The following is a 576,716-nucleotide window of genomic DNA, read 5'->3' as shown; positions in this document are numbered from 1 at the left end:
AACACAAAGCTTATGAGACATGTGCTATTAGAGTTTATCATTTTTTCCCCCCAGTACAAATGCTTACCAAAATAGGCTATAATTGGCCACAGAGCATTTGGAAAGTATTTTTGGTTTCTCTCTACACATGAACTCTATTTTAGCTGTTATTTTGAAAAGTATGACATCTTTTTACCCTCCCCTCCCTCTTTTACATCAAATTTACATGTGTATTCACCCATCTGAACTTTTATTCTCTGTTTGGAGTTTCTAGAGGGGTTTATTCAGGAGAGTGTCCTTTGGTTTGTCCGAGCTAGGAGCTTGCAGGGTGTCAGCTCCTGCGGAGTCCCTGGTGCCCCTCCTCCCTCCCCCTTCCCCAGCAGCCTGTACCAGCATGGATGTGCTTCTCCTCGAACCTCATTACTGCTCTCCCTCTTACCCAGCCCTCAGCCCAACTGTAGGCTTCATGAAAATGGTGACTTCCTCCCCGAGTCAAACACAATGTGGCACACACAGTAAGTGTTGATTGTGTGCTTGCAAGATGACTGGATTTCACTCTGGTGTCCCAGTGTCAGGCTTAGGCTGGGAATACTCGCAAAGCGAAGGCCTCCTGGGGTCTACACTCATGTATTATTGCAGAGAAAAAATGTGATGTTTGTGTCTATGTATGTGTGGGGGAAGGTTGTATTGAAGGAAGGAATAAAGAGAGAATTCAAGGGCAGAGAGAATAAAATTCCTTGACCTTCTGTCCAAATTGAACTGAGGGGGACACAACTTTCTTCCTACTGTGACCTCCCTTTGCACTGGCCGCCTGTACCACTCATTTTAGTGTTTAATTAGCACATTGCCTTAATTAAAGTCACCCAGAACCACAGAGGGTTGTGATCTGCGTAGCTGCCTGAGGAATTCTGTGGTGCCGTAACAGGTCACGTGAGGTTCGGTGTTCACAAAATTGCCTCGGGAGCGACTGTGATGGGAACTTTGGGGAACCCTGGGCAAGGAGGGGAGGGCAAAGTATGTTCTCCAGCCCCTTAGCCAGGTGTCCCAGGAAGTCAGAAAATGTATCCTGATGTGGGAAAAGTCAGGAGGGCTGTCCTGGTCCTTGGCTCCCAGAGGGAAGAGCGGATAAGCAAGATTTCTGGCAAGTTCTTCTGGGGTCTCACCAGCTCTGAGATTGGAGGGGGGGGGTTATCCACAGTTCACAGCTGGGCCATGCTGTGGGAGCCATTCCCTGAGAAGCGGGGCTTTATACTTGGGGAAGGAGAAGCAGACACGCTGGGCAGACATGGACAGAGCCAGGCCCTGATGGCGGAGAGACAGAGGAGTGGGTGGTATGGCTGGAGGCTACTAAGGCTTTGGGACAGGGAGGCTGAAGCCCAGAGACAGCCACTCTTCTTTCCCGCTTCCACTGAGTGGCGCTGACACACACAGGGAGGTGGCCATGGTGTGTGTCTTTGTTGGCTTGAAGCCCACCCCAACCCCCACCGCGGTGATACCAGAGCATTTTGAGCCAAAGGAATTCTGGGTGTAGGTTTGAGTCAACTCCCTCAGTCTGAGATGGACTGAGAAATTGAGGTTGGTAGTTCTTATTTAAACAATGGCTTTCATAAGTCCACGCATCATAAAATATGAAGCAGAGAACTGTCTTAGCAAAGTCATCACAGCCCAGTGCCAGGCCTCGGCTGTTGTTCTGTTGTCGTGGTGATGGTCGTCATCATTGCCTCCCTCGGGCTTTCTCCAAGCAAGTGACTCCGCCACCTGAATTTTTAAAAGCCCCAGTACAACCGTTAGATATTAAACAGTTATATCTTTTAACCAACACATATAATTAAACATACACAACAATTCGCTCATGCCAGACTGCCAAGGTAGTTGCTGTGATGCAAATTGTCGCCCAGCCCACCCTGGCTCCACTCCCCACCCACGCCCGCGGATTCCGCCGGTGTTGCTCTCCCCGGTTCTCGGTGCTGCCCACAGACATGCAGGGTGCAGCGCACATGGGATTTCCCGAGGAGCCGCTGCCTTGGCTCATTTGCACCACTGCTTTCCAACATTAGCCTGCATACTCCAGCGCTGGTCTTATGTTTGTCCACTGTGCATCCCTAGTCACAGTCACGAGGGGCAAAGGCACGCTCTGATCTGCGGAGCACCTAGAACGGTGCGGGGCCAACTGCAGGCGCCTATCGTGAGCTAATTGGATGCCAGACTGAACGCCAGATGGCAGCTCTTTGAATTGGTTCCTCTCAGGTCTATTTAACTACAATTCCCATTCCACTGGGATTTAGATCCCACTTTATCACCATGTTCTTCTGATGGCGGTGTGAAGAACACACTGGAACAGCCCTTGACTGTGATCCACATGAATGTTGAAAGCTCCTAACAGTGAACAGAGACTGAGCTGAGCTAGGCATCTCCACCCCAGGCATTTAAACAATTCAGGTGTTGGTCAGTGTCCCCTCTCACCTGTGACTATGATGCCTAATGGTCCCCCACTAGAGTCTCTTCCTCTCTGAAAAATAAATTTTTTTTTAATATAAGTACCCCTAAGTAGGTAGCATAGTAAGTAGTCAATAGCATGTTGGTGTAAATAAGCATAAGTACCAAATCAAGTTGGGGTATTTAAGATGGGAACTTGGATAGAGATTAAATGTTTGTTTAAATATCTATAGCCTAGTCTGACCAGTGGTGGCACAGTGTATAGAGTGTTGACCTGGGACACTGAACACCCAGATTCGAACCTTGAGGTTGCTGGCTTGAGCCTGGGTTCACCAGCTTGAGCGTGGGGTCGCTGGCTTGAGTGTGGGATTAGAGACATGATCCCATGGTCGCTGGCTTGAGCCCAAAGGTCCCTGGCTTGAGCAGGGGTCACTAGCTTGGCCTGGGCTCCCTGGTCAAGGCGCATATGAGAAGCAATCAATGAACAACTAAAGTAAGGTAACTACGGGTTGTTGCTTCTCATCTCTCTTTCTCTCTTCCTGTCTGTCTTTCTTTCTCTCACTTTAAAAAAAAGATCTATGGCCTAAGGACCCATTCTACATGAGGGTAGAGGCGAGGAAGATCTTTAGCCATGAACATAGCCCCAGCTTGTCCTATGGGTAGTCAGTGTATGGGGAGGGAGGAGGTTAGTAGGCTCCAACTTTAAAAATAAAAATAGGGAACGGAAATCAAATGTAGTTTTCAGCTACAATCTAAGGGGAGCCATAACTGCAGCCTAGAGACCAATGCTGCGGAAACTTTGAAGGATTTCTTAAGATTTGTAACTTCACTGTATTTATTGTCACTGTTAGTTTTTTGGCTGCTTTCTTTCTGTAGTTATTAAAAGCAAAACCATTAAGAGCAAACGGGCCTTTATGGTTATCTTGGGGAAAACAGGGAAGGGGAGAGAGCTTAGCAGCCTGACTCCTACACCCCTGCCTGATCTTGGGGAGGAAATCACACAGGTGAGCCACAGAATGAAAGGAACGGTAAGGGGATCAGAGGAAGGTGCACCACCTAAAAAACAACTTAGGGCTTAACACTGGAAAGGCCCCTTTGGTGGCAGAAACCCAAGCTCGAGGCTAGAGGAGAGGCATGTTTGAGAGCGGGTACTGCAATAGACTGCTGGGAAGGCCAGCTGGGAGGCCAGGCAGGAACGGAACGAGGGCGGGCGTTACCTCTGACCAAGCTCAAAGAGGTCACCTTCCTCGAGGGCCAGGGGCTCCCGAGTGGAAAGCAAGCTCTTGGTCTCAATTCCAGGCATATACTGTTTTCTTCCTCAAGTGAGTTTAGATCACATTTCAGCAAGTGTCCTCCTGCAGAGAAAGGTCTTTGTGTTAAAAATAAAGGTCACTGGAGACACGCTTGGTATTTCCAGTGGCATTTCTACCTGTCCCACCCAGGGAGGCCTTAGACCCATTGTCCATCACTGCCTCTGCCACACTGGCTCATGCAATTCAAGTTGCTGGGTTTAATCTATCAAGTTTTAACAGTGTGGAGCCTCCTTGCTTCTGAGGTCACCCCTAACGCCATGTGCTCTCAGCTGGGTGGAACCACATTCCCAGTGCTGACTTGAACTTGAGAAGAACTGGGGCTGAGGTAAAGGGATGCGGGGTGGGGGTGGGATGTGGAGAAGTATTTTGCAACCCTGATTCTTTCCCATGTGTTCAAAGTCCTGCTCTGCTGCAAACACAGGGCTTATTCTTAGGCAGTGAGGTTAGAAACCCAGTATCTGAATGAATCTGTTTGGTTGCCAGAAATCAGACTTATGTGCACCTCACTGAGTGTGCATTTTTCATTTAACTGTTGGTTGGCATGAATCTTCTGTGGCAACTTTTGGTAATATGATCCTCTTTTAACATGGATTGGATAGGTGTTCTCCAGGCTTCCATGTTGAAACAAAATGGTAGCCAATAACTTTAAAGATGCATCCTTTACAAATTTTGCAAGAGACTTTGGATTTTTACAAAAGGTGATCTATTAGCTGAGATTGTTAAAGTAAACGTGCATGCAATGTAGTGACATTCCTTTAAGCTTGAATGATGCTACAACGTTCTAACTGGAGGTGTCTTAGGAGAGTGGCTTGTTGATGGCCTTTCTGGTTGGATTGAAGGTAGGTCTGGATACAGTATGGACCCCACGAAGGACAGGCGCTCAGTGGCTCTACCCCTTACGATGGGAATTGGAATTGCACAAGTCCTCCCTGAAAAAGGTAGGAAAATAACCGAAGGGGGAGGCAAAGTTCCACGCTGAATCCTGCCTGGTACAAAGCAGGCTCTGTGTGGGAGGGAGCGGGGAGCCCGCGGAGGGTGGAGAGGCAGTCAGGCCGATTTGGCAGAGCCGGCACCATGGCGGATTCGAAGATGCTCTCAGAACTCCCTCTGTCGCGTTTGAACCCTCTGGAAAAATAGCCCGAAGCCCCAAGAGAAATGAGAGTTCTCTCCAATCACTGAGTGAAGAAATCCTCAAGATGAAGGTTTTATTCCTCACAGTGGAAAAGAGAGAGAAAGAGAAGAGGAAAAGAAAGAAGCAGTTTTGCTTTCCTCTGCTTGGAGTTTTGAATAATGAGGCCCACGGCAGGCAGGGAGAGACCTGGGTACCAGGGATGGACACAGGAAAGAAATCCGACAGACCTATATCTGGAGCCCTCTCGCTCTAATTTTCTACACGAGTGAGGATCCGGCACAGGCCATCAATCACAGTCAGAATGACCTCAGATCGCCACCTTTGGCAGTGGGCCCTTCGCCTCCTCTCTCCCAGGCTCCCCCCTCCTTGAATAGCAGGTGTATTATGTGTGACTAAAAATTCTACCTCCTACTTCCATGCTATGTGATTTATTATTTTGTTGTTGTAGTAGTGGTTTTTTTAAAAAAACAAGTTCTATGTTACAGTTCATCTGGGTATTATGACTTCTTTCTCTCAAATTTTAACACAGGCTCGCTTTGCAAATGTGAATTAAGTAAGAACTATATTGCTGTCTTAAAACTTGCCTGTAAGTTCTTCTTGGCTGAGGTCTAAATGGCCACCTGCTTAAAACGCACCTCTTCTTGGAGGTGTCTCAGTTTTTGAAGCATCTGGGGACTTAAGTTATGGATGGGAAATTACATTACAGTCGGAGAGAAGAGAGATCAGCAGGGGTGATTTTTGTGAGGGAGGCTGTTGGAGATCAGGATTCCGCCCTCGCTTGTTCTAGTGACAGGAGGGGGGAAATACGTGGTCCCCTTCCTTCAGAGAGGTGACCTCTGCCTTTTTGCTGAGTGGGGGCGGGAGGTGGGAGAGGAGTGGGGGAATAACGAGACTGAGCCATGGCAGGGAAAGCAAATTGCTTGTCGAAAACTGACTGTTGGGGTTTCTCTTTTGAAATCATTGCTTCATTAGTACCTCTCCATCTGTCTCCCTGATCTTATATTTCAGTTTCTGGCAGGTTAATCAGGAGGCTGTGGCTAAATCATCTATTGTTCATGGGACAATGGCCACCCTCCGATGCACCACTAGGCATAAGAGCTCTTTGGTGACACCGGTCACTTTCTGCCCGGGTTGCTATACCCGGAGTGCTTCAGCTGCCGGTTACCATGAACGCCTCCTTTGGTTTTGTTCTCAGAATGTCACAGTGACCAGCTTGCAGGTGGCATCCTGCTACAGATGCTGGCACACATTTTCAACCATTATGCTGCCTGTACTGATTCTGTTCACTATTTGTTGCCAATGACAGCCGCTCTCATCTTCCTCTCCCTCCCCCTTTCGTCCTTTCCCCACGCACTGGGCTCCTTCTGAATCACTCAGGCTTGGGAATCAGAGAAAGAAGCACCTCCTTTGAGGCTGATCCCAGGACTCCCAGGTTTCTTTGGGTTCAAATTCTGCCATGAGCAGCCCAAGCCCTGTGGGTCTTGCCGACTCCTTCCTCTCTCTCTGTCCCCAGGCTCATGTCCCCTCCCCACTCTTCCCTGGCTCATGCCAAAACAGACACAATTTTCTAATCCTGTCCTTTGCTGATTTCACCACATGTGAGAATCCAATGGATCCCAACGTCAGCCCGTGCGTTATAACATTCCGGGAACCACCAACCCCTGAACAGTCCTGTGGCCCTTCCCTTTCCTGCTGTGGTCCACCAGGAACAAGCTGATGTCACATTGAAATAAATGAGTTTTGCAGGTGCCACGAGTAGCATTTGTTGCCTGTCAGTGGGAATATGAGTGTGGGATGAAGCCGAGAAGGGCTTGTTTAGAGTTGGGGGAGCTTGATGCTCTGTGAGAAATGAATATGATTTCCTGGGAGATAGAACCATCCCAAAAATAAGCTCTTCAAAATGTCCCGAGAAAACCCTCTGGAGCCAAATAGAATAGGTGTTCCTTCCATTGCAGGGCAGAAAACATGGATAGAACAGTGAGGAGGCCGTGGACAAGCACAGCAAGAGAGATGCTCACATATGTAACAGTTCAGTGATGAGTTACTCCATAAAGTAAAATTGTTTGTTTGTGCCATGGTTCATTCGACCACCCAAAGATGATGCATGCAGCCAGCATTTCCTGGGCACTTATTTTATGCCAGGCGATGTTGTAAGTATTATATCTGCTTTGTTTCATTTAATCCTCTTGGCCATGCTATAGTGAGTTACCGTGTAATCTCCATTTAAAGCAATGAAGTTCCTTATCTAAAGTTCAAGCTGGTAAGTTTTGAAATCAAACTGTGAACCCAGACCATCTGGTTCCAGACTCACTTTTAACCTATCTGCTAATTCCATTCAATGGCAATGCTTGCCTCGCAAGGACTTTTCATAATGCAAACGTACAATATACTCAGTGAGTACAGTGGTACCTTGAGACACGAGCACTTTAAATCTGAGCAATCTGAGAGACGAACAGTCACTCATGGGATTTTTGGCTTTAAGTCAGGAGCGGATATTTGAATCTCGAGCTTCTGCCACCCTCCACTAGATAGCCTGCCGAACATTGTGAAAGGGAGGAAGAAACAAACTTCCATGGAAAGGTTTTTGTTGAAACGGCTTCAAAGTGAAAGTGAGGAAAGTGTGGCAAAAAAGCCAAAAGTCAGTGAAGAAAATGATGATTAAGCAAAGTAAAAAAATAGCAATTAACTTTAGTGATAAAGTTACATATCATACATAGAGTGTAAGTTAGATTTTGCAATTAAATCTAACATTAAGTATGTAGAGCAGTGGTCCCCAACCCCTGGGCTGTGGACTAGTACCAGTCCGTGGGCCATTTGGTACCAGTCTGCAGAGAAAGAATAAATAACTTACATTACTTCTGTTTTATTTATATTTAAGTCTGAATGATGTTTATTTTTAAAAATGACCAGATTCCCTCTGTTACATCCATCTAAGACTCACTCTTGAAGCTTGTCTCGGTCACATGATGATACATTTATCCATCCCACCCTAAAGGCCAGTCCGTGAAAATATTTTCTGACATTAAACCGGTCCGTGGCCCAAAAAAGGTCGGGGACCCCTGGTGTAGAGAGTAAGTTATGTTGAGGGATAGTGCACGAAGTGAAAACCTCCTCTGCCAGTCTCCTCCCCCTCTGCCAGCATCTTTTCCTGACCTTGAAGGTAAATACACTTCATAAACCAGTTTATTTCTTTACATTCTCTCTTATTATGTGTGTGTATATATATATGTATTTGTTATTTATAATGTACATTTTCTTATTTAAAAGTATATAAAACAAAAAATTGTGTGGTTTTTGGGGGCCAGATCAGATTAATTGCATTCTCATTCATTTAAATGGGGAAATTCTATTTGACACATGAGCAAATTGAGTCACGAGCTTGGCCATGCAACAAATTAAACTTGTGTGTCAAGGTACCACTGTATTTGCTGAAAGGCAACGGTTGCTCAAGGCAAAAAACCAACCACATCTCATTAGAGGAGGCAGCAAGGGGTGCAGGAAGCTGTCGATAGTGACTCTGTCTCCCCAGGACTATAGTCTTGGCTGGGTGGGGGGCTGGGGTTGAGGTTTTCTCCAGCACAGTGGAAAGGATCAGGATGCCCCTCCCTGTCCCAGAGAGTCACAGTCTCAGAGTTGGGTCACAGCTTCTCCCCTCTAAACACTCCAAACTTGGCAGTCTTATTCTGAGCCACGCCATGCATAGTCACCCCACGACACTGGCTGTTGTCTGCATGGCTTGAATAGCATTCCTTGTTTTCGCCCACAGGACAAACTTAACTATTGTTAAAAATAAATAAATAAATAAATAAATAAATAAATAAATAAATAAATAAATAAATAAATGACTAGCCTTTTCTCCGACTTCTGGTCCACCCTCTCGACTCTGCGGCAGCTGTCCTTCAGTGTCTGTCTCGATAGGACTAGGTGTAACGTCTGGTTTCCCCACCTGGCTCTTCGCAGGCGGGCACGTTTCATTTCCCTGGGCACCCACAACACCAAGCAGAGCACCACATGTAGACCCTGGTGCTCGTAATACAGACCGTAGCAGATGGCACTTCTTGTCCGCTGCAAGTCACATCTTCCAAAAAGCTCTGGGCCTGCGTGGGTGCTCGGGCCAGAACAACGGCAGGGGATGGCTTACCTATACCTCTCGTGTTGACTGGCCATCAGCCACTTGCTCCGTGTGAGGGTCAACTTGATGTAAATGTTCGGGATTGAGGAAGACTATGTCTTGAACTTGACTAAATGATTCTTATAACCAGCATCAGCCCATTGACCTGTCCCTCAATTTTAACTGTTCCATCAGCCAAACAGCTTACTCAGCTTTTCAGAGGCCTTTTACTTGGTCTGAAAACACTGGCAACATTTCGGCCTCCAACCCAACTTGAAGCCTGTTAAGGATAATGCATTTTCTCTATATTAGGTGACGCACCTTGGTTGTATTGGAGAAACATCAGTTACATCTATGTCTTGGCTAAAATGAGCCAGATTTGGGAGTGTGCCAGCTTTTATGTCATTGCTAACAGACTCTTTAATTAACCTGCTAAAGCTAGTGCACGATTTACTGTAGTTTTAGGGATGAATGTGTAACTGGCATACTTTTCCTTCCATTACACTTTTTTTTTTAATTTGTCCAGGTTATTCGACAAATTCTCTTGGGTTGTACATTAAACCTTCTCAAAAGAAGTGAGATTAGAGAAAAACCCAACGGGACTTGGTTTCTTTTCATCAAAACCTCTTGATAATTGAGTTCTTCTCTCCCAAATGTTTAAACACTTCAACTCAATCTAGAGTGCCCCCTTTCCTTATAACACCTCCGTTTTCATAAACTACTATCTGTAAAAGAAAAGGCTGGAGGAGCCTCTTTGGGGAGTTCTTTTAGGAAGTCTGTTCCGTGAGAGGGGAAGCTATGCCTTCCCATGCTTCTTGGGCCGTGCCTATGCACGCCTCCCGCTCGTCACACCTGAAACAAATTTGCTACCTGTGTTTGTACTTCATGCTTTGCACACAGTGCCCCAAACTGCGACTCTTCAGGAGGCGAAGCCAAGGACGCCGTGTTCCATTTCTTGATGAAGCGCAGATTCCCCGTTGAACCTAATCAACCTCCATTTCGAAAGGTTGATGAGGTGGATACTTCAACAAGTCAGTTGGGTAAATTTATAGTCCTGCGAAAGAGTCCAGTCCAAGAATATTCTCTGATTCCAAAGCTGGAGAATTTTTATTTGATTGTGAATCAAAATTGCATTTTCATTCCCTTCCAGTCCTTGCTTCTCAGGTTTGTGTTCCTCAAAGAGAGATGTACTTGTTGGCAGTGAGTGGCCTTGGTCTCTGTAACACTCTGTCCAAAGGAAAGGCCCACAGTCTTTGTCTTTCGGTCCTGTTCCCATCGGGGGAGTGTTAGACCAGTTGATGGGAGAGATTTGCACGAGAAAGCGTGGTATCCTTTTAGTCAGGAAGGAGAACTAACCGTGTCAGTTCCTGTGTTAGATTGTTAACATGTGCTGAGTGGTTTTCTGGCAACTCTGTGGATGGGTGCTATTGTCTCCGTTTCAAAAATAAAGGTACCTGGACTCAGAAAGAGAAAGCTGAGAAATTGGAACAGAGAATGTATGACCTGCTCTTCTGTATTATTTTATGAGATGGACAGGCGTAGCCCTAAGAGGAGACAGAAGACGAGGCTCAGGAAAACAATGTTTATTACAGTTACAGGTCCCAGAAGCAGGAGCCATGAAGCATCCTGCAGGACCGTGCTGGAAAGACAACAGGTTGGTCAGGAGGCCGAAGACGGGGACAGGAAGAGATCCTTGGCCGTGACCTTTCCTGTGGTCTCTGCTGGAAAGGCAAAGCAGAGTAGGGTACATGGTTCAGGTTGGGCTAGTTGGAATAATTTCAGCAGGTGTTAGGCTGTTGGGGTGGTCTCTGATGTCTGGTGCCTGGCCTTTGCAGGGTTAAGGCAAAGGCATATCCTGTGGCCTATAGGGGCGCAGGGGCCAAACAGGGGAGGCAGGAGTACTTCGTTTACATGTGGAAGACATGCCTGGCTGGGCTCTTTCCTTTCCCTGGGACTCCATTAGCCCTGAGAGGGGCAGTCTCTCCCAAGCCAGAAAGGTTTTCTCAGATGTCAATGCATCAGAATGTACAGAAAATTAAAAACACCTATTCAGTATACCTGCAAAGCCTAAATTATGTTCTATCTGACCTTATAGTCAAGTTTTTCCAATTCTTTCGAGAATCCTAGTTTAGAGAGGCCGACTGGTACATCTTAGATTAAGTCACCAACTGAGAAGGGAGCCAGGTGTGTGTCCTCACCATGAATGCCAGACTCAGAGCCACACCACCTGGAAGTAGTGATCAGAGTACCACTGAGGCTGACCTTTGCCAAAGACTAGAGTCGAGACATAGTTACCTCTGAGAGAATCAGGTCTAACGAGAGGAAAAATCAAGGTTGCAGCCCCGCCATAGTGCGGTCCGTCCGTGCTGTGGCCGGTGGATTTAAATGGAGTGGGGAAAGCATTCCCTTGCAGGGGTCTAGCACAGTCATGGGTTTATCCGGCCTGAGAAGAAATTCAGGGTCCAACCCAGTCCTCTTTATCAGAAAGGCAGGGTCCTCCCAAAGTCAGACAGAGGCAGTGGTGGTGGCCCCGGGAGTCAGTTTTATCTGAGACCTCATTTTTACCCCGCCTGCGTCTCCTACACCTCTTAGTTTGACTTTTCCCAATAGAGCCCTTGTGCCTGTGCCTGAGAACCAGGTTGGTGTGGACTCTGTTCAGAGATGTCACTTCTCTGGGCTCCATGTATAAACATTTGTCAGACCTGGGCCTCAAATGGCCACACCAGTGCCTATTCCTGGGACATCATTGAAACCCTGAGAAATCTGTCCTTTCAGGTTTTTGCCGTTGGCCTGGCATCCAGATTAGCTAGAACGTGACCTTTGGGGAACTCCTCAACAGAAGTTGCAGTTGACCTTTCTGAAGTCAACACCCATAAGCACACCTGCCACATCATTCTTACTTGTCCCCTGCGTTTGGGTGTTGCAAGCGGTGACAGTGATTTCTGCAGGCCTCTAGCATTTTATTTTCCTTGGTGGTACCCTTGTGTCTTTTTGAAAGGTTCAGCTGAGGTTTTGACAGTTTAACCCCCTTCTTTGGTTAGTTCCTCCTTTTCTTGACCACGTGGAAGATCGGCAGTTTTATTGAACTAAGTGTTCTCTTTCCTCTCGCCTTTTTGACCTATGGCCCAGATAGGAACGATACTCAGGTAGTCAGCCTTCATTATAGCACAGGCGCCAGCCAATCACAAGAGATACTGACTGTGAATAAGGCCCATGGGCATGTCCGTGCATACCTGCCAGTGCATTCCAGCCGAGTACCAGTCTGGCCCCAGGCACGGGCTCTTTCAAATGTCACACTGGTGTATTTTTTTCTTGTGGAGCCCTTCCAGTGAGACCGGAAAGGTCTGTGCATTCTGGTCAAGGAGCTCATCAATGGTTCCAGCCAGTCCTCTGCAGCATCCCAACACCGAGTGGGTCAACTTTACCCAGGAAGCCGTGTTGTAGCAGGTCAGCGTGGAGAGCCCTCCAGATCTCAGCGTTGCATTGAGTCCCCCAGGTTTCTGTTACATGTTTTATTTGCTCCTCTAATTCCTTCTGATGCCCAATTTCACACCACTTTGAGCCTACTCCATGAACTACAGCCCCCAGCGGCGAGCGGGTGCCGCTCACGCGGGCTCAGCGTGCACACCGCTCCCCAGCTCCACGTAGGGCGATATTGTATCCAAAGCTTGAAACCAGCCCCAGAGGGAGGATTTGTATCGAACAAATTGGCAAACACTACAAATAAGGCGATTACTTTTTTTTCAAGAGATTGGATTGTTAAACATTGATCATCACAATACTTGCATCCGCACGGACGGAAACCTACGGTTCCCCTCAAAGTGCCTTAATTTCCATTGTTAAGACGAGGAATGAAAACACAGAGACAAAAGTAACTCCCTCTCAAAAAACAAACAAACAGAAAAACTGAGTCTCCTTGACACTCACCTTGATATTGCTATTTATTTAATATTTATGCTGGTCTTTGTTAAAGTTGTTTGCATTTTTTTCCTGAAATTTGATTGTACCTCTCCCAGCTCTTGGGAATGGTCCCCCATTGGCTTTTACCAGGAAAGACAGTCATCAGCTTTAAAATGAGTGGTTTCCAAACCCGAGCTCCCTAGGACGCTGCAGGTGAGGCTGGGCTCTGGCTCCCTCATTCAGTGGGGTTTCTTTGACTGGATCCCTCGCTTGTCATCGAGAACACGTGAAGCGTCCCCTGCCCCCTTCCTAATCATCTCCTTTTGGGCCATTTGATCCAGGAGCATCGCTTCTCGTATCTGTCCCTTGGCTGCAAGATTTTATCTTCACATTCAGATGGGTCTCGGCCGTCCCTTAGAGCTCCGAAGGAAAGCCTCTTTTTTTTCTCCCAGAGCTGCTTATATGATAATAAGGTGCTACATATTTTTTAAAGCAAATCTATTTTCTTTTCTGATTCCCTGGGACTTTTCCAGACAAAGACCTGTAATAGCAGTCACTGAGATTTTTTTTTTTTAATTCCTTAATCCAAGAAGATGCTGTAGCCATTATAAAAGAAGGGTTTCCATTCTTTTAAAAAATGGACACAAATAAAGTCCACCATCTGGGGATCTGATGTAGCTAGCATATGGTGATTGTAGTTAATGATACTGTATCTTATACTTGAAAGTTGCTAAGGGAGTACACCTTAAGTGTTCTCACCACAAAAACAGAAATGGTCTGATGGAGGTGCTAGCTAGCATTGAGGTGGTAATGATTCTGAAATATATATGTGCAGCAAGTCAAGACATTGTGTGCCTTAAACTTAGCTAGTGTTCTATCTGAATTATATCTCATTAAATCTGGGGAAAACATGAAATAAAACCCACTGGAGCCAGCCCGATGTCCTGACACAAGGGATAACCACTGCAACCCTATGAACATGCTGCGTGATCTTGGAAATGAACCCCTCCCCACTCCTCCGACTTGGCCCTGAGGCGATTCAAACGAACACGGCAGCACTAATTTCTAGAATGCACCTTCACCGTTTTTCTCCTAGTCATCACTCAGACTTAAGCTTAAATACCGTGTCTGTAAAGATTTCTCAGACTCGCCGGGTAGAGTCTTTTTTTCTCTCTACTTTGTTCATTCTGTTTTCTTGTTCTTGCATTGTATACTAATTTCTTTTCTTTTTTCTACAATACTAGAAAGTAATCGTAAATTAGGATATCTTTTTGTTTTCTTTATATTCCCGGGACTTAGGACAATGCCTGCCACATAGCTGGAAGTTTGTAACATTTGATTAATGATAGGATGCAACATTTTCCCCCTAGGAGTTATAAAGTTTACCTTAAAAAAATTGGGTGTCGTGGAAAACTGGTCATTAGATGATGTGTTCCATCAGAAAGCTATTGCTCGTTAGTCTTACCTGGGGCCGAGCAGGTTGAGGGTAGTTCTCCTGCCACTGAGGGTGGATCCTTTAGTCTTCTCGTCCCTCTCTTCATGGGCCAAATGTCTACTTTGAGTTTTACAACCCTGGCTGTGATGGTAGGTACACGCAGAGTAGCATCTTGCGTCGGTAATCCAATATAACCACAGTAGCCACTATATCCATTCTTTTATGGCCTAATGGAATGAGCCCAGGATTCGAAGCCCGAAAACTCCCTCGTGGATATGCCACAAGGAACATCTCTGTATCCTTAGGCAAATCATTTGATCATGGTGCGCCCCTGGGTCCTCATGTAGGAAATGGGCTTAGGAACACCTATATCTAAGAGTTGCTTTGAGGATCATATTGGAGACCTTGAAAATATTCCCTAGAAATTGGTGTTTCTATGTGATTATTGCTGGAGTCAACTAGAGTGAATTGTGGACTCAGATCCTGAGAGACCCTGTGTAATTATGAACCGTATGCCGGTTCAGGTCATTCGTCTTTCTAATAACAGGAAGAGTTAGCTGTCTGATCATGAACTGAGTTTTCTTCTTCTTCTTCTTTTTTTTTTTTTTTGAAACATAGAACTCATACAATTCCACTGGCTTCCTTGCCTCAAAGTCCGACCACACAGGTTTTTTCCTCGAGGAGTTATTTTCCTTGAGTCCCCCTCTCAAGGCAAACACTGCGCCCTCTCGACTGTGATTGCGGAACTCAGAAATGTCTAAAGCCATAAGCGTCAAACCTGGCAGGGTTGTTGTCTTCACTAAGAAAGAAAAAGTCAAAGAAGATTTGAAAGATTTGAAGGAGAGACTTTCACTCTCTATATTTTTCTTTTAAGTTAAAATTTAAAACGAGTTGTTATTTACATGTTTTCTTTCTGCTAGCTAATACCATTGTTGTATGGCCTACAGAGATTTCAGTATCACCATCTTATTGACATATAGGATAGAGCCTATTTCTACTGTAGGCAGGAGTGGGGTGTAGAGATGGTGCTTGTTCCGCAAGCAATAGATGCTTTTCATCTTCTGTTAGAGTCATTTGTACCCAATTCTAATATTGAAGTCAATTCTGGTCAGCAAAAGAGGTAATTGTCTTCAGGTACCGCCCATGTCAGAATCCTCCCTACTTGAAGCACAAGTAAAATTCTATTCCAAGATCTTCCTTTTTCTAAACAGCTATACTTTTTGTGAAAAGGCAAATGGTAGTTTATTACCTGTCGACTGCTCTGAATGAATAAAGAATCTGAAAAGAGGTTTTGAAGGGAGTTGGAGGAGGTTGTGTATAGAGACTGTGTGTGTAAGATTAGCAGAAAGAGGTTCAAAAGCTACAACACAGAGGATGAAGCAGTCTCCATCAACTGACCTGTCTTAAATACGCCAGAAGGGACACACTTAAATGTAATTCACTCGTAAGGAATGAGAACTACAGAAGGTACCCTCAAAAATATAGGAAGGGGTGGAACAGTTAGAGTCTAGACTAAGACTGAGGTGGACAGAGCAACATGGGAAGGTGAGACGAAAAGTCAAGAGATGCCCAGAGGATTTACATCTTGGTCTTAGTCCAAGAGTAGCAAACACATGGGTCATCGCAGGTGTGGCTGGCAGAGGATTCCTGCAGAACAATGCCCAGTGTCCTTGGACAGATTGGTGGTCAGCAGCCAGATCCCCAGGTGTTGAACACAGATGAGACAGAGATCCAGAGAGTCAGCTAACCTCCAGGCTATACTTTTCCTAGACTTTCTCACCAAAAGGGATTCAAATTTTGTATTTACTAGAAAAAGAGAGAGAGGAAGAGAAATATTTTAAAAAGATATGACTTATAAAGCCTGGAATTAATGGAATTTTATGTCTGGGTAACTCATACCTGAAAAAGTTTGTTAGGCACTTGAGCTAACAAACTAACTCAAGTTACCTTTGTAGTGGAAGTTTCTTGAAAGGGCACACACAGTGATGGAGAAGACTATTCTCAGGGCCTCTAGGAACATCCAGAACCCTCGTTCCCAGTTAGTGCTCAGTCCCAGGATCGTCTCTGTTGTCTCTTTAGGAGCAAGAATCTGCAGGTCTGCACTCTGACACCATTCACAGGACTCTGGTATTCCTTTTGGATGCTTCCCTTTGTGCCTGTTCCCATTTCTCCTTCCACTATCTGGAGATCCAAAGCGACAAAGAGCATGGATTCAGGAGTTAAAACACCTGGTTTCAAACCCTAACCTCGATTCCTTACTAGGTGTGTTAAGTTACTCTACCTCAATCTCCTCATCTGTAAAATGTGGATAATAATGGCACTTACCTTCCCAGTTATTTTAATAACTAGTGAGTTCATATATTTAAAGTCCTAATTACTAATACAGCCTATCAATTTCCCTCTATTCTAACTGGAGAAAGATACTGGATATCTTGGAAAAGGTATATGACCTCTGTCGCGTAGATCTTTTTATTATTTTTCTTTTTTACAAGAGTGCCTGATGGTTAGTAATCAGTGTGTAGATTGCTCACACTTGGGTCAGATGTCTGTGCCATCTAATGACTGGACAACCCTTATTATAAAATACCCCAGGGCTATTTCCTTCAGGAGAAGGCTGTGGGTAGACAATTTTTTCTTGGAAGGTATGATGAACGTGGCAAGCTCCATGACTGACAAGTCCATTTTATGAGGGATCAGTGTAAAGAAGATGCCTTATCTAATTAACTAATTCCATCTATCATGCTTCTATTAAAATCTGTGACCCTTCTTTCTTTCTCATTTAACTTGTAATTACTTCAATTACGCATTTTGTCAATTATCATAATTATGTATTTTTATTGAAGACATTCTTAGATGGAATGATGTTGGCGAAATGATCTCTAAGGCTCCTTCCTGTCTTGATATTCAATTAGGATGTCTTCACAATGATTCCTGTTAGTTCTGAGGGCAAGGACCTTGTCTTCTTGTTTACTGTCACAGTCTCAGTATCAGAATAGTGTCTGACATGTGGTAAGTGCCCAATAAATATTAATTGAATGACAAATAGAACGGAGACTTGGAAAACGGTCAGGCAGAGAGATACTGGGCAATACATTTCATGGGTCTTCTGCTAATGTTTAATGTCTAATGTTCTTCTATTACAAGATAGAAAATTATTCATCACTCATTTTTTTACTGGTGTATTTTTCTTACGGGAACAAAATAAACTTTACAGAGGTCAGGGCAATGAACTAAGTCTATCCCTGAACAATCAGAAATAGAGATGGAGATGTTTATACTCATCAGTTAAACTGGTATATTGACAATAACTAGAAAAACCATCACCAAGCCACACTGCAGTTGCCATGGATACTATCTTGGGTGCCCTGAGGTGTCATTGCACAATGGGAAGAGTCATGCAGAGTTGGGCTCAAATCCCAAGCTGTTCTTCATTGGTTGTATGGCCTTGGACAAGCTATTTAAACTCTCTAGAACCTCATTTTTCTCATTAAAAATTGCATAGATAGCAGAGTTGGACTGAAGATGATAATAATAATAATGGCTACTATATAGTGAACATTTCCCATTAACCAGCACTAATTCTTCTAAATTATTCTGTAACAAAGGTGTTACTATCCCCATTAAAAGATGAGACAACCCAGATCCAGAGGATTAAACTCATTTGTTGAGATCATCCAACTAGTAAGAAGTGGAGCTGAGATTTAAACCCAGCTTTGGCCTGAATCTCATCCCTTGGCTAGAGATCATTGATGTAAAGAGCCTGGCACATAACAGACATTTAATAAATGGAAATATTAAGGTTACTTCCCAATATAGACTTCCCTCAGGACTTCCTCATCCTCACTATTTCTCCCCTTGTCAGAGAGCTTTTAAGACCCTCCTTTCCACCCAACACCACTTTCTTACACCATGTCGTGATTGTCAAAGACCTTGTAAATGAAGTATGGCCACAGCCAACACAACTGGACACTTCTAGTCTGTGCTGCCAGCAGAGGAGAGTCCATTTCCTTGGTTTGAGGGACTCTCAGGGGTTGATATGTGTCTTACAGTGGTGTGCTCAGATCCCTAACATCTGGATACAGTGGGCCAGGGAGGCTTCTTTCCCCAAGTAAACAGAGAAGTATGTGTCAGTGTTGCCTTTTCACATGTTCTGAGCTACAGCCATGAAAGAGTCTTTATAAAACCAAATTAGATTCTGTCCACTGGGTCAAAGAAATGATTACACCCCAGAGGGCTAAAACTATTATATAAGACGGAAAGGAAGAAGAGGGTAAACACTGGGGTGGGAAATAATTACTGTCCAAGGCAAAGGAGATTGGCCGGGAGTATGACACCTGTGTAATTGAGGCAACGTGAACATGAAACTCTGTGATGCTTTCCAGCACGGCATGCAGAGGTCTCTGCGACTGGTGTGCGCAGCAGGTGGGGTGTTTAAATGTTTGCTCATCTCAAATCTTTGCTTTTATAACCTGCTTTTACAAGACCTATTTAAGGAGTCCACTTTCCTGCTGGCAGGGGAGTGGAGCACAATAAAACTATATTTAAAAAATAATTCCAATTATCTTACATTTCTTATGGCATTCTTTGTGTCTTAAAACTTGCAGTTAAAAACTTTAACCCTCTCCTGACCTTGAAAAGCATTTCTGATCAGTACTGATTTTCTATCTGTGTAAACGCAGATGACGTAAGGGGGAATGATGTAAGCGCGGATGACGCAAGCGCAGATGACGCGGAGTAAAAGGGGAAGCCTGTGGACCTCGCCTGTTCCACACGTGTACCTCCTGCCTCCATGGTGTCTATTCTTTGTTAGAAGCTGGAATTTTTCTCTGATTTTTCTAGAAACCTACTTCTTTGGGGAGAATTGTATCCCAGCCAACAAGTTGTATTGGACAAAGAAACCAGGGGCAAGGCAGGGGCATAGTTGAGGAAAAGCTGAGATACTGCCTTCTTTCTCTGCCTCCACATTCTGGATTGCCCCTTTTGTGTCTATCATGAGATTTGGGCTCAGTCTGGAGGTGGTGTGGTTGTTACATGGAGTGGGCTGTTTTGCTTGATGTTTAGAGCTCCTACGGTCTCCCCTTTATCTATCTTCTCTCCTTTCCCTCCCCCTCTCTCCCTCATCCCTCTTTCCCTCCCTCCCTCACCCCTCTCCCTCCCCCTCTCTTCCTCCCCCTCTCTTCTTCTTCTCTGCCTCCCTCCTACCCCCTTCTTACCCTCCTCCCCCCTCCTTGCCTTCCTCCCCCCTCCTTGCCCTCCTCCCCCTGCTCCTCCCCCTGCTCCCCTACCCCCTCCTGCTCCTCCTCCTTTTCCTCTGCTTCCCCCCCTTTCTCTTCCTCCTCCTCTTTCAGGCCCGTCCATGCCCATACTTTATCTCTCATCTGTTCTACTTTCTTCACTTAATTTTTTTGTCTTTGTTCTTCCTCCATATTTCAAACCAAACTCATCATTTATAGTTTTGTCCTAAATCTCTCTCTCTATCTCTTCTTTGATATTTTCTATTTCTTCAAAATATTACTTATCACCTTTTCAGAAGAATATACATCTTGAACTGTAATAACACCCCCTCACCACCAGGGGGGAGAAGTGCAGGTGAAGAGCTCTGTTCCCTGCTGCACAGTGAGCTGGCTGGAGGGAGGGAATAGAGCAGTGAAGACTTGCCCCAGGGTACGGGACACATTAGCCTAGGCCAATGCTTCTCAAACTTTTTGAAGTCAGGGCGCATTTAAAATCCTACAAATAATTGTAGGTACATGATATACAAATTTCTGAGAAATATGTTATAATTAAGTCAAATATTAAAGAAAAAAATATAAAGTCCAAGCGTGCTTTTATGGTAATTAAAATAAATATGACAAAATTAAATTTATTCTGACATAAAAAACATTTTTATGTTACATTTTTTGTTATGCTTTTTAGAATTCGTAAAAAAGAGGCGTTAAAAATTTAAAAACAACAAAAAAGTTATTTTTTTTATGTATATAGATACATTCTTAGTAAGATTTAGTAAATTCTGCAGATTCTGGCATGAATGTGTTAAGTTTTTTCATTCTTGTGTTTATGAGAAAACATGAGCCTGATGTGTACCAGTGATTTCTTCAATGTTTGGGCATATATTTGAAAGGCAAACTCTCATTTTCTCGTCAATACATTGAAGAATCCCTCCTTTTTACTCTTAACTGTGTTGAGTGCAGAAAACCCCCACCATACATATCATCTTAACTTTATACCAAACAAAGGATAGAAGAAACTTGCCTCCAGTCTTTCTGGGAACATGGGGGGTAGTGTAAACAATCCAGCACCACAGTTTAACAGCCTTTTGCAACCTAATCAGGCAAGTGAGGTGGGGGGTTGGGCAGACTGTCAGCTTACAGCCAATTCCCCACACCTCTGTCCCCCAAAATCTAAACTCCAAAAGCTCTGTTGGTTTTTTGGTCCCCAACAGGTACATATTTCTCTGGAATACCGTAGGGCACACCTGGAAATCTTCTAGGGCACACACTTTGAGAACCACTGGCCTATGCTGAGGGCTGTCTGCTTACCTCCGGATGGCTCTGTTGGCCCCACTCCTCAGGAGACCATTTTGTCAACTGTCTGACCATTTATAGCAAAGCTTTCAATTTATTTATCTGTTGGCTTTTATTCCCACCGCCAATAAGTCAATACTCATTTGCTTTTGAAGACAAACAAGCAATGTAGAAACCCTCCCCATCGGTGCTTCCCCACTCACCGTGCTCAGAAACTTCCCAGGAGCAGCGGCAGAGATGACCCTGCAGATCATTACTGAGGAAGGCTTTGATTCTGAGCAAAGCCACAAATCAGTGGTGAGAGCCAGATGAAATATCTGAGGATCAGTCAGCAAAAGAAGAAAGGAGCTTGGGGCACAGACCTCGTGAAAGGTGTATGGGTGTCCTGTAGCCAGAATCAGTGAAGAGGCGGGGGCAGGGCCGGTGGGTGGCGGGGACCGACACAGACGGCTACAGCAGGAAGGGGAGACGGGTGGGTAATAGCGCTAAGCCTAGCGATATCCTCCCAGTCCTCCTTCAAGAAGTGTTGTCCCAGCTGCAGGGAGTGCTCTTTGCCCGCAGTCCTCAGCTCCGGGTCCATTTAGGCACTGGATCAGCTGCAGAGAGCATCTTGTCAAAGGACACACCTTCCTGAAGTGACCTACATCAAATGACTGACAGAGGCAGGAGGGAAAATGCTCAGGCACTTTAGGCCAATGCAGGAAGATGCTGTTGGGACAGCCCAGCCCCAGAGCTCTCCACTGGACTGGCTGAGACTGCCATTCGGGTTCATATCACAGCGCACCTTTGCCCTGTCTCCAGTTTCCTTTCTCTCCCCTCCCAGAAGTACTTTCCAAGTGAGCATCCTCTAACCTCCATCTTAGTCTGCTTCCCAGACAACTCAAGCAGTGACTCTTGGTGCCAAGGTTGGTCTGAGAAAGCAGGCACTAAGATGGAATTGTTAGAGGACTCAGTACTGACGTGGCAGCGAGGACACCATGACCAACAGAGCGCAGTAAGACCCTGGCACAAGGAGGAAGTTCAGTTACCCTGACCTTCCCAGGGTTGAATGGTATACCAGCGGGAGGGAATGCTATGTACCAAGTGTTTGAGAATGTGGGGGGAATTGTAACGGGAAGAATAATGGGACTTTGCTAAGCTTGAATGATGCACTAAACTAGGGGATAGCAAACCGTGGCCCATATCTCTCCTACCCTTTCATCCACGTTCATGCCCCTACTAGTAGTGGGTGAAATTCTGCCCACTATTCATCATTTACATGCTGTCTATTGCTGTGTTTTTGTGTGGCAAAGGCAAGTTTAATAGTGGTCATGGAGACTTTATGGACTCAAAGCTTAAAATGTTTACTATATAATCCTATAGAGAAAAGTTTGCTGACCTCTGCTTAAGAAATAAAGACAGAGAAGGAGTTGGAATGATTGAGAAGCATTTTCGAAACCAAATATGAAACTCAGAAGACCTTTTCCGATAGGGGTTCGCATCTCACGCAGTGGGTGGGCAGAGAAAGCTATGGAGCTAAGCCAGGTTCAGTGGAGCGACGCAGCTCCAGAGAAGATTTAACTCCCCACCGAGGAAGGTCTGTTATGCGAAGGTCGGGGCTCTAGTTGGGAGGAAAGGGACAGAGACACAGGATAGGAACATCTGGATTGCCGTCTCTAACAGCCTTGAGTTTCTAGACTCTTCTGAATCCTTTGAGCCTAGAGAAGTGGCCCACCCATTCCTACTCAGATCGAAAATACTCCTTGTTACTTGAAGAAAATGCCGAGACCTATCCCTCGAGAAATAATACCCGGTCCCCCCAGAATCTGCGCCGTCTCCCGTCCTGGCCACTGGATCTAGAACCAGCAGCCAGAAGTGTGCAGAGCGTGCAAGGAAAGGAAAGCGATGATCCTTTACAGTGGTCGGTAAACTGTGGCTCGCGAGCCACATGCGGTTCTTTGGCCCCTTGAGTGTGGCTCTTCCACAAAATACCACGTGAGGGTGCTATCTCGATAAGGAATGTACCTACTTATATAATTTAAGTTTTAAAAATTTGGCTCTCAAAAGAAATTTCAATCGTTGTACTATTTGCTATTTGGCTCTGTTGTCTAATGAGTTTGCCGACCACTGCCCGAGCCACGGGACCTGGCCGGTGTGTACTGGAGGGAGCATGGGGAGTGTGGTGTGTGTGGGACTGATTATGGGGGTGCTTGGTCAAGGGGACTAAAACATATGGTTGGGTAAGGGAGGTTGTATTGAATTAGGAGTATTCTTCTGAGATATTCCATGCGATACTGTGTCGAGGGCCTCACAGGTATGGCAGACTTGTTACAAAGTCTGGGAGCATGAAACATCGATAGTCCGCCCTGAGTGAGGCCAAAGTACCAGAATTCCCACGGAGGAAGATGCAGACAATACTCAGAGACTGCGGGGAGTAGACATAGAGTAGGTGTGCTAAAACAGACGGACTGTGTAAATGTCAGAACCCTCACCAGATGGATGCGTTCCGTGGGAAGACCAGAAGGTGCCCAGTGCACCAAGGGTGCATGGAGAGCTCTGATGAGAGAGTCACCCGCATCAACCAGCTCAGCGATGCCTCCTGTCTATAGTCCATGGATGATGACAGGAAGAAACTGTCACGGTACAGAGTTCGCTGATAGCAACGGGATGATTTGATCCCTGAACAATCGAGGCCAGGTGGCGGCATTTCACAGTCAGAAGCCAGGTAGATGTAATTTTCATTAAAAAACCACAGGGTTGGAATGGCAGCCAAGAAGACATGATCGGCAGAGAGTTATGAATTGTTAACAGGCTGTGGCATCCGTTGGGGCAGAGAGATAGATATGCATCTGATAAAGGTGTTATTCAACTTGTCCCATCAGAGGAAAGCAAGGTTGTATCATATCATCAGGGGGCTGAGGGCGGTCACCCCAATCAGAAGCTATTGTTTTGTGTCTATTTCCTGGACCTGAGCCCATTTTTTGGAACCTGAACTCAATGATTGAAGAGGAAACAGGGCCTCTGGGTTGAAAGACTGCAGCGCCGTGGCCAGGTATACATGATAATGACTCCTGCAGCCCTTCCCCATAGGGCTGTCTGGCAGTATATTCAGGGCCACTGAGCAAATAAAATGCCCAGATACTTCAAGGACTGTTGGATACAGTGTTGGGGTTCACACTGTTACCTTGAGACATGAAATAGTTTTGTGGCCCCTCTGTTAAGATAAAGACTTAGGGGGCCCACTTAAAACATAGGCTTTCATGAAAGTCTAGCTTATTGTTTATTCCTTGGGCTTGTGAATCACCCTGTGATAATTTCCCCAGTCCCTGAAACTATAATAAGTATAGAAATACTTGGTAATTGGTGAGACCCACACACTGAGGTCCCTGGCCAGTGGAGTTAATGCTGTCCGTAATGATTGGGAAGGTCGAGTTCAAGTGCCTAAACTTTCCCAGTCCTGGAGGAGATATTAAGTAAAAAGGAAATTGCATTCCAAGTGTCGTGAGAGCAGAAGTTAGAGTTGCCATTAAGGGTCTAAGGAATCAGGCATGGTGGGCCCCATTGCATCTCCATTTAGGTCACCAGTCCTGTGCCTGTAGAAAAACCAGACTGATCCCACCACAAATTCAACCAAGTTGTAACCAGTATTGCAACTTCCACGCCAAAAGAGGTATTTCTTGCTAAATTGGTTAACATGGCCTCAGGCACATCCACTCACTTGGTGAATGTTTAGTTTCCTATTCCTGTTGGAAAAGAGAATCAGAAACAGTTTGAGTTTCTGTGGAATGGATAACAATATATATTTGCATTTTATCCACAGGGTTACGTTAATTTATCAATATTTCGTCATAATACAAACCAAAGATATTTGAGTCATCTGATATCCCAGAGAACATTGCATTGATGTACTATATTGGAGACATTATGCTAATCATGTTACATGAGCAGGAAGTGTCTGGCATGTTGGAGACCTTGGTAAGACACATGCTCTCAAGAAGGTAGAAGACAGACTGTCTGAATGTCCAGGGCCCTGCAAAATCAGTAAAATCTGTAGGAGTCCAGTGACCAGGGCATCCTGGGATATCCCTTCCAAAATAAATGCAAACCATTGCCCTTGCTCCTCCCATCCCAGAGAAAGAAGCTCAGGCTTGTACTCCTTTCCAGGCCTTGGAAACAGCATATGTCACACCTGAGAAGACGGCTTTGTTCCTGTCTCAGGTGATACAAAAGCCTGGGAGCTTTGAGTAGGGCTCCGCAGGAAAGGGCTCTTCACCGGATCCAGGCTACGGGCCAAGCAGCCTGCCCTGCGGTCATACACTGCAGCTACTGTCTCTCCATCTCTCCATCTCCACACGGAGCAGACAATATCAGTGGTGAGAACAGATGCCATGCGGAATCTATGGCAAGATCCAATAGAAGAATCACAAGGTACCCTGGAGTTCTGGAGCTCGGGCCATGCTATCAGCAGTGAAGAATTACAGTCCTTTGGAAAACAGCATCTGCTGGGCTGCTGGGCCCCAGTAGAGACAGAATAGAGTCAGAGATCACGGAGCATCATGTTATCATGCACTTAAATCTCCCATCAGATTCTGGGTAAGATTGGACAGGTCTGGCGACAACTCATTATAAAATGTCAGTGTACATTGTACACCTAGGGTCAAGTTCAGGAAGGACAAGAGGGCATGAGCAAGCAGTCTGAACAGGTGGCCCAGATCCCATGTCACTAGTGCCATCCCTCAGTTCAAACCAATGGCCTCTTTCAACTAAAGGTCAACCAAAGAAGCGTGAAGAAATAAGAATGAAGATTGAGACCAAGGACTTGTGGGCTTGAAGCATGTGGGAAAATGTATGGGAGTGGATACAAAACGTGAAGATCACATTACTACCCACCAGAGAGCACCCATTGTGAAATTCAGTTTCAGAATGAAGTGGGAGGAGGAGTCAATCATTAGTAAGAGTGCATATCGAGTGAAACCACAGGCATGTCAGGGGTGTTGGGGCGTGGCGGTGGGGATGTGGTGTAGGTGGTTGTGGAAGTCTACACCACCTGTGCTGCCCTGAGGGAGCTCACGATCTCTTGGTAGACGTGGCTGATAATCTGTCTATATAGAAGCATGTGTCCCTGGTGCTGGGCTAATGATCCAAGTCTGGAACTCCTTTTCTCAGATTTTCCCAGCCACTCCTTTCTGTTTCTTCTGTCCTTCCATCCTCCTCCACTCACTCCCTCACTCTAGATCCCCTGGTTCCTGCTGCACATGTGCTTACCCTGAGACGTAGGGTGGCCTCCCTGCAGATCTGTCAGCCAGCCAGGCCATTGTGTCATGCGCTTGGATGCAGACCCTGGGAGAAATCTGTATGATGAGAGGCTGCGGGCTTTCGGTGAGCCAGTTGTGGACCTCAGGACGTTAGCCAAAACCCTTATCACAACATATTATTGTGGTTTTGAAAAATTTCCAACATTTCTCCTTCCATAAATTTTGCTTAGAGTCTCACTCTTACTGTGGATGCATATGGAATCAAAGAAGCTAGACTCTATAACCATGTTACTTTTAGCCATGGTCAGCCACAGGAGTAGGGGGAGGGATAGAATTCTAAATAGTATTATTTGGTGGATTTGGAGATATCCTTTTGTCTCTGTTCTATCTCAAAACTTAGCAATGCTTTCCTTTTAGGCATAAGGCTTTGCTTACCCACCCAAGCATAATCTTTTGAAGAATGAAATGAAAAAAAAATTAAAATAATCTGAGTTGAAGTTCTGCTTATTACTTTTATGAATGACCCCGGTGAAGTGACAGAACCCCTGTGAGCTGAAGGTTCCTTGAGTATAAAAGGAAATTAGCCTGACCAGGTGGTGGCACAGTGGATAGAGCATCGGACTGGGATGCAGAAGGACCCAGATTTGAGACCCCGAGGTCACCAGCTTGAGCGTGGGCTCATCTGGCTTGAGCAAAGAGCTCACCAGCTTAGACCCAAGGTCGCTGGCTCCAGCAGGGGGTTACTTGGTCTGCTGAAGGCCCGCGGTCAAGGCACATGTGAGAAAGCAATCAATGAACAACTAAGAAGTCGCAACGCCCAACGAGAAACTGATGATTGATGCTTCTCATCTCTCTCCATTCCTGTCTGTCTGTCCCTGTCTATCTCTGCCTCTGTAAAAAAAAAAAAAAAAAGGAAATGAGTGGCCATGTGGCCCACCTCACAGGGATTGTTAGGAAATAAAGGCAGTGGAAGTGAGTTTTATAAACCGGAAAGTACTATGTAATTGTAAGGGGACATTGTTTTCAGCAGTTCCCACTTCATTGTGAATATTGTAAATGATATTTCCTGTCAGTTTTCTCACTTGATTGCAGGATGCCGAAAGAATGGTGGTTTTAAAGGAAAAAAGGGAAGGGATGATTTTGGAGAAGTTGCATGTTTTATGTTTCAGGGGTAACTCTGGCACGTGTCTAACTGGGGGGCCGAACGAACTGCATAAACCCGCTCCATAGGAAACTGGTAACGGGGAATTGCTGGCCACAATAAATTAATCACCTGCAGTTCTAGAGAGAGCTTGGGACCATACCTTGTCCAAAAAGAGCTGAGTACAGATAACCTCATTCATTCAATCATTCATTCATTCATTCATTCAAAATCCATTTAACCAGCATTCACTTTGTGCTCGACACCAGAGAAGTTGAATGAAACACAAGCACATGGAGAGGTGGCAGAGACAGGCTAATAGAACGCCCATTTCAGCAGAATGTGACAAAGCCGTAACAGAGGTAGCAGCGCCAAGAGCAACACAGAACAGGAGCATCTAAATCAGATGAGGAAGCTCGAGGAAGGCTTCTTGGTGATGCCTGAGCTGAATTCAGAAGAATGAGTAAGTCTCAGATGGCATGGGGGCGGAGAGCACATTTTCCTGGAAGAGGGAACAATATGTGTGAGGATGTGGAGGCCTAGAGCAGCAGCCTGTTGTATTTTAAAGGATCCCAGGTGACTTGAAATGACTGTCGGGGGTGGAGATGTGTGCTGAAGGCAGAGAGGTGCGTGTGGAGCTGGGGAGAGCAGAGAATTAAGGGAGGGTGTGGCCAGAATATCTGAACTTGATCCTGTACTTAAGCTACATGGAACCTAAAATGGGGAGACAGCAACTTAGTCAGAAATGCAGCCTGACCTGTGGGGGCGCAGTGGATGAAGCGTCGACCTGGAATGCTGAGGCCACGGATTCAAAACCCTGGGCTTGCCTGACCAAGCCACATATGGGAGTTGATGCTTCCTGCTCCTCCCCACTCCTCTCTCTCTCTCTCTCTCTCTCTCTCTCTCTCTCTCTCTCTCTCTTCTATCTAAAAATGAATAAATAAACATTAGAACAAAACATTAAAAAGAACATGTTAGAGAGATGGACAGAGTTGGTAGGGAGGAGTGAGGCCCAGAAGCAGGCGGCTCTGTTAGGAATCTGAGCAGCCCTTGCGGCGGCGTGGACAAGGCAGTAGCCTGGCGTGGAGACGGAGAGGCGGGAGCAGAGCTCACAGGTTCTGCAGACGTCGGTAGCACAAATTCAGTGCGTGATCATGGAAGTATGAATATGACTAGTGAGAATGCCTCTCGGAGGCCGACAGGTACAGATAAGCCGGGTTTGGTCACGTGACACCTTCCTTTGCCCTGTTTGGAATTTACGTGGCTGGCGATGGCCGACCTCCTCTGCGGTTCCGGGAGGGAAGTCCAAGCAGGCATCGTTTCCAGCTGCACGGTGAGAAAGGACCGACCACCTGCCATGCCCACTCCATTGCTAACTGAGAGATCAGGTTCGTTTACAGCAAACTGTCACAGACCTCACATTTCTGCAGTGCCCCACATTCCCTGCCCTGCCCTCCCCACCCCCCAGCAGTGGTTGGTGACCCAGAGCTGCCTTCTCCACAGGGTCATCCTCTCCAGTTTGGGCTCCCCCGCCCCCCAGCACACATGCCGTCCTCTGTCGGAAGCAACGTGACTATTTTGGTCTTGGGATTCTCCCTCAGAGTGCGTCTGTCTCTTCTGCAGCCTGAGATGAATGGATTCTAAAGAGCTTAAAGGCTGTTTGGGGCCGATGCATCTGTTTTAGGCTAAGAGTTGCTGACACCCAGGAGCATTTTTTGATAGAAAGCAGAGTATCGGAAAGCCATGCCCTGCTCTTTTTCACAAAGCGCCGTTTCCATGCTGCCTGGTGATCTGGGTGGCGTGGTGCACTTTGGAATACACGAATGTGACCTGAGCGGGTTAAAAAAAATGGCCACAGTGTCCTGCTGGTCTCCATGCCCTTGCAGTGTGACTTTGTAGTTCCTCCCATCAAGAAGGAAAGACTTTCCCTTTTTCTCAGGGTATTGAAGGAGCGGGAGTTTTCAAAGGGAAGAAGGAAGGAAGACCCGAGAGAAGGGGTGGGTTTCACTCGTCACTGCACTCAGGGACAGCGGCTCTGGGTGTGCATCTGCCTGAGAGGTGGAATGTCCTGGGCCAACCTGAGAGATAGGAGCCTTAATTGGTTGCAGGAGGAATACGTGAACTGCTTTGCAATTCTCCAAGAGAGAGTCCTATACCGTGCAGTGTCCAAAAAGAGCCGAGTGGAGATAACTTCACAGTCATTCATTAATTCACCAGCTAATTGATTATCTCAAAAAACATTTACCAGCTCTCAATCTGTGTCCTTCTGGTACCACAAGGGTTGACACAGGTTACTAGATCATCCATCTGAGTATAATGTGGCAGTCTTACTCAGATTTGCTGAACTCACCCCAGCCCACCAAAAAAACCGCCTACAAGAATCATGAGTCAAATAAATGGTGACATTTCAAAGCCTGTAAGTTTTACAATGGTTGGTTTCACAGCCAAAGCTAACTGAAGCATGATCTACATCTAAAGCAGTGGTCCCCAACCTTTTTTGGGCCACGGACCAGTTTAATGTCAGAAAATATTATCATGGACCGGCCTTTAGGGTGGGATGGATAAATGCACAAAATAAAATTATGCTTCCAGCGTAAAAACTGTGGCATTTTTAAGTATATGATATAATTATTGAACTTACAAGACAAGCGTCAAGAGTGAGTCTTAGACGGATGCAACAGAGGAAATCTGGTCATTTTTTAAAAATAAAACATTGTTCAGACTTAAATATAAATAAAATGGAAATAATGTAAATTATTTATTCTTTCTCTGCGGACCGGTACCGGTCCATGGCCCAGGGGTTGGGGACCACTGATCTAAAGGGTTAGTATTTTGGTTTTTATTTCCCTAGAAACTGCCCTAGGCCTCCCTGAAAGATGAGTGATGCCATACTTTACTACATTTTTGTATTTAAATTTTTTTTTATAAGAGTGTATTTGAGCCAAACTGACAACATGTGCCAGGGAGCAAGATCCAAATGCTCTTGGGTGATGCCAGACTTTAAAGTAAAAATGTCCCATGCAGGAGAACGCAGCAAGGACACTTCATGCTAGAGAGGAACCTGACTGTGCCAGCACTGTTGGGAAGCTAGAACACAGCCAGGATTAGGTTTTAAGGGTATGCAAGCAGGCTAGAAGCCAATAACCTTTAAAATTCAGCAGCTTACAGCTATAAGCAAAGCAATTTCTTTAAATATTTTTATTGCCCCAGGTAATAATTGATTGGGTGATTTTTTTTTTCTGTTAATGATTATTAAACATTTTCAGCTCATAAAATCCTTACACTGAGTTTATTACAGATATATTTCCTTTCTGTGTCTTCTGGGTAATCTACAAACTCTAATCAGTTTATCAGAAAGAGCCACGTGACACCCTGGGATGATGTGAAACTTTCAAAGGTTCTCTTTGAGAATACTAAGATAACAAACATATAATAATAATAAATTAACTATTGTAAGTTTCCTGTGGACGGGACACTCTGCTTAGGGCTCTAAATTTGTTATCTCATTCAATCATTTTATCAGCTCATACAAGAAAGAGTCCACCCTCATTAGTGACTCCACTTAGGAGGTAACTGAGGCCCAGAGGCGTTTCATGAGGGAGGAAGTTAGCAGAAGGCAGCTTTGGATCTGAGGGCGCTGGCGCCTGGATGCTGTGCTCTTAGCCATCACTTTGTACTGCTGCATTTGACCAGGATAGAATCCACACACATCCGCCGTTCTCTGTCATTGCGCGTGGACCGGCCATTCAACTTTGTGCACTTTAGTTTCTTTATCTATAACTGCAGGTAACGACAAGACATGCAGAAACGGAGAGCTGACATGTGCCACTTTATATTAGTGCAGTAGGAGAGACGGAAGCTCTCTGAGAATATGAAATGGGACTTGCACACACAGTCGGAAGTTTGATTTTGGCCCTACAGAAATTGTCAAGGCGCGCAGTTAGAGCCCCTGGATCTCAACTGGCCTCCGCATTTCATCTCCTTCCTCTTCCACGCTGTATTTGAAAGATGTTCCTGAAAAATGAATGTTGAGAACAGTTCCTGGTTCTGGTCCGCTAGACTGAGCCCCAGCCATCTTTGACCCAAACAGAAGACTTGTCTAGAAGCTCAGAGACACAAACTAGTCCGTCATTATCCATGAGAGATGCACACATTGGTAACAACAAGGATATTCAGTGAGTGCTAATGGAGGTGAAATGTCTGTGAGGACAATGGGTACATACTGAGGGAGAAGGTTCAGGAAACTCACAAAGGCGGTCTGTGTATTCAGCAGGAAATAGTCACCCCTTTGTGCTTCCCGAGGAACTCAAACCTGAGTTAGGTGCACAGTGGATGAATGGAGTGGGTGCCTAGACGAAACAGGATGTTTGTTATCTGGAACTAGGATTTGTCTTTTGTGTGGTCCCAAGCAGTCCCAACCACTCAAATACACAAACATGCACAGGTACATGGACGCTTGTGCACACACACACACACACACACACACACACACACGTGCAGACATATGCACACAAAGCCAAGCACACATCACAAAAGATGCGCTCATGTGGCCCTGGCTGGTTGGCTCAGTGGTAGAGTGTTGGCCTGGCGTGCGGAGGTCCCAGGTTCAATTCCCAGCCAGGGCACACAGGAGAAGCACCCATCTGCTTCTCCACCCCTCCCCCTCTCCTTCCTCTCTGTCTCTCTCTTCCCCTCCCACAGCCGAGGCTCCATTGGAGCAAAGATGGCCCAGGCGCTGGGGATGGCTTTGTGGCCTCTGCCTTAGGCGCTAGACTGGCTCTGATCACAACAGAGCGACCCCCCGGATGGGCAGAGCATCATCCCCTGGTGGTCATGCCGGGTGGATCCCGGTCGGGCACATGCGGGAGTCTGTCTGACTGCCTCCCCGTTTCCAGCTTCAGAAAAAAAAAAAGATGCACTCATGCAGTATTCCTGGATTTTTTAAATAGTTAGCAAGTATAGCTAATACAAGATAAAATGAATCCTCCATTCCTTAATAAGAAGAAGGGAAAATGTACAAAACGTCAACACCAGGATCAAGGCCAGGGACGGGGGCTGCCCCTCTGGTCTCATCAATCTGCGTTAACAAGACAGGGATTATCAGCCATAAAGCATCTCACTCTCACACGGTGTCATTTCCATAGAGATGGTATAGAAAGAACACGACGATGAGTGCTAACTCAGGTCACCGGGGAGAAGACAAATGTTCATAAAGGAGCTTTGATAGTTAGAGCGATGTTTTAGAACTTGTCTCAAAAGAACGTTACAAAACTGCTGTGAGGAAATAAATACACATGAGCATGTGTATCTATAAGTGCATATGGGAATAGTTAGTTTTCCTTCGGTACTACCCCATCAGCAGGAATTAGGCTCTTGGGTACGGAGGCCAAAGGGACTAGATCCTCGAGTTCACGGCAGCATTAACTGTTCTGTTTTCCTCGTGTGTGTCCTGAATGATGTCACAGATGTACTTTTTACCAGGCCACGCCTGTACTTCTGGAACACAGTTCAGGCTTATGAACTGACTCTTGTCCCAGTCACCAAAGCCACTTCTGGTCAATAATGGTCTCTAATCAAGAGAACGTCCATCCATTCTCTATGCTCATGAACACAAGGTGGGTGCTCTACCCTCAGAGGAAGTGGAGCCAACTTTCTAACTTCATTGTCTCCTAATCTTTTTAGTCCCTTTCCCCAATTGGCAACTCCTAATATCCCAGTCTCACTTCTGGCCCTGTGGGGGGACTTCATAACTTTGAAGGACCCCCAATTCTCTCTAAAATAGAAATCTCGAGGGCGCAGACAGAGGTGTTACACTCTCTCTGCCTCGCCTCCCGAAGGTTGTCAGCTGACCCCATGGACAGCACCAGATTTATGAAAAGAACAGGGTTGTTTTTTTTGTTGTTGTTAAGGTAGTTTTTCCTCCAGAAAGAAACATACTTCTTTCCCCTACTTCCAAAACAAAAAACAACTTGGCCTGCCTTCTTAACATTTTTATCTATCTAGCTAATCTTTTCCTTTAACTTGAGGCCCATGGCAAAAGCAGACACGTGACTATGGGGCTCAGTTTGACCTCCCATATTCCCTAAGTGTCCTTTAAAATCGCGGTAGTGGCCCTGGCCAGTTGGCTCAGCGGTAGAGCGCCGGCCTGGCGTGCGGGGGACCCGGGTTCGATTCCCGGCCAGGGCACATAGGAGAAGCGCCCATTTGCTTCTCCACCCCCTCCTCCTTCCTCTCTGTCTCTCTCTTCCCCTCCCGCAGCCAAGGCTCCACTGGAGCAAAGATGGCCCGGGCACTGGGGATGGCTCCTTGGCCTCTGCCCCAGGCGCTAGAGTGGCTCTGGTCATGGTAGAGTGACTCCCCGGAGGGGCAGAGCATCGCCCCCTGGTGGGCAGAGCATCGCCCCCTGGTGGGCTTGCCGGGTGGATCCCGGTCGGGCGCATGCGGGAGTCTGTCTGACTGTCTATCCCCGTTTCCAGCTTCAGAAATATACAAAAAAAAAAAAAAATTGCGGTAGTAGGAGTTATAGTCAAACTTGGGTATCCAAGGCAACAGCCCTAGATCTCGCCTCACTTAAACCTGTGTTCACCCCTTCCCCTTCCCTCAACCCCACCTCCAACATGCACAGAGCACAGGGACATCTTAGCAACCTAGATCTCAGAAAGGGTTCTAGAGACCTGAGGGGACACGCATTCACTCATCCACGCATCCATCCAACAGGAATTTTTCACAGGTACTATGCTGGGTGCTGTGAAGTTTCAAAAATTAAGATGATATATGGCACTGGCCAGTTTGCTCAGTGGTAGAGCGTTGGCCCAGCATGTGGAAGTCCCAGGTTCGATTCCTGGTCAGGGCACACAGGAGAAGCAACCATCTGCTTCTCCACCCCTCCCCTTCCCCTACTCTCTCTCTCCCTCTCTTTCTCTCCCCCTCTCCCTCTCCCCCTCTCCCTCCCTCTCTCCGTTCCACAGCCATGGCACAATTGGTTTAAGCAAGTTGGCTCCAGGTGCTGAGGATGGCTCCATAGCTTCTGCCTCAGGCACTAAAATAGCTCAGTTGCCAAGCAACAGAGCAATGACCCAGATGGGCAGAGTATCACCCCATAGGGAGCTTGCTGAGTGGATCCCAGTTGGGGCATGTATAGGAGTCTGTCTCTCTGCCTCCTCGCCTCTCACTTAATTAAAAAAAAAAAAAAGATGATATGTCTCTGCCCTCAATGAGCTTTAAACTCTGATAGTGACATGAAATTTCATTATAGCTGAACTTCCTAGGATAATGTTCTCAGGGACTCATTAAAGGCAGGGGGACTCATTAAAAGGGACCACTGATTTAAGGGAGGACAGATACAACTGAAGGATTGGAAAATGGGGGAAAGCTAGAGGAAGCAGTATTATTTAGCACAAAAGAAAAAGGCTGAAGTGATGACTTAATAAGAGCCTTTAAGTGTGTGGAGGATGGACTCCATTATGGATCTATCATCCGCAAATTTATCTAAAATCCTTTTTGAAACCACATTATCTTTTTTCAGTTTGTGCTATCTCTAGGGGTAATGAGTTCCTTATGTGGACTGCCTGCCGTGTGAAATAACACATGCTTTTTGCATCTGAAATTTCCTCCTTGAAGCTTATAGAAATTCCCGCTAATTCTGGGTTTCTGGCCTTGGAGAACAGGTCCTCGTGGGGTGTGTCCTACTTGGCCCCAGCATGATTTTACTGGCTTCTTTCATGTCTGCCCTCAAGCCCCTCATCTTTCTGGAGCCCCTGTTTTCCCAGATAGAGAAGACCCTCACGTTTTGTTATGAAGTTAGCTGCACAATGTTCTCAAATTTTCCTAGCTCTTGCATGTCCTTGTAGGGGTATGCTGACAACAACCAATTTATCAATCAAATGAAAACACATTCACCCCACATTTTAACGTCTCTAAAGTCGATATACGTTCTATAATCAATGTTAGAAAGCAATGTCTCGGTGCTTAATTGGCAACATTCTTTTTAGCAGTAAGAAAAGAAAATGGTGCAGCTTTACCGTCACCTTCAATTTCATGAAATATGGTATTAATATATCGGGGGTCTTTGTGCAACAGCGGAGGCCAAAGCACAATGGTGATGTTTATGAGATGCCTCTTGGATGCCCCAGGATATAATTTGTATATTTGTTCAGTGTTTATTCAGGTGTATTTTCCCCCCACCACCATCTTTGTTGTCTCCGAGGCCAAACCAGCTTCTCTGTCATTCATAGCTCTTCATATAACACCACATACCGATCAATACTTGAAGAAAACTAGCCAATAAGACGGGTGAGGAAGAACTGGAACCCGGCTTCCATTCCTACCCCCGTTCCCCAGGCAAACCCCACCAATTTCCCACCATTGATTCTGTTCAGAAGTATAGAAACAACTCTCCACTCATCCTCTCAACAGGTTTGACAATACAAGCTAAGACAATGTCAGGATGCTCTGCTGCGTTCCTTGGGAAAACGAATTGCAGAACACAGTATGATATCATCATTATGATCATGTTGACCACGTCCCTGGAAATCTAAGTCATTCTAGAGAATGGATTTCTGACTCAAGTCCAACCCTTTAATCGAAGCTTAATTGGAGGCAGAGCCTGTGAGCGGCCTCTCAGCATGGTTCTCCTTCCCAAGGCGGATTGTATTTCACTTTGCATAATGAGGCAATCTTTCTATTTACTGATTATTTCCTTTTATAACTTGATCACTGAAACGCAGTACCCACCAAGAGCTCGAACAATGGGCTAATAAACATGTTCCCACTCCCGGTGTGCAGAGCACTTCCGCTCCCTGCTCTGCTTGCAGGCTGAAGTTTGTGCCTGCTGTATGTCAAGAGAGTGCATTTTGCCAGAAGGGAAGGTTTACGCTCCTGGCATTTTATATAGAAAACCAGAAGGGAAAGAACACGTTCATGTCTCCATGGCTGGCATCTTGAAGATACAAGACAGGATGTGAAATTCCTAGGGTTGACCTAATAATAGCGCAGATAACATTTGCATAGCACTTTATAATTGCAAATTAATTTGCTCCTTGCCACCATCATGAATGAAATGAGCAAACTGGGTATTATCCCACTTCCTATAGGAGAGAAGCAATGGTTTATAAGCAATCAACTCGCCCCAAATCACAGTAACACTGGGCAGAACCAAGAACTGCGTCCAGGTGTTTTGATGCATAACCTTGGCTTTCACACTGCCTCCCCTTCAAAGCTGACTACCATAGACATCAGGGTTCAGGAACCTACGGCTCATGAGCCAGATGTGGCTCTTTTGATGGCTGCATCTGGCTCAAAAACAAATCTTTAAAAAAAATAATAACGTTAAAAATATCATATAAAAAATTCTCATGTATTACAATCCATTCATTTCCTACCACTCATGTTCATGGTTACAGGTGGCTGGAGCAAATCACAGCTGTCCTCCGGGACAACACTAAATTTTTATTGGGTAATGTGTAACGTACATGGGTCGTTGTGAGGTCAGAAAGTAATCTTCCCTCCTTTTAATCAAGTAGTCAGATAGCTAATTGCAGAAATACTTTTGACGAAGAAGATGGCTAAAAGAAAAAAAGATGAGGAGTATCGTACTTTTCAGCAGGAATGGACAGAGGAATTCGCCTTTGTGGAGAGAGCAGGTTCTGCAGTGTGTCTAATATGCAATGATAAAATTGCATCGATGAAACGGTCAAATATAAAGCGGCACTTCGACACACACCATACTACATTTGCATCAAAATATCCAGCGGGGGACAGCAGGAAGAAAGCATGTCAAGAGCTACTGTGCAGAGTGCAAGCTAGTCAGCAGCAACTCCATGTTTGGACCCCTTCACTATAGATTGTATATCCTTGAACAACAAATCTGTGTTCAAGGTGGCCATGGCATTTTGGAGTGTCAACCCAAAATCTTGAATTATACTGCCAGAAATACCATATCCTCTGCTTTTAGTTCTGCATTTACTATATTATAAACCTTGGTTATCTCCTTACAACCTCTGGGAAATGGAAAGGAATACCAACTTGCACACCAGGGACCATTGTAGTGATGCAGTCTAGATTTCAGAAGAGCAGTGGCCATATTTATGGTCTTCTTCTTGGGTTCAAGTGCTTTCATAATTTTTTAGATTAACTCAGTGGATCAGCCAATTTCCCCAAACTTTTGTGCACAATCTTGGTAACACAGTAAGATGCAAAGCTAGCGTTCTCAGCTCTGCCCATGGACCCATATCTCTTGTAAAGCTCAGTGAAGCTTCAAGAAAAATCTTTAACCTCTCTTGATCACATCAAGTCCCTCTGTGCGGACAGTGGGCTGTGTTGGTAAATGTGCTTATTAAATTGACCCAGTGCTTATGTTTTAGTTAAAACTGGTAGCATTGACATAAGTCAATATTATTATCACTGTCTTTGATCTGCTCCTTGGGATGGGAACTGCATGCAACTGCTTCTAACAGGTTGGATGGACATCAGTAGTACATAAAAAATTATAAACAGAGGTCACCTGCTGATTGGTGGGAGGCACTGAGAACCATAAGCTTGCTTCTCTGACATCTGAAGCAATAAAACCTCCCTCACCCATCCTTTCCAAATGTGTTGCTTTGTTTTTAAAGACTTGCACTCATTAGTGTAAAAACACAAAATCAAATTTAACCCCATCTGCCCCAGGAATATGATCCCTAATGCTGAGACACTTTGGGGTACATAGACATGTTTTTTTCTAAAAAATAAAGCAGGTCAGGATCTTCAAGTTATATGAATAAATATGAATTTATGAATCAACAAGAAGGAAGCAATGTGCGTATTCTTAGAAGCATAGTATTTCTGAGGAAAAGAAGTTCACGATCATCCATCTAATCTAATATTCCAGTGACCTCTCATTACGGATGAGGAAATGGAGACTCAAGTAACATGGCATGTCCGAGGACACGTGGCTACTTAAATGCGGGAGTGGTGTTTTTCAAATGTCCAATTGAATGTGAATTGTAGATGCCAGCAAAGAGGATATGGCTGAGTTTTTAGACTTGTCAATCTTTGGCTTGTTTCCTCACTGGGAGGAATATTTCTAAAGTTTCTTTCCAACTAGCCATTCTCAGTTTTTGTGGATCACCTGACAGTAACAGGGAAGCTCCTAAGAATTAAGACAATCTTGAGAACCCTTGTGATATTGGATATCATGTTAGAATGTGGTTATCTGAGCACTTTGTCTTGCGTTGGTGGAGGAAGAGGGGGATGGTGAAGGCTGAGGGGATGGTGGGGGCAGGAGAAAATGAAGAGAGAGCAAGCCCTCTGTGGGCCAGGGAGAATTAACCCTCATGCAGAGATGCCTGTCCCTTGTTCCACCTGTGTCACTAGGACAGACCTGAAGGAGACTTCTTTCATTGTAGCTCCTGTTGGGCCTGACCCAGGATTAGAAGTGGCTTGAAAAGGAAAGCTTGCCTATCATGTTCTAGGATAGTCTTCCTCAATTTCAGGTTAATTCTGGAGGCTTCACCTGCTGGTCAGCCCTTGATTTCAAAAAGCAGCTCCTACGTGTGGAGAAAAATTTTTTTAGTAGGACGCCCATCCCCGGGATAATGTTCTTAGATCCTCAAGTCACTCTTGAGAACTTAATGCAAATACTATTCCCCATATTAATTAGAGAGTTATGATAAAAGTAAAAAGGATAATATCTATTGTATTCACATGATAAGTCACCTATCATGTGACCTATTAATTTTCAGTCTACTATTTAAGGATTACTCTCATTTTTGTCTTTGAGGGCAGGGCAAGAGTCATATTTACAGGTGGTGGGAGTTTTTTCTGAACTTTGATTGGTTCATATCCACCTGTCTCTGGCCATCTCTTGCTTCCTCAGAGGATTATGCTTCCATACTTTATGCTTCTGGAATTGTCGCTGTCCTGTCTGATTTACATTCTGAGTCACTTTAATGTCTCATGTGCCAGTGGCCCGATCTGTGTCACTGACTCTCTGAAGTTTCTTAAAAGATGAGCATCTAGTGACTGAGCAGAATAACCATCAGTGAATTGATGAAACTTGATGCAATTAACAACTTTTAAGTCTTCCTTTAAAAAAAGAAAAGTAGCCAAACCTGTCCACCAGCTAAATCGTAGTGATGTTTCAAACTGGGGTCCCACTGAGAAGCCAGGAAGCATGGCCATGTCACCAATTAGTCTATGTAAGTGAAAGGGACAGTTAACCCAGTTCAACAGAATCTACCAGGCACTGTGCTGGTGATGTGTGACTTGCTTCAGGGATATCCTTCACTGTGGTGTGGGCACTGGCTAGCCTTTGGGAGCCCTGGGCTGATGCTCGTAGTTATCCAATATTGGGTGGATTTGGGAGAGAAAGTATATCTGCCTAGATATGAAAAGTGGGCCCCCTGCCAATTAGTTTTCCCACTTTAATCAAGTTGCTTGTGGTCTAATTTTCCAGCCATTGTCCACAATACAGGAGCAACAATATCACTAACCTTATAGGGATGTGGAGACACTAGAACACTTCCTGGCACACAGTGAGTAATAAAAAATGTCATACTTACTGTTAATGACCATTTGATCAATCTGTTTATCACATAACAATGTTGAAGAGGGAGCACACCATGAAAATTAACCATTTTCTTGGTTTTCTTTTTTTTTTTTTTTTTCTGAAGCTGGAAATGGGGAGAGACAGTCAGACAGACTCCCGCATGCGCCCGACTGGGATCCACCCGGCACGCCCACCAGGGGCGAAGCTCTGCCCACCAGGGGCCGATGCTCTGCCCCTCCGGGGCGCCGCTCTGCCGTGACCAGAGCCACTCTAGCGCCTGGGGCAGAGGCCAAGGAGCCATCCCCAGCACCCGGGCCATCTTTACTCCAATGGAGCCTTGGCTGCGGGAGGGGAAGAGAGAGACAGAGAGGAAGGAGGAGGTGGGGGTGGAGAAGCAAATGGGCGCTTCTCCTATGTGTCCTGGCCGGAAATCGAACCTGGGTCCCCCACACGCCAGACCGACGCTCTACCACTGAGCCAACCGGCCAGGGCCCATTTTCTTGGTTTTCATGACAACTGCTCCAAAGTACAATGGAAAAATTGAATTAGAAACTATTTTGAGCCTGACCTGTGGTGGCGCAGTGGATAAAGCGTTGACCTGGAAATGCTGAGGTCGCCGGTTCGAAACCCTGGGCTTGCCTGGTCAAGGCACATATGGGAGTTGATGCTTCCAGCTCCTCCCCCCTTCTTTCTCTCTGTCTCTCTCTCTCCCTCTCTCTCTCCTCTCTAAAAATGAATAAATAAATTAAAAAAAAAAAAAGAAACTATTTTGAACGATGTATGATATCTTGAGCTCATTGCCTTACCTTCTAAGATCCAGTTTCTTATTGTTAAATGGAGCAGTAATATCTACCTCGTAAGTGGTTTTGAGGACTAAATAACATCACATACAGGATGGGACAAAAGTAGTGATACAATAATGAATAAATAATAATACAAGAATAAACTCAGCGTTTCGCCTATGCACGACTGTAAACACTTGGACCCCACCCTGTCTAGCAAGCACTGCCTGATAAGAGTGGTGGTCTGTGTGTGACACTTTGCATTCCCTGCCCAGCCAAACAGGGGAGAAAAGCAATGCTTTTGAGTCAGGGTTTTCAAAATGAGGAGGAAAATCCATTTTATTGTTAATCTCATGACTATTTATTGAGCACCTACTATGTGGCAGGCCCTGTGCACTGCACTCAAGATGCAGTGGAGAGTGGACTCTGCTCTCGTAGAGCTTGCAGTGGACTGGAAATGGCACGTCGATAGTCAGAGTACAGCAGGAAACACTGGTGATTATCGTCTCATAAAAAAGAAGACTGAAGGAAATTTGTGTCTGAGAAGGAAGTTGCCTTTGGATGGTTCTGTCTCCTTGAATCAGACTGCCAAGCCCCATCAGACTATGACACCTGTGCTAGCGCGTCACCCTCCGTGGAGAAAATAGAAAAGAGAACTGCATGTCACTGATTAGGCTAATTTCAGTGTCCCATCTGTCTTCATGGCTCAAGATTTTTAGTTGCAGTTCCAGGATCCTTCAGAACTTAAGACCAACTATTGGTTCTCACTAAGAGCTTACTGGCTGATATAGCAGGAACTTGGAAAGGTGGCTGCACGCCAAGGTGCTTTGTAGAGCTCAGAATCACGAAGTTTTCTCCTGGGAGCTTAGAGTTTAACTTCGCCAAAGCCATCTCATACTAAACAAGGAATGTATAAGAAGGAGAACTGATCTGTGGGAGAAGGGCGTGTGGTAGTGTGGAAGAAGGCTGATCTTGGACTCGGATGGACCTGGACTTAGGAAAGGAAGGTGATCAGAGGTATATAGGCTCTGGACTTGAAAATACCTTGGGCCCATCATCTTCCTAGCTGTGTGATTTTTAGGATGTTACTGTGCCTTAGTTTCTTTTCTTTTTTTTCCAAGTAAGAGGAGGGGAGCTAGAGAGACAGACTCTCTCATGCGCCCCAACCAAGGATCTACCCGGTAAGGCCCCTCTGGGGCCAATGCTCTGCCCATCTGGGGCCATGCTCGCAAACAAGCTATTTTTAGTGCCTGAGGCAGAGGCTCCACAGAGCCATCCTCAGCACCTGGGACTGATGTGCTCAAACCAATCGAGCCATGGCTGCCAGAAGGGGGGAGAGGGGGACAGAGAGAGAGAGAGAGACAGAGAGAGAGAGAGACAGAGAGAGAGAGAGAGACAGAGAGAGGAGAGGGAGGGCTGGCGAAGCAGATAGTCACTTCTCCTGTGTGTCCTGACCAGGAATTGAACCTGGGGCATCCACACACAGAGCTGATGCTATACCACTAAGACAACTGGCCAGGGTTGTGTACCTCAGTTTCTTGATCTGCAACATAGGGATAATAACAGCTTCATCAGGTTACTGGAAGGATGTAATTCAGTGACATTCCACTTAAAAATGTTCTGGCAGAGTGAAAGGAGGTGCTGTTCCAGGATCATTCTGAGCAAGCAAAGGGGGAGGGTGCTCTGTGGGGAAGTGGCAAAGGAAATATACCACATATTTATTGAGTACCTTCTATGTGTTATTTCTTTACTGGGTGCTGCAGAAGGGGTAATCCAGGGGAAAAGAAAGCACTAATGGGTGTCTGAGTGCCAGCCAACTTTCCCACATTATTTAATTAAATCTTCACAACATCCTTAATAGGTGGTAACTTACATAATCTATAATTTACAAATGAGGAAACAGGCTCCAAAAGTGTATACAGATAATAAATGACAGATAAAACTCAAATGCCAGGCACACTCATTCCCAGAATCCATTCTCCTACTCTTCCAAAGATGAACAAGAACAAATCTTTCTTCCAAGGAGTTCATGGTCTAATGCAGTAAAAACACTATGACTACGTAGAGGGCATGAATTTCAGCATTATAGACTCTGCTATATTTTTTTATTTTATTATTATTATTATTATTATTATTATTATTATTATTATTGAGAGGTGGGGAGACAGAGAGATAGACTCCCACATGCACACTGACTAGGATCCACCAGGCAAGCTCCCTATGGGGTGATACTCTGCCCATCTGAGGTCATTGCTCTGTTGCTCGGCAACTGAGCTATTTTAGTGCCTGAAGTGAGGCCATGGTGCCATCTTCAGTGCCCAGGGCCAACTTGCTTGAATGCGCCATGGCTGTAGAGGGGGGAAGGGGTGGAGAAGCAGATGGTTGCTTCTCCTGTGTGCCCTGGCCGAGAAACAAACCCAGGACTTGCACCTGCCAGGCCAACACCCTATCTATCACTAAGCCAACCAGCCAGGGCTCAGACTCTGCTATGTTGATGAAGCTTTATTTCCATATATCTAAATTTACCTTAATTATTAAATCTAAAATTGCACCAATGGGAGAAATTTTAATCATGTCTACTTAAGGCAAACAGTCACTTCTATCATTTCTCCCCCATCATTTTGAATAAATATTTAGTCAGTAGAATTTTTCTCCTCTCCCTTAACCCAAAGGTGATCTAAATTCCAAGCCCTCCAGTAATTTTGGGTATTTTGTTGATGGATGTTTTCTGACGTTGCTCACCTTTGCAAAGGAGAAATCCACCCACCAGTGTACCCTCTGCTCCTCTGCTGATGGTCTCTGACCATCATGACCCAAGCTCCATCTCCCCATCTTGACAAGTCTCCTTCATGATACACGGATACCGTTTCCTCATTAGGCTATTTAAAACATTGCCGTTCTTCAGAAAAATATTGGATTTATTACATAAGATAGTTGATGATTAGGACTATAAAGTACTCATCTGCCCCTAAGCTGCGATCTGGGCTTTGCTTGAATAGCAGAGAGCTCCCCATATGCCCATGTCAGAGAGCCACTCCACTGTCCTGTCACACTCCATGAACGGCATTAAAGTTAACTCGCACATCTTTGTCTTTTCCACAGGGAGAAAGAGTCCTTGGGTCCAGGATTTGAGAGCCTAGCATGCATCTCAGAGCCTGGTACATGGTGAGTGCCCAACCAATGTCTGTTTTAAAACAATGTATGAGCAAATTCACGAATCCTGAAAACATACTTATAAACCAAAGACAGGTCTTCTTGAATGTTACTGATAGGCACGGGTTACTGATAGGCACGGATTCTTTGATGCTCTTATTTTCGCTTTGCTCATCTCAAGTGGGAGAACATATATACATAGTTCTAAGTTAAGGAAGAAAGGTAGAAAATCGAGGAGATTACCGGGGAAAAGAAACAAGGAGACCAGTATTGAGCACTAACTCTGAGACCCCATGCTAACTCACCTGCATTAACTGCATGAGGAAAGCTTTGCCTGTGCTGATCAAGTTATAGTTAAAAAAAACAGCCCCAAATCCTTGTATTCTCTTTTAGGTCAGACAAAATGATTTTGGATTTTTAAAAATGCCGTTTACTAAATCCCAAGGGCAAACATCGTGACAAGCTATCTCACCCTTGAAAGGATACATATTTTTGAGAACATAGGTGTTAAATGCAAAGCTGGATGAGACCTTGTTACAAATTTCCTTTGACATGACTGTCTACAGGGTGCTGCACGTTGACTCAAATGTGCTAAATCCTGAAGCCCAAAGGATTAAATCAGGCTGGTGTTTCTCTGGTGAAATGGACCTCTGGCAGGAAATGATGTCAGAGAGTATGAGCAACATGCTTGAACACCAAGCAAAAAACAGGTAGGATATCCAGAGAAAAAGGAGAAGGGAATAATGTTGATTGGGTCCTCATTACGGACTGGGTATCTTAAATCATCTCATTCTTATGGCAAATTTATAAGATGATCATTATTACACCCATTTTTCAGATGAGGTAAATAAAGCTCAAAGCGTTTAGAAAACGTGCTTAGTTCGCAAGTGGCAGAGCTAGATTTTGCACCTGAGGACAACATGTGAGGGTTTAAGACATGCTGGGAGGCAGAGCCCGAGTTGGAAGGCCAGGCTTGATGTTCAGAAAGCCCAACTAGACAGAATGCATGGGCTAATACACGGCCCAGCAGAGCCCAATGCCCAGGGGTAGGATTTGTGTGGAGATGAAGTCTGGTGGGAAAATGCAGACTTGGCCAGCTTGGACTAGAATGCTTCGGGACTTTGAACATTCCAAAGAAATATCTTTCGCATGGAGCACGGATCCTGAGGCAGGGACTGTGTCTCAGCCCTGGGCGGGCGTGAGGCCACCTTCTTGGCAGGAACAGGTAGGTCAGGTACATGGGTAAGGTAAAGCTCTGCAGGAGCCGCCTCCTCTGAGGAGGCCTCATGCCTTCCTGAGTGACACAAAAGTGGTTTTGATGAAATGTAGTAGCTTTCTCATTAGACATGAAAATTTGAGTAAATGCTTGTCTGCAAGGTAGGGAGCAGAAATGTGGAGGTCAGGAGCAGGGCAGGCAGGGCCCACCCATCTGCCTAACAAGAGGAGATGAGAAGGAGGTAGGTCAGTGATAGAACTCTTGACCTGGACTTCAACATTTCCGAAGGGTGCAGTGAGGATGGAAGGTGGGATGTAATTTACCTGTCAGGTAACTGATGAAAGGGAACATTTATATCCTGGATCTGGGAGGTATCTTTAACCTCACCTGGAAAAGCCAATAACTCCTATTGTTCCTCAAGGGTATAGCGACTAAATAAAATGTGCGACCAGCTCCAGTGTGAGCTGGTTATAATTGGGAGTGTGTCATAATGTGGGTCATTCGCTCTAAAGATGGGGATACAGCAAAGACTAGGTGATGACTCCAGATTCAGAAAGGAGTGCCCTCTTCATCTTTTGTTGATGACAACGGGGAGCCTTTAATTTGAGAGTGACCCAGTTTTTGTAAAAGTCTGAATTCCCCCATTTTGTCTGGGGCCGCTCTGGAGTTTTTCTATCTGAGAAATGAGATGGAGCTACCTTATTATATCTAATAAACCAATAAAAAAGAGGAAGCCCATCCACCAGGCCATTTTTTTTTTTTTAAAGCCATAGCCCCAGCCCGCAGCAGGCTTACCTGGTGCCTCCATATCCTTAGTAATATGAGCGACCTTTTCTTTAAGGGCAGGAAAGCCATCATCACCTGAATGAGAACATGCCTTGGCCCAGGCAGGGGAGTTTCCGTTTTCTATGAAACATCCCATTCACACTCCAGCTTCTCCCCTGTCCCCAGGCGGGAGTGTGGACACTGGCGTGACTGGGGGGACAGTCTCCTCCTGTGCTGGTGTTTGGGGCTGTGCCACCTTGGTGCACACTAGCCAGAGCGACAAGTCCACGACAGGAATGTTGGTGGGAAATGCTGGGGGTTTTTTGCACGTCTACCACAAGCATCAGGTTTTATTAACAGGGAAGACAGCTTTCTAATGAAAGATGGCCCTTAACGTCTTTTCTATTTGGTAATCTCCTGAACTCTTTATCCAAATGGAGCAGAAAGCACTTACCACTGTGTTTTGCCGTGGCGCTGACCGAGGGGACATATTCATTTGCTGGAACATGGGGTTCAACGGAGTGGAAAATAAGCTCTGAAAATTGCTCTTGCTACAAAATTGTATCAATAAATAGGAAAAGCCCATTTAGATTTCACTGACCACCCCCCCCCCCCGCGCCCACCCCATGACAGAAATGAATATGGCCAAGTGGTTGATGAGAGAGGCCTGGCTAGCCGTGTGTCAAGGCCTGCCTGGTGTAGCCCTTTCTACTGTCCACAGAGCTGACCGATGGCGGCACTGTGGATGTGGGGCTGGGGGGCGAGGAGTGGGAGGTGTTCAGAAGCCTGTAGGGGTGAAGCAGGAGGAGCATGTGGGAAGCACCCACCCGTGGGCCATTGACCACACCCTTACTCTTGTCTCTCCGAGTCCGCACAGACTGAAACCTGCCCCCGAAGGTGTCCAGCCCACGTTCAGAAAATGAAATGCAAGCTCATCCTGTACTTCTCTGAGTCAGTGTGGTTTCTGGCTGTCAGTTCCATCACACCATATTCTCATAATAAAACTCTGGCAGACACGTCCGAAAATAAACACATGGTTGATCCTGTGGCTTACCCGTGTGGAGATGAATAAAATATCAAGTTCAGGTATAAAGTAGCCAATTAGGATGTTAAGACTTCATGGAAAATACAAAGACTTGTGAGGGGTGCTATGGAAGAAAAGTTGCACTAAGAGTCAGAACTGACGCTTTCGGCATGATTTGGGGCACACCATGTGATCTCTCTGAACTCAGCCACCACATTTGTAAAAATGAACCTAATGATGGCTCTGCTGCTTGTCTTCTCAGAATTGTTGTAATTAAATGAGATTGTGTAAGTGAAAGTGGCCGCGAAGGTCTGTAAACATTCAAGGTGTTCTTACTGTCCATCGACTCAGCACTGAGGGTGAGGGACAGAAAGTACTCACGGAGGTCAAGTCTATCCTTCAGATGACTCCTTTGTGCCACTGGGAGACACAGAGATGGTGGCTCTGTGCTTCTGAGGAGCTAGCTGGATTCCAGTACTGGCCCTCCGGTGCGCCCTTGGGCAGCTACCGTGCACCTACCTGGGAAATGAGATGACCATACGAATACTCTCTACAGTTCCTTTCCAGCACCAAATTTTGCCTTTAATCAAAGAGGTGTCACAATAGAAACCCAGATAGTCAACTAGAAATGAAAGAGCATATGTTATCATTTCTAAAACATTTCTCTTGTAAGTTGATGTTAAAGGATGAGGTTGTGGAGGAAACTCTGAAACAGTTTTTAGAGATCTGTACTCTCTAGAGTACTTGTGCTGTTACATGAGACCTTCACATTTTTTTTATATATTTGTCTCCACTTGAATCATCTGTCCAAAGGTAGTGACGCTTGTTAGAGATGGTAGACTCCTCTCCTTTCTGGTTACCCACTGAGTTTCTTAAGTCTTAGCAAAGTAAAAACTATGTTTTTTGTTTGTTTGTTTGTTTTTGCCCTTTGCCACGCTGGTAGAAGCTGACTGTATTGCTTCCTCTCCTTGCCACCTTGCCAATAGAGGTGTTTTGGGGGACCTTTTTTATTCTACATATGCAGAATAAGATGGAGAGTATTATAGGCCTCTTGCTTGCTGACTACACTCCATCCCAGCCCTCTAAATGCATGTCAGGAAGCCCTGACAGGTAGAACTCCACGAGGCACTCCATGTAAAAAAACAAGGCCACCTTCTCCCTCTGCATGCTCTCGCCAGAATGCCCCGTCCACCCTGCAGGGTGTCTGTCTGCTGCTCCTATTCATCAGAATCTAGCAGATGATCACGCAGACTTGTAGCAGGTGGAACATGGCAGGGAACATTGACTTGTAGTCTGTGTCCCATTGGCAACATGGGTGATGAGAGTCTGTGCTGTATTCTGTGATCCTACTTGCCAGTTATACTCTTGGAGGAAGTGCAACTCCTCAATCAAACTTTAAAAAAATTTATCAGTGTATATAGTCAGCCCTTAGCACAGTGTTGCAGTCAGGGCTGAGATACCAGCTTTGACAGTTTTGGTTAAACCATCCTTGGTATCTTGATAACCCAGTTGATATTTTTTTTGAATTAATGAATGAACTATATGAGAACATTCTTTTTGAACAAACTCAAGGGCAATAGAAACTAATTTACGACCGCTTATCATCTCTTATCCCTACCCAGAGGAGAGCACTGTCGATCATTAGCTTTTACAAACATGTAGTGGAATGTAACAGGGTTAGGAATGTGAGTGCGGCAGAGGAGCGACGGGGGACCTCCCCGCAGGAGAAATGAGCCCGCCACTCTCACCCTACGATCCCCTTCTCCAGATGTACATGAAAGGAAATGGAGGTGTGATTTGTTGGCTTAGAGAGAGGGTGCTCTGGGTCTTCTCTTCCATCTCCAAGGGGAGTCGGAGGGGGTGCTATGGCCTGATCCTCAAACCAAAGGAAGAAGGCTCAAAGAGAACCACTTTTATATTTTGGAGGGTTCCAAATATACAAGAAGAGGAGATTGGTCTCTAATTCTCTGATTGAGCGTTTGCTTAGGGAGTGGACTTGCTGGTCTTCACTAAGCACTGATTTGAACAGGATAAAAGAATTGGATAGAAAGGACATTGTAAAGCCACATTTGTTTGGTTTGGCAAGGATAAAGGAGTTTTCTGTGCCTTAAGTGAATGTGGAGGAAGGTAGCTTGAAGATTCTAGGTGTTACCCTGACCAAGATGGCTGACCTCAGAAGAGGAGACCCTGTCAGCAAGAATATATGCTTTAAACACTAGAGTCAGAAGAGGTCAAATCTGAGCTTTTCATCTATTTCAGGAAGAACTCATTCGTATTCCTCAAGAAAAATGCCTGCCAACTCAATGGCATTAAAAGCCAGGTGATGTCAACCAGGAGAGGGCCTCCAAGGCACAGCGGTTCCATTTCCCCTCTCTACTCCAGTTCCCTGGAGAAAAGACAGAGATCTAACAGAGGGAGGGGGAGGGGAAGAAGCAAAAGAACAGACTATGCATTCCCCCCAATCCCAGTCCACCTCCAGCCAGGGTCAGGCTGAACGAGGTGGGAGGAAGGGTGTGAGATTGATGGTTTAATCTGGGATAAGTGGGTCAGACTAAACTGGAGTGTTTACTATGGGAAAGGGATCAGAAATCTATGGGCCTGTTCTATACATCATTAAGGATTGAAAATGGAGATTCAACACAGTTAAAGGCAGTGATTGAAAAAAAAAAAAAGAATAAAGCAATCCACATTTGTAATCCAATGAATCAGATTTCTCATTAAGGGGTTCCGTGTAGAAAGATATAGTGTTGTTGGCTTGTTTCAACATTAATAATATCATAAAGTGTATATCATATTGTAGCCTGCTTTTCCTCACTCAGGAATATGTCTCAGAGAATTTTATTTGTCAGTCCACACGGGTTTTGTTGTTATTTATAACTGCTGCCTAGGCTGCCACAGTGCAGCGTTCCTGGAGTTGATTCGGCCATTATGTGGCTGGTGGGTTTTCAGCAGCTGCTGATTGGACACAGTGAGACTGTAAGAGAGGCCACGGGTTGGCATTGATCTCTCCAGCGGGGCCGTGCCTTCTGAACTGATGACGAGCGTGTCCAGGGTTTCTGAATCCCCAGTACTCTTAAGTACGTGGAGACAGGGGCAGTGTCAGGACGGCCTGCCTAGGGACAGAGCTGTCTCCTTTTCACCCTGCTTATTACGATTCTTGAAAACCCCAATCTTACTGAGATATAAGCAAAGCCAGTGATTTCAGCTCAACCCTCTGCTTTCTCACCCCGAAATTGAAGTGCATTTGTTCCTTCCCCCCTCTTCCGAATTTTGGTTTTGTGGCAATTAACCAATAATGTCAGAAAAGTACTTTGAAAATCTTGAAATGGAGATTTATTAGAAACTTGAGAATTTATTGAAACAAATCACCATATCACTTAGATGTAATGTTTCATATACATTTGTCAGATACATATATTTTTGCCCTCTAATTTATGTGTTTAAAATAATGCATACTCTTAACAGCAAAGTGTATTTCTTTTGACACTTTGCCTCATTGCTGGTAATTACTGAACAGATAGATGTAAGGCGATCCAGAGAACCCCATGCAATGTCAAGCATGTGATGCTGAACCGAGAATACATGAATTTCACATTTTTATAGCACTCTAGTCATCATGGTCAAACATCCATAAATACATCTTAAAATTTAGTGAGCTCCTCCTCCTACTTCTAAGAATTTTGTTTTTTATTGGCCTTTTACAACCTTCCTTATGAAGCTTTAAAATGAGCCTATCACATTTTCACCCAATGGAACACTCTGAAATATCTGTCTTCTCCTGAGAGTAGAAGAATCTGGCATTGTCTTTGTGGGCAGTTTTCATTGACTTACCATTGCTTTTTGTCTTTTGAAGGTTCTGTTCACCTTCCAGAATCTTAGTGTTAAGTTTTTAGCAACAAACTATTATCATGCACTGATCTGGTTTGCCGGATGGTATGACTGTGTCTTAGTTAAGATTAGGAAAAATCACCGCTCCATATCTTCTTCCTGATTTCTTTTTTTTTTTTTTTTCCTTTTTTCCGAAGCTGGAAACAGGGAGGCAGTCAGACAGACTCCCACATGCGCCCGACCGGGATCCACCCGGCATGCCCACCAGGGGGCGATGCTCTGCCCCTCTGGAGCATCGCTCTGTTGCATCCAGAGCCATTCTAGCGCCTGAGGCAGAGGCCACAGAGCCATCCCCAGCGCCCGGGCCATCTTTGCTCCAATGGAGCCTCGGCTGCGGGAGAGGAAGAGAGAGACAGAGAGGAAGGAGAGGGGGAGGGGTGGAGAAGCAGTTGGGCGCCTCTCCTGTGTGCCCTGGCTGGTAATCAAACCCAGGACTCCTGCACACCAGGCCGACGCTCTACTGCTGAGCCAACCAGCCAGGGCTCTTCTTCCTCATTTCTATGCTAATCAAAGCTCTCATTTGCAGGTGGCAGCAAACCCCACAAGATTGTAGGTGGGTACTGAGACAGGTGAGGAAAGGTCTTTCTCCTGAAAATTTGGCCCGCAGATGAGCCACTTGCCATCGGTTTACAGCTTTTTATTTTTAAACTCAGAGGAAAATATAAACAAAAATCACTTGGTATGTTTGACAGTCTTCTGTTAGAAGGGTTTAGAGAATCACAGGGCCAGAAGGGAACTGAGGAGCCCGTAGATTTCATTCCCCAGCCTTCACGCAAGTCAATGATTGGCATCCCAAATAGGCTGGGTCCCTTCTCTTGTTACAGCTTTTCAGAATAAGAAATTGTATTCTTCACTCTGGTTGACTCATTCTAATATTAATAATCCTTATTGTACAACGTTCTCTTTTAACCTCTCTGAGAAGTCGAGTTGGAAACTGATGGGTTCTTGTCTGTTAGATCCAAGCTGGGACTTGGCATTGTAGGTGAGCTAATTTGCTACATTTGAAGACATGCTCTTTTTGACACAAAGAGATTTGTGTTTTTATTATTTTTGTGTTTTGGTTTTCTGATACTTTCACCAAGTGCCCAGAGTCAGATCCAGAAAAGTTACCCCTGCCGTGTTGCTATGCACAGAGCAGGTCAAATGCTAAAAGGGCCCTCGCAATTTACTAACAGCAGGTGTGTGTGGAAAAGTCAGATGTCTGCCTTTGTATCTGAGATGCCCACTGTGTGAACATCTGTTGCAAGGAATGGGAGGCATTTGCTCTGAGGTCCCATTTGTATCAGTAGGAAATCAAATGTAAACTTCTGAGCAGTTTCCATGGAAGTAAAGGCAGAAGGCTCTGCAAGTCAGTGGCCTCATTCGCCTTACCACCACCATGTCCCTCGTGGCCTGATGTTCGGCAGAGTTTGTTCCGTGGTCTTGCTTCTTTGCAGTGATACCAGCCACCTAAAGCTGGCTAGCCAGAGGACACAGGTCAGGCCAAAAACACATCCCAACATGGCCTATGTCCTGGGAACAGAGTCTGACCTTTCTTTTGATATCTTAGCTCCTTACCTTCATCAGTTCATCTCAGGGAAACAATCCTAGAATTTATCTATAATAAATAGTGAAGCATGGAGTTTGGTTGATAACGTGGGTTCTTTTCTATAAAGAAGAATGTGCATTATTAGTATCAGGGATGCTTATGCTCTCTAGTCCAGATTTCTTCCCAACATCAAGGTCACAGGCTACAGAAATAGTAATTGAAAGTTGCTCAGAGAGCCTCAAATAAAAAGGAGTTGAAAAATTTTACAAGAAATGTCAAATACTCTACAAAAGACCTGACTTTTTTTTAACTAACTATATTCCTTTTGAGCCAGGACTTACTGTCTGCCTTCAAGAGCTTAGCCTAGTGAGAGAGGGCCTTCATAGTGTGTGTTGTGGTGTTAAATAATGCCACAGGAAGATGTCTCAGGTCAGGTGCTCCTGAGTTAGCCTTGAAGTGTAAGCGGGCTCTATCAGGTAAAAGAGAAGAGAAACAGCCAGGGCAGGTGGTAGGAAAGAGTAGGGAGCTTCCCCAGGGATTTAGAAATTTCCCAGGATGGTGGACTACAGGGGGTCCATGGAGGGGAATGGTGAGATGTGATTGGATGGATGGGCAGTTTATAAAGCATTTGAGAGTTAGCCCAAAGGCAGTAGTAGCACATCATTGCAGAGAAAGGGCACCAGCATAGCTGTAGTGTGGGACTCATTTAGGAGAGGGTTGAAGAAACACAAATTGATGGAGACAAAGTTGGAAGCAGGGAAACCATTCACAAGACTTGTGAAATAATCATAAGATAGATCTGAACTGAAGTAGTAGCGTTTGTATGGAAAGATCCATAGTGGCGGTGGAATTGGAACCATCTTACAGAGGAACAATTAACAGAATTTGATTGACTGGCTGTGGCAATCGAGGGAGAAGGCACTCCAAGTTTGGGGCATGGCAGAGAGGGCACTGAATTCAATTTCAGATTTATAAATTGTGAGGTGTTTATGGGGTATCCAAATGGCAATGTCCAGCCGGTCTGGGCTTGCTTTGAGAGTCCTCAGCATATATTTGAAAAAAAAAAAAAAAAAAAGCCATCAGAGTAGATGAAATTGCCCAGGAAATGTGCAGGGAATGCACCCAGCCCCTACTTTACTCCAGAGCACAGTTCTCCAGGGACTGAATGTGGCGGTCAACACTGACAGTGTCACTTCCTCTGGCACAAAGGTAGAAAAACACTCACACTGTCATCCCGCGGTCTGGACTCTACAGACCCTCACCTTCTGTTGTTATAATCACATCAATATTTCATGATCCATTCTAGTTCTTAGGATGAAATAGACAAATGTTTTCTTCTTGATGGCACAGATAGATGTCTTAATCTGGGTATTAGGCATGCGCACACACCCGAGTAAAGTGAGGTGACATAAAAGCCCGTCTGGTCTGCTGTATGTTAATGCCTCTGAGGCAGCTTTAGCGGGGACAAGTCCTTGCCTTGTTACTGGCCGTAAAGACAGTTGTTTTACTTTTCATTCTGTTCCTTGACTACCAGCACTAGATACTAAAACCTTGACCACTGTGTTGGTTTCCACAGAACAGTGTGTAAATCTGTTCATCCCTGACTTGCCTATGAATTGTTGTGAATGTTTATGGAAAGAGGGTTAGGGGAAGGAGGGGTTTCCCAAACTTGATTTTCTAAGGCTTGACAACAGAGTAAATATTTTTAGAACAGGAAAAAAAACCCAACAATTCAGCGCGGCCAATCCACGCCTCTCAGTGTGCTGGTGGTTTGAACGTTCTAAATGTGGAAACGCAGCCGACGCACTGTGCCTGTCTCCTCGCCACATCTCAGCTTCCCTTTGAGGCACTGGGATGCGAGGGCTGCGAGGACCAACATGGTTCACATCTTCCTCCTTCCACTCTGAAATAACCCCACGCTAGCAGGTCTCTCGATATTCCAGATGCTGCCTTGTTGTGTCAAAGAGAATGCCAGGTAGAAGCATTTGCAATTTGAGCACCAGCCTCTGGACGTCTAAATGGGAAGCCAGATGTGCTCCTCCAATCTATCAGAACAGAGAGGATGTGATTCCACGCCCATTTATGTGCTATTTGACTTGTATTTGCTATGAGACCCTGTTGAAGATGTTGCCGATCTAGACGTTTGAGAGATGAGCTTTGCCCAGATTATCTGGTTCTGCCAACTGTTTGCCTTCTTTGATTCATGAACACTGGGCATGGCTCTGCCCATGTATGTAGTGTGGAGGGAAAGGACGGTGCTGTTGACGTGAGCTGCACTGTCAGGACTCACCCCTGGCTGGTTGGACTTTGGGGACAGAGCTTCTGTGCTATTAAAAAACTGCTGCTAATAAGAGTGTCATATTGAAGGATTCAGTACACTGTGTTCAGGAAAAAAATGTCTTTATTTAGATGATAAAAGTGTCAGGGGGAAAAAAGAGCGTGGCCTGAGTGGGATGGGTTGACTGAACTCGAGAGAAGGGTAGCTGACTGGAAGCAGGTGGGGTGGGGGGTGAGGCGAAAGAACTGTTTCTAGGTAGAAATGAGTCAGGATGAGTTCTGGGGGTGGAAGAGCCATTTATTGTGGCAAAAAAAGGACATACAGACTCAATTTGAAGTTCAAAGTGATCCTAGAGATTGAAATTAAAGAACTGTAAAAATAGCTCAAAGTTTTGGAAGGATGCGTCTGATTTGGTACTTGCACCCGAACCGTTAACTACATGGGTCAAGACATGGCCGATTCTCAGCCACCAAAGTGGAAGCTGACTATTCCAGGACCAGCGGCTCCCATTAACAGACAGTGCCAGTGCTGACAGCAGGCAGCTTTCCAGGAGCTGGCATTGCCAGGGGCATTGTTTGTGCATGTCTGCATGGATTTTTGTATAAGTTATAGTCACAGCAGCAGCTGAGTGCAGTGACCCGAAAGCTAAGAGCAATCTCGATGAATAGTGGTCTTTCCTGACATACCCGGGCTCATATTTTTTTACTTTAGTTTATATACCCTGTGGTTATATAGGTCACCACAGGGCATGATGTGGTCTACCTTAGAAAAGACCACACCATCTGGACAGGAGGTAGTTCTGAAACACTGTGAGCCTGGCTGACTTCTAAAAGGTCAGCTTCAGTGGGAAGGTCATCTCCATAAACCAGGGTAGTTGGGGTACAGAGTAATTCTGGGAGCCAGAGTCAGAGATAGTGGGAAAACAACTGCAGATCCCTTCCCTCTGAACTAGATGCAGTTATGTGCGATCACAGCCCTTTGGGGCAGCTCTTATTCTTGTCCTGGGTTAGGGTTCCTAAAAGCAGAGCTGAAGTCAGGAGTTTGAGTGCACTTGGTTTACAGAGGGGGTGATCTCCAGAGAAAGGGAGTAAGGGAATGGGCAGAGAAAGAGCTAAGCAAATATTTGGTTTCACCCTGATCCTCATTCTGGGGAAAGGCAGGGGCTCAGAGACTAGACAGAGTCCCTGGGAAAGGTCTCCACTGTGGACGGGAAAACCTGTTTTTAAGTCATTTCTCTTCTAAATGTTTGAAATGGTATAAAAGCAGGGTTGAGGCAAAAGCAGGTGTACAGTTGTGAGTATGCAAAACAGAGTTTATTCTTGTATTAATATTTATTAGTTACTGTATTATTTTCCATACAAACAACTATAATCCTACTTTTTCCCACTTCTCTATATTATATATACTCTGTCTTACTAAGTTGGTACTCATAACCAAGGAAACGGTCCTTATTCCCAACCCTAAGATGCTCTGGGATGGTGTCTCAGTGACTCACTGTCCTGACAGCTGGTTCCTCGCTGATATGTGTAGCCTCAAGCCCGAGGTGACTCCTTGACATGTTCCATGCCCATTAGCAAGGGTACCGGAGGCTCTGTCAACAACAGCGGTTCTCAGACTTCCTGTTCTGCCTCAGCCGATTGCTAACTCCAGCACTTTCTGCACCTTCTTTGTTAGTGGTTAAAGGAATAACTATATCCTATGTCCAGAACAACCACATTTATTTAGCTGCAGTATAATTCTTTTAAATATACACAAGATTTATTCGCTCCTGCAAACAAATCATGAAATGCTAATGCTGGCCTTGGGAGAAACTGGAACCAGACTCACCACGTCCATCTGCACATTTTGTGCCCCAGCACAGATGCCCAGCCAAGGGGCAAGTGGGTACTGGAGCCCAGCCCTCGTTCTGTTCCCCACGCTGTGCTCTTTGACAGGAGGGTGTGTCTATCCAGAGGTACCTTCTGCTCACCGTCAGGGCTGGGTCCTCCCAGGCCGCGGGACTTCCTAGCGAAGCCCCTCAGAGGAGAGCCCACCTTTGCCTCTCATCTGCTCAGCCTTGCTCGTCCCTTTCATTAGGAGCCTCGCACAGAGCTTGTGTGAATGAGGTACTCACAGCTCAAGCATGTTTGCAGGACAAACCTCGGTCGCTAACCAAGTGTGATAATTGAGTTGGATGGCAGTAGCATCAGTGTTGCTGCCATTCACAGTCATTAGAAGATCTTTAATACTAGTTACTGTGATTATGAAAAGAAAGAGAAAGAGCATAAATACTGGGGGGGGGGGGAGGATGAGGGTACACAAGTCCAGTAACTAAATCCGAGGCTCCTGCAGAAGCATGGTTTCACGTCGGAGGAACTTAGGGACAGATTTGATGCCGAGGGAGAACACGTGAGTTCCGACTGGCAGGAGGAGCTCGAGAAGCTCTTCAGCTATGCAGAAAAATTGGGGGAGATGAGAAAGGAGATTATGAATATAGATGACAGAAGACAGCGACGTTACCAGATAATTAGAAGTGCTTCTGAAAAGGAAACCCAAGCCACTGGAACCAGATAAAATGAGGAAAGAAATTATTTAAGATGTTTCTTGAATGGAGAAAAGATCTTGCATTGGGATGACCAAAATTGTTCACTTGTATAGACAAAAATTAATAAAATGATTACTATGCCCAGATATAGTCAGGCACAATTTTTGAATTATAAAGAGGGGAAAATCCTGTTGGTACCCCTGACAAAGGAAGAAGACAGAGAGCTCATCTACAGAGGCATTAAAGTTAGGCTGGTGGCAGCTTCTTTTCTTCAACAGTAAGTGCAAGAAGACAGTGGGGCAACACCTGGAATTTGGGTAGCTGTGAGAAGAAAGAGTATTCACCTATATTTTATATCTAATCGAACAGTTATTCAAAAACAGTTTTATTAGGCTTAATAAGCATACGACCCACTACCCTTTCTGAAGAAATTAAAGACATCCTTTAATTGACTAATAAATTTTTAGTAATTACATAGAAAGTTATTATTAAAATATAAATCTTAGTACAGAACTGCTTGGGAACGTGTTGGAGTTAGATTTCATATTTGTGGCTTTAACTGTTTTCAAGCAAGCCCAAAGACCTACGCTATGTAGCGGGTTTTAATTGTGCCAAAGAAAGAAGGGGGAGAGTGAATCACAGAGCTGGACAGCTGCTCGATCAGCTCCTCAGCATCTGCCTCTTCAGATGTGTAGTGTTTCCCTTCAACTCCCCTAGAGTGATTAAAACTACAATTATTTCTTTGTTTTCAAAAAGTGGCCATCAGCTGAGAGAAGAACAATAGCAAATGTCAAAAAGGCAAGTCATGTTGTAAGAATATGCTCAGTAAACACATACTAGATATATGTTAATGATTTTATTCTAGAAGTATTCACTGAGCACTTACTGTATATATGCCGGCCACTGTCCCAAACCTGGGAATAAAACAGATATGGGACATGCCCTTACGAAATGAATGGAGCAAACTCTTTTTCACAGTTAAAGAAAGTGTTACAGGCTGAAAGGTGTTTTGTTTAAGAATACAGACGAGGACTTACTTTAGATAGAATAGTGAGAAAGTGATCAGAAAAGGTGGTTTTCAAGCTGAGCCTCAAAGGATGAGCTGTGGCCATCATGAGAATAGTCGGGAGCCTTTTATGCCACACGAATTTGCCGTCTGATCAGTCTTAAACCAGTAAGTAGCGGAATGGGATGAGCTGGCTCACATTTTGAAAGATCACCTTGTCTGCCACAAAGGGAATGGGGCAGAGGAGGGCAGAGATGAAATCTGTACTCCAGGCGAGAGCTGATGACACCCACGTGACAGGTAGAAGAATGGCGCAGGAAAGCAGAGTAGCTGTGGAGGAAAAGAGATAAAGTATTCCAGTTTGGGGCATAAATCTGAGATGTCTACGAGGCATTCCAATGGAGATATGAAGTGAGTAGTCGGGATGTAATCCCTGAGGTCAGAGAAGAAGTCGAAGGTACAAGTTGAGCATAGAGTTCAAAACCATAAGGGCATAGATGACATTCGATACCATGAGATTAATGATGTCATCAAGACAGAGAGTGTGGAGAGAGAAAAAGACCAGAATTGAGTATGGAGTGCCCATGCAAAACAGGGCAGATAGCAAGCCAGCCATTCTACCAGGCTATTGAAGCATCATTCCTTGGGAAGAAAAGCTCTTAGACATAGGCATTGCAAGAGGTATCCAGGTTCTCTACTGCCTGTTACATTCTAGGTCAAGGCCCCGGAATTTAGTGGGGCCAAATATTGGACTTTAGCCCTTACGCTGTGGGGCTCTTGAACTCTCTAAGAAAGCATCAACCCCGTACCTGGCAGTCAGTGGCCTCTGTTCAGTAACATGGGAGTGGAGGGATTTTGCTCTCATCCGGTTCTGCCAGCTCCAGGTTTATGGTTGATGAAGCATCAGCCTTACTTCTGATGTGAACAAGGAACCAAGATCTAAACCTTGGAGTTGCAATGGTATAACATGGTGATTTACTGGCAAGATTTCCTACATCAGCATTTTCGGTTGGAAAAACATCAGAACCTTCTGTGGTCTGATCAGGTTCCTTGGGTCTACACATTCTGGTTGACTGGCATTGTTTGACTGGAGCCCTGGACCATGGCCAGTTCCTAAGGATCTTTGCTACAGTCTTGAAGGAAATGAGTCTTGATTCTCTATCTACATTCTGCTTCCAAAAGGTGGTGTCTACGTACTATATCCCACTGTCAGAAATCTATACCATTTCAGTTCTGAGAGCTATGAGCCTAGTCACTGACATCACTTTAAGAGACATTGAAATATGGTTAGTAATTGTTAACTTACTAACCCCAGGAGTAGGATCCTTTTTATCTAAGTCATACAAGGAAGTCCATTTATATAAGCAGCAAGAAGGGGCATATTTTTCAGTCTGAAGAGTATAGCTGAGTCAACAACATCTGCAGCTGTCATCCAGGGGTTGAGAAACACCAACTAAAGTTTGCAGCATACTCTCCAGCCTCCTCCAATGATTCCTGAGGGAAAAGAAACATCTTGCACAGTTTGCTCAATCTGCAGTTCAAGGCTTCATTGTGGTTAGTTTATTATTCGGACACTAAGTCATGTAATTCAGTGGAGTTTGCCAGAAGGCACTACAAATAGGCAGAGAGGTTGCTGTTACCAGTACACACTCAACTGTCTACCACTCCCCCCCTCCCCCAGAGCACAACTAGTACCAAATAGCAAGTCCAGCATCATGGCAGATTAGCTGAGGAGACCATCACCCATGAGAAACACACCACAAAATTCATAACGACCTATGTAAAAATTCTCCCAGACGTATTTAAGGTCAATTATTATGTACCCCTATTTTGTCTCTCATGATTTTAGATGTTTCCTTTCAAATAAGTGAGGGACTTCTTCTTCTGGAAGTACCCTTCCTGTCTTTCCTGTCCTTGGGGACAATTATCTAGGCAGGGACCTTGGAGTCACCCCATCACTATTTCAACACTATGGTGTTGTGATTGTTGAATGCACTTAAGATGAACAAAGTGGCATAGTGCCCGTATGGAAAGCACATGGTAAGGAGTCTGGGTCCAGAAGTTCAGTATCACATGGAATAAGGTAAAAGTAATGTGGATTGCTAATACTCCAACTGGTTAGCTGGACTAATAAGCAGTTTCTCTAAGTGGTATCGTCCCACTCCTTAGCACAAGGTGTAGTCTGGACTTCACCACCTCCTGAAGAAGTCAGCATAGTCATAGTTGTACCTCTGATTAGCAGAATCAAACTGGAAACTGGCATGGAAGTAAGTCTGAAAAATGTTATTTTAGGTGTGCACCCTTAAGGAGAGAGATGAGATGAGAATCTCAGGAAAGGTACAAAGCTTAATAAATAATATCTAGTACAGTCTACCCCTTTAGATACTCAGTGTGCAAAGACCTCCTGCTATCCGTAATTAACTTTTAAACAATAACAGTATCAGCATCATGTACCCACCGAATAGCAAGCATTTATGTATTGTATGAATAACAAGTTACTCTTTCTCCCCTCCCCCCCAAAAGGTAGATACAAAATCCTATGTATTCGTGCATGGAGGATGCTCATTCCTTTCTCAGTCCAGCCCAAATTCCTTTTGATATTCTGTAATCTAAAGACTAAATTAATAATTACTACCAATACACCTCATATAAGATAGCAGGTAAATAAAGAATTATGAAAATGGCGTAAATCATTTCTGTTCATATTTTTTGGCCAAAACTAGTCATCTAAAATCATCTATCCCAGAACCTAGATACAAGCAGCTAGCGGGGCCAAACCCAGAAGGGAAGGAAAAGTTGTTTGGTGAACAATAGCTTTGCCTCTGTCATATTAAGAGCAGAGAGTTTTAGGAAAGAGGGATTTCTGATTAAACACTTTTATTTATCTCTCATTTTCCCATCCCTGGAATAACCTAAAATGACAATAAAGGATTAAAGAAGGTAGATGTTGAGAAGGCAAAAGAGACTGGGAGGTGCAAAACTGAAAGAGGATGGTAACAAAATTTGGAGCATGAAAATCAGGTGAGTTAGAAGAAATGGTCAATGTTTGTAAAGAAGGTGACAAAGAGAAAACAGATGCTATTTCCACCCACCCCCAGGTCCCTGGAAAACCTCAGGTATTGGAGGAACAAGGTGTATTGTTTAGATCTCGTCACAATAAACACAGGTAACAATTAGAATGCCTCAGAGGCAACCAGTGGTTCACACATCGGAAGACTAGCTGGATCGAGCGTGTGTTTGTGCATCAGCTGGGGCTTTTCTCAAGGCTGAGCGTGGCCGGACTTCCCTGAGACAGCCCTGCTCCCCAGGTTTCCATCCCCTTCCGGAGTCCAGCGTGCTCACACCACGTCTGTCTCATAGTGAGGGCAGAGGCACTGGAGCCCATGGGAAAATTCCAGCCCTCTTCAGGATTGGGTTCAGAACCGGCACGCTGTTACCCCTATGCTGTTGTTCAAGGCAAGTCACCTAGCCATGCCCAAATTCCTGGGGGAACAGATTCTGACTCTGAAGTGAGAGAAATGGCCAAAGTCACATGGCCAAGGCCTGGGTGAAAGGCGAATAGAGAATTAAGTCCAGGGCCGCAGTCTGCCACTGCAGGACTAGCTGGGAAATATGAGCGATCCAGGGAAGCGCAGTCAGAACCCCAGGGTTCTCTCCCGGTGCCGGGAACAGTGGAGAGCGGCGGTGATTGTGAATATGAGGGAAGTGAGTAAAAAGCTGCATTTCCAGAGAACTAAAGGGCCCACGCCACCTTCCCTCGTGTGTCTCCATCCCGCAAGTCTGCAGGAGGAATCCGTAGTCTTTTGTGGAAAAACTGAATGGACGCGAAGGGAAGACCTACAGCGAATGCTCCCTGGGGCTGAATTTGTGGTGGTACATGGAAAATGAAGGATCATTTGAAAACAAGCCACTATTAATTTATATGCTCATATGATTATTAATCAGTTCGATAATGACGAGGATATAAAGTCATGTGTTCTGTATATGGTGATTTGTCAGTGATAATGAGTTAGAGATGACGGGACACCAGCCCGCGAAGACCATTCTCTCAGGAGGTGGAGACGGGACCTGAGGGGGAGAGGGAGGGATGTGCTGCTCTCACTGATGTTGTACCGGAGGTTTTATGATGTAAAAGAGATAGGGCAGAAACGAAAGCGCAGAAATCTTTGAGCAGGTGAGGTGGTCAGGAATTTGGAGATTCCTAAATGTTTGTTATTTTGCAACATATATTTATCTCACTATATCCACATGGGCATATTTAAAGCGTGAAATCAACGTATAAAATGCTAGTAACGGTTATATCTATGAAGTGGGATGGGTGATTTTGTCCGTTACGCTTTTCTGGACTTTCTAAATGTTATATAATAAACATGCATTCATTTCAAATCTGGGTGGGTGGGGAGGGGGAGTGTTGTCTGTCCACCTACTTATTTATTTGCTTCCTTCAGAAAATGGATGTTCTGGAAGGGCGGGGAGACTACCAAGGAAGTAAAATGTAAAATACCTTGTCTTTTTAGGAAGGATTTGCCTGAGGGGATGAATGGATGACCTAACACAGGGGTCCCCAAACTAGGGCCCGCTGGCCGCATGCAGCCCCCAAGGCCATTTATCCGGCCCCCGCCGCACTTCCGGAAAGGGCACCTCTTTCATTGGTGGTCAGTGAGAGGAGCACATTGGCCATCTCATTAGCCAAAAGCAGGCCCATAGTTCCCATTGAGATACTGGTCAGTTTGTTGATTTAAATTTACTTGTTTTTTATTTTAAATATTGTATTTGTTCCCGTTTTGTTTTTTTACTTTAAAATAAGATATGTGCAGTGTGCATAGGGATTTGTTCATAGTTTTTTTTATAGTCCGGCCCTCCAATGGTCTGAGGGACGGTGAACTGGCCCCCTGTGTAAAAAGTTTGGGGACCCCTGGTCTAACAGGATCCCAGGAAGAAAAGAAAATGTCCCCTCTTCCCTTCCTGAGCTCCCAGAGCCCTTTCTTCACCAGTGGAGGCTGCCTCGGCCTCCCCGGCACTGTTCACTCTCGGCAGGGTTTGTCTCTCATTCCCTAGGCTGTTTTGGTTTGCCCTCCCCACCTCCTTCCCACTGCCTGATCTATTTTCATGTAAAAAGCATAATTTCTGAGAGTCCTACTTCATTTTTTCTGGTCCCCCTGTGGACTGGCCTGAAAGCACATTGTCAGAGAATTATGTTGCACTGACTGCAGGAAATGAATTAAATTACTAGTGGATCATTCTCTCTCAGGACCTAGAAATAACGCCAATAAACTGGCTGTGTTATCTCAACTCCCTATGGTGACACTGTGGTCTGCTGGGACCTCAGGTTCTCTCTGGCCTCCCTCTTGAGCTCTTAACCCAAGTGGACTTGGATTAGAAGCTCTGCCCCTGCTCAGCCGTGACTTCGGGCAGGTTCTAATGCTCCCTAAGCTTAGGAGTCCTTTGTGGTGAAATGGCATAATAACACTGAATGCCAGGCTGGGGAACAGCTGCCCTTATCTGAAGAGGGGCCCAGCAAATAGCCATTTCCAATCTTTCTTCCTACGTGAGCTTCCTACTCTCTCAGTTCCAGTTTAAGTAGCAAGAAACAATGGTCCTGTCACAACATAAGGAATGAGCTGCCTTCATCTGCACAGTTGAGACTGGGCTAAGCTCAGAGGCAAGTGGAGACAGAATTCAAGGCTCTGAGCTATAGGGGAATGAGAGTCGAGAGGAAACCTTTCTCAATTAAAATAAACTAATATATAATAACCTGCCAACCTCCCACACTGGATGATCTTCGGTATTTATTTCCTCCCTGGGTGATTCTACTATGATAGGTTCTTTTTTATTTTAACCTTGTTTAAACCTGAAGCAACCCTGTGAGACATTGTCATTCTGGTATCATAGAGAAGAAAGTGAGGCTCAGAGAAGTTGCTCAAGGTCAATGGCTGGTAAATGTGGGAGACAAGATTTGAACCTACAAGGAAAATGTACTCTACATAAGATCTCAGGTAGATTCAACTGCCTCCATCTTACTCCAATTTCTTGTCCCTGTTTCAAGTAGGGACACAATAGGAAACTGAGTTAAAAGGCAATGTTTAATCCAAAACACACCTGTTTAGCCTGTTAGTTATCAGGCTGTTTTCTTTGAAAGGCTCTTTCCTCTCTTTGTTTCCTATTTGTTGCCTTCTTAACAACTTGTGATTCAGTGGATTGGGTTCGGGGGATTACCAAGGCTTACACTCATGCACTGTTCATGCTTCTTCCATCTATCAACCCAGGGCGTGCTGGGACCTGGGCCGGGCACTAAGGAGACACAGATATTGATGAGTTGTCTAACCTCTGTTTCTGCTTCCTTGCCTCCCATGTGCACTTTGACTCACTCCAATTAAATTTCCATCTTCATCACTGTTACCCTTATCAAGACATCAATGACCAGTCGTCAGTTTTCAGTCCTTACTACTTAGCTTTTTGGAACATTTGACACATCTGGTCATTCCTCCTTTTTAAAATGCTTCTTTTTTTTTTTTAACTTTCAAGTCAGTACACTTTTTTGACCATCTGCATACATCAGTGGCCACTTCTTAATCTCCGCGGCCATAGCCTCCTCCTTTAAGCAAGCCCTAAAAGCTAGCCTCAGTCCTTGGACCTCTTTCCTTCTCATATTTACTCACTTCCTACATGAACTTATCTAGTCTCGTGGCTTTAAATACCATTCATATGCCGAGATACTCAGAAATGGACTCTTGCAGTTCCCTGAGCATCATGCTTGTTTATCCCACTACTTATAAGACACCTCCGTGTGGATGTCCAATGAGGCAATTTGCAATACTGTCTGACATCAACTTTACAACGTTGTAACAGAGATAGTGGGCTCCAAAAGCGTGTAATTGTTGCTTCGAGCTACAGAACGCTGCTGTGATCAGGAGTTGGCTCTGCAGCTGGCTTCATTGCGAGGCCCCTCTGCAGAGGCGGCCACCCCGGCACTTCGGCTATCTTAAGCCCATCAACACCAGACATTTTCCTAATTAGCATGCTAGAGTCAAAACTGAGTTTTCATTTGTGAAATTAGTGGCTTGTTAATCAGCATAATGGGTGTTAGAAACAGGCTTTCATAGATCAAATTAGAAGTAATCAAGATACGGGAATTGGCTAAAGTAATGTCGGGACATTCTCTACCCCTATAAAGACAGGATGTAGGACTCCAGCAAGGGCGATAGGCTCTACCTCTAGGGACAGTTCCTGATCCTTGTGTTGGATCCCGAAGCAGGTCTGTTTCCAGCCCTTAGGGCAAAGGATTCCTGGATGTCTGACTCTGCCTTGGGTCATGATATTCTGCTGAGTGGGCCCCTCATGCAGTACAGTGGTCAGAGCACCAGAAGGCCAGTGACTTGGGACTTCATCAGGCTTACAGAACAGGCGTATAAATTGCTTTGTGCCTGCTTGTTAATGACATAATGTCTGTCTGTGTGGCAAAATCTGATCTGAGACTTGCTCTCATTATAACTTGGTAATGAGGTTGTGGGAGCAGTTACTCACCCACCCATTTGAACTTTTTCTGTGGCTATATTTGTGTACCACAATGAACCTAAGAGTTGTACATAATCAGACTGGACTTCAACTGCTGTATCCCCATGAGAACAAGTGTTGAGCCCATAGTAAATGAATATTCTTTAAACATTTATGGAATGAATGAAAGGTCCCAGTAATATGACATACTTCTCTGCTTCTCCCATGTTATAATGCCCAAACCCATTGCAATTAGAAAGGCAATTAGAGAGTGAGACATCTGTCTGTGGGACAGGCTCATGTCATGTTCACCCATTCATCGATGTAGCTGATTTTTCTTGTGTGCCTTCTGCCCGTCAGACCATGTAGTGAGTGAGGATGTAGCTGTGAGCAAAGCAGACATATTTTCTGCCCTTGTGGAAATTACCATCCGGGGGAGTTATAAACATTAATTATTGATTGTGATGAGAGTTATACATAGGAACGCCACTAACCTACCAAGATAGAGAATGGCAGGGGAGCATTGTAGGAGCTGGTTAGAGGCAGCATCTCCAGAGAGATGACCTATGTTGAGGCCTGGAGGATGAGGATGAGCAGGACATGGTAATGAGGATGGCACATGCAAAGGTCCTGAGGCAGGAAGGACTGAGAGACCTATGTGGTTGAAGAGTTGAGAGTGAGGGGTGGGAGCTATGCTTGACAATGAAAGGAAAGGCAGGGGCTGGGCAGCAGGACATGGTAATGAGGATGGCACATGCAAAGGTCCTGAGGCAGGAAGGACTGAGAGACCTATGTGGTTGAAGAGTTGAGAGTGAGGGGTGGGAGCTATGCTTGACAATGAAAGGAAAGGCAGGGGCTGGGCAGCCGGAACTTACCCGAGGTGCCTTCAGTTAGAAGGCAGTCATGATGGTTGAGCTAGAAATGACAGAGGCTTGAACTAAGGTGGTAGCAGGAGACAGGGAAAGATGGAGCCACGTTAGAAATATCTGTTGGAGATAGCATTGAGAGGACTGGGGGAGGATGGTATGTGGGTACTCAAGGCTAGGTACATGACAGAGCTTCAGTACATATGTGACTGTATTGCATCATTGGGGAGAGAGGAGAAATAAGACTATTACCCAGACTTCTGGCTTTCACAACAGGATGAAAGGGCATTGTTGTGTTCTGAGAGGATGGAAAAGACAGAAAGAAACATCTTTAAGAGGAAGACATACTTCTGATTTGGACATATTAAGTATGAGGTGAATCTGACACGTCGTTTAAGTAGACAGTTGAATATGCAAGGGCTGAGTGGAGGAAAGCTCTGGTCTGGAGGGAGCAGTTTTGTATCCATGGGAATATAAGGGGTCTTTAGAGCCATGGGGAGGGATAGTGTCACCCAGGAAAGACCAGTGAAGAGAACACATTCCCAGAGAAGGTACTGGGAAAGTCTAGCAGTCTCTATCAATCCAAAGAGGAGAGTCACTGAGGAGGAAATCTGACTGAGGTGAATGAGAGGAGCCCCAGGATGGTGTGGTATCCTGGGGACAGAGAGGACAGTGTTCCTGGGAAGAAGTTGGTCAGCCAGGTCGAGTGGGGGTGAGACACACAGAAGGATGAGGAGAGAGCAGGGTGGGTAGCATTGGCGCCCTGGAGTGGTTTCAGGTGAGTAATGGGGACAGAAGTGAGCTGCTGTCGGATGAAGAGTAAATTAGAGACATTCACAGTGGAGACAGCTTGTGCAGAAAAACCTGGTAGGAAGTTCAATTGTGAAGAGGAACAGAAAAATGTCACAATAACTAGAGATGTGGGGTCGAGGGAGAGCTTACCAATGTTTTTTTAATATGGGAGATGACAGACTCTTCTATGTCATGGTGGAGCCGTTTCAGGGGAGAGGGAGAAACTGCAGAAAAGAGAGGGGAGGCTGCCTTTAGACGTCACTAGGGAATGGGAGCTAAAGCAGAAGCAAAGGGAGTGATTGGCTTTTGAGAAGAGTTTTCATTTTAGGGAGCTCAGGATGTGAAGAGTACTTCTCCTGTTTTGCTGCCCGGGCCCCAAAGCTGAGAATAATAGATAGGGAGTACTACTTCTGAACTCTGAAGTGAGACACGCCATCATCTGTGCAGGACTTGGAAGGATGTGGACAGACCTGTTTTACACATTAGCCCATCAACCAACTCCGGGCAAGGAAGGAGAAGTTGTGTGTGAGTGAGGACTCTTGGGAGGGTCGGTTTGCTGTTCGCTCAGACTGGGGGGGAGCAGAGGGGTGCTTTCCCCCCATTCAAGCTAGTGAGGAAAAGGCTTCCTGGAAGCACTTGGGAAGTTTGCCTTGTACTCCCTGGAGCTTGGGGCACTCAGGGACCTATCTGACCACCCCTAGAAAAGTCTGTCGAAGAAAGTCCACGTGCAGGGGTTGGTACCCGCAGAGCAAAGAGGACATGGCCTACACATCCCAGGCCACCAAGTTCAAAATGTTTGTCTGGTTTTCCCTGGGGGCTGGCCAAATGGAACCTCACAAAAAAGCAGGTAGTGTTGGGGCTTCTTAAAAGAACCTTTCTCAATAGGACAGTCTGGGGAATGCACTACAGGAAAGAAAGTTTATGTTAATGGTCCCAAATCCAGGGGATGACAGAGAATCACAAAAGTCCCACTGGACAGGGTATTTCCCACATTGGACAACTGCTGTGGGAAGCCTACAATGAGGAGATCGTGAAGGATGCACAAATTTGGTCCATACAGGAAAGACTTCAACTGGGTGTCTGACACACAGAGGGTCTCGAGGCCATGACAGACACACCAGCGAAGGGTGACGGTGGCCTTCCCTCTTACCACTACGGCCGAAGTGGGGCAGAAACAGCAGTCAGAATGTCAAAGAGAAGTAGAGAAGAGAAATAAAAGTGGGAGTGGGCAGAGAGTGGGCCTTTATTCCAGGCTCTAGACCAGCAGGCGGCGGAGTGGGGACTCCAGCTGATGCGTGGGGCCTGCCATGAGGGTCGCTTAAGTTGGTCAACTGATTGGAGCTTTCATATCAAAATGGAGTGGACTTTCTTATACCATATAAGCCAGGCTTTCCATTAATGCCTGAGACTGATGGAGAAAAATAAGGTTATGCCCAAGAACCCTCCTTCAGTGGGGGAGAACTCTGTCACAGTGGGAGGGGGGAGGGTCAGGGTGAGAAGGAGTCCAAGTTGCTCCCTGCCTGCCCCTTTCTCATTCTAGCCTGTTCAGCCAGCCGCTTATAGTTTATATTTGTTTCCGTCTTAAAACATTGTGATGTTTACGCTGTTGCAGTCCAAATAAAACCTGTGTATGACAGTTTATAAGCACTGCCATATTTCCTGTTCCATCATGTTTTAGACCAGGTTTGCACATTGAAAAGCATCCAAAAACCTAGCAAGTAGCGAAAATAAATGACGCAGGTCAGAAGCAATACACTAGAGGAGAATGAAGGCTGCAGGCTGCATGGCTTTGACACATTTCAGAAACCCTCTCCCGGTCCAACAACATACACGTGGAGACTGCTAGCTTATGGCTTTTGTGTTAGGTGTCAGATACACTTCTCCTCCTCCCCTGGACATAGCAAGCCTATGCGGCAATGAGCGTGGCCCTGGGGTGGGGACAGGGTACAAGGCAATGTGACATGCCCCCGCCTCACATTCATACCTACTAAGCTAACGCCATTTGTCAGGTAAGTGTAGAAATATTTTGAGATTTCCCAAGTCTATAATTTGTAATTTCTTGTTAACATTCTTGGCACAAATAGGAAAGCAGCAACCTCACATCTTAACATTCACAGTAGGATAAACGAGGGTAGAAAGAGAGAGTGTGTGTGTCGCAAAACTCCTTCCCCCGTTCTATGCCGGATCCTGGTGACGAATACAAGGACGAGCCATTTGCTTTAAGGGAGGAAACTACTTTTCAAATGGCTTCCATTCAATTCATTTCATATTCAGGAAGTGCCTACTATGTGCAAGAAAATATTGGAAGGTCAACTTTGACCACAAGGATCAGAACTCTCTGGTGTATAATCTTGCCATTTGAAATTATGTCTGAGTAACAATACATGATCCTCAAGCAAAATAACTTGTCAGCAAATGGCTTCCTCAACCCAAACCAAGACATGTGAAAGAAATATCAGAACAGTGTCAGAATAAGAATAGTGATATGCTAGAGGGAAAAGAATTTATTTCATTAAATGCTTGCTTGCAAAATGACTCCTTGAAAAGGAACCCAGTTAGAGTCTTTACACTGTATGTGAAAACAACTACAGAATCTCAGTCGTTGGCTGGATCCTCAAAGGCTGCCTGTACCACACTCTTAAGTGGGGACAAGTCTCCTCCACAGAGTAAGGCCCTTGTGAGGTGGTTCATTCCACCTAAGCTTGGCCACTCATGATTATTATAACCAGATCCTAGTGGTGGGAATTGTTTCAGACCAGATGCGACTAAGTGCTGAATCTAGAAAGTTCTGTGATTCTGGGCAAAAGTGAAGGCTCTGGTTATACAAGACCTGTGATGTAAGTCTGAGAGTCAGCATATAATTAGGAAATAACCGAGGTTTGTAATGACGGGTGAAAGGACTCAGGAGACGAGACAGGCCCTCAGTAGGTTGTGCTGGTTGTGAAGTCTAACAGCAAGCATCAGAATCTAACCGGAGGAGAGAGAGCCACAATAAGCAAGAGCACCATCCCTGACCACCGGAACAAAGCAATGACCAGGAGCACAGCCATAGCTTAACAAGAGTGCCCAGAAGCCAGACCTTGAACATCAAACGTCTGTCTGCCCCTTCCCCAGCATCAATGCCGGCATGGGTGGTCTTTGCCAGCCAGGAGGGCGGGGGGTAAAGTTGTTTTCATCACCTAGAATAGGAGAGATGCAAAAGCAGTAAGGTCTCACCCAGGGGACTGTGAGGTTCTTTCCATGGTAGGAAAAATTCAATTTTTATGGCATTTTTAAAAACGGCTGACTTCCCCTTTAAAGACTTGACTCTCTTGATTTTCACTATTCGACCTTCTCCTGGCTTTTACCTTATCTCATTAGCCGTCCTTTTACTGACTCTACTTTCTCACTGATCTCCAATTGGTGGCTTCCAAGATTCAGCTTTGAGATCTGTTATTTCCTTCTTCCTCTAGCCCCATGGCTCACATTCCATCTAGGTGTTGGCAACCCCCAGTATTTGTTGATCCTGCCATAACCTCTTCCCTGGCCTCCAGACTAATGTGTCTCAGGACATATCCACTTGGGAGTCAAAACAGGCTTTCAGCATAATATATCCAAAACACAGGTCTTTATTCTGTCTGTGGTCTACTACCTGCTCCTCCCAAGATTTCTCCATTTAATGAATGGCAGCCCCATCCAATTGAACAGTTAAGCCAAAAACCTAAAAGTCACTTTAATTCTCTCTTTTCCTCTTTGACGCCCTCCCACCCCCACCCCACCATCCAGTTCATTAGCCACCCAGACCAAGCTGGCGCCTGCCCTTTGTCCGCCCAAATTCGGCCACAGCATTAACCCCTCCGCACTCCATTCCACGCACAATGGCCGGAGTGACCTTGTAAAGTATAATTTAGATCATTTTACTGCTTAAAAAAAATCTTGTCTGAAACATACCCAGTAGTTTTCCATCTCACTTGGAATAAAGTCCGTCCCCCTTGCACCCCCTTCAGGCACACTGGCCTGCTCCCCTGTCCTCGGTAGTCCAGGCTCAATGCTGGCTTCCGCCTCCTTCACTTGCTTTTTACTCTGCTCAGAAAGCTCTCTCTAAGTCTGGCTTCTCTTCATTCTGATCTCAAACTGTCCCCTCCTCGGGGACATCTTTCCCAGGACCCAATCTGATGAGTTCTTCCACTACCCTTGCATTCTTCCCCGTGGTCACACTCTATCTTTGTGCACTTCACTCCTCCCGCACTGTACTCATCAGTATGTACAGTCACTTATCCTGCTGGTTACCTGTCTCCCTGTCAGTAGCTTGTGAACTGGAGGAGAACATGGGAACTGTCTTTTCCTTCATTAGCTCCCTGTACTGGTACCTAGACCCAAGCCTGCTAAACATGGGTCCTCAGTAACGATCAGGAATATGTGAATGCTACCTGCATGTAGCTTCCGCACAATGGTCTGCTGGAGATACATTTTATAAGTCTATTGTTTCTTCTATGCGATGCCCTTTAAATATATATTTGGAGGAAGTCTTTATTATGTATGAAAATGTGTGTGTGTGTGTGTGTGTGTGTGTGTGCAACGTGTGTATGCATGCGCACGTTTGTGGTATGTGTTTCTCCTGGATAAATATCTGCAGGCATTTTACATCAACCTCACTATCCAGGTCAGCCTGCCCTGAATAAACTCCAACAGCAGATTCTCCAAAGTTAATTCCAGTGGTGTCTAAAAATAAACTGAAGGGGACTAAAAATAGATAGTGGGGGGGGGGATTCTTTCAGGCTGAAATTAACAGCCACCCCCTGTCTTGGTAAAGGATTCTTTCTGTAATGCAAAATCGAAGGCAGAGGAAATCTTAAAAGATGTCCTTTACTCTTCTTTTCTATAGCAAATGGCTCACCTCCATGGCTGCCAAACAATCACCTTTAAACCTGTATTATTTACTTCATTCCTCCCTGTTTCCCAAGCTTGGATCCAAGAGGGGAGAACTGGAAGACAGGTTCTCTGCTTGCGTTTCCAGCCCTGGCCTCGTCTCTGAACTTCAGACGTGGACATCCAATATCCCATATGGCATTCCCCCCAGTTGTCACATAGGCACCTCAAATTCAACACATGTCCCAGGCTGGACTTTTCTTCCCCTGTCCCAACCTTCTTTTCTCTTTCATTTTCAGTGCCTGTAAAATGTCACCTCTGTCCAACTTGTCACCCAAGCCTGACTTCAGAGTCAGTTTAGACTCCTCTTCTTCCTCAGTATTCCATCCAAACAGTTCCCGACTCTCAAAATATGCCATTCTCTTTAGTTCTGCTTTCGCAACCCTAGCTCAGTTCCTCCGTGGTCTCTGGGTTGTAGCCTCCTGAGCCGGGCTCCCCATTTCCCATGCCCTGTCCTGCTCCATGTAACCAGTGTTCCCCGCCGTGCAGTGCTGCTCCTTTAGGATGGGGCCCAAACCTCCAAACAGCATGTCCAGAGCCTCCTTAGACCAGACCTGTCTACCCCTCTGGCGGCATCCACCATTTCCTGACTTGCACTTAATTCTAAAAAAAAAAAAATAGCTAAACTAAGAATCCGCGACAACACTATGCATATCTGCCCTCCATGCCTTCTCTTTACCCTTTACCTAGACTCCTGTTCACACTTTTCTTCACCAAATAACACTGATCTTCAAAACCTGGAAGGGCAGCTGCTTCTCCAAGGAGCCTTTCTGAACCCTGTGTCGGTTGTGCACCCCCCCTTTCCGGCTCAGATTGCACCCTGGGTGATTCTCCGCCTCTGCACCCAACATTAGTGATTGAAATGATCTGTTTTTGAGCTTTTGACAAGGCTGAAAGCTCCTTAAAATCCAGCAATATCTCTTCATTATCTTGGTGCCTACTCCCTAGGGCACATGGTTAATATTCCACGAGTGTCTGCTGATCCCAAAGACCCTTTAAGAGGCTGAAACATGAGTTCTAAACATGGAACCCTGAGACTTTAAAAATCATCAGAATTCCCATACATTACAAAATGAAAGTGTTTGCAGCTCTCCATGGCTCGTAGTTCCCGATATTTCAAACCCTGTTTTCAGAAACACTTCTGATAGGATTTGTCACGCCGCCGCAGCGCAGGATTTGGAGGACTTAGGGTGGTTAGTGCTGCAATTCTATACTCCATTTTACCTTTGTGTCTGCAGCCAAATCCCGATTAAATAAGATGGATGGTACAATATGTGTCTGAGGCCAAGGCAGTGGAACCTTTTGTGATCTAACAGCAGATAGTTACCGAACAATAGAAACCCCAGTGTGCTGTTGTCAATGCGAGCTTGTCTGAGTCCCTACAGCAGTGTTAGCACCTGGAAGACAAGACTTAGGACTCGATTTCTCTTGGCTCTCTGAGAGTCTCCATTACGATGTCCCACACTCAGAAGGCCCTCCCGAAATGTGTACTGAATTGAATCGAAGCAGCTAAATGCAATGAAGCTATTTCAAAGAACCACTTTTGTTTGCAGTCATCACAGGAAAATACATAGTGACCGTATCTTTCAAATGCTTCTTTGAAAGACAGGTGAAATTAATTGCAAGACCGCCGAATGTGCTGCTGTATGTGATCTCTGGGAAGGCCTGGGAGACAAATGGCATCGTGTGGCACAGCTAATGTACAGTCTCCCCGAGTCACAGCAAAGAATCCATTTGACATTACGATGAGTCATGACATCAAACACTTACAGTCGTAGCAAAGGGCGTTGTCCCTGGGCCCTGGGAGCGACGACACCTTTCTTCCCTCCTCAGCCTCCCTTGCCCTGTTAAGCTCCAGCAGGTGGGACCCTCCAATGTTCAGCCCTGCAAGGCTGATGTCCCCTCAAAGTGTTCCCTCACTTAAGGCAGGGCTGTCTTTGATTTCAACCTTCTCCAACCTTCATTCAGTCACTGGGTCAAAAGTCATCCATCAAATGCAAGTCACATGTACAAAATAAGGCATTTATGACAAAGATTCTTCATGCTGTTTCCCACGGATTGTCTACAGGCACATAAAACCTGAAATAAGGATACTAGTCTGAGGGGCACGGCATGCAATTAAATTAGGAGGAAAAGTGACCCTGAGTTCAGAAAGGTCTCGTTTTCCTGTCATCCGTGAGGTACCTGTAGGTCCCTTGAAAAATAAATTTGTAGAGAATGTGGATATTAATTTTCTCTCACCTTCAAGTACGGAATCATTCCACACGTACAGGAGAGAAATGTGACTTTTCCGGATGACGGCCCACAGCAAGAACTTTCCCACTAGGAAAACCCTCTCTGTACACCACGAGGGTAGCTCGTGGGCAGTGCTGCCAGAGGAGCGAAGACCCATGCCTTTCTGTGTGGGGATCGGAAGAACAATGTAAACGAGCGGACACAGCAGAAACAGACTCATGGACACAGAGAACGGACTGTTGGTGGCCAGCAGGGCGGGGCCTGGGGGACGGGATGAAAGGGTGATGGGACTGAGAAGCACCGACCGGCGGCCCTGGGGGACAGGGTGAGGGGGTGACAGGACGGAGAGGCGCTGCCTGGCCGTCGCAGAGCAGCCGCGGGGCTGGACAGCACAGCACGGTATGTTACCGCGGTGACTATGTTTGGCGCCAGGTGGGTACTGAAGTATCGGGCAGAACACTTTGTAAAGTTGTCTGCGGTGCTGGACACCTGAAACTAATATTGAATGTCAACTGTAATTGGAATTTTTTTTTTTTTTTAATTTAGAAAGAACAATGCCTTTCTTTTCCTCCACCTTGCTGTCCTGTAATTGGAACACAGCCAGACACGGAGCCAAACGCCCTGACTTTCATCCTCTGCTACTTCACACCTGATGTTAGGAATATTGTTTAACGTCTAACCTGGGTTTCTTATCTGTAAAACGAGATTCTAAAATGTATCTCCCAAGGTAGTGATAAAACTCATTAAAATACAATGTTCAGGTATGCACAGCATTGCTTCCTGTGTTTGCCAGTTACCAGTGTTGGATCCAAAACATGGAGGAAAGCACCTGTGGAGTTTCTGCGAAACGGCGAGTTCATGCTAAGCCACTGAAATCTGCACTCCACAGCGGCGAATCCGCGCTCGAGGGAGCAGGGTGAGGGGACGGGGCTGTGCTGCCGCTGCCCACGCGGCTCCTCCAAACAGACGCATGAGCGCCCAGCTCGCTGAGGCAGGACCCAGCGGGACGCGGTGTGCCTCCTTTCCTGTGCTGCTCAGTGCGCCCCCAAGAGGCCTGAGCTTCTCAGCACAGTGCCGTGGTCCCCAGTGCGGGCCACACACATGACTCAGGCAGACCGCAGGTGACCTCCTTGCAAGAAGAAAACTCGTCCCTAGTCTGAATCCTGAGGGATGCTAATTAACAAGCAACTGTGCTTCTAGCTTGCCCCCTTCCTTCCTCACTTTATTCTCTCTCCTGATCTATTGTACCCACACAGGGGCCCCTCTGGCATCGGCCTTCTCCACAGCTGCCAGGAGACCTTCTGAACCCCTGCCACCCGTGGTCCTGGCGAGGTCTCTGGAACCCCAGGCCATTGGTGTCCCCACCCTCCGAATGCCCATGGCACTCAGCATACAGCACATGGTGGCTTTTATGACTTCTCTCTCTTGGAGGAATGAGAGGTTCTGGAAGGCGGGTACCTTCCCTCATGTGTCATTGTATCTACTGGGCTGTGTGGGATGAGGGGCCTCTTTGACCTCACGTTGCACCAGGGCAGTGATTCTCAACCTTGACCGCACATTTAGAATTACCTGGGGAGTTTTAAAGGCATATATCCATGCCCACATCCAATCCAAGTTCAATGTGATCAGAACCTCTGGGTGTGGGGAGGGGGTCCGGGTAGTGCTACAGCTCCCAGTGACGCCGTTGTATAGACAGGGCTGAGAGCCAGTGTCTGTGTGTGTTCGGGCCTGTCACTGTTGCTCCCTCGCTCACCCGAGTTCAGGAGCAAGCCTGGCCTGTAGCTGGCCCTACTCCTCTCTTCCTCTCTGGGCCTTGCTTCCCTGCAGAAAGCCGCCCCCCGCGCTCCTGGCTGGGCCTTGAGCAGAACAGTCAGTGCTCTGTTTCCATGGGCAAGCCCTGTGGCCTGGAGAGCTGCCTGTGTCCGGGCAGGCCCCGCAGCCGAATCCTCATCCTCTAGGACGTGTTTTTAATAATAACCTTGTTATCCATATCTCCATTTGCCTGAACTCCACCCCCCATCACAACTATTGACTTAGAATTTAGGAAGGGAACGTATTTATTAACTCCCTCAAATCCACAGCCTCCTCTTTTTCTTGCCCGGGGCTCGGACCATAATAGATGTTCAATAAATATTTGTTGAATGAGTCAATTCCCTATGCACTTGTAGTAATATCCATTCTCTAAATTTGGGTTTCTCTTGCTCGCTGTCTCTTCCTTCCTCCGCAAGCTACAGATGGTGGAAATGCTGCAGTTCCTGTGAAGACTGAGAAAGCAGTCCAACAGATGTGTTCTTCATAGCTCCCTAGTCAGGCATAACTAAACATTTACATTTATTACCAATTAGAGGGGAAACAGACTGTGGTTTTATGCTCTGTGTGTGGCTGGATGTATTTCTTCTTGGGATCTCACTAAAAACTTCAAAATGTATCATTAGATCTCATTCTCTTACCAACTCGAACCTCATTGAAAATGCCATTTAAATAGAGATCTTCCAATGACAGTACAAATCTCCATGTCATGCCCCTACCCCACCCCTCAATGGAGCACCATAAAGGTGGACAAACAAGGTCACGGAAGGGCAGCTGACCCTGTGTGATTGAGGTGACCCTACTCCACTAGGGATTTGTAAGCACGTGCAGAATTGATGGAGTCATTGTAGACTTTCTGGAAGGCAGTGGGTGTAACATTGTTGACGGTACACAGTGTCAAACTGTGTGCACACACCAAGTTTTGCTGTTTTTATAGCCCTTTTTCCTTTTAGAGCAAAATAGAATGAGTGAAAATCCATCCCACCGAGCTTCAGACCTCACCCGGAAGAATTCACTGTTCCTAGCCAAGTCTCACCTGTCTGCTGTGTGTCTGACCTGTAGAGCCCCAGGCCAGCCTCATCACAAAGTCACAGGGAAGTGCTGGCAGAGGCACAGGCAGCCTGAGTTCTGGTCTCAGCTCTGGTGGACTTCGCTTCTGCACCTGCCAAGTCAGTGGACTGCCCCCATGAACTTGGCTAATAATGAGATTTACTTAAAAATGTACGTAGGGTATAAAGATTTCACCCCATGGCTATTTATGATAGGGAGAATTTCAAAACAACCTCAATGCTAGCAACAGTGTAGGGACTGGTTAATATATTACAGAAAAACCAGACGAATCATACAACACTAAAAAGTTGTGGTTTTACCATGGTGAGATCCCATTTACACCCACTGTAATGGATGGATGGCTAAAATGAACCCAAGAAAGGCAGAAAATAACAAATGCTCATGAGAATGTGGAGAAATTGGATCCCTTGTGCTTTGCTGACAGGGACATAGAATGATGCAACAGCCGTGGAGAGCATTTTGGTGGTTCCTTAAAAGGCTTATGATTCTGTGATCTCACTCTCAGTTGTATACCCGAAAGAACTGACAGCAGGCACTAAAAGAAGGACATGTACATACAAGTGCACAATAGTACTATTCACAGTAGCCAAAGGTGGAAACGCCATGTGTCCTTGAACGAATGGATAGGTAAACAAACTGTGGCATATACATACAATAGAATATTTTTCAGCTATAAAAGAGAATGAAGTGCTGATATATGCTACAACATGGGCGAATCTCAAAAAATAAGGCCGAGTGAATGACAAAAGGTCATTTATTATGTGATTCCATATATATAATATATATATGAAAGATCCAGACTAGGTCAATCTAGAGACAGAGTAGGTTGGTGATTTCTAGAGACTGCAGGGAGGGAAGGTTGGAGAAAACCACTTAGTGGGGATGGGTTTCGCCTTGGAGCGATAGGAATATTTTGGAGCTAGATAGAGGTAGTTGTACAATATTGGGCATTTACTAAATACCATTGAATTGTTCATTTTGAAGTGGTTAATTTTATGTTATGTGAATTTCACCTCAATAGATTATTATTATTATTATTGTTATTAATGTAAATAAGAGGAGGGGAGATAGGCAGATTTCCACATGTGCCCTGACCAGGACCCACCTGGTGTCCCCCAGTCTGAAGCCGATGCTCTGCCCATCTAGGGGCCAATGCTCACAACCGAGCTATTTCTCCACAGAGCTATCCTCAGTGCCTGGGGCCAATGCACTCAAATCAATCTAACTATGGCTGCAGGAAGGGAAAGAGAGAGAGAGAGATAGAGAAGTGGGAGAGGGAAGGGAGGAGAAGCAGATGGTCACTTCTCCTGTGTGCCCTGACTAGAAATTGAACCCGAGACTTCCACACACCAGGTCAACACTCTACCACTGAGTCAACTGGCCAAGACCAATTATTTTATAAAATTGTGATTTTGAAGGATATTTACTGACACAGGGAAATTCACAGCATGTATATATTGTTAAAAACTAGATTTATGATATATTCTTAACTTTATAACCTTTAAAATATATGTGAGTGTGTGACCATGTATATGTTTATATATGCATACAAGCATGCACATATGTGTATGCACATATATTTTACATATTTATGTACATGTACATCATCCTCCCCCCCAAAAAAACCTGAAAAGAAATGCAGAAGTTCAATAATTGAATTATAAGTTATATCATTTTTTTAAATTTGTATTTTTCTGAAGTTAGAAGCGGGGAGGCAGAGAGACTGACTCCCACATGTGCCCAACCAGGATCCACCTGGCATGCCCACTCAGGGGCGATGCTCTGCCCATCTGGGCTGTTGCTACATTGCAACCAGAGCCATTCTAATGCCTGAGGTGGAGGCCATAGAGCAGGGGTCCCCAAACTACGGCCCACGGGCCACCATGCGGCCCCCTGAGGCCATTTATCCGGCCCCCACTGCACTTCCGGAAGGGGCACCTCTTTCATTGGTGGTCAGTGAGAGGAGCATAGTTCCCATTGAAATACTGGTCAGTTTGTTGATTTAAATTTACTTGTTCTTTATTTTAAATATTGTATTTGTTCCCGTTTTGTTTTTTTACTTTAAAATAAGATATGTGCAGTGTGCATAGGGATTTGTTCATAGTTTTTTTTATAGTCTGGCCCTCCAACGGTCTGAGGGACAGTGAACTGGCCCCCTGTGTAAAAAGTTTGGGGACCCCTGCCATAGAGCCATCCTCAGTGCCCAGGCCAACTTTGCTCCAGTGGAGCCTCGGCTGCAGGAGGGGAAGAGAGAGATAGAGAGAAAGGAGAGGGTGAAGGGAGGAGAAGTAGATGGGCACTTCTCCTGTGTGCCCTGGCTGGGAATCGAACCTGGGACTTCCACATGCCAGGCTAATGCTCTACCACTGAGCCAACCAGCCAGGGCAGTTATATCATTTTTATAGTGTTTTTATATTCCTTTAAATGAGCATATGTTAATTTTATAATTTGAGGGAAAAAATATTATTGAATAAGAATTGGGTTGCAAGAGTATTGCTAAGGTTTCTTTCAACTCTACAATTCTGAGTCTAAATGAGTTACATTTACTTGAATGCCCACTAGAGGTTGGGCAAGAGCAGATGAGCTTTATGGGCAGGTACCAGAAAATGATGATTTAAGGCCGGCAGGCGATAATGGAGCACAGAGACATTCAGTTCTTGTCACATTGTGCATAAGTGGGCACCACCAGAAGGCCATACTTATCTGTTACCCAGCTCCATAGCCCGTTCTCTCTGATGGCTTCTTAAAGAATGATGGTAACGTTCATGGCTCTCCTGTGGACCCTTTCCATAACACGTGCATCTGAAAAGAAAATAAATGTCCCCGTCCTGCACAGCTACCCTGGCTGAATTCCTACTAGTAAAAGAAGAATGAGCTGTTGACATTTTCTTATCTTTATTTGCTTAGAATAATATGCTCCAGTTGATGTATTCCAATGGGTGGCTTCCTACAGTGATCATCTCTTGTTTGGCTTGTCCGTCCCGGTGAGAGCCTGAATTTTTTATTATCCTTAGTTCAGCCTATCTCTTCTCATCCTATCATCTCATAGCAATGTGAGTTTTTAAAAACACTGAGTGGTAGGCCCTGGCTGGTTGATTCAGTGGATAGAGCACTGACCCAGTGTACGGATGTCTGGGGTTCTATCCCTGGTCAGGACACACAGGAGAAGTGATCATCTGCTTCTTTTTTCCTCCTTCTCCCCCTTTTCTCTCTCTTCCCCTCCTGCAGCCAGTGGCTCAGTTCAAGCAGTGGCCCCAGTGCTGAGGATGGCTTGGTTGATTTCGAGCATTGGCCCCAGATGGGGGTTGCCAGGCGGATCCCGGTTGGAGTGCAAGCGGGAGTCTGTCTCTCTATCTCCCCTCCTCTCACTTAAATACACACACACACACACACACACACACACACACACACACACACACACACACACACCAAGTGTTAAAAAGGAGAGTTCGAGCCAATGTTTACAGTCAGAACATTTTTCTCCATCTTTACAGGCGTTTTGGGGTCTCTCTTTGATTTTTATCATTTCATCATCTTCAGTAATTCTCCCCCAACCCTAATTAGCTTTGTGAATTAAAAAATCTCCACCTCACCACCCTGGGTCAATAGGGTTAAAAAAACAAACTGAGTTATTGACGTGTCTGTGCCCAGATGATACCAGGAGGTCTGTTTCAGCTGGTGGACCGTCCCCGAGGGCAGAAGGAACATGGGCTCGGCCCTACGAGGAGAAGTGTAAAATCTCACGTAGTGTATCCAACAGAGAAGATTCGTAAGGAAGATGGATTCAGGTGCCGTGTCAAACTCCGAGTCATCATGCACGGAAGGCGTGCACAGCGGGAGAGGAGTGGGCTCACAAAAGCCTGAAGAACCCCGACACCGAGGGGTCATTGGCTGTTCTCGGACCCACAGAAGAGGAGGTTCGGGGAAATTCTGTCGACAGAATTTAGGGATGCGTCCAAGATGAGTTCTGAGAGGGTTAAAGGGGACCATCGTGAGCTCTGCTCAGTATAGTTTTATAAAACTGAGTTCACATGGAGCTGGAGTTCTCAGTGCTGAGAATCTGAGACATGGCTCCAATTCTCCCCAGAGGAAAACCCGGGAGAAGAAATGGAGGTGTCATCAAAAACCTGACAGGGTCAAGTTCGAGTGTGCCAAGCTCAAGTGACTGCTAAGGCACGTCTCATCATTGCAGACTTGGGGGTAGTTGTGCCTCAGTGAGGTCAGCCACACAGGCAGAGGCGGGCGCCCTGAGCGTCTGTGGGTGCTGTCCTGAAAGTGGCCCGTGGGTGCCTCCAGGTTAAGGAAGAGTCTGGGGCTTTCAGAAGAGACTCCATTCCTACCTGACTCCTCCTTCAGCTGACTGCATTTCTGTTGAAGTGTAAAGTCATGAGCCCTCAGTGGATGGATACCCTGACACACTGATTACTGTTTTTCTGGCTCGCTCTTTGCAAGGACACTAATCCAGCCCCAGGGGAAATAAATGGCCCTGGGATTAGCAAACAGAAGCTATCTCCCCTTCCCTCTCCCTCCCCCTGACCTAGATCTCCAGTGGAGGTCAGCTCTGATCAGGCCAATGCCATGGGGTCCTAGCAACAGAGTTCACAGGGCTTACTGGGCCCACTCTGGGGCGGTGGGCTCGCTTCTTAGCACACACTCTGGACCCCCTCCATGGACTCTTTGCTCTAAGACATGACTTCACGATCATCTGTATGACACTTCACTTCCTTTTCTCCAGTCTCAGGTCACACAGAAGAAAACAGTTCCCAAGCCCCCCTGGATCTAGCACAGGGCACCTGATTAGTTGCTGGGTCTGTGACTTTAGTTTCTCAAGAGGAAAATTGCATGGGGTTGGCAGGCTGCTCCGCCTCCTTTCCACGTGCCAGTTCTGTGAGGTTCTGGGCTGTAAGCAAGGCATGTCATGTGCTTTAAGTGACATGAAAATCAGGACGTGTTGTTGCTGGCAGCCTCACAGATGCATGCTTCTCCTGTTGCATTACTCAGGGAGGCGTCATGGGAGATCTGGTTACTCATTATGAAGGTGAAGAGACAGGAGATGGTGTCAGGTGCCACAGCTCTGAATGGACTTCAGCTCAGGGCTAACAAAGACCTCTCTTGTTCCCCAGGAGTTCTCCGTGTTAGTAAAACTAAGATGTATTCCTCCCATGGTAATGTCTTTACATTTCAAAGAATTAATTGAGGGTGAAGAACAAGAGAAATATAAGGGATTTGCTTCCCCCCAAAGTGTCTGGATTTTCGAAAATGAATTGAGCTGCCACTCACACAGAAACCTGGTGCTCCTGACTTCTTCTCACACGTGTGTCTTGCTTGGGTTCTCTGGCAGTCAGGATGGTTTCGTGGGGCACCACACTCACACTCGCTCCTCATCTCCCTTGTGACCAGTGCTCTGTGACAGCAGGTTAATTAAAATCAGAGCATGTTACTGTCAGAAGAAACAGAAGCTGCCCTGCCCAGCATGACCTAGAACTACCATCCCCACCATGGGGACATCCGGGTTTGCTCTGGAGAACCAGGAAGAGGCTGAGTTTAGTTAATAATCCAAAAGGCAGGGTCAGATGGTAGGAGGTCAACAGCAGAGGATGGGACAAACCACGTCATTCTCCAGAGGTAGCAGGGGCAAGGAATGGGGAGCGGATGGGGGAGACAGCTGGGACTTTGGGGGACAGGACCTAGGGGGTTCCCGGTGGTTCTAGACAGTGTTGGGCAGTTTTTGACGGGCTGGGTACAATTTTGCTACTGGTAATTTTTCTACAGTAGACTTTATGGTCAAAGCCAGAGTGGTTGGGGATTGATATCAAGAGTCAGCTCTTTCCTGGCATTGTGGGTCAATAATACCAGATTTTTGTCTCAGTCTGATGCTCTGATGCCGGGCAGTCAGGGGTGGGGGGGGCTTAAAATAGAGCTTTCCTCTGGGAAAGGGTAACATTATCAAAGCTCTTGACATATGTGGAACCTGAAAAGGTTAGTTATCTTTTATCCAGCTGCCCAGGGGGAGCCTGAGCGGCTTCCCTCTTCCCCTCGGACAGAGTGAAAACGGACCCTAGCCTTGGGCAGAAATCTCAGATTTCTCTGAAGGCTCGAGATAGAAATGGCTGCCTATGACTGTAGGTGGGCCTGTCTCCACTCTGCAGCAGGGACGCTGCGGACAGAGTGGCCCACTCTGTTCAGAAGCCGACGGGTCAAGACCCTTCCATTGAGACCCTCTGTCAATGTGGGAAACATCCAAACCCGTAAGAATCGTATGAGTTCACTGGAGCCAATATGATGACACTTGCTGTGAAACAAAATCTCAACGGGTTGAGAAAACGCTCTGGAAAATGGCGTCTATACATCAGCATCAAGGGGGAAGACGTCAGGGGTTCCGTGAAACCCACGGGTGACAGATCAGGGAGGAGGGAGAAACAAAGTGGGGAAGTCTTTCGGATTGGATAAGAGTAAAACATAGACACCCCCTTTTCCTCACATAGACAGGGATGGGATAGTCAACAATTAACATGTTAATAACAGTGAGGAATCTGTGGTCTCTGCTCTGGTGCCACGGTTGTGCCCTGCAGGGTAGAAAGAAAAGGAAATTATCCTGGCATTCCAAAGATACGTTATCCTCAATGAGAAAAGACAATAGTCAGGCTCTGTTAAGGTAAAGATTGACCTTGGCCAGGGAAGATGCCTGCTCAGGACCTGACTACCTGCCCTGGACTGCATTTAGTGAGAAAGTTTGCATTTCAGATCATCGTATGTGTTGACTTTCCATCCCTGGGTTTGTACGTTGGCCACGCAGGCCTCCCCAGAGCTTGGCAGGTTTGGTATGTGGCCCTTTCTCATCCACACTTCTTACCTCCCCCACCAAGGCTCCCCTTTTGCTCTCACCTGCCCCGCCCGCCTCCCCTCCACACACACCTTTGTTCTTTCCTTCTATTGATTCTCAGCCTCTCTCTCTTTCCCAAAAGCTCTGTGTATCCTTGGGTTTTAGCTTTATTATAATCTTGCCTCTTTTAACCTCCGGGTGTTAATCTCTTACCTTGATAGCTCGGAGCTCCTCTGTGTTCTCTCACCAGGTATTTGGACCTGTCTCAGTTTTGAATTCCTAATCATTTTCAGTGTTCAACCTAAATGTTAACTCTTTCCTTTTTCTTGTTGCTATCTGTTGTCTTTAACTCCTTTTCAAGTTTCTGGTCTTTTAATTTCATTTTCTAGTCGGTAGTTTATCTGTTATTTAAACTCTCTTTGCTCTCTTTTTTTCCTCCCCTTTAATTTTCATCTTCCTGTTAGCTGTGTTCTGTAATGAAGCAGCAGAATACCAGCCTGGAGGTCTGCATGGTAGAGGGGGCAGTCATGTGGCTTACTGACGGGGAATCGAGTTCCTCCCAGCTGCCGTGACACATGTCTACTCCTCCACTCCTCTTCATAGATTTTCTAGCTTTGCTGAAAATGACTTTGCAAGAGACTTGGCTCTAGGAGACTTGAGAGACTTCTGGGTATAATCTCCTAAGAGCCCAGACCCCACTGTTCAGAGCATACCGTATTTCCCCACGTATAAGACGCACTTTATTTGGAAAAACTTGGGGTCTAAAAACTGGGTGCATCTTATACAGTGGTTGTAGATTGTTTTACTTGCATTTCCCACTTTTTCTTCACACTTGTTTTTATCTTCATTGTTGAAGACAGTGATTCCTCATCAGACACAGATGAGGACAAGCTACTGGATGGGGTTTTGACAGTGATGAGGAGTTGTATGAATTTTATGATGAATAAAACTTGAATTTAATAACTTTATGTAATAAATTTTTTTTTCAAATTTTGGGCCCCCAAATTAAGGTGCATCTTATACATGGGAGCATCTTATCCATGGGGGAACATGGTATGTTTTACTCACTGAGTATTAGTTATTCACAGTTCACGTTATCCAGGCATTTTCAGAAAAGTTGTGCGCTTTAGCAACTGTGTTCTCCGCAGTGGGCTGTGAATAAAGCACCTGAGGGGTTCACCTGGGATCCGCTGGAAGCGAACCAGGGCTGCCCTCCCCTGCCACCTCAGGGCACCTGGCCTGACTTGGTAAGGAGGCAGGCAGGGCTGAGCAGAGAACAAGGGTAGGATTGTGATGCCACAGTGACATCTCTGGTCCTCGCCAGCTGTTTCTCTGCCCTGTCTGGGAGGACCAGTGAGGAACCTAGTTAAATGTGGCCACTGCTAGCTTCTTGCCCTCGTCATGCGAACAAGGAGACCCTGTCTGTGGCAGAGGTGGTTATCAAAAGGCTTTCTAAACAGGAGTGGATACTCTGTAAGACCACCTGCTAGGCACCGGACAGCAGACTGTCCCCAGAAGGCGTCACCAATGGCCCTTCTCCCCACCTCCCAAACCCAGGACATCCGCAGTGTTCAGAAGAATGGTCAAGCATAATCTAGTTCTCTACTAGGACTCTCTGAGGAGGGAAGATGGTGGGGTTCCCATCACCTGCTTATCGTGACAATTTGCTTGTCAATTACGCCAAGTGGACTCCTGAGATTTTTCGCCCGAGAACTAGTACTTCTCAGAGCTTGACAACTGAGCGCTTGACACAAACAGGTCCTAGTATTAGATGCCGAGGAAGGGACACGGAGTGTATCAGTGCTTGCCTTTGGGAACTGTACAATGTATCATTGGTGACCTAAGAAATACACATAAAATAGTTCTGTGGCTCACAGAGTTCTTAGATCTTCAGGTGGTTCTCTCCCTTCTTTTTCCCGCATCTCACTAATGACCTACTCATTCTCAGGTCAAACTTCAAGGTTACTTTTTCAAGGAAATCTGCCGTCCTTGGGTGAAGCCTTTTCTGGCCTTTACCATCGGGGTTTCCTGTGTTTCTGCCTGTTTTCCCCAGGAGAGAGTAAGTTTTCTGTAAGAGCAGGACTGCCTCCACACTGTGGTATTACCAGCAGACAGTATGGGGAGATGCTCAGCAAGTTATTTTTAAAGAGTGAATGAATCAACAGTAAGATGTAGCATCCGTCACATGCAGAAAGCGTAGAGGAGACAGATTCTGCATGCATTTAGGAGGAAATGGAGAACGGGCTTCCTCGAGGTCCCATGGTGAGATTGTGGGGCTGGTGCAGTCTGAGTGGTCTGACATGCACGCACGGTCCCTTCTCACCTGGTGTCAGGCTAAGGTACGGAGCCCCTCGGTCACAGGGAGTTGATTAACATTCCTCTGAAAGAAGTGGCGTTGTGATTCTGAGCTCAACACTTGCAGATCTTTCTCCCCCTCCTCTCTGTCTCTCTGTCTCTCTGTCTGTGTCTCTCCCAGCCAGGCTGTCACTAGCACTTCCTGAAAACCACTGCACATAGCAGTCTGGGCCATGACAGAAAGAGCCTAATTACCACAGCCCCCAACTTGCATTCTGGTGGGAGAGCTCGGGCACACTTTAAAGAATGTGTACAGAAATACCTCCAAGCATAAGTGACGCCCTCGGAGAAACCTTCACAAACAAGCACACTGCGCAAAGGACACAGACGTAGAAACAACCAGTGGACAGCTGGCTTGAGCTGTATAAATAGACCACACAGGAGGAGGGAGAGAAACTTGTAAGCCATGTAAACTATTTTATGCATATTTCTTGTGTCACCAACTACATTGTAAGGTCCTCAAAGGCAGGGACTAAGACACAAGCCAAGGAGCTCTTAGGCACCTAAGACCCGTCTATAATAGGCACTCAGTAACTTTCAGCTGCTGCAAATGGGGGGGGGGTCCCATTTTTAAATAGACCACATGCAAGGAGATAAAGCGAGGCAGATGGGATTCCTGCTACTAGCCAGGGAAGGCAGGTAGAGGTGGCGAATGAGGACAGTGGCTGGTGGACAAGAAGAAAGAGAGAGAAATACCACACGTGGCCATGCCCATGGAAGCGCTGTCTGTATCAAGTGTCACAGAGTGTATTCCATGGAGTCTGCGGGTGTAGGCTCGGCTGGGAACTTGTGAGCTCGTGTGGAGAATGGAGAAGCGAAGTGTGAAGGGTGGTTACTTTGCAGGGTTCGATACAAGTACACTAATTTAGTAAATTCATCCTGAGGATCTAGTGTGGGCTTGGGACTACCCAAAGAGCTGGCAAGTGTGGTGATAACGGGGACTCTGTGAGAGTGGGAGGAGAGAGATTGAGAGGTTCAGACTCTGGGAGGGGTGCTCTCAGGAAGAGAAGTAATCAGGCGCTTCTTGAGGTGTCTGAGAAGGGCAGTCACCTGCTCGCATGGTCCTTGAGGAAGATGATTTACTGTCAGAATCCAGATTGGATTGGGGCGAGGGAGGACTTGAGCTTGGGATGCTGGCCGAGGGCTGCCATGGTCTTCAGGAAAGGGGCAGCTCCTGGCCTCGAGTGAGCGCACAGGCGGGAAATGCCTACAGAGATGTTTCCGACTCGGCTTTGATGTTGCGATGCTGAGGGATGAGAACAGACAAGGAGGAAGTAGCCACAGAGTTCCCATCCTTCCAAGGCTAATTAATCTGTTAAGGGGACCTGCTTGGGGTTTCTCTATGGAAGGAACCCGGCCAGGAGTCTGAAACACGGCTCTATTCCTGGCTGTTGGGTCTGGGGAGAAATCATTTTACATCACCTTTGGCTTATTTATCTTAGAATGAGGCCGTTTCAGCCTTAAATAGCCTATGATTTACAACAGTTACCTTGGTGGGATGATGTGAATTAATGATATGCTAAATTATACTACTGCTGGCAATAATGACTGAGATTTGTACACTTTACCAAGCATTGTTTGCATGCATGATTCACCTTCATCCTTACGAAAACCACTGAGGTAAATATCATTTCATTCATATTTTGTAAATGAGGAAACAGATGCTTAGAGTCTTGTCCTAAGATCATATGGGTAGTCAGCAACAGAACCAAGACTCAAATCTCCAAAATCTTGACAACCTATACTCTGTGGGAACTTTGAGGTTTCACTTATTTATTAAACATCAGCTGTGACTTCTTGTTGCATGGAAGCCAGCATTAGATATCATTGTCATAAATATCAACATCTCAGGACATTTGTTATTCATTGATATTAACCCACCCACACATGCATTATATGTTTAATGATCACCTACTATGTGTCGGGTGTAGAGCTAGGCTCTGGGGATACAGCAAAGAATAGAACATGGTCTTCGCTCAGAAGGGCCCAGTCTCGTAATGATACTAGACTGTGAAGGTAAATCAATACTTACAATCCAGTGTGCTGGGTCCTCTCACGGAAGCACACGTGGAGAGTACTGGGGACATGTGTATTTAAGTCTATTTCACGTGGGGCTGGCACCATGCCAGTCCATGTAGAGAACAAACCTCTCACACATGGCTCAAGGGCCCCTTCTTGCTCAAGGCTTTCCTGACTTCAGTGACCATCCTGCACTTTTCTCAAAATCCTGCGGCCCCCTCTGCTACCACCATTTGGCCTATGGTGTCTTAACTTTCACTTCCTGTTTGTCCATCTCCTGTTCACTGCATGTTTTCAGCACTTTGTGGATAGAAGCCTGTGGGAAATGCACATTGGCTTTTGCTCACGAGTACCGTAGGTAACATTGGTTACCCAGTCACAGCCCTGGGTCTGAACATGGGTGGCAATCAACAAAACGTTTGTTTCATTGATTAAGATTCCCAGATTGAGAATCCACGTGGGTGGGAGATACCAAACCAAATCCTCTAAAAGTACTGCAGTGGAACCACGAGAGTGCCGTTCCAGGCGGCTGCCATGCTGTCCCAAGCATTTTAACGGGATGACTGTTGTCCCGCAAGCCCACCCTTGACCCTCCTCGGGCCATAGCATCAGGGGCTTAAACAACTGCTTTCAGGGCACACAAGCTCCCTGTGTCAGGGAGATAGGGAGACTTTGGCTTTTTAAAGTTGTTTTGTAAAGTAGATCTAAATCCAACAGGGAAGATATTAAGAAGCAACAACAGGAAGGAAGGAAAGAAGGAGGGAAGGAAGAGGAAGGAAGGGAAGGGAAGGAAAGGGAAGGGAAGGGAGGGGCGGGAAGAGAAGGGAAAGGAAGAGAAATTTATTGTTATTTTTATCTGCATCCCGTGTCTGGCTGTGCCACAGCCCGTGAAGGGGCCACGGCACATGGGCTGCCCTGTCCTTGATCCTCAGCTTGCAGGGCTGTGTGAAGCCCAGGAAGGTGATTTCTGTGCTGTGTTTGCAGGAACCCAGATAAAAGGCACTGTGTGCAGAAAGGCGGTCGCTCTTGTTCCAGTGTATGCTGTGGCTCAGAAGTGTGGTTAATGCCCTGTCCCCTTTCGTCAGGTCTCCTCGCCCTAAAGTCTGTTCTGATCTCTCTGCAGTCAGATTAAGTGAACAAGGTCCTTTGAAATCCCTTCTGGTCCACCTAGCCGTCCCATCTTCTGGGGCATTCGGCAGGCTCTCCTATTCACTGAGAAGGGGAAAGAGACATCACTTGGAATGGCAACTCCTTTGTTCCTGTATGGGGTCAGCTTTCTTCCTGCGGGGTCCCCCTGCACCTCAAGCAATCTCATCTGAAACTCCCTGCACACTGTGATGGCTACACGCAGGACTCCCTGGTTTGGTTGCCTTGGCAACAACTTGTGTTTGTTGTGAGTTAAGATAAGTGCTGGGTAGTGATTGTTTTCCCTCTGCCTCATGGTACAACAGGGGCAAATAAACTTGGCAGATTAGATGGAACAAAGGAAGCCGTCCAATGCGTGACAGGAAGAGGTAGAAGAGCGGGGGCAGAAAACCTCTAGAAAGGCCGCTGCTGGGCCTTTGGTACCTATTGAGTCACGATACATTTAGCAATGACTAAAAGCCAGGAAGCAGTTACTGTGGAGGATTCGTAGAGAGGTGTGTAGAGGCCTTGGCATGACAGAGTCACTCCTCTGACTCCTACGAACAGGGGACTCCAAAGCAGGGCTGCGTCTCTGTTCAGGGCAGACCTTAGGACCACACTGGAGACATTTTCCTCAGCCTCCACGAACTCAGACTTCAGGCGTCCACTGGTGTGGACTGACGGCCTGCTCAGGGCCAGGCTCTGCGGTTCACGGGACAAATGCAGCAAAACCCTTCCCCAGGGGATCCGCCTTGCTCACGCCTCCCTAAAGCACAAGCACGCTATTCAAGTGGTTTTACCTAACACAGGCTTGTTACTTATTTCTGCCTTTTTTTTTTTTTTTTCATTTTGCTTTATTCGGAAGACTTGGCACAGTTGTACCACAAAAAAGACAACTTTCAAGACATGTGAGTTGGAGAGAGAGGAGCCTTCTGCCCCATTTCTACTGCTAAGCTTTGCAACCTACATAGGGGACTCAATTCTTTGCGCTGTCACCAAATGCAAATAAGAGCAAGGCGGACTTAGAGGGGACAAGTTTGTTTGAATGTCAACGATGGGTTTAAAAAAATGGACAGTTACAGACTTTTCATCCTTTATTTCTTCACCAAATATGTATTGGACTCTGACACTTTTCCAGGCACTCCTGGGCACTGGAGGCTGATAGTGAAGGAAACAGCGTGTCTGCCCACCCTGGTGCTGTGTTCTGACCCAGTCCCTTCGGCAGCGTTGGTGCTCACGCAGTGCTTCTGTTTTAGCAGACAGATTGCATGGAAAATATCAAACACTGACCCACCCAAAGCTTACCATGAAATGACACAACGTTAGGATTGAAAGGACCTTCCAAAACCATTATCTCCAAGCAAGAATTACTGTCCTGAGCACCCCTTGCTGGTAAGCATCACCCTCCCAAGTTCCTCACCTGTCACCTCTCACCCGGAGGCAGCTCCACCCCCACAACATCTCTCAAATCTGCCCCCCCCATGCCCCTCACCTGTCTCATTCCGCGGGTCTCAGGGCAGGTCTCCCTGTGCCCAGTCTTCCCCTCCTCCATAATCCATTCTCCACGCAGCTGACAGTGATCTTGTAAAAATGCAAATGAGATCATGTCTTCTCTACTTAAAACCCTCAAAGGCACTCTCTGCACTTCGATTAGAATCTGAACTTGTCCCCAGCCACATAAATCCGCTGCGCGCTCAGGCCTGCGCCGCCTCCTGACCTCACTCCCTGACATCTGAGCGCGGTGTCCCCACCACCTGAGACTCAGCACTGACTGCTTGTTTTCTGTAACTGCCCCAACTCTGCACCACGGACCACAACACATACTAAGAACTAAGCTCTTTGGCAGCCTGTACTTTGATTTGTTCACTTCTACTTATAAATGTGTCTCATGCAATAGACATTCATCATGATTTGTTGAGTTTTAAAAAAATCTAGCCTGTTGAACATCTTTTTGAGCGACAGTGGACTGTCGATCAAAGGGTCACCAGTGTATACATTATTCTAACATTGTGTTTGTTTTGTTTTTTCTGATACCATGCAACATTTTCTTTCCTGTAAGCCACTGGTCTGTGTTCCGGTACATGAAATTAAACCCATTTCGTATATGTATAGGAAGCTCTTCAAATGTTGTTTGTAGCTTTTAGGTCTCTCCTCTTCTCTATTTTCCAGGCTAACTACTCACGGTTCCTTGAACCATTTGACCTGTGCTGTTTTTCTCTCTAGCTTCCTTTTCTCTTGGAAATTACCGGTTTGCCTGGTTCTCTCTTAAAGTGTAGTGAGTGGTTTAATTGTATATCACAGCTACCTAAGAAAGATAGGTTGAGCCAATTAACAGGAAATGTTTGGCCAGTGAAAAAGAAACTTGATCCAATGTTCTAAAATGCTATTTGATCGCTTACATGAAACTAGTTTAATGTCTGACCAATTAAACCTAATTGAAGGCTCTCCTCTCTGTCAGCCCAAGTGAGTACACCTTCCCTTGAATTTTGAGGAACGGGCTGATATGCATATCAGTGAGAGGAGTTAAAAATGAATTCTCTGTTCTTAATCACTCCTAATACATGTTAGTGCTCAATAAATATGATATCAAAATAATTATAATAAGATTATGCAGAATCTCAGACATGGTAATTAATGAAGAAGTATTTGAACTGTCAGTGGTGTCTTGAGCCCTAAAGGGAAAAATAATAACCTGACAATATAAATGAAATATGAGATCAACCAATTAATTAGCAGAATAATTTAATCCGATGCTCAGAAAGTAGGCCAATTTAAATGCACTGTTACTATTTAACATTGATTAAGCAAGGTGCTAGATCCTGAACACAGCTTAAAAATAAACCTTATTCCTACCCTCAGGGAACATAAAGCAATTTAAGTGGCAGTGTATAAAAGGGCCGGAAAACAGGGGGTGTGGTATTGCCTTGATTTACTGGGAAGAGGGGTTACCACCACCACAGTGTCCCAAACTTCTCGTCTCTCCTTCCCACCTTCACTGGAGTGTGGGAGGGGTCTATCTGCGGTCAATCAAGATCAGAAGAGATAGGCAAAATAAATAAATAAATAAGAAAGAAATGAAAGCTTTTCAGTAAACATGAAGTTTTCTGCACTTGAGCTAGGAAAGAGGAACCCAGAAACCATGAATGCCTTTGATAATTCATTGGGGATAATTCATTGGCTACTAATAAAAGAACAATAACAATAAATATGAAAAAAGAAAGAAAGAAACCGTCTTGCTTCCAGCATACTTAAGGAAATGCACGTACCCACTCTCAAATTTAATGATGTTATAAAAATAAAACACAGAGTGGCCCATTAACTGCTCATTTACCTGTAATGAATTCTGATCTCTGAAATAAATAATAATAATAGGCATGTATTTATAATTCCAGAAGGTTCTTTAACCTCTTGTAAGCCTTCTTTCTCCCTGTGAAAAGCTTAGGATTCATGGTCTCCCCTCCAACACTTGGCTCACCGTGTTGGATGATTAATAGTTTGATATATCATGACACTGTCCCTGAAAAGAGAATCTTCTATCCCTTCCGTCTCACTAGAAGGACACGCAGGAGAAGCCTCCCTCTCTCCCTTCTGGAGTGCGTGTTTCCTGTTGAGGTGCCCTGTGAATTTTCTGTAGCAGCTCAAGTAGATTGTGTGGAGGCACTGGTCCTCTTTTGTTCTCCTTGAGAACCAGCTGTATCCCTCCAGATGCTGGGAAGAACTGCCTCTGGCTGGAGCCCAGCCCTGGCTCTCTGACTCAAGCGACCCTCCCTCTAGGTTTAGGACTGACAAGCATCATTCCTGTTAGCATTCAGCAACAGAATGGCCAAAATGGGAGATAATTTGCCTAAAGTTGTCGTAGGTTGTTTGAACGCACTAAATTATTGTATGTGAGCACAAAAGAGCTCTGAATTCATCTCCTAAAATGATGACCAACTCACAAAGTGGCATTCACCAACAGCTCTCTATATATTCCACCTATACGTCCATGGCTGTAGGTTAAAGAGTGCTCATCTAAACCAATAGCACTGTCTAGAGCTTGACTTGATTTCTTGGTGCCTGTTTCCATGAAAATGAAATGGTAACCCTGATGAAAACTGTGAGTAGTGAAGCTCTTACTAAAATTTACTAAAGCGAAGTATGTTCCATGCATTATTTTATTAAATTCCCACAACCTGTGAGGCAGACATTACCATTAATTCTCATTTTATAGAGGTAAAGAAATTCAAGCCTAAAAATTAAGTAACGTGGTAATTGGCAGAGGAAAAATCTCAGATCCAAGTCTGTCTGGTGTGAATTTCCCCTTTATGAATCTCTGTGCTTTATTGCCCTCTCAGTAATTACGTGCCGGGGTATGAAGACTAGTCATTGCGTAGACATACAAGGTTTGGATAACTTACACATCATTGATATACTTAGCCCTTATCTATGCTGATTTGATCTTTCCTTATAAACTTCACATGCATTATAGTTATACTTGATTATTGTAACAATTTTATAACAAATTGCTGAAACCTAAGGATGCTGGGCATCTCCATGGTGACCACTCTTTTCCATTGTGTCTACGGTCACATCTGTACTATATTCCCAATGACCTAAATAATTGAGTTTACTTACTTAAAAATGTATGTTATTTTTCTCCTTTGCCCAGCCTGAAATTAGAAATTTGTACCTCTACCTCTTCTCAGAAAGAAGAAATAGAAGAAAAAATGGAGTAGAGTTTTTTATTTTTATTTTTTGACAGTTGCAATGTATCACTTTTTTTGTCCTGAGGGCTAAAATAATGTTTGAAATTGCAGCAAATTGGGATCTCAGGGCCAAATCTATCTTCCTCTGTAGAGTTTTCTACTCTTCCTTGGAAGTCCTTGGGATTTCCCATTTATTTTATGTTGCAAATTTAAGATCCGCATCCCCCGAGTAAATGGTCTGAAGCCCCTCTCTACCTCAGTTCCCCAGCCCAGCAGGCACAGGCCAAACTGCCCCCGGGAAGCTTTTGTGTGCCTGTTTTCCACCTGACACTCTGGAATTTACTATTTCTTACCACTCAAAGGGGAATGTCTAGGGCACCAATGACATGGAACATGGAGGAAATTATCTGAGTGTTCCTTGGGCTAGCGAAGTAATAGTGTGTTCAGCTGATAATGGGTAAATTATCTAGTTATGGCCTTCAATCGCTGACATTTCTGGTGGAGAGAAATTATGAAGGACCAATCAGAAGGCCTCAATGACTGCTGAACTGTAGAAGACAAGGAAGAGGGGAATCCCTGCAGATGGAGACATACTGAGCTGAGATTGCTGGGAGAATGATGATGCTGTTAACAGAAGTAGAAAAGTCAAAAGGGGGAGCCACAAGGGATGGAGGGAGGAGGGAAAGGAAATGGTGAATTTGGTTATAGAGTTGTTGAGTTTGAGGAAATTAAGGGAACCTCTAGAACCTGTCTAATCTCCCATCCCAGCTGAACCCTGTTACTGAAGAGAAGACTCAGTTGAGACACTCCAATAAAACCCACACTTTGTAACTACATTGTGCCATATGAAACAGCCATTTATTTTGTCATGCAATAATGGTCCTTTCGTATGGCTCATCCTAATAACTGGGAAATTAAGGACCAAGTGTCTGGTGGGCAGTTTGAATAGTAGATAGAGATGAGGTTTAAGGAAAAAGTCAAGGTGTGAGATAAAAAGTGACATTCATGTGTATAAAGTTGGATGATGTCTCCGGTTGAGAAGAGGAATGAGGCTTGAACCTTGAGTAATAACTTTAACTCTTTGAGTAGTATGAACCTTCATGTACATCTTTGTGCCTCCTGACCATCCAAATAACAAAAATTTTTATTTTAAAAATGTGTAAGGCGGCCCTGGCCAGTTGGCTCAGTGGTAGAGCGTCGGCCTGGTGTGCAGGAGTCCCGGGTTCGATTCCCGGCCAGGGCACACAGGAGAAGCGCCCATCTGCTTCTCCACCCCTCCACCCCTCCTTCCTCTCTGTCTCTCTCTTCCCCTCCCGCAGCCAAGGCTCCACTGGAGCAAAGTTTGCCCGGGCGCAGAGGATGGCTCTGTGGCCTCTGCCTCAGGCGCTAGAATGGCTCTGATTGCAGCAGAGTGACACCCTAAGATGGGCAGAGCATCGTCCCCTGGTGGGATCCCGGTCGGGTGCATGTGGGAGTCTGTCTGACTGCCTCCCCGTTTCCAGCTTCGGAAAAATACAAAAAAAAAATGTGTAAGGCTACATTAAAAAAAGGCAAATGTATGTTCTTCTTGTTTCCATAAACTGGCTATCAAACAAACATGATTTTAAGTTAATAAAACTGTAACTGTAACTAATTTCATTTTTTGAAAAAACTCACTCCCAGGGGTCAGTGAGCATGAAAAAAACTCACTACTCAAAGGGTTAAACAAAGAACCAACACAGAAAAGCCAGTTAAGAAGTTAGAAAAGGAATGGACCATGCGTGGGAGAATAAATAGGACTGTGCCATGTGTTTGACACCAAGGAAGGATAATGGACTTTCTTGTAATGGGCTTTAAGAACTCAATCTGATTCAATATGTTGAAACAGTTCATAAGCTAGCAAATGCTGTACTGGTTCTTACTTGTAAAGTTGTTATTTAAAACCAACATATTAGGAGGGAATAGAAAGTATTGAAAAGATTCAGCATTAGAACCTCTAGAACCTGTCTAATCTCCCATCCCAACTGGACCCTGTTACTGAAGAGAAGACCTAGTTGAGACACTCCAATAAAACCCACACTTTGTAACTACATTATGCCATATGAAACAGCCATTTGTTTTGTCATGCAATAATGGTCCTTTCATATGGTTCATCCTAATAACTTGAGCATGGTTCTCCAAACCTAATCTGATGAGTTTGGCCACCTTTGAACTTTATGAAGTAGTTTTACTTAATCTGACCCAGATTCCCTTCCTTTGGCCTACTTCTTCTGTTCATTCTCCCTGGGGACTTCTGAGGGCTAGAGAGGGTACAGAATTAATATTCTACAACTAGATAGACACAAGGCTTAGATCAAAAACCTATTCTCCTAACTCCTACCTGGTCCATATTGTTGGCCTCCCTTCCATACCGTTTCTCTGAGCTAAGTGAGCATATTCAAGAAATCAAGACTGTGGGAAGTAATGATTCTGACTTGATCTTTCCGTGACCTGAACACAAGAGAAAAATTCTCAGTGATCTAGTGAATCAGGACACCCTTCCCTCTACAGAGCAGATAATCAAATAATCTGGAAGTGCAGTTGGGACCGAGTAAGGGTCAAGGTGTGTCATCATTCTGATTGACATGCAGACCCTTCTCCATGGTCTGGTGAGTTTTATGGTCAGAGTGAAGTGGAGCACCAAGAGGATTACTTCAATTATGCAAATCAATGACCCAATTAAGAACTTCCTTTTGTACATAGAGTCCCAGCATTCGCATGCCTGGTCAGTTAGTTGTTCAAAGGACAGAATTTGACTCAATCTCATTAACATATCCTTAAAATGCATATTCACCCAATTAATGTAATAGCTTTGTCTCTGCAAATAGAATGCTTCCCAAATGTGTAAGTGGCTCTAAGTAGTTTAAAAAGTTTTAAAAGTCCAGTAAGTACCTTGTACATAGCCTGTTGATCATTAATAGAAGTTCTGTAAAGTGGAAGTCAGCAGAGAGAACCATTAAAGTGCAAATAGGGCAATTACGACTGCCAGCCAGCCTGACTGTCCCTGTCACTCTCCATGGTTACTGTCCCTTTGCCAACTTCACAGCAGTTCAAGGAAGCAGACATATATTTTTTTCTTTTTTTTTAATTAAATTTATTGGGGTGACACTGGTTAACATAATTATACAGGTTTCAGGCGTCCAGTTCTACAACACATCTCTATACACTGTATCGTGTGTTCATCACCCCAAGTCAAGTCTCCGTTCATTACCATCTATCCCCCCCACGTCTCCTCCCCCCTCCCACCTTCACAGTGATGCTCACGTCCGCGTCAAAGAGTATTTTCTTTTTCAGTTCTTTTTTGCTCAATCTCTTGATTTAGGATATGGTTTTAGAGAAGGGAGATATTCCAAGGCACATCTGTATACCCAGAAAAACATACAAGAAGATGAGATAATGCCTGATTATTCCAAAAATTAAAGACTGACCTTATATTTCCCCTCCAAGTAACCACTGGTTTCTGAGTGTATCTTTGCCTCTTCAGTTTCTTGTGATGTTCCCCTCAGTCCTCCACCATGGCCGCTGCTTTTCATTAATGCAATTTCATGGTGAGAAATGGAAAATAATGTGACCGCAGTGGGTTGCCAGGACAGGTCGCTGCCCCTGCCTTTTTCTTCTTTGAGATGTAATAAAACCCAGCGAGCCTTTTCATTTTAGATAACCAGAGAGATGCATGTGTCGAGACACTGATACGATGTCAGATACGTATTATAAAACTATCATACCACAATTACATTAAAACTATATCTAGCTTACATTTGTATACATTAAATTGATATGATGCCTGTTTTATTTAAATGGCCAGCAATCTATTTTAGAAAATCGAATGTTAATTTTAAACGAGCCTATAATTTTCGCACCTATGGGGTACTTCAGAAAGTTCATTTTCTGCAGACTGGTAACTTCAGCGAGAATATTCAACTATATGACTCACGCTCATGAACAGCTTCCATGTATTGAATGAAAATCAGGTTTGAAATAGGATTTGGGGCTGTCATTTTCATAAATGAGGTTCTTTCTGCATATAGCCCCATTTTTAATACTTTTTAAATTTGAAATTGATTAAGAAAAAAAAACTCCACCGGCATTTTTTAAAGAAGAAGGCGCTGCTCGCCCTCACCAGACCACTCCACCCCTCGAACTCCCTGAGAGCTTCACCTGGGCTGCGGTCTTTTCAGCGGTCCTTCTGCTGTGACTTTGTTAGTGGGTTTTCAAAAGACAACAATACTAAGTGTATAGATTTGCTATAGGCTGGAAGTCGCCTAGCAAATTGTCTGCCACGTCGCAGCTTGTTTCTAAAAACATCATAATTATTCTTGGTGGAATGTTGAGAGCTTGTTTTGTCATCATTAGTTTGTTAACAACTTACATTTTTCTGATAATTAAGTACTTATTTCTGAGGTTTGGGCTGAGGTCACTGGACTGCAGCGGCAGTGGACAGATGACTGTTCTCTGTTCTGGAAGGTCAAGGACACGACTGGTAGATGTACCTTCTGTCCGTCGTTGTGAAAGAAGGATGAATGGCAGGCAATCCCTGGGCTTCAGGAAGAGCACATTTTTATGGGGTTAGTGTCTCGGTCTTTACTATCCCCTCAAATGTTTATTTCGACAATGTGAAATAAAGCAGCCAGCATGGAGGGCCAGTGAGGTATGAACTGTTACTTCCCTTCTCTCCAGTTCCTATTGGATGCCTCACCCCAAACCATGCCAACTGTGTTTGTATATTATGCATGTAGTTAATGCACCCACACCCCAAGTTAAATCACGTTTGTACATGATTATAGAAAGCTTGACCTGAATTACAGTTGACTACTTGGTACAATGGCTTTTAAAGATATTTAAACATGTATGACTTTTGTTTTCTTTATATACTTTGGAGTTAAAAAAATTTTTTTATGGTCTAAACTATTTTTCTAAAAAATCCTGTAGGTCGTAGATATTGAGCCTCAAAGTCTTCCCTTTTCTGCTGTCTTGGAGGAAAGGCATCGTTCCTGCTGACTAAGACCAGCCCCTTCTCTGTGCCTTCAGTACCAGCCCGGCCCCATCAGCAAGCACGGAGGGAAGGCCCGCCGTGTGAGCACATGGCTGGAAGCACTGAGCACGTGGAGTGAGCATTTCTCTAAGACAGAGAGAGGACAGGACTAACGTTCTCAGGACACAGCTCAGGATGGGTTCCCGGAGGAGGTGGCATGCATGCCGAGCCTCCTGGATGACTTGGGATTGGCTCGATGGGGAAGGGTAGGCTGGGGCAGACGTTCCAGATAGAGAAACAGCCTCAGCAGACACACCCCCTTCCCTGAGGTCTTGTCTACAAAGCATCCTCACCTTTCTCACTTTCAAAGACTTGAAAGACATTGTATCAATTTTCTTCCATTTTCCCTGGCTGTTGTTTTGACTCCTACCACCATGAAATTAGATTCTGCCCCCAAATCCTGTCCTTGTCTCCCTCTTTCTTCATGCTCTTTCTTGGTAATCAGAAGTTTTCTCAAGGTCAACAACCATGGCCCCGTGTCAGCTCCATCCTTCCCAATCTCTAGGGCCAAACCTTCTTCTAAACTAAATGTAGTTTTTCTGTTTGTTTTGTTTTTGTATTTCATTTGGACGGTGTGCATCTCCACACGTCCCAGATTCAGCATAACTGCTCTTCCAGGAAAGCCTGCCCTTTGTTCTGTGTTCCTTATTCAGGCAACTACGAGATTTTCTTAAGGCATTTAGATCCAAAACTTGAGAGTTGTTGTTGACCTCTCCCTGAGGCCTTGGCCCACCACCTCCAATCAGTTCATTGTTCTTAGTTCTCTCCTACTGGGCTCTTGCTCCCTGCCTACCACGCTCCCTCCCTGCGCGTTAATTATTCATTCCCCTTGCACCTGGGTCCTCACCTGACCTCCTAACCAGTCTGGCTCCGTTCCCATTCACCTAGTCTATACGCCTGAGTTACAAAATGCCCATTTCTGATCCTTTCTCTTCTCTCCTAAGGATGTTAAAAGATACCCAACTCTCCGACAAACAAGGTTCGAAATGCTCAGGTCATGTTTGAAGTCTTTACTATTTACTTTGCCAATAGGAAATCAAATATTCACTTTTGTATACCCTTTGCCCCATCAAACAGCCATATTTGCTGCTTCCCACAGGCATACAGACTTTCAGATTCCATCTTTGTGTCTGGAAGACCTTTGCTCCCCCTGGTGAAATCTGACAGCTCCTTTAAGATTCAACCAGAAGGCTGCCTCCTTCCCAGAGCCCCTCCTGATGCTAGCCTGCCCCCCCCCATCATTCATTGCCCCTCTCCTCCAACCCCACCTCATATTAAAAAGGAAGTCTCCTTCTTTTAAATTCACAGTTATTTTATATTAACAAACTTCCTTGGATTTCTCTGTTTATAATCCCACAACCCTTTCCTCATATCTCTTAGGGCAATTACTGCACTTTGCATTGATTCTGGAGACGGTCCTCCATAAATATCTAGTGGATGAATGAGTGTGGGCTTTATAGATTTTTTTCCCCCCTCTAACAAGTCTGCCTTCACGTCTCTAAGTCAATTGAAAGAATATTATACGTGGAGGGAATTTCTGTGTCTCGCAACAAGTTATTTTGAAGAAGAATTTGAGAGGTGCTTATTTCTGGTGTGGAATTGCAATTCTCTGTGTAACTATAAAGAGAGAAATTAAACTGGTGATTGGGTAATTCTGGTGATATTCTCTTGTAGAAGAGTTGAGTTAAAATTCTGTATAATAAAGCAGGGATGAGTCAAGGACAATCAACAACAACAATAACAATAATTGAATAACTTATTTATTGAGAGCCAGTTGTGCCACATACTGGTCCCTATGATATATGCACGTTCTTTCCATCCTTGCCATTTTTACAGACTTGCACATTGAGGCTCAGAGCAATCACCTTCAATGATGTAAGTACTCAAAGTCACAGTTTAAAACCCACATGGTGGGCTTGTTTCGCTGGATCAGAATCTACCCCTCAAAGTATTTTTAGGTAAACATCATATGATTCCAGGTACCTCCCCTTTATTCTAGTAAAGCCTGTTGCACTTTGGGTCAACCTGTGGTTTGCATCTGCTCTATGAGCGTGAAGTCTTTTCCCCCCGACTTTATGTGTTGATGTGGTGGTTGTTCCCAGAGGTCTGAAAAATAATGGACAATACATGGACAGCATCGGCTTCTCCTCACTATGACTCATCTTAGGATACAGGCCAGCGGTGCTGGCATCTGGAAAGGATGCACATTTGCCCAACGATTTGTTTACCAGGCACCATTCTTTCTTTAATATTGGCATAATCTAGCCTAAAATATTAAATCTAAGAAACCGGACTATTGTTCAAACAACAAAAAAAGTAAGTCTGCACCAATGTATTCCGACAATGGCAACTCCCACCCTCAGCACCGTTCCCTGGAGCTATGGAAGTTCCCTATTGTATTAGGGAGCCTCCTCTAGGGAGGTTGGGGGCAGAGCAGAGAGCCTGGGCTTCAGATCTTGGCTCTACTGCTTAGGAGCTGTGTGGCTTCTCAGTGCCTCAGTTTCCCTGCTTGTGTAATGAGTGGGGGGAAACGGGCAGGAGAGGAGGCGACACCTATTTTAAAGAGTAGCTGAGGCTGGAAAAAACATTCAGACCTGGTAGAGATGAGATTCAACAGATGGTACTCAGGACTGTTATTGGTCTCCCAGGAAATCCCTAGTTCCTAGCAGAAGGGAGGGACCTGCATTTGTTTCCTGTAGTTGCTTAATAAGTGACCATAAACTAGGTGGTTTAAATAATACAACTTATTCCCTCCCAGTTCTGGAGGCCAGATGTGTGAAAGTCAAGTGTGGGGAGGGCCATGCTTGCTCTGGAGGCTCTAGGGGAGATCTCCTCCAGCCTCTGGGGGCTGCCAGCTTGCCTGGACTTATGAACACATCACTCCACTCTCTGCCTCTCTGGTCACGTTGCCTCCTCCTCTGTCCGGGTAGTCTTCCTCTGCCTTCCTCCTATAAGAACACTTATCACTGGGTTTCAGGCCCACCTGGATAATCCGAAATGATCTCATCTCAATGTCTTTAATATGATGATGTTTGCAAAGATCCAGTTTCCAAATAAAATATCATTCAGAGCATTCACAGGTTCTGGGGATGAGGACATGAACATATTTTGGGGGCACCATTCAACCCAGGTGCTGAAGGAATGGGTGAAGCATTTTGTTTTGTTATCTCTGGGCAGATGGACTGACTCTACATGGTGCACAGAGGGCCTCCTGGTGGGTGATGCAGTGCTGTTGCTGGCAGCCAGAGGGCAGCATAAGAGGCTGAAACAGATTCTGAGAGGAGACAGACAGACGTCCAGGGAAACAGCTCAGAACCAGGAGAAGTGTTGGGAGGCCTGGACCCGGACTAACCCCTGACTTTACAGTGTGTCAGAGGGCAAGGCCTTTCTCCATGGGCTTCAGTTACCTCCTCTCTGAAATGAGAACACATTGGACCAGATCAGACCTTAAATTGACTACATAAGGTTGAATGTCACTTGCCCAGATGTTATATATATATTAAGTGAATGCTTGATATTTGAAGGTCTCCTTTGCCAACAAGGAGCTGCAGGTTGTGTGGTCCGGACATCACCACGACCCGGCCATGACGCCCTGTTGGCTTCTGACAGGGCTGAGCGCCAGTGGCATCCGGCCCTCCCACACCACAGGCTTCCTGATGGTAGAGGAATATGGGTCTGTGTCCAGGTTTTCATCAACCGTGCAATCCAGACCAACGGTTTTCCCCACACCTAGCTGAGTTCTCTCACTTCCGTGACCCACCTGCCCCCCCCCCCGAGTTTTGTGTTTGTGATGCCTGAGTCAGAAGACTGAGGCCCCCTCTCATGGTGACGCGGACCAGCCAGGTGCCGAAAGGAAAGGCTTAGGGGTGCCGGAGGCGCATGTGACCGGGGTCTGCAGGCAAGCTCTCCACACGCCCACCCGGCACGTCCCAAACCTGTTAGCGGGCGACTTCTCCACTCACAGATGCGGTTCTCGCCCCTCTTCTTGCTCCTTATAACCAGATCCTCCCTCCCCTGGTTTCCTTCTCCCTCAGTTTCTTTTCCTCATCTTTCTGGACATTTCCACGGCTCCTGCAGAAGGTCTTCCATCCTCCGGCTCCTGCCAGGGAGTGCCCCTGCCTGTGGTCTGGGGGAGCTATTACACCGCCTCCCCCACCTCTGGACTCTCCTGCTCTCTCCACGTGATTCATGGCCCAGGCCTGCAAAGCATCTTTAGAGCCTTGTTTGCAGTGGAAGAGAACCAGGCAAACAAAGAAGCATATTGTCCTTAATCTGGTCCCTCTCATAAGGGATCTCGTTAAATTTTTTTAGATTGTAAACCTCTAGTAATGGACCATCTGAAAAGACAGTCTTCATCTCAGTGGGAGGGAGGAGTCCTATGCCCTGCTGGCAGGCTGGACCTGCCTGGGCCTTTCAGACCATCTGCCCACCTCGCCCCCTTGTCCCAAAGCCTCACTGTTCTTGTCCTTTCCAGAGGTCTCTAACTAAAGCTGCAGAGGGATGTCACCTCATCTCCCGCCCACAATGTTTTTTTAAACATTGGTTTCTTAAACCAGCAGGGCGACCTGATCACTTGGGTTCTACTGATGATAGTCAGCTGACTAAGCCCATTACAGAGGGAGCCCAGATCTCTCACACACAGATGAAGCCTTTACTTTAATTTTAATTTCAATTTATTATTTTTAATTTTTTTTTCTGTTACTGAACTTCCTTGCAAGTATCAAGCTGGGGAAGTTTAAACAATACGCAAACTGCAGAAGAGCTGACTCTTTGGGCCCTTAGCTGTGTGCAGCTCAGGTCAACCAGCAGCCGGGGGTCTCCTTGGTGCCCTGGCCGTGTGCATGTCCGGGTTCGGGCTAATGAGACGTGGCAATGCGCGGCCTTTGGAGGGAGGTGCTGAGCTCAGCGGCAAAGACAGCAAAGCTCAAGCAGCAGGTCAGAGGGAATGTCTGGCAAACACAGAGGCAGGTGGGCTGGGGCAGGAAACAGTGACTGAGGCATGAAGGAATATTTTGGGTAGTTTCACGTGCGGACGAGGGCAGGCCCGAGGCTTTCGTGGACTCTGAGGGTGAGACGCATCTCTTGAAGACCCATGTGGTTCTCTCAACAGCATGGACTCACGGGAGATGATGTCCTGTCGCCTGGCTCCCAGTTTCCTCTATTCTCTATGTTGATGGTGCCCCGTCCACCCCGCTGCTCTGTGCCGAGACTCAGATCCCTCCTGCCGCCCACTCTCCACCCCTCACCTACCCTGTCACCCATTCAGTGGTTGTGTTCTTTGTGTGTGTGTATGTATGTGAGAGAGAGAGAGAAAAAGAGGGAGAGAGGGACAGACAGGAAGGGAGAGAGATGAGAAGCATCAATTCTTTGTTGTGGCTCCTTAGTTGTTCATTGACTGTTTTCTCATATGTGCCTTGACCGAGGGGCTCCAGCAGACTGAGTGACCTCTTGCTCAAGCTGGCGACCTCAGGGTCTCAAACCTGGGGCTCTGCGTCCCAGTCTGATGCTCCATCCACTGTGCCACCGCCTGACCAGGCCAGCAGTTCTGTTTTCTGAGTGTTGAATCTACCCAGCCACCCTGCTGGGTCTATTGCAGGAGCTTTCTATGCCATCACTGCCTCTAGTCTTTTTTCTTCTCCTTTATTCTGCACAACGGCCATTTGATCCCATTGCTAACCTTCCTGTAATCTTTAGAACCACCACCACCACCCAGGCTTCTGCGGAGCAAGCTCCCCAGAACACGTACTCTCATGTTTGGGTCTCACCTCCTTACCCTGTGATCTGCAGTCATGATTTCAGGCACCCTAGACCAGTGGTCAGCAAACTCATTAGTCAACAGAGCCAAATAACAATAGTACAATGATTGAAATTTCTTTTGAGAGCCAAATTTTTTAAACTTAAACTATATAGGTAGGTACATTCCTTATCAAGGTAGCGCCTGCACGTGGTATTTTGTGGAAGAGCCACACTCAAGGGGCCTTCCTTGAGTGTGGCTTGCAAGCTGCAGTTTGCCAACCAGGGCCCTAGACCTTGCGGTTTCTTGACCATGCCATGTTGTCCTCATCGGCACCTTCATGTTGCCATGGCCTGCCCTGGGGCACCTCTTCCTTTGCTCCTGTACCTGTGGACCCTGTTTATGGCTAGAAGACTTGAGATGCTCTTGAAGACCCACTGAAACATCCCCTTTTCTGAGAAGTCTCCCCTGGGTTATTTGCTGCTTAACTCAATATAGGACGCGCCACCCCCTGCCTTCCCACATCAGTCTACGCAGAGGGCACCCACGTCACTCTGCAGAGACCTCTGTTGGCTCTCAGTGACCCACACTCTAATCATTTGCATGCAGTTTGGATCGTGCCACCCACCTGCACTGATAAAAGGGCAGAGATCCCATTTGTCTTCCTCGTGATCAGGCATTCATTGCATCTCCTCAACACTTAGCAGGTATTTCCAGATCGTCAGCCCTGAGTCCGCACTGGAGATGTCGCGGTGGGAAACTGGGCAGCACTCTGTGCCCTCCTGGAGCTTACCTTGTGGTTGAACCTGAGGGTGAATAAGGTAAAAATAAAACCCACATGTCACAAAGTGACGGGTGCCAAGGAAAGAGCTGACCAACTCAAAGGATCAGAGGGAAATGTTTGTTGAATGACCCATCCCTTCTCCGTGGGACTTTTGTGAAATGCCAGGACAAGGGATGAGGTAAATGTAAGAGAAAGCATGAAATCTGGATACAGCACAACAATGCTTATAAAATTAGGCTTTGACCCTCAGGTGACAGGAATTAAGAAGAACCCATGGTCTGTGAGGGGCAGGGTCTGAGCAGATGTTTATGCAGAAGAAACAATGCTGCAAGCACCAATCATTCTTGCAGCTTCTATCTGAATATTAACACGTAGACGTGTGAATTTCTTTCATCTTGGGACTACTGGCTTTTTTCCTTATTTTCTCTCTGTCCCTTTCACATGAACCCCTGGAACCTGTTCGCTGCCGACTACCTGACCTTGCGCCCTCCTCCCATGCAGTAGTCTGTTGTGATGTTGTGTCACACAAGCAACAGGGCTTCTGTTATCATTCCTCCCAGCACGATGCACACACTCCCAAATACTCTTTCTCTCTCTCACACACACTCACACACACACACTCACACATACACACAAACACATGCACACAAACACAGACTCTCTCACACTTGCCCTCGTGCACATACCCTGAGACGCCTGTGACAGAACCTCACCCAAGGGCCTCGGAAACAGTCAGATCACAGAGCCAGCCACCTGTGTCCTCCCCCTCCCTTGGCACTCACTTTCAAATGCAGTAACTTAAGGACCCATCTAGGGGCACAGGTCAGTTTCCACGAAGCCACCTTTGGGTGTTTTCCGCTTGCTCTGCTGTAAATGAATCCCGGTTTTCCTGGTGCAAGTGTCTGTGGGTGCCATCACCCCTTCCTCGCCTGTGGCCACCTCCCCTCATCCTCCGACCGCCTTGCTCATGGTGGTTTCTCTGAACGCACCCTTCTTCCCCTATCATGTGGGACCCCATAGCCTGTGAGAAAGGCAGGTCTGTGGTGGCCTGTGAGGTGAGGACATGGGCATGCCCCTGGGCTCGGACGCAGGGACAGCTCCATTCTTCTGGGGGAGGGGGTACCCTCATCACCAGTGTGGGCATATCCCTGGGATTGGACGTGGGAACAGCTCCATTCTCCTGGGGGGGGGGTACTGTCATTGCCAGTGTGTGCATATCCCTGGGCTCAAACACGGGAATGGCTTCATCCTCCTGGGCAAGACCACCATCGCCAGCATCCTTTAAGCCCTGCCCTGCCCAGCAGGAGTGAGAGGCCCCAACAGAGCAGTGACTTCCTTGATCTGATCCCACAGCCCACCTGCTGGTATCTGGTGGTGCTTTGCTTCGTTGGAGACATTACTGTCCAGTCAAGAAAGAAATGAAATTGCTCCTGTGTCAGAAATTGAATTAATGAAAGCAATTACGACTATTATCCCCAGGAATGGGATGGGGAAGTTAGGGAAGACATGCCTCTTTCCTTCCCAGATTAAAGTAGAATCTTCTTTATTTCCTTCTTTCCATTTTTGAGCCTCCACAAGGAAAAAAGCAGCAGCACATTTCCGAAGAAGCTGGAAAATGGAACGAGAAGGGGAACTCATTGCTCACCCATCAGCTCTTGTCGTGAAAGCGGCAGATTCTGCAGGGACTGGGGCTGTGCGAACAGGCTGACCCTGGCCCGCCTGGCCGGGCCTTGGGGGCTAGCGCTCTCCACAGAGTCTTTATTAAGAGGCCGGAGGCGGGGGCCAGTTGGGGAGAAAGATGGGGTGCACTCTTGTACAGCACGTTAACATGCAGAGCCGCTGCTTTGTGGGCCAGCACCCCGTCCTCTCTAAACCCGCTGTCAGATGACGGAGCCACCATATTATCATCTGCCTTTGGGGCTGCTACCCTGCGCCCTGGGGCCCCTGAGTACAGAGAAAGTTCACGTCTTGGCAAGGGGACACGCCTGGGAAGCAGCCTCTGCTGCTCACGCTGCTCACGCTCTGCTGTCGCAGTGGCGGGATTCTAAGATGGTCTCCAGGACCCCCATCCCCAGGTGTACACATGGTTTCTCCCACGAGTTCCAGCACTCACTCAATCTAAGTGCTCCTGCAAAGGGATCTTGCAGAGGTCATGAAGACCCCAAGTCACTAGACTTGAAGAAAAAGAGCAGATCCCAGATAAATCTGACCTAAACAGAAGAATGTGTAAAAGGGCTCTTTATGGACTCTCCCTAAAGAGTTAGAAGTGGGAGAGTGATTTAACTCCAGGGAGACTCTCCATTTCTGGCTTTAAAGGTGGAGGGGGTGTTTAAAGGTTGCTACTTTGGGCAAACTCATCTCCCAGACTTCATTCAGTCTTGTTATTTTTAATATAAAGGTAATGACTCTACTTCTTGGAATTGTTGGTAAAAATAAAAGAAGTAATCCATAGAGCCCATTTAATGTCACAGAAGCCTAAAGTAAACGATCAATACATTTATGACAATTAATTTTATTTGCTTTGAAGCCATAAACATACATTAAGCGGCTACTTTGTGCCCGGCTAGGCACTGCGCCAGGTTCCAGAGAAATGATCACGAATGACACCAGTCCTGGCCTCCAAGTATTGACAACCCATCTAGTCCCCACCGTGTCTTGGGTAGTGTGGTGTCCGAAGAAGGAACTCAATATCTTGGAGGTGACTGGTATTGGAGTGGGCTGTGAGCAGATCCAGGCCAGACCTAGAGTCACCAGGAAAGTATGTCAGAAAAATCTACCTGCCTTTCCCACAATCCAAAGCATACAGGCATCCCCAAACTACGGCCCGTGGGCCGCATGAGGCCCCCTGAGGCCATTTATCCGGCCCCCCGCCGCACTTCTAGAAGGGGCACCTCTTTCATTGGTGGTCAGTGAGAGGAGCACTGTATGTGGCGGCCCTCCAACGGTCTGAGGGACAGTGAACTGGCTCTCTGTGTAAAAAGTTTGGGGACCCTTGACTGGGACTTATTTCATGAGCACCCCTCACTGATCCTAGACAGTATCCACTGCTGTATAACAAACTTCCCCAGACCTGGAGGGTCAGAAGAACCACCATTGTATCACATGTGCAGATTGTGTGCAGTAGCAACGTGGGAAGGGCTTCATGGGACAGTTCTGTTTTCTGTGATGCTGGCTGAGGTCCCTCGGCAGTAGTCAGTGAGCGGGTGAACTGGTGTGGAGGGCGCAAGGTGCCTTCACATTAGAGGTCTGTCACCTGTCCTAGGATGTGACACAAGGCTCCCAGCATGTCCCAAGAGACAAGTGTGTGCCGATTTCTCGGGGCCTGGGCCCCAACACTTGTTGAGTGCCTTCCTGGGCCTTCCATTGGGTGGAGCAGTCACAGAGCCCACCCAGAGCTGAGGGGCTAGGACACAGACCCGCCTCTCAGTGGGAAAAATGTGGGAAAAAAATGTGGCGATATTGAATTGGCCACATAGTCCATGCAGAGTTAGGAAACTTTGCTTTGCCAGAATTGTAAATGGCTAAGGCCTCCAACACCGACCGTTTCTGGAAGTTCTAGAATAGAGGCCAGCACATTTCTTTCTGTTAAGAGCCAAATAGCAAATATGTTAGATTCTGTGAGCCACATATAGCCTTGATCACATATTCGTCTTTGTTTTATATCAAATTATTTAAGAAAAATGTACAAACTATGCATAGCTTGTGGGCCATACAAAAATAGGCTACAGGCCAGACATGGCCCATGGTCTGTAGAAGAATCTTCCATGAGACAGTCTGGCTGCCCTGAGAGATTGGTGGCGGCCCCAGCCCTCATATCCCCTGAGTAGTAAGAGCCCAGAGGATGTGAGCTGGAGAGGACCTTGGGAGTCGCCCACTCCAAACCACCCATTCTAATGATGTGAACACTGAGGTCCAGAGAAGTTAAGAGACACAGCAGAAGAACCGTGGCTAATTCATGGCAGGTCCACAGAGATCCCTGGGCCTTCTCTCTCCTGTGCCTCAAAATGCTGCTTCTCCGTCCAGCAGAAATAGCAGTTATCTGGGAGTGAAGGTTAAATGTGGCGGCGACGAAAGGCGCTTAGACCCTCGGGCCTCAGCGCGTGTTGACCCTTGGCTGTGATCCAGGTGGTGAGAGGAGCCTGATCTCGTGGTGGCACTGCTTGGTCTGCTTATGGCCACTGGCTGGTAAACCAGAGGGCAGTCTGTCCCATAGGACAGATCATCCGCTGGCAGGGTAAGGATGTAGAACACGGAGGAGGGACGGTGGGCAGAGGTTACACAGGGAGCTGCAGGGGGTCGGCTCGGGTCCCCATGTTTCCCTGCTGGGGGAAAGCAATCCGGGCTTTAAGGATTAAACTTAGTCCTTGGTTGGGGTGCGGTTCAGGGGAGAGTCTCGCTTCTGTGCTGAGTTCCCCAAGAAGCCCTGAGTTTGAGGTTGTCGCATTTCTCACGTCTCCACGCCTGTGGGTTGGCCTCTTCTGTCTGGGACGCTCGCAGCCCTGCCTGCCTTTCTGGAAAACTGAAGTGCGGTCTCCTCTGAGAAGCCTCCCCTAACTACCTGGAAGGTTAAGGCACTTGTCCTTTTACATGTTATTAAACAATACAAATAATCTGGTCCTGAGTCACCTAGTGAGCTTGAAACAGGTACTAATTATTTCTGCTGGACATCTTTTTTGTACGTATTAGATAATTGTGTTGTATTATAATTATTTTCATGTCAGTTTCCTGATCAGATTATAAGCTAGTTGAGGGGAGAGATCATGCCTTTTTTTTTTTTTGCTCCCCAGCCCCGACTGCAAAGCCTGGTGCAAAGTAGGTGTTCAGATAAATGTTTGCCAAATGAAGAAATGGGTGAATTTATGAAAGCGGGTGTATCTGCAGTAAAGCAGTACTGCCTTCCTCCAGGGTCACTATCCTGGACTACTCTCACTGCCTGGGAGTCCTTGCCAACATTTTCTTCATTACTGGCTCTGAAAAGTTGGAATCATTACCATGAGGAACTTATGAAGTAATCTCATCTGGGTCTTAAATGTTAGAACCGTTTCTTTCAAGAGTTGCTCAGGCTCAAGTCTGTTCAGCTGGCCTTGCACGGCCTAACCTTTAAGTTACGAGTTGGGTATATCCATCTCCCCACCCCGATGTCCCAGATACGGGGCCTTCCAAACCCATCTTATGTTCTGGCTCTTTCTAAAGAGCATACAAGATCAGTACTTGGCTTTTGATAGCTTGGTTCACAAAACATTTGAGGACCTTTGCTTAACGTAACTCCTACTTTGGAGGAATATAATTACAGACTCCTGCTGGGGTCCTCTCGGCTGTGTCTGGGCGGTCCTGGCTTCTCTTCATGTGATGTTGCATTTTGATTCAAAGTAACTAGACACTGGCTGGTCATATCCCTTTCCACATATCAATTTATTTTTTATTTTTTATATTGATTCCTGCCTGAGCCCACATAATGCAAACTTTTATTACATCTGTCCTGACCTCTTTGCAGCTGCAATGCAGGGTAGGAAGGCATTATTGTTTTTCCAACAATTCTAGGGAACTTGACCAATTGTTTAATACCGATATGGATTCCAGGCCCCTGGAGAAATGAGCTGTCTGTGCAAAGGAAGGATGTTTTGCTTGTCTTCTTGCAGAAAGAAGGGATGGTGTCTGGTGATTGGTACAGCCCTTCACGTCTGCCCATCCCTACAGCAATGCTGCTGTTGTTTTGCTGAGGTTTAAAAATAACTAGTTGGAGGGAGAATATGGACTTGCAGTGGTATCCGACTCTGCAGAGAGATTTAAAATGCTGTGGGCATGTTCAAACTTTCACCAGCTCTCAGAAATCTCCCCTTGCCCATGGGTTTCCTTGCAGGCGTGCGTCATTCAGAAGAGAGCATGGGTTACGGGGGAAAGAGAGCAGCAGTGTGGGACCAAGACTTCACATTTTTATTTATAATGTCTTTGGACTTTGTCTCTAGTTTTGCTTATTTTAGACCTAGTCTAATTTCTTCCACCCCAGAAGCTGGGAGTGGAAGTGAGGGACACTCAGGGTATGACGTTAATTTAGCTGTTGCATTTTAGCAAATGTTATGGCTATAGAAAGCCAAGAATTCCCGCTAAGGATGAATAAGGATGTATATACTCACACAGGACTCCTGTAATGGAGAGAAGTCTTTCTGATTTTCTGCTGCAGCTGGATCTCACGTTCCATTTGTGGACATATTACTTCCTGACTTGAAACCTCTGTGTCCTTCTGTAAATTGGGGGTAATCTAGCACTTTGCTTGGCCACTCACATATTGTTTAGTTCTGCTAAGTGCTCATAGCCTATAGAAGTCAGGACTGGACCAAGGCAAAATTGTACCCCGTGCAACGTTCATATGCAACACCCTTGGAGGTCCACTTCCAATTCCAACTGCGTGCTCACGGGCGAGAAACGCAGCAACGGGGATGCGGCCAGCTTCTGAATGTCTTCCTTTTGCCTCCAGCTAGCAAGTGCAGATTGAATGTCAAAGTGGACTCCGGAGATCCCAGCAGGGGAATGGTGTGTGTGTGTGAAGAGGTTGTACCTATTCTTAGTGAGACCCTCCTCAGAGCTCAAGTGACTAACCAAGTCCCTGTCCCCCTTCCTCACACTCCCCAAAGAGTTGGCCTGGTTATGTTGTAAGAACAGGTAAAGAAACATCACCAGGGCCCTGGCTGGTTGGCTCCATGGTAGAGCGTCGGCCCAGTGTGTGGAAGTCCTGGGTTCGATTCCCGGCCAGAGCACCCAAGAGAAGCACTCATCTGCTTCTCCACCCTTCTCCCTCTCCTTTCTCTCTATCTCTCTCTTCCCCTCCCACAGCCAAGGCTCCACTGGAGCGAAGTTGGCCCGGGTACTGAGGATGGCTCCATGGCCTCTGCCTCAGGTGCTAGAATGGCTCCCGTTGCAACAGAGCAACGCCCCAGATGGGCAGAGCATCGCCCCCTGGTGGGCATGCCGGGTGGATCCCTGTCAGGCGCATGCAAGGAGTCTGTGTGTCTGCCTCCCCCTGCTTCTCATTTTGGAAAAATACAAAAAAAAAAAGACCAGTGTGAAGCCCTCTGTCCCAGGAAGGCTTTTGCTCCAAAACAAGGACAAGAAGCTGCTATCCTCTGTAGGCGAGAAGCAGCAGCTTCTGTGATGAGGGTGCCCAGACACGACACTTCCGAAAAGAAATAGCAGAAATCCCCACTTTAAATGACGACAGTAATACAAACAGAACCGGGACTGCATTGATACAGACAGAGTGAGCGTGTATGGCCTACCAGAAAGCCCTTGGAAGAAACTGGGCGTGTAGAGAGAAAGAAGGTAAAGGAGGTGGAGCTGAGCCGGCAGGGCTGGTGGTGCTTAGTGAACATCCACAGTGAAAGCCCAAGGTCAGGGTCCGCAGACCCCAGCCCAGGAGCCAAGGCCAGCCTGATTTCCAGACCTTCCACGAACTCCGAGTGATTTCTGTCCATTTCAGTTGTGGGGGAAAAAATAATCAAAGGAAGAATAATGTTTTGTGCCATATGAAAATTATGTGAATTCAAATTGCAGTGTCCATAAATAAAGTTTTATTGGAGCAGAGCTCTGCCCTTTGGTAATTGCCTGCCACGGCTTTCACCCTTGAATGGGCAGGGTTGGGCAGGTGTGACAGCGACCATATGGCCCCCAAAGCTAGAAAACTTACCACCTTCCTCCTCACTGGCAGATTTACGATCTGCTGATCCCTGCTGTCGTTAGGGTCTTAAACTCTGGACGGTCAATGCAGTTAAACCTTCCCCAAAAAGGAAGCGCTGAGCTGTAATGTTTCTGGTGAACCGCAGGCCGCAGCTGCAAAGGCAGGTGGGGAGGGCATGCCAGGCTCTCCCTGTCCCTCTGCGCGCCCCGCCCCTCATGCTCCCTGCACGCAGCGCCCCGCCCCTCAGTCACCCGCACCATCCTCGCGTGGCTCCTGGTGCTCTTTCAGGAAGCCAGGTTGCCCATGGAACTTGATGTTCACGAGATTTTCATTTGAGCAATCGCATTGGGACTCCATCCAACTCTTCGAAATATCACAGATAAAAAAAAATAAAAGTGATACATGGAAGTATGTGTAAAATGTGTTACGATGATTTCCGTTTCTTCCAGCCTAGAAGCGCGGCTCGGCCATATCTGACTCATCGAATGTACATTAATCACAGGGTGATATGCGATGTTATTAAACTTCATCATAACGGCGAATGTCTCTTATCATATGTTATAGCTCATCTTTGGCAACTTAATCACACTCATGGCCTATATTTTGCATGGCTGCAACGAAGACTGATGTATCTGGCGTGGTCACTGCTCCACATGAAGCACACAGTAGGCATTCACAGATGCGTGTTTTCCCCCAGTGGTATTTTTTATGCCGCTATCATATGCAGAATGGCTTTTGGAAAAGAAACCTCCATTACCCAGTACAGAATTACCTTTGTTCCACCAACTACAAAAATTAGGGGACCAGGGAACATGCAGATACTCCAGTATAGTGCATTTTCACCAATGAAATAAAAGTTGTTTTTGCATCTTATTTGCATAATCAAACAACTTTCTTTGACTTGTCATTTGTTTTTCTGATGTTCTTGTTTAATAAAAAAAAAATCCAAATGCTTCTTTTTTTTTATCACTTCATATTCGTTTTTGAAATATCCCTTCATTTTTGTGAGCAGTATAGTTCTTGCCTTCATTGGGTTCCTGTGTAAAGTAGCCTTTAAAAAAAAAAGTAGTGGGGTGTTTTTTTGTTTGGTTTTTGACAGTTTGCTTTACTTCTAAGTGACTGGCTGAACCCTCACATATTCCCCAAGGAACTTGTTACATAATCCACAGTGAGAGTTGGAACACAGGGAAATCTAGTTCAGCGGGAAGCAGAGGGCTGCGGGTAGACAGGTGGACAGATGAAATAGTTATGAGACCGCCTTGTGTCGAAGCCTCCCCAGTGCGGGGAAATGTGGGGGCAGATTCAGATGCTGACAGGTGTCGAGAGAAAAAAAAAAGTGGTGGAGGGTGGGGTCGGGGAGAGGGGAAGAGCCAGAGATGTTTCTCTGAAAGACAGAGAGGGAAGATGGCATGGGTTCCAGGTCAGAGACAGAAGGGCAGAAGGACTGTTTGATGGAAAAAAGAAAGAGGCCACGGGCACGGCCAGGGCCTTGGAGGCAGGATGAGCGCGTGGTCCATGTGGGGATGTGGTTTCTCTTGCACCGTGCTTTCCTAGTGAGCCACTGTCTAAGGAGCCGTGTGCGAGAAGGTGGGTGGGTGTCCGAGACGGAACTGGTGGGCGGCATTTGAGTGAAGGCCGGGGACGGCGTTGGGTCTCTGTGTGCAAGTGTTGTGCGGATGGGAAGGAGAGAATTCGGAAGACGGGAGCCATGGGGAAGGCATTAGTTGCCTCCATTCAGTTTCTGCAACCTGACCACAGACAGTTTCCCCATCAGGCTTTTTAATGGACCGCGACAGTGAGCGTGCGGACCCGGGCCCTGTCAGGATGATGGCATCGAGGTGGACAGCCCTGGGGCTCGCTTCCCCCTGCAGTTCATCAGGTCTGAATTGAAAAGGGAAATTTTTTGGACAAGTCTGTTAAGTGGATGTTTCTCCAGCAAGAGTGGGAGGGCTTATGGAGCTCTGCTTGGATGGAAACAGCATCTAACCACCTTGGGCTGTATCAGGAGAGAAAATTTATATACAGCATTCACATAACATCTTTGCTTCCTTCATTTCCCGTGTTCCAAGGGGACTGGGGCATCTTTCCAAAACTGCCTGGTGTGAACCCACAGACATCTATCTCCTAAGGTGTCCACAATCCACAAGATTCACACTCTCTGATGGGATCTGTTTCAGCAAGATTGTAAGTGAGCATGTGTTCGCCTGGACATGTGCATGTTCGTGTGTGGGTACACGCGCATGTGCATGTGTGTGCGTCTGCATGCGTGCATACACACGTGTGTAGCACTGTAGAGAGAGGAGCCCTGGTTATGGAGATCCCCAGCAGTACTGCTTTAGGAAAGAATCACAGCAAAATTATCTGCACACGTTTTGTGCTTCTCTGTAGGAGCGACACGGAGCCCCAGAGATCTGAGCTCCAGGGATGGTCCAGTTATTCCATTCCCAGACTGTTTCCCACAGAACGCGCACCAGGGGAAGTCAAAAAGGAGGAGGAGAATTTTCCAAGCTTGTGTTAAGTAGAAACAAAATGTCACCTTGTGAATCGTGTCAGATCCATACACCGGGAAAGGGAGGAGACCCAGCTGCTCAGCGAAGGGGCCAGTGTGCTGGCATGGTGTCCAGAGCAAGCCTCTCTGCCGGGGCGTCAGCACGTCTCAGCAGCACAAGGGCCTGGAAGGAGGAGCGGACGTGAAGCTGGAGAGAGGCCTGCTCTGCCAGGAGCGAAGGTGGGGCCAAGGAGGAGAGACTGTTGTCGTGGCCAAAAGCGTTTCTGGGTTCTGCTTGCTCCATTAACTCTGCAGAGGAAGGGCCTCCGTCCCAGCCAGTGCAGGTGTGAACACTCCAGTCCTTGCTCGGAAAACTGGGCCCCAGAGGCAGGAGCCGCCAGCTGCTCCGTGATGGGCTCTCACGGCGTCCAAGTCCGGGCTGTGCCCAGTGTTCCTGCCCCGGCACCCCTTTCCCGGCAGTCAGCCCCCCCATCCCCTCCCTCCAACCCTCCGCAGCTTCCCATGTAATTTGCTTGTAATAAGCCTCATAAAGTTTGGTCGTGCTTGCGAGGACTGCAGACCGACGAGTGGAGCGGGCTCCTGGTTCAGGCGGTGGTTCCTGCGCGTCCCAGGGGGAGCCGCCCGCCTGGCTTGTTCGGGAATGAGAGGCACTTGAGCAACCTCCAGACTTCACTGTGTCAGAAAGTAAAACCCAGTGTGCTCAGGGTGGGCTAGATAGCCCTGGTCTCTGAATTTGTAAGGTTCATCAGCTCTTTGTACTAGTCCAGCCTCCTCTCTCCCCCGCGCCCAGTTCCTGGGGCCTTCAGATCACCACGAAACACAGCCTTTCTTATCTCCTCATCCCCTGGAAGCACAGGGCCCATCCAGTGTCTCACCATCTCTCCGGTCACTCTCCGCCCTCCAAACGTCTCCCACACCCCTTTCCACTGGCGTTTTCCCATGGCATATGGCTCCTCTTCCTTCTTTCTCAAGATTCCTACTTCTTGCTTCCTCTTCCCCTGTTTTTCTCATTCTCCCTCCCATTTTACCTTTCTCTCTCCCTCTCCCTCTCTCTCTACCCCCTTTCTACCCCGTTTCCCTCTCTCTCTCCCTCTCTCTACCCCCTTTCTACCCCGTTTCCCTCTCTCTCTCCCTCTCTCTCTTTCTCTCTCTCTCCCCCTTTTTCCTCCCCCCCTACACTCTGCACTTTTCTGACCCTCTGCCATATGGCTTATTGGCTTGGCATCTCAGTGGCATATGGACAGATGGACAGAGACCAGAGCAATGAAGTCGGCAGTTTCTCAAGGTGAACTAAAAGGCTTTGCTCTTGGTCCTCCTGGTTCACCTAAGGCGCTCATCAATTTCACAAACACGTGTAGAGCACCGTCCTGTCCCACCGTGGTAAACACGGGCTGTCTCTGCTGCCGGAACCCGGTTGACCACAACCGGTGTTCCTGATGTCCTAACTAAACTCTATCCAGATGATTAATAACTACATTAATTACTACTAATTCATATTATTAATTAATTACTATAATTAGTAATTAACAAATATTGTTACTCTCTACACTTACAAGCTTATTTAATAACTCCCCATTTATTATTCATTCAAATAAACACATCCTTTTTTGGTACCTTCTGTGTGTTAAGTCATTATGCTAATGGTTGGGAATATAAAGTGCCCTTCCTGAGACTGGCAGAACTCTCTGGAAGAGCCCAGGTGACAGAGCTAATGAATGGGCAGCTCAGGCTGTTTCTCGTCAGCACTGACGCTCGTCCCTGGGCCTGGCCTCTCCAGCCTGGCCGTCCAGGGGAACCACCTGGGAAACTTGCTGTGCTGACGTCTGGGCCCCCTCCCGGGATTCTGGTCTCAGTTGTAATGGATACGTCTTGGGCTCGAGATTTTTAGACGTTCCCCCAAGTGATTTGAATATGCAGCAAAGAAGCAGTGTCTAGAGCACTCTGTTTCCCCTTTTTATTGGCTTTATTGGGATGACCCTGCTTAACAAAATTATACAGGTGTCAGGTGCCAGAGTTCCACAGCACGTCACCTGTACACTGTACAGTGTGTTCACCACCCCAAGTCAGATCTCTGTCCGTCACCACTTGTCTTTCCTATACCCTCCTCCCCCTTCTCCTGGCAGTCACCACACTGTTGTCTGTGCTCATGAGTTTCTTCTCTCTTTTTTTCATTGTAGCCCAACCCCTCCACACCCTCTACCCAGCCCCCTCTATCTAGGTGTCTCTCTCTACCTTGCTTGTTAATTCATTCCTTCGATGCCACGTATGAATGAAATCGTGTGGTGCTTGTCTTCCTCTGACTGTCTAGTGTGGGGCTCTGTTTCCATGCTTGTTTGCACATGAATGAGCCCGGTGTCCTTTGTGAGACTTCATACACAACGGTGCCTCTCACATTCTCTCTGTGGCCCGTACGGCTCAGCACCACGCAGAAGGCACCATAGAGAGGCATCAGCTCCTTGTGGCATTCTTCAAGCATTATGACAAGTGGCGGGGTTTGGTGGCAGGAAAGAATAGCACAGCAGTTCCCAGGCCCCATCCCATAGCAGAATGCCGGAGCCACTTTCTCTGACAGCTCTTAGAAATGCCACACGACCAAATCAAATGCCTCCTTTACATGTCCCATGAGCTCCCAGGCTCGCCCTCTTTCCCGGTTCCCCACTCTGACAGGAGCCTTTTCCCCAGGAATGCTCTCTCCATTTTGAATTTTCTATTTTTCAGACTATAAACAGATGCCAGGTTGGCTTTCCAGAACCCTCCTCCCCTCTCAAAGCTGGAACCTAGAAGCCAGGCTGTGCCACCAGCACAGGTCTGGTCCTGTCTCCCCACATGCAGACAAGGGTCTCAATGCAGAGGAGGCAGTGCTGTGAGCAAAGCAGACAGACCTCACAGCCTTCAGAGGACAATCCTCCCCAGAGCCACCTTTACGTGTCCCATGGCAATATTGCTCTTCTTTTTTATTTTTATTTTATTTATTTATTTTATTTTTTTCATTTTTCTGAAGCTGGAAACAGGGAGAGACAGTCAGACAGACTCCCGCATGCGCCCGACCGGGATCTACCCGGCATGCCCACCAGGAGCGAAGCTCTGCCCACCAGGGGGCGATGCTCTGCCCATCCTGGGCGTCGCCATGTTGCGACCAGAGCCACTCTAGCGCCTGAGGCAGAGGCCACAGAGCCATCCCCAGCGCCCGGGCCATTTTGCTCCAATGGAGCCTTGGCTGCGGGAGGGGAAGAGAGAGACAGAGAGGAAAGCGCGGCGGAGGGGTGGAGAAGCAAATGGGCGCTTCTCCTGTGTGCCCTGGCCGGGAATCGAACCCGGGTCCTCCGCACGCTAGGGCGACGCTCTACCACTGAGCCAACCGGCCAGGGCTTCTTTTTTATTTTTTTTTTAAGATTTTATTTATTGATTTTAGAGAGAGGATAGAGAGAGAGAAGGGAGTGGGAAGCATCAGCTCGTAGTAGTTGCTTCTTGTTTGTGCCTTGACCGGGCAAGCCTGGGGTTTCGAACCAGCAACCTCAGCATTCCAGGTCGATGCCTGGAATCACTGCATCACCACAGGTCAGAGGGCAACATTGCTCTTCTTAGTATACACCTGAAACCCCTCCCAGCCTCGGCCCATTGTCCCGACCCAAAGCTGCTTCCACACCATTAGGTACCGGTTATGGCCGCGTGCCACCATCAGAATCGTGTTCTGTCTTTGTCGGCTCAGGCTGCTATCCCAAGTACCACAGCCTGGGTGGCTTACATGACGGACATTTAAGTCGCACAGTGCTGTGGCTGGGAAGTCGAGATGTAGGCACACGAGCTGACTCTGTGTGGTAGGGCCCTTCTTCAGATGGCTGCCTTCCTGCTGCGTCTGCGCATCTCAGATAGGATCTTGTGCCTCTCTCTCTTTTATGAGAACATTCCTCACATCACAAGGGGCCCGCTCTCATGACATTACACGGATGTATCTCCCATATGCCTTACTTCCAAAGACCGCCACATTGGGGGTTAGGGTTTCCATGTGTGAATTCTGAGGGCAGGACGTGCACATTCAGTCCATTGTAACCTGTGTCTGTGGCAGGGAATGGATAGCATTTAGCTCAGACAAACTCAGAGGATCATCTGTCAGCAAGGCTCCTGGTTCCAGGAAACAGAACCCCAAGTATCTCTTGGTTCTACGAAAATGTAAAGAACTCTAGGTCCAACAACCAAAATGTAGAGTTGTGAGATATCAGCGCAGGGGTGGGTAGTATCTTTACTTTTTAAAAGCTGGTTGAAAGAACTCATTCATTCATTCACTCAGTTGGTTGGGTAACAGTCACTGAACCCTTTGAGCAAACACGAGTTCTAGGAAGAGGGATGAATGAAGCATGAATTCTGCCTTCTAGAATTCCCGGCTTTCTGGGCAAGAGAGATGTGTATGTAAATAAATGCCCCAGGGGTGAAGTGTGAGGTGGGGCAGAGAGCAGAGGTTCCTGCCCAGTGGGAGGGGCAGGAGGCAGTGCTCAGGGAGGGCTTGGGGGGAGCTAGGGGAAAGGTTTGGATTAGAAAGAGAAGCAAGCATAGGTCATGAGTGGGTACAGGGGACAGTGCTGTCCCTGTGTGAGCACCCAGGACTGCATTTGATGAATGTGGGGCTCAGTGAGAGTGGAGGGCATGGGATGGGAGGAAAGTACAGGATGGAGAGGTCGCCTTGCAGGAAAGGCCTAATGTGTCATTCTGGGGAGTTTGGACTTCAGGCAGCTGACTGGTCACAGCCCTAGGCTCCAGGCAGTGACTGGCCCGTCTCTGCCACAGGACCTCTCTGCCACTATGCACTCGGGAGATGGGATTGCCTTCGAAAGCAGCCTCCTAGATGTTCAGTTGGTTGTCAGATGGCAGTGCCACCACCTCCTACAGAGGTCCTCTCAGGTTGAAGTGTCAAGAACATTTCTCCCGTCGTGTTGAGCTTGTCTGCAATACAAGGACATAGGAGGCAGTTTCTGGGTGGGTGTTGCCTTTCCTTTGAGAGCTGCAGTTATGCCGGCAACAGGCTACACATCCACCAGCTTGTGTTAAACAACGGCTTTCCAAGAAAAGAAAAACAAACCTACGTTCCCAAAGGCGCCTGCTGCAACTCCTCTCTATTGATGTCGGGGATTTTTAGGGATAAAATGCTCCATAACTTTATTTTTTAAAGTGCCACTGAAAATGTGGTTCAGTTCCTCTACCTTCTGACACTGTGGCTTCAATAAGCCATGTCCTCCCCTGCGTCCCTTTTTAGCAGAATAAGTGCAAAACGCAATCCAGAGCTGAGGCCAGAAAAGACCCCACTGAGTAGATCTTTGTTTGCTTTTATACCATCATTACAGGGCCACCCGGAAACTCTGTGTGTTCTGTTTGCTGCAGGGCCTTCAGTTCAATGAAGCTGAATTTGTGGAAGCCCCAAGGGATTTCCATGTCCCGGGCCACACACCCAGGGACAAGCACCACTGTCTTACTTCTGGATAACTGTGGCTGTGTGTGTGTGCGTGCGTGTGTGTGTGTGTGTGTGTGTGTGTGTGTGTGTGTGTGTGTGTTTTCTTAATGAGAACTCTGTTGAGCTTTTCGAGAAGGTAAAAAGCTTGTTTCGGATCTGGGTAGCCATCTAGTAACCTGACTTTTGCTAAATGGAGACGTTAGTCTCTGTCACAAGACAGTTATTTTCAAAAGTAGAAGGAAATGATGAAAGAGGAGGCAAAGGATTTGTAGGGGAAAGAGCCAGGCTCCTGTCGGGTAGCAGGGACGTGACAGAGGCAGGGGAAAGCACCCCCATTTTACAAATGAGGATGTAGAAAGTCCCGTGATTGGAGTCAGTTGCCCAAGGTCACAGAGGTGTGAGGTGGTCGACCTGGCTTCTACAGGTCAGTGCACAGGGCAGGATCCTAACTCACATCTGTGGATTTGAAACTCCATACGCAAAATTTGCTGGTACAAGAGAGGTCCTCTCTGATTAATTTGGGAGAGTGACTAACTGGGGATGTTAAACATGATAACAAGGATGTGCCGTCAGATTTATAAAGTGCTCCCCACTCCCCCTTACAAAGCCTCCCGAAGCTCTCGAGCATGTCATAGGCTAGCAGGAGCCCATGAAGTGCGGGTTCCTCAGGCAAAGACCCTGCACCTCTGGGTCACTCAGTGCATTAGTTACAACGAGGGTGGGGACCCAGGCTCCCAGCACCTATGTCAGAGGCCTCTTAACATGACATTGGTGCATCTCAAGCCCTGACATGCTTCAAAATCGATACAGACTTCCAGACACCCCCCCAGTCACTGCACCCAACTCCCCAATGATTTTTCCTGACACCAAAGTTTGTGAATACATATACCTTTTTTTCTTTTGGTCACTTAGACTTTGTGCATTGGAAGACCTGGCTTGTCCCTCGCACAGAGGTAGAGTCCCCTGGGTACCCTCTGGTCTCTCAGTGTCTTCTAATCTAAAAAACTGTTTTAAAGTGAAGACTAAAAAATACCCCTCGTTCTCTCTCATTTTTAACAAGCCTCACTGTTGGCTGTTCTTCCTTGCATCTAACTATAGCTTTTCTTTATTCGTTTTCTTCCACTTTATCATTGGGAAGAGAGAACATATGATCACCATCCCTGGTGTAATAACAGTCCCTATAATTGAAAGCAACTCTGATGTTTTTCTTCCGAATCCTCTACCACAGACTGAATACTCTTAGCATCAGAATTATGGAATATTTTTAGACTGAGGCAGTTCTGAGCTACGGACCCTGAGGACAGCACCACAGAGAAGTCCAAAGATATACTTTCTCTTTTTCCATTGTGACATATTTTGAATAAATATTATTTGATATTCCCACTGATTTCACTTAAGAATAGAAATATGCATTTCCCCCATTTTCTCTTGTTGCCCTACATTTTATTTAAAAACCACCAGCCTAAAGTTATAAAGCATATAAGAGAAATTGATAACTTTTTTAAAGTTCCTGATCATAATGATATATTACTTAAACAAATCAATAAAAGTGATTGGACTTCATTTATCCATAGCTCAACCAAGATTTATAGCTGCTCATTATCTTGGGGAAAACATTGGTCAGATAAACTCATAGTCCTCCCCCCATTGTTCTGTAGGTCCCCCATCCTTATGAGAAAGACATTAAAAGTTAGAAAAAAAAAACACCCTTTCTTTCTTTGATCTTTGCATCTCCATACCAAAAATCAAACTATTTCTTTTTCCAAATCCCTGGGAGGTGATTTCAGTTTGGGCTTAAAAAGACGATCCATGTGTCCGTCCTGACCAGAAAGGTTTGAGCATCGTCCCAATGCGCCAAGGTTGTGGGTTCAGTCCCTGGTCAGGGCGCATGTAAGAATCAACCAATGAATGCATAAATAAGTGGAACAGCAAATTGAGTTTCTCTCTCTCTAGCTCTCTAAAAGTCAATTTTAAAATTAGTTTAAAAAAATATATTCATGTATATATTTTCTCATGGTGCTTTGGGAGATACGACAGCAAGGTTAGCAGAAAGAAGCAGAGGTCTCCATCCACAGTTGGGCCCCTTTCTAGGACTTGGCTAATACTTGTGCTCACTCATTCTGTGACACCTCTGCTGCCATAGGGGACCTGGGACTCTCTTGGCTCTATTCTGTATTCCAAAAACTTAGTCAGACATGTGCAGTAGGGTGAGATTCAATACCCAGTCAAGTTCCAAGTTCTGAATCCAGGAAAAAAAACAAAATAAGTAGCTAGCTGCTGTTTAATTACTTTTGTTCTTCCCTCTCATCTCACTTTGTAGAAAACAAAAATATAAATAGTTAAAAATAGCCAAGTGAAAAGTAAAATTAGTTGAGAAGGTGTTGAGTTCAGGGCTCTCTTCCTTCCAAGTTCTACCAAAGGACCTGCCACAGCAGAATTATTTGGCAAAAAGACCCGAACACCCTGGGAAGGAGGAAGTCCTGACATTAACACACGGGCCTGTGTGCAGAGAGAGTGCCTGTCGGCAGGAAATATGTGCAGACATGGTGCTTTATGACCCGTGGACACCAGTCTTCCCACTCCTGGCCAGCTTCATCTGGAAAAACCATTTTGCTTGATGTCCTAAATGTCACATGCAAAAGAGCTTTTTTGTTCCCAAATGATCATTTCCTCCTGCAAGGCTTTTGTCTGCCAACACATAAAATCTACACAGAAAAACAACACGCCATGCTTGGGAAGGACATCAATGGCAACACCTTCCTCCGGCTCAGGGGACCAGGGCAGTAAAGGAAGACAAGAGAGAGATCGCCAACCTCTTTCCATCACGGCCAGATACAAATGTGCTTGCAGATGCCTTGGACAGCGATGGGCATTTGGCTTAGAACTGCCTACATTTGTTTCACAATCACCCTCACACATACTCTGATGGAAGCAATCAAACACTCTCTCTTCTGCCCGCCCTGACCAGAGCACGTGCCCTCCCTGACCAGGCACACACACGCGGCTAAGCAGGTCAGACAGTCCATCACTCCCCACAGGAAAGATGCTCAAACGCCCCTTCCACACAGTGGGTCCTCTCTGAGAACCATGGTGATAGCATCTCTTCAGAAAGAGGTGAGCATTCAAAAGCAGTTTCTTCAAAGCAAGACATCCCTGTGCCCTCAGGGCCTAGAATGCCTAATCCAACCAGGACAGAAGGAGAGCCCTGGCTCCTTTCATTGTCAACTGCTGAGGAAGTGCGATGTCCTTAATGTACACAGGCCCATGTCTGCACCAAAATGTACTCAAGAGGCATTCCCAAAGGTTGGCTTCGTGGTACATTTTCTATTGGCTTCTCGCTTCCTTTTTCTTTTCCTGGCACATCTACTTCCTGCCTTCGTCCCTTCCGGTTGTTGTCCGGGAGTGACTCCCTGTCTTCAGACCTGACCTTGGCTCACTCCTGGGGAGGTTCTTGGGGGAACCTAACTTGCCTCCGGGGGTTCTCCCAGCTCCACTGGAATTGCGACAGCGATGGCGGGCACTTACAGCATCCTACCAAAACAGCACTCGTTCTTTAAAAGCCTTTGTTGATGTCCACACTCTGAGGAAATGTCAATGGTGGCCATGCCCACTACGGGCTAGGCCCGTAGAAGTCCCCACACAAGTCATGGTCCAGGGTTCTTATTTCCACAAAGACTCCTAGATTCTAAAGCCATTTTATTTTATTTATTTTATGTTTTTCAGAAGATGGTCCCTCTGTGCAATTTTTCCTTTCAATCCAGTTCAGAAACTATTTTGTGACTACTCGAGACATCGCTGGCCTGGGTACCATGGAGGAGCTGGAGTAATACACCTCGTTGTCTCCAAGGAACCTGTCGCTGCAATGGAGACTCATCTGCACAGGTAATAGTCACAAAGTTGCCGAGAGCTCATAATTGAACACTCAACTCTGGTGCCGAGCTGACGGTACTACATGAATTCAAAGAGGGAGGGATGGATGTGGGTGGCTGTTCTAGAGGGGTGGGTAGGTTTGGGGATAGCAGGCAGAAGGGGAAGGCTGTTTGAGGTATAAAAACGTGCTCAGCTTTAGTAGAGATCAGAGCTAACCTGAAGCCGATGCTCCGAGTTGTCACTACGTACCAAGTGAGAAAGGCTGCCTCTTTTGAATCATGTTTTGCCCCTTTAAAGGCTCCCACGGCGAAGCTATTGTGAGATGCCACTTGTCCATACACAGGCAGTCAACAGGCAGTGCTGGTGATCTTAAAGCCTGGTCCTCTTGGCACAGCCTGGTAAATATCTGTCCAATGCTTGGGAAGTGAAACGTTTCCAAATGATTTAGTGCCCAAGGTCAAGGGATCAATCCTGGGTTGGCCGGTTAGCTCTGCTTGTTTCACTACATGGGTCTGTGCTGCTAATCCTGGGCCAACTGGTCCACGTCACGTATGAGAAGCCTGGACAAGAATATAAATGAATTATGATAAGTCTGCCATCCTTAAAAAAATTCAGTTTGATTCTGGCTGGGATTACTGATGGGTTTGCAAATTAAAAGTTGTTTTCTTTTGGTTTTTTTTTTTTTTTGGTCTGTCTTTGTTTTTATAGAGCACATCATTAAAATATACTCACAGGGCAGTATGCACAGTGGCTAGTGCAGGCACTGAGGCAATTGCTTGGGTAATAGCCTAGTGGTATTGGCTGCATGACTTTGGACAAGCTACTTAATGTCCTTGCACCTCAGTTCCTTTTTCCTTTTTTAAGATTTTATTTATTGATTTTACAAAGGTGAGGGTAGGGAACAAGAAGTAGTTGCCTCACTCTAGCTGTTCAATGGTTGCCTGTCATATGTGCCCTGCCCAGGCAAGCCCAGGGTTTCGAACCAGAGACCTCAGTGTTTCAGGTTGGCTCTCTATCCACTGTGCCACCACGGGCCAGGCAATCTTTGCATCATTTTTTTTTATTTGAAAACTAGGGGTGATGATAATAATATGCCCATAGGATTATTCTGAGGGATGAATGAGATAGTACATGTGGAAAAATTAGAAGGGTGCCCTGGTATGTATCGTGCATGCAATCAATACCGAGTCGTCCTTACAAGGATGGTCATCATCGATCCAGAATGGACCTTAGAGGGCATCTAGATAAATGCCACAGTTTTACAAATAAGGAAACTAAGTGCTTGAGAGATCACGTGATTTGCTGACAATCATTAGTAAAGCAGGACCTGGCACCCTCGGCTCCTGACTCATAAAAGAAAAATGTACATTTCTGGGTTATCGTAACTATTAGCAAAGCACGTTGGCACACATTATCTCCAAGCTCTCCCTGTGAGACCACGGGGCCTCTGCAGCCTGAGCCCCTGAGACATTGCTCAGGCACCCAGGGATAAGAGTTCACTAGGGAGCAATCCTCAGTGAGTTCCGGAAAGAGGCCCTTGTGTAATGGCACGAGGGACAGGCACTGGGAAGGCGTGTCATAACAGCGCAGCGGACGAGCGTGAGGCCCTCAGAGCTGCGGCAGAGTCCCATTCCATTGTTAATCTGATGCTGTGTGACGTCAGCCATCTCTGTGAGCAGCACAGAGGACTCTTTCTGGGGGGAGCTGAGCTCTATTCTGTGAGCCCAACCATCCCAACAGGCTATCAGGCCAGTGCCTGTCTCCGCCGAGCGTAGGGGCCGGTGACTAGCGTGATGTCAGGTTTGGGGCATTTCTTCCTTCTTGAAGAATTGAGTCGGGTCTCTGAGACATAATATCTGCTTGTCTGTGGTCACTGGAAGCCTGCCTCCCCCACTCCCCGGGTCCTTGCATGAATCAGCCCACCCACCAGCAATGACTAACATGCTGGTGTGCCGCAGTCATTCCCAGGGGTTGTCCTTTTGACGGGTGTACCTGTCCTGTGCAGGCGTCAAGCTCTGATTCTATCTTTTCTGAAGCAGATGGAGAAAAGAATGTTTTACTAGAATTTTTCCGAGGGAGACCAGCGTCTGTTTGATAAGTCATAGGGGTTGATGGGTTGAGACTTCAAATTTAATTTGTATTAAATTGCAGGGGTGTTCGGGTTAGAGGCAGAATTACTTGGAGCAATAGAGGTAAAAAAAAAGGCTGATGTTGGGTGTAGGAATTCTGTCTGAGGACCACAGTAGGAGTCCAGGAGAGTTGTCTGGTGAGAAGATGCAAACTATTTTGCTAGGGGATTTGCAATGTAAGCCCTCCTTACTATTTTTCTCATGATTCTTTAGTAAATTCTGTGAACAAACCATGAACTGGATATCTTTAAAAACAAAACAAAACCACAAAGAAGTCTGTATTGAGACATAATCTGGCAAAGACAAGACACAGACCTTCCAGGTGACTGGTGGGAACCAGAAGGCAGGAGGGAAGTTTTATAGAAATGTGCTGAGCTGACCACGATGACCTGAAGAGTAGAAGAATTCTCCTTTCTACCAAGAGCTGCCTAATCCTAAGTAGGCATGCCCATCCTTCCACTGCCCTAAGTTTGGAAACATTTTTCCTCTTTTTGTTCACTTGGTGTGGGAAATGGACTGAATTGTGCCCTTCCAAAATGCACAGGTTGAAGCCACACTCCCCACTGTGATTGTAATTGGAGGTGGAGACCTGAGGGAGGAAATGAAGGTTAATGAAGTTATGTGAGTGGAGCCCTAATCCAATAGGATTTGTGTCCTTATGAGAAAAGGAAGGGACACTGGAGAACTCTGTCTTTGCACACACACAGAGAAAGGCCATGTGGGGACAGTGAGAAGCAGCTGTCTCACCAGACACCAACCCTTGCTGGTAGCTTGATCTTCCAACTTCTGGACTGAGAAAACACATTTCTGTGGTTGAAGCCACCCAATATTGGCAGCCCAAGCAGACGGATACAGTGAGCTATTCCATTAGAAGAACACCCTCGTCTTCACTGTTGGGCATGGCTTCATATTCATTTTTTCCTGCCTGTTCTTTTACCTAAATGCTGCACCACACAGTGTCCACCCTGTCCTGGAAAGACCGTTCCTATGTAAGCCTATTTAGTCGGTGGACAGGGCTAATGTTCAAATGTGCATTGGTTCTTGGTCCATCAGAGTGCAACAGAGGAGCAGAAGCAGGAGATATGTGTGTGTATGTGTATCTATATATGTTATATATGTGCATAGTATAGATTATGAATAGGCAATGCAGTTGTAGGAGCTGGCTTCTGAAGTCCCCAGGGTGAGGCAGTCAGGAAGGGAGGAGAGCATGTGCAGTCTAGCTACTGCTCACGCCAGGGGGGCACATCAGAGGCTCTGTAACAAAGAGGTGAGTACAGAGATCTCAGGATGTACACATGACCTCACCTATATGGGGGATCTAAGGAACAAAATAAACTAATACACAATATAGAAACAGACCCATAGATACAAAGAACAGACTGACAACTGTCAGAGAGAATGGGGGTTGGAGGGCTGGGTGGAAAAGGTGAAAGGATTAAGCAAAAAACAAAACAAAAAACTCACAGACACAGACAACAGTGTGGGGATTACAAGAGGGAAAGAAGAGTGGGGGAGGTAGAAGAGGGTCAAGGGGGATAAATGGTGATGGGAGGAGACTTGACATGAACACTACAATATATAGATGCTGTTTTATAAAACTGTACACCTAAAACCTATATACTTTTTTTCCCCCCTGAAGTGAGAAGCGGGGAGGCAGAGAGACACACTTCCACATGCACCCTACCAGGATCCACCCCGGCATGCCCACCAGAGGGGGATGCTCTGCTCACCTGGGGCATTGCTCCATTATAGCTGGAGCCATTCTAGCACCTGAGGTGGAAGCCATGGAGCCATCCTCAGCGCCCATATCAACATTGCTCCAATGGCTGCAGGAGGGGAAGAGAGAGAGAGAAAGGAGAGGGGAAGGGTGGAGAAGCAGATGGGTGCTTCTCCTGTATTCCCTGGCTGGGAATTGAACCTGGGAGTTTCACACACTGGGCCAATGCTCTACCACTGAACCAATCAGCCAGTGCTCTATATACTTTTATTAACCAATGTCATGCCAATAAATTCAATTAAAAATAAAAAAGAATATAGAAACATTTTACAGTTAACTTCTTCCTCTATTACTCGGAATCTATAATATTCAAGGAGGGTTTAGTCCCTCTTTAAAAGACTTCCACCTAATTAAATCAGGCCTTCCAGGATAATCTCTCTTTTGATTAACTCAACATCAACTGATTTGGGACTTTAATTGCATCTGAAAAATCCCTTCACTGTAGCATCTAAACTCGTGTTTGATTAAATATCTAGGAGAAGGTGTGTGTATATTACAGAATGACGGCTGTCTTCCTGTGAGGCTCCGGCTCTCTGGAAAGACTCTCCTTTTAGCCCACCCAAATCAGAAACATACAAAATGGAATTCTGGGGAATGTAGTTTAGCTTAGCCAGGTTGTCCCATCACAGTGCTCAGTGGTTACATGGGTACTTTTTCTTCATTCTCAGGTTTTTATCCCACAGTGTATCTAGAGCCAGTCTATCAAAAACAAAACAAAACAATACCAACAACAAAAACTTCTCTGTTTGTGGAAAAGACCGCCAGACCTTAGAAAGACACATTGTCCTCTTCTGTTCTTCCTCTAGTCGTCCTTGGGTTCAATCCTGTCTAGTGTCACCGCGTGGCAGTCTCTGGCTCTGTTTGCTGAAATGTCCTAGGAAGGAAGGATCTATTCCCTTATCTTTGTGGTTTGCTTTGTTGTTGTTTTTCCAATTGTACTCTGAGGTTCAATAATGGCTCTACCACTTCCAAGCTGTGTGAAGTTGGGCCAACACCTTACTTCTTCAGGGCTCCAGGAAAAATGGCCTCTTCAGGTTGCTCTGGAGGCTCAAAGACCGGAGCCAGATAGATGATAACATGTCATAACCATTATCACCTCAATATTATTCTTTATTATTTCCTCAATGTCTTTGAAGACAATCACAGAAGAAATGTTTTTACCCAAAGCCACAGCTGAGAATTTATATCAATTGGTTTGCTCCTTACTCCACCACGAGTTGTCTCAAGTTCCTTATTTACTTTAAGACATGTATTCAGAAGGGCTTCTAATTGATATCAGTTCTTTATCATTTTTCTCACACATAGGGCCTACAAAATTAGCAGCAGTGATGATAGCGATCATAATGATAATTTCACAAAACCTCAATGTGCTAAAGTATCCATTGACATTCTGAACAGCAGGAGAGAAAGTTTCTTCCTACCAATTAATGGGAAGCCAGGTCTAATTTGCCACCTGCACAGCACTTTTGAACCTGTTGAAGAAAAAGGAAACCAATGAACCTTCATCTTGTCACCAGGCTTCTTGGGGACTGCTCTCTAAAGCAAATGAAAATAACGCTCATTAGAGTAAAAAATTGAAGTCCTCTGTCAGCCCCTTTTGCCCTCGTCTTGGCTATAAGCAAAATCCATTCTTGTCATTGAGGAGGTGGCCCCAAAAACCCACTGAACCTACAAACTCGTTTCCTGATGCTAAAGAATGATGTCCCCTTAAGCTCTTTAGAAAAGTTTAGAGTGTTAAGTTGATCAGTTCTCCTGTGACTTATGTGTCGAGGGACTTTACAAACATAAAAAGAATTCTACTGTTGCAAAATCCTAAGTCTAGGAAAATGCTCTAGAAGCCAAGATAATTCCAAGTAAAGAAGACAGGACTTCTGAGATGGGGCATTTTCTTGTCTCCCCTGATCATCTGGAACAATAGTACAAACATCTCCACAACCCACTGTTAGCATGTTCCTGATTACAACCAACATGCAAACAGAGACAAAATGAACAAACCCACAAAACCCTCCCCGATAGATTTACTAATACCTCAAAATTGTTAAATTTCCTTTCATGTGGCACTTTGCTTATATTTAAGGATGCAACCACTAAAGAAAAGTGTGTAATATAATAATACCACGAGGTTAAAAATATGGGTCATAGCTTATTCATTCAGTAATTAATTAATTCAACATGTATTTATTTAATGGTCCTACCATGTGCTAGAAATCTTGCAAGGCAAATCTGTTTACATTCCAGGAATTTTGCCTTAGATGAAAATTATCATATATTTATAGCTATTTTTATATAAATTTTATACTATCAACTTTTAATATATTGATGATGCACCTAATCAGAAATAACAAGCTCTAATAGAACATTTCTCACAAATTATGGTAATCTAGTTTTCATCTTATCCTCGTAGGTTGATTAAAACTACCTCCTTCCTTTGTTCTGAACCTCACCTCCCATCCGAACTGGCACATTACTTTGAAGCCTTTTTGCCATGGCAGCCCCTCCTCGGGGCTTTCCTCCACTGCCAGGGACTTCTTTCTCTTTGTCCCAGTTATTCCTGATCTGTTCACCCTGTTTGGAGTTTGGAGGCAGGTGGTTGGCTCAGGAGCAACCCAATGTCCTCTCTGTCCTCCCAGCCCCCATCTCAGAGTGAAGAATGGATGGTAGCAGTGGACCCAAGTCAAGGTGATTTACTGAGCTGAGAGGTCTGAGGCATTCTCTCTCTCTCTGTCTTTGAGGATATTTCCTCGAAGTCCTCTTTTTTTTTACAGGATGCCGGTTAAGAGTCTGGGACTGTGTTGAGAAGGGAGCTTGGAGCCCCGCTCCTTGGGAAGTGCGCAGAGCAGCGTGGTTGAAGAAAGACAGAATCCTGAACTCTGATTGTGTTTCTAGCTGTTTCTGAGCAGCAACCCAACCTCTTTTGAATTAGAGGGACACATTCCATTGTCTTTTAAACTTGCGTCTGAGCTCTCTCTTTTTGGACCCTGTGTCTCCTCTCCTGTAGGTTGGGCTGACACATGACAGAACTTGAAGTTCACTTCCCTGAGATTACAACAGTTCTCTCTGATGTAACAGAATTAGAAATAGAAATGTTTTCCCTTGAGAAGTCCTTCAAGTTTCTGACTTTCAGATCAATACTTCATTCATAATCGATGACTTAGGTTGTCTCTTGCATATCATGTTCCAAGATTTGTTTTCCATAAGCTTGTCTCTCTCACCACAGAACATTGTCTGACAACATGTATAACCAGGGACTTAATGAGTCTTAATAAGTTAGAGACTTAATTTATTTTTGTCAAGTCAAACTGCCATGATAGGGACATTTTATTGGACCCAGGCATCTATTATAGGATTATATCTCTTTCTGTAAATAAATGGAAATATGATTCTATTTTACAGTTTATATAAATGTCAGTTGAGATACAATCCTATTATGTATATATACACATATACGTATATAGATATATATACATATATAGATATATATAAATATTGCTTTTGCCTGTTTGTCATATTAGACATAATAGAAATATGCTCAGTTCAGAAAATGTTAAGATGAAGAAATAAAAATGAAGGTAAGATTGGAAAAGAAAAATTGAATATATTTCTCTTCCAATATATTTTTGTCAAGTATAGAGCATGAATTCCACTAGTCATTTGGGATGTTCTTAGGCTACCTGGGCATCACTGGAGTGTCCCATGTGAGCCCATTTGTGTATTAAATCAGAATATTTCAAACTAGCACACATTAAGCCTCTGGGATGCCCAGGTTCAAGGAAGCTCAGGGTAAGAAGAATTAGAATTTCCTGAAATATGGAAAAGTGGATTGTGAAAGCAGTCTGTCCCAAGACCACTCCTCTTACAAAGGAAAGAGAATACCCCAAAATGAAGTATATTATGTTCTAATTTGGAACAGCACTTGCAATTGGATATATAATTTTCTATTTTCAAAGGCCATTACAGCTCTGACTTAAGTAGGTTCCCTAGATATTTATATATGTAATCGTATACATGTGTGTGTAATCATATATACGTATATGATTCATAGGCAGAAGGCTTTTAAGACAATGAGTCATGATGTACAAAATCCTCTATAAATTTTACATCTCACACCAGTTCTAGAAAATTCTAAGAATGACTTTAATCCAACTAATAGTCTATAGGTCAAGTGTAGTTGGACTGAACTTAAAATCTCATGAGAACAAAAACCTCCCCTGATTTGCTCTGTCTCTTGTCTTGTTGGACAGGACCAGCTGAGCCAGGTGGTAACAAATACTTCTGGCTCTTGATGGAGCCCTTGGACCTCATGCGAACCTTTCAGCTACAAAGTTTCCCTCATAAGCACCTTAGGAGAATAGCGTAGAAACTTCCTAGAACTGTGGTTAAAAGTTCTAGGGAAGCACTCAGACCATGGATGCGGATTATTTGTTAAAATATAAATGTGGTGTCTTCATGACTTTTTTAAAACCTTTAAAGGTAAACAGATATTAATTTTTTAAATGCAAAGTGCTATGACGCCGTGATGGAGAAATCTCAAGATAAGAAACAGTCTCCAGATTGGGGGCGGGGCTGAGAGGCAGCAGAACTGACCCCCTTTAGACAGAGAGACAGTGTTACAAAAAGGGAAATTGAATGTAGAGCGGACATAGGGAGGAATAAAATGGGGGGGGGGGAATCCGAAAGATAGGTTTGAATGGTGTGACATGGCAAATAATAACTAAAGTTCTGGCTGGATTGTGTAGAAGGTAAGTCCAGCCTGTGTGAGGACTCATGTCCCAGGTTGAAGAAAGGAGGGAGGGAAGTCACAGTGTTCCAGGTAAGAGTCAGGTGCACACGCTGGGCTGGGATCCCTGGTGCTGCCAGGACGCCGTGACTGGGAGCCAGCGGTGGACTTGTGAAGTCGAGGAGATGGGAACCCTGCAGGAGTACTGTTTGCTGAGCTATTTACCAGTATTACCAACAGAGCTATTCAATACTTTAACACCAAGCATGTAGAAAATATTAACTTTTTTAATTTTTCAATTAGGGTTCACATTCAATATTATTTGTATTAGTTCAGGAATATGGCATAGTGGTTAGACAGTCATATACTTTAAATGTGTCCCCCCATCCCTTGATATTTCCAGTACCTCGTTGGAACTATACATACTATAGTTATGACAGTATTATTGATTATATTTTCTATGCTGTACTTTACATCCCATAACAAATTTTTTTTTTAATTAAATGAGAGTCAGGGAGGCAGAGACAGACTGCCGCTTGTGCTCAGACCAAGATCCACCCCACAACCCATGTCTGGGGCTGATGCTCGAGTACTGAGATATTTTAGGGTCTAGGGCTGACATACTTGATCCAACTGAGGTGTCCTCAGTACTCAGAGCCATTCTTAAACCAGTTGAGCCACTGGCTGTGGGAGAGGAAGAGGGAGAAGAGGAGGAGAGAAGCAGATGATTACTTCTCCTATGTGTCCTGACTGGGAATCAAACCCAGGGCATCTGCACACTGGGCCGATGCTACCCACTGAGCCACCAGCCAAGGCCGGTTCATTTATTTTGTTCTTTGGATTCCACATATAAATGAAATCATATGGTGTTAGTCTTTCTCTGATTGACTTATTTCTCTTAGCATAAGAAGATCTTGTCGGTCCATTTGTGACAGCCTGGGTTAGAAAGCATTCACTTCATTAGTTGATTCAACAGATATTTGTTAAGGACCTGCTATGAGTAAGGCTTTGTGGTAAATACTTTCTTGTTCTTTACAATAAAGAACAAAGTAAAGCCCTTGCCTCATGGAGTTTTCATCATATAGGGAAACTATAATGTAATAAATCAATAAGTGTATAAGAATATATGCTCTGATTAAAGCCATTCAGACAACAAACAGGGAGCTACGATTGAGAAACATGTGCAGAGATGGGCCTGCTGACGGGTCTGGGAAGTCCTCCCTGAGGAATTGTCCTAAAAAGAGTCATGGTGAGGGCGTTCCAACCAGTGACAGCAGAGGAGACAGCAGACCCAGAGGCTCAGAGTGTGAGACAGCTTGGTAGATTCTAGAAACCAACAGCAGGCAGCCTAGTGGGAGACAAGTGACACTGTTGAAGTAGAAGGGGACAAAAAGTGGTTGGAGATCAAATGACAACTTGATGGCTGAAAAGGAAAAAACAAGCTAGATGGTAGGGTGTGGCCTAGACCTCTGGATAAGTGGCTTATTAACGCACCTCCAAATTAAACACTCACCAGGGCCTAGCTGGAAGAGGCCAGCCCCTCCAGTGGGACCTGCATCTGCAATTTACCACATGAAGCAACAGAGAACAGGTCTTCCCAGTGAGCTGGCTGGCACCCCAGAAAGAGGGAAAAGAAGGGGCTGGACCACGTAACTGGAGTTTCTTTCCTACACCCACCAGTCACTGAAGTTATTCCTCTCCCCATGTGGCGATCAGAGGCCAGGAGGCTTAGTTCAATGGTAGTCCTTTTGTTTTGAAACATGAAGCAGGATAAGGTAGTTCCTGTAAACAGTGACTTAGGTTGGTGCCTAACTGTGTGTTTAGAGTAGAGAAGGCAGCAAGGAAGAAATGATACGTTGCCATGGAGTGGAAAGAATTGTGGTTTTTGATGGGAGAAACCCCCCATAATTCTCTCCAATGTTTTCCCCCTTTGGATAGGGCCAACCAACAGCACCACTAGAGAATGTGGCAGAGATGGCGGAAGTAGAGCTCTGTTTCGGTTTTGACCCCCGTTATGGCTAAACTGGGCTTACAAGGAGGAAATGCTGTCTATCAGGACTGAAGCTAAGCTAACGTCTTAGCTGATTGATGCCTAGGTTTTTTTTTTTAATTTCTTTTATTAATTCATATTTAGAGAGAGAGTAGAGAGAAAGAGAGAGAGAGAGAGAAGGGGAGGAGCAGGAAGCATCAACTCCCATATGTGCCTTGACCAGGGAAGCCCAGGGTTTTGAACCGGCGACCTCAGCATTCCAGGTTGATACTTTATCCGCTGTGCCACCACAGGTCAGGCAGATGCCTAGGTCTTTTAACTCATGCTACTGTGGCTATATGCGTTCAGGTATGTGCCTGGCTCACCTGCATTCCCTGTCCCTTCCATTAGTGTGTAAACTTTATTAGCTGCCTTTATAATCTATCCATAGAGCCTGGTTCCATTTTAGAAATTCAATTCTTGCTGCTTGACTCACACATTAATAAGGCTAAGAACAGACTCATTCAACATTGTTGGAGTCAGACCGATGAGAAAAGGTACCTATTCCTTATTTCATCCAAAGCCTCTACCTTCCTTTCTTAAACATCACAGTTGCTGGGAAACAGAAGAGGGAAAAAAAATCCCACTTAGAGTGAAAAGAGTCCTTCATCCTTTGAGAAAGTGGACTGGGCTCGGTCTGATTCTCACAGAGTGAAATCCTGCTTGGCCCAGTGTTTGCTATTGTGTCCCCCAGGACCATTAGCAGTGGACTTCTTGGCATCTGTGGCTGGCAGAAATGAGATCACCCAGGCCCAGTAAGCTCCAGCCCACTGAAGGCTGAGCTGCCACCCAGGCAGGCTGAGGACCCCACTCAGTAGCAGTCAGGGAGCAGCTCCATGGCCAAGGGAGCTGTGTCATTCAGTCAAGAAGGACGAACCCCTTGGTGGTGTCCAGTGGATACCGCCTTCAGTAAGATGATTGCAGTTCTTTCTTAAAGAAAACATTTTAAATTTGACAAGAAGTGCATAGTTCCAAAAGTTCAAGTGAGTCCCTGAGGTTCACGATCAAATCCTCAGTCTCCTGCCCAAGCCTCGATTCTCACTCCCTGGAGACAATTACTTTCAGTTATTTAATCTTTCCTTTGGTAGTTTCCTCAATAATTTTAAGTAACATGCTCACACTACTCTGGTTTTTCAATTTTAGGAATAACTATTGCTTTCATACTAGAATATATATGCTTTGTCTCCCTGAGGTCAACATACATGTGTGCACATGAACACACACACGCGCACTGACACAACTTCTCTTCTACTCACCACCCCTCACTGTCATTCCCTCCTGTTGTCATTAGCCGGTGTGCACTGTTTACATTACTATGAGGGTATAAATAAATGCTTCCACTGCCAAGTCACATGGGGCACTGTGATCTTTCTCTTGTACCAATTTCCCCCTGAAGTCAATAGTGAACTAAATTTTCTTTTCATTAAGTTATATAGGCAAGTCTCTTTCATTTATCCCTAAATGAGATCTCTCAGTGGTTTTGAAGTGCACGGGGTCATCTACTGGAGCCCCTGCTCTGCTGGGGGCATGCTTGCTCCTGTCTTGCCGTTTGGTGGCTGCTGTCTGAGCCCTCCTAGCCTCGTCTGTCACTCACAGACCACTCGGGGCTTACACTCTCCTCCGTGGTGAGGTCCCTGGTTTCCTACGGCCCCCTTTCTGCCTCCTGCTTCATAGATGTTCCGGTCTCCCAGTAGGTCTCCACACAGGGGGCATGAATTGGAGGTAAATGTTAGATAACTTTTGTTCCTGAAAGACGCCTTTCCTCTCTTCTCTCTAAGAGACTGAGCACGGAAACAGCTCTCCCTCCAAACACTGAGGTCATCTATCCATCACCTTCTAGTTTCCTATGTGACTATTGAAAAGGTCTCAGATAGTTTTTATCCCAGTTCAAAAATGTTTGTAATCTATTTTTTTCTCTATGGAAAGGTTGGGGATTATTTTCTTTCCATTTCCCCAGCATCCTGAGGTTTTGTTCCTCTGGACTTTTCTCACTGCAGGCAGTGGTTCTGGCCTTCTTGGACATGCTAAGTTCATTACTGCTTGTTCATCTACTCTCTGGCATTAAAATTTTATAGCCATTTCCTCATTTATTCATTTTTTTTTTACCCTCATGACTGTATGCAGCCTTTTAAAAAGCCTTTCCTTGTCCTGTGGGTGGTGTTTCCAGAGGATGCAGAGACACATCAGCATGTTTATCTGCTACTCTTTACCATGATACTACTCAGTGCATTTCTTGTGAACCTTCAATGAGAGCCACCATGCGCCTCATTCATAATAGATCTCCTTAGTCCACGAGGCTGCTGCCAGTCATTAGTAAGGGACTGGAGCTTTGGGCCTTGAGAGGGGGCTTCCTGAACCGCCCACGGGCTCTCCCTGTGTGTGGTCCGCACCTCACGTTTGTGGGCGGGCTGCCAAGGCTCAGGTGATTGCCATTCGTGGGCTGTCTAACCTTGGGCGACTGCAATAGCTGACTCCAGTTCCTTCCCTTACGAAGAAAAAGGAGAAATGCATTTCTGCTTCTTCAGGGTGGTGTTAGGTTTAGAAATGATAAACTGTGAAGCTGTATGCAAATAATGGGAAACATTACGTTTGAGTGGTTCCCCTCCTCGCCTCCCACACATATCAATCTGTGCCTGTTTATTTCACAGCACAAACCGCACTCTCGTTCAATTTATATTTTCCTGTCCTCCTGCATTCGAATGAATGGTGTCTGGACAGGTATACTGGCTGTGATTTACTCTGGTTGGTCTCATCACGTCCTAGCACTGGGCATGGAACATAACAGTTCTTGACTAAAATGTTGGCCGGATAAAGAAGAGGCAGAGCCATCTGGCGCCATGGACTGAACCCATAATCTTCATCTCTCTGGTCGTAGCTTCTAACCAGCTGTATGTACCATGGAGAGAACCCACTTCCATGATGGAGAAGGCCCATTCGGAGCAGGCTCAGTGCAGCCCAGGCTGGTGGACGCTGCTGGCCTGGGAGACTCGGGGGCAGACCTGAAGAAGAGTAACCATGCTAAGCCCAACTCCACGTTCTATTACCCACCCCTGGAGCCATATGTTTAGCGACTTATATTTAATAAATACAGCAGCAGAATCCGATTATAGAGAGCCCGGTGATAGTTAAACTTGATTGCCGGGAAAAGAGAGTTAGAATTTTGAATTGTTTTTATGTCTTGCAATGGGCGGTTGGAATGCCTGTTCCATATGGCGCTGATTCTGTCCATTGATTGCACAGTCCATTCCCTGTCAGATGGTCCTATTTGGGGTCAGTGATGATGTCAGGGAACAATGTATAGAGGCAGGTGATCCCCCAGGGGGACTATTAGATTTCAATGGTTTCCCCTCAATCTCTGTCCCACGGCAGACCAGTGGACGCTGGCACAGTTGGGCTTGCATCCTTACATTTGTAATTGACACATTGGTATTTACGATGCCGGCTCGGTCCAGGGTTTTGGAAAGGCAGAGACAATGGTGGGAAGAAAATAAATGCCTCCTATAAAGGTTAGCGGATAGTTTTCATGCTTGCAAAGGCAGGGGTGGGTTCTTTAATCTGCACAGTTCACCCGTTTCCAGCTGTCATAGTTCAGAGGAGCATCCACAAGACTGCCCAGTGCTCAGCCAGGGGGGACTAGCGCTTTCCACTGCTCCGCCTGCAGTGACATTTATTTTTCTTCTCCAACTGCCCCTCCAACCCTCTGGAATGCATTGTCCTTCTTCCTTCTTGAGTCGGCCTGGGGAGTGTTTGCCATCCTTTGCCCCGGGAGGGGAGGAAGCGGCTTCCTCTCCCTTCACTGCTCAACATTACAGAAACTTCCTTAAAGATGGCCCCCTCTGGCTCAGGGGCTCAGGGCTCAGCTTATCAGTGAAGCAATTCCGCAGCTTTCCAGGGAAATGGCCTGGGAGAAGCCTGAGGTCATTCTGGAAAAAAGGATTCCATTCAGATCCCAAATAGAGACACACTCCCTCCCATGCCCTCTGCTAAGGCTTTTGTGAATGCTTTTAGAGTCTATTACAGGAGGCTGGCTCTGGTACATTATGAATATCAATGGAGTTCACATCACCGTTCTCCTGTCATAAAGGAGCATTCATATAAAATTCACCAGCCTGGTAGAGACAATAAGTCTGGTTCCCCGCCCTGGCCCGTTTCCCTTCCTGTCAAGAGGAATCAACTCAGTGTGGAGCTTGGGCAGCCCGGATTTAAGTAATGACTGTGCAAGCTGGCATCTTGAGCCAGTGACTTTCTTTGCTGGCTGTCTGTCTGTCTGTCTGTCTGTCATGTGTCCTTTGTGGGGATCTTCTTCCCTGAACATTCTTTCCATCTTGCAGTTACCTCTCTCCCTTTCTTGCTCTCTTTCTGTAGGTTTTCCCCTAAAAGCCCATAGCCAGGTTAACTTAGGCGGGGGCTGTTGCAGTGTCACTGGGGACCTCTTGCTCAACGGCCAGGACACCAAGTCCTTTGCTCTTCACAGAAATGCCAAACCCCTTTCAGCCAGAGTTTACAAATGTCTTGAAGTCTTAGAACCTTCTTATTTAAAAAACAAAATTAAGCCCCCTGGCTTGAGCGGTGAAGTCTCCGTGACCTACATAGCGCAGATGACAATAAAGCAAAACAAGGGCCGCTTTATGGCCAGCCATTCTAGGAAAGAGGTGTGCGAGAGGGCGATAATAGTCCTAACGAGGAGCAGACATTAGGGGAGGACAGCTGGGAACAGGGATTGCAATAAAACGCCCTTCCCATCACAGGAGATACCCCGTGAAGCAAGAGCGAAGATGCACGTCCTTCCCGGGCAGGCAGGCCCACTGGCCTTGGCCCTCCTTCTTCTGACTTCGTCCTTGGTTACTGCAGCTGTGATCCAGATGGGGCCGCCACCGGGAACCCGGAGGAAGGAAGAAATGGGTTTCCTTGCCTTCTACCATCTTTATCTCTTGCACTGCGGCCAGAGGTATACCCCCACCCCCACAATCAAACACAGTCATCTCACCAAGGCCCATGGGCCACTGTCCAAGTCTTGGTCATTTCAGAAGAGTCATGTCAGACAGACTCCTTGCACAGGTGGGCCTTGTTCTCAAAGAGAAGGTATTTCAGTGCGCTCTAGGGTTCTGGGGTTTGTAGATGGTTTTGGCCATACGGGAGTAGCTCAGAGCTAGGGGAGGCGGTACCCTTCCATGTCCCCCAATGGGTCCACCCCAGAAAGTCCATCGGTAGCAGGGATATCTGGTTTTATGTTTACATCCCCCTTGGCTTTCCCCTCTGGTGGTCCCCAGCCTTCAGGAAAGTCTTATTTGAATATTCTCCCTGGTCTCCGCTGTGCGACAGACTTGGCAGGATGGGACCCCAGCTTATGTTTGGCCGGAACATTCAGTAGGAGCTGTGGTAGACCTAGTAATTAACAAAAGATTTCCCTCAGGCCGCATTATCCAAAATGGGTTGCATATAATGTTAGTTCTGTTTGAAGATTAATAAGCCCTCTGGGGGGGACAGTGCCTTCCGTGGTCACCCAAGTCTGGGAGTTGTTGGGTTATACATCTTCACAGGTTGACTTCGAGCAAGACTCTTCCAGGCTTTTTAATGAGTTTCCTGTGGCTGCTGTCAAAAATTGCCCCAAACTTGATGGCTTGAACTCCTCCCAGTTCTGGAGCCCAGAAGTGGGCAGTCAGCATCCTTGGGCTGATGGCCGGGTGTGGGTGGGGCCAGGTCCCCTCGCTGCATTTTAGAGGAGACTCCGGTTCCTGCCTTTTTCAGCTTCTCATGCATGTCCATGATTCTTGACTTGTGTCCACATCTTTCCAACCTTTACAGCACCATCTCCAAATCTCTGTCTGCTCTGTCTTCACATCTTGTTCTTGCGTGCATGTGTGTGTGTGTGTGTGTGTGTGTGTGTGTGTGTGTGTGTGTAACCTCCCTCAACTAGCTTCTTATCAGGATACACGTTACCCGCATTTAGAGACCCCCTGGATAATCCAGGATAAACTCCTCTTGAGATTCTTAACTTAATCACTTTTGCCATATTAGGTAATATTTACAGGTTCAGGGATTAGGAAAGGAATAAATCCTCTGGCAGGGTCCCCATTTAACCCACTAATGCCTCCTGAGCAGTGTGCATCTCTAGAATGAAGAAAGAGTTGTGAGGTGTTTCTCAGACCCTGTGACAAAGCAGTCCCATGTCGAGGTATTTTTGTAGGGTCGGTGTTCTGAGGAACACCATGTGGAAAATTTCACCAGTGTAAGAGGAATCTTGGGGTGGGGGTAGGGGGATGGGAATCAAAGCTGATCAGTCCAGCTGCCCTTCTCCCTGTAGATCTGGGTTTCATTTTGCTAAGGAAGATGGCACTTTTCTTCCTTCAGGAGTTAATATTATTGTACAGAGAAAATATGAAAAAAAATCAGCAATTTTACAGAGGCATCTAAGCCAAACTCCACAGGGGACATAGCTCTAGGGAATAGTAAAAATAGCATTATATTAGGAGTTTCAAAACCTGGATTGGATTCCTGATCCTTCTATATATCAGCCAAATGATGCTGGGGAAGTAATTAACTTTTCTCGGCCTTGGTTGTCTCATCTGTGAAACGGAGGTAATAACCAGGCAGACCTTGTTATATCATGCGAATGCCATGTAGAAAAGCATTTTGTTAAATGCGAAACTTTACACAACCTAAGAAATTATTTTTGCTCTTTGAACCGCCCTCCCTCCCCTCAAAATGCTTGTTCTATAGGGTGATGATGGGGGGGTTAGATTTCTACTGGTCTTCTCTGGAGGTCAAGTTGTTTTTGCTCAGTGAGAGGCCAAAGCAACATGTCTGTGCTTTCTCACCCATTGTACTATGTCCCGTACTATTCGGTCTGTGCTCCTCAGATGGGGGATGAATAAACTCTTCTTGCCCAGATCACTTCTCCTCAGTGTAAGTTCCACAGAACCAGGGAAGTTTGGGGCTGGGAGGTCCCCTGAGACACCATCTAGAACAGTAGCTCCCCAATTCTGACCTGGGAAGTGCTGAAGGCTGGCTATGTGAGAATCCAAGTCCCCAAGAGATGTGATACCACTGGTCCATACAATAATCTAGCCTTTCCCGTTGTCCTTGTGTGGAACCACTCCTAAAGTATCGCACTGGACAATCCTGCTCTTTGTCAAGATCCCCATCCGCATTTTGTGACTTCCTTCACTAGAGATGTTCTTTGTACCGATTGGTCATGTGAGACGGCCATGATGCAGGGCACCTGGGTTCATTCATTCATTTACCTATCTATTCATGCAAATGTGTAGTGTGCCTCTACTCTGTGCCCGTCACTGTGCTGATTTATTCCACTGCATTGCTTCTCAAGAGACCTGCTGTCCTAAGGGACTCCACGAGTTAAAGCTTCTCATTTCTTCTTTACCTTGAATAAGTAAAGATATAAGAAGATGTGCCTTCTTAGATATAAGAAGATGTGCTTCACTATTTACTTTTCTCTTCTCCTGGATTATCTCTAAAGTAAGAAGGACATTTTTCTTCCCTTAAATAATGACTCCTTGAGTTCCTCAGAATTATGGCTCATACAGTTAGGAGGGGTTTCAAGAAAGAGTTCTCAGAACTGTAAGGCACCTTTATTCCCATTCCTTCATTTACAAATAAATTGAATAAAAGCCAGGGATATAAAGTGATTTCTCCAACCTCAGAATCAGGGAATGCAGGGCTTAGCTCTCCTATCTTTCCCCTTTTATTTTGTAAAGCAATGGCTTTATTTTTTCTAACCATATCAAGTCACTATACTTAAAACCATGTGCTAATGGAAGTGCAGTTAATGTGAGAACAGTAGCAGGTCTTTCTTCAGATCTCTAGACTTATAACTGATTTAGAACCAACCCTTCCAAGTATATATTTACGAATTCCTCTGTGCTTGGAGTATGCTGAGTTGTTGCTGCAACAAGAGCGGGAACATTGGGTTTGTTTTGACCAAGGCTGGAGTAGAATATTCCAGTAGGTGGAGTTCCCTGCATGGACCTTGAGTTTTCCTGAAAGATATCTCCATTTGTAATCTAATGATTTTTTGCTTCCAGAAGTTAAATGTTATTGTTAATGAGTTTCATTGTTACTCATTGACTCTACACTCTGTAGCAGGTAACGGAATTTCGTTGGTGGGAGGAAATTCATCATCAACAGATCCACCCTCTGAAGCCTTGTTTGATCATTTGCGTTTTGTTTTTGCAACTTTCCAGGTCAGCTCTTCTGTAGGTCACCCTCGGTAGTGGCCCTGGGTTCAGTGATCATTAGGAATGACGCGCCGTCATCACAGTACTTTTCTCCTTGTTGGAAGGCTCGTTCCACGGGCGTCGCTGGCATTTCCGTGTATGTGGCTGCCCGTGGTATGTCTCTTGGGTGTGGTTTGTTTTGAGCGTGGGGACTTGCCCAGTGACCGCCTCGTTGGGCTGCCTGGTGGCAGTTGTGACCTAGTGGATTTCTATAAATGGTTCTGTAAAATAGTGTTTATTTAGAATATTTTTATTCTAAAATAATTTATATGACAGCAATGTTCTCCTATGTAAAAAAAAAAAAACTCTGCCTTTCGAATACTCATCTGGTTGGCTTGAAGAATGGGCTCTTTGTTTTTCTGCAGGGCTCATAATTGTTTATTGACATCTGATATTCACCAGCGTACGCTTCCAAATAAATATCGCATGCCACCCCAAACGGAGCCAGTCAATATCTATTAAATGGTGGGTGAGTAGATGTTGTTAGCTGTACTTTATCTTCTAAGCTGCAAAGGGCCTTGAGTTTTTTTAGAGTCCCTAGCCCTGGAAGGTAGGAGTCTCTCCCACTGAGCCCCACTTCCCCTGTCCTTGCTGTGTCTCTGTTACCGACTGCTTCAATTATTTGTCACCAGCTGCCTCCAGTGTGGCTAGGGAGGCAGGTCTCCAGGCCCTTCTGAAAGCTGTCATGGGATCTGCTGGAGCCAGGGTGTAGCAGCTGCCCCCCACAATCCACCGCCGCCCACCCACAATCCACTGCTCCCCCCCAATCCCTTTTCTTCTGGATACTCAAACTTCACAGAGTTCAGAAAAGTGCTGCCCTCTTGTGGCGAGTGACATCCTATGGGTAGGGTGGGGTGGACCCGCATCTCTGGCCTGTGTCTTGGGGATCTGGCCGGTCTCGGGACTTGCCTTTTTAATTTTAAACAAAGTTCTGACAGATCTTATTATATGTCTGTCCTTCTTTGTAAGGGTTTCTAGACAGTGATGCTGCCCTCCTATATCACATTTCTCTAGAAATCAACAGATTTCCAGATAAATGGTGTGGGCACCAGAGAGGTCTCAGCAGGGCCAACAGTCAGGGACTCGAGTCCTGGGATTGACTGCGGGACTGGGATTGTGGTGGCCCTCATGGGGCCATTGGGAAGCTTGGGATCTGCTCTGTTTTTCTGACCAAACACAATGAACACAATTAGATGTTCAGTGGCCCCAGAGAAAGGGTACCATGCTCTCTACCTTCCTGCCTTTTCTCCTTCTCGCCTTTGGTGCCTGGCGGGCAGGAAGTCTCTTGATGAGGCTAGGTGGTCTTTTGTCTTTTTCTTTCTTTCTTTTAAATTGTTGAAATTTTTATATACAATTACTATCCTGCATTATCACAGCATTTTTACTGGGAATAAATCATTAAAAGTAGCCACAAAAATGCTGCTAGCAGTGAAATCCAGAGTTCAGAGGATCTAAAGAAATTAACTGTTAGAATGTCAAGAAATCATACTAATTATGAAATGTATGAAATTTTCACCTTTTTTTTTCCTCTCATCCCTCTCGCTGCATCTGGTTGGTTCAGCTTCCTTGACAAGTGATAAACTGTGGCGTGTACAAAAATGCACAATGCCTTCCTTTCTCCCCCCTCCCCAGCTCGCTGCCACCCCCAAACTCCTCTCTTTCCACAAAAGAGCCTAGATTAGGGAACTTTCTGCTCTGTTTGCAAAACTGGGCATTCAGGACCCCCCCAGCAGCAGACCTGATCTTTGGTCCCCCTGAGTGTTCAAAAGGCTATTTGCATATTTCCCGAGGAGGATAGTCACAGGGAGCCACTAGTGTCAGCCGCCAAGGCCACCCTCCCGGGATAAGTGGAGCGGGAGGACATGCCTCATTGTGTCTCAGCTTCGGATATATTTGAGGCTGGGAAATGGGGGGTGGAAGGGGACAGCGCAGGGCCGGAGGAAGACAGATGAACGGTTAATGGGGGCTGAAGTGGCAGATTGAGGGAGAGCGCCAACACAATGGGCAGACGGATGGATGGTGAGATTGGGCCCCGAGATGTAAATAGGATAGTTTATCTAAGCGGTTTAGAGCCCCTCCTTCCTATCTATCCATCTATTTATCTATGTATCTGCCGTAAGCAAGGGCTGAGAGGGGAACAGACAGATAACAGGAGCGGGATGGATTAGCAGCGGGCACGGGAGCGTCCTAGCATCCCCGCCTCCGGGAGAGCAAAGGGGCTTCCGGACCTGGAGAGCCTGTGACAGACACTTTCCTGGAGGGTTGCTGCCCCTTCTGTGCCCCAAATAAAACACGATCAGCTGCCAGACAGAGAAGGTGACTCAGGTGAACAGGGAGCCTGCTCACCTGCCTTCCTGTTCCAGACCCCTCCTTGACAATTAGCAGGTGTTCTATTTTCAGACCCCGGGAAGTGGGCAGAAGCCAATCTGAGAAGGAAGCCGAGAGATCAGGGCTTGGTGCTGGCCTGCGTTTTTATCCCAAAGCCTTGCTTTAAATTCTAGTCAGGCTTTCAGGCTTGCAACAACAACGAGGGAAAGGAAAGGAGAGGAGAGAGAGAGAAAGAGAGAGAGAGAGAGAGAATGAGAGGGAGAGAGAGAGGAGAAAAGCTAACCAGGCTGCTCTGGAAAGCTGTCAGCTGTCAGGTCTGTTTAACCAATAACCTGGCTGGCCTCAGAGCCTGGGGAGCCCCGGCCCCCGGAGGGGAGAGGTGGGGGCTGGCCTGGGGGTGGGCTGGGGGCACTGCTGCTGGCTGCTTCCCCCCTGCCCCTGCCCTGACCCTGGGCTAATGAGCAAGCCCGGAGGAGAGGCCCAGGGAGTGAGGTGGGGCACGTTCTCTGGTCTCCCGGTCCTCCTGGGGAGGAAGGGGCCACTGCGGAAAGGGGGCTTGGCTGCAGAGAAGTCAGGGCTGTCAGGACGCCCTTCTTTGTTGTAATGGGAGGGGATCCTTAGGGCTCTGGAGGGGAGGAAGTGGAGGAGGGGAAGAGGAGGAGTACATGCAGAGAGCCAGAGCTCACGCCCGATACACAGGTGCAGGGTTGCTTACCGTGTGGCCTTTGTCCTAGGCCCCACTACTTGGGCCGTGTCACAGTGGGATTCAGCGACAGCCTGCAGGCTAGCTAGCAGCCACAGCCAGGACTAGCTGGCTTTCCGGTCTCCTCATTTGTAAAAGCAGGCTGCCAGGACCCCCGTCCTTTCTCCTCCTCCCTCTCTTTCTGCTGGGCCCAACTCCTCAGTATGAAATTCTTGTAACACTCACACCTTTTTAGGCCAAACTCTGTGTCAAGTGGGCAGTCCTCTGGGCTCGATTCCAGTCGCCCCTACTTACCATGTGACTTCGTTCTAATCCCCACTACAAACTCCGTATGTGGCCTTGATCCTGACTCTCCCTCCTTGTTTACTATTGACCTCCATTCCAGTCACCACTACTTACTGCATTCCAGTCACCACTTACTTACCGCTTAGATAATAGTAGGTGACACTACTATTTATGTCACCTTGATCCTAATCAGTACTAGTTACTGTGTGACCTTGATCCTTGTCCCTACAACCTACTTAGGTGTGATTTTGAACAAATAAGACTTATCTCTAAAAGGGAGAGCATCTTAAATCCACCGATCAAACAAAATTGTGCACATGGAGACATTCCATAAACTATAGGCATCTATAAGACATTATTCTTCCCTGATTTATCTTTGTTTCCTTGACAGCTCCCAGCACAGTGACTTACAGAGAATAGGCACTGAGTAATAGTCAAGGGAACAAATAAATAAGTGGGTGAAGAGACGCGGTAGAGAAATGTTTCTCTGTGCTCGATCGTGGGCAGCTGAGCCCGACCTCAGACCTGCAGAGTCAGAAACCCCGGGACAGGGTCTGGGAATCCCCACCTCCCGCCAGCCGCACAGGGAGGCAGTGCCCAGAGCTGGCAGGCTTCTGTCCTAAGGAGGGAAGCCGGGGACATGTAACAAGCCTGCTTCTTTTGTTCGGAAAGTGGACGGTATCATCTTTGAGTCCCCAGCACATAACAGAGTGCCTGATAAACAACACTTTGATTCCTCCGGACAGAGTTTGACTTCATGAAGGTCGCAATCAATGGTCTAGTACCAAGGTCGGCAAACCGTGGCTCGCAGGCCACATGTGGCTCTTTGGCTCTTTGGCCCCTTGAGTGTGGCTCTTCCACAAAACACCACATGCGGGCGCTACCTCGATAAGGAATGTATCTACCTCTATAGTTTAAGTTTAAAAAATTTGGCTCTCAAAAGAAATTTCAATCATTGTACTGTTGATATTTGGCTCTGTTGACTAATGAGTTGCCGATCACTGGTCTAGTAGAAAGCAGGCTGTTGGGGTTTCACTAATGAATTAAGTATAGTCCTACCCTCAAAACATGCAGAGAAAAGTTCAACCGTCCCTGAAGTGCAGCCGCAGACTTACACAGGGACATTAGTGATGAGGGAGAATACCTGACAAGGCGGGGGGGGGGGGGGGCACCTGCCACCAGATTTAAGGAAGCGCTACTCTCAGATTTATGGAAGTACCTTCTTAAATCTCGTACGTAGGGGCCGCCTGCCCAATCCGAGTCCTGGCCCAGGGGTGAAGGGAAAGGTGAGAAAAGCTTTGGGGAGGAGCCATGAAGTCTGAAAGGATGGACAGGAAGGCATTCTCCAGGGGACTCCTTTTTTTTCTTTTTTTTTTTTTTTTTCTTTTTTTTACAGAGGCAGAGATAGACAGGGACAGACAGGAACGGAGAGAGATGAGAAGCATCAATCATCAGTTTCTCGTTGTGCGTTGCAACTTCTTAGTTGTTCATTGATTGCTTTCTCACATGTGCCTTGACCGTGGGCCTTCAGCAGACCGAGTAACCCCCTGCTGGAGCCAGCGACCTTGGGTCCAAGCTGGTGAGCTCTTTGCTCAAGCCAGATGAGCCCGCGCTCAAGCTGGTGAGCTCGGGGTCTCGAACCTGGGTCCTTCCGCATCCCCGTCCGACGCTCTATCCACTGCACCACTGCCTGGTCAGGCTCTCCAGGGGACTTTTAGGGGGAAAGGTATTTCAGGCCGAGGGACGAGCATAAACAAAGCAGAGGCGGTAAGAACATGGTGGTGGCTGAGTTCACACATGGGGGCAGCAGGAACGTGAAATTAAACATGGAAAGTGGGAGACAGGAGAGACGGGGAAGGAACATGGAGGGTCGTGTCAGCCACACTAAGGAACTGGGAATCTGTTTACTGGCTAGGGGAGCAGGACGGCGAGACGGTCAGTTTGTGGTTCAAACAAACATTCTGGTCAGTCTCCGCACACTGCATAATCCAATAGGTATTACATGCCATAAGTGCAAGCCACATGTAGGACTTTAAATATTCAACTGGCCACATTAAAGAAAAAAAAAGGAACCCTGGCCCAATGGTTCGATTGACTAGAGAATCAAGGATGCCGGTTCGATCCCCAGTCAGGGCACATGCTAGAACAGATCGATGTTCCTCTCTCTCTCTCTTTCTCTCTCTCTCTCTTTTCTCTAAAATCAGTAAATGAAAATAAGAAGAAAAAACAGAAAGAGGGAAAACTAGTTTGAATAATATATTGTATTTGACTTACTTATAATAATTATTATAACCATTTCAACATATAATTCATGTTAGATAATATTAATGAGTTATGTTATTTCTTTCCTTGTACTTAGTCTTCAAAACCCAGTATGTGATTTACGCCTACAGTACAATTTGGTCAAACGCTCAGTAGCCACATGGAGCTAATGGCCACAACACTGAACAATGTCTGTCCCATGGACAGAATCTAGGGGCTAAAAAATGAGGCGAGTTTTTGCAAGGTTTAGGGGATGATGATAAATTTCTAATCCAGGACACACATCAAGTGACTTAGCTTTCCCTAGGCTCTATGTGAAACTGGACACAGTGTTTACCTTTCAGTGTGATGCAAAGATTCTTTTGATTATAAGTCCTGATGTTGGTTCTGGTAGGGTTCGGTTGTGGTGTCGAAAGAAAGGAATTTCAAAGAACCTGCATTTGGAGACACTTAGGCTGTTGCAGTAAGATTTATTCAGGGTTGAACTAGAAGGTTGCTCACAGGTATTCGATGTCTCATCTCCGTCTTTCCTGCCAAGGAAAAAAAAGTCTGGTTTGGCTCTGTTGACTAATGTTAGTCTTCAGGAAGCCCAGTATAAAGACTGAAGCCAGATGTTCTGCACCCTGGTATAGCCCGTTTCAGAGTTCAGTCCAGTTCAGGTGCTGCTCAGAGCCTGTACGTGGGAGAACAAACGTGGCTAGCATATTTCTGACAGCTGGAAGGCACAGAGAAGGGCAAAACAGGTTAAAAGGGTCAGATTTCTATTAAGCCTGTGTTTCTATTTTCAGGTTGGGAAGGACTAGCTTTCCTTAAGCTGATCAATCAGTTTCTTTAAAATTTCGTGGGCCCTGGCCGGTTGGCTCAGTGGTAGAACATCGGCCTGGCATGCGGAAGTCCCGGGTTTGATTCCCGGCCAGGGCACACAGGAGAAGCGCCCATCTGCTTCTCCACCCCTCCCCTTCTCCTTCCTCTCTGTCTTTCTCTTCCCCTCCCGCAGCCGAGGCTCCACTGGAGCAAAGATGGCCTGGGCACTGGGGATGGCTTCATGACCTCTGCCTCAGGCAGTAGACTAGCTCTGGTCACAACAGAGCGACGCCCCAGATAGGCAGAGCATCACCCCTTGGTGGGCATGCCGGGTGGATCCTGGTCGGGCGCATGCAGGTGTCTATCTGACTGCCTCCCCGTTTCTAGCTTCAGAAAAATACAAAAAAAAAAAAAAATTCGTGGGCTTGTGTTCTGCAAACTAATATTCCTTCCTTGATGGACAGATTTCTCCTCAGCCTGGCAGGCAGCCTGGTGCATCTGCCCCATATTGTCACTGGGCTGTCCTGTCCTGGGAGACTTCCTTTTCTGGTGGCAGGTTCCCTCGTGGCTCTTACATACCTGACCCATGCCTGTCATTAATTTGTGACTTAAAAACACCTGGAGCCAATGGTGGAATAAGGAGAAAAAGAGACAGGAGACAGAAACAGGGGTGGGGACAAGAGAGAACGGATCCTAGCTCGGCAGGGGAATGAGATCTCTCAAAGCTTACAGCATGCTGCCCCTTCTCTGGTCCCTTTGGGCTGTCCAAAATCTGTTGCTGGTGAAAATGGATTTGTTTGCAGTGTCAAGAGAAAAGAATCTCAATAGCACCCACATAGAGAAGTTTAAACGTCGTGGCAAGATTTATTAAGGGAAATCAGCACACCCTCAGTGACCAGGAGGCCAGGCAGGCCCTAGTAGCACTGCCCTGACTCCAGATTATTGTCCATATATTGATTCTTCCTGGGCCTGAGTTGGACCCTTCCCTTATCCAGTCTCGTCTCCGGACCTCCCAGGTTTCACAGCTCCTGTCCAGTTCTGGCTTCTGTTGTGCACATCCTGAAACTGAAGACTTTCCCTCTTGCTTCCCCCAACACCGGACCAGCAGTGCTTCGGGCAAACTCCTCCCAAACCTGAATCTGCAGAGCTGAGGGTCCAGTGGGCTCTGAGGACTTTGTGGATTCCTGAAATGTGCAGTCAGCCTGTGAATACTGTAGCCCTCTAGCCAATTAAACTAAATGGGATGTTGAAGCTTCTTACTGAAGCAGACCCTCTAGTTTTAATAAATATGATGCCTAGTTCCCTTTGCTGCCTTTCTTCGTCAATTTCTATCTACCTGCCCACATTGAGATCATGTATATAAAGCACTGGCCCAGATTGGTAGGAAATGTATGCTTAGCATTCTTCCCGCTACCCAAGCTGTTTGATCTCCCCCAAAACGAGAATTGACATCCCACGTGAAGAGGTGACGTTCACAGCCCTGAAATGGTACGGTACCAGGCCTGGACTGCAGACGCTCAAATAAATCACCGCGCGGGAGCCCCGCCATTCCTCCCCAGGTGTCTCTCTCGATATCACCCGGGTGGAGGGAAGTGGGTAGCTAGCTGTCAGGCGGAGGCTGGAAGAGCTTGGCGAAGCCAGGCCAGGAGAGGCAGAGAGGCAGAACCGCTGACGTCCGGGCAGCAGCCGCTCCGACTATCAGCAGCCAGCAGCTGGTGGCAGCCCCAGGTGATTGAGGACCGAACAGCTTAATTGGAGAAGCGAACACTGGCAGTGCCAGGCTGGCCCAGTTAAGTGCAGGAATGTGTCCCCAGATCCCTCATTCTTTGCCTTAGGTTGATGTGCCCATGCTGTCTCGAGGAATGCCCCCAGCCAAACCCCTGTGCACAGATCAACAGCGTCTGTGTTTCTTGGAAGGAAATAAAAACAAACACATTTCTGAGTCAATGCAGGATACAGCTCTCCGGAGTTGCTCACACTGTGGAGAGCATGAGGGTAGAGGGTAGGGAAGAGAGGTCATTCTCTACTCTATGAATAAACTCCACACAGGGTGTCCAAGTTGTAGCACAAAGCCCACAGATCGTAGCTGCGTTTACACCCTCTGATAACAGGGAAATCTTGGCTACTTCCTGTTTCCGTCAGGGTGACTTTCAGATGAATATTTGTTTCTTATCAAAATGATTATTTTGGTCAGCTGAAGTCATTGGGTAGGTGCTGAGCATCTGAAAGAAGTTACCAAGTTCTCTGGCTCTGGGTTAGAGCATCATCCCAATGTGCCAAGATTCTGGGTTTGATCCCCAGTCGAGGCACATACAAGGATCAACCAATGGGTGCAAGGGAAGGTGGAGTAGCAGATTGATGTTTCTCTCTCTTCCTCTCTCCCCCTTCTCCCTCTCCCTCCTCCTCCCCATAAAATAGATTTAAAAAAATTTTTTTTAAAGAAATTACCAAGTAATTAGTGCCTAGAGCTGATGAGAAGCACAGCTCAGATTCCCTTGGGTTTGCTCTGGTCACTTTCATTTGCCATCTCCACATTAGTCAGCACAAGCCAGCTGCTGTAACAAACAACCCCAAACCGGATAACATGACTAACGGTCATCTGTGTGACAACAGTCGGATGTGGAGGAGTGGCTCCCCAGACAGCTTTCTTCTAAGCAGACATCCAAGGACTCTCATGCCTTGCATCTCATGGCCCTGACCTTCACTCCTCGGAACCCTCTCCTGTTTCTAGAAGAGGAAAGAAAGAAGATAATTGCATATGGGAGCATCCACGGGGCAGGTCTGGGAGGGAGTATGTCATCTGTCCCATTCCTTTGTCCTGAGTTCAGGTACTTAACTTCGAGAGGTTGGCAAACACAGACTAATTTCATGTCAAGGAGAAAAGGCTTGGTGACCATGCAGTTGTTCTTTGCCATAGTCATTCTCTCTCTCTCTCTCCCTCCCCCCTTCCCCCCCCCCCTCAGTGAGACTAAGATAGACTATTTTGGGCTCTGACTTGACCTGGGAGGTTTGAGAGTCAGGACACTGCAGGAGAGGGGCAACATTAATTAGAGGGGTCATGCCCTGGAGTTTCAAGGTGATTATTAATGAGGACAATGTCATGGTCAAGAAGTCGTAATGCCAAACTAAATTTTTACTTCCTTATACTCCACAGCTATTTTGTCAGTTTCTGAGCCAAACAAGGGGAAGGTGCTCCGAGCAGAGTGCCAGCAGAGAGAAGGGCTAGGCTGGGTAGCACTAGGTTGCTGCCATGGCCCCCACGTGTCGGTCAAGTTCAGTGCATCATTTGTGGTGGTACGATAGTGGAAAAATATTTTCTCTTTGCTTTCAAAAGCAACCCTGAAAGACTAGAATAGAGACAGGCGGTGGTCTTGGTGGGGTCATAATAGAGATGGTTATTGTAACAGGTATTGTCCTGTGCCACAGGGCTCTTCCCATCAGTGCTGACACACACATTTCTTTGCTTATTGGAATATCAACTGCTGACTGCTCACAATTCATGGCTGAGACTATTGCTAGGAGCTGCCTTGTCCAAAGTTATGGCTCCTCCCATGCATAACTCCAGCCAGGTAGCCTACGGCCAGTGACTACCTGCTTGGAGATTTAAAACTTGAGCTTTCCTGCCTCAATTTGGTACAACTCTGAATGGTCACTTAGGCTCCAGTTAAAGCCTTATTGCAAGTCAGCTTCTCCTTCTGCCCAAACTTGCTTTCTTCAGTCCCTTTCTTATGTATCCCTCGAGTCACCCCACTGCATGTGACTTCTCATCTAAGGATTGGTTGATATAAAAAGAGGTTTTAGGAAGTGGACTTTCAAAGTGGGGTTTTAGAGATGAGTCATTGGGTCCCTGGCTGTGCAGACCCCATCACTCGCAGTGATGCTAGCCGCTGAGATGTTGTAGCAGTGCAGTTACGTGAGGAAAATTTCTGTGCAGTTGTTAAAGCTTCCATCAGCAGTAGATGGACACAGGCTGTCCATAGAGGGGGATACAAAGTCTGGTGCAGTATTTCTCGTGATTGAGCAGGATACGGGAAGTGGTCATTACAAGGACCATGGAGTTGGATGTCTGTTGCTGAGTACCATTGATTTTTGAAAGATAAATAATGATAGGCTCAGATGATTAATCACCATTTCAAGGCAACATATGAAAGCTAGAGGGCCTTCTTGGCAGCATTTAGAGAAGCCCTGATGTCCTCTAGCAAGAAGACCAAGGGAATAGAAAACTCGGCTCAGAACTCAATGGTTAAAGTACTAAAGCTTCAGATAGGACTGACTTCAGCCTCAGTAAGTCTCCTATGCCGAGTACAGGACCTAGATGGAGTAGCAGGACAATGCTGAGAACTGGAATGTCTGAGGAGATGCAGCTAAGTATTTCGGCTTGCTGGTTTCAGAAGTCTCCTCTACCTGTCTGCCTTGTTAGAAGAAAGTAGCCCTCCCCTGGCTTGAAGATAGTACAGAAACTTCAAGAGTCAGGTGCTTTGTAAGACAGTGCTTGCCTGTTTCAGGACCACCCCAACTTCCCTCCTGGAAACCAGCTGAACAAGGCAGCTGGAATCTCAGAACAGCCAGGCTAGAGACAGACACGCTGAGCCTGCTGTGGAAGGAGAGAGTACACGCCACAGGTGCTGCAGGCAGGGCTAACGGTTACTCGCATTAGCCGGTCACATGGGTGTGGTGCCGACTCCGGAGTACTGGATCAAGAGGGGAAGAACATCAAGGTCGCAGCAAGAGGATGGGGAAATGGGAAGCATCTCCCTTCGAGGATTTGCCACGGTGGCGAAGACTCAAGATGATCCGAGTATGTTGCTTAAAGAGCTGCTAAAATCTGGAAAAAGCAAAGGCCTACCCTGTGTACAATAAAAGTCCTGGAACAGCCATGTAGAAGGGTGAAGGAATGAATCAAAAGTTCAAAGGAGTTGGCATACCAGTGTGCATGTGCTGTAGAAGGCTGGACATCGCCCCTTGAATATGTCCCATGGGAGGGCCCGAAGGACACTGCACAAGTGTCAAACCAAGAAGGAGTCTGTGGGGTCCACTCGGGATGGCTGCTTGCTGTGGGCCAAGGCTGACGATAGGAGAGGCAGATTTGGGACCAGACCTCCTGACAGCCCGAAGGAGCCCCAAACAGTGCAGATCCAGGGGGCGGCACCCGCACCTCGGAAACAAGGTGGTTGCGGTTACCATAAGGAAGCAAGGTGGCCACAGAGACTACATTATGTGGTAAAATCCAGGTGGCATTTAGGTTCAGTCAAAGGGGGAATCTAACCTTGAAAGAGCTGTGGAGATGGTACAAGAACTTGGTGTTTCCGGAGGCAAGTTAGGTGAGCAGTCAAAGGGCTGTTTCTGAAGTCACACAAGCAGAAGATAGCAAGACGGAGTGGTAAAAAGTCAGAGGGAAGCCTCTTAAATTAAAATTCATATCCCTTTGCCAAGTTTTCAGGCTTGAGTCAGTTCTCAGACCCAGAACACTAACAGCAGAAAGAGCTGCTGCTTCCTCATGAATCATGAATACTCTGGGAAGTATTGTCATTCAGTGAGGCTATCTGGGGACAGGAAATGAATGGGATCCTGGAACCCTGGTGATCTTGAGAAAGTCCCTGCTAAGTACAACAGAAGACTGTCACCATCAGAAAGCAGTTGCTGCGGTGCTACCTAGCCTTGGTAAACACAGAGCTGCTAACCAGGAGCTTCTTCTTCACGAACTGGGTTTGACCAAAGCCACCAAGCTATAAGGCAGGACCAGGCCTACAGCACTTCATCCTAAGATGGATATGGTACATGTAGGGTTGGGAACAAGCAGTGAAATAATGTAAGTTAACCAAGGAGGTGGCCCAGAACCCCCTGCCATCCATTGATGCTACTCTAGTGTATCTCCCACAGCTCCCATGGGGGGCTTAATGGGAGGACCTTTATGATAACAGAGAAGTAAAAAGGCCAAGCTTTGTTTATAATGTGGCTTTGATGGATAGTGATGAGGGGAAATCCTCCTAGCAGACAGAGTTTTGCTGTTAGGTGCAATTAGTCATCAGCTTTGTGTAGTAAGAGAAGTGGCTTGAAGTTAAGAAAATGTAGTCCCTGGCTGGATGGCTCAGCAGTAGAGCATTGGCCTAGTGTGTGGATGTCCCAGGTTTGATTCCTGGTCAGGACACACAGGAGAAGTGACCATCTGCTTCTCTACCCCTCCCCTTTTCCCTTTTATCTCCCACAGCCATGGCTTGATTGGTTTGAGTGAGTTGGCCCTGGGAGCTGAGGATAGCTCCATGGCCTTACCTCAGGTACTAAAATAGCTTAGTTGCTGAGCAACAGAGCAGTGGCCTGAGATGCACAGAGCATCTCCTAGTAGGAGGCTTGCCAGGTAGATCCCGGTTGGAGTGTATGCTGGAATCTGTCTCTCTGCCTCTCCACCTCTCACTTAATAATAATAAAGAAGAAGAAAAAGAAAATATAGATGAACTCATAGGCAGTGGTGAATGACATGGTTGGTTGGTCAAGAGCCTGGAAGGAGAAATATTGGCAGATTAGAGGCAGAGAGGTCTGGTAACAAGATATGTGACCGGATCTGTGGAATTGGAAGCAAGAAGACTTTCAAAGTACACGTTAACACTCAGCCGAAAACATCTACCATGGAAGAGCTGCTAAACAACTGGGCAGAATGACTTGATCTGCTGGTGAAAGCTGGTATCTGTGATCTGAATAGCCATGGGGACCAGAATGGGTTCTAATTTGTGAGGGCTGATCCAGTCACTGGTGCTGTTGAATGGCCCTTGGAGGCAACTAAGAACTTTGGAGATAGGCTATGTACACACACACTGGCTTATTGATTGTTCTCAACTTTTCATCATTCTAGCTTTTGGATGCCTTTGTGTACCCACAGATAATGCTGAGAGTGATATATTTGTTCTGCAGGCCAATCTGACTCTGCAGGAAAACAATTTTCTCAAGTGCTTCTGGTAAGAGCATAAAGGAGAAGCCCTCCTGGCCCCCTGGAGGCAGCAGAAGCAAGAATGAGTCCTCACAGCAAGAACAAGAGTGCATTGGCTGAAGTTGAGTTATTAGGAATAAAAGGAACAGTAAAACTACGTTTGAAGATGATATGCTCTTATATAGAGAAAATTCTAAGGAATCCACATTAAAAAAAACTATTAGAACTAATAAACAAGTTTAGCAAAGTGGCAGGGTAGAAGATCAATACTGTATATGAAAATCAATTGTAGTTTTGTATACAAACAATGAACAATTCCAAAATGAAACTAAGGAAACAATTCCATTTATAATATCAAAAATAATAAAATACTTGTAAATAAATTCAGCAACAGTAATGTGAGACTTTTAAGGCTAAAAACTTACAATATACCATTGAAAAAATTATTTAAATGGAAATATGTTTTGTGTTTATGGATCAGAAGACTTGATGTGGTTACAATGACAACACTTCCCAAACTGATCTACCGATTCAACACCATTCCTATCAAATCTCAGCGGCCTTTTGTGTGTGCAGAGAACGATAAGCTGAACCTTAAATTCATATGTTAATGCAAGAGACCCAGTAGAGCCTAGCCATCACATCTTGACAATGAAAAACAAAGTTGGAAGATATATATATTTCCTGATTTTAAAACTTGTTACAAAGCTACAGTGATAAATACAGTGTGGTATTGTCTAACTGATACAGATCAATCAAATTGAGAGTACAGAAATCAAGCCATACATTTATGGTGAATTACTTTTTGATACATATGCCAAGACAATCCCTTGGGAGGTAAAAAGTCTTTTCAACAAATGTGCTGGGCTAAGCGGATATCCACATGCAAAAGAATGAAGTCCAACCCCTGTCTCACACCATACACAAAATTTAACTAAAAATGTATCAGAGACCTAAATGCAAAAGCTAAAACTCCAAACTTTTCTTAAATTCTTCTTTAAACTTTCTTCTTAGGGTTTTTTCTTTTGTGTTCCTGGAACACTTTCTTCTTAGAAGATAATGTAGACATGAATCTATGTGATCTTAGATTAGGCAATAGATTTTCAGATATGACATCGAAAAGCATAAGCAGCCAAAGGGAAAAAAAATAGAACAATTGGACTTTATCAAAAATTTTAAGCTTTTGTGCTTGAAAGGACGCTATCAAGTAAGTGGAAAGAAAATCCACATAGTAGGAGAAAATATTTGTAAATCACGTGATGTTGATGCATCATATATACTATATGATTAGATTTATATGAAGTGTTTAGAATAGGCCCATCTATAGAGACACAAGATGAATTAGTGGTTGCCAAGGACTGGGAGTTAGGGAGGAATGGAGAGTGATTGCTGATGGGCCCAGGATCTCCTTGTTGGGTGATGTAAGTGTTCTTGAATTAGATAGTGGTGATCGTGCATAACCTTTTGAATAAAAACTACTGAATTGTATGTACTCTTTAGAGGGGTGAACTTCATGGTATGTGAATTATATCTTAATAAATCTGTTATTTTATAAAGAAGAAGAAAAAATATGAAGGGCATTGACCCAGGAGGCTGGGTTTAGAACATGAACATTAGGGTGAACCATCATTGTGTCTATGAATATGTGCCCAGACACACGCGACTCCCTCTTCTTAGAACATTGTTCCCACCTTTCTACCTATCCATGTGTTATGCTTCTAATGTAACTGGAACATAAACTCTGTCTCCCTTATGTCTGTATCTAAAAAGCTTATGCAGTACTACACCCTGGTTCCCCATCAAAGAACTCAACCAGGAATTGACTGCAATCTGGAATTTGCTAAAAGTGCACTTAATATACACTATTAGAAAGAGACAGTCTAATGGACATGTTAACTAGCCATTCACTTAGGCACTCCAAGCTCGATCTCTATAATAAGTTATATCATCAGAAACAATGTTCCCAGGCCACATGACCCAGCCAGGCACAGGCATTTTGGTGAAGAGTGATGTTATATTTTATTCTTTGCTTTTATAGAGGATCTATATTAAAAATATCCATTTGAATGGCTTATCTAAGTCTGCCATAAAATTATAATTGAAGACCTTTTCCATTATATTACCCAATGACCCTATGTAAGGGTCCAGGTGATAAATGTCTCTGTTGCCAGGAAGAGGTTTGCTTCGGCAAGTGAGTAACATGGATATTTCTTTTCAATTCTTGTGCTTCTCTTCCCTTCCCCTCTCTTTCCTTTTCCCCAACCATTGAAAGTATGTAATGCATTAAAAACAACCCACACTGGCCCTGGCCAGGTAGCTCAGTTGGTTAGGACGTCGTCCCATACGCCAAGATTGCAGGTTTGATCCCGGTTCAAGGCACATACAAGAATCAACCAATGAATGCATAAATAAGTGGAACAGTAGTACATCAGTCTTTCTCTCTCTCTCTCCCATCCTCCTATCTTCTCGCTCTAAAATCAATAAAGAAAATAACCCACATTTATTAAGCATGTAATCTGAGTCTGCCAATGTCCTTTACACGCCTTACTTATTAGACCATCACAATATCCTACATCCTGCTATTGCCCCTTTTACATAGATGTGTAGACTGAGGCTGGAAAAAAAATTAGATGACATATCCTGCTTCCTACGATGAGTAAGTGGCAGAGAAGAGATATGGACCAAGGCAGCCTGACTCCACAAAGCATTCTGAGTCCAACTTCTGTCTTCACGTAGCTAGACAGCCTCCCCTGCCCCAGGTTTCATTTTCTAAGTCACCTGTGCAATTTTTGAATTAAGGGAGTGCATATACTAAACACATGTTTGCTTTATTCCCCACATCTACTAGCTGAAAATGCTCAATAAATAACATTGATTGATTCATTCCTCCAAGTTCTGAGGTCCTTGGAAAAATGACCCTACATAAATTCTGGTGGCTGTTTTTATTAATGATGCAAGGGTAGTAGTAATCGTATAGGCTGGAGGAGAGGAGGACAGAGCTGAAGACAAAAGCAGTTTATTTTCTTTCTTAGATGAGGTGCCTGGAGGCAGTTCGGCACCTTAGCAGTCCAGAGTCTAGGACCTCTGGGTGCTGGCATCTTGCTGGTGTAAATTTAATCGCCTCGTCTGATATACGTTTCCACAGAGTGACAGGTACTCTTTGTCCCACTTCTGAGCAGATTTACTCCGATAGGCCTGGGGAAAAAGACCTTCACTCAGCCAGCGTGATTCAGCTGGTCTGTGGGCTGCTTATCAGTAAACACACTCATAGGCAAGCCAGCTCTCAGCCTGCAGACTTGTGATTTACTTATTGTTTCTATTCTTCTCTTCCTCCTCTGTTTTCTTACCCTATTGGTACCTGTAGGCCAGGTGCCTGGCTCCTAACTGGTTGAAAGATCAAAGGCCAGTAGAGCACTGAGGTTTTCACAAGTGAAGTCCTCACCTCCTAGCCGGGCTTGATTAACCTTTATAAAGGTTTCTCAGTCCCTGTGCTTCTGGGAGGTTCCCGTTTTAGATTGCTGATACTGCAGGAACGTAACAGGCATGCTCTCTAAGAAGCTTGCTCCTGGAGGTGTGGTCCACTGACCTGCAGCAGTAGCATCACTTGGGAGCTTGCTGGGCGTGCAGAATCTGTTCCCCCACCCCATCCCCCACCCCGGCCAGACCCGCTGAACCAGCATCTGCAGGTGAGTCATATGCACCTTAAAGTCCGGGAGCACTGTCTGGAGAAGACTGCACCCTCAAGGGGTGGAGGCAGCTCGGCTACCATTTAGACTTCCCGTGTCAGTTTCCTGATCGTGCCTCAGACTGAATAACACGGTGCCTCTGTGGGGCTCAGGAGTTACAATAAGGGCACCGACCAGACAGAGTGTGGGCCTTTGGTGGGGCTCTGCTGCCCTCTTCACACTTTTCTGCTCCCTGGGAAGGACCCTCACATTATACATCAGGTCTTTTCCTCCCCTGGTATGTAAAACATCTGGGCACCTGGGGTATTGCTTCCATAGTTACTAGAAAGTTCACAATTGATGCTGTTAGTGTCTCTTCCAGGTAGAGATGTGTGCCCTTTCTGCGCACCATCCATACTCAGTAAGAACATCTCTACTAGAGAATGCGCCGCTCTGATTGGCTTATGCATCCCATCTCCTGCATCTTACTACCCAGAGCATGTTTCATAGAGGCCTGAGCATCCTACTCCTTAGCCTAGTACCAGCACTTAAAACATGAATGAAAGAAGGAAGGAAGGAGGGAAGGGAGGAAGGAAGGTGAGAAATGGGATTGAGTTTTGGAGGATTGAAGGTCTACATGGGCCTCAGGTTATGACAGTTTCGACATATGGCATTTCAAGTTTATGACGCTCACTCCCATAAAAAAGTTTAAAAAATTGAGACGTGAGTGTTTTGGCTTATGCTGTTAGCATTGTACTTACGGACTATGTGGGTGAACTAGTTTGGTTGCGCACAGCAGAAGAATATGCAGTAATGTGGTGTATGAGTGAGGGAGTTGTCATCCCCCAGTATGCTTACCTACGCCACTTTGGACTGTTAAAAGCATAATTAGCCTGACCAGGCGGTGGCGCCATGGATAGAGCATCAGACTGGGATGTGGAGGGCCCAGGTTTGAGACCCCGAGGTCGCCAGCTTGAGCGCAGGCTCATCTGGTTTGAGCAAAGCTCACCGGCTTGGACCCAAGGTCACTGGCTCGAGCAAGGGGTTACTCCATCTGCTGAAGGCCCGCGGTCAAGGCACATATGAGAAAGCAATCAATGAACAACTAAGGTGTCACAATGAAAAACTGATGATTGATGCTTCTCATCTCTCTCTGTTCCTGTCTGTCTGTCCCTATCTGACTCTCTCTCTGTCTCTGTAAAAAACAAACAAACAAAAAACCACCCCATAATTATTTTCTTTTAGGCTAGGGTGTTTTAACTTCCCCAAAAATTCGGGTTATGTCACTGTTATAGGAATGGAACTGTGTTGTAACCCAAGGATCCCCTGGATTCTGGAAGTTGAAAAGTATACAGCAAAAGTGTGCAGAAAAATGAGTGTTCAAAGGAGAAAGGAAAGAAAAATCATAGGGAGGTAGGTGAAATAGTTGAGTTAGCAACTAAGAGGATATTAGGTCAAGAATTAAGGTCATTTAAGTATAAATGCAGAGCCAATATGCAAATCCAGGTTTGTTTGACTTAGGGGACTGTCTTCTGTCTCCTGTGTCACAGTGCCTTTAAAAGGATAGTACCAGAAGGAGCCCAATACCCATGTAGGAAATCCAACTCCCTTGCCCACAAGGGAGTCAACCGAGGCCCACAGAATTGGGGTCACTTGCTCACAGGTATAGAGCCAGCTAGTGGCAGAACCAGAAGAATCAGAAGAAAGGTGTGTGTCTATAGTCAGTCACACTTCCTGAATTTTCTAATCTACCCTTCCAGGCCAGGAGCTCCGGCCACAGCTTTGTCTGGGCTGGCTCCATTGGTCCCCATTCTTACTGTCCTGCTGGAAGAAGGAACCACTCTTGGTGCCCAGCAGAATTTGCCCATTCGCCTTCCCTGCCATAGTCCTAGTCCTAGGGTCTATGCTTACCCTGCGGACTGCACAGCCTCAGGCCTTTGGATGTTGGTGGTACCCAGGTACCTGTAGCCTTCACAAGAAAGATGGTTTGCAGAAGTTTTCAGATTCGTAAAGACATTCAAATTCTAATTGGTGTTTTATAGAAAATTTTTTATAAGAAATTAGAGGCAGGTTGTTGTGACTAAGATATACGTAGCTGATAGAGTCATCAGGAATCCAGCAAGGTGATCCAAACTAGATGGAAATCTGTCCTCTACGTGCCTAAAGTTTGTCAGGGGGAAAACGTTGATCTTTTCCTTTGGCCTGTTTGAGAAGCTGGTTATTTTTGCTAAAGCCAATCTCAGGAAAAGATATGAAGAGAGTCCCACCTCTCAGTAGTCCTTCCCAGGACATTGTACTTCCTTCATCCTCATGCTCCCACGCCCTGCCCTGGGTCCCTGTCATCTCCCAGGACCCAGAGGTCATTTACTGGCAGAGAGAGGTAGAGAAGGGAGCAGATGAGATGCTACTCCCAGCTCTGCTAATAGATACAACTGTGGGCAAGTCCCGTTACCTTTTCTTCCTCACATCAGAAATGAGTGGACTGACCTCTAAAAACTTTCCAGCTCCAAAAGTTGAATCCTCTCCCTAGCCCGTGGGTTAATATCTAAGATTGATTTCCTCCTAAGGGCATTTTATTTTTCATACAGAACATAATGGACAAAAAAGAAAAGGAGAAGGAGGAGAAGAAGGAGGAGGAAGAAGAGGAGGAGGAGGAGGAGGAGGAGAAGGAGGAGGAAGAGAAGAAGGATGAGAGGAGGAGGAGGAGAGGAGGAGGAGAAGGAGGAGGAGGAGGGAAGGAGGAGGAGGAGGAGGGGAGGAGGAGGAGGAGGAGGAGGAGGAGGAGGAGGAGGAGGAGGAAAAAGATGTTTCTTATGTGCATGAGAACAGCCTTATATAATGAAATTACAGATTTCATAGATGATATTTTGAGGTGGGACATCACGTAGCAATGTATTCCATCTATTTAAGGTGGCTGGGCCTGTCATGATGGCTGCTTTTGTATTTGTAAAAAGAAGCCAAGAACTAGATGTGAATTATTCGTGATACCCAGTATGTGAAGCAATCTTCATTTGCCATTTTGGCTGTGAATGTGTGAGTATGCCTGTTGAACGTAGCATTATATTATTAGCAGCAGGTATTAAGTATATTATTTAGTATTAGAGGTATTAGTCTTGAGTATTAGGACAGATTACATTTGATGTATTAGTTCTTTAAGGTTACAATTAAAGCTTGGATTCCTGATTGTAATAGCCATAACTGAATTGTGATTTGGCTCTTAATTCCACAGTGAGTTCACCAACATTGACAACCCAAGACTAATTAATTAATGACAATTCTTTATTTGCAACTGCAACTGGTAATAGTTGGCTCACATCTTCTGGTTACTATACACTTCTAAAGTGATGATTTTGATGGGGAGATCACCTTTTATTATTATGGCATTTCTCAGCCTAGGTTTTTGAGAAATTCTATGCTGGATTCATGGTTTCGAGCCTTTAAAACCTCATTAAGAAAGCTTGTCTGTCCTTTATTTGTCTGTCTCCTTACACCTACCTTCTATTAGGGAAGCATTCTTTGGACTGTTGCTTTGACCCAAGACCTTATACACCAGGTACCCCATCACTATCTCAGAACAGAGGAGTCAGGCACCTGTCACAAATACCAGGGTCAAATATAAACATTTCTACTACTGTAATTAATTAATACTGTCTTTTAAGCCTTCTATCAGCACGGTACTTGGCATCTGGGTTCAGAAGGTCACTCCTGATATTGACCAATGTGTAGTGGTACTTTATTAGATAGAGTTGATCCACTCAGCTTCATGGTTTAAACCTTCAAGCAGTGAACATTTTTGTCACTGGATCTTTTTCTTTCTAAAGCCATAATACATCTCACCATCATCTCCCCAGAGCCTTCCCGAGACAAGGAGTCTGAAATAAAATGATACAGAGTTCTTCCTAATAATTACACAAGAGTGCACTTGCCCCAGTCTGGTCTCAGACTGAGACTGACAGCTGAAGTTCGCCATCTCAGCTGTGGGACTGGCCCAGCAGGGATGTGGGCCCCATGCACTGACTCGCTTCCCACCGGAGCAATTACTTTTGTGCTACTTAGAGTCTGCACCGCTTGCTTTGTGCAAACACAGTCTTGATTGCTTTCTTACCCACTCAAAATATTGCAGTGCACCGTGTCCCTTTCATTGGTAGGTGAAAGCATCTTCCCACCCATTCCTACAGCACGTAGACACACACACTCAGGGTGCTAAAATCACACTCTAAGATTTACCTTACACTCAAACCCCACCACTGGAAAGAATCAAAACCCTCCCACTGAGAGCATCCTCCTCTAGCACATCAACAGCCCCATTGATGAAGATGACATCTGCTGGTTCCGTCTCCCTCAGAAACAGAGCTTGAGACACACTCCCGAAAGCAAGCAGCAGCTGAACTAGAAATAGACAGGCAATAACACGTACCCCTAGTTCATCCATCACTGTGCATTTTCACCCTGGAAGCCCTCAGGGAGCTGTGAAGAAAGAAATGCCCTCGGCTGCTTATCTACCCAGGATTACTGGTCCTCATGGATCGAAGGAAGGCTCAGGGATTAAATATAATGCCGGATTCTTCTCTATGCAACGATAAACGTACAAGCTCTTGGGCAGATAGATAGGACCATCCTCTCATTGTCTCCCAGTTTATTTTGTACCAACTGAGATGTACCACAGGCACCAAATGGGGTACTTAGTATTTATGCAGTGACTTTCACTTGAATAAAATGGGGGTTGTCATGCCTACAACGCATTGTGCTCAGAACATGTGGAGAATAGACAGACATGGTTCTTCAAAAGATTTGCTACAAAGCGATTCTCATACCACCTGGGGAAGGCACTAAGCAGAGAAGGATGTATGGCCCTGTGTGGCATATGCCAAGCCTGCATTTTAGGCAGGGAAGGTGATAAACAGAATGGAGGAAACCAATGCTAAGTCTGCATCTTTTCCGATTTCCTCAAAGGCTGATCGCAGACTTGACGATGCTGGGTGTGGGAGATTCTTCTGATTCTCCTGATGTCCGCCGTGGTGTCGGCAAAGTGGAGCTCCCTTTAGCCAGCATTTGCCCGACACAAAGGCTGAAGTTCCCTTAAAGAGCACAGACTTTCATACTCTTCCCTGATGGTGGGCAGTCCTGGTTGTAGGACCCATGTTAGTCCTCACTACTAGGAAGTAGGGCAGCCAGGCAATTATCTGAGAAAATTCTGCCTCACTCCATTCTGTGTTCTCTCTCTCTCTCTCTCTCTCTCTCTCTCACACACACACACACACACACACACACACACACACACACCCCTCACACCCAGTCTGGAGAGGCATGCATTCTCTTGTGTTTATACTAAGCAACCAGCCTCCCACACAGCAATATCGCAATATCCACCATCGAAGACACCCACGTGTCACGTGCAGAGCAATTAAAAATAAAAAAACAAAACAACCCAGGGAACTATACTATACTCTTTTTTCCTTCTTTCTCTCTCTCACCTTTCCCCTTAATAAAGATCTTTTGAAAAAATATATCAAACCAGTTAAATTTTTTACTCATATATTCATGTGGCTGGAGCAGATTGACAAGGAAAACAATCACAAAATAAATATTTTTGATTTTGTTTTTAAAAAAGAATGCTTCCCTATACATTGTCTCTCTTTAACTTGACAGAGCGGCTTTCTGGGACAGATCGGGTGTTGTTGGGAGCGGAGGTCTGGCTGAACCTCAGGGGACTATGGGACAAACCAGGGCCCCCAAAACCGGGGTGGCCAGGCAAGCCAGGGGGGCTGGAGGGGGCAGGGGCCAGGAGGGGCTGCAAGGCCACCTGCCCACCCTGAGCGTCCTCAGTTGGTGTCTCTTCTTCTGTTTCTTAAAGGAGCCGCCTGAGGAGCAGTCAGCGTCCGGTAGGGCTCAGAGGAGGCCGAGTACAAAAAGTAGGAACCAATGTGGGAATCACGAAACACTGCCATTTTAAGAAATCTGGTTAAAAAGAATACAAAAGTGACTCCACCAGGGGGAGAGGGGGCTCCCACCCCTCCCGTTCTGGTCCCCTCTTGGTTCCTTGAACAGTATGAATCACTTTTAGGGATTTGTTTGTTTTATGGTTTGGCTGGTTCTTTTTTCTTAATCTCTCCCTTGGTTCCTGTCCTTCAAGTGCGTTCGTTCTAGGAAGCCCCGACTGGTCAGACATGAGGCTGCTGAGTTGCAGCCTCCCCGAGGGAGTGTGTGTGTGTGTGTGTGTGTGTGTGTGTGTGTGTATTCGTGTGCCAGTGTGTGCGTGTGTGCAGTGGCTGTTTCTTTCTCTCCTGCCTGCTTCGGTCCAAGCCCCGAGGTCCTATCTGCTAGGTGCAGAAAGTCTCAAGGGGGCACCTGGGTGGCACCGCGGTGAGGGCCTGGGTGCGTGGCTCCCCTCCCTGCCCCGCACAGGAGTAGGCTCCCCATTAGCTACAGAGTTTGCCTGTCTCATACTCCACGGGGTTTGGCAGCTTGGAGTTGAAAGCCCTCAGGGAAGACTGGATCCTGCCCACCTCATTGTTGGCCAGCTTGAGCCGGTGCCGGAGCAAGCAGGAGAAAAGGTCCAGCCGGACTTTGCCAGGTGGAGAGAGCTGGTTCACGCGGTCCCTGAGCTCTACGAGCTGCAGCAGGGCCGAGTCCTGGGAGCCTTGAGTGTACGGGTAGTCCAGCTGGAGGATTAAGTCCCGGATAGCCTCCGGGTCAAAGGGCAGGCTGTAGCCAAAGACCTGCAAGGTGTTGATTTTCATGTAGCCCAGGTTCTTGGAGGGATCGCTCATCTCCAGGGGCTCGTAGTAGATTGTCTCGTTGGAGCTGTCATCCAGGGACTTGATTCGGCTCCGCAGGTAAACATGGACCGTCTCAAAGAAGGTCTTCCACCTGTTCCCCAAGGTGATAGTCCAGTTTTGGCACTGGGCGGCTGCATCCACGTTAGTCCTTTCCCATTCTGGGAAGCGGCCCTCGTTCACAGGCATGAACCAGCTCTCGGAGTGGCTGCCCCCGAAGGGGTTGACGTAGATGGCCATGACGGGCTCCAGGGTGCTGTTCTTGGTGAGGCAGATCTGCAGGGACAGGGCCAGCATCACGTGCACAAGCCCCGGCTTGTACTTGTTGCTCTTCAGGGTGAGCAGCATGCGCTTCCGCCAGGAGGGGTCGAACCAGCTGCCCAGGCGCATGTCATTGCTGATGAAGATGGAGTGCACCTCAATGCGGCTGTCCCACTTCTGCAGCAGGTACTTCAGCTCCAGGTCCTGCAGGTCTGTCTCCAGCCCCAGAAAGTTCTCCAGGGACTCGGCCACCTCTGGCCGGCACAGCCCTTGGGCCAGCACATAGCCCGGGTTGCAGCTCCCGCAGCGTGTGCTATTGTCCCGAGCGCAGTGGGCACAGGCGGGCCCTTCCCCCAAGGCACAGGGGATGGGGCCCTGGCAGGCAGACTGGTCATAGGGGCAGCTGCAGCTGTGGCTCTGTTCTAGGAAGGTGCCCGGGAAGGTGCTTTCTCCGCAGTACAGGAAGGACTGGATGCGGTTCCACCAGTAGGACAAGGACCTTTGGGAGAGGAGATAAAAATGAAGCCAGAGTCACCGGGAGACATGCCCTGTTGTCTTCCCTGAGGGTAGCAAGACACTGGCTAACAGGCTATGAGGAAGAGAAAAGCCCAAGTTCTCTAAGAGATGGACACCCTACTGTACCACTTCGCAAAATCTGACTAGGCGGGGAGCCCAGTGTCGGAAGGAACTGCCCCAGAAATATTTGACATCAGCCTTGTCCTGGAAGCAGCCAGGTTCTTCCCTCCCAGGTATCACCTCACTCCCTCATTCCAAAGCCTACAGGAGCTCTCCACCACCTACCGAGTTGGTGGAGATTAGGATAGTATCGAATATGGTTTGCAATCTTCTAAATAAGATCTAACAGCCGGCTGGCCAGACTTTTTTCCATCATACCGACTTCTTTCCCACATCACGGTTGGTCACTGTCATTTCTACTCTCTGCTTCTCTCCTACTTCCACCAAGAATAAACGTTCCCTAGGTCAGTTTCCTCTAAAGCTTTAGGCTCTGTTGATAACACCTCCTCAAAGAGGTCTTCCATGACTTCCCTTTCAGAAGAACCACCTGCTCAGTCTATAGCCCTCGCCCTGTTTCCGTGAACCCACAGCAGTGATTGGTATCAGAAACGATTGTGCTTCTTTATTGTTGACTTATTTGTGGACGGCTCCCTTACTAATGCCAAGGGAGTAGAGACACTGTGTTGTTCACCAGCATATTCCTAGAAACCACAACTATTCCTGGTGCATGGTAAACATCTCAGAATTATTTGTTGAAAAAGAAATGAACTGTAATTGGGAACCCTTGCTGGCCCACCGTCTGTATTACTGTTCCTTCGCACCCGTGCCTCAGTTAGAGTTGTGCCCCTGGGGTGCTCCCAGGGCAGCTCTCTCCCTGCTCCTGGAATGCCCCATCTCCCCCTCCTCCCTCACAAGCTCACCATGACCTCCTTCCCCATGGTTGCTTTTCTCTTTGGCCTTTGCTTCTAGACCACCATCTTTATATATGCTCCATGGACATGATTTTTTTTTTAAATTTTTCTGCAGTGAGAAGTGGGGAGGCAGAGAGACAGACTCCCGTATGCACCCGACCGGGATCCACCCGGCATGCCCACCAGGGGGTGATGCTCTGCCTATCTGGGGTGTTGCTCCATTGCAACCGGAGCCATTCTAGCACCTGAGGTGGAGGCCATGGAGCTGTCCTCAGCACCCGGGCCAACTTTGCTCCAATGGAGCCTTGGCTGTAGGAGGGGAAGAGAGAGAGAGGAAGGAGAGGGGGGAGGGTGGAGAAGCAGATGGGTGCTCCTCTTGTGTGCCCTGGCCAGAAATCGAACCCGGGACTTCCACACACCGGGCTGACACTCTACCACTGAGCCAACCAGCCAGATATGAATTTAAAGGGCTTTAAGTGGCTGCCACAGAGTTGTAATTCTTTTCAGTTTTTATGTTACTGTATATATATTAAATCTTCCCAAATAACAGACCTCCCCCACAGCTTAATTAAAGGACATGCGACATGGAAGGAACACAAGCTTGTTGAACAAATGGGTGAACGAGTGGGTGAGTGAGTGAGTGAGTGCCTGAGGTGACGCAGACCCCCTCTGTCCCCGAGGACATGGGACCGCTGCCCCCTCGTGACTCAGAGCCATCACTCGTTTGAAACAACCCAATGTGTGTATCTCTGTATCTCTCATCCCATGAAATTGGTGTGTGAGCTTTGGCTCCACCCCTTTCTTGAAATACTTATCAAATTGGAAATCAGTGAGAATTTGATTATTAGAATAACATTTGAATCTACTGTCATTTATAGAAAACGGTAATTAGCCTCTCTCTTTTTTTCACTCACTGTAGCCACATGTCATAATTGAGAATGACACAAGAGTAGGTCAAGATAACGAGAGAATCAGAAGGGCCCTGTGGGGGTCACTGCTCCCAGATCTCCCGTGTTGGGTGGAGGGTCCTCGCTGGCCTTCGCCACTGGGGGCAGAGGCTGGGCTTGGGCTCCGGCATCTGGGGGCTCACCTCTCCTTGGGCAGGCGGAAGCGGGGCTGCCGGTGGCAGCGTTTGCAGAGGTTGAAGAGCCGGCGGATGATCCGATGGGTCTTCTTGAAGAGCCCTTTCAGGCTGGCTCCCAGCTGCTGGTAGCGGTGCTGGAGGCTGGCGTCCGCGGCCCAGAACTGGGAAACGGCGGTGGAGTTCAGGAACCTGTCATCAGGCAGTCTCTTCAGCAGGGCCTGGAATTCCTCTGTGGGCAAGAACACGGGGCAGAGCTGAGCAGGAGCCTTGCCCATACCCTGGGAGGGGCAGGCAGGTGCCCCACAGCCCTTCAGGGTCACTGCGTGCAGAAGGAGTCCACCCATTCACTCTCCAGGCCCTTCGTTCATTTCTTTTTCACTAGCTTCATGGAGAAATCATTACTATGTCATAAAATATGTTCTCAGGATTCTTTCCCATCCTTCCTGCCCTTAACATGCTTCTGAATTTCAAAACTGATCTCTGACACCACCCAAGGGACCAGTGACCTTGGGATGTGTCTCCTTTCCCTTTCTAGCTCCTTGTAAGTCACTCACAGCAATGTCTCAGGTCAGTCTTCAATAGCTACAGAACGCTCTATGGAAAAGGACGGACTTACGAAGATGAGAATTCACAGGACTGACAATACAGACACAGAGAAGATAGTGCACCCAGCTTAGAAATCTTCCTATAAACTTTTCAGTCTCTTCTTGGCCAGATACCCATTCTGTCCTGTAGCTAATCCAGAAGCAACGTGCTTTCTGGTTCTCAACTCCTACAGCAAGTCTGAGATCTCAGAGTTTCCTGGCACAACATGATTTCTGAATTCATGCTCAGATCTCTGTCCACAGCTCTGCTTGTATGAGATCTGCAGCCACCGGTCTCCTGGTGGAGACCCAGAGAATCCTCATTGACTAATTAGCGGTAACTCATGGTGGTGGAAGCCCAAAGCCATTTTCCAGACCCAGGAGAGGTAGGGAGCCAATACCCCCCGGAGCACGTAGCGGCTGGGGTTGGAGGACTGGAATGTGCTACTCTTCTGAGCTGCTTACTGGCTGGTCTAGAACTTGGACAATGCCTGGGGCTTCCGCTGATTCTGATTCCCACACACCTGGTCCTGCATCCTCCCAGAAGACTGGAGGCTCATCCCAGTCATGAAACTTACAGCTACCATGTGCACAGTTCTGTTTCTAAAACATTTAAGCATACAGAAGAGATGAGCGCCATGTGCCGACCACCTAGCATTTGGCATTTTGCCATATTGGCTTCAGATTTTATTTTAAGGAAATAAGACAAAACAGTATATTTGAAGACCCCAAACTTCCTTGTCTCCATCTAGATGTTGGCACCCCTTGGATGCTTTCTTTAGCATTATCACATATTTTTAAGTGCTCTACACGTGTATTTGTCTATAAAAAGTACTAAGTATTGACTATCATGTTCTTAAAGTTCACATAAATAGCATTAAATATATATTATATTTAATAATTATAGCATTATGAATAAATATTACATATCAATATCTATGCAATATATACCTTTTCCATCTTGCTTTGTCTTATCCAACATTTTGCTTTTGAGATACACTCATCCCTCGCCATATCGTGGTTCACTTTTCGCTGTCTCACTGTACCGCGGATTTTTCACTACATCGCAGAATTTTGCTGTATATGGGTATTTTTATATATTTATTATTTTAATTTTTTGTGGTAAAATAAGCAAGATAAGTGTGAAAAAGGTGAGTAATAGTGTGGGAAAGGTTTATAAGAGTGTGGGGAGGGTTTATTAAGCCTTAAAATATATATAAATAATAAAACAAGTATCAGGTCGCTACATTGTGGATTTTTGCCTGCCATGGTTCTGGAACCTAACCCCCGTGACAGACAAGGGACCACTGTATATCCATATCCTTCATTAGTATTGAAATGTATGACTATGGTGCAGGGTTCTTTTTACATTAATTTTATCTAAATGATCCCAACTCAAGTCTTCTCTCCAACTATTATCGATACTTTCTCTGTCGAACAGATGGGGAGGCTGAGGCGCTGAGATGCTGTTGGCCCATCTAAGGTCGTAGAGTTGGCTGGTCCCAGGGCGTCTCAGTCCGTTCAACTGCTTTAACAAAGGAGCACCAACTGTGTGGCTCATAATCAACCGAAACCTATTTCTCACAGTTCTGGATGCTGGAAGTCACAGAATAGGGTTCCGTGTGGTCAGGTTCTAGCGAAAGTCCCGTTTGGGGCTGCCGATGGCTGACTCCTCCCTGTGTCCTCACAGGGTGGAAAGGGTTAGAAGTCTCTTCAGGGCTTCTTTGATGAAGGCACTGATCCCCTGCCTAAAGGCTCTGCCCTCATGCCCTCATCACTCTCCAAAGCCATCACCTTGGGCATTAGATTTTCAACATATGAATTTTGGGGAACACAAACATTCAGACCATAACACAGAACGAGGATGCAAAACCAAGTCCTTGGGACCGAGGTCTCAAGGGAACACTGATAGTCATTATTCCAGCAACAAGCAAAGCCTAGGATGTCTGGGTCTCCTAGAACTTTTCTACGCACTCCATTCATTCAGCAAATGTTTACTGTGCACCTGCTGTGCAGGAACTGGTCTAGCCACTGTGGGATCAGCATCAAACAAGACAGGGCCTATGCCTTCGTTAGCTCTCAGTGAGCTTATTAAGTCCCTAAAACATGTCTGTTTGGTAGGTATTATGTCCGCTTTCATCTAGAACAAAAAGAAACGCCTTGAGACTCAGAGTGGTGACAGACCCTGCGTGAGGTCGCAGAGGTGGCTGAGCCAGGATCCAAGCTGAGGCCCCCTGATCTCACCCTGCACCTCACAGCCACCTCCGGTCTACAGGGAGGGAAACTGGGACTGGCGCCTGCTCACCTGACTCCTCAAACTGCCGGGTGTGAGTGGCCCAGGAGTCCTGGATCTGCAGCAGGCTGTCCTCCATGGCCTGGATGTCGGCGTCGGGGCAGTTGCACTCCGGGAAGGCGGGGCTGCACTGGCACCAGCAGTCATTGTCCTTGCAGACAAGCTCACCCTCCGAGCTGCACGTGATGTAGCTGAGCGCGGCCGCCACAAAGCGCTCGCGCAGGTGCTCGGGCAGCAGCACCTGCAGGCCTAGGGAAAGGGCAGGTCAGCGAATCGCCAGGCGGAACCACTGGGCACTCTGTTTCCCTCATCCATGGCTGCAGGGGCCCCAGCTGGGGTCCTGCTGCCTTGTGCATCCTGGGCCCAAGCACGGTCACCCCAGGGCCTGATCCCGCTGAGCCGGTTGGGAGAGAGGGTAGTCGCTGCCCCAGTGACAGATGGGGGAGGATCTGAATATGTAAATGAGAAACATCAAAGCCCAAGGCTCAGTCGAACCCCTTATATCAGCCAAATTGAGAGTGTGCATATCATATGAACAGGCTGCTGGGCTACACGTCAGCATTTCTAAGCTGGAAACAGGAAGATGTTTCAGATAAAAGAAGAGCTTACAGCTCTCATGGGGGAGGAATCAAGCCTTGATGGGCTTTTTGCTTTGTCTCTGATAACTATCCTGTTTCTAGCTTCACGGAGATTAGCAGCAGGCATCCTAGGATGTTTGGTGAATGTCAATTCTCCTGGGCATCCCACCCCAGCCCTGATGGCAGAGGCTGCCCTGGTTAGGAGGCAGGGACAGGTATTGTGGGTACCTCGTGGCCAGGCACTACCCCAAGTACTTTTCCCACGTAATCACAAGTGACAGAGCCTCTTATAGGTGAGGAAATCCAAGCCCAATGACCAAAGTGACCTGCCCCAGTCACCGTACTAGTAAAGTCAGCTTGGTGTCAGATCCTGCCCTTGTTCCTTCTGGCCACACTTGCATAACTGGGACTGGCTGCCCCATCTCAATGTGATTCCACTCTTGAGGAAGACTGAAGGGAGGACAGTGGTAGACATCCCACGGTCAGTCGGGCCTGGGTAGTTGTGAATGGCTCTCAGCAGTCTTCTAATTAGCTTCCGCTGATCTTGGCTGTAATCCTCTAAAGCTATAGTTCTCCCACCCATTTGTAGTGGCTGCTAGTTTACCAGTAGCACAATATATGCCTAGTTGGCTTCAAGCCACCCAAGGTGGCTGCTGGAAGCATATCAAGGGATGGATGAAGAACAGGTGAGCCTTTGGACACAGCCTGCGCGTGTTCAAGGTCAGACCTGCGGGAGGCTCACCCAGCAAGGTTCACTGTGAGATCCTGTGTCAGGAGAGTGAGGAACATGGGGACTTCTGGACATGACGTGTGCTCCCCTTTCCTCAAATGTCTGCCAGCTCTTTATTTTCACACCCTTGACCCTGTCCTTGACAGGAAACCAGAGAGCTCATAGTATGTATCCCAGTCTCAGCCGACCTCAAACTAGAAGTTAGAATTGCAGCAGCAGTGGGTGTTTGGGGTTCTTGTCTGTGGTCTCCCTCCGATTCTGAACTGCTCCCAGATCTTCCTTTCTTTTCTTTTCTTTTCTTTTCTTTTTTTTTTTTTTTTTTGTATTTTTCTGAAGTAGGAAACGGGGGGAGGCAGTCAGACAGACTCTCACATGCGCCCGACTGGAATCCACCCAGCATGCCCACCAGGGGGCGATGCTCTGCCTATCTTGGGGCATCGCTCTGCCGCAATCAGAGCTATTCTAGCGCCTGAGGCAGAGGCCACAGAGCCATCCTCAGCGGCGGGGCCATCTTTGCTCCAATGGAGCCTTGGCTGCAGGAGGGGAAGAGAGAGACAGAGAGGAAGGAGAGGGGGAGGGGTGGAAAAGCAGATGGGCGCTTCTCCTATGTGCCCTGGCTGGGAATCGAACCCGGGACTCCTGCACGCCAGGCCGACACTCTACCACTGAGCCAACCAGCCAGGGCCGGATCTTCCTTTCTTGCTGTTGTGCCCAGAGGTGCTTGAGCAGTCCTCCCCACACTCCCTGTCCGCAAACTGGCTTTCAGCCCTCACCCCCCTGACAGTCCGCCCTTCCACCGCCCCACACGGCCTCCCTCCTCCTCACCGTAACATTCCCACTGCTCTGCTCTGAAATCAGTGCCCAGAGCAATGTCTGCGTGAGTGATGAACTATAAATTTAAATGGCATTAACTATTCCAAATGAACCACCAGACATTCCGAACTATACTTGTTGCTAATTTCCATGCACCAACCCATCCCATCCAGGCACACAGGAGGAGAGGGATGCTAACTGCATTAGGTGCCTTTAAATAAATGAGTCTTTTACTCCTCTCTATCCTCTCTTCCTTGATTCCTAAAGCATTTATGGGTTGCATCCGGCTCAGGTTGCCTGGAATGTGTAATCATAGATCCTGGATGAGGGCTATTGATTTTATAATACAGAGACAATAATATCTTAAGCAGAGTCCAATTCAGTTAGGCCTTAAGAAAAATGAACTTTCCCCACTGCCAAATAGCTCTGTCTGAATCGGCATGCATGCCCAGGGGACGGGGCGCGGGAGCCGTGTGCCACCTTCGTCTGCCAGCCTCCGGACCTGGTGGAGCTCCCTTTCCAATGGGTTTCCTGCTTTACTGTTTGCTGTTCCATCTTCAGCTGAGATCCCCACTCCTCTTAAACTCTGTCCTGGCTTTTCTCTCCCATGGGAGATTTCAGGCTAATGACAGAAAGCAGGGACCGCGCTCAGGGTAACCAGTGGGCCCATAGTTTGCACAGTTCTTAGCTGAGCTAGAGTTGGAGGCCCCATAACCATCCTGCAAGGACAGCTGTTCCCAGGGTGACCTTAGGATAAAAGCAGAGGGTTCTCTGGGCAGCAAAGGAGACCAGTGAACTCGATCAAGCATGTAAGGGCGGATGCTACGGCTATAGGACAGTGACAGAGTTCTCGGAAGGACTGTGAGGCGAGGATTTGGGTGTCGAGTGGTATGAGCAATAGGTCTTGGGTGTGGGGCGAATCCCATCAGAAGTTTTCTCAAAATAACAATGTAAAGTTGTTCAAGTCCCAGAACTCGTCTTAAGAAGGGTTGCGCAAGTGGGTGGGGCAGGCGGGACTTCCAACCGCTCGTTGGTGGTCCGGGTGTTTCACCAGGTGTGAGGAGAGTGAACCCCATCCCCATGCGACTTACCAAGTAACTGCACTTTGTTCTCCGGACTCTGCACCAGGACCGAGCTGACCGAGTCCAGATTGTCGTAGTTGCTGCAGCCCAGAGGGCCGGTCCTGGTCTCGGTGACCTAGAAAAGGAAATGCAGGGTTAGACAACAAGAGGACACCTTCCCTCTCCCCTTCACGTCTCCACTCAGCCCATCTCTAGCTCTGTGTCCTGTCCTTGACCGGCCAAAGGAATGGCATGTGTTCCCCCACCCCTGGAGCACAAAGTCACTTTCTGTCCTCGTCCTAAGACAGTGACCGGCAGTGGTACATGGCTGAAAGCAGTCGTTACACACAGTGGGCGCCTTTCAGAGGCAGCCAATGAGAGAGAAGTCCTGTCTGGGAGGAGAAAACCCAACGCAGGCAGAAGAAGCTGGACCTTTAAGCAGGGTCCCCCCCTCCCCCGAAGGAAGACAGGAGGCCAGATGTGGACGCTGTCAGCCTGCTGGTGAGCCCAGCTGCAACCACTTACTGTGATGCTCACAGGCTTTGGGGATCCCAAAGATGAAAAGCACTAGAGAAATATGAATTATGAGTATTATTATTAGTATTAAACATTTAAGTCCCACCTCGGCACCGAGAAGTCCTTAGAGAAAACCAGCCAGGGCTTACTGCATATTTTACTAAGTATATTAAATATACATAAAGTCTTATAGCAGTGTAACATTACAAAACACCATAGAGTCATTTTAAAATATTATAAAGTCGGCCTATCAGTTTTTCCCTGATGTTTAAAGTATAGGATGAAAAATGGGGCGCTTTAAATGCACGGAAATAATTATGTAATAAGAATGATGGGGACCTGAAGCCTTGCTTCTTGGGATCTCCGAAGGCTTTGCCAACAATCAATCAACCAATCAACTAGTATTTATTGAGCAGCCACTGTTTCAGTTCCATGCAATTCATCAAACATTCATAGCGTGCCTTTCCCTAAGTCCTTCCAGGAAGTCCACCCCGATCCCTCTCGCCCCCTCCCCTGGCTCTAGGCACCTCTCTCTGCAGCAGGCAGGTGGGCTGCTGTGTCCCATCTTTTTCTGCGAGTATTTTGTTCCTGTCTGGGTCCTCTGCCCTCCAAAGGCTCCATGAAGTAAGCTTGTGTTAATTTTGCTTACTGTGTTGTCAGCAGCAATTAACACAGTGCCTGGCACATGGAAGGAACTCAATAAATTGGAGAATGTATGAGTAATAGGCTCCAGGCTTTGGGGGTGTGTGTGGAGGAATAGGCACAAGTTATAGACCATGTTATAGACCATGTCCTCCAGGAGATTACAATCTGTCGGGGAGGAAGGTGCATAGACAACTGACTGATACACAGCCAAGCCAAGCAGAAGCCATGTGTCATGAGTACCAAGGAGGGCACGGCTCTAAACAAGGAGAAAACGAGGGAAGAAGTAGTGGAGAAGAGGCCAACTGAATTAGTACTTACAGATAAGTAGGAAGTGGACAGGAAGAGAAGGGAGAAAAGTGAACTCTGAGAAAAAGGAGGGGCCGCATGATCTAAAACACATGGTTCCAAAGGGTGGATACAAGTGTTTAGTGCTCTGTTACTCACCGTGGTGACTACCAAAGCATAAGTGACATGCTTAAAGGAAATTTAGTATATTTAGGCTTAAATATATATATTATAAATATACAGTGGTACCTTGATATACAAACAGATCAACATACGAATTTTTTAAGATACAAGCTGCGACTCAGTCCATATTTTTGTTCGAGATCCGAGCGAAATTCCGACATACAAGTCATGATTCGGGAAGGTGCGGCTAGTTGGCACGTTGGCGCAGAAGTGCAGTATTGGCAGTTTGATATACGAGTTGACTGACTTATGAGCTCAGTTACAGAACGAATTAAATTCGTATCTCAAGGTACCACTGTATATATTATATAAATATATATAAATAAATCTATACAAATATATAATAATTTATATTTTATATAATTAGGTATATAAATATATATTATAAATATAAATATATATATCTTTGGAACAGAGTAATCAAATGAGAGAAGGTGTGATACTGACTTAACATACAGTGGAGAGAGAGATGGGGGAGATACTGGTAGCTTTAGTAATCAAAGAAGGCGTCATGCAGGAGGTGAGCCAGCAATTGGTCCTGAAGGATGAGTAGGGATGGGATGGAATGGGGAAGGAACTGAGAGAAAAGCAGGTAACAAAAAAGACCAGGGGACAATGGTTGATATAGTACATGAGGGGCACCAAGACAGCCTGAATGGAGAAGGTGGCCAGGATCACGACAGGGGCAAGAACAACCTCCCTACAGTTTTCTAAGTCCATCCTCCAAGTTCCTCCTCCAAGGTCATCCTGTTTCACCTTCACAGTTCTTCTCTGAGATGAACGTCACTCCTGTCATTCTCCAAAGGAAGAACCCAAGGTTTCAGGTTGCTGAGTAGCCGAAACAGGATTTTAACCTTGAGTCCCAAGAACCCAGTTCAATGCCCCGTGTCTCCTGTGAGGGCGCATCTACAGACTGCAGAAAACAGTGAGTGAGACCCGTTAGATGACATCACTTCTTAAATCCTTTAAACAGCATATTTTTGTCATCTGCCTTCTCCTCAGAATGTGAAACTGGGGCAAAACAGATTGTATGGCCTTGAGTTTGTAGCGTCCTTATGTTATAAATGAGCAAACCAAGGCCAGACTGCTTCAATGACCTAGTCAAGGTCATTTACTAAATATTCAAGGAGCAATCAGAGCTGGGTGTGTAAGTCACTACCATAAGGAGTGTATAGACAAGTGGAGATGTGTTTTCCACAATCCGCGAGTTCTGACTGTTGCACGCCCAACGGGCAGGCGATGGGGGCTGAATAATGTCTCTGTATTGTATGCATGAGTGATGGGCGAGTTGTCGGGCTGAAGTGGGAAGGTAGAGCTTTGCCGTAGTGCAAGGGAGGTCCTCTTTATCCACATGGTATGAAAATCCCTATGAGAAGAGCCATGGCTGAGGACCAGCCCACCTCTTCTGGGAGAGTCAGTCCCTTTTGGAATGGATTGGGCTGAAGGGCAGGGTGGGATGGTAGGTGTGGCATTTGGGAGACCTGCCTATCCCCAGTTCCAGGTGAACTGGCCACCACACTGTCACAGAGTTCTGCACAGGGTTTTCCACCCACCCACTGCTGAGTTGGTCACTCCCCAGCACTGGGTCCAGACAAGGAGGGGGCTACCCACCGTATGTAGACCAGGATGACTGCCAGGGAGGAAAACTGAGAATGGCCACCTTCCTCTCTTAGTCCCACCACTAACCCTTCCTCCCTACCACCTTCCTGCCTTCTAGTTAGCATTCTGGGGCTGCCTCTGGTGCTCTTTTCCGACCTTGTCTTTGCTATTTCCAAAGGTCAGTTCCACAAGAGGACAATCAATTAGGTAAGTTATTGAAAGAGCATTGAGTAGCTTTGCTTTATAAATTGTATCCCAAGGATAGGAATGAGGAGGAGACAGGGACCGTGGTCCCCACGGGCTCATTGCCTGTTAGCGGGAAGTATCTCGCCAGGCCAGACCTCCACGAGGAGGAAGGTTCAGTCTGGTGTCACTCGATCCCCTTGTCATCTCTCTTCCTGTGGCCATTCTGCTCTGAGCTACCTCGGTCCTCCCCAAGCAAGCGGGGAGGAGAGAGGGGGTTGGAGGGGGCGCTCTTGCAGATGGTGCCTGAGCATGGACTTGAGAAGCAGCTTGGTGGCCTGAAGTCCCCATTCCCAGCGACGGAAGTCTGACAGGGTTGGCCTGCAGAACCCTGTGCCTTTGTATATAGAAGAGGCAGGCGGCTCAGGCAGGTGATCACGAGGGCCCACAGAGGTGACGGGAAGCGCTGCTCACTCAGCCGCACACGCTCAGGGAGCATCTCAGCTCAGCTTTCAGAAAGGGAAAATAATTGTGTGCTAATTGGTCTGTTGACAGAGACCAGCCTGCCATCAGCACGCCCTGATGGGTCTCTGGTTCATTAGCACGTCCAGTTTTCCATAAATACCAGGTCGGGCGAAGCCTCATTCCGCAGCCTACTTTCCTCCCCCTGCCCTTCACTTCCGGCTGCTCCTGTCCTACCCGATGGGACACCTGCAAAGCTAAGGGCGAGTAAAATGGGCTCCTCCCTGGGAGCCACGGAGCCGCCTGAGAGAGCAGGGCTGGTGCCTGTGTGCTGACAAGACCTGCGAACTGAACCCCTGGCCGCTGCCATGAGCAACCAGAACCAGCCATCCTAAGGATGCTCGTGAGGACAGCTCCCTTTTGCCACCTCGGGAACCACCTGAATTTTGGTGTGGGCTCTTTTCAGTTCACTCCGGAGCGTCTCAGGCCCTCCCTGCCAAGCCCTTCCCCAGGCTTCCATTAAATAGAGGGTGAGCTGCAAGTGAGGACCAGCCTCCCTCCCCTCCTTCGCGGCTCTGATTCTGTCTTGGGAGTTGTGGGCAGGATGGAAATATATTCAGCCCCTGACAGTTTGCAGAGTGTTTTTATGTGAACCATATCATTTGGTATCACCCCAGCCAAGATCAGAGGTAATATTCACAATATTTATCCATAGGTAGGACAGGGTGTGCCCAAGCAGGGTTATGGAGGCTTCCCGAGGTGCGTTAGCCGTTTGGTTACTGTCACGGGGAATCTGGAGTCTCCAGGGGAGGGGTGCAGTGGTTACAGTGTCACACAGACGGTGATGGTGAAGACCATTTACCAGCTAATATAGAAGTGTTTTAGTATTTTAGTAACTGTGCGGCCGTACAACTGAATGTAAGCCCTGGGTTTAGGTAAGTCACATAGTTGGAAACTCTAAGTCAAGTTCGGTAACTCCCTAAGGTCCTAGAAATCAGAAGCATCTAAGGCTGAAACCTAAGCCCAGATCTCCTCACCTGAGCAAGTTTGTTTCTCCCTAAACCATTCAGCCCATCGTCACCTATCCACCCTTTATCGTGTGTCTTACCATGTGCCAAACACTGTGAAGGGACCCAGAACCATTTGCATGCCACAGGGTCCCTACTGCTCTAAGCTGTCCTGTCGTTGTGGGTGTGGGGATGCAGGAGGGGTGGCATGTATACAGCTGCACTGTAATGTGCCAAGTCTGATACTAGAGGTGTATGCTGATGGGGGTACACCTTGCCTCAGAGGGCGATCGCAGTGGGCTCTCCGAGGACTGTGTTGGATAACTGGAAGCTGATGGTGGAAGGACATTGTTAAGGAAGGGTAAAGAGTAAGAGCACACCTGCTTAGATAAACAGAAGACAGGCAGGTATGATGGCAGACTGTTCCTTTTCTGGCTGAGCAGGTGAGCAGTCCCTCACCCGACCCACTGCCCCCCAGAGGAAGGACAGCGTGGGGAGCCAGCTCAGCTGTAGCCAGGGAATGCTCAGGCCAGGGAAGTGGGAAGCCAGCACCACAGTGGCTGCGCGCTGCCTGCTCTGTGGACCTGTCAACGCGATGCGTGCTAGAGCAGAGATGGTCTCTGGTGGGACACCTCTGCATCGGGACAGGTCAACCTAGAAGGTGAGCAGAGCCGTTGGGTGGGATGCCAACACCTCCCCTTGCCCCTTAGGTTAGCTGTGACCTTGGACAGGTCTCTAGACCTCACTGTGCCAGGCAGAGCTGAGGGCTCGGAGCAGTGAAGGGAGAAAACACTAAATGACCCCGTATCTCGTGGTTCTCTGAATTACATTCCCTGGGGAGAACCACGGTCCTCAACAGAAAAACCCCAGGTCAGTCCGCCCAGGGGCAGCTGAGAGTCTTCTCACATTTTATGTGTGAATGGAGATGTTCCAAAGAGAGGCTCCCAAGAATGGTGGCCCCCCTCTCAGGGAGATGGACAGTGGCGATAGTTCTGGAAAGGACTCCCACGGGCACTGTAATAGATGTGGTTTGGGGCACGTTGCCGAACCCTCACTCCACAATCTTTACGGAAGAGGTGAGTCCAGGAAGCCATGGCTGAGACCATGCAGCCCCCCTCTTTACATTAGACTAGGGTAGGCTCTGGAACGGATGATTGCTCCCGGGAATTTAGAACAGTGAACTGAGAGAAAAAATCTACAGGGCGATTGTGGACACTTAACAAAAATCAGAATAAATCATTGTCAAGCACCAGGAACTGAGGATAGAACAGTGAGCAAGAAAGTGGTCCCTGCCCCTATGGCACTGGGGGGAGATGACACCGAGAGAGAGCCTTCCGTCAGGGCCAGAGTCAGCTCCACAGCAAGGCAAAGGCACGTGTACGCGGAAACCAGAGGCGCATGGGAGGGTCTGGGATAAACAGAGGCGAGAACTTACACAAGAGATGCAGGTAGATGAGCAGGTGGAGGTGGAAAATAGAGACATGGGCAGAAACAAACACGGAGGAGTAGGCTGGGAGCATGACTGTTCTTTCACAAGCCCCATGTGTCTGGATTGGATTTAGGGTCCTGTCTTGGAGATCTGTGACATTCTTCACCAAAGTCCTCTTAGTAGTCAACCATCTTTATACTCAAGCTACCTTAAGTAGATTTGATTATTTCAACTGACATGCTCATATGCATTTGCACTAACACCGAGAGGAGCTTAAACCATGTGAAAAATGGGGTCAGTGACTCACTCATTCACTCATTCATTCATTCATTCAACAAACCTTCACTCCTTACCCAAAATGTGGCAAGCTCTGTGCTCTTACTGAGACCCAGTCCCTCTCACAAGCACCTCGTAGCCTCAGAGGTCATTGTGTCAGCTAGAAATGATAGATCAGCTGATCAGCCCCATAGAAGACGCATGTAGGGCTGCCTGTTTTTCCACACCTCACTCTCCTGGGCATGGAAGTCAGATGAGTCTGCCACTGTGATATCCTGGACCCGTTTCCCTTTCCTCTCTAAACCACCACCAGCTCCTTCAAAGCTAGAACCGCCAGGACTCCGTCACCCACCACTGCCCTGGGCACGGTCTATTTTTCCTATTACCCCCCTTCACTCATTGAGGATTTTCAATGTTAAGCTTGCTTGCCACCATCTTTCTGACCACTACCAGGTCTTGCATCGTTCCTGTTGATGTTAGCATCCATGTTGATGGCGCTTTAAGCCCCTGGCCTCTCAGTTCCCTGGCTCCTCCCCTCACTGCCTCATCTTGTCCTCCAACCCCATCTTGGCCACTGGTTCCCACGTCCCTGCCCCAGGTGCCGATTTGTGTTGGCAGCTGCGCTCCCTCTGTAGTCTCAACAGTAAGCATCACACACTCGTGCCTCCTTCGTCTCTCCCCTCAAACAGGTCATCATACCTCCCTAATGTCAGCGACAATGTAAACTTGAATTTAGAGAAACCCTACTTAGACTTCCAAATTTTTGACCTGACCAACTTTGCACTTTCTGTCATCCCATGCTCTCAAATCTCATGGTCCCTCACTGTGATCACTCCTGTCTGTATACTCGCAGCTCCCTCGTGTCTTTTTCTTTCATCTTGAAAACACACACACACACACACACACACACACACACACACACACACACCTTAATGAAATCCAACCCTTCATCTATTTCATGCCTGGCTGAATATGAATTGCTGAATGTAGCTGATAAAACTCACAACTCTGCTGACTGGTCTCGTGCTATAATTATGACCGGGAAGTCTCAAATGGGCTGTCAGAGCAACCACCCAACACATGTATCTAGTCGAGTGCTATACTAACTCCCACTCCCTGAAAGGACCATTTCATGCATTCTTTTCTCAACAGCTCCTCTTCCTGTTAGCCAAGAACTTTGCTTCTGGCTCTATGGAGGAAATGAAACCCATCAGAAGAGAACACCCACACCCCTCCCCACACCTGGCATCCCACTGTATTCATCCTGTGCACCCCCATCGCCTCCTCTTACAAAGGACAGAGTGTTCATGCTCCTCTGTGCACCCTCCTTCTCCACCCTAATCATCTCAATTCACATACCAATATTCTGAAATATCTCACCTGACAAACAGAAACACAGCCTCTCCTGACCCCGCAGCACTCTCCAGCTATCACCCTTTTTTTTTGTTCTTTGCCTTGATAGCCAAATCCTAAAGCATTGTCCCTACTTTTCTGATTCTTCCCTTTGCCTCCTCTCTTGAACTGTCTCCACCCAGCCTTTCCCTGGTTCGTGCCACTGAAACTACTCTTATCTCGGTTCCCAGTTACCTCCACGTTGCCCAGTGGAAGGTCAGTTCTTAATCTGACTGCTCAGCGGCATTTCACGCAGTTGCCCGTCCTTTCTTCCGTGACATACTTTCTTCACGCGGCTTTGCAGTCCGACTCTGGTTCTCTTCCTCCCTTTCTGTTTGTCTCAGCCACTTTGTCGGGTCCTCCTCCTCTCCCCCGTTTCCGGATATTGATGTGCTTCACAGCTCAGCCCTCGGGCCACTGGACCAGCGACTCACTCCTCGGGTGATCTCATCTCGCTTTTCCCCCTAGTTATAAATCCCAACTATGCATGTCTATATATTTGCATGCCAAATTTATATCTCTAACCATGACCTTTCTCTTGAAATCCTGGTATCCATATCCAACTGCCTGTTAGGTATCTCTACTTGGCTTTCTAATAGAAATGTCAGGTTCAATATGTTGAAAACCACACTCTTGATTCACTCCTTTCAGATCTGCTCCTCTCCCAGTATGATCCTTCTAAGTAAATAAAATTGCTGTTCTTCCAGTTGCTCAGGCCAAAAATCTTGCTGTTAACCTTGACTCCTTCCTTCCAATTCATTAGTGATCCTGTAGGATCTGTTATCAAAATGTATTCTGAATCTACCGACTTCTCACTGCCTCTTTACAGCCAGCTTTGTGCAAACACGCCACCGTTATTTCTCCCTGGCCCACGCCACCGTTATTTCTCCCTGGACCACGCCACCGTTATTTCTCCCTGGCCCACGGCAGTAGTCACTAACCAGCGATGCCCTCACGACCAGTCCTCTATAACCGTGTGGTCCCCTCTGCCCCTTCACCCCTCTCTGACAGCACTCCAGATGGTGTTCCAGGACCACCCCAACAACACTCCCACTCGAGGGCTAGTGTTTGCTCTTCCCTCTGTCTAGAATGTGCTCACTCAAGATACCCATGTGGCTTAATTCCTCATTTCATCCCAATCTCTGCTTAAACGGCATTCCTCCAGACTGGTCTTCCCTGATGCACCAGGCGCCCATCACCCGCTTTGCTCTGGTTCCATTTTCTCATACCACTGATCCATCTGGCATGGCATGGTTATCTAATTATGCCTCCGCCGCTGGAATTTAAGCTGCATGGGGCCATGGGCTTAATATGTTTTGTTGACTCTTGGATTCTCAGTCCCCGGGACAGTGCCTGACACATAACAGGCATTCGAAATAGTTATTGACTAATAAATAAAAAACAGAACTTCCTTGTGAATTTTGGGTAGGATAAAGGCAGGATATCAGACACGATTAACCCTTACTTGCCACCCAAACTTAATATTTGGAATTTTGAAACTCCACTGTTCTCAAGTATTTTCACTAGTCTTATCTAAAACAATATGAACTTTCCTGGGACTCTTCTAGATGGACGTAGAGACAGTGGGGTGGAGGTTATGGTTATTAAAGATGCAGTTGTATTGATCTTTTCATTCCTCGGCTTAAAACTCTCCACTTGCTTTCCATTGTGCTTGGGCCGTTTCCAAATTCTCGATCGTGGCGGTGTGATTCGGCTCCCGCTACTTCTGAACCTCATCTTGTGCCAGCGCCTTTCCCACTCACCTCCCTGCAGTCAGAGCAGCCTTCTCTGTGTCCCGCCAAGGCACCACGCTGGCTCCTGCCTCAGGGCCTTAGCACAGACTGGTCCCTCTGCTCAAACATCTTCCCTCAGATCTACACACAGCTAGCTTCTTTTCTTCCCAATCTCAGCCTCAAAATCTAAAGCCAAGTTGCCCTCCCCCGACCAACCTGGTGAATATTATCTGCTCCCTTCTCTCCCCCCAAGAAATCTGTACCTTGTGATTCTGCCTTTTCTTTTGAGCATTATCAAAAATTGCTTTGTTGCTATTTAATTGTTTACCATCCCTGTCCCCTACTAGAATGGAACCTCGGGAGAGGAAGGACCATGCCTACCTTTCTCTGCAGTCCCTCAGCTGGAGCGAGCCTCAGAGCAGATGCTCCATGACTGTTTGCTAGGGTGCAGACTTGGACCATGTTGAGAACTGGTTGTGTCTCCATCAGAAAGCTTCCTCCCCCTTCAATCAGTCAGGCCTGGCTGACTTGGAGTTGGCTGAGACTCCGGCTCCCCTGGGTCTCCCTCTGCCCACCCCCACCTGCCCCCAGGCCCTCTCAGGCCATTACCTTGATGGCCCCTGTGGCTATCTGGATGTGGTGCAGCCGCCGTAGTGTGCTTTCTCTGTCGATGAAGTAGGAGGCTGCCAGCTGATGCAAGGTCTCCAGGGACACAGCAGAGCTGTTCCCGCCACCCCCGATGGTAGGGGCACTTCCAGCTGTCTCTGTCTTCCGGCTCAGTTTCCGCTTGTCCACAAAAATGGTCAGGGACTCTTCTCCTGTAGCAAACAACATGGGTTCACGGGTGAGGCCTTCTGCTCCCTCGGCCCCTACCAATAAGAACATGAAACTCTTGGCCAGGACAGACGGAGCTGAGAAGGAGCCCAGTACTCCTGCGGATGGCCTCTTCCCCGTCCCTTTCACATTTAGAAAAATCCCATTGGACTGCGTCACAGGACAACGGGCGTTCCCGCCTCACGAGATGCCCTCTCCCCCTCCTTAGTCCTGTCAGTCTCCCCAAAGTCTCTCTTCGCACCCAGCTTGTCCATTCCACATCCTCCATTGATCTCTATCTCGGGCAATCTACTTCCATGGGGGAGATACAATTCTTCCTCTCAAGTTGTTTATGAGAAATTGCCATGGATATATCTGCTCCCTCCAAAAGGGCAAAAGCCTTGAAGTTCAAGGTCCCTCTCTCCCCATCAAACACTCAACACCCACCACATGCGGCAGCTGGCTGCAACCCTCGGAGAGCTCCTTTTTGTCCACCAGACCACTAGACAGTGTATTAAATGCTATAATAAATCCTGCCTTTTTTCTTCCCAGGGCAGAGAGGGCTCTGCCTCTTCAGAGCCCCTGGTTATACTCGGGGTCCTAGCCAAGGTTACACTGTCCCCACCCCACCCTTACCTCCCTCCAGCCCAGAGTCATTAGAATTGGTTTGTCGGGATACCAGTCTTTATATAAAGGAAGCAGGGGGCAGGGAGTCAATAAAATTTGTTTCTTTGCCAATGGGTCTGACAACTGTAGCCATAGCACGTGTTGGGATGTGGAGAAACTTCAGGGCTAAGTGGCTCAGTCAGAAGGAAACTGGGAGCGCCCCCTGCTGGCCAGGGTTTGGCAGACGTCTGTGTCTGCCCCAGATTCTTTACCCCAAGCCCTTCTTCAGGAGGATGCTGATAAACCAACAGCAATGTCCTGGGGTGAATTTGGACGTTAAGAAACTATACCATCCTCAAAGGCACCAGAAAGGAAACATTTCTCGGGCAATAAGAAGCCAGGAAAAACAAAAAGATCCAGGAGGACTGTTGAAACTATACTCAGTGGGCCTTCAAGCTATATTCAACAACCTGGCAGCCAGTTCACACAGCATCACCACGCTGCTTACCTCCCAGGGTGGCGGAGAGCAGGAAGTGAGTGCCGTACTTTTTGATCAGGTTTTCAGTAACCTGCTGCAGGTTGGGTCTCCTTCCCAGGAGACGGATGTTTCGGATGAACTCTGGGGCAAGAGGCAACGGCAAACTGAAGAAGTCCTTCCTCTCCAGAGCCAAGTTGTTCACTTTCCAACGGGCAAACTCCCTGGAGGAAACGTCAAGGGATAAGGAAAAGCTCATTGTATTTTGGAACAAGAGACCTAAAGGCTGCAGTTGGTCATGTTCTTCCTGCCCAGACCCCGCTCATCCACTCTCAGGTCACATCTGTCCAGAGGGAGTCACTGCTGCCTGAAAGAGGGCCTTGGCCTCCCCCCAGCTTCTCATTCCTGGGCTGTGAGCAGGCCCTACTTCGGCTGACCGCCGCCATAACTTACTCTCATAGCCTTTCTCATTGGAGAGTAGCAGATCTGCTCAATCATACGAAGGAAGACTCGGTAGTAGTGTAGGAGGGGAAATAAACAAGAAAAACGTTGGAACAGCGGTTTGCAGAGATAGGATCTAGTCACCACTGGCCCCATGCGATGAATCACATCACCAGGCGTGGCCAGGTCTGTGTAAAGTTGGATATTGGTACAGGGGTCTCAAACTCAACTCAGCATGTGGGCCGCAGAGCAAGATCACAGCCGTTTGGCGGGCCGCACTAGGTCTACAAAAGGCAACTGTTATGCAACACTTTTCTCACTGCAGTTGAAAACAAAAAAAAAATCAGTACATTGTTCGGCGGGCCGCATGCGGCCCGCGGGCCGCGAGTTTGAGACCCCTGGTTTAGAACAACACTTCTCAAACATTTTCATCTCAGGACTCCTTCTCACTCTTCAAATTGATTGTCTCCTTTATATTTATGTGGCTTACATCTACCAATAATAGCCATTTTAGAAATTAAAACTGAGAAACATTTAATTAATTTATTATTGAAAGATAACAGCAATAAATCCATTTCATATAACATAAATAACATATGTATATGATACCAACTATATGTTCTGAAACAACTAATTTAGCACAGGTGAGTCACATCAGTGCATTTGTGCAAATCTCTTTACTATCTAGCTGAGCGAGAGTTGCATTCTTGTGTTGGCTTCTGCACTGAATCTGTTATGATCATTGTCAATATTCTCTTATGGCACCACGCTACATAAGAAGGTAGTGCCTTAAAAGTTAGTTCCAGTGTGGAATCTGGAGCTGTATCAGTGGGCTTCTCATATTCTGTTACATTACAATCCAGTGTTCCACATTGTGCTTGGAGTAGATCTTGCAACCCTTCTCATTTTGTAATACCATGCATTAGTCATCTGGGAAATATGGGAACACTGAGTTATTCAGATCTTCTACATTTTGACACTTTTCATTATATAACATCAAAACATTATATTCATTAATATTACCACCAATCTCATCAGAAAAGTCTTTAAATATTGGAAAGCTGTCAAGCTCATGATGACAGATAGGAGTTCTCCAAAAATACTCATTTTTTGTTTGAAAGCTTCAATTTTATCATTGGTAATAAATACTGTCAGTTGTTTTCTTTAAAGAGACAGGCTTACTTCCTTCTCCCTCTCGCTCTCTTTTTTCTTTTCTTTTCTTTTTTTTTTTTTTTTTTAGAAAATGTCTGCCAAGCACTAAAATCTGAATAACCATAGTTTGTCTGTTGGTTGTCAAGAAAAAAATTAGTTCCATGTAAAAAGTGACTAGTTCAGCTCACAACTCAATCACAAAAGTACTTTTCTGTAAGATAATCATCATTCTTTAGTCACCTCCGACACATGCTTTATGTGTGTTATCATACAGAAGATTAAAAAGATATATACTCAAAGGTCAAGATCCAATACAATTAATATATTTCACTGCTTCAAGGACATTCTTACATAAATCTAGCATACGTGTGTGCGCACATGTGTGCACGTGTGTGTGTGTGTGTGTATGTTTCGGTGCAAGTATGCAATGATGAAGATACATGACCACTGGTGTACTTTGATGAGACTGCCTTTATTCAAACTAAGATGCCAGAAGTTTTATTCACTATTGTTTTTAGATCTTCAGTGCAAATGTTAACATGGAAATCCTGAACGGAACTCAGAGCACGTGCACTCTGAGAAGCCCTATTCTAGAAGACGGCAATGGTCCTTTCCAGTTCCATCTAGAATCTTACTCTTTATGCTTTGTTCCTCCCTGAATTGTCTGTATTTTAAAGGGAACAGATTTCCAAGGGGAATCTTAGTACTGGCATGAAATGTAAAGGATCATCTCCATTAGTAAGAAAGAAGTTTCCCATTGCCTCTTAACTTATACTAGTAAGGACCAGCTCTACTGCCTTAGGAAATGACAAAATGTAAAGTCTTCTTAACTTTATCATCCATCTCAACTCTTCTCATCATGATAGTGCTAAGCCTTGGTCTGATCTTCCCCCTAGTTCATGAAGCACAATGATAGGTCTATGAAAAAAATGGTTCGAAATAAATAAATAAAAATCTATGCTCAATTTGAGGCTATTGAATCCCTGCATCTAAATCTAGAGACTGTATTTAGACTAGAGAGGAGGGGCACGTGCCAAACATCACCAGGGAAACAAAAGAAAAGGGATGACTAATAACTCACAGTTCCAACAAAGTCTTTTAAAATGCCTGCTGTGTGGCTTTATTTATCTAAGCAGGCAAGTTCATAATAATATGTTATTATTTATTTCCTTTGTGCATAAAATGCTAAACTTTAATGCAAGTACAGAGTATTTTTCAAGAGTGTTTTTTTATCCCAAATCCCACTACCATGTGAAGAACAGTTGCATGATCTCATTTCTGATTGGCTGGATGGCCAATAAAAAGACACAGAGTAGCTTAATGGATTGAAAAAATAAAACAAGGCCCTGGCCCGTTGGCTCAGCGGTAGAGTGTCGGCCCGGCGTGCAGGAGTCCCGGGTTCGATTTCCGACCAGGGCACACAGGAGAAGCGCCCATCTGCTTCTCTACCCCTCCCCCTCTCCTTCCTCTCTGTCTCTCTCTTCCCCTCCTGCAGCGAGGCTCCATTGGAGCAAGGATGGCCCGGGCGCTGGGGATGGCTCTGTGGCCTCTGCCTCAGGCGCTAGAGTGGCTCTGGATGCAACAGAGAGACGCCCCAGAGGGGCAGAGCATCGCCCCCCAGTGGGCATGCCGGGTGGATCCTGGTCAGGCGCATGTGGGAGTCTGTCTGACTGCCTCCCCGTTTCCAGCTTCGGAAAAATGAAAAAAAAAAAAAGAAAAAAGAAAACAAGACCCAAGTGCATACTGCCTATAAGAGACTCATTTTAGCTTTAGGGACACATGTACTGGAAGTGAAAGAACGGAAAATGATCATCTGTGTAAATGGACACCAAAAATAAAGCTGGGGAAGCTATACTTTTACCAGACAAAAGAGATTGGAAGCCAAGGGCTGCAACAAGAGACAGAAAAAGTCATTATATAATGATGAAGATATTGATTCATTGAGATTTTATATTTGTGAAAATGTGTGCATCCAACATAAGAGCAGATAAATATATATAGCAAATATTAACAGTTATGAAGGGAGAGATAAAAAGCAATACAATAATAGAAGGGGACTGCAATAGCCCACATTCAACAATGGATAGATCATCCAGACAGCAAATTAACAAAGAAACATTGGACTAGATGGACTTAACTGGTTCTTAGAGATCATTCTACCAAACAGCAGCAAAACACACATTCTTCTCAAGTGCACATGCAACATTCTCCAGGATAGATCATATGTTAGACCACAAACAAATCTTAATAAATTTAAGAAGATTGAAATCTCATCATGCATCTCTTGTGACCCCAATGCTATGAAATTAGAATTCAGTTATAGTAAACTTTGGGATGCAGTAAAAGCAGTTCTAAGAGGAAAGATTATAGCAATAAATGCCTATATTAAAAAATGAAGATCTTAAATATGCAACCTAACTTCAAAGAAATACAAAAGAACAAACAAAGCCCAAAAAGTTAGTGGAGGCCCTGGCTGGTTAGCTCAGCGGTAGGGCATTGGCCTGGTGTGTAGAAGTCCTGGGTTCAATTCCCAGCCAGGGCACACAGGAGAAGCACCCATCTGCTTCTCCACCCTTCCCCCTCTCTTTTCTCTCTATCTCTCTCTTCCCCTCCTGCTGCCAAGGCTCCATTGGAGCAATGTTGGCCCAGGAGCTGAGGATGGCTCCATGGCCTCTGCCTCAGGTGCTACAATGGCTCCAATTGCAGCAGAGTAACACCCCAGACAGGCCCAGCATCACCCCCTGGTGGGCATGTCAGGTAGATCCCAGTCGGGCACATGCCGGAGTCTGTCGGTCTGCCTCTCCCCCGCTTCTCACTTAGGAAAAATACAAAAAACAAACAAACAAAAAAGTTAGTAGAAGGAAGGAAATAAATAACAAAGATCAGAGTAGGAATTAAAAACATAGAGACTAAAAGAATCAACAGAATAGATCAATAAAACTAAAAGCTGTTTTTTTTTTAAAATAGTAACCAAATCGTTAGCTAGACCAAGAAATAAAAACAAGACTCAAGTAAATAATATTAAACATTTAAGAGGTGACATTACAACTAATAACACACAAATACAAAGATCACAATATACTACTAAGAACAATTATACACCAACAATTTGGATAACCTAAAGGAAATGTATAAATTCTTAGAAACATCTACCCAGACTAAATTATGAAGAAATAGAAAATCTGAAGAGACCAATTTCTGATAAGAAAACTGAATTAGTAATTAAAAACCTCCCAACAAAGAAAAGTCCAGGTTCAGATGGCTTCCCTGGTGAATTCCACCAAAAACTTAAAGAAGGATTTATAATATTAATCCTTCTCAAGCTCTTCCAAAAAGAAAAGGAAAAAGAAAAAGAAAAAAGAGGAAAGAAGACTGCCAATCTCATCTTACAAGGCCAGCTTTACCCTGTTACCACAATCAGACAAGAAAAGTGTAAGAAAAGACAATTACTGGCCAATATCCCTGACTTACACAGATGCAAAAAAATCTCAACAAAATATGAGCAAACTGAATTCAACAGGACAGCACAAGGATCAGGCACCATGATCGAGTGGGATTTATTCCAGGAATGAAAGGATGGTTTGACATCCACAAATCAATTAATGTGATCTACCACATTAACAAAATTATGGATCATATGATCATCTCAGTAGAGTCAGAAAGAGTTGACAAAATTCAACATCCATTTATGACTTTAAAAAAAAGATAAAGAAAAACCTCTCAACAAAGTTGGTTTAGAAAGAACATACCTCAGCATAATAGAGGCAATATATGACCAGCTCAGAATTAACATCACACTTAAGGATAAGAAGCTGAAAGCTTTTTCTCTAAGATAAGGAATAAGACGACATTGGCCACTCTTACCACTTTTATTCAGTATAGTACTGGAAGTCCTCATCAAAGCAATTTGACAAGAAAAAGAAATAAAATACATCTAAATAGAAAAGGAAGTAGTAAAATTGTCTCTGTTTGTAGATGGCCTGGTATTATATAGAGAAAACCCTAAAGGCTCTGCCAAAGAACTATTAGAACTAATAAACAAATTCAGTAATGTTGCAGGATACAAAATCTATATAAAAAATCTGTTGTATTTCTAATAAGGAAATATCAAAGAGAGAAATAAAGGAGATAATCCCATTTACAATTGCATCAAAAACAATAAAATAGTATCCTGGCCAGATAGCTCAGCTGGTCACCCCCTTAAATTTAATTTCTAAATAAAATTTTAAAAAGAACACATAGGTTTCAGGTAAACCCCTCTATAGTATTTGAACTGTTGATTGCTCTGTGTGCCCATCACCCAAAGTCAAATCATTTTCCATCGCTGTATATTTGTCCCTCTTTTAGTTGTTTGCAAATTATTGACAACTTGATTAAAGGAAAAAGTTACAGAATGAGACTACATAGACGCAACAACCAATTCATGATTGATCTGAAATGGAAGTGAAGCATTATACAGGTGTATAGGTATCAATGGAAAAATTAGATTTGATTTGTAAACATGTAACTTACATAACTTTGTGCATTTTTAATATATATAAATCAAGGCACTGATGGCATTTTCTTATGCTTTATCTAAACTGATTCTGGGTCCTCTTCCATTGTCTTCAGTGCACATGGACAACTTCCCATGACTGTCCACGGTCCACGGCCAGTGAATACCGAGCTTTCCCTCCGACTGTGCTGGGCATCACGCCCAGCATTAGAGCCCCGCAGGCTCAGTCATCTCACTGGCTCTAACAAGGTCCCCCAAGGAAGTAACTGTCTTGGAGTTTTGCACTTTTCCTTAGACTTCATCTTCCGTTGTCCAACATCAGATTTGGAAAGTCATGTATTTTATCCAAACCAAAGAGTTTTGAGTATATCCATGTACATGAATAAGGATCTCAAAGCTCAAAAAGCTAAGTACTTTGCCTAATGTTACACACAGTCAAGAGGGAAATTTGGACTGTTAGAATTAGAAGAAACATTTGGGCACTATTTGCCAATTTTTTTTTTCACATGATGGCATTCATTGAACATTCTCTTTATGGGATGTGCTGGGACCAATGAACAACAGCCCTGAGGAGACCAGCACAGGGAGTCCTGCTGACCCTGCCCAGCTGCTCCAAGGCATCCATCCCTGGGCACGCTTCTAATCCGTCTGCGGCCCTGCTAGCACCAGCAGGCATAGCAGTTGAGAAGGACCACTCAGTCCCCTTATGTTATGAGAAAACCGAGAAACAGGGAAGCAGTTTGCCTAAAGCAATATAACCAGTTGGAACCAGAATCAGGACAAAAAGCTAGTGTCCTGAGTCTCCCCCAGGGTTACTGACAACTGTGAGGATGGTGACAATAGCAACAATGAGACCCAGAGAGTTACTAAAGTAAAGTGCACGTCTCCCAGCAAGTGGCGGAGCTGAGATCAAGTCCCAGGTCAGGCCTGACCTGTGGTGGCGCAGTGGATAAAGCCTCAACCTGGAAATGCTGAGGTTGCCGGTTCAAAACCCTGGGCTTGCCTGGTCAAGGTACATATGGGAGTCGATGCTTCCAGCTCCTCCCCGCCCCTTCTCTCTCTCTCTGTCTCTCCTCTCTCTCTCTTTGTCTCTCCCTCTCCTCTCTAAAATGAATTTAAAAATAGAAAAAAGAAAAAAAAATGACCCAGGTCAGTACCAGACTGCTGTTACTGTGGCAATTTTCCTTGTGTAGGTTAAGTGTATTTTATTGCATTTTAATTCTTTTTAAATGGTTACTGTCTTCTAACCAAAATATTTTCATTGCCTGGAACATTATATTCTTTTAATTATCTACACAAAACATGAGTTTACAGTGTGTCTAAAACACAGTGCACCATTTACACCAAAGCAAAACCTTTTTGGATTAAGGCAGTTTCCATACGCCCATTTGCAGGAGGAGAAATTAAGTCCTAGAGAAAAATGAAGGGTACTAGGGGAGGAATCAAACATAAAGGTCTTGTTCCAACTCCTGTGTCTGCTCAAGAAATTGCAACACAGAATAACAAAGATGTTAAAAAAAATGAGTGATGCTGTCTTAGGAAGCTTTTTATGCGCAAATAAAAAATGAGGGTTAACAATTCAAAGCATCTTGTAAGTATCAACCAATGTAATATTTAAAACATCCCTATAAGGAGGAAAATATAATTATCCTTATTTTATGGATGAGGAAATTGAGGCACAAATAAGTTAATTTCCCAGTAGGTAACACCCAGTAGGTGGAGGAGTGAGAATTTAACTACGAGCTGTCTGGCTCCATTTACTACCGTGCTATTCCGCCTCCCCTGCGAAACTCCAAGGGGCAATCATGCTTTTGTGAGCAGGAAAGTGTATTAGTGTGTATGTGGTGGGGGAAGTGAATTTCATTGAAAAAGAACAGATGCATCAGGACACTGTCAGGTCAGAATCAGTCATGAGTCCTCAGCTGGCTGCAGGAAGGTTCAGGCTCCCAGGGTGCCCAGGGGTCTTCTCTTTGACTTCACTAAGTTCCTTCCTACCCTTTAGAGCCTTCCATGAAATCCAAATAATAGAGCAAATGTCTGCGAATGGAGTCTGAGTCAGAAAGTGGTAAAGACATGATTGCAGAACTTATTAACCTGGTTCTTTCCAGCAGCTGAAAACCTCAGACGGCAGTTCTGGATATCAGCCTGAGCTATTCAAAGAATAAATGTTCGTCTCTGATTTTTCATCTAGTAGTTTTCTTATTCCAGTAAGAAATCATCTAGGTTCCTTTCCTTCCTAGGAAAAGGATATTTTCCATATAGCGATTAATTCGTGCATGCTACCTCAACGAAGCCATCATCTTTGTTTCAATTAGGGCACCAAATACATCGCCACTTCACCTTAGCCGTGTCTCTGAAAATCTTCTCCTACTGTGTTCATGATGCAGTAAACCGTCTGCGAAAGCAGACATTGCAAACATGAGCAAGGCCCCAATGGAAAGTGCCTTCAGAACAGCAGCAGCCATGACATACGGGGCTCTCAACTGAAGCCACAGGGTGACCAGAGCTCTCTAATGTGGGCTGGACCTGTGAAAGGTGTTCACGCTGCATGTACTCCTAAAGGGTGCTTCAGGAAACTGCTATACTTAACAGAAGTTTAGTTCCTTCCCCATTATATTTTAGATCAGCCTAGAGTGAACAACATACCCCTAAAATGATTAATAACAACCCCCCTAAAAATGTTTGGGAAAGGTATAATCCAGTTTGGAGGATAAAATCCAACGTGTTCAATGAAGCTACTGTCCATTACCAACATAGAATTATTTTAACTCTAACTCAAAAATCTCTATCTCTATCTATATTCTGAAGTGATTGCAGTTATCTTTGTCCCAAACTGCTGAACACTAATGGTCCAGATTGTTAATAAACGATGCTTCTGGTTGTACATGAGGTTAGGGATTTCCCCAGAATCCAAAGGGAGCCGCAGGAGGAGAGGTGAACAGCCATGCAACAGGAGCTCCAGGGGGCTTTGGGCCTGGACCTGGGCCTGGGCGTGGGCCAGGGCTGGGTTTGCAGCAAAAGGGTCTCCATGGGAATGCTAAGTGGCTGAAGGTGTTCCTCTTTTGAAAGATGTAAATAAGAAGGGATGCCTCCCAGTCATAGCTACTGACTGGAGTGGCACTGACAGCCCTGCAGCACGGTGTTCCTTCACCTTACTCAAGGTCAACAGAACGCTGCCAGCAGGAGTCCTCCACAGGGTCCCAGCGCCTGGCCAGTTAAGACTGAGAAAGAGCACAGCCGGGGTAGTCCGTCCCAGGTGCTGTCTGCAGCAGCTGCACACCACGGCACCACTTTTCGGGCTTGGAAACTGGTCACATTGATCGGGCCCCCACGAAGAGTCATTACCCAGGAAGCCTCCCTCCCTAGGAAGCCTTACTGGAAAGAGTATTTAAACAAAAAACAATCCATAGTTTCAAAAACAAAAACAAAGCTATACCTCAAGTGGGGCTGACATCAGGTAGTAATGAATCCTGCAGCCCACAGGGTGGGCTGTGGTGCTGAGGTCCGAACAGCTGGAGCACTGTGCTCCCCTTCTCGAACCAACCGACATGTCTTTCCATCTCGGTGTGGGAGGCCCAGTGAGGCCCAGTTCCAAGGCCACCAATACAAGAATTTGGAAAGGCACACTCCCCGTAGCCTGTGTGCAGTTGTACCCCCCTCCACGGCGCCTGCTTCAGGCTGGATACCCATGTCAGTGTGCCCTCTGGTGCCAGGAGCCCATTTGCTCCTCCTGAATGAGACTCCAGGCGGGCTCACTGTGGGGGTCATCAATGCTGCTCCCAGTGGAGCCGGCCAACCACCGCCTGCCCCTGCAGGCGGCACGTCTCGGATTGGGATCTTGTTCTCTGAAAAGGTGGGAGAGGTCTTCAGGAAGCCGTGCAGCCCAGGAGGCTCAGCTCCAAGCACCCCTTTGCAAACAAGAGTAGAAAGAATGTGCCATCGTGGTAGGAAAAATTGCCCTTCTCTGTCCTATTCCAATGACCTCTGTTTGGGGGACCCAGTCCTCCAAACCTCGGTGTTCAGAGGGACTGTAGCGCTGAGTGGGACCACGGGCTAGATTCTCCGGGTGGTTTATTTTGGTCTGAACCTTCCTGGAAGAACAAATATGATTGGTTTTCCTTGAAAACTTAAAGAAGACTCATGACAGGCTATTGAATAAAATATTTAAGAACTTCGAAGCAAAAAGGATGGATTGGCCTTCAGCCAAGGACACAGTTTTCTTGTCATTTTTTTGGTGACTTGACTTTGTCTATGTTAACTGTCAACCAGTGACAAAGGGATGATCCCTCACATACCAGCCAGTTCTGGGTAAATACAAACCTACCTGTTCTCAAAACCCACCTTTCTTTGGAAGAGTTGCCTTTTCCCAAATAGCCGGAGACTTTGATAGAGGGGTCTCCATAGACCCCACTGATTATGGGAGTGCTGATTTTCTCAGCGTTCCAGACACAACGCAGCCTTTTCTTTCTGCATTTTCTATCAATCAACCTCATGCCTGGGGCTACGGCTTCCATCACAGAACACAATGTCCACTAAGACATTACCATTTTTCCCCAGAGGGTTCACTTCATCTTGAACAATTCACACGAACAAGAACAGTCAGAGCCGACATCCACATTGAGGGATGTCAGTTACTTAGCTCAGCAGCTCAGCAGAGACGGTTTTATGGTCTCTAACTGGACATTTTAGAGGCGGAGGGATCTGTCATGTTTTGGCTCCTGTGCGGAAGGCAGTATTTCTAGACACATCCTATCATCGGGAGATTTCTATCTCAACAGCAGATTACTGTAATGTACTTGGCTGTTAGAGCCTGTACTGCTATAATGAATAAGACATGATTAATCCGAGCTATAACAAGAGATTATAATAAACACCATAATCTCTCATATTGGTGTAGGGCTTTCCTCTAGATTTTTTTTTTTAACTTGTACACAATTTTCACACACGCTCAACTATAGTATTTTATCTTATACAAAGACCTCGGAAGAAAGGAAGAGAAAATATCATTATTCAAATATTAACTTTTACAGGTTAACAAACGAAGTGACAGAGAAACTGAGAAAGCGACCTAAGTCTCAATGGATCAGCAATAGAGTGTGACGAGAACCCAGACCACGCTCTGAATGATTTCCTAACTTTATCTATGACCTATGCGCAAGTTTAGAGACCATTGTACCTTTACCATACCTCTCAGGAAATTCTTTTGCCATGTTTACCACTGTGGCTGGGCAAAATCCCCAGGCCAGAAGGTGTCAATCTAGCAGCCATTTGATTAAATAATATCTGGGCCCTGCAACTCTGGAGGCACAAAAGCGGAACGGAGGCCAGCCCTCCCCTGACATCCCCTGCCCCTGTCCCTCCCACTGTCTGGAAGAATTCAAGAAGCCTGGTGTGGAGGTAATTTAACAGCCTGCTGTGTTCTCAAACAACGGCCCGTAAACAATGATTGGCCAATTTCATTCTAATCTTCCCAATTTTGCTCTAATTAAAATCAAGCTGCAGCTTTCAAACAGTTTAATTAAGGCTGATTGGGAGAGGTAGGGAGTGCAGACTCAAGCTTAGAGGAGAGGAAGACACCGACTGGAGAACTTCACCCTACCCTGGTGGGGCTCGGGGGCTTGGAGCGGGCACTGAGAGTCACGTGGAATCAACAGGAAGTACAACACACACGTTGGGATGGAGGACCAGTGCATCCGCCAGCACAGAAGGACATGAAAAGGGAACTGAGATCTGTGTTTAACGGGTGCAGAAACCCCAGCTCTGTCCTGACCTCCCGACCTGCTCCCCACGGCTCCTCTGTTCATCTGTGGAAAGAAATGGCTCTGTTCACCACTCTTCACCTTCCACTGTCCTTGTCTTTGCTCAGCAAGTGGACAGCCCATGCTGTGCCTGTCCCCAGCAAATGGCCACGGGCTTCCCATTGTCTATTTAATTCTAGAAGAATTTCCCTGGACTGGCAGCTCCTTCCATTATTTTACAAGTTTATTCCATTTGCAGTGAGATAGCCCTTCTGCTGTTTGGGTGCGTGTCGTTTTTATATGGGCCACTCTTCTTTAAACTAAATATTTTTAGTTCCTTTAATATAGTTTCCAGATCCCTAGGCCATTATGTCCAACCTTCTCTGCTTGCAATCTAACTAGTCAATACATTTCTTTTTAAAATGGCAACCCAAATTAAAGACAATCCCGTGGGTGTGTTCTGAGCCACCAAGAGTGCACTAGGATACAATATCTGAGTGTGTACAGCGGAACCATCATCATTAGCACTACATCCAGAGCGCCTCTTTCCTGAGAAACCCAGAGTTCCTGGGTTGCCAGGCTTGGGACCGGGTGCCTTCCATATTTTTTCATCATCACCACAATCTCACAAATGTCAGTGTACTCAACTGATCCCTCACTCTTGTCTGTATTTGAGCGTCCTTTGACATGTGACTGCTGTATCTTTCACTCATCTGGATGGAGCTTATTTCCCTCTGCCATTGATATTGGACTTGGCTATGTGACCTTGATCTACCGAAGGACTATGGACAGAAGTGACAGTTTCCCACCTCTGGGCCAAGACCTCAAGGGGCATTGCACAATTCCACCCTTTCTTGCATCTCTGCAGTTGCCATGGGAGTTGCTTTCCCCAGGTAGCTGCAGGTGCTGCCTTTTCAGCCCATACATCAGAATAAACTTCAAAGTAAAGAACTAGTGACTGCAGACCTGCATCCTAAAGCACAGCTAACCAAGCCAGCCTACACATGAGAACAGGTGATTATTGTTTTCAGCTCTTGAGTTTTGGGGTTATCTTCACGTGCATAATTGTGGTAGCAGTTAGCTGATACACCCCACGCACTTTAGTCCTATATTATAGCTCAGCTGGCTGAGGCTCAGATAATTTAAGTACCTTAGTCAAGGACACCTAATTAAGCAACAAATGGAGATAGTCACTGACCTTTCTACTGTATATATTTTCTTGATCAATGCACTTGAATATTGTATTCATTTTTTTAAAAGACAGAAGTATTCTTGGCTAATGGTAATGTTATAATCAACCAAACTTCACATTTTTTTTCAACCCCAGAGTTTTTTTTTTTTGGTCACAGCTAAGTCAGGCTTCCTATATGTTATATTTGTAAAGTTGACGCTTGCTCTTAAATTGAGGGCTTTGCATTTCACCCTCCTCTTGCATTCTGCCCCTTGTGGCAGAGACTGGAAAGTTGTCCTCTAAGCTGTTTCTATTTTCCTTCTAACTCAAGGACATTTTCCCCCCAGCTCTCTCTGTATGAAGTGTAGCCATGTGACTGACCCCAGGCCTAGCCTGTAAGATCTTCCATGAAATGCTTCATGCTGTCTCTCTTTCCTTGTCTACCAGGACCCAGAGGGGAACTCTGAGGTCCCCAGAGTGACTCGGTAGAAGGAATCTTGGTCCCGAATGATTCCGTGAAGCAATCTCCTTTTAACCCTTCCATAAATTGTGCTGGAATGTGACGTGAGGGAAAAAAGATAAAACCTACCAAAAAATTCCTTTTATTAAGTCGTTGAGATTTGGGGACCGGCTGTACCTGCTGTAGCCTACTCTCACTAATACTACCTTGCTTGGTATGTCAGTCATTTTCCAGTCTGGCAAAAGAACCTTAACTCTTGATGTTATTGCCTGTCTAGATTAGGGTCCCCTTCAGTTATCTGCTTTTTCATTGTCTGAGAGGTAAAACACCCATGCCCCCATTTCTCCTCAGCTCAGTAACATCCCCTTCTTATTTTCTCAGTCTAGGTGGGAAACAGTGTTGGTCTCGAGCCCTTGACTTTTAAGCTGTTGGACCATAGTGTGTGAATCATCTCCACAGGGAAAGCTCCTATTACCATTAAGGATCTATTTTGAATTATCTATAACTATAAAATCAACAGATAGATTAACTCAGGCTACAGTTAGGGAGAGCAGTGTGTGGATTTTAAGTAATAAATCTGATTAACAGATAGAAATTGCAGCAGAAAGGTTTTGATAGAGTAAGACGGCCCACTCTTCCTTTCCTCTTGATCCACTAACCTCCCTGCATCTTCTGTTTTTCGTCTCAAGAGTCCCTATGCTATTATTTTTCATATCGACTCTCAGCACCCATTACAAAAGGAAGGAATGCTTACCTAAAATAAACCAAATTTGTTTTTCAGTTACTGCCAAAGAGTTCTATAAAGAAAGGCCTATTCTTTTTTCTACCCATTTTACTGATGGGAAAACTAAGGCACGGATAGAAAATAACTCATATAAGTTCACACAGTTAAAAATAGTAGAACTACAATACAAACCCACAGTGTGTGAGTCCAGAGCCTGGAGTCTCAACCACTTGCTGACTGCTTCATGTAATCCAGTCTCGGGACACCCTGCGTTTTATTCTCTTATCACATCCTTGTGTGTGGCCGACCTCATGCTGGGCGCTGGAGATCCAGAGATGAAATAAGACATGTTCTTTGCCTGAAGGAGCTCAGAGCCAAGTGAAGAGCAAAGAGAGTTAGGAAAATGAAGGAAGGGAGGGAGGGAGAGATGGAGGGAAGATAGGAAAGAGGGAGGGAAGAAGGAAATAAGATAAATCGCCAAAATATGAACAGATTGAAAGGAAATCATAAGGAGGGCTAACTCTTGCAGGACTCCAAAAAGGCTTCACAGAGAGGTGACAGTTAAATGGGTTGGAAAGGTGAGCAGGAGCTCGCCTGGTAGAGAGACCGGACGAGGCTTTGCAGGAAGAAGGAATGGGATGTGGACAGACACGTGACTCTAAAGGAGCCTTCCGTGTCCGGGCCAACCTAGGGACGCTCACTGGGACAGGAGTGAAGGTAATCAGGAGGAAATGGTGCAGTGTGACCAGTGCTGCAGAGTCAGTATTCATGGACTATTTGTTAACCTAGTGAATGACTGAATTTGAAAGGGACTTACATTCTAAAAATAAATAAATAAATGGATTTGGGCACCAGGAGACCAACAGAAGACTTCAGATAGGTTGGATTCGAGAAGAGAGAGACATCCAAGTGGTAACTGATGAAGCCAGGAGGAGAGAGAAGGGACTGGATTCTGAGGTCGAAGCCATACAACTCTGTTGTAGACTGTAAATGGCTAAAAGCCTTTGTAGATTTGAGGCTTAGCAAAAGGCTAAGTTCTCACCCTTCCACCTCCATATTGGCTATGATGCTGAGTATTTGCACCCACTTCACTTGCTTCCTTAAGTTGCTGGAAGCAATTTACATGCCCTTCCTCTTACTCTTTGTTTGTTCAAATGTTGGTTGATTTCACTTATGCATGGTAGGGGGATTCCTGTTTATGCCTTGGGAGAGTCCTATTTTTGCCTCAGATGTGTAACTTTGTATCAAGGACTTCCTTGATTTGCATATGGCTATATAATAAAGCAAACTGGGGCTATGGGGCGCTCGGATATTGCCATCAGCATTGAAGAGGCCTCCCGATCCCATCCTTTTTTCTCAATGAGTCTGTTTTCTTAATTCCGCACCGTTCTCACTCAAGACCCAGAATTACAAGCTGCGCTGGTCCACGGCACAACTCCCCTTGGTGGATCAGGAAGAGGGAGGAGGGAGCTCCAGCAGCCCCATGGCTGGTCACTCCGGGGAGCATGGCCAAGGACACAGAAGACACAACTGGTGTAGCAGGAAGTGTGACGAGCGCCGTTTGGGCTATGACTTCACCGCAGACACTGAGTCCAGCCGTACGAAATCAAATCATGTAGGAGGTAGCTGCACTTCTTTCAGAAGCCCAGGGAAAAGTTAACATTTTTTCCCCTACATTTAACTTGAATGGAAAACCTGTCCTTTCACCATAAGCCCGGCAGTGATTCCCAACTTTTCTTAAAGCACTGATATTTCGGTTCCAAAGGAGAGTCACACTCTTCCTGAGGTGCGCCTGTGACCTGGTGTAACCGTCGCTACCCTTCAAGAATGGCGTGGAACGCAGGAACGTAAAGAAGTCTGTGGAAAGGAAAAGGCCTGATTCAAGAAAGTCCAGACCAGTGACAAAAATCGTGAGCAAGCTTGCTCCCTGGGAGCCAGAATTGGTTCAGGGAAAAAAAAAAATCTTATGTCCAAACAAATTTTTCATATTTTCCTTATGGAGAAAGATGAAAATGGGAGAGATTAGAAAAAGCAACAAGGACAGCTTGACGGGGAGACTGAGAGGAGGCAGAGAGGACGGAACTTCTGGAGGGCAGTTACAGCATGCTGAGAAGTCTGAGGCTCGGGGAGGAGGCCACCTGTCCTCAGAGAGAGTCTAGGGTCGTGCTGTGAGGAAGAGGTGCTCAGACTCACTCCAGAGAACAAGAGAATGCAGAGTCAGGGCCAACCGTGGAATTCTGGGACCAAAGGCTGAGCCTCAATGTCAGAAAGCTCCTGAGAGTGTTCGAGGGTGTTGAATGGAAACTGGCTTCATGAACACACAGGAATGGAACTGCTCAAGTCCAGGCTGTTGGCCAGCTTGGGGGTTTATAGGGTGGTTGTCTGCCTTGGGTAGGAAATGGCTGATTTCGGAGTTTCCTTTTGATTCACAGATTCACGCATCAAGCATCACTAGGTCCTGTCTGTCACCGATGTTGTTGGACACCACACTGTCTGTGTGGCTTTGGCTCTTATCCCAGCCCAGCCACTATCTCCAGTTCCCAGGTATAGATAGTCTCCTGGCCTTCAGGCACCCAGATAGACACCACCCTACTTAGAGGTCACAGAAGACGAAAGAATGTGTTAGCAGCTCCTAGAGCCCACTTTTCCTCTCACATCTCATTTGAGCGTGAGCTTCTGTCTGTCTGTGGCTGACACCCAGGGACTGGCACAGCCGGCCTTTTTCCCCATGCTGTCTCTTTCAAACTCATTAGTTAGAACATGTATAAAACCAGCTGTGCAAGAGGTTGGCTCACTACACTCAAGTTTACCTCTGTTACTAGTAAACCAACTGTGGTACTCCGGTCGAGAGATCATTAGGTGTTTCCATGCCTCTGCAGATCCAGGGGGACTCACACTCCTAAGAGCCTTACTTTCTGTCCCTCCTCCGTCACTAGCATGTCCCCAGGTAAGGCCCAGACTCTCTAGCACGCCAGGAGAGTGAGGGTTCAGAGCAGTGCCGGTTCTGGCAAACTCCTTTTCCTCCCACCGGGGCCAGTGACACTCTCGCAGTGACTCATTCTGACTCCCAGAGCTTGTGCGCTCTTGCAGGCAAAGGGAGAAAGCAGCGCTTTTCCAGGCTCAGGGGAGCGCCTGGCACGGCGGGAGAATCAGGTGCAGAGGGGAAAACGCAGCAGGAAGAGGACGCTCTGCTGGGTTACTGCATCGTCCCCTAGCCCTGTCCTGGTGTACGAGCCCCAGTGTGCCCATGCTCACACCTACAAATCCTACTGCTGACTCGGGGATCCAGCGCTAGCTCATTTTCATGGTTTCATCCGACTCCACAGTGCATGGTGCACGCAGAGGGCAAGTGGAGTGACCCAGAGGACCTATCAATCTTGTCTCTAGAAGAAACTCCAAATTTACAGAGTAGCCCAACAAGCAGAGGTTATCTGCAGCGCCAAAGGTTTCTTCTGGCTTTGTGGAAATATCTCTTGGAATAGAAGTCCCTTCCGAGTAGGTATTGGTGTTTACAGATAAGTAGATATCTGCTTCTCAAGGCAAGAGCTAGAGACCGATTTAACACCAAGTTTTTATAAGCCATTGCCAAGCAAAAAAGTAAAATACCATGCTTCAGAAATGGCATGAAGTGTCCCTCCAGTAGAGGATTCAATTTACACAAATTCAATTTACGCTACACCTTATAGAAATACAGAGACAATGCAAAGCCAATAGCATTTGCTGGGGGTGGAGGTGCGAGTTGCTTCAGGAGGATGCATCTGTAGCTTCCTCCCACAAAGGGTTCCCCAGAGACCAAATGCAGGTGGAGGACGCTGGTGGAAACAGAGGACCACAGGACCTTTGCATGGGACAAGCCACCTTCTGGCCCCTTGAGGCCCACCTTCTGCCTCCCCAGGTTCTGCTGGAATACCACCAAGAGGAGTATGAGGGACAGAACACAGGCAGTTACAACTAGAGACACCGTTTTCTCAGATTGATAGGAATCTAGGCTCAGGTTATTTTGTTAATTCAATTGTAATAGTTTAATGGTCAGGTTTGCTATTTTATGGGTGGAGTGCTGGCTCTTCCTCTTACCAGTCGTGTGACATTCTCTAAACCTCTGTGTCATTATCTGCAGTGTGTGTACAAATAGCATCTCCCTTGATAAGAATATATATACATCACTTCATAAAATGTTGGGCAGAGGATGAGCGACCAATTTATATATATTAGCTATTATTTACACGATTAATGTTTTATAGTAAATGGAGAGTCGTTTGCTTTCTTTCCCCAAGTTAAACAGAAACGTTGGCCAACTTGTTTGCCCTTCCAGAACCATCTCTTGTCTTTGCCCCCTTCCTCCTTCTGTCCCAGGGGAAAATGGAGGAGATTGGTGGCAGCCTGCTGTCTGTGGTCCACGTTTCAAAGCTGTATCAGGTTGATGCATCAAGATCCCTGCTCACAAAGGGCTCTTGTCTTTTGGGTACCATGTCCTCCAGGGGACAGTCCCTCTGAGGGTTTTCTCCTCCTCACTGGTAGCCTAGCCTCACTACCAGCCGTGCCTTCTCCGATCATTGGGATCAGGCAAGTCAGCTCCATGGAATGGCGGGCTCCTGTTGACTTTAATGCGGGTCAGGGATGGATTTGAGAGTAGGAATCTGGGTCCAAACCCTCCAGTCCAGCCCAACTGTATAGTAATAATTCTGTCCCACTTGGCCTCAGCCATTGATACTGTGAACTCAATCCTGTTTCCAATCCTGGAGGGGACGACGGGCGACTGGCATGGGAAACATTCATCACAGAGCGCGCTGACTGCCTCATAGACCTCAGATCATTCCCAGTCGCTTGCTCCAGAGGTCCTGCTTGGGGGCAGAGCTCCCTGGGTCCCAGGCTTTATCTCGTCCACAGCCATGTCCCCAGCATGCTCGATAAATGTGCCGAGTACACGAATGCACTATGTGCCACTCACGGTTCTCAGTGCTCTGTGGATGGAAATAATTTTTTTGTGGGAGATGTGGGAAGCCCTGAGGTGGGTTAAATGTGGCAGAAGCTGAAGAGAGAGGAAAAAAATGGAGATTTCCTGACCCAGAAAAATCTCTTCTCTTGAGAAGAAAAAAACAAAAAAGGAGACCATGTGACTCACTAGTGTCCCTATCTGCCTGCCGTCTGTCGTGACAGTTTCTCGATGAAGCCTACCTCACTCCTTTCCACATGTGCGCGTCTCTAAGTAGCAGTTCATTCATGAATAACATTAATTATTTTTCAAAGCAAAAATTAATCCTCTTTTTGCCTGCCTGGCTGCCTCAAGATCTCACCACTAAATCTCATTGGAAAATAAAACCAATCAGGCCCTCTCCCCTCGGCCATCCTGCATTCTCTCTTCACTTCCTGCACGTTCCCATTTTCCATCTATACTCCGCACACCATCTCTGCAGTCCTATTTCAAGCCTGGATGGATGACCCAGCAACAGCCTCAAAAGACATGCAGAAATGTGGGCGAGAGTACTGTGTCCCCAGGGGAGCCTGGGCCTGGCATCCTGAGAATTCATTCTGACATGGCACCTGAAGGCCAGCACTAGCCATCAGTCATAGAGAATGGAACAAAATGTCCTCCTCTCCGCAGCCCTTGAGACGCTACACGCCGATGTGTTTTCTGCTGTGTGTGCTGTCACTCAAACTGGACTGCTGAATCCCCAGAAATCAGCAAAACTCTGTTTTCTCTATCTCTTATAGCCTGCGATGGTGCCCAGAATGCTTTGTACAAAAAAAAAAAAAAAAAAAAAGCAGCTCCACAAATACCCGTGGGAGGACAAGCAAGCAAACACACAGTGTGGTAAGTTTTCCCTGAATTCAGCATAAATGATGCTGGGTTTTCCATCAGACTAGTTGGTTTACAGGACCTTACAGCGCAGCTGACTGCCCCTCCCCTGGGGAATAGTCACACAGAAAAGGACCGGCCTTTGGTCCTCCCTTCTCCAGACACACACTTGCTTTCACTTCTCTGCACTCGCCCCCAGTGCAGAAGTGACACACCCCTCCAGGTGCCCTTTTGGAAACTGTGCCCTGGAAGAAACCAGTGTCTCAAGGGAGCCTTTTGGCATTCTGAGGGACAAACAATGGTGGAAATGACACAGTGGGGCGGAGCCAGGGAGGGAAAGGCACAGTCACATGCACCCTGACATCCACGTCAGGCACGAGGGACTGGCTGCACCGTTCCTAAACTGCACCTTCGTCCCCATAACTTTGGGTAGGCCGTCTACCACACCAGTGCCAGTCGCCCAGCCGACTGCCTGGGGATTCCCACTCCTCCTCCTGGGTTCCACCCAAACATCACCTTGTCTTCCAGCCTTCCTTGACCTGTCTTTGTCGACTGACCTAGCACGATTTCCAAGTGTTCTTACCTGGAAATTTCATCAGATCAAGAACGGTGTCCCCCTTGCTCATGGTTTAGTATCAGAAACTTCTAGAAGCAGAAGTGCATAGTCGGCCCTCAGAAAGGCTGGTTGAAGGACTAGTGCTTTTGAGCTGTAGGTGCTCGCTCTGTGCTATTTCTTCTCGCTCCAAGAGGGCAGGAAGGGCTCTTTCTCGTTCCGTCCTTCACATGTAACAGGAGCGTCATGTAGGCCATTGCACAGGTGGGGTGTTTCCCGTGTCAGAGATGGGGCTAGGTCTCTGCAAGGCCCAATTCCCCGGGGGGGGGGGCTCGCCTGCCAGACACCCCAGGAATGAAATTCCTTGGGCAAAGTGTTCATGCTGGGTCTACCGTCTAGATGACATATTGTATGTTGGAGGTACGATACATTTAGCCAGCACAGAACTCTTGATTAAAGCAGGTTGTAAACGTAGCACTTTGTGGACTGAGACACTGTGCCCGTAACCTGAATGGCAGGCTCATCGCTGCCACGGTGCCTTTCATTCGTTTTCACTTGTTTTGCTCTACTCAGTTCCCTGCGCCTTTCTCCTTGCATCACAACAGACTCCCTTGCTGTCAAAATATAAGCCCAGTGAGAAGTCCAGAGATGGATCAATGTAGTCAGATGACCGTCATTTTCCAGGGGACTTCCCCTCCTTCCCTGCCAGTTTACTGTCCCCCCCACATCCCACCACCCGAGAACCGTGGCTTCTCTAGCAGTGCCCTGCGGCTGTGTGCTAACAGCCCGATTCTCCACCCTGTAGCTGTAATGAATGCCTGGTACATCCCTGGGACTTGCCCAGGCCAACCGATGCTGCCCTCTATTTACGTGCATTGTGATCTCTTCATTGGAGACGGTGCCTCTCCCAGGGTTCGCTGTCATCCCAATCGGTACTTGTTAGTCAGTCTGGGAGAAGTGGCTGGGCTGGCGCATGGGCTCTGGAGCCCCTCCTGTGATCGCTCCCACTGCTCTCGGCGTCCTCGCCTCTCCAGCTCCCAGAGGTGCCCGCGGGCTGGTGCCCGGCGCCGCCAGTCTCTTCTGCTTTTAACTTGTTCTCCCAGCTGCTGGGTCTATTCTTATGAGTTCATGTGCCTTGGCACTAATAACTCCTAAATTTAACCTCCCTTGATTACGATTCAGGCTCACTTGTAACATCTTCTCTAAATATTCTCACTACCTCCAGTGCATCATGGGAGATGCCGCCTTCCCGCTAAGCTTTCAGTCCCTCCCCCCTGGTCACTCCTGCTCCCCTCTTGGTCCCCCAAACACTTTGTGGAACCAAGCACAACCCTCCACAAGTTGGATGCCATGCTGTTCATCCGGGGTTTTTGTGAAAATGCGGATCCTGATTGCGCAGGTCCGGGGTGGAGCCGAGGGGCCTGGAGTTTTCACAGGCTCCAGGTAAGGCTGAGGCTGCTGGTTCAGAGACCACATTTGGAGCAGTCTGGGTCAAATGCTGGCTCTTCCCTATTTCTCACTTCCCTTACATGGAAGCTGTCACCATGTCTGATTTCTCATCCCGATGAATTGCAAACGGAGTTTCTTTTCTAAGGGTTGTTGCACTGGTGCCTGCTGAACACGTCTCTGGCCCTCTTTGCTCTTGTTCATCACATCCTCCGACTCCACCCCTGCTTGCCTTACTGATGTTCCCAGATGCACCTGCCTGTGGGTACCACTCCACGCTCTTGGTTTTCAGCTTTGTTTTACTTCGGTTCTCAAAATTTACAAACTTTGCCCAGACTATGATCAGAAAATAATGTCCTTCTTTTGGTCAATGAAAATATTTATTTAAGGAAGTTTTTGGTTTATTTTCTTCCCAAAAGACTTCCACTGTTTTCCCCAGATCCTTCCTTTCTGAATAAAAGATAAAGAGGCAGCTAGAAATGAAGGGAATATTGACTAAGGTCAACCCCTTGGAATTTCACCGAGCCTTGCCTTCCCCATATCCACCTCATTATACCCGTGGTTCTGTGTGATTTCTAATTTTCTCCCCTAATTTTAATTTATTCTTTCCAAGTTTTAAGCATTTCATCATAATGGTTTGGATTTTTTCCAATCCCATGATTATCTCTCTATTAAAGCCTTAATACAAAAAGAAATTAAAAAAAATTCAGACTGCTCATTACGTTGATTTGTAGCAAAGAGTGAATGGAGCATTACTGCTAAGAGTGTTTCGAGAAACCATATTTACATTTGCATCAGCTCAATTTAGGTGCCTGATTAGGTTGCGTGTTATGATGAAGATGCACTTACCAGTCAAAGGGAAGTGGTGTGGTCTAGAGTAATGAGCAGGAGACTTCGAGTCAGGAGCCCCGAGTGCTATTTCTGTCTATGACACTCTACCTCTCTGACCTTGAACAAGGAAGTCTGTCTCATTGCCTTGGACCCTAATAGACTCCATGTGCCTCAGAGGGCTGCCGTGAGAGGCTGATCACCTAAGTGTTTATTATGGTAGGAGTGAACTGGGGACTGGGCGGGGGAGAGGGTCACAAATGGAATTGGAGATGGGATCTCTACTCTGATAGCTCTTTCCACTAGCCTATTAAGAGACAGCGTCTGAAAAGTAGGCTGACTGCTCAGGTGTTGGTCTGACGGGGCTTGAGGACATGCTGAGGGGTTGGGCAGTGAAATTTAAAAGCTTGCCAAAAGTTGGATGAGGTGGTTGAGCCATCCTGCTGTTTAGAAAGGCCCAACAAAAGTACGTGTTGTCTTTCTTCTCCTAACACTGCCATCCTCAGGTTGTTTGTGTCACCCTAGGCACCAGCAGCTGGCAGCGGCCAGCTTCTGCAGGACATCCTAAGGAAGGCCTTCTCAGTTGGCAATCCCTGACTTTAGGAGACAGACCTTTACCTGTGGTGACTCTAAACCAGGCGTCCCCAAACTACGGCCCGCGGGCCGCATGCAGCCCCCTGAGGCCATTTATCCGGCCCCCCACCGCACTTCTGGAAGGGCCACCTCTTTCATTGGTGGTCAGTGAGAGGAGCACTGTATGTGGCGGCCCTCCAACAGTCTGAGGGACAGTGAACTGGCCCTCTGTGTAAAAAGTTTGGGGACCCCTGCGTCTAAACCGTGCTGGAAACCAACTCGCTCTCTCTGTTAAGCCCACAAGGCCAGGAAGAGTGTGCCCAGAGAAGATCCATTCATTCTTCAGCTGAGTTCCTCTCCCAGCAGAGAGATAGATTGAAGGGGAAAAGTTAATAGGCTTTGAAAAAGAAGCAAGGCAATTTTTTTTTTCTCTTTCTTATATAAGTTGTTGAATGCTGAGCCCTCAGCAGACATCACAACAATAGCACCTGTGGCTCTCGCCTTGCTATCATTCTTGCAATGGCTAAAGTTTGTTGAAGACAATCTAATAATGATGGGTGGTGTTTATTGAGCACTGTTCCATGTGCTTTACATCGGCTAACAAATTTAACTTTTACATTTATCTATTAGGTGGGTCCTATTTTTGTCCCGATTTTACAAAGAAGGAAATTGGTGAGCAAAGAAATGAAATAACTTGCCCAAACATCACACAGCTAATAAGCAGCAGCTGCAGGTTTAGAACCCAGGTCTGCTGGCTCGAGAACCTTCCCTTTGAAGCACATATGCCTACATGAAAACAAACCTGAAATGGAGAGAGCAACAAACTTGGAGAGGTCAGAGCTATTCTAGAATGTCCCATCATCTCCTCAAAGTAACAGCACACGCTGTTATTCAAACAGGAGAGTGTGTGATTCAGAGCTGAATATCGGAACCTTGCTGTGCACTAGTTCTGATCTGTTCACATAGCCGGAAGGGAACGAGGGTCCCTCCCCTGGTGCAGTCCAGCCCCGTGGAAAGTCTTCTTCTTCCCCATCACAGCTCGTCTCTTTTCTTATACAGAGAGCACAGGTGGATACCATTTGTTTTCTATGGACCTAACACTTTCTTAAAGAATTGGATGAGAGACTAATGCTGTTTGAGACTCAATCTTGCACCACAGAACATTTATCCCATCCAAGTACTAACCAGTCCTGACCCTGCTTAGCTTCCGAGATCAGACGAGATTGGGCGCGTTCAGGGTGGTATGGCCGTAGACGAACATTTCTGATACATTCTGAAAGCCTTTCCTCTCTCTCTCCTGGATATCATGCCCTTCTGGTCATGGGAGTGACCCTCCATGTATATTTTACCAGTTTTCTTTGACTCACTTTCATCAAAGGAAGCAAGGTCTCCAATGGGGCAGAGGGTGTTGCTGCTAGAGACGCAAGGGGAGAGGATAAGAGCGAACTCCCACAGGGACAATGTAGACCCCCGACCACAAGTGTTCATGGACCCACTACTTTGCTTAATAACTAAAGGCAAAACTCCCAGAATGCTCCTGGAGCAGCCATGTGTGACCATTCTTTCGTCCCCCACCAAGAGGGTCACAAATCAGAATGCTGCATGCCTGTCAGAATGACTGGTTACTGTTTCCCCAAGTACAGGTTCATGTGCAATAACTGACCCCAGAGAAGCAGAATGGCACAGTGCAAGAGTTGTCACATTAGATGATCAGAAAACCATTACTGACTGATAGGATGGCGGAGAGCACAGAAGTGATTAAGGACCCTCCTCCCCATGGGCTAGCCCGGAGCTGCCACCAGGCCCTCTGTGGCTGCTGGGCTGGGTCTCAATGAGAAGAAAACTCTGTCCAAGGAGGAAACGGAAGGTTGATTCCCTCTAGTTCCTACAGCCCTTTGAAGTAGATGGTGAGGCTGGGGTTCCCAGCCTGACATTTCAATTCCAATATACTTTTTAAAATATATTTCTGGTGAAAACAGTACTTCTGAAAGATTTGGGGGTAAACTGAAAAACTTAAGGTAAATTCAATCTTATTTTCTTGGACTGGAGGAATTTGCTGCTTAAACACATTTAAGAGTAGACCCTTTCTCTCTCTCTCTCTCTCTTTCTTTCTTTCTCTCTCTCTCTCTCTTTCTTTCTTTCTTTCTTTCTTTCTTTCTTTCTTTCTTTCTTTCTTTCTTTCTTTCTTTCTTTCTTTCTCCTTTCCTTCTTTCCTTCTTTCCTTCCTTCCTTCCTTCCTTCCTTCCTTCCTTCCTTCCTTCCATCCTTTCTCCCCCCCCCTCTCAGATGGAAATATAAATTCTTTGATAAGAGAAGCATCACCCTGAATTTACATTATGGACATTTTGCAGGGGGCAATATGTCTAGTTTCGTATCAATTTGCTGAGAGTCAGGTTAGGCTCTTTTGGTCACCTGCTCTCACCTGAGCGGGGGCTAAGTCCGCCACTCACAGCCTGAGCTGGCCGGGTGCTGCCCAGGGGCCATGCGTGGATTTCCACCGCCATCTGTGGAGAACGGCAAAGGGCCAGAGTCGCTAAAGCAGAGAGCGTGAACTTCAGTCTCTTCCAAGGCCAGACATGGTCCAAGCACACTGGAAGGGACATGGCCTGACAGACGAGGTGGACAGGCACTCCTGGGGGCAGGGCTGCATTTCTGTGTACCTGTGCCCCCAGGACGTACCAGCCCCTCAAATATCTGATTGTGTCCCTTAGTCCGCATGTGCCCGTGGGAACCATGAGCCAGGAAACAGGCCGCAATAAATGGCTGCTCTTACCATTTGGGCATCTTCCAGGGCTGAATACCAGCAGTGAGTTTTTTTCATGCTCACTGACCCCCAGGAGTGAATTGTTTTGTTTGTTTTCTTCAAAAAATGAAATTGGTTCCAGTTATAGTTTTATTAACTTAAAATCATGTTTGTTTGATAACCAATTTATGGAAACAAGAAGAACATACATTTGCCTTTTTAAAATGTTGCCTAACACATTTTTAAAATAAAAATTTTTGTTATACAACCGTCCTCTGGATGGTCAGGGAGCACAATGACATACATGAATATTCATACTCAAAGGGTTAAAATCTTATTTCTGAGACCCCCGTACTAACCTAATCAGATGCCATAGTTACTGCAGAAGTTAAAACAAAAACAAAACAAAACAAAAAAGACTCAGAAATAGAAAAGTATCTAAATCTATTTTAAGAACCCAGATTCTAGGGTCCAATTATTTGGGCACTAAGCCTGGCTCACCATTTACTGTGTGTCCTTTGGTAATTTCCCTAACTTCTCTGGACTGCCATTTCCGAGAATTGTTCTTCCAGCATAGAGTTGCTGCAAGGATTAAATGAGTCATTGTACTAAAGTGCTAGATCTAGCAAGAGATCCAAACACTTGAGCGTGTTCCTAGGACTGACTACACAAGCACGTGCCACACGGCTAACAACAGCAACCTCGAGATGCTAAAGGAGTAGTTGGTTTTCTGGTTCTGTTTCTCTTTGTGCTTTATTTTTTCATATTTTCTCTCATTTGTTGCATTAGAAGCTAATTCATAATTGGAAAATGACTGTCTTTGATAAGAGAAAAAAAAATCAGCAACACTCCCAGGACTGTTTAGAAACTAAGAGCATGGTGAGGGAGTAATGACCAGAGGGCGAGTGGGCAGAGCAACGAAGGAGACGTTTAAATTCCGGGCTGCACTCACGGGAGCCCCAAGGTGAGGATTTCGAGGTGACTCCTGCTTTGGAAGTGCTGGTCCAGCAGTCGGGATTATGTCCCTGCTTTGTCCCTTGTTGCATGGACCAGATGGGTCTCCTGCCTGACTTTTGGCTACCTCTGGTGCAGCTGAGGACCGGCCTGAGAGGCCAGGAAGGCCAGGTGAGGCTGCAGCATTGACAAGGGTGAGGGCCGGCTTGTCCCTGACTCTGCAGAGCTCGCTCCCCCCACCCCGACCCCGCCCCACCGGGGAGCAGGAGCCAGAGTATCCTGCCTTCATTTGCATGTCTGGGTAATTACAACTCATAAAAGTAGCTAACCCATTAGTTAAAACCTGGCCCCAGCCTCAGCGTTTGACTCGAACCTCCCATGGCCACACGCTGACTCTATGCCGCCTCATTTGTCCTCAATTTATAAGCAGCACAACCTATAAATAGAAATCCTTTGCTAACTTCCCCAGGAGGCATCAGCAGGTTTTCCAGCCCATGTGTGTTTTCTTCTTTCTCTTTTTAAACACCAACATGGCAGGCTTATTTTTCCTGCCCCCTGCTCCTCCCGTGCGTGCGTCTGCGTGCACTCCATCCGGCTGGCTCAGCGGCCCACGGTGGTTTCTGTCCGTGGTGGGCTCCGACGAAGCCCCCCCGTCTCGGTCTGCTCCAGGAGTCCCCACTCACCTGTAGATCCTGTACCTGGTGGTGAAACCCTGGCGGTACCGCTCCACGAAGTCAGTGTACTCCTGCGCGCGGTGGAAGGGGCCCCGGTCCGTGAGCAGCCAGTCCAGGGGCGGCTGGCCGGCCGAGGACGCATGCTGCTCTGGAACCACAGCAGCAGCCGTGGCCGAGACAGCCAACACCCAACCGGGGAAGCCCAGTGCCAGCAGGGCTGCCCACGGGGCCGCCGCCAGCCGGAGCCCTCTAAACTGCGTGCCGCACTGCCACCTCATGCTTCTCCCGCGCGGTTGGTGTCTTCATTCTCTCGCCACACTCTCCCCTGCCGTGCGCTCCTCCAGGGCCCCTGGAACCAGAAAAGGACACACCGAGATGTCAGGGGAAGGCCCTGGCCCTACCGCCACGGGCCTGTGAGCATCAAACATCACTGGGCAGCACCCATGCTAGGAACCTTTAGCCTAATGACACATCTTCCTTCTGGTCATTCAGCTAAGTGTGGATGTAGATTTCATGTAACTCTTAAAACAATCCTATAGGAAATACTACCGCCAGCAGTTTACAGACAAGAAGGATGAGGTTTAGAAAATATTTGGAATAAAAGTTACTTAAGTTCAAGTAAGCTTTTAAGAGAGGAAAGTGGAATTTTAAACTAAGGTGGTCTGGCTCTGAACCTTCGTTGTACGTTGCCTCCATGTATCCAGTGCTGACCCAGTACCACCTGCTCGTCTTCCCCTCTCAGAAATGTTCACATGTTTCAGTAGGAGCCTCACAGACCGTGTGCTGCCTCTGGAACCAAAGGCAAAGAGCAGCCCTGATTTTCAGGGGCGAGGTGTAGGCAGAGAAGCAGTGACGTCCCATGGTTGCTGTGAGGCGGGGGTGGGGGGACTTGGGCAAACCACCTCCCTTCTCTGGACTTAGTTTTCTCTTCCTGAAAATTAAGAGACTTTGGACATCTGGTTCCTTTTACAAAAGGCCTTGCGGGATGATGAGTTAGAGCAGGAAATCAGATTGCCAGAGCACCATCATCAGAGAGCTGATCGATCGGTCGTGTATACAAAGAGACCTGTCCAGTTCTCTCTCAGAGCAACATAAAAGCTCCCTGAGGGCAGGGCTGCATCCTAGACTAGCTCCTGGGAGTGCACAGCACGGCTTCAGAGACCCTTCCTGAAGGAGTGAATGAGTTCATGCCCTGTCCTGTCTGAGTTAGGAAGGTGCCAGGAAAGAAGGTGTTGGCCAACAGAAGTCTTGACTTTCCTGTGACTTACCACAAGCTTATCTGAGGATAACTGTAACCTGGGTAAGCCTCTGGTCAGGTGCAGGGCACTGATTCACTGTTATGGGGGTTCTTGCAGCAGATCCCATTTCTTCAATCGGAATCTCTGACTTGCTGGCAGAGCTTTGCCTGTCTCCCTCCACCAGCACCACTCGGTGTGTGCTAGAATGACTGCCGACCCCCGGCACCTGTAAAGTTGTGGCTTTCAGGAGTATCTGTGGCTGCCGACACCCAGAGACAGGCTTCCTGGAGGTGAGGCCAGGGGTGGCAATTCCCCAGCACTCCCCAAAGTCCTGTAAGGACAGGCAAAGCGGGCTTCAGCATTTGGTTCATGTCCCCTTCCCGAGACCCCCAGTACGCTCTGGAGTGGCCCCAGTTCAACAAAACCACCAGTCGTCCCTTGAACCAATGTGAGCCCCAAAGAGGCCACCCAGAGACTGGGGCCAAGTGCTACTAACCCTGGATAATCCCAGCCTAAAGACTGGTCTGAGTCTGAGAGATCCAAGACGTAGCATCTGTGCAGGGTGCTCTCAGAAGGGTTGCAACTACTGCTCATAGGATGGAGGGACAGAAGCATAAGAGCCTGGACCCTTAGAGTCACTTCTCCATTCCAGCTAGGTGGTACTGACACCTTTTATGTGCAGAGCGATCCTTAGAAGTCGCCCCAGTGAACTCGCACAGTAAAAGAGATGTAGCGGGATTATTATTATACCTTTATGTTTTCCCGGGACTCAGCAGAGTTGAGCTAGGAAGATGCAGAGGTAGAAAATGAACCTCAGTCTGGCTCCACATCCAGACCTTGCCAAAGCGTGCTGTACTATCCAGGGAGCTGGAGCAGGCAGCAAGACAGACCCACGCAGAGCGGACCGGGTCAGAGAGGGGCCGAAAGAAGAATGAGGCAACGCCGGCCCTGCTGCATCTTAAAAGAGATGATAAAATCCCAGTAATTAAAACAGGTGATACCGACACAGAAATTGAATGGGCAGATCAATGATATAGAACAGATTGCTCAAAAAACAGAGCTTATTATACACAAGAACTTAATATATATTTTAAAAAGCATTACGGGCTAATTGGGTTGGGGATAGAATCTTCTATACATCCTATTGGAAAATTAGTTCTAGATGGATTAAAAAATCAAATATAAAAAATAAAATCACAGAAGGAAGAAAAATCCCCAAGGGTTTTATAATAAGCGTGCATTCCTTTTAAATCAGGGGGGAAAGGGATATAAACAAAGAGGGGGCGTCGGCCTTGCACATGGGGGAAGGCATTTCTCACAGGATATAATCTGATGAGGATGCCCACAAAGATCTTATTTACTCATTCACTTATTACATCTATTTATTGAAGATACATAGACTAAGGCCTCCTAAGTGCTGGGCGCTGAGCATTGACAATACAGAAGCTAGTACTCGTGACATTACCTGAAACCCTGCCCTTAGTGGTTACCTCCTCTTGTAAAATATTGTTCTGAAAGGCATACTGATGAAGGGGAGGGAACAATGTTCATCTTGGAGGCTGGGCCCACCTGACACAGCAGGCCAAGGTGGCAAATACAGTTAGGTGGATGTGTGCGGGCGGGGGTGGGGGTGAGGGGAGTCACAACACAGTAAATGGCAGGACTCTGAAACAACCCCCAAGTTTCCCATGCCCTTCAGTGCATGCCCTCTATAGTCCCCTCCCCGTGAGTGTGGACAGGACACGAGAGTAAGATGGGATACCACTCCCATCATCAGTTGAAATGGGGAAGGATTCTGGGGTGGGCCTGGCCTGGCCTAATCAGGTGAATTTTTAAACAGTAGATGAAGTTTCAGAGAGACAAATCTCCCACAGGTCTGGAAGAAAGAAAGAGTCACGCTGCAACAGCCTATGGGGGCCATGCAGCAAGGGACTTTAGGAGCTGAGAGCAATTCCCAGTCAATAGCTAATAAGAAAATGAGAATTCTGGTTTATGCGACCACAAGAAAATGAACTCTGCCAAAAGCCACATGAGCCTAGAAGAGACCCCTGAGCCCCAGTGAGAACCGTTTCCTGGGCTGGCACGTGTGTGTGTGTGTGTGTGTGTGTGTGTGTGTGTGTGTGTGAGACAGAGAGAGAGAGACAGACAGAGAGAAGGACAGATAAGGACAGACAGATAGGAAGGGAGAGATGAGAAGTATCAATTCTTGTTGTGGCACCTTAGTTGTTCATTGATTGCTTTCTCATATGTGCCTTGACCAGGGAGCTACAGCAGACCGAGTGACCCTTTGCTAAAGCCAGTGACCTTGGGCTCAAGCTGGTGAGCCTTGCTCAAACCAGATGAGCCCACGCTCAAACTGGCGATCTCGGGTTTCGAACCTGGGTCCTCAGTGTCCCAGTCTGATGCTCTATCCACTGTGCCACCACCTGGTCAGGCTCCTGGGCTGGCACCTTGATTTCAGTCTGCTGACACCCTGAGACGTGGACCCAGCAAACCAGGACCTGACCCACAGTGACTTCAAGATAGTAAATTTGTTGTTTATTGTCTTATGCCATTAAGTTGGTGGTGATCTGTTATGCAGCAATAGAAAAATAATACAGACATAGAAAAGACAGCGCTACCTCTCCCCCATTCTGCATAAGGCGCAGCCTGGGGAGGGTTCCCCACGTGCTCCCTGAAGACGAGCTATTATTCTTCGCACCAGACAAAGCCAGGGTGGCAATTTCTTGAGCAGAGTGGTGCTGAGCCTCTCCCCAAAACCTGATCACTTCCACACACACCCCCACCACCCCCATCCCGATTATGGAGTCCTCTAGATCAGAGGCCAAGTCTTTGTTTTGTAATCCTGACACTCACACAGAGCCGGTCCTCAAAACCACGTGAAGAATCCATTGCATGCATTTCATCAAGGGATTACTGTGAGCCAGTGACAGCCCGTAGCCTGGGTCCAGCCACTGGACCTCTGGGTGCCCTGCGCAGTGACGCGGGGGTTGGGAGGGACAGGTGACAGTGTGTGGAGAGGCTGTGTGCTCGCGGAAAGAAGAGAGCTGTATTAAGCCAATGTGTGCTTCCTGTCGTTCTCCTTTTGTAATTATGCTTTCTCGGAGCTCACATTGTGCTGGGACCTGCCTGGTGGTAGGAATGTCAGCTTCAGAATCAAATGGTTTTGATTGCGGGCCGAGTGTGCTGAGCACAGCGAGAACGCCCAGATCTGGCACCAGCGGCTCCTTGGAAAAGCCTGGCCCCGGGTCACGTGGTTTCTGTTCCCACTGGCGTCCTGAGCTCTCCAGACATTTTGACTAAAAAAAAAAATCTCAAAATCTCTTTTTAAGAAAGAGAAGTTTGAAAGAGGTTTCAAAACTTTCTTTTTAAAGAAAGTCCTAGAATATGTTCCTTCCCCTTTAAAAAAAGGAAAATATAATCACTGTGTTGACAGTTGGGTAAAAATTAGGCTCCTTAAGGGAACCACTTTTGGCCATTTCCTGTTTATACTCCACAAATATTACAAGGAATTTTCTATTAGCGACCTGTCAAGCAATTTTTAACTGTCTAAATCCTCACGACTCCTAGTGGCCTTGCTAACATTCATCAGGAAGGCTAACTAATTAGCACCTTCCCCAAGACGCGTCCACACGTCCTAAAGCTGACTGTGTAAAGTTATCCGTATTACAGGTTGGCAGACTAAAGAGATGGTGAGGCTAGCTCTTTGATGAAAAGAAAATTATAGATTCACTTATGAAAGACCAAATTTAAGACGGAGTTTTACATGGACCCAAAAAATAAATTAGCTTTGGACCAGAGGTCCAAGTGAAATAAGCCCTGAGTTTTCCTTTGTGAGTACACTAGCCCAAATCTGTTCACAGAGCCGTGATTTAAATGTGTTACCATTGTGTCCGTAGAGAAAAACGCTGTGGATGAAGTCATGTGAGAAGTAGCCAGTGCAGCCTTCCAAATGGGGGGAGCTTGTAAGAGTCCTATCCCCACTACTCAGAGAAGGTCACCCAGCTGATGCCTTCTGGGGACTCTTGCGTCTTCCTGTTGATCTCAATGTCCATATGTGCTCGGTGTGTCAAGATAGAGAAGATGGAATTGGGGGCATCAGCTGCTTGTGTACAAAATCTTAGCAAGTGAGATAGACCCCCCCCCTTTGAAAATTACTGCAGAGGATGGGTGACATGTTAGAGGGGTTCAGGATATGGCTAAGCTATTGTGAGCGGCCAGAAGAGAAGAAGATGGTGTGAAATCAGAGTTGTAATGAACACAATGGTTAATATTACTAACAAGTGTCACGGAAAACCCCAGTAGAAATCATTTGACATTTGTAGGGAACTTCCCACTTAGGGAGCACAGATAATTAAATCACATTCAATCCTCATTTCCCAGATTGTCTGTCCCCCTATGACAGATGGGAATACCAAGGCTGGGAGTACCATGTCATATACATCAGTGGAAGATCCAGGTCTACACACAGTAATCCTATAGCATTCACACCTCCCTGCACCACTGACATGATTTAGAGCCATAAAACCACATGGGCTTTGCCACTTAAAGTTGGTGCCCTCGGGAGCAAGTCACTTCCTCCTGGGGGTCTCCCTTTGGTCATCAGAAAAATGATTTACGAGGTAAGACGAGCCCTCTGGTCCTGCCCAATGCCGAAATTCTATGCAAATAGAAGGGGCACAGATCGATGGGAAGAGGCATTAAGATTTTATTTTTAGGAGGAAGCTCTGTGCTTCAGAAAGCGAGTGGAGCATAAGAGGAGGGAGGTATAAAGCAGAAATCCTTGCCTGTTGGAGCGGTGACATTTAATAAAGTGATTAGGCAGTGACATTAAATATGTTTTCAAGCCATTTGAGTGGTTAATTGGCCAACTCTATTGAGGAGATGTTTTCCCGAATAAATCTGAGGGTGTCAGCGGTAAAAATTCACAGAAAGTGTTACTTGTTCTTGTCAATCATAACATCTTGATGCAAAACCTCTTGTGCTGAGCAGAAAAAAAGTGGTGGACAGAAGAAATGACAGGACCTTCTGGGATGGGATACCTAAAGGGCAGGGGTAAGTGTGGGTGCTGTTAGATCAATGACTTTCATTCTCTCCTCTTATTGGGACAAGGCATGGTGTTTTTACTCCAACAATACATCCCCAGTAGCAGGTCAGAGAGCTGTAGCAGGTTCCTGTGCTGAGTTCACGCCCCCATGTGAACCCGGGCAGATGTTATGCCCGGCCCCCTGCCTGCCACTCTCCTCTCTGGGCTCTGTGATACGACCTTTGGTTTCACCCCCAGAACTGGCATGGAACTGGCAAGCAACATTTCCTGCAATTCCTCAATGCTAGTCAGGAAACAACTTAAAATGGGTGAGGCATGTGGATAGCATCCCTGCATAGAATCAGGTTAACCAGATTAATGATTGTTTGAGCAAAGGTAAGAGCTAATCCTGATTGCTGTTTACTAACTGTTCTTACATTCATCTGAGACCTGTAAGAGGAGAGGCTGGGAGAGAAAAGGGGGCTTGGTGGAGGCCTCTCCACAAGGGAGCAGAAAGGAGACACAAATATTCTGAGTCCAAGACCTACACTCCATGCTCCTCTTCCTTACTCACCTCTGCCCACCAGTCCATCGGTTACTAAGCAGCTTGTGTGCATAAGAACAGTACTAGGGGGAGGAAGTGAGTCTGACGACCAAGACGGACCTAGAGTGTGCCCGCGTGGAAAAGGAACAAAACATAGGACTTGAGGATCCTGTAATGAGCTTAAAAGAGTGATGATATAGATACTGTCTCTCTCTCTCTCTCTCTCTCTCTCTCTCTCTCATACACACACACACACACACACACACACACACACACACACACACAGCTTTAATGACACTAGACCTTGTAGGCGCCATCCCCTCAGAGCCCCAAATTTATCGGTTTCTGCTGTGTGATAACCAGCCCTTCACGTATCAAGGACAGAATCATCTGTCAGTTGCAGAGGCTTCATAATTGCCAGCCGGGTGTCCTTGGCACTTTTCTTGGAGAGTCAAACTAACTGCCAGGCTTGCCCAGAGCCTTGTGTGATCAAGTCCTGGTCACAGTGTGCAGACCGGGGAGGCCCCCCTGCCCAGAGCTTCCCCTGAGGTCAAGGAGGTCTCCAGTAAAGAGAAAGAGGGCACTACTCATCGAAGAGAACCTCTAAAGGAAAAAGTTGCACATTTCAAAGCCTTTCTAAGCCTCATCTCCGTGCCAATTAACCATTCTCAAACCATTTCCAGATACTCGTTCTTTAAGAAACCCCAGCAAGCTCTTGCAGCCCTGATAACAAACCTGCCTTCCTCTGCCAGGCACCAAGACCCCCCACCCAACCCCCGTCAGCTGCTTCACAGTGGAGGTGTTATGAGCACAGACCACCAAGCCGGAATGCCTGGCTTCTCATGCTAGCTTTACCTTTGTGGCCTCAGCTTTCTCCTCAGCTTAAGAACTACCATCATAGCCTGACCTGTGGTGGCGCAGTGGATAAAGCGTTGACCTGGAAATGCTGAGGTCACCGGTTCGAAACCCTGGGCTTGCCTGGTCAAGGCACATATGGGAGTTGATGCTTCCAGCTCCTCCCCCCTTCTCTCTCTCTGTCTCTCTCTCTCTCCTCTCTGTCTCTCTCTCTCCTCTCTAAAAAATGAATAAAAATAAAAAAATAAAAATAAAATAAAATAAAGCTTTAAAAAAAAAGAACTACCATCATAATCATCATCACCGTCATCACCCTCATCACCCTCATCACCACCACAATCACCACCACAATCACCATCACCACCACCACCACCACAATCACCACCACCATCACCATCACCACCACCACCACCACCATCACCATCACCATCACCACCACCACAATCACCACCACCACCATCACCACCACCACAATCACCACCACCATCACCATCACCATCACCACCACCACCATCACCATCACCATCACCACAATCACCACCACCACCACCACCATCACCATCACCATCACCACCACCACAATCACCACCACCACCACCACCATCACCATCACCACCACCACAATCACCACCACCATCACCACAATCACCACCACCACCACCACCATCACCACCACCACAATCACCACCACCATCACCATCACTATCACCACCACCATCACCACTATCACCACCATCACCACCACCACAATCACCATCACCACCACCACCACCATCATCACTATCATCACCAATTATATTTAGATATTGGTTACTCTGTTATCAGACACTGGTCTAAAAACTTCCCATTCATTCATGAAACCTCCCTGAAATTGATATTGTGAAATTCCCATTTCACAGAGGAGAAAACTCAAGAACAGAGAAGCCAAGAATGTTGTCCCAGGGAATCCTTAGGGCAGCCTCGGTGGCCTAGAAACCTAAGACCTAGACTTTCCTCAGTCAAGGGAGCTGTTGTCACAGCAGGTTACCTGAGATTCCTCTGCAGGACTTGCATTTAAAGCATCGCTGCAGATTGACAAAAAGTCTAGAACCTTAGGAGTACCAAAGTAGGACTCAACTAAATTCAATTTCCTGACTTGGATGAGGCCCTCTAAGTATCCGCCATCTGGGGAAGCTGTGAGGCTGCTGTTCTGGAGGCCTCATCCCAGACTTGCCTGACCCCCTCTCTGCTTTGGAACTGCAGAGCCACCTCCTTCTTTGTGTATTCTGACTAGCAGGTCTGTCCTCTTGTTACCAAGATGGCCTGAATTATGCCACTTGGCTCCTGCCTCTGGGCATGCCCAGCCACTCTCCTGCAGTTCAGCTGCTGAAGCTGGCTCAGCCAGTCAGTCCACACCCCTGGCGGACAGCTGGCTGTGTCCCCCAGCGAGGAAGCCTTCTCTGTCCCTGCCTCCTCCCCACCCGCCTGCCTTCCATTGCGTAAGCCGCAGCTCACCCCCCAGCAGAGCGAGCCCCCGTGTACACGTAGGATGGTGTAAGTGTTTCTCTCAGGCCTGGGGGGCCCAAATGAACCGAACCCCATCACAGAGACGTCGCTCAGCACGCTGCTGGCTCCAGAGCCGAGGTGGGAGTACAAGCCAACTCTCCATGCTGACCCGCACCTGCCATGCTAGTCCTGCTCTCGGCTCTCTGCCAGGCCTGTCACCGAAGCTGAACTTTTCGCCCCAGCTCTGCCCTGCCCGGGCCTTGGCCTGGATCAGAATGTAAAATGATAAGGCCCCGAGCTGTGCCAGGCTCCTGAGATGTTACAGATGCAGCTGTGACCAGCAAACACATTGTTTCCAGGATTGTGTTTGTAAATATATGAGTTGCCTGACAGCTTGCGGAATTAAATATAGATGCTACATCACAAAGCCTAGCTAAAATAAACTATATGCTGCCCGATGAATGTCAATAAGTACACTGAGAAAGAATCATTACCCCTTTCTGTGATGTAGTCCAAAAAACCGATTCCTGAGTGGTTTTCTTTTCTGTTTGTTTTTTAGGTTATTATTTTACTGCCCTTTTTTTTTTTTTTTTTTAATGAAAGTGACTTGTTCTCCCCACAGGCTTTTGCCTGGTACTAGGGGCCAGCTGTGGGGAGGGTGGTGTGAGGTGACAAGATGGGTACAATCAGGAAGGTGGCTGCATTGGGCGTGATGTGTACAGATAGTGTGGTGGCGAAAGCCACCTTGGCGGCTGGTAGGTAGACGAGGAAGTCACAGTCAGCCTCTTGGGGGCACTGGCCTTGCGGCACCTTTTCTGAGTATGGTCCCAGGCCCACTGGCAGTGGTTTGGAAAGACCTTCGGATGCAGAGCAAATTTACCCATCACTCAGGTCCTCCCTTCCCTCTGGAGCCCAGTGAGTCTCCTTGCTTCACATGGGCTGCTTGTCTGTTATCAGCCTCTTAAAGGAGGATGGGCCAGGTACCTGACTTGCACCCTGGAAGAGTTTTCTGCGCACGCTCAGTCGGTCTCCAACTGGGAAGGCTCCTTGCCTGTTGCCATGTGACCTCGGTGTTAGGGCTAAGCCCACACTGCCCTACCCAGGTCACCAAAACACTCACGCTGGGATGTTGTAAAAACGAAGGCGCCACGAATTCAGGGCCACCTCGGGTTTGACGTTTGTTGACCATTTGGAATTTGTGCAGTTGCTACACCTCTGCCAGATTTATTTGTTTGGTTGCTGTGCTCCTCTCTAGTTTTTGAACACCAAGATTTTTCTCCACTCAAAAAGTGGAACCATGGACTTAGGTGGACGGCAGGGATTTGGGCACTCTTGGGTGGTCCTTGTGCAGAAAGGTTAAAGAGCCTCTAAGTGAAGAACCAGTGTAATTCTTTAAAAATCTTAATTCAGACTTCATTCTGGCTCGCATGCACTAATTAGCTAAACCACTTCTGACACATTACACCCTTTGTAAGATGTGGTAATAAGTTTCCCACTTCCTTCCTTTTAGGACATTTAATAAATATCTACTCATTCAGCCAACTAATGTTTATTGGACAAAGAAGAGTCCATTTAGTTAAAATGTAAAATGCATGAAGGAGATGGTGAGAGACAATACCAGAAGGTAATGCTTGGATTTCTTTGAAAGTGCAAATCCTTGTTATAATTCTCTTATGGCCTTATTAGCCAAAGTCACATTAGAATGACTCTTTTACTGACTAGGATTTGCATACATTTGCAACTCAGTGATAACTGAGGCTTGAATCAGCGATTTCCAAATCAAAACAAAGACTAAATTCTTTTCAGCCTAATTTTATATTGCATCATTGATTTTCAGGCCAGATCTTTGGAAATGGAGTATAAAGTAACCCTATTAAGAATCTTAAAAAATGTATTTTTATTTGATTGATTTTAGAGAGAGGAAGAGAGATACAGGAACATCAATCTGTTCCTGTATGTGCCCTGACTGGGGATCGAACCGGCAATCTCTGTGTTTCAAGACAATGCTCCAACCAACCAAGCTATCTGGCCAGGGCTCTATTACAAATTTTAAAAATTAAATAAAATATTCTATTCTTTAAACAGTGTAACAGAGAATATAGTTAAGACAGAGCCAACCATTTATTTACTCAACTGGTGTGTGTGTGTGTGTGTGTGCGCACACATGCACACACGCACACACACATGATATTTCTGCCCCAAGAGACCTTTGTCAATTTCTGGAGAAATTTTTGATTGAATCAATCTGAAGGGAGGTACTGTTTCTAGTGTTAAAGGCAGGCAGCCGTTAACCATCATAATGTACAGGACAGCTCCTCACAACAAATAATTCTCTGAGCCTAAATGTCAGTAGTGGTGCTGACATTGAGAAGCTCTGATTTGTGCCCACAAATTCTAATGAGCCTGGACTCATAAAGTGTCTCTTAATAATGGATGACCAACTTCTTAGGGAAGTTTTTCATGCATATCTGGTTTGCCAACACATGTCATGATATCAAAGACCAAAATTACTCATCTCCACGCTCTCTTTGTTTAGGACTCCTGTTTCATTCTTAATTGGTCCTTGATAACAATAACAACACAAAACCAATAAAGAGCCCTATTTATTGAGTGCATATTTTCTACTGGGCACTTCCTTTTAACAAGGTGGGTATTATTAACCCATGAGCAAGTATATATTAGAAGGAAAATGAGATTCTAAGAGAACTAAGAAGCTTGTACAAATTCCTCCCTCCTTTCCTTTCCTTTCCTTTCCTTCCTTCCTTCCTTCCTTCCTTCCTTCCTTCCTTCCTTCCTTCCTTCCTTCCTTCCTCCCTCCCTCCCTCCCTCTCCTTCCTTCCTTCCTTCCTTCCTTCCTTCCTTCCTTCCTTCCTTCCTCCCTCCCTCCCTCCCTCCCTCCCTCCCTTCCTTCCTTCCTTCTTTCCATTTGGTGAAAAGCCAATAGGCAGGCCTGTGGGGGAGGCAACCTAGTAAAGGTCTGTATCATGTGAGGTCAGTGGTTGAGTGGGGCAGCAGCTCAGTGGACTCAGGAAATTGGTTGCATGCAGGGGGACTTAGCCAATAAGAAAATATATTGAGAATAATAGGAGTGAAGTTTTTCATGGTCAAAGAAGAGAGCTGTAAATATGGAAAGGACGAAAACTAGAATAAACCATGCCGTGTGTGGCCTTGAGACAAAAGACATTACAAGTACTATACGTGCAATATACGATCCTGGGCTGAATCTTTTTTAGGTCAGTTGCAAAATTTGAATGGATTCTCTGGCTAAAGAGCATATGGGCATTTACTTGTATTCTTGTGTAACTTTTCTATTACATTGAAATTCTTGCAATGTGCAAAAGAAAAAAAATTTGTACATGTTTACATAGCTCCTGCAGCGAAAATTGAAACCCTGTTATTCTAACTCTGATACCGATGCTTCTTAGCAATCCATGATTCTAAAATATATTTGTCTATAGAAATAATTGAGGGGTGTCTAAGATACAGTGTTAAGACAGACAGCCACTCATGGTTTATAGCTTAGAAGACATTAATGGAGACTTGCTACCTATAGCTGTATCCAGTGTTGTCCACACTAAAAATATAATGCAAACCACATGGATATTTTAAATTTACTAGCAACTACACTAAAAAGGTAAAGTAAAATAGATACAAGCAAACTGAATAACATATTTTATTTAACCTATGAAACCTAAAATACTGTCATTTGAACATATAATTAATATAAAAGATTACTGTCAAGATATTTCATACTTTCTCAATCTGAGTCAGAAAAAATGGGGTGTATTTTCCACTGACAGCACATCTCAAAGTAGATGCTATTTTTTCATCAGAAATACTTTACTCTGTATTGAGATTTGAAATAATTGACATTTGAAAAAAAATAAATTTACATACCCAAGTTATTCCAAGCGTATTTCAAGTTTAGTTACTAAATTGAGTTTTGAATTTTAAATTAATTAAAATTAAATAAAATTTTAACAGTTTCTTCATTGCATGAGCCACATATGAAGCACTCATCAGCCACATGTGGCCAGTGGCTACCATACCGAACAATTTAGGGTGGAAGGGTCCACAATTCACCTGCTCCTGTGGGTCCCTGCACACGCATGTTGCTCGCCCCCTTCCCATACATGGAGATGCACAATCACTTTACGAGGAGCAATACACCCTTTCCGTAAATTTATTTTTCAATTATAGTTGTCATACAATATTATATCAGTCTCAGGTGTACAACATACTGATTAAACATTTATATAATTTCCGAAGGGATCACCCCGATAATTCTAGTACCCATCTGATACTATACATAGTTATTACAATGTTATTGACTATATTCCCCATGCTGCACTCTATATCCCTGTGACTGCTTTTATAACTGCCAATCGGTACTTCTGAATCCCTTCACGTTTTCACCCAACTTCTAACCTGCCCTCCGTGACCGGTAGTTTGTTCTCTGTATTTAAGAATTTGTTTTGTTTGTTTGTTTATATTGTTCTTTAGATTCCACATATCAGTGAAATCATAGGGTATTTGTCTTTCCCTTTCTGACTTATTTCACTTGGTGTAAGACCCTCTAGGTCCATCCATGTTGTTGCAAATAGCAAGATTTCATTCTTTCTATGGCTGAGTAATAGTCCACTGAATATATGTCCCATATCTTCTTTATTCATTTGTCTGTTGATGGACACTTAGGTTGTTTCCATATCTTGGCTATTGTAAATAATGCTACAATGAAGATAGGGATGCATGTTCGTGTTTCGGGTTTCTTCGGAAGAATACCCTGAAGTGGGGTTGCTGGGTATATGGTAGTTCTGTTTTTCACAGTAGCAGCATCAATTTACAATCCCACCAACAGTGCACGAGGGTTCCCCTTTCTCCACACCTTCGCCAACACTTGTTTGTTGATTTATTGGTGAGAGCCATGCTGACAGGTGTGGGGTGATATCTCATTGTGGTTTTAATTTGCAATTCTCTGATGATTAATGATGTTGAACATCTTTTCATATATTTGTTGGCCATCTGTATGTCCTCTTTGGAGAAATGTCTATAAGGTCCTTTGCCCATTTAAAAATCAGATTGGTTGTGTGTGCGTGTCTGTGTGTGTGTGTTTTAGGTTGCATAATTTTCTTACATATTTTGGATGTTAACCCATTATCAGACGTATCACTGGCAAATATCTTCTCCAGTCTAGTATGTTCTTTTCATTTGCTGGTATTTTCCATCTCTGACTACTGGGTTAGCCTCCCCTAAATCATGGGTGCCTCTGAGCTAGAACTTAGGTGAATAAGTATAGAAAGTACAGAGCAGGATGTACCACAAGAGGAAATTCTTTACAACTGAAAAACATTAGACAAATGTTAAATTGTTCAGGCTGTTTCTATTATTAGGGATCAGAACCAGTGGACAGAGGACATTGTCACTGCAAAGATTTTGAATGAATCAGAGAATGTGTGAGTTTGACTTCTCTGTAATGATAATACAAGGATGCACTACCCCCTCCAGCCAACCCTCACATACCTATGAATTTGAAAATATCTGCTAAATATTGTGCTCCCCTGAGGGAAAAGTGTGTTAAGTGAATTTATATTGATTACTGTTGCCTGTGCTACAATTATAAATACGTTTAATTTCTTTATGATTTTATGTTCCAGTTTTCTTCCTTTTTTTATTTATTTTTTTACAAAACAATGCATTATTTTTGTAATCAGGAAAAAAAAACTTTTCTGATTAAAAAAAAATGTATGTGAGGTATTCGGAGTAGTCTCCTGTCTCCATTTCGATGACTGAATGAGACTTGAGTCAGCTGTTTTCACTCACGAACTCCAGCCACCCATTGGAACAGCTGTCAAACAGTCCTCTCCTTCCCAGGCGTCTCAGCCCCTCACACTCGGTGGCTCCACGGGTGGGAGGCGGAGCTGGGGTTTAGTGGCAACGAACAGAAACAATTCATCATACTCATTCACAAATGTCGCTCCTTCAGCTCTCGCCTGTCCCTGCCATCCCTGACATTCTGCCAGCCCTGTTGCCTTGTCTTGTACTTGCTCGGTCCTCGGCCAGGCTGTCGTGGGGGCGGCCCAGGCAGATCCTGGAACTGGCACTGGTGAGTCAGCAGGACGGGGCTTCCTGTCCCACCCCGTTCGTCCTCACTCCTTGCCCTGACAAGCTGCGCCAGGGCTGAAACGGCCCTCCTGCCCTCGCCGCGGGCGGGGAGGGCCGGCGGAGCCATCGCCCCTGTGCTTGCTAGGCTTGTCGGCCCTGAAGTTTCAATTAACAGCGCTCTCAGTTCTTCTTTGCTTGTTCGTTTGTTTCCATCCTGATTTGGAACCCTGCCCTTCCCTCCAGGCCGCTCCATACCATGATTCAGACTCTCCTTGCATGACACCAAGAGACGCCATTCATACTGTCGTCTAGAGGTGAATGGTGTCCTGCGTTGTTGAGCAGAACACAACCTGCGTGGTCACATCTGGGGCTCTGCTGCATCCTTCATTTTCTCTCAACCTCCAGAATAATAAGTAAGCCTCCCTCTTGGTGATGCAGTGAAGTGACAAAGGGGTAGGGAGCGGATTCAAGAGAAGACCAAAAAGGCACAGAAAATAATGAAGGTAAAATTTGTTTGACCACGTTGGGGACATCTCTGGGTACCATCAACTCACCCCAAGAGAGGATTTGTCAGGGTTAAGACCTGTGAGGCTATGATCCAAGTATACAATGTCATAGAGTAGGAGCCAGAGAGTAACACACCGGCTTATAGATTCAGTCAATACCTGGGAGGTAATTCTCTGAAGAGCATTTATCAGGAGTTAGGGGGTCATAACTACCACCACACCGGGGACAAAGGGAATGGTAAGCACACTTGTTAAAATGCTTATCTTCCCATTTTTATTTGATTTATTTCAGAGACACAAATCTATTCCTCCCCGAACTGCTTCTCAACACTATTCTTAAACCTCCTCACATACAGCCCGCCCCCACTCCACAAACACCATTAAACTTGACTTCTGCAAAACCCACAGCAACTTTCCAATCTGCAAACCAGAGGGACTTTTCAGTGCCTGTGGCTAATACTTATTAAGTAATAACTGGGCACCAGGCGTTGTTCTCATTGCTTTACATACACTGTCTCATTTGATCCGCAGGACAACAAATAGCATTTGCGTTCCCCTGTTATTTTTTTTCTATGGGAGAGGAAATTAGGAGCTAAAGAGATCAAGTAACTTCTCAAGGTGCCAGCATTTTATGGCCGAGGTGAGTTGTCAGGGTCCACAGCTCAGGTTGTGAGGCTGGGCCCCACCCTCCTCAGTCCACTTCTCCTCCCCCATCCTGACTTCTCCAAAGGATCTGGCTCCGCTGGCCTCTCTGCCTGCCTTCGCTCTCCCCTGGGCTCTGCGTTTCTCTCTTCTCTTGCTGTTCTTGCCTCCTCCTCCAAATTCGGCTTCCAGATCCAGTCCCTGTCCCTTTCGTGTGTCCTGCTCTAACTCTCAGCTCTGGGCACCACCCTTCTGAAGGAAGTGGAAAGGGTTGGAACTGATGCAGAGAGACAGAAGCCCCGGGGTGAGGTCCGTCACACCAGCCACTGACACCTGGGATGCTAGAACGGTGGGAAGACAGACCCTTATTTCAGAGAGGAACCCAGAGTGTGGTCACACGGTTGAGGCGATGTAACCAGTCAACAGAGAGCTGGGGTTAGAAGTCAAGGAGGTCTTCACCACCCAGCCCAGAGACCTTCACTGCACCCCACTCTTCAGACAAACCTATGGTTCCAAAACGGACCCAAGGGACCCCATTACCCACATAGGACTTCCCCAAGCTCACTCTTACATATCTGATCCTAAGGCAGCATTCCTGTCCCCAAACCCCACTCTTCCCCTTCACAGCCTCTTTCTACCCGACACCCCACCTCTTTGTCTTAAGCACTGAGATTTTTCAGATCCTGTCTTCTGTCTCCCCGGTCACCTATAAACTCCGTTTGTCCAAGCTGTTAGCCGCTGCACTCTAGGTAATCATCTTTCTTCTTCTATAGGGTTGTTTTCAGCAGGAGACAAAGGCCATTAGTAAATCAATAACCCTTTATTGAGAAAAGGGGGGAGGATGGGACCCGGAGTTTTTTAATTCCGATCTAGCAACTCCTGGGCATTAGCAGCACGTTCTAAAATTAGGCCCTTGGAAAGCATGCTGCTGCCGCGGCCGTTGGAGCTTTATAGCTTCCTGCCCATAAACAGAAGCAGCCTGCCCTGGGAGGGATCGTTAGCTGAACCTCCCTCTCCTGCCGTTGCGATGTCTCCGTCTAACTCCGACACCATATCCCTCTGACTCCAACACCATATGCATTATCTATTGCTTTAGGGCTCTCGGTTCTTTTTATTCTTGTCTCCTCTCTCTTCTCTCCACACCACTCTTCCCTGGTCTCTGTCTCCGAGTTTCCATATCATGATGTGTTTCTATCTAACTTCTGCCGGGGCGGAAAGTGTCATTGGTCAATTTAGCCACCCAGAGCAGCCACAAACACAGACCTCCCCGGTATAGTATTTACAAAGATGACCCTCTGTGTCAGCACACGCCCCAGGACCCATCCTGTTTCCTGCCAACCTGTAGGGACTCCTGTCATTGTCCTGTCCTTGCTCCTGTCCCAGTCCAACTGTCTCCATGCAGAAAACAAAGACACGGTTGTGAGACAGGCGTGTGAATGTCATGGCACGAGCACACCCTTTCAGGCCAATGCCCTGATGGTAAAATAGCACACTTATGACATTGAGTTGTGCACAGCCTAAATGAGAACTTTAACGGGATGTCTCAAAACTTTCTCAAAGTCAACATACCCCCAAGAGAGCCTCGTGATCTTAAGTGGTTTCCTTTGAGAGTAAAGGACAACACAATCCATCTGTTCTCATGGTCCTCAATCTTTAGTGCCTACTGGAATTATCGGGGAAATCCTTTACAAAAACTACCAGTGCCTGGATCTCCAAAGGTTCTGGTTTTAAAGTTCTAGAGTTAGGCCTCAGAGTCAGTATTTTTAAAAGTTCCCCCTCCCGCCCTGGCCGGTTGGCTCTGCGGTAGAGCGTCGGCCTAGCGTGCGGAGGACCCGGGTTCGATTCCCGGCCAGGGCACACAGGAGAAGTGCCCATTTGCTTCTCCACCCCTCCGCCGCGCTTTCCTCTCTGTCTCTCTCTTCCCCTCCCGCAGCCAAGGCTCCATTGGAGCAAAGATGGCCCGGGCGCTGGGCATGGCTCTGTGGCCTCTGCCTCAGGCGCTGGAGTGGCTCTGGTCGCAATATGGCGGCGCCCAGGATGGGCAGAGCATTGCCCCCTGGGGGGCAGAGCACCGCCCCTGGTGGGCGTGCCGGGTGGATCCCGGTCGGGCGCATGCGGGAGTCTGTCTGACTGTCTCTCCCTGTTTCCAGCTTCAGAAAAATGAAAAAAAAAAAAAAAAAAAAAAAAAAAAGTTCCCCCTCCCTCATCAGTGGGTTTGAATGAATAGACAGTGTTAAGTGTCACAGATCTACATACTCAATAGGAACATGGTAGTAATTTTTGATATCTTCCTCTTCCTAGCCCTTTAAGTGTAACTCATCACTAAGTGCCATCAACTTTATCTCTAAAATATTGCCCCAAATTAACCATCTGTCTTTGGGGTGTGACCACCCTAATCTAAACGATCACCTCTTAGCCGGTCTTTTGATGCGTTCTGTGTAATGTAGCAGATTGGGACTTGTCATTCCTTTTTCCTTCTTGTGGAGGACACACACTAAGGCAGGGGTCTCAAACTCAACTCAGCATGTGGGCCGCAGAGCAAGATCACAGCCGTTCGGCGGGCCACACTAGGTCTACAAAAGGCAACTGTTACGCAACACTTTTCTCACTGCAGTTGAAAACAAAAAAAAAAATCAGTACAACAAGCATAATCGTACATGCAGTTTACTCAGTGTCACAAAACGACCAGAAACTGTAGTTCGCATCACAACTGCTGTTAACTAAGCTAATATCTAGCTAGGATGCTAGAGAAATGAAAAATACAAGTAGGCCCCTAGGCTTACTTAATTTTATCCAAAATATTTTGAACTTCGTGGATTAGTCTGCGGGCCGCACAAAATTGTTCGGCGGGCCGTGAGTTTGAGACCCCTGCACTAAGGTGTGTTTGTGAATTTACCAATGTGTATTGTTTCAGGATTAGGAGGGAGATGTCAGATACAAGCAATGACAGAGAGAAGAAAATAAAAACATATATACGAATATATATATATTATATTTTACTCACAGAAATCTCCTAATTGCCTATTTTGAAGGGCAACAGATTCCTGAAGAGTTTCAGAGTTTCAGGGACTGAGACTTCGCCTAACAAGGTCCTCCATCATGGTTATACTGCTGGTGGAGGCACCAGATTTGGAGAATAATATTAGTGCCCAACTCATAAGTTTGTCACTGGAATGATTAGATGAGTTACAGGGGAAAGTGTTCAGAGCAGTGACTGGTTATGCTAATTGTCAAGCAAATGTTAGCTGTCCTTATTATTCTCTGCCTGGCAAAACGGGACCCTTTGTCAACATTCGTCTTAAATTTCACATATGAAGAAAGCTTTCTTGAGATCGTCAGGCAGAATCTGTAGTCTTATACCTATTTCCTCGTCACCCCCTTAGGGCACTTACGGCAGGGAACCATGCTGCTTATTTACACCTTGTCTGCATGTGGCCTGTGGCTTCCATGCACTGACTGGCTTAAGGATGGGACCGTTGCCTTATTTCTCGTTGATTTCCCAGAATATGCCTGGCACAGAACAGCTGCCCAGTGGGTATATTCTGATGTAAGAAGTGAAGGCCACGAGTCTCATTTTTTCGAGAGTGCATATGCAGGGTGGGCAGGCTAAGCGAGGGCCATTGTCCGGGCTATCATTTAGGTTTCCACCTAAATTCTAACATAGGAGATTTCCTTTTTGGGCCGCGGAGTCATGCTGTGATTATGATCAAGGGCAGAATGACCATTTCCACCCAGCTGAAAGCTGGGCTTCTTCCCAGACTGGTGTGGGAAGATTCCCCGATGGGAATCTCGGGGTGTGCAGCCCGACCACTGGTAAGTGTCAGAGTCCATCGAGCCATTCTAATGGATACAGAGGATTGTAAACAACCGGGCTAGGAGCATGCAACCTATTAAAATGTGCAAACCATTCAACATTATCAGGCTCCTCCTCCCGACCACGAATTTGCTTCTCTTATCCCAATATAAATTGCCAGCTTTGAGCAGTTTTGAAAAGGGGTAAATAGAGAAATTAGCGTTTGTGGAGCACTTTACAATTTTCAAAGCACTTTCCTACTTGGTGCGTCATCAAAATCTTAAAATAACCACAGTGAGGAAGGTATCATTATTCTTCACAAACGCAACAGCCCGGGGAGCGGGGTACACACCAAACCCTTTTAAAAGAAGCAACAAATCAGCAAAATGCCATCTGCCAGGTTTTCTTTTTTTTTCTTTTCTTTTTTTTTTTTTTTTGCTCTTGGCCTATCTCTCATGGACGATGCTACCTGCAGGCTGTCTTTGCTGCTGCTCACCTAGGACTTGGATTCCAAACATTTTTCTCCACTTGGCATGTGGCGCACCTGGTTGCACGGTGGGTCAGTGACTCCGGCATCGCTCCTCGGCCTCCCTCAGTTGACGTGGCTCTTTGCCGCCGCTGCTCTGGGCTTGACCTCCTTCCCCCGACTTGCGGGCATTGGTGTTGGCTTGACTCCACTCTGCCCACCGTCAGCATCCCACAGTTTTCCCAATCTTACAGTGTTCTGAGACTTTGGTTCCGAGGACTTAGATGACTTGCGCAAAGGCAGAGAGTCAGTGAGCAGCGGGGCGGGGACTCAAACCCAGGTGAAGTAAGAAACCTCAGGAAGACTCAGAGCTCTGCGGTCGGGAGTGGGCGCAGATGAGGAAGGATGCCCTAAGGAGACTGCGCTCCCTTGACAAGTCTGCCTAGGGCCACGTCGGAGTTTGTGGGCGCCGGATTAGACTACACAGTGATAACAATGGTTTTGCTAAACAGGCGAAATCGAAACATCCAAACAGAGCATTTTGCTTATCAAAGAAGCCCCTTAGGTACACTTTTATTCCTGGTATGTGGCAATGACCCAGAAATATTCTTTGAAAGGGCCTCCAAAACCCGAAGCACACTCTTGTAAATATAATTAATGGTGGCAAACATTTGTCCTGGGAGGCAATAATATATGTTCAGATTAAAAGCTCACTTAGAACCAAATACAATGAATAAGAAAGAAGAGAGATGACTAGAATTCATTTAGGGAAACCCAGGGCTTTGGCACCTCCGGAATGGTGAGCCTGTCATTTTCCCTTTTATACCTGCAGGCACGGCCCTGTCGCTGGGCCTACAGGAAGTGACCAAGAGGCGTTTGGGGAGCAATGAGCCAATCAATGAATGAGTTAAAAATATTTTGGTGTGAGGCCCAGAAGGTACTATTTTAAAAAGAATACCCACAATTGCTCTAATTATTAGATTATCACTGAAGAGAGTGTTGAAGCTCTCCAGGAGACTAAAGGTTATTTGATGGCTAGTTCTTACTGAATAATGCCGGTCCTAATGTACACGCTTCCCAGCCACGTGTGCACACGCATGCACATGCACGTGGCCTCATCCCTTTACAGTCCTACCTTTTCTATCCATATGCAAATATGTAGGGAACATCTCTACATGTACAGAAAGAGAGGTAAATCTTCTTAGTCATGGTAGCTATTCAGAAGAGAGGGGAAAATGAAGGTTTATTAAAATCAAAAGGGGATAGAAGGAGATTTAATACACTAAATGGTTAGACACAAGCTTTTGCCTGCAAATTAAGAGGTACCTACTCCTTTCTTCTGATCCCAGGAAAATGAGCATTCCTCATCTTCTGTGTGATCCTGCCCATTTAGACCTATGCATCCTGGTGACGCGGAGTCCAGGATATAGCATAGCGTCCTCAGCCTGGGCCTGGATTCTCAGAAACCTTGTAGTGGGGAAGAATCCTGTGATCTAGCCCTCTTTGAATTGTGTATAACAAAACCATGGCGAAGGAAAATATTCTGTTAATGGAAAGATGCACGACTAAGATTATATTACAGAGACAGATTTTTAGGGTGTTGGGAGGAATAGAAAATTTGTTTTTCTATAGGTTACCTTAAAAATGTCATTGAGAAAAGGAAAATAAAATTAAAAAAACAAAAACAAAAAAAAATAAAACAAACCCTCCCATGGTTCTCCTACTGAATAACGAGGGAAGATAAAGAACATCCGTGTTTTCATTTCTGCTTTGTTTACAAACAATAAGATAGAAGCTAAACATCTCATAGGCATCATTAGCATCTCCTTCATGTGTCAGTCCCCATCTAGTTCTGACACCAGCATTTGTATTTAATTGTAGCAATAGTCCAGGATCATGGACCAGGAAGAATGGGACCTGGGTTCAGGTTGCAGCTTTTGCCAGTATCTATATCTCAATGACCTTGAACAAGCTAGCCCCCCTCCCACAGCTCCAGCCCCAGCATTAGTTGCCTCCTGAAAAAAAAATGAAGTGACTGGAGTAGACAACAGCTGGGGCTTCTTCCAGTACTGGCAGGCTGGTACTTTTTAGACACAGTTTCAGCATATATATACTGGGAGAGACAATCATAGAACAACACTGTTCTGCAAACGCCCCAACAATGTCTGCCGAAAAGACTGCTCCTTTGCCGAGGGCACAGGTGGGACATGGCCCAGTTCTCGCTGTGCCATTCTACCTGAGGGACGCTTTAATGGCGTGGCTCAAATTCAAGAAAGGACATACTTTTATTTCCTTCCCCATGCGAAGAGAGACAAATAAATAAAGATTTTTGTTAAATTGTCCAACAAAGGAGAAACTAAGAATTTCATGCAATTACATGGTTCCTGAAGGTTCTTCTAATTGAGTTAGCACAGGCGCCTGTTGGGCGATCCTGGCTGCGTCCCCTGTAATTTCAGTGGCGTTGCCTCGGAGGGTTCTATAAACGCCATTAACATAAGGCGGATATTTGCTTTCAGTAAGATAACACAGATGACTTTTTCTAATTGTCTCTCTAATCCCTCCCCCTCACAGCCTGGGAAATTGCTTGTGATTGCTCAAATCCAGGACTTTATTATTGTTAATCAAAACTGCTTTGGAAACATGACAGCGTTACCCAGAAGGTCTGGCTCCCCCGTTCACCCATCATGCGCACCTGTCTTCCAGGTCGGTGAAGGGAACCATCCCTACCGGGATCCCCATGTGGAGCCCTGTAGGGAGGAAGAAGGGCAGACAGCGCCGGCCCCAGGCCTCACTACCCTGGCTGTGGAACGAGACTGGCCTCCCACGCAGTTCATGCCTCAGCACCAGGTGGGTTCCCTCTCCCGGGGCTCTTCTGCCCGGGGTGGGCCATGGTTTGCTGTAGGATGAGTGGTTGTATCCGTTGGAATGGGAGTCACCATCCAAGGGCAAGCAGTTAGCTATTGTTGGGTACCTATGTCCAATGGAGTAGGACACTCTGAAGCCCTTGTTGGCTGGCCAAATTTCTGCTATTCTTGGGCTACTCGATCTTGGGTACTCCTAAATCAGCTCTGTTTCTAAGTTTGTCAGGGTCTTGGCTTGTTTACCTTATGTTTTCAATGGTGGGAGTGCTCATTCATTTCCACTGATTGGCTTAGCGGGGTCAAAGCTTTGCCCTTGTTTTCTGCTCCAACAACACATTTGTAGGGGGGCTTGGGAAAAACAAAATTTAAGTGTTCTTTGAGCCACATTTATGCATGTTCAGACTCACCACTATAAATAATCCCAAGTTGAATATGAGGTCTGGCCACTGGTCAGCGGTAGTAATAAAATTTGACACTCAGTTGTATGAGGGGATGAGTGATGTTCTTAATAAGAGTCCAGCTTGGATGGACTCATTTCCCGTTCACAAACCAACCTATACACATAGACACAGGTGGTATAATAAAAGGGAAAAGTAACTTAGCCTAAGTTGGGGACCAGATGGCTTTCACAGTGCGACCTCTAATCTCACCTCTATTTCTGCAAATCACTTCCCTCCTAAACTAATCCTTTGATAATTACCAGGCCCCTCCACCCAAAGCCAACGTCGGCGTACGCTGGTTCACTGAGAGGTGTGATGACACAAGCAGCGGGCTGTCAATTAAAGATTACGGTCTCTCGTCTCAGCTGCAGAAGGTCTACCTTCCCTTGTTAGGGAAGGTTCAAATCAGAACACTCCTAACGTTATGAGATTGGCGAGGAATCTCAATCAAACATGGGAAGTAATCAGAGGAAATGAGGTTAGCAGGAGAACCCTATTATCTCTGCTCACGGTGGAGCCCTTATTCCAATAATTGGAGTAACAGCTCCACTGTGAACACGAATCCCACGGTGAAAGTTGTTTCCCCATGATTTTCATTATTCCAATGGATTGCTGCCACTTTTAAACCGATTTGAAAGAAAGGTGGTCTTCCATCATAATCTTTTATTTTTTTAATGTGAGATTAAACTGAGATAGGTATCAGAGAAAAATGTAAGAAGAAATACATATTTTATATAACATAGAAAAATCGACCTGATCTTTGTAAGGGTTAGTCACTGCAAAATTTTAGCTTCAAAATATGCAGCTAGAGGACGGGAAATGTGCGGTGTTTCCAGCCCGGGTTTCCTCTGTACACGTTAGAGGTAAAAGACACAAATCCAAGGAGCAGGATTTGAGAAGGAACCACCAGGCCTTTGAGTCCTGTATCCTTAAAGGCAATGGCATAATGGCATTTTGTTCTCATTCTCCAGCTCTCTAGAGTTTTATGCAGTTTCATTTGAAACGTCTTCTTTTTTTTTTTTTTTTTTGTGACAGAGACAGAGAGAGACAGGGAGAGGGACAGATAAGGACAGACAGACAGGAAGGGAGAGAGATGGGAAGCATCAATTCTTTGTTGCAGCATCCTAGTTGTTCATTGATTGCTTTCTCATATGTACCTTGATGGGGGAGGGGGGGCTCCAGCAGAGCAAGTGACCCCTTGCTCAAACCAGTGACCTTGGGCTCAAGCCAGCGACCTTTGGGTCATGTCTATGATCCCATGCTCAAGCCAGTGACCCTACGCTCAGGCTAGTGAGCCTGTGCTCAAGCCAGCGACCTTGGGATTTCGAACCTGGGTCCTCTTCATCCCAGTCCAGCGCTCTGTCCACTGCGCCACTGCCTGGTCAGGCTCATTTGAAGCGGCTTCAAGAATGCATTTCCCAGGGCAAAGGTTGGCCTGGGTAACAAAGCCAACCATCAAAAGCCTTCCAGATACAAGTTCTCACTGTTCTTTGAAATTTAGCTCCAGAAATGCACTATGTGCAAATCACTGCTTGTTCGATTAGGATACATGTTTTAGGGCTTTTTGGTGATGGGATCCTAGATTAGTGAGCTAGTCCTCTGTGGCTAAAGAGACAATGGAGCCTTTACACTTTCCTGAAGGGATGAAGCTCCCTGGACAGACAAGGACAGAGCCAGGACCCTCTGCACTAGGAAGGTGCTGGATACTTCTCTTGATGGTGGAGGGAAACATTGGGCTCTTTTAGCTCCGTGGTCCGGGATGATGTAATAATAAGAGCTGACATTTACGGGCCAGGCAACTGTGCTAAGCTAAGAATGATCTCATTTTATCCTAAGCACAGTCCTATAAGGAAGACACACATGACCATCTCTACATGGTCTGTGAGGAAGCTTAGCTCTGTGAAGGGACTCAGGCGTGATCACAGCACTAGTGGAGTCCAGCGCTGAAACCAGGCTGTCTGACCGTGGAGTCTGTTCTGACCATGCCCTGCTGTGTGTCGCTTCACCTGGGTCCAGGCAGGCAGACTGGTACCCCGAAGCCCTCTTCCCATCAGAGGGGCTCAGTTTGCTTACAGCTGCTTCAGAGGGACCCACGTGCTTTTCTTGACTACCTCCCACCAGGGGACGAAAGAGAGGAGAGAATAGGAGCCTGCCAACCTCAACAGATGGCATGTGGGCTGCTTTGGGGATGGGAAGAGAGAGGTTTTTGCTGGCTGACAGAGAACAAGGGAAGGAGATTGGAGGGAAGTGTGACATAAGCAGAAAGGGCTAAACTTGACATATATGTAGACGAGAAGACCTAGGGATAGGGGCGGGTCTAGGGGACAGATGGATGAATTGGCTTGAAGAGACATTTTTAAATGCCACATAACTCCAGTGTTGTGAGGAAAAGTGAGCTAGGAGACATGGTCACACTCCTCTCTGTAGTGTTTGTAGTCTCCCAATGGGGATATTCAAAGGAACTGTGATTGTACCCCAGCCACCCAGGGAGTTAGGGGTCCATCTCCATGTCCAAAGGAAGCTGGCCTTAAGTCGTTCTAGTTTGGAATCAGCCTCCAGAAGAGCAAAAGATAGGAACATTCTCAGGAAGCTTAGAATCATAGTAGTTCCCAGCCATTGTCAACAGAGTTCCAGAAAGGGGGGCAATAAGATGTAATTGGAGTTTCTGCTTAGTTGGCCCTTACGGATGCATCACCTGTTACCCAGCTCTGAGGACCTCCCAGGTCTTGGCTGCGAGATGCCTGATGATGTGATCGGTGTCCCACGCCCTCCCCTTCCCTTTTCCCTCACAAGCCAGGCTTAAATTATTTATGCACACGACTGAACGTTAAGATGGTTTATGCATGAGCTTGCCTTAGGAGACAGGAGATAGACAACCTGCTTTTGTGAGGGCCCCTCCGGGGAGGGGCCGCTGCACAACCAGGCTTTGTGAGGACAGAACACATCTCAGTGTTGAGGCCTCTGTTTAAAATAATGATCAATGCTGCCTCGGTCCCATGTTGAGAAGCATTTATATTGACACAGTTGCCGGAAGAAAAAAGGCAAAAGATTCTTCAGCACCAGGCAGGGCAGGCCTGTGATAAGCAGGGCAAACCAGTACCTCTGATTGGTTGTGTCTGTAGCAAGCCCGAAGGTAATTTACCATTGTTGGCTGTGGTTCTTCTCTGGAGGGGAACAGGGGCAACCAAATGGATCATTCTGGATCTCTGAACACCCTTCAGTGTGGATGAGGGTTGGCCAGAGACCTGTCTTGGACCCTATTCTGGGAGGTTTGGTTACTAAAGAACCCAATTACCCAGTGGACCTTACTGACAAACAGGTCTTACTTGTCAGGTAGCTTCATGGCAGAAAATCTTGCTGACTGCCTTATAAAAAGTTTTTTTCAGGTCTGTTTTTTTGCATACTTAATTTGCTCTCTGGTCATTTGTTTAGATTTTTAGAATCAACTCTGAATAGAACTATAGCTTTCAATTCAGGTCACACAATGAATAACTGCAATACTTCATTGGGGTTACTACTTTTTAAATGTGTCACAGTTAGGAATGCATTAATGACCAGAGTTCTGTCTCTTCCTTGCCCTCCTCTACCCTGGCCCTTCCCACTCCTTTGAGAATCCTCTTGCGCTACAGATTTCCCTGCAATTGATTTGGGTTTTGTCCTGAGTTAGCTTAATTGAAAACCTCCAGCTAATAAAACATGGAAAAGATGAGTGTTTTATAGAGGTGCTGGTGACAGAGGTGAGTTTTATTATAAGCCTACACACTGCAATTTCTGCTCTTAAAAAGGTATTCTCAGGCAAGATAGGTGCAGGTTTATTTTCTATAAACAATTGCTGAGGTTTTAGCCCATGCAGAATACTGAGGAGGGAGCGCTATGAACTAGCACAAAGGTCAAGTATAAGACATGCTCCTAGCTATCAAGAAACCTACCGGCGGTACAGTGGATAGAGCGTCAACCCAGAATGCTGAGGTTTCCAGTTCAAAAGCCCAAGGTCGCCAGCTTGAGCATGGGCTCGCCAGCTTGGTTGCAGGGTCACTGGCTCTGAGTGCAGGATCGTGGGCATGATCCCAGAGATCACTGGCTCGAAAGCCCAAGGTCACTGGCTCGAGCCCAAAAGTCGCTGGCTTAAGCAAGGGGTCACTGCCTTGGCTTGAACGTGAGGTCTGATGCCTAGTCATGGCATATATGACAAGCACTCAATGCACAGCTCAAGTGAAGCAACTGTAAGTTAATGTTTCTTACTATCTCCCATGGGATAAAATATGCATACCTGTTGTGCGATAACAGGTGTCCAGAGTGTCTCTGGGTAGTTACTAGACAACAGATAGTAATTTCCCACCATTGGGAAACGTCTCCTGATATCCACTTGACTCACCGCCCCACCTTCTTGCAGCCTTTGCCCAAATGTTGCCTCCCCAGTGAGTCCTACCCTGGCCGTCCCACGTCATCTGCAGTGCTCCAATTCCCCTGCGAGATGTCTCCCCCATAGCGCTTGCTGCCTTATAACGAAAAATACCACTCACTTATTTATTATGATTTTGTTAATTTTTGTCTCCTCCCACCAAAATATAAGCTCCATAGAGACCGGGATTTTATTATTTGTCTACTTAGTTCACTGATTTATCTCAGGCTCCTAGGCAGTGCCTGGCACCTTGGAGGAGCTCAGGAAATATCCCTTTTGAGTAGTACAAACGTTCATGTACGTCCTCACTCAAAGGGTTAACAAAAAACTCACTACTCAAAGGGATATTTGTTATTCTTATTATATGAGCTTGGAATTGAACTAGATGGAATGAAGACACAGCTCAATAAAGTTACAGTACTTGCTGTAAGAAACTCACAAAATGATACTAACAGGCAAGATAAAGGGGTAATAATGGCAACAATGATAGTTGTTATTTACCTGGCACTTATTATGGGCCAGTCATTGTGCTAAGCTCCTTATTTCACAGTTTCATTCAATTTCTACTCCATCATATTGATAAGAAAACAAAGGCTCAGAACATTTAAATCACTGGCTCCAGATAACACAGCAAAAGAGCGATTATGCTGAAATTTTTTAGCTTAAGTCACATTCACTCCAGAATCCATGGTTTTTAAAATCCTTTTCATTACAGACCTTTCCTAAACACATACAACAGTGGAAACAATCAATGTTAACAAGCCCTCTTGACCCACCACTCAGCTTCAACCTCCAACAGTAAATCCATGGCCAATCTGGTTCCTAGAATCCACAGTGAACCACTTGGCATGTGATCAAATAAGTGGGATGGAAAATTTACTCCTTATGATCAGAAGTGAGCTCTACATACAGCAGTGGTTAGGAGAGCCTTCATGAGGTCTCTTTGGTTAACCTCTCCCTTCCCTCCTCCTTCCCACCAGCTGATCACCCAGACTTCTCGTGAAGCCCCCGAGGATGGGTGCTCAGCCCCTGCTCTGTTCCTGATCCTGTGCTCAGGATGCGTGAGGCCTGATCCAAAGGAAAATTGCAAGAGAAGAACTCAATTTGGTAAGTGGACGTGCTTAGTTTGGGAAGGAAGAATTTCCCACGGAAACTCGTGACTGCCAAGGGGTTTGGTGGTCCAGAGGAACAAGTTCAGCATGAAAGGCCTTTGAAGTAGTCATGGACTAAGATCAACTGTCTCCGTGGGCTTCCAGAGTTGGCGGCTGGTGATCGGTCCATTAGCCTGGACGCGCCATAAGCATTTTCTGTTAAGAGATGGGCGCACGTTATGACAGCTGGAAACAGCCGACTTAGGAGTGCCAGAGAACTTTAGGTATAAGAGAGGGTGCTGGGGAGGCTGATTTCAAAGATCTTGGTGTGATTTTTAAGTAGCTCTCTCTAAGTTTGCATCACTCAGGAGCTGGTCCTCAGTTGTCCCCTCCTGCCTTCTTCCTTCCTCCCGTACCTTCTCTGAGGGGTTGGGAGTGGGATCGGGGACTGGGTTAGACAGATCTGAAGGGCATTTGGCTCTCCCTCTCCCTCTCCCTCTTGTGTGATCTCAGGCTAATTACAAACTTACCTAATTCTCAGCTTCCTGATCTTTAGAGGAGCAACTGTGTGATTTGCATTTGCAGAGTGTCTAAAACGACACCTGGCACATGTGAGTCAGTTCTTTGGAAATCAGGGCTAGGAAATTCTCAGCCGTTGCTGTGGGACACTTCTCCTGCTTTCATTAATGAAGATGTAGAGTTCCCTAGTGGGATGTGCCTGTAACTAGTATGATTCATATTTTACGAAGAGGGAAATTACAGTAACCAAGAATCCTGGTTGGAGTGTAAATCCCAGTGACCCACATCCCATATGTAGTTGGGAAAAGATCCAGGACCTGGGAGCCAAGGTGTATCTTTCTCAATTCCCAGGACCATAACTCTGAACTCCTGTTATCTCCTCATTAGCAACAGGAAAAGTAGTGACAAAGAAAGGTCTCCTACTGCCACCGTTTCATCCCCTGGCCCTGACAGTGCAAGAAGCTGGATATATTTCCGTGTGCCAAGCACTGGGATGAGCATTATGTACATGTGTGTGTGTGTGTGATGTGTGCGTGTACTAATTCATTCCTTATAACAACATAGGTGTCATTAGCTTCCCTTCTCCTCTTTTTAAGATTAGGAAACATAGGACCAAAGAGTTGAAGTAACTTGTCAAAAGCCAAAACTGGAATTGTGTTATTCCGCCCAGCTAGCCCATTGAGGGATACCGCTCATGCTGAGGAACCACGAGGAGATTGAGAGTAGGGTAAAGACTACTGCATTCCATATCCAGGTGTCAGCAAGCTAGCCATACCTTCAGCTCAATTTGGGATTTGGGAGGCACAGGATATGCACCTAATTCCCCTTCCCCAGGCTATCAGACATCCTCCTTGCTTAGCCATTTCCTGCAGCTCCCCACTCACTTTGTTTATTCTCTCCTTAGGACATTTAGTAATAAATAGTAGAGCTGAGTTGCAATATCTGTCTTGTCCAGTAGGTGCCACCCACCGCTGTATGGCAGTGTTTCTCACACCAAATTCATCAAAACTGAATAGGTTCTTAGCCATAAAATAAAAAAAAATTATATAAATAAGAGTTTCAAGGTCAAACCTATCAGAACTATTTGGTTAAACAAAGTTAAAACATGTTTCTTTACTGCAAAACTTTTCACAACCTCCGACACACTCTAAGTGCATTGTAAACCTCCAACTGACTGTGAGGGGATGGGTGGGCAAGGAAAGAGAGCCATGTCCCCCAACTTTTCCAAGCACAGACCTTTTTGTTGTTGTTCATAACATTGATTAACCACCTGAGAGACACTGCTGTTCCACCAAACTGAGTTGGGTAACATTTCCCGTGGCTTGCCTTAAAACGGTGTTTCTCAACATGTGGTCTTTACATCATCTGCTATGAGAAGGCAGTTTTCTGCATTTTACACAATAACTACAGAATCAGATTCTCTGAAGGAGGGGCTGAACAGGCTGCATTTTAACAAGCTCCCCAGATGCACGTTAAATTCTGAGAACCACTGCACTAGAGAAAACACTTCCCTAATTTGGGAATTCTTTAAATTTGAAATCCTGAATACTAAATTTTCCTTAATAGGAGAGATAACTGCTAACTCCTAGAATCCCATATTTTTATGCAAAGAGGGTGCTATGGCAAGGTTCATTTCGTTGCATAAGCATTCAAAGTTTCCCCTGTGCTAGGGACCATGACGAGGAACTTGGGATACAATGACAACTAAGGCTGAGATCCTGCCTTCCAGATGTTTAGAGTCTATCACTAAAAAAGGATCCAGGAGCCTGACCTGTGGTGGTGCAGTGGGATAAAGCGCCGACCTGGAACACTGAGGTTGCTGGTTCGAAACCTTGGGCTTGCCTGGTCAAGGTACATATGAGAGTTGATGCTTCCTGCTCCTCCCCCTTCTCTCTCTCTCTCTCCCCTCTCTCTAAAAATCAATAAATAAAATATTTAAATTTTTTTTTTTAAAAAATGGATCCAGGGACACTGCTCAGCCTTGGGCTGAGCGTCACTGTAGGATCTTGGTGGCAGTCACCTTAGTAGCTAAGTGCACGTGGGATACAGCAGGTTTAGCCTGGGAAGCCAAGGAGAGAGAGGAAGCAGTCATTTCCCTCCTGAATGGCTCCGTCACAAACAAACCACCAAGATACTGGTTTCCATTCTGTGTTGCTTTTTGATATCCTAAAAATAATAATAATAAAAATAAAAAAATAAAGTAGGAAACAGGACAAAGAAGTCAACGAAGCAAAGGATGAGAATGGGGACTCAAGGGAGGGGAAACCTAACAGCTAGATGAGTTAGAGGAAGAGAAAAAGCCCAGCCCTGCTGACTCTGTTCAGTTTCAGGTGAGAAATAACAGGATTAGAATGTCAAATTGCTGAGTCCTGCAGACCTGAACCATAAACCTTCTCTAAGCTGCTCAGCTTTTTCCCCTCTGCAGTCACTAATTAAATATTGCCTTAAAAGAAATAAAATAAAATAAAGCCCTTTTTTGAGTCAAGTAGAACTGTACATCATTAGCCTGTAACAGGTCCAGGTTTCTCGTTGACCTATCCTAGGGGTTGTGAGTGGATAGGAACTATAAGAGAGAAATCAAGACGACAGAGCTTATCTTTCTTAAACTTTTTACAGTCACTTCTTGTTTCCTATGCAATCTTTGTAGCATCTTGCTTTCATATGATATTTCTTCACCGTCATCAAAAACACACAAGATTCCCTTTTCAATGTGCTTTATGCAGATCCGACAACCAGAGGATCCGATTCAAGAACATTACGAGTAGCATTTGAAGCCCCAAAACCATCCCTGTGTCCAACTGAAAGAGTGATCAGGCAAAGTTGAGGTATCGCCCCAAATCAGGGTGGCTCGACAATTTCAGTATCCTTTGTGCTCATCTCACCTGTGATTCAGACACTATCTTTATATGCTCTACCGTCATGCACATAAAGCTTGCTGTATGTGCATCCCTAAGTCTCTTCTCACTCACGTCGTGTAAACACGGTGTCTGTGTCCCAAGTTTGGCGGCTGGCATCTTTATGCTCGAATATATCCATCTGGCACCCCAGGGCCAGGGCCAGCCTGTTTTCCACTGCAGCCCCTCTCCTGGGTGGAACAGGTCCACCACCCAAGAATTCTTCCAACGGAAGCCCTACCAGAGACAGACCGCTGCTCTGTGCTCTTTTGTTGTCTGCCTGGGCTAAATCTATCATTTCTCCACATGCATATGGCGTGTGTCAACTGTTTTAAAATTAGCCAATTTTCCTCAGCATAAAAATGGATTTTTGTCATATCACATGAACCATATATCACAGAAACAAACCCGTTTTTGTTGTGGCATTTTTTTTTCCTTTTCAAAATGCATTAAGTCTTTTTAAGTCACTGCCCAATCCATTTCGCTCACTGCATTTGTGAGATACATTAAAAAAAAAAAAAACTAAGTGGGGGTGGTGGTGGTGGTGGTGGGGTATCTCACATACTACTGTCACCTGAAAAGAAGTCTAGTTCAATCATCAAGCCAGCCACGCCCAGGGTGCTGGACTGCTTCACCCGCTTGGGAATAGCAAAGGCAGCAGTCAATGCCGCCCTGCACTCGGAGTTTGGGATAAGGCAAGAATAACAGACACAACGACAAGGTGGTGAAGAATAGGAAAGGCCATTTACGGAGCACGTTTTGTACCCCAGACAGTCATGCTAATTCTGCATGACTTCATTTCATACTCAAAATGATCCTGTGGCATGAGGCTTCCTGTACCCATCTGACAGATGTGGAACCTGAGGCTTGTGTAGCTAAGCAACTTGGCAAGCTCCATAAGCAGAACCGAACACTTGAAGCCAAGTTGATCATCCCTAAGCCTGTGCTCCTGATGCCCATGTGATCTCGTGTGTCAGGGAACACCCACCAGACAACAGGAGGCACCTCTGTGAGCTCTTGCATTCCAGGCTTATCTTAACAAAGGCTAGATGGGGGTTGTCACAGACTCGAGGTCTTGAAGGATTGTGGCTGAGAGCATCCCGCTGTGGGACATTCTGCTTGCTCCCTGCACAGTGCCCCTCACGGGGCTCAGCTTGGTGGTGCAGCATCTGCCCTGAAGGGGCGGCTGTCTGCTTGATACATTTTGAGGGGTCTCCAGTTCCTTTCAAGAGGGAAGAACACGAGTCTCCTACTTGCCTTGAAATCTGTGAATTTCTCTTTCTAAATGCTGGAGTGTTAATTGAGAGGGCAGTATATTAAATCGTTATTAGTCATTAATACTTCAGCACAAATTAGTTGATCAGGTTACTGAGAGGTGTGAAGGGCCTCAAGGGAAAGATATTTTGATGGAGGTGGTGGGGAGAGCTGACTTCGGGTGGCTGCAGGGGTGAGTAGGGCCAGCACAGGGGGTGCTGGCATTCAAAGGGAAAGTGGGTGAACAGGGAAGGAGGGAGGACCACACTATTGCTTCTACCACACACACACACATACCATACACACACACTCGGGGGTGGGGGAAGGACCATACTACTGCTTCTATAACACATACACACACACAGGGAGGGAGGGAGGAAGGAAGGACCACGCTATTGCTTCTACAACATACACACATACACACAAACACACACAGGCATGGGTGGGGGGAAGACCATGGTATTGCTTGTATAACACAGACACACACACACACACATGTCTGTCCTTGTCTATGTCGAGCTTGCCAGGACTGCACATATAAGCAGGGGTTTAGGAAAGGTAACAGCCATGCAGCAACCTCCGTTAAGAACCTTAACTGTGCCTCCACAGCCCGGGGCGTGTAACACAGCCTTTGGCCTCTAGGGGTCTCCAGTACCCCGAGACTTGAAGAGGATGCTGACCTTGCTCGGTTATCCCGAAGGGCTCAAGTCCCAAAGAGCTAAGATTTTGGAAAGGGAAAGAGGCACATGCATGGAACCCCTTGGACCCTGTCGGTTGAGGAACACGGCACATCTACCCTCCATGCTCCTGCCTGATGGCTCGTCTATACTATGCTGAGTGGCTGAACACTGGAGTGGGCGGGACAGAACTGAACTGCCCATGTACTCCTTATTGAGGCTTGAACACTCCCCTGCTTCAAGAGGATTCCAAGGATGTCCCTCTGCAGCCCCATGGCACACTATTCCAGGAAGCCCCATCTCCAGGAGGCCGGAGTATAGCTGAGCAAGAATTCCTCCCCACCCTGAAATCCCACCTCCAGACCTGCAGCCTGGCACTCAGGATGCTGCACAGGGCCCGGAAGAGTGGGACAGGGCAGCGCCCCCTAATCACCAAGGTCTCCCACCACTGGAGCTGGACATCAATAGACAGGAGCTCCTAAGGTTGCGGACAAAGAGGGAAGGGACAATGAGGGAGGACCATAGCTTGGTTCTGGTGAGACTTCAGCACCTAGAAAGCAGAGCCATTGAAGTCAAGAGCATCCAGAGAGAATCCTTCTGTAGAACTTCACAAGTGAGGAGTACTGGGAAAAGTAATGGAGAGAAGTACTATCTGTCACTCCCGGTCTGTGCTTAAAGAGGCTGCAGCCCTCGGTGACTGCAAGACCCTGGCCCTCTAACCCATCCCACGGCTTGGGTTTGAATCCCAACTCTCCTGCTCACAAGCTGTGAGATCTAGGATGACTGACTTACCCTCTCTGTGCTTAACTTTTCTCATTTTCAAAATGCGGATAAGAACATCTCCTTCATAGGGAGTCATTAGGACTGACTCCCCCTGCTGGTAGTTCCCTGCGCCTGACACGCAGGGGGCGTTGCTCCACGGGCATTGGATTTCACGCATCTTCAACCATCGAGGACCAAACGGGACAACAGCCATTTGTCCTGGACTCACTGAACTTCACAGGTGTGTGCAGATTGGTGAGAGTCTTATTTTAAAATCAATTTGGGTCTGTCACCTGTTATTTGAAATGAATCGCAAGCCTTGCTTTCTAAAGGAATCCGGCAGTGTGGTAGTTTCCAATGCGTTTCGAACACCCTTTAGATTCTCAGAAGGTGACTCAGGGACCACTGATGGGTGAAGAAAGAGAAGGGACAGGTGGGGAAGCTCCAGGTCCCTGGCCTGCTCTCATCAGGGAGGTCGCTTTTATCTGCTTCATCTGTTGGGGTTCAAGGTAAGAGTGTATTTGCTTAGGGTCTTCTACTGCTTTTGTAAAAGATTAAAAACTGCTGCTAATACATCCTTGTGTAATTAGGGGAAACCTCTTAGGACACTCAAATCTTACTTTGTTTTGAAAGCCTGTTCTTTTGAAAAGGGAACACACCTGTATTCCGAAACAGAGGCACTCGAAACATTCAGCCCACACATCCTAAGTGCCTAGCACATAAAGCATGGCACTCAAAAATGTGAAGCGTTTTTGAATATGCACCAACCCTCTTGGCCTGTCCCAGAAATCCCCAGAGGGGGAACAATACTTCTACCCCACTCCTGACCAATGGAGCTCCGACCCTGGGGCAGTTAAACCTGACCTTGACCACAGAGGTGCCCTTTCCCAGAGCGTGCGCTTTGGCATCTGACAAACCTGGCTTCCAACCTGAACTCTGCTACTTCCCAAGTCGGGTGACCTTGGGCTCGTGACTTAATCTCTCTGAACTTTAATTCCTCGTCTATTAATATAAACAGAAGATAATAACCCTGCCCGGAAGGCTGTTAGATGATTAGACGAGGCAGTGCATTGGAAGGCACTTAACATGGTGCCTAGCATAGGGTACTATTGCCGGGGAGTTCCTGATTCACTGGCCTCGAACAGCTTACACTGAAGCTACCACCTGACTCTGACCACAGCTAAAAGCCATCGCTGTTCTTTGAGGAAGTCCAGGTCTCAGGTGCTTCCATGCTTGGGGAGACAAAACATCAGCTGCCATTTTCTGAATGCCCATTGTGCGGCGGGTAGCTTGGCTGAAATTTTCAAATCATGTTCTCTAGTCTTCATGATGGTTGTACAAGACAAGGGGTTATTGTTTCTGTTTTACTAGAGGGGATGCTGAAGCTCAGAGAGGTTATATAACATATCTAAGGTCCACACAGTAAGTGACGCGGACTAGATGGAAGCCCAAGTTCATCTGACCCGGAAGTCGGAGGCCTTTGGTACCCACCTTGCTGACTCACAGTGCTTCCCTGAAGGGTCTGAACCCCCTGCCTTGTCTTCCTCAATGTCAGCCTCTAACCAGGAAGCGTACTAACTTCGTAAAGCTGTGATAAAAAATTAATGAGGTCCTGGCTGGTTGGCTCAGCAGTAGAGCGTTGGCCCTGCGTGTGGAAGTCCCGAGTTTGATTCCTGGCCAGGGAAGATAGGAGAAGCGCCCATCTGCTTCTCCACCCTTTCCCCTCTCCTTCCTCTCTGTCTCTTTCTTCCCCTCCCGCAGCCAAGGCTCCATTGGAGCAAAGTTGGCCGGAGCGCTGAGGATGGCTCCTTGGCCTCTGCCTCAGGTGCTAGAATGGCTCAGATTGCAGTGGAGCAACACCCCAGATGGGCAGAGCATCGCCCCCTGGTGGGCATGCCAGGTGGATCCCAGTCAGGCACATGCCGGAGTCTGTCTGCCTCCCTCCTGATACTCACTTTGGAAAAATACAAAAACAAAACAAAACACAAAAGAAAAATTAAATGAGATAATATAAGTAAAAACCAACAATTTGTACCATAAAGTAGGTTTTGGATGTACATTCAGTGTGTATGAACTATCTCCAAATTATTTTTAAAAACTTTATTGAATGTATCAGGGTGACATTGATTAATAAAATTATACAGGTTTCAGGTGCACAACTCTATAACACATCACCTGTGGACTGTACTGGGTGTTCACCACCCCGAGCCATCTCCTTCCATCACTATTTAGCCCCCCTTTACCTTCTTCTACCTCCCCCACCCATCGGTCCATCTTGTGATCCTCACACTGTTGTCAGTGTCTGAGGTTTTTTTTCTTTGCTTAATCCCTTCACCTTTTTCACCCAGTCGCTCAAACCTCATTACCTCCGACAGCTGTCAGTCGGTTCTCTGTATCTATGAGTCTGTTTCTGTTTTGTTTGTGAGTTTATTTTGTTCCTTAGATTCCACAAAACAGTGAAATCATATCTTGTCTTTTTCTGACTGGCTCCTTTCACTTAGCGTACTGCTCTCCACGTCCATCCATGCTGTCACAAAGAGTAAGATTGCCTTCCTTCTCACGGCTGAGTAGTATTCCGTTATGTAAATGTACCACAAATCTTTTATTCACTCATTTTCTGATGGGCACTTGGACTGCTTCCAAATCTTGGCTATTATAAATAACATGGCAGATAATTTTTTTAAACCTTATTATGAGCAATAGTCATAGAGAAGATAATATGTATGTATGCGTATACATGTGGTGTGTTTTGTGTGTGGATATGTGGGTACGTGTGTATATATATCTATATTGATGTGCATGTATATGGAAAATTATAGCACAAACTACCATCCAGGTCAAGAAACAGACATGGTCAGTATCCCAGAAGTGCCCTCTTCTGTCTGTCCGTCCCTGAACAAAGTCTCTCCCTCCAGTCCAATTCACTCCTCATCTTGTTAAAAAATAATTTTCTGTTTCCCTTTTGCTCACATCTCTGGGTTGTGTCCAGCCTTTTGGCTGTGTCTATGCTTGGCACTTCAACTAAGGTTCCAGGTGACACATCACTCACCAGAGAGAAGTCAACTAAAGTGGTTCAGCAGAGTGGGGACGCGTGTGTGCGCGCGTGTGCGTGCATGTGTGTTTCCATCCACACCTTCTACCGTCATGGACAGCAGCAAACCAGATACCTGGTAAGATAGATCTTAACCCAAAAGAACTAAAGGAACAGGTGGGGACTGACGGGGGTGAGGTTTGGGACCATTTCGAGAGTTTGCTGCTCCGTAAGGCCACCTGGGACCAAGCGTGGCACCTCCAACAGTGAGGGGCAGGGATGAGGGCAGCTGACACCGTGGCTGCACAGCCCATGCCGCCGTTCTTCCTTAGATGCCCGGATCCCACCCACCCAGAATCGCTGCCTTCCTCAGTGGACAGATGAGCTCTCAGTGTAGAAGTCCCCTCCTTGCAGAAACCTTTCCTGACCACGGCCGCAGCCACCTCTCCTCCAGTACTCGCTTTTAATAACTGGCCTCGTTATCGGCACCTGAAATCCTCTCCCTTTATTTCTTTGCTCACGTGTGTTTCTTTCTGGATACCATAGTGACAAGGAGTAGAAACTCAAGATCTAAATTGGGTTAGAATGTCAGCTACCTGCTTACGGGCTACATGACCTTGGATACAGTCTTTAACCTCTCTGGGTTTCTAATTCATCATCTGTAAAATGGGAATATAGGATTTTTAAAAATGGGAACTCGAGGATCATTTGGTGAAGCAAGTGAGTTAATGTACATAAAGGCTTTCAGTACCATGCCTGGCACATAAGTACCACCAAAGTGTTCCCTATCAACAGCAACATTAGTAATAATGGTTCTTGTGATGATCAATCCTACCTTCCCTCTAGAACAGGGGTCTCAAACTCAACTCAGCATGTGGGCCGCAGAGCAAGATCACAGCCGTTCGGCAAATACAAGTAGGCCCCTAGGCTTACTTAATTTTATCCAAAATATTTTGAACTTCGTGGATTAGTCTGCGGGCCGCACAAAATTGTTCGGCGGGCCGCATGCGGCCCGCGGGCCGCGAGTTTGAGACCCCTGCTCTAGAATGTGAGCAACTTGATGGCAAAACTTTTGCCTGCTCTTCACTGCCAAACCCCCAGAAGAGTTCCTGGCACATATTTATAATAATATACTAATAATATACTATTAATAATATACTACTAATAATATAATAATGAGAAATCTATGTGTCTTACCACCCCCATCCCAGCCCCACCTCTGAGCGCCGAATGGCCAGGGGGGGGGGGGGGAAGGGTGGCGGGGCGAACCGAGTTGACGTGAGATGTGTAGGAATACGGAGGAGGCAGTTCATCCCGGCCTAGAGTCCCAGGGAAGTTTCCACACAGGAGATGATTTTTAGAATCTTAAAGCTCAGAAACCCTTGGGAAAGATAGAATGGGGCCAGGAAGGTCCTGCAGGAAAGCGGCACAGCAAGCCTACAGCTTTGGAGCTGCCCTGTCCGCCCCATCCCCGGGTTTCAGGTTGCAGAGCAGGGCGGGGAAGTACAGAAATGCAAGGAGAGGCTGTTAGACCAGCTCAGGAAGGGTCTCCTGGTTGTCATACTAAGAAATGGGGAGTTTTAAGGGGAGACGTACAATTCTATTTACCATTACCAGGATCACCCTTGCTGTGAGAAGGAGGCTGGACGGGCTAGCCTTCAAGGGAAGAGACAGGGAGACCAAGTCTTGGGAAAGTCCAGGTGAGCAGGGACAACAGCCTGACGAAAGATTGTGGCAGGAGGAGGGTGGATGGCTTTGAGAAAACATTAGGTGAACCTTGTCAGGTCCTTGGGATTGCCTGCACGTAGGGGGAGGCGTGTGAGAGAAAGTGGGGCCCAGGACAACCCATATTTCTTAATTATGCCTCTGGGGGTTTGGCTGTGCCATTAACCAAAGCAAGGAACTAGGAGAAGGGAATTGCTTTATGTGTGAAGTTGGTGTATAATGAGTTCACCTTTGGCCATTTTGATCTTGGCAATATCAAAATCAAGACCTCGGGTGAGAAAGGATGTTGACATTTTTTGAGCACTTTCTATCTGCCTGGAACTGTGTTTGCCACTGTATGTATTTTATCTCATTTAACATTTAGAACAACGCTTTGAAAGATGCGGCATTACTATTTTTCATTTTGTAGATGATGAAACACACGCTCAAGAGAGGTACTGATTCCTACTTTACACAGTTAACATTGAAGAACAGTCAATAGACCAGTTTGATTAAACCAGACTGAGTGTGCATCAAGAGAAGGGTTAGAAAACAAAAGTACAAGGATTGGTTTGGAGGCGGAGCGTGGAAAGCTTTGAGCGGCCTTTCCCATTCCACAGGGGTGTTGTGAGAATCAGGTGGGAAAAAGCTCCTAACACATTTTGTAAACCGTGGGGTTCTGTGCAAACATGAGGGGTGCAGATTGTGGCCAAACCTTATCACCATGAATAATAATGAGTGAATTAGAATATTCAAACCTGTAATTACTAAGTAAAATTCAGCTAGGATGCCTCCTCCCCATTCTTCTCACTGATAGGCCCACAAAAGAATCTTGAACACATAGTGTGTCGTTTCTACCCCCCCCCTCCGCCCCCAACCATCTACATGTCAGGTTTGAAGGAAAGTTCTCAGAAGGAAAGGTGATAGTGTGGCAGAGAAAACCAAAGGCACCCAGCTGATCCCAGCTATTGTGTCCTCGTACTTTGGAACGAAACCCTAAAGATCATTTATTTGGTTATTTCCACTGTCAGGCAGGACCTCCAAAAAATTAGGATCACATTACCAGGCAGCCTCCCTGCTAACTGTTTGCATGTGAGCTGACAGGTGCAATGCTCTTCAGATGCGTTGGGTGGGCTGAGCCAGTTGGTGAGGTCCCTCAAATATAAGCCTGTGTCAGCTGCCTGCGCCTTCCTTGACCTTAGACTTCAGACGCTCTGGAGCTGCTCCCCCCACCCCCATGCTCTCTCTCTTCATGTCTTGGCTTCTCCTGTCTCAGCCTCTGCAGGGCCTGGACCAGCGCCATCAACAAGAAATATAATGCAAGCCACATATATGATTCAACTTTTCTAGTAGCCACATTAAAGAGTAAAAAGAGATGGATGAAACCAATCTTGATATATTTTATTTAACCCAATCATTTTAACATGTAATCAATATTTAAAAATTACTGATCAGCTATTTTATATTCTTTTTTTTTTAACTAAGTCTTCAAAATCCATTGTGTAATTTACACTCAGCACACATTCAAGTGCGTAAGCTGCACACATGGCTGGTGGCTTGTGTGCTGGTGGCACACCATGGGCTCGAGCCCAGTCTTGTGGGGTGTCAGACTGCCCACACACTTGGCTCAATCCAGCACCCCACAGCTGATGGGCCTGGCTGTAAAGATTTCATGCTGTCATCACCTTACTCAACTTTATATCCCTCTGCATGGCAGAGTGACAATTTCAGGACAGATCAAACTGCATCCTAATTGGTCAGACGAGACCTGCCCTCTGAAGCCTGAGTCTGAGGCAGAACTGAGCTGACAGTCTCTTCACTCCCTAAGAGAAGAGGTTTTAACCACGATCACCAGCCACATGTGCACACGTGGGCCTGGACCTCTACCTTTGCCCTCAAACGTGGCTGTGGATACCTGTGAGCAATAAGGAAAAAAAGGTGTGAGTCCTACCTTCAGGCTGTTTGGTCACATAACACCCGAAAGAAAAGTGACAATAGGCCTGGGGGGGTTTTCATGAGAAAGAGCATATCCCTCAGGACTTGCCCCTGTGGTGAGCACCTGGCACTCAGCAATCAAGCAGAATGGGTTCTTGGGGACTTTCCTCCTGACCTGAGAGCCAACAGGATGTGACTTCAGGCAAGTCATTCAACTCTCAATGCCTCACAGGGACTTGCTCCATGTTGGAATGGGGCCATCCAAGCAACCAGGGACATGCAGCATGAGTAGGGGTCTCAAACCCAGTGAAAACCAATGACCAGGGTGGTTGTGTCCCCAGTTCTCTCACAGTACCTATGTGTTGCCTTGACCTTTTCTCTAGGTGACCAGGCTCCTGGCCAGAGCATAGGAGTGTGGCTGACCGGTCACAGGCATCTCCTGGTGGTCTGCAGCCCTAGGCCCTTCCTGGGCGCTGCCCAGGTTGGCAGCTGGCCTCTCCCCTCTGCTGCTCAGCTGAACATCAATCAGTACCCCGTGGTATGGCTGCAGGCAATCCGCACCCCACTCCTCTGGCTTTTTGTGGTTTCCTCCTTTGTGACTGCTATGGCATATGTTTTATTAAAAGGGAAGAGGAGGAGAGACAAGAGGTTATGTACATGGGCATGCTCAAGAATCTTAAGATTGAAAATCTGCTGGATGCGAAATGCCTAAGGGCTTTGGCATTATGCCAACTCTAGGCTCTAAGCAAAACCCAACAGGGGCTTTTGGGTGGGGAAACGGGAAATGGAGGAAGAGCAAGGTTCTCCCTTTGGAGAGTCTAACTCTAAATTATGAAAAGACTTTTTTCATGTTCTCTTGCAGTTTGCCTGCTTTCCCTCAATTTCTTCATTCAGCTTTTTTCTTCTTTGATGTAATGTTGATAAGCTCTCTGACCTTGAGCTCTGTTCCCCCATAATTCATGAATTAGGCTTGAGAGTGGGTGGAAGGCTAGGTAATTGTCATGCCCAATGAGATGTCCAACATTCCAGTCCTCTGCCTGGTCCGAGGGCAGCTTCCTCTAAGCCAGTATGTACTTCAAATAGTTAACCCAAGCGTATGGCCTTGCCAGGGTGCAGATGGAGACGTGGCACAGGGTAAGACCCCACAGAATCATGCGAGCCTGATGTTTCTAGGTTCTCCAGCTTGTGCTGCCCTTAGCACCCCTGTCAGCTGAAGTCCTTTCCCCATTTCTCCCTCTTCAAACAAATCCCACCCCATCCCCCATGGCACAACATAACTGGCCCCTCCTGCAAAACGGATAGCTCTTGTTATCTGGACAAATCAATTGTCGATTAAGTAGGTCAGCCTCACAAATCTCAAGTATTGAATTGCTGCTTAGACTGTCTATTGCCATTCACCTTTCCCCAGAGGTAAGCCTGTTTTCCTAACTAGACTATAAGATCATTGAGGGCAAAGACTTTATCCACTCACAGCCCTTAGGCAGTGCCAGAGGGGCAGCTGTATGTCACTACAACCTCCCATTCCTGTAGAGTACAGAAAAATTGAATCAAATTACAGTCACGATGATTAAGCCAGTCCAAGGAGAAATCGTGGAGCTTGGGGTTGGTTTAGCAGTGACCGGAACCATGCCCCACCTGACAAGTTCCCTTAATTGCCATGTGACCCTGAGTAAAGCAGTTGGTTCATCTTCCCAGGGTCCCCTGCCCTTGCTTTTCTAAGAAGGAAGCTAAAATCATTCCAGCTCTACTTCTCAGGGTAATCAAAGATTAATGAGACAATAAGCCATGTGAGGATTAATTAGATGAGCTCCCTACAATGCTCCCAGCCTTTTGCAAAAGGATGCCATTATAAAATGTAGACAAGGTCTTATTTAAGAGAGAGTTGAATTGCCAAAAATACACGGCACAGTGGGGAAAACAAACCACTAACCAGAAAACCTCAATATGAAGCATCCCAGTCAGCAGAAAGTGCCCACGCAGCTGTCTCCAGTCCCTCCACATTACCTCTTGTTTGTGAGCAGGGGAGGGATTGGGGAGCACCATCCCAGAGGGGATCTCTTTTATGGGATGCTCCCCAGTGTAGCCTGGGCCTGGGGAGAGAAGATCAGAAGGTCTTGATGACGCAGGGATGTTCTTTGCCCTCTGGCCTTGCTCAGTAAACAACCTGTTAGGAGGCCAGACAGGAACACCCAGAGGATGATCTTTAAGGGCCAAAAGGGAGATGCTCTCCTTGCTTGAGATTGGCCCAGTGCTCCAGAGCAGGACCCTCCTTCCTCCCCTGCCCTTCCCCCCACTCCTCTTGTGCCCACACTGCAGTGTACATCACCCCAGTTGGGGAGACACAGCTGGCCCCATTTTTGGTGAGGAGGAAGAAGCCAGAGTCAAGGATGCTTCTGTCTTCTCCATGGCTGCAGGCCAGCTGCCTTCCAGCTCGAAGACCCTTGTCTGACATGTGCTACCTTTCCCTCAAACGTCTCGCATCTGTGCTCTGTGCCTACCCAAGTCATATCCGTCCTCAAGAAGCAAAGAATGCATCTTTCCCCACAGTAGGCAGCAGCCGTGACATTGGTGAGATCCCAGGGCCATTGTGGTAGCATTGCTTGGTCATGCCCCCAGGGCTGCAAAGCAACTTGTTCTGGCCTGAGATGAAACTCCAAGAGTCCTGCCTTAAACAAATAACATACACACAACTGTGTGAAGTCAAAAGGGAAAACACACCAACTCCAGCATCCCTCTGCTGTTGCCTGATGTCATCAGACTGCCCCCCAGGGGATGCTGTAAAATACTTGAGCTGCTTGGTTAACACTGGCATTGCATGCATTCAGCGAGTATCCCTTCCACATGCCCATGTCTGGAGAAGGACAGAGGCAGAAATACTTAGCTGACAATGTACCTTTTAGACTCCTGATTGGTCTATGCTGACATATCTTCGTCGCTGTGGGATAAGGCTCAGATTATCCAGCTATAAACAGGCCTGTTTTAATTGCTCTCCTTTTCACAAAACATTTCTTCCTGCTCAGGGCACAGGCTCCCAGAGCTTGGAAGAGCACACACACAGTGCTATACAGAGGGGTCTGTTCAGTCACGTTAGAGTGCATTCGCTTGATGATTAGTTAATATTTGGCTTAGGTCTATATACCCTGGATAAATATGCACCTTGACTGCTTGTCAAGGAGAAAAGTCCTCAGGGCCGGAACAGCAGCTCCCAAGTTCAGGCTCCTGGTAGGAAGGAACACTCCAGCATCTGGGGCCTGGGCGGAGAGCCGCACATGCATGGCTCTTCTGTTGGCAGCCCGCTTCCTGCATACAGCTGTGAGCACGGGCGCGCATACACACACACACACACTCACAAACACACATACCACAGGCAGCCTCAGGGTGTGCAACCAAACGATCAGAACCAGGGAAAGAGATGGCCAGATAATGCCAGCACACCCCTCCTTCCAGTGTGCAGCCAGGCTCAACTCCATCCATGGGTTCCTGCCACCACCCTGGGGAGACGATCTGCAGCCTACAGGGTTCACTCTTTGGAATGTTATTTTCCCTAGCTGCATGTGCATAGGAGGAGTAGACAGACCTCGACAGACATGTCACGGAGATCCATGAACATGTGAATATAAATGTATCATGTAGCACGACCTCTGCACGATAGGGTCCGTCGCAAACATAGCGGACCACGTACAGCCTCAGCACAGCAGGCAGAAGTCCTCATCGTTTTCTGCAATTATGCAGCTGATTGGATTTTCTAAAGCTAATGGGAGTTGCACTAACTTTGAGGACTTAGACCAGGTGAAAGCAATATAGGTCAGGCAGAGTGCCCAAGCCCTGTGACAGCCATGCAACACCAGGAAGCAGTAACAGGACCATCTCTAGCTAAACCCCAAAGTGCACGCCTCGGCTCCACCAAACAGAAACTACCAGATGGGATCATTCCTTCTGCCTGCAGCTGCCAGGCACCAGGGCAACAGGGTCTCAGGGGGAGTGGGGATGGGGGGCCAATGATCCCCTTACCAAGGGTCACACCAAGAGGACAACGGAAAGGGGACAGAAAAACCACCCAAACCCTGCACAGTTACCTTGGATCCTTGCAAGAGCCTTCCTGGCAGTATCAGCTGCTCCCCAAACCTCCACCGACTGGGAGGACACTCCTAAAAGATTCCAGGATTTTGTACAACATCTCCGGTGGCAGCTTTCCAAAGTTTCTACTTCATGATTTCTTGTGGCTTTTTCTCATTTGGGGACACGCGAATGCCTCCCTTTCAGCGCGTGAGAGGGAAAGGAAGTCTTTTTTCAAATTCTCTTGCTCCCAGCTTTGCCGCCGCCGCCGCTAGACCCCTGGCCAGCTGCCTTCCGGCTGAGCAGCCGGGATCCCCGGCACTCAAGGCGGGTCGGAAGTGGGGCTTCGGCGCACGCAGGCAGGTGGGAGAAGGAAGGAAAGTGTAACACCCAGCCAGGGGAGTCCCCTGTCCCTGCGCCGACGAGGAACCCACGATCTCGCTTTCCCTGCAACTCTGAAAGGATTCACCCGCTGTCTCTCTCTCTCTCTCCCGAAATCACTGCCTCGCGCACGGGCAAAACCCTTTCCTCCGGCTTCAGCGCTCGCTCGGCTGCCCGCAGACCGGTGCCTGCGCTCGCACCGCGCGGCAGGTGCCCATCCCCGGACCAGTGCGAACGGGATGCTCGCGCAGCCCCCGCCGCCGCCGCCAGCAGCTTCCGAGGCGGGCGATTCCAGCCCGGGCTGCCGCCCGCGTCCCCGCTCCGACACCGAGCTCCGCACCTAAGCAGTGTCACCTGCAGCCTCAGACACCAGATGAGTGTCTTAAGATAACAATGCTGCCGGGCCTGCCTCTCTCTCTCTCTTTCTTATGCACGTAGGTTGGCAGCCAATGGGACGCAGCGCCACAGTCCCCACGGGCGCCCATTGGCTGGCGACTTGGCAGAGGGCGGGCTCGGGGCCTCACCGCTGTCTCCTTTGGTCAGCGGGCGGGCGGGGGGACCAGCTCTGTGAACCCTCCCCGCCTTGCAGCAGGGGCTTTTTGGGATGGAGAAGGAGGGTTTGGATATATTCAAGGATGGGAGTTGGCGAGTGTAAGGAGGCTGAGGAATAGGAAGAAGCTTGGGAGCTAATTACATTGTCTTCTCATCTTCCCGAGTTCTAATAATCATTTGTCCCAGACCATTTTGTTTGCTTAACTAGAACTCCCAGGGATAGGGACCCATTTGAGTTATTCTTCTTTCTAATTTGAGGTTTTTGTTCAGTCGTGTTGTGTATTTTAGCCTCTTGGTCCTGAATTACTTAACTGGAAATGAGTCCCTAAGTGAGAAAGACTTATGTCACTCTGTGTGTGTGTGTGTGTGTGTGTGTGTGTGTGTGAGAGAGAGAGAGAGAGAGAGAGAGAGAGAGAGAGAGAGGAGAAATATGGAAGAAACTCAGAAGAGTAGAAACAGATTTAGAGACTTTAAACAGCTAAATCAAGAAACATTCTGTCCCCAAACAGGATTGTGAAGACAAAGGCAAGAAGAACTTCTGGGGAGAAGTGAAGGGGGGGGGGGGTGTCCTGCTTCCCAAAGAGGGAACTGTACTGCCTGTGCTGTTGTCCTTCTGTGTGTCTCCTTTCACTTCAGTGAGTGTCAGGAAGAGGGACTGTGCATCTCCATTTGGTTTTTAAAGGGAGACCAGAAATTCAGAACAGGACCAGCCTTGTTTCTATGAAGCAGCTGCTGTAGCTGAGCCTGTGAATTGGGGATGGGGGGGGGGGGAGAAAATATTAACTTTGAATCAAAGACTGTGAAATATATTCTTGATGTCCTAACGAGGATGCACAACTGAATTGTGTAGAGCTAACTAGCACACGACACTAAATTTTGGCAAGAGCAGTAGAGAGTTATAGTTGAAAAAACCTCCCATTCAGTGGAAGAGCTCGGGGTTGGAGCTGGCAAAGGAATTTGGGGGTTTCACAGTAAGTCATGTGTTAGGAGAACTATAGAGAAAATACAGTCAAAAAGGGAGAGAAGTGGTTTAATTTAGTACCTTGAAGGAAGAGCAACACTGAACATTAGAACATTTTGTTAAAAAGAAAACTGGAGAAAAAAAAAAAAGAATGCAGAGGTTTAATGAATGTCAAAGTAATGTAAATCAGGATTAGCTAAAAAGCATAAAGGAACCAGATTTTCTGAATGGATGGGGGGAAATTAGAACTATTCCTCACATACATACCCTTAGTCCCAACCATCCACCATTTTCACCTCTATTCCCTCCTCTGTATCTTACACAGGTTTGACCTTCCTTCTCCAGCCCGTAGGTATTTGTTTGCCTAGGCTACAAAATGTGACAGAGAGTGGTGGCCTCAGAGGGTCCCCAACTCTCCTATTGGATAAAATATCCAGGTGAACCAGTGACGTCCTAAATCTGTTGCTGTCCAACTGCTGAGTTATTTACTCCTGCGCTGCTCAGTGCCAGAAGCCCCCTGCACTTGTCCCAGGTCGTAAGACATTAGCTGCTGTGACTCTCATAACACTGGGAAAGGGACTGAGTTAAGGGAAAGAATAGTTGAACAGATTGTTATCAATTTCAAAGGAAAGTTAAAATTTCAAAGATCTCTAAGGGAGAAAAAGGAAAAGGGGTGAAGTGGGAGACAAGAAAAGAACATGAAAAAAAGAAAAAGTTGCCTGTACTTCCTTCTATGGAGTCCTGAGCCTTGTAAGAAAACCTAATGAGGTATAATATACATGAACCAATTCCACAGGTGTACAGTTTGATGACTTTTTGCCTATATACATATCCGTGTGAACACTAGCCACATCATTTCAGCACTCCAAAGAATTTGTCCTGACCTTCTTAGTCAAAACCTCTCTCCCAGTGATAACCATATTCTGATTCCCATCTTCAAAGATTAATGTTACCTGTTTTTGAATTTCATAAATACAGTATTAGAGTAATACATTTTTACTCATGTCTGGTTTCATTCATTTATCTTTATGTCTGGGAGGTTCATCCATGTAGTTGCATGTTTTTTACTGTTGTGTAGTATTTTGTTACATGATTGTATGACATTTTTTTATTCTCTAATTGGTACCTATTTGGATTGTTCCCATTTTTTTTTGTGGATTGTTCCCATTTTTTAAATCTATTATGAGTAAACCGCTATGAATGTTCTTGTATGTCTTTTGGTAGACATATACAATCATTTATCCTGGGTATAGAGCTAAGAGTGTAAATCACTTAATTTGCTTTTGGCTACTACATGGGGAAAAAAGTCTCACAAAGAAGATTCTGAAGTAATTGAATAAGGGGATAATGGCAAAAGCTATCATACTGAGCACCAACTAAATGCCTAAAATGTGTCAGATCCTTTATACATAATTTCATTTCCTTTTCACAACTATTCTAAAAGGCATATATTATTGTTTCTATTTTGCTAATAAGAATAATTGAATGTAACACATTGTGTCAGGAAATGGCCTTTGGCCTCCTACGTGTGTGTGTGTATGTGGGGGGGGGCCTCCATGACCGGAGCTATGAGAGGAGGCAGTCAAGACATAGATGAGGCAGGTTATTGGTCTGCAAGAATGGGTCAATCTGGAGAACACAGTGGTGCATTCCAGGTAGACAAAATGCACAGGAAGAATGAAAATGGAAAACGGACTTCAATTTAATTGGAGTGTGCATGTGTGTTGTGGGGGAGGGGCAAGGACAGTGTAGTAAGCAATAAATATACGAGAATAAGTAGTATGCGATTTGGAAGAGTTTTTAAATTTCTAAACCATGCTTGAACTTATTCCCACAGGTGGCAGGTGGTTCAAATGGCATGATGAAAGCAAGATTTCATGAAGATCAACCTGGCAGCTGTGATAAGAGTATGTTAATAGCAAGGGAAGCATTTGGAATCAAGGGAACATTATGAGTCAAGGAGAAAGGCCATTGGCACCTGAATATAAGAAGTTGAATTTCAAGAGAAAAGTCAGGATTGGGGATAATAGAACTTGATATTTTATAGTATCTTAGCACATATAAACACTTACACTTGTATTATCTCTAGCTTATGGGATGGGCAGAGATCACTAACCCCATTTTATTGTTGTGGACACTGAAGATAAAAATGGTCCAGGCTCATCTGACCTGTGGTGGCATAGTGGATAGTGTCGACTTGGAATGCTGAGGTTGCTGGTTCAAAACCCTGGGCTTGCCCTGCCAAGTCATATACAAGAAGCAACAACTACGAGTTGATGCTTTCTGCCTCCCCAATCCTTTTCTCTCTCTCTCCCTCTCTAAAAAAAATCAACAAATACAGTCTTTTTTTATTATTAAATGAGAGGCAGGGAGGCAGAGAAACAGATTCCCACATGCACCCTGACCACAATCCACCCAGCAAGCCCACTAGGGGGCAATGCTCTTCCCATCTGGGGTGTTGCTCTGTTGCTTGGCAACCAAGCTATTTTAGTGCTTGAGGTGAGGCCATGGTACCATCCTCAGCACCGGGGTCAACTTGCTCCTGTGAGCCATAGCTGCAGGAGGGGGAGAGATAGAGTAGGAGGAAGGGGTGGAGAAGCAGATAGGTGCTTCTTCTGTGTGCCCTGACTGGTAATCGAACCTGGGACTTCCACATGCCAAATTGATGCTGTACTGCTGAGTCAACTGGCTAAGGCCAAATAAAGTCTTTAAAAAATAGAATGGTCCAGGCTCACCTCTAAATAAGCAAATTGTGGAGTTGATACTTGAATCCAGATCTGTTATTTCACCGCATCATACTGGGTATCCACAAAGGTAATGAGTGAGATGCATATAAGTTTCTACCAGTCCCATTTAAACATAAAACATTACACGGTTCAGATGGGCTGGTTTCTGAACTTCAACCTCTCCCCCATCTCTAGGTATTTAATTCCCTAAGAGACCATGTGACACTGTATCCAAGTTTATAGGAATTCAGTGCTTGGGCAAAATACTATCTCTTTTTATTTGTACAGTTTTCTTACTCAACTGTTCCATAGTGAAAGAAGTCTGTAAAGGCTTAGACACCAACTCCCAACTATTTCCAACTATATATACATTTTTAAATGGATATTTTATCCATGAACTATTTTTCCTGTACATATCAATAAGAAAGCATGTAAAAATGACAATAGGTGGGCATAGAATACTAGAAATTGATTTATCAGAAAATGAATCCCAAATGGTTCACTTGGGTTTTCTAAATTCACTCAAGACACTTCAGAAAATTAGAAAGATTTCAAGATAATTGATTGCATGCTACTCAAAAGCAGAGGAGTAATTTTCTCCCTGTATCCATCCATGCCTAGCCTAATACCCAGCATATAGTAGGTATGCATATGTTTACTGAATGAGTTACCATGACCCATAAAGTCCAATGATTATCCATGGATGCACCTAGATATTCCATACCTGTGTAGTGGAAAGAGCACTAAGGAAAAAAAAATATCTTGTGGTCTCCACCCCTCCTTAGCGGAATGATCTTGGGTGAAACACCTATTTCACTGGCCTCAATTTCCCCATCTGTTAAACAGGAGGCTAGGTTAATAGATGATCTCATAGTTTCTTGCCATTTGCCCACATTCTAGGAATACGCGTGTTTTCCTGGCGTTCACCCTGATTTTTCAAAGATAAACCTTGTATAACTAAGTTTAATACTGCTTTTTATGCTACTGAGAGTAGGAAAAAGGTATCCTGGAGTCTTTTTCCACCTCAGTGCCTCCTAGGGGAGTAACAAAGGTGAGGATGAGTCTTAGGAAGGTCGTTAGCTGGTAAGTCTGTTTTGTACCTGGTACTATACCACTGGGTCAGTTCTCAGATACATTCCATTCAGACTTGCCATGAAGTTTTCTTTCTTTCTCTTTCTTTTCTTTTGTGGTAAATATGGCTCCTTTTCTCTATTCCCATCCATCAACTAGAGAAACTTTGTGAAATATGTGGCAAAAGCTTATTTTTAAGGACATGCATTCACATATGCCAATAAATTGACACCAGGTAGAATAAGAATGACATTGTTTCTAAAATGGGAGTCCTCTTTGGAGAGCTTAGTGCATTAAATTCCTAGAGAGTAGGAATTACCAATAACAGTCTTATAGCACCTAGTATTTAAATCAGCATTGAATCAATTATGGTGGAGGGGCATACTTCTCCAAAACGTTATTGGTCATCATGTCAGAGAAAGTTCAGTTAAAGACCAGATTCCAGCACACAAAAATGTCATTTTCTACTACTGTTTATTGCACACTGTCATCATTTTAAGACAACATAGCCCAGCACTAAGGGAAACAAAACATATGCATTGTTGCCGTTGTTGCTGTTGTTTTCATCTACCCTGCTCTACTCTTGACTGGGCGGAGGACTGACTTGACCCATACCCAAGGATATTCTTTTATTCCTTTTCCATTTGTTAAGAGTGCTTGGAAACTTTATCTCATTTTCTTCTAGCTCTGTTCTAGTCACTGGATTCTCTAAAATTAAAGGCTCAACATTTCTTATTATAGCATTCCCCCAGTCATCTTCATATTGATTACAACAGATAGCATTTATAACAGAAATGAAACAAAGAGGCAGAGTGAAGTTGCAAATGAAAGTTCTGGTCTGCTGCTTAACTGTATGTAGTAGGTTAGCTTTGTTCTCTGTTGTTCATATCTATAACTCAATCTAGCTATATCTATAGAATTAATATTTTTCTTTAACTATTTCTGCCAAGTTAGTGCTGAGTAAAACATCCACAGTGCATTGATCCCGACACCAGCTTATCCAATAAACAAGTCTAACTAGTGGTTTAAAAAAAGACAAGACCGGGACCACCTATATCCACAAAATAACTGGGGGTGTATTTGCATCTAGAGGGATCCCCCCACACCTGCTCTGAGTAAGCGCTTTTAAAGGCGTGTACCCTTCCCGAGCCTTCAGGATAACGTTGCGAGAGGGAAGACTTTGCATTGCAAAGACCGGTTTGTGAAATGCTTGGCAGGTTGTCAATAGCCAAGCGTGGGCTCCTCGGGAGGGATGCAAAAGAGAAAGGCTTGAGCACGGGGAGCCTGCTGGGGGCTGACCTGATTCCCTAGAATCCCGGGCTCCCTTCCTCTTTCCTCCCGACGTCCTTCCTTCCCTTTTACTCCTCTCTTACCCCCCTCCCTTTTCCCATCCCTAGCTCAGCAGCTGGAAGAAACAAAGAACGCGGGCTCTCTAGGCTTCAGCGCTAAGCCCCGCGCACGGCCAGCGGCATCTCTTTCTGGGTACCGGGGTCTCCCGCTGCGCGTCCCCTCCCCACCGCCCCCGCCTCCCGCGCGTGCCCGCTCGCTCCCTCCCGGCTCGCTTCCTCCCCCACCTTCGCGGCGCTGGGAGGAAGGTGCCGGGGCTCAAGATGGCTTTAGCCGGGCTCTGCGCCCTGCTCGCCTACTGCTGGGGGCCGGCGGCGGTGCTGGCCACGGCGGCCGGCGACGTGGATCCCTCCAAGGAGCTGGAGTGCAAGCTCAAAAGCATCACGGTGTCGGCGCTGCCCTTCCTGCGCGAGAACGACCTGAGCATCATGCACAGCCCCTCGGCCTCCGAGCCCAAGCTCCTCTTCTCGGTGCGCAACGACTTCCCGGGAGAAATGGTCGTGGTGGACGACCTGGAGAACACGGAGCTGCCCTACTTCGTGCTGGGTGAGTCCCGGGGGAGGTCGCGGCGGCCGGAGACGCTGGCCCGGCTCCCCACCCCCCACCTCGGCTCGCGCTACACAGGCACTGGCCGGCGACTTCCCCTCCCCCACTGCTACCTCGCTGGATCCGCCCCGTTCCAGGCCGTTCTCCACACCCACTTGCGGGCTGGCGCCTCGGTGTCCCTGACTTCTCCCCACATCCCACCTGAGTGCTGGGCCCTCACTCTCCTGCATCTGCCCTGACTCAGAGGAACAGGTTGCCAGCGTCCCTGAAACCTTCCCAGCCTGACCACCCAGCCTTCATTCAGGAGCGCATCGACAGCCCTACGGGGCTGCTACCAGCTGGGCCCCCATAAGCCTGGCTACCTACTCCCTGGCCACATGCTCAGTTCTTCGCTTCCCACTCCTTGGACACCCACGTCCACCCACAGCATTTCCTGGGGGAGTAGGAAACAGGTATCTGCTGTCTGTCGCCTTGCCAGGCGTGTGCGGGCCACATTGCACTGGCTGCCTCTTCACTTACTGAGAGCTCCTTATCTGTCACCAGGTTACTGACACTCTCTCTGGCCTTTCCTCCAGGACACTCAAGTTTCCTGTACCTCTAGTGTCCATCCTGGTGAGTCCTACCTCATACCTACAAATATGACAGCCACCTCTACATCTCCGTGCCACCTCACAGGTCCCTGGATCGAGAAGTCACCCAGCCGAACTCCTTCCGTGGTTTTGCTCTCCTCTTTGTTCTTGAGAACACCCTGGGTAGGCAGAGGCACCCCTGGCCTCCCTGGGTGAGCTGCTCTTCCATCCTTCCTTTGTCTACATATCTCTCTTGGTACCCCTTTTTTCATTTCTTAGGCCACAAAACTCCTTCAGGTACCAGAAACTACTTCACTTCTGACCCCCCACTTTTCACTACCAGGTTGCAAAGGGAAAGGGACTGTGGTCCTGCCCCAGCACCTGGCGAGGCCCCCCCCCCCCACAAGTTCCTGTGATTTCTGCAACTGAAATTCCCCTTGCTTCTTCATGGCAGGTGTCTCTCTCACCCTGCTGGGCACACCTACTGTGCAATCCGGTTTCTTTAGTGATGCTGTCCATCATTCTTATTTTGCCCAGGAAAGAATTCAGAAATAACCACAAGTAAGTCTCTAGATTCAAGAAAAAATATGGTAATGTCTAGGAGACTGTTTTAGCTCCTTTATGCCCCACCAGCTAGAACTCACTTTGCAGGGACATGGCTTCCTGATGGACACATAGGCTAGAGCCACAAGTGGAATGTCACCTGACATCTCTTCGTGCTCTTTCTTCACACAACGGATAGCTTCACACTGAAAACATGAGGAAGTTTCCCATTCCTATGGAAAAACAATTTCTGAAATCTCCTGGCCTTGGACGAGTTGGTTTACAGGCCTGGAGCGCAGCTCAGCAATGCCATTGAACCAACCTATGCTCTTGATGGCATTATTTATTTTTGCATTAAAAATGTACTAATAGTATAGAAGAACGGGGAGCTGACTGGGAATGGGGACACTGGATATGCTGCTCATCACAATGTGCAATTGCTGGTTAGTCGGGGCTGTAAATCTCGTGTGGAAGCCCTGCTGACAGGCAAGTTCAGTCTGTTTGTCATAGTGCATAGGAAAGAGTAAAGGGAATTGTGTGTTTCTAAATAGCCTGTTTTGAACTTTATATGCAGTGTGTCCTGTGCTACATGGAGACATGTGTGGTGCACGACAAAGGGACCATTAGACTAGCAAATATTAAAAATTCCACCTCTTTTTTTGCAGAATCCCAAAGCTAGGGCCTAAAGCCATGATGTGCCTATTAGGATCCCATGTGCACAGCAAAAGCCCAGATGTTAGGGAATGGGTTTTTTGCACCTCTGTGCAAAGCTGCCCACTGCTGCACCCTGTTGGAGTTGCTATGGTAACCTCCTGCAACTTGGCATTTACACCCAGGAACAGACTCCCTCTCACTTCAGGGCCAGATGCACTCGCTAAATGCATTGATTGTCCGCCGCCCTCCTAGTCGGTGGGGTATGTTCAGAACCAGGGAGGGACTGGTACCTATTCCTCCTGGCCCAGTATTCCCAGGAGGAGTCAGAGTGACTCTCAGCTTGGGTGGTGGAACAGAGCTGGGCAGAAAGGGAGAAGAGTCCAAGTTCATGGAGGGTAGTCCCAAGTGTAGTTGCTTTTGAAGTTAACTTTTGTGGTTCTGGATTCTGCCACTTGCAGCCAGTACTAAGGCTATGGGGACTTTGATTTGGAACTCTTCCTACTCTTATCCCTGGAACCTAGTTTGCTGAATTTAACCCCTGGAAAAATCTGAATTAATAAAAACTGGGAATTCATTGAGCATTCGCTCAATATTCATACAAGTTAAAAAATAAAATAAAAGGCTCCCATCCTCAGGTCTTCTGTAGTTAGTGGAAACAGACTGAGGAGCTGTAAGAGCTGTAGGTAACAATACCTGATTGTGTGGTGGAGGAAGGTGGAGGCAAGTTGAGGAAGGAGGTATTGGCATGATAACATCAGACTCCATGAACACAGGAGCTTGACTAAGGGCCTTGACCAAATCCAGATTCTTTGGTTTCCTTTTGTTTCCAGGATCTAGTTCTGTCCCTTCAGTGAGGCAAACAAGGGGCTTCTCCTGACCATAGATAGCTGGCTTCTCCAGCCTCTTATCCCTGCGAGCCTGTTGGGGCCTTTCAGGCCTCTTCCAGGACTTCGCACATGCTGTTCCCTCTGCCTAGAATGCTCTTCCTGCCTTCTCCACTTGGCAGTCAGTCATCCATTCTTCTAAACCCTGCACCCATGTCACCTCTCTCTGAAGTCTCCCCCCCCCCTCGGTCCCCAGACCATCTTAGTCCATCCTGCTTCCATGCTCTCTTCTTGGATTGAGAAAACGAAACACAAATGACTGGAATTAAAGGTAGAGTAGATTGGTTTGGCCTGGGGTAGGCTAAGCCATTTGACATCATGGAAGGCAGCTGAGTCAAGGAGGGTGGTGGGCATGGCTGCAGGTCGGCCTTCTGGTAGGATAGTGGAGAGGATCACACCTGGCTCTGTCATGTGGGGCGTGGTTCTCCACTTGAAATCCTGCAGGGGGGGCTGACCGAGTCAGAAGGTGGTGGGGTGCAGCCCGACCTCCGGAGTTGTCTCCCAGTCCCTGGTGTCGTTTTTGCCTGTGGGATAATCCTGAGCTGCAGCTTTGGGGATGGCGGACTCTCCTGTTGTCTAAGGTAAGGTTTGCAAATTGTGGTGCAACTTCCGGTTCTGTTTTGCTCGCTACACAATTTAAAAATGTTTTTCACTTTGAATGTTGTTGATTAAGGCGCGCCATCTTCAGAATGCCATGCTTCCCACAAACACGGATTTTCCTGCGGCAGGGCCTCTTTTCTATGGTACTTATGTGGGGCTCCGGGTGAGGTAACCGACACGTCTGTTTCAGAAGTGCTGTAACACTCTCTGACCTCCTAAGATAACTGTAATTTCTCATCTAAGATATTTAGAGAATAAGCCTTATGACCCTCTCAGGAGAACGTAGAAAGTTTGTCAAGTTGGACAATTCAAGTGTCACGTGTCAACCTCAGTTTTGTTCCTCAACTTTCAAAACAGCAGACGTTCCTGTTTGGAGGCGTATTTGATTTTGGAGACAACTGGTTAACCTGAAGTGTGGCTTCCACACTCACGCGTGATTTTTTTGTGCTGTGACAAAACATATTTAATTTATTAGTCTCACGACTAAAAGGGATGCGCCCCTGTTTCAGACCCAACTGCTGAGCTTGTGCACATGTGAAAGTTAGTGAGGGACACTGTTCCCCTTGTGCCTAGGAGTTTAGCCACAGCGGTCCTGGTTTTCATTTGGAGAAGGTACTCTGGCACTCCTGAAGATGAACTGGCTGGCCTGCCCAGCTGCGGTGAGTTCCCCCCAGCCAGGTGCTGTTTAAAGAATCTGGACCAGTCCAGTGGGAAACAGGTCTGGTGTCTAATTCCTGGCTTCCTAATTGTCCTCTAACAGGGGAGGAAAGTGAGGATCGGAGAAGTTTAATAACTTAGGTTCCTGTAGCTAAAGGTTGATGGGTCCATCACTCACACTTGGGTCAATCTAACATTTAAGGCTTTCTCTTGGTTACTATTTTATAGGCCTTAATTTTTTTCAAACTGTGTTCTTTTTCATGGTTGGCTAAAAGGAGCGCTGGCAATGGTTAGCACAGGGAAAACATACCTGGTTTGTATACAGGAGTCCTTTTGGGTTCTATGTAAATGCATTTAAAACATTTTTTTTCCTATTGATTTGAGAGAGAGAGAGAGAGAGCATCAACTTACTTCACTTATTTGTTCCATTTAGTTGTGTGCTTGTTGATTGCCCTGACCGGGGATTGAACCTGTGACTTCGGCATGCTGGGACTATATTCACTGAGCCACCCAGCCAGAGCTGTATGTAAATGCCTTTTGAATATCCTTGCCCACTGATTTCTCACACAAACCTTAATGCAGAAGAAAGTGAGCTTCATTGAGAAATATTTACCTAAGTTGGTATACTTCCCTAAGCAGAATTGGGGAATTCTTGTTTCATTCATAGTCTCCAGGTATGGGTAGCCACGTTAGTTATGGCACCCACGGTTGTTATGAATGAGGTGGGTTATAGATGAGTGAAGTTGACATGCCCAGTGCTCTTCTTGGAAGGGCCCACAGAAATGCACACTGGGAATCTGAGGAGAATGCACCATCATCAGATGGAGCCCTGCAGAAGCTGTCGTGGTTCTAACTCCTTTCCCAAGTCCCTGAATTAGGTGGCCCTGTGCTGAGACGCTGCCATCAGAGCCCAGAGCAGCTGCTTAAGAAGCAGTGAGTAGGTTTTTGATTAGCTTCAGATGCACCATTGGACGTAGTTTTGCTTATGGGTGAGTCCTTGCTTAACAGGAAGCTCCCTAGGTTTTTGTCACACATCTCTCCATCTCCCCATTTGAAAAGAAGCTTTAAGATTTATTTCTTTTTCCTCCTTGGTTCTCCTCTACAGTGAGCTGCCTGGGTTAACAGTAAACACATGTGCACAGAGTGCCAGCCTGTCCACGGCATGGGGGGATGGATGGTAGCGACCTTCAGGTGGGGCCTTCAGCACTGAAATCACTTCTGCTAGCAGAACGCACTAATTCACACTGTCATTAGTTTACTGTTTCTCTACAGAAATGGAGAATTGTTTTACATCAATGGAATTTTGAGTGCGAGAGTGATGAATTTTACAGTGCCTCAAACGCTCTTCTAGTATTCCAGTATATGGCTTAAATGCAAATCATTGGAGGTTTTCAAGGAAAAAGAAGTATGAGCTTCATTTCTTGATTCATCTTTGGAGGAAAGATTTAGGTCTTGTTTTGTAGAGCCCCACCCCGCCCCTTTCCTTCCTTCCTCCCTTCTTCCCTCCTCCCCTCCCTTCCATCCTTCCCTCCCTCCTTCCTTCCCTTCCCTCCTTCCTTCCTTTCCTTCCTTCCTTCCCTTCCCTCCTTCCCTTCCCTTTCTCCCTTCCTCCCTCTTTTCCTTCCCTCTTTCTTAGGAATGTAATTAAACTTATCTCAGATGAAGGCCGGTTCACAAGAATAGAACTTGGCACCTTGTTCAGTAGGAAAATGCCAAGTCTTTATTTTTTCCCTTGTACACCAAGTTCAAATATATGCTCACAGATGGCAGAAATATCTCTATATTGAGCAAGTTAATCTCCCAGGACAAGTTAAGGTCTATGGTAATTTCTCATGTAGCACAATTTGGCATCTACCACCATTTTTTTGTTGTTGTTACAAATATGAAATTGTGATTTAAAAACCAAATAATGATTTTTAAATCACATAGAATGTAAAACTTTGAGGGGGAAAAAAGTGCCTCTATTGATCCCTAAATTTCCAAGGAACAAAATTTAGGAAAAGTAAATTCTCATCAGAGATGATCTAAATTGACAGGACAAAAACCCTTTGGCATTGGGAACAGAGTTGAAAACATGCACGCCTTATGACCGAGCAATTCCACCTCTAGGTGATTATGACATCGGAATTCTTACATGGACACACAAGAACATTTGTGGCCATGTCTTTGGCCACAGCAAGACCTGGAAGCAACCTGATATCCAACATAATAGTAGGTGTTCCAGTGTACATGGTGTTCCAGTCAGCCAGTGGACTATCATCCAACCATGAAAAGAATTGAGCTGCAGCCACATACACCACCATGGGTCAGCTCGCACCTGCAGTGTTAAATGGGAGTAAGATACCAGCTGAAAAATACATACAGTATAACTTTATTGATATAAAGTTCAGAATAACAAGATATTACTCAAGGACATGGCGACATGGCAAAATTTTTATGAAAAGCAAAGAAACGCAAAATCAAGGACACCATTTCATCTGGTGGAAAGGGGACATCATGTGAGAGAGGGAAAGGAGAAGAGGGACTTCAGATGTTCTGGCAGTTACTTGATGTTTGCTTTTCTTTCTTTATAAATCGTAATGTTCTATAACAGTTTTAGATTTACAGAAAAATTGCAAAGGTAAAGAGTTCCCATTAGGAACATGTTACATTTGTATGACACATGTGTTACAATTAAAGAACCAATATTGATATATTATAAAGTTCATACTTTATTCAGATTTTCTTAGTTTTTACTTAATATCCTTTGTTGTTTTGTTGTTGTTATAAGATCCCACCTAGTATACTATGTTACTTAGGGTCTCCTCTTGGCTGTGATAGTTTCTTAGACTTGTTCTTGATGACCTTGGCAGTTTTGAGGAGGTCTGGTCGGGTGTTAAAGTTACTCTTTCCCCCCTTTCCATGCTGTGCTCTTTGATGGAGATCATTATGCATAGTCCATACCAGTGGAATGGGGAATTGAGATCCACCTCCTAAAAAACTGTCTACATAACATATATTGAATTATTCTACATGAGAGAATTGTCTTTTATCTCCCATTAATTTATTTATTTAATCATTTTTTATATTATATGGACTCATGAATATTAATTTTACACTTTAGGTTATAATACCATATTCCTTTATTGATTTTATTGCTCAAATTGGTCCAGCTTTGGCTAATGTGAGCTCTTTCAGTTGACCTCTACGTCCCTTTGACATACCCTCATCAGTGTGGGTCTTGGTTCTGTTTTTGTTTTTTTGAGCACTATTCTTTTCCATCAAAACCACCTGCTCTGGGCTCATTTTATATATTTCCTCCTGGGTCCTGGAGTCGGTGTTCTGCATGGAGCCCTGATTCTTTCCATTGAAGAGTGGTATTAAAAACTAGATGGGGGTGGTGTTGTGTCTAGGCTCCCTCAACTGACTGAACAGGGAAAGAGATCTGTGTCTACTAACTCATATTTAACATATCTATAAACATTGCTGTATGTAACCATCTGTATACATAGTAAGTTAAGCATGAGTTCATACTGATGTCTCCAGCTCTAATCTATAATCTGATTATCATTACCTAATTTATAATTTAATCCATCGATCATACTAGTCTTCTCCCTTTGCTCTTCTCCAACAGTGAGAAATTTGGTTCTCACTATCTTCCATCTATTAATTTAATTGTTCAATTCCACTATACATCTATAGCAGCAGTATTGGAATTCTTTACCCATTCCCCCGTGGGGGAAAAACTTTATCAGAGTACAGTTTATATGTACAATCTTGCACTGCTTGACAACAGGTATGTTATAAGAAATGAGTCGTTAGTTGATTTTACCCCTGTGCGAACACTTTAGAGGGCACTTAAATAGACCTGGATGGTAGCCTGTGGCACTCTAGATGGTAGAGCCTGTTTCTCTGTAGGGCAGGAAAAATAATTTTCCCTCTCCCCTCATGGGTCTGTGGCTGAGACTTCCCTGCAATAAAAGACAGATTGACCAGAGAAAAACAAAAGTTTAATAACATGTGCGGCCCCTGTCAGCACTAGAGTTTTGAGATCCATTCATGTCACTGTGCTACTATTTGTATCTATTCATGTGCCTCTCTATATTGTTTTATTTACTGAAGCTCTGTAGTATGTTTTAATATTTGGTAGGACTGGTCACTACTATTCTTTTGCAGAATTCTCCTAGCCATTTTTTTTCATGTAGCTTGTCTAGCTCCCAAAACAACAACAAACAACAACAAAACAAGAATAACAAAAACTAGCAGTGTTTTTGTTTCAAATCCTGTTAACATTTTTAACTAAGAAAGAAATCCTTATAAAATTAAGGTTTTCTGTTTAGGAAGCTGGTATATTTATTTGTACTTGTTCAAGTCTTTAGTCCTGTGGTAGAGTTTTAAAGGTTTTTTTTTTTCCTTTATATAGCACTTATATATTTCTTGCTAGATTTACTTCTGTGTATTTTTTTGGGGAGTGCTTTTGTTAGAGGAGGTTTGCTTTTATATATACATACATTCTAAACGATGACGGTTTGTGTATATGAAAGCTGCTGATGTCTGGGCGTTAATCTTTAGCCCTGCTACCTTCTGAGGTCTCGATGAGTGTGCTTCAGTTGGCGCTCTGGCATATCTCAGCTTACAGACGTGTCCTGGGCGAGCGCCGATCAGGTTGTTTCTTCCTCACAAGCTTTTGTGCTTCTAATTTCGTTCTCTTGTCTAATTGCACTGGTAGTAACTCCCATACCATGTCAAATAAAAATGTGCTAATGTGAATTCTTGTCTTTGCCCGATGTTAATGGTAATAAGCCTGCTGTCTTGACATTATGATAATGGATTTGGGGTTAAAATAGATAAAAAGTATCATGTTAAAGAAGAATTTAGTGGGTTTTGCCTAATTACTAAAAAATATTTTTTAATTAAAATGTATTTTCAGTGTTTATAAGCCTATATTTTTCTATTTAGATTTATTAAAAGGATGAATTATATAAGTAGATTTTGTATTATTGATCTTAGCATTCCTGAAACAACGCTCACTTGGTAAATGATGAATTATTTCTCTAATATGCTGTTGGATTATGTTTTATTATTAAGGATGTTTTGCATCAGTATTTCCAAGTGTGGTTAGCCTTATATTTTCGTTGTGTGTGGACCTTTGTCAGGATTTGGCATTAATTTTGCATTTACTTCCTAAAAATAATTTTCAAGTCTTCCTTCTTTATTTGCTCTAGATTAATTTAAATAGCATCGAAGTTATTTACAGAGCCTATAATCTTGGCCACTGTCCTATCCAGTGTGGTGGCGGGAAGGCTGAATTAAGTACTGGCTCCTTTGCTAGGAAATAATTAGACACTAAATTAGACAGGATAATAGGAACTTCTTTCCCAAGAAAATGGTCTATGGTGAGATTAAAGGATAGTGGGATTTATGTTGGTAAGCATGGGGGTTCTGACTTTGGGGGATAACTTATGAGCTCTAGACTAAGGAAGCAGGAAGTAGAAGGCGTAAAATCAAAATGGGTCACAGGCTGCATAGCAGAGAAATATGCAAGCTTTTACACTTTGCGGAAGACCTTGCCTCAGACTTTACCTAACAAAGTGAGACTCATTTCTAGACACCTTCAACTCCTAAACTTGTAGATCTACCTCCACATTTATTCTTACTTTTTCATCTCCAATTGCCAATACTTTTTAAAATTCAGTAATATATTTTTAACCTAATATATTCAAAATAGTATTTCAGTATACAATCAATGTACAAATATTAATGAGACATTTTACATGCTCTTTTTGCTCCAAGTCTTCTCAATGCAGTGTGTATTTTACACTCACAGCATGTCTCGGTTTGACCAGCCACTTAAGTGTGACCACTAGCTGTTGTATTAGACAGTGCAGATAAGTAGTTGTAAAGTCACTTCCCAGTGCATAGAAGCTACCACTAATATCAAGTAGCTTAAAATCACACATGGCAACTTGCCTAGCTTTTTGAAGTCAAGTTCAGTACCTTTTAGAAAGGAAGTACTCCAAGTTTATTTTTCTAATTGAATTATTTTTCCCCTAGGTGAGTGTCCTTACTTGTTTGATGTATCTACAGTCAAAATGTCTCATTGTAGCAATGCATCATTTTGTTAGTCGTGAAACGTTAAAACACTCCATACATTGTACTTTATTTCTCAGAAATGAGAGCTGTTTTAAGAATGTGTTTTCATAAGATCTGCCAAAAAATTTTTATTTTTTATTTTTGCATAATAGCTCTTTTTTTTCCCCCTGCCAATACTCTTGAGTAGCTACTTAGTACTGGTCATGATAGATCTCTCCGGATATAAAGAGAAGTAAAAAAGACACAGCCTGCCTTCACAGAACAAGAATTCTGCGTTCTGGGACCTCACTGTATCTATTGTTTCTCACTTCTAGATCTTGTCTTCTTCTTGCCCCTTATTTTACCTAGATCTTTCCCTTAAAACTACAGATATTTTCATGTTTCTCCCACTTTAAAAAACCGAACTTACTTACCTGTGTACCCTCTTAGCCGGCATCTTATCTCTCTCCCTGTTCACCGTGGCTTTGACGTGTCCACATCATTCCATTGAGGTTGCCTTTGACCCCCAGTGTTAAGTCCAAGTGACACTCTTCTCTCCTCATCTTAACGGCCCACTGTTGCATTTGCCACCGCTGACCTTCCTTGACATTGTCCCCTCCTTTTCCTGGGTAACGCACAGCCTCTTCATAGGTAAGCAGGTACCTTGTGAAACTGAAGGAAATCCAGTAACAATAGAGTCCTCCCCAGCTCAGCTGGTGGCACCTTTGAGAGCCTCGTTACTCCCCATCTGACGGTACTGTCTGAGTCGCAGGACCTGCTGGAGGGTGCTCGGGGTTCTCAGCCCAGCACGAAAGGTGCTCCAGATGGTGGTCTCTGTTTCTTCAACACCATCTCAGATTAATCTTGTATTAATTGGAACTTGTTCATTGCAAGTAAGAGAAAACTTAGTTCAAGCTGATGTCAATGATAACGGGGGTTCATAGGCTCCAGTCGTGCTTGTATCCAGGCTCCAGCTGTGTGTCTCTGCAGTTCTCATGGCCTTGGCCTCCTCTGTGTGTGACCTACATCCTTAGGATGGTAGTTCCAGGCATCACATCGCCATAGAAAAGGTTTAGAGGAGGAGTCGGGATGGCTTCCGAGAGCTCTCTCATCAGAGGACAAAGGGTGTTCCCTCCCAGCAGTCCCCCGGAAGCCACTCCTTACAACTCTGCATTGTGAGATGACTTAGGCTGGCCCATCCCTGGATCCGTCTCTCTCTCTGCCTAAGGGATGCAGTAACTGGTCAGCTTCCACTAGTCAGGCTTCATTCTGGAGCTGGGGTCCCAGACCACGTGGGGGAGGGAAGGCAAGGAGGAAACCTTCAACAATTCCCCTCTACTTCATACTTCAGGAATGGTGACCTGTTAATCTCTTCTGGTTTTGCCCCTGAATCCTTTCGTTCCTCCATATACTGTACATCTTAGGTGCAGCCTCTTCTGAGAGTGTTTGCCCTTCTCTATTGTCAGAGCAGTCCACACATCACCCCTCCCCCAACTCTCTTCTTGCCCCTTTGCCAATCCCATGAGACTCAGGCTCCTTACTGCAGACGATTTCCTAGTCATCTCAGCATCCTCGGCTCCCAGCACGGTGCCTGTGTGACACGGAGTAAGGACTTCATGAATGCACATTGAACTTGGTTTCACTGAACTTGACCCGACCGACCCTTGTGCCGCCTGCTGGTCTAGCTCGGTGGGAGGTTTTCGAATGTTTCAGACATCTTCCTGTGGACCGATGAGACCCTTTCTAGAGGCTCTGGGAGGGGGAAACGCTATTCCTCACACTATTAATATGTTCCTTGTCCTTTTCACAGAGTTGATATTTGCACGGAGGGAAATAAATGCAGTGAAGCCCGCCATCCAGAGTCACTGTACTTCTCAACACACGCATGGTTTCTGTTTTTGAAATCCAGCTCTACTTAGGGTATCCAAGACGAGTACTTGTCCTCTCCGTAACTAACTTGACAAAATGCACATGAAGCGTTTGTGCTACAAGCTAAAGTGTGATTGTTCCTGACCAGTGGAAAACTCCCTGCTTTGGTCTTATACTACAATCTTTGCCAGGAAAAAAACAGCTTCAAAAAACAAGCAAACTAGAGGGTGGGGCAAAGGTTTACAGTGTGAGTACGTGAAACACAGAGTTTATTCTTTTTTTTTTTTTTAATTTTAATTTATTTTACTTTTGTGGCAGAGACAGAGAGAGAGTTAGAGAAAGGGACAGACAGATAGGAAGGGAGAGAGATGAGAAACATCAATTCTTCATTTGGCTGCTCCTTAGTTGTTCATTGATTGATTTCTCATATGTGCCTTGACCGTGGGGCTACAGCAGACCGAGTGACCCCTTGCTCCAGCCAGTGACCTTAGGCTCAAGCTGGTGAGCCTTGCTCAAACCAGATGAGCCTGCGCTCAAGCTGGCGACCTCGGGGTCTCGAACCGGGATCCTCCACGTCCCAGTCCGACGCTCTATCCACTGCGCCACCGCCTGGTCAGGCGAGTTTATTCTTGTATTGTTATTTATTGTATTATTTTCCATACGAAAGACTCTAAGCCTCCTTTTGCCCACACTGTATATTTTATTCAGACTTGGGTATTTGGTCCACGTAGTCTTGAAAACAAATATAGTTCATTGGAAAACAGTTGACAATATTTGTAGGCAATGAAATTCCGAGCTTTTAAGAGGGAAAAAAAATGGGTATTATAAAAACTTGTAAATGTCACAGTGAGCTTGCAGCTTTCCAATACTTTGAGCTGTTTCTCATGAGACCCATAATGCTATTAATGAAGCAGAGTTGTTGAAATTGTGCTATGAGATGTGCCAACACTTGGAACATCTGTGTAAATCCATGAGACCATATTTTCAAAATAACCAGTGAGTGACATTTCAAAACTGTGCATCAATAAAAAAAAAAAAAAGTACATTCACATTTCCAATGGGTAATGAGTTTTAATGAAGAGTAGACAGAATGTTCAGTGCACAGCTGCTGTGTCCACATCCCCACTTACCTTTGAGAAAGTAACACTTCCCGAGTTTTGGTGTAATGTCAGAGAGTGGCCACACTTTTCTGGAACGGCTATTAAAGTTCTCTCTCGTCACAATCTCTGTGTGAGGTGGGGTTTTCCTCATGCACGTCAGCCAGAATCACATGTTGCATCGTATTCAGTGCAGAGGCCAAGATGAGGAACCAGCTGCTGTTTGTTAAAAGACGGATATTTAACCCTTTGAGCAGTAAGAACGTTCATGTACGTCCTCATGCCTCCTGACCATCCAGAGTAGGATCGTACATGTACGTCTTTAAAAAAAGGCAAATAAATGTATGTTCTTCTTGTTTCCATAAATTGGTTATCAAACAAACATGATTTTAAGTGAATAAAACTGGAACTGGAACTAATTTCATTTTTTGAAAAAAAACTCACTCTTGGGGGTCAGCGAGCCTGAAAAAACCTCACTACTCAAAAGGTTAAGAGCTGCTAAGTGTACAAGACAAGTCACTCTTCTCATTATTTCTTTTATCATAAAAATATTTTTTCATAAAATATATAGTTCATGTTAACATACAGTGTGTTTCTTACAGCTTTTAAATTAAGAGATCTTTAAAACATTTCTTTTAGTTCTGGTTTCAAATATGGTAAACATTAATAGGTGTAAGCCCACAGAAACAAAAGCCACTTGTGGTTCCCAGTGATTTTTAAGAATGAAATGGGTTGCTGAGACCAAGCAGTTCAATAACCAATGACCTAAGTTGCATGGCACCTCAGATGGGGACTCACCTTATACAGTGGTACCTTGAGATACGAACAGACCAACATACAAATTTTTTTTTTTTAAGATACAAGCTGTGACTCAGTCCATATTTTTGTTTGAGATCCAAGCGAAATTCCGAGATACAAGTTGTGATTTGGGAAGCTGCCGCTAGTTGGTGCGTTGGCGCACGGGTCCAGTATTGGAAGTTTGATATGTGAGTTGACTTACAAGCTCGGTTACAGAACGAATTAAATTTGTATCTCAAGGTACCACTGTACTCCAGGAGGAATTAACTATCTTTCATGTGAATGTTGGAGTCTTACATGTATACCTCTGTTACAACACTTCCAACAGCATAGTACTAGTTGGCATTCCTGCTTTTCTCTAGCCCAGCAATTTTCAACTTTTTCATCTCATGGCACACATAAATTAATTACTAAAATTCTGCAGCAGGCCCTGGCTGGTTGGCTCAGTGATGGAGCGTTGGCCTGGCATATGGAAGTCCTGGGTTTGATTCCTGTTCAGTGAACACTGGAGAAGTGACCATCTGCTTCTCTACTTCTCCCCAACCTCCCCCTCTGTCTCTCTCAATCTCTTCTTCTCCCACAGCCATGGCTCAAATGGTTGAAGCAAAGTTGGCCCAGAGGGCTGAGGATGGCTCCATGGCCTCGCCTCAGGCACTAAAATAGCTCAGTTGTCGAACAATGGAGCAGCGGCTCAGACAGGGAGAGCATTGCCTGGTAGGGAGCTTGCTGGGTGGATCCCGGTCAGGGTGTATGCGGGAGTCTGTCTCTGCCTCCCTGCCTTTCATTTAATAATAATAAAAAAAAATCTGCAGCACATCAAAATATTACATTATTGCTGGTCTGACAAAAAAAACATAGGTATAATTTTGAATCATTCACACTGAATGGCTTTTGTTGTGTTGGCTGTTGTCATTTTTTATTTGACAACCTAAGGAAAAAGAGGTCAGTGCCTCTGACTAAATAGTTAGGTATTGCATGTTTTAGAAATTCTTGTGGCATACCTGTTCAGAATCACTGTTCTAGCCTTTGAGCCTCATGCTGGTGCATATCTGATAGTCAATTCATGATGAATACTCAGAGAAAAAAGATGGTAGATGGCTGGCTAGATGGATATATGGATATTCCTGGTTTCCTTCTCCTACTCCAGCTCTGTATTTGTTACTGAATTTTAATGGGTATCCTCCGATTCCTTTGGTGGGCAGAGCTTTACACACACACACACACACACACACACACACACACACACACACACACCATGATAATCTCTACCCACACACACTACATGATAATCTCTACCAATTAGATGTGCTGTCTTTGGCCCCTGCCCCATCAGCCATGTGGGGAGTTTTTAGAATTCAGGAAAGAAGTGTGATTATGAATCTCTGGAATGTGCCTAAAGGTGCTTCTAAGGTGCTTCCCTTTAGCCACTGTCTCAGGATTTGGGGTATGCAGTAAGCCTGAGCAGCACACTGTTATTGTTTCTTAAAGGTCCCAGGAGGCACCGGTTGAAAGGCTGACTTTTAACCCAGATTTGGTTTATTTCCCCGGTGTCTTGAGATTAAAGGCCAGGGGGATGGTTATTGTTCTAGAGCCACTGGGCAGTCAGACTGGAGTCCCGGGCGTTTTCACCTTCATCTGCCACCAGAGGAACAGAGCTAGATGTTGATTTTTCAAAGGCTGCAGTATAAAGGAATCAAGTGAATAGCCTTGGGTTTCTCAAATCTTGGTTGTGGATTATGTAGTCCTGGGGGATTAGACACTTGGAGACTCAGGGATCTAAGGATTTAAGGCACTTGTTCATGGCGGATCTTGCTATGTCTTCCTGCAGTAAATTACATGTCTTCTTGTGGCTGGAGGTGATGGGTTTAGGGACTGTGGCTCATACCAGATCCCACCAGTTACCCCAAGGGTTGGGGGTGAACATCACTGCTTATCTGTAGTCCATTTGCAGCAAACCAGTATGCCATGGCTTACCTACTGGGAAATGCTGTTCCACAGTGTCTTTGTGGGAAGGAACTGAAATCTCCTCATACCCTGCATGGATTCTTCATATGCCATGAGAGATCACTAATAAGGTTTCTCTTTTCTCAGCATCTGGAAACTTTGGCCCCTTTAAATTGGATCATATTGCCCCCAAACCCCTGGGGCTGTTACCCGGTGGATTAAGCCAGTTTGGAGATAACATCAAACCATGGGGCTTCACTCTCAGTTCCTTTTTGGTCTCTGCCTTATGTACTATTTAGGTTTAGTCCTGTGATCAGGCACAGAGAGCACATTCCAGAATTTCTCATGACCTCATCAACTGCAAGTGTTAGTCTGTGGAAGTATGTAATAACCTTAATTTCCACAAGGACTTGATAAAATTCTGGTGAAACCTAAAGGCAAAAATAACTTGATATTTCATTTACCTGGGAGTCCTTGTTCAATGTCAACATTTCCCAATAAATGGTAACTTAAGATTTTGAAATAACGTGAGACTAACAGAAAAGTTGCAAAAATAATGCAGAGAATGCCCTATGTCCTTCACCCAGCTTCTTCTGAGGAACCTCTTGCCCAAATGTAATGAATGATCAAAACTAAGAAATTAGCATTGGGGTAAGAATATTTTTAGGTGGTACATGAGCTACACTTGATGAATATATATATATTAAAACATATGTTTGAAAATATGGTTTAGAGAAGAATATGCATATCAGGCTTGTAATTTCATTGATTTTTATTCCCACTAAGTTTCAGGTTAAGCAACAAGTTGATATAACATAAATTTTCATTTAAAAACATGAAAGCCACTACAATTTTAGGTGGTCTGTGGACATGGAAAAATTCATTATAAAGGTATTACTTGAAGGAGTGACATTTGGGGATCTTAATTAAATGATTTGGAAGCATAAAAATTTCCTTCCTTTTTCTTACCCCCTTGGTAGAGAGGCTCTGTGGATGACGGCTGCCGGGGCGGCTTTACTGCCTCTGGGTACCACTCGTGAGTGATTGGCATTCTCCATCCCGTAGGTGATGATCCTCCAGCCTGTAATAACGTCCCTGTCCTTGAACATAGCAAATTTGGCTTCCCTGTAATCCTCCCATTTACAAAGCAGATGGATGATTGTGGTGGTCGTGATGGGAGTGAATGTTCTTCCTAAGACTGGACAACAAAAACTTGGAAATGCTCATACTAGAGGGAGATTTTAAAGGCAAATGAAAACTATCCAGTTAATGGACTCTCCCCAATAGAAGTGTAAAAGCCGCTTTCATTCTGGGGTCCCCATGGGAATCACCCTGTTGCCCCATGGTTTTCCATTCCCCCCAGGTGCTGTGCGGAGGTGTAGACTTGGAACCCCGGAGCAGGAAAGCTCGTTGAGGGGTGCAGATGGCCTCGGCGGCCGTGCAGAAGGCAAGGCGGACTTGTGTTTCATTTGGAAGGGAATTTGCTGACCACATCTGTCTTGTGAAGTTCAGCCTTTCCTCCTCTCTCAGGAGTCAAAATCATTTTAAAGAATTTGTGACTCTTGAAACTCAACCCTTTATTTTTTTAAAATATATATGTTCTCCCTCCTTTCTCCCGGCTCAAAAAATCCCAATTTTTCATGCATGTTCTCATTGTCAATAAGTGTAAGCTTGGTGGGACATAGGGCTTAAATTAAGGTCCCTCCACTTTCATTGTCCTTATAGAAGTCAGGAATTTCCTAGATTAAATCATGACCTCCAGATAGGTCATGCTTTTTTGTTACATGGAGTACTTTTTTATTTTATGTATTTTTAAACCAGAGTCTTTGTCAAGGAAAATAAACTCAGTCTCATTGACAACTATGTAGAATCTCTGGCTTTTTCCTATTTTTTATATAAAATCTTGACAGGAGGAGTGACAGTGATGCATAAAGGACTCTTTGATTGGTAGGTGACACTTAACAGTCTTCTGTATTTTTCTTTTTTATTTATTGATTTTGAGAGACAGAGAAATAGGAAAGGGGGAAGAGAAGTGACAAGCATCAACTTGTAGTTGCGTCACTTTAGTTGTTCCTTGATTGCTTCTCATATGTGCCTTGACAGGGGGGCTCAGGCCGAGCCAGTGACCCATGCTTGATGATTCTTCACTCAAACTGGTGAGCCCATGCTGAAGCCAGTGACCTTGAGGTTTTGAACTGGGAACCTCAGTGTGCCAGGTCAATGGTCTATCTACTGCACCACGGCCAGTCAGACTGTGTTTTTCTTTAATATTTTATATTGGCCTGGCTTCCTGGATCATTCCACATCAACCAGTATTCCAGAGTAATCCCAAGTCGTGGGGTGCTCTGGAACAACAGGTGGGCAAGGCTGGTTGCTAAATGTCAAGCACATGAGCTGGAGTCAACTCACTTTTCTGGTTCTGCACCGGCTGTTGTTTATTAACTTTTCTATTCTTTTCCTGGGTTTGCTTATCATGTAATCACCACTGGCAGGACAAACACAATTTAAACAAATACTATAGCAATTTAACCGCAGAACCTCATGCTGACCGTCTTGCCAATAATTTGTAAAATTGCTGGTAATGTGTAATTATTAATTTTATTGCCTCAAACAGCAGTAACTACAGAGTAAATATAACCAAAAGGAGCTGTCATTAGAGCCTGTCTGTATAACCATTAGAGATAGGGTTCATGGTGTGACGGTATAACTGTCCCCTGTGGATGTCGTTTCACTAGTGGACACTGAGATGTCCCCTGGACACATGAGAGCATCTTTTAAATTGGCTCATTTATTTGTACTAACTTAGCAGGTGAAAGCCACAACACGTATGTGCACTGTAATGACACAGATATGAACTAACCTATGGATGACTTCATTTAGTCAAGTGAGACAGTAGAACATACAGCTCAGCTTTGTCTGTCCCTAGGTGCCACTGCTGACATGCTTGTCATTGGGGTTGAGTGGACCCAAGGGATGTCACCTCTCTCTTCACCCATATCCAAAATTAGTTGAAAGGGTGAGACAGGAGATAGTTGGTGATGAAATCAGCGCCCTTCTTACTGATAAAACTATTCTGGGAGACACAGGCTAGATGTGGTCAAAAGCTTGCCTAACATTGTTTTTAAGTAAACTTATGTTCCCAAACATTAGATTTCCTGGGAAATAGCGCTAGCCTTGCCAGTCCCCGCAGTGTGCAGAGAACAGAGCAGAGGTGCACCTTCCTCAGGCACGCAGGCTCCAGAAACACACAGTGAGGAGTCCAGCTTTGATTTTTGCTCCACACTCATCCCTCAGGGGGGTTTCCCCTGCCCCCGGGCGGAGCTCGGGCAGGGGCTAGCCGTGCTAACCTAACGGAGACTTCTCACGTATGGAAGCATGGAGCCAGCAGATAGGAGCTTCCCCATCACCTCCACACTCTGTGCTGAGGACCCTGCCTCCATGATGTCCCGCAGCACAACAGTCCTCTGAAGTAAGTACTATTTTACTAAAGTACAAAGAGGCTTCATACGGGTAGTTTCCCCCAGATCACACAGCGAGAACATGAGTGAACAAAGTTCATCCTCCCGTCCACCTGAGCTCGAAGCCTATGCCCTTGACCAGAGTACTGTGAAGCCTTAGTCATTTCATGTGTGATAGGACTTCTTACCTCAGCACTCTCCTGGATGTGCTAAGTGCCACATGACCCTATTTCTTTGTTTCACTGTCTGCTCAAGGAGGAGGCACAGATGAGAGAACTTACAAGGAATAGATAGTAAAGAATGGTTATGAATTAGCCGCCACACACATGCAAACCCAGTGAGTCCACATCTGGATGGAGGGACCACACTTTCAATGGGAGAAGAGTGTGCCCTGCTCTTCTCGGAACGCTCTTCATCTGTGAGCTGACACTTCTGGGTGAAGGAGGTTAGCCTTGTTTCCCATAAATGAGTGCTTGGGAGATTCTGCCATTTACTTGTTCATCCATAAAACACTTATAAGGTGTCCATTGTGTGCCAGGAAGCTTGGGGCTAAATGAAGAGCATGCTTTGATCGGATGGATAATGCTCACACGACCCAGGACTAGGAGGTTCTGTCCATACCTGTAAATGAAAAGGGACTTTAAAAAGTTATAATGTCTGCTCAGCTATGGTGGATTCTTGACAGATCAGTTTTCACTGGCATAACTCCCATTCTTCTCAAAAACACTTTCACTGCATTTGAATGCCTGAAGGAAAACACTGTTTCTTTCACTGTGCTCACAACACTTCTGACACCCAAGATGTGGTTGTTTTTCATGCACCACTCAATTTTTCAACTCTCCGGACATCAGTTGGGTGTCCTGTCATTTAGTTATGACTCTGATACCTGAAGTTAGTGCAGAACTTACACAGGTGAGGGGCTCAGTCCCACAAGCCCCCTCACTTCAAATGCCAGTCACAAGCCCTAGGTTGTCACCTGTACTTCTGACCAACCAGCTGTAAGCTGGGGTCTCTGCATCCCTCTCCTCATTTTCAGTTATTGCTATAATGGCTTCCAGAATTCAGGGCAACAGTTACTTACATTTACCGGTTTATTACAAAGGGCATAGTAAAGGAAAGCAGATGCAGAGGAGCATAGGATGCGGTCTGCAGGGGTCCCAAGCACAGGAGCTCTGTCCCCACGGAGCTTTGGTGCGCCACTCTCGGGACGTAGATGTGTTCACCAACCCAGAATCTCTTCCAGCCTCGTACCCTAGGGATATTTATGGAGGCTTCATCATATAGCACAATGGACGAGTAACTCAGTCGCCGGACTCTCTCCCTTTCCCAGAGGATGGTGGGCAGGACTGAAAGTTCCATGCATCTAATCATGGCTTGGTCCTTCTAGTGACCAGTTCCCGTACGGGAGCCCCCCAAGAGTCACCTCTCATTAGAACACAAGATGGTCCAGCACCCAGGAAATTCCAAGGGATCCAGGAACTGTGTGTAAGATACTCCTCACCACTCAGGAAAATAAGAGGGTGTCAGGAGCTCGGTGCCGGGCGCCAGGGACAGAGACCTGTGGCATCACCGCAGTGAGAGAACCCGTTCATTCATGCGTTCATTCAGTTACACGCTTGAAGGTGGCTGTGAAGACATATGTTTGTTTCTCAAGATTCTCCTTGATTGGGGCCAACTAGAAAAAAAACCTGAAACAGTTTTATTAATTTTATTGGAATCACATTGATTAATAAAATTATACAGGTTTCAGGTGTATAATTCTACAGTACACCATCTATGTATTCCATTGTGTGTTCGCAACCCCAAGTCAAGTCTCCCTCCATCACCATCTATCCCCCTCTACCCTCCTCCACTTCCCTTGACCCCTTTTCTCCTCCTGAAATTCTCCCACTGTTGTCTGTGTCTCTTAAGTTCTTTTTTTCCTTTGCTTAAAAAAACTTTTCAGATCAAAATGGCGCTGTTTTGGAAATGCTCTCACTCATTTGGTGGTTAGTGAGCTTTGGCTTATTTACTGGTATATTTGTCCTCTTTCTATTCTAAATGCAAACATCTCTCAGCTCTCTATGGGAAAGCTTCCCCAAAGTGATTTATTTGTAAGTGATAAAAATGCCCTGATGAAGCAGGGAAGGGCTTGGGATATTCAGATGGAACAGACCAAGGAGCCGTGACTCGCCCTGGTGGGTATGTTTCCTCAGTGGGGCCCTGGGAGGGAGACAAGGAAGGTGAGGGGAGGGTGTCCAGCTGGCTGTGTCACGCCTTCTTGCTGTTCTCTCTAGGCAAAGTCATTGCATTTCTGTGCACTCTGGGTCTTCTACTTGTAAGATAATTGCTATCAGATAACTCCTACTAAACCCAAGGTTTCCCCCTCATGTCTAATAGCCCTCCTGACATTCAGAAATGTAGGTTATTTCTAAAATGTCTCTGACCCAGCAAGGCTGGCCCCATCACTGTGTCCGAAGTGTCCTCCTTGGTTCAAGTTCTTAAACTTCTGTTTAGGACAGGTGCCGTGGTCTTGACTTGGTTCATAGCATGTCTTCTCTTCCAGAATGTTCTTCCTTTCTCTTCCCCCTGAAATGCCAGTCATCCTGCAAAGATCAGGATGAGTCCTTCTCTTTCCTGAAGACCTCCCATAATCCTCCTCTCTCACTCAGATAGCGCTCACCCCCTAAGTCCCACCGCTGCTGTCGTCTAACTTGCGGTATTTTATATTACTTAACTCTTTGCTCCGTTTATCTTTCCTCCCAGCTAGTCGGGAAGCTCGTGTACAGGAGGGACTGTTTTTCTGTGTCTTCCGTTAGAGCCCTTGTCTTTGTTAGAGCCCAGAACAATGCTCCGCTTGGGGCAGATGCTCAATAAACAGTTACAGAATAAATGCAGGAGCCCTCCTCTGCTGAGGTCCACTAAATCCTGAACGCCGCTGATAACTCGCCCCCGGAAGGGCTTTCAATGGATTGTCCTTTCCCTCCTAGCTTTTCTGCATGCTGAAGTGGAAAGAGCATAAACTTCAGTGTCAAAGAATCCACCACTTACTCATTCAATGACCATGGCCAAGTTTTATTCAAAGCCTCCAAACATCGGCTGCCTCATCTGCATAGCAGAGATAATACTTTTCTCCGAAGAGTGCAGGAAATCACTTCTGTAGGGAAGCTGGCACCAGGTTTGGCACCGAAAGGATGTCTCTTCTCGCTTCCCACTTGGACTCCACCCAGCCTGCACCTTCTCCTCTGCCTTTAATCAGGTAGTGCCCAAGTGTTCCTTCTGTTCGGTTACATCCTGATTAATGAAAGCTTTCTGAGTAAGCTCAGTTTGGTGCAAACCAACTCACAAAAACCTCCCCTAAATCTTGTTAAGCGGAGCTGTCGGAGCACATTAGCATGACAAAACCACCTCGGGACACTGCTATTTGTCCCAGTCCAGTAGAAGAGGGAGCCATGTTGGCTCAGCAAAATGACCAAAGGCTCTAAGTATATCTGTTTTCCCTGCCCCTTCCTTTCCCCGCCTTCTTCCCTCAGCGACTTCCCCTGGGCCCCCCTACCCCAACCGGGAAGGACCTGCTATCAGTGATGCTTGATGACCCGATTGGAGCTGAATGTGAATTCAGACAGTGTGATATGTTAACCAGTTTTATTTGAAGCCTCTCTGTGAAGGTACAAGAAACTCTGCCCCATGATGAGCGACCTCCAGCCTCAGCAAGCAGGGAGATTTTTGGAGCAGGGACATTCTCCAGTTCCAATCTACTGGCTCTGAGGTTGACCTTGAACATAAACCAAATTTAGGATTTTATTTATTATTTTTTTTAAGGGCGAAGGGGGAGAGAAAGACAGATAGAAGCATCAACTGATTGTTCCACTTAGTTGTGCCACTGAATGCTTCTCAGAGGTGCCCTGACCGGGGCTGGAACCAGTGCCCTCAGAGGTCGAGCCAGTGCCCTGGGGGTTGAGCTGGAGATCCCAGGCTTAGCTGGTGACCCTGGGCTTGAGCTGGTAGCCTCCGTGCTCTGGATCAACGCTCTATCCACTGGGCCACTGGACCCCAAATTTAAGATTTTTAAGATGATTGGATATGTGGGCTCAGGTGGGGTGTCTCTCGTTCCTCCATGGCTTAGCTCCCACCTCTTTTGGGGAGAGTTGACGCAGGCTGGGTTCTAGCGTTTGTTCTGGTGGCTGGTGGTGACTGGACCGAACAGTGATGACTGGATCGTAGGCCCCTGACAGCCTCTGTAGGGTTCTGTTCCCTGCTGCTGGAAGGCACCCCCTTCCTCCCTTGACTGAGGTACCCTAAGCTTATTCTAAACTCTCTCCTTCTCATTTTCTATTCTGAGACCCATAGCTTGGCATTCTATGTTTTCCAATAGAATAGAACTCTGGATGCTGTTCTAGTTAGCATTTCATTAACAGACTTTCCACACTGTAAACCTTCTCATCCATCACGACAGGCAGAGCGGCACAGTGGAAAGAATATTAGGCTGTGATACAGGAGACCATCAGACTGCACAGCTGTCACTGGTCCTCAGTCTCCTGTAGGCCTGTCCCTGGGTGCGGAGTAGCAAGGACTGTTCATACCAATCCTGAGCCTTCACAGACCCTGAAGCCTGGTGTTCCAGCTCTGCCTCCAGATAATGGCAACCTTGGGCAGGTGCATTTACCTGTCTGGGTTGCGCATAGAATGATGGCGTAGGGGTAGGCGGATATAACTCCCCTTCCAGCTTTGGAGTCTATAAATCTATGTGTGGTAGACCTGCCTCTGGGAATTAAATACATCAAAGTGGTATTTTCATACCACGATGGCCCTTCTTGTCTGACAACCTTGAACTCTCTTCTTTGTCTCTTCATTCCCATCTTAGTTACTGAAGTCTGTGGCTGAGAAACAGCCTGTGATGGGCACCTCTGCTCTTCAGTAGGAGATATTTGCCAGAATTAGAGGCAGGCGGTTCCCTGACTACCTCTGGAGATGTTCTGGTCACCACACTGAGTGACAACGGCTGTAGGCATCTGGGGGGACAGGCCAGGAATGCCGCTGAACCCCTTCCAGTGCACAGGACAGCTCCCCCAACAAAGAAGTGACGGGACCAAACTGGCTATCATGCTGACATTCAGAAACCCTCGTATAATCATTTTTAATTCCTTAACTGCAGGAACCAAGTACGTATGTCCATTCCCATGTAAACAGCATGCAACACAGGGCTCTGTAATGAGGGAGGAGTGATTCATTGGTGTTTGACCCCTGGGTGGTGAACACAGCCACCATCTCCATACAGTCGTGTTACAGTCTCCCAGCACATCCAGGGAGGGAGGCAGGCTGCCTGAAACCACGGTGTGATATTCCGTGCAATACTTTGAAATGTCTAAACACTGTTCTACTGGGGCATTTACCAAATGCAGTAAGACCGAAGACCCTCAGGTGGTCCAGTTGAGACACGTTTAAAAAAGGACACGCCACACATGAATAGCCACAAGGACTGCCGTGATGGTGTGTGAGGCATGGGCTGTCTGCTGTGAGTGGGGTTTAATTTGATGATAAACTTGAACCCTGTGTCAGGCCCTCGTAATGGGAAACAGGGATACTTTCTTCAAGAGGCGAGGTCATTTAATCTGGCATTTGTTTCTGCTTTATAATTCCCAAGTTAGAATTGATGATTCTCTAGAAACTTGTGATAAAATATTCTAGGGCAATGCTTGTACAACTTGCATATGCATACAAATCACCTGGGGATATATTAAAATTCAGAGTAGTTTTAAGTATTTCTGGGGAGGGCACCAAGGTGTCACATTCGTAACAAATTATAGGTGATGCTCTCTCTATATGCAGTTATACTCCTGGGCTGTGGACACACTTGGAGTGACATGGTTTTAGAATGTTAAAACCAGGAAGCATTTTAAAGGCCAATTAACCCAAGCCTCTGTTTCCCAAATGATGAAAGTGAGACCTGGAGTCGCAGACAGTGTGGTGACCAGATGTCCGTGCTGGGGCCGGTCCTCACTCTTTGCTGATCCCAGCCTCGCTGCGCAGTCTTAGGCAAATGACATACTGTTGCTGAGCCTTGGACTTCTCTCTTTAGAAACAAGTGGGCTGTAGTCCCTCTGTATTCTGCCATCATCACCCAGGTGTCATTTCCTTCCAAACTGTGTCATCTGGATGCTGACGGTCACTACTGCTCATAAGTCTTTTTCTGTTGCCTTCTGCCTCTCGGGAATGAGTGTGAGGCATGCAGGGAGTCGGGCTAGATGGGCAGAAGATGGCAGGGGGCTGGGGCTGGGCTGCCGGCAGGATAAGCCTGCACTGTCTTCCTTTGGTGAGCGCACTTCTTTGAGCTGGGCTCTAACCTTGCTCACAAATGAATCCTGGCACCCATCAAGCGGGCTCAGGGCCACCACTGCTGCGATGAGCGGCACAGAGCTTAATGTGAAGTGGCGTCCCTCGCTGCTGAGACACAGGCAACAAAGCAAAAGCAGCGTCCTGTGGCCATGAGCACACCTACCCACTCCTCTGCATGTGGACGCACAGGGACGGTACTCCCATCAGTGCCGCATAGGAGGGCGGCGGGGAGCGGGAACGGAAGGAGAAAGGAGGCCCACACCTTCATTCGCTTGACCCTCTTCATCCTGTGTCTGCTGTAACATCTTCTCTGGTCTCTTGCTGCTTTTCGGGTCATTCTTACAAGTAAGCACTATGATTAGCTTTGGACGTCCCTCTGGGAATTCCTATGGCGTGTCTCACAATTCATTCGAAAGTCATGATTATACCTTTTGCTCATAGATTGGTTATTATTGTTCAAGTTTCGTCTGCCTCCCGTATGCATTTTGACCACTTCCTCTTTGTATTCTGTAGTAGCATCCAGCAAAGCTGTTTTTAAAACTTAAGGGCGGGAAGAAAAAATCTATTTTAAGCAATAAAAGTCCATTGTTTTTCACAGGTTTTTTCTTTGAAGATTTTTGCAGACATCAGACAATAAATCTCCTTCGTGTTCTTTTAAAGTACGAAGGAAGGTAGCTCTTCCTCATTCTGAGTAACAGTTAAGACCGAAACATAGCAATTTAGCCTTGACCCCAAGTCCCTTTCTGTGGTTGGAGGGGAGTGGTCCCATGTCAAGAACAGAACCAGGTTACCTGGTTGAAAGTCAGACACCTTGTGATTCTGAACTCCGGTGAGGCTGTCCCCTGCAGTACATGAGGCGGGGCTCCAGAGGTGGAGACCGGTGTTCTCTAACAGGATCAGGACTGTGAGAGCTGATTAGACCCGCTCACTGGAGCAGGAGTGGATAATGAGTGGTGAGAGGTCAGTGAGCTATTCCTGCTTCCCTGGCCCGCGGTACCGAAGCAAGAAGGCACTCAGTGAAATGAAAATGTAACCCATTTAGTGTTGATGAAATGACATTCTTATGTTTGCAATCCATTAGTAATCTGGGGATTTCAGTGCTCCGTGGAAGCGCAGAGGCCAGCTAACGGACAGGGAATGATGAATTCTGAAGGTGTTAGAGCAATAGATTGGGATTTGTGGGTCCCGAAATCGGTGCCATTTCTGCTCCTGTTGTCTGTAATCAATAAATGCTTTCAAGCCACGACCTCTAGGTGACTACTGGGGACACAGCACAGTCCTAGGTGCAGGTGATGTTGTCCCCACTAGCATCTGGTACATGGTAAACACTCAGCATACGTTCTTGAGCAAGTCAGGGTGTGAATGAAGTGATGTGTAAACTAAGGCAGACAAGACCTGTTCCTTACCCTCGTACCACTTTCAGAAGTATGGGGTCTGAGGCACATTAGTCACATCCTTGTGTCTCATTTTCTCCACCTTTAAAAAAATAGCCTTTACGGGGCTAACCTGTGAAATCATATGTTCCCACCCTTTGGATAAGTAGAAATGCTTGGCTACAAATTACCGTTAATGTTCAAGTCCTTACGTTAGTTGGACTATAGATAGAATAGTGACCTTCATCTTTGTTCTGATGACATTCAATCTGCAAGTCATATTAATTGTGAGATATAGCCCCGTTTCTTCCCCATCATTATGCTTGGACCGTCTCTGTCCATTTTCTCCATTGTTCTGCTTAGATCAGTGGTAGTCAACCTGGTCCCTACCACCCACTAGTAGGCGTTCCAGCTTTCATGGTGGGTGGTAGCAGAGCAACCAAAGTATAAATAAAAAGATAGATTTAACTATAGTAAGTTGTTTTATAAAGATTTATTCTGCCAAACTTAGTGAAAATCCAACATAAAGTATCATACTTGGTAAGTAATTATTATTATATGCTTTAACTTGCTGTAACTCTGCTTTATAAATTTTATAAAGTAAAGTTACTTCCCTACTTTATAAATCACCATTACTGTGGAACCGGTGGGCGGTTAGAAAATTTTACTACTAACAGAGATACAAAAGTGGGCGGTAGGTATACAAAGGTTGACTACCCCTGGCTTAGACCATCTCTCTCCTTGCTTCACTCATCACCTATTAGCAAGAAGAGAGGCAATGGTGAGGTGTTTGGGATTATAGGACATTCATGCTTACACAGCACCTGGATTTTGTACCGTTAGTTTTGGTAGGTAGAGGGCAATCGTTTCAATCTCAAAAAACCCCAAACAAACACAAAACCCTTAATGTTTTTTGGGATAACACAATGTTTTGGAAAGAGAAGAGCTTGGGTTTTGGTAGACCCTGTTTTGAATGCTATCTGTGATTGACTGCTATCCAGTTACTTAACTTCTCTGAGCCTAGGGTCCTTTTTGACCATGGGGAAGTTTAGAAACAGTATATCGGCTAGCCCATGGTCACTGATTTTAGCTCTTACTCTGGTGATTATTTAGTTCAATACTTAGTAGGATCTTTGCAGATACCTCATTGGGACAATTAAGGTGACATGTGATGAAAACAAGATCCCATGTGTATGATTCTAGGACATTAGAGCCACCCTAAAAGCTGTCCTTAAAAGTATATTGTGTGATCATTTGTACTTTATGAACCAACCTGAAAGGATTGTTTATCCTGGAGGATCTGATCCAAGCTAGGTGACACAGAGAGGGAGAATATGCCCATTGGGACATCTCCCTCACCTTCTCACTCCCTTCTCACTCTGGGTGTGGCTGACTGTCCATTAACACCGTTAACACCGATACTCCTCCTTGGGACCTGCATAAGCAATGTATGCGCTCCGGGTCTTCCATGAACAGCTCTGTTGGTGTCATAGCAGCTCGCACCTGTTAAACACAAGCAGTTTGCTCAGCAAGTGCCAGAACATATACCACGACAGGTGCGAGGCAGTTTGCAGAGACGAATTACATCAGCTTTGTTTTTCCACGGGGCCTTTGGCGTCCAGGAACCCAGCTGGCCCCCAGCCTGTGCTTGGGCCTTGGAAGGACCCTAGATTATTGTTTCCAGACTTTTTTTTTAATGTTCTGTTCAAAGTAGGACCTTAATGAAGAACTGAGCCCCTGCTGCTGATGTGCCTGAACCGTCGTGATGAGAGGGCTTCGATGTTGGGGTCAGCAGGGTCACTTGGGGATTCAGCCCCAGAATCACAAAGCCATCCCCATGAAGCCACAGGATGGGGAAGGCAGACTGTCACCTTTCCTCTCTGGTGACTTCATTTGCTTCCTACTTATCTCTATTTGGTGATTATTAAGTCCAAATGGAAGATAGCACTTGGTAGACTGAACGGCAGAAGTGAGTCTTAGCCGAGATAAGAGTCACCTTTCCTGGTTGCAGGGTGGGGGTGGGGTGGGGGGGAGTGTAGGGAGATTGCGTTTCTCTTTGTTCATTTGTGCGTTTTTAGAAATGCAGTACTTTTCCCATGTCCTTCAATTACAAAAGAAATACATGTTCACAATTTTTTGTCATAAAACAGCAGAAAAGCATACAGAAAAAAAGAATCACTCTTGCACTTACCAACTAGGGGCAACCCTGTTGACACGTAGGTGTGGCCCATTCTTTTTTTGTGTGTGTTTTTCCGAAGCTGGAAACGGGGAGGCAGTCAGACAGACTCCCGCATGCGCCCGACCGGGATCTACCCGGCATGCCCACCAGGGGGCGATGCTTTGCCCATCTGGGGCCTGAGGCAGAGGCCACAGAGCCATCCTCAGCGCCCGGGCAAACTTTGCTCCAGTGGAGCCTTGGCTGCGGGAGGGAAAGAGAGAGACAGAGAGGAAGGAGAGGGGGAGGGGTGGAGAAGCAGATGGGCGCTTCTCCTGTGTGCCCTGGCTGGGAATCGAACCCGGGACTCCTGCACGCCAGGCTGATGCTCTACCACTGAGCCAACCGGCCAGGGCCGGCCCCATCTTTTTAAGCATAGGTTTCACATACTTGCAATACCATTGTAGGTATAGTTTAGAATCTTGGATTTTCACATGAAATTTTAATATAAATAAATCCCCACGTAATTAGAATCTAAACACATTAATTTTACAAACTCAGAAGGTAGTGACTTGGGTGTAGGTAGTTTACTATTAAATTCTCAGTGCCAGCCAATATTTGTCAAATAAAATGAACAATGATATTCTAACATATGGATATTCAGTATTCTACTGAACAATATTGACGTTTCCAATTTCTTTGTTTTTATAATGCTGCAGCAATTGTCTTTGGTATAACAGACTTTTGTGTTTCTGATTATTTTCTTCAGATAGATTCCCTGAAGTATAATTATACACATAGTCAAAAGGCTAAGAACACTTTTAAAGTTCTTGGAACGTATTACTAAATTGCTTTCCTGAAAGGTTGCGCTAATTTATACTTCCACAAGAAGTATGTGAGAGGCACAGTTCACCAGACCCCAGGCAGATAGCAAGTGAACAGACCAAGGACCACTGGGGCAGCTCCCTCCATCTGGGAGGATGGACCAGAGCAACTTCTGGCGAGTTAAGGGGAAGGTGTTTTTAAATAGGATCTGAAGACTGAAATGTGTCATGTACTTTAATTTTAAAAAATCTAGTAAGTGCAAACTGGGGCTCAGAGTAGAGAAAAAAAATGTTTTAGGAAAATTAAAAGATATGCCTTCTCCTGCTCAAGGGACTTAGGGCCCAGCCCCCGCAAGCCTCCGCAGGGAGGCTCCATGCTAGGAGCTAACGGTAACCTTGTCTGCCTTCCCCACTCAGTGTCAAGTACTTGAACATGAACTAGGCTCATGCCAAACTCTCCCGGTGACACTAATCCCTGATTTAATTACCCTTGACAGTGTTTGATGGGCCTTAACGAGCCAGGCACCCTAATGAGCTGCATCTTGGGGTTTCAGAGCATTACCTGGAAAGTGTGGTCCTCACTCAGGCTGACTGGTAGGTGCAGAAAACCAGCTTCCAGACCAAGGACCTCAATGCAAGTGACAGGACAGCACCGGTGACCTGCAGTGGGATGCTTCTAAGTGGGGAGGTGACACATGATATTTTCCTGGCCCTAAGTCATTAGAAAGGAAGAACTATAGGGACCATTTAAAGAGTACCAACCACTTTCCCTGCTACACAGTCATCTTTCTGGGGACAAGGGACATTTTGCTTTTTTCCTCTTTATTAAAGTTTCCTTTTTGCCATCTCATAGGGCTGGGGTGGGAGGGTACACCACCAACTACTCTGGTGGGACATCCTAACTTTATACCCGGGGTGACTTAGACCACCCTGTCCCTCCCTCCTAGTCTAAGGAAGATCGGGGTTGGCAGAGCTTCTAGATCTGGTGACTGAATAGATCCTTCCCAGTAACCTGCTTTCTTATTTCCTGGGACCCACAGACCCGATAAATGCCGCTCTCGGGTCTTATTTCTCCACATTCCACCGCCTGTCCCTAGACTCATGTCAGTTTGAATTTGAAACCATTACTATCTCTTCCATTCATGTCTGGTCCCCAGTGTCCTGGGTGTGAATGTCTCACTTAGAATTCAGACAGGCTAGTTCTATGAGCTTAATGGTTATACAGCCCTGGAAGTTACACCCTCGTCTCTTACACATGGTTTCCTGGGAATTCTGGACATGGCCTGATGTTTATTCTTCAGTTTGTTTCCCCAGTAGGACTAAGCCTACCATTTGATGAAATGTGTGAAATCTTCATCTACTGGTCTAGTAGGGCACATTGACCTGATCTTAAAGCCCGAGTAATCCTGATGTCGACACCATCTTTCCTTGGAATTTGTTCCTTTGATAATCAGAGGCCCATTCAGTATCTGTTTTTAGACTCATGCTTCATTTTTGGCTGTTTACCATATGTTTGTTTCATGCTGATAAGACATTCCAACCCTCATAGCTCATTCAGAGCAGAAAGAAGTAATTGCTGTGTCCTAACGCCTTTGGCTGACCCAGAAGTTGCTGGGTTGGCTTGCTGGTTCTGCCCACTTCTCCAGTTTCTCTTCCATCTATTCTATAACATGGAAGAACTCCTGCCCTCAGGTGACCCTACAGGGGATGAGTCTTTTAGAGTCTTATCTAATACTCAGAGCATAAACGTACTGTTGAAATCGCAGGAGGAAGGGAAGAGTCATTTTATCGTAGATGCTTCCTCCAGATTTGAATGTCGTCATTGCTTACAGGTTCACAAGTTCGGTGCAGGCACACCGGGCAGACCCATCCCGACTTCAGACATAGCTGTGGTCCTGTGAGTGCCCCCAACTAAGGCGAAGAATATTTGTGAAACTCTGGGCTTTTTCAAAAGTAACTTGTTTGACTTTTGAAATCAATATGCGCAGAATTTGAGGATAAAATTTTTAACTCTTTAATAAAGTTGGACTTTTAGAATTTAGACTGAATTAAGCAACCATTAATTGTAGTTTACAGTCTTTGAAGTCACCATAGAAAAAGTGCCAGGCTTAGGGTCCCTTTGTATGTAATAAGAAAATCATGGGAAAGAAATGTACTCCAGACAAGGTAACAAAAACACAAAGGATACCTTTTTATTTTCTTTTTTATACAGTATTTCCAAATTATGACTCCTCTTCAGAAATGTACTGTTTGCTCAAATTCGTCTAATGACAAGAAATTATATGAATCTTTAAATTCCTGTGTAGGGTTGATAAAGGTCCCCAAACCATTTTACTGTTCATTTGAAACTTACATTTGCATCATTATTATTACTATTTTTATCAGACCCTGCTGATGGCTTCACCAGGGCATTGCGACTTACTACTTGTAAGGAAATTGCATCTCTCTGAAATAAAGGTCATTTTCTCTTGGTGCATAAGTTGTCATGAAAAATTACATCTACAGTGAACATTTTTGTTTTGAATCATACGCATACAGGATGTGGTTGACCTGACAAACTGTTTAAATAAATCATCAAAATGGAATGCCATCCATCCAACAGTTTGGAAAGAGCTTGCAAGAGAAATTATAAAACTGTGGGCCCCAGGTGTCCGATGGCACCTGTGTGAGCCACCCCGGGCAGTGGCAGTGGATTGCCTGTGTAACTGTCAGAGATGCCCAGCGGTGTGCAGAAGGCACCTCTGGGTGCTCAAATCACCATTCCATTGCAAGAAAGAGCTGAAACACTTATAAGAAGAGGGTCGTTGACTAGATAGAGAGCCACAGCCAGAGTCAAAGGGGAGTATAGGGTTAGGCTCTTGGACTTTGGCTCCTGCCACGGTGGGTCAGAGAGCCGAAGCTGTTGGGTGATAGAGAAGGTGCCGGGTGTGGGTAGGACGGCAGAGAACCCCGTGACGTGGGAGAAGAACTGGACGTCAAAGGAGACGATAAATGGGTGCTTCTCGGAATAAAAAGCATTAACCGTGGGGTCTTCTAGAAACCACTACTTCAAAAATTTCAATTTAACATTTTAATATTTTTATAGAAGAGAGAGGCCATAATGAAATTTCTTTAGTGTGCAATCGACATTAAAGTCTTTCACATACAGGAATGTCAAGCCAATAGAAATAAATTTCAGAAATATCGGTGAAGATTAGATGAGGGAGTTGAAAGGTAACTTGGGTAAAAGATGAAAGCTTTATGCTTTGCCACGCAGGTGATTATGACCTGATGTGACCTGGACATGGTGTCTGAGGGTTCCAGTGACTCTTGACCCTTGTTAATAATACCTTTGATGCTTGCTGTTTAGGCTATTTACTTGTCATGGTGTGTTTGTGAGCTTTAAAAAAGGACTTACCCTTTTCCATAAATTTTAAGTCTCTGATCGCATTACCTATTTCGTTCTGGTATCACTAGAACCTGTGACACAGAACCCAGTCACTAGATCCTTAATAGAAATTTAGAGGCATTCTTGATAATTACTTAGCTCAGGCTCTCTAGAAAACAGAGCCTGAGGACTAAGTTCTGATGCTTTATCTGCAAGACAAGGACCCAGATAGTAAGGAGATAGGGCCACGAGAGAGGGAACAGTAAGAAAAGATATGCAATGATGTGTTGTCCTAGTGGCCACTGCTTCATGACACCAGCAGGAAGACACAGCAGGTCACCTGGCACACCCATTTGGCTCTTTTCAACGGGAAATCTTCAGACAGAGCTATACCACACCTTGGAGCAGTTTGCAGAAGGCAGGGAGTAGAGATCATTTACTGCATGGCTTTTTTCCTTGTCCTGTTTCCCACTGGTCAGTGTCTGAACCAGAGCAGTTTACCTGTGCTTCTGGGTTGCGTCACCTGGTCCCTGTAGTGACCACTCAGCAAGCCAGATCTGAACCCCTAAAGCGTGGTGCTACATCTGATCCAGAAATTGCAGGAGATGCCAAGACTCTTCAGCTAGTGACCCTGGTTGAATGTCCCTAGCCAAGGAGGAAGGTCTGTCACCTCCAGGCAGTAACTGGTTGGCTTAGGTCAATTCATCAGTCACAGGATAGTGGAGGTGAAGAAAGCAGAGCCTTCAAGGCAGGTGAGGCCTAAGGAATCAATGAAGCCCATAGGTGTAGCTGAGACGATGACAATGACGATGATGAAGAAACACCACCAGCAAGAAATGGAGCCAGGAAAGCACTTGAAGAGGCCAACAAGAATCAACAAAGACAGAAAATTCTCGGTGTAAGGAGGGATTTAGCACTAGTTGGAGAGGTGAAGGTCAAGAGAAGTTCTAACTTACGAATATAGATTTGTTTGCAACATCTGGGAATATTAGAAACAAGGGGCATCCTCTGAAGCTTGAAGGAGAGACTTAATTTGGGAGAAATGGAAGCAGCTATTATTATTATTATTACTTAATATAGCGGGTAGTAAACACACAGAATGCATTACCCTCAGAGATGATACTGTCAGAAAATACCAATTGGTTGAAGAATAATTCAGGTAAGTTTATGTTTTATGGAGCCATCGTCGGCTGCTAGGAGGAAATTAAGGGTGTTTAGGGTACTAACCCTAACCTTTGCAGATTGAGATCACAAAAGACAGTGATGTCCTTCCTTTAATATACTTGGTGTCATTTTCAGTGACTGAATCCTGGTCTGAATGGATCATTGGTCTGAGCCTCTATGGAGTGTTTATCATACCTATTTTTATCATTAATGGCCATGGTAATTTCAGGGACTTTTTCCCTTGCGGAAGGTGTGGGGAGATGTGAAGGGTGCATCAGAATCGTTGTCTCCAAATCAAGGAGGGATGATATTCACCTTAGAGATTACTCTGTCTTTGTCAGTGCTCCGTCTACTTGCACTTAATACTCCTCTACCCACAGTGGGGAATTAAATGGGCACTCAGTCCATTTGATCTTTGTATAGTTATTTGAAACACAAATTATAAAATACATTAGTTTCATTATACTCACTCTGAAATCTTGTTCTTTGCCTAAATGATCTCTATACTCAAGATTTTCTTCTCTCTCTCTTTGTCCAAGTCCAGGCACTGAAGGGCTTAGGCCGGTTCCCCTTTTTCCATAAAACCGTCTCTGACCGCTTCATTCCTCATGCCCTTTCCTGATTTAAGTCGTCTGACATTTATTGTCTTCATCATAAATACTTAGCATTAGGCTGCTTTGAATTGTTTGCTAATCACTTTGTTTGCACATAGATCACGTCTCTCTAACTAGATTTTAAACCCTTATAAGACGGGGAGTGAGGTCTCCTAGCGCTCTTAGGTCCCCTGGCTTCCAGCACAAGTCCAGACACTTGGGGGACACGGAGTGACAGGTTGGCAGGTCAGGGGGATGTATGTGTGCCATCCAGACTGACTCTGGGCGGCTCTCTGTCGCCTCTTGTGAAAATGCTTCCTCCTTGCTTTTGGATAATGAAAACCATCCTTCATTTGCAGAGTAATAAAAGTTACTGCCCTTGTTAGTGGTGCTAACTCAACTCCCACTCCCTCTTCTTATCCAAACATGCCTCTTAATTCTAAAGACCTCCTAATTGATAATAAGGAGCATGCAATCTCCCACCTGACTTTATAAAAAGAATTTGCCTTCCCCATCCTTGTCCTGCTGCTCCTTGGGGCAGGGCCACTGTGCTGGCCGTTAGCGAAGTGCTTTGGGCAGCATATCTCCAAGGCAGAACGCATCCTGCCCACGTTCCTCCCCAGCTCCAGTCTGCAGCTACCCCGTCGGGTGGAGCCAGAGCAGCAGCAGCAGCGCACACCTGCTCCCTCACCAGACCTGAGAAGGGTCTCAGATCTGGGATGGGTTCATTTGCAATAGGAGGCCGAGAAAAGAGACGGAGTGAGAATGACTTGAATCGTTCGTCCTGGAACGTGCTGCTCAGAGTCCATCCTTCTCAGTTGGGTGTCTCCCAGATGCTTTCTGAGAGGATGAAAGGAAGAACACTCAGACCATGCGCAGGCGAGTGAGGGGGGTCAGCACTTCGTTGGTAGGTTGTGCCTCCTCACCAGGGTTCTGGCTCCCTGCTTCGATCTACTGTGTTCATTGGCCGGGGCAAGAGGCTAGTGCCCTGTGGCTCTTAGAAAGAGGGCCATGGTGTGCACAGTTGGGAGGGAGAGTGGGGCCTTTGGTAGGAAGCAGTCCCGAAAACCCGGCAATGTTTAGGTGCGCAGCTGAAAGGCTTCCTTCCAAACATTTCCCATGTGGAGAGAACAAACATAGATGCCCTTAAGTCCAACCTTTCACCCAATGGGCCTGCCCCTCCCGGGTAAGATGCAAATAGGCCGCAAGTCTAGGGCTTACTCTTACTTTGCACCTCGCCAAGGGACTGCTGGAGACAGCTTTCTGCTTGGGGTTAGCTCACAAGTCCATCCTGAGGCCTCCCCAAGGCTTGGCTGTGCCAGACGCCACACCCTCAGCAGCGGTGTGGGCAGTCCACAACGCCGGGGCGGCTAAGAAGCAGTGCGGAGCACACATCCTGTCTGTTGGGAAAGTCTGCGGTTGAGAACTGGAACTCCTAACAGAGAGCAGCTCATGGGCTACCAGGAGCCCCCTGGTTTGGGGTGAGGGTAAGAAGGTGAGGTAGGAACGTGAGCGTCTACCTAGTGTGATCTGTGATTGCGACCACTGGGACGTTGGCTTGGGGCTGTAGACTCTGTAGCCCCTGCTGCCTGCCTCGTCTGGAAAAAGGGGAAAGTGACCCCGTCCTGCTTCCAGCACGGGGTTCTGGTGAGAGGCGGCTGCTCCGTGGTGTTTATAGCGACTCGGTGGACCACAGAAGGTGCTCTGCACTTGTTGGGCATTGTCACTAGTGCAAATAGAAGTCCAATAGTGATTATCACTTCCTGAAGTTTTCCTCTTTAAGTGAGTGCTTGGAAAATTTTTGTGCCAGTTGGTGTTGACCTTCTGTGTTTCCCATTGACTGCTGGAATGAAGCCATCCCCTCCCTGCAGAGGTTTGCTTAGGGCCGCTAATAATGCATTCTATCAGCACATACTGCTTTCCTTTTTTTTGTGTGTGTGTGACAGAGACAGAGTCAGAGAGAGGGACAGATAGGGACAAATGGGAAGGGAGAGAGATGAGAAGCATCAGTTCTTCGTTGCAGCACCTTAGTTGCTCACTGATTGCTTTCTCATATGTGCCTTGACTGGGGGCTACAGCAGACTGAGTGACCCCTTGCTGGAGCCAGCGACCTTGGGCTCAAGCTAGTGAGCCTCGCTCAAACTATATGAGCCCACACTCAAGCTGGCGACCTTGGGGTTTTGAACCTGGGTCCTTTGTGTCCCAGTCCGACGCTCTATCCACTGCACCACCACCTGGTCAGGTCACACTGCTTTCCTTGACTCCCTCTGAAACCTTGCAGAAGAATGTGTTGCTTCACTCCTGATGGTAAGTGACTCTGTGGTCCAGTCCAGCTGCATGTGGCTGGGGTGTGGTTTTAACATACGTGAGGTAGAGCCAGCTTCCCCGGGTGTGCCCTGGAGTGTTGAAAGGTGCCACGGCCTTGAAGCTGGGGGCTGGCACTCCAAGGCATGCTCAGCCGGGACGATCCCTAGAAGGAAGAAGGCAGTGAGGGTCCAGCAGAGGCCGTGCAGTTTAGTGTGTTGATCTCACTTTCTGTCTCCAGGGATCTTCTCAGCCTTTTCCATAATTTATTGCAAACAGCTTAGAGGACCTTTTAGATCCTGGGCATTTCTGCTTTCTGTTCTTTGAAATAATAAGGAGGATGATTCCAGTCACCTCCTTCGCAGGAATGCAGTGAGTCTGCTGCGTTAGGTAATGTCTGGACAGAATGCTGGCCACTGTGAAATAAGGATTGTGGGATTGGGTGGTGACATGAGAGGTCAGGTCACTAGGATGGGGAGGTGGAGCCCTCACCTTGTCTGCAGGAGTCTGAGCTGAATGGGGGGTTGGAAGGTGGTGAGGGGTGGGGTAGGGAAGAGAGGAATGGCAAGATCGCCAATTTACTCTTGAACAGTCTTGACCTTGCAAGTTGAGGCGCTACCTTGCTGCCACATTCCAGCAGCAGTCAAGTACTTGTGACTTGTCGTTGCTTAGCTCCCATGTCCCTGGATGTTACGACTAATTGGGTTGACAGGAAGCAAAGATAGGCCCACTGTCTGGGTTTTGTTCTGGTGGCATCACGCTCTCCCTCTCCAGGTACAGGTGACACGTGGCTCCCAGCACCTCTGGTCCCCGTCAGCCTCCCGGTCCAAGCCCGCTGGCCATCCGCGTGTCCCCGTGAACTCACTGGGCTCCGGCACCTTTGGTCCCCGTCAGCCTCCTGCTCCAAGCCCGCTGGCCATCCGCGTGTCCCCGTGAACTCACTGGGCTCCGGCACCTCTGGTCCCCGTCAGCCTCCTGCTCCAAGCCCGCTGGCCATCCGCGTGTCCCCGTGAACTCACTGGGCTCCGGCACCTCTGGTCCCCGTCAGCCTCCCGCTCCAAGCCCGCTGGCCATCCGCGTGTCCCCGTGAACTCACTGGGCTCCGGCACCTCTGGTCCCCGTCAGCCTCCCGGTCCAAGCCCGCTGGCCATCCGCGTGTCCCCGTGAACTCACTGGGCTCCGGCACCTCTGGTCCCCGTCAGCCTCCTGCTCCAAGCCCGCTGGCCATCCGCGTGTCCCCGTGAACTCACTGGGCTCCGGCACCTCTGGTCCCCGTCAGCCTCCCGGTCCAAGCCCGCTGGCCATCCGCGTGTCCCCATGAACTCACTGGGCTCCGGCACCTCTGGTCCCCGTCAGCCTCCTGCTCCAAGCCCGCTGGCCATCCGCGTGTCCCCGTGAACTCACTGGGCTCCGGCACCTCTGGTCCCCGTCAGCCTCCCGGTCCAAGCCCGCTGGCCATCCGCGTGTCCCCGTGAACTCACTGGGCTCCGGCACCTCTGGTCCCCGTCAGCCTCCCGGTCCAAGCCCGCTGGCCATCCGCGTGTCCCCGTGAACTCACTGGGCTCCGGCACCTCTGGTCCCCGTCAGCCTCCCGGTCCAAGCCCGCTGCCCATCTGCGTGTCCCCGTGAACTCACTGGGCTCCGGCACCTCTGGTCCCCGTCAGCCTCCTGCTCCAAGCCCGCTGGCCATCCGCGTGTCCCCGTGAACTCACTGGGCTCCGGCACCTCTGGTCCCCGTCAGCCTCCTGGTCCAAGCCCGCTGGCCATCCGCGTGTCCCCGTGAACTCACTGGGCTCCGGCACCTCTGGTCCCCGTCAGCCTCCCGCTCCAAGCCCGCTGGCCATCCGCATGTCCCCATGAACTCACTGGGCTCCCTTCCGTCCCTCAGGGACACAGAGTCGCCCTCACTTCCTCCTCGTTGCAACTTACTTGAAAGCCACTTTGGCTGTAGGAGGGCGGGATTTGGCAGGTCACAGTAGGGTCCCCATGGGTCCCTTTGTTTCACTGATGACAACCCCAAAGGGCTCTGGGTAGATTAGTCCCTCTTCCCTCAGCATTTATGTCTCTGCTTGAGCCAGGGAGTGAGACTACTGCCTCCATGCTGAGCAGGGCAAGAGGTTACCTCGTCTGATCACGTCTGCTTCCAGCCTGTTGACAATATCGGAGCCTCTCTGTTCCATCAGCAAGGCCACCATCCGCGCCCTCCACCGGGACTGCCCCAGCTCAAACTCCTGGCACATTTAACCTACCTCTCGGGTCAAATCTGGGTCCTCATCCCCAAACCCAGCTTCTTGAAGGGGGATGCAGAATGTACTCCGTAGGCCTGTCCTTTTACCTCATTTTATAGGGCCTCTCCGATCAGCAAGTCACATGTAAACGGAGAGCAGATGGAGGCCTGAAGGAGCCGGAGGAGGGAAGGAGATGGAGACGGAAACGGTCTCACAGACATTTATTCTGTGACGAGTAAGATGCTATCTCCCTTAGTTTCACCCCAAACGCTGTGAAGTAGAAGAGCGGGCAGATGAGGAACTTCAGGCTTAGAGAAGATGATGTCTTGCCCACTGTCACCCAGCCACCAAGGGGCGGAGTACACACTGCACAGCCGGGTCCCTCTGATTTCAAGGGTCAGGTTTCTTCACAAATGCCCTTTTCCCATCGTAGAGTCCACCTGGTTCCATCGTTCCATTTCCCTGCTGGGCAAACAGAGTGTGTGTCACCTTGTCAAGGTCACTGGCTTTTTTTTTTAGGGACATAGACCTGTCGGTCTTTTACTCGGTATTCCTGGAAGGCACCCAGCACTCCTTTCACCTGTGCAGGATTGCAGGTATGTCTGGTGGTGCTGTCTCAGAGTCCCGACCGACGTCGAAACCTCCTGTCCTCACTGAGCTCACCCGTGGTTTACAGAGGGGTACAGGTGAGGTTAACGGGGTGTTGTGACATTGGCGTGCTCCTCCTTCCAGGAAGAAAAAGCAGAAGCTGCAAGAAGAAACCACAGTGAAAAACAAGTCGTAGCTCGCTTACAGAAATTTTAAGTTGCAAACCTTGGATTCCTCTGGGATGGAAGAGATCCACACTTGCAGGCCACTTGCAGTTCCGCACCTCAGCCCACCAATCTGGTGCACGCACACACAAACTGAGGCGATGGGAGGGTCCACGGGAGCAGCTTCCCCTGAGCTCAGTCCAGCAGAGGGAGAGGCTCTTGCGCAGGAGACCTTAGGCACAGACAGGACTCTGTGCCAGCGACGTGGCTTTGCTCACTGCAGCTGGAGCACCTCATCAAGTCAGATGGATGTCTTCTTTCTAGTGGCTGGACTTCTCCCATCCAATTCCTGCCGCTGGGAGAAGAGCTTGGGGAAACACCAGCTTAGAGAGCTGAGAGGCAGCCTGCGTGAGTGAGATAGGAACAGGGAAACTCCTTCTGGAAGAGAGGGCTGCCGTTTTACAGCTGAAGGACCCTCCTTGGATCTGGGACTCATGAATATTGCATCAGAAGAATCAGCTTATTTAAGAAAAGGGAAAAAGATCCCCCAGAAGCCAAGAGAATTCAATAACCGCTGGGAAGTAGCCTTAGGAAGGTCTTTTCAGATTGCTTGTGGAAGTAGGAGTCTGTCCTACTTCCACAAGCAAGGTTCAATCTTGGATGTTTAAGCCTTGTGTGAATCCAGATCAATACACCCCTTCGGGGTAACCGGAGGGGTGGGGAGGAGAGAGCCCTTTGTGAAAAGATGGCCGCAGGTGACTTCATAACCACCTGCATGGCTCACGGCACTGATCTGGCTTCTCAGTGCTTGGCTTCTATTCTGTCTTTATGTATAGTTTCCCAGTCCAGTCCCACTGGGGTAGTCATGGATGTTTTAAGGTGCGTATCATTGTTGCAGCTCAGCCTTTAATACTTAAGTTAGGTATCGCGCAAGCAAACAATCAGGCTTCCAGGGGGCTTTCCGCCCCAGATCAGATAGGAGCTCCACTGCGGCTCCATTGTCCAGTTCTGCGGCCACACAGCTGCTGCTACTTGTGTAGAGTGGAGCCAATAAACATCACAAAACATTATTGCTTTCAGGGGGCCACGTACAACAGGAAGAAGATGGCTGTACCCTGGATGATTCATTGAGTTTTTGACCATGACTTGGGTGGACCATGAGACAAGGCACCCAGCTTCTGGATGGGGTGAATGGGTTCTTTCAACAGTACCCCCTTTTCCCCCTGATGGCCCTATTTCTTTTCCTGCTATTTTGGGACTGAGGGGCTAGCTGATTGTCATTAGGAGGAGGCAGGTTGTTCATGGACGAACTTGAGGCAGGTCTGCGTGATACTGCGAATGAGGAACGAGGAGAACAAAAGGCAGATGAGCGGTGGAGGCAGCACAGAAGCAGTGAGATAGCCCAGAGCCACGTCCACACTGTTGGCGGGGGCAGGTCCGCCCAGGAGCATGTGGAATCCTAGGACACCCAGCTCCCAGAACTGGGCTGGCTTCACCTTTCGAGTTGCTCAAATACGGGGAAAGGTTCGGGGAGAGGGAGAAAAGGAGAGGGAACCCAAATATCCTTTATATTTCTGCAGCTTCTTTGGAGTTGAGAAGGACTCTTTAGCCAGAGCCTCCATCCAGAACCTTGTTTCTATGGCAACCCACTTGCAGCCTGCAAAGCTGACAGCCCAGTCTGGAGCTAGTGTTGCTGAAACAGAAAATGGAATAAAAGAAGTTTTGTATCCTGGATTATTAACATTTAATATATACACACGGAGGTATGTAGGAATCTGTGCATTTAGTAGTGGATGCTGTTTTTCTTCCTTGACTTTAGTTTGCAAACCTCTGTGCATTTATTTAACACTTACTATAAACTGGGTGGGTCCTGGGGATACAGAGGTGAGTAAGACGTAGCCTTTGACATCGGTGAAGCTGCCATCTCTGGTGGCATTGCCACACCATGAGATTGGTGTCTCTAGAGCATGTGGGCGCTGGGTTTTCACCAGCGCAGAGGAGTGTGCCGCTGCTAACTTTGGTAACAGTTGGGAAGGCTTCCCCATGACAAGAACATTCAAGAACTGACAAATAAAAAGGAGTAAAAGATTTTTCAGGTGGAGGATGTGGGGAGAAGGGAATCCCTGTGGGAATGACATCTATTACATGGTATATAAACCCAATTATGATTGTATCTCTTGATGTGTTCTTGTAGTCCCCTAACCCCCAGTGGAGTCTTGCTGAAGAATGTTCTGGCTACGGCATTATCACGTCGGGCTCTTTAATGTCTGGGGACCAGCTCATTGCCCAAGCCTTCATGGGGCTTACACCTCCCTACTTGCTTTGAGGGACAAGTACTTCCTCCCTCCCTCCCTCCCTCCTTCCCTCTCTCCCTTCTTTCCTCCCTTCTTCTCTTTCTTCCCTCCCATCTTCTCTTTCTTCCTTTTTAAATTATTTTAATTTATTGACTTTAGTGAGAGGGGGAAGAGAGAGACCAGAACATCGACCTGTTCCTGCATGTGCTCTGACCAGGGATCCAGCTCGCAACCTTTGCACTTTGGGATGGTGCTCCAACCAACTGAGCTTCCGGTCAGGGCTCATGTCTAAGTTATGTGGAAATGTAAAACTGGCAAGCCAAAGGTCCCGGGGAGCTCAGAGGTTAGTCACGGCTGATTTTAAGAAAACTTGTAATTAAATATTTGAAGTTTTTTGGTTGGGGATTAGAATATTTTCTCCCTAAGACATCCCACCATTATTTGGGCTCTTTCCATAATGACTTTTTAAAAAATTTTATTTTTTATTTTTCCGAAGTTAGAAGTGGGGAGGCAGTCTGACAGACTCCCGCATGCACCCAACTGAGATCTACCTGGCATGCCTACCAGGGGGTGATGCTCTGCCCATCTGGGACATTGTTCCGCTGCAACTGGCGCCATTCTAGCACCTGAAGTGGAGGCCATGGAGCCATTCTCAGCACCTGGGCCAATTTTGCTCCAGTGGAGCCCTGGCTGTAGGAGGGGAAGAGAGAGACAGAGAAGAAGGAGAGGGGGAAGGATGGAGAAGTAGATGGTCGCTTCTCCTGTGTGCCCTGGCTGGGTATAGAATCCGGGACTTCCACATGCCAAACTGCTGATGCTCTCTACTGCTGAGCCAACCGGCCAGGGCCACGTAATGGCTTTTTAAAAGAGTGAGTACCTGTCCTGAACTACCTTCGTGGTCTTTACTTTAGCAGGTCTCTTTATGCTCCTGGGGATTTACTGATTTGCATATTGACACCACAGAATATAAAGATAAATTACTTCTTTCAGAGCCCTGGAGAGTGAGGCCCACCTCAGTAATGTTCCACAGAGCCCCCCCTAGGATCAGTGCCAGTCATCCTGTGAACACTCCATGCATAGTAATTGGTGATAATTGAAAAATAACACCCATCATCCTTGAAGAAAAAAACCCAAACCGCCCCAACTGATTGCACTTTTATACATGGGCTATTTTTATTGCCGAGAGGCACTAAGTAATCAGATTGTCATTATTACACAGTGTATTACTACTAATATGTACTTAGTCTTTTCATTCCACAGCTATATTCCAGGCGATGTGGTGGGGGTATACATAGGAAAAAAAAACAAGCCCTATTCTCAAAATTTTTACAATTTACTGTGTTTGTAGAGGGGAAAGTGGAGATGTATAAATATTATATGGAGCAGAATGAAGTAATAGCTAAATAGCTATGTGTGTGTATATATATATACATATACATGGCTATGTACATATATATATGTTTGTGTGTATTTCACTGTGTCTCATACTTAACACATTTTATAAATGTAAAATGATTGATAGGATAAATACACCTCCATAGGAGAAGTGACTCATATTTAATTTTTAAATTTTATTAGAAAATTAACTTTAACAGTGTGACATTGCTTAATGAGAGTACCTAGGTTTTTAGGTGAACATTTCTATGGCATTTGAACTGTTGATTATGTTGTATATCCATCACTCAAAGTCAAATCATTTTCCCCCTCCCCCTCCCCCCTTTCCCCCTTTCCCCCTCCCCCCTTTCCCCCTTCTCCTCCCCCTTTTCCCCCTTCCCCCTTTCCCCCTTTCCCCCTCCCCTTTCCCCCCTTTCCCCCCTCTATTTCCCCCTTTCCCCCTTCCCCTTTTTCCCCCTTTCCCCCCTTTTCCCCTTCCTGTTCACTCAAGAAGTGACCCATCTTGACAGGTATCCAGGGCTTTCAGGACAGAAAGTAGGGTGTCAGGTGCGCCTGGGGGTGGTGGACGGGCCAGAGAGGAAGGGTACAGTGTGTTACACCTGGACTTCAGGCCCTTGCTCTTGGGGAATCATGAATGTCATCTTGCCTAGGGGTTTTGATTTTATTTTTCTGGTGGAAAGGGTGGGAAACGAGCAGTCGCTGAAATTGCTTGTGGAAGGAACTGAGGCTGCGGTGCTTGTTGCTTACTGCCGGTGGACCCCCAGTAGTGCATAAGCGCCATGTGGCGAGGCGTTCTGTCTGCTTTGCTCGCCCATCCCTCCCTAGGTCTTACCTAGTGCCTGGCGCGCAGCTGATCCACAGTGGATCCCTGCCGAATGGGATTGACCAGGGCTCTCAGAATTTATTTCTCGGGATGGAGTGAAAGTAAGGAAGTGGGAAGGACTTCAGGCGGGAGATGGAAGGCAGAAAGCTTTTCCAGAAGCTCGGGAGGAAACCTGTGAGCCCGAAGCCAAGAGTGACTCTGAGAAGGCAGAACCACAAGTGGGAGGGCTGAGGACAGCACTGGGGAATGGGGTCACTGCCAAGTGTGGGGCTGGGGGTCGGGTTTGTTCCTTGTGTATTCACAGCTGTCTGCGGCTGCCATTATCCAAGGCTCAGAGCCCCAGGGGAGGAACTGCCTCCCCTGGTTGGATGGAGGGTGGGCTGTGGCTGAGACAAGGGAGCTAGGGCTTAGCTTTTGGGAAGGTTGAAGAGGAGGTTCCCTTGGGGAGTTCATGTGAACACTCCATTGAGAGCATAGTTGGGGGCAGACAGAGCTCCACATGGGACGGGAGGAAGGCAGTGAAGGACAGGGAGTCATTGGGACAGATGGTTATTGAAATGCAGGCAGTCAGGGCTCTGGGTCACCGGGGGGGGGGGGGGAATGGAGAGCAAGATGGGCACGGACAGGAGACAAAACCTGAGGAAAGCTTACACTGAATGGGTAGGAAATTAAACACTTGAGCCTAGGGAGGAAAGTCAGGACTCAAACTCAGAGAGCAAAGGGTCAAAGAATTCAGAAGACTGTTTTCTGATTGAGGATGTGACCAAAGAGCTCAGTTTGGAAGGAAACCAAAGAGGATGAAGGCAGGTAATAGCCCACTTGGTTAGATTATCAAGAGGTACTAGTAACTCCAGTAGAGTGGTGGAATTAGAAAACATTGCAGGAAGTTAAAAATGTTGGATAAGAAAATGCAGCACACATGTTCAGCAATGAAGGAAAAAAGGGAGAGAGGGGGTTGAGTTTCAGGGAAAATCAGGTTTGAAAAGACGTTTTATATTATATGAAAAAAAATGTATGTTTGTGAGCTAGTGGGATGGAAACTGTTAGGTAAAGATTTAATAGCAAACTTCTCAGTTTCTGTAGGAGAGGAAAAGTATTTTGATTCTGAGTAGAGGAGCATTATATGACACTTGTTTCTGTCTACACAGAAAAAAACACACCCCAGAGTCATTTTAATATGATAATGTCAAAACTGTGCAAAGATGATGTTTAGTCTTATTAATAACGATCATTTGGGCAGTCTAAGACTTTCTGTTTGGAAAGAGGACTTTCTTTAAATGCTGTACGGTCAAAGAGGCAGTGACATCATGATCTGTCTGTGCCTGAGTCGCCATTACCCCATGATGGCTATATTGTCCCAAGAAGGATGAAAACCAGGTCAGATGGAGTAAGATCTTTATTGATAGTTCTGGATTTGGTTTTCATGAAAATGTTAGTAAAACCGAGATGTTGAGGTTCTTGGGAAGGTTATTGGGTCTTTCACCTTGTCCTCCATAAGATTTCCTTGGGAAGCATTTCAAAATTATGATGACCTGCCCACTGTTGATGTGTCTGGGGTCTGCCGTGGGAGTCGTATCATGTACATGGGAAGAAAGGGTCTCAGGGCATTGATTGTTCATGTGATCGTTCCCTGTTTGGGCCAGCTAGAGAATAGAGTTGGCATGGAAACAAATGGGAAAACACTTTCCTCTTTTTTTTCTTCTTAACCAAATAGCATAGCCAAATAGAAGCAAATAAAATTTGTCACCCCTTTGGTGAAAGTCGAAGATTTTATCTTGCTCTGATTTCAGAGCACTAGGGCAGAGTGACTGTGGAGAGGAACAGGAAGTTGGCAGAAATGCAAGAAGAAGGGATACTCCCCAGTCCAGACTCTGGAGATCCCCGTATCTGGATCCACATGAGTCTATCAGTTGAATGGAAAAGGTGCCTTGTTTTTTAAAAAAAATTATTCAAAGCCAACACTAATAGACAATTAACTGCATGTCTATACTGAGAGCAACATTGTTGCAGGTGCCCCAAGAAACAGAGTGGACAGAAGAAGTGATCTTAGGGAGTGGCTGAGAAAAGGTGGCGCCTCTCCAAATTCATCATACGCAGTTGTTTCGCCTATTCTAAGTAAGGAGGAAAATATTCAAGGGAAGATTTAGGATACAGATCTCTGTACTAAGATACAAGTTATGTAAAATTAAGTGTTACCATTTGCATAGGAAATGCACCAGTGGGAATATTATACTCCAGAAATCTATGGTGATAGGATGATGAGTGATTATTTTCCTCTTCATATTTTTATATACTTGCCGAGATTTATATAATGAGAATACTTGTTTTTATAAGCATACAAATTGTTTAAACCTGCACTTAAATAGCGTAAAAGTGTTAATTGCACAAGTATTCCCTTTTATGTTTCTTTCCCTTTTATTTTCACCTGAGTAGGCATCTGGGTTTGGGGAGGGGGCTAATCTGATCACTCCTGTAGGCTTGTGTTTACAACCAAACCTGGTATGAATCTGCACAGGCTCTGTTTAGACTGTAGATGAGAGCAAAGCAGAACTGACCTGTTTACCAGGTATTTCTTGTGGATGCAGTGGGTGGGCACCAAGATTAGGGAGACGGTGGTGCTGCCCCTGATCTGTGGACAAGGAAGGGGCTGCTGTGACTCCCACTCCTCCTGCTTTTCTTCCTCTCTCCTCCTGCCCCTTATTCTCAGCCCCTTTCCTCCTCTGCCCTTCCTTCTCGTCCTACACCCTTTCCCCTTCTCTTTTCCTTGGCACTGTTTCTCTGATGGTCAAGTACTCTGTTGCTATGGTAGATCCACATGCCCGGGAAGCTGAAGAGCTGGCTTAGGAATAGTTCATGGGCATCAGGGATAAAATGCACCAGGAATCAGAAAAGGCACAAATGTGCATTTAAAAAATTGATTGAAACAACATGTCTGTGGTGATGGAACTGTTGTGCACCTTGGCTGTGGTGGTGGATCTGCGAACTTACCACGTGATAAAACTGCGTAGGATAAAAACACACCCACAAGGATAAGTAAATCAGGAACTCTGAATCAGATCATTGGATTGTATCCGTGTTAATAGTTGGCTGTGGTGTTGTACTAGTTTTGCAAGATGTTGGCATGGGCGGAAAGTGAGTCAAGAATACACGCCATCTCTCTGAATTGTTTCTTAACAACCACAAGTATAATTACGTCAAAATAAAACGATTAATTAAAAAATAAAATGTACATATGAGCCATTTGTGTCATGTAAGATTCATTGTCCATGTGGCTCTAATAGGAAAAACAGAGTTTTAATTGTCTCTTAAGAAAGTCTTATGTATGAGGTGCTATGCCTACGAGGCACTTTATATGCATTATTCTCTTTTAATCAGTTCATCAGCCTTATGATGGGTATTGTTATCCTCACGTGACATATAAGGAAACTGAGGCTCAAAAAAGTTATGTGACTTGCAAATGCTCACCCAGCTAGTAATTGCAAAGAGAGGAACAAACTCAGGCGTCTGACCACGAAGCATGCACACCTGATACTCGTGTCCAGAGCTCCCTCTGTGTGTGTTCTGTCAGGTGCCCCATTTGCCTTGAATGCTATTTAACTCAGTTTGGCAGGGGTGTCTTGACTCTTCCCAGCCACCATTTCTTAGCATCAATCCTTTGGGGCTCATTCCCCTGTGAGTCTAAGTACTCACTACACCTATTTACATAACCAACTTTAGTATCTCTAGTTGACCACTCAATTTTACTGCTGTGTGTAGAGAGGTATGCATTTTCACATTAAACTCTTTTTCTCCAGTTTCTGTGGGAAGATCCTCGCTCCCCTTCCACGCACTGATGAATTTTCGAGGTTAGGTTAGGGCTTGTCCCTGGAACCTGTCAGTGCAGGGCATGTGATGGGGTCAATCCTGTAGCCGGAACCCAGAGTGTGGCGGCATCGGGAGGACCTGGAAACTGGTCCTAGGGCAGAGCCCAGCTTCCGGAAGCAGGGCGGTGGTTGGGCTCATGGAGAGGAGCGCAAAGAAGTGAGTTTAACCAAGTGGGTGCCTCGGAAGTGGAAGACAACAAAGAAAGACCAAAGCAAGGCTAGCTCCGGGACGGGCACATCCAAAGGAAACCAGGTGGTAGTAGAGGAAGGTAAGGATGAGTCAAATTCAAGGTCAAGAGGAGACAGCATTGAGGAAACTTCCTCCTGGGGTTGTCATGTATTCTTCCCACAAGGAACAAGCAGCTCCAGGACCTAGACAGCCACCCGTGTCACCCAGCTGGCGTGGCTCCGAGGTGCTCTAAGACTTTAATCCCTGCAGTTTGCATGTCCTGGCATTATGTCATTTTAGTTCAGGGGGTGGTGGAGGCGGGGGAGAATGGTCTCTTTTCTGCCCTGTGGAAGCTGGATACACCCTCGGGTGTTGACGACCTGCTTGGAGCAAGTGCAGGGGTTAGGTGTCAACGGCTCCTCTGGCGACCTGACTGCCCCATGCCACTCTCTGAGCCTGAACTCCTGGTGACACAGGGACTTCTCAGGTGATCGCTGGGAAGATGCTGAGCGTGTGCAGAGGAGGCTGGTGTGTGGGGAGAGCTGCTGGCCTCGTGTGGGTCGGCTCTGTCTGTGCTTGAACGTCCCTTTTTGTGGGGTGCTTTGTACAGGGTTGGGAAGGAGAGGGTTGGCTAGTTCAGGTTAGCTCTACTCTACAAAGAATGCCCGCTGGGGGAAATGAAAGAACCTTCACAGCCAATCAAGGGGGGAGAGAGGTCATGGCAGAGGGAGGAGCAGGGGATGATGTTGGGGAATGAATTCACAAGAAGAGCGCTGGGCCTGATAACAGACCGACCGCCTCGAAGAAAGGAAAAGAGACAAGGACTCTTGGAGGCCCGGAACTATTGAAGCTGCATGAAACGTAGAGATGGCGGGTGACGCAGCTGTCGCATCAGAATCAAGAGCTGTCTCCACCTCATGCCTTTCTCTCCAGCCCCCTCCCCAGCCTACATCTCAGACCCAAGGGCATTCGGCACTTGAGGCAAAGGGAACGGAGCTGCTCTCACGGTGGCGATATTGGTCACGTCATGTGAAGCCATTCCCCTATTGCAGTGCATAACCAACCTTTGAGTCAGTGTCCCTGGTCTGATTGTTGCCCCAGTGACACCCGCCCCTGCTGGCCGCGGGCTGACTACAAGTGTCCCCTGGGAGCACGCCCTGGTGAGCAGGGACTCAGTAGATGGATAAGAACAGGCGGTTCTGGACCATGTGTGGTATCAGTTGCTCCCTCTCCCTTTGATGTGTCAAGTCCCTACACAAAAGCCACTGTCAGCTGCAAAAACATGATCATAAGTGTTTTCCTTTCCTGCTGGAATAAAGCAATTACCGCAGACTATGCAAACACCTAAGTGACCCCATGGTGACTGGAGCAGTTTGCTGTGAAGTTGGTCCCCACTGAAATAGCACAACACTGCGGGAAAGCCAGCCTCATCACCACATTGCAGTCGGGGAGGGGGCCACAGCTCCGCGAAGGGGGCTGTCCAAACCCCTGAGGGACAGGGGCAGGGGGACATGCGTGGCACAGGGTCACAGAACAGCTTTGCACCGGCCACCTCCAAGCTGCCAGCCCCTCCCCTGGCTGAGTGTTTCAACCCCTGTTGATGGGGACCTGTTGGGTGGGACTGTGGTCATTTGAGAGCTGTTGCAGCCTTCAAGATCAGAGGAGATGTCCCCAAATTCTGCCCCAGAATGAGGGTGCTGCTTACTTGTGCTGTGGAATCTTTCCTTTGCTGAGCCATTGTCCTCATGTTCACAGAACTGACGTGAGGGCTTGGGGTGACGCACATGGTACACCCGAACCTCCCTTCTCACCCCTTTTTGTGCCCCCACACTCCATAGTAGCAGCTATGTCAGGGAAGGTGAGCCTCCCAGCCCTCAGAGCCGTTCTTGAATGTCTTAGAAAAAGCACGGCATCCCCACTGAAGCCGTCTAGTAGAAGGGTGGCGTGTTCAGGCCCACACACTCTCGTAGGGCTTGCTTTGTCCATACAGCCTGTTCTCAGCGTCACAGTAGGTGCTGCAACTTTAAGGAAAGCGGCATATAACGGAAACCACTTTTATCCTAGGCTAGTTGATACAAACAAGACTTCCTACAGCATCTCCTCAATGTTATGATGAAATGAAGTTGGACAAAACAACGTTATTCAGCGATCCGCTGTGCATGGTTTCTACTCTAAAGAGTGGTCTGCAGCCCGGGGGCTGGTTAGAAATGCAGAGTCGCAAGTCCCACCCCAGTCTAGCGACTCAAACCTGTGCTGTCACCAGGCGGCAGGTGACCCGTATGCACCTTGAGGTCTGAGAAGCACAGCCTGGGGTGTCTTCAGGGTTCCTTCACTCCTTGGCATTCGTGGGGAACAAGCCTTGTCTTTGGATGTAACCCCAGATCCAGATTTTAGCTCCTTGCTTAATGATGTTGGTTAACTTCTCTGAGACTCCTGTTCTCCCCCCGGAAGATCATGCTACCGGGGCAGTTGGGAGAATTCAGTGAGCTGCTGCAGGGCAAGTGCCTGGCAAGGAGAATGGACGAGCAAGGAGTGTCCTTACCTCCAGGTCTTCTCGCTTGAAGGACCTTGGAATGAAGCGCCCTGCTCCCATCTCTAGAAGGCTAGCTTTTATAGAAACACTTGAAAGTGTTAGAGAACGTTCCATAGAATTTCACTTTGCTTGATCGATCTTACCTCTCTTAACCTCAGCCAGGCAATCTTTTTCTAAATCGTGTCTTACTTCATAATTAAAGGCATGATATTTCCTGGATTAGAGGCAACCTGAAATCAAAGGACGTTTCACTTTTTTTTTCCTCTCTAGTGGACCGTGGTGCACTTCCAAGGGCTTTGGGCTCTAACAGGCTTGGGTCCGGACTCTGACTCTGACATTGTTTCTTTATGTAGAAAATGGAGCTGACAAATCCTTGTCTCCTAGGGTTATTGTGAAGAGTAAGAGAAAATCGCATACAGACAGAGGGCCCAACCTTGCACCTAGTAGTTGTTCCATACATATTTATTTCCTCTTGCCTTGCATCCAGAAATCCCTCTGACCATTTTGGGGGGGATGATTAAACTAATACTTAATTTTAGAACATCACTGGAGAAGGAAGGTTTGCACGTCAGGGACACATGCCTAATTTTTGATCCTCTTTTAGCCGCTGGCCACTTCAGAATCAGAGCTAATGTGATGTTAGACACTCCAGCCAAAACGGTATGGTGATGCATTGGTCTTATGACTCGTGTTCATAAATTAACTTTGAAATGTTACCTATTTTTACACTTAGGAACTTGTTCTAACTTGGTCCTCGTTTGATCTTTAAAATTTATTTTAAAAGTCTTTTTGTACGTTATTTTCCCTCTATCAGCCTTGTGATGGCCTTTGGCCAAAAGCAATAATATTTTGACCTAGTAAAATCCCTGTTAATAACTTTTTTTTTGTTACATTTCATGTACAGTTTGTATTTACCCACCAACCAATATGGAATTCTCAAAATACTATAGTTCAGAGAGGGGAAAAAATAAAATGTGAGTGTGTTTTATAGGGAGATAAATAAGGTAGTGGGAGGCGGGAGGGCAGAGAACCAATGAATGATAAGTAGTCGAAGAGGAAAATACTCAGATGTGTAATTAATGATGGACGATGCCTTCAGCTGAGCTCTTCGAGGAAGTGTAGAAGTCAGCGAGTCTGGGAAACTTGGCGGGGCTATCTATTCTAGTAGATTGGAAATTGGAGCCATGAAAGCTCTTTTACCAAAAGCAGTAGAACAGTGGAGAGAATCATATAATATTGTGAAAGGAAGTACCCATGAGAGATCTTCAAGTCTGTCTTCCTTATCTTGAGGTGTGCCCACATGTCGACAGCCCCAGACAGATGAGAACTCATTTTTGCTTTTAAACAATGCTAGAGAAAACTATTCCATGGTCTCTAGCTTCCAATCAGCATTTAACAATTTTGAATGTTTTCAACAATTTCCAGTCACAGAGAGCTTTTCCTGAAATCTAACCTAAGTCCCATGCTTCTTGCTCAACAGTGATTTTTATAGATAGTATGTTATTAAGGACTGGAGTTTTAAAATGCCATCCGACATCATTCCCACATCCAGTGCAGTCAAGTTAACTCTCTCTTGGATTGTGTGTGTGGGTGTGTATGTATGTGTATAACAGATTTCCTTTTTAAAATCACCTAGCAATTTTTATCTGGTGTATCTCAAATGTTGAACATCTAACAATTTGTCATAAATGTAAGATTGGTGATTTTATACACATACCCCTAGTATGTATGGTCCTCTTTCTTGAACAAGTGAGTTTCTTAGATTTACTACCTATTTTCTGCAAGCTTTGAGTCCATGCTTTTAAACGGAGCATACCATGTTTGAAAAAAAATCAATATCCATAATTTAACAAATTTCAATTATATCTATTCTCAGTTTTAGCTTTTACCAAACTGATGAGGCCTGACATCTTCCATGTGTTCCAGATGTTTGGCATCAAATAACCCCACGCTCCGCTGAATTTCTTTCTGTTTTTCTATATGCCTGTTCTGCCTTCTTTTCTAGCTCCGCCTCCTTTTCCTCATCACAAAATGGGAGTCCTTCAGGGCTCAGCCGTCGCCCTCTGCTGGGGCTCTGCCTGACCTCCAGAGGTGACCTCCTTCGCACTCTCGGTTTCCATTGCTACCGAGATTTCTACAACAGCTACATCTGAACCTGCAGCCCAGATGTTTTTACGAGCTCAAGAGCCATATGTATATTTGCATATGGAATGTGAGCACTGACATGTCTCACAGGCAGACATTGATGTGCCCTAAACTGGATTCACCGTTTCTCCCTGTACCTTCCGTGCCTCTTCCTCCCGTTTCCCCTGCTGCAGTGAGTGACACTGCCGTTATGCACACCACCGTTATGCACAACCTGAGTGCCCCTCAGACGGTGGATGGATAAACAAATTGTGCTACATACATACAATGGAATATTATTCAGCCTTTAAAAGGAAGGACATTCTGACACATGCTACAACATGGATGGACTTATAGGACATTATATTCCATGAAATAAGCCAGGCACAAAGGGACTAGTACTGCATGATTCTGCTTATATGACGTGCCTAGAGGAGTCCAGTTCTTACAGGCAGCCAGGGGTTGCAAGGAGGAGGAATGGGAAGGGAGTTACTGTTTAACAGGCGCAGCGGTCCAGCTGCGGGATAGGAAGACAGTTCTGGGGGTGGATTTGAGGATGATTGTACAACCGTGTGAAGTGTGTTTAATTCCACTGAACTGTCCACTTCAAATAGTCAAGGTAGTAAATATCAGGGTTTGTGAATCTTACCATTATTAAAAACAAAAAATAAATAAATAAATAAACATGTTAAAAGGACACCAAGGAAAGTAATCTACCCATTTTCGAATGTAGAACATAAAAGACAAATGACCGAATTTCTCTAAAATCTCAAAGACATAAGAAAAAGGGGAAGGAGGGAGGAACTCTTAGAGAATGCAAGAGGCTTAAGAGACAAAAAAATAATTTATTTAAAAAAACGACTAAGCTGCCTGACCCGGCGGTGGCGCAGTGGATTGAGTGTTGTACTGGGACGCATAGGACTGAGGTTCGAAACCCCGAGTTTGCCAGCTTGAGTGTGGGATTATAGACATGACCCCATGGTTGCTAGCTTGAGCCCAAAGGTCGCTGGCTTGAGCAGGAGTCACCCGCTCTGCTGTAGCCCCCTGGTCAAGGCACATATGAGAAAGTAATCAATGAACAACTATAGTGCAGCAACAAAGAATTGATGCTTCTCATCTCTCTCCCTTCCTGTCTGTCCCTATCTGTCCCTCTTTGTGTCCGTCTCTCTCTCTCTCTCTGTCACAAAAACAAACAAAAAAACTAAGCAACAACACCTTCCACCTAGGCTCTTAAGCCAGGAACCTAGAAGTCCTGCCTGCATCTTTTTGCCCGCCATGTGCGTACCTGTTTGTACATGGGCTCTACTTACAGGAAGTTCCCTGGGTTCTGACTCAGAAACAAGCTCCAAAGGGCCTGGGTAAGGGAGACATTCGTATGTTTTAGAACCGCGAGGGAGGCTTGACAAGGAAGTGGAGCTGCTGAGGGTCTGAGTGCTGGGCACTGCAGAGTCACCTAAGAGCCGGCTTCTGGAGAGAAGGTTCCAGAGAGAGGGACAGACTAAAGATGCGGTGGGGCAGGTTTGAGGCCCCATGGCAGAGACAGGAGAGGAGCTGCAGGGCAGTCTTTTTATCTGGCCCGAGGGCCACGTGGCTTCTTGTGGGGATGGTCCCTCCCGAGAGGGCTGTGCGTCCTGCCCCTCGGTTTGAGTCCCGTTTTGTTTTGGAGTTGGGCCGTGGAGTGTCCACATTTCACCTTCCGTGGTTTGAGGGAGTCAGAAAGAAATGTGATCTGATCTATTCCTAATTCAGGGAGCTTCTAGAAAGTAGGGGCCCTGCCACATAAAGGAAGGGGGGCCCCAAACAAGATGGTCATAAAAGGGTAGCTCTGACAGTGAAACCAGCGACCTGTTGATCACTTTGTGTTTTAGGGGGAGACGGAGGAAAGGAGGCATTTTCCGGAGATGTCTTATCTCCTAAAGCTGTTTCATGGATGTAAGCCAGTGGAGCCCCTGAAGGGACGTTGGGATTAGAAGGCACATGGCTAGGATGGACTTGATAAGTAGAGAATCTGGATGGAAATGCAGTGGACACCCCTCTGAGAATGAGGACTCCTTAACAGTGAAGGGGAAGCTTGTCCTTAAACATGTACAGAACGTGTTTCCTGGGTTCACGTCTACAAGTCCGGAACATCAGCCCTGGCTTCAATGGCTTGCAACCTGTTTCCCCTGGATCTTTAAGCCCCTTCCCCTCTCCCCTGTGATAGGTTATTCTTTTCCATTCTCCCTTCTTTCTGTGGACCAACAGTTCTGTTTAAACCCATCCATCAGGGTCCCAGCAGAAAGCAGGTTATGTACTCCAACCGAGTTTTATAGACTTGCCTGCAGGTTATTCAGGGGATACAGGAAGGAAGAGTCCCGTATGCAGATAATAACGGCTGTGTATTGTGTCAGCTGCAGATCCAAAGGGGTGAGACGGGGCAGTTGCTGGAACCCAGGGCTGTTTGGAGAGAGCTGTGACCTCCACTGAGGGACACAGCAAGCCCAAGGTCAGCCCATGAGGGGCCTCACTCTTCTTCACTCCTCTGCGCCCGTTCAGGTCAGCTTCCCTGAGCACAGAGCGAGGCCATGAAAAGTGGAGAGTGGGTCAGAGCCACAAATGGGATTGTCACCGTTGGGCTCCATGTTGGTCTCTGGTCATCTCCACGTCGGTGTCACTGCATTTCTCCTGAGAACAGTTTCTCAGTTCTTTACTCTTCCTTCGTAGTGTGCTTGTATTCTGATAAGTACTTATTGACTCATTTGGATTTTCAAAATGGACTCTATTTTATAGCTCGGTCAGTCCTGCTGGTCTGAACCTGAGCTCTGGACCCCGTACCCGAAGCGCTAAATACGTAATGCACTCGGGAATAACCAACTCCTAGTGCCGAGCGTGACTCGGGACGTCTGGGGAGGGGCCTGTGCATCAGCGTTTCCAACACCCTCCCAAGCGCTGCCCCTGCAGCTGGTTCCTGGGCCTCGTTGGGAAGAGCTAGGCACCGAGCGATTTGGAAATGGCTTTACATCAACCGCCAGCTGGCCCAAATTAGTTAGGTGAGGTAGTGGGAGGGTCCACCTTCCTGCCGATGGCCTGCCATCTGCTTCTTCATTATTTCTTGGCTTGGCCACCAGTTCCAGGATTCAGGTGCGCCACGTGCTTCTCTAAACCTCAGCATGTCTACCTTGTATACGGGGTTTGACGCTGTTCTTCTTCCTGGACTTGTGAGAGAACAGTGACACCAGTTTGCTGTGATTGTGTCCTGGGAACGGTGGCCTATCTGTCCTGCTTTCTGCCTCCCAGTTGCTGCTGTTGGTTTGAACACCATTCAGCTTGACGCTTACCTGGGCCAAATCAGGTGAGGGTGTTTTGGCTATTGGATCGGCTTGGCAATTGCAGGAAAGGAGGAGTCTATAACCTTCGGGTGAATTTCCCTTTAACAGGGCAAGGTATGGAAGACTAAAAATTGGGAGTATACTTTGCCCTATTGTACAGTGGAATTCTAGCGAAACTTACAAACAGCACATATAAAATAAGTGACCAGCTTATCAGAGGCCAAAGCTCTACAGATAGTGGGGAAAGCCCAGGGGAGGGGGAGACTTGTTCCTCTGGACTGTATTTCAGGCGGGAAGCTGATATCAGTGAGCAGAACTCTGAAAGCTAGGACCTAGGGGGCTCGCAGGGGGGATGTCGGGGAGGCTCGCTCGATCACTGTGGGTGCCACTGGGTGCTGTGTCCATGGGCTGAGACAGCAGTGAGGCCAGCGGAGTGAAAAATTGCGGAAGTTAAGGGAGACAGGAAGACTGTAAAATGTGACTCTGTGTCCTAATCAATGGGGAAAAGCAATGTAACATTTATGAAAATAGCTGTTTCAGCCTGAAGGTTACGAAAGGACTGTTTACTAAGTACCTGCAATATGGCCAGCTCTCCACGCATTCTTTCAGATCTTCAAGCCAACTCTGAAAAATGGCGGAAGGAGGAGCCCAGACTCCAATCGCCGGGTGTGTACCAGTTCCTGGAACCCTGGCATGTGACACTCTCAGCCCCACTGTGCTGCATGTTTGTGTACAGTGAAGCAGACCCGGACAGAGTGACAGGCTCGTAGGGTTGTCATGGGGAATAAAGGATTTGATAGGTGAAAATAACTGAGATCAATGCCAGCTTAGACGAATTTCTCAGTGCTGACGATGGTTATTATTATCATCTAATCATCTTAGATTTCCTCTTTGAATGTGAGTTCTTTCCACGAAGCCTTGTTTTCTCTTCCCCCTTGGTGACAATATAGGGGGATGACTGAGTGAGTTATGGTGGCGGGGGGAGTCTAGTAGTGTTGACACATTCACCGGGGACTTCCCCTTTGTGTTACCAGCACCGTCATCTGTCTAGAGAGGAAATTAGGGAAATGATTTGAAACTCTAAAACATAGCGGTCATCGTCCTGTGGGATGATGTCCAAGGAGCTAAAGTGAATGAAATCCACACTTGCAGTGGTGTATCAGGGCTCTTCAGTTTAGAGAACAAGAAGGCACTAAACTCTTAAAGAATCATTTAGCCCTTGAATCTGGAAAGTATTTCGGGCAAGTCCTGTGAGACTTGAAAGGTAATTATTACCAAGAATCCAGTGGGGTATCAAGTATTGGCTGAGCCCCATGCAAGCATATTATTTAATCCTCACTCATTCTTTCCTGGTAGCTAAGTGTTGTCACATAATCCCCCATCTGTGAGGAAGTGATGGGCCTAGAATTCTGAAGCAACTCCCTGTTCAAGGACAAACAGCAAGTCAGAGAGAAATCCCTCACCTGACCTATCGGTCTTCATTCTGCCTGTTAGCTCCTGAGCCGGGCTAAGTAGTTGGAGTGGAATGCCCATTTGCGAAAGAGAAACTCATTTCCAGATGGTACTTGACAGAGGGAGAGGCCCTGGAGTGCTGTTTCCCAGTGGTTACCTGGGAAGACGGGCACGCCATCTCACAGGTGAAGAAGGAAGCGTGGAAGGAGCCAGACCTTGAGGTCACTTGAGGTTTGTGTCAGTGTGGAAATAAGGGCCTTTTAGCTGGGAATGGAAGGCTGTATTAGCATCCGTGGCATTCTTTCAGTTGGAAATAGTTAAACCGGGAATACCATCCTTTTTAATTATTGAAGCCATTTATTGATGCTGTGACATTGTTTTCTTGGTGAACATAAGTAGAGAATATTAATAGATATTATATATGACTAAAGTGACCCCTTATTGACTTCTGTGTCACAACATAAACATGCAGAGCCCAATGAAACATGGCTTTGTCTTAATAGCATTATAAATAAATTATTAAGGACCTCTTTTTTTCTTCTGTAGTATTTTTACAATACTAGTTTGCTTTTTTTTTTTTTAAATCAAATGTTCCATAGACCTGTAATTAAAAGTTAAGTGACAATCCTGGCTGATGGCACAGTGGATGAAGTGTTGTCCTGGAGCACTGAGGTCGCCAGCCCAATCCCAGGGTTGCTGGCTTGGCTCTGAGGGTGCCAGCTAGATCCAGAGGGCTGGCTGGATCCCAAGGGTGCCTGCTTGACCCCCTAGGTCACTCGTTTGAGCCCTGGTCAGGACAACTATGAGAAGTAATCAATGGCACAACTAAGTGGAACAATGAGTTGATGTTTCTCTCTCTCTCTGCTCCCCCTCTCTCCCACTTTCTCCCCTCCCCCTCCTCCCACTCTCTCTTCGACCCTCCACTCTCCCCCCTCCTCCTCCCCTTCTCTCTCCCCCTTCTCCTCTCTCCCCCTCCCCCTCTCTTCTCCTCCCCCTCTCTCCTCTTCTCTCCCCTCTCTCCACCCTCTCTCCCTCTATTTCCCCCTCCCCCTCTCTCCTCCCTCTCTCCCTCTCCCACCTCTCCCTCTTCTCCCTCCTCTCCCCCTCTCTCCCCCTCCCTCCCTTCCCTTGTCTCCCCTCTTCCCCCTCTTTCCCCCTCCCTCGCTCCCTTTTCCCTCTCTCCCCCTCTCTGCATTCCTCTCTATCCCCCTTTCCACTCCCTTTCCCTTCCATTCTCTCTCTTTCTTTTTCTCAAAAAAAGAGGAATGCACAGCAGCTTTTAGTCATAACCCTCAGGAGTTGAATAAAGAATTGTCAAAACTCAGACGGAAGTAATACTGTTCCCTGAGGGCCTCAGGAGGATGGCTTGCCATCCCCTTTGGGTTGCTTATGCATCTCACCAGCTGTGGCTGAGGTCAGTGCTGTGGAGACCTGTCCAGAATGGCTGCCATGCTCTGCTTGGTGGGTGCCCATGGGCATTGCCAAAGCCAGGGAGTGGGTCTCTTTTTCTGCATCATTCGTGTCCAGCACAAGCCTGGCCTTCAGCAAACCCTCTTTAAATGCTTATTGAGTGGGTTACTGCCCTCCAGGCCATACTGTGGTTTGCATTTCTTACTGGGTTGGCCTCGAGATCTGCTCAGAGCTGGTGTGCACTCTGAGTGACTGTGATGAGACGGGAGGACCCAGTTTAATGATCAAGGGCTCTAGTTTCAGCCGGACCTCTATTTTACCGATGGCCTCACTGTTTTAGGCAAGTTATTTCTCCTTCATTTCTTTAAAAATGATTAGTATCCACTTCTCGGGCTGGTGTGATGACCGACAAACGTGTAAACCACTCCCACATGTTACAGGAACAGCCCGTGAGGCTGTTCTCAGTCACTCTGCCTGCCACCAGGTGGGAGCCTTAGAGCAGAGCCACCTGGTCATGCTGGGCTATGAAGTTTATCTATTGTTCTGCCATTTCTGCATAACCATTTAAAGTCTGCTGCTCCATCTTGGTAGCTCACCATATCTTCTTCCCTGTTTCCACCTTAACATCAGTTTCAGTTCAAGGAGTCTCAGTGGCTGCTCCCTCCGGTCCAGCCCTCCGGTATCGCTCCATTCAGTTCTCCTAGGGCCCAGTCCTAACCCCGCTGGAGAGGGCGCGCAGGGTCGATGTCCACCCCATGGTTGTGTGTACAAGGGCAGGGCTTACTGTACCTGTCCTCTAACCTGGCGAATTTCGCTCTTTTTTTTTTTCTGTCTTTGTGATCCGTCGAGTCCCCACATATAGGTCCATGTCATCACTTTGCGCGTTGCTCAAGACGCCCTGCTCTGACACAGTTCCCACGGTTCCTGGCGCTTTTTTTCTACAGGCATTACCTAATTCTTTTAACACTTTCGAGGAGAAAGTAGGATGTGCAGTCTGGGGAACTGAGATGTGGAGAATCAGACTCTTACAGGTCCTAGCAGTAACCACGGTGGTCAGGGAATAGCTTTCAGGGAAGGCCTGCCTCCAGTCCGAGTCCTGATACCTCTAAGCAGTAGGTCAGGCTTACTGTTTCTCTGAAGCCTTCTAGGTTGGCACTGTGGCGTTTTCCTCTTTGGATGTTGGCCGGTTCTGCAGCGCCAGGACTGATTCCTTCTTGAGTCTAAGAGACGTTACATACGTTGAATGGAGACATCTAACCTCTGAAGCCTGCTTTTCGGAAGCTCTCTCATAGAGCCCCCCTTGGGTCCCGTCACTTAGGAAAGAATATTGGGCCGGATCGAGCAAGTGACCTTACCCACCAATGACAAGTGTTATCATCTTCTGTGCTCAGCTTTTAAGACTTATTTCCCCAGGCAACGAGGGCGTTGTGTGTTTCCTCACTCTTGGAATACTCTTGGATGTTAGGATAGAATTGAAGCCGAGTTGAAAAGAATTCTTTGGTTCTTTTCGCCGTTCTGCCAAAGGGCTGTGACCTCCGGAGAAGCTGTGTGAGGCAGAAAGTGCCCGAGGAGCCTGTGGTCCCCACACGGAACACTTCTTCATTTACCAGCAGTATAACTCGCATAGGCTTCCGCCTTTCTCAGTCTATTTCCTTCTCCGTCAGATGAGGCCAGTGGTACCTACCTACCTGTAAAAGCTGATATAACCGTTTAACACTGTATTACGTACTCATCATGGGTTTTTAAAAGTTTATTCCCCTTTCTTCCTCCCTTTATGAGACCATGATAGCAGACCTCTGTGTTCCCCCGACAGAACTTACAGATGGAGCACAAGGGACAAGCGCCCAATTAGTTCATGTCCCGGAATGATGTGTGTTCCCTGAAATGTATCTGATTTCTCTTTGTAATTAGCGGGGCCCATCTCAGATACCACAGCCTGCCAGCCATCAACTCGAAATGACAGGCTTGTGTTCCCTCATTATCCTAATAGGTCCATTTTTAGTGTATGAAAACTGAGACCCAATCTGGCCTTGGGGCAAAAAAAGAAAAAAAAAAAAAAGAAAAAGTGCCTTGGTTGCCACATAGGAATGTGACATGTCTACACTGGCGTTTCTCATTTGTAGCCTGGAGACCAGGTTCCTAAGCAGCGATGCGGGAGCACAGGGCAGGGGAGACGAGGCTGCCCGTGGGTGCCGTCATTTCTTATCTTGCAGACGGGACGTCTGCTGATTTGTCACTCTTGCCCTATCGTGCTTTTATAGGGAACTTTTTAGGGCTTCAGGTTTTTTAAAAATGATGTACACATGCACTCATAAACTTACAGATCATAAGCATATAGGGCAATGTATTTTAACAAAAGGAGCAGCCCTGTATAATCAGGACCCTGGTCAAGAAACAAAACAGTATCACCCCCAAAACCCCCCACCCCCCTAGTGCCCCTTCCGTCACCATCACCATCACCGTCCCTAGAAGAAACACTAACTCAATTTGTAATGCCACAGGTTAATTTGATTTCTTTTAAGTTTTATATAAAAGAATCCTACAGTACAAACTTTCTGCATATGTGGCTTCTTTTACTCTCTTGTGTTTGTTTTTTTTTTGTGTGTGTGTGTGTGAAACTCTGTGTTATTGAGAGGAGCTATAGATCACTTATTGAACTGCAAAATTGTATTCCATTGAGTGACTATATCACAATGTATCCATCCTACTATTGTTGGCCCTTTGGGTAGTTGCAAATTCAGGGTTATTTTGAATAGGGTTGCTATGGACATTCTTGTGCGTGTCTTTTGACTCATATATTAGTGAATTTTTTTCCACTGTAAATTTTATTAATAAATTACAAAGCAATAGAGGGTGAAAAACATACTGATTTTTTGTTGTTGTTGATAACTTTTTGGTGAGAATAGGGTGGGCATGGTAGGGGTAAGGACAGAAAGAGACATCCCAGAAGGAAGGTTAGGTACATACCTGTGAGTGGGATTCTTGGCTTATAGTGGATGGACGTGCTTAGCTTTCATGGTTACTGCTGGACAGTTCTCCAAAGTTAGGTCCTTGGTTTTTTAAAAGACAAGATTATTGGTAACAATGGGAAAGGATCCCAGCAATCAATGTACCTTATACTTAGAAATGGAATCATCTTCCTTAAGCTGTAGTTTATATGCTACTTACAAATGGAGTTTCATTCCCCAAGTTCTGTCTTAATAGGGAGTTGCCCTTACCCAGTAAGGGTAATGATGAGTTTCTCTCCTCCTGGACTCTTGAAAGCAAAACATTTTCCATGGAGGTACTAACCTTTCTTTCTCTGGATATGAAAGCCTCAACTTGTTCATTTTTATGGTACCATAAAAGCCACATTTAAAAATTGGCCATCAGGGGTTTAGGGTATCAGTTGAAAAAGTCTTTGTGTATGCAGTTTCTAAGCTATCCTTATCCTACTTGTTCTGTTCTGTATCACTAGGTGCTGTCACTTGTCTTAAATGTTGTAATGAATGATATTTAGTTGCCTTAGGCTTTTTGGGGGCAAAGTACACACACACACACACACACACACACACACACACTTGATGCAGAAAGAGATGCACATCCACTAGGCAACCATATTGGCAAAACATTGAATTGTCCCAACCTCAAAATATTTTATTAGTTTTTATTTTTAATTTAATATTTATTCAGAAAATGTCCATTAAACACCAGCTGTATGCCAGGCACTTACGATACAGGAATAGGTCAACTGAAACACAGTCAATGAAAGTCTCTGGTGTCTGAAAACTAATCTGGTATTTTACAAGATTTTCCTTTTGAAAAAAAAATAACGGGAGATAGTATATAGTCAGACCTGATTTTTTAATAGCTTGTACAGATCATAAAATAAAAGCTCCGACTTTAAACACAGATTATATGCTGATTTATTCTTTTTTGCTGGCCTATTTTACTGAAAAGCTGTTAAGAATGATGTTTTTGGAGGAAAATAGAGAGTACATAAAAAATCGGCTTTGGAGTTTCTTTACCATAATACTTGGTGTTTAATTTTTAATTATAGCCGAATAAGAGATTATATCCAGTATATTGAGAATTGATGTTGCTTAATGGGAATGTATATTTTCCTTTAGTAATATGTGTGTATTATTCATAAAAAATACGGTCTTTCATGAAAGGGTAACTGGTCCTTTAAGGGAACGATTCTCCTGAGTTTGAGTAGCTGCTAACCGTGGTTTTGATTTGCTGCCCGAAGTGCACTTAACAGGCTCATTTAATGTTAATAGGAGCTGACCTGGGCTCCTTCATGACCTCTCGGAACCTCAGTCACAGTCTGGGTCATTGAAGAGATTTGGGATGGGTATGTCGCCAGTTAGCAACAGGTCATGGAATGTGGATTCTCCTTTATTTCCCTTGGGTCTACTCAGTGACCCATTTCCTTATCCAGGAGCAGATGGAGAGATGCAATGGAGATCAGTTTATTATGAGATTATAAACAATGGTTTTCAAAATCACTCTTCTATACTTGGTCCTTCTATTTCTTCATTTTTCTCTTCTGAATTCCTAATTTTTCTCCTTTCTTCCTTTTTCTCAGTTGTTTGCTTCTTGACCATTAAAACACCTAATGCCACGTAAGGAAAAGGCATATTTTTGTACAGGAGGAGAGAATGAGGTATAACAGAGTGACCTGTCCAGAGGATCCAGAGAAGTAGAGAAATATAAGGAAGAATAGTGACCCTTTGCATTCCCAGCTTCACTGTAGCAGTGTTAATTAACAACAGCCAAGATATGGATCTAAATATCCATTGGTAAATGAATGGATAAAGAAATAATGTGTATATATCTATCTCTCTATATATAGATCTAGATATCTTTATATATGTATAACTTAGCCTTAAAAAAGGAGACCCTGTCATAGGCTGCAGCATGGGTGAACCTTGTGGACATTTTGCTTAATGAAATAAGCCATCGCAGAAGGACAAAGACTACACGAGTCCACTTCTCTGAGGTATCCAAAGTAGTAAAACTTGTAGGAGCAGAAAGTAGAATGATGGCTGCCAGGGACTGGGGGCAGGGAGGAACGGCACGTTGCTGTTCTGTGGGGATAGAGTGTCATTCATACAAGATGACAGTTTTAGAGTTTTGCTGTGCCCTGTGTATGTAGATTTAACAATACTGTACTGTCCACAGAAACATTTGTTGAGGGGAGATTTCATGTTGTGTTTCTTTTTACACATACACATGTGCACAAGCACACATGAGAATGAAAGTACACACTGTGAATGTCAGAAGGACAGAGGGAAGGTAATGGCCTTGAGAGTCTGTGCATTTGAACTGAAACAAGAGGAACTGTTGGGCTCACTCAGAAGACAGGTGCAGAGACAGCCTCTCTTCCTTTAAGCCCCACCCCTAACACACTTTTTGGTGCACTGCATCCTTTAGAGAGATAGGGTGTACATTGCCCAAGGATGTTCAGTTTGGTTTCAGACAGTCCTGGGTTGGAGTCACAGCTCCTCTCATTATGAACTGAAAATTTCCTTACCTTCTCTGAGCCTTGCTGTTCTCACTGGTGCAGTGTAGGACTCTGTCTTGGTTGAAGAGATGAACTGAGATCATTTGTGTGGCAGACTCAAGTGAGGATGGTGATGCTTATGTATTAACACAGAGGCAGCATTGGAACATGACGTTGTAGCCACTGAACTATAGGAGTTGCCCGAAAGTTCCTGAAATTTCAGCCAAGGCTATTTCTACAAGGCAGGCTCTCCTGGGAACCGATGTCAGTATCAGTATTTGTATGTAGATCTGCACCAGAAACGCAAATATAAACCTTTGATTAAACTCTAGACTTAACAATCCCACGTACAAATACACAGATGAAAAGTCAGCCGTCATTTACACTTAAGAAAACAACTGAGCTTTAAAAAACAAAACTCTGTTTGTCATAAATCTCTGGGAAATGATTGAAATTTCTTTTTCTCTTTGTTGATTTCTTTCTTTCATCTTTTGATGAAATCCGCCCACTGTGTCATTTTCCGTCCAGGAGCGGGAGAGCCCTGGCAGAACCAATCTGAGCTCTGTGCAGGGTCTTCTGGTTTTGCTGTTACTATTGTTGCTTCCTGGGCTTGCTCTTCCAAAAAGGGATATTAGCTCACCAAGCGGGCTTTTTTTGCTCTTGAACTAACAAAGATATGATTGTGCCTGCTCTAGGATTTTGCAATTGTGAGTTTGTTAATCATGGTTTTAGGAGAGAAGGTAGAGAATTTCCTTCTCAAATCACCAAGGGAAGTCCCGCCTGTGCCAGGTTTGGTCGAACTCGGGGTTTTTCATTTTGTTTTGTTTTTGTTTTTGGTAACTAAGGGGATGGATGTCGCATGCAGCACCCTGATACTGAGGGTTAATGTCCTTTAGACCAGCAGGGCGTTTAGCAAGGTCTACATTAGCTTTCCAGACGTGATGGGAGGAGAAGGCAGAATGCTAGTGCAGCTGAGTAGATTCATATATGATGGAAATTTCATTGTGAATTGTAATCATATTTTTATTCACTCATTTACTCAGGGCTTTACCACTTGTCAGGCTTTTTTCTAGGTACAGGGGTCCTTGGATTACAACACAGTTTTGTTCCTACAACAGTGACGTCACCCAGATTTTGGTATAAATCGAAACACACCCAATACAAACTGAACACTTGTGCTTTTAATAGTTCAAAATGGCATAGGTAAGCATACTGAGGGATGCCAACTCCCTCACTCATAGCTCGTATTACTGCTTATTCTTCTGCTGCATCATCCAAACTAGTTCACCCACGTAGTCCATAGTCCATAGTCTGTAAGTATAACACTGATGTTGTAAGCTGAAACACTCACGTCTCATTTTTTTTAAGTTTTTATGGGAGTGAGCACTGTGAACTTGAAACATCATATGTTGAGACTGTTGTAACCCGAGGACCCTCTGTACTAGGGATGTATCAGTGACCAGAGGAGGCAAAGCTGTTGCCTTCATGGAGCTTCTATGTATTCTAGTGTCATGTCACAGGGCTCTTTCCTCAGTCCTGTCTTGTTCAGCATTTCCATAACTGACATTTAACGACATGTCTGCTCTACAAAGTCACAGTAATTAAGACAGTGTGGTATTGGCATAAGGATAGGCATATAGCAATGGAATAGAATTAAGAATCCAGAAATAAACCGTCATATTTATAGAAAATTCATTTTGACAAGGGTGCCAAGACAATTCAATGGTATATTCCATGCAAACGAAGGAAGAATCTCTTCCCTCATACCATTTACAGAAATTAACCCAAAATGGATTTAATAGCTAATGTAAGAGTTACAACTATAAAACTTTTATAAGAAGACATAGGTATAAGTCTTCATGATCTTGGATTAGGCAATGGGCCTTAAAAATGACACCAAAAACACAAAAAAACAAAGAAAAAAATAGATACATTGAACATCAAAGTTTGAAATGTTTCTGTTTTAAAGAACACTATTAGGAAAGTCAAAATACAGCCCACAGAATAGGAGTAAATATATGCAAATCATGTATCAGATAAAGGGTTTATATACAGAATATATAAAGAACTCGTACACCCCAACAGTAAAAACACAATCCAACTTTGGGCAAAGGTTTCAATAGACATTTCTCCAAAGTAGATGTACAAATAAATGGCTAGGAAACAATACTCAACATCATTAGTCATTAGGGAGCTTCATATAAACACCACAATGAAATACCACTTGATAGCCACATGGGTGGCTATAATAAAAACACAAACAATCAAAACCAGGATGTGGAGAAGGTAGAACCCTCATACCTTGCTTGTGGGAATGTAAAACATTTCACCTGATAGGAAAAACAATTTGGCAGCTCTTTAAAAAATAACTGTAGAGTTACCATATGACCCAACCATTCCGCTTTTAGGTATATACTTAAGAGAATTGAAAACATCTGTCTGCACAAAACTTGTGCATGAACGTTCACAGCAGCGTTATTCATGGCATTCAACAAATGGAAACAATCCAAGTGTGCATCAGCTGATGAATGAACAAGCAAAATGTGCTGTATCCATACAATATACTATCATTTGGCTATAAAAATGAATGAAGTATTGGTATTTGCTACAACACGGATGAACTTTAAAAGCATGATGCTGAGTGGAGGAAGCAGACACAAAAGGCCAAGTGCTACATGAGTCCATTTATATGGGATGCCCATAAGAGGCAAACCCATAGAGACAGGCAGTAAATCAGTGGTTGCCAGAGGAGGGACAGGGCTGCTGATGGGAATAGAGGGGTTTTTTTTTTGGCATGATTAAAATGTTCTCAATTAGATAGTAGTGATGGTTGTACAACATGGTGAATATATTAAAAAATCACTGATTGGACAATTTAAAAGGGTAAATTTTATGACATGTGAATTATATCCCAATAAAAAAGACACGCTTATCTTAATTATAGGTTACATGAAACTAGCAAAGGGAATATTTGCCTTGGATGGCAAAGATGGCAGAGTTCAGTGCTCGGAAGGATCTTGACAGATTGGAAAGACTGGCTGCTGAAACTGACCAGGTGAAGTTTAGTGAGAATAAACAGAATCCTGAAACCACATTCAAGAAAAACGACTAATAACAGCTCGATAAAAATAATTCCAGGCTTTGGTTTTATAGGGAGCCTGATGGGAGTGAACAGAATGCCACATCCTGAGAGGTTCACGTAACATTTTCAGCATTAATGGAAGTGTCGTTGCTCCAGCGAGGAATTAACATTAATTTTTTTGAGAGCTGGTCAAATGATACTCAGACTTCTGAGGTCAGTTCTGGTGACTGTATTTCAGGAAGCCGCTAGGTCAGTAGGTGAATCCAGTCCAAATACACATGATTGTTGGTGTTCATAACGTCTGTTTTCTCATTTGGAGCATTTGGGTAGAATAGGCCTCTCCCTTCACCTCCAGGCCCATCACGCCTTCGTTTCCTTAAGCAGAGCCAGACTCATACACGTGTGTCACCTGCTTTTTTTTTTTTTTTTTTTTTTAATTTTTCTGAAGCTGGAAACAGGGAGAGACAGTCAGACAGACTCCCGCATGCGCCCAACCGGGATCCACCCAGCACGCCCACCATGGGGTGACGCTCTGCCCACCAGGGGGCGATGCTCTGCCCATCCTGGGCGTCGCCATGTTGCGACCAGAGCCACTCTAGCGCCTGAGGCAGAGGCCACAGAGCCATCCCCAGCGCCCGGGCCATCTTTGCTCCAATGGAGCCTTGGCTGCGGGAGGGGAAGAAAGAGACAGAGAGGAAAGCACAGCAGAAGGGTGGAGAAGCAAATGGGTGCTTCTCCTGTGTGCCCTGGTCATGAATCGAACCTGGGTCCTCCTTACGCTAGGCTGATGCTCTACCGCTGAGCCAACCGGCCAGGGCTCACCTGCTTTTTATTAGCATTTGAATTCGGTTCCCCTCTCCACCCAATCTCAGAAACAAAGGGTTCGAGAACAGGTTGAAAGGAAAAGGAACCCTTGAATGACCTAGTTTTGTTTGACCAGAAGATCTGGAAGCCACAGGAACTGACTTCAAATATTTGCAGGTCTTCCATGGAGACGTGGGAAAAGTCCAATCAAGACAAGGCATTGGTGGGTGGAGGCTTCAGAGATGTTTTGACTCAGTGTCGAGAGCGTTTCAGCTGAGCTCCACATGGATGGGTGGCCTTTATGCAAAGGTAGAGTGTTGGTTGAGCTTTATTGGCACAAGCTGGATGACTGTTTCGGTGGACTTTATGATCAGATGGCAACAGGGTCTTCTTTTCCAGTTTTAAGATTTCATCATAATGCTAATTATCTGCTAAGCCACCCCCCCCCCCTTGCTGATTTATCTATTAGACACTCTGCCAGGGAATGGAAACATAAGACTGGCTCATGGATCTTGTCCTTTAGGAAGCTCACAGTCTGAAAAAGATAGCAGGATACCAGCACCATGGAGTGACTTTGAGGATTAAATGATATAATTTTTATAAAGGAATGTCTATGTCTAGCACATAGTATATACTCAATGTTATGGTTTTTTAGTGAAGACAGAGAAGCTAATAGACTAAATGTGATGTATGTGTATAGTAAATGAACAGAGTCCTGTTGTTTTGGTTACCGATTGTTGGGACTGTGAGTTCCTTCCATCCAGGACATTGTCATGTGGTGATGATGATTTTAGCATGTTGGCTCCTATGCTAAAAATGGATTGCAGAGATGATCAGTATAAATGTGTATAAGTCATAACTTTCTAACTCGTGGGGGCCTTGCATGTATTGTGTTGATGATAGTGGTGGTGATTAAGGGTGTGTTTATACACGTGTGCGTGTTTCACAAATGTGTCTATTTATGCTCATGTGTGTAGGGCCAAACTGATATATGGATAACTAGTGCTTTTGGTGTCAGAAGTGACAAAGATGCCCTATTTTATTAAAGTAAAATCTTCAATCAAGCACTGGCTGATTGGTCATTCAGAAAAGGTGGCTGTTTTCAGAGACTTCTAATTTCTGTTTTAGTGTCTAATTTCAAACCTTCTCTGTGGGTCAATTTTGATGAGGTTTGTAGGGTCGTGGAAGAACCCCAGAGACCCCAGTGGGCTGATGGTGCTGGAGGGTGTGATCGGTGTATGGAGCATAAGTGCTCAGGCTGGGGCAGGTCAACGAGGAGGCCATAGGGTGAGGGACAGCAGGATAAAGCAACCCTTTGTGCATGTGTGTCTATGTGAGCAGCGAGTGTGATGGAAGGTGATACAAGTGTGTAAGCATGTGTATCCTGGGAGGTATCAGATCAGGTTTCTAGTGTTTTGTGAATGGGACTCTGAGAATTCAGAAGTTCTTCTTAATCCATTTTAGTATATGAGGTCCCTGTGGTGCATTGCTACCTCCCTCTCCCCTTCCCATAATAGCTGCGAATTAAAGAGTAATACATTAGCCCAGTGATTACAGATGGCTTTAACTTCCCATCCTAGGAGCTTCTGTTATGAGAAGAGTCAAATCTGGTCCTATTCAAAGACATCCAGAAACTCTCATGAGGTGTGAGGTGTGAGCTTCCCACTGAGCAGAGACTCTTGACATCAAACCGACCAGGAGATCAGGGAGCTCCAGTCCTTCGCATCCATTGATGAGAGCAGGACAGGGGCTCCTGGGTTACAGCCTCTGCTTCGGAAGAGGCGAGGACATCACCCTAGGAAAGTCAGCATCCTCTCCTGTGTGGTGTGCTCACAGCCCATGTGTCTTCCCTGGAAGGGGAGGAGAGGAAGAGAAAGGGAGAGGGAGACAAAGAAGACACACACATGTTAATTTGACGAGTCCTGAGTCTGGGCCAGGCGAAACAGTTCACATCAAACGAGTATTATTACTGTTTCCTAAACCTCAGTGGAAGCATGTGGATGTTTTTATTACCCCATTTTGTTAAGGGAGGAAGGAAAGAGGAGAAGAAGGAAGGAGACAGGGAAGAAAAATTCCACACGTGTTTGTATATATTTATATGAGCTTCGAGAAGGGTGTGAGGAGTTAGATTTCAGATTTGAATATTAGTTACTTCCAGGGATGGATTGCCTGGCAGAGGGACAGGAGTTTGGCTTCAAAATCTTCTGGTTTCGTGGACATCTTAGAATGAGCGTGTTCCATTTTCAAATAGAAATGTTTAAAATCTTTTTTAAAATTAGCATAATATCAGTGAAATGTGGGGTTTTTCAGAAAAGTTAGTGTCCGTTGGTTTGTGGATCACTCCAAAAACCATGTCTTTTTCCCTTGTGACTGTGTCACCTCCCTTCCTGAGCTTCCTGATGGTGACACTGGCCCCATTTAGGAAGGTCTATAGTCAGGCATGTGGTGAATGCCACAACTGTGTAACCTCTGGTCTTCGTTTTTTACTTATTGGCCTGATTCCCAGGCTCAAGGGTGCCGCCCTCATCTCCCCCTGTGAAGTGGGGAACACCAAGAGAGCTTGGCTGGACTCTTAGGGGTGATGAACTTGACAATGGAACTTGGTCTTGGCTTCTTGGCGGTGGCAGAAGTGACAGGCAGGCAGGCACCTCCACGCCGCGGTCGGAAACCCTCCATTCTCTTAGGGTGCTCAAGTAGATTCCAGTCCAATTCTGTCACATCTGAGCGGTTCCAGCACATTTGCAAAATCCAAGCGCATAGGATTTTGTACACGAAATTGGCTCCTCATCACTGTTACTGCAGTTTGAGATAGAAAAAGATTAGGTGATAATAATACCTTACAGGGATACAGCTTCTTTAATCCAAAGCTCTCTGCACACAGCTGGGCAAACCCCAGGACCCAGGGTCCAGCTAGCCGGTGCTGAAAGGCAGCCAGGCCCTCGGATGGAGCTGCCTGGGGGCCAGTGAGCCACCCTGAGAGAGCCCTCACCTCCAAACCTCACTCGGGGAGGTGAGAATGAAGACAGCATTTACCAGCAGCGGCAGGGACACTTTTTTCAGGAAAAATGTAATTACCAGAGCAGGGGCTGGCCTGGCAAGAGGGGATGAGCACTCCTCAGCAACCAGAGGCCCAGTGGGCTCTCGGAATGGCTTCAGCAAGATTTGGGGTTTTAGGCTTCCATCCCCAAGTCGGCTCAGCGGGAAACACATGGTTGAGGACTAGCAGATACAGGGACATGGACACACTGGAATCAGGGGAAAGGATTTACTAGTATTTCCTAAAAACCCAGGCAGCCAGAGGGTGGAGGTGGGAATTAGAGGAGATTTGCAGAGTATGAAGGTGGTAAAAGAGGCCATGGTCACCTCCAAACAGTCCATAATGTGGGCTCTTGCTGAACACGCAGAATTCCGCACGTGGCTTGCTGAGCGCAGTGCTGACGATGGCTAAGACGCCGCAGTCGGCATCGCAGGGCCTGTCACTCACTACCCTCAGACAGACCTCGAGAACATCACTGAAAGATGCTTTTCTTTTTCCTTTTGAGACAAGTCTCTCATGCCACCATGAAAGCAGTGTGAAAATTGGGGTTTTCTGTTATATCCTGGTCAGGAAACCTGATGATTAACTACAGGTTCCTGCCCTTTCTTGGTGCCTGAACCTTCATCTGTGGCTTGGAGGGTTTGTATCATGTCAGGGCCTTTCCAACCCCCAGAGCCCCAGGGATTTCACTCCCAGGGTTCACTGGCTACCAGGACGGGGGGAAGATGGCAGTGAGGGGACTCTGGGCACACTATCCCTGCTGGCTCTTCTCTTTGTTGACATAGTGAGCATCTCTTGAAGGTTCCTTTTGAGGAAAGAGCTTTAAAAAATAGTTTGAGACTAGATGCTATTTTCCAGTTTTATTCTACCTATATTAATCTATGCCCCACGCAAATATCTTTGGCAGCTTCGCAAACAAAACACCCTGAGCATGCATATTCGTTATCATAGGAGATACCCAACAGTCTATGGCGTCAAAATAAAAACTTTTTTTTTTCATTAAACACTATTTATTGGTCACAGAAAATTTAGAAGAAACACAAAAAGTATAAAGAAGAATTTTAAAATCACCCTTAACCCCACTCTCCAGGGGTGAACTGTAAACCATTTGTTGTCTATTTTGCCAGTTTTCTATTCATAGGACATTTTTTTTTTTTTTCAAAACTGAGCCCCTATTTTTACACAATTTTTTTAAAGATTAAAAAATTATTTGAACTTAATACTGTAAGTGATTTGCCACGTCATTCAATGTTCTTTGAAATATGTGATGCATAGTGGCATTTAGTGTTAAATGGTATTTAGCCCTGTGGCCATAACTTTCTCCATCCACCGCCTCTTCCAGTGCTGATCGCAGGTGCATGCCCGTGTCCACACGTCACATTCTGAAAGGAACATTTGTGCAACACTCTATTTCTACAACATATATCTATTTAAAGTTCAATGGTTGATGGTGTTGATTGGGATACTTGTGTAGTTTTAGGGTTGTGACTGTTTCCCCTTCTTGTATTTATGTCTGAAAGTAGTTGACGTGAGAAAAAAGCTAAAGCTGGAGAAAAGGGCCCGATGAATGGGTTCATGACAACACAGAGAAGGACCCCACTGGAGAGGCAAGTCGGAACCCTTCATTTCCAATACCTAAAAACTGTGCTGTCATTTTAAAAGATGAGATGAAGCATTATTTTTTTTTTCCCCTCAATGACACATGACCTGGTTTGGCCTAGAGAAAAGAATGGTGCTTTTGGACCTACAGATTTCCTGCAAGAACCATAGAAAATCCTGAGGGCATTCCGCTGCTGGGATTGGGTGGGGCTGGAATGAGGGCGCGAGGCCACTGCTGTTGAATTTGTGTGTGATGAACTATACTTTTTACACTCTGCCCAGACAGCCAAAAACATATGGCCCTCGACACACATTATAAGGAAAATATACTGATCTACGGCCAGCTGTTGTCAGCAGGTCACTAAACCTATTTCTTTATATATAAAATAAGACTATCCTGCCTCTCCGTACAAATGTCATAAAATCTGGTAAATGCGGTCATGAAAATAAGCACTGGCCCATAACTTGAGGGCTTAAGAAGTCAAGGCTAATGAGACATGGGCATTATACAAAAGAACCAATTGAAATTCCTCCTCTTTACCTTGGGCTTAATAGGAATTTGGGTGTATTTTCCATAGAGAGCCATGTGCCTTGTGCAGGTGGGGTGTAGAAAAATAGAAAACACTGCTGTGCATTACTAAGAGGAAGAGTGGGTGAAGTTATAAATGGGGATATTGAGCAATGAATTCTATGGTCCTAATAATTTGTAAGTCTACCAGCAAGTAATGAGGCACCAGTACCTTAGGCACAATAGCTTAGACACATCTGGAGTGGCGGAGCTCCCTCCGGGATAAGGAGGTGGAGTGTGGAAGGGGTGCCAGGAGTATTTCATCAAAGGTACCTGTTATTCTTCTGGTTTCTATGGAAAACACCTGCCCTGAACGACTGAGGGGTGGGAGGGAAACCCACTCTATTGTGGCTTCTTTGAGGGCGTTCAAAGGGCCACGTCCTGGCACGGAGGCCTGCCCTGATTCTCACTTCCCTTTTCTTCTTCTATAAAGTCCCCCTGCCGGACTCTTTGTACGTGTGTCCGTGTGACAGAAGGATCAAGGGGCCACTTCAGAGGAGCTTAAGCTTCAAGCAGCCTTTTCCAGAAATAACAAAGGTAGAAGAAAGGAGAGAGAGCTGTTTTGAGTGGAGGCAGGAGCCAAGTGAAAAAGCAGGAAATGAGACATTGTCAAGGTAAAAGTCTCTGCTCGGAGAGCTCAGGAGCCCTCCCCTCTTGCTTAGTTAACAGGCGGGGAAACAGGCCCACGGAAGCACAGGCCCGGGTAGCATCCTTGGCCTCCAACCTTTACACATGTGCACACTCATAGGTGGGCTCACTCATTTCTGTGGCTTCAACTTGTGAGTGCCTATAGAGGAGAATTTCCCCAGGTGTTTCTGTTGTGTCCATTTACATTTCTATGGGACGTTCCTAAATTCTGACATGGAGGTCCAACATATTTGAACCTCCGCTCCTTCACCCAAACTTGCTTCCTATTTTTTGTTTTTTTCATGAGTGAATGGCATAAAGCTCACACTAGCCTTTCAGGGCTAACAATGCATCCCCCCCATCCCTTTGATCCCCATCCCCCATCTCCACGACCCCATGTCCATGTCCCCATGTCCCCCTGTCCCCACGTCCCTACGTCCCTGTCCTCACATCCTCACATTCAAGCAGTGACACGCTCTGTTAATCCCCTCCTTCCACATCTCTTCGGCCTCTTTCCTCTTCTGCTTTCCGTAGGGCAGGTTCTCAACCTCCCCTTGGTTGGCTCTTTAGTAGTTGATCTTCTGTCTATGGTCTCAGCTCTTCTAGTCTTCATATTTTACAGCCATCTTTTTATTAAAAGCACAAATCAGGTCTTGTCTTTCATTCCCTTTTGCCTGGAGAATAAAGTTTCAACTCAAGCACAGCAGTGTCCCCTGTCATCTGGCCCTCAGTGAGCTCTTCAGCTTCGGGCAGCCTGCCAAGTGCCTGGCGATGATTGCCGAGGACAGCCGGGAGTATGGCTGGAGTGACTTCTGCTCGCCACACAGTCTGCTGGGAGGGCCACACACTCCCTGAAACTTAGTGCAGGCCTCACCTCCTCTTCCCCTTCATGACTCTGCTCACGGACCTCTTCCCGTACCCTGATTCGGTCCTGTGTGTACGTCTCCCACAGCCCCTTGACTGCATTTCCAGTTATTTTCTTTTTTTTTTTCTCTTGTTATTCTAGAATGCAGGCTCCTTATGGGTGAGCTCACTCATATTTGTAAACTTTAGTACTTGGCATGAAGGTAGGACTCAATAAAATACTTTTTAAAGGAATGAATGAAGGGAGGAATGAAAGAAAGTTCACATAGCTCATCAGTGACCAAGGCCAGCAAGAGAGCCTTGGTTTTCCTTCTCCTAGTTCACGTTTTCCCTGCTCCAGGCTGCCCAGTGGGAGGACCCTGGCATTAAAAGTGGTGGTACCATCAATGTATTTCTCTGCAAAATTTATTTTCTTTTCACATTGATCTGTTAGCACCCACAGCCTAATTGGACATAAGTAAGGATGGGGTTTCCACATCTAGAGGGTGCCATCTCCCCTGTGGCTTGGTTATATTGTATTTTATTAGTCCACGAGAAAAAAAAATGCAGGCAGGAAGGACGCACACACGTACTGAGTGCCTGCTGTACACCTCACACATGACCTCCTCTGATCCTCACACACCCTTCGCAGTGTGCATTCTCACCTACATTTTACAAATGAGGACACAGAGGCTGCGAAGTTATGTAACGTGCCTGGGGTCAGATGACTAGCAAATGTCAGAGTTGGGAGTCTAACCACGTCTGTCTGAGTCTGAAGCCCATTCTCTTTCCCCTTCACTACACTTCCTCCCTAGGGAGACAGATCAGCATTAGGGACATAAAATCCTCCAGAAGTTTCACTAAGAGACATTCCTCTGTGACTCCAATAACAAATTGGACTGAAGAAGCAGAGACTGGGACTCCTACCTCTCAGCCTGTGGCCTGGTGTGATTTTTGAGAAAACTAATTAACCCCTCATTTTCCAACTCTTTATATGTACAGCTATGAGGCATGCAGCCTGTTCTTATCAATTAATTAATGAACAAAACTGTGACTTCACAAATGAGTGTGCGTCACTTGCTCCAGAAATGACGCCATTACTAACCATAAAAATGACCTTATTTCTCAAAGAAACTAGAGGAAGTAAGACAGCTAGGCTAGTGAAAATCACACAGTGGATGAAACATGGATTCCCTTTTTGTTTAATTTGACTTAAAGACTTTGTGGAGGTACGTGAATCCTACAGGCCTTAATGCTTGGTGATGGAGCAAACTTGGAGGAGCAAAGAGAAGTTTAGCAGGGGCAGAGGAAGGACAGGAGAAAGATGGCTGGTGAACATTGTATGTACCAAATTGACACGTTCCCCTAGATTTAATAACTCTAAGATGGCAACTGGTGTTTTTGCTTGAGCATTAAACACATAACAGAAACAGCATTCATTAGACCTCAACAGTTACCGGCTGGTGACAGAACTTGAATTTCAACAGTGCTCTATCCAGTGCAGAGAGTCTAAAATGCAATAGGCTGGTTGGAGCAGTACAGAAAATATTCAAAGTGGAAGCATTTTAGAATATAGGAATTATTCATTTCTTTCTGGATCTTGAGAGGCCGTATAATAGAAAGAGCCCCAGTGTGAGATTTCTTATGAGCTAATTTAGCTCCTCGTGACCTTGAGCAAAATACTTAACTCTCTGAGCGTTTATTTTTTAAATGGGGTGTGTGCGTACGTGTTTATGCCGTTGAAGCATCGGACATCTATCTGTAAAGTGAGGACGAATGGTATCTCCAAGTTCCTTAGTAGCTCTGTGTCCTTAGGTGCATGATGACTGGGACCCTTGGTTTGATTACCAGCCACCTTTTGAGCACTCCTGGTGTCATGACTGGAGTGAGGCAGGTGACATGTTTGAAGGCCCAGATAATGGAAAAAAAACCATGGGAACATTGTGATGAGTCTTCTCCTTAAAATTGCGATCCTTCTTTCAAAATAGAGCCCTTCCTAAAGAGATTTTTTTTTTTTTTAATTAGAAGGGAGAATTAATCCCCACTCTTAGAGGCTGAATTTTTTAAAAGATAAAAACTTTTGGAGACACTTTTATAGTACCCAGTCCTGCATAATTAAAGGGGTGTGTGGGCTGGGAGAGACCTAGCCTGGCCCTGCAGGTTGCCCCACACCTCTGTGCCCATGCACCGCCATCCTGCATGGAAAAGTCACCAGCTCCTTCCATCACGCGCCCTGTCATCTTGGCAGTCGGAATTCTCTTGCAGACATCTGATCCACTCTTTCTTTGTTTTATAGAAAGTCCAACCTTTATACACCTAATATGATTTAGCCCCGGTTTCATTTCCTGAATCTCTCTGTTGTTCTTTCTTCCTGGATCTCATGCTTGATGCTGCCAGGTTCTTTGTCCCTGCAGGTGCAGACAAATTAGCATAAAGAGTAAGTTGCAGAATTGGAGAACAGCAAATTTGATTTCAAAAGCCATTTCAGATTGAGGTCCATTTGGTGGCATTAGGAGCAAAACTAATAAACAAACCAGGTTTTTTTTTCCTACTCACATTTATTCTTTTTACTTGACAGTATCCCTTTAGAAATAGAATATTTGATCAAATTCTGATTTTAGCTGTCATGTACTGTGGTTTTTGCTTTGTTTGGTTTTGTTTCTGTACTCATTATTGCTGACTGTTAAGTTATGTGGCTTTGGCAAAAGAAAATCTTTCATCATAAAGAAGAAGGCATTGCCTACCCAGCATCATTATCTGCCTGTGCATTTCACGACCTTTCAGATGTGGCATGTTGTGCTTTAACATTGTGCTCTGGTGACTCCCATTTTGCAGATGGAAAATAAATGAAGAGACCTCAGGGCGTGCCTAGACTTTGAAAGTTCTGAAGAAGCCAGGGTCCAGTTTACTCTCTTTCACTCTCTAAACAAACATTTTTTATGACTCTTTTATAAAGAATAAGACAGAGAGAGAGACAAATACCATGTAGTTTCACTTATAAGTGGAACCTAAGGACTGAGATAAACAACAACAAAAAAATAGAAATAGACTCATAGATACAAAGAAGAGAGTGACAGGTGATAGAGGGGTGGGGTTTGGGGGACAGGGTGAAAAGGTGAAGGATTAAGAAGCACGGATAGGTAGTCAGAGAATGTCACAGAAATGTAGATGACCGCATAGGGAATACAGTTAATAGTAGTATAATAGTTCTGGTAGCGCAATAATTGTGTATGGGGCCAGATGTGTACTTGAAATATGGGGGGACCACCCTATAAAGTACATGATTGTTTAACCACTGTGCTGTACATCTGAAACTAATACAGAATAATATTGAATGTAAAAAAAAATGATATGCTACACATTTACCTGTTGTTTGGGGGAAATAAAAAAAAAAGACCCTTCTGTTCTCTGTGGCAGGCACTTAGAGGAGGCTGTGCTGGGTGTCGTGACCAAGGCCACCTAATGAGGGGCCAGAGTTGAGAATCCTTTCTGCGGGAGGCTCGCTTCTCAGTGGGCTGGCTCCTCAGCTTGCGGGCAGCTTGACTCACTCGGGGTCCTCGGTGACGGGGAGCCTGGTCAGGATTCACACGTGTCAGCAGGAAGCAGCACCTCACAGGGATGAGGGGACGGAGCCCTGCTTCCTCCGGGCCTCAGGCAGGTGGCCCCGGGCCTGGGATGGCTCCGGGGGTGCAGGGTCTCCGGGTGTTCCCGTGCTGCCCTGCATCAGTGCACCTCCTCTCGTCTGCACAGCCGCTCCGGCCTGCCCCCAGCCACCTCGCCCTGCATGTCCTCCACACCTGGGGTCTTTCCTCCACCTCCGAGCTTTGCTCCGTTTCTCTGCCTCCTCGTCTCTGCAGCTTGAAGCAGCCTGTGGCCCTGACCCCGCACCTGTGCTCCCCTCTGCCTCTCTCTGCGCTCTGCCGCTGCCACATGCCTCTTGGGTCCACGTTCCCTGTGTCAGACCCTGAGAGTGAGAATCTTATGAGCTCATCTTCTTGTGCGGAGCCGCGTGGTATGCCACTGCCCAGTCTATGGACAGGCTGCCCTTAGGTGGGTGCCCTGCCAGGGCGGGGTCAGTGGGAGGACGGGTGGTTTCCCTTGGCAGGAGCAGTGGTAGGCCTTCGGGGACATGCCAAGTGCCCTGGCCTGCCCGTCTCTTCATACACCTCCTGGGTACTGTGTCTCACCCGGTGTAGCCTGGCAACCTACGAGGAATGGCTGCAAATTAATTTCTAGGAGCTAAAATATTTCCAAGGTCAGAAAAGGGGAAACCATTCAAGGGACCATAGCTATGAGAGACTGTATTAAGTTTCACCTTTATAACTTTGTTTCCTGCTCACAATGCCCCTATCAAGTAGAGATTATGGTTTCTATTGGACTTAAGTAACCTGTTCAAGATACACTGGGATTAAATAAAACGATTGCTATTTAAACCTGGTCAGCCAGACTCCAAAATCATGCGTGCAAATGATGCTCCTTCTACATCTAACTAGGTACCAGTAACGGGCATCTTCTTCCCCAAGGTCAACATCCGCATTTCTAAAATCATTTGGTTGGAATTGGGGCTGTGATGGGAGACCCCCTCCCAGTGCTGGGATGGAGGGGAGACATCGCCCCGTGAACCAGGGAGTGTCAGCACCACAGAGTGGCAGTGTCCCTGTGAGGTCGTGGAGCCCCCCCCCCCCCCACCGACATGAGCGCGTAGTGCAGAAGTCTTCTGTGACTTATATTAACACAGATCCATCATTAATATGACAAATAGGCACACCTGCAGGCTTAATTGCTTCAATTTCCTTGAGTCAGTAATAGGTTTACGGCCTGCCCCAATTCCAGTAAAACTGAAGCTGTCTAGGTCGGACAGAAACCCATCTTACGCCAATCAATCTTTTGAACAGACCCAGACCGAAGCCCTGGTGACAGGCTTGCCTCCTAGACAGGGCAATTAAAGAGGCAGGGCCAGCTACATTCTAAGGTCCCTTCATCTGAGCTTTGTCATCTATATAACACAACCTTAGAAACTCTAGATGGAAAACATCTTTCCTTCTCCCATCTCTCCCCAAATGATCATCAAAGGCTGAACTCCCCGCCTCCGTGAGTCTCCCTTCTGAGACTGTCAGCCCAGGCTTTCTGGTTTGCTCCCATGAGGACAGCGATGGGGTGAGGGGTCTCTGCTGCAGTTGAGTGACCCCTCGCCTCGGGTGGGAAGGCTTGCCCAGGAGGAGAAAAGCCATCCTTATACCAGAAACTTTCTTCCCACCAAATGCAGGCCTGGCTCTTTAGGAGAAACCGAAGATCACACAAAGCGGGATGTCAGTCATCCCTTACATGACTGAGGAAACGTAGCAGAGAAATCAAAGCTCCCTTTAATGTATGTCTTGTGTCAACAGAACATTTTAAATATAAAAAGAAAATTTTTTTTAAAGTAAGGATTTGAAAAACTCTTAATAGATTGTTGAATGACTACATGTGAAATGATGTGTGTTCCATAGGAATTAGTTGACCAAGAATAGATTTTTGGGCCCATCATGGGTATAAGAGATCCCCACAAGATAGGAAAAAATGGTGCCAGTCAGGAAACCCTCTCATTCTTTCATGATTGTGGAGGGCAAATGAGAAAAGTTACTTATAGGAACACTTACCTTGGTTTTTAATGAAGAATTTGTGAAATTTCAACAGACCTGTTTCTTCCTGAAATTTAAGGGCTAAAACAAGTCATAATGACTACTAAGAAGACCCCAAACCAGGTACCAAGAATACTTAAATGACCGGTGCTGTGTAAGGTGCACCTGTGCATCCTGAAGAATTATGGAGGTAAATTTGGGGAAAGTAGTGTCGAAATAACCAGTTCTCCCCGATCTGCTAGACCATGCCTGTTTGTAAGGACTCTGAGCCCTCACGGGGTGGGGGTGGGGGGCAGACCGCCAACGTTGATGGTGGTGGACCAGCTCTGCACATTCTTCAACCCCGATTGAACCTAGCAGGAGTGGAAGGGGAAGGCACGGTGGGAGAGGGGAGTGGTGACCGTGGGGGGTCTCTGAAGGGAAGTGGGGTCTGAATGGTCATTGTTCCATATATGCTGATTGATGGAGGGGATCTACTTAGATTATCAAAAAGCTTAGGGAGGTTCTACCTTTAGAATCTATTTTATTTTAATGGTAAGTCATGACCCCATTTGCGGGGCATGGAGCCTCAGTTATGAAAAGCAGTATAATTAACAGTCTTCCTACATGATTTGGATAATATCAAGCTTTATCTACTAAACAGGCAAGGTGATGGAGGCTGACCCCAAGATCATTAGAATCGGTGTTAGAGGACAGAGAGAGGAAGGTGATTTTCACGCTACCGAGGTCATGCTCTCCCAGGCGAAGGGTTGAGCTCTAGTTATAATGTAAAAGGCTCTCTGTCGCTCATTAAGGATTCAGGAAAATAACCTAGAGTTCAGTAAAACCATTCTCTAAAAACATCCGCCCAGCATGCTGTCCTGGCTGAAACAGGGAAATGCGGTATCATCGTGAAAGGCCTGGGACACGTGACAGTCCTCTGCACTCACGTAGGATAATGTCGGGGTTTTTTTTTTTTTTAAAGCAGGAATTAAATGTTGTTCTTGTCACTAATCTTTAATGATTGTATTAATATTAATAACGGCAACTATTTCTCATATTTTGAAGCATTCCCATGTGCTGTTTCACTTTAACAAACCCTGGGAGGTTGATGTCGGTTTTAGGATGATCTTTCTTTCTTTCTTTCTTTTTTTTTTTTTTTGAAAGAGAAAGAATTGGAGGCCTAAAGATTTCAGAGGCTGGAGCCTTGTCTCAGGCTTAGGTTTTCCGATATTAGAATCCTTCCTATTACTGCTCAGCTGCATTACCGCACTCTAGGGAACGCATTTAATGAACCCACAGAAAGTGCACAGAAGGCCAGCTATAACGGGCAGTCGGAAGTGGGTGTGGTTGTGCGAAGACAGGAAAAAACCCTGACGCATACTAAACACAACAGCCAAGTAATGATGAGAGAACTTTGAAGGATACAAAGGCAGAGACTTGGAAGGAATGGGATTTATATTTACCGCGTCAGGTATCCCTGACCATGGTCACCAAATACTCAAATGATAGGATTCAAAGCTCTTCTTGAAACCCAGCGAAGATAAGTGTAGGGCAAATAAAAGGAGGTAATGGTTCACCCAGCAGGTATTGTGCATATGGAGCTTATTTCACAGAGTGTGGTATCATCAGAAAGTAGAAATGCAGTAAACAAACAAAAAAAAGGTACTGAAAACTTAATGAATGAAAAGCTTTCTTTTTTTGTTTTGTTTTATTTTTTAAGTTGAAAGGAGGGGAGATAGATAAACTCCCGCATGCGCCCTGACCTGGATCCACCTGGCATCCCCATGTGGGGCCAGTGCTCTATCTGAGGCCATGCTTACAACTGAGCTATTTTTATCGCCTGAAGCTGAGGCTCCACAGAGCCATCCTCAGCGCCTGAAGCCAACGTGCTTGAATCAATCGAGCCTTGGCTGCAGGAAGAGAAGAGAGAGAGAGAAAGAAGAGGGAGAGGAAGAGAATCAGATGGTCGCCTCTCCTGTGTGCCCTGACTGGGAATTGAACCCGGGACTTCCACACGCTAGGTCAGTGCTCTACCACTGAACCAACCAGCCAGGGCCAGAAAAAGACATTTTCTAAGAAGTTGAAATTGACCCCAGCTTTAAGATTGATTTCAGGGAGGACACATACCCACTGGCACAGACTTGCCTTTGAACTCTGTCCTTTTGGCCACCAAGTAAGAAGCTATCAACACTGTACAGCTGTCCCTAAGTTCCTGTCTCTGTGTCCGGACTCAAGTCTAATAATCTGCTCATTTTAGTTACCCTCACTCGTCTTCACAATCTAATGGCTTGATTATGAAACTTATACCTCTATTCTTTAGAGAGTGCTCTTATATACCAGGAACAGAAAACCCAGCACCTTATTATTATTATTTCATTTTGCAAAGCTCTGTTAAGATTGTTTTTGTTACAACCTCTAATGAGTGGGCCAGTGCTACTGAGTGAGAAGCAGGAATGTCAGCGTCACCTCTGCCTGCTAATGTCTTGACCTTTGGTACAGGTGGGGTATGCCAGGATTAGATAAGAACAAATCCCCATGGAGGGGTCCCCTTGCAGTAGAAATATGTGCAGAGCATTGCTGCACATGAAAAAATTACACCCCAGAAGAAATGTAATTCCAATTCATAGTAACAAGGTTATGGCAGAAGTCAGGAGACAAGGGGCAAGGACTGTGTAGTGAGCAGGTATGTTGATTGGAAACTAGTCTTGTAACAGGGAGCGTGTGTTAGGATGGTCCAGAGGGAAGAGGCCGAGAAATAAAATGCTGCAGAATCCAGACTCTGGAGGTAGACATCCTTTTTTGAACACAGTCTCCTCCACTTCGTAGGCAGAGTTACTTAACCTTTCTGAACCTCAGCCTTCTCACCTGTAATTGTCACCCACCTTGTACAATGGTAGTGAAAATGAAAGGACTCAAAAGCATTTCAGTAGTGCCTGTTTTGTTACAAATACTTCATTAGCATTAGCTATTGTTTATTGGGTTGATAGACAGTGTGTGTGCGGGGGCTGAGGTTAGTACGTGCTATTCTACCGTGCCTTCCTGCTCTCGACTCGATCAAGGTCAAAGGAAGAGAACATCTAGACGGATTGTCAGGTGTCAGTTCATGTGTCACCCTTTCCCCTTCCCATTCTCATGACCATGCGAATGACACCAGAGGCACTGCTTCTCTTCCCTTCACACAGTGTGTCCACAGCTGCTTCCTTGGTCAAGGGTGGCCAGGGTTGTTGGCCTGCGTGTTGACATTCCCTCACTGGACTGTGACTTACTAATTGGCAAACGGAAAGAGTGTGGCTTCAGGAAGAGTGTGTTCCTTCCTAAGGTCACAGTGCCAGAGTCCCGTGACCAGTTACCTAACCTCTTTTTGCCTCACTTTCCTAATCCTGGATAATAATAGCCCCTAACTTATGGGCTGTCAAGTAGCTTAATGAGAATGTATGTGTCCAGCCTATTACCTACCACATAGTCAGTGCTCAATATAAGTCTGTTATTGTGAAAAATAGTAATAATTACCAATTGTCCTACTTGATTCTCGTCAGTTTCAGCCAGACCATTGCATCATCCCGCACGCTTTGAACACTAAGCCGGTACTGAGTATGCATTAAAACACTTGTAAACAGAGATGAGAAGAGGAAAACATCCCCGTGCTGTGAAGCGTATATGATGATATAAACACACAGATTCAGACCTGCACTGCAGAGCCGTGACCTCACAGAATGGGGCAGGAGAAGGGAGCAGGCACACGGGGCCAGGCTGTCCATGGATGCAAAAGAGCAGAGAGAGAGTCTGCTTCCTAAAGTGCATCCTTCCTGCTGAGTGTGTGGCTTCCATTTCTCCCTGCAGGCCCCTCAGTGGGTGTCTCGTGGGTGGGGGCCAGGAGAGCAGGGAGGGGTTTGGAATTAAGACAGAGTTTAGGAAGGAAAAGTAAGAGAGATGTGAGCAAGGGATACTGATGGCTGCCTGTTATTCCCAGCTGAGCAGCAACATATTTTAGCAATCTGGTGACCTGGTAATTTTCTTTTAAATCATTGTCATTCACTCAGCAGGGACTGGATGGTTAGACCAGCATTTCCATGAGGATGTCTGTCAAGTCACTTAGAGGTCATCTTGACCCCTTTTGTAAACAGGTCAGCCTCCAGAAATGGACCCAGGGCAGTGTCTAGAGAGCCTTCAGACTGGTAACCGGGATCCAGCAAGAGGCAGACGTGATCCCCCAGGGGAGTCTGTCACAGGGAAATCACATCATATTGTTCCATGATCTATATCCGAGTGCGAATTGGTTAATAGCTCAGTTTCATTCCTGGGTCTGTGAGCCCAAACTCTTCAAACCCCTGACCATGTTTACTATTGCTGTATAACTTCCATGTATCTAATTCATTAAGCTGAGACACAGGCGGAGTGGTTCATGCTTTCTCAGTGTAAATACACACCGCATTGGTAGGCAGCCCAGTTTGGTGGGAAGAGCACTGTGCTCGGAGTTGGACGGCTGGATTTGTGCTGTGCTACCTCCGTCTCATCAGTTCTAGCCCTGTAGCTAGCTCTTCACTTACCCTCTGACCTTTGATTCTAATCCTGTAAAACCCACTATGCCGGAGTGATGAATGAAAAGAGAGGGGGTAAGGAAGGCCTTTGCAGGCTTTAATACAATGGATATAATCTGGATATTTTTACTTGCTTGAGTCTGTAAAATGCCCTTCCCACTCCCTTTTCTCAGGCTGAAGAACACCACACAGATGCCTAAGATTATTACCGCTGCTCACCTTCCCGTTTTAGGGACTTTAGGGTCAGCCCCCAGTATCGCAATTACAGACCATAGGAAGATTAAAAAATAAAAATCAAAGAATTTTAGAGTGAGAAGAGTCTTTAGAAGTCACTACCACGCCCTTTTCTTTTTTTGAAACTTTATTAAAAAAATAATTGACGAAGATATCTATTTATAGTGTACAACATAGTGATTAGATATACGTAGACCCCCTATTGTGTAGGAGGAAGTGGTTTAGAGAGAAAGCCTAGAAAGCTGACCGGCCCATGGAGCTTTGGGCTCCCCAGTTGCGAATGTGCAAGAGGCCAGTGGCCACAGTCAGCAGGGCAAGCCTGCAGGTCCGCAGGAAGAGGATGGCAAACCTTGTTCCCCGAGGTAAAGAGAGGACTGCAAGGTTCCACTTGAGTGCAGTCGATACCTCTTGGCATTTATGATGTTGAAAAACAAAATTCAACGGAATCAACTTAAAGATCTAACTGGTTTTATTTAATGATTCATGAATTGGGCAGCATCCCGTCTTAGCAGATAAAAAGGAGGTCCGAGGAGCTGTGCAAAGGGAAGGCTTTCAGACAGAAGGTGGTGAGGCAAGGAAGATATTCTAGCAAAGAGCGGTCGCTTCGGGCAAGGTCACCTTCGTGAGGTGGAGGTGGGGGGTCTATAAGGCAGATTTTCTAACCAGTGCTGACCCCGTGATTCTGGATTGGTTGATATTTACATTCCTGGAAGAGGCTGAAATTGCAATCAAGTTGGGTATTATGTCTCAGTTTGCTGACATGGAGCTTAGCACAAGCAAAGCGATTCCATGTGGCACCTGTTGTTTCATTTCTTTCTTTTTTTTTTTTTTTTAATATAATCATTACCTGCTTTTGGTCAAACTCTAAGCTTACCTGAGAGGTGATCAAAATGTACGGTTTATCAGCGCCACTCCCAACTGCCACTCACATGGTCTAGTGGTCTTGCTCACCCTCCGTGGGTATTCAGAGGTCATGACTCGGGTTCACCTTGTTCAAGTCGGTCACTCTCTTTGTTCTTTGTCTGACATTCTAGTCTTGGGGAGATCTTTTTTTTTTTTTTGGTTTTGTTTGTTTGTTTTGTATTTTTCTGAAACTAGAAACGAGGAGAGACAGACAGACTCCCGCATGCGCCCGACCAGGATCCACCTGGCACGCCCACCAGGGGGCAACACTCTGCCCACCAGGGGGCGATGCTCTGCCCCTCCGGGGTGTCGCTCTGCCACGACCAGAGCCACTTTAACGCCTGGGACAGAGGCCAAGGAGCCATCCCCAGCGCCCGGGCCATCTTTGCTCCAGTGGAGCCTTGGCTGCGGGAGGGGAAGAGAGAGACAGAGAGGAAAGCGCGGCGGAGGGGTGGAGAAGCAGATGGACGCTTCTCCTGTGTGCCCTGGCCGGGAATCGAACCTGGGACTTCTGCACACCAGGCCGATACTCTACCACTGAGCCAGCTGGCCAGAGCGAGATCATTTGTTTTGTGGTCAATGGCTGAAGATAAGCATTGAAAACTTTTGAGAAAATATGGTTGACTGTTGGAGAATAAGTCAAAAATCTTCATATAATTTAAGTTGGCCCTCCACATGTGTGAATTCCAGCCACCAGAGGACCCTTGAACAGTACAAGTTTGAGCTGCACAGGTTGATTGGACTGAGTGGGTCAACTGAAAAACATATTTGTGTGTAAGTGGACCTGCATATTTCAAATGCTCACCAGGGGGATTACTATGATTATTATAGGATTATTCTCAGTGGTTGGAGTCACTTAAAAGCCATGGTCCCTAAGACCTAAATCCATTAAAATCACATAAGTCAAAGAAAGACCCGGTTAAAGGAGTCACCTCTTAAGCCTTTGTAAGCCTTGCTCAGTCACCTTAGGTAACTGAGTTTCACCTTCCCCAGCAGTGTTAATCCAGGGACAGCAGGAGGCGTCGGCCACAGCACAGAGACCTTGCTCAACTAAAAGATAATCAAGGGCTATCCTGTTATCAAGAACAACTTCAGCCAGTCAGGCGTCCCCAAACTACGGCCCGTGGGCTGCATGCGGCCCCCTGAGGCCATTTATCCGGCCCCCCTGCCGCACTTCCGGAAGGGGCACCTCTTTCATTGGTGGTCAGTGACAGGAGCACTGTATGTGGCAGCCCTCCAATGGTCTGAGGGACAGTGAACTGGCCCCCTGTGTGAAGAGTTTGAGGACCCCTGCTCAGGTTGCTAGGCAGGTATCAGGTCTTGTTTTAGCAGCAGATTCAATGATACTTTCTAGAATTATGGTGAGATCTCTGATCATAGCTTCATTCCTTTTTCTCCTAACCAGGGAAATAAGGCCAAGCCAAAGGAAGTGACTCCTGGATCATGACTATGTCCCGGTCGCTCCTTTCTAACTCGAGGATGTAAATTCAGGGGTGTTGACCAATGAGGTGTCTCAGTTCATTTGTTTTGTGGTCAATGGCTGCAGATATGCATTGAAAGCTAAGAGGCATTGTCTAGTTGTATGCCAGCCATCTGGGCATTCACAGGCCCAAGCAAAGTGAGAACCACCACAGAAAAAGATAAACCCTGTCGGGGCACAAACTATTCCCATCAAGGTGGCACTGCCACTGGATTCTTCACAGGGATCGTTGTACTTGACCATTCGCACCATGGGTCAGTTAGGTTTTCAGCATGTTTGACGTGTAAATAAATCCCCTAACCTGAAATAAAGAGTTGGGGTAAATACTTTGCCATGATAGGTGCTGCTGGTGAGATCTTTTTGTGACTGAGGGCAGATCTGATGTAGATGATTATGAGAACATCGGAGGAAAAATGTACTAAAATATATGTAGGTATTAGTGTCTGATTAAGCACTTACAGTATAATCATAGAAAGATAAAAACAAGATACTGGATGTTCTGGCCATGAAAGTTGAACTTGGTAAAAGACATCTAAGTGGGTTGATCAGAGTTTGTGGGACATTGGGGATAGAAGAGAAATTGTTCACAGGGAGGACCAGGGAGTCTCGAGCATCCTAGGTAGATCGGAGTCTTAGATGACAAATCCATCAGTCTGAAAGGTTACCCTCCTTAGCAATGTCCCAGGGGCTGTGGGGGATAGCTTTATATTTCCAGGCCAATTCTATAGTCAAGGGAAAAAAAAGAGAAGAAAGGGTTTCATTTCATGTTGAGTTAAAGTATGAAGCCTTGATAGGAATGGGCGGATGCAGTCTACATCAATGTCAGTGACTTCCTTATTTATTTGATTTTTGAGGTCTCCAGCCAGTGTTCAGGTTCTAGAGTTCTAAGGAGTCCTGTCTTATTGAGAGATGTAGACCCAAAATTCAAGTTCCTGGTATTCGGCTGCCATCTGAGTAGTGAGGAGGACCAGGCAGAGTCCCTTCCGAGGAGGTTTAAGGACATTCTTTGTTGTTAGTGACTCCAAATCAGCAGGGTGGGAGAAAATTGGAGACTTTAGTTTGGAGAGCTGTAGGTAGCTAGATATCTGCAGAAACAGGAAGAATTAAGGAACCATTCTATTTTACAGGTGTATGACAAAACCTCACAGATAATTAACAGGTCTAGAATGGAATATCTGCCAAGTGGCATAGTTGTTTTGTTCTTTTTTCTCTCTACAATTACTCAAATTTTTAAGTCAAAGATAATCGCAGTAAAATGAAATTGTTTACAACAAAATTGGCCTGATTATTTACATCATGGCAGCAAGTGATTGACCATATAAGCTCTTTTTAAGACTGCTTTGCTAGAAGTTTTCATAAGGAAATCTCAGATTAACTCTTAAAAGCCTCCCAGGGTGCTAAGCCTAGGACTCAACAGCAGATTTTATCTATAGTACCTATCATTTGGGTGAGACTGCCTCTTCCTGAGATCCCCTAAATGTCCTGAGGTTCCTGGGCCCACTGGGAGAGGACCTTCCTCACTCACCTGGTAAGGCTGCCTACTCTGTAAGTGGAATACCAGGTTGATTTTTTCAAGGGACTTGGTTGGCTTTATAAAGTCAGCCTTCGTTCTTTCAAGCTTTCTGGTCTTAACTGAGTCTGTGCATATCTCTCTCAAATATGACATTCCAGTCAAAGCCTTGCTAATACAACCAGTGTCTCCCATTGTGTCCTGTTACAAGGAGAGCAGATTCTCATTGAACTTATGCAAATAACTAGCTATACTGGAAGTGAATCCTCAGGGGATGCTGAATTCTGAAGAGATCAGGTCGGAAGAAAAATCAGTGTTTCATCTTTGTTTACAAAGGTATACTTTCCTGAATTGTCCTCAATCATAGGCTAGCGTAAGAGAAAAGGTTTCCTTAAATCTGAGTAAATAAAACATTGCAGAAACAGCAATGTTTCAGGGGAAAAGTCATAAAAACGTTTTAATCTTCCTCAGTTCATTCAGTCTTGTGTAATTAACACTGGTTCTGCTCGAATCTAGTTTCTCATCAGTTCTGGCAATTCTTACCCTGTTCAGTTTTATGAGCTCAAAGTTATGAGAAAGCTGTACTTGTTCAAGTTCTTCTCGTGAATCTCCTTGAAGAAGAAGCACTTTTGAACCAAAGCTACTTTGGTGAAAGCATTCGAGTGAAATGGTAGCTGTTTGTATATGTCAAAAAACTTAAAAATGGCCGTGGTTAATTGGCTTTGACAAGGAAATTTGGTTATTTTCTTAACATGCGGCATTTTAAGAAATAACTAGGATTATGGCTGATTACATTTTATTTCCTAAGGCCAGAATTTTTCCGATAGCTACAAGCCTTTTAAGATGCATAGATGAGGTTAATTGTTAAAAAGGGTAAGTGGATTTTGAATTGTTCCTAGAGCTGCGTTTCTGGCCTTGCAAAAATTTGTAGGATAAGCTTCTAATTCTTCAAAGACTTGATATCATTTGTAGCCTAAATGATATAAAGGGTCTGAACCACGCATCCAACTACATTATTATTCATTTGGGTCTTTACAGCAGGGAGAAGATTTGCAACTAAGATGGAAATCCCAAAAGATTAGAGCTTTGTCTTTGGCCTGTTTTTCTTTCCTTCTGGGTATATTTAACTTAGGAAAGAGGCCCCCCAAAATTTCGATTAGGCTCTGAATATTCATGTTCAATTTTGTCGGATGTCTGATCATAGAATTATTAGATCTTTTCAAGTATCTTGTCAGGTTTCAGCTGAGACAACCAGTAAATATTTCTGGCAGTATTGCCAACCCCAGGGACTCCAGAGGCGTCCTGTCCTCACAGGGGGTGCAAATGATAGCACCTTCATTAGATCTAGAGATGCCCCTAAGATCAGTAACCAGTGGTCTGGATTTTAAAAAGAAGGGACAATGTGGAATTTTATTTTTATTTTTCTCTCTCTCTCACACACCTTCCCTCTGTCCTGGGCACTACAGACAAGAGATGGGGAGAGTTGAGTCTGGTAAGAATTCTCATCTTCAACCGGCTTCTGCCGGCTTTTCCCAGGATCCCATCTGAAGGCCCAAGTGAGGTTTCACGTAGGGTATAGCTCCAGGATCTACCAGAATGTGGCCAGTTTTTAAGTGAATTGTAATTTTAGGTTCCTCTTTGCAATGTAAAGGGATGGCTGGTAGTAGTTTACCTTGGAGACCCATCCTCTAGGTGGAGCCCATGTGGGAGCGCTCCTTCAAGGGTAGAGATGAGGATGTTAATTTGATGTTGAAAAACTTGCATGCACCCTTTGAGGACAGTCTCCTTTCCAGTGTCCCAGTTGATTACAGCTGAGATATCGATGCCTGGGCCAGCATCCTGGGTCATCCCCTAGGAGGGTATGATGTGGGCCCACAGGTGATTTTAGGTTCCTGGCCTTGGAGCTATTGTAGCACCAAAGCTAATAGTTTGGTGGACTTTTGTGTACAGTTGTGTATTTTTTAAGTCTTTATTAGCTTTTAGCCACAAATTATTTAATGAAGCTATTTTAGAATACTGAAGCCTCGTGGGAGCTCCTGTATAATGATAAAAATAAGTATCTCATTCGGTTTGTTTGATTTAGGAACCCTTGCTTTCGAGTGGACGTGTTAAGTAAGTGATCTTGTCTATTTGGAACATTCCCCACCATAGCTATTATAATTTTAGGGTGTTTTTAGTAAAATTGTGCCATCTTATAGATTTCTACAGCTTCCGGGACCACAGTTCCTAGACATAAAATAAGCAGGTGTGCTGGAAGGTGGCACACTCAACTCTTTGAAATTTAAGGATCCCATTTTAATTACCTATGGATATATGTATGTTTGTATGTATGTATGTATCTGTCTATTCATCCATTCTTTCATCTAGCTATTGGTTTGTTTGTTTATAGACAAACCTTTGGATCTGTCAGAGCCAAACTAATACCTAAAAGGGATGTGCCACTGGATTGGGAATTGTGTTGTTTTATATAGTACACCTTATTACTTGAGGTAGGCAGATGGCTTAGTGTCAGCTGACTCATTCTGTGACCAACATTTCTTAATATGAGAGTGTCTAGGTTAGGTGCTGAGTGCTCTAATAACCTTTAAATGCTCAACTCATGCTCATCAATTTTTCTGGCTTTTTGGCTTTAGAGATTCCCATTAGCAATAGCTAATGAGAACAATGGCTAATGATAATAAGCACTTACCTACACAACAAGGCAAACTTGTGCACTTTAACACACTAGCAGTAGCCAGGAAATGTTACTGCAGTCTGGCCAAAATACTTCCCATGTGTGCCATCAACACTCCCCAATGGGGAAGGAGGGCTAGGTAAAGGGTTGAACCAGCAGACCCTGAAGACTGTGGAATATGGACCATTCTAGACACATGGGGAAACTGTGGCTGTCACCAGCAGTTCCCAGTGTGGAATTGTGGCCTGAACCAAGCACTAGGGGCTTGGGTGGAACCATCTGCTAGTTCAAACTGCCTGACCCTGGATTGGAAAGCCAGTCAGATCGGGAGCTCCTCCCCAAGAGAGGAGTTTGGAAGCGAGAGGAACTTACCCATAGCCTCGGGAGATGGTTTGAAAGACAGCTCAAAAGGGTTCGCGGATGCCATGCTCGTATTTCTTGTTGTCCCCAAAGCTGCTGGAAATCTCCTTTGATGCCATCACTGCCACTAAATCTGTTAAAAACCAAAATTCTACTGAATACATTTAAAGATCTAATTGGCTTTATTAAATGATTCATGAATCAGGCAGCATCTCATTTTAGCAGACAGAAAAAAAAGAGGGTTGAGGAGCTGTATGTACAAAATGGAAGACTTTTGTAGGCAATAGCAGGCGAGGCAAGGAACTTATTCTAGCAAAGAATGGGTGTTTTGGGGCAAGGTCAACTTCTTTTGGGTGGAGGTAGGGTTCTCTCAGGCAGCTTACCTCACTAGTGCTGACCAGGTTATTCTAGACTGACTGGTTAAAGGTTGCATTTCTGGGAGAAGCTGAACGTGCAATTTGGCTGCATATTATTAAGTCTTGCTTTGCTGACATGGGGTTTAGCACGAGTGACTCCATTTTGGGCCTGTTGTTTTTTCTTCTTAACAATGATAAGCACTTTCACTGCTTAGTCTGCAGGAAAAGACTCAGCTTACCCCTGAAGAAAGCTTCGTTGTTATTTCAACACCACCTTCATTTACTTCTTTTCTCTTCCTCGACCACAGTCACTACTCCCACATCCCTTTGGGAGGGCCTACCCATCTTAATTCACAAACATCTTGCTAAGTGCCCTACAGCAAGCTCACTGGACTGGCCTTGCATGTCAACCTTGAATGGGCATGGAAAGCATGGTATCCCTCTGTGAAAGCCCTTGTGGCTGGATCTGAAAGCAAAGAGAGCATAGGTGGCGTTTTATCAGGGGCATCCAAAGAGTGTTCAGTTTAATAAGGAGCATTAGAGAAATGTAAAAGCATAACTTGGACCAGGTTCCTTAGTCTAAATGGGCAGATGTCTGGGCTCATGGCTCCTGGATGTTTGAAGGCTCTTAAGCACCTGGAGTCATTAAAGGTACTATTTGCTTAACTCTGTCAATATTATTGCTCAATTTTAGAATTTATGTGAATGATACTAATCATAACCAAAACACAGTATTAGTGGTGGTGATGATGATGATGATGGTGATAGTCATGTTAAATCGTGTCCATTATATGCCAGATAATGCTAAGCACTTCTATTCTGCTGGAGTTGAGATCTGGAAAGTGAGAAAATGAACATTGAAATAGGGGGAAGAACAGTGGCCTTGAAGCTAGGAGTGCTAGGACCCCCACCTCCCATTTTAGTATTTACTAACTAGTGAACTTGTTTGAGTATGTTGACTTTTCTGGAACTATTTAAAATGGAGATATAAATACCCACCTTAAAGGGTTATTGAGGATTTAAGTGAGCTCATGAATATTGAAAGGGCTTTTTCCCAGAGCCAGTGCATGATGGCTACATCATGACTCATTGAGTTGAATCACGGATGATAACAGAAATACAACTGGATGAGAAGTAATTAGAAATGGAGATAAATGAAGACAGTCTAGAACAGGCACTGGGCTCTTTCTTCTCCTTCTATAAGTCACTTACAGGCGATACTTTGTCATCATCAGTCTCATTTTTCCAACCATTTTATAAAGCGAGACCCACAGAGGGAACCTTCCTGAAACAGTTCAGGGCCAGAGAATTAGAACAAATACTAAACTCTTTGCTAGCGAAAGCCTGAAGGACGAGAAAGAGGAGTCAGGAGGAGCAGAGCTCTCCCTGGGTCGGTTAGGCAGTTTCCTCCCAACCTTCCTACCACCAGGGCCCCAGCTTTCTGACCTCCAGGCATTCATGTTGCTTCCAGTGCCACACAGCAAGGACGGCAAGGACGGGGCCTCCAAGGACTTGCAAAGCTCAAATCAGAATTCTAGTTGCGAAAGCACAGGTTTCAAAACGACTTATTCTCATTACAATGTATGAAATGATCCGTAAATACATATTTTAGCATTACAGAGTTTAAATATTATTACACATTTTACTTGATGTCAGATTTTGTTAAATGCGTGCCGTTATCCCAATTTACAAAGGTCAGTCAAGTGGCAGTGGCGGATAGAACTAGATCTATGTAAATTTGGTCTTCACAGTGCCTCTGTGGTTCAGATAACCCTGCCTTTTTCAAAGAGCTCTGGGCTCCCTCCCTCCACACCACCTTTTCAAATGAGACTTTAATGAGCATCATGTGGATAAACTCATCGCAGAGGTTTGAAAAGATCCAGAGAAACATATTCGTAGGAGCAAGCAAACCATTTTGGATGAAATCATAAGCCATTTGAAAGCCTCCTCGTCTCTCTCCGGGTGTGTCGGAGCCTTTTGGCCGCGTCCTCCACCGGCAGGGATGCTTTCAGCTCCACGGCTAGGTAAATAGAATGCTGGTGTCGTCACTTGATTGCTATTCATGCCGGCGCAGACTCATGCAGTGACCTACTTCCAGAGGCATCCATAGAAAGCTCCGCTGCTTTCCATCAGCCCGATGTGAAAGGCCACCCTCTGCTTTCTGTCCGTGCCTGCCCGCCCCCGCCACAACATACTATGGACCATCGAGGGTCCTTATTGCTTTCTCTCACGTCACACCGGCTTTCATTTTGGTTCGTTTTAGTCCATCTTCAACCTCTTTGGGGAAAAGAGAAGTGGTGGGTGGGATGCTAACATTTCTGATTTTTTTAAAGGTATAGCTCTATAAAGGGATATTGGTGAGGTTGCAGAGAGAAATCAGGTGAAGTTTTTTTTTATTTAATTTAGATGTCTCTTGTTTACATAAACATAATTGATCACAGATAAATAAGTCACTGGAAATCATTTGGAGGCATCTTTAGGGGCACGATTCTTTCTTCTTGGGGGCCACTGATGGAGTTTCCCTAGGTCACTGTCATGAGTTGCAATACAGCCAATCTTTCCTCTAAAAATGGCAGGCTCGGACTGAGCTGGAAGCGTCCCCAACTCCAAGAGGAAAGTTTGATTTGAAAAACATTCAGAGACATTTATCCAGTTGGCAGAAATATACTCAGCCTGCACCCAATTCGGGGGAGGGGGGGGGTGTCTAACCAAAGCCAAATGTCACGTGTGGTTTTGTGTGGTTGAATACCATGGTTAGAGATGGGGAGTCCTTAGAGACCTTCTAGTCTGGTCATTTGAAGGTCAGAAAACTGAGTTCCAGAGAGATGACAGAGCCTTATCCTCCCAACTTCCCGTTCAGTGGTCCAGCGCGCCCACAAACCTGCCATTCCCTCTCTCGTCACTGTATCGTGGTGCTTTAGGCTCTTTCATTTTTGCCATCGAGAGCACATGTCACTGAGTGAGGGAAATAGAAATTTCAGTTTTCCCTCTCCTGATCACCAGTGGAAATTTCTATTCCAAATCTCAGCAAGTCAAGAAGGTTCTAGTTACTTGAAACAGGGGCCTCCTGTGCATCTATTGGGTGAGAGGTGGTTGAACTTTGAAGCCACTGTGCTGTAAAGCCTCTGCTCCCACAATTCTGCGGCTGTTGCTCAGAGCGGTTTGGAGGCCGAGGAGCAAGAACAAGATGGTGGGAGGCAGCTGGCCCTGAGCTGAATAGAGGAACCACAGTGAGACTTCCTTTCCCAGTTGGACACCGAACATCTTCACAAAAAGGATTTCCTGGCTATGCTGTCTCCCGTTCTGTTGTTCACTTGGTCGGGTCTGTACCATTACAAACTTCAGGCAGACCTTCATGCCCCTGGCATCTGTGCTGGTTGAATTCAGGCCCAGCAGGGCACCTTGTTTTATGTGGCTCTCGGTCTGGGCGGTCGGATCGGACCACTTCAGCACAACATGCCAGATGGTCCCTGCGGTGAGAGGTACGGGGGCCCAGCCAATTCAGCCCGAAGCACGTTGTTTCTCCGGCCGGTCTCCTTCCTCGCTTCTCTTGACTTTGTCCTTTCTCTCGGCAGCCTCTCCTTTGTCTCCTTTTTCATCTGTCCCTCATCTTTCTTCACAGATGGCCAGGACACTCATGTGCTGCTCTCATTATGTTTATGGAACAAGTTGGGGTCTTCAGAGGCTGCCGTTCTAGAGGCATTAAAGACGTGGGTCACTTTTGATACCGGGGTAAAGATTTGCAGGATAATTAGTGATCCTCTACTGTTATTAACCCCTGACTTAAGCAGGTTATTTTCTTACAAAGGTGTTGAAAGTTAATGCCACTGTTAACAGTTTCAGTTGGCAGACCGTAATGAAGCCATGTGGGAACGCACACCTACCATCAATATCTTTCAAACTCTGAAATTAGAGTTGGAGGGAAAGGAAAATTAAAAAAGAAATAGAATTGAAGAAAAGGAGGTATTTTGATCACAGGCCTACCTTTGGCAAATTTAATAGTAGTCCCTGTGGAATGGGACCCATCTGTTATTCTTAGTTTTGGACAATTGGCTTTGTTGCTACTAAATTTCTGAGCTTAATTGTCATCATACAGGGAAACTCTGAATGGCAGCAGAGATAGCATTAGGGTAGTAGGGTGACCATGTTCTGTTTTTAGAGATGTTCCTTTCCCTTTTAATTCTTCCATAAAGACTATGAGGCCATTCGCCATACCGTACTTGATAACTTGAAAAACAACCAAACTAAATGAGTAACCCACCGACCCCCTTCCCTTCCTCTAAGGGCAGGGAGTTTTGTGGTAGCACATTTTTGTCTCCCGATTAATCCAGTTCTTTAAGAACTCTGTTTGTTATTCTGAGGGGGAACCCTCTCAGAAGCTGTATTAGATTTAACTGGAAGAAGCGTTTTTAGAATTAACAGCAGGTTTGAAGGTTTGAAGGCCTGGGTCTAAGCAAAGCCTTCTAAGGGTAATGGCCATCAGGGGTGTCGCCCTCAACCTGGAAGACTTCAGGGTCAGTTCATCAGGTGCCCTTGACATGAGGCTAAGAATTGACAAGTCAGTGCTTCTTCTGGCTTGACCTTGCCCCCTGAGCCGCCTCAGGGCTACTCCGGTGGGTTCAGCTTGAAACTCAGCCTTGCCAGGGGTGAAGAGGGGCCGGGTGCCAGGTTTGCTCCAAGCCACTCTAAGTTACTCAGTGATTTAAAGGATACTTGAGAACTCCTCCAGTTCCCGTCCACATTTGACTTGAAATTGTCAGTTTCTTTGAAAGACAGCATCATGGATCTGGTCCTCAGTGAAGGAATCTTTTGAAAAAATTCTGATCCTGAAACACTGACAGGTTGTCTTAGCAGCTCAGTGCGGGGATTCTGGGCGTGAGGGAATGTTTAAAGCAAGACAAGGGCATTGGATGGCATGAGGAAGTTGTAATGCCTGGAAAAGGAATTTTTGTAGCAATTTTTTGGGTGTCCTAAGCTAACCTCCACAAAAAGACAACGCTGCAAGCTCACAGCCCACAAACTAATCTGAACAATGGCCAAGGCTAATCTAAATGTGATTTCATCTCACTCGCCTCCACTCTGCCATCTCAGATAATTCTGAAGGGTGGCTTTGCCTGCCCAGGTTGTCTGTGGCATGCAGAAGCTCCAGGTTTCTGCTTTGGAAACTGCATGTCTGTGCCAGTGGGAATGAGAACCGTTCTCACCAGCTTGAGGTCCAGTCTGAAGATGGGCCTGGCTCTCACAGGCTCTGATCACATCCCAAACCTGTGCACCCTATGCTCAAAGGGAAGGGAGGAGCGGAGAACAGGTTAGACTTGAGAGCAAATTTGGCACTGTTTGTGACATTGAAATTATTGCTTTTCTGGGTGCTCATGTGAAGCACACCCTTTTCGACTTAGAATCGTGGATGGTCAAAGTAACAAGGGATCTTGACATTTATCTATACAGCCCCTCCTTATACAGATGAGGAAACTCAAAGCTAGGCAACTCATCGAAGGGTATTCCAGACCTCGGTTTCCTGAGTTCTAGTTCAGCATTTGGGTGACTGTAGGATACAGGATCAGAGTTGCCGAGTGACGCTGATTGAATCGAGTGTTTGCTCATCTCTTTCTGGGTCTTTTTGATCTTTCTAAATTGTAGCTCTATTTGCTCCTCTGTGTTGGCTCTGAACTTCTTAAACTGGCATTGACAACTTTCACAGTTGACACCAATCTGCATTTTTAGCCTCAGTTCTCCAATACTGTTTCATTTTCTCCACCCCACAGCAGGACCGGACCTCCCTGGGTTCTGCAAACACACACTGCCCTGTTCCTTTGTACACACCACTCTCGTCATCGGGACTCGTTTCCCATGTTCCTTCCCACTGTATCTTCCCCTGTGTGTACGCCCAGCCGTGTTCCACCCCCTCACTCAGCGTTGCTGTGACTGCTCTAGAGGGCTACTCACGGCCACGGCTTATTACTCGATCAAATGCTCCTGGAGGGTAGGGACCATGTCACATAGTTGACCGACTGGCAAAAATGTTGTGCTCCGAAAATATTTGTTGTGTTCAAGATAAATGGCACGCTGGTTTCTATTTATTCCAGACAGTTCTAGGGTTTCGGGAGGTGCAGCGGGGTGTGAGGTGTGTGGGGTGGACAGGCTGGGGGTCAGGGCAGCCTCACCCTCCTGCAGCTCTCAGCCCCAAGTGTGATGACGGCGTCGGCACTCCTGCCACCTGTGGTGTCTCCAGGTGACTGTGCCGGCTCCCGTTGGCGCTTGTTTTATTCCATGCATTGGAGCGAAGGCTCCATCTGATTCTCGTCTGCAGTGCTCAGGAGGCCGTGGACGAGAGCAGCTATTTTATCGCCTCCCCGCTTTCCTCCTGGGAAGACTCAGGGTGGCCTTGCATTGGTAAAGCAGTTCCTGAGCATTTCCTCTTCTTGAGGTCTGGACCAGCGTGATTGCATTGATGCTCCTTCCAAGATCCAGCTCGGCCCAGCAGCAGTGAAACTCACAAGACGTGTATTGTGCCCTGTGTGGTTTTTCACTGGCTGACCCAGGCCAGGCACAGCATAAGCAAATGCGTTCTTGGTTTAGCATTTTAGCTCATCCACGCCAGTCCCGGCCAGGAGAAGGGAAGAAAGCCAAGGAAGTACCCATCATTCTTGAATTGTCTTGGAGCTAAAATATGACAGTGCCCTCAGTGGCAGACATGGTGTCCTCCTCCCTTTCACCTTTGCCCTCTGTGATGAGTCTGGTCTGGGAAAAATGAGGATGTCACCGTCCAGAGGGATGGGCATGAAAATCCAGCAGAGAGGTTCAGAGGCTGGCCTGGTACCAAGGCCAGGGATGCTGTGCTCCCTGCCCGCCTCTCGTGGGAGCCTCTGTCAGCCCCGCCCCGCGCCTGTTCTCTCCCGGGCACCATCACTCCTGGGACCTGGGAGCAGAATACCTTTCTCCTCAGGCAAAGTCTTGGAGGGTCGCTGAATGTACAGTTTCTTTTCGGGCTGATGAAAATGTTCTGGAACCAGAGTGATGATGGTTGCAAAGCTTTGTGAATATGCTAAAAACCGCAACATTGTATGCTCTGAAAGAGTGGGTTTCTGGGTATGTGAATTAAATATCAATTTTAAGTGAAGTCATGGAATACTAACTCCTTGTGCAAAAAAATTAAAGTCCTGTGTGTAGCACAAAATTTCCTAAAGGACCATGTGGACTTTGTCCTCAAGTGTGTCCTCTCTCCGCACATGTGCAAAGGTCGGGCTGTGTGGTGTGTGGGTTGGGGGTGGAGGGGAGCTGACAGAAGTTCATCCATCTTATTCCCTGTTCTGTGTCAAGTCGGGTGACCTTGGTCTGGGTGTTTACTTGTCTTTGCTTCTGCAGTTAAAACAGAGGTAATGAGCCTGACCTACTTGATGTTCTCCCCTGGGAAATAAAAATCTGGTTGGTTAAGCGCTTTGGAGCCGTGAGGGGCTTGATTCCTTCTGACTGATACCAGGAGGGGCCGGAGAGGCTCTGATGTGGGAGGAGTAAATCCGCGGTGCGGACAGGAGGCTGGCATGTGTTGTGCTGGGTGGTTCAGTTGTGTCACTAGGTGCTGTATCAGGAACTGGGACTGCTTGTGACTCTTCTGTGCATGGTGAGAGGAAGGTGGAGTTGGTTTATTCAGCAATGCCAGGGAAAGGACTGAGGGGAGGAGGATTGTTTCTCGGGAGGACTCTCCCCACGGCTTTGATGGATCGGCTTGATGAGCAGTTAGAAGGGTCAGAGCTGCGGGGTGGGGCTTGTGACTGGAGGTCCCATGCGGCGTGGCTGCTGCTGGTCTAAGCAGGCACCCTTGGAGGCACACCCGAGAGTGTCTCTGAGCCTGGACATTCAGTGAGGTGGATCGGGAAGCCTGTGACACTGCCTCACCTGACAAATGGGGCTGTGCCGGCAGAAAATGGGTACAGAGGTGTAGGGACCCTTCCTTTCTCACACCCTGTGCCCATTGCATTTCTGCCATGCTTGTGACGGTCACTTCCCAGAGCATGGACAGCTTGCCAGCCCAGTGCCCACCCAGATGACTGAGCCCCCTGAGTGATTATGGGGAAGGGCTAACTAAGCTTTTGCTGCCAGCTGGTCCTCCCTCACACCCTCCACTGTACTCTTCACCTTGGTCTGTGGTAAGAGGTGGGCGCTCATATCAGTGTCTTTTAGGCATAGGCTAGGGGTGTGTGACTCATGCAGGTTTCTTGTCACTGGCTTATTCTGAGAGGCCCAGCCACCATTCTTCCTCATTCTCTTGTCAATGTCTGAATGTGCTTCCCCCCATCTATGTAGTCAAAGGAAGTCACCCATACTTCAAGGCACAACACCAGTATCACCTTCTACGAAGAAGAAGGCTACCTTGCTCCCCTCTTCTGCTCTCTACCCGGGAAAGACCAGTCTTTCCTTCATCGGTGTTCCCACACCACGTTGTAGCACCTGCCATGTCCGTGCATGGTGGGTTGCTTGAGAGTCGTAGTGCCTAGAACAGGGTCTTGTGCATAACACATGCCCAGCGTGTGTCTGCTAAATAAAAAAATAAATATATAAGGAAATAAATAACGTGGAGTACCGTTTGTGCCCTCGCACAAATAGTGAAAGATATTTATAAACACCATAAATATTTAAAATTGCTTTCCTCTTTATGGTTGTGGTACTTGATGAGGATACTATTCTAAATGTCTCTTATTAAATCTTTTTTATGTCTATGGAATTATTATTTTTTTTGGTCAAAGGTGATAAATTTTGGAAGAAGCCATGCCTTATGAAAATGAAGTTTTATAAAGCCAAGCTTTGCTACCATGTGTCCAGCGGAACATTTGTTCCCTCGGCAGTCAGGGTTGTTAAGGAAGAAATGGTTTGGGAGCCAAGTAACACTCAGGAGAGGTCGGGCCAACCAGGTCTCTCTGTTGTGGGATGCCCCAAAGCTTTGATACAATGTTGCTTAGGAATCTCGGCAGAGGGTCACGTTGCAGCGTACTTTGTACCTCGGCAGCAGTAGCTTAGCGCCCGTGGTCTGAAGTGCACGGTTGGCGTTTTGTCACTCGTTTGTTAGAGGTAGTCCAGTGCCTCATTCTCTTACCCTGAGAGCAGGCGAATGCTTTTGTCCGTGGTCAGGGCCCACTTCCTCACCACCGTTGCCGTGTACACCACCTCTGCTCTGCAAATGTGAAAAGACAAATGAAAGGGAATGGAAACATTGTCTGACCTGCTGCGGCGAGCATGAGACACCTCCAGTGGGTGATGCAGAAGTTACTTGTGGTTTCAGAAGAAACCTGTCAGCCCGTGGCTCTGGAGTCACTTTCCGGGATGGCTCTGTAGTGCCAGCTCTCTGCATAGTAATTACCAACACTCTCCTTGGTCCAGTCATTGGTGTCGAGCAGTAATTTCTAGGGAGCTCACACTTTAAAATTTATGAGGGAAACAACCTTGTATTTACCCCAGGAGGTGGCTGGCGTCAGAGTGTTCCGACTTGTGCTGTGTAAAGGATGCGGTTGAGCATAGAAATGTGGGGAAGAACCTGAGTTTTTGCCTCGCTATTTTTCTCCATGGGTGAGAGGCTGGTTCGCTAGATTACAGTGCACAGACCTATGGGGGATAATTTTCTTCTCAGGGTCTCTTCCCTTCCTTGAGATTTGGAGCAGCAGTGGGTCTGACCCGACTGTAGTTGGAACCTCCTCCGCTGGCTTCCGCTGACACTGGCTGATCAACGCCGGCGTCTAGGAGGAAGCTGCATGAGAAGATTCGGACTGGTCCAGTCGGGGTTCTGATGTGTGCCTTTGGTGTTTGTCCTCCAGAGATCTCGGGGAACACGGAGGACATCCCGCTGGTGCGCTGGCGGCAGCAGTGGCTGGAGAACGGCACGTTGCTTTTTCACATCCATCACCAGGATGGCGCCCCGAGCCTCCCCGGACAGGACCCAACGGAAGAGCCGCAGCACGAGTCGGCAGAGGAGGAGCTGCGGATCCTGCACATCTCCGTCATGGTAAGAGCAGCGTGGCCCGGCCCGCAGGCCAGAGCTTACAGTGCCTTGACCCGAACAGCCTGGGAGCCACGGACAGGCTGTTTTCTCGGTGAGACCCAGTGGCACAGTGACGACTGCGCACGTTAACGAGTAGGTTTCCCGTGTATGTGGAATCCTCTACCTGTCATGTATGTAAAAATTGCAGTCATTTCTATAGCACCATTACCCAGCTGCTGTCTGTAAGAACATGCCTACACCTGGAGTCACTTTTACAGACCACCAACACTATTAGACGGGGGAAGTCACCTTAGTAAGAAATGATTCAACTAGTGTATCAGAGTGTCTCATCATAGATGTTCCGTAAATGTTTACCGGATGACTGAAGAGCCAAGCTGCTTGCTGCTCCCGGGCCCTCTCCTCCCTTTCTCCACCCCGGAGGAGGTCAGCATCCTGGCTGCGTCTCCTCTCACAGTCGAGGTCAAGTCGATAGATACTAGTCCCTCTCTCTAGCCCAGCACAGAAACTTCTCCATCTGTATCCCTTCTCCTATTCAGAAAAAAAAATTTAAAAGATTATAAGATTCTAATTAGAAGATTTTTTTTCTCAGAAAAATAGAAGATTAGTCCTAAAGTTGTAGAAACGTGTGTTTTAGAAGCTCACTAGCAAGTCTGTACAGTGGGAGGCGGGGGTTTGTTTGGTGGTGTTCTGTTCACTGCTGCATCCTTAGCACTTAAAACGGTGCACTTACATACTTAATGCTTAATAAATAGTTGTGGGATAAATGAGTGAATTTCCCAGTGGAGATAAAAAAGACCCATTTCATTTGGCATTTTATGTGTTAGTGTTGTGTTGGCAAAGGCAGTACGTCTGCTCGCAGGGTAGCAGTCGTGGGCCGTATGTATGAAAGGCACGGCTATTTCACTGTTAGTAGTCTCAGCTGAGATCCACTCTAGGTCTTGGTCTGAACTTTAATTCATCGATTGTTCCGGTACCATCACTACATGCTGTTTAGTTTTGTGTATCAGATTTTGAGGAAACTGAGCACGTTTTAGATATACAAAATTTTCCACTATCCAAATATATACTTGACACTGAACACTTCCCCATAAAAATATCTGATAAAATCTTAGAATGTGATCCTTCCATCTCTTCCTCAATCGTATCTTGTGAATAACAGGTTTGATAGATCACCTAAATAAACACAAGCTACTTTATTTAAAGTATATGGTCAAGAAATGAGTTTTTGAACAGCAAATGGTAAATCTCAACGTCTAGATATGTTGGAAGGCAGACGGGTAAATGAGATTGTTATGCCCCATATTTACAAATTAAATGAAGTTTATATCTTGGGTACCATACCTTTACATCCGTAATGAAAGTTCAGTGTGTCTTGTCCCGGAGAAGGTTGTCTTCAGTGTAGTCTGTTGTTTCCAGAGAACGGTGAGATCAGGACAATCAGCTGAATCAGCCCTGGCTTGACTGGGGCGACAGATGTGGAGGCCACAATGTCTTCACATGGATAATGTGGTTTGATTGAAAAAAAAACAAACAGGGCATGGGGTGGTGGACTTCCCACCAGCTATACACATCCTCCCATATATGTGGGAAACAGTCATGGTCATGGGTGGTTTTTATTTCTTTTAGTCCAAGACTATGTCCAAGAACCAGTCTTTGTCACACCAAATGCATGTGTAGGTTGAATAAAAAATGTGTCAAGATTCCCAAGAACTAATACTGCGTGTGATTTTTGTTTGAAAGAAAGACCCTGAATACAAGAAGTAAGACAAGCGACGTGTCAGAGGTGTGTTTGAGGGGGTGGGTTGGGGGAGTAGTGTGAGCATCCTGACAAGACAATCTAATGGTTGTCCCAGTTGCTACATCATATCCTCAGTGTAGCAAGGACCCCACTCTCCTTAGATTGAGGTGTTCCAATTAGTTCCCTAGAAAAGTGTGTGTGTTTAGTGTCTGTATGTGTGCTTGTGTATGCACACACTTTTGTAGGGGCAGGTGGCAGTGAAGATAGAAATACATTGATTAAGGATACCAAAGTGTGCGAGGAAATAGATTATGGCCTTAAAATTATAACTACCCCCATGAGAAGCCCTGCATTACGAATGCAGTTCTTTCTTTGAGACCCCCTGGGCAGAGGTTCATGGACAGTAGACACTTAAAAGGAAAGAGAACAAAAGTCAGCCTTGTTCCTGAGTCTTAGATCTTTCCTTCACAGGCTACTGGTCACCCATGGGAGAGCACCAATCACATTCTGTTTCCTGAACAAAGTGGAAGATAGTATTCCTGCAGTTCTATTTAGAGTAGGTTATTTTCAACGAGGCTGGAGGAGGCAGAGGTTAAACCAGCATGGGCAAAGGGTGAGAGGGGACAAGTCTTGTGCTGGTCTCCAGCGTGGCCTCTTGGAGGTTGGTAGGCCTCCGTCTGCATGAAAAATGCAGGAAGTCTTTTTGACTTCAGCAGGAGAACAGGGTTCCACAGGTGAACTGTAGAGTCGAGTCTTCCCTCCCGTGCTCTTCAAAGATGGGGTGGTCAGTGGAGCCCCAGCTGCCCAGCCTGCGGTCTCGGCTTCTTCCATTCCCATTCCGCACCACGCACCCGCCCACACTGCCTCTCCTACCCTTCAGGTCGTGTTCTCGAGACTGTCCCAAAGTCTGAAGTTGAGTATCTGTCTCAGCTTTGTTTGAAGATGTGGTTCCCGGAGTCTCTTATGGTTGTTGCTGCTGCTTTTATTATTATTATTTTTATTTTTAAATTGAATTTATTAGAGTGACACTGGTCAACAAAATTATGCCGTTTCAGGTGCCCAATTCCTCAGCACATCGTCTGTACACTGCATGGTGTGTTCACCACCCCAAGTGAGTCTCCCTACATCACTGTACCCATGAGAGATGGTCATCACCTGGTCACCCATGAGAGAGCACCCCGTCCCCTTCCTCACAGCAGTCACCACACTGTCCCTTCCCTGGCCACGAGTTTTTCTTTCTCTCTCTTTTTTTCCCCTCTTATGGCTTCTTCTTAAGAAACTCAGAGATGGGTAGACTCTATCTGATATCCCTTCCTTTGGATGTAAACTAAGCAACAGTTCAAGGCATGCAGAATGAGAGCATTGTAAGTGTAAGAAGATAGTAAAATCCTTTGACTAATAACAGTGTCGGGGGAAGCAAAATGCACTTAAATAAAATCTAACTCTCCAAACTCTTTTAGTTATGAAATAACAATAGCAGGGCCATTTTTCATTAACGATAACCATCACTATTGATACAGTTTTAGTTTGGACCCAATTAGCATAATTTGAAAAAAGAGAAAAGTCAAGGTGATTATCAAAACATGAATACTCCCAACCTTTTCTCTCTTGTTAAGAAAATGTATATTTAAAAGCTTAACTGATAATCCTAAGTATTTCCAATATGTGCAGGGGAAATGAATGGTTCTGTGAAAACCTTAAAGTTTACATTTCTCTCGTTTTTGTATTTACACTTTCCTCGTCCATCTTGCCTCAGTGCAGGGACCCTGTTTATTTTTATATTTTGCATTCTCCATGTTTTGTTTTAAACACAAAATACAAGTAATGAGAGAATGAAAAGCCAAGGAAAACCTTTCTCGGTGTCTCTGTAACATTGTATGAATGAGAATCGGGAAGTCATTTCCTCCATGGCGCCCAAAACAAATAGATCATCAGTAACTCGTGGGCTCGTGGAAATCCAATCCCTTAGCTGGTAACATGGTAATTTAAAACTTTGAAAAACCTTCTGCTTTTCTTATTTTTCAATCGTGTCCTATGATTTTTGAATAATTTTTTTCCCCAAAAAAGGTATCATTTCTTCCTAGTGTGGAATAATTGTATTTCCCTCCTGAAACCTTATATCATTGCTCTGCGGGTCAAACAGTGGGTTTTAACCTCCTGCATGACTCAAACTTGGCTGAAGAGATTTATTTCAAATTTTGCAAGATAATGGGCATTTAAAACTACAAAGGACACAAGGATAGTCTGTTGCAAACCTTTGGATAAGGGAAAGCAAAATCATCAAATGAAAATTGATGTCTGAGATTAAACCAGAAGTCAAGGAATTCTTCAATAATAAGCAAATTGTTTATTCCCAAGAAGATCCCGGTTTTAGTATGGCTTTTCATCAGCTATTTAGACTCTGGGTAGATTTAAATTTCTATATTTTATTTTTTTTCTAACTTACCATCTGATCTACATTTTTCTTCTTAAAGTATATAAAAGAATTTAATGACGTCTAATAGAATTTTAATGTATTATGTATATATTTCATCCTTGCAATTAAAGATGGCAGTGTTAATAGACTTCCTATATGCATCCAGGTTGGCTAAGTACATTTATCACAGCAAATAGCCTTTCAAAAATACTTTGGTTTGATATATACTTTGTAGCGATAATTCCGACTGGCAGGTTATGTCTTTTATAGTTCAGCCTTCTTAGACAGAATCCACAATTATGGAAAAAAAATTTTTGAGCGTTTGTCAATCCTCTTGAGCATGTGAAAAGAGCCCATCAATCAAGGTTGGGTGCTGTTTAGGATGTCCAGCCCCTGCTGTGTGAAGCCCACTGGCTAGTGTCTGCAGGCTTTTGTGGCATTGACTGCTGGCATCTCCGGTGTCCTCAGGCTCCTCGTGTTTGGGAGTCCCAGGTGAGTCTAAGACACAGAGTTTTCTTTTATTTATTTTTTATTTTTTTATTTTTTTATTTTTTTGTATTTTTCTGAAGCTGGAAACGGGGAGAGACAGTCAGACAGACTCCCGCATGCACCCGACTGGGATCCACCTGGCACGCCCACCAGGGGCGATGCTCTGCCCCTCCGGGGGGTCGCTCTGCCACGACCAGAGCCACTCTAGCACCTGGGGCAGAGGCCAAGGAGCCATCCCCAGCACCCGGGCCATCTTTGCTCCAATGGAGCCTTGGCTGCGGGAGGGGAAGAGAGAGACAGAGAGGAAGGAGGGGGGGGTGGAGAAGCAAATGAGCGCTTCTCCTATGTGCCCTGGCCGGGAATCGAACCTGGGTCCCCCGCACACCAGGCCGACGCTCTACCGCTGAGCCAACCGGCCAGGGCCCAGAGTTTTCTTTAGGGAGAAAAAAATAGAACAAGGTTCAGGGACAGAAGAGCCACAGGTGCTGTTGTGGAGTCCCAGAGTACAGGAACAGAATGGACACTCTAGGGATAGTTCCAGTCTGGCCAAACTCGGGGTTTGGGGCTGAGTTGAGTACAAAGCCCAGAGAACATGTATGGGAGACTCTGGGATCGTGTTTCTGAGAGTGCAAACAACTTTGTGCCAGAGGGCCCATCCTTGCTCTCACAGTTCGGTTGGCGTCTGGTCCAGCTGCGTGAGCATCACGTGTGACTTTGCTTGAAGCTGTCATCAGTTCACTCTTTAAGGCTCGGCCACTTCCAGAGCAGAGAGGAGCAGTGCCAAGCATGGTCATCACTGAGTGCCACCAAGACCATCAGGGACATAATAAGTGGTTGTGGGCACAGGAGAGAAGGCAAATGCCTCTTCTGTCAGTATCTTTGGCTTTCATAAAATCTGTTACAAAAATTATTAATCAGAGTGGCTTTCTCATCTTTATTGTCAGTTGATGCTGTTTTCATAGATCTGATTGAGGATACCCAAATTTATAGGGTTCAGTCTTCCTGACCTTCATTCAAGAATCCAGTGGAGGGGTTAAATGTGTCATGCGTTACCATGAAGAACAGGACTAGAGGAATAAATTGGAAGGTACAAAGAGGCAGGTCCCGATTCAGTGCAAGGAGCACTTCCCGCAGTTCGGGCCATCTGCCCTAGGGCTGGACTGACCGCCTGACCAGCATACTGCGCCCCTGGCGGTCATCACTGTGTACCTCGCCTTACGTTAGGTCAGGGAAAGGGTGCGTGGTTCCTAAAGTAATCAACAAGAGCCCTAAAAACAAAACCTCTTTGCTTTGGGATCTTTACTCTGAAAGACTACTGTGCAGAAGGCTGGAGACATCAGGGTCCCTTTGGGGGCCATTCCAGGCACCTGGGAAGGGCTTGGTGTTTAGACCGCCTCTCCTGGCACCATGGTTAGGCGGTGCATTCCATGCAGGTCCACGGGAGTCTGTTAGCCATGCAGTCGCTCAGCCAGTCTGTCTTGCTTGTCGCCCTCTCGTGTTCCTGTTGATGAGGAGCTGGGGTAGTGGGAAAAATGCACCGGTTGGAGTTGGAAGGTGGACTCTAGATTGTGGCTTTACCGCTTTAGGTGATTTGATGACCTTTTGGGAAGCTTTATTACCTCACCGGTGAGACAGATGTGTTGGTTAGACTTCAGTTTTAAAGAACGAGACCCACTGAGGCCTTCTCTGTAATGGATGTTGATGATAGAAATTCATATGGAGGGAAGGGAGACCAGAGTCCCCTGATTACAAAATGAAACCCAAGTGGCAGACTCTCCCAAAGCCTGGAACTGGTCCATTGTACAACATCTGCCTCATCTCCTCAACCTCAGCAGTGGGCTTGGCTGCTCCGCCCCTGTTTCTATAGCTCTTGTTGCCACAAATTAGTTTCACTGTCTTGTTGACTGTAAAACCCCTCCCCATTTCTTTGCTTTTCTATGTTTGTTCTTTCCCTTTGCTCATCAAGTCATCTCACTTACAGCCCCACCTGACTTCTGTGCGTTTTACAAGCTTTCCAGAGTGGTTTCTATGGCTGCCACATTCCCTGCTTCTTGTCCCTTATTCTTCTGCTTCGGGAGAGAAGCTGATGGCTCTAGTTGCCATAGTTCCTGCTTGTTCAGAGCTTTTCCTATCGAATGATCCCATAGGTCGATGTAACCCTAACCTTCTATGGCTGTTATGAGAATGTTGGCTTCCATGGCATAGAAAAGGACCACTCCTGCTTCGGGCACAGCTCAGAACTACATTCTTTAGCAGAGACGGGAAGCCATGATCTCCTGACTGACTTGTTCAATACAGTGGGCGTAGTACAGTCTACCTTACAGAGCATTAGAAGGATTGAATGATGATAAGCATCACCATCATCATCATCATCACCTTATTTTGTACTTACAATGTGCCAGATGCTAAGTATTTTCAATGTATATTAGCTTATTTTTAAAATTTTCATCACAACACCATGATGTAGGGGTTATTATTATTCCATTTTACAGATGCAGAGACTGAGGGCCAGACAAGCTACGTAACTTACCTAAAATTAAACATCTATTAGGTTGCAGAGCCAGGACTTGAATTGAGGGAAGAGTCTAGACTCTGAGAAGCAGCCAGCTCGTATCCTGGCCCATCGTAAGCACCCAATATATGTTTATTACTTGTCCACTGACCAGCTTTTGCTGTTTTTTTCAACTTCTATCTGCTGAGACTCATATGAGACTCTTCCCCGTTGTTACTTCAAAACTACTAACTCTATGAGCACTAGGACCCAAAACCAAGGTGGAACACAGATCTTTGTTTCTGTAACTGCACCAGGCAGCTAACCCCAAAAGCTCAGATCTGTTCAGCTTGGCTAAATCCACCTGCTAACCTTGGCTACAGCCACGCCACCTCACAGCTGGCCATGGGCTTATTGGCAGGGAAGGGAAGAGGACGATTGGGGACTTCCAACTCAGAAAGTGTGAAAGTCATGTAACAGTACACTTCGGCTTTTTCATATACTTACTTTCACACTTTTAGAGTCAATTCTTAGAAACTAAAAAAGCATTTTAAAAGCACTATTGACCTATTATTGATTTAAAAGAGTCATTGACTCATTTATTTATTTAGATATTGATTCTTTCATTTAACAATATCTGTCAGGCTTCAGGTACTATTTTTTTAGCTACTAAAGAGTAGAAAATTAATAATATAAAATTCTGCTTTCAAGGAACATTCAATCATATAACACTTAACATTTGAGGATGGCCGTTGGCGGCACTGAGAGCCAGGTGGAATGTACCATGCTCTCCCTTTCTATTTTTATATCCTCTTTATAATTCTGTTCCCTCTTTTTTTTAAAATGTAATTCTTGTCTGATTTTTTTTTCAGTATTTTATTAATTGATTTGGGGGAGAGAGAGAGAGAGAGAAAGAAGGACGGAAGGGAGAGAGAGAGAAACATCGATCTGCTGTTCCACTTATTTATGCATTCATTCAGTGGTTGCTTCCGGTATGTACCCTGACTGGGGATTGAACCTGCAACCTTAGCGTATTGGGACGATGCTCTAATCAACTGAGCCCCTCGTCCAGGGCCTTGTTCTTCTCTTTCTTGAAGCTCATGAAGGCCTTAAGTTATCTCATTTTTCCAGACATCAAGGAAAACAGCCAAGAGGCCAAATTTTCACATAAAGGATACTAATGCCTTTTAACAACTTGATGTAATTTTCTGTTCAGCCATTTAACTCACTTGATAGAGAAGCCAACAATTTACTTTTAAGTACTTCGTTCCAAAAAATCTCTAAAGATCCTTTTGAAAGCAGGAGCCATAATCTCTGTGGAGTTCAAATCAATATTTTCTGGTAATAGTCATAGTAATGAAGCTATTTTTTTACTCACTGTGTCTCGGGCAGTGTGTAAGATTATTTTCATGCATAATATCAATCAATTCTATAGCAGCATTGCAAAATTAGACATACACTTCCCCATTTTTCAGATGTGAAACTCTGAGACTTAGAGTTAGCAACTCACAGAATCAAGGTCACACAGATGGAGCCAGGATTCTAGGCAAGAGTGCCGGACCGCAGTCTGCTGTAGGGCTCTGCTGCTCACCGACTCCAGGGTCTGCTGGTCTCCAGTTTGCCAGGCGAAATCACTTCGCTTCTCTCAGCTACTGCAGCAGAAACCCTTCGCTTGGTAAAGATTGGGCGGGAAGGCCCATAGAGAGTTGGGCAAGATGTTGTCATGATGGAGTCTCTGAGCCCCATCAGAATTTGAAGAGCTAGATTGGGCAAAAAGCTCAAGCATCACAAAGAAGCCTGGGCTTGGCTCTGAGCAAAGGTCATTGAGAAGTCAATGAGGACTGTGGTCTGTGGTGTTGAATCTGAGTGAAGTCGTTTATAGCAGGGGCTTTGCTGTCAGAGAGACCAATTGAAATCCTGGTTCCACCACTTACTAGATTTTTCTAGTGAACTTGGACAAATTGCTTAATCTTTCTAAACTCACTTCCCTTATCTATAAAATGGGAATAGGAATAGGTTCTACTTCATTGGCTGTCTTGGTGATGAAATGAGATGATTTTTATTAAGCACTTCCTACAATGCCTGGCCCACGGGAAGTGCCCAGTAAATATGAACTTGGTAAGCTCTTGGGGTGCCACGCAAGCTTTCTGTAATGATTCTGTGTGCCATGTGTTACCCAGGGGCCCACTGCTTTAGGGAGACAGAGAAGCAGCTGAGATCATAGCAGCCTCCCAGAGCAGTCCTGGAGGGGTTGTACTCGGGGAAAAGACCAAAGAAATTAAGGGCATCAGGGCAACAGCAGTACGGGCCCTGACAAAGCTGGGACGCAGTCGTGCGCATCCAGGGCATTGCTAAGCCACTTCTGTTCCGTTGTTTATAGGGTTTCCTAGCAGCTATGTTGTTATGGTGTGATAAGCCCAGCGCCAAGCTTGCCTGGAAGAATTTCACCAATTTATTTTTTCATCAAACCAAATGATGTCATTGTGGGAATTCTTTTTCTGCCCAGGTATCCACACATACAAAGATTGTTATTGCATTCGCAACAGGGGAAAGAAGGCATGGAACGGTGGGTGGTGTTCACGGCCAGGCCTGGTGGGAAAACTCAAGATTCGTATTCCTAATGCATTACCTTTCCTCTGGGTCAGGCCGTCTGCCCCTCGCCATCGGCCCCTACCAGAAGCTTTGGGATTCTCTCACAGACCTGAAGTTTGTCTTTAAATGTACCCTCACCCATCACACCCGTGGGCTGTGGTTGGAGACAGACTAGATCTGGTATAGTAGGTGTAGCCATCTGTATGTGCCCACAGAGGGAACGCTGGCATGGATAATGGCAGGAAACTAGGCCAGGTCTCTATAAAGGGCTAACTGGTGAACATTTTTAGCTTTGCAGGCCATAATGAGGTCTGTTGCAACTACCCAGCTCTTGCCACTGTCGTGTCAAAGCAGCCACACACAGTATATAAGTGAATGGGTGTGGTCGTGTTCCAATAAAACTTTATTTATATAAACAGAGAGTGGGTCACATTTGGCATACAGGTCATAGTTTGCTGTCCCTGACCTAGTAATTTCTCCTTATTTTGTCTATAGAGCCCTAACAGAGACTAAAATGTAATCACTTGGTAGAAGTGATAAGGACTTATTTGCAGTGTAAAGATAATAGTTTTTAATTTTCATTGACTCCCATAGATTGATTGTAATTGTCACTTAAGCCAGGCATTGACAAAGACTGTTCTTGCTACAAATTCAAGGAATGTGGTATTCAACAGTTCAGGTGATATGCAATACATTAGCCTCTCCTGAAAGGCACTAAAGGGTCTAGTGAGGGCAAAAGTTGATGAAAACAAAAATATGCTTAGACTTGACAACAGAGGTATAAACAGGACATGGATTAGCACAGTGGTCCCCAACCCCCAGGCCACGGACCGGTACCGGCCCATGGGCCATTTGGTACCAGTCTGCAGAGAAAGAATAAATAACTTACATTATTTCTGTTTTATTTATATTTAAGTCTGAACGATGTTTTATTTTTTAAAAATGACCAGATTCCCTGTTACATCTGTCTAAGACTCACTCTTGACGCTTGTCTCAGTCACGTGATACATTTATCCGTCCCACCCTAAAGGCCGGTCCGTGGCCCAAAAAAGGTTGGGGACCACTGGATAAGCAGATATGCTGTTTGTTCTTCTTGTGCGCTGATGGCTCTAGCTTGGTTTACGTGGTGACAGATACAGTAGACTTTTATGAGAAAACCTGGCTACGTTCGAACAGTTCCTTAAAGCAAGACACCTTAGAGACGTGTACCCACATGCGTGGGAGTCGGGTTCTGCTTCCAGGCAGGCCATGATCAGATTCGTTTGTGTGGAACTGATGCTGAGGACCTAAGAGTTCGCGATGGCTCTCTGCCTTGCTGATGAGGCTGGGAGTGGGCAAAGCACTTTGAGACTTCCCCTCGTAATGTCAGCTGTGACGCTCTCCAGTATCTGCCCAAGTGTATTAGGAATCTTGCCTAGATGAGAGGCTGGTGGCCTCCTCAAGGTTGCAGAGAGGTCTCTAGCATGTGGGGGGATGCCAGGAGCTTCTTGGAGCGGCCTTGCTATTTATGACTCTCTTGATCCCTCTACCGCTGCTGACTTCTGTGAATAGCAAGAGATGAGTCGAGTACCTTCTAACTTAGGATGAATCAGATGCTCTGTTTATTGATATATCGGACTGACGCTGACAGCAGAGGGTGCTTCACGGAGCAGTATCTGGGACCTGCTGGGCTCTGGCTCCCAATCCCAGAATTTGTTTAAGGTGAATTTAAGGTGAGTTCTTCCGCCCCAGTGCCATAGGGAAGACAGGGCCATATGCGGTCCCTAAGGGAGATCTGACAGCAGATGTTTACTGAAGTGTTCAACCTCTGTTTCCTCCCTTCCTTTATCTTCTGTGAGCAAGAAGGTGGAAGGCTTTGGGACTGAGACAGAGAAGCATTTTGGCTTTATGAGTGCACATGTGTCAGACTTTGGCATCTGGAGGACTTAGACACGTTATAAAATGAGGCGAGTGCACTGCATCCCCAGTGACGTGAAGGCACCCTTTTCTATTCACCTGCATGTCAAGGTGTGTATACATCCCAGTCACCATCCCCAGGCTGCCAGCTGGCTGTGTCGGTCCCCAGCGCCTCTGGCCTCAGTGCTCTGCTGATCGGACAAGCAGCCTCGGTGTCTGAGGCCCCGGGCAGTCCAGGGCATGGCCACCTTCCTCGGATGCCATCTGTCCCAGCCAGGGCCCTGCTCAGAGCTTCTGCAGCCGTGATTCAGGCTGAGAACCCTACAGGACTCATCCAAACTGCATTTCTGTGCTGCTCAGCAGGGACTAAAGCTGAGCCGAGGGGACAGGTGGCCTCATGTCAGGTAAAGACCCCTGAATTAGAAGTCAGGAGCCTTTTAGTAGGGTCTTTTCCCCATGAAAGTCTGAAGCCCCAGGCAAAGTTCCTTCCTCTTCTTGAGCCTCCGTTTGTTCATCTGTAAACGAGCATTCTCAACACGTTAGCCCTACACCCTGCTCCCCGCTCCCCCACCCCCCGGCTTTTTGCCATCTCTTTATACAGTCTGTATTGCTATTTTCTGAATTTTTTATATAAATGGACTGGCTTTTTCTGGTTGACCTTATTTTAGCTGTATCTTAGATAGACATGTCAACGACAAAGGCGTGGGTGTGATGTTCTAGTTCACTATTTCCACGTAGGTTCAGAAGAAGGACAGTTTGCCAAATAAATAATAAAGTGGAAATGTTTCACACTCTGACCAGCCATCGATCCACAGCACCTGGATGGGCCGTGGGGACCCTGCTGCGCCGGCCCAGGCCGGGGGACCCTGCAGGCTGCCCCAGCGCTCACTTTCTAGGAGCCTGCAGGTGGAGGCTTACGGGACACCAGCAATTCCTGCTTAAAACAGACTTCAGAGCAGTATGTGAAAGAACTGTATTTTGCTCCCTGGAGCAGCTCTGCTCCCCCACCCCCCGCTTAGGAACAGGAGCTAATGGTCTGTAGGGAAATGGCGGGCTGGTGTGCCCACAGGTTGGGTCGATGGAAGTGGTTCTTTGGTGGGAGGAAGCTGGTACCTCTCACTGGGCTGAGCCCTTGAAAGTAGTTTGGTGGCTTTGAGCCCTTGCCCGTGTCCTGGGGGGCCTGTCTGCGGGCAGCCAGGGTGTTGCTGAATCGCTGACCCTGGGCCCCTTGTGCTCAGGCCACTCTGCTCCTCACTGCCGTGTCCACGACCTTTGCTGACAGGCAGTGCTCTGGGGACCCCCTGGAATTGGTGTCAGGACAGAGTGGCCCCGGGCCATGTGAGGGAGGCATCCACGGGAGGGGCCTGCAGACTTCAGCCTGGGGGATTGTGTCAGAGGAGCTGTCCCATGGAGTGCTGTGGCGTCACCTGTGGAGGACTTCGAGGACTCAGGAGAGGACATTTACTCTCTGGCCTAAAATGACTTTCACGAAGCCAGAGGCAGAGGGGCTCCTGGTTGAGTCAGGGATTTGTAGTTCTTCTCTCCTACCTGCCTCAGTTTTCCTGTGTTCTCTGTTCCCAGGATAGCAGTTGTCTCTTAGGGGGGAAAGTCTGCTTTAGAAGGAAAATTCCTCAACTCCAACTTGCCAGATAGCAATATAGGGACTTACAGGGCACCTCCCGGACGTCCCTCCGGGTGGGCCCGCGGCTTCTCTGGCAGCCCCCGCACAAAGGCAGGGATAAGTCAGTGCCGTATTTCCATCAGGTTCACAGGTCCCCTCGGAGACACGGGACGCGTGGCCACCACCCCCTCCCTGCATCTCTCTCCTGCGAGTCCCAGCTGACTTCCTTCCCCTCTTTCATCAGTCTTGGATCTGACCTTCACTTTCACCCATCTCATCTAGTGGAAAAGGATAGAGGGGGAAGTGGGCCCTGTAACTACTCCTGCGTGATGCAGGGGGCGTGTTCCAAGGGCTGCTTCTGCACCCAGAAATGTCCCCAGCCTCTGTGCTCGGTGCTGCCTTACCCACTCACACCGTTCCGGGTCACGGGGGGTGCAGGGTAGGGACAGGCGCGAGGAGAGTTATCTCACTTGAAAATCACCCACACACTTAGTGCTTTTCATTATTTAAACCCTCGTCTTCATTCTTATTGCCCGGGATCCCCCTCTCTGCACCGTCTGCTCAGTGTCCTTGCTCCTGCCATGCCCGTGGCATTCTACTCTTACGTTGTACCTTTCCTTCTGTGTGTGTGTGTTCAACTCTACCTACCCTTGAGGTCCTACCTCAAATGTCCCCATCTGGCCCCCTTTCCCAACCATTCAGCCGGAGACCATGCCTCCCCCGGGGTTTCCTGTGGTCGGGCCAGCAGGAAGGACTCCTCTGTGGCTCTCCAGGCTGGTAATCTATTTCCATCCAATGTGTCTGTGTTTTGATGAGTCTTCCCTACTAGTCTCTAGGCTCCCAAATGGCAGGATCTGGTCTGAGTCTGATTCATCTTTATATTACTTACAGCTTCCAGCCCAGTGCTTCACACAAGAAACATCCCCAGTTGGTGTTTGTGAAATGAGTGTCATTTGTTTGTGTTATGTTTTGTTCTCCTCGGTCCTTACAGCTGTCTCTGCATCCAGCCATGGCGTCTGTCCCCCGAGTTCGGACTAGGATCTAGTCTCCCTGGATGACCCTTGTGAATTTCAGACAACATGGGTCAGATGAAATGCATCCTCTCTCTTCCCAACCAGCCCCTCTGCCTCCCTTGGTGCAAGGACCACGGTCACCCAGCCTAGATCCCCTTCTGTCCCTCTCCTTCCTTGTTCAGTCTAGCGCCACGCCGTGCTCATCTTGTTTTCCAGATGTCTTCCTCTTTTCTTGCCCCCTCCATGCCCAGCACTGATGCAGGGCCCCCTCACCTCTCACCAGACTGCGGCAGGGTTCTCTGCCTGGTCACTCTGCCTCTCCCGTCCCCACCCAAACTTCCCTCTCACCGCCACCAGGCTGTCCTAGGAGAACGTGCTTAGGAAAGTGTCATCTTCCTGGTGCAAAGCGTTGCATGGTTCCCTCCCCTCTGAAGGGCCAATTCCGAGGAGGAATTCATGACCTGACCCTCATCCCCCACCCCTGCTTGCTGTCCACTGTGTCCCATCCTCGCTGAAAGCGCAGTCATCTCCCCTCGACCTTTCTCATTGTTTAACGTGTCCATCGTTTCACTAGTGTTTGCTGTCCTCCGAGTGGGATTGCTTCTAATGACTCAAGGCTTCAAAGTCCTCCCCATGGCCTCCCCTAAGAGACGACCCCTAGGCTGGGCTGAGTGGCGCGTGTGGTCCCTGGCGTGCCATCCCGCCATCGTGCCCGTCTGTGCATGAGGCTGTCTCCGCCGTGTGACCGCCCTGCTGGGAGGGACTGTGCGTCTCTGTCCTCACAGGGGCCTGGCCAGAAGGGATTCTGAGTCTGCATGATCAAGTCCGTTAGGAAGGCTGAGCAAGTCTGACAAAATAGGGACCGAGACTAGATCTCAGGGCTGCCTGACTGGTAAGTAGCACTGTTGGGAGGAGGACCCAGCCAATGAGTCAGCGTCCCTTCCTCTCTCCTGCAAGACCTCTGGCCGTATTTCTGTTCAGGGCCCCTCTCTGCTTGTTGCATCTCCTTTCTCTCCACTAAATCCTCACTTTCTTCTTCCCTTTCCATATGCACAGGAAAGGAACTTTAGGGAAGACTGTCCCACACACCAGAGCCGGCTAGGTCACAAAGTTGTTTCTATATCTATTTAAAATTTTTTTTTAAAAATCCACACTGAGAAAAATCACCCTGAAAGATTTTTCTGAGTTGTTAGTGTTGCAGAGCATGGCAGAAGGCCAAGCTGGTACCCCCCCCCCCCCAGTGTGATACAGTGGAGAAGCCCCTGTCAGGGCCTGGAGCCTGGGCAGCCCCTGACCCGGACTCTGGGCAAAGCAAGTCTGCCCAGGGGGGGAAATCCTTGTTCTTCCTGTCCATGGTAAGGCTGAGTTCACACCTCTGCCATTCGTGGCCACAGTGCCACATCCCCGTCAGCTGTGAAGTGTGGCAAGTAAATTGGGTACTGACAGTGGGTGGAGGGCTGACATTTGTGATTGGTTTCCTGTTTTCCCATTAGAGTGGAGTCAACATTACAAATGACCTATAATTGGGTCCCTCTCACTCAGTGTGTATTCTGTGTGGCTTCTTAACTGAGAGAGAGAATAAAAGGAGTCTGAGCTGGTGCTAGAAACAGAGCAGCCCCTCCATGTCCGGGGGCGGGGGCGGGGTCTGGCCACTGGGTGCCCGATTCGTCATGGTGTGGCAGTGGAGGAAACTTGGAGACTGACGGTCCCGTGATTTCCCTCACTACCGAATGGACTTCGGACTTCGGAAGAACTTCTTACCTGCAGTTGATCTATAATATAAATGTAAACTTATTGTACAGAAATATTAATGTAAATATAGTATCTATATATATATGGCATAGATTAATAAAGAAAATAAAGCTTTAGTTTCTAAAGAGAAGGGACTTTCAAAAAACTTCACATCATTCTGTTTGCTTATGCTCAGGGTGATTTTTGCCTTAGTGGACCCCAAAATAATTCTCCCATTTTCACCAGTCCCCAAACGTAGGGGTTAAAAATCACTGCATTAGACTCTTACCAGAGCCCTACACCATTCTCCCAGAGAAGTTCAGTGACCTGCCCAAAGCCACATGCCTGGGAAGCTGAGACCAAAACCCTGATCTGCAGGCTCTTCCTCGTGGGTGTCTCCCACTATACCACCCTGCCTCCCACACAGAGGGCCTATAGCTGCTAGCACCTCAGCCCTGGTCCCACTGGGAACACTAAGGTTTTAGTTTTCTGAGCCACTGCAGGCAAAAAAGGAAAGAGATAACAAGTGTCTCTCATGAATCCACTTTTTCTTTGATGTGTTCCAATTCTTTTTGGGAACCCTCCCACTTCCTGGAACAGGTCCCTGATGATGCCTTACTCCTGCCATCCCCTTCTAGTTACCATGATCTTGCCATCCAACAGTCCAGCCAGCCTTCTCTCCTCTCCTCTCATCCATCCACCCACCCACCCACCCACCCACCCACCCACCCATCTATCCAATCCATCCACTCATCCATCCATCCATCTCTCCATTCATTTATTCATTCAGCTCCCTTTCCACCCAACAAAGCCTGCTTGGGTACCTCCTATGGCCTCAGCTCTGTGCCAAGCACTCAGCACTTCTTCCCATTGCTCCCCAAAGCACTCGCTTCAGAAGCGTTCAATTCTCTCCTGGCCCCTTCTCAGCCTACACCTAACTTGCTTCCATCACCTCTCTTAGGAGGCGTTCTGAAATTAGGCGTTCTGAAATGCGACACCGGCCCTTGACCTCTCTGGGGGAAAGACTCTCTTCCTGCCAAGGTCTGTGGAGCAGCATCCGGGTCAGCTAGTTTCGCTAGAAAAAAAAAATCCCATCTATTTAAGTGAGTGCTCCGCCATCTCCGACCAGTGAGCCAGCGGCACAGAAAGGGACAAGCTACCGTGAGGTTGGAGAACAGTACGCCACCACGCTCTCTCTGGATGGTAGCTCTCTACCATGGGCCTGCCATTTGAGTGTCCTTGTGTGTGAGGAGGCTGACTCCCTGCTGCCGGCTGACATCTCTTCCCGAGAGGGCTCTCTGTGGCCAGGGAGCCAGCTGAGAGGAGTGGGGATGGGCTTCCAGACGGAGGCCTCCAGTCTGGACTGACAGACAGTGTGCAAACATCGTGCTATTTGTGCTTTATCAGCCTGGCCAAGCCAGCTAAGCAGGCCTCCCTGTAATCCATCAAGCAGGGCGGTGCTCGTGGCAGCCATCCACGGTAGGGCCCTGGGCCGGGGCCATAGAAAGGTTTTAAGAATCGGTGTCTGCCTGCAAGTCTAGAAACAGCAGAAAGGGGAATTAAAGATTGATTAAGCAGTACCCACATATGCTTTAGGAGTGGGGAAAGAATGATATCTGAGGATCAGAGTGGTCAAAGTTGGTTTTAGGAAACAGAGTTATGTGGGGCCCTAAAGGGATGAAGGACTTGGTCGGAGGGAGGGAGAGGCGGCCTTGGCAGAAAGGAGCGTGCAAGGGTTCCAGGATGAGCAGCACAAGCTCTGGACCCCTCTGCCGGCTCTTTCTCTTTCCCCCTCCTTCCTGTCTTCCTCCCAACCTCCTTGTTTTATTTTTCTCTCCCTTACAATAGAACTGAATGTTAAAAATAGAAAAAATAAATAAATCACCGCTATTAATAAGTAGAAAAATGAAACCCGGGTTCACTGTGATCTGAATTAAGTCGTCAGTGCGTTGCAGGTTGGCTGGGAATGGCCCTCATGGAGTCAGGAACACATGCCCACTCCAGGCACAGAATGAAGCCTTGGCTGGGCCGATGATGTTGGCCTCCTCAGTTGCCTTGGAAGCAAGAGTCCCTGACCGTCTGTGTGTCGTGGGAGTGTCTCTGGCTGGATCATGCTGACCTGTGAATTCACTCTGCATCATCAAGCTCCTGATCAGTGAATCCAAACACCACCTGAGTTAGGCCTTCTGTCACGTCCCATGGAGGGCAGGGCAGAGGTGGGACTCGGCCCTTCTCTCTGGCCCTTCTCTGCCTGGCCAGGTCTGAATCTGTGCCCATGGTCCTGGCTTACGTGAGTAACATCTGGCCAGAAACAAAGCGACCCATGGTCAGCTAGGGGAGACATCAAGCTTGCAGGTCACAGGGTCTCTACTCCAACTTGTCACCCCATTCCCCCATCTAAAGCCAATACAAGAGAAGAATTCTAGAAAAGTAGAGCAAAGCGGACAGCATGCGGAGGAGGGTGGGTGGGATGCCAAGGTGGGAGGAGGTGGGGCAGCGTTGTTGTTGTTTTAATTAACGATGGGAAGGATCTGAAGACTTGTACAATGGCTTTGCCAGCAAAAATGTAATTAGCCAAAGACAATACGCTGCGGCTGTTAGAGCCGGGGGGGTTAACAAATGCTGCCCCAATGAGCACATCAGCATCTTGCGCAGAGATGCCTCCACAAGCCAGGCTTCTTCCCCAGATTTTGTGCTTGATTAGTTCCAGAGAAAGACTGAATTATTTTTTAGAGGGGGGAAATAAGAGCCCGAGCATTTAGTGGTGGCCCAAGAGGAGACTCTTAATTGTCAATCTTCTCTTTCCCTTCCTCCTTTGATGCCAAAAAAAGTTAGCTGGTGAGGAGTGGGGGACTTGGAAGGGATTTCGGTGTATGATGCGCTAATTGGAATGTATGTCATCTCCTGGAGTCCTTAATTCTCTTCTGGTTTTCCCCCCTATAATTTTTTCGCTCTAATAGGCATCTTGCTGGATGCCAAGATTGAACCACGGCTGGAGTGATACAGGGATGTGAGCATGGATGCTCATGGTTTTCCTCGATGTCGGGGGTCAGATCAGTTACAAGTTCAAGGAAGATTGTGTGCCGAAAGCAGCGTAGATGAGTCTTGCTAGCCTCTGTATTTGACCAGCATTGAATGACTTGCATTGGGTGTGAGCATCATCACCCTTTGGGTCCTAACGCAAAACATGACATCCTGCCTTCCCCCAAACTGTCCGGCAGTCTTTTGGGTAACCTGACTGAAGTGCAGTTTCCCTGAATGTGTTCAAGATTTTCTCCCCATTCTGTCTTCTACGTGTCTTGTTATATTGTGGAAAACAGCTACCGTTCCCTCTTAGGTCTCTAACCCCAGAACAAGGGTGAACAGACAGCAAACAGATCTGAGCTGCATCGTGGGTGGCAGGCTGCTCTCAAGCAAACTGTGTAGCGACTGTGACCTGTAGACCCTGGAGACACAGTTGAGTTCACTTCAGAAACATCTACCCTAGAACAGATATCTCCCTCGGTTTTCCCTGCCTGTCTCAAAGTGACAGTCTGATAAGTATGGCCACTCTTGGCATGGTCAGATTATTGCTTACAATTAGGCATTTGATTGACCCAGTTATAAGCTCAACTGAATAAGATTGGGGGTGTTGGTGGCAGGCCATGTAGACAGTTCCGACTGGAAACATTTGAGAATTCTCATTTGCATAACCTTAAGAGTTCAGTGTGTAGAAACAAGGCCATTCAGGGCTTCATTTAGAAAATATGGGGAGCCTGACCAGGCGGTGGTGCAGTGGGTAGAGCATCGGACTGGGATGTGGAAGGACCCAGGTTCGAGACCCTGAGGTCTTCAGCTTGAGCGCGGGCTCATCTGTTTGAGCAAAGCTCACCAGTTTGGACCCAAGGTCGCTGGCTCAAGCAGTGGGTTGCTCAGTCTGCTGAAGGCCCACGGTCAAGGCACATATGAGAAAGCAATCAATGAACAACTAAGGTGTCGCAACGAAAAAACTAATAATTGATGTTTCTCATCTCTCTGTTCCTGCCTGTCTGTCCCTATCTATCCCTCTCTCTGACTCTCTCTCTGTCTCTGTAAAATAAATAAATTAATTAATTAAAAAAAAAAAAGAAAATATGGGGAGTTGGGCCCAAACTACAGTGGTGGGCCCCTTTCTACTCAACATGGTGGTGGAACACATTATTGAGATCAGTGTTGAGTCTTTGTTTGGTCTCATACTACCACCTACACTTGGGTGAGTTCCTTAACCCCTGTGATCCTCTGTTTCTTCATTTAAAAATAGAAATGGTAATCCTTACTGCTTATATTTTTTGGCAGAGTTAAATAAGATAATGAATGCAAGCCACTATGTACTGTGTTCAGCACATGATGATTACTTCACAAATGGTAGTTATTATTATTAATATCTCTCCATTATATCATATTTTAGAATAAGGCAGTGTGCACAGAATAGGAAAATAAAGCAGCAGTTTAAGGGAGGCGTTAAGCACGTGGGATGGGATTGCTAAAGGAAGCTGAGACATGCTTTCATGGTGGTTTGCAGCATTTAAGATAGTCACAAAACTAACCCTCAGCTATGTGGGGTTGTCATCTGTCTCAGTAGAGGGACGGGACCATTGGAGAACCCATTGTAAGAGAGAACTAGGCAGGACCTCTGAGCCCTGGCACACCAGAACTCATGAATCATGAAAGTAAAGTTGTACTTCTCTGTGTGGGACAAGAATGTGATCAAGTCTCACCCTATGTGATGGGCCTTCCTTCTGCCCTCTGACTAGCGCCTCCTAGTGGCACCTCTGAGTAGTGCAGCCACTAAGGGCCTGTCCTAGTTTGTATTTGGGGAGCAACCTCACCTTTTAGATCTTCACTGGCTCAGAGAGTGACACTGGTGAATATGCACCACATTTAGGGAAATCTTGACATTTTGAATCTCACTTCCCTTCTGTCCCCAACTGTTTTCATCTGAAGTCTTGGCATCCCCACAGGGCGTCAGAATCCCCACAGGTGTCTTGCATGAGGGTCGCCTTCAGTGACCAGTTTTGAATATTGATTTTTATTGTTCAGCCCCAGCTGCTGCCCACCAAGCGGCCACACCTCTGAGACCTTCTCTCCTTCCCTTGGGCTGGATGGCCTGACTTTTGAGGCGATGGGAGGAAGAGAAGTTCAAGAACTCCATTATACGTGGAGAGAAAGAGGGTGAAAGTCTAATGGCCATTAGCATACACTGTGCCAGCTGCTGCTTCTGCTACTTGTTCAGTAATTCCCATAATGGTTTGTCCTAATGGAGCAGATTATTGTTATTATTTTATTTCATCAAGATCACCTATTGCATAAAAACAAAGAGGAGAGTAGGAAAGAAACGTGGCCAAGAATAGGCCCTGAGCGTTATCCAGCTGGAGATATTTACTTATTGACTTCACGCTTGGCTTGTGAAGATGTGCAAGGCCGGTGCACACGGCCCACGGAGAGAGCCTGTCTCACGCAGCTCTGCTCCTGGCTTTGCTGAGACAGCGGCCAGGGCTGCTTCTGCTTCTGGTTGGACCCTTGTATCTCCTAGCCATGCGTGGGTCACTGCTGTTGTCTTAACATCGACTGGGGTTCCATCGTATCTGAGTAAGCAGCAGCAGCAGCATCTCAGAACATTGTTACGTCTACATCTAGAGGGATGAGAAGACCTCAAGCTTTGCCCCAGTCACCTGATTCCTCAGACATCCTGCTCAAAGAGGGCTAGGCCTCTCTTTGGAATTAGGGGATCTCTTCGGGTCACCTGGGACCTAGGACTCCCAGCCCATAGCAAGCTGCTTTTCTCTCACCCGGCCACACCCAACTTCATTTGGACTTAGCGTTCTCATTAGATGACAGGTTAAATCAGATGGCAGGTCCTCACTGCTGCTCATGATTAGAGAGCTCTGAGCACCTTGTGAACAAATACACCCTTTTGCCGTTGCTCTGGGACAGAAAAGTGAAGGCTCCGAGGCAAGAAAAATCCCAAGAACTGAAAAAGCAGCTCTATAAAAAGAATTGAAAGAGGACAACTGGAAATAGCCCAGGCTGACTCCAGCACGCCAGCCCGCAGCCACGTTCCCTGCAGGGCTTCAGCCTGTCAGTAGACGAAACTCCTGAAGCCTCATGAAGGGATTGAAGACCAACTTCCCAAATTAAAGGCATAAGACAATGATCAAACCTAACGGAATTAAAACTTTGAGGCCCTGGGGGTGGGAGCAAAGCTAAAAAGTTGAGCTTCCTCTTAACTCTTGGCTTCATGCTCTTGACTTCTTTTGTTTGGAAGGGCACTCAAACGTCCACCCGCCTAACCTGGAAGGCTCTCATTCTCAGAGTGTGTCTCTTGTGTACGGAAGGTTGCCTGGTGCCTATCTTTACCCAACAAGTGGTATTTTAATGAAAGGGGACATCGGGGGGAAGCCTTTTTCTTTTTGGATACTTGGATCTAGAAAAGTCAGGAAGGGGCTTTGAAGCGTCTCATGGCAGCAGGCCACAGTGAGAGGCTAAGCAGGCAGGCGGCTCTGTCCCCTGCCAGCGGGCTGTGCAGCTCACGTCAGAAGCCCCAGAGGACATATAGAGGCCTCTTAATTAACATGGTGGCCCGTGGCAACTGGAAAGAATTTCTACACGATTAAAGACTTCAGAAAACCCCCAAGGGGAGGTAACGTTCCTAATAATTTATAAATTGAACTCACTGCTTAATATGCTGAAAGCGTTTCTCCCATCTTCTATTTGGGAAAGAGATGGGCAGGGGATAATGCGTGTCTCTACTCGCCAGGCACCCCGGAAGAGAGAACCTGCTGGAAGAGCAGACCAGGGGGCTTTCTCTTCTGGTTTAGTTGATGCCCTCTGGCAGTGATGAGATCCTCAAGGTCAAGAACTTGTTACTGTACATTCAATGACATCTGATTTCAAAGGCCTTCTCGTGCCTTTGGGGAAGGAGGTGGGTTGGCTTATCAGGCGCTCCACTGGGCCCCCTCTGAAGGATAGGTTCCATCATTTTCTTGGTCTGTAGTTTCTGGCTTTCCTAGGCAGGAAGAGCTCATAGACATTTCTCTACCATTCGTTTACCAGTTTCGAGCTGTTTCCAGTTGGAAAGGGACCAGTGTTACAGTCAGGATGTTTTCAGGTGGGAAGATTCAGTGCACTTCTTTCAGTCGTCTCATAGGGTAGATGAAGGCCTGGGGCCCATTCAGAAGGTTGTGCAGCATCATCCCGCTGGTTAGCCCTGCGGTTTCATTGGTGACCTTCAGGTTATTAGTGATTTAGGTCTGGTTTTCCATTGGGTTCCTAGAAACACAGGGCTGGATGAGACTTTGAAAAGTCATCTCTCTACCTCATCTCTTCCCTACTCTTGGCACATTTGAATGTAGATTAGAATATGACCAGATCGGCCCTGTGGGCCTGAGTTTTTCTCCCCTTGGTCTGTCTCCCTTGAAAGCCAGAGACAGATGTGAGTGATCCCTGTCATATATGAGAGAGGACCTGTGTCCCAAACCTTCGGGCATTGTTGTTGGGGGGAAATATTATAGTTGACATGGGACACCAGATTTTTCTGTTTGAATCTTTTTTTTTTTTAACCACCATTTAATTTCCTTTGGAATATAATTGGAATTCAGTATGTCCGGTTGCCTTGAGGGATAATTAATTATGTCTCAGATTCACTCTTCTGGTTCCTCCTAGGGTGAAACTAAGCTTTTGAAAAGTGAGCTGATTGATTGGCTCTAGTCCCTTGACAGATGGTAGCTAGAAACGTATAATCTCGGCTTTTCTATTTCTTCGCCAAGGGCTCACAGATTCCAGGTGACTTCCTAAGTGTTGATGACATTGATAGATCCAGACATTTTATTTTGAGACCTAGGATCCTATGAGACTGATTTGGGATAAAGGAAGGGTTCCACTGGCCCCTGAGATGTCACCTAGAGCAGGGATTTTCTTTTAAAGATTTTTTTTTTATTTATTTATTTTTAGAGAGGAGAGAGACAGAGGGGGAGAGAGAGGAGAGAGAGACAGAGAGAGAGAAGGGGGGAGGAGCTGGAAGCATCAACTCCCATATGTGCCTTGACCAGGCAAGCCCAGGGTTTTGAACCGGTGACCTCAGCATTTCCAGGTCGACGCTTTATCCACTGCGCCACCACAGGTCAGGCGAGCAGGGATTTTCAACCTCCAGTCCACGAGCTGGTGCCAGTCTGCTAGAAATGTCATGTTGGTCGTGATGTTGTATAAATTGTAGAGTCTATAATCATTAGGTCTGTAATCTTCATACAACATCAGGGTGGTTAACTCTGCAACAGACTGGCATGAAATTTCTGGCAGATTGGCACCAGTCCACAGACTGGCAGGTGAAAACCACTGACCTAAAGTATCGTCTTGTCCAAGATCTCTTTATCTTTCCCAGTTTCTTCTGTTGGAAGAATAAGAGTAATGACTGGCTATCTCCAGGTCTTATGGCCTGTTTTTATCTTCCTTTTTGTGCCTGCATTTATCTTTAAGAATGAATTTCACAGCCCTGGCTAGATAGCTTGGCTGGTTAGAACATCATCCCAACGTGCAGAGGGTTGCAAGTTCAGTCCCCAGTCAGGGCATGTACAAGAACAGATCTCTCTTTCTCACTCTCAAATCAGTTAAAGAAAAAGTGAATTATTTCCTCTAACTCCAATGTAAATTCCATGAGATCAGCACTTATACCTGTGTATTCACTGTAGAACCCCGATAACAGTGACCACTAGAAAAATGCCTTGCTAACATGAGAATAGATACTTGTTGAATCAGTTAGGAATGAATTCAATAAATAAGTCACACAAGGAACTGACCTATATAAGCTTTGCTTACAGGCACTTAGAAGATGTCTGTGTTGAGCCTTGGCCAGATAGCTCAGTTGGTTAGAACATTGTCCTGATATGCAAAGGTTGCTGGTTTAATCCCTGGTCAGGGCACATACAAGAACAGACTGATGTTTCTGTCTGCCTATGTCTCCCCCGCCCCCCTTAACATCAATAAATAAATTACAAAAGGAGATCCACTCACCATTTAACTGATGTATACCTCATGTTCCGTTACTGGATCAGCAGTGACGTGTGAGTTATTTCTATCCTACTGCTCAAGGTCATCGCTGAGGTCTGATTTTTCACATGTCTGCCTCCTGAGGGTACATGTTATCACGTGATACAAAGAGTTAGTCACTGCTGCAGATACTGGCATGCTGGGAGCTTGTCAAAAAATGATGTGAGTTTACGGAAAATTTTTGAAGAACTGAATTTTCAAAATTTTTGACCTCTAGCATTAATGGGTTAAAAAAAAAGATATCCATGTTGAAATAGACTCAAAATTGACCTCTTCGTTCCTTCCTTCTTCCCTCTTTCCCTTCTTTTTTTCTATAATTATTAATTAAACACCTGCTCTATGCCATACTCTGTGCTTGACCTTAGAGCTCAACTGCTGCTCTCGTGAAGTCTAAAGCCTCGTAGATTAGATTGATAGGCAAATCCAAGGTAAAAGTCTCTGTGGTTAGAGTTATAGGGAGGGTTCTATGGGAAGTTCAACAAGAGTAGGGAAACATTTTTTGAGGTTATGTCACTGAACTCACTCTGAAGGACAAATAGGAGTTAACTAAAAAAGGGAAGTATGACCCAGACCCAGGACCAACACACAAGTCCAATGAGACTGTCTTGTGGTTGACCTGTATGGCTGCGCTGAGCATGAGAAAGGAGCTCTGCGAGACTGTTCCATCCCTGGGCAGTTACCTTCAACGTGACAGAAAACATAGCTACATACAGATTCCAAAACCTGGAAGTCACCTGACAAACCTCAGGTAAGGGCCGAAAATGTCAGTGTCATAATAAAAAAAAAGCCGATTTCATTTGTTTGATCTCTATTAAAGCCAGTAGAAATGATTTATTGATTTTTCAAGAAAAACCCATTTGTAAATGCCACTTTTTTTGCAAGCAACTTGTTAATAGCTGTGGAGTCCTCATCTACCCCGAACGCGCTTCTAGTTACAAAATGTTAACAGTTTTGATGAAAATCAATAGACTAATCAGAAAACTTATGAAAAGATGAACCAAGAGCAAAATAATTTCATACCATGCAGTCGGTGGTTTTTGTTGTTGTTGTTTTTTTTTGTTTTTTTTTTAATGTTCAAAGTTTACAACTTATTTTGCTTGGGTCCAGATGTTTCTTAATTTTTTTTTTTTTTTTGGTTTTGTTTTTCATCTCATAAAAACAAACTAAGACATATACATGAAGAATACCCTCCGAGCACAGCTAAGGTAACACAGAAACAAAGTCAGGAATGCAAGTGGGAAGGACTCGGCACTTTCAGTGAGTCCTGTGCGGGGACGCTGCCGTTACGTTGGTCAGTGTGCTCACGCACACGTCCCAATGAATGCTTCTTTGGGGCTGAATGCAGGGAGCAAGTTTATTCCCCCCAACAGACTTCCTTTTGTCCGACAAGAAGAGACTGTGTAGCCCGGGTTGCCTTCCTCTTTTTGTCCTTGGTTCTCAGGGAGCTTCTGGCGGCAGACCTCTGCCTGGCGTTCTTTCTGTTCCGTTTGCCACCTCTTTGTTCTGTTAGGTGGTTTCAAAGAAAATCCTGGAGCGTCTGTGTTTTCACTAAAACTGCTTTAAACTCTCTGCAGAAGTAGAGAGATGAAAAGTAATGATAATGTCAAAGAACCATGGTTTATCTTAGGGCTGTAAAAGTCATCAAATGTGGACACTAGACTTCCAGGTTGTCACTGGAGAAGGAAATTTATAAAGGAGTCCACACCCACACCTGGAGTTTTTCTACTACTCTAGTAGGGGGGAATATATATTTACATATATATATATATATTTATCCTACCTGTGACCTTCTCACTGGAAAAGGCAGATAAGCTGTTCAGAGGTATTTGTGTGTGGTGATTTTTTACAAATTATTATTATAAGATGTGATGATTAAATTATATAATAATGTGAAACAGCATTATGCATCCAGGGGTTGGCAAAAGTAAGTTTACAGGGGTAAGTACGTGACACGCAGTTAATAACATTGTTATATCATTACCTCATGTGTTTTCCCATACAAACAACTGTAGAGCAACTTATGCCCATTCCTGTATTTTTATTAACATAATGATCCACAATCTGTACGTCATCTCAGTGTTGTGACACTTGCCACCAATTTAAGTTACAGAAGCAGAGAAAACTATCCCACAACGTCATTTAGGTACCTGAGAATCCTTCCTCCAAGGCCTGTGCTAACTTCCCCTTGATGTCCGGAATTCATTACTGGTAACTGATTGTTAAAGAGTTGAGGCCATCAGGAGTCACAGACTCTAAGCAGAGGATATGTGTTGCTGAAGCAAGATTGGAGGTGCTAAATATGCTGGCTTAAGCCAAACAAAAACTTGTGTTCTAGTTCCCTTTAAGTCAACATGTTTTTTACAAAACAAACAAACCATTCCTGAGTGTCTGGGGACCACTCATGGTAGAGGGAATTTTATATTAACTTACCAAAAATGGTACCACAAAAGAGCAGTGGACAAGAGTCTGGTCCAGGACCAGCTTGGTGTCGTCTAGTTTTGTAATCTCTCTTGGTATTATTATTATTATTTTTTTCATCAGAAAAGAAGGGGTCAAACCTGGAGATTTTCATGAGTTTCACAGTTGAGCCAGAACACAGATTTCTTTGTTGAGGTTCAACTAAATTGAGGGCTAATGGTGTCCTCCAGGCACGTAGCAATGTGCAATGCACGGTCTTACTAGCAGAGACCTTGACATGTGAGTGATATCTTCTCACAACCTGCTGTTCATGGGTGGGACTCTTGATGGGTGCTCAGTACAGGACATGTGTTTATGGCAGTGCTCATTGGACCCATGGTCAGCTAGATGGGCACTTTGAATAGCGTCTCATTTTCCTTGGAGAAGCGAGGATGGGCCGAGGAGGAATCACCCACACACTCTCCTACTTTGTCCCCTTAGGGTTTGTGTCAGAGATGCCCAGGTGCAGGTCTCCAGGGAGCTAAGCTCATTCGGGGTGACTGTGGCCTCAGGGCTAAGTATGTAGGCTCTGAAGTGGGTGTCGTTTTTGTTCCCGTTTCAGTCCTATTCATACTCTGTGTGACCTTGGGAAGTTCTTTTTTTACCTCTCTGCCTTAGCCTTTTTAAATATAAAGTGTGGAACATATAAACTAGTAAAATAGTTTAACTACTTCTTAAAATGCATGGAGCATTTAGAACTCCTGTCGGATACACAGTAAAACCCCCTAATGGACAAGAGTTCTCATTTTATTCCTGCGTAGTGTTAGGAGAGAACTGTGACTGGGTCCTACCCTAGCCCTGCAGTGGGCATCTGGAAGGAGAATCGGGGGACGAGTGGAGGGGACTTCTGAGACCTCAGCGTGAGCAGGAAAGGTGGCGTTTAAGCCAACCCTTGGAGACAGATGTTGATGCCGCGTTCACAGCTCCTTCGGGAATAAAATTACCTCTTGCTTTCACCCGCCTAATGCAATGTCTGACAACTTTCCTCACTCGGGAAGTTTTTCTTCCTGTGTGGCTTAATTACCTATTGTTGCAGTTTCCATTGGGGGTGAAGGAAAGGATACGGGTCTGCCTCTGAGGCACAGGGTCTGCTGCAGACCTGTTGGGTTGGGCTCAAGCATTCCATCTCAGCAGACTGGGGCTGGGTTCAGTGATGGCAGCTTCGAGGCTCCGCAGGGGCTCTGGGCTCGGTGGTGGCAGCTTCGAGGCTCCCCAGGTGCTCTGTGCGCTTGTCTGCAGGGCTGTCAGGATGAAGGGTGGACAGCAGGGGTGGTGGCACTTAGCCTGGATCCCGAAAACATGGCTGTGGACTCACTCCAGCTGTAACCTGAGCAGCCTTGTGTTTAATGGCTTCTCTGTACAAGCACAAGGGATGTCACCAGGTCAAAGAGAAGTTTGAAAACCTGGAGGCTAGTTGTTTGTCCCCAACAAGCCAACTGACATGACCTGTCACTTGGCAGCTCTGTTGCTTCTTAGCTCCTCTGTGCTGCCTGTGAGAAAGTATCAACATCTTGTGTGTGTTTGCTATATAGGTTTGTGTGTTTGTGTACGTGTGTGTGTGCGCGCGCATGCTCCTGTGCTCGCGGTGATGGAAGGAGAGGGAGGGTAAGTGAAAAGATTTACGGGAACTTTATAAATCCGAGACATTATTGCGAGGCTGGAGAAAGTCCCTCTAATAAGTTTGGGGGAATAACCTTTCCCAGCCTTGTGTGGGTTTCATCTCTCGCCTGTACGCTGGGGCGGCGTGATTGAAGCCCAAGGCTGAGAGAAGAACCGTTTGGCACACCCTCACCTAATGAAATAGGTTTGGAGGGCTATGGACCAAAATAAAGGGAGCGACTGCAGGTTGTGTGTGGGAAGATTTATGTCCTCTGTGCACTGAGCAGCAGCTGGCGTGCCAGACCCCCCCCCCCCAGCCTGGCTCTGGGTGCACGTCCAGGTGACATGTTCAGTCTCGCTGAACACTGCATCCTCACCCCTGACAAACTGAGTGCTCTGCTGGCTTTTAAGTGATGGCCTCAGGGGGTGACCTTGGAGCATAAGAAGGTTCAGAAGAAAACTCTCTGCCATCCTGACTCCATGACATGGGCCTCAGTCTCTTCCCTTGTGATGTAGCGAGCAAGGGGCTGCGTAGGGGGAGAAGGCTGCCTCCTAGCACAGTAGTGACCCAAAGTCAGGTCACATGGGCAGATTCCTTTGCACACCTGCTATAAACCTCTCTTTGGATTGGTCCATGGGTTTCCCAGCTGGGGCAGTGACCTTGGTGGAGAGATTTAAGGCTAGGCTGAGGACAGCCTTGATTCTGTGCTATATACCCTGTGTTGGGCACCTGACATAGTTACCTTAGTCCTGCCCACCTCTCAGCAAGGATGAGGGTGTCTTCTCTATCATACAGATTGGAAACCAGAAGTTTTGAATTTAGAGGACGCACTGATCATTGGTGGAACCAGACTTAAAATCTGTACATGATTGATTTTTAAGATGTGAGAGAAGAGGTGACCAGATCCTCGTCTGCGGCTAAAAAATGGCCTAAGAGCAGCTTTCTGTGGAGCAGATTAGCCTTAACAGACTAACCCTCTCTCTTATTTTTGCAGCTGAAACACACACACATACACACAATCGCATAGACTTCTGTGTTCAACTTGTTTGCTAGGCCAGAAACATCTGTGAGTCACTTGAAATGAGGCACTGGTCATCCCAGTTCCATTTTCATTGCACCTCAAACACAGATCACAGCAGACGGTCCCTTTGCTGCTGAGTGATACAAGTGCTTCCTGCACCTGCATGAATGAGCGAACGAACGAGTGAGTGAGTGAGTGAATGAGTGACAGCTGGTGGTAGCAGAGGGGCGGTGCCTCTCTGAGGCAGGAGCTCACCGTGGCCCCGGGACCTCCATCGGCTGCTCTCTCTTCCCAGGGTGGCATGATCGCTCTGCTGCTGTCCATCTTGTGCCTGGTGATGATCCTATACACTCGCCGCCGCTGGTGTAAGCGCCGCCGGGTCCCCCAGCCCCAGAAGAGCGCCAGCGCCGAGGCGGCCAACGAGATCCACTACATTCCCTCAGTGCTGATCGGCGGGCACGGGCGCGAGAGCCTGCGCAATGCCCGCGTGCAGGGCCACAACTCCAGCGGCACCCTGAGCATCCGGGAGACGCCCATCCTTGATGGCTATGAGTACGACATCACTGACCTGCGCCACCACCTGCAGAGGGAGTGCATGAATGGAGGGGAGGACTTCGCCAGCCAGGTCACTCGTACCCTGGACTCCCTGCAGGGCTGCAACGAGAAGCCCGGGATGGACCTCACACCAGGTGGGCGGCTTGGTTGGTCTTCGTCCGGGGGAGCTAGGGAGTGAGTCCAGAGCAGCTGCTTTCTAATTTGGTGGCTGGCAGTCACGCATACTGGGATGCACCGGTGCCCTTTCCCAGGTGGGCGAGAAGCGTAAGCTTCTTCCTGAGTTGACGAGAACCATTTTCTAGCATAGGACCTAAGCAGAACAAGTATGATTTGGGTCCCTCCCACCTCCACTTTGCGTCCAAAGACTGGGTTAGAGCCTTTTTTGGTCCACAGCAAGCCATCCTTAGGGAAATAAGAAAATAGGAGGAAAGATCTACATGTGTGTATGGTCCTTGTGTATGTATGGGCTTGTTTAGGTAATTTAATTTTTCATTGAAGTGGAGGGGACGGAGGTATTCATTCTTTTCTATAACTCCAGAGACTTTGGTTTGGGGGTGGGTTAGCTGTGTTGATTTGCTCATGTCTCTATAGTCTTTATAGGGATGTGCTTCTCCAAGGAGAATGAAGGAATGCAGTCAGGCTGTCTGACCTTAGACACGTTGTGTGTCTATGAGACACAGGGTGGAGACTTGAACGGAGTCTGGTTGAACAAAACCAGGGTCAACAAAATGCAGAGAGCTAACAACTGTACTTTTACAGTAGTTGACCTGTCCTGCTCTTGACTCTCTATGAATAAGCAACTTCCCATAGAGAAAACCCCAAGACAGTGGTCCTTCAAAGAACTGCTCTTATTTTTGAAGACGTTTTGATGCTGAATATTGCTTTATATGGGCTGTCAGTGGGCTTGAAAGAGGAAAACCCCACCCTATAGGTTTCCACTCTGCTTGTTATCGAGAAGAGAGCCTATCCTTAAGAGGGCTTAGCACTGCACCTGGTGTAGTGCTAAGCCCACAGGTGATACTCAGAAGTTACAAAGTCAAATAGATGCACTCAAGGAGCAGGCAGATAGCACAAAAATGTGCATGTGCTGGGTGGCAGGCGATAGGGCCCAGTGCAGACTGCGGTGATAAGAGGGCATGTTCTGTCTGAATGCACTCACATTCACCTCCTATTAAAACTCTTTGCTGACCAAAGGAAGCACTCTGTCATCTGTCTCTAGCCAAAGGGCCGTGCTTGTTGACCCTGTCCATACAGAATGAGTTGAATTGGATTCTTCCATTGGAAACCCTTTTCCTTCACTTCTCTCCAAACTTTGTGGTCCCCTAGACACCAAAGTATTTTAGGCTCTGCCAGCCTCTCACTTTAAAGGTTCCTTATTTGAATTCTGTGAAACTCTGTTTTCTTGGTTGATGCAGATTCCCCTGCTCTCACTGTCTTTGACCTTTTCTCTCAAAGTCCTTTCCCTGACTTTTCCCGACACAGGCAGTGACAATGCCAAGCTGTCGTTGATGAACAAGTACAAAGATAATATCATCGCCACCAGCCCCGTGGACTCCAACCACCAGCAGGCCACCCTGCTCTCGCACACCTCCAGCAGCCAGAGAAAGCGCATCAACAACAAAGCTAGAGGTACCCGTGTCTGCTGTTGGGGTGTGCAGGGCCTCAGCTCAGTGAAGGCAGGGCTCCCGGGACCCCGCCCCCCACTCGCATGCACGTCTAGAGGGGATGTGTTTGGGCACAGAATTTCTCAGTATTTCTGGAGGACTGCTGAGGATTACTGACTAAACACAAAAAAACAAAACCCCTCAAAGATACAAACCTGACAACCAAGTGATTTCATCAACAAGAATTTATCCTTGGGAAATAATTGGACAAATATGCAAAGGTGGGAGTGAAAGGCTCCCATCACATTGTTTAAGGAGAGGGAAATTGGAAATGGTGTCCGCATCCATAAGGAGGGAACGAGTTAACCGCCTGGACATCTGTCTCCTGTCCGGGGGCTGACCGTGCAGCCATTTATGGTGATAATGGAGCTCTATCCTTGCTCATATGGGAAGTTGCCCACCCATCTAGTAAATGGGGGAAAAAATGAGTTTATAAAATAGAAGGTACCACTTTAAGGGGAGAATAAAAAACGTTTATCTGTTTTTGTATCAAAAAGGCAAAGAATCAATACATCAAATGTTAACACAGTTATGCTCTGATTTAAAGGACTTAGAGAAGACATCAGGGTTGTTCCCTTTATGTATATATATTTTTATTTTTCTTTATTATTTTCTCTCTTTTTCACATGGAATACATATTAATTCTAGAACCAGAAAAAAATCCAATATTCTGTAGATATTAAGCCATATAGTTGTATCTCCCTTAAGACATAATTCCAGCCTCATATCAGCAAGGATCGGGACCTGTAATGGGGGAAGTCTCCCTTGCTTCCTGTCCCACCCACCATCTGTGATGGTCCTGTCCGGCAGGTGGCTGTCAGGAACTGCCCTCCTTGGTTAGGAGCGTGGCTGGGTGGAGGTAGGGCTCCAGCGACTGCTGTCATATAAAAGTCACTCTCTCCAATAAATCTGTGTCTCAGGAAGCTCCAGTCCCCATGGCTGCTCCTCCCAGATTGTCAGCCATCCTGCTTTCATTTTTTATCGGTTTTTCTCTTGAACTTGCCCAATGATTTGGTGTCATGAAGACAAGACTGAAGATGTTGTCTTTGCCATGGTCCTGTTCGTTCCAGCTGGCTCCGCCTTCCTGAACCCCGAAGGGGATTCTGGCACAGAGACAGAAAACGACCCCCAGCTGACCTTCTACACTGACCCCTCACGCAGTCGGCGGCGCAGTAGAGGTAGGAAGGGAAGAGGGGCAGAGTTGGGGGGGGGGCTCTGGGGACGGGAGGGCGTGGAGCTCAGAGGTCCTGGGTCAGCTGGTGGGGTCTGTGCACCAAAGCCAGTTTCTGCGGGCGGGTGTGATCCTTGGACCGCAGTTGGTGTGCCGTCCTAAGGAAGAAAGAAGAGCCCAGAGTGGAGCGTGTCAGAGAATCATCTCTCCCAGATAATGGCACTCTCAAACAGGTTTCCGAGTTGTTTGAAAGGCTATTTCTTGGTCAGAGGACTCTCAATTCCTTCTGGAAGCCTCGGGAGTCCTATGTTGCTGTTTAGAGACAGGAAGTAAAGTTGATGAAGTGTGTTGTCTGTGAAAACATGAGCAGGATGTGTAGCCTTGCTCACCCAGCCACACTGGCCTTGGGGTTGGGTCAGGCACTGAGGGGGTGGGCAGGGCACCTGAGGAATGACCTTTGGCCAGAAACCAGCATGTAGATAGGGAGATCTGGGTTCAAGCACTGATTGGTTTCACCATTGACTTGCTGTGTGATATTGGATAAGGACAACACCTTCTCTGAGCCTCAGTTTCCTCACCTATTTAATGGGTTAACAATCCTTCACCCATAGGAGTACTGTCAGGACTAAATTATATTAAAATGTGGGTTTTTGATGACTGGCAAAGGACTGAGATCTGCCTTGTTGTTGCTGTTAGAACTCACCACAGGGCAGTCTCAGATTTTCATGACATTCCGTCTTAAAGAATTTTGGACAGGGGCCCCTTGAAATACAATGGAGGATATTTGAGTGACATCGCATTGTATCATACTCAGTAGAATTTCCCCCAACCAGTAATCAAGCAGTACCCACAAAATACAACTGCATGCTGGCCCCCTCCTGCCTGCACCTGAATTCCTTTCATATTGAGGGCATTCTTCCCAGAGATTGGAAAAATCCCTTTGAATTCCTCAATTCCAGTTTCTGTAGGCTTTGCGACCATTAGTACAAAACTTCTTTCTACCATTTTTCTCAAGAAATCAGTGGGGTTCAGGACAGCTTAATGTCTGATGCCCCAGTATCCCTGGGGTGAGAATGTGGACCCTCTGATCCTCACCCCATATTTATATATACAGCAAATTGTCAACCGGGCTCATCAACCCAGGCCACACCGTAGCAAGGCGTGTTCTGCTCCAATGAAATCCTGTTTAACAAAATCTATAGTAATGAATTACAGTGAGTTTCTCTGCAGCATAAAACTGTTCCTTTTAAATATCAAGCTCCCCTAGTATGTCAACTATTTATTGCTATTAACTAGACTGTAAGCTTCTTAGGGATGGGCATGTCTAATTTATTTTTCGGAAGTGCCTGGTGGAAGATTTTGCCTATAATAGATGTTTGTAAGCATTTGTTGAATTGAACTGGATACATCAATCAGGCCGGCAAGGAATTTTATAACCTACCTGCCGTGGGTCAGGCTTTGTGATGGGGGTGGAGAAAAGAAAACATGGCACAGTGATACATTTCCATTTAATAATATAAATAAAGGAGAAAGAATACTCAGAGGTGAGAACAGTTCATTCTACCTGGCGGCAATCAGAGGCAAAAAGGAAAATAAATAGAGAGAAAATAATGCAGCTGGATTATATGCAATATGAAGAATTTATTGAAAGAGGAGAATGTAGGGTAAAGGCGTGCCAGTGGAGGGAATGGTACATACAAAACCTTACAGGCACACAAGAACCAGGTGTTTTTAAGCAAGTTAAAGAACTCCAATATGGCGGCTGTAATCCCAGCTATGAATGCCTAGCGGGGATGGGGCTGGAAGACAGGCTGGCTAGCAAAGGGCCATGCATGGGCCATGTTACCGAGTTGGCACTTGGTTCTGGAGGCCGTAGGGAATGACCGGAAAGTTTGAAGCCAGGTAGAGGCGCTGGATGGTGGGTCGGTAATGTGGACGCACTAGCGAGACAAGGACATGCGTAGCGAGTTACTGCAGTCACAGGAGAGCAGAGGCAAGGGCGCGTTCACAGGGATAACACTGCGTGGTGAGAGCTGTCACAGCGGGGTGCACCACGGGCTAGAGGAACGGCGAGGAATGAGTGAGAATTCCTTCTGAAAGGTTTCAGACAAGTGTTTACAGGGAGCTGCTGTTTGTACTGAGACTTGAAGAGTAGGTGTCTACCAGGCTGACAAGGTGACAAAATGGCATTCTGCGGGGGAAGAAATAGCCTGCACAGAGTCACGGACGCATAACCGCTGACGGTCTAGTCCATGAGCAGTGAGTGGTGTGCTGGAATGGAGCTCACAGCGCTGGTTTGCGGTCCCGCTTAGGAAAGGGGGCTGCGAGGTCGGGGGGAAGTTGGTGGCCTGGGCCTCAGGACTTGGACCTGACAATCAGTGGGAGCCACTGGAGGCTTTAAAGAAGGATTATTTAGGGCAGGATGGAGGACATTTAAGGGGAAGGGAGCTTGAGGCAGGGAAGCCAGATGGGTGGCTATTGCTGGCATCCCGGTGTGAGATGATGAATAAGTAGGCAGAGAGAGAGTGGAGGCCAGGGGAAGTCTGGGCACGGAATGGAAAATGGCTTCATGGCTTTGGTGGTGGGAAGGGGGGGGGGGAGAGAAGAGTTGGCCATGTGGTAGTATGGGCATTTATGAAACCAGGGAGATGACAGTGCCGTTCGCTGGGCAGTGAAAATGGGGAGGGGGTGGGGCGTGAAGGATGGCAGAGAGTCTGGTCTCGGATTTCCATCCGAGTACTTGACAGACATTCTGGTGGAAATTCTGCTGCCCAGGCCTGGTCTGGGCAGGAGCCGAAATCTGTAAGTGTGGGGAGAGAGACTCCATTCTCACAGGGCGCTTGCATGGGTAGAATATCTCCAGGTAGCTGGGGACAGAGGACAGGACTCACACTCTGGCCTCTGTGCCTCCCAACCTCCCCTGGTGCACCCACTCAGGGAACCTGCCCCCATAAAAGATGGTGCAGCTATGGACCAAAAACCCTTCCCTGTGTTCCTGAGGGCAGCACTTCCAAAGGCTCTGCTGGGCCCAGAGATTGAGCTATCATCGGGGCTGTGGCCTCAGCGGGACCTGTGCTTTGATCCAGACATAATAACTGCCATATTTTCTATCAATAATGAGTATGAACACAGACCACAGCAAATCCCAAAGGACCCACACATTTTGTTGACAACTTGCCTTACTTTCTCCCTTTCCCACATCTGTTCTGCCTGTATGTGAAATCGTCTCCACCCAAACCAAAAACAAACACAAAACACACCAAAAACCTCCCTTCACATAGCTGTCCCCACCTCCCTGGGAGTGTTCCTTAATCCCCAGCTCTGGTGTTTTCTCATAGCTTTCATTTATGACTTGATCCTAATGTCTGGGGAGAGCCTTCTGGTGCGACAACATTTTCTGCTCACCTAGCGGACTTTCCTCAGTTTCCTTCTAGACCGGACGGTGCAAGGACTCCCACCCATAGAGTAGGTGCAGCTGCTCAAGTTCAGGAAATTCCTTGGAAGGGAAGGAGCTGATTTGTGAGAGCGCCCTCTGTGGAAAGCTGTGGGAAGTGCAGGGAGTCTGCCTTGGGCAAGAGGTTGGAGCTCAGCCTGGTGCGTAGAGAACATGCTCCTTTATGATCTCTCCTGTGAACCTGGCCCAGGGACATTGCACATGACTTGCATGCCACTGACCATGGTTGACCCTGAGGTCCACCAGCAGGCAAGTCCCTCTGACTCTAGCCAGTGGCAGTTCCATGACGATGAATTCACAGAGGTCATGTGGCTGCACATATTTGCTGCCAGGGTTTGCCAGCTGCCTTCCCCGTTTGCTAGATCGGGCGGCAAAAGACCAAGTTGGCCTTGCGCGGGAAGATTTTGACCGCCGTGGGTCTTGCTTTTGTCTTGCTTCCAGTGGGCTCTCCCCGAAGTCCTGTGAATAAGACGACCTTGATGTTGATCAGCATCACCAGCTGCGTGCTCAGCCTTGTGTGCTCCTCTCACGTCAGCTGCCCTCTCGTGGTCAAGATCACCCTGCACGTCCCCGAGCACCTGATCGCTGATGGTGAGCCCACTTCTGAGAAGCGGCTTCCTCCCCATTGAGGGAAGGTTTCCGGTTGGGCGAGAGGGTATGGAGAAGCCAGGGGTCACTGTCACCTATTCTGGTAGGTGAGGACAGATAAACACAAATCAGTAAGGTTCCGGGCTAAACTGGATTGTCCACACACAGAATCAAAAAGCAGGGTAAGAAACTGGAGATCTCTTCCTTGGGCCCACCTGCGTGTCCCCTTTTCACTTGGTTTACAGCAAGCCGCTATCATTGCAGAGAAATGCAGAGCACACTGGAGGCAGGCTGGTAGATGCTGAGATTCTTGGAGTTTTTGAAAGGAGAGAAGCGAAGTGGAGTAGTTGAGGTGTGTAAGAACCAGTCATGCCTCAGTTAGGTGTGCCCTGGTGAGAAATTCCTAATTGTACTAACTTATTATAAGCCTAGAACTCCAGAACAATAATTTACTTTAATCCAGGGGGAGCCAAATATAATGAGGTAGCAATCCAGGTCCTGAGAGCCCCGGAACTAGTCGAGCCCAGAGCACCTAATTGACTGGCTAGTGTCTGTTTTCTTGGTTGCTATAAAGCTGGAGACACGTGGGGACTGTCCCCAGTGCGAGAGGGCCTGCTATTTCACAGCGAGTGAGGGCCAGCTGCAGGTCTTGTTCCTGGATGGGTGCCAGTGCCTGTGGCTGGCTCTGATGGAGCAGTGCCATGGCCACCACAGAGCTGTTCTGTCCCTTTATCCCCTTAGTTCCACCCTGGTAGACATGAGATGGAGCAGGGCAGCAGAGGACATGTGGTGGGAGGTCCAAGGGGTGGCTGAGCCTCAGTCTGCTGGTACCTTCCCTGGGGGCTCATTGCTGGCCCAGGACTAGGAGGAGGAATGGCCTGGGATTGGGGCTCATCTGCAGAGCGTTCCTGACTCATGCACATGTGTGTGTGTTGTGTGCACACGGGGCATGCCTCCTCTCTCTGTCCCTGCAGGGAGCCGCTTCATCTTGCTCGAGGGGAGCCAGCTGGATGCCAGTGACTGGCTGAACCCTGCCCAAGTGGTCCTCTTCTCTCAGCAGAACTCCAGTGGGCCCTGGGCCATGGACCTCTGTGCCCGGCGGCTCCTGGACCCCTGTGAACACCAATGCGACCCTGAAACTGGTAGGCGGGAGCACCGGGCAGCGGGTAACTGTCAGAGATCATGCCTCTTGCAATCACCCCCTCGAAACGCAGGCAGCCCTCCCCACTGTCCCGCTGCGACTGGGAGCCCAGACTGTGCAGGCTGCCAGCACGGTTGGGCCCCTGAGTGTGTTGGCTTAAAAAGTGGAGTCATCTTCTGGCGGAAGCCTGGGGAGCGTCCTCATTGTAGCCCCACGCCAGACAGATCAGTTTTGGCTGACCTCCGCAGCCCGTTTGCTGTCCAGTCGGGTTATCAGCCTCTGTGGCTACACTTTTTATGCATGTTTTATTGTAGAAAATTTGGAAAATCTGAAAAAGCTTATAGAAGAAAATGATAATCATCTATAATTCTATCTCCTGCAGAAATCATGTTAAAATTTTAATGTCCTCCCTTCCGATCTTTTATCTGGGCATGATTTTTAGAGGCTCAGAAGCACACTAAGTCTGGTAGAGTTTTCATGACCTCTTTTTCGCTTATTCTATCGTTAGGTTTTCCAGAACATTACATAATCCTCAAGAACATAATTTTGAGTGGCCATTTGGAATTCCATTGTATGTGTATATTAAAGCTCATTTAAATAATTCTCATTATTTGACATTTAGGGTGCTTAAGATTTTTAATTTATGTAAATGCTACTAAAATGAATACCCTTCCACGTGACTAGAGGGCACATTTGAAGTTATTTTCTCCCAGTACATCTTGGATGAGGGATTGTTGGGCTGAAGGATATAGACATCTTTCAGGGTGCTGTGTTATCACATGGGGCTGGGGCTTCTCTGAGACAGGGTCCAAGTTCAGAGCCATCAGACCCTACACCAGGGGTCCCCAAACTACGGCCTGCGGGCCACATGCGGCCCCCTGAGGCCATTTATCCGGCCCCCGCCGCACTTCCGGAAGGGGCACCTCTTTCATTGGTGGTCAGTGAGAGGAGCATAGTTCCCATTGAAATACTGGTCAGTTTGTTGATTTAAATTTACTTGTTCTTTATTTTAAATATTGTATTTGTTCCCGTTTTGTTTTTTTAAAATAAGATATGTGCAGTGTGCATAGGGATTTGTTCATAGTTTTTTTTATATAGTCTGGCCCTCCAACGGTCTGAAGGACAGTGAACTGGCCCCCTGTGTAAAAAGTTTGGGGACCCCTGCTCTAGGGCACGCAGCACTTTCTGAGCACCGAGCCATCCAGCAATACAGGTCCCGTGTTCCAGGTTGCTTTGCATTCAGCTGCAGAAGGAGGGCACCTGTAGTCATGTTTATGAAGATCTGTTTCCGGTAGCGTCAGTACCACAGATAAATCTTTCCCAGAGAGTAGTGTGATGCCTTATCACAAAGGATGGGGATGCAATGATATCGAAGACTCTCAAGTGAGCTGTTGCTGGGGTCCGGGGCCGGCTACTCCGCCTCTCTGTACCTCGTGTACAGACCCTCCCACACACACCCTGACAGATGCGTCTCTTTTAGATGCTGGGATGGAGGGATGTTAGTAGAGGTCAAGTCCAAGAGATCTATCTAGCTTTCACTTCTGTTCTAGTCTGTTACCCTGTCTCTTGGGGGGGAGTTCCAGGTCACTGCATCATCTAAAGTTCACCTTCTTGGGTCTAAAAGTTGTCACGTGGGCCCATCGCAGAGATTCCAGGTCCCCATATGGAGGGGAACGCACAGCATCTCAAACAGCTGATGTCTAGGGCTGTGCTTACTTGCTGCTCTTCCCACGCTGTGAGGCAAACACCGAACCCAGCAGATGGCTCTGCACCAGGCCCCAAACCAGTGCGCTCGGGAGAAAGGGAAAAAAGCTCCTCTCAGAGGCAGGGCCTCTCCAGGCAACTGAGCTAGTCCCCCTCCTCAACCACCCCCACTGACTTGCATGATGAGACCCAGGGACAATCTCAGTTGTTAAACTCACTTCCAAAAGAAGTGTGAGCTCCAGAGGGCCTTGGAAGCTTCTACTGAAGTCTCCAAGAACGAGAAGCCCTTTTAATTCCACGTGGAAAGCAGGGGTTGGTGTTTGCAGCTCGGAGGGTCTTGGAGATCAGCAGCCTCCTTCCTTGAGGCCAATGCTCACATTCCCCAGGAAGGCACGCGGCCTGCAAAAGTCGCACAGCACCCCTTGACCGAGTCTGTGTTCTATCCGTGTGAAATCGGAGAAGAGGTGGGATTGTAAGGAGTTGCTTAATTTCCCCAAATGTGTCAGATCAAACAAATGTGTCACCCGGAGCTGCTTAGGCAGCATTCCTGAGCATCCCTGCTTCCGGAGCCAGGAATCTTGTCCACGGCCAGGCTGCCGTCCCATCTTCACTCCTCCCAGATGTCTTACTTCCAATCCTCGCTGAAAAGGACTTTGGGAGGCCCCCTCCAAGGCTAATGGCTTTCCAGTATCCATGACGATTAATGAATTTCCAACTGGGAAGCGGTGGAGGGAGACTAAAATTAGGAACCCAAACCCCACAGCAGAACTGAGGCATGCCATCTTCATTTGGGGCAGCAGCTGAGAAGTGACACGCAGAGACTTTTCCTAATGCTGGAATTGGAAGCCCCCTGCCCCCGCCCCTCCCTGCCTCTCTCTGCACATGGGATGATGTGGTCATCCCACACACTCGCTCACCAGTAAGAAATTTTATCGCCTCCCACACTCCATCCGAGAGCCTTTCTCCAAGGAGCTCGGTGTGGGAACTGGCTGCAAGTCAAGTTGACTTTATTTTTGCAATCTTCGGGCAACTTACTTGGAAATGTCACAGTGTTGGGACGTGTGCTTCCCCAGCCACGCTGAAGGGCCCTCCCATATGAATGTGTGGTGTTCTGCATGCGCTTGGGCCTGCTTCTTCATACACGTACAAACACACAAACAGGCAGTCTCTGCGAAGGAGCCAGCTCCGGTGCCTGGAGCTTTCCTCGGGCATCCTTCCAAAGTGTTCCAAAGTTAAGCATATGTTTACTCATCACCTGCAGAGTGGTCTGGAATACCAGGTGCGGTAGGCAGTATAATGGGCCCCCAGACATGTCCATGTACTAAACCCCGGAACCCGTGAATGTGGTATGTTACAAGGAAAAGACGAATATGTTACAAGGAAAAGACGAATTAAAGTTACAGATGGGATGAAGGTTGCTAAACAACTGGTTTTAAAATAATGGGAGTGTCCTGGGCTAACCAGTGGACCCAATGTAATCGCAAGGGTTCTTAAGAGGGGAAGAGGGAGGCAGAAGAGGAGGCCAGAGTGATGTGATATGAATAGGACCCACCAGCCATTGCTGGCTTTGCAGATGGAGGGAGGGGGCGGGAAGCAGGGACCGTGGGCGCCCTCTAGAGGGTGGGAAAGGAAGGGAAACAGATTCTCCCCTAACGCCTCCAAAAAGAAACATGCCCTTTAGACATTGTGATTCTAGGCCAGTGAGACTCACATTAAAGTTTGGACCTACAGACTGCAAGATAATGGACGTGGATTGTTTTAAACCTCTAAGCTTGTGGTAATTTTTATGGCAGCTATGGAAAACAAACATACCAGGGAAGGAGAAGGACAGAGAAAGAATGAGCACTGTTATGTGACCCTCTGTACGGCCCCCTCCCACTTTGTAGAGGGTGGCTACACCGGCTTTCTGAAGCTGGGTCAGGAGTCTGTGGGAGAAGCTGAGTTGAGGTCACTTGCTGATGTTTTTTTCCATTCTAGCCTCCCTCTTACATCCTAGCAACCACGCTATTCGGGAGGGATGTACCATACCTTGAATTCTTAACTCCGTGCTAAGAAGCCCTTCACCAAAGGCACATTGACATTCTATCCGGTCCTCCCTGGTCAGAATCCTGCATGTGTCTGCTCAAGTTGGTCTAACAGCAAACCATGGAGGTTATAAGCCTTACTGCTCAGCTGGGTCCAGCCAGAGGTTGACTTTTCCTGTACTTTCTAAGGGTTGTGTCATGCTTGTGTGTTTGACTGTGTGTTTGATGGTGACAGAGACCAGCTGATTTAGGTGACTTTTGTCTGCGCTCTATTCCTGGTCTTTGTTCTGCTGTGGGAGCAGCTGTGGAGGCTTCACATTCCTGTAAATTTCGCAGCCCCCCCTCAATCCTAGCCACTGACCCTCATTCCCTCATACACATCGTGTTAAGATGTGTCGGTTTATGGGTCTGCAAGGAGCACAGGTCTCCAGACTAAGTCAAGTTTTAATCACCACCCAAGATGTTCCCCCAAGTTTCTTTGGTCCCAGATCTTTCCATAAGCCAGTCCCAGCTGTGTATAAATATGAAAAATCCAGAGTGGGCCGTTGGACCAGGTTCCAGACTCAGTGCAGCCTTCCTCCTCTCCCCATGCTCTGAACTGCTGCCTCGCTTTCCCTAGCCTTCTCTAGTTTTTCAACCCAGTTTGGCCTGCATCACAGCTGCCATTCTGTCCCTGTCACCTGGAGTGCCCACTCATTCAAATTCCCCCTTTTTTTTTTGGGGGGGGGGGCTCGATGAATACACCTTCCTTGAGGAAGGACATTGGGCATATTGCCCTCTGTCTGTCCTCTCAGAGTCGTGTGACATTGTTTGACTCTGGGCCTGGCTTTTGCCTGATGTCTCCACAGGGCCGCAGACCAGGCACTTAGATAGTACCCAAGTCCAGAGGTCTTGCATAGATTTCCCTTTTTAGATGAAGCGCATCTAATTCTGCTTAATGAAAGCCATCAGCAACCTGAAGGATAGCAGCGATTCGGAATTGTGAGCCCTAATCTTTATTTAACGCGCAGAGAACTTGTGGTGCACCCAGTCACATCAGGGGAGCCCTAGCCCCGAGGTCTTTCTTTAATCCTTCCATGAGATCTGTGGCTCGGTCCTTTGACTAGAGTGGAAAGTGACCGAAGGAGCTGTCCATCATACAAGGTGCCTCAAGGTGTCTGCTGTCTTGGTGGAGCGTAGCCATCTCCGGGCGGTGCATGGATCCCTTCTGGTGGCCTTCTCTGGTCGTGTGGTTGCCTGTGAGTTCCTCCGTGTGCCTGTGGCCATGACACATCTTTTCACTGGGTCCTATGAACACTGCCATGGAGTCAGCAGCGCGTGTGTTCCCTGCCATCTGTCACAGCAGATGCAGGGACTGTAACACTCCTAGCTTAGGAGAGCATCCAACACCCTTGTGGGGTCTTTAAAATTCACAGCTAACAGTCAGAGCTTGTGCTTGCTCAAAAACCCTCTTAAAGTCAAGATTTCGCAGTGGGTTGCTATAGCAACTTTCCTCATCGGGTCTGATCTCCCTCCAGTGTAGATGGCCACACTGGTTCTGAGGAGGAATACACGAGAGGAAAGTTTGGTGGGTTCCGGAAATGAGGCTCATTTGAGAGGCAAATTTTGGATATCCTCAAACTCGAGCCTGATGTGTTTGAAAATTTTTGTGTTGCTCTGATTCGGAGCTGCATGTGACACGACCTGGAGAAACGCTTTATCTGCTGTCAGCAGTGTGTCCCCACGTAGTCGTGAAGGAAGGAAACCTCGTAAGGAGATAATGACTATGAAGGCAATCTGAGAAAGGGAAATGTGCCCACAAATGGCAGGTATCGGCATCATTAGGACAATCAGGCTCTGCTTGAACTCTGAGTTGTTACTGCGCTTAAATTTACATGTTTTGTGGTAGCTAGATATCAGATGTGGAGGAAGGACGCCCTTTTTTGTCGATCCTTAATTCTAGGCAGGGCATCCAACCAAGGCCATCCTAAGAGTCAGAGCGGAGTAATGGGGTTGACAACCTCTTGAGGTTACTTCCGGTTTTTAATATCATCTCATGTCCAGCGTCCACAAGGACAGTTGGGAAATGATCTTCAATGGGGAACCTGGCAGGGTCCTTAGATCTCTGCATCCTGGGCTGTGGTGGTGGCGGTATCTCTAAGTGTAGGGGAAACTAATTAGTTATTTTTCATTGCGCAGTATTTATAAAAGACCTGCTCATATGGGAGATAAACTAACCTTGTTCTTGCCCTTGTGTCATGTCTAGTCTAGAACCCAGGCCTTCTTTGGAATGAACAGAAGCAGCCTTCACTGGAAGACCTTGTCATCCATCCACTGTTGAATTTTTTTTGTGTGTGTATTTTTCTGAAGCTGGAAACGGGGAGAGACAGTCAGACAGACTCCCACATGCGCCCCACCGGGATCCACCCGGCACGCCCACCAGGGGCGATGCTCTGCCCACCAGGGGGCGATGCTCTGCCCCTCTGGGGCGTCGCTCTGCTGCGACCAGAGCCGCTCTAGCGCCTGGGGCAGAGGCCAAGGAGCCATCCCCAGCGCCCGGGCCATCTTTGCTCCAATGGAGCCTTGGCTGCGGGAGGGGAAGAGAGAGACAGAGAGGAAGGAGAGGGGGAGGGGTGGAGAAGCAGATGGGCCCTTCTCCTGTGTGCCCTGGCCGGGAATTGAACCTGGGACTTCTGCACGCCAGGCCGACGCTCTACCACTGAGCCAACCGGCCAGGGCCCACTGTTGAATTTTGAGCTGGGTTTTCTTGTTTGTAACTCGGAGCTGCCCAGCCACTCCTAGATCCAGTTCAGTCCCACTGACACCAGTAAACCCATGTCTTTGTGGATCTAGCCCACATGGAAGCCTGGGTTTGCCATATAGGAGACAAAGTTACTGACCTGATGCTCTCTGTAGATCACCCCCAAACTGGGAAGTTACTCATTTTCACTCCACCCCTTAGCCTCTTGAGCAGGTGTGGGGGAAGACTAGGTGTGTCATCTTGTAACGAGGCCCTGACGGACAGTGGCTAATAGATTAACTGTGAAATGAATGGTTGAGCTCAGATCCTATAAACACCCTGCTCAGAGGCCACTCAACCCCTTTCCTCGGCAACGCTTCCTTTGTATTGCTTTTTGTCTTAGAAAAAAGAATACAGCATTCAATGCTATTGTTCTATTAATATCCTGTTCAGCGTGTCTTGCTAGGGAGATAAACTTGTATGCCCCTTGTCTCCTTAGGACAGGGCACCTTTGTTAGTTACACATTTCAAGATATCACACCCTGCAAATGAAACTACCAGCCTGTAAAAACAGTTAACACGAGGGCTCCGTAGAGCTGGTCTCAGGAGGTCAGGGATACCTAGCGTTCGATGAGGAATTATTAATATGAGGGAACCGCAGCAGTTTCCTCCACGTCAGGATTAAGTAGAGTGATTATTCCTCATCTTGTGGAGCTCATGGGTTTGCTTGTAAGTCAGATGAATGTTACGCAGACCTTCTGTGGGAAGATGCACACACTCTCTTACACACACACACACACACACACACACACACACACACACATTCACAGGTTTACATACAACGTCAGAGGGGTCGTAGACCTCTTGGTATACTAATGGAGTACCTAATGATAATGAAGCCTCGTAATCTCCTAAACAAATATAGACTTGTGGGTGACCTTTCTGTTTACCAGCCAACATGATTAGCTTTTTTTTTTTTCACTTAAAAATTTAAAACCCAGAGTTTTTATAAAACCGTCATTAGTATCAGTGGCCTCCTGTAATAGCAGTTGTTCTGCTTACCATTTTAACCATTTAAACCATTTTAACCATGCCAGGCTAGCAGCACAGCATGATGGGAGGCAAAGGTCTGTAGTCAGACAGACAGACAGAAGGATGAACTCTGCCATTGACAAGCCATCTCCAGGTCCCTTAATGTCCTGAGCCTCAGTTTCGCCCATTGACATGGCAGAGCCAATAATAACACCTGCCTTTTAAGATTCTTAGAAATACTTGATGAAATAACTCACTTAGGCGGTCTTTAAACATTCATTGATCGCTCCATATGTGCCTGGCTGTATACTGGGCAGTGAGGAAATGGAGATGGAAACGTCCCTCTGCTCCAAAATCGCTTGGCCTTTATGTTGACAGAGCCATGTCAAAGGCACTTGGTAAAGGTGAGCTTTCTCCGGTAGTGAGCGTTGTCACGTCGTGGCACGTGGAGGGTGAGCTGCTGTGTCCATTCATGGGGGCTGGAGACGGGAATGTGTTACAGTTAGAGTCCCAGTTTGATTGCTTCGTATTCGTTCTCCCCAGCGCAGACATGTTAATCAACCCCTTTATGTTTCTTTCCCTCCCTCCCTGCCGGCCTCGAAGGGGAATGCCTCTGCTACGAAGGCTACATGAAGGATCCAGTGCACAAGCACCTTTGCATTCGGAATGAATGGGGGACAAACCAGGGGTAAGTGAGGGGACGGCGGTTAGCCAGCTCCCAGGGAGGGTCAGCACTCCGTCACACAGGCCTGACGCGGAGACACCGCGTGTCGGGGAATGGAGCCAAAGGGCGGTTATCTTCGGAGCCGTGCATGGGCAAAAATGTCGGGGTGCGTTTCCCTGTTCAGATCATCCTGTGACGTCCCCACCACTGCTGAGCTCAGAGATGATGCCTCTGACTTGCAGCCCTCCCGCTGGGATCTGAAAACCAAGCTGTCCCTCTGTTCCTGGCCACATCACTGCCAGCCACGAGGACCCCACGGGCAGAACTGGCTGCTGAGTTTGTTGGAGGCACGTGGAGCCCCACAGGCCCCCGTGGGGCTCTCTCTGGGCTGACGGGCGTCCTCGGTGCCGAGTAAGAGTGTTTTTCGCCCGATCCTCAATTCCCGAGTCTCTGAGACCTTGCTTTCTCCCAAGCACAGGTGACTGGGATAAAAAGGTTTACCTTGTTGATTGCATCTTTTTATGAATTTTTATTGTAAAAATATGCACAATATCAATCATAACCATATAAGTGCACAATTCAGTGGCATTATGTACATTCACACTGTAGTGCAACCTCTGTCCACCTTCTATGGCTTTTGACAAGCAGCTTCCTGCTTTGTGTTGGGTGCCAAGAGCGTGTTCTCTGCTGGCTGGGGTGTGGAGGAGAACAGAAGGAACAGGGGATCAATGAACACTAACTAATAATAGCGATCAATGGAACAGGGAAAGCTAGAAAGAAATCAAGGCAAAGGCTGTCTCGGAGTGATTGCTTGGAGCCAGATTGGAAATGTGTTTGCAGCCTGACAAGGTTATGGGGGAAAGGCCCGGTCATTTCACACCCCACCTTGGAGGACTCAGCCCCCTCTGTGTGATTCTGATGAGGCCAAGCCTGGAATAGTGGATGTAGTTCTGGACTCTCTGAGCAATAAATATGGAGACAAATGGGTGAGAGTTTGGAGAAGAGCAATAAAAATGATTGAGGAGCCCAAGGGAGTGATTTATGGTGAAGGGCTAGAACTCAGCTCGGAGAACTTGGCCAGCTGATGACTAAGTCAAGGCATGATAGATGCCCGGAGACAGTAGCAGAGGGCAAATGTTCTGGAACGGGTTGAGGTTGAGGGATAAGGACGAGAGAATGGAGGTAGAGAAAGGAAATCTGAGTCACAGGTCAGAACACTTGCGGAAGTCAGAATGCCATGAAATTTCTCATTCATTAAATATGAAGGATAGCTCCGTTTTCATTGAATCTGAGATTTTATCAGAGAGGCAGTCCATGAAATGTAAAGGAAGATGTTCGTAGGAGGGTGAATACCTATGAGGTGGCCTGTTGTGAGGAGATTGGCAGGAAGGGCAGAGGATTTAGCTAACAGGTGTCAATTGGGGTTTTAATAAAGAGAGTCTCTGGCCCCTGAAATGTTTGTAGTGTTTCTGGAAAGCCAGGGGTTTTGCTCAGGTGATGGCTGGGAATCCCAGTTGGCGATGATTCCTACTGAGTAGAAGATTGTAAAGGGTGATGGATAACCAGCTCTCTATCTCTTAGCCTGCCAACTTGCTGCTGAAGAAAACAATGGCAAGGGGTCATTTTTCTTTTTTTGTCCTGAATGGGCCACGCCGGCTCTGCGCAGTGATTGGATTTGGTGGCTAATGGCTCAAGCTTCCGCACTCCCTTGCCTTGTAGACAGATCATGTGAGGATGGGTCTGACTTCACTTAGTAATTGCACAGGCTTCGTCATTCCCTCTGGCTGCCTGTAGAGACAGTCTTAGGATGTAGACAAGAGCCTCCAGGGACATGGTGGAGGCCCCCACATTGGTGTCGTTTAAAGTAAGGCCGGAGAACGCACCGAGACTGACTGACAGGAACATTAGCCCCAGGAAACAGACAAGGAGACCGAATCTGTCCCTTCTATCTCTAATTTCCATTATTCTCTGATCATCACTGTCTACAAGGCCTCACTGTGGACACTAATAAAATAATGGAGCAACTGTTAGGATGGGGAAAGGAGTGACTATCTTAAGAATAATGGAACTGGGAGCAATAAGCAGCATGATTTTATATGTGTATAGAAAAAAAAAACAGTGCCAGACAAATGACGGCATTTTCCTCCTAAAAATGACAAGATGAATGAAAAGTGGGAGATGTCATACGTCTTTATTTAAAGCAGGGCTCCGATGCCACGCTTCCTAAAATGATTCTTACAAAATTAATCTGAATTGATTTGAACATGAAGACTGTCGCTTGAATTGATAATGGTCTGACAGATTGCCAACGAGCGATACGTATTGGGATATTATGGAAAAATCAATGGTAGTCCTCATTTTCCTGAATGTTTTATTTAATGTGCCAGAAGGTGGAAGGGAAGAGGCCTGTGTGAGCATTTATGTCTCTCCCCTCGTCTTCTCGTATTGTGCACGTTAAAATGGCCGAACGTTCTTCTGCAGCAGAACAGGCAAATCGTGGGCCAGGAAGGGTTAAATAAAGCGAGTTCCCTTGTGGGAAGTCTAGGTGACTATACCAGGAGAAGAGTAGCCGTGAGCATTCATGACTTTCAGACGAGGAAGAAAATTGATCAAGGACATTAATGCAAAAAAATTACACATGGACGATTCTGGGAGGCAGAGGAGTGACAATGCTATCCAGCCCCGGCCTCGGGCTCTGGTTTACCTGGACATGTGTGTGGGGCTGTGTGTGCATGTATGTGCACGTATGTGCCTGTGTGCGTGGGCATGTGCACACACATTGGTTTGTTTGTAGAAATCCTTGCACCGGTACATGCCGTTTATTCTCTCGCTCATTGTGGCTGTGGATGAGCTAGGTTACTAATGGTCAGAAGAAAGATGTGGTATGTGCTCTGAAAGAACTGATATCTAGATAGGTGAATGGGCACATAGCAAAAAAAAAGTTACAGTGAATTCTAAGAACTATTACAGGTGTGAACAGAGGTCTATGGGGTTACAGTCTAAGAGGTGACTTAACGTGACGTCAGAGAATCTGGACTAGGGCTTCATGGAGAATGTAGAATTTCTCCTCTTCTATTTAAGAGGTAACAAAGGGAATGCTAAGCAGAGGGCCTGGGCTATGCCAGGGCATGGAGACAGGCAGAAGCAGCATGGTGTTTCCAGGAACAGCAAATAAATAGCCCAGTGTAACTGGGGTGTAGAAGGGGCTGACAAGGCCGGCGAAGGACTCCATCCCGACAGGCTCTTCCTCTTGCACAAAAAATCCCCGCGTATATGGCTCTAGAATTGTTAGCAGGAGGGAGAATTTCCAAGCAGTCTGTATATTTGGTGGGATAGTCCCTTACTACACATTATATTTCTGAACCCTTCAAAATAATCTAAAATAATTCTAAAAAAAGAAAACAAAACAGAACACCCCCCACAACAAACACACATAAAACCTCTTGAGACTTCCTAAAATTTTATTGATCAGGATTCTGGAAGTAAAGCCTAGTCTAGAAATGACCCCATAGATAAAAGTTTTCAAGACCAAACAGCAAAGAACGACAGAGAACCAGGGACCTTACGTACAAGGCTTGCGAATCAAGGGGGTTGCAACCACTCTTTGCCGATTCTGGTTCTGCCAGGAAGGGCCACCGTTGAGACGTTCATGTGTGGGTCTGGGTGGGAAAGCCAGGCACTGTGGCTCACCCAGGTGACAGGATCCAGGCTGCAGTTTGTCAAGTCATTGAACTCTTTACACAAGAAGTTTCTATTTCCTAGAAGGAAAAATAGCTTCAGAAAAATTTAACAAAGTCATGGATGACAGATTCCTAAATGAGTTATTTGAAGGAGTTATTAAAAGAACATGGGATGTTTGAGGTTGCATCCTTGGTCTCTGAGGTTGGCAACAAAATTATTCCCTGCCACAGCAACCCGGGGACGCTAGCCTGACAGAGAACCCAGGATGGAAGGGGCCAACCCCCCTGGGCTTTGCCATGTCTTCCGTCTAACCCATGTGAATTCACTGATTAACCTCTCCCCGGGGCTGCCTAGGCAGCCAGGGGCTGTTAGGTCCATTTGATAGTTGTTTGCTAGGGCAACAAGGGCACATTGAAAATTTTTCACAGCTGAGGAATGAAAACAATAAATGAGGGTTGAGGAGGCAAGGGAGATTGATTTACATGAAAATATTAGAGGAGGAAAAACAAATTTATTTAGCTACTTTGGAGGAATATTAAGAAAGGCTATAATAGTGGTTTTTTGTTAAATTAAAAGTGTACCCAAGGGCCTGTAGATACATTTTCCAGACCACCAGTATTAGATTACATTCATGCATGTGAAGATCCCCGGTAAATAAGAGTCTGATTTCCTATTCTGGCGTCTCAGACGCAGAGGACAACTCCACGGAGATTCCCCACTAGAGACCTATCACATGTCACTTGGTTTCTGTGCTGAAGCATGGGGATAGTGATAATTCACAAGACGTGGAGGGGCCTGCCGTGGACATGAGCAAGGACTTCTCCCGGGTGTTAGAAGCTGTGGTCGGGAATGGCCTGCCCGTTGGGGCACCCTGGGTCCTTATGCCGCCTGCTCGGGAGGCGAGACACCTAGCATGATGTCTCCAGATTAGTGCACATGCATGAAAACCCATGTGTTGCACACACGTGTGCACATGCATACGCTCGTACACAACCCAAGCTGCCTTAATACACCTTCTCCAATGTCCCAGGGGCTTATGGTTCTGTCCTGTTTCTGCAGCTCCTCCCTGCCGCTCGCCCTCCCAGGAGCGGGTGCGTAGGAACTGCAGCTCTGTGTAAGGAGCAGATGTCCCGTGCCATAGAATTCAGTTTCTCTTCTACCCAGGAATTGGGGATGGTGTCTGTCATGACTGGCCTCAGCCTCTCTGTCTGGCTCAAAGTACATGCCTGACAGGAGGCAAATCTACTTGGGCCTGCCTGAATGATGGCATCCTGGCATCTCCCTAGAGACTGCTCACAGAACAGTGACCAGCGCCCGTGGGCAGGACACCTTTGCCTCTGGGCCCTGGGCATTGAGCAGAGATCCATTTCCGCTGATTACTCAAAATGATCCAAAACCCATCCTCACTTCTCCAAAACCCTACAAATGAACAGGGACTTCAATCACACTGCCAAGCCGTTGTAGGATGGTGACGCGCATGTTGAGCTGCAGCTGATGCCAAGCCTTGTCCGGGGTGGTGTTTGGCCTTCTGTGACCTGCCCCAAGTCTTTTCAGAAGTGAATCAGATGGAGTCAGACAGTTCTGTGTGACATATGACATTTCCTGACTGTCCCTTACCCATTTCTAGCTCATCGTCTGGCTTTTATTTCCCTGCTCACATGAATATGTCATCGACGCTGTCCACCTTCCTGCAGCCCCTCAGACGAGATTCGCTGGCTGGCCTGCGGCTGCCTGTTTATATCTGGATGCCCCCCCCCCCAGCCCTGCAGCCAGACCTCACTGTGGCCAGCTCTGGGCATGGCCAGGCCCTGTACAAATGGGATTGTCTTCCCATTAGCTCTTTTTAGTCTCCTTTTCTCTTGTTTCTCTGTGTGTGTGTGTGTGTGTGTGTGTGCGCGCGCGCGCGCACGGGCGTGTTTGTCACTTTTTCTGATTATTCCTAACTTAGTCACTGACTCCTAACAAGGGTTTCCAGTGCGTTTATATGACTCTTTTTTTTCATTCTTCTCCCCCCCTTCTTTTTACATCCATCTCTTTCTCTTTCTCCAAGAGTTAATGGAAGTGAGACTTTATTTTATCCCATCAATTTCAACATCAAACCAAATGAAGAAAGCTCTGAGAATTCAACCTGAAGTTCCCAGTTCCAACTCTCTCCAAAAGCCCCCCCATGTAACCTGATTCCAGCTAAAGTACTGCCCCCTCCCTGGGTGAGCCGGCAGGAATGTGATGGGATGTGGATCTTCACCTCCCTGGACCTCAGCGGTGCCTAAGAGCATCAGGTCACCCAGTTGGCTTGGGAAACTCCACACCTCATTCTTAGCTTTTGCTCTAGTGCAAACATGTTTAACTTGACCCATTTTCACAAAAAAGTGTGCGGTCAGTCAGCTGGGCACAGAGCCACGCTTTGTACATGACAGACACCTGGCTGGGAAGGACATGAGGGCTGGAACCCAGCTCGCGCTCACCACGGCGGGAAAACTCTGAGAACAGCTGCATCTGTCCAGATGTGCGCCTTTTTCTAATTTGCACAAAGACACGTAATGAGCCAGTGCTGACCCTGGCTGTGTCATTTTTGGCAATGCCCTTTGCTCCCTGTTCACCTTCCTGGTTAACTCAGGTTGACACGGGCAAAATGTGCCCTAGTAAATGTGACTCCCTGATGCCCCCATTCATGAGCGGATACTTAAGAACTCACATTTGGGGAGCTCACTTAAAATATTGGTCTCCACTCTACCACCCTAGATTTTAATTTCATGGGTTTGGGAGAGGACCGAGAATCTGTGCAATTGACAAGGTCCTCCCAGTGGTTCTGAAGCACAGCCAGACGTCAGAACCCGTCCTAAGAAAGGTGCGGAGTCTCCAGGCCCCTCGGGAGGGCATCTCTTACCAGAGGACCATCCTGGTAAGAGGTTGGTCGACTAATGGCTGAGTACATCCTAAAGGATCCCTGCATATTGCTGATTGGGAAATGGAGGGCCAGAGAGGTGAAGACACTTGTTCAAGATCACATAGCTGACGGCCAGGGTTTATAGTGACGGGTGGGTTGTGGAGAGAACTCTGTTGGGTAGATTCAGATGTCAAAGAGAGCACATTGTGAAGAGCACATGATACTCCGGACATCAGTGATCCACTGTAGATGAGAGGTCCCCGCCCCTGGGACTGAGGAGGCACATCCTTCCCCCCCCCCCCATGACAAACAGAATCTGCAGCCCCCTGGCTGTCCTCCCCACCCCCAGAGGAGGGTACAGCCACCACAGTGTTCTCTGATGAGGCCACGGCACCAGGAGACTTCATTTCAAACAGTGCCAGAGGCAGGAACACTCAGAGTTCCTGCGGCATGACCACCGGGGTGAAAAAAAAATCAACCTCAATTTACCCTCCCATCTGCTCAAGAACGGAAGATAAATTGTTTCAATTTTATAGAAATGAATGTTTTACATCTTGCCCATGCTTTCCAGATAGTGTCCTGAATTTCTATATTCTACCGAATGCCTGGGTCTTTTCCACTAGGAATGCTTTCTGGACCATCAGCTTTCTTGGGTTTCGGTCTAAAAATACTAGGTCTGAGAGTTCTGTCACTTCCCCTGGCTTTGCGAAGCTTGGCTATTTATCTTTTTTTTTTCTTCTTTAAAATAAATAGAACAAAAATCCACTCATTATCCCGTGCTCAGAGGACGCCACCGTTACCCTTTCGACGACTGCCTGCCCATTTTCTTTTTCTGTGTGTCCAAACTCTGCTTCCCACCCCCTCCTCCATCCTGTCTGTATTGCTGTTCACTTTCGTAATTTCATAACGGGCAGGTATTACTGTTATGCTCACGCAACTCGGCAAGGGGGCTGGGGGGAGGGAGATGAAGGAAGTTTTGAAGGTATCTTTGTGGTACATTGTCTTTCTCAAAACTTGTTCCATGGGGAAGATATTCTTAAGGTCTAACTTACCCCCCCCCCCCCCTTATTGTAACCTGATTTTGGAGGAAAGAAGAAAGTAGTTCAGGGTCTGGCATTTTGGTAAAAATCCTCTGATATGAGCATGGCTGTGAGTGCATATAACAAAGGGCTGAGTGGACACGAAGCAGTGACCCTCACAGTCAGCATAATAGAAATGCAGCAGAATGTCAGTGTCACTGAAGACTCTGAGAGGTCCCTTATATAATGCAGATTAATAGCTGCCATTTATTAAGCATGTGATGCCGGGCTCAGTGCTATTTTTCTTCCTATCATCACTAGTCTCGGTAAAAATCCTACCAACTGGTGAAGAGGTGAGCAGTGAGTAGTGTTTGTGCCAGCCGCCATCTCTGTGAACACAACTTCCGCGAGAGCCATCTCCGGGCTTACTCGTCCTAGACAAGCATTTTGAATTCTTGTTCAAACGTTCATACTATAATTATCTTCTCCTAATTTTAACTTTATATAATTTCAGAAATTGGAGAGCAAAAGTCTTATCACTGCACATTTTTTTTTTGTGTGTGTGTGTGTGTTTTTTACTTTATCCTTTTTCTTTTTGTAAAAGCAATGTGTGTAATTGATAAAGAATATAAAGGGGGAAAGACTGCAGTAAAGGGAAGAAAATCTAACACCCCCCCCCCAGAAGTGTCACGCCCTGGGGAGAAGTCATTCGGAACTTTTGTTTGTTTAGGTATAATATTTTTTAACAAGAATGGTATCATGTTATATCTCTTGCTTTACCATATAGATGCACGTTTCTATACATATGTATATCTGTATATATCTAATGGGAAAGGTGCCTCTTAATATTTGAGGCTCAGAAGTAAGTTGACCAGAGTCACATAGTGGAGAACGGACCAAAACCTAGGCTTTTTCCATTCAAGCGTGATGTAGCTCAACAATAGAAATGTCTTCTCCTTCCCTCATAGTCTCCTTCCACCAAGTTTATAAACCTTCCCACAAGGTTTTCCACACTGAGAATAGCATCATTGGTGTGAGGAGATAGAGCCCAGCCCAGGCTTTCCAGTTGAGATTGGCCTTTGGATCCAGGACCCTGGGATGTAGGGGGGGGGGGTGCCCAGGTTTCTGTCGTGCAGGGTTGGGGAAGGAGGCCCCGAACAGCCACTCAGAGCTGCTCGGTGTCACTGTAGCCCAATCAGCCAGGGAGGGGGAGGACCCCCACAGGGCCGCCCAGACCACAGTTCTCAGCATGGATTGCCTCCCATCCTGAAGTATGGCTGGGACCCCCTTGTTTGTAAGCACACGAGAAAGATGACTTTAAGTGAGTGGTCATCGTTATGGGCTGGTGACAAGTGGGAACATCCCACACATCAGGGGAAGCCTCCTTGAAGCTGAGTTAACACCAGTGACCCTGGTCCTCAGCGTGCCTGGCTCTGAGCCACACACTCGGCCTTGCGGGTGCAGCAGCAACAATAGTGACGTTGACATTAGTAACAATAACAGCTGACCCTCAAGCTAAGTCCTTTCCATGGACCAGCCAGTGTAATTCTCATGTCAACACTACGGAGTAGAAGCTGTTGTCCTTATTTCACAGGTAACTCTATTTAATTCTGGCAATATTGAGAGTCTTAGAGGCAAAAAAAGGGGATTTTAGTCCCTGAAGAGAATTTTCTCTTGCCAAACCTCCTCCAGGGCTCTGAGTCTCACAATGACAGCAGGAGAGAAGCTTCAGCTCAGCCATGAGGCTCTGTGGGCAGAGGACCCGGGAGTGGTTGCCTGGGTTAAAGCAGTGACAGGTAGGCAGCGTGTGGCTAAGCATCTCTTTCAGAATGATGACAAGTCCTAGGGAAAGGGGCGAGTCACTGGAGGGACCTAGCTGGAGGTTCTGACCATAGTACTATTCATTGGCTGCTGCGTAGTCCAGGTTAAAAAAAAAAGCACTCAGACACATCCTGGGTGCCCCAGGCTGGTGATCTGTGGGCGCAGGCATCTGTTACTGAGTAGCTCTGGGCTGGGGCTAGCATGAAATAATGGTTCAAGTCACAGAGGCCCATAGTAGAAGAGGGCATGGCCCAGCCTGCCTGTGGACCCTGCGCAGGACCGATTTGCCTATTTCCTGGCACACAAGTGTGAGAATAAAACACCTAGGCGGGTCCTTGCTATCAGCAAAGATTTCAGAGCCCAGTCTCATGGGTCAGGACGGACATTGTCACATATGAAGGATGGGGCTTATCCGTGTTGCTCAAGCTGTTGGCCTCAGGAGGAGGTAGTCTGGGGCGCGGTCAGAGGTTTTTCTGAATGTCATTCACCAGACTTCACCTCATAGCCTTGGTCAGACCATTTCAGCTAGCCAGGAGGCTGCGGACACCTCACTTCCGAGAGGATGAGTGTCCACCTGCTCACATTTCCATCTGCGTGATGGGAAGAACGGAGAGTTGTTGTCAGGCAGACTTGAGCTCAATCTTACACGGTCTCATGTCTTCTACTTAAAAGCACTGTGGTTTTGGCTACTTCAATTTCCTCATCAGTAAAAATAAGAATAGTACCTACTTCATAGGTGAAGAAACCCTAAATAAAACACCTTGTATTCAATAGCGTTACGTAAACTGTGTAAGCACTCAATACCTGATGGCGCTAAGTACCCCATTGATACTTAACCTCAGTTTGATAAGATGGGTTTAGAATAACCCACTTCTAGCATGTCAGTTCCACGAGGGCCTAAATGATATCTCTTCTATATCATTGCATTGTTATACCCTAACACACTGCCTGGCACATAGTAGGTGCTCAACCCGTATTTGTTCAATAAATGAAACATGCCCATCTTCGGGCAGGGCTTCCACACACGTCTGTTTTCTGATGATTGGATCTGTAGACTTTCTGCTGTGAGTGGTGAATCATCTCCCCGGTATTGGTAAGAATATTAGCTGAATCACAGGCAATTCTATACCCTCAGAGCTGGGAGCCCACCTCAAAGTCATAACTTGACACCTGGTGTGAAAATCCCTCCTACAGCCTTTTAACAGATGCTCTCCAACCACTGTTCTTAGTGTCAGGGGTGTGATTGCTCAGAAAGGCAGCTGCTCAGTTGTTGTAATGCAGAATCTTAGCTCTTCTTTAGGCTGAGCCAAAGTGTGTTTTCCTATAGTGTTCACGTCTATGCTCCGCTTTGTCTTTTGGAACAATAAAGAGTGTGTTGATTTTCTTCTGTGCTCAGGACTGGTACTTTATATGGTAGTCTTGTGTGGATTAGAAAAATGTGCCTATCTGCTGCTGAGTGTGGGTGGGTGACTATGAACAAACAGGGTCACCAGGTATGGGGTAGCTCCGCATTCATGTTCCAGGTAATTACAACAATCTCTTCACCAACCTCTCCTGAGTGTGCCCAACTCCATCAACTTTTCTCTAGGCTGCACGTGTTCAGAAAGATGCTATTGTTCTCTTCATCTTCCTAGTTTGTCATTATACCTCTCAGATGATGTTGCCCAGGACTGATCAAATCACTGCATAGCATATATCAGGCCTGTTTCTTACTGTGCATTTTCTATTAATGACTTCTAAGCTCAGCTTGTATTTGGTCCTTTAAGGAAAGAGTCATGGTGATGGCCAACTAAAGATCTTTGTCAGAGGGAGTGCTGTCAAAAAGAAAGTATATTCAAGATTGCATTCAATTATCTTAACCTAAATTCAGGTCTTATATAAAAACCCTATTAAAAATTTTAGCTCATAGCCCACTGAAATCCTTTGACTCTTGACTCTGTTATCCTAAGTATTAGCTATCCCTCCTACTTTATGTTGTCTGCAAATTTAATTAACTCACCTTCAGTGACCTTCTCCAAGTATCTGATGAAATTGTTAAAGGAAATACTACCAAGCCCTGCTCCCATCAGAGACCTTCTTACAGGTTGACCTTGACTCGTTACTTGAAACTTGTTGGTTTCATTGTTTAACTACACAGGGATTCGCCCAATGTGCATATTTCTCTCTAGTCCATGTAGAAGATTTTGTCAATGCTTGGGTCAGAATGGGCACTCAATACATCTTGTAAACCAGTGAATGAAGTCCCGTTGGCACCCTTTGAAATGCCAACCTAGAGGCCCTGGCCTGTTGGCTCAGCGGTAGAGCATCGGCCCAAAGTGTGGAAGTCCCAGGTTTGATTCCTGGCCAGGACACACAGGAGAAGCGCCTATGTGCTTCTCCACCCTTCCCCTTCTTCTTTGTCTCTATTTCTCTCTTCCCCTCCCGCAGCCAAGGCTCCATTGGAGCGAAGTTGGCCCAGGTGTTCAGGGCGGCTCCATGGCCTCCGCCTCAGGCACTAGAATGGCTCCAATTGCAGTGGAGCAACGCCCCAGATGGGCAGAGCATTGCTCCCTGGTGGGCATGCCAAGTTGATCCCGGTTGGGTGCATACAGGAGTCTGTCTGTCTGTCTCCTCACCCCTCCACTTCTCATTTCGGAAAAATACAAAAAAAATGCCAACCTAGGAATGCCATCCAAAATGGTCATGAGGGCCCTGGCTGGTTGGCTCAGCGGTAGAGCGTCGGCCTGGTGTGCGGGGGACCCGGGTTCGATTCCCAGCCAGGGCACATAGGAGAAGTGCCCATTTGCTTCTCCACCCCCACCCCTTCCTTCCTCTCTGTCTCTCTCTTCCCCTCCTGCAGCCAAGGCTCCATTGGAGCAAGGATGGCCCGGGCGCTGGGGATGGCTCCTTGGCCTCTGCCCCAGGCGCTAGAGTGGCTCTGGTCGCAGCAGAGCGACGCCCCGGAGGGGCAGAGCATCGCCCCCTGGTGGGCAGAGCATCGCCCCTGGTGGGCGTGCCGGGTGGATCCCGGTGGGGCGCATGCGGGAGTCTGTCTGACTGTCTCTCCCCGTTTCCAGCTTCGGAAAAATACAAAAACAAACAAACAAACAAAAAAACAACAACAACAACAACAAAAAACAAAAAACAAAAAAACCAAAAAAAAAACCCCCCCAAAAACCAAAATAGTCATGAGCTTAGCTTGGGACACCTCCTTGTCAGTGACTTTATTTTAGCTCTCTGTAGACGTCTTTGCATTCTTGTTTTTTAGTTATTGATCCATCATGGTTCCATACAGCGCTCAAAACTGCTAACAAATTGCCTCCACATTTTCCATGTGGCTCCTAGGTCATCTTTTCCTTTCATTCGTGCAGTTTTTTTTCCTGCTTTTACTTTCATTAGCATTTATTTTATTCTGAAACTACTCCCGGGGCATAAGTTTTTGTTTCTTCAGTTTCTTCTGGGACATCTTTTTCTTCTGTGCAGTCTCCCCTTCTGGTTCCGGAACAATCTACTCTTGTTCAGTGAGGGTCACGTGGCAAGGAGAGCTCATGTATGGGCCCATCTGCCTTGGGGTTGTGTCAGTTCTGTGCCGCATCTTGGGAGCTTTGTTCACCCAGATGCGCTCTGCAAACAGAGAACCTCCACCTAAACCCTTAATGCAGCGCTACTCTCTGCATTTTTAAGCATACGCAGCAAAAATCCAGCACTCTTTTTAGGACACCGACCCTGTGACCAGCCCCATGATTTAGCCTGGGCATACTTCCCAACTCCACCACCATGATGATGGATGGAATGGCACACATTTCTACTGTCAAGTGACCTCCTTCAGATACTTGGTGGCTTTTTGGATGTGCATACCCTTGATGGCGTGAGCAGTTTCCTGAGTGTTCTTAAAGTGGCCACTCTTAGCTTGTTTGATTTTGAACCTCTTGAGTTGTTTGCTTTTGTGGGGTTTTCTGGGTCAAGGGAATAGTGATCCCTTTTCAGAGGTCACCTCTGGCCACTTTTGGGAAGAATAGCTCATGCAATTTTATGCCAGTTAGAGTGTTCCTTATCCAGGAGTTCTAATGATGTGTCTTTCAACAGGTTCCCACTCGAGAAGTGAAAGAAAAGATAACAATAGCTAATATTTACTGAGAGTTGATGGTTCCTGGCACACTTCTAAGACCTCTCTCTGTGTTAATCTTACCCAATTCTTTGAAGCTATCTCCTTTTTAAGATGAGAAAACTGAGAGGCACGGAGAGGTTTGGTGACTTGCCCAAAGTTTGCACCATAGTCAGTGGCGTAATTGGGATTTAAACCTAGGCAATCTGTCTGGAGCACATGCGCTTGACTCTCAGTGCCACCTGACAAGGAAAGCAGCGTACTTTGGGGGCAAGCAGATTGGTGAGTGGAGAAAGCCCCTCCCTCCCACTTCCTCCTCTGGTGTGCCGTGTGCAGTCGGACAGCTGGCTGTGGGCATGATGGGCAGATTGCCCTGCAGCCCAGCCTGTGCTCTCGGTTCTCTAGCTATGGGGGGCTGAGCTGGTGTGATCGTCTCTCCACTGTCAGCTGCTTCAGGGGTTTTTCCTCCTTGGTCCTAGAAGCATTTGTACTTGGAAGATGCCTGTGGAGAGGTGGAGCTCAGTCCAGAGGGATGAACTGCTCCAGGCATCAGTAAAGCACATTTAGAGAGAGCTTTGGAGTGCCCCATGGGAGCACGGGGAGGAGATCAGTGTGTCAGGGGCTCCGTTTATGGGTCAGGAGCTTTTTCAGGTACTTTATATCTGTTACCTTGTTTAACTAACAATAGGTAATATTTCCCGAGTGCTTTCTGTGTGACGGGCGTTATTGGTAAGTGCTTTGTGAATGTTCATGCACATCAGCCCTTCCTCGCGTTGTGCAGATGATGAAGTCGTGACAGGTCCAATCACACGTGGGAGCACACAGTTGGGGTGGGAGGAGATGGAATGAACCCCGCAGTCTGGCTCTATGTCCAGGCACTCAGTGTGAAGTGTAAGGACAAGTATGACCACCTGGCAGCCTCTTGGGAGGAGTCCTTCCAGCATTCAAGGCTCTGCATTGGTTTCCGCCCTGAATGAACTGCCTGCTCTTAACCACCCTTATCTTCGTACTTGGCCCTCTCCCCGTGCTTGCTCAGGACATTTCCTTCCCTCTGGTTCCCTCTCTCCAATGCCTGACCCCTAATTAATTCTGTCCATTATCCAAGGTCAGGCTCAAACATCTGCTGCTCCATCAAGCCTTCCCTGATTACCCAATGGGAAGCCATCTCTTCTCCCTTTGGGCCACCTCAGGCCTGTAACTCTCTCTGTTGTCCAAAGCCACATTGTGCCTTGCGTTATTTCTATCCCTAGACTCACCTTGACCCTTGTAGACTCTTAAGACTTTTGGAGCAAGGGCTTTCATTGTGAGCCTCCTTCTTGAGTACACAATGTCTTACCTATAGAAGGTCCTCAATAAAAACAGAATAGTTGCTACTGGTGAGACTTCAAGCATTATGGACTAACAGGGCAGGTATTTAGTTAACACAGAGAGAGATCTGTGTAGGACCAAAAAAGAGGACACATTTTGATACCACTCACAATACATCACTTCCATTGAGGACTTCCTCTGTTCCGGACACCCTATGTAATCCTCAGAACAGTCTTGTTAGTTCATTGGAAGCTTAAACACACAAGGAACGTAATGGTTGAGACTGTGCAAGCAGACTACCTGAGTCCAAATCCTGCCTCTCTCTCTTACTAGCTCCTCCCACTTCCCCTGGGCAAATCGCTTAAGCTCTCTGCACCATAACTCCCTACCCCAGTGAATTAGGGATAGCAATACCTGCCTCCCAAGATTGTAGTAAGAGGTAACTGAGAATCGCGAAGAGCTAGATTGTCCTAGTTTGTAGAAGGTGCTTGGTGACAGCAGGTGGTAGTGGGTTTAGATGGCTCTTCCTCCAAGAATCAGGGAACCCCACATCAGGCATCGTCATACCTGTCAGGGTTGCTTTTCAAGAGAGAGATCCTGCTTCCATTATTTAAACTCTTCCTATTTTGACCGCTGACCAGCAGTCCTGGCCAGCCTAGGTTATTATTATTTATTTTTTGGCTGGGTTGGGTTTCTACTTTTCTCTTTCTCTCTGTCAGCATCAAAGCAGTTATCCTGAAGACAGTCTTCGCTCTTCAAAAGCTTTGTCTCTCTCTGCCCCAACTTGTGCTTTCTCCCAGGCCGAGGAGGGTGCTGTTGGAAGTGCTAGCTCAAACTCAAGTCTCTGGCTTAATTACACTGCAGTCAGATTTTCCAAGAAAGCTCCTAGCATGGAAGGATGCCCTCTTTGAAGTCATTAGTCTTCACAGCAGGGAGAGCACATCATCAAAGACTCCGTTTCCCAGCAACCCCTGCTGTGCCCTTGTGCACCGAGGATTGAGGAGGGAGAGTGAGAAGAGCCTACAAGGGCATTAAGTCTGCTGTTCTCTCCTCTGGTCCTGAACCGAGATTCCTTTGAACTGAAGCCCAGGGAGAGAGCTGGTGATGCTATCGCAAAACCTCTCCCCATTCTTGCAGTTTCAACCAATTTAGCAATTAAACTTGCCAGGGCCAGTGATAGGGAATGTAGGACACAGTTAAGGTTCCAGTTGGTAATCTGAGGCCCTGTGGAATGGGGGTTGGGGTGGGAACAAAGTGCCTCTGCGGCTCCAGATACTAAGAATGTACTTGATAATGACTATGGGTAATCCACTGGGAAGTTAAAACTGTGTGTGTGTGTGTGTGTGTGTGTGTGTGTGTGTGTGTGTGTGTGGTGAGGCAACAGAGAAAATTTGGACCTGATTTTCACCCTGGTCCTGCCTGTTATCTGCCCTTTACCTGTGGGTAACCCCTTTTTATTTCTGACTTTCATTGTCTTGATCCCTTGGCCATGGAGTGTGACTGACTGTAAATGACAATGTTTAATGAAGCCATTTACTTAGATCTGGATTTTAGATTTCAGCATGAACCTGGACCTCAGATTGCAGCATTGAAGTCCTAGGACTTGGACCAGACTGACTGACTCGGTTTTGGAAGATCACTTGGTAGAACTCAGTCATGGAATGCTTAAGGGAGGTGCTTGAGTCCAGATCCTCGGGGGTGGGGCTGGGGTGGGGGGAGCTTGCCAGGAACCGAAGGATGCCCCTGGTGGGCACCAGCATGGAGCATCCCTTCTCCACTGCCACATTTATCAGACTGGCCCCTCTTCCATGGAGTCTCACGCTTCCCACCGCTCTCTTGGGCCAGCACTCGACCCCTCACTGTACCGCCAGGATCGGCTGCTCACCTGGCTCCCCGCCCCCCAACTTGACCTCATGTTCTTCCTTCTTTTCTCCAGGCACCCAAGAAGATGTGCGCAAAAAGAGCTATTTATATTACATACAGCCAAAAACTCACCAGTGAAACGTATGGCCCTACAGAATAAGTTTGGGGCCATCTAAGGTGGCCTACAGGCCCTCTCTGACTTGGTTCCTGCCAACTGATCATCCCTGATCACTCTCTTCTCAGAATTTTGTGTTCCGGTGACCTCTAACCTGTTGTGCAGGTTCTGTGTGTTCTGTGCTGTATACTATGTGTCTGAGATTTGCTTAAGCAGCTGTGCCTGGAATGGTTTTGCCTACCCACCTCCTTTGCCCACTCCCAACTTTTCTAGCTATTCCCTACCGACTTACTGTTTAAGTCTGCATCCAGGTAGTTCCCTCTGAGATAAACATCTGATGCTACCTGGTCTTCCGTGACCTTGTGGCCCCATGCATGTCTCTGCATTGTTTTCACCCCGTAAGTGTGCTGATCTATTAACTCTGTACTCATCTGTTCACTTACCTGCCTCTGCTCTTACTCTCCTAGCATGTTGCAATTTCCTCAAGCTCAGGGCTGTGTCTTGTTCATTTTTGTAACTATATGGCATTTCCCTGTCACATTCAGCATTAAGCACTGAATAAATGTTTGTTGAATGAATAAGTGATGGTTGCATACGGGGTCATATGTGCAAGTTCTATGGAAACCTATGCATGACTTTCTCGGTGCATTCTCTGGTGTTTAGGTCTCTCTAATACACAAAAGAGAAGTCAGCTTACTTATATTTAATATTTGGCATGATGTTCTTTTCTGTATTAACTCATCTATCTCCCAAGTGCCACTAAAGTAGGGTCCATCCATCATTCATTCATTTGAAAAGCATTTACCGATGACCTTTCATGTCTCAGGGTTTGCTAAGTGCTTGAGAAGGAGCTGAGTAACCAAAATTGTATAGGGCTTACCATGTGCTCAGCACTGTTCAGAGTGCTTAATATTAACTCATTTAATCTGCACACCAACTATATGAAGTATGTACTCTTACTGTCCACCCTTATTTTACAGTAGAAGAAATTGAAAAACAGAGATTGTTCTAGCCAGTCATCTAGAAACAAAGCTTATGTGCTATTTTTTTGAGGAATGCACAATTCCAGAGTAGCAAGAATAAGGGGAGGAGATAACTGAGACGGGGGGGTGAGAAGCAGAGGCAGGTGATGCATCAGGAAGCTGGCCACAGAGTTCAAGAAGCAGGTGTTCGGACATACAGAATGCAGTATAGAGCATTTGGAAATTGTACCTCTAAACAAGTGAGAGGAACTTACCGTATTTCCCATGTATGAGACACATCCTATTTTGAAACATTTGTGGTCTAAAAACTGGGTGCATCTTATACAGTAGTTGTAGATTTTTTTTTACTTGCATTTCTCACTTTTTTGCACTTGTCTTTTTTTCAAATTTCGGGCCCCAAAATTAAGGTGTGTCTTATATATGGGAGCATCTTATACATGGGGAAATCCGGTATCTGCTGATTCTTTCCAGTCTCTAGTTCTAGTTCTGATGGGAGTGTTAACATCCATGAACATCCTCATGGGAGAATGAAGGGAGGCTATGCTTCCTTCACACACACACACATGCATGCTACCATCCAGGTAAAGCTCCATCCAATAGGAGACATGCTGAAGTGAGGAAGTGAGAATTTCCATCAGAATCATGATGAAAATTCACATTTGGCAGAGATCAATGTATAATGTGCAGGAAATGCAGAACACAGAGTTGATTTTAGGAAAAGTTAGAGATTGGCTATAAATAGTCTGCTGAAGAATGAATGAATGAATGAATGAAATGTTCAAATGAATGAAAGGATGAGGCAGAAGTCCCGAAGAGTGACTGAGACAGGAACAGGAGAGGGAACCAGAGTAGTCTAAAATGGCTCCACTGACAACCAGAGTATTAATGCAAGTGGGACAGTGGCTGTGGCCCCAGCAAGAGGACAACCTGATAGAGTCCCCCCTGACCCAGGCTGGAACACTGTCAGGTGGATGCAGCCAGATGAGCAGGTGGTTCTCAAAGTTTTCCCAGGAGAGCTCTTAGGGGGCTTTTGGCAAGGATCAGGGAGGGAAAGTAGTGCTTAAGGATAAATATTATCCTTCTATTTACTTCTAACTCCTCTTCCCAAAATAACTCCCAGAACACTCTTGACTTTCTGTTTTGCTCCTCATCTCTGCTGTAATGGATTTAAAGAGCCTTCCCTGGGGCTCCATAGCACCGACATTGCCACCTGAGAGTCAACTCAGGGTCACTGTGGGCATTCTCCTCTGTTCCCCCGCTGGACAGCGCAGCAGTAGGAAGCTCCCTGAAGACACAGACTGCCATTAATTTTGGCTCTTGGGGTCTTTTTCTGTTTGTCTGTGACACCTAGCCCTCTTAGTCGTGTAGTCTAGGTGTTTCATAGAGATGAATCCGTAATGGAACCAACGAACAAATGATACCAGGTGGCTGATAGTTCCACTCTCATCACTTTCAGAGCAGAGAGAGTAGCAGAAACTTGTCTTGCCCTTCTTTGTCTGTATTCTTACAGCTACCCCCCAAAGCAATGCCTGAGAATAGAGGCTGCAGCGGAGACCCTCTTAGAAGAGATAACAAATCTTATTGGAAAGAGAGGAAGGGAGACAGGAGTTTCTTTTGTCATTTAATTCTAGACAGTTGAGAGGATGCTTTCTGATCCTCATCTAGCCCGCCTTTTCGTGCATGCAGTCGCTGCCGCCAGGGCCCAACGAGGGGTCCTTAATGAGTTTGGCGGCTGAAGCCGCGCTCTGGAAGGTCATCTCGGTAACTCTTTCACAGTGTTCAAGACACGTGCTTTTTTCTTAAAGGCAGGTTTAACCCAGGAGGTCACTTTTTCAATTTTCTTCCATCTCCTCCAGACCAGTATTTAACACTAGGGAAAAGCAATGAATCTGGATGGGATCAATTTCAATTCACTTCCTTTTGGTCCAATTTAGATGCTAGGGGAATGTTCTGATTGATAGCAGGAATAGCTGCCATTCGGGGGGGCCTCCTCTGTGCTTTCCGAGAGCTGTACTCACACGTTGCTTCCGTGGTTCCCCAGCTGTACACTGAGGGTCGTGGGGTCACAGAACTTTTACTGGGGCTCTGAGGGATAGATAGTTCTAGTTGTCAAGGGAAACAGGTATATCTGTCAGATACCATACAAACTACTTTTAACTTTATAGGTTTCATTTCTTTTCCAAATGCTTGCTAAGTTGTTAGGATACAACTATTTATTAAGTCATTTAGACCTTACTACTAAATAAATGAATCAGGTTGATGTTTCTTCAGACCTAGGGGAGCTGTGAAAATTAAGTGACTCTGAGAAAGTTTGGGAGCTTTTATTATTATTATTATTATTATTATTATTATTATTATTATTTTAGTGAGAGGAGGGGAGGCAGAGAAACAGACTCCCACATGCGCCCCCACTGGGATCCACCCTGCAAGTCCATTAGGGGGTGATGCTCTGCCCATCTGGGGCGTTGCTCCATTGCTCAGCAACCAACCCATTTCTTTAGCACATGAGGCAGAGATCATGGAGCCATCCTCAGTGTCTAAGGCCAACTCATTCAAACAAATTGAGCCATGGCTGTGGGGGGTGGGAGAGAGAGAAGGGGGAGGGGTGGAGAAGCAGATGGGCGCTTTTCCTTGTGCCCTGATCGGGAATCAAACCTAGGACATCTCCATGCTATGCTGATGCTCTACCACTGAGCCAACCAGCCAGGGCAGGAGTCTGTTTTTAATGCATATAATGTCTCCAGTAAGGTTGGCATTATTTTCTCAAGTCTACCTCTGAGGACACTAACGAACAGAGGAGTGAAGAAAATGACCACATGGTCATATGGCTTGTAAATGGTGGATCCAGCATTTGAATCCAAGACTGCCAGATTCTGAAGTCCTGATGCCTCCAGAGTCACCCTAGTGCGGAGGCAGTGAAGGCTAGAGCTTCGACACTCAGAGCCACAGCAGCCTTTGGCAGTAATCCAGTCTCACTCAGAGTCTGGCCCCATCACACAACTGGCGAGCAGTGGAATTTAGCGTAGGGATCAGTCTTCTGACTTTAGACTGCACTATTTTCACTCTGCCCTACACTCCGGTCTCTTCCCAGCTTTGGACAGCCATCCGTTATTGCGCTTAACTTTCACTATCGAAATGTCGAAGGTGCGTTATTACCTGAAGCGCAGAGGAGTGAGGGGCTTTGGGGAAAAGCACCAAGACTAATTATGGCGGCAAAGGGTTTGGTTGACAAGGAAAGATGAAAAAACCAATCATGCCATGTGCAATTTGGGCTAAGCAAGCATAAATGGGAGGTGGCGTCATCTATTAATATCTAAGTGGTATAAATGTCACAGGAAAGGGCAGAGGAGTTATTTATGGGATGCAACTAGGAAATTAAATTAGAAAGGGAAAGAAAAAAATTTAGGCTGAAAATGTGATGTTGATATTTATTCGCCAGGAGGGGTAGGGGGGGTAGGGGGAAGACTCCGTGTGCGCTGATTTATGTAAAGTTGGATTGGACCATGCACCATGGAAAATACCTGTGGGGATGACTCTACTGATCCCTGGGGCTGTCTAGCCTTTTCTGTTTGCAGTTTCTATGGTCCTTTAACAGCCACAGTTTTTCATTTGCCTTCTCCGGTGTTCTTGCCCTTTCCTGTATGTTCCCCATCCTGTTCCCCCTTCCCTTTTCCCCTCTGATTTGTCTCTGCCCCCTCTTCCTCACAGTCACTCAGGGTCTGCTTTCTCTGGCCTCCAGGTGTCCTCCAGGTCCCGTCTTCCACCTTGTCTTCCTCTATCTGGTACCAGGCGCATCCCAGGTTTCGGGCCACCGCCCTCCCCTTCTCTTCCTCCAAAATGGGAAATGGAGTTTGCCACTCTGACAAAGAGAACAAAAGCTGAAAGTCCTTGCCCAAGTTACAGGGACAGCATTTTCCCTTTTCTTTAGGGGGTTTTCATTTTAAAAGGAAAAAACATAGTAATAATGGCAGCCTCTTCTCCCTCCGCCCGCGGGGTGTTCACTGGGCCGAGAGTGTCAGTGAAGGGATCGCCCGATCAAAGGGCCACTGCTCGGTTCAGATCTCAGCTCTCCAGTTTCCTCCCAGCCTCAGCAACTTCTGACTGCCTTTCTCTGAAATCCGGGCAGAAAAGGGCGGCATTAGCATTTTTAATAAAGGGAGCTGCAGAAGAGAGAGGCAGCTCACGGAGGCTGAAAGAGTGAAGGAAGCCCAAATCTACCGACAGGCAGAATCCCCTCGTGGAGGTGCAGAGAGAGCTCCGCTTGGGGACAGAGGCAAGGCAGGCAGAGAAGTCCTTGTCATCGTTGGAATGGCATTCAGGCTGCTATAATTGGAGCTCTGAGCAGACACAGTCGGGAGGTGGGAAATTGCTGTGCTCCATTGAGTTTGACTTCACGTGATCCTGAGGCCCAGCATCGTGGAATGTTTTCTTAATTTAGCCCATTTCCTCTGTCTTCCTGGAATGAGCCATTATTCGTTCTTAGCTGGGCTGGCTATTTGTTCATCATGGTTCTGCCCCCTTTGTCCCCCCCTTGTGCTCTGTAGAAAGGGAAGATGTAAACAGGGGAGAAGGGGCCACACAGATTCTTGATTTAGAAAAAGAAGGTGACCCTTGGAGCCCTGGACTGGCTGACATCATCTTTCCCTCTCATTTTTCGGTCAGGATACAGGTGCAGAAGTTTAATGGAGTTGCTTGGTATATGTTTTGTCTAGTAGGCCATTCTACCTCCGCAGGATGAAGCTTAATGGGCTCTTTCCCACCATTGGAATAAAGCAAAAATATCTCCTTGCAGAGGTTAGTTCTCTAAAGAAAGTGGCAGTGATTAGATCGAATGCCCTTGACAGTTGGATGAAAAGTTGCTAAATAAGAATAAATTGAATGCCTAAACCGAGACTCCGTCAGGGGAGGTAGCACAGATCCCAATAGCAGAACGTTCCGACCTGTCACACTGTTCCTCCCCTGTCACAGGTATAACCCTGTGAGAGTAAAAAAAAAAAGTGGCGAACCTCCTTTACTTTCCCAAATCTTCCCATAGAGCGCCAGGGCCAAGTCAAAATGGCGGGAATACCCCCCCCCCCCACCTTGGGTTTCAGTGGCTTAAGTACTTAAGACCTCTCTGCTGGGGAATTGTCAACCCAGATCATTATAAACATGGCACCAGTTAGAGGGGGTGCTAATCCCATTGTTCAAAAGCCTTGTGATTTTAACAAAAGAGTAACTATCACAGCCCAATATTTCTTACATGTGAAATCAATCATTTTAGCCTCAGCTGAACTGACAAAAGAAATGTGTGGATTTGTATGAACGTTTAGCTGCCTCTGGGCTCTCTACACCTTAGCGCTGCTCCTTAATTTCTTCTGTCAGCTATTCCTCTTGTCCCCGTACTTGCAGTCCTGACTCAGTACCAGGTGCCAAGCATAGGAATATACATACTCTTGCTAACTGCAACTCTGAAAAACTTCCAAGATCCTTAAACCGCCTTATCTTGGAAGGGTGCAGGGAAGCAACTGCAATTGTATCTCTTAGGTTCCTTCAAGGAATAAATGCTGCCTCCCAGTTTTATGTCTAAGACTCTCAGAAACACTTAGGTTTGGATAAAGAGTAGACTTACACCCAAAGTCAAATTATTTCTAAGAGGTCAGAGGTTTTTGCCCCCTCCCCCATGTCCATTAATTTGCTAATAACCTGAAGTGAGACCTTGGCCCTCAGGTGTCCACATTAAAACTATCCTGGTCAACTTTCTGAGCTCAGAAAGGGTAGTTTTGCCCAGCGGCATGCCCTGCTACCCCTACCTCTTCCTGGAGGTTTTGGCAGGGTCCTTGTCCCCTTCTGTGACTACGCTGTTTTCCCTGGGTGATCTTTTCCTCTCCCATGGTCTCCAACATGATCTGTACACTTGTGTTTTCCAAATTCGTATCTTCAACCCAAATCTCTTTTCTTGGTTTCAGGCCTCCAGTTTCAATAGCCTGGTAGATACTTGCTCATGGATTTCCTACAAGTATCTCAAATTACCTTGTCCAGACTTGACCATGAAACCCACTCCCCAGCTGATACCTGCTCAGACTCCCACAATTCTTGGTGTAGATAAATAGCGTCCACAAATCACTTGGTCTCCCAGCAGGGGACCTTTGGGGTCATTCTCCATAATCCCCCACAATGACCGTCTCCTGACCACTGCTCACACACACCCCATTAGTCACTGAATTCTGTTATTCTCAGAAATGTTTCTCAAACCCAGCTGCCCCTCTCTGTCCCCAGAGCTGTTGCCTTGCTCCAGGACAACCCGTTCCTTACCTTTGACAGTTTCTAACACCTTCCTAATTGCGCTCACTGCCTAGGCATTCCTGTTGAAAGGGAGGCAGGGAGGGAGAGAAGGAAAGAGCTGGGGAGGAGAGGAGGAGGTGCATGATGGGAACTTACTGTGAGCAAGAGGAGGAGGCATGTGGCCCCTGCAGGAACAGTGGGTGTGAGGGGCAGTGGACCCGATAGGAGAGGCATAGAGAGGTGGGTGAAAAGGTACACGGGGTCAGAAGGCTTTGAATTTCACCTTGTAGGAAATGGGAGGCTACAAAGTATATTTTGAGCAGGGCAGGGGAAGGCGCAGGAGGCATTAGCTCAGGGATCTGCAAACTTGAGCCCTCCAGCCAAAGCCAGCGCACCACCTGTGTTTGTCAATAAACTTTTATCAGAAATCGTCCATGGCTGTTTTCCCACTCCAGAGTCAGAGCTGAGAGGTGGCAGCGGAGGCTGTGCTGCTGCAAAGCCAAAAACATTCACTGTCTGACCCTTCACAGAAAAAGTCCGAGTGTTAGATCGGGCTTTCTCCACCTCCGCAGTACTGATACTTTCGGCCGGATAAATCCTTGTTCTGGGGGGGCTGTCCTTTGTGTTGTGGAATGTTGAGTAATGTCCCCGATTGCCACCCACTACATGCACATAGCACCCCACCCCCCAGCTGTGACAATCAAGTGGCCCCAGCCAGTGCCCATCAGGAGAAGTGGCCGTGGGGAGGCCCGCAGGGTAGGAGAGGGTTTAGGAGGCAGTGGCAGCAGGTAAGGCTGATGGTAAGGACAGCCTACACATGGAGTGCTTAGCAAGCGCCTGATGCTATTAGCATGTGGCACCGTTCATTCCTTTAATCTTTTCAACAGTCCTCTGCAGTGGGTGCCGTTTATCATTAGCGTTCCCTAAGGTGAGAAACACACAGGTTAAGTGATTTACTCAAGGTCGCCCTGAATCCACAAGCTTAACCCTGAGACTGAACCGAGTGACATGAAAAAAAGAAATGGTATGTCCTTGTAGCACAGAGGATACAGCAGTGGTTAAATTTCGAGCTCCCCCCTCCCCACTTCCAAACTGTTTTTTACTTCACTCGAACCACAAACAGCTGGGCATCTGTTAGGTGTCCCTGCCCCTCTGGGAGGTGGTGCCCCCAACGACCCTCTCAGGCCCCGGCCATGTACACCCACACACAGCAACATGCAGAAGTCAGGCACGGCACACACGCCCGTGACTGTCAGCGTCGCCTTGCTCTCCGCGTTCCTGCTCCTTTATCCTTGTTCCGTGTTTTCCAAGGAGTGATGTCATATTCATTCTTAGGAAGAGATGCCCCTCTCCGTGGTTCCGCACCATCTTTGACTTTACTTCCTGTTCAGATCTGGCAACAGTTCCGTCCTCCTCCTGATTCTTCGGTCCAGAGAGAGTGCAAAAGTTTGGAGACAGGCGGGCAGGGGGCGGGTCTGGGCAGTGAAACAGCTGGACCGTGTTTGCAAAGGGAGACAACCTGCCCAGGCACTGAAGAGCAGGTTCCAGGACCAGCTCCACAGGTGGTCTGGGAGCTGGACCTTCCGCCTCCTCTGGACACCCGTCGCCCAGTGCTCCCTGCTCACAGCTCTGCTGGGGTCACCCGGGTGCCGGGGTGAAGGTTGAGGCTGGCCAGCTCAGCGGGGAGAAGAGAAAGTGGCCTGTCCTCCTCGGGCACAGCAGGTCCTTACAATCAGAGATTTCCTGAGTGGAAAGGGAAAAAGTCAGCGGGTCCAACTCGTGGAGAACAGGGTTGAATGGCTGTACCCCAGGGGGACAGGAGAGAGGACAGTACCCACCCAGGTAGAGGGGCTTTGGACACCGGGCTTTGGGCTGAGGAATGAGGTACAAAACAGGAGGCGACGCCCATAGGCTGTGTCCTTGGCTCTGGGCGGGTCCCAGGTTACAGATGGGTACCAGCAAGCGGCAGAGGGCAATAGAGAAGGCAGGAGCCTGCCATTCGGGCCTCGGAGTGCCCTGGCCCCAGCCCGGGCTCCTCATCGGGTCAGCCATGGTTCTTTAACTGCCAGTGTGTGTGGGGCACGGTGACTGTCGAGAGTGGAGCATCCACACAGGACAGAAGCTGCAGTGGTCCTGAGAACTAGGGGGAGGAAAGGAGTTCGGACTGTGGGGACAGAAGCCAAACAAAGCAGGGGATGGGGTGGCCTAGAACGGAACAGTGCCGGAGGGCGGGCACAGAGACGTGGGGCAGGAGACAAGTGTCTGCAGGTTAACGGGGAGTGGGCTCTGTGTCTTCTCTGAGATTTCTTTGCTCTAGAAAAGCCCTTTTTATGTGACCTGGGCCCTCCTTTACCCTAGGAGGGGAAAGATGGAGAGGGTTTTTGGTTCACACAGAACAGGTGATTTCTCCCGGCCAGACAGGTGTTCAGAAGTGCCTCGGCTTGAAATAGGTGAGAGGAACCTGTGAAGGCGAGGGCACGAAGTTACTTCTGACCATGGCCTGAGAGCTGGACTCGAGGCCCATGTGCAGGGGGACGTGTGGGGTCTGGGGTGGGGGGGCGGCTTCCCCCAGGTGCACACTGGGAGGCCAGCTCTGCATGCAGGGGTGGAGTGGAAAGAGTTCTTTGGGGGAGCAGTAGTGTGAGGGGGTGAGAGGAGCCACTGGTGGGAGGATGTGCTCACCTGCCAGGCAGTGACCACAGAGGCCTTGGCCACCCCACAGGGACTCCGGAGCTGGGACAGAGGTGTTCCACACTGAGGCAGGGGATTGATAGGGTCTTTGGCCCCTGCATGGACCAGCCCTGGGATGCAGGCCACCCCCTCATCCACAGCGGTGGAGAGGGGCTGAGAATGTGGGCCAAACTCGTGGGGAGCGTGGGAAATCCTCTCTGAACTGCGTGTGAGGGTCTGGCACTGCAGCGGTGCTGTCGGGGGGCCAGGGAGGGCAGTGGGGTCACGCAGGGCCTGTGTGCACCCCGCTGCTATGGTACATTGGCCTGGTCAGTCCTAGAGTTTGAGGCTTAGGTCTGGCAGTTTGGTGACAAATGGGACAGTGTCCACACGAAAGTGACCAGGACTGACAGCCATGTGGCAGGACTGGTAAAGAGTCTGGAGGTGTTCGGCCTAGAGCAGAAGTGACAAGGTGACAACTGGAGCAAGAAAATTAGACTCGGTCTGTGTTGTCCCAGAAAGGTGGACCCAAGACTAATAGGTACACATTAGAAGGAAGCGGATTTTAATTCAAACACATATGTTGAGTGTTTAGCACCATCTCAAAATACGGTGCCCTGCGCTGGAGGCAGCCAGAGTCCTGTCCTCTGAAATGTCTGCAATTTGGGAGCCACAGCCTGTCAGGGTTCAGGCATTACACGATGGTGGGTTGGCATTGAGGACTGCGGTCTGTCTGTACGTCCTGCAATTTAATGACCTCCCAAAGCTCATTCTCTCCCTGGAGGCCGTGATCGTATCAGCAACAGTTCCAAAAGGGTCCGATCTCTCTGCTGAAAGCATGACGGGGACCTCACTACCCACCCCGCAATGCTTTTCCCTCTGGATGGTTCTAATGGAGGGAAAGTCTCGCACTCCCCTCCCCCAGAGCAGTGCTCTCTGTGCCCCACCACTTAAATTGGAGAGAGAGCAGAGCCAAAGCTGAACGCTGCGGCATGGCGCTTTCAAACACTCCGTTCTCCCTGCTGTCTGCGCAGAACAATGACCAAGCCCAGCCTTTGTTCCCACCTGCCGCACAGGCACCGCCGTGGGGCGGGAAGGAGGGAAAAAGGCCCTGTCTGGGAGAATGCGAAAAGGTCCAAGAAATAGCACAGCTTTTGCTGTATCAGTGAGGCACGGAGGACAGCCTCCACCGCGGTGTCTTTCTCTGTCTCGCCTCTGGCTGGGCTCTTACAATCGCTGGACTTCCTGAAGTCCCCGCTTGCAGTCGGCTTGACAGAATGGATTAGGCTCCGGCTGGAACTTGCTACAGCGGCACCATCCAACTGTGGCTGGCCCAGCAGCGTCGTTTGTGTGTGCGGATCTGAGGCTGCTGGGAGATGCAGGAGGAGCAGCCGCTGGGATCTGAAAGCTTTTGTGAGTGCGGAGCCCCAGGCTGCCCAACCATTATGCCCAAGTTCAAGGTCAGAGTGACTGCTTCCCAGGCAAGAGAGAGAGAGAGAGAGAGAGAGAGAGATGCCTGTGTGCACGGTGCTGGAACCCTGAGATGAAAACGTTAGAAACCACATCTCCAGTCGATGCATGAGTCGTCTTCAGCAGATAAAATGGCCTACACAAGGGAACGGCCCCAAACCCCAGATCTGAAAAGGTCTTGGGAGAGAACAAAGAGGAAAATCTATGACTTTTAACTACATCGGTGAACATTTTTCATAGGAAAGATAAGGGCTGGAGAGCAGAATGAGTTAATACTGCCGAAAGGATTAAGAGGAATAAAAATGGTGTTTACAGATATACCCAGGAAAAGAAGCAGTGAGGAGAAACAGGTCCATAAATAAGGAAGGGGATTGAAATCTAGTGCCTGCCCATCTAACAAGACGGAGGCGCTGAATTGCTTTTCCCTATCTGTCTTTTACGTGAAAAATAACAAGGAAGTGGAGGCAGTTGTGATGATTTCCAGGGGGGTGGCTGGGAAGGGAGCCCCAGGAGGAATGCCAGGGACACTGTCGGGGGTTCTTCAGGGGATCCCCATGACTCCCCACATGGCCCCGAGCCTCAGCCTGGCATGCCTGCCCCTTGCTGACGGGCTGGCCACATCCCAGGACTTACCTTCCATGGCGATGGCATGTCTGTGACGTTGATCCACTGGCGTGATCTAACCAAACCACATTCTCACACATTCTTAGGCTCCCTCCCCTCCTGGACTGGAATACCCACTCTGTCACCATCGGACTTCCCTCATCCCATCGTCACTCCTGCCCTGATCCTCCCCACTTTCCAACCTGGAAAAGCCAAACCTCCTCTCTCTCAAATCCCACCCCCGATCTCCACCTGCTCTGTGGCTTTTCCCTGCATGTTTCTGAACCTCCCTGGTACATCTTCCTTACGTTTACATGAAGGTACGTGTGCCTGTCTGTCTCCCACTGGCCCAAGAACTCCTGAGGACCCGGGCCGGGTCCCTTCACTCCGGGGTGCTGGTGTCTGGGTCCGTGCCAGATGCACAGTCAGGCTGTTCTCTACCCGGGCTGCACGTTCGCATCTCCTAAGGCGCACGAAACCATATCTGTGCCCACGCCCCACATCAGACCTCCCGGGGGTTAAACCTGACATTGGCACCGTGTGAAAGCTCCCTGGGTGATCCTGATGCCCAGACTTCCAGACCAGCAGCATCGCCTGTGATGTTGATGGGGAACTGGTTTGACAGGCACTTTCTCTAGCCCACCCTGGACCTGCCGAATCAGAAACTGAGGTGGGCCCAGCACTTTGCATGCCAGCAAGCCCGCCGGAAGATTCTGATGCGCGCACTGCGGGTTGAGAACCTAGGCTGTGCTAGACACAGCGATGATAACATGAAAGACATGGTTTTGGCATCTTGTTCTCTCTCTTCCTCCTCCTATTGCTTCTCCATAGGAATCAATCAATAACCAACCTACGTAACTCGTGGAACTTTCCTGCAGGTTGGCCAGTCTCCTGGAGAAGGGAATTTGCAGACACTGCCTCACACTTACATTATACTGCAAGGGTGGGGCAGGCTGAGTTGTAAAAGCCCTTGACTAACCGAATTCCGTGTCCTCAGGCCATCTTTCTGCTGACCCATGCCTTCCAGTTACCGCCTAATTCTCTGTTTCTCATGACTCTTATTTTGACACAAAAAAATAATAGGACAGGTGTTCACCGCTTGCCTCTCATAACCTCACCCTCCCAGCTTCAACAATTCAAACTCAGTGTATCCAATGATGAACTCTTAGCTCAAATGTTCTTCTCATTTTGACAGCGAATGGAGCACCCGCCACCTGTTTGCTCAAAGCAGAAATCACGGTTTCTTCCTTTGACTTCCTCTCTCTCCCTCATTCCACATCCAATCAATGACCAGGTCCCTTTAATTCTGTTCCCTTAATATGACTTAGCGCTGTCTCCCTTCTATCTGATGGCTTCCTTCTTTCTGGCTCTTATTTCTCATGGGGATTACTTCCTGACCCTGCTAACCACTCTCCTTGCCTCCACAGCTTAAAGTCTTTTGGCATCAACCCATGACCCTTCAGGGTGAAATCCCAGTTCCCTGGGTTTGCACACAAAGACTTTGCTGTCTGACTCTGCTCTGCCTGGCCTCTGGCCTCTTGTCCAGGACTTGTCTCCCATCTGCTGGACTCCATGGGGGTGAGATCCACCTGCTGTGCTAAGTGTCTATGACTAAATCGGGGCCTTTTCTCTCTGTGGACAGGACTTCTTCACATCTTTCTTGAACCTCTTTATATTTAGCCTTCAAAATCAGGTTTCTTCCACCTCTTCTGCAAAGCATTCTTTGGCCCCCAGAGCTCTGTGGGTCCATCATACCTGAACCGTTGCCCCACTGAGTACCTTTTACTGAGTGGATGAGTTTCCTACAACTGCCATAGAAAGTATCACAAACGACGGCTCTGAATAGGAGAAACATACTGCCCAACAGGCCTGGAGGCCACAAGTCTAAAGCCAAGGTGTGGGCAGGGCCACGCTCCATCTGCAGCTGTCTTCTGTGCCTTCCAGCCCCCGGGAGCCCCAGGTGTTCCTTGGCAGGTGTGTCTCTCCAGTCCCTGCCTCGCTCTTCACATGGTATTCACGTCTTCACAGGGTCATCTGTTGACAAAAACCCAAGTCATTTTTGAAGTAGAGACCCACCTCACTCAGTATGACCTCATGTTAACTAATTTCATCCTCACGGACCCTATTTCCAAAGAAGGTCCCAGCCTGAGGTACTGGGGATGAGGGATTCAACATAACCTTTGGCAGGGGGCACAATTCCACCCCCATCACTGAGTATAAAGATAATCCATTGATTTATCTGGTTCTTTCATTAGCATGTGGGTCCTTGAGGGAAGGAGCTATTTCACTCAACTTTATACCCCCCCATGATGAGTATGATGTCTGACACATAGTAAATAAACCCTCAGTAACTGTTTGCTGACTGTGTGAATGAAGAAACATGTATTGATCTCCCCAGACTTTTTAGTTCCTTGGTCTTTTCCAATTATTCTCTATTTTAGGCCACTCCGTGATGGCGTCATTATTCTAAAAGCATCCCTCTCTGAGCTTGTGCACAGCCTCCCAGCTTCTCCTTGCCCCCTTCTGCCCTCCCAAAGATTGCACTCTTTGACCTCATTCTTTTTAGTATCTGTCAAATCCATTGTCCCTTTTCTGGCTTTGTTGCTTCCCAGGCTGCCTAGACCCCACGTAAAGCCATTTATAAAAATACGTTCATGGCCCTGGCTGGTTGGCTCAGTGGTAGAGCGTCGGCCTGGCGTGCGGAAGTCCTAGGTTCAATTCCCGGCCAGGGCACACAGGAGAATCACCCATCTGCTTCTCCACCCTTCCAGCTCTCCTTCCTCTCTGTCTCTCTCTTCCCCTCCCACAGCCAAGGCTCCATTGGAGCAAAGTTGGCCCAGGCGCTGAGGATGGCTCTGTGGCCTCTGACTCAGGCGCTAGAGTGGCTCTGGTTGCAACAGAGCGATGCCCCGGATGGGCAGAGCATTACCCCCTGGTGGGCGTGCCGGGTGGATCCCGGTCAGGCACATGCGGGAGTCTGTCTGACTGCCTCCCCGTTTCCAGCTTCAGAAAAAAAAAAGAAAAAAAAAACAAACATTCACGGTCGCCCCCGAGTCCTCATCTTTTTATTTCCTGCCACTCCTGCCTGGCCCGTTCCAAACTCTGTAAGGGTTTGCTGTTTGCTTCTCTGCTGCCCGGGGTCCTCCCCAGGCTGGGAACTTGTTGATGGGTATTGATCATTTCTGTGATTCCAACCAAGGACTCATGGCAGCATCACAATCGTCTCACTCATCTCTTCTCATGGACCTAACACCTTCTCTCTCTCCTCGGGCCCCCCAGCTCTGTCCTAGCCCCTCACGCTCAGCCCATTAGCCCAACTCTAACTTAGCAAAGCCACGTGGCACAGGCCCCTTACCTTCCTTCCTCTGCTCTCGGTCCGTCCTCCTCTTCACCCTCTCTCACCGCTGTCTCTGAAATGGATGTGTCCTTCTCCGTGTCACAGCTACATTCACCTTCATTTGTCATTCCAACTCTTCCTGCTTCCTATAGTCTTGCCCCCGGCCAACCATTTCTTGTACTGGTTGTTCTTCCCAGACACCTTCTATCCCTTACTCAAATGCCACATGACCCCTTGACTCTACTACTATCTCTCCATATCATTTTCCTCATTTACTTCCACTGCGTAAATGTCCTAAGGAAAATGACCTATGGAGTCTGCCTCTGCGTTTATCGTCCATTCGTGTCTCGGCGAAGATGGTTGATGCTGCTGCTGTCATTATTACCTTGAAGCTTTCAACTCAGTTTGGGGTCTCTCTCTTCCTTACACACACAAACACCATGCCCATGTAGAAATTGTTCTTTCTAATATCACACACTTTTTACTTATTTATAATTACCAAAGTCATTCATTAGACGGTTATTGTCTTTCCTCCCCCCCCTCCAAGTCTTTATTTTGTGCTAGGCTCTGTTACAAGTTGCAGATACTACGTGAAAAGGACTCACAGGGCTCCTCCAGCCCTATAAGGATGAACACTAACTAGGTGGGGAAGGTACCAGGACAAACCAGTAATGAACACATCACAACATACAGGCTGGGAAAAGTACAATGGGGAAACGGGGGACCCATCAAGAAGGACTAAAGGGAGCTGAGTGACTAAAGTGGGGCCTCTGAGGCCCCTTGCAAGTTGAAAGGGAGAGATGGGAAAGCATCCCCAGATGGGGAGGGAGTGAGGGCTGGCTTTTCAGGCCAGCGCACCCTGATTGGCCAGCAGAGGAAAACGCCCCGCCCCATCTAGGAGCTGTCTGTCACTCCTGGCTGAGGTGTACCAAGCAGGGAGAGAGGGGCTATGGATGAAGTTGGTGAGGAGGTAGGGGCTAGGTCTTACAGGGGTGGGGGATGGGGAGGGGCTTGAGGTCCAGGACAGGACTTTTTTTTTTTTTTTTCATTTTTCTGAAGCTGGAAACAGGGAGAGACAGTCAGACAGACTCCCCCGCATGCGCCCGACCGGGATCCCACCCGGCACACCCACCAGGGGCAACGCTCTGCCCACCAGGGGGCGATGCTCTGCCCATCCTGGGCGTCGCCATGTTGCGACCAGAGCCACTCTAGCGCCTGAGGCAGAGGCCACAGAGCCATCCCCAGCGCCCGGGCCATCTTTGCTCCAATGGAGCCTTGGCTGCGGGAGGGGAAGAGAGAGACAGAGAGGAATGCGCGGTGGAGGGGTGGAGAAGCAAATGGGCACTTCTCCTGTGTGCCCTGGCCGGGAATCTAACCCGGGTCCTCCGCACGCTAGGCCAACGCTCTACCGCTGAGCCAACCGGACAGGGCCCAGGACAGGACTTTAAAGGAAGGACATGACTCTCTCTTCCTTCCTCTCACTCTAAAAATAAACTTAATGTTTTTTAATATAAAAAAAGAGACATGATCCAATTTGTATGTGAGGGCTTACCCCTCACCTACCTTCTCAGACAGGCTGTGGTTGACCAGATGCACTGAAGGGCCACGCTCCTTTCTGCAGAGCACTCACCTTGGCTGTGATTGTATTTTCATTCCTGTGAACCCCGTGAAGCAGCACGTCACCGTCTTTGCTTTTGTTCATCTCTGCACCGCCACAACACGGAGCTCGGCCCAGGCCAGCTACTGAGTATCTAGTTGTTGAATGAATGAGTGAATGATCTTATTTATCTATCTTCTCTATGATTTTTGGTAATTTAACCTCTCTGATCCTCAATGACCCTATCTATGAAACAGGGATAAACGGGAAATTGTAAATGACTGATTGGTGGCCTTGTTGTCCTTGCTGTCTCTTCTGCCCCTGTGACCTCTGTTTGTACTCCTACTCTCAGTGCTTCCTTGTCTCCTAATTGCCAGCCCTGCTATGTAGCTTCCTGCTGCACATCTGGCCAGATGCTCCCTTTCTAGTCCTCCCTTCTCATTGCTGCCTGGCTGGGTACCTGTGGCCTCATTTCACTCCCCCTCCCAGCCAGGGCAGCTCAGGCACAGCCCTTGCCCCTCTGGCAGCACTGGGATGGAGCAAGTACACCAAGGTCATAGCAAGGACTTTGGCCTCTGGAGAGCGGTGGGCTCGAACCCTGGCTCTGCCATGTATTAGCTGCGAGGCTTTGGTTAATATTGTGTGACTTTTCTTAGCCTCACCTTCCCCATCTATTCAATGGGAATAATAGAATGCCTATGCCTCTGGGGGGGGGGGGGAGGTTAATGAGCATAAGTGAAACAATAAAGGTAAAGCACTTGGCTCATTGACTACTAGTAAATGTCCCCTAAATAATGGCTTTTACTGGCTCCATCATAAATGTTAACAAATGAAACACCATGGATTGTTTACCCATCACTCTTATCCCGATTGGCGACAGGGACCCCCAGCATTTTATCTGTGCGTCCCAGAGTTCTCCATAGTGACTGGCTCATCGGAGGCGCATAATAGCTGCTTGAGGAATGACATTAACGAAGTCCTTGATGGTAGAGAATGTGTATTAATCATTTCTGTGCCCCTTGACAGTGTTTAGCAAAGTGTGTTTTACATGGCAATCGGTTAATTAATACTTTTCAAGTAAATAAATACGTGAATAAGTGAATGAGGGCTTAAATTAATAGCTGGAACTGGCTAAGTACATGTTGAATGGAAACAAATTAGTAAATGGGAAAGGACTTCAGGAAAAGGGCAAACACTCTATACTAAATGCAAGCCCTCGGTGGATTTTGTGATGTTTCCCTTGTTTACTTGCCTCATCAAATTCCCCTGACATTAAATTACAGAAATGTAGGCAGCTCTCTCTTCTCCGGCACACCCTCTCTGCCTCTTGATCTGTTCTCTTCACTCCTGGTAACGCTGTGGTGCTGCATTACCTGCGTTGAGCTGGAATGTGCGGGACTGTAATGGAGGAGGGGAGCCCTCGGTTTGCAGCCTGCTGTGTTCAGGGAGGTGCTGCTCAGCAGTGAGTGGGTGCCGAGCTGTTTTTCTCGTACAGGGGCAGATTTGCACAGTTCCATTCCCTTGCTCGCGCACAGTTCATTTGTGAGCAAAGACGGGTGTCCAGGGATCCCAGCGCAGACTGTGCCTGTGGACAAGGAGTAAGCGAGACTAACAAGCTTTCAGGGGGATTGAACTTGAGACCCTGACTGCATTAGCCTAGGGTAAAAATCAAACTGAGTCTTCCGATTCGGAGTCTAGAGAGAAATGGGGGAAAGTTACCTGTAGAAAGTGACAAGTGTTTTTTCAGTGATTGAACCGGAACTATATTTATTCATTTAATCTTCTTATAGTCCTGTAAGTAGCAGGCAGTTATCACCACCGTCCACAGAAGAAGGAAAAAGGCCTGGAAAGGTTAGCGCTCTGGTCAGTTTCACACAGCTGGCGAGGAGCTCCATCCCGCCTAAGACCAGAAGGGAGGTCTGTCCCACCCCAGAGCCCACTCCCAAAAGTTAAGTCATGGGCTGATTTGCAGACCAGAGGTGCCTCTCTCCATGGCTGTGTTCTGCGGGATTGCTTTCAGAGTCCACAGCTGCTGCCGGACCATTGAGAGAGAAGGAAGCCAGCAACAGTGAGTTCTATCAGCCATCTGACCCCTCCCCCCGCCCCTGAAGGAGTTGTTGCAGCTGTGGCAATGCGTGTGAGTTTGTGAGTGTGTTGTAACATGTGCACAGGCACATGCATGCATGTATGTATGTATGTGCATGGGGGGAGGTGCATCTGCACCTGTGGATACACTTATGAATGCATGAAAATCTCAAATCTGTATAACACTCTTTTAATGGAGACATTGATGCACCGAAATCAAAATGACTAACAGTTTTAAAAAAACAAATGTATGTCTTATATCATTGTAATGAGATTTGGGGATCTTAATTCATCAATAACAGGGACAGTAAGGAACTCAGAATGCGTCATCTCTCATGATTATTCAGAAATTTAAAGCGTGGGTTCTCGTGAATTCTTAGTGCAGTTGATGTTTTTATGGCAATCATATTTTATAGAATGCTAGACTCGTCCATAAAGAGTCACTGGGGTAGGGGGTTGGCAGTGTGAGCGGACACACGCTGGGTCGGTGATTCCCAACCTTTTGTATGCTTTAGAATCTACCATCGAACTTTTCAAAACTACCCATGTGTGGTCCACCCTAGATATGCGAATGAGAGCGACTCAAGTTTGAGATCCATTGTGTCCATCTGTGGGGTGAGTCTGATGTCCCCAAGGCTTTAGAACCAGCCTGCCAGATGTCACATGTGAAAGATCAAGGGGAGGGGGACTTGGTGGCTTTGTCCACGAGAAGACATTTAAAGAAGAAGACAGATAGACAGGTGACCTTAATACCACCTGGAGTTTGCTAAAATTGCCCTAGGAAAAGGTAGGCAGGGGAGCAGGTAATTCTTGTGCACTTGATGTAATATCTGCGACACCCACCACCTGCACCTAGGGGCCAGGCCAGTACCCAGGCGGCATCCCTGTCTAGAGACCCAGTGCTGCCTTTGACAATTCCCTCCAGCAGGAGTGTGCACGTGACGGTGCGAGGAGGAGAGCACGGTGTGGGAGACAGGACAGGCTCTGAGATCCGTGATTGCGCCCACCTCCGTCCCTTACGAGCTGTGTGACCTTGGACAATTCTCTTAAGCTCGCTGTACCTTTGTTTACCTTTGCAATCTGGGGTAATAATTGTATCTCTGTATAGCTCTCCAGGTAGGTGGGAAACGATGTGTGGATGGTTCTGAGCTTAGTGCATGGCTGGGCATTGGTCCTGGTTCATTCGACAAATGGCAGCTACTGTTACCAGCTCTTCTCTTTCTGACTCATTCAAGGTTTCTTTCCTTTTCTTCTTCTTTTTTTCTTTTTACTTGATGTAGTCCTTGATCACAGAATATAGGAGCAGGGAGGAGTATGTTAAGTCTCTGGGCCGACTGCCCCCATCTGAGGACAGGTGGGCTCTGACCCTGCCTTCTCTGATGACCCATGAATCTACAGAAGCAGGTGTCTGGTCTTGCTCCCCATAAGGCAGATGTGAGAGGTCAAGGTGCTGATGTCTCCTGCATAACTGGGGCCCATGTCCATATTCTCCTCCATCCCTCGTTCTCTGACATGCTTTGTGTTGATGGAAGGTTAGGCGTAGATGCTATATTTGTGTATGTGTCTGTGTGTGTGTATTAGTATTCTACAGACACACAGAACCCAAAGGATGCAGAATATATAGAAAAGGCTTTAGGATAAGGAAGGGTTCGTGCAGCTATGGAGGCTGACAGGTCGTTCCCCAGATCTGCAGTCAGCAGGCTGGCGACCCACGAAAGCTGATGGTGGTGTTTCGGTCTGAGTCCAAGGGCTGAAACCCAGGAGAATCGATGATGTAGTTCCATTTTGAAAGTCAGGAGGCTCAAGACACAAGAAAAAATTGTGCTTTATTTTGACTCCAAAGGCAGAAAAAACAAATGTTTCAGTTTGAAGGCCATTAGGCGGAAAGAATTCTCTTACTCAGAGAAGGGTTCCTACCTTCTTTTCTGTTCAGACCTTCAGCTGACCGAACGAGGCCCACCCACCTTGGGGAGGGCAGTCTGCATCACTCAGCCCACCAAGTCCCATGTGAATCTCATTCAAGCATAGAAACAGAATGCTGTGTGACCATATAGCTGGGCACTCCATGGCCCAGTCAAGTTAACAAACAAAGTAACTGTCATAATGTATGTATTTGTTTTTATTGCCAATTTTTTTGTGAGGGGAAAAACCATATCTTTGAATCCCAAAATTGGGAGTGATTACAGCATTTTGTTTACTGTTATCATTTAAAAGTAATTTTACATGTTTCTAAAATGTCTTTAGGAGAGACATGTTATCATCCATGAGAACCAGCATTCCTAATAATGTGTGAATAATAGCTACTGTTTACTCAGAACTTGCTTTATCCAAGGTTATTATAAGTTATTTTTACATATTAAATCATTTAATCCTGGGCAGTTGCTGGGCTATTATTATCCCATTTTAGAGGTGAGAAAACCAAGCCACAGGGAAGCAGGGATTGTGTCAGTTCTCCACAGTTCTGCCTTTAAACGGGATCATTTATATTAAGCATGCACATACACAAAATATACAAATCAACTGCAAAAAAAGTTGATTAGAAATGAATAATCAAAACTTGTGAAGGGTCTGAACTTTATTTACACACACTTTGTGCAGCGATGTGAACTTTGTGTGGGGACGCTGTCCCTCGTGAGTGATCTCCATTCTGCACATGCGGAAGCGGAGGCTCTAGGGGGCTCTGATTTGCTTGAGGCTGTCATACCGGCAGGGAGATGGGTTTGTGACCTCCACCTGGGGCTCCTTCCCGTAGATGTCAGCACCTGTATATGTCACAGGGAAAGTCGGGGTGGCAGAGTCCTAGACAGGAACACAAACTCTTGGTGTCTAATAACCGGAGGGAGGTCCAGGCATGGGCACAGGGGAAGGTAGGAGGGTGTGGTGGGAAAAGCTTGATTCCAAGGGCCTCTGTTATCTACATCACATAGGAAGCGGGTCATTAGCTGAGGGAGAAGATGGGGGTGGGAGTGTTGGAGGTTTGAAGAGAAGGAAGATGAGATAACAACCTAGAGGTGGGAGGGTAAACAGACAAGGGAAACGTAGTTCAGTTTGAACATTCAGTAGTTTTCAGAGCCTCCCTAAGGTCCGTGCTGTGAGACTTAAAACGAGACCAGCTGCATTCATTTGTGCCAATGCAGGAACGGGGCCTCAGGGTGATCGAATTTAACCAGCGTTGGAGTGTCCCAGACAAGTGTGACCAAGCGGTGGAGAGGAGAGAGAGTTGAGGTTACAGGAGGGGGGTTAACATTAATGCGCAGTAGAATTTAATCAGAGTAAAGAGGGGAGAGAGCACATGAGGTGGGGGAGGGTCCCTAAAACAGGGGAGGGTTGAATGGATTTGAAGTCTCGGGTGGAAAAATGTGGTGACATCGGGAGGAGTGATCTGGGAAGGTCCTTCATTGGGATTTTTGAAATTGTGACCCAGGAGGGATTGTAGATATTGGTGACTTAGGCTCTGACCATGGGAGTGAGGGGGTGGGGGAAGACAGGATCATTTAGGGAGAAAAATTAAGGCATTGATTGGTTTTAGAATTAGAAGGTGTCAGCCCAGAGTGTGGAAGTCCCAGGTTCAATTTCCAGCCAGGGCACACAGGAGAAGCGCCCATCTGCTTCTCCACCCTTCCTCCACTCCTTCCTCTCTCTCTCTTCCCCTCCCACAGCCAAGGCTCCATTGGAGCAAAGTTTGCCTGGGTGCTGAGGATAGCTCCATGGCTTCTGCCTCAGGCGCTAGAATGGCTCCGGCCTCAATGGAGCAATGCCCCAGATGGGCCGAGCATCGCCCCCTAGTGGGTATGCCGGGTGGATCCTAGTCAGGTACATGCAGGAATCTGTCTCTGTCTCCCTGCTTCTTACTTCAGAAAAAAAAAAAAAAAGGAACATCTCAGCAGCTATAGAAGCCACCAAAAATTGTGGAGAAGTGTCAGAGAGGACAGTGAGCCAGGCTCTGAAGTATGGTAGGTATTAGAGAGCTGGGTGGTGGTGCCATGACAGGGGCAAGGGGAGGAGGCAGATGGAATAATCTACTGTCAGGAAATAATGACCTTGACCTTGACCTTAAGCAAGGGCACAGAGTTCAGTCATGGTAGAGGCAGGTTTCAAACCCACTCAGTCTGGCTCCAGAGCCCGCATGCCTCACTGCTTTGCTAGGTACTGACAAATAGGATAGTTTTCTGCATAAGAAGTTCAAAATGCCCTGGCCGGTTTGCTCAGTGGTAGAGCGTCGGCCTGGTGTGCGGAAGTCCCGGGTTCGATTCCCAGCCAGGGCACACAGGAGAGGCGCCCATCTGCTTCTCCACCCCTCCCCCTCTCCTTCCTCTCTGTCTCTCTCTTCCCCTCCTGCAGCCGAGGCTCCATTGGAGCAAAAGATGGCCCGGGTGCTGGGGATGGCTCCATGACCTCTGCCCCAGGCGCTAGAGTGGCTCTGGTTGCATCAGAGCGACGCCCCGGATGGGCAGAGCATCGCCCCCTGGTGGGCGTGCTGGGTGGATCCCGGTCAGGCGCATGCGGGAGTCTGTCTGACTGCCTCCCCATTTCCAGCTTCAGAAAAACACACACACACAAAAAAAAAAAAAAAAAAAAAAAAAAAAAAAGGAAGTTCAAAATGGATTTGTTTAGCTATTAGTAGATATTAAATAATGAATAAAATCACATCAATATTTAACTTTTTTTACATGAAATTTAGATGATTAAAGATAACAAGAATTTGTAAAATATGCCATGATCATCATGAGATATTTTTTTTAACAGTAATTTATTTATTTATTTTTAGAGAGGAGGGGGGAGAGAGAGTGAGAGAGAGAGAGAGAGAAGGGGGAGGAGCAGGAAGGATCAACTCCCATATGTGCCTTGACCAGGCAAGCCAGGGTTTTGAACCGGCAACCTCAGTGTTTCCAGGTTGACGCTTTATCCACTGCGCCACCACAGGTCAGGCCATCACGAGATATTTTTAAAATGCAATGTCAGAAATGCATTTTCTATTCACCAATGGGAATGTTAGCCACAATGACTAATACAGGCAGAGGTGATGGGTTTGTTCTGTGTGGCAGGCACTGTGCTAAGCATATATGTGTTCATGAACCAACTCTAGGTGCTATTTTATCCACATTTTATAGATAAAGATACTGGGGCCAGGAGAAGTTAAAGGACTCACGTGCAGTTGCATAGTGCAGTGGACAGCCTCACCCAGGACTCGAACCCCTGTCTGTGTGACGCACAACCTCATTTGTGATGTAGTCTCATTCTTTAGTGAGTACCTGCTATGTGGTATTATTACAGTAGGTAGTGAGGATATAGCAACGATGACAACAGAGTCCTTTATGTCTGCTGGGGGAACTGTTAACTAAGTATATAATGTATTAATTATAGGTATATGTTTATAAAGCAGCATGCACTGTGCTTTATATAATACAGGGACATAACCTTGTCTTGGGGCACCAGGAAAGGTTTATTTTGGGAAGTAATTTTTAAGCCAGACTTGAAGAATAGGGAAGTCAGCCCTGAACAGTTGGCTCAGTGGATAGAGGGTGGTCAGCCCAGCATATGGTCATTCCACACTTGATCCCCAGTCAAGGCTCACAGGGGAAGCGACCATCTGCTTCTCTCCCTCTCCCCCTCAGAAACAACACAGGCCTGGCTCTAACGCACCCTGTGGAAACCTTGGGCTTCATCATCCTCATTACTGAACTTCTGGTAAAGCCCCAGGTTTACCAGAGAGCCTAGGCATCGGTCATTCAGTACTTCTTCTTCCAGGACTGGCCCCCTGTTCGTGAAGACAGGGACGCAGCATCCTCGCCTCATCTCATCATTGAGGTAAATTGAGGCACGGGGGTGTTTCAGCCCACTGCTTCTCTGGAGAAACCATTTTGACCATTTTTCTCTTTGCTTCTCCTGTATATCTTACAAACAACCCTTTTTCTGAAGCATTTTTTTTTCTGAAGTTGGAAGCTGGGAGGCAGTCAGACAGACTCCTGCATGTGCCCAACCGGGATCTACCCGGCACGCCCACTGGGGGAGATGCTCTGCCCATCTTGGGGCGTCGCTCTGCTGCATCAGAGCCATTCTAGCGCCTGAGGCAGAGACCATAGAGCCATCCTCAGCACCTGGGCAAACTTTGCTCCAATGGAGCCTTGGCTGCGGGAGGGGAAGAGAGAGACAGAGAGGAAGGAGAGGGGGAGGGGTGGAGAAGCAGATGGGCGCTTCTCCTGTGTGCCCTGGCTGGGAATTGAACCTGGGACTCTTGCATGCCAGGGCGACGCTCTACCACTGAGCCAACCGGCCAGGGCCTGAAGCATTTTTAAAAGAAAACTGCTCTCTCTGTTTCACTGCTTCACCCTCGGCGAATACGTTTACCTGGGTAAGAAGAGGGGCATTGGCTCAGGGGCCCTGCAGTAGGTCTGGCTGCAGAATCTGATCCCAGGCCCCATGGGTGAGCAGTGGGAACATTGGACACCATGCTTCCACCAGAAACTTCTTCTGAGGTGGGCCAGCAGCAAGCTTTCATTTTAACTGTGGACAGATTATTATTATTTGTAAAATGTTCTCTTGAGCAACAGGTGGAGGAATATATTAAGTTCAAAATAGCTCCTAGATTCTACAGGTTAAAATGGCATATTTATCATTGCCTCCAGCTGAAACATTCCCTCTCCCTGCACTGAACTGTGTGCATGACCTGCCTCTATCCATACACACATACATCCATTCATTCATACATACCTACATACATATATATAAATATTGATCGACCATGACCTATGCAACTTACGACCATTCGACTTTACGACCATAATTGCTAGCCATGACTGCTCTGCGTCTGGCAGCGCAAGCGTTGCCCAGCTGGGCGTACGACAGTGCAGACCAGCTTCCGGCAGCACTACCATCTCCGTGTGCACCATTTCAACTGTTATCCCAGACTCGGTACAGCAATTTGTGTTTTGTGTCTTGGATATTTTTCATCAAACCCCTCCCAAGATGTCTACCAAGAGGAAATTGTCTTTGCAAATATTAAACCAGTTGTACTGGTAATGCAGTGTTTTACTTAAACCTGACGAATGTAAAAATAAGAAACAAAATGGTGTAGAGATGATACAAATGGCATAAAATGAACAAAGAAAATTATGATATATAGCATTAATGAAAGAAAATTATGATAAAATATGACTTAAAGATTTTTATAACATCATTTCACAGTACTGTACATACAGCCTACTCAACTTACGACCAAATTGTGTTACGACCGGTCTGTCGGAACCAATCGAGGTCATAAGTCGAGCACTAGCTGTACATACAGTCTCTCCACCCCCACAGATTTACTCTCTATCTCGCACTTGCTCCCCCCCGCCGTCCCTGGGCTGAGCTCTCCATAAAGAAGCCCACCACAGGCACATGGCCCCAGAAGCTTCCAGCCTCCGTGACCAGGAGCCACAGGGAGCTGGACCGTCTTGCCTGACGCAGGACAGAGAATGTTGGAGGCCACACATCTAGCTGAAGTCAGCAGACAGAGGGCTGCTCCCAGTCACAGAGTTCATCTGGCTGGACACTGTCTTTGAGCTCCCAACAGCACTCTGCCCCGGCGCTGTTGGCACACTCCGCTCAGTAATGCCACCCGCTCCGGAGGGAGGCAGCGCCTTGGCCACCACGAGCAGAGAGAAGCTCAGGTGGAAATTCCTGCTTGGTTCGGCATTCACCCCCCTCCCAGCTCTAGCCCTGAAGACCCAATGGGACTTGCCATCTGCATAGACTGGCCCAGGTCACTCCACTGACCCAGGATATGCCAAGCAGTCTCTCCAGGGATTGTTGGTTCTTACAGGCTCTGTGGCCTGATCCTGTAGAGACAGGGGCCGGAGCTGTGGGAGGCCCGTCTCTACCATGTGCAGTAGCCATCGTGACCAAATGGGCCCTACAGGGTGAGAGAGAGCAAGGAGCAGAGGACAGTTCTAAGGCCTTTAGACCCTGTTTCCGGGCATCCCCAGGGCAGCGTCCAGCTAAGCCTGGACATGCGACGCAGTGATGGGCCTCTTCTCTGGTGAGGCCAGCTCCGTCCCCTTGCTTGGACACAGAGAGCCCTAACACACAGGCTTTCCCTTCCTCTTGGTCTCAGGTAACTTGACGACAAAGTGTGTCTGGTGCTTTTCGGTTGGGCTCCTTGTCTCTTTGTCCCTGCCTCTCCCTCTGTGGCCGTCGCCTCCCCACTCGTGTGGTCCCCCGGCTGTCATTCCGTGCACTGCCGACACCCAGCCTTCTGGCACCCAGGATGGGTGCTGTGACACAGTCACTGTCACTTAGCCTGTCCCCCATACCTCATCCCTCTTCCCGTCTACTCATTCTCCCCTCCTGGTCGGGACACGTGTGTGTCTCTTCAGAAAGACTATGGGTTCCGTTGAGGAAAGGAATCTCTTTATCCCACCTCCTGTTGCCTGGTGTCACAATTCACACCCATTCAGCCCTCCGTAAATATTTGCTAAATAAATCAAATAAGAATTTCCATTTCTCTGACAGATCGCTCCTGACTGCTGGGAAGAAAATGAGTAATTTCTGTCTTATTCTTTTGCTGGAGAATTCTGCAGCTGCGTTCTCTTCCCACTTCCCCAGTGTGTCCTTTCCTCTTGTTGTGTATTTGGTGTCAACACTGTGTGGTCACTGCCCTGCGCAGTCATCGCCCAGCGAAGAAGGGTGAGGGGCTGGCCTTCCCGGGCTCATCATTGCCTTCTCTCCAGTCCACGCACGTACATTCACAGTCTGAGCCAAAGCCCAGTATACACACCGCATCTCCACCTCTTCCTCTAGAGCCACTGGGGGGCCTCCTTATTATAGTACTTATATTTATATTTGATTTAGGTAATAGTAAACTTGCCTTATTTCACAAATGCTTGTCTGACCCTAAATGCCAGACACTGCCTGCACCCTTAACTATATAACTAGTTTCTCCTCATGACCACCTTGCTGGGTAGATGCAGTAATGACCATCAGCCTCATCTTAGAGATGAGGAAATGGGGACACCAGTGATTAAGGGACTTGTTCGTGGTCACAGTGTGATTGGTGGCCAAGCTGGAATTTGACATCGGCAGAGTGTCCCAGAACCCCTTTCCTAACCAGTGTGCCCGGCTGCTTCTCAGTGTGACCAGGGTGGGGTCTGCGCAGTACGCAGCATCCCTTGGATCTAAGCTGCCTTTCTCACCCTTCCGGCGCGCCTGGAGCAGGAAGTCCCTTTGACCTCACCTCCCCAACGGCATGGTGACGTGTGCTTGGTGGTCCTGGGCTTGTTTCGTTACCTAGGACTTGAATATAGGTTTATTGATGTTTTTCTATGCGGTTAATCATTCACAATATATTCAATACCCATCCTAAAATCTGGCTCCCTCAAAATATATTTTCAAACAACCTGGGAACCGTGCCAAGAATTAACTCTAATTACTAGAGATGACTCAAAGGCAAAATGTGTGTTATTTGAAATTATTCAACTGATAGTAAATGAAATGTGATTTTGCCCGAAAGAGAAAGTCGCACATCCCGCTTCTCTCTGACTGCCCCTTCTAGGTGTCTAGGACCATCTGGGACAAATCATGATTCCTAGACCTTTTCTTGAATTAAGATACATTTTTTTTATGGTGGTTTGCCCGGAAACCAACACTTACTGTTCAACAAAAAAAAACCCACCTTCAATGAGCAGAACAAACATTAAAAAGATAAAAACCACATGGAGGAGAGCTGTTTGTTCGATGCAGGGTTATTCATAGCACAGTGTTTAGGTACTCTTCATTCGGAGCCAATTCTCGTTGCCTCAGAACATTGCTAAGTTGGATTCCAGGAACGAAGTGTTTATAAATAGCAAGCGTAAAAGATGAGTGCGTTCATCCCAGCCCTTCCTCGTGTACTCCCAATGGGCCGTCCTTGCAGCTACCCAGTCCTTGGAGCAGTTCATTGGTGAGCTGGTTGGGTTAAGCTGGTGGTTCTCAACCTTATCAGACCCCAACACCCTATTTTATAACAAATGGTTTTTAACCCCTTTTATACTTCTTAAATTCAAAGAGAAGAAAGTCTATGTGCAAAACACTTTCAAAAAATAAATATAATGCCTGAATAAGTGATTAAAAAAAGAAATAATGAGAAAGGAATTGATAAAGGTATAACTATTTTAATGTGTAAATACTTTGGTCATATTCAAATAGGAGAAATGTGGTTAACAGACAATTGCACCCAGTATGGCCTCACCATAATGTCACCTGTGTCAGGGCAGCCTAGGCTGATGCAGACCCTGAGCTGGTGATTCAGAGACCACAAACAGCGTTGTGGACAATGACGTGATTTTCCAAAGTTGTAAAGAAATGGTCAGATTTCTAAGTAATAATGTATAGTCTTTCCTTGATGTATATGGTAGTAACGTACCTAGAAAATTCATTGTGCGTTACGGCCTTACAAGCTGCTCTGTGCTTCTTTGTAAAGGAGTTAGCCATGAAGCTCAGATCATCATAAGCAGATTTTTACTGATGTCAATATGCAACAGGATTTTGGAAAGTTTGGAGGACGGGGGTGGGTGGGTGGGTAATGTGTTGTTGTGCGGAGCTCTCCTAGGCCCAGCTCTCTTCTAGCCTTCCTAGCCCTGCCTTCTAAATGCCAGCGTGCCCTCTAGCCATTGTGTCATTCAACCGCCGTGAATGTCCCTAAATGCCCTCTCTTGGGTGATACGCCCCACCCCCCATACTGCCAACTACCGGGTTAATACCTCGTATTAGATTTAGCCCCAAATAATTATGCTGATTTATTCTCTTGACTTTTTATAGTCCTTCAAAACTAAAGGCATGTCTGCAGTAAAATCCTCAATAACTGAGTTATTGGGTTAGTATAATGGGGTTGTACATGGGAACTGCACGTTCCATGAGAACGGGATCCAGTCCGTCCTCGGGGTGAAATATCTCGTGCCCAGCACAGGTCCGGGCTGCCAAGTCTCACTCGAATGAATAAACAAGTTTTGGGTTGGACATCTGGGTTAATGAAAAGATATATATATATCTTACATATATATATGTAAATGACGAGTGACATTAAAATATTAGAGAATATCTGGAACTAGAAGACCCAGCATCTTCGTGTCATTCTGAGAAGAGAAAGGGAACCTGTCTGTGTAGGACCCACGTGAACTTGGATCTTGGCTTAAAAGTTCTGCTGGGTCTCCATGGTGGTCTGTGAGGCAGCTGTGACTAACCCTGTTTTGGCCCTTGATGAAATGACCCTCAGCACAACCAATCATCTGCCCAGAGTCAGACAGTTGTCCAACAGCAGAACAAGGTTCACCCAATGTCAGTTCTAGACGCTTCACCTCCTCCAACAAATCCTGATGCCCCCTCCCTCTCCTCAGTGAGGCAGAACTAAGTTTCTGTTAAACCCACATTGGAAGGACCATGAGTCATGGCAATGTGAGGTCCCCCTTAATATAGTTTCATTCTGTATGTCATTCTGATGGTCGTGTCGATTAAATTTCACTTTCCTCGTGGTCCAGTGATTTTCTCATTGATCCTGTTCTTGGTTGGGTTCCAGCACTCAAGCTCTCGTGTCAACTGACACCGGTGAGATTCCCGGGGACAGGGACTAGGTCCTCACTGGCTATTGGTCTCGGGCATCGCACACGGCGCCCAGCACAGAGGGGGATGAATGTGCAGGCAGTGTTTGTCGAGCCGACTTTAATTGAATGCTGTTTCTCCTTTTAGGCCTTGGCCTTACACAATATTTCAGCGAGGCTTTGACCTGGTTTTGGGAGAACAGCCTTCTGATAAAATATTCAGGTGAGTGGCTGTCCAGGGACTTGCTTACCTATGTGTGTCTTCAAGCCCCGTGTCCCACCTCCCACTGAGCTTACTCTCCGAGCAGTGACATATAGAACAGCAGGCGCTTTTATTAATCATTTTTCCTTCCTTGTAATAAAAGTGTCTGCCCCCCCCCCCCAGTTGTGCCCAGGGCAGCAGGGAGACTTTTGCAGGCACACAGATTCTGTTCAGGTCCTAGCTTCCTTCCTTGTCTGCTCTCTGAACCTTGGCAATTCCCTTAACCTCGGAGCGCCTCCAGTCTCCACATTTGTTAAATGAGGCTGCATGACATACCTGGCTCTGTCATGATGAGGAACATATGAGATAATGCAGCAAGAGCCCCCGGCACAGGGCACACGGTCACTGTCCCTTCTGCCTCTCCGTTCTGCATCTGATTCTCACCTTCCTCATAAAGTCTTAAGTTGTTCATTATGAATCCCTCTCACCCCTGCCTCCTCCTTTTCTCAGCTCTACTTCCTTATTATCTTCTTCTATCACCACCCTCCTGATCAAATTGGATGTTTCTATTCCCTCCCAAATTTCTACCTGCATACCTGGGAATAGCACATGTTAGAAAAGTCTACAAGCAGAAAAAGAATTAGGGTTCCAGCCTTGAACTACTGGATTTTCAGGAAGTTTAATTCACGCCAGGCTTTAGATGGAGCTCATCTTTATTTCCAAAGATCATACCATGCATTTATTTTGTCAATCTGTCCTTCTCTTAACATGCATATGCTGAGTACCCACTACATGCTCGAAACGGCTTGGTTTGGCAGTGCGGATATGAATACATCCCCCCTCCATGAGGGCGCCCTCTGCTGGTGGAGGAAGTAAATAGTCTTGCAGGACTGAAGTGGCAGGATGCACTAAGTTACCCCATGGCGTGAGGGAGGAATGGTGGGCAGGGTGGGACAAACTTGCTTCCTTTTACTGCACTCATACTGTGTGCCGGGTCTCTCCTAGTCACTGCTGCCTTTGCAAACTTCCCCAGACCCTCCTGACCGAGGTGTTAATTTTGCATCTACATTTGCTCCTAGAGCTGTCTCTCTGCCCCAGCTTCTCCTGCTCCTCCCTGCTGGCTGGGGGTGGCCTGGGCTCTGCCGCTGAGGCGTCCTCCTAGGGCATGCTCCTAGCCAGAGTGCAGATTTACAGAATCACCCCCGCACGGGGCCTCCCTTCTCCTCCTCTCTTCCGATCACCTCTCCTGGGGCACGCTGAGTCACACTAATGGCACTGGCCGCAGGCTTCTTTTGAGGATTTGTGCTACAAGAGAAGTCAGCTGTGTTCCTTATGATTTTCAACCTTTTTTTTTTTCATGGCACAAACACACACTAATTACTAAGGTCAGTGTCCCTGACTAAATACAACCATTTTCATCTCATGGCACAAATAAATTAGTTACTAAGGGAGAAAAGGTCAGGGCCCCTTTTTCTTTAGTAATTAGTTTATGAGCGCGTGAGAAACAAAGGTTGAAAATCACTGATTACTTTCCAACAATAACTTATCATTTGGCTGGCTCCCCCCCAAACTCCTTCCTGTTGCTGCTGGCCTGTCAGGACCTTCCACGGGTGATGAAGATGAGGCAGATGGAGAACGAGGTGGAGAGGGGCTGATGGAGAAGGGGCCACTCCCCTAAAAGTCAGGAACTAACACTTTGGAAAGCAAGGTGCTTAATGAAATTGCTGTTAGGGCAGAACTTTCCCAAGAACTGTGTTTTCTTCCCCACAAGCACCATTGACTCTTGGCAAGTTTGTTAGCTGTCCCCTGGGTGTGACACCTGACCACCGCAGCAGTGATCGGTTCTGTGGTTTGACCCAAGCAGTCAGCTCTCTCAGGAGCCAGTGTGTTAATCAATAAGCGATTCATCATTTTGGTCCCTAGCAGGACAATAACTAATCTCTCAGGTGGAAGCAATAGGTTGTGATTTCCTGATCTTAGAAATTAAGAACTTGAATCAAAACCACTGTGGGGTCTGAATAAACAGACTACCAGTGGCCACTCCATTCGGTGACCTGGGCAGTGACTGTCCTATCTTACAGAAGCACGCGGCTATTCATGCGCCACGCTGCTCACCAGGGGGTTAGTGTTCTGACGGATCCCAAGCCACTGCATGTTTCCCTGGACTGTGGAATCAAATTTAAATTTTGACATTCAAATCTTTCCACCAGTGAATGCCAATGTACAACTCCCTTTTAGTAGCTGCTTTTCTCTTAGCGAGCCGCCCATCCTTAGCCAGATCTGTCTCCTAACTGACACACTGCTTCCAGAACGCCAGTATTTTTTACTCTGTGTGTGTTTGCCCCTGCTCTTTCCTCCATCAAGAATGCGTATTCTCCTCCTGGTGTCCCTGCGGCCCATGTTCATGGTCTTGACCAAGTCTCAATACCTGTCGAGCACCTGCCGGTACAAGGCACTGTTTTACATGCTGTTGATAATGACCAGACAGATATGCCCAAGAGAGTCCCTGACTTCGCAGAATGCCCGGTCTCATCCAAGCATTGTTCTCCGACCTCAGCCTTCCCTGAAAATCCTGTGTGCTCTAAAACGACCAGTGAGCTGACCCAGCACAAACCGATTCACTCAAAAGTTCTGGGAGGTACAACCAGGGCAGGAGGGATTTGGTTTTTTTTTTAAGTGCAATGGTAATTCTAATCTGTCCCCAGGGTTGAGAAACACGGCTCTAAAGCTTCTCCAATCCACTGCACCAGTCCGCAATGACTTCTCCCCCTCCAAATTTCCATAACACACTGGCCGTAATATTGACTTGTTAATTCTTTTATTTTATATTTATTTTAGCTTGCCTATCTGTTTCTACAATGAAGTGGTTGTCTTGTTGAAGGAAGGGGCAGTATCGTATATGGCTTTAAATATTTAATGTCTTAACATGAAATTTTGAGCACAGCAGGTCTTCAATAAATATCCATCTCAGGTGTTTCCTGGGGACTTGAAACCATATTAGGAAAAGACCCGATAGCCTAACGTTGGTAATCTGCAACCCTGAGAACCCGGGAAAGGTCCGGATAGACTGAAAGACCGAGTCTCCTCCCAAGCCCGGTCTGGTGCCACAGATGTCCTTAACGTGGTGGCTCCGGTCACTCCATTCCTTCCCAGACCCTCTGGCGGCAAGAATAACTTCAGACCAACTTCATCCCTCAGAGACCTTCCCCTCGAGCGGGTACCTGCATCCCAGGGCCCGGCACCTGCTCCTGGAATGGCCCGCTCCGGGAAGGAGTGGAGGTGCCAGGCCACGGGCCGTTGGTCCATGTGCCCACCTTCCATTTCCTGCCCGGCCGCAGTGATCACAGGCCTGTTCCGTCCCCTGCTTTCTGGCGAGCATCTGCCTCTGAACAGAAGTTTCAAGCTCCGGTTTTACAAGCCCATGTTCAGGACTCCGCCTGCAGCTGGGCCACCAACTGTGATGGTCACCGCCAGCTGTCAGGAGAGGAGGCCCAGCTTGGGAAGGCATTCCAGATGCTGGCCCAGCTTCTCTTTGGTGGCTTTTTGAAGTTGTTCCTGCTAAATTCACATGAATGAGGGACAGATGAGATTTCAGGACACAGCTTTTCTCTGCCACTGTGTGCTATATTTGGTGTTGGGAATTCGTAGATTCTGCAGATGAAAGGAAACATTAGGATGTCCTGGGCCTGAGCCAGCATGGGCCGGGGTGCCACTGAGAGCTAGGCTTGAGCATCAGCCCGACCCCCATCTTTCCCGTTGACGGAGGGGTGACCTCGGAAAGGCCACTAAACTTAAAATACTAGTAGACAAATAAGTAAAATGGGGCCACGTGCCCACCCTTGGAGGGCTGTTGTGGGGACAAACGAGGCAGCCACAGACACCGGCCCCGGTGAGAACACTCAGTGATGGTTCGTCTCTGTCCGCACCTTACTTGGCTCTCCCTCCGGGGTTTCACCGTGACCCTTCCAGAGAGGGGAGGTGGCACTGTCTTTCTTGTTGACCTGGGGCAGTGGGTCACGTCTCAGGAGCTGCTGTGCACTCTGGAAGTCCCTTCACAGTGCCAAACCCAGGTCCTTCTTGACCATGAGAGCCATTCCAACCCAGAGGGAAAGCCATACCTTGCTTGGAAGGAAGGACCATCTTCACCACCATGTCTACCTTTGCATGTCAAATTTGAGATCATATCCTGTGGTCGCCTGTGCACATTAAAGAACAATCTACTTATTGATCAGTCAATAAATATTTATGGAGTAACCTCCTTGGGTCAGACATTGTGACAGGCAGTGACAAAGCACTGTCCTCTGCCGTCCAAGAGAGCATATTCTTCTCCGCGGTGGTGGGCACACGAGAAGGTGGGCACAATTCATCATTTCAGGGGCAGGCAGAAGGGATCATGTGCACCTGCACGGAGGGTGCAGCCTGAGGGTTGAGCGTGAAGATCCTGGAGGGCTTCCTGGAAGGGGTGGAGCCTTAATGGAGTCTTAAAATGAGTCAGACTCCAGCAAAGAAGGGGAGAAAATTCAGAAAGAAATAAAAATACTAGGTGCAAAGGCAAAGAAGTGAAACATGCAAGCGTCTTTGGGAACTAGAGTCTGACCACACTGTCCAAGTACAAAGCATGACATCCTTGGAGATGTGAACCTCGTTCTGTGGGCCCGGGGTGCCATTAACAGTGTCACTTGGCAAAGATGCGTTTTCCTTTTTCCATTGAAAGATTACTGCATGTGGAGGATGAAGGGAAAACTGCGATGGGTGACCATGGATATCTCTCCTCCAGAAGAAAAATTCACCATCAGAAAGTACTGTTCCCTAAAATCTGTTACAGAAATTACAAGCCACAGGTCACAGATTTGTTGCTATGCATCAGTGCAAAACTTCTAATTTTAAAATCAAAATAGAAAACAAAGACTCTGGGTCCCAATAAGCTCTCTCCTCCCTGATGCCACTCAAGCTGGTGCATGGTTCTCTCTGAAAAATTCATGATACGTTCCCGTTGGCGGGGCCCTCGCCCCAGCTTGCCTGTCGTGATGTGCCTATCGCAAGAACATGCGTTACAGAATCCAAAGTGAACCCAAAAACCTGCATGTTGTTGCCTCCGTCCCACACTTATCCTTCAGTCCCAGATTCTAGGCACCTTGGGGCAATCACTTGCCTTGAATATGGGCTCTTTTTAATCTTGCAAGTTGACGTGTGTGTGTGTGTGCATGCACGTGTGAGTGTGTGTGTGTGTGTGTGTGTGTGTGTGTGTGTGTAAAGGGGCTGTCAGGCTTTTGGCTTTACCAGTTTCTTCACAGGATAGGGAAGTGGTGGGTCTCCCCCTCTGTCCCCCTGGAAATAGGCTTCCCTCACCCAGTTCAGACCCCTCCCTGCATAGACCATGCCCACTTCCCCCGCCTCATGACCCTGTGGGTGGGAAGAGTTGAGTGCCTCCTTCAGATCAAGAATCCATTTGAGGAATCCAAGGAATAATGAGAACTGAGGAACGGAATTGAGACAGAGGAGGGATCAAAGGGACCAGAAGGAAAGCGGACAGAGGGAAAGGGGATGATCGGATGGGATAAACCTGAAGGGAAGGGGGGAGGGCTCTGTAGGGAGGGGGGCAAGGGAGATGTTGAGGGGAAAATGGGAGTGGGGAGATGCATTCGGGGTGACCCTAGAATCTATGTAAACACAATTAATTAAATAAAATGTATATAAAAAAGAACCCTTTCTGGCATTTCAGTGCTGTTTAATGCAGATGTTTGGCCGCCAGGTCATAGTACAGGGGACCAAGAGTCAGGGTGGGAATTGGGGGGAAATCTCCCAAATCCTGGTCACTTCCCCCTGGCCTTTCCCTGGGACACCTGTTTTCTTTCGTCGTTGTTGTACCTAGAACTGTCATGCAGGGAGTGGGTGAAATCTCGTGTCTGCTTGTAACTCACGAGCCTTGGCGGGTGGGTATTCTCCGCATCCTAGAGGGGACAGCATTTCTCATAAAAGGTCTCACGTCCCCCACCTAGTTTCCTAGCATCTCCGCAGCCCGGGGAGCGGAGAGGGGAGCACGTGGGTTAGGGGGGAGAGAGGCGGGATTCTGAAACAGTCCTCTGCGGCCGGCATGCTAATGGAGCCGCTGCGTTCTGTCTGACTGCACGCGCCCTTCTATTGTTCCTCCCTCCACGTGAGGTTGAACGGGGACACCAGACTTGCACAGCCCTGTGATGTCCCACCCACACGAGCTTTTATCCCGTGGACTGTCTGACGGTGAGCACAGAGGCTTTGAATGCCTTTGAGATCAAATGAATAAGTAAACAAATAATCTCTCATGGTCTCTCTAAGCTCCCTCTTGAAATGCTGATTGATTCTTTTATTCCTTTTAGCCTTCATTATGAGAACTAAAAAAAAAAAAAAAAAAAATCAAGTCTTCCCTGTCTCCCAAGGGTTAAGGCCAACAGCAGAGGGTCTGAAGAGGCATGCAGAGAACATACCTGATACTGTCTCCTTCCCCCTTCTCTCCTCCCTGGCTCCCTAATCTCTGTTCCCACCGTACAGAAGCCAGAACAAGGGGCCCTTCCTCTTTCCTGTCCCTGAGGAGGGCTTCTGCAGGCACAGAGAGAAACACCCCTGCCCCTGTGAGGGTGCTAACCGAGGGGTGCGGTGGTGGGAGCCCGGCATGTCTCTGATTAAAATATTTCCAATTATATCTGACTTAAGGTAGGGGAAGCCCAGCTTCAGATCTGGAGGAAACTAGAACTCGGTATGGTACGTCCTGGTAAAAGCTGCCTCTCCCAGCCGGTGAGTGGGTGCCCTGGCTCACTCCGCAGCTGTCTGGCCACGTGAGCAGGCGGAGGCCTCCCTGCCCCCCTCAGATTCGGCATCGCAGCCACAAAGGGGCCACCACTCTCCTTCCTGCCAAGAACATGAGGGCTGGGACGGGAGGCGCTGACGACAGGCGCCAGGTCCTCCAGTGGGGCGACGGTGCCCCTGTCCTAACCACCTGGTCCTGGGTGTCCTTGCAGATTCACCTATACCCTTGGGGAGGGCATGTGGCTGCCCCTCAGCAAGAGCTTTGTGATCCCGCCGGCCGAACTGGCCATCAACCCGTCGGCGAAGTGTAAGACGGACATGACCGTGATGGAGGACGCTGTGGAGGTCAGGTGAGGCCGGCCCCAGGCTGCGGGGTCCCGTACGTGGCCCGAGGGGTTGAGTGGGAACCTCCTGATAGTATGGGATTCTGGGGAAAGACCCTGGCCAGCTGAAGAAAGAAGTCGGTGGGCTGCCTCCAGACCCCCCACAGTGCCAGGACCCTCTCCACCAGGGTCAGTAGTGCCCACCCCAGGCCTCAGGCACGGGAGAGGACATAACAGTAGGATTTGTAAGCACTTCCCACGTCCCCCAAGGACTGACAGGCAATACGATGTGAGAGAGGACCTGGTTGACCAGGTAGGGATGTGGAATATGATGCTGTCTGTTGCACCTGCAGCCCCCTTGACTCATCCACCCCCCCACACACACACACTGTTCTCCCCACAGGGAGGAGCTGATGACTTCGTCCTCCTTCGACAGCCTGGAGGTTCTCCTGGACTCCTTCGGGCCGGTGCGGGACTGCAGCAAGGACAACGGCGGCTGCAGCAAGAACTTCCGGTGCATCTCGGACCGCAAGCTGGACTCCACCGGCTGCGTGGTAGGTCGGCCCTGGCCGGCTTGTCGCGGGGGAAGGGGGCCCAGGATAAGACATAAGGCAGATATAGAGATGAAAACGCACTATAAATAAAAGGGAGGGTCGAGAATGATCCTCCCTCGTCGTAGCTGCCATCTGGTCTAAATGATGAAGTTTCTCTTGAGAGAGATGAGAAGCTGGTCACTAGTCAGTAAGGCAGGCAGTGTTTGTGGAGCACCTGCCAGGTGACCTGTGACGACCCAGGGGAGACCTCCTGAATTACATGCCATGATTCTTTCTTCCCGGCCTTGCGGTCTAGGAGGTGAGGGATGTACCGCTGAACAGTTGCAGTACTAATGAGCTGCCTAAGAGTATATTATATTAGCTGTCGTAGGAGATAGACTGTATTTGCTCTAACAGGAAATTCTAGAAAATGAATTGATCTCAAATGACATCGATTTTAATAGCAAATTTTATGAGAAACCTATCTAGGTCAATGATGCACCAAGAACAGGGAGAGAAAAAAAATTAAAATATGTCCCCTTTGAGACCATGGCAACAAACTCCTACTTTGCCAGAGGTGGTCCTCTACTTCGTTATCACCTGTACAGACTTTGGCTACGGGTAAAACGTGTGATGCTATGAACTGGAAAGGCTGTTTGGGCCAGAGTAGACTAAGCTGCCTCCTATGCCTTGGATACGAAGACTGATTGAGCCGTGCAGCTGAATGGAGGAGGGAGCAGATGAAGCCCTCAGCACCCGGGACCTTTGTATCTGCACTGTCATGCCCGTCAGCGGCATGGTCTGTCTCTAGCCCTTTCTCCTACTAAGGATGGAATGGCACAATCCTCCCAGAGAGGAGAGAGAGCGGGGCAGAGAAGGAAGGCAGGCAAGCCGGGCATGAAGTGGGATGAAGGAGAGGGGAGAGGATTCATCGAGCCCCTTGGCCCTGCAGTGTTTCCAGGGCAGGGCCCGGCGCCTCCGGCTTGGGGGAGGATACAGTGCCTCGCCTTCCAAGTGTGACCACCGCGCTCCTGTCAGGCGACCCAGAGCAGCAGCCAGCTGTGAGAATGGATGCTGGGCCAGTTCCAGCGTCCACAGCATCCTTGCCCCCCCTCTCAGAGCACCTGTGCCGTTCCGGGAGCCATTCTCCATCAAAGATGGATGTGGACCTGGGACCCAGGCGGGCTGTCTGTGCTGCGGCCTCTGGGCTCTCATAGATTAGGCAGTCGTTGTCAGGAGCCTGTTCTAGCTGAGAAGGGAGAGAAAATGAAGAAAAAGGGAGGGAAGGGAGGGGAAGGAAAGGGAAGGAAAAGGAGCTGGGGGGAGCAGGTAGGCGGAGGACTAGCAGACCCCTCAAAGGGAGGGGTAGGGGAAGAGAGGTGGCTGTCACAAAGGACAGTGCTTGTGGGGCCCAGCCTTCCAAAGGCAGCCAGGAGGCCAGAGCATGTGCCCCGCCCTGTGGCTGGTCCACTTTCAGATGTCTCGGGCAATGAGCTTCTCACCGGGTCCCTCAGGAGACAATTTCACTGTAATGCAGCTCCCAGCTGAGACCCACTTTATATGTGTGTGTGTGTGTGTGTATTTTTTTTTTTTTTTTTTTTTTTTTTTTTTTTTTTTTTACTATTCACCCTGTGTTTCTTTATCCAGAGTTCAACCTATTATTTTCTATCACTCTCTTGGGTTGTTCTAAATACTAAAACACTGCACCCATGCATGAACATCCTATGCACCTTGACCCTCCGGGCCACCCCCATGTGGGTCTGAGCGTGCTCATGCACCCACACACGTGTACACAGATAGCCTCTCCATCTTTTCCCTTGGCCCGCCCCTTTCCTGGGGCCCTGCGGGTCTGCCTGTCAAAAGCCTTCTGTTGGTGATCCTAGCCCCTTTTAGTTGGAGTATAGCTGTGCTGTTGCGTTTTTGTACTTTTAACACTGTCATCTGTGAGACAGAGTGAGCAGGAATAGTTCCGATGAATATGCATTTGCAATAAGGATTGGAGCCCCTGCAGAAAGTCACCCAGTTCTGCCTGGGCTTGGTATTAGCATAATACTTTGAAGTCCGCTAGTCCACGTGGCTCTTGGAGGGAGGTGGGGCCGGGTTGGCAGGCAGGCTGTTCAGTTGACTGTTTTCCGTTGGTTCTGAAGCACAGGAGGCCTGATGCAGGCAGGCGGATGGGTTGAGAGCTGATGTGCCACATCACGACTCTTGTGACCCTACTGAGAAGTCGATCAGGGTCTTGACTTTGAGCTGACCTGACTCCCCAGGGCATCAGTACTGTCCCCAAGCCCTGGTGTGTTGCAGAGCAGTCAGTCCTGTGTCGTCTGGAGGTAGACCAGGGACAAAGCCGTCGGCTGTGCCAACTGCCTCTGTCCTCTCGCAGAAGCCCTGACATTCAGTTCTCGGTGCTGCGCAGAAAGGCTGCTCAGGAAAGGGATATTTTTATAGAAAGGAGGAAGAACTCAGAGCGCACTGGCCCTTCGGGAACCTAGGAAAGGAGTGCACCTGTCGAAAGCAAGGCAGACAGGTGGGGTTGGTCCGCCTCTGCTGCCAACCTCCATTGTTCTTTCTAGGAAGCCAGAGCACATTTCTCAGTTCTGCATGGACTCCCACAGGGTTAATTGCTACCCAGTTAATTGCCCTATTGTTTATATGGTCTCTGAGGACAGGAAACAAATGCCCGTGAAAGGCACACACTTGGACAAGCCCCAGCCGCGCCGTTCCAAACCAGAACAAACACTCTCCAAAAGCGGGGATGGCAGACCCTTTGGGAGGGTTCCCAGAGCAGAGGCCAGCCACCCGCCATGGGTAGCTGGGACCTCTTCCATCATGGTCCTTCCTGTGCCCCGATGGAGACACGGGAGCATCCTTTGTCTGTTCTGTGGAGCCCTGTAGGGTCCTGCAAAGGTACTGATTCAGTGTCCTGTTGCTGCTGCAACAGACCACCGCAGGTTTAGTGGCTTGAAGCACCGCCCACTGCATCTGGCTCCGAGAGGCGGCCCACTATGTTTTGGCTTAAGATCCCCTTCTTTCATCCTGAAAGCCGCTCCGTTGATTTCTTCCGACCACTCTTCTGCAGCACATCCTCTCTCTCTCTCTCTCTCTCTCTCTCTCTCTCTCTCTCTCTCTCCTTTCTTCTCTTCCTTGTCCCCTTTTCCCTCTTGAGGACTGTTGTGATTACATCGGGCTCACCCGGGTAATCCAAGATAATCTCTCATCTCAAGAGCCTTCACTTGATCTGCAAAGCCCCTTTTGTCAACCATAAGGTGACCTGTTCACAGGCTCGGGGATTATGTTGCAGACATCCTTGGGGGCCATCCATGAGAAGTAGAGGAGGCGGGGCTTGGGGCAGACTTGGTAGGCTGGACCATAGCCTGCCCACTCCCGGCTGTCACCAGGATGTCCTGATTCTTATCCAGCCTACCGATGGAGGGTTATTATAGCATTTTGTTGGAATGTTTGGAAATGACTTCCAGTGCTCAAATAGAGCGGAAAGCCCACGTTGTCTGGCTCCTTCATCTTCGCACTCGTCCCGAAGATGGCCCCCACATGCCTTTGCTTTCTGACTGACGTGTCTGCTCGTGCTCAGGTGAGCGACTGCGGCGGCCTCGCAGGCGAGAGGTCGGCTATTCGTCATTCTCGTGTTGAACACATGACCTTCCCTACCAGGTTCATTATGCTCTAATGAGCTTTGAATCGCCCAATGACCTCGCCACCCTCTGTCCACATGCTGTCCACAGTGGTTTCCCATCAAATGTGTCATTTCCCCTCTCTGGGGACACAGCTAGGCAGAGACCATTACAGATGACTCCCCCACCCCCGTAGGACAGCACACAGTAGAGTGTGCCTCCAAGGCTTCAGTGATATGGGAGCAGGAGGCTGACACACAGATTTAATTCCTTCAAACATGTCCCTCTGGAGAAGCCCTGCAGGCCTAGCCTTCCACGTAGAGCTCGTGAAGCGTTCGGGAAATCGTGGTGAAAGGAATAAGCGTGTCATGCAGTAGAAGAGAACCTACTTTGAGTTGCATGTTTTGGGTATCACCCAGGGAAGGCGAGGCCAACTCGGGTCCAGGGAGTGGTCCCTCTTCTCCCAGGGCTCCTGTCTCCATCGCGTATGCCCTCTGCCAACAGCACATCCGCCTCACAACTTGCGCTCAGGTGTGCGTGTCTCGGGCTTGGCGACCTTCGATTTGACTCCTAAGCAATCAGTCAACCCAAAACCATTGGCAGGAAAAGAAAGGAAAGGCTGGTGGAAAAAAAAAAGGGGGAATGGAATGGGGGAAATCACTTTAAGCTCATTAGCAAATTACGCCACAGACCAGCAATAAGTCTGGAAGCCATGAGCATCTCATGAAAGATGATTAACCTTGTATATTTTTGGGGTCACTGGAATTTAAGCTCATTTATTAGACCTTCTTGATGGGGGAGGGTTGTTGCCATAGTACAGACAATTTTCTTCTTGAGTCTGGGGTTGATTGAGACTCTGGAACTGCTTAATGTGACCTCTGTAAGGAGAGGTTAATGTATGACCTTGGGGCTCAATCCTGAAGAGACGGTTCTCTTTCAAGGACCAAGTGGAGGGAGTGTCCGCACACCAGGGGCAGGGAGTGGCCAGCACTCTCCTCTGGAGGCCGAGTTTCTCGGCTGACCGCTGGGCTCTGGCTGCAGACACGCCTAGGAGGACAGCATGGTCTGGAGGCTGCAGTTCCTTTGTATTTGGAGCCAGAGTTTGAGGAGAGGAGCCCAGAATGTGAATACAACAGCACGAGGGACATTTCGGCCAAAACATACTTATGCCACGGAGAAATCTAATGATGAGACTCCTTGGGGAATGGGAGTTATCTGGTTCAACAAGGGTTAAGGAGAGAGCTCTATTTTTGGTTTCAGTGCCTTTTTTTAAAAAAATCTTTCCAAAACGTTTTACTCTGAACTGCAGCCCAAGTAAGTTACAGTGAAGTGAAGAGAATTGCATCTTTTTCAGTGATTGAGGAGCTTGCCTTGCCTTCAAGGTCATTGCTTTGGACAGTTGGCAGTATTTTGTCCTGTAAATATGTGCACCCATAATATGGGGTGAGTGTGTATGTGAGCGAGAGTGAGAGAGAGAGAAGGAATATTGGGCTGAAGCTACAAATCCATAATTGATCTCAGAATGTTCTCCAGGAGTTGCTTAAAAATCAGACAAGTGAAACAACACATGGACAGTACGACTTTACTTGGTTGACACGTTGACTTTATTTCTTTAAGTGTTCTGGGGAACCCAGGTTTTCTCACACTTGAGAAGAGGCAACGTGGCAGCGTGCAAGGGACACACGTGAGCTTTGGGGTCAGGCAGTTGTAGGTGAGAAATCTGACTCCCACCTCTGTGACCTTCAGTCAAGTTATGACTTAATCGTTCTGGGTTTCAGTTTGCCCTTGTATAAAATGACAAAAAAGTCTACCTGTGTTGTTGGGATTGATGATAATGTATGTAGATTGTCCTGCATGTAGAACTCCTTAGCTGCTGAGAGCTGTTATTATTTTTAGCTTTGCTTAGAAGAGAAGAAAAATCCAAGGCAGTGAACTGTCTTCTCTCCAGCTCTAAGAAAATGTAAATATCGGGTGGTCCATTGGCATACCAGAGTCGAGTAGACACCAGGGCCAGGCGGGGTGAGGATATGCGGATTTGGGGATTCCGGAACAAAGCCTGCCCGAGTTCCATTTGCTGACGTCTTGGTCTGAGGTCACGCTTGGTCTGAGGTCACGCTTGGTCGGGCAGCGTGGACAAAAGCAGGTGGTTGAGGAGATGGGTCGTTGGTTGGGACTGAGGTAGCTCACTGGGGCAAGGATTGACGTGTCGTGAGGGGGAATAACCGGAGGGCTGGCTTTGCCTCTACTTTGGTGATGTTTCTCAAGCTCTATAGAAGAAAAAAGAGCTCGTGGCAGCCAGTGCAGCCTTTCTAATTCTGATCAAACCCCTGTGTTTCAGTACCTACATCTGTGCCTGGGCTGCCTCACCGTGGTGATGCCAGCTCCCTTCTGGTGCCACATCTGGCCTCACAGCTTGGTGGCCAAGGAAGTGGATGGGTAGGGGGCTAAGTGGACGTGGGCTGCAACCCTCAGCTGCCTCATTTGCTTGTTTACCATCACCTAGCACATCTGGGTTGGCACAGCACGCGGCAGCCCTGGGAAACGTCTTCAAACGCTGTCACCGTCCAGCACTCTAGCGGGCTTCGGAGGGAGAAAGGGGGCGAACCGGGCTAGGAGCCTGGCTGGCCCACAGGGGGGCCATTTGTTTGGGAAGTTCTGGAATTAGTGTCAGCCATCAGTGCACGTCCTGCTGTCTGCGACTGAGAAGCAGGGAGAGGAAAGGTGGGTCTGAGGGCGCACCTGCAGTGGCTCGGCTTCTAGGCCCAGGTGCTCGGCAGCTGAGAGGAAGAGGCAGCCGGGCGGTAGCACGGGAAAGGAGGTGTTTAACACTGTTCCTCTCCACGTTCTGAATGTGGTGTCTGTGTTGGTCTGGGTTTGGGAGAAGCTTGTTAGCTAGCCGACAGCAGACAGCACAGCAGTTAGGAGCAGGTCAGATCTAGAGGGACGCCAGCTCCGTCCTCATACTCGCTGCCTGACCCCGGGCTCATCATCGGCCCCCATGCAGCCTGTTTGAGAGGACCAGCTGTAACGATGCCCACGTGTGGGATCTGTCACACGGACAGAGGAGCGAGATGGCAAAGAGTAGCCATTGACTTTTAGATAGAGTCGAGCACAGCGGGAAGCCCAGGCATTCACTGGCTGTCAGTGGTTTCCACATCTGTTAAATGAGGGTAATATAAGGCGCTTTGAGAAGAACTACCAAGAGCACATAGCAGAGCCCTGCAGTCCTAGTAAATGGCTGTTGAGTGAGGGACTGGTCCAGCTGTTAGCCGTCGATGGAGCCCCTGAGCCAGGGACTCCGTGTGGCGCTGCCGTGGTCAGCAGTGACTTTAGGGGAGCTAAGCTCTCTGTGCTGCGTTGTTTCATATGTACAATGGGGGTAGTCACACTACTTACCTCAGGGGGGTGTCCAGTGAGCAAGATGAGTGAAGAAGACCCTGCCCGGAGTTTGGTGGGTGCCGTGTGAGTGGTCCTGCTGCTCACCGTGTCACCCAGGTGCTGGCTGACATGTCTTGCTGGGTTATCTCCTTTGCTGTCGCTCTTGGGGAGTTTCTTGAGGGCATGGCAGTGCAGAAAAGCTAGATTTTTCACATGAAGAGTGTCCAGGGTACTGGGGTACAGCCCAAGCATGAGGGAAACACCTGTGGGTGCTTATATCTGGGAGTCTCCCGCAGGGTGTCGGGGAGGTGGGTAGGTCATGAGCATGGCCTGCAGTCAGACCTCCCTCCAGGGTCCCAGAGAAGGTCCACTTTCTCCTTCTGGTTAGATGCCCGCTCCTTGCATTCCCTCCAACACCAGTGTCTGATACCGATGTTGACAGAGTGCTTTGGACACCGTTATAAAGTCCTATTAATACGAAATCCAGACAGCAGCATGCCCTGGCCCTGGCCCAAAGCAGTGCCTGCTAATGCATTTCCTTCTGGCCCGTCACCTCCACGCGGCTGCCCGCCTGAAGCCCAGCTGGGAGGTAGCACGCCTTGCTCTGTCTGCTCCCACGCTCCCTTCCGGCCTGTTTGGAGGAACCGGCCTTAATGCAAATGTGTGTGATCCGTGCCCAGAGAGAAGAAGCAAGAGGTCAAAAAAGGTCACTTGCTTTTAAAGGCAGTCCAGCGTGGTGGGAACTTATTGCGTTACTTGCCAATGTTAATGGTTTCACGGCTGAGAGTTAAAATAGGCATCCGTAGCTACACTTCAGTTTTCAGAGAACCCAGCCCCCCCCCACCCCTGATTTACCCACCTGTGTGGCTTCTTTCTGACTGTGCCAGTGCCCATCTGGACTTAGCCCCATGAAGGACAGCACCGGCTGCTACGACCGCCACATAGGGGTGGACTGTTCCGATGGCTTCAATGGCGGCTGTGAGCAGCTGTGTCTCCAGCAGGTGGCGCCCTTCCCAGATGACCCTGCCTTGTACAACATCCTCATGTTCTGCGGGTGAGTTGAGCTGGCCCTGAGGCCGTCCGGTTTGCTGGGATGGGGGACATTAGTGTTAAAGGCAGTAAAGAATATCCAAATAAACTGGTCACCCCAGGACAGCTTTTCGGCTCTGAGAAAAGAGCCTGCAGGGCTGTAAGCAGAGTACTTTTCAAGTCAGAGTTGCAGGACCCTTGGGGAAGTCGAGTCCCATTGCTGCAGATGAGGGAGATGGCCACAGTCATGGACCACGTACACCAGAATTTTCCAGCTGTGCTTTGTGGAACTGTGAATCAGGTGGCTTGTGACGGCCTTTCTGTGGTCCAGAAGCTTGGGAAAGATGGTGTGAGACTAATCAGCTATCGAAGAAGATGAGGGGGAAATCTTTGTGCAGCCCCTCCCTCAGGCAGGGCGATTCCTTGGGGTAGTTAAAGAGCCCTGGGCTGTGGATCGTCTCATTTCCTTTGAGAGAACGGGGCAGGCACTGACACCCCATTTCACAGGTGAAAAAACTGAGGCACAGTAAGGCTAGTTAATTCCATCAGAACTGGGGAGTTGGTAAGTGGGAAGGTTGGGATTAGAATTCAGGCCCTCTAGCTTAATAAAAATTTCTGTAGCTCCTTCAAAATTGGAATTTACACCACTGACTGGGATCATCTTTAAAGATATTTCCATGTTATGTTTATAAAGGAAGTAATAATGTGATCCATTCTTCTATATCCCCTAGTTTGCTTGTCTATCATTTCTTCCCCTTCCTTTCCCACCTCCATTCCTCCCTCTCCTCTCTCCCTTTCCCTTCCTTCCTCCCCCCCTCTCCCCCTCTTTTCCTTCTTTTCCCTTTCTACCCTCCTTCCCTCTCCCCCTCCCCCTCTCCCCTCCCCCCTCTCCTCCTCTTTTCCTTCTTTTCCCTTTCTACCCTCCTTCCCTCTCCCTCTCCCCTCTCCCCCTCCCCCTCTTCCCCTCTCCCTTTCTCCCCTCCCCCACTCCCCCTTCTCCTCTCCCCTCTCCCCTCTCCCCCTGTAAAGCCAGCAGGCAGGGCCGGGGCCACCATCAGAGCAGCCCAGCCCTTGCAGGTTCGCATTGGATTCGGACAGTCGGTAAAGAAACAGCAGAGCCAAAAGCTGATGGGCCATAGCCTTTAATCCTACCTTGCACCCGGCGGGCAAGTAAAAACATACACTGGGCTCCAAAACCCAGTCACACTCAGTGCTCACAAAGCCACTGACTTATCCGAGTTTCCTAGAATCAAAGGTTTCTAGCTCACCAACCTTATTCTCCTCAGTTCCCCATCTCCTTCCTTATCCCAGATACAAACTCTGTACAGACTGGCATCTCACTCAGCACTCCGCCATCTTGGCTGCTTTTCCTGGCCTTCTCCACGTGGCCTCCTCCCGCTGCTGGCTCTATTCTCTCTGCTCTCTCATGCTAACCTCAGGAACCAAGAGCCGAGTCCCGTTCTGCCTCCCTTTTATAGTGTAGAAATCCAAACCCTTAATCCAATATACATAATAGGGAAGTCTCTTAATACAAAGTCACTTCTCTGAGGCATGATAGGATTGTACCACCTTACACCAAAAAGGGTAGGAAAGGCTTAATCCCAAAACCAAGCCCCAGGCTACAAGGATTCTGCCTGCCTTTAGCCCACCCCAACACACATTAATATCACCTGGGCAACGGCCTCTTTAACAAAGTGAGCATAACACATTTTATCTGCCCAACACCCCCTTTCTCTCCCCTCTCCCCCTTTCTCCCCCCTCTCCCCCTCCCCCTCTCTCCTCTCCCCCTCTCTCTTCCTCTCCCTTTCTCTCTCCCTCTTCCCCTCTCTCCCCCTTCCCCTCTCTCCCCCTCCCCCTCTCTCCCCCTCCCCCTCTCTCCCCCTCCCCCTCTCTCCCCCTTCCCCCTCTCCCCCTTCCCCTCTCTCCCCCTTAGCCCTCTCTCCCCCTCCCCCTCTCTCCCCCTTCCCCCTCTCCCCCTCCCCCTCTCTCCCCCTTCCCCCTCTCTCCCCCTTCCCCCTCTCTCCCCCTCTCCCCCTCCCCCTGCACCCTTTCCCTAACTCTCAGGGAGAGTGCTTCCTCTTTGTCATAAACCATGCTGGTCACTGGGCTGCAGAGATGAGGTCTAGTTCCTGCCCTCAAGGATCTCACGATCTGATAGGCTTGCAGTGGAAACCAGTGTTTATAATAATAAAGCCATACTACATTGTTGCTAAAAGCCAGTTCCTGCTGAGTAATCCTGAAGAGATTATTTGGTGGAATACTGTTATTTTTTTGTATTTCATTTTATGTTATTTCTTTGCACCTGAGCAGTTTTCACATTCAGTTTCTTGTACCATCCCAATCCATGAATGGAGGCTCGATCTAAATTTTCATGCCTCTCTAATGTTATCAGCTGTGGCTGACCCACTTCAGTGAATGGAGGTAAATTCAGCCAAAGTTGCATAGCTTTATTTATTTCATAAACATACATTTGAGCACATATTCTGTACAGAGCACCGAGTTAGGGGTTAGAGAGAGGAGAAACAGCAGGACACGAGACCTGGTCTCCGCCCTCAGGAGAGTGTGTGGTGGGACACACGGCCATGAACATAGGATCATGGGGGACGGGGTCGTGCGGAAGGGGAGCTGTCCGGATGCTCAATGGATTGAGAGGGAGCTGGCCAGCTTCAAAATTCTTTCCAGAAACACCATGTTTTAGCTAAAGGGTGGCGCCGCCTCGCTATCCTGCCCCAGACCTGGGCTGGTGCTGTAGAGTCCTCTGGGGGCCTCGAGTCACATCTGTCGCCTAGACTAATGCAGTAGGTCCCTAACTGGACTCCTTTCCTTTTCAGCCAGAGTTCAGTACACGTGAGTATTCTGTGTGCTCCAGCCGCTCTATATAGCCTTGATTTGAGGCTCTTCTGGAAAAACCAAGTCCACAGGCTCTTATAATTAAAGAGCTTTACTCACCTTTGTTCACACGAGTATGTAAATGGTAAATAGGGAAGAACAAGTAGTTCAAGTGCATTAACATGGGCCTCATGTGTGCCTCTGTGAGGAATAATGATAGAAACATTTGATGAGTACCTGCTGTATGCTAAGTACAGCGGAAGTTCTTGAAGTTCATTGTCTCGCTCACTGTCCCCCCACCCCCCCTTTACAGATGTGGAAACTGAAGCTCAGAGAGTTTAATCAGCTGGCCCAAGGTTACCCATAAAGGGCCGTGTCATTGTCATTTCAATATTGCTTCTCACCGCTTAATGCTACGATGATTTGTTCCTCTGTGTAGAACAGTCTTTATCTTATTATAACAATCACCGGAGGTGGTAATAATAAAAGATGTGTTTTAATGCCATGAACATCCACAAATTCAAAACCTTGTATATTTCTAAGGAGAAATATTCAAATGTAATCAATGTGCTTTTTAAATGACAGCTTTATCAAAATAATTCTTACCTGGACTAACAAATAATAGCCTTCTTTATATAACCACAGATAAGGTCCAGTTAATGACGTATGGTTGTTGACCCGTATTTACCAACATCAGTATCACTCTTCCATTAGCGTAACAGTACGTGCTTCATGGGGAGGGCGCACGTGGAAGGAGGTGCCACGCGGCATGCCCTGGCATCTAGTTAGTTCAGTTGGAGGAGGAGTTAATATGGGCAGACCTTGTGTTTGGACACATTCAAACCGAACACAGCTGGAAGACGATCAGTCCTCTTAATTTCTTAGTTAACTTGTCATAGGACCAGATTAGAAGGTCATTAATTTCTTAAGCACAGTGCCTTTTTTTTTTTTTTTTTTTTGGCTGCCTACTTACCCTTCAAACAAAGGCAGGGTCTGGCCATATAGGTCGTTCTGGAGAAAGGCTCCAGAATATCTTGGATTTAAAGGTGTTAAACTCATTGACAAGCTTATCCCCAGTGATTCCTACCTTGACCTATTTGGAAAATCAGACACTTAGAGGAAGACACCCTCGAAAGCTCTGGAGGCATTCTGCAAAGGTAAGGGGGAGGTTCAATGTGATCACATGGTGGAAGGATCCTCGGTTTGCAGGCTAAGGAGCTGAGTTATAAAAGGGACAGAGGTCAAATTGGGATATTCATAATCTCTAGTCATTCAACACACTCCCAATGTCATTCCCCCATTGTAGGGTTGAGTTGACTGCATAGCTCACTGGTAGAATAACCTCTCCTATTTTCCGCTGTGTTAGTTGCATAGAGGATTACAAGCTCGGCGTGGATGGACGTTCTTGCCAACTCGTCGCCGAGACTTGCCCAGAGGGAGGTGACTGTGGGGAAAGCAGGGAGCTTCCCATGAACCAGACCCTCTTTGGGGAGATGTTCTTTGGTTACAACAACCATTCCAAGGAAGTGGCTTCCGGACAAGTGCTGAAAGGAACATTCAGGTGAACCTCATGTCCCTAGAAACTATTGTTCGGGGCTGTTGCTGGACCATCTGCCCTCTAGTGGTTTAGTCGGTGTCGGGTTTTGCATCTTGGAGCAAGGTAACTGTGACCCTGAGAGGAAGGGCATGTTCTGTCCCATGGTCTGCTCCAGGTTGGCAATGCTCCTTCCAGAGTTTGAGAACCATGCTTCCTCTGGGCAGACAGTAAAACAGAAAATGAACTCTTATCGTGCCCAGGCGAGGACTGGGAGGTTTTCTGCAGAAACCACCACCACATGCTCAAGTTCTGGCTTCTCTCGGAGTTGAGGAATCAGTGTGTGAGTTAAGCTAGCGTAGCGGTCTTCAGCTATGGGCATGGACCCTGCGCGTCCCTGAGGTCCCGCCTTTTCCAGATTCCAAGAGGCCGGGTTTCTTCCTCAGCTTCAACCTAGAGGATACATTGCAATAAGTTGAATGCAGAGATGGAAATTATGCTGTCTTCTAAGTCAGACATTTAAAAAATTTGCAAATGTAAAATAAACACTGCTCTCATCATTTTTTATAACATATGTTAATATTTAATGGCTTTATTAATGATATTTCAAAATAACTGAATGAATTATTTTTTTAAATTCTTCCATTTCCAACAGGGTAAACGTTGCTAGAGGTAATCCACATGCAGAGAAGCTAGCTGCCTGGGGCCTTCAATTATTTTTAACAGTGTAAAGGGGTCCTAAGAATAAAATGTTTCCAACCATTGATTCAGAATATTTCTAGGGCCCTGGATGGTTGGCTCAGCAGTAGAGTGTCAGCCTGGCGTGTGGAAGTCCCGGGTTCGATTCCCAGCCAGGGCACACAGGAGAAGCGCCCATCTGCTTCTCCACCCCTCCCCCTCTCCTTCCTCTCTGTCTCTCTCTCCCCCTCCTGCAGCCAAGGCTCCATTGGAGCAAAGTTGGCCCGGGCACTGAGGATGGCTCCATGGCCTCCTCCTTAGGCACTAGAATAGCTCTGGTTGCAATGGAGCAACACCTCAGATGAGCAGAGCATCACCCCCTGGTGGGCATGCTGAGTGGATCCCAGATGGGCACATGCGGGAGTCTGTCTGTCTGCCTCCCCCCTGCTTCTCACTTTGGAGAAATAAAAAAAAAAAAAGAATATTTTTAGAAGATTCTCCGTTTGACCCCTGTTTTGGTCAGGTCTTAGGCTGTTTAAATACTTGCTTTCCAGGAGGTGGTGGTGATGGTGGCGACAGTGTGGTGACATGGACAAGCAGTTGATAGCAACCTGAGCCTAGACTCTTATGAGCAAACCCATAGTAAATTTCCAAGCCGGTTCTTAGAGTCCGTTGTTTTTTCCGTTACGGGCAGTAGACTTTCCCAGTGTTCTCCCTTTTAGCTGGGACGCTGCCGGCAGCAAGCAGTGAGCTGTCATACCCAGCCTTGCGGTGGCTGGAGTCTTCTGTGTCATCTAGAAGTGGGACCGCATACACCCTGATCTTATGCAGAGCAGATCAGAGAGTAGGGACAGGGAGGAAAGGACAGTCTGTCTTCTGAGTAACCCTTTTCATCTGGTTTATTTCTCATCCTCCCCAGCGCTCACCCGGCCCCTTACCGTGGTGTCTTCCTTCAGACATGCGCATTCTGTGGGCTCAGAGTAAGGGGAATTTTCTGGCCTGGAAGTTTTTTCATTGTGAGTTGAGGTATGGATTGCCCACCAAGGAGTGGGATTCACCCCAAATACTCGGCAGTAAAACATCTGCCTCTGTTTCCAGGCAGAACAACTTTGCTCGAGGTTTAGACCAGCAGCTGCCCGATGGTCTCGTGGTGGCCACCGTGCCCCTGGAGAACCAGTGCCTGGAGGAAATCTCAGAGCCCACCCCTGACCCCGACTTTCTGACGGGTAAGTGTTCCTCCTGCCCTCACTTAACCTGCGACACCGGGAGGCTCCCCTTGGTCTCATAAAATCAAGACACTCGACCTCACTTATTTCGGTTTTGAGGCTAATGATTTCCTTTGTACACAACAAAAGCTCAGTCTCAAACCTGAACACTGCTAGGATTATTTGTCAGTAAAATTGCCAGTATTGCTATATAATTGTCTGCAAAATACTCATAGTAATACCATTCCCTCCTAGTCTCATTGGGATGCTTTGACAACAAGTGGAATAATAGATAAGAGTTCAGTGTTCTCAGTGACCAGATCATAGTAGAGGTGGAGAGAGGGCAGTGGTGACTGTAGCCTAAGTCATCTGTCATTGCGAAGTACGAATGGAACAGCGTGAGGCTTGTCTGACCACCCTGGATTTGAGTCCCGGCTCTGTGATTTTAGAAAGTGCAGTCCCTCGGGAGCTCGTGGCCCTGTCATAGGATGGTGATAACACCACTTGCCCCCCAGTGCTGTCTCGAGCCCAGTGGTGTTCTTCCCCTGGGCTCATTGTGGAATTAACATATGGGTTGATGGGAAGAGGCAAGAGACCCTCAGGGGAATCTTCTCTCTGTGCCTGTGAAGACCCACAAGTGAGCATCTCCTGGACCAATGAAGACACTTCAAAGGCTTCCATGGACCCATAAGAGGCATCTAACTAGGAATCCAGCGTCAGGTGTGAGAAGGCTGGATGTAAGCTCGATTCCATGATCAGTTTTGTTCATTTCTCTGTTACTTCTCTTTCTTTCTCATTCTCTGTCTTTTTTCTTTTATACCTTTCTCCTCTTTTCCTTCCTTCTCTGGAGAATGGACTGTGTTGAGGATAAGCCTCTTCTAGATAGCAAGTTACATTCAAAATTTTAGCTTAGACCCGGATAGCATTAGAAATAGGGCTGTCAGAGGTAGCGTAGCATAAGGATGAACAGTGTAGACTCAGGAGCCTGACAGCTGGGGCTCAACTCTTCAGTGGCTGTGTGATCCTGGACAAGTTACTTACCATCTCTGTGCCTCAGTTTTTTCTTTGTTCTTTTTACCTGTAAAAATGGATATTATACCATCTTCCTTACAGGACTGATATGAGGAATAAATCAATTAATATATATAAAGTTTATAGGACAGTTCCTGATACACAGTGACATGTATATTTGTTAAGTAAAAAAATATGCCAAGTGAGAAAGAAAATATGCACAAACTACCAAATCGTGTTCTTCCTACAGGGGAAGGAGAGGGAGCAAGACAGGAAACAATCACAGGTACATAGAGTCTGGACCAGATACAAATCTCATCAAAAGTAGTTCCCCTCTAAAAGACAACTACACACACACAGAAGGGGGGGGGGAGACAGAGAGAAAACTTAAACTGAGAAAATTCCAGTGCAGCCTCTGAGCACATCCTAAAGCCCACATCTCTAGTGTCGGGGAACCTTGATCTCTTGTTTATACGTCCTGTGCTGAGACACACGCTGTGTGTGTAAAATACCTTGGACAGGAAGTGTGAGCCGTACACAAACAGGACAGAGTTCACACCAGTGAGAAACCACCGGCTTCTGCTTCAGGACTTACCAAGACCTCACGCACCATGACGGGTTGTGGCGGTGAGAGTTACTCGGACCACCAGCCTGGGAGGGCGCAGTGAGAGTTACTCGGACCACCAGCCTGGGAGGGCGCAGTGAGAGTTACTCGGACCACCAGCCTGGGAGGGCGCAGTGAGAGTTACTCGGACCACCAGACTGGGAGGGCGCAGTGAGAGTTACTCGGACCACCAGCCTGGGAGGGCGCAGTGAGAGTTACTCGGACCACCAGACTGGGAGGGCGCAGGGCCGCAGCCCTGGATGCCGCCGGAACTCCTGAGGAGGAGCAGTTGGGTAAATCTGAGAAACATCAGAAGAGAACACGTTTGGATCTACATCTTCGGAAATGAGAGATACGAATTTGATCGTCAGCCACACAGAAACCTCTTTCTCCTCGTGCCCTCTACCCTGCCTGATCATTGGAGAGGGCAGAGTATTCATTTGGATCACCTTTGTTTTCACGGCCTGGAGAGTGAAGTCTAACACTCCTAAGAGTGTAGAGGGGGTCCTTCTTAACCAGCTACTTTTGCAGCCAGCCTCAGAAGCGGCGCCGTGTAGGCCGAGAACTTTCCTTTGACGTATGAAGGAATCCGTCTGACTTGTTAAAAGCCCAGATGAACTGGAAGAGTCCATTAAAGGGGTGGTTAACCAAATCTCCTCTGTATTAACTTTCTAGTTCTGGCAACGTTTTACTTGAATCTTTCCCAAGAATCGTACAGAGAAGATCATATCTTGTCACACTGTTGTGCTATTATAGGTCATAATCCCCATAAACCTCCAAGCTGAGAAGATTTGAGCGCTAAAGTGATCTTTAAAATCCTCTATATCAGCATTTCCAAGCATTTCAAAATGGGGGGGGGGGGGGCCTGTGCTCTGCTCTTAAATAAGTTCTGTCTTCAACTGCATTTGGGAAGACTGTAGTATCCGCCTCTCAGCAATCTGTGCCAACGTAGCTTTCCACAGGTTCCAGACGCTGCAGTGAAGAAACCCTTTCCCCTTAGCTAACCCAGCGGTCCCTAAGCCTGCGGAACGAGAAGAGCCTACATCTAACAGCTGCTGCCCTCTTCCGGAGCCACTGGTCGGAAAACAGAGAAGAATATTTGGTTTATGTGTTTTTATCATGCCGATTGCTTCCCTCTTCATCAAAGTAGCGGTTCAGAACTCTGAGTGTCACCTGCCTCTTCGGTGTTGTAAGTTGTGTGGAAATCAGTGAAGACCCACCAGGTGGAAACAGGGGAAAGTGATGCACTCATAGCTTGCTGCTGAGCAAGGGGGCCGGCCCCCAGCCCCTCACCTCGGTGGAGGCCGGTGGGCAGGCAGGGGAACAGGAAGGCCTTAGAGTGGAGGAGGAAGGCCTCAGGCAGGCCATGATGGGAGCTGGTGGCCATGAGCGGGCCCACTTGCCAGGGGTGTGGCATTCAATGTAAATGTCGAGGAATATGTACATATGTATTTGACTTTCTCTGTTGGGAAGTAAGTTGGAAGCAAGAACAAAAATTGGGAATCTGTCAGTTATTAATCAAGTCCTGGACATGTTGGACTGACATTTTACAGCTGTTAAAATTTGACATCCTAGACTGGTTGCTAGAGATAGTGGTTGGTCTGACTTCCCACAAATCTGATGTGTAGATAATACACTAGCTTCTTGGGCCAATCACCATAGAGAATAGGTTAGTTTTATGGGCTGATTGTGGCAGATTCTGGGTCAGAGTTCTATTTTTATGTATGGTCTGGCTATCATCTATGGGAATTTTTATTCTCTTAATTTAGAAAGAGAGTGCAGGAGCAGACCAAGGAGGGAGAGGAGGCTGCTGACCACACTCATGGACGCGTTGGGTGCCACAGTCACAAACTCTACATAAAGATTTTGAGTTCTGTGCTTTTTGGAACTTGTTCAAGGTCAACTATAGGAAATAGACCTGAGAACTTCGGGGGTCATACATCCCCCTCACATTTCAAATAAATAACAGGAGAAAACTCCCTCTCTCCCTCTCTCCCTCCCTCCCTCCCTCTTCCTTTCCTCTTTCCTCCCTTCTCCCTTCCTCCTGCCTCCCTCACTCCCTTCCTCCCTCCCTCCCTCTTCCTTTCCTCTTTCCTCTCTTCCCCTTTCCTCCTCCCTCCCTCCCTCCCTCTTCCTTTCCTCTTTCCTCCCTTCTCCCTTCCTCCTGCCTCCCTCCCTCCCTCCCTCCCTCTTCCTTTCCTCTTTCCTCCCTTCCCCCTTCCTCCTGCCTCCCTCCCTCCCTCCCTCCCTCTTCCTTTCCTCTTTCCTCCCTTCCCCCTTCCTCTTTCCTCCCTTCCCCCTTCCTCTTTCCTCCCTTCCCCCTTCCTCCTGCCTCCCTCCCTCCCTCCCTCTTCCTTTCCTCTTTCCTCCCCCTCCCTCCATCCCTCCCTCCTCCTTCCTTTCCTCCCTTCCTCTTTCCTCCCTTCCCCCTTCCTCCTCCCTCCCTCCTTCCCTCACTTCCTCCTTCTTCCTTTCTTCCCTCCTTCCCTTCCTTCCTTCCTTCCTCCCTCCTTTCCTTTGTCTCTCTTTCCCTCCCTCTCTCTCTCTCACATAAGTCTATTCAGTAATTTTTTTCAAGCATAGGTAAGGAAAAAAATAATGTTGATTCTTGAGAAAACAGAGTCAGAGATAGTTTGCAAAAAGGAAGTCATTCAGAAATGTGTTCCAAATAATAATAAAATAAAATAAACTAGAGCTGCCTGCATGCCAAGGGTACACAGAGAAAGAATGCTGACTCAGCGGGGAAATGTATACACTTGAAAATATCCCTTTCTTGTTAAATAATGGAAATATTATCTGTAAGCGGGCACAGAACAGCCTCTGCCAAGCACTGACCATTATGTAACAGTTCCCGGCCGGGCTGGTGCTCCGGCATAAATGCACTCAGTGGCATTGCTGTTTAGCAGTTAAGTAAGGTTAGCAGTTAAGTCATGCAGTTCAGCTACCTGGCTCACCCCAGATGAACGTGGGCCCTGTCATCCCTTTTTCCTCTTCTACAGTCATGTTTCCTTCATTCTTTTCTTCCTCTGTTCTGAACTAAGCCTAGGAATTTTCAACAAAAGCATCAATTAAAGAAGGGAGATTTGTCACAAGCATCTGTAAATTATCCATTCATCTAATACCTTTGTGCATTCCATTAATAACAGTAAGGTATCTAATAAATACTTATAAAAATGTTCCTGAATAGCCCATAAAAAAAGGATTTCAGTCATGGAATAAAAATTACATGTCTAGGAATAAAATAAAAAGAAAGAAAGAAATATCAAGTTTGGTCCTGGCTGTTTGGCTCAGTGGTAGAGCATCAACCTAGTGTATGGATGTCCCGGGTTCGATTCCTGGTCAGGACACACAGGAGAAACAACCATCTGCTTCTCCACCCTCCCCTTCTCCCTTCTCTCTTTCCCTCTTCTCCTCTTCTTTCCACAGCCATGGCTCCGTTGGTTCGAGTCCATTGGCCCAGGGCACTGAGGATGGCTCCTTGGAGCCTCTGCCTCAGGCACTAAAAATAGCTCGGTTGTGAGCATGGCCCCAGATAGGCAGACCGTCAGCCCCAGATGGAGGTTGCCAGATGGATCCCGGTCAAGGAACATGCGGGAGTCTCTCTATCTCCCCTCCTCTCACTTGGAAAAGAAGAAAAAGTAAAATTAAAATAAAATAAAGAAAAAGAAAGGGCACGTTACATAGAACATTTCTCCAAAGCATGCCCATTTATGCTCCAGTAAAACATGCCTTTGAGGGATGTGACTGGAGTCTTAAGCTCCTAAAAGGAGAATCTCATTTACATGCTTTGAAAATTAACATAAAGGTTAAAAGCCAGAGTAGGTAGTATAGTATGACTGTTGTCACAAAACTTTATGCCCTAAAAGAAGAACATTTGAAAGAAAAAAGTACCCGAAACCTTCTCTAAGTCTTAAGTAACTTATCTTGGATTGCCTGAGATTAAATTTAAGCAATTGATTCACTAAGCACCTCCTCTGACCTTCTTTTTCTTTTGACCTTTCCAACAATTATGTCCATATGATTCGCTCAGAAGTGGAAATTTGGCAGTTGCTCAGCTAATATTATCAGCATTGACAAGCAGCTAATAAATCCCAGCCCCTTTTTATCTAGTCTAGGTAGGTACTAAATTAGTTGATTTAGCCTGAAGGAAGCATGGGTCAAAATGGCAGGATAATTCACTAGGTATGTATCATTGCCATTATATTTATACACATATACTATCTACATAACTATGTAAATTTACTTTAATATATGGTCATTATATTTGCATATATATTGTACATATCTACCACACAGAAATACGCACATGTCTCTATATGTTTATTACTAGAATGTGTACATAACAAACATTTGGCATAGAAATGAAGCTAAAATTGGTTTTCTAAACTTAGCGAGGTGATTTTTTTTTTTTTTTACTTCCTAAGGCCTAACTATTTTGTTTCTTTAATATTCTATTGTGATAGGGTGCCACTCTCTCTCCAAGGTGATCAAATAAGAACAGCCCACATAGCACCTCTAAGAAGCTACAAAAATGCATTTCTGGAGAGTGGCCTTGGGTGGGTAACTTGGCTTCTCAGAGCCTCAGTTTTCCCATCGATGACAGGAGGACCACATATCAAGTGTCTTATTACCGGGTCTGGCACGTCGGTGGACAGACAGACTCTTAGTATAAGGCTATCCCCGCCCCTTAACTTAGTGGCGCTGACAATGTCCCTCCTGGTAAAGGAGAAATAAGCATTATCAGCTTCAAAATAATTAAAACTTAAACACTGAACACAAATCAGTTAAATGGGACAGAAAAATCAATGTTATCAGGTACGTGAACTGAGTCAATTACTGCAACTATTAAAGGGAGTAGAACTTGGGTATGTTACAGTAAGCCCTAAAGCAGGGGTCCCCAAACTTTTTACACAGGGGGCCAGTTCACTGTCCCTCAGACCGTTGGAGGGCCGGACTATAAAAAAAACTATGAACAAATCCCTATGCACACTGCACATATCTTATTTTAAAGTAAAAAAACAAAACGGGAACAAATCCAATAAAGAACAAGTAAATTTAAATCAACAAACTGACCAATATTTCAATGAGAACTATGCTCCTCTCACTGACCACCAATGAAAGAGGTGCCCCTTCCGGAAGTGCGGCGGGGCCGGATAAATGACCTCAGGGGGCCGCATGCGGCCCACGGGCTGTAATTTGGGGACCCCTGCCCTAAAGGTTTGTATAAATTTACCAAGGGAATATTACAGAAGAATGGTGGAGACCCCCAGCCATGCCTCAGACACACCTGGTGGCCTAGGGCTCTTATGCAGACACCTTCTCTGGCTGGTAAGATGCAAATGATAACACCTATCTCACCAGGATCAAATGACTTCATACCTCCAAAGTGCTTAGCAATATGCCTGGATAGAGCAAGTGTTTAGTAAATGATGGCTGTTGTTACTATGATTCCAGAAATTCTCTCCATCAGATTTTCTCATAATCACCTGCCCTACCAACCTAGTAGATTCAGGACTCGGGAACCCATCGCACACGCTGAGCCTGTGTCTTCTCTGTCCCTAGGGATGGTGAATTTCAGCGAGGTTTCTGGATACCCCGTATTGCAGCACTGGAAGGTTCGGTCTGTGATGTACCACATCAAGCTCAACCAAGTGGCCATCTCTCAAGGTGAGTGCAGCACCAAGCCGTCCCTCCCACCTGCCCTGGGGCGTGGGGGTCCTTCCCAAGGGCACAAGCTCTTTTATCCCTCTGTTTAAGATGCAGTCTAAGGGGTAGCCACTGTGAGATAATAAATTCACTGAGATTCACCCTTAAGGGCAAATGGCTGGAACCAGCCCCTCTTCTAAGGACAGATTAAATTGCAAGTTTTATCTTGGATCTTAGAAGAGATAGAAAGGGCAAGGCATGGACCACTGAAGATAAACACCTACTTTATCACTTTTTCCTGGGGCCACCCAGGGTGTAGACAGGATATGCAAAAGCGGAGTTTCTATAAATGGACAGAATAAAACTTTCCAAAAGCAATGAGCAATACTTAGAGGTTCGGTGCAGTGAAGGAAATAAGGGAAAGAAGCAAGAAAGGTGCGGGGGGCGGAGGAGGGAAATGTGCATCGCAGATTAACAGAGGGATACCCGCCATCCCTCTATTGCCACATGCCTTTCAAAGCCATCCGTGGCATCACGGCTGCTGTGGACTTCTGCACCTGGGAGCTCACGCCCGGACCAGGCTCAGGCTTTTTCTAACAGGACACAGGTGTGGAGGGCTGTACGCAAGGAGGCCCGTGGACAGCTGGCCAGGTTCAGCGGATGTGGACATTTGGCCGCAGGCTGTCTTTCGGTCAAATATAATCCCCCTAAACAGGAAGTAAATCTGGGAGGAGCCAGGCAGCTCCTTCCCTCCATTTGTCATTTCCCAGCCCCTGGACTTTTGGTTTTCTGAAACAATAAGCAGTGTAGTAGTGATTTTTCTTCTTCCGTTATCTTCCTGTTCCTATGCCTGAAGGCGGCATTCCGCAAAGGCTCTTGGTCACTGCGCACGGTTAGAACGTCTTTCCCACCCTGACCCGTACGCAGGCACCCCCCACCCACACACAGCAGAAGTTCTGGGAAGCGATACTTCATCTCATGATGTGAAACCTTCTCCGCTAGTATTTGCGTTTCTATTTTAGACGATGCTATCCTTTTACACTTTTTTTTTTCAGATGATCTTATTTGAGCTCGCTAAATTGATTTAATGTCATGCCTTGTAATTTGAGGAGGAAAAGAAAAAAACATTGACTTTAAGCATTGGGGGTAGATTTAGCAATGTTTTCTTAACTTGTACAAAGTTAACAACATGGCCAACTGGCTTAGAGAGCTAATTTATGTAGGAACCCAAAGGTCTGATTTAGCTCAATGGAAGCACTCCCCTGAGGGTCCCAGCCTGCTCTGCAGCTCTCGGTGGGCCACACAGGATGTCCACAGTGGGAGCTGACCGGCCTGGGCATCTGGATACCTGCAGGGTGAGTCCTCACTCCTCCTCTTGGCTGATGTTTCCCCATAGCCCTCAACAATGCTCTCCACTCCCTCGATGGGGCAACATCGCGTGGGGATTTTGTGGCCTTGTTGGACCAATTTGGCAACCATTACATCCAGGAAGCTGTCTATGGCTTTGAGGAGACCTGCTCCATCTGGTACCCAAACAAGCAGGTCCAGCGGCGGCTCTGGCTGGAGTATGAAGACATCAGCAAAGGTGAGTGACATGGTCATCAACAAATCTTACACCCCGTGCAAGTACTGGCACCCTGGGTGCAATAAGACCAAACTTGAGGGGTCTGTAGGTGAGGGATTCATGCCGATGTCACCTTGATGGTCTGTGTCCATCCTTAAAGTGACCAAGATTTCATTGCTAAAACCCCATCTCAACATATGGGTATTTGGGAGAAATTGTATCATTGCTGTGTGAGTTATTGTAGAGAGAGTCCTCCAAAGGGTTTTACCAGCCACCATGCATTCTGCTACCATAGCAACAGCTGTTCTTATGGCATGGAGGGGAGGGAGGGTTGTGCTGCAGTCCCCCCACCTTTCCTTTCCTGGCTGGGAGTCCCGACCTGCCCTGGAGGGCAGCCCCTGCAGCAGCTGCCCAGCAAATCCCCTTCTCACTCCATCCTGCTCTGAGTTGAGGCCCATCTTCCCTACTGATTTGTGCTGCGAGGAACTCTCCAGTAGCGCAAGGGTCTCTGAAGTTCCAGGTGCCACAAATAAATCCTTGTCCACTGTTTAATGGCAAATTACCAGTCAGTCCAACTACATCTATGGAATTGGAATTTTTCAAACCTTCTTGGAGAGCCAGTATCCACTGCCACCATCACAGCCGCCTGGCCCATGCAGGTTCGCATTGGATTCGGACAGTCGGTAAAGAAACAATGGAGCCACGAACTGGTGGGCCATTATCTATATCCTAGCTTGCACCCAGCGGGCAAGTAAAAACACACACTGGGCTCCAAAACCCACTCATTCAGCGCTCACAAAGCTACTGACTTATCCGAGTTTCCTAGAATCAAAGGTTTCTAGCTCACTAGCCTCATTCTCCTTTGTTCCCTGTCTCCTCTCTGCACAAACTCTGCACGAACTGGCTTCTCTTTCAGCACTCCACCATCTTGGCTGCCTCTGCTCTCCTCCATGTGGCCTTACTCTGCTCTCCAACCTGCTCTCTGCTCTAATGCTAATCTCAGGAACCGAGAGAGCAAGCTCCCGGTCTGCTCCACTTTATGGTGCAGAAATCAAAACCTTTAATCCAATATACAAAATATGGAAGTCTCTAATACAAAGTCACTTATCTGGGGCATGATGGGATTGCACCACCCCACATCAAAAAGGGTGGGAAAGGCTTAGTCCTAAAACCAAGCCCCAGGCTACAAGCATCTTGCCTGCCCACAGCCCACCCCCAACACACATTACTATCACCTGGGCGACGGGCTTCCATGTGGGCAGTGCCATCTTTAACAAAGTGAGCATAATATATTTTAACTGCCCAACACTTCTGAATTTGCCTTCTGGTAACAGAGGAGTACTGGCTAATTAATGTGTATTCTGATCAACCAGGACTGGTTTGGGATTGCCGTTCATGGAATTTCTTCTCCTGAGCTAATCCTCACAGCGTTCTGAGGATGCCAAGTTAGGGAGGTGTGAGCTGCTAAAGGGCTTGTGGTGAAATGAGCACAGTGGAAAGTCATGAAGTGGGTCATCCTAAGACGTAATGATCGAGGGACCAGGGTCTGTCTGCTGTCAGTAGGCTGCAGTGGGGAAAATGGTCCCCTGTGGCTGAGGTAGACGCTCCACGCAGATTCTGGTCTTGTCTTGCTCAAGAAGTAGCGGAGGAATGAAGGTGTCTTCTGGGTGCTTTCTTCCAGAAGAAGCAAAAGGCTTGTGTCTGGGCTGTGGTTGCTACAGGCGTCACCTCCCCCAAGCCCTGATTCCTTTAAATTCAACCACGGGGTTCTGGTAACCCTTTAAACTTCAGCATCTTGAAATTGTTCTGATTCCAATTTGCCAAAAAGTGAGTATAACGGAAGCAAACATAGGTAAGACCAGTTCCAGCTGGCAGAGCGTTCTGGTGTTTCCATGCCACATCCTAGAGATGAAACCAAAAGGCTAACTCCTCCTCTGTTTCTGTTTGCCAGGCGTTCAAGGGTTGCCAGCCCCTGGACCGCTGGGAGACGAGTCTGACCTTCCCCATAACTCCTCCCGCCCTCCTGCTTCTCTCCCCAGCATTGCAGTGTCCTTAAGGTTAAACACCGAGCCCAGGAGGGAATCTTGCCCATGGCCTTGGTACTGTGCCCTGTCTGTCCTCTTTATCTCAGGCCTCCTTGCCACTCAGGGGCTACATTTGTCACAGTCCAGCTGTTGGCTTTAGCTCTGTTGTATGCAACCCCTGGCTTGTTATTGATCTTCAAAGATACTCCAACATTTTAGTATCTCTATTTTGATCTCTCTCACTTGTTCACATGCACCATCCGCCATCCCCATGTCTTCTCTCTATATTATGGCATTTATCTTTCTTACTGTGTGGTCTGATTTCTGCTCTTAAATATGTTTCTCCTCCCTTAGCCCTAATTTCATTTTATTTAAGAAGCCTGCATGAAGGCATGCTACTGGCTGAGAACTATAAGTGCCTACGACAAAGGAAAACTCTCTCCTGCACTCTGAGAGAACTGGTCTAGAGCCGCAATTATATGCTGGTGGTGACAAGTGTTCCGAGAAGGCTCTATCTACCATGACATAAAAGTGACATGTTTTTGGACAAGAGTCTTTTGATTATATGTTCTTGCCTGCTCTGACTTGAAAAACCTTCTAGTGGAAAGGGCTTCTCTGTTCTTTACTTTTGTACCTATGATCAGAGACCTAAAGTTGCATGTGGATAGACTAGGAACAGAGATTCACCAGGGGTGAAATGACATGAGAAGAGCACAGGACTTAAGGATTGGGACTCTAGAATCTTCCAGGTGACTTCCATTTAGTCCATTAACAATCAGGACCTGACTTGTCATGCCCTTGGCAGCCCTGTCCAGCTCCAATATTTGAGTTCTTATGCGTCTCCCCTTGATGTGAGAAGCTTTCTAGGGTCAGGCATCTGAGTCAAGAACCTCCTTTTCTCTCTGTAAATCACTGTGACAGTTCTCAAGTTTATTCAGCGTCACACTCCCAAGGTCCAGCCCAGAGCCGGGCAGACGGGAAGCTCTCAACAATTGTTGGCTGTTCATGCTGCTGCTAGTTGTTGTCAGTGGTGGTGGCTGTGGTGGGAAGGGTGGCCAAAGCCCTTCTGATGTAGTGATTTCCCACTTGGGTTTTATTACAGGCACGTGACATGCGTTATTTACACATGACTCTCGTCGTCTCAGAGATGGGTGTTTTGGGCCAGATCTTCAGAAGGCCACCTTCCCTTCCAAAGGCAGTTATTTGTCGTACTATCACTCCATGGTTTGGCCGTACCAATGTGTAAGAGCAACTGTCTCCACACAAGCCTGGCTGAAGTCAGAAAAATATACTTCCATTTCTGATTGTGTACAGTTAGACCATCTTAATTATTTTTTTTACAGAGCAAATAAAATGAAGTGTACCAGAAATGAAATTTCCCAACCTCCCCACTCAACACTTCCAAACTTATGCGTATCATCGTCATTTGCCCTCAGGGCCCAGAAAATGTGGTGACTTCCTCCTCTTCCGGTGACCTCTCCACCTGTGTGCTTGCTCCTCCTCCTCTGCTTCCTCTTAAACCTCAGTCATTCATTGGTCTCTTTCTTTTCAATCTTTACAACCTCTTCAGCCACTGAATTATCCTTTCCTCAACCTTCTAGCTTCCAAAAAATAATATTTTTATAAGGAGGTCTCTATTTTTCTCCTTTTCCTGGTGTCTGTTTCATTGCCTAACATCTGGGAGGATTTTCCTCTCTTGGGCCCTTGGGATCAGCAGGTTAGTCTTCCTGGCTATGACTTCCTCTGCTTCTTTCTTCTTTGCACTTTTTTGTCCCCCCCCCCTTTAGCTCTATAAATGGATATTTGCAATGGAATGATGCCCCGTCTCAGTGCCAGGACCCAACTCGGGGTCCAGCACCAAGGGATCCCCTGGTTTGGGAGAGGGCATTGAGTCTCTTCCCACTCCTGAGCCTTTGTGTGTGCTGCCCATCTAACCTTGTCCTCCCTTCTCTGTCCACTCTGCCATCTCCTCCTTCCCGCTGCTCGGAAGCCGGCTCAGAGGTCAGCGCCCCCACCGCGCCCTCTCCAGTGCTCGGGGCAGCGTTCTCCTCTGCCCATCTGGCCTGTAGAGCTCTGCGCGCGTGTCCTGTGGCCGCGGGCTTCCCAGGTCCCTGTCTGGTCATTTCCTGTATGACTGGCTCCCATGGTGGTAGACCTGACAGCACTTGACCAGACTTCTCGCTCCTTTTTTTTTTTTTAATTTAAAAAAGTTATTTAGTCTATTCAAAATGCATAAAGCAGAATAAAGTAAAAAACCAATCTTTCTCCCACTCTTATTCTCCAGTAATCTGGTTCTGCTCCCCAGAGGTAACCAGGCAACCGCTTGCTGCCAGGTTGCTTTCTGTCCAGTCTGGGAGCGCCTTTCTCTAGCATTTGGAAGTAGACAGGGCAAGCTTCAGAAGAGTAGATATATTGGGATCTGATCTTGTCTTTTTTAAAAGTTATATATATATAAATAAAATCTGTCAATCTGTCTCTCATTATGTATAGAGTATGTGTGTATATATGCACCCATATGTATATATAGGAAGTCTCGAGTTATGAATGAGGTAGGTTCTGTAGGTTTGAAAATGTTGAAGTATTTATGCCTGGTCTGTGGTGGCGCAGTGGATAAAGCGTTGACCTGGAACACAGGTTGCTGGATCGAAACCCTGGGCTTGCCTGGTCAAGGCACATATGGGAGTTGATGCTTCCTGCTCCTCCCTCCTTCTCTCTCTCTCTTTCTCTGCCTCTCTAAAATGAATAAATAAAAATATAAAAGAAAAAGTATTTATATACACAAAAGTAAAAATAAATACTATGTTAAGACAAACATCCAAGTTGTATTTATTAAGTAAATGTACAAACCTACATAACCTATCTTGTTTGTAACCTGGGGACAGCCTATATAGTGTGTGTGTGTGTGTGTGTGTGTGTGTGTGTGTGTGTAGTGTGTGTATATATACATACCATATATAGAGAAAGAAATGTGTATGCAATCTCAAAATTGCTTTATGTATGTATTTATAAGAACAACTTATCTGTTTCCTCCAAGATCAGGGATATGAGGTAGGGAATTTTATTCTTTTACACTAAAAACTTCTGTATTGCCTTTCCCACAACAGGCATGTGGCACTTTTATAATAGAACTCTTCTAAAACATTGAAAAATATATTCTGAAAAGTTTGTGTTCCCTTGAGTGAGGACTTACAAAGTTAACTGATTTAAAAAAAAAAAAAAAAAGCACCGTCGTTCCTGCAGAGAGCTGAACTTTGGATGGGTGTCTGGGAGGAGGTGCACGCCGTTTGGCCATTCCTCATTAATCTTTGAGTCTTCGTCCCGGACGCTGTGCCTGACATATAATTAGCATCCCCTGTTTGCTGGAAGAGTGAATCTTTTATTTTGTTCTCACTTCAGAAGAAACCAGTGAAGAGCTATAGATCTGTAGATTACAGAGAAGTGACCAAAAAAAAAAGAACTGAACCTTCTTCAAATAAGAACTTCCAAGGGCTTAATTTTAATCTTCCCCCTGACATCCAAGCACAGTACATTTTCTTTCTTTTCCTTCTTCTATTTTTTTATACTCTATTCAGGAGTGGGTTTCCTTGTGTCCTTCTTTCTGTTTCCAATATCATTTTCATTGTTACTTCAGCTCTGACCTTCGCCATTGCCTTTTGTTGCCGTTGCTTTTGGCGCATACCCCTGGGGTTCTCTAGGTTGACAGTTGGTAATAAGCAAGCTCTTCCTTTCTGGGGCACTTCTAGTCTAGTTGTTTGTTTTGGTTTGGTGATTTTCTCTAGCCAGTTGCTTCCTTCCCACCGGGAAAGCTAAGAAGAATAGCTTCCTCTTCTTCCAAGATATCAGCTGAGAGTTTTTTCCCTGAAGTCCCTCCTCGAGCCCTAAGATGTCTTAAGAAAGATTTAGAGTCAAAGGAAGAAGAAACTATTCCTTGGCATTGTATTTCTGCACACACAAGATGCCGTGTTTTCCACTTTCCGTCCATTTATTTTGGGGTGGATGGAGCCCAAGACGGACTCAGGTGGTCTGTCTCCCCCGGATCGTGAGCAGACTTCCGCTCTGCCCAAACCAAAGCCAGTATCCGAATCAGCAGTCAGCCTCTGATCCTGGCCAGCCAGCGCGCGCTGGCCCGCAGAGAGCTGGCCTTGTGTATCTGTTGCTGGTGCAGCTCCGAGACTAACTTGCATAATTGTGGTCCGGGGCATAAAAATTCGATTAGGTTAAGGATACAGCACAGAAATTCGATGAAGAGTCATAACTTAAGTTTCTAGAATGCTTTATGTTTTACAACCCTAGGGCTGAAACCAGCTCCAAGGGCTCTTTCGGCTCTTTCTCTGCACATTTACGGCGACGAAGTTAGCGCTCCAGCAGCAGAGCATTTATGACATAGCGCTATTTTCTTTAAATGATTAATTAATTCATTCAACAAATGTTTGCCGAGGGCCCGCTGCATGCACGGCCCTGCAGTGAGCAGAGAGGGGGCCGAGAGGAGACAGCTGTTCTCCGGCGGTCTCAGGCAGGCAGGCCTGATGGGGGTGCCGCAGAAGACAGGCCTGGTGGCATCATAAACAGAGCCTTCGAACCAAGCCTTCCCGTACATATGTGTGAGGACTTCATTAGAGTCTTGAGTCCCCGGGCTCTGATGCAAGGCATCCAGAGGAAACTGGAGATCTAGAGGTTGAGGGAGGAAGCAACTACGAATGATATTGCCAAACAGCTCCCATTTTTTTCTGAGCACCTGCATTGAGCCTGGCGCTTTGTTGGAAAACGTTATCTAGCTTTCCTCACTTCATCTTGTAACATATGTATCACTTAAGACAGTCTTACCTTCCCCATATGGAAGATTAGGAAATCAAGCCTTGGAGAGCTTGAATATCTTACATGTGGCCTCCTAGGAAGTAACAGAGCCAGGGTCTAAGAATGCTTTCACCTCCTGAGACACACGGCATGTGGCTGCATGCTCTCTTGCCAGCCGGTGGATCAGGAGAAGGTCAAGGTAAGAATGGTGGTGGACAAAATGAGGGTGAGGTCAAGACCTAATGGAAGCTAGGTCACTGGTCTAAGATAAACCCACCAGGGCCAGATGTTAATTAAGCCTGGTTAGCTAGACTTCCTGGTGCATCGATACTGCCTTGCGCCTTGAGTTTTCTGGATGTTTGATTGTCAAGTGTCGTTTTTGTTGTTAGGATCTGTGATGACAACGCAGTTGCTGGAGTAGTTTCTGTTCTCCTATTTGGTAGCGCTTCTCACAGTTTGCTGTGCCTGGGTCTCACCCGGGGGCATTGTTCAGATGGAGGCTCTGATTCAGCATGATTGGGTGGGGCCGGAGCTTCTGCCCCTCTAACAAACTCTAGGCCACACCAACACTGCTGATCCCAGGCCCGCATTCTGAAAAGAAAGGCTCTGCAATTTAACTGAGGACCGACAGGGGGCGCAATCTGCCATCATCCCTGTCCATCTTGTGCACTGCTGGACACTTCACCCTGGACCCAGGGCACGCGGCCTCCAGGGGGATGCTGTGGTGTCCTCTCCACAGAGGAGTGTCACAGATGAGAGGACGGGCCTGAATGGACCAGGACATTTCTCTGATTAAGGCATTGATCATTAGGCTCGTGTGCAGAATTGAACAGTCTTCGGCCCTTGGACACGGAAAGAAATTGGAAATGCACCAACAATCAGGATTAAAGGCTGATAAGCTGATGTTTTGAAACTCTGTGCTGTGGGCAGTCCTGTCCCTCACCTTACCTTCTCGAACATTCCCGGTTTTTGAAACTAGTGGTCAAGAAATCCCCATTTTTCCCCCTCTAGAAAGTGCAAATTGTTAGAGTTTTATATACTGCTCACAAAATTTAGGGAGTATTTCAAAATGAATATGAAGCAATAAGATATCCCCTAATTTTTGTAAGCAGAATTTTTTAACCTGGGTGATGTTTTTTAGTTGATGGGGTCATTCTGGTGGCGATGTCAAACTCCTTTCATCTAATTATGGCCCTGACATTAGTGGCATATCATCCTGTTATCCAAATAGACATACAATTTAGTGGTTAGCTATATTGTATTCTAGATTATTCTCTATTCCAAATATGTAAACTCTGCCTTCAAAACCTGATTGAGGCCCTGGCCGGTTGGCTCAGCGGTAGAGCGTTGGCCTGGCGTGCAGGGGACCCGGGTTCGATTCCCGGCCAGGGCACATAGGAGAAGCGCCCATTTGCTTCTCCACCCCCCTCCCCTCCTTCCTTTCTGTCTCTCTCTTCCCCTCCCGCAGCCAAGGCTCCATTGGAGCAAAGATGGCCCGGGCGCTGGGGATGGCTCCTTGGCCTCTGCCCCAGGCGCTAGAGTGGCTCTGGTCGCTGCAGAGCGATGCCCCGGAGGGGCAGAGCATCGCCCCCTGGTGGGCAGAGCGTCGTCCCTGGTGGACGTGCCGGGTGGATCCCGGTCGGGCGCATGCGGGAGTCTGTCTGACAGTCTCTCCCCGTTTCCAGCTTCAGAAAAATAAAAACAAAAACAAAAAAACCTGATTGATTGCTTCCTCAGAGTGGACTTATTTGTTTATTTAAAACCATCTGTATCTAAACACGGATCTAGGTACTGGGCCTGTAATGGTGAATGACACAGGAATTATTTCCTGCCTTTACGGAGTTTATATCCTAGTGAAGAGCGACAGGAAGTTGGCAAGCAACAGATAAATGAAAGTGATTAGTCCAGATATTGATAAGTACTGTGGAGAATCTAAAACCAAGTGATGTAATAGAGGTTGGCTGAAGGGTTGGGGAGCTGATCGAGATGGAAGGCACTGAGAAGGCCTCCATGGTGAGGACAGGGGTAAGAAAGACAAAGGGAGTTGGCCATGCAGATATCTGGGGACGACTATTCAGTCTAGGCAGAGGACATTAGCCAACACAGGGGCTTCATACCCTTGAGAATTCTCATAGCTTCTAGCATCATGGAGAGCAGTGTTTTTCAACCACCAGTCTGCCAGAAATTTTGGGCTGGTCCATGAAAGAGTTAACCACTCTGATGTTGGATGAGGATTATACACACAGTGATCTTAGGGTGATTCGCTTATGCTCAGGGTGATTGCCACTTATCAGCTTCTATCTTCAGTGAAAATACTATTGAGGTTGTCTTAGTTATCTTTGGAACCTGTAGGCTTGTTCAGACACCCTTTTGCATGTGCAGAGCATTTAAAAATCATGTGCAATAGACAAAAAGCATCTGGACCAACTTATGTAGTGTTCGATGCATTGGGCGTGTGGAGTTTGGAAATCAAGCACCAGCTGTACCGTGTTGCACTGTTCCGTGCGGGAAGATAAAACTTGATTCGTTGCATGTGTCTGTTTTCAGCCAGTTAGGTTCACCGGCCCCCAAGTGTAAAAAGGTTGAAAACCACTGATGTAGGGCATATAGAAGTTACCTGGTAAATATCAGACTGATAACCAACATGGCTGTAGAGAAGAGAGAGGCCTGGGTGCTCTGATGGGCTTCAAAGAGAACTTCTGCACTCGGCATGTTTGTGCTGCTTTCTAGATTCAGCAAGATGGGATCATGGGGCCAGTTTGTTTGGCCTGTCATATGTATGTATGTATGTATGTATTCATTTATTCATTCGAGGGAGAGGCAGAGAAAGACAGGAAGGGAGAGAGATGAGAAGCATCAAATTGTAGCTATGGCACTGTAGTCATTCATTGATTGCTTCTCATACATGCCTTGACTGGATGTGGGGGAGCTCCAGCCAAGCCAGTGACCCCTTGCTCAAGCCAGCAACCTGGGGCTCAAGCCAGTGACCATGGGGTCATGTCTATAATCCCACACTCAAGCTGGTGACCTTGGAGTTTCCAACTTGGGTCCTCAGCATTTCAGATCATCGCTTTATCCACTGCGCCACCACCTCTTTTATCCAACATGTCCATCAGTGCTCAAGTGGGCTGGCCATGGTGCTTACAGACCCAAGAGAAATAAACATATGCCTACAGGCTTAATAGTACAATGTATCTGTCTACCAGGACTTTTATTTTGACCATAAGTTATAGGCTTTAACCTGTAACTAATTGTATACCTCTGCAAAAAATAAAAGAAATAAATAAAAGAAAATGTTAGGGAAATAATAACAAAATAAATGATGATACAAAGGAGAGTCCACATCAGATGTGAAAATCTGAACTCGACATCGGTCGAGGTTTTCACATCTTCGGAACGAGAGCCTTGTGTGTTGTGTGGTAACGTGTCTACACGGCCCGTCCTTCTCTTAACAGCATGTTGAGGGAAAGAGCACTGGGTGGGGAGTCAGGAGATATGGGTTCTGGGTCTCAGTCTCAGTTGGGCCATCTGCCAGCCAGCTGACCTTGGGTAAATTTCTTAACCCTTTTCAAAATAAGCTTCTCATCTGTATAATAACAAACTTAATTTGGTGATGCTCAGAGTTTCTTATAATATTCTGTGACTCTATATACTCATCATATGATTTGGGTTCTGATAACAGAATGCAACATTTAAAAGCACCTGGCTCAAGGCTACCTAGGTTAGCTCAACAGATACAGGAATGAAGGGATTTAATGTAGTTGTTTGTAGCAAGGGTTTAGAATCAGACAGATCTGCATCAATTTTTTTTATTACCTGTGGCTCTCAAGAAGTTTACTTACGGGCTGTGAGCCTTGGTTTCCATGTCTGTGAAATAAGGCTAGGGAGACTTGGCTTACAGGTAAGGATTATATAAGGACTGGATACCATGCGTATATATACAGCACAATGTCTATCTAGCATTCTGTAATTGTTCACTGCATTTTGTCGCATTATTATTAGCATTATTTTAATAAAATTTGCAGTTCAGCTCATTGTGTTTGAACAACATAGCAACTGATGAGGACTTCAAAGAGACCTCAGTAACACTTGCCCTGGGTAAACTCGCTCTTCATAGGAAAACTGATGTATATTTCTGAAGTCACAAATCACCCACTACCCAGGCTAGTGGAGCAGGGGAGTCCATCTGTCCAAAAATCAGAATCAATATCACATCCTTTGACCACCATATTCCATCCCAGTTGCAGCCCCTTTGCTGGGAGAAGACCAGGAAATAAGCTTGACTTCCCCTACCCATGTATATGTTAAGGATTTTTTATTTCTAGTGAGGAAGCGAGTAGAGGCTGTAAAAATGTGCCTTCTGTAGAAAAGGACCTGAGGAAGCTTTTTTTTTTTTTTTTTTTTTTTATAAGCAACTGGGATGTTGTTGCCTTTTAAGTACAAAGGACTGTCAGGTGCATTCTCCAAAGCGGGAGGAATTCATGCTCGGTCCAGCTGCGTCAGCCTCTTTCACCTGGGACTCCAGCCCGCGCCATCTGCTTCACTGCCTGCCTGCAGAGGCAGACTCGCATTCCCCCATGTCCCAGAGGCGGGACCCTGGCCCGGCAAGCAGCCCGGTTCCACAGACGGGCATGCAAAGGTTGAGAGAGAACACGTTGGTAGCGTTTGTGTCTTCTTAGGCTCCTGTCTTTTCCTGATTTCCATTAACGCTCTGCTGTAGAGGAACACTGTGGTATCCTCGGAAGCATAGAAGGGGTCACCTCCCTTCCTACCCCCGCCCCATCGTTTGCAATGCATGGTGCCTTCTAGCGGGCAGTCAGTCAATATTGGTGAAATGTATACATGAGTGAATGTCATCCTTTCTCCTCTTCCTCTTCCCTTCCCAAGGGAAATGACAGCATATTGTCATTGTCTAGAGCAGCAGGTCCCCAAACACTTTCCCCTTTGACCTCCTGGCCTCAGCCCACCCTTTGATCATCCCTCCTCCGCATCTCCAGGTTTGATTGTCCTGTGTGTGGGGGTAGGTGGGTGGCTAATGTCATGCCCTGGAGTTTGGCATTAGATGAATAGGCTAGACATTAAAACCAAGTGATCGAGCACAAGGCGGGGCTAGGATTAAATACTAGGCACTGGAATAAATCCACGTGTGGCGGTCCAGTTGGTGATTGTTATTCCAAGTTTCCAGCTACCAGCTAAGGTTGTAGAAGACAACAGTAGTCGTCGTCGTCGTCTTCTTTTTATTAATCAAACTTGTTATGATTGCTTTCCTTGTAGGGCAGGTTGGAAGGTTCTCTTTATGGGGAGAGAGAGAGAGGGTATTGGAATATGTGTTGGGTGTAATATGCAACCTGTATTTAAACCGAAACCCTTGCTTGCCCTAACCCCACCCATCAGCAGACCCCACTGAGCTCACCCTTTGGCCACTACCCATTCCGTCTGTTCCTGGTTTCCATCCTTTTGTTGTCAGGGACAGTCTCATCGAACTCTTTGACAGTCAGTTTAATTATCAAAAGGTATAACTGAACAGGGAAATTTTTAAAATAAGGAAAAAAAAAACCTAACGTCACGGAAATCAGTAAGAAATGGATCAGGGAAGTAATTAAATTTTGAAAAAAACGAGAGTGGTTGACAACATTTTTAAACCCGGCCCCAACTGACAGCCACAGTCCAAAATGCCAATGATTAATGCCACAGCAGTCGAAGGCTCCAGAATACATCATTTCTCTCTCTGTTACTGATAAGAGGAAGATGGTTTTCCAATCAGATCAGCTTCCCTCTCTTAACATCCCCAGGGGCACTGGCGGCAGCCATACATCAGCAGTAAAGCCAGAGTCAACGACACACATAGACCTCAACTAGCAGCACCTTGAGGGAAGTCTCGGAGTTCCTTTGCAAAGCCATGATGGCCATGCCTTTATTCAGAAATGTGCATTGAGTGTTGACTGTAGATCAGGCCCAGAGGCATCAAGGTTACAATGGTGAATAAAAAAAAAGGCTTCTAACCGCCTGACCAGGCAGTGGCACAGTGGATAGAGCGTCAGACTGGGATGCCGAGGACCCAGGTTCGAGACCTCGAGGTCGCCAGCTTGAGTGCGGGCTCAACTGGTTTGACCAAAAGCTCACCAGCTTGGGCCCAAGGTTGCTGGCTTGAGCAAGGGGTTACTCCGTCTGCTGAAGGCCCGCGGTCAAGGCACATATGAGAAAGCAATCAATGAACAACTAAGGTGTCGCAATGTGAAACGAAAAACTAATGATTGGTGCTTCTCATCTCTCCTTTCCTGTCTGTCTATCCTGTCTAGCCCTCTCTCTGACTCTCTCTCTGTCTCTGTAAAAAAGAAAAGAAAAGAAAAAAGGCTCCTAACCACAGTGGGACATTAGATGTTAAAAGTGAAGCGTAACTCTTTTCTCTTCCAGCCTTGTCCTATCTCTTCTCTCCTTGCAGTCAGCTAGTCAAGGGGACCCAAGAAAGAGGCGGAGAAAGCCGTCGCAAGGTACAGAACACACTCCTCCTTCAGAGCCCATCCTGGTGCCAGAAAAATGTGCCCAGGCTGTGCACACGGTGTCCTCAGGAAGAACCTGAGGAGGAAGCAAAGGGGCGGGCCTTCGATGAAGGACCCCTAGCAACGTCAGGCATTTCTGGGGAGAGGGGCTGTTGGGCTGGCTAGGGCCAGCCCTGGGGCATGTGGGACGCCTCGGCCACCACCTTACAGCTTTGCAAAGGGCTGTTTTGATCTGGTGACTGCCCAGGAAGGCAGGAGACTGGGGACAGTACCCGCTTAAACCAAGTTCATGCCCGGGGGCTCCAGAAAGGGGTCGCAGTGTCTCCCTGTCAAGCCTGGCACAATCCGGAAGGGGTGGCTGGCTGGGTCCTAGCCACACCCGGCCCGGTCGCTTGGTTAACTCTGGCCAGGGACAGACGTGGTTAGGCGTTCATACCACAAGAGCCCTTAGCTCAGAGCAGTTGTGACCACCGCGCAGGTTCAACGAGACCTTCACGTGTTTTTGCTTTGGCTGATTTAAAACTTTTTTTTGTTATTAATTTATTTATTATTAATTTTAATGGGGTGACATAGATAAATCAGGGTACATTTGTTCAGAGAAAACATCTCCAGGTTATTTTGACATTTGATTATGCTGCATGCCCATCACCCAAAGTCAAATTGTCTTCCATCACCTTCTAACTGGTTTTCTTTGGCCCCTCCCCTCCCCCAGTCCCCTCCCTGTCCTCCCCCCTCCCCGTAACCCCCACACTCTTGTCCATGTCTCTGAGTCTCATTTTTATGTCCCACCTATGTATGAAATGATACAGTTTTTAGTATTTTTCTGATTTATTTCGCTCAGTATAATGTTATCAAGGTCCATCCATGTTGTTGTAAATGATCCGATGATTTAAAACTTTAAAACAATAAATAAGAAAGAAAGGTGGAAGAAACCTTTCTGCAGCTCAACTCTCAATGCATCTGCCAGATAAAATGAGAGCTCTGTAGGCGACGTGTGCCAGCGACACCGGCAAGAGCCCCCCGCTCGGGTGCGTCACCAGCCTGGGCTCCCCCGGCGTGTTCCTGTCTCCCTGGGGGCTGGCTGTGGTCGGGCTGATCCCACAGAGGCAGCTTCTGCAGTCGCTCTGTGCCTGTGCGTTCCCTGCCCAGGCTGACCGCGGTGGCTCCTCCTGTCGGTTCATTGCAAGTCCAGTCAGCTGCTCTGGTAATTGGTCCTGTAGATATTGACGCCTTTGGGGCGCTTACGGCTCTATGTATGTATTCCTGTGTGTCTGTCTCCCTGCCGTAGGGAGAAGGGACTCTGTGCCCACTCCTTCGCCGCTGCCCATAGCGACTGTCCTGGGTCCTGCTCGCAGCGGATTCGAGCGTAGTCGCGCTGGGTCAGAGTCGCGTGGGCGAGGGTAGGTGGGGGACGCCCGCCCTGCAGCTTTCCTGGTCTGTACGGTCTTGTACGAGGACAGCGAGTATGCCGGGACCCGGATAGAGCATGCTTCTCACATTCACTGGACTGGTGGAAGTCACTAATGATCTACAGATAAACATGAAAGCAAACTGAAATCAAAGAAAATCTCTTATAATTCAGTTGACCAGTTGGGTTTTTTTTTTTAATTCTTTTTATCATTCTTTATCTTCCATCTTTCAATGGATATTTATGAAGTTTCTACTTTGGGCAGGCATGCAGCAGATGGTACTGTGGAAGGGACCCGATTCCTGCTCTCGGGGCGCCACGAAGGGACAGCACCACCACGGAAATGAAGAACAAACACAACATTAGGAGCGCTGGGCCGTGATAGAGGGTCTCAGAGGCACTGCCCGGCTTAGAGCAGGTGTCGGGAAGGCCCGGGCGGCTGTGACGCTGGAGCGTGTGAGGCGAGCGGGAGGAAGGACGTCCCGGAAGAGGGTGTCCAGTGCAAAGACCCGAGGTCAGGAAGCCTGACGGGGCCGGAGCAGGGTGAGCCAGGAAGCCGTGGTCTGGGGGGAGGTGGGGCAGGCCCGGACGGCCATGCAGAGCCACACGTACCCCGGCTAGCACGCTGCAGAGGAGGCCGCCAAGGCAAAAGCCCAGCGCGTGCCCTGCACTGGGCGGAGTAGCAGCAAGGCCACAGCGGGGTCAGGGACACCAGTCCGAGACCTAAAGCAGTAACCCACACACTCGACACGGAGGAGGAAGGGCAGAGCAGGGTTGTTTATGGACCAGAGAAACTTACAGACAGGATGGGTCCGGGGAGGGAGGAGCTGGGGAAGAGGAATCCAAACGATTTCTAGATACTCGCTTGAACAGCTGACGATGCTGAAGTACATTTGCCAACTGGGGGCCGACGGGATGGGGGAAGGTGGGGAGCCTCCTGCAGACTTGTTGGTTTTGAGTGGCCATGGGGACATGCGGATGCAGAAGTCAGGCAGGTGGTTGGATGTGTGTGCCTGGAGCTCTGAGGAGAGGTCGGCACTGGAGATGCTGGTCTGTGAGTCTGCAGGATTCAGCCAGTGTCGGAAACCCTGGGAGTGGATGAGCTCAGCTAGGGAGGAAGGCCGAGAAGAGAAGCAGGCTCGCACCCAGCTTAGAGCTGCTTCCACAGTTAGGGGTCGGGGAGATGGCAGGTGCAGGGGGAGTTCAGCAGGTGGTTCTGTGGCGGGGCAGGCGGGAGGTGGGAGGGTCAGAGCGCAGCTGTGGTGTAGCCGAGGGCAGGTGGCTGTCTTACTTTGCTGGGCAGGGCAGTGGGGATTCGTAGGTAAATGTCACTGCCTAGTTCACCTAGAGAATTATAAAATATTATAATTGCAAAGGCCCTGAGAAATAATCATAAGGAAATAACATATCCCAGGATTTCCAGTTGTTGGTATTGTTCACGTATCCCATATGTGACACCACCCTGTGGAGGGGAGAGAGGTAGATTGCCTGTTATGACTCTATTTGGTGAAGGTTTCTTGTGTGTGTGCGAGTTCTCAGTCACTGTGGCTTCATTTTGAACTGTGAAACCACAGAAGGCCATGCTGAGCAGGGGTCTGTCCCTTGGGGCGTCCCCAGGTGAGTGTGCTGTCCCAGGTCCTCGGGGTGTTGAGCAGGTGGAGCTTGCCACACCTGGGACATCTGCCTGCAGCCCCTGTGCCCTGGCACGAGGCGTGTCACTCCTCCCAGCGGCCCAGCACCCCCAGTGGCAGAGGGGAGGAGCAGAGGTTCACACGTGAAGACGCTGGCCTGTGGCCGCACAGAGAAGGGCAGAACCAGAACTGGGGCCCAGGCCCGACCAGGGGCCGTCCCCGTCTCAGAGCTTGGCGTGGGTTTTCCCGTGTGCTGGCACCGGGTGGCTCTGGGACTTGTCCCGTGTCCCAGGTTCATCTCTTTCACCTTAGGGTCTGCCCACAGAGCTGTCCCAGGGTGAGCACCTCCTCCCGGAAGGATGCCAGGACAGGAGGTCGTCCACTCTTAACATTGAGTTGTCATGGCCGGGCATTAGTAACATAATAGCAAAGAAGATACGGTCCGTACCCTGGCCAGCTCTTATCTTGCTAACACCTCCCTCCCCCCACCGGGGAGACCTCCATCCCACAGGTTAACACACTCACTACTGTACCTCCTGACGCTAACATGTCCCGAGGGCCAGGCCCTGCGCTGTGTTAGGAATACTGTAGACCAATGAGGATGAGCCAGGCCCCATCCTGAAGCTGTTCATAAAATATGTGAGGCCTGACCTATGGTGGCACAGTGGATAAAGCGCCGACCTGGAAATGCTGAGGTCGCCGGTTCGAAACCCTGGGCTTGCCTGATCAAGGCACATATGGGAGTTGATGCTTCCAGCTCCTCCCCCTTCTCTCTCTCTCGGCCTCTCCTCTCTCTCCCTCTCTGTCTCTCTCTCCCCTCTCTAAAAATGAATAAATTAAAAAAAAAAAAAAAGAGGTATACAGGTTCACTAAAAAAAAAAAAAAAAAAATATGTGAGGAGGTGTCTAGCGAACCAGGAATGACAGTGAAGTGTGACCTGGGCTGTGAGCAACCTCGGAACAGGAAGCGCCAAGGAGGTGCTCTGAATTCAGACTGGGGAGGGCTGGGGAAACTTCCTGGAGGAGGTGCTGTCTAGACAGTGGGGAAGGAGGAGGGAGTGGACATCAGTGGGCAGCCTCCGGAGAAAGGATATTGTAAATAGGGGAAAGGCAGGGCCAGTGAGACGTGGGGCATGAGGACACGTGATCCACCTGGGAGACGAGGCCAGAAGGGGGCCAGGGGACAGGTGTAAGGGCCGCTGGCCACGCCCTATTCTCTTACTTTTATCTAAAAGTCATTTGAGAATTACTAAAGAATTTCAGAAGAGAGAAGATGCATTCCTCTTGCGCTTCAGAAGCATACACCTGGTAATAGTGCAGAGGGGGATTGGAAGATATAAAAACCAGAGAGAGGTAGGGTGACCGGTCGGAAAATTTTGGAGGAGACCAGGTAGGTGAGGGTCTGGACTAAGTGGGGAAGAAATGTCAGGTGTAAGGTAGATGTGGAAGTTACTTGGGAAAAATCAGTACTCGGTGACTCTGGATGTGGAGAGTGAGGATGTGGTAACCACGGCAATACCCAGTGCGGAAGTCCCCTGGGTGGACGTAGGAGGAACAGCTGGGAGCCCTGCGGTGGCCTCCCCAGTTATGGAACTGCCGGTGATAAAGCTCTTTAGCCTGGACATGGGACTGGCCAGATACAGAGTGTTCAAGAGCAGAACATTTGCCTTTTTAAAAACATTTAATATTATTACAATTTTTTTTTTTGTATTTTTCCAAAGTTAGGAGCAGGGAGACAGAGACAGATTCCCGCATGTGCCCGACAGGGCTCCACCCGGCATGCCCTCCAGGGGGCGATGCTCTGCCCGTCTGGGGCGTTGCTCCATTGCAACCGGAGCCATTCTCACGCGTGAGGCAGAGGCCATGGAGCCATCCTCAGCACCTGGGCCAACTTTGCTCCAATGGAGCCTTGGCTGTGGGAGAGGAAGAGAGAGACAGAGAGAAAGGAGAAGGGGAAGGGTAGAGAAGCAGATGGGTGCTTCTCCTCTGTGCCCTGGCTGGGAATCGAACCCAGGACTTCCTCATGCTGGGCTGATGCTCTACCGCTGAGCCAAGCAGCCAGGGCCTATTATAATTTTTTCAATTGCAGTTACTATTCAGTAGGACGTTTGCTTTACGGCAGTATGTTCTAGATGCTGACGCAGCTGGGGATGCCAGAGGCCGCAAACTCACATCCCTGGGCTCTCCTTGCTGGTGATGTCCCCCTCGCTAGGTGCTCTCGACCTGCAGACACACCGGGTCCTTACCTCACCAGCAACCCGCACTCCACCCTGGCAGGAGCCCCAACTCGAAGCACCTTGAACCCAGCCCAAGTCATGATCCTAACTCTCCCTGAACCCGGTCTGATTCACTGTCCGACCCCCCACAGCGGAAGAGGGTCATCGGTGGTCTTCACGACCCCTGGTTTTCAGATCCGTGTTAGTTCATCCTCTGCAATAAAAGTCACAGTAGTTTTTCTCTTTGGAAATCATTTGGATGGAGCTGAACTAGGGATGTGGGCGAAGATTGCGAATGGGAGGTAGGGGTGGCGGGATTGGGGGGTGGGTTTCAGATTGATAAAACTCCCTCCTCCTTCCCACAGTAGCTAGAGGTCATATTTCTGTAAACATTCTGATTCTTGCTATTCTGAACATATGTTTCCTTGTTATCTTTTAATTGGTTTCTTATTCTAAATTTAATACTAAACAGTTGTGATGGTAGCAGCTGTGAGCACTGGTGTGGGACATGTCAATTCTGGGGACACATGGGACATCAGGACCTTGTCTGTGCCCTCCCCGTGTCACACCCGTCGCATTCAAGAATCAGAAGATGGCTCAGCGTGCGCCAGCCTGCCTGGGTTGTCGTGTTTATAGATGTCAGGTTCTGGGGAACAGAGGGAGAGGAGTAATCTGAAATCCAAGCGATACCCCTGGAAGCCACATATCACGGCAGGTGAAGCCAGGAGATTGGAAGCTGGCGTCAGGAGGCTCTGATGCGTGGAATTTTGCATCCCAGGGAAGGACGTCAGAAATGGCTGAAAACGATGCAGCAAACTGTGGTGAGGTCTAGGATGGGGAAGGGAGCACAGGGCAAGGGGAGGAGGCGGAGCTGGGAGTTAGAGACTAAGTGTTACGGCCCCTTCTGAGCCTCGGGGTCCTCATCTGCAAAATGGGACCATGAGGACATGGCAGAGACTTGTCAGGACCCAGCGTCAGTCTGGCGGAGCATCCGGGCCCAAAGTAGGTCCTCAAAAATATTAACTATTAGTTTATTTTCCGAAATGGGCCCGGAAGCACAGTGGTCTAACAAGATAGTCTGCAAAAAACAACAACAACCCAAAACAAACAAAACTCCATATTTAAATTATTTTTGACAACATTGCATGCTGTATTTTGTTCCTTCTTAGAGATTTGTAACACATAGGAGAATTTTAAAGGCTTTTCAAAGATTTACCCAAAAACCTGCTCAACTTTTACTTGGGTTTCCCCATCACATTCCGGCTTGCAAATCTTTTTGATTGTCTGTCTGTGCTGTTTTGAGTAATGCTATTAACAAAGCCTAAGAACAAAAAGCTCTATGAAATCTACTTAGAGAAATTCTGAGTCTTGGTTATGCAGCTTCTACAATAATAAGGTGGAACTGTTTCCCTTGAAACTCCTCTCTCTGTCCAGATCTGGCACCGCAGTCTCTTATTTCTTCTGAAATACTCCCTTGATTTGCCCCCATTCTCTGTACGTGGTTGTCGCCGCAGTCTGAGCCCCACCCTCAGACCCCCTGGCCCCCGTTGTTACGACAGCCTCATGTTGTGAACGTCTCCCGTTCATTCAACGTTCATTCATTCTGACCCGTCCTGCCCTCCCCTGCAGTTTGCACCCTCCATGCCATTTCCTGTGGAGCTCTGGCAAAGGCTGCTCCTTACTGTTGCTACAAGCCTAGAATTCCTGGTCTGCTCCTTCAGGGGCCCATTCGGTATGACCCTACCCTACCGATGGAACTTTATTTATGTAAGACCTCCATGTCACAGAGTTAGACTCTTGAGTGGCCTCCTTGGCTGCCTTCACCTTGAGTTTTTTACCTTACTTCCTCTGCCCTGATGACCCACACGGTCCCTAACGGCCGGTCAGCTCCTACCCAGTCTTGAAACCCTAATCTTCCAGGAAGCCTCCTGTGACTGCTCTGGCCCTCACCAATAGTCTCTCTTCTCCAACTGCCTGTGACACTTACAGTCTGGACCGCGTAACAGAGAACTGATTGTATGCCCTGGAGTGAGACAGCCTGGGTGTAAGTTCTGCCTCTTCTGAAAATTCTGTGAACTTGAGCAAAGCAGCTAATTCTCTGTTGCTCAGTTTTTTGTTTTTTGTTTTTCTGAAGCTGGGAACGGGGAGAGACAGTCAGACAGACTCCCGCATGGGCCCGACCGGGATCCACCTGGCACGCCCACCAGGGGCGACGCTCTGCCCACCAGGGGGCGATGCTTTGCCCCTCTGGGGCGTCACTCTGCCGCGACCAGAGCCACTCTAGCACCTGGGGCAGAGGCCAAGGAGCCATCCCCAGCGCCCGGGCCATCTTTGCTCCAATGGAGCCTTGGCTGTGGGAGGGGAAGAGAGAGACAGAGAGGAAGGAGGGGGGAGGGTGGAGAAGCAAATGGGCGCCTCTCCTATGTGCCCTGGCCGGGAATCGAACCCAGGTCCCCCGCACGCCAGGCCGACACTCTACCGCTGAGCCAACCGGCCAGGGCCTGTTGCTCAGTTTTGCTGTCTCTAATATAGGGACAGTATCAGCACCGGCCACTGAGGTCCATCTAGAGAACTGGCAGTGTTGAATCTTACCTGAGGGTTAAAATCCAGTCGTCTTTTCACGTTCTGAAAACATGGCTTATTGCAAAGAACCACCCTTCCTGTGTTTACTGGTAACAAGGTCAGACACAGACCCTCAAAATTCCCTTCCTTAGCCATATAGATGATTAGCTGAACTGCGTGTCCCCACTGATCAAGCAGAATAAAAAGTTGCTAATCAGACTTGGGTTAAGCTTCTCCCCCTCCTCCAGGTCCCTGGCGTTGGCTGGCCTTTAGCTTGAGCCAGAGCCCAGCCCCTCCTGAGACGAGGTGGCTTCACACTGCCTCCCCACACCTAGTTCTTCCCACCTGTGCTTCTCTCTGTGAAAGGAAAACCTTTTGCCTAACCCTCAGGTTGCTTGCAGACCTCATCAGAGCATATAGTAGTTCCCCTCCCCATATTGCAGTGGTCCCTCCCCTTCCCACGCTCCTTGCAATCATCTTTTTGAATAAGGTGACCTTACTACATCCCACTTTGTCTCTCACTTGAAGGAGTACAAGCAGAGTGTTTAGTAGAGCACCCAGATGTCTACTAAAGAGTAGCTGCTGGTATTGGTATTATCACTGGTGTTATGTTTGGTGCCCCTAAAAGACTGCATATTCTTTGAGGTCAGTGTCATACTGCAGAGCTCCCCACAGTGCTTAGCTCTGCTGGGTACATAACGGGTCTTTAACAGATGTATGCCGACGGACTGATGACTCTGTCACTGTCGTATCCAGAAGCTGACAGCGCAGTGTGGTTCCGACATCTGAGAAGCACCCTACAGCCAGGGTAGAGCCTGCTCCAGCTCTGCGCCCAGACGGGCGATCAGAGAGGGACCAGAGCCAGCGCCTGAAGTAACCGTCACAGGCGGGGAGAGAGCGTGGTGACCCCTGGTCTCCTTCCACCTGCTCTAGCACAAAACCTGGCTTCCCACAGAGACAGGAGAGAAGCCAGGTAAGAGGGACTCGCTGCTCAGAGGTGAGGGGGCGAGGTGAGGGGGTGAGCGACTTTGGGAGGATCGTGTCTCCCAAATAAGTAGATACAGGTCCCCGTTACATCTGGGGTCAGCAAGACCTTCCACAGCCCTGGGGGAATGAGGGGGTGGAGAGGTCAGAACAAATGCTGGAAGCCTGGGTTTTCTCTTCAAATGCAGGAGAATGTTATATTCTGGAAAGGAGAGGTCATTAAATAGTCCGTCCATCCCTAGCGTGAATGGTGAAAAGAGATCCTGGTGATAACGGATCTGAAATGAGTGTACCTTGAGCAAGCCAGCATAGCCAACCTCATACTCTGCTCAAAGGATTTTTAGATGCCTAAATGCCTCTGGCTAAGGAAAACCTATCCACCATCCCCCTATCCTCCACCCCCCACCCCCCATCCCCCATTCCCATGAGTTCCTTCCATTCCTGAGAGGTAGTGTTGCCTCTTTGTTAAAGCAAGGTCTTTGCGAATCTGTGTGACCTGAGTTCTCTGAGCTTCTCTTGTGCACCTAGAAAATGAAAATGGGAGCGCCTATCTCACAGAGCAGAGTGCAGGGATTCAGGAGGCTCAGGCATGACAAAGCCTTGTATTTATAGCGAAACAGCAATAGATCGGGGTCAGCCACTGTGACCCGTTGACAAGTCCTGCCTACCGCCTGGGTCTGCGTGGTCCGCAAGCTAAGAGTGGCCTCCGCATCTTTGTATGACTGCAAAATAAAAAAGGGAATGATATCTTATGACCTGTCAGGATTATATGAAATTTAAATGATGTTTTAGTGGGACGGAGCCACACCCGTTTGTCAACATGTTGGTGACAGCTTTCTCAGCCCAAGGCGGAGCTGTGTAGTTGCTATAGAACAGCCTAAAACGTGGACTGTCCAGTCCTGCAGAGGAGGTTTTCTGACTCCCACCACAGCTGGCAGCTCTCACCAAGAACACTCTCGGTCCTCCAGGCCCCGTCCTGCGTGCCGTCCTCAGTGCGGCCTCCCCTGACCTAACAACCGTCCTCATACCCTCAGGTTCTTGTTTATCCTTTTCAAAAAACAAAAAACAAAAAGTACTTAAATTTGGCCCTGGCCGGTTGGCTCAGCGGTGGAGCGTTGGCCTGGCGTGCGGGGGACCCGGGTTCGATTCCCGGCCAGGGCACATAGGAGAAGCGCCCATCTGCCTCTCCACCACCCCCCTCCTTCCTCTCTGTCTCTCTCTTCCCCTCCCGCAGCCAAGGCTCCATTGGAGCAAAGATGGCCCGGGCGCTGGGGATGGCTCCTTGGCCTCTGCCCCAGGCGCTAGAGTGGCTCTGGTTGCGGCAGAGCGACGGACGCCCCAGAGGGGCAGAGCATCGCCCCCTGGTGGGCAGTGCTTCGCCCCTGGTGGGCGTGCCGGGTGGATCCTGGTCGGGCGCATGCGGGAGTCTGTCTGACTGTCTCTCCCCGTTTCCAGCTTCAGAAAAAAAACAAAAAGTACTTAAATTCTGTTGGTCTTACCTCCTCTACAAGGTAGTACATCCCTTGAGTGGAGCGGTGAGACATAATCCATCCCGGTGTGTTCAGAAGGCCTGCACAGTACCCTGTAAATAGACATTCAGTCATTTAGTATTTGCTCTGTCAAATTGGATTGAGTTCCGGTTTGGGCCTTCTGACTTCTGCCTGATGACAACCAACTACTTGGTGGAAAGAAATTCCTGGGAGGCCGGAGACAGATGCCTAAGAAGGGTCTACAAAGATTTACACTCAACGTAAATACTGGAATCACCTTGAGATGAGTACTTGCCGCAAGTCACACTCAATTTCCACCTCGGTTACTTGTCGACAGCATTCACTTTCCACTGTCTCCCAGAGTACAAAGTTAGATGTGCCTCCGGGATTGGGAAATACGAAGGATAAATTTTATCTGCCACCATTTTAAAGGGGTCCTTGTTCTTGGCTTTCTTGACACCGATGGAGTTTCTGGTGGGGTGGCGGTGGTAGGGAGCTGATTGTATCTGGTTGGTGTGTGTGTATCCATGCCCACGGTGGGGGGGGCAGTCATCCCATCACGTGGCATACCTTGTTTGATACTAGCCTGGAATAAAGACAAGATCTGGATGATCCTCCTGTAGGCTTGTTACTGTGGGAATGACGGGTAGCTACAAGCTCCTATAACCTCAAGCTTTCAAACAGAATTGATGATGTCATGTACCTGAAGTGGCTTATTCTCTGTGTTTCTCTTTAGTTGTGTGATTCCAGATTAACACAAGTGAATGATACCGCCGGGGTCTTGCTGCTGATACCTAGGAAGGGCTTGCTTTCTCTCTTTCCCATGAAATAAGAAAGAATCGAGAAATCCTAGCACTAATGCCTCAGTGTTATCAATAGTCATTTAAGACCTAGAAGAGAGGTCGTCAAAGGCTGTCCTTTATGTACCGGCCGCCCTGTGCAAGGACCATCCAAGGAGTGTTGCATTTGGGGGGAAAATATTTTGTAACTAGAAAGGTTGACTTGGGGGATCAAAACATCCTCTTGTTCCACTGGGGTAGGATTTTTATTTGAATTGGTTAAAGCTCAGCATGGTCAAAGCATCTTTTCTACCCATTTCCCCCTAATATTAGTTAAAGGATCACCCAACTCCCAGAGAAATTGGTTGCCAGCATTGAGGGTCCCGTGGGGACCACAAAGATCATGTCACTCTTTACAAGCATGCTGAGAATAACAAAGATGCCTGAGAGGCCACCATTGGGCAACCTGGCCACATCTTGTGATTGGTATGACACTTCAGAATTGTAACATGGAAGCACGTTGTCACAAACTACCTATGAGATGATCTCATCCTCTTTTCCCCATTTCGCGGAACCATCGGGGGCTGTGTGGTCCCTGGACAGGAGCTAGTGGGTCAGCCATAGCCTGCTTCTGCTCCCGGCTGGCAGCTCAGGCAGGTGGCTCAGAACCGTCAGAGGTCTGAACTGACTCATGGCCACCTCCGCCTGATGGTGGTGGCCAAGTGGTGGAGCCCTTTGGCAATCCTAGTTTTGCTTCCCCACACTGTGAGGACTTCTGATCCCTGCCCTGTGTAGGAACTGACCTCCCATCAACCTTGGTGAGTGACGTTCCCATAGATCTGAAGCCAGCAAGTTTAGTTCTTACTGCTGAGAATTCTCCCTCTGACTCTGGCCCAAGGAGAGCCATGTTTCATTTTTGAACATCAATTTTTTTTCATTCATTATGCATTTATAGAGGACCTGCTTGGTACCTGGACAGTGCTGGGTAATCAGGATATACAGACAGTCCCCGGGTTACGAACGAGATAGGTTCTGTAGGTTTGTTCTTAAGTTGAATCTGTATGTAAATTGGAACAGGTACATTTACCTATTAAATGCAACTTAGATGTTCATCTTAACATAGTGTTTATTTTTACCTTTCTGTGCATGTAAACACTTAAACATTCTCAAATACAACCTTAAACAGTCTTGGATGATGCAGGAGATGAGGGGCTTGTTGGAGAGGGTGGATGGTGTTAGAGTCAGGGTTGATCCTGCTGCTGGAGTCAGTGTCCTGAAGGAGGCATCCGGGGAGGTTAGGACAGAGCCTTTCTTTTTCTCATCATCAGGCCCTGTAGCGTCTCAGGCCTTCAGTAACTGCACAGTAAACTGTGGTGAACCTCTCTGTGTCGGGATCTTGCTCCTCTAACTTTGCCATTCCTGCTTCAATAAGAGGAAAAGCATCAGCTATCTCTTATGTAGAAAACTTTTTTGGTTCTGGGGATTCTATGTCCCTGTTTTCTTTCCTAAATGATACCATCTGCTGCTCCAGTTCCATAAAGTCGTCACTGGTTAGTTCTTTGCCATGGGAGTCAGGTAACTCAATTATATCATTTTCACTGAAGTCCAACTGCAGGGCTTACCAATAGCCCTTATGGTGCTCCGTTTCTAAGTACGAGTTGTATATAAATGGGATGTTTGTAACTCGGGGACTTGCTGTGATGGTGAACAAGGGCTACCAGTGAGAGCTGACAAACTGGAGGCCATGCCAATGGCTTCACTTGTGTTATCTCACTTACTGCTCAGAACAGTAAAGTGGGTTCTTATTAACCCATTTTACAGATAAGGAAACGTTAGCCCAGAGAGGTTAAGTTTGTTACGATATGTCTCCTATCATGAGATGAGGAATTCTAGGTGCAGATGGGTCTCCGCCAGCCCAGGTGGTGGCCTGGATGGGACCTGCTCACAGCGTGCCCGAGCTGCTTACACTGAGACCAGACGGGGCTGTGCCCTCTCCAGCTTCCCCCCTCATTTCCAAGTGTCTGCTGCCCACTCTCACCAATGGTCCAACCCCAGTGGTCCTGAGGACGCTGGCCCTTTCATGACGATGTCTTCACACACCCTCGGGCCTGGGAGCCTGTGCTGGCTCAGTGGCTGAGCGGGGCCCGGTCCGGCTGGCTGTTTGCTGCCGTGAGGGCTGCTGCTCAGCACTTTGCTCAGTGAAAAACCAAAATGTGTGTGCGCGCAAGAGAGAGGCAGACAGTGAGCGAGACCTTGGCTCTAATGGGCAAAGTGACAAGGCCATCTTTCTTGGGTATCATACCTGGCAGCTGTGCCTTGCTGCATGAGTAACAGCCTCCCTCCCCCGGCAGGGGGCCTGTGCGGGAACCACACAGTCACGTCACTTCAACATTTATAATTGTTTTAGTATCTACTGTTGTTGTAAGTATGCGGGGAAATCACGTAAAAATCACAGCACCGTCTGGACTGGACATGATGGTCAAATTTTCTTGACAGTGTTTGGTTTAGATGTATTAACAATGAAATCTGTGAGTACCAGCTCACCTTGATCATCCTGTCAGGGGCGAGCGGTAGATCTGGCCTCTGCATCTGCCCCCTCCCCTTTGTTGCCCCTAAACAGGGCTGTCCCAGTGAGTGTGACCTCCTCCTCTTCCCTACTACGTCCTTCCTTGATGAGGTGAGTTCCCGTGACTGCATAGATCTGTTCACTGTCAAGAGTATAAACACTTTTGTTCTTACTAATCAGATTAGGACTGACCACGTGGTGCTTTTTCTCTAGCAAAATCCCGAAGGCAAAACGATGATAAGTGGCCAGGGATGGCCTGACCAGGCGGTGGCGCAGTGGATAGAGTGTCGGACTGAGACACAGAGGACCCAGGTTCAAGACCCCGAGGTCACCTGCTTGAGCACGGGCTCATCTGGTTTGAGCAGGGCTCACCAGCTTGGACCCAAGGTCGCTGGCTCAAGCAAGGGATCACTTGGTCTGCTGTAGCCCCCGGTCAAGGCACATACGAGAAAGCAATCAATGAACAACGAAGGAGCCGCAAAGAAGAGTTGGTGCTTCTCATCTCTCTCTCTTCCTGTCTGTTTGTCCCTCTCTCTGACTCTCTCTCTGTCTCTGTCTCTGTCTCTCTCTCTCTCTCTCTCTCACACACACACACACACACACACAGTGGCCAGGGACAGACTCTGATCCTTGTGGCAGTGCCCCTCTCGGCACCAGCGTGTGGCCCTGCAGCGGGGAGCATGCTGCTTACCTCCGGAGCAGCTCAGGCCAACATCATCAGAGTCGGAATTGGGGCTTTCAAATCAGGCTGCTTGCAGCCTGGGGCTCCGACTGGATGCTTGGGTGACTCTGTAAGTAATAGAGTTGTTTATTTTGGCCAAACAGTAATGATGTTAAATGCCTAAGGAGTCTATTGCCCACTTTTTATCTCTGTCACATTTTGGGGTTACTTGTAGAATTTTAAAAACGTGTTCTGACAATATTTAGAAAATAAATGACTCCTATTGAGGGTGGTGAATCCCACCATGTTATGGGAAGCCTGGCTGGGTCAGAACAATGCACGGCTCCGAGCACAGTGTGCCCCCCCTCCCCCGGTTTAGGGACATTTTGGGAAGAGCCTGTCACAGAATCATAGAAGTTGAACAGCTGGCTTGTTAAAAGGAACTTAGGGCCCATTCCTCTGACTTGCTCCCCCTGCTGTGACATCAATGACAAGTGGTCAACTGGCTTCGACGTGAACACGCTGTCAGTCCAGAGCTCACCATCTCCATCATGTCCACCTGCCTTTGTATCAGCGGTAATCTGTTACAAAAATGGCCTCAAAGGAATCAAGAGACTTCCTGCAGCCTTCTCATATCCTCCGTTGTAGATTTCAAAACATTCTCCTGATTGTGCCCAGAGCCTGTCTCCCATGCCTCTAATGCCATTCCTCCGGGCATCTACTTTTCCGTCCACTCTGCCCACCATGCACACTGGAAAGTGAGCCTTTCCTATTTATCTGTGTATATCAGTGCCCAGTACTGCGCCTGACACGTGGTCAGTGCTCAGTAAAAATTGTGGTTCAATAAACTCATCCCCTAGTAGTTTCCCCCTCAGCTCTCTGAGATAGACAGAGTTCACGTGGCCCCACTTCCGGAGACAACCCTTCAAATATTTAGAGAGAGAGCAGCTAAGCCTGCTTCCACATCTCCTTGTCGCCATCCCCACGTGTCCCAATTCCTTTAGCCATTGTTCCTATCGTCCTGTCTCCAGGTACCCTGGAATCCTGACCGCCTCCTTTTGTCAGGAGCCTTTCTCCATTTGGGTCACCCGAACGGTGTCTGGCTGGACACAGCGCTGTTTCTCTCCATCACCTTGGTCACCATGCTCTCTCAACACAATCAGAGATTACACCTGTTGGCTTGGCAGCCTTGCTTCACTCATTGCCAGACCCTTCGCCTTGTAACCCTTGCTTCCCCAAGCATCCCACCGTTTCTACTATGTACAAATGGTGTCAAAACCAGCCCGGGCCATCGAGTCTCCACGCTAACCGGGTGTGTTGTCGCTCTCACAAGGAGACTTTTATTCGGGTTGATGGACAGCTGCAGAGACCAGCGTGTCTGAGGACAGAGGGTCGGCAGGGGTCACCAAGAAGTGAAAAGAACCCAGGTATTGGTGCATTTTAAACACAAGAGGAGAGGACCAGGAGATGAGGGGCTTATGCAGAATCCAAAGTGCCTCCCGAAGCCACAGTCTACTGGAACTGGTGGCTCCAGTGGGCAGGAAAGTGGCATAAATCTCAGTGAGGCAAGGCTAAGTGAGACCAGATTTTAAGTTCTGTCATATATAGTTAATCTGCAGAATAAATTAATCAGGGCAGCGAAGGATTTAACATCCGAATTCATTTGATGTTACAACATTCCCTTGCTGGTTGGATTAGTATTAGTATTGAATAGTACTTTTATTAAAACTTTCTAGATGGTTTGGTAGTTAAAATATCTATAAGCTAGCCTGTGTAGCATCTCTGCAAGGCACTGAGTCTCTGGGCTGTGGGGTCACATAAGCCCCAAGAGATTCCCACCTGTGTGTAACTCGGGTCAGCATCCCCAGACACCCACAGTCACACTGTCACACAATGTGCACACCATGCGCAGCTGAGTTTTTGTAATGCGGACTCAGGGCAAGTAATGGTCACGTGTCAGTTTTGCGCATTTGAGAACGGACCAGGGATTTCCCTAGACTGTGCCTCTTTTCTCCACGTTTGAAGCCAGAGAGAGAAGAGAGGCGACTACTAGGGAGGAGCACAGGGCGAGGTAGATGGTTCAGGAAGAGAATGTTGCTGCTTGATGGTTCTGGCAAAAGCTGACGGGACTCGTGGGTGCCCCCTACCTGAAAAAGAGCGCTGCATGGTAAATAGAGAGGAGCAGCATTAATCTGACTGTGGATAAAGCGCAAACTCAGAGAGGTCCCCAGGGGAGCCCTCAACGTTGGCAGAAGCTGAGGTTGGTGCTGGGTGCCCCCTTTTGCTCCGCACCCTCTCTGTTTCTGTAGTTTTCTCCCTCTGCTTTTTTCTGGGCCATCCCTGGGGTTTTCTTGGCTCCCTCTTGGGGAGGATGGAAAAGTCAAGGAGACACCTGCTCCTGACAGGTCTGGGGGTGCACACTAGCTTCTCAGCTCAGCCAGAGACAGGAAAACCAAGACCAGAGAAGAAAAAGCCTTAATCTTCGGACGAATGCGCGCGGACTGCTCTTTCTGGCAGCCTGCTGAGCATGCCCACTCGTTCACGTGGTCTGTCTGCTAATGGAGATTTGAAAATAGCTACTCCCGCAGGTGTTCCTCATTTTCACCTCCTCCCCCAGCCTGGTCCCCTCCTCCTCTCCACGCCGCTCCATCTGTGGAATCAGCAGGGATAATCCCGTGCACCTCTGCACATGCCCATGGCTGTCGCTCCGAATCTTGCTGTCAGGTTTATTTTAATATTGACAAGAAGCCGCACACAGCCACTGTGGGGCCTTGGGCCGCTGGTAGAGCGGAAACTCCTTCCCGTGGCCCCTGTGCCCTGGCAGGAAGTCCAGGGGATGGACAGCAGCTCCCAAATGGCCAGCCAATGCATCCTCATGGCTGTAGATCAGGAGAGGGCTCGCTGGTCAATGTCATGATGTTAAAGGCTATGGACGCTGAAGTGGGTTGAATAACGTTTTTTCAAAATCCATGCCTCCCTGGAACCTCAGAATGTAATCTTACTCGGAAACAGGGATTTTGCAAATGTAACTACGTGGCGGAGGCCATACAATACTTACGGTGAGCCCTAAACCCAATGATTGGTATTTTTATAAGAGGAAAAGAGAGGGAGATTTGGACACTGACATGCAGAGTTCATGGAACAGCTGAGGCCAAGATGGGGGCGACGTCGCTACAAGCCAGGGGATGCTGAGGAGGGCGGCCGCCGCCGGAAGCCGGAAGAGGCAGGGAGGGACTCCTCCCTAGAGCCGCAGGGAGGACAGCCCCCAGCAGCGACGTTGGGCCTCCGGCCTGCAGGCTGGAGGAATGCACTTTGTTGTTTTAAGCCACTGAGTTGGTAATTTGTCATGGTGGCCCTGGGAAGCTAAGCAGGAGAGACCTGATGAGAACAAAAACCTTGGTGATCCACTCAGAGTCGCATGAAAGCCATTTGCTGAAGAAAGAAATGGGACCGTAAGAGGCAAATGAAAAATTGGCATCATGTGAACATTACAAAAGGTAGGCATTCGAGAATACGTGCACCACTTTATTGTCATTCAGCCAAGACTGAGGAAGCAGCCACAGAACCCCGGGGGCTGGGCTCTGGGGACACGGGGGTAAGACCCCACCCCGGAGCGAGTGGGGCAGGCAATGTAAACCAGACTCGGTCCGATACAAACGTGGCGGAGCCAGTTACTGGCAGGGATGGCAGGAGCAGAGAGGGCTCAATAAATGTTCAGGAGGGAGAGAGAGAGGGAGGGAGGACACTCAGACATTTCTGAGGGGCGTGGGGAGGACAGCGGCATCAGCTCAGTCTGCCACACCCCTCATCAGCAAGCGCCTCCTGTTCCTCCCTCTCACCCACTCGGGTATCCCGGCCTGGCCCTCCTGGCGAACGCTACCGAGGCTTTGGGTTGTCACTTGAGGAGTTGCAGACAGAGCCTAGAAAGAGCTAAGAACCCCGTTAATTCTCTCTATCCCTGTGTATTTGTTGAACCCTTAACCAAGTGCGGGGCACTGGGTGAGAGCCACGGCAACCCACCAAGACCTAAGGCAGCTCTTGCCCTCTGGGGACTGACAGTCGATCAGGGGTCTCAAACTCGCGGCCCGCCCACCAATTTTGTGCGGCCCGCAGACTGGCCCGCAGATTAATCCACGAAGTTTGATTAGTCTGCGGGCCGCTTGGCCGCGAGTTTGAGACCCCTGGGCCTAGCTGATGAGAGGGTTCCTGTTTGAGGTAGAAGCTTTAGGGCCTCCGGCTCTTCCTGAATGAGGCTGGAGCTCCTCTTGCGGTGCACGGGTTGTGTGGCGAGGGCTCTCCAAGCGGTGGTTGCAGCGCTGAGCTGTCCTCGCCGTTCACACCATGGTGAAGACTGGAAAGGGGGTCACAGCTCGGCAAAGGCTATCTTTGCGTTATTAGCCCCTTGGGAGATGCTGCCTTCTTGTCTTAGACTCAACCTCTCATCCCAAATGGAATGCCACTACTACTGACCAAAAAGAGGCTGATGGAGGCTATGGTGAGGTCAGTCCGTTTGTCATTAAATTAACCCGTTCCCACGCCAGAGCTGACCAACAACTTCGGGCACAGAGCGCACTTACACCAAAACTTCCATTTAACATGCATCTAATTAGCCGGGAATCTCTACCAGGCAATCATTTGTTTTTGACAACAGGACCATTAAGAAGGAGGCAATCTTAAGAAAATGAGACCTTATATTATCGATCAATTTTTAAAAAGCCATTTGGGCTGTAGATACTGTTTTATTTCTGTCTCCCACCGCTCCCAAATCTGCATAGTCATAATTGATGAACAAAGTTACCACCTGGAGGCACCTTGGGGAAGGGTTTAATCCTGTTTGGTAGGCAATGCTTCACGAGGCAGGCAGGAAATCGGAAAACTGAATTTTTTAGCGAAGAAAAATGTCAACAAGGGTGGGACAAAATGTAAGCATTTTCTGGCTAAGTATCAATTAAACAAAAACTCAATTTTCCAGAAGACACCTTCTCTTGAGCCTCCCAGTTAATGGCGCTTTGCTGAGATGCCCGGTGGGTACTGATAGCTGCTAATTATCTCACTGGACCTCACCACACCCAGAGGCGCTGCTCACGCCTATGCTTATACCAAAGACCATCTGCCGTTTCCAGAAACATCCCGAAGAAATAGCTAAGTACTAGATCTGAACTGTGCAGTAACTTGAATCTTAGAACAGAAAGCAAAGGATACATCCTGACAAAGGATTTTTTTTTTTTTTTTTTAAGAATTTGAATTCAGTTTTAGGAAAGAACAAGACTATAAACCCTCTGGAGTAGGGACTGTTTCTGAACATGTTGTACAGTCGTAAGCCAATGGTTGTCCAGCATTTAATTACCAAAGAAAGATGCGCTTCCTGTGAGCCAATGGGGAGTGACGGGTGTGGGGCGGGGAGCGAGGATGGATGCCCCCCCCCCCCCCCGTGCTGGCCGGGACTGGGCGAAGCAGAAGCCTGCAGAAGGTGCAGGTTTGCACGTTTCCTCCTTAGAGCCATCCTTGGTTCCCGATGTGCGCGCCCCTTTCCCTCCCTCCCCCACCCTCTCTCTCTCTCTCTCTCTCTCTCTCTCTCTCTTTCGCTATCACAGCCATTACCTTCTTGGCTGGTGAGGTGGAATGTATGTCTGAACCCCAGCATGACTGCTCTCACCCCCACAGTGACGCACGGTCCGTCTCAGCTGCTGTTTGATACCCAGGGCCCCACAGGACCTGGGTGCCCGTCGTGCCCTCTGTCACTTTGTGACATTAGTGGGTGTGACCTTCCCACATTTTCTAGCCACGAGAGAACCCCTGCCTACTCTTCAGTGCCAGCATGGTGACTGCGCCTTTTCTCATGCTCAAATCCCGAATCCCAACATAGTTGGTTACCCTGTGGGCGTTCATGGACTTCGAGATGCAGGTGGACATTGCACAGGATTTGCAAGACATACTTCTGCAGTGTCCCCTTCAGTCTTTGCAACTAGAGCACCTCTGACCAGTGCCCGCTGCCCGCTGGTACCCGAGGGTAGGGGGACTCACTCTGGATACCTGGCCCTCTCCTCAGAAGAAAACTAGAACATCTCAAAAGGACCCAGGGCACTAAGGCAAAAAATGACTTTAAACCCAGCCTGTCCAGTTAGCCCCCACAGAACAGACAGTTGTCACTGTGTGTGTAAGTCATTACGAGTGATTTGTTCATTCAGCAAACACTTGTAGGCATTCGATAAATATTTGTTTAATGACTTGTCGAAGGCATTAGTTACGTTACATGTTAGGAACTGTGGGATATTATAGTGAAGAACAAGATGTAATTTCTCCCCTCAAGGAGGCTGCCATTTGCAGGGGTGGCTGGTGGGGTGGGGGCAGGTAAGCAGACAGGCATTGTGAGAATAAATTTAGAGAACACTCACCATGTCCCAGGCACTGCTCCACTCTCTTTGTGAATGGTAACAATTCATCTTGAGCACAGCCTTGTTAAATCAGTTCAGTTACTCTCTCCATTTGACATATGAGAGAGCCCAGGCCCTGGAAGGTTAGGAAACTTGCCTTCAGTTACACACCCAGCAGGTGGAAAGGTCAGAAATTAAGCTGGGCAGTTGTGACCACCAACTCACACCTTAAGCTGCGTGGCTCTGGGGCGGTAGGGGTCACGCAGGGAGGCACATGGTTGGAGGGTAAAGAATGGAGACTTCAGGTGACGGGGTGGGGGGATGATTGGGAGAGCAGGACAGAACCAATGACGGTGCCAATATTTCTGCCCTGAGCAGCTGGGAAGTCCATGCCCTTTGCTGGGCTGGGACCTGTGAGAGAGGACAGGTGCTGGGGGAAGGGGTGCGCTGGGACTGAGGGGCCCCATGGGCAGACGTTCAGGTGGGTTTCTGAACGTGCACATTATGGTTCCGTTACACTTGAGGAGGAGATCCTGGCTGGAGACGCGGAGTTGGCCGTCATCAGAAATGCTTTGTTCTTTTTACTGATTGCTGACGCTTTGGTAAGGACTAGAGAGCATTCAAAGATGCTTTGGTTTCATTATGTTTGACTTCTTTTAGAAAAATTGAATCTCTTATCATGACTTAATGTATTCACTCCCTTTCTCTTCTCACATATATGGATATATATGTATGTATGTATGTATATAGAGAGGGGAGAATAGATACAGATAATATGGTAACACCTAGATGGTAGATATAGATAGACTGGATGGATGGATGGGTATGGATATGGATATATACACCTGAATGAGGCAAAGTGTCAAAGGGGGAGAAGACAGTCCCTGAGCCCACAGCACTCGTTAGCTCATGTAGAGGTGTAGAGGAGTGGCCAGTTTGCACCCTTTCTTTTCCCTGTAATTATTAACCCATCATCATTTCTCTTGCTCTGAGAGCGCATCCCAAGGCAGGTCTAGGAGTTCTGATTAAGTCCCTCCATAGTCACCCGAACCTCCCTGTCCGAAGCTGTGATTAAACTTCTTGAGAGGCTGGTTTGAGCCTGGTGGTACGGACAGCAGTGTGACTTTAGGTAACTCAGGACATCGGATGTGAACTAGACGGTGTAGACTGGGGACAGGTGGGGGTGGTGTCTGGCGTGGGGGTGTCAGCGAGCTCAGGTCTCAGTGTGCTACGGCCACGTTCCATTGTCCCCACGTCAGACTGTCTTCCCTGCGGGCCCCAAGCCATCTCCAGAAGCTGGGATCTGATGAGCTTGCCTTTGATTTCTTCGCTGCCTAATGAACTACTCTGGAGCTCTAGCTGTGATGTCATTAGCATCACATTGCCTTGGGCACCAACTCGGGAGAGGGATTCTTAAAGCAGCCCCTGATCCTACAGGAATTGTACCAATTTACTTCATAACAACTAATTCACCTTCGTGACCTGCCGGTTCCCGCCAGCAGAGCAGGCCCGGTGTGGCGATGGCTCAGTCACTTTTATCATCCTCATGTGCTCCTGAGTCTAAGTGGGTCAATATGTCCATGCCCAAGGCCATGAGCATGGCCATGGTGAGAGGTTTTGAACATTGAGAAGGCCAATATTCTTACACCCCGATATTCTGTGCCATCGGGTACAGATGTAGCCTCAGGCAAACAGCATTTATTTATAGCAAACTGTATTTGCAAAAGGCTTTGCCGTGTGTGTTTGGGATTGTTAACTACATTTCAGGTTGGCTGTTCTCCTTGTAAGAAACCGAAGTGGCATGGCTGGACTCCAGAGCCTCCCGGAGCAGCGGGTGCGACTGCAAACAGTGGGGGGGGGGGGGATGAGAGGAGGCCCCACCCTGTGTTCTTGATCAGGAGGCACCTGTGCCAATTATAATCTTTTAAGACCTTAATTGGAGCTCAATTCTTATGTCTGGAGATAGTGTACTTGTTTGAAGTAGCCTATTTGCTTTGTTGAGACAATGTAGCATCTCAAATTGCTGGAGTGTTTCTATCCAGGATGGGGAGAGGGGGAGTGGGGAAAAGCTGCCCAGGGCTGTAATTGGAGTGGGCAATGGAAGAGGGGAGCCATTGACTCATAAGGAAGTGGGGGTCCCCTCCCTGCCCCTTTCCACACACAGGCGTGAAGGGCAGTTAGAAGCCAGTGTCAGATCAGACTGCCCTGAAGCGTTCAGGATTTGAACTGCGCGTTCACTTGCCGCAGGTGCGATGGTTATGGGTGTTCTCTTCGGGCACAGGGAGATTTATCTGGGCTTTCACCACCGGACTCCATCATTTTAAGGCGTATTTCCCAATTGTATATTTAACCGCGCATGGAAAATGCATTTCCTCCTTGAAAAATCTCTCTCACACACACATCTCTATTCTTTGTCGGAGCCTTTTGGGAGTGGGCTGCTCATCACTTGTGTGTAAATCCAGCCTCTCTCTAGACAGATCCATCCTGTGTGACGGGGTGGAGACCGAGGGGCAGTTAGTCTTGGTCTCCGGCAGGTCCCGCTTCCCCTGGACAGGAATATATCCAGGAGAAGGCCCATGTGATTCTGAATTAAAACAGTTGGGTGGCTTCCCACCATCTTCTTCTGCACCCTCCTTCCCACTCCTCTCCCATCCCTGACCTTGTACCTGTCCAGGGCTGCAGGATATATTGGGGTGGTGCTGCATATTGACTTTGTTGTTGTTGTCACAGGGTCCTTCCCTGCCCTACCCCTGCAGGGCCCATCCCTGCATCTTGGGGTGGAAACATGTCCTTTATGCTAAGTCTTGCCTGCTGTCAGTGACTGTCCCTAATATGTCCTTCCCAGCTTGAGTGACCCCGCTCTTTCCCTTGTCTGTTAAAGCATCTTGGGCCCACCATTCATTTAATCATTCATTCATCAAACATTTATAAGCAGTTCCCGGTGCCAGGCCCCGGGGAGACCTGACTTAAGCACCACACACCCTCATGTACTCGCAGCCATCAGTCTGGGGAGCATGGGGGACAGAGGGCCGTGTAAGCAATGATAACACAGCCCAATCAGTGCTTTAATGAGAGGACATAAGGCAGTGTGTGCCTCAGAGAAGATACTTAACCTGGCCCTGATAAACTAGGGCAGGGGACTGGCCCGAGTCTTTGGGGCGACCCTCACCCCGAACGGCCCCATCTCCAGCACAGAAATTAAAAAAGATGCGTCCCAGCTGTGGCTGGTTGGTTCAGTGGATAGACCGTCATGTGGAAGTCCTGGGTTCAATTCCCTGTCAGGGCACACAGGAGAAGTGACCATTTGCTTCTCCTTCCCTCCATCTCCCCCTTATCTCTCTCACTTTCTCTCTTCTTCTCCCCCAGCCATGGCTGGATTGGTTTGAGCATATCGGCCCCAGATGCTGAGGCTGGCTCCATGGAGCCTCTGCCTCAGGCACTAAAAATAGCTCGGTTGCGAGGATGGCCCCAGATGAGCAGAGCCTCAACTCCAGAGAGGGGTTGCTGGATGGATCCAGTTGGGGCACATGCCAGAGTCTGTCTCTGTATCTCTCTTCCTCTCACTTGGAAAAGAAAAAAAAAAAAGAAGATGCATCTCATCATCTTCCCTTCCGCCTTAAGGATCTTGATTTTTAAAAATATTTATTAAATGTATTAGGGTGACATTGGTTAATAAAATTATATAGGTTTCAGGTTATCGTCTGGATTTTAACTGGGGAAGCCAGAAGACAGCAGCAGAAAGGGGAGCAGCCCCTCAAATGTTCACAGCAATTAAGCTTTAATGATGAATTGCTAGGGGCTGGAGGCTGTTACTCAGCTCCAGACTGTGGGGTTGCAGTGCCCTCTAGTGGCCGAACTTGACTGTCAGACTCGAATATCCTGAGCAGTGAGGGGAAGGGGCTCTATAATCTATGGCTGTGGATGTAGAGGTCTTTGGGGATTGGAGGTGAGAGAAAAGGTATTTCTTGGCATCTTATTTCCCCCCTAAAGCAAAATTTATCCCACATGAAGGATATTGAGGAGGATTTATATTTTCTCTTGTGAGTTTTGTTTTTCCTTTATTATCTGTGTTTCTCGCTCTATATTTTTCTCCTTAGAATACTTTTGATGGAATTCTTTTACTTATTAACATTTTAATCAATTTATGGAGAAAAGTTATGCCACCACAACTTTTTTTTTTAAGTATCTGTGTTTTACTTTTCCATAACTTGGTTTTCTTCAGTGCCTAAGTGATGGCACCGGTTCTTTCCTCTCAGAAGTCATTTTAGACTTGATGTCGCCATCTAGTGGTCATTTCATGGACGCCTTTTCCCGGCCTCTGTTGAAGGCATTCTCAGCAAGGAGAGCTGTGGCTTGATAACGAAGTGCATTTATTGTATTCCAAGGGGCCTGGGGGCCTACTGAGAGACCCTCACGCTCTTTGGTAAGGCTTGCAAGGCAAAATTTTAAAACTCTCATCTTGAAAAGAAGCACTGTATCTTTACTGTGTTTTATTTCCCCAAATTTACTTTCCCAGTGAACAAATGCCTGTTTTTCTAGAAATAACATCAAGAAGTCAAAGACCTACCCCACCCCCCACTTACCCCTGCCCAGTTCATATAGCCCGTTCAAGAAGATGGCCAGGGGCCGCTTGAGGAGAGTCCTGCCAGACCGTGGCCCCTCTACAAACAGTTTCAGCCCTGAGTTACACAAGCCTGAATGTCAGGCAAGCTTTACACGGGGTGTGGAGTGACTCTGGGGCTAAGCGGGTGTGGCTCCTGGGCCTCCTACTGAAGAGCATCATTCTCAGTTTTGCCGTGTGCAAGGATGCAGGGATGTTGTTCTCTGGTACCCTGGGAAGGGCTGGAGCCTGACTTGGGGTCCGCTATCAAACCAGATGGAACTGTGAAATACATTGTGTCCCACATTTACAGTTGCTGAGTGAGTCCTGGGCCTCCACGCGCAGGAGGGGCCCGCGTCCCCGGGAGTGGCGGGGTAGAGATGCCTCGTCCACTAATGGGGCTGCCCATCCCGGAGACAGCAGTGCTGACATGCTGCGTATTAAGCAGCCGACAGGAGGGGCACAGCGGGGTGCTCCCTGGACCCCGTAAGAGAGGACGCTGCTATGAAGCCAATGAGTCGTATCTCGCAATCACCTTCTGGAACCACTTTGCAAAGCCTTGCAACACATTCCCCCAAAGACCCGGCCCATCGAGGCTCGCGTTCTTGCTGCGTCCGAGAGGACAGAGTGGATGTTCTGTGTCTGCCCATTGTTTCCAAAAGCCCAGTAGACTTCCTGCAGTTGTTCCATGTCTGGGGCTACAAGGGGGCAGGGGGCTCTTGAGCCAGGGCTTGCTGCCAGCAGACTCCCCTTCCTCCTTCCTGTAGGGTTAATAAGTTGAGGGGGACATCATGAAAGCTTGGAAGAGAAATACCGAGCAGTGCTTTCTTCCTCCCTCGGGGACAAACTATTATTTGCTGGTAGGCATTTCCAATGTTTGTCACCAAAAATAAACCAGGAGACCCCTCGACTCCCTTATACTTGTCAGTCGGGGTGGTAGGGACCCGTCTCTCTGGCTTGGGAGTGCAGATCTTTTTGAAAAAGTCAAGTTTCCTTCCCCATTTTCACTACATTGATTAATAATGAAGCTGAGATGTCCTGTGGCGTGAAGGTTTCAGAGTCGGACAAGACTGGATTCGGCTCTCAGTTCTCACGATGTCCTAGCTGTGTGATCTTGAGGCTCTGGGCTTCACTTTTCATCTGTAAAATGGGTAGAGTGCCCTGGCCGGTTGGCTCAGCGGTAGAGCGTCGGCCTAGCGTGCGGAGGACCCGGGTTCGATTCCCGGCCAGGGCACACAGGAGAAGCGCCCATTTGCTTCTCTACCCCTCCGCTGCGCTTTCCTCTCTGTCTCTCTCTTCCCCTCCCACAGCCAAGGCTCCATTGGAGCAAAGATGGCCCAGGCGCTGGGGATGGCTCTGTGGCCTCTGCCTCAGGCGCTAGAGTGGCTCTGGTCGCAATATGGCGACGCCCAGGATGGGCAGAGCATCGCCCCCTGGTGGGCAGAGCGTCGCCCCTGGTGGGCGTGCCGGGTGGATCCCGGTCGGGCGCATGCGGGAGTCTGTCTGACTGTCTCTCCCTGTTTCCAGCTTCAGAAAAATGAAAGAAAAAAAAAAAATGGGTAGAGTGACAGAATTCCATACAGAGAGCTGGTGTAAGGGTTAAAGGAGGTCTTGATCAGACATCACGTCCCTGGTACGGAGAAGCTTGATCAGTCTTACCGATAGCTATGGTGAGGACTGGGATGATGATTATTCAACGTTGCAAACCAGTTACGTGCTTGAAAATCATTTTGGTTTTTATTCCTTAGCAGTGCTAGAGGCAGGCACTCTTCGTGCCCTCGTTCTCTGGATGCACAAATGGCCGCAGAGCAATCGTTGCGGTTTTGTCTGCATTACTGGTGACAGCAGAAACTGCAGACTCGTCCCCAGGAGCTGACGACATTCAGGAAGGAAGCAGCTGCTCTCACACTGGGAGCATCTGGGGTTTCTGAGAGGAGGGGTTCCCCACATCAAGTGGGACAACAGAATCACATCTTGACTCCCTCAGGGACATTTTTGGACCTCTCAAGGGTGTGACCGGAGCGCTCGGGGGCCACGAGGCCTGGTCCGTCCTCACTCCGCCGCCTCCTCCCTCACTGTCCCTTTTGCGTCCGGTAGGCAACTCCCCGTCTGACGAGTCGGAGGAGCGGGAGAGAGACCCCAAGGTGCTGACGTTCCCAGAATACATCACCAGCCTGTCCGAGTCCGGCACCAAGCGCATGGCGGCCGGAGTGCGCATGGAGTGCCAGAGCAAGGGGCGGTGCCCCTCGTCCTGCCCCCTGTGCCACGTGACATCCGGCGCCGACGCCCCCGCCGAGCCCGTTCTGCTGGAGGTGACCAGAGCAGCCCCCATCTATGAGCTGGTGACCAACAACCAGACCCAGCGGGTAAGCGGCCTCGGACCCCTGGCTCCGGGAGGAAACAGCAGCGGCCGAGGGCTTTGCAGGTGGCCCGAGGAGGTGCCAGGGGGACGTCGGGGACCCAAAGGTCACGCGGGAGAGACGTGACGCAGGCGGTGACTCCTCTGTCCAGTCTCCTCGAGGACAGACAGGGCAGAGTGGGTCACAGCAGACACAACCCCCACGACAAAGGTAAAACAGGGAGCTCAGGGTGGGGGACTTCTGAGGCTAGAGCCAAGGTGACCTTGGGGATGAGACACGGCGGAGTCGCGGCAGTGAGCTGCTTACCTGCCCGAGAGTGTCCCCATCCAGGTGGGGTGATAATTGCTTTCTCTGTCCTCCTTTAAGGGACACCTGGAGTGTCACAGCTCGTTTCATAGATGGTGCCTAACCCAACAGCAGGGATTGTGCATGTGTGTTCGTGCACGTGGGTTTCTCTCACCCATCTGCCTCTGCCGCAGATTTCACTGAGTGTTTGGAAATGAGGTTTCTCACGGGAACAGAAAGATAAATGGTTCCCTGTTCCCTTTCATGGACATGACCAGGGGAAGAGGAGTGGGAGAGAAGGGGCCTCCGGAGGGGCTTGTGTCACCATGGAGACCCAAACCTGGGGCAACAGTGGCTTTGACCCAGTGCCCAGCCCTGCCCTTACCTGCCCCTGAGGCTGCTGCCATGCCCTTGCCAGGGGACAGCAGAGTCAGAACCCCCTTCCGGAAGCATCCATGGGACAGGCATGCAGGGCTGAGGTCAAGACAAGCTGGGTGGGGGGCAGAGGGCGAGGAGTCCCTGCTTCCCTCAGGGGCCTCGCGAGTGCAGGGAGGACGCTGGAGGGAGTCGGTCCTTAGGAACCCCCTCCCCGGCCCCCTACTTCCCCGCCCAGCCCTCCCTTGGCTGCCCACACAGGTCTCAAGTAGGGCTGGCAGGTGTCTTCCACCGGGTCCTGTGTTGAACACGTGACTTTCTAAGCACATAGACAAGGTGGCCAGGTGGGAGGTCAGCCACCATCATGTGTGTCTCCGCTCCTCTGCTGTCCTGGAGAAGGAAGGAGTGAGGAAGCAGAGAAGGGCCGGGTGCCACGTGCTGGCGTCAGTCCCTCAGAGCGTGCCGCCTTTGCCCCTCGGTGCAACATCAGGCCCGTTTCTGCCCCCACCCCCACCTCACTGCCCCATTGGACTAGATCATCTCTGATGCCATATTTAGTTTAATCTGTGATTGCACTCTAGAAACCAGGAGGTCCAGCAATAGAACCAACCAGGTATCTCAAACCCAACAGCCCCAAACTCACCACCTCCCACCCCAAATCCTATGGATGCTGCATCCACGTCAGCGAGTGGCGTTATTTTCTACCAAGTTGACCAAATTGGGAGACCAGGGATGAATCCTAGACATTTTTTCTCATCTTCCTCTAACATCTAGTCCAGCAGCAAGGGCCTCAAATATCTCAAATCTATCCTCTTTCCCCAGGTTTTTTTTTTTTTTTTAAATACACCTTTTGATTTGAATTTGGATCAGCCAGACGAGGCATATGTAAGCGCCCACGTGCACCGCACTTCCTGCTGGCGTGGGGGAGGGGGAACGACCCAAGCTGTCCCGCCCGTCACTCTGGGCTCAGGTGCTGGCCCTGCCCCACCTGCGAGCTTGTGACCCTGAGCATGTCACCCAACCTCCTTGACACTACGTGTCCTCCACTGTAAATCACAACTGTTTATCATGGGGCTGAAGCCAGCGTGTCAGCACCTAGTGTCAGGGCCTTGGGAATCCTAAAACTCCACGAAGCATAGTGGTGACCGAGAGTCGGTGCCCGCTCCTCAGAGGCTGCCGGTCTGAGGAGGTGTGAACACCGCCTCAGCCCTTCTGATCCGAAACGGCCTCTGTTAGGTTCTGGAAGGATGGTGCGGAGGATGCTGGCTGTGGGCTTGGACGCTGTGGTTTGTGTAGGGTTGTCTTTTTTTCTTCTTCCTTCTCCTCCTCATTCTTCTCTTCCTCCTCCTATTTTTTGGCCTAAAATTTTCCAGGCTAGCTGTTTCCTTCCTCTGATTTGCCGATTATTGTGGGTCTGGTGACCATGGGACAGAGAAGGAATCACAGGGAAAGCAGAGGCTGCAGTTGTTGGGTTGACGCAGAGAGAAAGCCCTGACCTTGGGCAGGCGTGTGCCCTGCGGCTGGGACCACCCTCCCACGCCCTGGGCAGGGGCAGGGGCAGAGGCAGGGGCAGGGGCAGAGGCAGGGGCAGCAGGGCCCCACTCCCTCCCCAGGGCGTGGTCCCGAAACAAGTTCTGCCCCCATCACGGGTCTAATTTGACCCTCATGTCCTTTCATGTACGAGTGAACGTGTGCTGTGAAACTGCTGTGGAAAGACCTGTTCTAGGCTCTGTGGTACTTAGAAGCTTCCGTAAAGGACCCAACCCTGTCATTCGGAGATGATAATCGTTGCTGGCATTTCCTGATGACTGACGTGTACTATTTATATGTGACTGACGTGTGCGTAGCCTCCGTCTCACGTGCTCAAGGCTGTGTGGCTGTGATCGGCAGGGCTGGGGTTCATGGGTGAGCAGGTGAGAGACGTCCACGGCCCGCTGAAGGAGGAAGCACAGGGCGCCCTGGAGCAGGGGATGAGGCCAGGGCAGGTGACCAGGGCAGGGAGACGTCTGAGAGAGGGCTGAGCAGCTCCGGGCAGAGGGAAGAGTGGTAATGGCTGGTCCCCTGGTCGCCTGGTAAAGAGGTCATCGTGGCAGAATGATGGAACAGACTAGCAGGGAGCCGGCAGGAGGAGTAGGACTCGCTTTCAAGTTCTCAACCACAGGGACAACTGTCATGCTAATGCGAGACGGGCCCGAGAGGTCCTAGGAGGTCTAGGCCAGTGTTTCTGAACCGCCAATCCATGGACCAGTCTGCCAGAAGTTCTGTGCCAGTGCCAGTCCACAAAAGAGTTAACCACCCTGACATTGTATGACGATTATAGACCCGATGCTCTTAGTCTATAATCACCTCAGGGTGATTTTTGCCCAAGAGGTCACCAAAATAATTCTATTTCCACCAGTCCCCATGTGTAAAAAGGCTACAGACCCCTGGCCTAGGCTTCCCAGAACAGTCTCCTGGGGTAGGAATTTCAGGTCACAGATGGTGAAGAAGGGCTACAGCCTCCTGGCTGGACATTACTGCACTTCCCCATGTAGAAGATGCTCCTGTGTAGAAGATGCACCTTAATGTTGGGGTCTGAGATTTTTTTTTAAAAATGTACTAGATAAAGTTATTGAACTCAAGTTTTATTCATCATAAAATTCATACAACTCCTCCTCACTGTCAAAACTCCCATCCATTAGCTTGTCCTCATCTGTGTCTGAGGATGAATCATTGTCTTCATATATTGCCTCGTCCTCAGTTCCATCTATGGCGTTTGAAATGCCACAACCATGGTATAAGACGTACCCAGTGTTTAGACCCCAAATTTTTCAAAAGCGTGTCTTATAAATGGGGAAATATGGTACTTCGGGCCAAAGAGAGCTTTGCTGTGTCATCCCTTGATGCTGGTGGCCCAGCCCTGGTCCCTCAACGCTCACTCTTTTCTCTGCCCTCTCTCGTAGCTCTTGCAGGAGGCCACCATGAGCTCTCTGTGGTGCTCAGGGACTGGAGATGTCATCGAGGACTGGTGTCGATGCGACTCCACCGCGTTCGGCGCCGACGGGCTCCCCACGTGTGCGCCTCTCCCACAGCCCGTGTACGAGCCCTTTCCTCTGCCTCGCTCTTGCATGCATGCCTCGGCCTTATTCTGCAGACGCTTATTACAGAGGGCTGGTACTGGGGAGCAGAAAGAACAGCCCAACACGGCACCCAGGGGACAGGGCACTCACTAGATGGCGGGAGGAGCGGCCTGAGGACAGCCCTGTGAGCCACTGAAAGAAAGTGGGAGAAGGGGATGGTCGCGTCTGGGTTTGGGGAATGATGGTGGCTTCATGAAGGTGGTGGGCTTGAGTTTGTCCTTGGAGGTGGAGAAAGCAAGACAGCGTGGCCAGAAAACGGGGTGAGAGGGCTGTTGCCGGGGGGGGGGGGGGGGGATCAGGTCTCTGACGAGGCCCTAATGAAGCCACAGCCCACTGCTGGATGTCGGGCACCACACGGAGCACACAGGTACGCGTGTCCCCCCTTGTTACAGACAAGGAGATGAACTCGGGTGGACTCCAAGGTCACAGAGCAGGAAGCAGAGCACCGCTACGAGGACATGAGACCAGCCATCCCAGAATGGAGAGGATGCAACTGAGAGGGGACCCTGGGTGGACCGGCAGGGCCTGGTGGCCGGCCATGGGTGGGAGAAGGAAGGAGGAGTTGAGAATGGACCTCGACTATGACTAGGTGGCTGGAAGGTGAATGGGCCACTGCTGAGAAAGCGTCCCAGAGGAGCCATGTGAGGAGGAGGCTGCTTCCATTCGTGCTGGAGTTACAGTGGGGCCACCCCACAGCCATGGCCCCACAGCAATGGCCGTTCATCCCACAGTGATGGCTATCCCACAGCCATGGCCCTGCAGCAGGGCCACCCCACAGCCATGGCTCCACAGTGATGGCCGTTCATCCCACAGTGATGGCTATCCCACAGCCATGGCCCTGCAGCAGGGCCACCCCACAGCCATGGCTCCACAGTGATGGCCGTTCATCCCACAGTGATGGCTATCCCACAGCCATGGCCCTGCAGCAGGGCCACCCCACAGCCATGGCCCCACAGTGATGGCCGTTCATCCCACAGTGATGGCTATCCCACAGCCATGGCCCCGCAGCAGGGCCACCACACAGCCATGGCCCCACAGTGATGGCCACCCCAGAATGGCGCAGCCCCACAGCAGGGCTGCCCCACAGCCATGGCCCCACAGCAATGGCTGTTCATCCCACAATGATGGCTATTCCAAAGCCATGGCCCCGCAGCAGGGCCACCACACAGCCATGGCCCCACAGTGATGGCCGCCCCAGAATGGCGCAGCCCCACAGCAATAGCCACCCTACAGCCATGGCCCCATAGTGATGGCCCCACAGCAGGGCTACCACACAGCATGGCCCCACAGTGGGGCAGCTCCACACAGTGGCCGGAGGGAGAGATGGTTGAGCTGTGGAAAGAAGTAAACTGTGAGAAGAGAAGAGGGTGTGACTCGAATGCAAGGACATGAGGAGTGTGGGGCCACAGCTCTGAGAAAGGATACGCCCGAGTTAGTAGCGTCTGCATTTGAGGGGCGAACAGAGTAGAAAGTGCTGCAAAGATGGCTGAGAATGGACATGTCCCGTTTCCTCCCCCTCGGGGGAGGCTGCACACCCTGTAAACCCCGACAGGCCAGGGCCCAGGGCAGCAGGAACCTCTCTTGGTCTCTGCCGTGGCCTCTGCCATTGGAGTGGAGCGCAGAATGATGGTGTCTCAAGAACGCTGGTAGGACCCACAAGGGGAGCAGGCCCCACGGGCTGGTCAGGCTAAGGAAGCCCGAAGTGTGAGGACCAGGACCCGCGGTACCACAGGGCGGAGGAGGCAGCGGCCAGACGGCAGCGGGAACCAGCAAGCGAGCGGCTGGTCTCGGCGAGCACCGCCCCCTGCCTGTCCCCGGCAGTACTGTCCCCGGCCGTGGGTGGGCATTACGGGGCCTGGCCGAGCAGGAAGAAACCCAGGACAGACAGCACAATGGCAGAGTGTCACGGCAAGCCAGCGTCTTCTTTTGCCCACAGGCCTTGTCCATGTGGGGAGTTTCAGACCCACCAGCCATTGGCTTCTTGCTCTTTGTAGCCAGACTTGGACCTCTCGAGTCAGAAGATAATGCCGCCCACTGTTAGGAAGAGCCCTTTGTTCCGGCAGAAAGGGAGCCACTGGAGGAGGATGGAAGGCTACCTTTGGCCCAGAGCACCGAAGCCACCGGACAGCGTCAGGGACACGAGATCTACCACCATGAGTGTCCGAGGGCCGACTTCATTTGTAAGCCTGCATTTACTAAATGTCAGAGAGAGAGAGCTCAGACTGGGCTGAAATCGTCACGAACAGGCACACCTACCAGGGGCTTTGCTTTTCTACTAACTCGGACCGTGTCTGAGGGCAGGAGCGGACCTCAGTTTCTTGAGGTTCCGTCGGTGGTTGGACACCGAGATGCACATCGGCTCTCCGCAGGTCTGTGTGTCCGTCACACGCACCTCTGTTCCCAGCCTGGGTCCACGTTCCCAGCGAAGCAGAGTTCTCAGAAAGGCTCCGTTCCTTGCCTCGGCTCCCTGGTGCTTTCTCTGCACAAGAGCGCTGCGCATATGCCTCTAATTAATGAATTTGTCAATATCTGCACCGTTTGGGGCCCGTTCCATCTTTAATGTCATATGCAAACTATGCGCTTCATCAGAGCAAGCCACCGAGGAGCATGTGTTTCACATTATTTTCCCACTAGTCGCATTCCTTGCTCTTGCTGCCACAGCCTCCCAGGATTTCTTGTTGAAGCTCTTATCACACAATGTTATAATCACATGTATAATAATCGTATGCTTGTTCCATGGACCACGCCGTAAAAATGGGGGCCGGCGCTGGCTTGGCCCTCGCGGCGGCTTCAGCACTCACCAGGCACATTCTTCTCAGTAACGGGGCTCCATAAATCTCTGCGGACTTGAAAGTGAGCGCTGCTCTGGTGTGCTGCGCCACAGCGCCCGGCCCAGCGATCCCGGAGGCCGGGCAGGCGCCTGTGAGCCGCGCGGAGGCTGGAGGGCCCTGGTACGGGTGGTCGTGCGATATGGGGACCCAGGACGGGAACCAGAGATGCGTGGAGGGGAGGGAGGCTGAAGGCAGCAGGAACTGGGAAGAAGTCCCAGAAGCCAGTGGTCTAGGGAGAAGCGGGGAGTTGGAAGCAAGTGAGAAACTCGAGACACACGCATGAAGTCAGAGCAGGGCAGGGAGCTGAAACCACTTGGACCGGGAGGAGATTCCTACCAGTGCATGTCAGTTAACGGTTATGGCGTGTGTCAGCAGTGCACGGAGAGGTCCGAGGCGGCAGGGCCGAGAGCGAGTGGTCAGGATGGACGCTGGACCCAGGATGAGGGGACGGCGAATTGGGGGGAGCGAGAAAGGGATGGAATCTGGAGTCGGCATATTCATAGAAGAAACCCAAGAACAAACACAGAACCTCAAAGGAGTGTACAGACACAAGACATCGGCCTGGGGACACCTGACATGCGGCCAGCTGTCGCTCGCCCAGTAAAGCTCCCCGTGACCATTGCCTCCAAACGGAGCCTGTTTCAGGGTCCAGCCCGCAGAGAGCCTGGGGGAGAGGCTGTGTTGCTAGTTCCCGTAGAGAGGGGAGGCCAGGGTGCCACCAGCAGGGCGGGTCCTGGCAGGGCTGCAGAAACTGAGCTGATGTGGCCTTGGTCACGCAGGGCTCTCCCCTAGACATCACCTTCGGGGGGCCTGCGCGTGGGCATTAGACACATTCTCTTAGTTTCCAAGAGCAAAGCCACAAATTACGTTTTCAAGCCCCATAAAGGGCGACCCCAAAAGCCCTATTGCTGACTGAGATGCAGGCATTCATTCATCTCTGTCTCCCCCACTTACCGATTCAACTACAAATATATGCCGGGTCCCTAACCTGTAACAGGCACCGAGAGGGATGAAACACAGAGTGCAAGGGTGTTCAGGAAACCCCACTCTCTCGTGAAGGAGACAGGTCCTCAGAGAAATCAGTGTAGTGGTCGGTGAAGGGAAAGGTTAGGAAAGAGCTTAGAGGGTGACAGTGGGGAAGGTGGCCCGGGGGTGGTGTCAGAAGGCCACCGTGGCAGGTCTCAGCTGGGTCCCCACTTCACCTTTCGTCCTGTGTGCCCTCAGGCTGAGACTGTCCACGGTCCACGAGCCCAGCAGCACCCTCGTCGTCCTGGAGTGGGAGCACTCGGAGCCTCCCATTGGGGTACAGATTGTAGATTACCTCCTCCGCCAAGAGAAGGTCACCGACAGGATGGACCACTCCAAAGTGGAGACAGGTGAGTGGCTCCCACTTCACAGGCTCATCTCCACCCAGGGCAGGACAGAGAGAGGGAAAGCGCCCTGCCCCCTGGCCTGGCTCCAGGTCCCCCGTGTCCTGGGGTGAAGCAGCAGACATCTTGTTCATTTAAGGGTTTTGCATGGTGAGCATCTGACCAGTCTTGTTTTGATTTTTGTCTTGCTTGTTGTTTATAAAAGAGGTGTCCGTTTCATTGCTTCCAGGCACACTCACAAAGAAATAACAATACAGTACCCTAGTTATCCTAGCCCATAATCAGGAAACAATTCTGTGCTAACCGCTGCTGTGATTACAAGGGGAAAAAAAGCTTTCTTTGCTAATAACCCCACTCTGGGCAAAAGCATGTGTGAACAGATTCGCTGAGCCCCAATGTCTTGTCCTAAAGCAAACTCTGCTTTTGCTGGAACCACCTAGAAGAAGGAAGTCGTTAAGGAGTGGAAACACCCCATGAGAACACTTCATGCCTTACTATTTCCCTGCTGCACACAGGGGAGAGCCACGCGAGTCATTCCTAAAACCTGTACGTGAACGCGGTCACCAACAGGGTGGCGGCGTCCACACTCTAACTCAGGGTAACTACCTTCCGGTGACACCATCACTGAGACCGAGGGACACATTCAGTGCCGTCAGGCCTGGGTTGCTGTCTGCTGCTTCCTCTGAGGCCCCTCCCTGCTGTGCACGTCCCACGAGGGGCTGGCAGTGACCATGCCCCCGAGCAGCTGCTCTCTCCACGGAACTTTCATAAGAGCTCACGCACGTGGCATGCCCATCTTGCCTTAGTTGTTTCTGAACGAACTCTGGTCAGATGGCTCTAAATCAGTTAGTTAAATGTGACACGGTCCTAAAAAACATCCCTTCTAAGTCTCCTTCCTTCTCGACCGAGCGGTTTCCGGTGTTCAGTGCGCACTGAGTTGATCCCGTGCGTGCCCTTGCTCGGCCACCCCGGTGTCTCACGCCTTTGCCGCCCCTCTCTCCGGGCAGAAACGGTGCTGAGCTTTGTGGACGACATCATCTCTGGAGCCAAGGCTCCCTGCGCCATGCCCTCCCGGGTGCCGGACAAGCAGCTCACCACCATCTCTCTCATCATCCGCTGCCTGGAGCCCGACACCCTCTACATGTGAGTGACGCGTACGGCCCGCGGTCCCTTCCCTCGAACACCCCAGCGCTGCAGCGGGGTGTCCTAGGATTAGACATGTGGAGTCTCTAAGGTCTTGTCCCAATCAGCATTACACAGAACCTTCTAGCCAGGGGTCCCCAAACTTTTTACATAGGGGGCCAGTTCACTGTCCCTCAGACCGTTGGAGGGCCGGACTATAAAAAAAAACTATGAACAAATCCCTATGCACACTGCACATATCTTATTTTAAAATAAACAAAACGGGAACAAATACAATATTTAAAATAAAAAACAAGTAAATTTAAATCAAGAAACTGACCAGTATTTCAATGGGAACTATGGGCCTGCTTTTGGCTAACGAGATGGTCAATGTGCTCCTTTCATTGACCACCAATGAAAGAGGTGCCCCTTCCGGAAGTGAAATAGGGGCCGGATAAATGGCCTCAGGGGTCCGCATGTGGCCCGCAGGCCATAGTTTGGGGACCCCTGTTCTAGGCACTGCGGGGGGGGGGGGTGGTGAGAATCGAGAGAGAATATAGTCTATCCTGCAAAGAGTCTGCCACATGAGGGGGGAGGAACAACTCACTTTACTCACTTCAACGTCAGGCAGAGTGAGATAAATGCTGGGTCGTAGCGCGAGGAACGCGCGGCAGAGAGAAGACAGTGATTTTTTGTGACAGCTGTCGTCTGAACTGGACGGTGTGGAACCTCGGCAGGTGGCGCCGTGCTGGGACAGGCTGGTGACCCGGCGGGCAGAGGTGAAGGGGCACACAGGTGGGCAGCAAGGCAGTCCGCGGGGCAGGCACAGATGGCGCATAGAAGGGACAGGAGAGAGGGAGACTGGGAAGAGAGTGAGTGCTATACATCAGAGATGATGATGATGATGATGATGATTTGGAGGAAAGGAGCAGAATTCCAAGAACTCTGCTTTAACAAGCTGGCTCCGTTGGCCTTGAACTAGGCTGCAGACAGAGGTTAGAGAGACCTTCGGCATTTTTCTTCAAAGGAAATACAGTGAGCTCCATAGCATGGCCCCTGGAACGGCCGTTGGCTCTGGGTGTCCTCCCCACCGCCACCCCGGGGCGCTGGGAGCAAGCGGGTAGGGTATTTGCAATGCGGACTTGAAAGACTCCAAAAGAGGAGAGAGGGCGATGGATTGTAAGTCACGGTCGGGTTACTTGGAGGTTGAGACAGAAACCGTCACGATGTCGTGCCGCGACCCTTGGACTCCGTCAGGATGAAAAACATTTTAACAGTTTACAGATGAGGTCACCAGAACAGAGGCGAGGTTTCCAAGATGAATCATTTCCACTTCCACTGTCAGAGAGTTCAAAGATGCGAAGCACGAGAAATGTGAGCGCGTTGATTACGCGGCACGCTTTGATGCCCGGGCCGAATATTTCCAGTATCGGAAAAAGCAGTGTCACTGGAGGGCCAGGTGGGCGACGGCGAAGACAGGCGTCCTTCTGGAGGAGTTGGAAAATGCAGAGAAACAGGCTAACCCTAGGACGAAGGGAAGTCAGCCTACTTGACTTGGGCACGTGTGGCCCCTTATGAGGAGTAACAGGCAGAAGGAACAAAGGTACCTGCTGAAATATTTCTGAAAACTCAGTGAAACTGGAATTATCATTTAGAATAAGGGCTCCCTACTTCCTGTTACTCAGGAATTTCCACATTCCGATGAGTGCCAGCCCTTACCCACCAGGGGACTCTCCTCGTGGTGGCCTGATGTGGCTACTTTCCTGATCCAAGAACTGAGGCTGATACCTGCTGCCACTCTGACATCCTCAGTGAACTTCCAGCGTTGGCCTCTCCTGGCTAGTGAAACACAAACTTGCTGTGAACCGTGATTATTGAGGGAGTTCAACATCGTGCGTGGGGCTGAGGGAAAAGCAGCTGGCCTCCACTAGGTGGCGCTGCAGGTTGCAGGATGAGGGCCCGGAGGGAAGCCTAGGAGCCGTTCCTGGTACAAGGATGGAAGTGAGCTGAGCTCCAGCCCTTGGTGCAGGACAGGAGCCCCGCACTGAGAGCGGAGAACATGTGGGCCCCAAGCCTGGTTCGTTTCTAACCACTCAGTGATTGTAAGGAAAGCATGTCAAGTTTCTGTTGTGAAATGGAGGGAGGCAGCCTTCATTTAGGAAGTGCTTACCACGTGAGATGAAGGTGACTGTTCCCATTTCATAGCCGAGGGCACTGATGCTCAGCAACACTGGGTGACTCCCCCAGGGTCACACAGCGGGTTGTCCAGGGCGTGCCCGGCGGTGAGGAGTGGAATCGGGGCTGGCATTGCTGCACGCGCCGCGTCTCACACCCCGGCCGCTCCAGCCCCTGGAGGATCTAGTAGCACGACCTCCGCCCCTCCCGTGGAAGCTCGGAGCTGGCCCCTCAGCTGGGTCCACGGGCAGAACTGCATGTCAGCACGGCTGGCTGACCTGGGCATCCTACATGCTGCATTTAAGGCACTCAGAAATCCTTATTCTGGGAAGCATCACAGCACGAGACCCACTGAGAATCCACAGTTGGAAAGTACCCAAAGGGTGTCTGGTCCAACATCGTCATTTTAGCGACAAGGAAACCGAGGCCAGAGTGGGAAGGTGACTCCCCGGCCTTCAGCCCCTGTCCCTTCATCACGGCGTGTGCTCGGGGGAGAGTCACCGCCTCTTGGGGGCATGTGATAGCGGACAGGGAGTTCAGAAGAAGTGAGTGGATTCGGAGTGACCAGCAGAAACGCCACACCGGGAAGGGGAGATTGTGCGGGCAGCAGACGGCAGCTTTGGACCCGGCAGCGAGTGTTCTTACACGTTAGCACCCCCAGATGGGGACCAGGGCTTCTCACTTCTGCCCTGTAGTTCTAGGTGACCCTCCTACTGTCCTCCGAGCGTTCACCGGTGGACACGATGACGCCTTCCTGAAATGACTGTACGTGGCATTTCCCCACAGCAATGTGCAAAGTGCTCCTGGGCTTGAAGAGTGAAAGTAAGCTGGGGCTCCCTCACTGTCACTGGAGGATAGAGGACACCGGGACCACTGAGGAATGGCTCTGCCTCAACCGTCCCCTCTACTTAGAAGGCTGTGGGACACGTGTATTTGCCAGTAATTCCTCAATGATGTTTAAAGAGAGAACTGCTGTGGAAAGCGTTTCCCTTCCTAATACCTCGTTTGCTGTCACAGATAGAAGGTGCTGGGACCCCACGTCTTACACGAATTGGCCCACGGGGATACCTCGGGGATGAGCTGAAGCTCAGGCATGCATATCCTGCCTCAGTAGTCCTCCAGCCTAGCTGGAGCTTAATGCAGGATGGACGCAAAGCCAGGCGGCCTGGAGAGCAGGCCGGACCAGGGGTGGGCTGACCATAGCACCGGCCAGCACGAGGCAAGGTTTGGGGAGCGGACCGAGCCACCTGTTCTGACGAGACGGGGAGGCCGAGTCCCTGGTCCCAGTCTCAGGCCCGACGGAGTCCACAGCTGAGGCCTGGGTCACGGTGCCCCGCACCAGACAGGTCAGCGCATTTAAAGTCCCACTGGAGTCTGACCTGTGGTGGCGCAGTGGGGTAAACCGTCGACCTGGAAGTGCTGAGGTCACCGGTTCAAAACCCTGGGCTTGCCTGGTCAAGGCACATATGGGAGTTGATGCTTCCAGCTCCTCCCCCCTTCTCTCTCTCTGTCCTCTCTCTCTGTCCTCTCTCTCTCTCTCTCTCTCTCTCTCTCTCTCTCTCTCTGTCTCTCCCTCTCCTCTCTAAAATGAATAAATAAATAAAGAAAATTGATAAAAAAAAAGTTCTTTTTAAAGTCCCACTGGACCCGGGTTCCGGGTAAGATGGAGGCTGCCTGTGTGCGTGCCCGTGGCTCCAGCATGGGGACTCGGGAGGAAGGACATGCTCGGACCCTGGCTTTCCCCGGGCTTCCCACGGGCTTCGCTGTGGGGGGACGGCTGTCTTCTCTCGCTGAGAGCATCGTTCCAGCACCCTCCTGCCCTGCGGGCTCAGCTGTCTCAGCCCAGCAGGTGTGTACCGGCCACTCCCTCCCGGAGCCTCTCTCTTCCTCCCTGCGCCTCTGCCAAGAGGACAGAAAGTTCAGAGTCGCCCCTCACGGCAGCCTCCGTGAGGACACACAAGGAAAGAAAGTGACAAGAAAGGCAGCATTAAGATTTCCTTTAGACTCACTGGGTTAGTGTGAGAGGTTCGGGGTACCGACAGCGGAGGTTATTGTCACGGTCACGTTCAACTTCCTCTCTGAGTGGCAGGACCTCAGCTCTGTCACCCGAGGGGAATTATCTGTTCAGCCTTTAAAAGCCAGATCTTCATCCTCCTCCTGGGGGACCGGGAGCTCTCAGAACCACATCTTCTGTAGCACGTTTCCACTCGGGACTCCTGAGCCGCAGGGCAGCATCTCAGCGGGTCCTAAAGAGCAGTGTGTAGGAAGAACCCCAGCCACGGGGACGTGGGGCCCCTCAACTCTGGTTGTTTCATTCCCAACTTTTTTTATTTTTTTTAGTGAGAGGAAGGGAGGCCCAGAGACAGACTCCTGCTTGCGCCCCAATCGTGATCCACCCAGCATGCCCACTAGGGGGCAATGTTCTGCCATTTTTTAGTGCCTGAGGTGGAGGCCATAGAGCCATCCTCAGCGGCTGGGGCCAACTCACTCAGATCAATTGAACCATGGCTGTAGAAGGAGAAGAGAGAGTAAGAGAAAGAGAGAGAAGGGGTGGAGAAGCAGATGGTCACTTCTCCTGGGTGTCCTGACTGGGAACCGAACCCGGGATATTCACATACTGGGCTGATGCCCTACCACTGAGCCAACCGGCCAGGGCCAATTACTGACTTTCAAGAGGATAACTGTCCTTAGTCCTTTGTGTCAAAGTGCTAGCCAAGCACAAGACAGGACGAAACAGAATCAGTGAGTTACACAGTGTCCCTGGGCTCCAGGTCCTGCACCAGGCCCATGTGCTGTGTTGTCTCCATTTCACAGATAAGGGAAAATGAAGCTCAAAGGAATTGAATTAACTCCACATGGCGGGGAGCAGAGGCTTCAGACTGAAGCTCTGACCCTCCGTTTCCATAGATACATACTCCTTCCGTAGGTTCAGTGGTTGTCAAGATGTAACTGGCATCAGGATCATCTGGTCCCCGCTCCAGAGTATCCGACTTAGTAGGTCTGGGGCGTGAGAATTATCATTGCTATCAAGTTCTCAGGACCCCCCAAGAAGCAGTAAGAGGCTCTAGACCAGGGTGGTGACAGGAGCACACAGTCAGGGGAACCCCACACCCCATCCAGGCAAAGCTGCCCCATCCACGGGGCCTCCGGTTCTCTCTGATGATGACGCCTTCCTCTCCCTGCCAGGTTCACCCTGTGGGGAGTGGACAACACGGGACGGCGCTCCAGGCCAAGTGATGTGATCGTGAAGACCCCTTGCCCCGTGGTGGATGATGTCAAAGCCCAAGGTGAGCGACACTGAGGCCAGCAGGTCTGCAGAGGGATGGCCCCCGGGACCTCCCTTCGCCACCGGGATAGAGGGCACAAGGGAGTCGGAAAAGGAGAATTCAGGGCCCAGTAGAGGGGCATCACCCTCCCAGGAATACTCAGCCTCCACCAGGCAGAAGTCCTTGTTCTAGCCCCTCGTCCCGCATAGTAAGGGAGCCAGCAGGAGGCGCTGGTGAAGGCTCCAGGCACACGTGCTGATCGCAGGTGCTCTGACGGGTTGAGGTCCCTGTGGCCTCTGCCCTCCGGATGTTGGTCGGGTCCTTTGCTCTCTTCATAATTTTGATACACCAAAAGAGTTTAGATTGAAGCATAGAGCAGCTGCCATTCTGGAATTAATTGCTATACCATTCTCTCCCAAATCGTTTTCCTGTGTTTCGGAGTTTTGATGGAGCTGTTCTTTGGTAAAGAGTTGTCAGTTGGCCCTTGTCAGTTGGGAACAGTGTGTCTTGGTCCACACCCATTGCACAAGCAGCACACTTCCCAGGGTCCCCCTCCCCAGCCAGATGTCCCCTGGCTGATCTGGATATTGTCCCATTCTGGGGTGACTACATCCCTGCACAACCAGAATTTAGCTCTCCTGGGTACCATGTCCACAGGGTTCTGGCACGAAAGGAACTTGATCGGCCCCTCTGCCTTCGGGAGAACTGAACCGAGAGTGTTTGCACGTTAGCGGAGGTGCTGACCGAGGCCGGGAGGGTAGGTTGTGCAGGTCTCAGCTGGAGGAGTCGTGTGGCCAGACTGATCTTCTGGTCCCCCTCCAGTCATCTTCTACATGGCTCTGGACTCCCACTGTATCCAGGTGACCACCAGAGACACCATCCCACAGCGTTCAAGGGGCCACACCTTGATGACGCAGAATCACGGGGGGTGGAGCGTGACCTGGACTGACTCTCAAATCACTGACACTAGAGCACGTCACACCTTCAGAAAGGATTTTCATGTTTATTGCCTCGTTTAACTGTTATCGGCTCCTCATTGGGCTCCTTCTTTAATCTTTTTCATCCCTCTTGTGACAAAGGTATTTCACCAGCCTATGGGGCCCTACACGGAGTGGCCCGCGCCCGCTCCGCCAGCCCCTTCCTGCCCACTCTCCCGCTGATGTCCACGTGGCACCCTCGCTGCCTTTCTCAGTCCCTCCGACACGTTCCCTCCGACCATCCCCACTTCCGCCATGAGCCTTTGCCTGGGTCGGTCCCATTTCCTCAGACGCTCTCCACCCCGCACCTTTCAGCCTGCAGCTCTCTGGTCACGTGTCCCTCCCGCAGCACAGAAGGGGTCAAGGGCCATTGCTAGATGTCCTTGTAGTTCTGTGTCCCTTTCCTTCAGGACATTCATCCCCATCTGTCATTATAACTGTGTGTTCAGTGTCTGTCTGCCTCAGTGGACAGCGAGTTCCATGCCACCAGGGACACAGGACTGACGGGAAACCTGGAGGGCTTTGAGCAAAAGAGTGACATGGTTGGACTTAATGCTTTAAGGGTCATCCTGCCTGCTGGGTTGAAAAGGGACTTGACCAGAGGGTCTAAGTTGGAACTGGGGAGAAGAGTCGGAAGACTACTCAGAAGGCAGCTGATGTTTTCACAACGGTGATCAGGGTGGAGGTGATGAGAAGTGGTCCAATTCTAAATCATTTCCATGGTAGGACCCAGAGGTTTCGCCAGTGGATTGGATGTGGAGAGAGAGAAGGGCCACACCCGTCTTCTCATTTATTGTGGAAAGTGCCAGATAGAGATACGTACAGGATGCTGAGGGGACACAAGCGGGCCGACCTAGGTGAAATGCCCGTCATGTTTCCCCAGAAGGCCCCAGCAGCCAATGAGAAGGCAGGGAAAAGGCAAAAGACAGAGCGAACTAGTTGGGAGCACCAGCAATGGGCATGTGGACTAGGTCAGGTGCAGAAGGAAGTTAATACAGGGGTAGCACCTGTATAGAAAGTCACCCCAGAATGGCATCCCCCAAGACTCTGCCTCCTGTCTCTCAGTTGCCTGAACACTACCACCCCTTTAGCGTTTGTCCAAGAACAAAGGAAGACAGACACACGCTTAAGTCTTAACTCCAGCCCACACTAGCTACGTGACCTTGGGCAGGCGTCCTTGCCTCTCTGAATGTCCTCAGTTGTAGACCCAGGGACATTCACATCCATCTTGCAGTGGTGGTGTGGGCGTTGCAATCCACACACGTCAAGTTCATGGACACCGACGCGCCTTTTAACTTGTGTGACCATACATTGTTCTTTTCTTCTTTCATTTCATTTTATTTTATTTAGGAAATTTAAATTTAATGGGGTAGACAGTAATCAATAAGAATACCTAAGATTTCAGGTTAACATTCCTATAGCATTTGAACTGTTGATCGTGTTGTGTGCCCATCACCCAAAGTCACATCATTTTCTGTCACCGTATATTTGTCCCTCTTGACTCCCTTCTGGTCATGATTTTCAATGACACTGCCCTTTGGACTTCTTGATCCCCCCCCTCTTTTTTTTAACAACCTGAGAATTTTAACCTCCCAAAAATTTGAATGGGTTTCTGAACTAAAATTATTTTTAATGCAGCTGAAGTTGCTGGTTACAAGAGTTTGTTTGCTAAGGGATTGGTGTGGCGTGGTACAGACGGGCATCACTGAGGAACCCTCGCCCACAGTAGGTTCTGCTCACTCTCAGGTCATGCATTCCATTCAGTTAGTTACCGTTTTCTTGACCTATCACCCTGTCCGGCCGTGGGCTAGCCACTCAAGCACTGAGGGAGGGGAGACCAGGCTCTTGTCCTCAGAGGCAGCGGGAGGGAAAAGGAAGGAAATGACTGCAGCGTCTCCACTGAGTAGGGGTCAGATCTACTCACTCCAACCCAGGACGCTCTTGACGGCGATGGCCACCATGCCCAGCAGCCTGGAATGCACTTGGGGTCGTGACAAGAAATTGGGTTGCGATGCCTTTCAGCTAGCACGGGGTCCAGTGGGCCAAGTCTGGCTCAGACACCTCTAGGCTAAGTTCCTTCTCCTCCAGATTTAACCTGAGAGCTGAGGCAGCGTTCCCTGGCTGATCCGAGTTCCCAGCTGTTGAGGAAGGAACTGTGAACACATGTCCTTTCTGACAGATTTAACGAGAAAACATTTCCTGATGGAGTGTTCTGAGCTCCATGGGACAGAACGCCCAGGCTGCCCCAACGCACGGCCAGGGTCAGCAGGTTCGGTGAGCCATGCACGTCTTAGAGGCAGAAGTATAAAAGGTATCAGTTAAACCAGAAGATGACTCATTTGGAAGGCAAGATGGAGACTGGATTTAATTGTGTGTCACCACAGATCTACCTGTAGGCTTCTCTTCCTATCTATCTGGGCGGCCCTAGAAAAGGCTCTGCAGTCCTGCGGCCACTCGGGGTTCCTCGTGTGACACGTGGTGCCCACTCCATCCCTGAGCCAGAGGCCTGGCCCTGCTCCCCAGGGCTTCCCTGTGGCTTTTATAGGACCCACTTGGTACCCAAGCATGTGCAACCTAGAAGTTCAGAGGAGTTAACACCCCCTGGGGGCGAATGGGAGAAGCCCCACAGACCAATTACAGGGCGGAGCAGGAGAGAGTCTTCCATCCTCCCCACAGATGACTGGCGGGTGTGGGGCTCCAGTGGCTCCTGCCTCCTCCCTCTGCCTCCTCCCTCTGCCTCCTCCCTCTGCCTCTGCCTCCTCCCTCTCTCCGGCTCGCCTGGGATCAAATTGCCTGTACACACATTCATCTGTGCACTTTCGCCTCGGGTTTCTGGCTTCTAGGAAATGCAGTTCAAGACAAAGAATGTTATAACTGAAATTGACCTAGTCCTAGGAGGTATCTGGTCAAAGGCTTTCATTTTATAGAAACCCAGTGGGGCAAAGGTAAAGTGAATTACTCAGCCCAGGTGCTGGGCTCCGTATTCTTTAGGAAACATCACACACACATACGTGTATGTGTGTATAATGCACACACACACACACACACACACACACATGCATACATGTGCCTGTGTATGTAATCGTTTATATGTGTATCTATATAAAATCTCATTTGTCTGTCCTCAGAAATAGCAGACAAGATCTACAACCTCTTCAATGGCTACACCAGTGGCAAGGAGCAGCAGACGGCCTACAACACCCTCCTGGACCTGGGCTCGCCAACCCTGCACCGCGTCCTGTATCACTACAACCAGCACTACGAGAGCTTCGGAGAGTTCACCTGGCGCTGTGAGGATGAACTGGGCCCCAGGTAACCAATGAGTTTCGCTGCATCTTTTTAAAAACATTTAGTAGTAGTATTATTTTTTTTAGAGGAGAGAGAGAGAGAGAGAAAAGGGGGAGGAGCAGGAAGCATCAACTTGTAGTTGCTTCTCATATGTGCTTTGACCAGGCAAGCTCAGAGTTTTCAAACTGGCAGCCTCAGCATTCCAGGTCAATGCTTTATCCACTGCTCCACCACAGGTCAGGCTTCACTGTCTCTTTTAGAGACCTCAGCTCTTGGAATTTTGTAGCTCCTCCACTATAGTAACGCATTTGTGCATCTGCATAGCTCTGCTGGGTGAGCTTAGGTGCTTGAAGAGGTAAGTGCTAGGGTTTTAGACGGCTGCTTTGTGCAGATCGGTTCTGGATAAGCTGCAACTAAGTAGTCAAGTCATGAATGCAGTTCCTGAGCTCTGGAAACACTTTGCCCTTGGTCTGGTTAACCACCTCCTGCCACCCACCTCTATCATTGTGACACAGCCCTCCAAACACTAACACTGTTGGAGCTGAAAGGTTGGCTTTGTGAAAGGAAATTAGGAATGCTATTGAAGAGGTTGTCCATAAATATTCCTTGCCTATGTACTTTATATATGTGATATGCATTTTACAGACACAGTTTGAGCTAAATTCCACATTTTCTTGAAAAACAAAATAATGGTAGCCAATGACCCGCCTTGACATCTATTCTGGGACAAAGTTAGGATATTATAGTGTTTGCCGATTTCCTCTGGCCCTGAGGCTGCAGCTTCCTAAGACTCAGTATGTGCTGCTTTCTGAGCACGTTACCCAGCCGGGGCCCTGTGCTACGGGCACGGGGAAGACAGTGCAGAGAGACTGCCTTTCTTTGGTTCCATTCTTTATGACCCTCTATTGCTACTTTGAGGAAAACAGATTTCCCTGGAAACCCCAGAATTTTCAGATAAACACAGTGAACAGGCTTTTCACACAGAAATGTTGCTACCTGTATGTCCCAGCATTATTTAGAAGTTCATGAAAAAATTAATAGGGCAGGGATTTTCAGAATAGGGGACAAAGAAAATGCAGAAAATCAGCACCATTGTGTCCTAGCGCTTAAAGAATTCTTACACTCCAGACAACAGGGCTTCTTTAAGGAACAGATCGCCTAGAAGTCATCCCAGATGGGAGGGGGACCCACCTCAGCGCTCCCTCTCTTGTCACCGGAGATTATAAACTTTCCTGGAAGACCACTGTTTAAGACTTCCCCCCATTTCCTTACTTTTGAAGGAAGGAGGACATTTAGGATTATCTTCTGAAAATGGTTTCATGTGTAAGGTCAGGAAGACCTTTATGCCTTCCATAAGTTATCTCCTGAGGCTTATAAAGGGTGGTGGTCCTTCAGGAGCAGACGCATTGCTGTGGACCACAACCTAGAGGAATACAGGCAAGGGGCTTTGTTTATTTTGTCTCAGCTTTGGTAAAAAGCCACCCCTGAGTGAGGAAGTTAACACATATTAAGAAATGTCCTTTATGCTCCATACCTTCTCACAGCCCTGCTTATTAGTACTCACACTGGCCCCCCTCCCTCCTCCCTCCACTCCCCCACCATCCTCCTCCCTTCCCCTCTGCCTCTGACATTTATTGGGGGTCTATACAGAGTTCTTTGTTAGGGCGCATAAATGTCACAATTTGAATAGCAGGAACATTTCCTACATCATCTTGACTTCCAAGGGCCTTCGGAGGGCCGGCTTCTCCCTTGTAACAAGAGTCAGAGCGAAAGTTGGTTAACGATAAAGGTGAGCAGGGGAGGAAATATGGATCTCACTGCACAGTAAGACCGCTACTGACACATACTTTTCTCCAAAAACTGGAGGTCCCCTCCCAGGGGACCCTTTTAGTGGTTTTCCAAGGCTCAGCAAAATTAAGAGTGAAATGTGTAGTTTCATTAGCTTGCGCAAAATCAAGTTTTCCTCGTAGTGTCGCGGATCTGAGGGAGAGCTAGAGGAAGGAAAAGTCCTCTGCCTTGAGCTCCCTCAGCCACAGTGAAGTCATTTGTGGGAACGATTAAAAGGGGGGGTCCTTGGAGTGCTGGCTTTCTGTGAGCCGGCAGGAAGGATGCCCTCGGTTTGGCTCAGTCCAATTCCATCAACGTTCATGGAGGCTCCCGGGTGGAGCTGAGGGGTTGGAGTACTTTGAGAACAACATTGGTAGCCTTGCTGTTCAGAAAGCAAAATGTTCCTGAGACAGTCAAGGGCAGACCCACATTCATGGTTATTTTTTTTAGAAGTGGGCAGTGAAAGTAGCCGCAGAGACTCCTGGGGTAAGTGCGTCCATTTGTGGGAAAGGATGGCCAGGGTGTGTTTGTCTGTCTGTCTCTCAAAGATGAGAGAGATGCTGCTCCTCCCCCTCCCGCCACTCCCCCCCCCCCCAATCTGTCAACAGCCCAGGAGCTGCTGCAGGATAGCTGAAGAGGCTGGGCCACCCAAGTCCCCGTTGGTGGTGACTTTTGGAAAGCCCGCTTGGCCCAACTGCAGAGGCAGGTAGGTGGAGGAGAGACCATCTGCATAGCATGGGATTGAGGCAGCAGGTGGAGTGCTTCTGTAATTCCTCCGACCCCCCGCCGAAGTGGGCGAGGATGTTGTGACCGGCCCTCTGGTGACCTCACACGGTCTTAGACCCATGACCTCACTCTCTTCCTGTCCTCTCCACTCCTCTCTCAGAGTGCCCTCCTGGGACCAAGGTGGGCTCTCACCCTTGTTGATGCTCCTGGCCAGGACAGAAGAGGAAGAACAGAGTGAATGTGATTGTTGTTCTTTGAAAGCTCGTTCTAAATGGGGGTGCGGAGACTTCCATTTTGATTGTTGATTTGAATTGTTGATTAAGTGAGCAGGGGTAATTTCTCAGCTGAGAAGCTAGCCTAGCACTTGATCAAGTCTGGGAGAGTTTTCACTGGGCTCCCCAGAATGGCATTTTCCAGCTTGTTCAAAGACAAGACTTCCTTCACAGTCCCTGGTCATGTAGGTGTTTGAAGAAGAAGAACGCAGCTGAGTGAGGGACGACCCTGCTCCTTCACACGCCTAAGTGCTCAGCGTCAGAGCCGCCACGGTCTGAGAGATAGATGGCTGTTAGGTAGTTCCTGTCTCCAACGCCAGATACCAGGATGCCCGGAAGAAGCCCACACCAGTCAGAGAGAGGGCCCACCCATTTCCCCAAGCTACTGGCACAGGCAGGCGATCACACTCTATTCCGGCCCAGGGACATCACTCCTTTCCCGTGTGTGTAAACTTGGGGCGGCCGCAACCTCCCCTGCTCCGTCCTCTCCCAGGGTCTGCAGCAGCAGCTCAGGTGGTTGTCACCACCTCCTTTTCCCACTGACTGCAGCTCCGTGGCAGTGACCTCCCTGCTTCTGGAGGGAGATGGCGGAAAGGAGTGTGAGCTCAGGCGGAGGCTAATTAGGTGACGTGTGCCACTCCCCCCGGAGGACGCCCTGTGTCGGTGTGCACCGAGGGCATCACTGACATCCTCCGTATCACGTTCAGTTACCTCCACATGGGCGTCATTAGTGTAGCCCGACATTCAAGCCTCGGCCGCTTAAGGCAGAAATAGCATTGACAGGGGACCTATTTCCTTTTCAGTGTTTCAAACCCCTGATTTGTCATTTAATGATGACAAATTACTGGCTTTAAAGAAAATGGATTTGTCTTTCAAAACGGCCTGCTCTGTGATTTTGAAAGGGCAGACCTTCCCCACTGAAATATTAGTGATTTTCATTTTTCCTTATTGCATTCTGTCCCACTTTGCATATCCACCCTATTATTTCTTTCATTTATTCACTTATTCATTTGACAAATATTTAGGGAGGGCCCCGGTCCTAGGTGCCAATGACGGAACAGGAAGCAAAGCAGACCAGGCTCTGACCCTTGAAAGTTTATGGTCCCGGGCTGTTCGCCTTCCCCGTCTCTCCCCTTCCTAACCCCCCTGCTTGGTCCGTAGGAAAGCCAGCCTCATCCTCTCCCAGCTCGGGGACCTCAGCAGCTGGTGCCACGGCCTCCTGCAGGAGCCCAAGCTCAGCCTGCGGCGCAGCCCCCTCAAGTACCTGGGCTGCCGCTACAGCGAGATCAAGCCCTACGGACTCGACTGGTCGGAGCTCAGCCAGGACCTCAGGAAGACGTGCGAGGAGCAGACCCTCAGCGTCCCCTACAACGATTACGGGGACAGTAAAGACATCTAGGGCCACCGTGCCAGGGAGCGGCTGCCCCAAAGGAAGCCGGAGAGAGGAGGACACGGGACATCTGGGTTGGTTTGTGGATTTTTAATATTTTTTAATGGAACATTAAAACCTCCACCACAGGTGACATCTAAACCGGGGAGAAACCGCTCCCGGCAGAATTTCTTTGGTGTGATGTTCTCTGTCTGCATGACCAGGCTACCTGCCAGCCAGGGGCTCCGTGCAGCGATGTTTCTTTCGGGGATTATGCCAGGGCTTATTTTGCCGTTGGTTTTAATCCCCAGGGCTTATTTTGCCATTGGTTTGTTGATTTTTTTCCCCCCAAGAGGTTCATCACAATGCCCCAGAGTTCCGTCATGCTTCCTACGAAAGGTCCATCAGGTGGAGGCCCCCCGTGCTCCCCAATCCCTTTACAGCCAGTGACACAGACGAGACCAGACAGCTGTTAGCCTGGCCTCAGGCCCCAGCCTCACGAATCCCTCAGGACGCAGCTGACCCTGGGAGCCAGGCCCGGGTCACAAAGTCCAGAAGATCGGGAAGGTGGCCCCTGAGTAAGTCTCATGGTCTTCCCCCGGGCCACCCTGTTGCTAACTGCACGCCTGACAGGTAGAGCCAGCCTGCGTCCAGAGCCCTCATGGCTGCCTGGAGTTTTAGTTCCTTCCTCAGGACTGGAACTGAACGTCCCTGTGCCAGGGCTCTGTCCTCTCCTCCTAACAACACCCACCATCTTTAAGAGGCAGCAGAATGCTGTCCACTGCACCTTTAGAGCAGCCGACCTGGGAGACAAGTCAGCAGCCCACATTCTGGAAGAGACGTGGAATTTCGTTTTACAAACTCCTGTGCTTCCAGGATGAGCATCCCCAGACCAGCAGTCTGCATCCTGCCGCTGGTCCTTGGTGGCGTCCGTGCCACTCGTCCCGGACAGACAAGGCCGGCGTCCGCTGGTCCAGGCAGGGTGAGCACCATGGCAGTGTTTCAGTGAACCGAAGTATTTGCTGATCACAAAAAACTTCTGCCCGTTCCCCCTTCACCCCCGCTAAATGTGCTTCATTATGTTGCTAGTTTTGCAAATACTTTGTCTGGATGAGCACGGGAAGGAGTCCAACATCTTCACCCCATCCAGTTGCAGATTCCGTACTGTTGAGCTCCGTGGACCGCGGGTAAGGGCCGGCTGTGGTGCTGGCACGGGCATCGGCGGGCACCCACGCAACAGGAAGCCCAGCCTTCCAGAACGCGCTCTGCCGGTGGACCAGAGATGGCCTTGGCTGTCCCCACGCACCTCAGAGGCCCGCACACACTCTCAGCCACCCTGCCCTTGACCAGGCTCCTCATATGGAAACAAGAGAAAGGGCAGAAAGACGGTGTCAGATCTGTAGCACTGAGCTATGCTGATGTTTTTCTAAATAGTGATCGTGACAGACCACATTCACTGAGTGCCAGTCGCTGCGCAGGTCCTCTGCATCTCACTGAACCCTCACAATGCCCCCCCCTCCACTGGTGCTGTTCGCAGCTCCATTTCCAAGATGAGGAAACTGAGGCAAAGAGGGCACGCACCTTGCCCCAGACGCCGTGCAGACTCTGAGCGGCTGTGTGACCTCGGCCCCTCTGCCAGAGCCCAGGCCGTGCCCGCCCTGCCACCCTCAGCCTTGTTTTTAGTATTGCGGGTGGCTGGCTGTCCCTGCTGTAAGCTCCACGTGGTCTTGCCCAGGAAGCGCCCCTTCCCACGCTTCCATGGTGTCGATGTGCCAGCCATGCGCAGGAGGAGGAGCCCAGGTGCTCCCCCAATTCTGCAGCTAGGGCACCTTGGGGACCACAGGTCTGCCGCACAAGCATCACGCTGGTGCCGGGAGTGACGCCTGGGCTACCGCTGTGATCACAGGTCGCTCTCACCCCTATCCCACATCTTTCCATAGGAACAGCAACAGGTGTGTCTCACACAGGACCGCCTCTCCGCAGACCCCCACAGAGAACGCAGAGAATGCGGCCGTCCCCCCTGTGGTCAGTGCAGGGCCTCTGCGCAGGTGCCTGGAGGGACGCGTTCTCACCATTGCAGGGGGAAGAGGCCCTGGGCAGTAGGACTAGTGGGGGGCTGGCGAGGTCAGGCTGCCTGCACTGCCGCTGTGTCTGTCCTTTATTCACACACAGCAGATGCCGAGGCGGTCCTACCTTCCTGCCCCAGTGAGCAGTGACAGGTGAGGACACGGAGTGGCACAGGGTCACCCTTTCATACACCTACCCTCCATACCTTACACCTATCTACACCCAGACACGTGTACAGCCACACACCCCATTCAGACATACCCTAGCCACATGTGCACATCCATGCTCCACACACCCTATCCACACATGGCACATACATAGCATGCTACACACACCCTACCCACACACATGCCACATACCCTACCCATACACATGCCACATCCACGCTACACACACCCTATATATGCATGAATGTATCTGTTACACCCTAGCCACACATGCCACATACATGCCACATATCCTACCCACATACCTGCCACACACCACACATGCTACCCGCACAGACTACACATGCCACATACCCTATACTTACTACCCACATACATGCTACAGCACACACCCTACCGACTCACACCATACATGCCATATACCCACCACACATGCTACCCATGTACACACGCTACCCACATACATGCTATACCACACACACTCTACCCATACACAACCCACACTCCCACATACATGCTACCCACACCCTACCCATAAACACACCCCAAACATATATACCCTACTCGTAGAAACCCATTACATATACCCTATGCATGCACACACACCAGACACATTACACCTACACATGATACTCACACTGTACACAACCCCAATAGCTGGGTCTCGTCTCCTTTTCAGTGGAAAGTTAGGCCATCTGAATGGGGCAGGAGAGAGAGTCGTAGGGTCGCCTGAGGACTGAACGGAAGGGTCTGTGCCCAGGAAGACACTGTTGCTCACACCCTGATGACACTTCCCAAGGTGCGCCTAGAGGAGCCCCCCAGACCGGAGAGGGTGGTGGTCTGTGCCAGTACCAAACCTCCTGTGTCCAAACTGCCAAACAGGTCTTACGGGAGCCGCTTCCATCCACCAACACCCTCCCTCCCAGCCTCAGGGCCCCCACTGGGGCTCTTCTTGGATGGACAGGGACCCCACTCACTGTAAGAGCTTAGGAGTGTGCAATCATATTTCCATGGAGTTTGGTTTGTTTGTTATAATTAGTTAACCACATTTCTTGATATTTAAGTGTTCTATGAAAAAACTGAGTGCAGAAAAAAAAAACCCACTTCACCACTGTAGAAGGAAGAAAGAATATGATGTGACCAACTTCAGGTAAAGCAGTATTGTTTAAAAGAGAATTATTGTGCAATTATTTAAAAAATGGAATAATCAACTGAATAATAAACAGAACTGTTAGTAAGTATCCAGTGTGTGGTTATTACCTTGTGTCTTTCGATAATCCGTGTCTGGTTGGACCAGCTGGGGACTTGTTCAAGTTTTCAATGTTAGATATCAAACACACAGCCCTATACCGTTCATGCTAACTAGGAACAAAAACGTTAGCTACTTAACAGGAAATTACAGACTTACAGTATTGCTGTGTAGTGATGACTCTTACTTCCTCTCTGCCCCCTTCTCCAAAGAGCACGCCAGTGAAGCGTACTGCAGAGCCACTGCCATTCTGCCACTAGGCGCAGTCGGAAGACACACTGGTCAATGAGACAAGCTTGCTCTCCATCACACAGCATGACAATTGATGGGGAATGCTGGAATTGAACGCATCATTACAAAAGTGACGCGAGCTGGGACAGAGAAGTTCAGGGTGTACGGAACCTGCTGAGATGTAGGCTTTGAACATCTGAGAAAACTGCTAGCTGGCATGCTGTGGCAGCAGCGGGGCGAGGCTGGCCGCTACGAGATGCTTCCTGGTGAGCCGCCCCAACATGCAGTCTCATTTTTTTGCTCTCTAAAGTGTAACTTTACATAGATGTTATCTCACTGCCACTCCCTTTAGCTCCCATGACCAGATGTTATGTGTCCGCACACTTAGGGGGCCCCCGTGGAAAGCAATGGCAAGTGTTCCAGCCCTCTGGGCAAGCAGGGACTGTCGCCCTATTACCACATGCCCATAAGTTCTCCCATCTTGAAGGGTGTTCTCATGGCTCTTCCCTTGAGCCTTGGTTTACGGCTATTTTAACCAATACATTATGTCGAAAGTGAGACATGGTGTGACTTCCAAATCAAAGTCATAAAAGGCCTGGAGATGTCCGCCTTCTCTCTCTGATGTGCTGGACTCGTACCCTTGGAGCTCTGTGTCCATCACAGAAGAAAGCTGAGGCACCTGACATGTGAACACAGCTGTCGGGAACCCTTAAGACAAGCCCCTCTGCTGGCTGTGCCCCACCCAGCAACCTCGATCAATGTCACATGAAAAGAAATGCCTACCCTGCCAACCCCAGGCTGAATCCTGACCCTATAAAGTATGCAACATAACACAAAGGTTGGTGTTGCTCCGAGTCAACATGGTGAGTGAGCAGAACTAAACACCATTTCGCCCAACACAATTTTTGTCTGTTTTACTTTGTGATGACTAGGGACGAGGTGCGCGCACGCGGGGGGGGGGGGGTCGGGTCCTTACATGCAGCAAAACTGATGAAGATGACATGGCCACCTTCATGTGGACAAAGCCTGAGTGTGGGGGCTGGGGCTGTGCATGTCCAGGCTCCTGTGACATAAGGTTACCAGCATACATGGAAACGGAGCCCCCCACCCCCGCATCTGCCCTCACGGTATGTGGCTGTCCACCGGCCAGAGAGTCACAGCAAAGTATGGCCCTCCTCCCCACAACTTCGTCTGGCCCTATCCCCAGACACACCGTCCCCGCTCCTGAGATGTCTGTCCAGTGAGAGAACCCTACCACACCCGCTGAGCTGTTGTGTCTACACCATGGTAACCCTGACCAAGGTCAGCCTGATGCACTTCAGCCTGCCAGACCTTCCAGACAGTCTCTCCTGGGTACCAGACAGGGGAGGATGTTTTGATCTCCACTCCGCAGCCTCTGTGTCCCTTGGCAACTCGGGAGGGCTCTGAGGAGACCCACAACAGAGGTGTTGGTGACGAAGCTGACTCGAGTGGGGCGAGGCGGGGGGGAACAGAAAGGGAGGGTATTTGGTTGCCACGGCAACACCAGCAAACACTCAAAAGGAGAGGGTGTGGTCCAGGATTTAACGAAGTGCCACTGGGTTTGAGCGGCAGCTGGAATGTCTGCGCCCAGCTGCATTTTTCCTCCCCACGGAGCCCAGGGCCAGGCTGGGCGCAGGCGCCGGTGGCCAGGACCTCAGGAATGCTCAGGGCCAACACAGCGCAGGCACGGGAAAGGCAAGCAGGCCTCCCAGGTGCGAGGCCTCCCAGAAGAAATCTGGAAAAGTCCTCCAAGAGCCAAAAGAGACTCGATCTACAAACACTTTCCCCCCAGCCCCACACTCCGAGCCGGACACTCTTCAGGCTGTGAGCAGACACTTCCAAAGCCCTTCCCTGCGCAAGTGCCCTCTGCCTCTCCCTCTGCTGCTGGCCCTTCTCCAAGGTGGTACTCTGGCAGCGGGGAGGGGCCGGGCCCTCCGAACCCCGCAGTCCCAGCACACAGAAGACAGGCTTGCAGGGGGTGTCAGCAACGGGAATGTGCGTGGCAGTGGGCTGAAGAGGCAGGTCTGGAGAGGTGCCGGACCCACAGGCGAAACGGGCACAAAAGGAGGCGGAGGGGCCATGAAGTGGACGTGGTACACAGAAGCCTGCGTTCAGGGCAGGGTCTGTGCCAACAGCACAGTGGTTCGATGAGGCTTTCACTAGCTAGATGGATGGAAAACCTGATGGGAATACCGCAAAGAGGACACCTGCTGCCAGTCATCCACGAGGAAGGAGGCCTGAAGCTCCCCCTAGAGGCGGGAAGAAGGATAACGCCAGAATCGGCCCTGACTTTCTGGTCCAGGTCTTGTCAGACTCAACCCTTCTTCGGACTCAACTCTGTTCTTACTTCATCTTCCCTAGGCAACTCTCGTCCAAGGTACAGCATGAAGGGACACTGGAAACAAGTGGTTAGATTTTAAGGATATCTGAAGTGCTAATAGGGCGATATTGGGGACTTCACTGAAAAAGAAAAAAAAAAAATCAATCTTGACCCAGCTATCCACACTTCTAGGAATATATCCTAAGAATCCCCAAACCCTAAGAATCGCAAAAACACTACAATTAAAAAGAAAATATGCACCCCATGTTCACTGCAGCATTATTTACAATAGCCAAGATCTAGAAACAGCCCACGTGTCCCTCAGTGGACGAGTGGGCAAAAGAGCTGTGGTGCGTTTACACACGGAATACTACACTGCTGTAAAACAGGAAGGAAATCTAACCTCTGTGACAGCGTGGATGGACCTGGAGACTATTATGCTAAGGGAAATGAGCCAGGCAGAGAAAGACAAATATCATATGATCTCACATATACGTGGAATCTAATGAACACCATAAACAGAGGAACAAAATAGAAACAGAGGCAGGGTCACAGGGAACAGAAGGACAGCTGTCAGAGGGAAGGGGGATGAGGGGATGGGATCAAAGAAGGTGAAGGGATTAGCCAAAAACATATACATAACACATACATACAGACAACAGAGTAGCAACTGCCAGAGGAAAGGGGGGTGGAGGTAGGAGGAGGGGGCCGAGGTAGGGGGATAGAGGTGGGAAGAGACTTGGCATGGGGGGGTGTGGCATGATGCGGTGTGTAGATGGTGGTGTATTGAATTGTATAAACCATGTCAACACAATAAATTTAAAATCAAGTGAAAAAAAACCCAAATATGTATTATTAATAAGTATCTGAACTCCAGCTAGGCAATGAGAAAGGAACTCACACAGAACACTTGCTGTCACAAGTGCTTCCAAGGCTCACTAAAGTCACTCCATTGAATGCTCATAACAACCCTGCAAATATAAATGTATCCCCCACTTGACAAATGGGCCCTAACAGACTCAATCACGGGCCAACATCTTCCTGAGCTGCGAGTCTACCTAGGTCTTCAGTCCGGAGTCTATACTCTCTGAATGGGAAGCATGAATATGTAAGTGCCTAACTGGAATGTCCACTAAAATTCACAGAGAGGCAGGCTTGAAACACACGGATGTTTGGGTCCCTCCAGGAACTTCACTTATATCCGGAGGGAACCCTGCTACTCTCGCCAAGCCACGACCACTGCCCGGTGTCCTCTTGTCTTCATACAGGTGAACTGGCTGATTCTGAAATGACCACGTGGATGGAGGGTGCTCATAAAGGAGAACGCCACCAGGCCGAGCCCTGGGACGTGCTCTGGCATTACCATGCCCCTCCGAAAGAGTGGTGGATAAATTACATTATCTTGCTGACACGGTTGTGTGTTTTTTTTAACTATTTTTTTAAAAAAATTCCTTCCCTTAATACTTGGAATAAAGGACATATTCTAACTATTTAATCTGGGGCCTTACACTGGCACATAGCATGGCTTTAAATGAATTATATTTAGTACATTAGTACATAGCCAAAGGTCCAGAGAACACTTAACTGCATGTGAGAGTGTGTGTGCATCAGAGAGAGAGACAAGGAGAAAGAAACTCCAAATTCATTAAAATAACTCAAAATTTAAGCCCAAAAGTGCCTGAAAACTCAAAAGCCAGCCACTCACCAGCCCCACCACTCCAGCTCCAGGACAGACCCTTCACATTCTCTATAGTAAAGTGCTTCAGAATTCTGTAAGCCGGGAATTATCGTTCCATTTTACAGGTGGTAAAATTGAGTCTCAAGCCATACATGACTTGCTCAGGCGAGATGGATCCCTCGCCTTCATCTCAGGTCTGGCTGTCAGATTCTCTATCTTGTCTGATTGACCATTAACTATTTCTTCCCAATCCGTGTAGAATATATACCTAGCACCAAATGTGCGCATCTGTTAGCTGGACTAAAGCACACCTTAACATAAAACTGACTAACCTGCATTCAGCGGTCAACTTGGAAATGGGTCGTTTTGACACAGTGCACTCACAAACCGCCATCTCCCATGGTGGGCTTGTCTCATTGTCACTTCTGAGACCACTGTTCAAGGGCCAGTCCCAGCATGAAGCTTACGTGTCCACAGGTCTGTCCACCCATCTCCAATCCCAAACACAGCATCCTTTTTCTTTTCGTTTACACATCCATAAAAATCTGAGTTGGGACTCACTGCAGCGAGTGTGCAGGTTTTATCCAGATAGGGCACTGCGCAAGGCAGCGCCAGGAGTCCGAGACTGAGTAAGGTCGTATTTGCGGGACCACCATGTAGGGATGTGAGGTTCTGTCCTGCCGAGGCTGCCTGGTCCAAGGGGCTAACATGGACACATATCTAGCTTGTGCTACACTTTTCTTTCTTTTTTTCTTTAATTCATATATCTATATACATATACCTACATATGTGAATAGATATATGTGTATGGATATGTGATTTTTTTTTTAGAGAGAGAAAGAAACATCTATTTGTTGTGCCACTTATTGATGCATTTACTGGCTGATTCCGGTACGTGCCCAGACTGGGAATCAAACCCACAATGTTTACAGACGGGGACAGTGCTTTAACCAGCTGAGCTCCCTGGCCAGCACATGTGCTACACTTTCCAAGCCGTGGTGTCTGATGCTGGTTTGTTTTCACTCAGATGAAGGGGTGCTTGTTTCTACTTCAAACGGCATATAAAATGGTCTACAAATGGTCTAATGATGCCTGAGTTCACCTGCCTTCGGAGAGTTTACAGTTAAGTAGGGGGAAAGACCCTGGCCAGGTGGCTCAGTGGGCAAAGCATTGTCCCAGCACACCGAGGTCCTAGTCAACCTCTGGTAAAGGCATGTACGAGAAGCAATTGATGTACATACAACTGAATGGAACAAGTGGAATGGCAAGCTGATGCTTTTCTCTCCCTTTCTCTCTCCCCACCCATCTTTCTCTCAAATTAATAGAAAAATTTTTAAAAATGGGAAAGATTACAAATATAGCAAACATCAGCCAACAAATCGTGTGCCCTAGGACAGAGCAGTAAGGGGTCTTGGCACAGTAACCCTTCCCAGAAGCGCTTCATAACCATGGAGAACATGCGAAGAGGCTATGGGCATGAGCAGGTGTGGGACTGCGGAGACAGAGCAGGCAGGTGGAAACAGAGGGCAGGCAGGTGGAGACAGAGGGTGGGCAGAGGGCAGGCAGGCGGAGACAGAGGGTGGGCAGAGGGCAGGCAGGCGGAGACAGAGGGTGGGCAGAGGGCAGGCAGGCGGAGACAGAGGGTGGGCAGAGGGCAGGCAGGTGGAGACAGAGGGTGGGCAGAGGGCGGGCAGGCGGAGACAGAGGGTGGGCAGAGGGCGGGCAGGTGGAGACAGATGCGGGCAGGTGGAGACAGAGGGCGGGCAGGTGGAGACAGAGGGTTGGCAGAGGGCGGGCAGGAGGAGACAGAGTGTGGGCAGATGGAGACAGAGGGCGGGCAGGCGGAGACAGAGGGTGGGCAGGTGGAGACAGAGGGCGGGCAGGTGGAGACAGAGTGTGGGCAGGTGGAGACAGAGGGCAAGCAGGCGGAGACAGAGGGTGGGCAGGTGGAGATAGAGGGTGGGCAGGTGGAGACAGAGGGTTGGCAGAGGGCGGGCAGGAGGAGACAGAGTGTGGGCAGATGGAGACAGAGGGCGGGCAGGCGGAGACAGAGGGTGGGCAGGTGGAGATAGAGGGTGGGCAGGTGGAGACAGAGTGTGGGCAGGTGGAGACAGAGGGCAAGCAGGCGGAGACAGAGGGTGGGCAGAGAGCAGGCAGGCGGAGATGGTGGGCAGAGGGCAGGCAGGCGGAGACAGAGGGCAGGCAGGTGGAGACAGATGCGGGCAGGTGGAGACAGAGGGTGGGCAGAGGGCGGGCAGGCGGAGACAGAGGGTGGGCAGAGGGCGGGCAGGTGGAGACAGAGGGTGGGCAGAGGGCGGGCAGGCAGAGACAGATGTGGGCAGGTGGAGATAGAGGGTTGGCAGAGGGCGGGCAGGCGGAGACAGAGGGTGGGCAGAGGGCGGGCAGGCGGAGACAGATGCGGGCAGGTGGAGACAGAGGGTGGGCAGAGGGCGGGCAGGTGGAGACAGAGGGTGGGCAGAGGGCGGGCAGGCAGAGACAGATGCGGGCAGGTGGAGACAGAGGGTGGGCAGAAGGCGGGCAGGCGGAGATAGAGGGTGGGCAGAGGGCGGGCAGGCGGAGACAGAGGGTGGGCAGAGGGCGGGCAGGCGGAGACAGAGGGTGGGCAGAGGGCGGGCAGGCGGAGACAGAGGGTTGGCAGAGGGCGGGCAGGCGGAGACAGAGTGTGGGCAGGTGGAGACAGAGGGCGGGCAGGCGGAGACAGAGTGTGGGCAGGTGGAGACAGAGTGTGGGCAGGTGGAGACAGAGGATGGGCAGAGGGCGGGCAGGTGGAGACAGAGTGTGGGCAGGTGGAGACAGAGGGCGGGCAGGCGGAGACAGAGTGTGGGCAGGTGGAGACAGATGCGGGCAGGTGGAGACAGAGGGCGGGCAGAGGGCGGGCAGGCGGAGACAGAGGGTGGGCAGAGGGCGGGCAGGCGGAGACAGAGGGTGGGCAGAGGGCGGGCAGGCGGAGACAGAGGGCAAGCAGGCGGAGACAGAGTGTGGGCAGGTGGAGACAGATGCGGGCAGGCGGAGACAGAGGGTGGGCAGAGGGCAGGCAGGTGGAGACAGAGTGTGGGCAGGTGGAGACAGATTGTGGGCAGGCGGAGACAGAGTGTAGGCAGGTGGAGACAGAGGGTGAGCAGGCAGAGACAGAGGGTGGGCTGGCGGAGACAGAGGGTGGGCAGAGGGCAGGCAGGTGGAGACAGTGTGGGCAGGTGGAGATAGAGGCAGAGGGCAGGCAGGTGAAGACAGTGTGGGCAGGTGGAGATAGAGCAGAGGGCAGGCAGGTGAAGACAGTGTGGGCAGGTGGAGACAGAGGGTGGGCAGAGGGCAGGCAGGTGGAGACAGAGGGTGGGCAGGTGGAGACAGAGGGTGGGCAGAGGGCAGGCAGGTGGAGACAGTGTGGGCAGGTGGAGACAGAGGGTGGGCAGAGGGCAGGCAGGTGGAGACAGAGGGTGGGCAGGTGGAGACAGAGGGTGGGCAGAGGGCAGGCAGGTGGAGACAGTGTGGGCAGGTGGAGACAGAGGGTGGGCAGAGGGCAGGCAGGTGGAGACAGAGGGTGGGCAGAGGGCAGGTAGGTGGAGACAGTATGGGCAGGTGGAGATAGAGGCAGAGGGCAGGCAGGTGGAGACAGAGGGTGGGCAGAGGGCAGGCAGGTGGAGACAGTATGGGCAGGTGGAGACAGTGTGGGCAGGTGGAGACAGTGTGGGCAGGTGGAGACAGTATGGGCAGGTGGAGACAGAGGGTGGGCAGAGGGCAGGCAGGTGGAGACAGTATGGGCAGGTGGAGACAGAGGGTGGGCAGAGGGCAGGCAGGTGGAGACAGTATGGGCAGGCGGAGACAGAGGGTGGGCAGAGGGCAGGCAGGTGGAGACAGAGTGTGGGCAGGCGGAGACAGAGGGTGGGCAGAGGGCGGGCGGGCGGAGACAGAGGGCTGGCAGGCCAGCACAGGGCAGCAGTACAGGGGCGCCTCCGATGGGACAGGGTGCTTGCTCAGAAGCAGTGGGAGGTCAGTGCCATGGGGGGACAGTGTTGGACTGGCCCAGCTGTGAAGGACATGCGGAGCCCGTGCACTCGGCTCCCTGAGTCGAGAGCTGTGCTTTGGGAGGAATGATGTGGGCTCAGTGTGCCGGCAAGCTGGGGGCACGTGTCCCGAGAGGGGACCCTGCTCGGCCACGCTACCATGGTGCGTTGAGGAGGTGATGGCAGCCTGCACCAGGGTGAGAGCCAGGCACACGTAAAGGTGGATGCTGGGTGGGCGCGGCGTGGAGGAGGAGTGGTGGGTTATGCACAAGCATGGAGAAACGGGCGTAATAAACAACTTTCTTCCAACTAAAAGTCAAAACCAGGACCGTGGCTAAGGAGACCCTCGATGACCCTACCATCCCTGGCATCCCTCCCTTGCTCACTTGCTCTGCCCAGCTACGCAGGCCCGGGTGTTCCTCCCCAGATGCACCGAAGCGCCCCCCACCCAGTGCATACCTGCCGCCCTCGGTGCTGGCTTGCTCCCCACAAGGAATCCGCCGGGCTCACCAGCTCACTTCCTGCATGTCTCCAACAAGCGTACCTCCCTGCAGAAAGTAGCGCCTCCTTACGTCTGGCCACACCTAACCACACCTCACTCTTCTCTGTAGACTCTTCACCAGCAGACAGATACTTCTGGATACACTTTTTGTCTCCTTAACCTCTTTCCAAGCTCCATGGAGATGGAGACTTGGTTTTAGTCACTGCTACATACCCTGTGCTCGGCTCAAAAAATATTGATTGAATGTAACAATGACATGACCAGCTGTGTGGGTTTTCTTCTTTTGCTTCCCCTCAGTCAGAAAAGTCCAGAGATAAATTATGCAGCTGTGGGACACAGTGAGTTCCTTAATACTCAAGGGACTTGCCATAAGGCAGGACGACCCATAGAAGGCAATGCTACAGCGAATGATTCGATCTCTCGGAGACCCTTTTAAGCCGAGGACTGACAAAACAAAGAGGAAGAAGCCAGGGAGGGATCTCTGTGGCAAGGAGCTGAACACAGAGAATCACACCGCCTCGCGGTGCATCGATCATCAGACCAGATTCCGCCCACAGAGTGCGCGTGGCGAGCCCAGGGAGGCTCAGGCGACGGCAGGCTTGAAAATAACCATTATTTTCTAACCTAGTCTTACCTCTTCCAGACCCAAATACCGAAGGCACACATGGCAGGCTCTGCGCACGTGGACCACGGTGAGGTGAGATCCTCACCACCGCCCCGCCCCCTTTCTATTTCTGCCAAGAACCACTGGGCAACCTGAAGTGTGAGGGCTGCAGGTCAGTGGTCTTCCTGGGGAGACGTGAAAAGGGGTGACCCGAAGGCAGCTCCAAGAGGTGCCCTGGAGCCATTCCTGGGTGGAAACCCTTCTCGCCACCCTCCCCCCACCCTGGCCCGAACCCCTCATTATCTCACTGGCCTGAGTCTAGAGCAGCGAGTCTCCCGGCTGACGAGTGACTCATCCGGTCATTTAGGTTTGTCAGTCTATGGAAACGAGAGCTCCAGAGTCTCTCCAGGACCATCCCTGGGGAAGCTATTAGGGAGGAGCAGCCTCGCCAGGTGTCTCAGGCCAGCTGGCCAGAGTGGCATTTGCAGGGGCATCTGCTTATACTCAGGGCCTGGCACAGTCAGCAGGCCCTGGGGAAGGAGGGAGGCTCCAGGAGGCCTGCTCTCCACTTTCCAACCCCGAGTGACCATGAAAGCTACGAGGAGACCAATGAGCACCTTGGAACAGGAACAGGTAAAAAGACAAGTCACTTTCCCGTTTCATGGGTCTGGGCTCATTCACCCTGGGCGGGCTGAACCTGGCACAGTGGAGGGCACATAGCACGTTGCACTTGGGGCAGAAAACTGGGATCCCCATCCCAACCTGCACTTAATCAGATGAACGCCAATCTTTTAGTAACCTCTCTGTCACTCAGTGTCTCCATCTGTAAAATGGGACAACAACAACATAAAAACACAAACCTGTTCTTGCTGCGTCCAATCCAGTAGGTAGCAATAAAGCTGAAGAAAGCACTGTGGAAACCACAACGAAATGTCGAGTGATTCTCTTGACTCTCACATGCTTACTTCTTGTCACAAACCTCTCTTCCAAAGGCACAAGCTCGCGTCCCTGGCTACCTAGTCCAGGCCATCCCCCATGGCTCACAGTGAGCGGAGAGAACCCCTGAGCCCTTGGGCAGCCAGGCGGTGCTGGCCAAGGCCAAAGACCTAGGCAGGTCATTCCCAGCTGACAAGATCTCCACCCGTGCGCAAAGCACTGATTTATACTGTATGAAACTTCCAACTGGTATATGGCCTTCAGACCGATTCCATCACAAAGCAAACATATGCATTTGCTCCCCTGGCTTCTGTTTCTCTCGGCAATGACAATTTTTATGGGTGTGTAAGCTCAATGCACAGAACTCAGCAGCCTCGTCCTTAATATTTCTCCCCCTTCCCCTCCAGTCCTCCCCACACACACCCCTTACACAGCGTATTACCGACCACTTTTCTCTCTTCCTTCTCACATCTTGGCATCTCACAGAACCAGGCCTGAACCTCAGTCCAGTCATGGACCTTACGGAACTGCCTTTGCCAGACTGCCACTTGGTGTCTTTATCGATGGCACGAGACTACAGAAGCCGCAGACTTGTTGTGAGGATTAAATAAGACTGTATTTGCCAAATGCACAGTGGGGGTTAGCTGAGCCCCACCTTCTGGCTGGGCTGCATGGTCCACCGATGTCCAAGGTCACCGGCCTTTTCCCGTCCTAGTCCCTTCTCAACACTCCTCTTCCCTTCGCCTGACTCTC

The 576,716-nt window shown here is 47.5% G+C and overlaps 2 protein-coding genes across 6 annotated transcripts; one reads left to right on the top strand and one right to left on the bottom strand.

Annotated features, from left to right (window-relative positions):
- Positions 1 to 164,251: 164,251 nt before the first annotated feature.
- Positions 164,252 to 262,988, bottom strand: BRINP2 (BMP/retinoic acid inducible neural specific 2). The gene is made up of 8 exons (XM_066361605.1): positions 262,258 to 262,988; positions 215,964 to 216,303; positions 188,239 to 188,429; positions 186,921 to 187,129; positions 176,632 to 176,737; positions 173,432 to 173,668; positions 170,549 to 170,771; positions 164,252 to 168,530 (listed from the first exon to the last, which is right to left on the bottom strand). The coding sequence occupies exons 2-8, from the start codon at positions 216,230 to 216,232 to the stop codon at positions 167,414 to 167,416; spliced, it is 2,352 nt and encodes a 783-aa protein (XP_066217702.1). The 5' UTR covers positions 216,233 to 216,303; positions 262,258 to 262,988; the 3' UTR covers positions 164,252 to 167,413.
- Positions 262,989 to 269,290: 6,302 nt separating this feature from the next.
- On the top strand, positions 269,291 to 564,597 carry ASTN1 (astrotactin 1). 5 transcript variants are annotated; one of them, XM_066361604.1, is made up of 23 exons: positions 269,291 to 269,821; positions 372,904 to 373,091; positions 403,509 to 403,902; positions 405,251 to 405,397; positions 406,503 to 406,610; positions 410,499 to 410,648; positions 411,620 to 411,787; positions 419,869 to 419,953; positions 467,417 to 467,491; positions 474,466 to 474,603; positions 474,980 to 475,130; positions 483,004 to 483,170; positions 487,341 to 487,535; positions 489,285 to 489,412; positions 496,569 to 496,673; positions 498,049 to 498,237; positions 538,902 to 539,170; positions 542,767 to 542,900; positions 546,999 to 547,150; positions 548,152 to 548,287; positions 553,628 to 553,728; positions 557,813 to 557,996; positions 561,959 to 564,597. In XM_066361604.1, exons 1-23 carry the CDS (start codon positions 269,539 to 269,541, stop codon positions 562,194 to 562,196), a joined length of 3,885 nt encoding a protein of 1,294 aa, XP_066217701.1. In that variant the 5' UTR covers positions 269,291 to 269,538; the 3' UTR covers positions 562,197 to 564,597. The 5 variants fall into 5 exon arrangements, with proteins under 5 accessions (XP_066217701.1, XP_066217700.1, XP_066217697.1 ...); XM_066361603.1 differs by having other exon boundaries at positions 411,620 to 411,811; XM_066361600.1 differs by having other exon boundaries at positions 406,458 to 406,610.
- Positions 564,598 to 576,716: the final 12,119 nt, after the last annotated feature.

This window comes from Saccopteryx leptura, chromosome 2 (genome assembly GCF_036850995.1).
Source record: "Saccopteryx leptura isolate mSacLep1 chromosome 2, mSacLep1_pri_phased_curated, whole genome shotgun sequence".
Taxonomy (NCBI): Eukaryota; Metazoa; Chordata; class Mammalia; order Chiroptera; family Emballonuridae; genus Saccopteryx; species Saccopteryx leptura.
The sequence above is the reverse complement of the archived record's forward strand: the minus strand, read 5'-3'. Positions and strand labels throughout refer to the sequence as shown.

Excerpts from the sequence above, each read along its gene's own strand:
- BRINP2 (XM_066361605.1), bottom strand. The coding sequence starts at position 216,232 with ATGAGGTGGCAGTGCGGCACGCAGTTTAGAGGGCTCCGGCTGGCGGCG. Across the intron at positions 176,738-186,920 it reads TAGCCACAGGGGCCATCAAG|GTCACCGAGACCAGGACCGG; the intron begins GTAATGGCCTGA and ends TTCCTTTTCTAG. Across the intron at positions 173,669-176,631 it reads GAACAAAGTGCAGTTACTTG|GCCTGCAGGTGCTGCTGCCC; the intron begins GTAAGTCGCATG and ends CCCTTTCCCTAG.
- ASTN1 (XM_066361599.1), top strand. The coding sequence starts at position 269,539 with ATGGCTTTAGCCGGGCTCTGCGCCCTGCTCGCCTACTGCTGGGGGCCG. Across the intron at positions 269,822-372,903 it reads GCTGCCCTACTTCGTGCTGG|AGATCTCGGGGAACACGGAG; the intron begins GTGAGTCCCGGG and ends TTTGTCCTCCAG. Across the intron at positions 548,288-553,627 it reads GAGCCCGACACCCTCTACAT|GTTCACCCTGTGGGGAGTGG; the intron begins GTGAGTGACGCG and ends TCTCCCTGCCAG.